The sequence below is a fragment of the Suncus etruscus genome, chromosome 7, assembly GCF_024139225.1.
Source record: "Suncus etruscus isolate mSunEtr1 chromosome 7, mSunEtr1.pri.cur, whole genome shotgun sequence".
NCBI lineage: Eukaryota > Metazoa > Chordata > Mammalia > Eulipotyphla > Soricidae > Suncus > Suncus etruscus.
This window is the reverse complement of record NC_064854.1, coordinates 44,352,141-44,928,856: the sequence shown is the minus strand read 5'-3', so window position 1 is coordinate 44,928,856 and position 576,716 is coordinate 44,352,141. Positions and strand designations below refer to the sequence as shown.

Genomic DNA, 576,716 nt, shown 5'->3' with positions numbered 1-576,716 from the left:
TATCTTGTGAAGCACCTGTAAACATGCAATAAAGAATGTTTATAGAGGCCAGAGAGATAGCTACAGGGGGTAGAGGCACAAGGGTCACCTGGGTTCAATCTCTGGCATCCCATATGGTTCCCCATGTACACCAGGAGTGATCCCTGAGCACATAACCAGAAATAACTCCTTACCACTGCCAAGCACAGCTCAAAATTCAAACAAAAATGTTTATAGAGGATAGAGAGATAGCACAGCAGGTAGTCTGGGGTACATGGGTCAATCTGGGTTTGATCCAAGGAACCTCAAATGTCAACCGAAAACCATTAGGAATGATTCCTGATTGTAGCCAGGAGTAACCTCTAAACATCACTATTGCTGGGTGTGGCCCAAAAACCAAGTTTATGGTTTTTGATAGTTAAAACATTTAGTGGCTGCACATGGTTTTTTGCAACAATATTTTAAAAAGTGATTTTTTTCACTTAGATTTACTGCCTTGCAACGGACTACAACAGTCTTTCTTATTCTCTGAATTTAGCCCAAGAGCTTCCCTAAACATCTTAGTTCTTCCTAAGAAACAAAACTAAAATAACTTAAAAATCTAATAGGGCCAGAGAGATAGCATGGAGGTAAGGCATTTGCCTTGCATGCAGAAGGACGATGGTTCGAATCCCGGCATCCCATATGGTCCCCCGAGCCTGCCAGGAGCGATTTCTGAGCGTAGAGCCAGGAGTAACCCCTGAGCACTGCCAGGTGTGACCCAAAAACAAACAAACAAACAAACAAAAATAATAATAATAAAATCTAACAATAGTGGAGGCTGAAGTGATAATGTAGCAGGTAGGCTGTATGCTTTGCATGCAGCTGACTGGGTTCTAGCTGGCATTCCTTATGGTCCCCAAGCACACCAACAGTGATTCTTGAGTGTGGAGCCAGGAGTAAGCCCTGAACTCAGATGGATGTAGCCCCCATAACAAAACAAAACAAACAAAAAATAATTTTAAACAATATTGGGCTTAAGAGATAGTACAGGGATTAAACTTGCTTTGCATGCAGCTGTTTCAGTCCCCAGGGCCACATATGGTCCCCTGAACACTACCAAGAGTGACACCTGAGCATAAAGCCAGAAGTAAGCCTGAAGTACTAATAGGCATGACCCCAAAATATTCTAATAATCTAGTCTGTAAAGTTAGCATTATAGCTGTAGGAAGTTCTTAAATCATATTGGCTTTTGACATTTCTTCATTAAACATAATTTTTTTTTTTTTTTTTGGTTTTTGGGCCACACCCGTTTGACGCTCAGGGGTTACTCCTGGCTAAGCGCTCAGAAATCGCCCCTGGCTTGGGGGGACCATATGGGACGCCGGGGGATCGAACCGCGGTCCTTCCTTGGCTAGCGCTTGCAAGGCAGACACCTTACCTCCAGCGCCACCTACCCGGCCCCATTAAACATAATTTCTTTCCAAATTAAAAAGGGGGAGGGTTGGACCAATAGCACAGCGGGTAGGCATTTGCCTTATATGTGGCTGACCCAGGTTTGATCTGACATCCCCGATAATCTCCCCCCCTACACTTTTTGTGTTTTTTGTTTTTGGGTCACACTGGCAGCACTCAGGGGACCACATGGGACGCCAGGATTCAAACCACCGACCTTCTGCATGCAAGGCAAACGCCTTACCTCCATGCTATCCCTTCAGCCCCAGGAACAATTTCTGAGCACAGAGCTCAACTACCCTGACCTCGTGCTGAGCATGGCCCAATAACAAAAACAAACAAAAAGGAACATACATATTATCCTCTCAAATCTCATACCAACTTCAAATTAATAGAACAATGTAAACTATGCTTGGGGAAGACACAAAGGGGGTTGATGGGGCTGGGGAGGTAGCACAGTGGTATGGCGCTTGCCATACATTCGGCTGACCCAGGACAGACCTCAGTCTGATCCCCGGAGTCCTATATGGCCCCACTCAAGCCAGGATTGATTTCTGAGCACATAGCCAGGAGCAACCTCAGAGCCACAACGGGTGTGGCCCCCAAACAAAGAAACAAAGAACAAAAAAACAAAGGGGGTTGGATATTGCTCAGGAAGTCAAGGGACCACTCCTGGAGAGCTGGCCCAACTGTACAAAACTTAATTATTCAGGTTTGGGCTGACAATGCAGTGGTGTGTAGGGATCACATGATGCCCTGTATAAAACTTGAGGTACATCATCTTGTGTTGTGTGTGTTTTACTATGTATTTAAGCCTGGGACAAAATTCCATTCACTGTACATGCCATTTTGAGTATTTATTTGGAGAGTCGTTCTTACCCATTTGCCTCTCCAGTTCTGGAGGGCCTACTTCTGACTCAAACATATTTCTATTACCATCTTGCACTTGTTCAGTTGTATCAACAATTACTTCAGTAGAAGAGCTCACAGGTTTGAAGGCTGTACACATAACTTCAAAGTCTCCTGGTGATGGTGCATCCAGATATTCCAAGGTAGTCTGGTCTGATCTGGTTGAAGCATTGCTGTTTTCTTTGCTCATATCCGATTTCTCCAAGCAATGTGATGATGTATCCTGTAGCCTTACATCCAATCCTTGATGGTCTTTTTCTTGATGGTCCATGGAAAAAGGTACCTTATCTTGGCTCTTCAGCCATTCAGTTTCTGCTGGAACTGAATGGAGAGGTGTAGTAACAAATAGTTTTGTTTTGTTGTCACCAGCCTGTTAAAGGACAAATATTTAAAATAACAAAAAATTTTAGAAAATATATGTACTAGTAAAAAAAAAAATCGAGTCAGTTTTAATTCCATGCTACCCATCCTAAGCACATCCAAATGAACATTTTCTCATTTTCTTTAGATCTATGACTAAAACTTAACATTGTTAGTGTTTTCCTAACTTGTAATCAATCACTTTTTCCAGAGATTAAAATTAGAGAAAGGGTTTGATGATGAACAAATACCAAGTACATTTTCTATAATTAGAGAACCAATTAGGAACTTCGTAAGAGAAAACTGTAAGTACATTTTATTTTTATATGTATATAAATGAGTTAAAAGCAAAAAAATGTGAAAATTTGAACCAAGAGATCTTGATTCTAGTTCCATTTTCTGTCACCAAAAAGCTATTTAACTATAGACATTTTATTGTGTTTTTCCGAGACCCATTTTCTTCATTTGTAAATAACCTATTGCATTCCACCAGAGACCTAAAGTTTCTTTCTGATCTAATGTTTTCTGATTTCATGACTACCTGGCAAGACTGTATGCAAAATTCTAGTGATATCGGAAATTTATCTAATTTGAGACAAAACCAATTTATCAAAATATTTTACTAATTAGAGGTAATCCATCCTAATTGCTTTTTTTTTTTTTTATCCCAAGTATTAACTTACTCCAGTTGTCCATTTTGTGGTTATGCCTTCTTCCATGAATGAAATTCTAGTTTCTTTAAGTCGTAAAGGAGTAACAGACTGTCCAGGAGACAAAGAGGGTGATGCTAAAGGAGTTGTTCGAAGACCAGACCTTAGAATGGATTGAGGAGTAAATTCGGCAAATCCGGAGGAATTAATTGACATGGCCAAACTTTTAGCTTTCTATTATGACAAAAAATAAAAAGAATTTCACCATTACCGTTTGCAAAGTCAAGAAGGGTCAGTTAAGTGGTTATAGTCTTGTCTAATAAACTCATGACTGATATTTTTTACTAGATTACCTAGGAGGAGGAAAATGTAAGATTTATCCAGGGATTTCTCTATGTTAAATCCTCAAATAGAAAACTGTAAAAGTATTATAAAGGAGGCTAGTTTGATCCCTGGAATGTGATGCCACCACACTCCTACACTCACCCCACTGCATTGAATTAGGAGTAGCTATGAGAATCAAGTGTGGCTGCACAGCAACAAGCAGACAGACAGGAAAAAAAAAACAGCATAAGATAAATTTAATTTCTTAGTTGAAAATGATGGTCATATGAAATGAAAAGACCTAGGTTAATTATGCGAAGCTAATCAAAATTAATAGTATTAACTGAAAATGTTTTAGAGGGGAGGGAGGATAAGAGTAATAGTACAGGGGGTGGGACAATTGTCTTGCAAGCAGCTGACACTTTTGAGTTTGCACTCCATGTGGTCCCCTGAACATCACCAGCAGTAATTCCTGAGTGTAAAGCCAAGAGTAGTACCTGAACACCACCACACCAGGTATGGGTCCCAAACAAAAAAAATTTTAGGGGCCAGACAAAACAGGAATTAAGTCACTTGACTTACATGCAGCTAATCCATTTCAATCCCTAACACCAAAGAAAACTAGGTGTTACCCTCAAGCACATAGTCAATAGTAGCCCAAACCTTCCGGTCTCTACAAAAAGGATTTTTTATTTTTTAGTATTCTAAGAAGATATTCAAAGAACTAGAGCACATGCTTCACAAGCAGGAGAGCTCTGGGTTCAACATAGTCCTCTGAGCTCTGTCTGGACTCTGAGTACCAAGCCAGACACAACATCCTGGGTAAAGTAGGCATCCTCCCCTCAAAAAAAAAAAAAAAAAAGGAAATTTATCAGATGAGCAGATCAGTAAGTGAATCTGAACTTATTAAATAAAAATAAAGAGCACGGGCCCGGAGAGATAGCACAGCGGCGTTTGCCTTGCAAGCAGCCGATCCAGGACCAAAAGTGGTTGGTTCAAATCCCGGTGTCCCATATGGTCCCCTGTGCCTGCCAGGAGCTATTTCTGAGCAGACAGCCAGGAGTAACCCCTGAGCACCGCCAGGTGTGACCCAAAAACTAAAAATAAATAAATAAAAATAAAGTTCGTTAATATTTAATAAAAATAAAAAAAATAGAGCACACACACACAAAAAGCACAAGCACATAGTAGAAATAGTTCTTTAGCTTAAGTCCTCTAAAGAACTAGGCAATCAAAAAAAAAAAAAAAAGAACTAGGCAATCGATTAATGGCTCCCATGGTGGTTTTGAATTCAGTTACAGCCATTTCTAAATTATAGGATTATAGGTTATCCAGATTTTTCTTTAGGAGATACATAACTATTTACCATTTCCAGCTTTAATTCATATGTATTTATTTCTTGAAAACATGAAATGTGATATTTTGATATTTAAAAAATAATCCCGGGCCCAAAGAGATAGCACAGCGATGTTTGCCTTGCAAGCAGCCGATCCAGGACCAAAGATGGTTGGTTCGAATCCCGGTGTCCCATATGGCCCCCCGTGCCTGCCAAGACCTATTTCTGAGCAAGCAGCCAGGATTAACCCCTGAGCACCGCCGGGTTTGGCCCCAAAACCAAAAAAGGAAGGAAGGAAGGAAGGAAGGAAGGAAGGAAGGAAGGAAGGAAGGAAGGAAGGAAGGAAGGAAGGAGGAAGGAAGGAAGGAAGGAGGAAGGAAGGAAGGAAGGAAGGAAGGAAGGGAGGAAGGAAGGAAGGAAGGAAGGAAGGAAGGAAGGAAGGAAGGAGGAAGGAAGGAAGGAAGGAAGGAAGAAGGAAGAAGGAAGAAGAAGAAAAGAAGAAGAAAAAAGAAGAAGAAAAGGAAGGAAAGAAAAGAAAGAAGAAAGAAAGAAAGAAAAGAAAGAAAGAAAGAAAAAAAGAAAGAAAGAAAGAAAGAAAGAAAGAAAGAAAGAAAGAAAGAAAGAAAGAAAGAAAAAGAAAGAAAGAAAGAAAGAAAGAAAGAAAGAAAGAAAGAAAGAAAGAAAGAAAGAAAGAAAGAAAGAAAAAATTCCACTGAGTACTACTCTGGCAGGGAGGCCCCACACTTGGTGATACTCAGATGTTACTCCTGGCTCTGGTCTCAGGAATTACTCCTGAAAGTGTAATGGGGGGAGAGGGGGGCATCGGGGATGCTGGGGATCAAACCTGGGTTGATTATCTATAAGGCTAGTGCTACCCACTGTACAACCTATCTGTCCCTGACACTAAGTCATCCAAATAGTCTTATCAACTTGAATTAAAATTCACAACTATGTTAGAACTGTTTGCTGATACATTTTCTTCAGCTTGAAAACTAACTCTGGCTCTTGAGATAGGGCTCAGTAGTAAAGTATATTCCTGACATGCAGAAGGACTAGAGTTTAATGCAGAGGGAGATGGAGGGGGATCTTTTACTAATGTTAAGAGGAAGAAAGCTTATGAAAGTCAACTTAGTTTTGAACAAGAAACTAGAGGATTAAAAAAAACACTTTCGCCAGTGCGGTGGTGCTAGAGGTAAGGTGTCTGCCTTGCCAGCGCTAGCCTAGGACGGATCACAGTTCGACCCCCCGGCATCCCATATGGTCCCCCCAAGCTAGGAGTAACCCCTGAGCGTCACTGGGTGTCCCCCCCCAAAAAAAAACAACTTTCATAAACTAATTGCAAAAGATCACTGTTACCAGTTACAGCTTTAAATCAATTTGTTTTATAGTTTCTCAACTAATCATTTTTTAGAATGTAGAAGAAAAGGCAATTTAGTTTATAGTTTTACTGAATCAGAAAACTAAATTTAAGGGACAGAGTGATAGCATAGCAGTAGGGTGTTTGCCTTGTACACGGCTGACCCAGGATGGACTTGGGTTTAATCCCTGGATCCCCAGATCCCATTTGGTCCCCTGAGCCTGCCAGGGGCAATTTCTGAGCACAGAGCCAGGAGTAACCCCTGAGCACAGCCAGGTGTGGCCCAAGAGCCAAACCATACAAACAAAAAACCCTAAATTTAAGAATAAAATGTGATAGGAGGAAAAAAATAGCAAAATGGTATCAGAAAAAAGGGCTATCTTGGGCCCGGAGCTATTTCTGAGCAGACAGCCAGGAGTAACCCCTGAGCACCGCAGGGTGTGGCCCCCCCCCCAAAAGGGGGGGGCTATCTTAATTAAATAAATTCAAGAATACTCAAACCTTTTTTAAATGTTAAAGACGAAGCTTTAACAGCCACATAGCAATGTAACCTTTCAACATACAGGCAATGTAAATGTTAATCTTAAGAAGTAAAATGTTACAGTAGTTGAGTAAAAAAAGAAAAAATACAAAAAAAACTGTTGAGCCAGACAATCATACTTTACCCGGGTTCAATCCCCAGCATCCCGCAGGGCCCCACAAGCCTGCCAAGAAAACCTATTTAGCAGAGTTTGGAATAAATTCCGAGCAAAGTTGGATGTGTGCCCCCCCCCCCATATTGGGAAATGGTTTGACAAGATATAAAAAATAAGGACTAGAAAAGATAGTACAGGGGCTATGTTGTATACTTTGCATGTAGCCAATCCTGGTTTATGCCTTGCATCCATGGTCAGTCTACCATGATCACCAGGTAAGGGTCTGGTGATCCCTTCTATTACAGGGCCTAATCGGCACTATGTTCATGAGTTTCCTGAGCATATTCTGGAAGGATCCATACACCAAATAAACAAAATATACAACATGACTTTCTAAATGAGACAAAAGGGTTGAAAAAAGGGGGATGCTTAAAGCAACCAAAAATCAAGAACTACTAAGTTGTAAATCATTTCTCACTGCTAATCCAAACAGGCCTCCCAGGGGCAAGAGGCTTGCCTCATTCAGTTCAATCCCTTACTGCACATCCAGTCCCCTAAACATCAAGAACCTGCCTATTGCTGGTTGTAGCTAACCCCACTCAGCGAACCCTCCCAAACAGAAAGAAGGAACTTTATTTTATTGTGAAGATAAGGATGTGCAATACTCACCTTAACCACAAGAGGAGTTTCAAGTAAATGTAATTCTGAAGTGCTGGTACTTTTTTGCAGAGATCCTTTGACATGTGAACTTACTGGCAATGAATGAGATGCTTCGTACAAAGATGATTTGGTGGGGCTTTGCTGAATCAACCTCATACACTGAGAAGGCTGAGGGACAGGATGAACAACCAAATCCAGCAGTCTGTCAGTTGAGGGTAAATAAAAAAAAATTATGAAGAAAAAAAAACCTAACAAACTAAAGATTTTGACTAGTCAAGATTAACACATGAAAATCAAAATTGTTGTACATATGAATGTTAACACCACTGTTAGTTCCTTTCCCCCCTACATGAATTCTGGTTCACTTTAATTTTTCTGTGGTGATGGTGGTTTAGCCTAAACTCAGTAATGCTCAGGATTTACTCCTGGCTGTGTGCTCAAGAATCAGTTCCTGGTGGTTACTGGATACCATATGGAGTGCCTGGAACCAAACCTATGACAGCCACATACAAGGCAAGTACTTGACCCACTAGTCTAGCTCTCCAGTTCCTGTTGAACAGCTTTGGTTGTGACCATAAAGATTAAGATTATGTGATTTCATAAAATATCTGTATTAAGCAGAATATAAGTTTTTAAATAAACAAAAAACAAAACATCCAATTTGGGGGCCATAGAGTGATAATAGGTAAAGTGTTTGCCTTGCATGTTGCTGATTCCCAGCACAAAATATTAAGTTCTCTGAGCAGGACCTTAGGAGTAGCCCAAACCGTCTCAACTCCAAACAGTGACATTTTTCAGGTTACAATTTTTGATAAACAGTAAATCTTCCCCAATTTCCTAATAGTCTATTGCTACGGTCATATTTCTAACACAAAATAATACTCCCTCCAAACAGTGAAAATGACCTGAAAAATATGTTTTAATGCCAGAAACCCCATATCACTCTCCAGTCATCTTCTGCCATCTGCTGAAGGGGGCGGTGCTTTAGCTCAGTCCACAAGTCACAGCTGAGCTGAACTGAACTGAAAGCCACTGAACTATTTAACCCACAATATCCTGCGCTTTGTATGAGATTGACAGGAGTGATGACAATGTCTATGCTGATACCCTCACATCAGATACAGCTGAAGTTGTTTGTTTGGACATACAGAATGATGGAATCCAGTTTTGAAGGATTTTAACCTTTGTGATTCAGCTTGATTACCTTTTAAGCTACGGTTTTCTGCACTTTATTTGAAGTTTTAAAGTTACTGTTGCTAGTTTACAGTTTTTCTTTAGCAATAAATATTGAAAGACGGGGCCGGGCGGTGGCGCTGGAGGTAAGGTGCCTGCCTTGCCTGCGCTAGCCTAGGACGGACCGCGGTTCGATCCCCTGGCGTCCCATATGGTCCCCCAAGAAGCCAGGAGCAACTTCTGAGCGCATAGCCAGGAGTAACTCCTGAGCGTCACAGGGTATGGCCCAAAAACCAAAAAAAAAAAATATTGAAAGACATTTAACCTACTGATTTTTCAATTATTGTATTTGTTTGGGGTATATGCTGCATTTTCCACCTCGGCTTATACTCGAGTCAGTAAGTTTTCAGGGTAAAATGGGGGGGGGGGGTGGCAGCTTATATTCAAATATATACGGTACACACAATAACAATTTCATTTGGAAGTATCAGATGTACAAAATTTCAATCTAATTTACTTTCTGAATCATAGATGAAAGGAACAGTTTATTCTGTTCATTACTTTAATGTTTACTAAGAAAATAAAAGGGTCAGTAATTAAAATTCTGTGATTCCCAGCTAATATAAACTTCCCGAAGTTACACAAAATATTTTTTAAAAATATTTTAAACATTCAAGAAAAAAAACTTTTTATGAAACATAATTTTAAATTACACTGCTATTTCCTGTGTCTTTCAGAACGGCCTGGGCTGAAAGTAGAGTGAGTAAAACACTGAGCCTTGCATGCATTTTGAATGCATGGTTCAATATCCAGTACCACATATGGTCCCTGAGTCCTATCAGGTATGACTCCTGAGCACTGAGCCAGGAGTAAGCCCCTGAGTGTAGCCAGTATGACCCCCAAAGTCTTCCCCTTACTCCCCAACAAAGAATAGTTTAAATTCTTACCTAGAAATTTTTTGTGAGGCTTGTGAAATTGGTGTTCCACAGAAGGCCTCAGACAGCTCTGATTCTGGGAGGGAATATACTACAGGAGAGGATGCTTCTATTTTAGGACTACAAAAAAAAAATTATATTTAAATGATGCTTTAGTATCACCGAAGTATTAGCTTTAAGTGTGCTATGAAGGTGTGACTAGATAAAAACTTTCCCTCTGATCATTTATTGTTTATAAAAAATATTCCTTAAGAATAGTGGTAAGGAGCTCACCTCAGGAAGCTATCCACAAAGTGTGATGAGTTTAGTTAGATAAATAACTACATTTTGAACTGTCCTAATAATGAGAATGTATGAGGGAAATGGAAAGCCTGTCTAGAGTACAGGCAGGGGTCGGGTGGGGAGGAGGGAGATTTGGGACATTGGTGATGGGAATGTTGCACTGGTGATGGGTGGTGTTCTTTACATGACTGAAACCCAAATACAATCATGTATGTAATAAAGTTGGTTAAATAATAAAATATATATATAATAAACTGATTCATAACAAAAAAAAAAAAAAAAAAAAAAAGAATATTGGTAAGGAGCCAAAAGGAACACAGTGGGGTCCAAACGCTTTGCCTTGCTTGTGGCCAACCCAGGTGTGATCCCTGACTGCAGAAGTTGGAGTAACCCTGAGCCATCGCTGGGTTTGGAACATGCACAAACCACAAAAAAACCAACCATAGCAAACAAAAAATAGTGAATAGCTAAAAAAATTATTTAAACATATATATATATGTATATATATATATATATACTATATTTTTTTTTTTTTTTTTGGTTTTTGGGCCACACCCAGCAGTACTCAAGGGTTACTCCTGGCAGGCACGGGGGAGCACATGGGACGACCGCGGAATCGAATCAACCACCTTAGGTCCTGGATTGGATTGCTTGCAAGGCAAACGCAACTGTGCTATCTCTCCGGCCCCAAAACATATATATATATATATATTTACATCTCTTAGGTTGGTCATTTATGAATGCTGCTAAAATTAAAGAGTAATGTGTAGCATGACTGACTATAAAAGGTTTAAGAAAAAAAACATACCTGTTGCAAAGAGTAATACTAGTTTTGGGTTCATTACTTTCCCAAACCTCTCCAACTTTAGACAACACATTATTGATGAAAACAGATCTTGACAACACAGTTCCTTTTACACCTGGCTTTGGAAATGCTGATAATGGTTTAGGTCTAGAAACTGTAAGATGAAGAATATAAGATTTATCACTATACAGTATGGTTGAATTTTAACAAGTTGTTAAAGTCATGTTTAGGTTTGGTATAATTATTATCTATGCAGAAATTTAACAAATCACAACTTCTTATACAAAATAGATAAGAACATCTTGCATCCTGTACACTATCATTACTAAATAAACTAAAAACTTCCCAACTACAATCATGGTAATCATGGTGCTTAAATATTTATTAAAAAAAAAAAAAAACAACCTCCAAATCTTGTATTTCTCAGGGGAAGGGTGGGCATTAACATAAAGAAAAGAATGAAAAAGAAAAATACCACTTTGATGCACAAGAGAATAGATCTGTTCTCTTCTAAACATGTACTTCTTTCCTCTGCACTATTTTTACTCTGGAGGAGCCCATGTTCTCTCTTGAACACATATTCTTCTCTTTCTCTGTTCTAAGTAATTTTCTCTTAATAAAAACAATTTTGCAAAATAAAAAATATAGATTGTAGAAAATGGTTATAGAAAGCAATCAATAATAAAAAACTTTTCAGTAAAATCTTTACCTTCTCGAAGAATGGATGTTGAGTGATGGTAAGGCTTAGCTCGTTCAACTGCTAATTTTCGCTGAACTCTAGGAAGAATTTTTCCATATTGGTCTAATATAGAATTTCGAGCTATAGATCTCTGTCGCAAACGAGGATCACGATCATACTATTGAAAATAAACCATAGCTGGTAAAGTCAACCTTCAAAAATGTTAGGTACTATATTCCTACTACTCAAAACATAATTATGAATACACACTATCTTCTTCCTGTCTAATGTAATCATTTTTCTAATCAGGGGACTTCACACATGCCACACCTAATTTTTATCAAATTATTACATGTTATTAAACATTATTTAATATCAATAAATATCAAACTTTTATATCTTTACGATGAAAAATATGTACATGGATCAGAAAAACAAGGTCCAGAAAGTATGTTCCAAGAACACAGAAAATTCAGAAAACCACATGACACCTCATGCTCTTTGCAATAAATAATTTTTATATATTATCCCTCTACTTTATCTTGTTTTCCTAAGAAATGAAAATAACAGAAATGGTCACATTCACAAGACTGTGCGCAGACATCTAAAAGAAATGGATAGTTCAAAGAATTTATATATTACTCTGTTCTAAGAGTCTGCTATAGATAAGAGTATTCTCCAAGTTTATTTAAGACCCAAAGGTTACTAACTATAGAAGCTTACAAAAACCAATACAAAAGAAAACACAATTTTCTTCATATAACCCCATTAATAAAAAAAAAGCTTAACTATACCGTAAGATTAATCTTTAGAGTTTGGTTCAGTTTCAAGGCAGGGATGTAATTTGGCACGCTGTAAGTGGTGGAACTAAAAGGAATTCCTGATTCTGAACATTGTTACTGGACTGCAAGAATCTCACCAAAACACATCCTAGGAAGAAAAACAATAGATGTGTAAGCTACTAACTTGCAATCAAATTTCTAACAAGTTTATACTGACAAGTCATTCATTACCTTGTTCAGTGTCTGTGAATGGTAGCTTTAGCAAAATCCTCCATTAAGCCCTTTTCCTGACAGACTTCATAAGTGTGCTTTAATAAGTCCTTTATATTTAACCTATTAGAATGTTGCCGCAATAAACTCCAGGCCTCAACCATGCACCTGAAATCAGTATTTTAAAAATTTAGGTTTTTAAAAAGTCATTTGAAACAAGTAATTGACCTAAGGAAAATCAAAGGCAGATTTTATGTATTGGAAATACTTTGGAAACTTTTTTGAACATTCATCAGTGCATAAATAAAAATTGCTTAGCATTAACAAGAAAGGAAGTTGAAACTAAGTTTTTCCCTACACAGTGGTAAATGTAGGTGTCAATCATTTAAGTGTAAAATAAAAGGAAAGCAAATACTTAAGATACTCTGATAGAACTGAAGAATTGGTGTGGTATGACAAAGAAAAAGGTCTCTTAAAAGAATAACATATAGCACAAGGAGAACAACAAAAGGAACAAAGTCAACAATGGATATTTCACACTGTAACTTAGTAACAGAAAATATCTGCAAATATATGACTAAACTTTCAGATACCATGTGAAGACATCAAGTTTCAGAAAGTGTACTACTTTTTAAAAAATTTATTTGGCTTTTGGTCCACATCCCGTAGTACTCAGGGTTTACTCCTGGCCAGAGTCTGGATAGTATTAGGCAACTGATCAAAAAATACTAATTCCCATCTAATTGTTGCTGATTCTAAGCAGATAAGTACTGAACAAGCAATGAATGAGTCCAAGGACAATGGAATCAAAAAGATAAAATTTTCAATACCTATCAAAGTTTCAACATCTGTTCTTCTGATGTTGAGGGATCAAGTATCACCATCCTTAGGGAGGCTAAATAGATTCAATGCAATACATGCCAACACCACCAACAAAAAAGCCCCAACAACGTAGATGGCTTAACCTAATCTCAAGTATTTTATCATCTTTAATGTATTTATTTATTTCATCCCTATAGTAAGGTTTATCTAAACAATACCAATCTCAAAAACCTTGTGATTCCAGGGTTGAAGAGATAGTGCAGCAGATTAGGGCGCTTGCCTTTCACGTGGCCAGTCCAGTACAATCTCTCCGCATCCCAGGAGGGATTCCTAAGTGCAAAGCCAGGAGTAACACATGATCACCACTAGGTGTGTGGCCAATCCCACACGAACCCTCTTTGATTATTTTCTGTAAAGTATTTTCTATATCAGAACATTCCATTCTGGAGTTGGAGAAATAGTATAGCAGAAGAGTGCGTGCCTTATGCAGAATCCACTCACAGTTCAATCCTTAACACCATATATGGTTCCCTTAATCCTGCCATGAGTGATTCCTGATCTCAGAGCCAGGTGTAAGATCCAAGAAACAACAAACAAAAAATACTAATTTCATACTGATAATAACAAGTTATTATTAAACAGTAAAATATTTTATTCTGTCTCAAATCTAGAGACTCAAACTTTTCCACCCTCGATAACTATATTGTTTTACCCCAAGGAAACCATAAAAAAACCTTTAAATAATTTTTTTTTTCGTAAGTAACATCTTAGGGTGAATAAGGTTTGACCAATTTATTAAGAGTTTTAAAAAAAATGAGCAAAAGTAAAGAAAGATGTACATGTTTTAAGAACTAGCCTTAATCCCAGTTTGATTCCTGGCACCGAATATAGTCCCCTGAGCACTACCAGGAGTAGATCCTTGAGTATAGAAGTTCAAGTAAACGCTGAACAGCTTTGATACCACACCTGGACATGGCCCAATCTCTCTGACCCCAACTGGACTATAGGTCAAAAATTATAGGAGGAATAAAAATATTTAAATTATTCAGAAATTTTAGCTCTAAGCAATTTCCCCAACTAATTTAGTTAACAATCTCCAGTAATTATATTTTCTTTTTTTTGTTTTTTTTTTTTGTTTGTTTGTTTTTGTGTCATACCCGGCCTAGATCTACACTCAGAAATCGGTCCTGGCAGGCTCGGGGGACCATATGGGATGCCGGGATTTGAACCACCATCCTTCTGCATGAAAGGCAAATGCCTTACCTCCATGCTATTCTCTCTGGCCCAGTAATTATATTTTCAAGTAAAATTTCCAGTTACCATTTAACTTATCACAATATACAAAGACAAAAACAAAAGAGTACAACATATGTATCATTGTAATATCAATCACAAACAAATCATACTGATTAAGTATAATTAAAAAAATACAAATAGAAAGAAATAAAGGTAACACCTGGTTTAATGACTAGAGAAACTTGATACTGTGCTGAAACCAATGAGGGAAGGAGCCTTGCTTTGAATGCAGTCAACACCAGATCTAAACCCCAATACAACATATTGAGTTGTATCCTCTGAATAGAAGCAAGGATTCATTCCTGAGCAGGAGTTCAGAAATAGTCCCTGAGCAAAGCTAAAACCTAAAAACCCTCCAACCCATTCCCAGAAAAAAATGTGTTGGGGCCGGAGAGACAGCACAGTGGTAGGGCGTTTGCCTTGCATGCAGCCAACACAAGACAGACCCCATTTCATTTCCCAGCATTCCATATGGTCACCCACGCCTGCCAGGAGTAACTTCTGAGCACAGATGCTGGCTGGGTATGACCCAAAGACAACCCCCCCAAAGTGCTTTGTTAAAAAAATAAAAAGAAAGAAATATGCTATTTTTTAATTTTTATAAAAAGGTATTTTCAAGTTTTGCAATGAGGATAAAATTAGCACAAAGAATTTGCAATATTTGAGAAATAAGTTACTCTTTCAAGAGTAACTTCTGTCGGGGCTGTCGAGATGGCACGGAGGTAGGGGCGTTTGCCTTGCACGCAGAAGGACGGTGGTTCAAATCCCAGCATCCCAGATGGTCCCCCGAGCCTGCCAGGAGTGATTTCTGATCGTAGAGCCAGGAGTAACAAACAAACAAACATCTACCAACTTCAATCTTCCTCTATATTTTGGTTTCCTTTCAGTACAAACCACATGAACAAACCTCAACTGTTCACATTAAGTCTGTCAAGATGCTCAAACCGGAGTTATAGATCATTCATCAGGTAGGGTGTTTGCCTTGCATGCAGCCAACCCAGGTCCTCCCAAATGCCATATAACTTCCCCAGGCGTAACCAGTTAACATCTGAACATTGCCAGGTGTGAGCCAAAAAAAAGAGTCAAATAGCAAGGTTATTTCTCAAGGTTGTTTCTTATCCCAGACAAAAGGTGCTTTACAATTTTATTAGTGTTAATAAATCAAAGACCATGAGAATTTTGTTACAGAGTAAAATATTTGAAATTTTCGACTTCATAATTTTATTTTGATTAAGAGTTGGAGAAAACGTTTAAAAAACGTACTTACCTATTATAAAGCAAAACGGTGAGGTGAAGGCAAACATCACTATCTGCATACAATACTGGCTTCATTGTCTGAATATACCTGAGAGCTAGTCTATGCTCACCCTGACACATGAAGGCTTGAATAATCATTGAATGTTGCCATGGCACAGGTTTTACAGTGGCTGGATGAAACAGAAGTTCCAAAGCAGTCTGCAAAGATGGCAGGAGAATTTATAAATAAAAATATATGTAATACAAATAAAACACAGTACCCGGTGCTTTAAAGACAGGCAATGAATTACAGAAATGAGAATGGCAAGGAAAGGGAAAAAGTGGACTGATGGCAGCATAAGGACATTGGTCCAAGGGTCTTAGATACTATGGTTATATACGTCAACTGACTATATAATCAAAACAATTAGTTAATACTACTGTAAACACAAGATCCAAAATATAATTAACAATGGGTTTGCTAAGAGAGGTCAGATGAGAAGATAGTAGGAAAACTCAGGAAAGTGATGGAGAGATAATAGCACTGGTGGTGAGACCGCATATTCCTAAAATTTCATTAACAATAATTATAAATCAGTGCCTAAATTAAAAATAAATGTTAAAGGCAACACTAATGTCAGGCAGAAAAATTAATCAAAACTAAAAAAAAGATCAATTTTGATATATTTTATTTTAGATAAAAAAAAACCCTTGTATTTGAAGAAAAAAAACCCTTGTATTTGACACTTCACTGTACTGTATTATCTAAAATCTTGTCATACCACTTTAGTAAAAAAAAAAAAAAATCCAGTTTTGTTTTCAACAATTCCCCCATAACACTAACATTTCTCTAATATAATAATCACTATGTTTGCATTTTGAAAATCGTTTATTTCCTTCCTGGGTGTTTGAAACTGTTAATTTCTTGTAGTCATACTACCAAAGATCTTTATGATATGTATTGTTTAAACTTAGTCCATACTTCCTTTCAAATTAGAAAGCATATTTGTAACAATCAATTATGTATACTTTATTAAAATGTAAATTACCTATAAAAGCTTCTATTTTAAGTAAATCAATGGACTTTACCTCATAGTTATTATGATCTATTAGCCAAAATCCTTGAATCAGTTTAACATAGCTCCAAGAAATGGCAAAGACTGAAGGAAATGATTCAATGGCAGTATCCATTTTGTTTGGAATGGAAGACATAATATCAAGTAGCAAATAGATGGTCTTAAATATGATTAAGGACAACAAGCAAAAAGAAAATACAACTATATATCTATGTAAAATAGGGACCAAATTAATATAGCAAAAAAAGAGGCTCGAGAGACTTTTAGTGTTCATTATCACTATAACTATAGAACAATTTTTTTTTATTATTGGGCCACACCCAGCAGTGCTCAGGGGTCACTCCTAGCTCTGAGCTCAGAAATATCGATCCTGGATGGCTTGAGGGACCATATAGGATACTGGGGATTGAACCCGGTTCATCCTAGGTCGGCCCCATGCAAGGCAAACAGCCTATATCATTGTGCTATCATCACTCCTGCCCAAGAACTAGTTTTATTATATAAGATATGATATGTAATAAAATTAAAGAATGAATCTTTATTGAAATTTAAGAGTAATAAAATTCAAGGATAAATTTATAGGTTGGAAAGATAGTATTAACAGATGCTTGCCTTGCATATGGCAGACCCAGTTTCGATACCCAGTATCTTATAAGTTCCTCTGAGCTGCCAAGATTAACCCCTATGTGCCACCCAAAACAAAAAGAGCAACAAAAAAAATTCAAGTGTCTTGAATGCATTTGATAATCCAATGAAAGGCCTAACCATACAAAATTAAACATAATAAAAAAAATTTAGTTTCAGACCAACCATAGAACTCAACCGAAAACTTTTAACCCTGCCCTCAGTAACCATTAGGTTTTTATGGGTTTTGATATATTAAAGGATACAACCGCATGCTTGCTTGCTTCAGTAACGTTGTCTAGTAAGTATATGTCAAGCAGTGCCTTAAAAAAAAAAAGGATTAAAAACATCAGCTCATTTTACATATTCATATCTGCTATTTGTCCCAATCCATGTTAGGTACATGAAACACAAGCTGACAGGCCTCCCTCCCATAATTTTGTAAATTTAAGATGTATTATTGCAACTCACATGTAGACTTGTAGGAGGATATTTTCCCGTGCCCCCTTCATCTCGTTTCCACAAATCCTCAATTCTATCTCCTAGCTGAGAAACCATGCCATCAATCATCAAGCAGTCAGAATTCCATTTACCTCTGTAATTGAGAGCAACATCAAGAATTATTTTTTATCAAAGACACACACACACACACGTATATCTTTTTTTGGTGTTTAGGGGTTACTCCAGGCTCAGTGTTGCGACTTCTGTACAAGGAACCCTAGTCTAGAACCCAAGGCTAAGGGAGAGCACTACGCTCAAAAAAAACCTTTGGTTTCCTGTACCGACAATTGTCATGAGATAATTTGGGTAAACGGTATACAGACAGAGGTCGCAGCATAAATTCACCCCTCTCATTTGAGACATAGTTTTACTAGCATCCTAAGCACATCTCTCTGAGGCCCTCTAAAAACCACCAAGACTTCTGTAAATCAAAACTGTTTCCTAGTTACCAAGTAAATGTGCTAAGGCCTGATCATTCCAGGCCTTTCTGATCAATAGGAATGCTGTAGGAGGTAAGAATGTGAAAATTACTGAAGAATCAGAGCATCCAGCCCTCAGCCATGGCCATTTGGTTTTAAAGATAACTTTGCATCAAAACAAAATCCAAGGGGCCGGAGCGGTGGCACAAATAGTAGGGCGTCTGCTTTGCACATGCGAACCTAGGACTGGTTCGATCCCCTAATGTACCATATGGTTCCCCAAGCCAGGAGTGATTTCTGAGCACACAGCCAGGAGTAACCCACCAGTTTAGGCGTGTAGTAAACAGCCACACAAAAGATCCCCTGGAAAACAGGAGAGGACATGCAGCCACAAAGCTGACTGAGCAATAGTAGGGGAAAAATAAGTGACGTCTCAGGTAAAGATCAGTAAGTATTGTAATCATTGTATTTTAAAGCAGATGCCAATGAATTTTATAAAAAGTTTTGATGATTATCTATACCTCACAGAAGCCATATATTTTCCTGCTATGTAAATCATTGATTAACCCCTTCCTTCTTTGCTAACTCAGAATTACTTGCTAAAGTAAATATTTAAAAAGTAAATATAAAATAAAAGTAAATATAAAAACCCTGCTCTTTGAGTGAATAAATGGGCTAGATCCAGACTTTTCTCCTGGTGTATGGTCTAGTCACAAATCACTGACTCTGGTGCCCACTCTCCTAGATGACCCCCCACCACTGCTTTTCCTTTGTCCAGCTGCTCCTCCCCAGCCCTGTGCGGCCCGTGGCAGTCTGTGCTCAGAAATCACTCCTGGCAGGCTTGGGGGAACCATAAGGGATACTGAGGATCGAAGCTAGGCTGGCCGCATGCAAAAGCAAATGCCCTACATGCTATGCTATTGTTCTGGCCCACTACAAACACCCACATTCCACCACCACCCCCCCACAAATTGACACACACATATACAAACATATGTATTTTTTAAAGTAATGATCCCAATCATTAAAAGGGGTAGAGGTAAGGGGGAAAAAAAGACATGTTTAGAATCACTGAGAAATCTAGACATGCCACAATGTGTGGGGTTTTCTCTACAAGTCATCATCCCTTGTCACAAGGCAGCAGTTAATAAAGCGAAGAATTTTAGTCATCAGCAAGCATTAACAGTCTAGTTCAAATCCTAAGATAAAATTTGGTCCAGCCAGCAAATGTCTGAGACTACTAATTTTTACACTAGCAAGAACATTACCAAAGAGTAAACTAGCCTATGATTAAAATAAAACCAATTCAAATAGTTTTTATTTCAGTTTTATCATTTGGACAAGTCTTACTGATTTCCTAAACTACCTATATGATAAACAGATATTGGCCGTTACTTCATTTAATATTATTAACAGAAACTGTCATTAATAATTTTAAGCTAATTTGCAGGCTTCAAAATTAGGTGATGGCTAGTAGACATTGGATTCATTCCTGGCACCATTCATGGTCTCCTGAGGCAGCCATGAGTGGATGATCCCTTTGCACCACTAGTTGTGACCCAAAAGCAAAAACAAAAGTAGTGCTCACTTCGGCAGCACATATACTAAAATTGGAATGATACAGAGAAGATTAGCATGGCCACTGTGCGAGGACGACACGCAAATTCGTGAAGCATTCCATATTTTTTAAAAAGAAAAAAAAATAAATTTGACAAGGAGAATGAGAAACACATATACTTAGAAAACAGATAAAGAAGTAAGCCAAAATAAACCCCCAATCCAAGCTATCTCAGATTAGTTTTCTCAGAGCACTAGGATAGTATATATAAAAATTATAGCTGGTAGTCTTTCAAGTAATGGTTCCCAAGTGACAAATCTGGAATTAATGTTTGAAAATCATAGTCCTACAGTTATATTCTACCCTACAATTCTGTCATTCTAATTTGAGGAAGTATCTGTAATTCCAAAGATAGGAACAAGACCATAACACTACTCTTTATTCTTATATTAATTCTATTTCTTAACAAGGAATTCAACAGTGATAATTGGGAGGGACAGAAAGAAAGATAAAGAATAAAGTTAAAAAATACACTTAATGAGTGGCTGAGGTGCTCAAATACAACTGTTAGCAAAATGAATATAAGATAAACTAGGTGATATAATTTATCCCCCCTCCTTTTTTTTTTTTTTTTGGCTTTTGGGCCACACCCAGTGGTGCTCAAGGGCTATCTGCTCAGAAATAGCTCCTTGCAGGCACAGGGGACTGCTTGCAAAGCAAACACCGCTGTGCTATCTCTCTGGCCCCTTATCCCCCTTTTTTAAATTAAAAAGCAAAGAATCTCTTCTAATATATCAATGGGGTAAATAGTGTCATCTGGGAAAGAAGTAGTTACACTCAAGTTCTAAAAGAAAAGGCTGAGGCTGAGCAAAAGCACAGCGGGTAGGGTGCTTGGCTCGCATGAGGTCCACCCAGTTCCATTCTGGGAAGCCCATGTGGTCCCCAGAGCCTGCCAGGAGTAATTCCTGAGTGCAGAACCAGGAGTACTTCCTGAGCATTAAATAGTAGTGCTGGTAGCACATTCCTCTACTTTACTGAAAAAAGCCCCATTTTATGAATTTTCATTGTGATAAATTGGATTGTTTCCGAAAAGCATCACTTCTGACATCTAAAAATATTTGTAAAAAAAAAAAAAAAACAACAGGGCCCGGAGAGATAGCACAGCGGCGTTTGCCTTGCAAGCAGCCGATCCAGGACCAAAGGTGGTTGGTTCGAATCCCGGTGTCCCATATGGTCCCCCGTGCCTGCCAGGAGCTATTTCTGAGCAGACAGCCAGGAGTAACCCCTGAGCACCACCGGGTGTGGCCCCAAAACCAAAAAAAAAAAAAAAAAACAAAAAATAATGATGGGGCCGGGCAGTGGTGCTAGAGGTAAGGTGCCTGCCTTTCCTGTGCTAGCCTTGGACGGACAGCAGTACGATCCCCTGGTGTCCCATATGGTCCCCCAAGCCAGGAGCAACTTCTGAGCGCATAGCCAGGAGTAACCCCTGAGCGTTACCGTTTGTGGCCCAAAAACAAAAAAAAAAAACAAAATATTTGTAGCAGAATGTATAATACTATACCTTGATAAACGCTCATGCTTCTGTCGACAACTGGTGTAGTAGTTCTGAATTACAGGGTAGTTATAGTATAACCTTGATAACTGTATAGCATCATCTAGATTAATTTGAGAGGGGAAAAATACTATTAATATTTCCAAAATACCAACAATATTTCAAATAATACACATTAGTATTGTACTTTGATTTTATAATATTAGTTCCCAACATTTAATCTGAAAATATCACATCCTCTTTTATTAAAAAATTACACAAATGAGAAAATTGAGTTCATGAAAGTTAGTGAAAATATGGATGCTAACTTAAACCCTGGGAAACCTATTCTTAAAAAACAATTTTTAGTCATAGCTGTCTATTTCAAACCACACAATGTTCCCTATTTGTTCAAAAAAGAATTATAAAAGAGTAAGTTGACAGATTATATACCATACAGAAGTGAAGTATTAATTCTTGAAATTGGAGAAATCATTAAAAAGAGGTATATTGGGGCTGGAGTGGTAGAGCTCTTGCCTTGCATGCGGCCAACAAAAGACAGATCCCGGTTTGATTCCCAGCATCCCATATGGTCCCCTGAGCCTGCCAGGAGTGACTTCTGAGTGCAGAGCTAGGAGTAAACCCTTGAGCACTGCCAGGTGTGACCCAAAAACAAACAAAAAAACCCTAACCAAACCAAAAACACCATATAGTCCCCCAAGCCTGCCCAGAGAAATTTCTGAGGGGTCGGGCGGTGGCGCTGGAGGTAAGGTGCCTGCCTTGCCTGCGCTAGCCTAGGACGGACCGCGGTTCGATCCCCCGGCGTCCTATATGGTCCCCCAAGAAGCCAGGAGCAACTTCTGAGCGCATAGCCAGGAGTAACCCCTGAGCGTCACAGGGTGTGACCCAAAAACCAAAAAAAAAAAAAAAACAGAGAAATTTCTGAGCACAGCGCCAGTAGTAACCCCTGAGCACTGCCAAGATGTGGCTCAAAAGCCCCTCCCCAAATTAAAAGGTCATATATTTATTTGACAGCAAACAACATTAGAAGACACAGTAGCACAGCGGTAGAGCATTTGCCTTGCACACAGCTGACCCTGAATGGACCATAGTTCCATCCCCATTGTCCCTTGTGGCTCTCGAGACTGCCAGGAGTGATTGAGTGCAGAGCCAGGAATAAACTCTGAGCATCACCAGGTATGGCCCAAAAAGCAAAAAAAAAAAAAAAAAAGGAGACCCACAGTTGCATGAATCTAAAATTTTAGCTGTTGATATAATATAACCCATTTTCAGAAGTCAGGTTTTCTCAAATTTGCTTTCCTTCTAAATGGTGTTCAATAAATAATTGTAGAAACTTATGTATCAGGCCTGGTGTAAGGCAATATACAAAGGAATAATTTTTTTTATGAAGATGAGATTGATGGAAGAGAGGAATCTCAAAGGATTAGAACAGGATGCCTGAGGGTAAAGAACTTGCTTGCATGCATGCATCTGACCTGGGTTCCATTCCAGATCTCCCAGATGGTTCCCTGAACCCTACACCAGAAGTGATACCTGAGTACAGAACCAGGAATAAGCCCTAAGCAGCACTGGTGTGGTCCAAAAACAAAACAAAACAAAAAAACATTAAAACACAACAAGATTATATATTTAAAAAATGCTTCATCAATTATAGATTAAGTAAACACTTACCCAAGCCCTCTGGTAAAAGCCCAGAATGACAGAACCAAAGAACCACCTGTACATATTGACAGATGAGTTGGGTAACCATACATTTATTTCTCAAGTTCATAAGGCCTATAAAGAAGAATATGTATCAGTTTTGAAATTTTCATTTATTAATAAACAAAATCCAGATGGTCGCCAGTTAAAAAATAAAACCTAAGTGGTCAAAGAAATAACACAGGCATGAAGCTTTGCATTCCCATCAGTCCCAGTTTGAAGAGGAACCATATGTTCCCCTGAGGACCACCAGGGGTCACTTCTAAGCAAAGAGATGAATATAAACCCAACACTGCTGGCATCCCACTCCTGCCCACCCCAATTAATTATTTGATGACCTATAAAATAGTATATCTCTTTAACAAGTTTAACTTGAACAAATGGTAAAAATTTTAAAAATTGACTAAAGGAGTTATTAAGTAAAAATAATTTTATATGGCAAAACAAAGTACTCTGCCATTAGAAAGTCATTGTCCTGCAATAGTTAGGGTCTATAACAAAATAGCTATAAACAGAATGTGTTCACAAATAATTTGCCAAAGAAAAAATGGCATTCTGGGCCAAAGAGATAGCACAGTGGTAGGGAGTTTGTTTGCCTGGCATGTGGCTGACCCAGGGTGAACCTTAGGCTTGATTCCTGGCATCCCATATGGTCCCGCGAGTGTGCCAGTAGTGATTTCTGAGCATAGAGCAAGGAGCTGTGGCCCAAAAACAAAAAACCACGTGGCATTCTAAATCAATCATTCTCACACCCAGAGAGATACAAGGGTTAGTGAATGTCTCAAGGGATGCCAACCTTGATTAAATCCTTAGCTCTACATATGGTACCCCAAGCACCGTAGGAGCAAACTCTCAGCATAGAGTCAGGAATAGCCCCTGAGCACCACTGGGCATGGCCAACACCTTGACCCTAACTATTAGAAGATCAGTGTCTGGGGCCGGCAAGGTGGCGCTAGAGGTAAGTTGTCTGCCTTGCAAGTGCTAGCCAAGGATGGACCGCATTCTGATCCCCCAAGCCAGGGGCAATTTCTGAGCGTTTAGCCAGGAGTAAGCCCTGAGCATCAAACGGGTGTGGTCCGAAAAACCAAACAAAGTTAATTCAATCTCTGGCACACCATATGGACTCCCACAAGCCTGCCAAAAGTGACTTCTCTAAGTATAGAGCAGGGAGTAATCCTGAGCGCAGCTGGGTGTGGTCCTAAAACAAAACAAAGCAAAAACTAAAAAAATAACTGAAAAGGGGCTATAGAGTTATATAACTAGTAGGGAGCTTGCCTTGTCACTAACTGGGTTCAGTCCCCTACATCCCATAAGACTGGTCGCCTAAACACTGTTAACAATGATCCCGATATACAGAGCCAGTCAGTAATAACTCTGAGCACTGCTTATTATAGTCCCTAAAACCAAAGAATGGTTCAGATTATAATATTCTGTAGCATTTCACACAAAGAATATTGCATATCTTTCTTATACATTAATCTAAGATACAGAAAATTAATTTCTCAAAATCCAGAAATAGAAACAAACTATAAACTTCATTTATATAGGACAAAGAACATACCTGTCTCAGTGACCTTTTGGGCCTCTGCTACAAAACAGCTTAAAACGGTATGAAGGTTGCTAAGAAGCAAATGACACCGTTGGAAAGACTGTATAGTTTGTGGATCAATGAAACGGCATGATCCATCAAATAATGGTACACCTAACAAGGACAAAAAGAGATTAATTTTATTAGGGAATAATTGTATGGTGCTAAATAAAATTTTTCTTGGATCAGAGGACAGAAGTCAAGGTGCTCGCCTCGCTCACAGCTAACCCCAATCACTATATATGGACTCCCAAGTAAGCATCAAGAGCAGAGTCAGGATTGAGTCCTGTGCACTGTGGAGGTGAGGTTATGAACCCAAAACGAAAACAAGTTTTCTTTTTTCATTAATTTTTTTTCTTTTAGCATTTTTTACAGAACTTACAATGTCTGGGGCCACAGAAATAGTACAGCCCGCTTTGCACACAACTTGCCCAGGTATGACCCACTACACCACATATAGATCCCCAAGCACGATCAAGAGTGACTGATTCCTAAGCAGAGTCAGAAGTAAACCCTGCACTTAGCCGAGTATGGCCCAAAAGCAAAAGCAAAACCAAAACCAAAAAATGTGCTTCTGGTGTCACATGGGTTTCAAAGCATTACTGTTAGTAATCAAACCAAAATTAAGATAGTTGCATAACAGTATATTTGCATGTAATACTATTTGCAACAACTTTCTATAAATTAAACATAGTACTTACACAGTCTGTCAAACTCCTCTTTTGTGACAACCACTTTATTCCATGTCCATTCAAGAACAAAGCGCAAATTAGCTGCAGAATTTGGTCGTTCTTATTTCCAAGTAAGAGAAAAAAAAAGATTGATTACAAACTGAAAAATATTATTTAATTTGTAATAATATATATAAGTATTTTCAGTGAAGGTTATTTAAAGGAAATTACAATGAACACCTAATCAACTGCAAAAGCAAGTTAGTGCAAAGTATTCCAAGTGCTTCTGAATAGAAAAAAAACAATAAAACAACCCCAGATACGAATAAATGAAACATCTAATTGTCTGGGTGCCATATTTATTCGAGTATAATGCACACCCTAATTTTCTATTAAAAATCGATATAAAATTTTGTTTCACACCAAGCATTGTAATTGACAAAAACAAAAACAAAAACAAAAAAAAACACGTGTGGCCATGATCAAAAATCATTTATTGACAACGTAAACTGGTATAAACACAATACTGAAATAAATGACCAGAAACAATATTATTTAAAGTGCTTCCAAGTCAGATTCATCATCAGATACACTAAAGAGTTGTTCCCATTCTTCTCGAGTTAAAATTTTTCATCAGTGTCCCAGTTCGCAGGAACTTCTGTTTCTCCGGTTTCTTCGCTTTCTTCTAAGTCTGAATTCCACAGCAGGTCATCTTCTGTGCCGTCCATTTTATTGCTGATGCCTGTCTTCAAAAAACTCTTGATGACCATTTCTTTTGGTATGTCTTCCCATGATGTTTTAACCCAGGATGTCATGAGAAATAAGCCAAGTTTCTTGAGGTTCTTTTTTCCTTCACCCTCGTGTACAGTGCGTGGCTGTAGCCCGAAAAAAGGGGCAGTGCAAATTCACAATTTGCCTGGGCCCTCATTGGACGGGTCGCCACTACCACCCCACCCCTCATTTATAACGCACACCCAAACTTTGATTTCTTTCTTTGGTAGAAAATTTTGCGCATTATACTCGAATGAATATGGTAATATCAACACAAAAAAGGTGGCCTAAAATAACTGGTTTATTTGAAATCAAAGAGGAAATCCAAAGATTGGTGAAAACATATGCAAATGAAGATAAAAATTATCAGAATTTGTGGGACACAGCAAAAGTACCTAGAAGAAAATTTTAGCTTTGCATGCAGGAAGGGGCCTACATAAATAACTTAGTAACACAGCTTATAAAATTAGAAAATGATCAACAAAATGAACCAAAAATAGGTAGGCAGAAGGAAATAACAAAGCTTAGAGCAGAAATCAATAAAGTGGGATTCCAAAAAACGATCTGAAAGATCAACAAAGGCCAAAGTTGGTTCTTTGAAATAATAAAGAATGATAAGCCACTAGCAAAACTCACAAAGAAAGGGAGAGAGGAACTCAATAAACCATATTAGAAGTGAAAGGGGGGAGGACCACTAGAGATTCAAAGGATAATCAGAGACTACTTTGAGAAACTCTATGCCACAAAACATGAGAATCTGGAAGAAATGGATAAATTCTGGCTCTCTTATAATATTCCATGGTTGAACCCGGATGATCTAGCACAATGGTTCTCAAAATTTTTTAAACAGGGGGCCAGATCACTGTCCCTCAGAACGTTGGAGGGCCGGACTATAGTAAAAACAAAAACTATGAACAAATTCCTATGCACACTGCATACATCTTATTTTGAAGTAAAGAAGCAAATGAGAACAAATACAATATGTGGCCCCCCAGGCTGTAGTTTGAGGACCTCTGATCTTGTATATCTAAACAGACCCATCATTATTTAAATTAAAATGGTAATCAAAAGTCTTCCCAAAAACAAAAACCCAAGTCTAGAGGATTCAATAATGAATTCTTTCAAACCTTCCAAGAAGAACTACTATGAATCTTTTTCAGATTCTTTCAGGAAATTGAAGAAACAGAAACTCTCCCAAATGGTTTTTTGGTTTGTTTTTTTTTTTTTTGGTTTTTGGGCCACAACCGGTGGTGCTCAGGGGTTACTCCTGACTGTCTGCTCAGAAATAGCTCCTGGCAGGCACGGGGGACCATATGGGACACCGGGATTTGAACCAACCACCTTAGGTCCTGGATCGGCTGCTTGCAAGGCAAACGCTGCTGTGCTATCTATCCGGGCCCTCCCAAATGGTTTTTACGAAGCTAACATCACCCTGATAACAAAAACAGAGATGCTGCAAAAAAAAAAGAAAACTGGGGCCAGGAAGGTGGCGCTAGAGGTAAGGTGTCTGCCTTGCAAACGCTAGCCTAGGAAACTTCAGACCCTGATGAACATAGATACAAAGATCCTCAACAAAATCCTGGCAAATAGGATCTAACACCTCATCAAGAAGGTCATACACCATGACCAAGTAGGTTTCATTCCAGGAAAGCAAGGATGGTTTAACATACATATATTAATCAACATAATACCATATCAACAAAAGAAAAAATACAGACCGTATGATCATATCAATAGATGCAGAAAAAGCATTAGATAAGGTCATGTTACCCCTTCCCCAATGCCATATGCTAAATTTATCTGGATGGTCAGTTCCACTCACTCATGGGAGGGGCTGTTGTTTGGGATAGAGGACAGTAGAGAGGCTGAGAGAAGGAGAGCAGACACAGCTAAGATATGAAGAGCAGCAGGGAAGAGGCTGCTTAGCTTAGAAGCCATGCGGCACATGGTGCTTCAGGGCTAGTAATAAAGCTGGATTTCTTCTGAAACTTCACCTGACTGCTTTGTGAATTTCTCCCAGTCACCCTACCACCTGCAGACCCACCAGGCCAAGGAGCTGCAGGTGCCAGGCCAAGCCAAGAAAGGCCTCACCATACCAACCCTAGGACTAGTTTATAATTAAATAAGGTCCAAACCCCATTCATGATTTTTAAAAAAAAACTCTCAACAAGATGGGAATGGAAGGAACTTTTCTCAATATAGTCAAAACCATCTACCACAAGCCAAAGGCAAATATTATTCTCAATAAGGATAAACTAAAAGCTTTTCCTCTGAAATCTGGTACATTCATGATTTAAAAACAAAAAACAAAAAAACTCTCAACAAGACGGGAATGGAAGGAACTTTTCTCAATATAGTGAAAACCATCTACCACAAGCCAAAGGCAAATATTATTCTCAATAAGGATAAACTAAAAGCCTTTCCTCTGAAATTTGGTACAAGACAAAGCTGCCCTCTCTCACCACTACTATTCAACATAGAACTGAAGTACTTGCCACAGCAATTAGACAAGAAAAAGACATCAAGGGCATCCAAATGGGAAAGAAAGAAGTCAAGCTCTGTTTGCAGATGGCATGCTACTGTATTTAGAAAATCCTAAAGACTCTACCAAAAAGCTTCTAGAAATAATCGATTTATATAGCAAAGTGGCAGGCTACAAAATTAACACGCAAAAATCAATGACCTTCTTATACACAAATGATTGAGAAGAAATGGACATAAAAAAAAAAAACCCACTTACAGGGGGAAATAAGGGAGGCAGCAAGACCAAACTGATGCAAGACTACTAAGTAGTAGGTTAGATACAGAGGGGACCATATATTCTAGCCGCCCTGAGGGTGAGGGAAGAGGAAATGGGAGGTAGGACAAAAACGGAGGGTTAGGGAAGACAATTTGGGGATGGGAAGCCCCCCTGATTTTATGTAGATATGTACCTAAAATATTATTGTCAACAATATGTAAGCCACTATAATGAAAATAAAAATTATATTAAAATAAATAAATAAATAAATAAATTAAACAAAAAAAAAAACCCATTCACATTAGTGACACACAAACTTGGAGTCAACTAAAGAGATGAAAGACCTATACTGTACAAAGAAAAATACTAAATACAGCTTTACAAAGAAATGAAGACACATATGCTGTTAATGAATTGGGAGGATTAACATCATTAAAATGGCAATACTCAATACAAAGCATTTGTACAGATTTAAAGCAATTCCCTTAAGGATAACCATGACATTCTTCAGAGTAGATCAAACACTCCTGAAGTTCATTTGGAACAATAAATGCCCATGAATAGCTAAAGCAACCCTAAGGAAAGAGAACATTGGGAGGCATCTCTTTCTCCAACTTTAAATTGTACTACAAAGCAATAGTCATTAAAACAGCATGGTATTGAAATAAAGACAGACTCTCAGATCAGACTTGAGTATTCAGAGAATGTTCCCCAGACATACAATCAGACTAATCTTTGATAAGCACAGATCTTTGATGTAACACAAAATGGAGCAAAGAAAGCCTCTTCAACAATTGGTGCTGGGACAACTAGCCACATGCAAAAAAGCGAACTTGGACCTCCACCTAACACAGACTCTTGAAACAACCAAGATGCCCTTCAACAGATGAATGGCTCAAGAAACTGTGGTACATATACACAATGGAATATTATGCAGCAGCCAGGAGAGATGAAGTCATGACATTTTCCTACATATGGATGAACATGGAAACTATTATGCTGAGTGAAATAAGTCAGAGGGAGAGAGAAAGACACAGAATAGTCTCACTTATCTATGGGATTTAAGAAAAATAAAAGGGCCCGGAGAGATAGCATAGTGGCGTTTGCCTTGCAAGCAGCCGATCCAGGACCAAAGGTGGTTGGGTTCAAATCCCGGTGTCCCATATGGTCCCCCGTGCCTGCCAGGAGCTATTTCTGAGCACTGCCAGGTGTGCTCAAAAACCAAAAAAAAAAAAAGACAGTATTGTAACAATACCCAGAGACAATAGAGATGAGGGCAGAAAGGACTGGCCCATGGTATGAAGCTTACCACAAAGAGTGGTGAGTTCAGTTAGAGAAATAACTATACTGACAATTATCATGACAATGGTCATTTGTAGTAAGTGACTGTAATTTTTTTTTTTTTTTTTTGGTTTCTGGGTCACACCTGGCAGTACTCAGGGGTTACTCCTGGCTCTGTGCTCAGAAATCATCCCTGGCAGGCATGGGGAACTATATGGGATGCCAGGATTTGAACCACGGTCCTTCTGCATGCAAGGCAAATGCCCTACCTTCATGTTATTTCTCTGGCCCATGACTGTCATTTTTTTTTAAATTGTGATCTGATTGAGTAATGACACCTGGCAGCTGGATGGGTGCAATAAGAGGGGGGTGGGTCACTCATCCCTGAAGCTGGAGTTAAGTTTCAGCATGCCGTATACCTGCATATAAGACAACCCCCGACTTTTAAGAAGTTTTTCATGGCAGGGCTGGAGTGGTGGTGCAAGCGGTAGGGCATTTGCCTTGCATGCACTAACCTAGGATAGACCTTGGTTCGATCCCCTGGCGTCCCATATGGTCCTCCAAGCTAGGAGCGAATTCTGAGTGCCTAGCCAGGAACAACCTTAAGTGTCACCGAGTATGGCCCAAAAAACAAAAAACAAAACAAAAAAGTAAGTTTTTCATGGGTTCAAAAGTTGTCTTATATGCCAAAAAAATACGGTAATTCCTGATAGCAGAGCCAGTAGCTCAGACCCACTTGAGTACCTGTGGGTTCCTCCAACCCCCCAAAAAATCATGTCCATAACTTTCTCAAATGGTTAAGATGTACAAGTTGTATATGTTTGTAAAACACAGAAGTAGATATATATTAACCTGAAATGTGGTTGGGTGAGAATCAATATCAAAAGATTATACATATTATTTGATTCTATTCAAGAAATGACAAATTTGAAGAAATGAATAACAGACTAGTGATTGCTAAGGATTAGGGATATGTTGGGTACAGGCTAAAAAACAGCAGCATGAGTTTTTCATATCTTAACATGGATGAAAAGAGCAGTGGTTGGATGTATAAGAGGTACAGAGAATTTTTATCAGCCTTTGCATCTAACATGCAACTCTACCTTCAAATAAAAGTTGGCCAACCCACAAAATAATAATTTAAAAAATGAGTCAATTTTTAATTGACTAGTTTATATAAATTTATATAATTATATAATTTAATTGACTAATCCAGGCATCCCATATGGTCCCCCATGCCTGCCAGGGGTGATTTCTGAGCGCAGAGCCAGGAGTAACCAGAGTACTGCCGGGTGTGATCCAAACCCCCACCCAAAATTATAAATTAAACTAAATTTTAATTGACTATAAACCATCATCTTACCTTCTGATGTCCACCTTTTGATACATCCAGTCAAAACTCCCAGGGAACTTGTTTGGACAGCTGCAGACAATATAGCTTCTAATTGTTCTTCCTAAACCATGCCATTTAAAAATGAAAATTAGAAAAAAACGAAAAGGAATTCAGAAAATGTGATCACAAACGCACAGGAAACAAGTTCCACATCATAACATACGTGCATGCACACACTTTTGGTAGTGCTTAGGGCTTACTTCAGGCGCTGTGCTCCTGGCAGAGTATGGGAGTAACCATCATGTAGGAAGTCAATGATCAAATTAAGGTCAACTTTATGCAAGGTCTTATGCCTTGCATTATCTTTTGAGCATCAGAATACAAAATTCTAAAGTATAGTATAAAAATCATTGACATGCCAGTAGGTCTACTGTATTTCCTTGGTTAGTGAAACTAGTGGGTGATGGAAATATGAATTTTAAGCCAAAAAATATCAAGTTAGAGTTACTGCTAATGCAATGAATATTATACTAATTAACCTACTTTCACGTAGATTAAATTTAATTATAAAATAAAATGAATGATATATAATCTAAAATAAGAATGAAATAAGACACCTGGAAGAAAGCCCAGTGGCGGGGCCGGGTAGGTGGCGCTGGAGGTAAGGTGTTTGCCTTGCAAGCGCTAGCCAAGGAAGGACCGCGGTTCGATCCCCCGGCGTCCCATATGGTCCCCCCAAGCCAGGGGCGATTTCTGAGCACATAGCCAGGAGTAACCCCTGAGCGTCAAACGGGTGTGGCCCAAAAACCAAAAAAAAAAAAAAAAAAAAAAAAAAAAGAAAGCCCAGTGGCTTAGTAAGTATCCAGGAGAAGTGTGAGGGTGTGAACTTAATTCCCCAATACTGTCAAATGTACAGAGAACAGTCACAGACCCAAAGGAACTAGAAAATATAGTCAAGTAGGGTGGGGTGTTGTGTATAAGTGAAGAGTGAGAAAATAAGCCCTAGTATTTGTGAGGGGACAAGGAGGAGGGAAAGCAGAGAAAGAGAAGAGAGAAAAAGAGGAGAGGAAGAGAGAACAGAAAAAAAGCCCTAACACTTAGGCTCTCTCACCTGACTTAAACTGGAAGGTTGAATGTCAAGAAGTCTTGGTGAGAGAAGGCCAGCCACAAGACATTGATTATAACTATCAGGAATGACTTCATTGAGAGATGGCCCTAATTTCTTTAAAAAAGTCAAAGTCTGTAACAATAACAAGAAATTAATACTCAATTCAAATGATCAAACTTAGTAAGTCTTTACCTGACTTTATTTTTAATAAAACTGAAAACAAAACTATTATCCCTAACATTTCATAAAAACTAAAAGCTACTGAATAGAAATTGTATTTCTATCAAGGAGGATAGTTCATAAATTAATGCCTGATAGGTTTTAAATATTTCTAGCCAGTGATTGTTATTTTTTTTCTGTTTTTTTTTTTTTTTTGTTTTGTTTTGTTTTTTTTGCTTTGTAGCTTTTTAGACTTGGATTTTTGGAAGCTTACACATTTTGAAGAAAAGCAGCCATATTAACACTTCTTTAAGACTGACAGAGAAATAGCACAGTGGCATTTGCCTTGCAAGCAGCCGATCCAGGACCAAAGGTGGTTGGTTCAAATCCCAGTGTCCCATATGGTCCCCCGTGCCTGCCAGGAGCTATTTCTCAGCAGACAGCCAGGAGTAACCCCTGAGCACCGCCGGGTGTGCCCCCCCCCCTAAAAAAAAGACTGATAGAGAAGGTTAACAAATTGTTAAAAAAATCTTAGTCAGAGACAACAAAAATTCTTCTAGTTTGGGCCACAGTGATAGTATAGCAGGTAGAACATTTGCCTTGAATGAGGCTGACCCAGGTTCAATCTCTGGCATCCCATATAGTCCCATGAGCATGTCAGGAGTAACCCCTGGGCGCTGCTAGGTGTGGCACAAAACCATCCCTCCACAAAAGCCCTCTAGTTTATTCCTCATAGTCTAATGTGAATGAGATCTAGATTTAAAAAAAAAGAGGCATTTATCTATATCTCATACCAACCACCTTAGGTCCTGGATCGCTGCTTGCAAGGCAAACGCCACTGTGCTATCTCTCCGGGCCCTAATTTTATTTTTTTAGAAAGTATTTTTCCAACATTGTGCCACTATGATAATTAATTACCTCCTTTGTATTAACTACTTTTAGTCAAAAACTCTCTGATGAAAAACAAAAGCATTAAGAGAAATATAAGGTACTATAGGGTTCAATAATTAACATTTAAATAAAGCCCTACAAATATCCCATCATGTCCCAACATGTCATCAATAAATGATGCAGCTAAACATGAATCTTCTAATAAACCAAGGAGAAAGCTACTATTTAAGCTGAAAGGGCAGCTTATATAATTAGCATTAAAGTTTATCCCTATGATCTGACTTCATTAAGAACAATATCCATATGTTATTACCTACCTTCTTCTGAAAGCCAGAGCAAGTTATATGAACAACTCCTGAGTTTAACAAACAAGTAGCATCTAAAAAGATTTAAAAAAATTACATATTTCAGTTGAGATTAGTAAAATTCATCCCAAGTACAAGATAAGTACGGTACAAATTATCATATAATAAATTTTATATATATATTTTATAGTATTTTTAAAAACATTTTACTTCTTATGGCATATATCAAATTAATTTCTGAAGATACACATAATTGAAATTTGAAAAGTAAAAGAATATGTACATGTACACAGAATCACATTAGCATTTTCAACTCTTGTATCTTATTTTTCTCAAAAGGTAATGCAAAATAATATACATACCAAAATTAAAAGTGCTTGGATTAAAAAATTGCTCAGGAGGTGGATATGAAGGAGGAACTCCTCGACTTAAACTTCTCTCATGCACTAATATATCCAAGATGTAATGTGGTGAAGTCCTACTTACAACAGAATCCAAGGACCACAGTGCAAAATAAGAACAGTCATGTAGATATTCTCCTGATCTAAAAAAAATTTCATGAAATATTTAAATCGCTGGCCTGCTATGCACACAAATGAAAAAAAAAAAAAAGAGAGAGAAAAAGAATGATACCTTAGCGAATCAGGCATTTGTGCATGATACCAACGATTTATATCGAAAATCCCCAAATATACAGAAGGCTTTCCCTGTCCATATATATTCACTTGCCAGGTAAAGACTGAAACACTGATGTCAGGAGACAGAGCTGAAAAGAAAGACAATTTACAAAAATAAAATTAATCCCTTACAAATAAAATGTTAAGTAGATGCCCCAAATAAAATTATATGAAGACTTTCTAAAGATTAGTTTAATTTACATTTAACTGTTCTTTCAAAACATATTTCTCTCATTTATTCTCTAAGATTCCTTCACTTCTAACTACTTTTCTATTGCAAAAAGACTAAAAAAAGCAATCATCTATAGAAAGTACAACCTGGCTTTATTTCCCAATTAATACTTTAGAAACTTTGAAATTTGGTCAATTAAAAAAAAAAAGTACAACTACAGCCAGAGCAATAGTACAGCAAGTAAAACATTTTGCCTTGCATGCAGTCAAGCTGGGTCTAATCTCCAGTATCCCATAAGGTTCCCCAAGCCTGCCAGTAGTAGTTTCTGAGCACAGAGCCAGGAGTAACCTTCAAGCACTGCCAGGTGTGGCCCAAATACCACCCCCCCACACAAAAGTAGAACTAGTATCAGAGATATTAAATTCATTAGCTAAAATAGATCTTATGGCACTGTAGATTATTTAAGGAAATTCTTAACATAAAATATACACAAATCTGTATCTTAATAGGATTCTTAGCAAAAAGAGAACCAACTAACTAATATAGTAAAGAGTAGTTAATGGAATAAAAGAAGATAATGACTGTTAAAAACATAGCAAGACAATAGAAGACATCAGTAGGCTCAGAAAGATATTACAGCAAGTTAGGTATTTGCCTTTCCCATGGCAGTCCCAGGTTTACCACACTTTGTGGTATCTAGCCATATCCAGGGTCGCCAAACCTAGAATAAATAAGCACTGAGGCAAAGCTGAGTGTGGCCCCAAAACAAGCATATGATAAAGAATTCAGAAGACAGGAAAAAAACCCCAAAGAATTCAAAAGAAAAAAGTACAAATCTGATACACAACGAGTAAGAAATTAAAAAGAGGGATGCAAGTAGAGAATAGTTTGCTAAATTCTTTTTGACATGTTTAGTTTGCTATAAATCCAGCATACTTAAATGGAAAGCTGATAATGAAAAGAAATCCTGATTTTAAAAGAAAAAAAAAATCGAGCATAAGCATATTTAGCTCAGTAGCATAATACTCATTATGTAGGTGTAAGGCCCAGGACTTGATGCCAGTTATCAAAAGAATAAAAATACAAATAAATAAATACAAACCCAGACAAAATACACCATGGCCCTGATTCAGGCACTCCAAAAAAAAAAAAAAAAAAAACTAAAGAAATACACACACTAAAAAACTAGGACACTGATGAGCATTCCTAGAATTGAATGAATTTAATATATTATCACATTTAATCCAACTATTGTAAAAGATATCACTACCCTACCTACAGATAGGAAAATAGGTTAAGAAATACAATATTTGGAAACAATATAAATAACAGCTGGGATTTGAATACATGCTGAGTTCCAAAATATACGCAGTTTTTATTATATAAGGACAAAAATACTTAAAAAAAAAAATCAAAGCAGCCAAAGGTATGCTTGTTATATATGTGTTCTGACTGTGTGTATACCAGAGTAAAAACCAGGTCCACACTGGTGAAACATGTGTGTTAATACTGAGCTACATCCCTGTTCCAATTTTTTAATTGGGAGATACGTAAAACAAATCCTTTTTTTTTTTTTTTTTTTTTTTTTTGGTTTTTGGGCCACACCCGGCGGTGCTCAGGGGTCACTCCTGGCTGTCTGCTCAGAAATAGTTCCTGGCAGGCACAGGGGACCATATGAGACACCGGGATTTGAACCAACCACCTTAGGTCCTGGATCGGCTGCTTGCAAGGCAAACGCTGCTATCTCTCCGGGCCCGTAAAACAAATCTTAAACCGACATAAATTTAAAATTAAACATTAACATAATAAGAGTAAAAGTATTGTTAAACAACCTTCATTCATGCCTTCCTCTCTATCACCATGAGATCGAAACTTCTCTATACTCTGACATCCCAATAGTTTGGTGTTAGTCTGTCCACTCAAAGGAAACATGCCCTCTGTAAGGTCCAGTGTGTATCTTTCTTCACAGTACTCCAACCCCTGAAACAAAATATACACAAATCTGTATCTTAATAGGATTCTTAGCAAAAAGAGACATGCTAACTAAATGTTCTCCAAATTGAGGTATATTTTCACACAACACAAAAAACCCAGAAGTCAAACCGTAAGAGACCAAATTAGGGTCTAAAATGATGCAACACGCAGCAGAGCCAGGCTCAATCTCCAATACCCCCATGGTCCCGAGTCCTGCCATGAATGATCCTTGAGCACAGAGGCAGGAGTAACCTGAATACCTCCCAGTGTGGCCCCAAAACAAACAAAAGGACAAATAACTAAAATGAGCTCTACAACTGTACAATTATAAAACATTCTCATGCTACCATTTAATCTCTTGCTGTAGGAATAGCTCAATTTTTATCTCATTGATTCTTTTAAAAATTGTTGGGATGCAAATGGTAGTATGGGAGTTATTTCCCTTCATGTGGCCAACTCTGGTTTGACCCTCATCACTGCATATAGTTCTCACCCCAGTGCCAAAGAGTAGCTCTAGTGGCCTCTGATTATCAATGGGAGATTTTTCTTGCCTTGGCACATTGCCAGGCATGACCCCACAAAAATGAAAAGAATCAAAAAGACCTATAAATTTTACCTAAGAAAAAAATCCAGAGTCATAATGGATTCTCTTTTATCCATATACCACTGGAAACGCTAGATTCAAGTAAGCCTGTTTTATGATGATTCTCCCATTAAAAAAAAAAAAAGATGAAGAAGGGGCCAGAGAGATAGCACAGCAGTAGGGCGTTTGCCTTGAACACGGCTGACCCAGGAATGAACACTGGTTTGAGTGCCAGCATCCTTTATGATCCCCCAAGCCTGCCAGGAGCAATTTCTGAGAGCAAAAGTGCAGAGCCATGAGTAATCCCTGAGCACCAACTGGGTGTGAAACCAACCCCCCCCCCCCCCAATAAAGAATGGTGAAAACCTGTTACAAAGGAAGGAAAAAGGGTGGTTGCCCAAATATGGTGGTTAGCAGCATCCCACTATTTCGAATTCATCCAAAAAATTACTAATTATTTCTCTGAAAGACTAGATTTATCTTCCTTTAAGGGGCAAGACTTATTAACCTGTGGTTTTACTGCTTGACATATTACAGCAACAAAGTAGAGTTTTCTTCCCAAGCACTCAACAAACTTGAGTCTGAACTAAACTTACTATAGGGGAAATTGATAACTGGTCAAAGTAAAAGCTAGCCTTCGGATAGCCTACCTCAAACACTTTTTCATTAGATGATGAATACAAAATTAACCTAAATGTAAGAATAATCTTTAAATGTCTTTTTTTTTTTTTTTTTTTGGTATTCTTGGGCCACACCTGTTTGATGCTCAGAGGTTACTCCTGACTAAGTGCTCAGAAATTACCCCTGGCTTGGGGGGACCATATGGGACGCTGGGGGATTGAACCGTGGTCCTTCCTTGGCTAGCGCTTGCAAGGCAGACACCTTACCTCTAGCGCCACCTCTCCAGCCTCCTTTAAATGTCTTAACCTTAAAACAGCATACAGTCTTGAGACAATATACAAATTGGTGATATTAAGTTGCCATTTACCTCATATAAGATTTGTCCTGATGCCAAACATTTTCTATCGCCAAAGGCCAACTGAAGTAGATGCAAACTCAAAACATCCCCTTCACTGAAACAGAAATCAGCAGAGGGGAAACACTTGTTAATACATTAAATTTATTTTATGAAATTAAATTCAGTTGATATTAAAATTAAATTTACTTTGGGTACACCACAGAGTGCCAGTGAGGGGGGGAGGAGGGAATCAAGATCACAGTGAAGAGTTTAGTTTTTATTTGGTTGTTTTTGCAAAATGCAGAAAGAATGGGCACCCCCCTTTTGAAATATCTCAGTTTTTACTTAAGCCAGTATTATTTGCCTTTTTTAGGTAATATTTTGTGTCACAAAGAGTATAACTAGTTATACAAAATATTCCTTTTCTCCTTATATTTCTGGATGTGAGGGAAAATGGGAGGGACACCCAGTGTTCTCAGAGATCACTCATAGAGGTGGTCTGGAATTGAGCTGGGTCAGTTGTATGCAATCAAGTTCCTTACTATCTCTGCCCTACTTCAAAGTTTTAGTTGGGCACTTAAGCTGCTCAATTTCCCAGATTCCTTTTCTGCTAAGGTAGACTAATGGGACCCAAAAGTGATTTACAATTAATTCAGAGCAAATCAAAAACAAATAGAACAGTCCTTAAGGGAAAGAATGTCCTTTGCTCCTTCTTCCTGGTTTCTTCTCTATCTTAACTTTTACTTAAATGAAGCTGTTGACCTGTCACATGATGAGGGATATACAATAAGCACACACACAACACACACACACACATTCTCTCTCACTTGATTTCCAGTGTACCATAAGCTCCTAGCATTACTCATACCATACTGTCCTTAATCTCCAATTGTAACTAGTATAAAGATTTCACAAGATATTTTCCTTATCTGTCTAATATTATAAACTAATTCTTCAAGCCTCAACTTGGACTAATATATTTGTATATTTTTACCTAAGGCTGTTGCACTCCTTTCTCCAATTCTTCTCTAAGGCTCTCGCTTCCCAACTCCACAAAAATTTTCCTAAGTACATTATTAAAAGAAAGCAGTTTCCAGGGCCGAAGAGATAGCAGAGCGGTAGAGCGTTTGCCTTGCATGCAGAAGGATGGTGGTTTGAATCCTGGCATCCCATATGGTCCCCTGAGCCTGCCCTGCTGGTGGTGATTTCTGAGCAGCCCTTGAGCGCTGCTGAGTGTGACCCAAAAACCAAAAACCAAAAAAAAAAAAAGGAAAGAAAAGAAAGCAGTTTCCTACATAATAAAATCATAAATATCCTTTTCCCAATTCTATTTTTCTACATTTAACATTTTAAATTAATTTAACATTATAATTTCCTTTATTACAAAACCAAATGTGTATTTTACTAGAAGCACATTAGCAACGATTTAAGAGCATGAAATTTTCTACTGAAATAGTCATTCTTACAATTTCTTTTTTTATTTTTATCTAAAGGACTAATGAATAAATACTGTATTTCTGATTTAGATTTATGATGTTAATGTATTTTATGTTTAACTGATTATAAATGTACTTGGGCAATTCAAAAATCAAAGAATAAAAGAAAAAGGTTTGAATGAATGGAAGTTTGAAAGAATGAAGGAAAAAAATGCTTACCATTGTAAAATATTAGTCTAAGAATAAATACAGGATTCCAGACCTATAGTCCATAGATTTATATGACAGTCTGAGAATCCATAAACATACATGTACCATATACTTTATTTATATAAAATTTAATTACCTAGTTTTAACAAGTATACTGTATATTATAATACTATTATTTACAAATGTATTACTTACATACACACATATAATCTTATAAAAATGGCATTCTTGGTCAGAAATATCCCCTGCCCGCTTTGTTAAGAATCTAACCCAGGACCTCATACATGTGTGCTACCACTGAGCACTTCCCAGTCTCATAGATTTTTGTCAACCAATGAAACACATGCCAGGAATCCTATCATAAAACACTAAATCAATATATTATCAGCCTTTTATCAGATTATTAGTAACACATTTGGTTATAATTTGGTCTTAAAGATAAGAAATCTACAAAAATCAGTGCTCAAAAATACTTCACAGCTATGAAACTGACAAATGCAAAATAACTAATTTAATAATGAATGAGGGAGTAACCCTCGGGGGTTACTCCTGGCTCGGCACTCAGAAATCACTTTTGCCTTGGAGGAACCATATGTGTCGCCAGGGGATCAAACTGCGGTCTGTCCTAGGTTAGCGTGCGCAAGGCGAATGCCCTAGCACTTGCGCCACCGCTCTGGCCCCAGATTTATCTCTACTTTAATTTCCATTTTCAACACAATTTTAAAAAGTGACTCATGAAGGGCCGGTGCGATAGGTTTGACCCAGGACAAACCTCAGTTCAATCCCTGATCCATATGGTCACCCAAGCCAGGAGCGATTTCTGAGCATATAGACAGAAATAACCCCTGACCGTCACTGGGTGTGGCCCAAAAACAAAAACAAAAAAGTGACTTATCAAATTTTCGTTCCCTGATTCACAGTTAAGCAAAAACTCCATGTGGGGATAACAAAGATCCACAATCAGAAGGAAGGAGGTACCTACAATATACGGAAGTTTAGAAAATAAGACAGAGATGTAAGATAATTGTATTTATACTACAAACATAAATATTACTTCACCAACCAAAGTAAAAACTAAGACATAGGCTGAAATTGTGGGTTGGAGGTAGATAGCCCATGCCTTACAAGTCTAAAATCATGGATCCTATTCTTTGCAGCACACAAACACACAAGAAAGTGAGGGGTGGAGATAATTATCAGTCTTATACATCTCTAACACTGGATATATTCTTCCTTTTTTTTGTTTTTGGGCCATACCCAGTGGCGCTCAGGGGTTACTCCTGGCTCTGCGCTCAGAAATCGCTCCTGGTGGCTGGGGGATCATATGGGATACCAGGAAATTGAACCTGGGTCTGTCCTGGGTCCACTGGGTGCAAGGCAAACACCCTACCACTGTGTTATCTCTCAAACTCTTGATATTTTATTCTAATTATCTTGCTATAATTTTCAAAAACAGTTGAAATAAAACTAGGGCACACAAGGGAAAAAATTACCAAATAAACCCAAGGAATATAGTTAAAATTTGTATCACTTACCTGTCTTGTGTAGACTGAACAGCCCACAAATAACAACAATTTCGAGGATCATTCTCAGGTTCCTGAAAAGTAACAGCATATATAGGTACTCTTCCACTTTCTAATTGTGTGTAATACCTGTAGAGGCAAAAATTATTATAAATCATACTTGAATTATAACTTTTATGGAAAAAGTGAGAATGTGTCCCATGTTAAGAGCAATAATAGTTGTCTGACTTGGAAACATGACCAAGACATATTTTCTCCTTTTTTTTTTTTTTTTTTTTTGGGTCACACCTGGCAGTGCTCAGGGGTTACTCCTGGCTCTTAGCCAGTGCTTCTCAAATAGTGAGGCATGTCCCGGGGGGGGGGGGGGGGGGGGGGGGGGGGCGGCGCATGAAGATCCATAAAGGGAGGCAGTTCGAATATTGGCATCCCATATGGTCCCCCGAGCCTGCCAGGACCAATATCTGAGCATAGAGCCAGGAGTAACCCCTGAGTGGGTAATCCCTGTCAGGTGTGACCCAAAAACCAAAAAAAAAAAAAAAAAAAAAAAGACCTTGATATGAGATCCAAAACCATAAGGTATATAGAACAACACATAGGTAAAACACTCCATGACAGAGACTAAAGGCATCTTCAAGGAGGAAGTGGCAATGTCCATATAATTGGAAGCAGAAATAAAGAGATGGAACTATATTAAACTGAGAAGCTTCTGCACCTCAAAGGAAATAGTAAGTAGGATAACAAAAACCACCCACAGGAGAAACTCTTCACCCAATACCCAATACCCATTAGATAAGGGGCTAATATCTAAGATATACAAGGCAGTGACAGAACTTAACAAGAAAAAAACATGGAGGTAAGGCGTTTGTTTGCCTTTCATGCAGAAGGTCATTGGTTCAAATTCCAGAATCCTATATGGTTCCCAGAGCCTGCCAGGGGCGATTTCTGAGTGTAGAGCCAGGAGTTACCCTTGAGCGCTGCCGAGTGTGACCCAAACACCAAAAAAAGAGGGGGGAGGAGAAATGAATAGACAATTTCTCAAAGAAGAAATACAAATGGCCAAAAGGTAGATGAAAAAAATGCTCCACATCACTAAGCCTCAGGGAGATGCAAATCCAAACAACAAGGTCCCATCTCACGCCACAGAGAAGGGCACACATCACAAAAACAAGAACATTCAGTGCTGGTGGGGATGTGGAGAAAGAAACTCACTCATGCTAGTGTGAATGTCATTTAGTCCAGCCTTTATGAACAACAATATGGAGATTCCTCAAAAAACTGAAAATTGAGCTCCCTGGGCTCCCATATGATCCATCTATAGCACTCCTAGGGATATACCCTAGGAACACAAAAACACAAGACAAAAATGCCTTTCTTGGGGCTGGAGAGACAGCACAGCGGTGTTTGCCTTGCAAGCAGCCGATCCGAGACCTAAGGTGGTTGGTTTGAATCCCGGGGGACCATTTCCAAATGGTCCCCCGTGCCTGCCAGGAGCTATTTCTTTTTTTTCTTTTTCTTTTTTTTTTTTTTTGGTTTTTGGGCCACACCTGGCAGTGCTCAGGAGTTACTTACTCCTGGCTGTCTGCTCAGAAATAGCTCCTGGCAGGCACGGGGACCCTATGGGACACCAGGATTCGAACCAACCACCTTTGGTCCTGGATCGGCTGCTTGCAAGGCAAACGTGGCTGTGCTATCTCTCCGGGCCCTGCCAGGAGCTATTTTTGAGCAGATAGCCAGGAGTAACCCCCTGAGCATCGCTGGGTGTGGCCCAAAATCAAAACCAACAACAACAAAAAAATGCCTTCCTCACACCTATATTCATTGCAGTGCTATTTACAATAGCCAGAATCTGCAAGCCCTTCAACAGATGAATGGCTAAAGAAACTGTGGTACATATAAACAATGGTATATTATGCAGCTGTCAGGAAAAATGAAGTCATGAAATTTTCCTATACATGAATGAACACAGAAACTATTATATTAAGTGAAATTAAGTCAGAAAGAGGGAGAGAGGGAGGGGAAGGGAAGGAGAGAAGGAGAGAAAGAGGGAAGGAGAAAAAGAGGGAAAGAGAGAATAGTCTCACTCACCTATGGGTTTTAAAAAAATTATTAATTACTGTAATAATGCCCAGAGACAATAGAGATGAGGGCCAGAAGGACAAGTTCACAATATGAAGCTCAGCACAAAGTTGTGAGTGCAGTTAGAGAAATAACTACACTAACAACTACCATGACAATGTTAATAAGAGAGGTAGAATGCCTGTCTCAAATACAGGCAGGGGGTGTGACAGGAGGGTGACAGGGGGCATTGGTGTAGGAATGTTGCACTGGTGAAGGGGGGGTGTTCTTTTTATGACTGAAACCCAACTACAATCATGTTTGTAACCATGGTAAACTATTAATAAAAATTAAAAAAAAACATTACAGAAAAAAAAATCACTCCTGGTAGGTTGGGGGGACAATATGGGATGCCAGAGATCATACCTGGGCCTCTCTCAGGTTGGCCACATGCAAAGCAAATGCCCTACCACTGTGCTATCACTCCGGTCCCAAAATCAGTACATTTTTTTGTTTGTTTGGGTCACACCCAGTGATATTCAGGGGTTACTCCTGGCTAAATGCTCAAAAATCGCCCCTTGCTTGGGACGCTGGGGGATTAAACCATGGTCTGTCCTAGGCTAGCGCGCACAAGGCCTTACACCCAGTGCCACTACTTCGGCTCCCCAAATCAGTACTTTTTAATGGTAACAACTTGACCAAAAATCTGTCATAGTAGAGGTTTGAGACCCATTTAAACAAAGTTTAATGGGTTAAAAAAAAAAAAAAAGAGTGCAAGTCAAATCTATGGCTATGGTGCCCACATCCTCTCAGAACTGGGAAAGATTAGTACAAAAATGCATGTATGTATGTAGAGGTGAACTACTGCATTGAATTATAAGTATATTCTACTAGGAAATAATCCTCTCAGAAAGAGGTACTCTAGAAAAAAAATTAAATACTACTTCAATACTCGAAATCAATTGCATGACTTTAGAATCAAGTTATTCAATACTCTGACAAAGAAGTTAAAATAAAATTCCTCAAACCTGTTAAAAAGTAGAATTAGGGGCAAAAAGATTATTCTAAAATTTTGTATGAGGATTCCTGAATATAATTTCCAGTACCTCAAGGTCCCAAAACACCACTACCACTAGATGTTAATCCAAAACAAAACATAAACCAAATAAAAAATATAATTAATCAAAAGTTCTAATGGAAGAACCTATAAAAATCACAGCTCTTGGAAAACTCTAAAGTATAGAAGAGCCAGAAGTCCTTCAGGATACTTGCTTTAAATGTACTAACTCAGGATAGATCCCCAACACCTCATATGGTCCTCTGAGGCCATTCAGAATCACTGAATGCAGCACCAGGAGTAAGTCCTGAGCACTAGAGTGTGGAAAGAAAATAAATGAAAAAAAGGGAAGGGGAAGGGGACACGCACAAAGATAATACAAGAGTGACTGGAAGGATATCAACAATCACCTCTTGAATCTTCATCTAAACATAATCTGAAGGGATATATGTATATCTATGTTCATCACAGTGCTTAGTACAATCATCAAGGTATAAAAACAACCCTAAAAGCCCAACTACAAATGAATAGATCTAGAAGTTGTGATATATACACAATGGAATACTAAGCAGTCCCAAGAAATAAAGCCAAACTTCTCATGGATAGAATAAGATTTACTGAGTAAAGTCAGAGAGAACGAGATAGTTACAAAGGAAATTTTCTCCGATGTGTGATTTAAAGATGTACAGCAAGGTAGCAGCAACGGGCCAAAGGGAGCACAATGGCAAAGCATCCACAGAACTGAGTGGGGCGGGGGAGAGAGGCACTGGGGATGGGTGTGGTGCCGGAATAATGCACAAAGGATCAGTATGTGAAAGCATCATTAACAGCACTTTAAATCACAACACCTCAATGCTATAAAGTTTAAAAATAATAAAACGGTTATCTGCAGAGACTTCAGATGAATTTCACCTACTGTGAAGCTCTACTAATAAATATCAAAGAACCCAACAGTAATGAATGGGCCTAGTTTGAGAATTTATATCTTCTCTTTCTTCCTTCATTTTAAATGTGACAAATTATATTTAATAATTCAGAGAAGTAGGTGCCAGTTTCTTGGCAAGACTAAATGAGCATAAACTTTGAAAGGCGTCAATTTTACTGACTTAAAATTTTTTTCTCAAAAAATATTGCCGGGCCGGAGAGACAATATGGAGGTAAGGCGTTTGCCTGGCATACAGAAGGTCAGTGGTTCAAATCCTGGTGTCCCATATGGACCCCTGAGCCTGCTAGGAGCAATTTCTGAGCATAGAGCCAGGAGGAACCCCTGAGCGCTGCCGGGTGTGACCCAAAAACAAACAAACAAACAAACAAAATTGAACTAACCACCTAACAAATAGGCATCTTCAGTTAAAAATCTGTAATGCAGGGGCTGGAGAGATAGCACATTTGCCTTGGGTGTGGTCAACACCAGAGAGACTGAGTTCAATTCCCAGCATCCCATATAGTCCCCCAGCCTGCCAGGGGCAATTTCTGAGTGCAGAGCCAAGAGTGACCCCTGAGTGTCACTGGGTGTGGCCCAACAACCAACCAACCAACCAACCAACCAATCAATAAATAAATAAAAGTTAAAAAAAAAATCTAATGCAAGTGCTGGAGGGTAGTACAGGGTTATGAGCATCCAAAGCAGTCCAAGTTTAAATTCTGGCACAAGGTGCTAGAGAAAATGTATGGGGTAGTAAAGCGCTTGCCTTTCAAACACCAACCTATATTCAAAATTGAGCTAACATATGGTTTGTAAAACACTGCCAGAAGTTATCTTAAATTACAGAGCCAAGAATAAGCCCTAAGTATTACAGGATGTGCCTCCCCTCAAAATAAAAAAAATAATTTCAGAACCATAGAAGGTCTACTAAGCACCAGCAGTTACTCCTGAGCAGACGGTAATAGACCCAGAATATTTAATATTTTATGCATTAATATTAGAAGGATTATTTGACAGCATAAAAAACAGAAGGGACAGAGAGAGTACAGCAGTGAAGCACTTGTAATGCACAGGCCAACCCAAATATGACTCCCAGAACTGACTATGATTCCCTGAGCACTGTCAAGAGTGATTCCTGAGTGCAGAGTCAGGAATAGCTTGAAAATAAGAAAAATGTGGGGCCTGGAGAGATAGCACAGCAGCGTTTGCCTTGCAAGCAGCCGATCCAGGACCAAAGGTGGTTGGTTCGAATCCCGATGTCCCATATGGTCCCCCATGCCTGCCAGGAGCTATTTCTGAGCAGACAGCCAGGAGTAACCCCTGAGCACCACCGGTTGTGGGCCCCCCCCCAAAAAAAAAAGAAAAGAAAAGAAAGGAAAAATGTGGAAAATAAGTTATCTGCTAACTTTAAACCTTTTTTTCCCTATTGAGTTAGGTAGAAGTCTCAAAGGTTGGAGTGGAAGATGGAAGTTCTGGGTTCAATCTCGGCACCACATAGCGACCCTAGTATATCAGAGAATTATATCAAGTCTTTTCCTATCAACTGAGAATCCTATTAAGTGTCTACTTGGTAAATAAGATTCCTAGGGGTAATGTATTCTGAAAAAGATGGGCAGGGTGCTTGCTTTGCATGTATCTCATCTAGGTTCAAAACCCAAAACCCAAGATGCCCCCTAACCCCAACCAGGGGTTGATTCCTGAGTCAGTTGATTCCTGCCAGGACTAATTCCTGAGTACAGAACCAAAAGCAAATCCTGAGTACTGCCAGGAACAGTCCCCAATTATTTTTCATTCTTTATAAAGGCGTTTCTGAAAGAATTTATATTACATATGTAATTTTCAGTCATATTTTTACTAGCAAACACTAAACACAAGTGAAATTCATAACTGATACTGTCTTTTATTACACCAGCTTATGATTGGAGTCAGTTAAGGTAGTTAGTTAGCTTGCACAGTCCACCCCAGTTTGATCCTGAGAACCAGCAGGGTGTGACCCCCCCCACACACACACACAAAAAAAATCAATAAAAAGTACATATATAACTAGTTATAATACAATTAAAGCTAGTAAGATATTAATCCATTCTACATTTTCTATATATATTCTTAAATACTAAAGTATGATATATCCAGAGAAAATTATTACCAATCATCAAGGGCAAGGAGATAATGTACATATTTTGCAATCAACGCTTAAGGTCTAGTTTTGATCTCTAGCACTAACTGTGAACAAACACTGCTGGTCCCAAATCAAAAACACTCAAAGAAAACAACCAATAAACAAAGAGAAGTTATACTTACTCTCTTTTCATGCTTTTCATATTCCATAATGCTAGGTAGCCATCAGAAAAACCTACTACAAGTTGATTTGTCCTATTTACATAACAAAGAGTTGAAATTGATGTTCCTGATGGGCTTACTAACTGGAAACACAGATGGCGTCCTTCTTGCATAACTCTTTCTCTGATGTGTGGTACTTCAGCTGGAATACCAGTCATAACTTCAAGGTCTTAAAAAGACAAACACACACAACCCCAAAATTAACAAATTATAAATTGCATTAAAAGCAAAAGTCGGGGCCGGGCGGTGGCGCTAAAGGTAAGGTGCCTGCCTTGCCAGCGCTGCCTTGGACGGACCGCGGTTCGATCCCCCGGTGTCCCATATGGTCCCCCAAGCCAGGAGCAACTTCTGAGCGCATAGCCAGGAGTAACCCCTGAGTGTTACCGGGTGTGGCCCAAAAACCAAAAAAAAAAAAAAAAAAAAAAGCAAAAGTCACCCAGTATACAAGTCACAAATGAAGACTACTAGGGTCACTTAAAATAAGTGACAATAAGGGGCTGGAACCGTATTGCTGCACAGCAGTACGCGCGACTGACCAGGATGGAACACGGTTCGATCCCCTGGCGTCCCATATGGTCTCCCAAGCCAGGAGCGATTTTTGAATCGCACAGCCAGGGGTAACCCCTGAGTGTCACTGGGTGTGACCCAAAAACCAAAATAAATAAATAAATAAGTTATAACAGAGCATGATGAACAATAAAATGACCACTAATATTAATATGCTAGTTTTCAAAATACACATTTTTTTATCTCACAGTATTATCAGCTATTTCCTTAACAAAAATAAAGTTCATAATTTGATTCAAATTTACAAACAATTAATTTTCCTTGAATTGGTACATGGCTGATTCTAGGTCTCATGAGCTGGTGACTCTTTTAATCCCTAGCACTGCATGGCCCCTGAAAGTCAGCCCTGGAGGTCTCTGAGCACTGCATAATTGCTCAGGTAAACCCCAGCACTCAAAGTCCAAACAGCACCATCGCTTGTTCTAAGGCCATCTTATGAACCTTCCCTGCATTGCTTGCTTAGAAGGCCTGCTCCCTCCCACACACAACAAAAAAGGGGAGGGGGCATATTGTTCAAATTAAAGAGACAGAAGCTCTGAATAAAGACTTTTTAGCTTTCTAAGTAACTCCATTATGTCAAATATTCAAAAGCTTACTTTTGGGGTTACAAGCTTACCTGATGCATCTATTTCAGTCTGACTGCACGGCAAGTCATCCAAACAAAGGTCTATAAGAAGGATGTGTCCAACATCAGTGACCACAGCAGCCACACCAAATAGCCATCGTAAACTTGGGTGTAAATGCTGAGTGGTTGCACTAGCTCCTCCATGGTTAATTATAGGCTCGATAGCTGTTACCTATAAAGCAAAAAAAAAGTATTTGCTTTTCTTTTACTTTTTTTGGGGGGGAGGGAGGAGAGGGGAGAGGGGAGAAGATGAGAGAGGGAAAAGAGGAGAGAGGGGAGAAGAGAGAGGAGAGAGAAAAGGGGAGGGGAAAAGGATAGGAGAGGGGAGAGGATGGGAGAGGGGAAAGGAAGGAGGAGAGGAAAGGGGAGAGAGGAGAGGAGAGAGGAGGGGGAAAGGATGGGAGAGGGGAAAAGAGGGAGGAGAGGAGAGGGGAGAGAAGAGGAGAGAGGGGAGAGAGCTGGCTTTTCTTTTAAAAATCAATAAGCTTCAACTAAAAACAACCTATTTTGTGGTTAAAACTTATGATTTCAACATTTCCTAAAATAGAATCACAAATCTGCAACTGATCTGTATAACAATGATTTTTTTTGGGGGGGGGGCACACCCGGTTACGCTCAGGGGTTACTCCTGGCTCGGGGGACCATATGGGACACCGGGGTATCGAACCACGGTCTGTCCAAGGCTAGCGCAGGCAAGGCAGGCACCTTACCTCTAGCACCACCGCTGGGCCCCTTAACAATGAACTATTCATCGGGGCCCGGAGAGATAGCACAGCGGTGTTTGCTTTGCAAGCAGCCGATCCAGGACCAAAGGTGGTTGGTTCGAATCCTGGTGTCCCATATGGTCCCCCGTGCCTGCCAGGAGCTATTTTTGAGCAGATAGCCAGGAGTAACCCCTGAGCACCGCCGGGTGTGGCCCAAAAACCAAAAAATAAATAAATAAATACCAACAATGAACTATTCAAAAATAAAAGAAAAAAAAAACAATGAACTATTTAGATTTAATAAGACAATACCATTATTCCAATATGTAAAAAAAGAAATTGAACTGTGGTAATAATTACTGAATGATTACTATAGGCAGGTTTTGTGCTATTAGTTCTTTTAAAAACAGAAAAGTTTTCATATATACATGTAACCATATTTTTTGGGGGTCCACACCCTGCAGTTCCCAGGGGCCAAATTCTACCATCTCTGTGCTTAAGGATTCACTTCTGGCAGAGCTCCAAGACCATCTGGTACAGAGGACTGAACTTGGGTGGGTCTCTTACATAATCTTTGATAAAACACCCTAAAGTTTAGAATGTTTATTCAAGGGGCCGGGCGGTGGCGCTAAAGGTAAGGTGCCTGACTTGCCTGCGCTAGCCTTGGACGGACCGCGGTTCGATCCCCCGGTGTCCCATATGGTCCCCCAAGCCAGGAGCAACTTCTGAGCACATAGCCAGGAGTAACCCCTGAGCGTTACCGGGTGTGGCCCAAAAACCAAAAAAAAAAAAAAAAAAAAGAATGTTTATTCAATAAGTTACACAGGCATAAAATATAAGACTCAAGCCCATATTTTTCTCACTTTTTCTGGCTTTTTAATCATTCAAATTATATAGCCCCATCTCCAAAGAACAGTTAAAATGAATCATTTCAAAAATAAATACTGTTTATTCTCTTTTAAAAAATCTTTGGGGCCGGTGAGGTGGCGCTAGAGGTAAGGTGTCTGCCTTGCAAGCGCTAGCCAAGGAAGGACTGCTGTTCGATCCCCTGGCGTCCCAGATGGTCCCCTCATGCCAGGGGCAATTTCTGAGCGCTTAGTCAGGAGTAACCCCTGAGCATCAAACGGGTATGGCCCGAAAAACCAAAAAAAAAAAAAAATCTGATGCAGGGTGCGGAAGAGATAGCATGGAGGTAAGGTGTTTGCCTTACATGCAGAAGGACGGTGGTTTGAATCCCGGCATCCCATAAGGTCCCGAGACTGCCAGGAGCGACCCAAAAACAAAACAAACAAAAAAAATCTGATACAGGCAAAGAGAAAGAGTACAGGACAAGGCACTCAGCTTGCATGTCGCCAAATATGCAATATGAGATGTTGGTTTGACCTCAGGCACCTCAAACGGTTCCCAAGCACCACCAAGAATAACCCCTCAGTACAGTCAGGACTAAACTTTAAGCCCTGAGAACTGCCAAATGTGGCCGAAATTCCCACCAAATAAGGGAGAGAGGAACAGAGAAATACAATACAAGAGGAAGTCACTTGCCCTGCACATAGCTGAAGTGGTTGAAATTCTTATGGCACAATATATGATCCCCTAAGGACCATCAGGTCATTCCTGAGCACCACCTGTGGCCCAAAAGCCAAAAACACACACTTAATGTTTATGTGTGTGCAAAAAGTTACTGTAGAGGCCAGGGTATGGCTTTAGCAATGGTGAAGGCCTTACCAACGTGAGACCTTGAGTTTGACTTCCAGTGCTGCCCAGGGCACCCAGTGCCGTTCCAACAGCTCTGTTGTTCATGATCTTGCCCCCCCCCCCCAACACACACTGTAGCAAGCACTATCTGGTTCTAGGTAGATAGGTGGGGAGGAGCTCCACAAATGAAGAGTACAAACCCTAGCAAGTGCAGCAACTAAAAAAGATGTGTGATCACATGGCTAGAGGTTCAATCCACAATGAAGTTGCATGTGTACCAGTACCACAAGCACTGGTGGAACTCCCCCAGCCCTCCTCCTCCACTTCACCTCATGGGAACATCAACAAAAGGAAAAAAATTACACTGTAGCTACTTCATAGAATTTCAGTCTCTGTTCAGTTTATGAGTCAAGTTTAAAGCATTAATCTACACATTTCATTTTATATGTAGCTCTTCAACTTCATATTAAGTCATAAAAATTAATTAGGGAAAAAATCTGTAGCTTTCTTTATGAAAATGTCAGAATGGGATCGGAGCAATGGTGCAACAGTAAGGCGTTTGCCTTGCATTCGGCTGACCCAGGACAATCTCCTGGCATCCCATATGGTCCCCCAAGCCAGGAGCAATTTCTGAGTGCATAGTCAGGAGTAACCCCTCTGTGTCACTGGGTGGACCAAAAACCAAAAACCAAAAAATAAAAAAAAAAAAGTCAGGAAAATGAAAGCTCTCATTTATAGTTTAGCTGTTGATATTAGCCTCAAATTTGTTTCAGGATATAATCTTATTTTACAGACAAAAGGGCTAGGTATTTTAATATAAAAGATGTTTCTTACAGCATTTCTTTTTTTTTTTTTTGGTTTTTCGGGCCATGCCCATTTGATGCTCAGGGGTTACTCCTGGCTAAGCGCTCAGAAATTGCCCCTGGCTTGGGGGGACCATATGGGACGGCGGGAGATCGAAACTCGGTCCTTCCTTGGCTAGCACTTGCAAGGCAGACTCTAGTGCCACTTTGCCAGCACCTCTTACAGCATTTCTAAGTCTGAAAGCTATAATTTCATAGATGCCTTCACTAAAATTATGATGAATAATATTTATAAATACTAAAATATATTTCCTTAATTTCTATAGTAAAGGATAAGAAGTCTCTTTTGCATTCTTCATATGAATACTATTGAAATAATTAGCAATGTCTACCTTACTAATTTTAGAATAAGGTAGTTAACAGCAAAACTAAGGTGTACACTGAGCTCTAATCAAAAGCTAAGATGATTAACTTTATTCAAATGTAATCTATCCCTATTCTTCCAATCTTCTACCCCTATATTTTCTCTTCCATGTAATAGCACCCATTCACTCAACTAACAATCGAGCACTTAATCTTGCTGTTTCTGCTCCATGACTCATGTAAATAACCAAACAAGTTATTATTCATATTTCCTCCAGAATAAATTTACGAATTTTGAATCTGTACAATTCTTGTCACCTGAGCTAATTTAATCCAAGGAACTTTTTACACTAATGTTCTTCCCGCTTTTAAAATATGACTTTACCCTAGACTTTAAGAAAATTTCTAAACACAAAGCCCCCCCCCCCAAATTATCCACTGGGCCAAGTTTTCTCAACTATAAAAACATTATTTTGTCATATAATATCCTTTAAATTTACAAATTTGATACCATGACCACATTACATAGAGCATGTATGTTTTTGCATGCCATAAAGGCTTTCATGATTTTTGTGTATATTACATATTTTTAATTACTATGTGTAAAACAATAGTAAGAAACAGTCAAAGCACAAATATAATTTCATTACTTACATACATTATTCAATCTTAAACAATAAGATATCTTTTCCATGTAGATCCAAGGTTATATAGACTCAAAAGAAAAAACAATGAAAAAGGAAAAGAATGCTATTGTAATATATTTTTATAAACTTTCAATGCCATAAGAATAAAACTGAGAGGCCAGAGCAGTGGTGCATCGGTAGGGCGTTTGCCTTGCATGCTGCTGACCTAGGATGGACCTTGGTTCGATCTGTGTCCCATTCCTTGAGCAATTTCTGAGCTCATAGCCATAAGTGATTTCTGAGCTCATAGCCAGGAGTAACCCTGAGCATCACTGGGTATGACTTAAAAGCCAAAAAATAAACAAAACGAAAAACATAAAACAAACAAACAAACAAAAACAAAAGCAAGAATAAAACTGAACAGCTGGAACAGGGATCAATGATAAGAGCACTTGTATTACATAGTTGAGGTTCTGAGTTCAATCCCAGGCACCACCAACAAAACAGAAAAAGTAGAGATGAGAACAAAACTCAAATGATACTTTTTGTTTTTGTCTGTTTTGGGACCACACCAAGCAACTCTCAGGAGTTATGCCTGGCTCTGCCCTCGGAAACGGCTCTTGGTTCAAGGGACTGTGTGGGGGACTGTGTGGGATGCCTGGGATCAAACCTGTGTCTTTCCTGGGTCAGCTGAGTGCAAGGCTAACGCCCTCCAGCTCAGGCCCTCAAATGATACATTCTGTATAAAAGAGTAATAGCTAGCTGGAGCAATAGTACAGCAGGCAGGGACACTTTGCACCTGGATTCAACTCCTAACACATATGATCCCCTGGGGTCCAGCAAGAATGAACTGAGCATAAAGCCAGGAGTAAATTCTTAACACCATTTGGTGAGCCCCCCCCAAACACAAACAAAAAATACTAGAGGGACCAAAGAAATAGTACTGTGGGCAGGGGCTTGTTTTCAATGTGGCTAACATGGATTTAGTCGACCAGGGTTGGTACTCAAGCACCCCATATGGTCCCCACCAGAAGTGATTCCTGAGTGCAGGGCTAGGAGTAATACCTGAGCACTGTTGGCCCAAAAACAATGCCCTCACCCTCAAAAAAAGTATTACTTTGAGATAACTCTCAAAGGACTAGTACATGGGGCCGGAGAGTTAGCATGGAGGTAAGGCATTTGCCTTGCATGCAGAAGGACGATGGTTCAAATCCCGGCATCTCATATGGTCCCCTGAGCCTGCCAAGAGCAATTTCTGAGCGTAGAGCCAGGAGTAACCCCTGAGCGCTGCCGGGTGTGACCAAAAAAAAAAAAAAAAAAAAAAAAAAACCAAAAAATGGACTAGTACACATGCATTGCATGCAGGAGATCCACAAATGGCCTCAAAACAAAAAGAAATATTATAACACTACATATCTTTACTTTGTAAAAGTTAAATAATCTTTGTTCCTTTGCCAATACATCTAAAACTTTTTCTACTTTGAAAGGGTTTTTTTTTTGACTTGGAAAGTTTTATTAAATTTAAAGTTTCAAAATATAAGCTAATTATAAACACACATGTAAGGAAATTTTCATAAAGTTAAATGCAAATAAATAAATAATAAACAGCACCTACCCTTCCAGGAAGAACAACTGCTTTAACCACTCTTGATATACCGAGGTCATAAAGACAGAGGATACTCCCTTCTACGTCTTCCAATCCAATTAGCAAACCAGTTCTCTTCTGCCAAAAGAATTCTTTTACAGCTAGAATTATAGGAGGTTGCTCATTCACTCCACTGAATCTATATGCAGATAATCTCTGTCCTGTTAATGTGTTTATTACTTCAAGTTGTGGACCACAAGCCAAGCAAGCAAGTCCATTTTTTCCTAGAAGAAAAAATATGTTGCTTGTTTTAATATTATGTATACAAAGTAGTTATTTTTATATATAGTTCATTATATAACAAAATATTCCAGATTGAAATAAGCACGTATAGAACAGTCTTCAAATTAGTAAAATCGAGTTGGGCAATGACTTATAATAATAAAATGCTTTGAAGAGATAAACTCAAATGATTACATACTTTGCATACAGGAAGTAATACCTGGCCCTATATAATCTGTCCATGGCCATTTGAGACTCTAGAACAGCTGGGTATAGTTCTTGGGGACTATAGGGTATGGTTCCTCCCTCCCTCCCTCCCTCCCTCCCTCCCTCCTTCCTTCCTTCCTTCCTTCCTTCCTTCCTTCCTTCCTTCCTTCCTTCCTTCCTTCCTTCCTTCCTTCCTTCCTTTCCTTCCTTCCTAGAATAAGAAAGTAGGTATGGTGCTTGCCTTGCACATGGCCAAGCCAGTTTCAATCCCTGGCACCCCATATTGTCCTCCATGCCTTCCAGGAATGATCCCTGAGCACAGAGCTAGAAGTAAGACTTGAGCACAGCTGAATGTGGTCCCAAAACCAAACCAAATAATAATAAAGCAACAATTCAGTAAGCATACCATGCTAAGTGCTTAAATACAGTCGTATCTTTGAACTAGAAGAACATAAAGGGAATTAAGGTGTTTGACTTTGCATGTGGGATGAATATTGTTTTCCTGAGCACCACTTCCTTCAAATACTCTGGTACATTTATATAATTGAATAATTTATCCAAAAGACACATAGCTACAAATAAAAACCAGTAATGATCCTCAAGTTTCTCCAACTCCAAGACATAGTATTTGTGAGTGCACACGTACTTTCTCTTTTCTTTTTTATTTTTGGATCACAAAATCAGAGATTACTCCTTCCAAGTCTGCACTCAGGGGGCCGGAGAGATAGCATGGAGGTAAGGCGTTTGCCTCTCATGCAGGTCAGTGGTTCAAATCCAGGCATCCCATATGGTCCCCTGAGCCTACCAGGAGCGATTTCTGAGCGTAGAGCCAGGAGTAACCCCTGAGCACTGCCAGGTGTGACCCAAAAACAAAAAACAAAACCAAGTCTGCACTCACGGATCACTCCTGATGGTGCTCAGGGGCCCATTGAGGGTGCCAGAGATATGATGCAAAGCAAGTACCCTACCTGTTATACTATCACTCTGGCCATAAGACTCATATTTTATTTTGCATCTTGAGTTAAACCAGGCACTGCAGCTATGATTCTGTCCATTTAACTGAATTCCAACTGAGAACCCTATCTTCATCTCCTTATTAGTGATGTTTGTGTTTTACTGTATATGCAATGCAAAGAAGCTCGGAGGGGATGTCTTAAGCAGAAAAGTTACCATCTATGTTTTTTTTTTTTTTTTTTTTTTTGGTTTTTGGGCCACACCCGGTAACGCTCAGGGGTTACTCCTGGCTATGTGCTCAGAAGTTGCTCCTGGCTTGGGGGACCATATGGGACACCGGGGGATCGAACCGCGGTCCGTCCAAGGTTAGCGCAGGCAAGGCAGGCACTTTACCTTTAGCGCCACCGCCCGGCCCCTATGTTATGTTTTTTAATGTTGCTCTAACTGCAGAGCAGGAACAGACAATAAGGAGAACAGCCTCTAAGCAGGAGATGATACACTAGAAATGGTTGGTAGTCATAAATAGAGAAGTAAACTACTTAGTCATTTTAAGAGTCAGAACTCAAAGAATTTACTTTTTAGAGAACAAAATAGAGGGAGGTAAATAAAACAAAATAATCAGTAACAAATCTGGACTTCCATTTTAAGCAGCTAGATGAACAGTGAAACAGCTAGATGAATAGTGAAAAAGCCACTATACCTTGATGGTTAAAATCTGAAATGTCCTTTTCTCATCTGGAGAAATGTTTCCTTTCTCTTTCTGTATCTGTCTCTCAACCCTTCTCTCCTCTACTTTTCTTTTTGGGGTGGGAGAGATGGTGCCACACCAAATTCTCCTGGCAATGCTCCAGGGATCATATACAGTGCTAGGGATTGAATCAGGGTAAGCCACATGAAAGGTAAGTACCTTGCCTAGTTGTAAATTAGAGTCCCTTATCTTATCTCTTGAACTTCTCTCATTTGTCTACCTAAATTTTGTTAAATAAAATCTAAAAACAATTTTTTTATTCTCTACCATATATCTAAGTAGGTATAATAAATTAACAGCAAAGGGAAATTGTATTGTTTAAAGAAATAGCGTGGTATAGGGGCTGGAGAGATACCATGGAGGTAAGACATTTGCCTTGCATGCAGAAGGACAGTGGTTCGAATCCTGGCATTCCATATGGTTCCCTGAGCCTGCCAGGAGCAATTTCTGAGCGTAGAGCCTGAGCGCTGTTGGGTGTAACCCAAAAATAAAAAAAGAAAAGAAAAGAAATAGTGTGGTATATACAGCTATAGAATACAGTTTCACAAGGCTTGTTTATGCAACCTGCTATCTATATAACTCTCAGCTACCTAGAATAGTCTTATAAAAAATGACAAGTTGCCACAGTGCCTAGTAAGTTCAATTCAAATGTCTAACATTCAAGAGGATAGTAATGAAAATATCTAAATGACTGACATACGTACATGCTTTGCTGTCTTACTGCTAGAAAGAATAGCTGTTAAATTCATTTTCAGAACAGTTCTACTAGACTGAAATACATAATTGGGAAGGATTGAGCCACACCCAGCAATATTCAGGGGGTACTCCTGGCACTTAGAATTACTCCTTGTGGTGCTTAGAGCACAATCTGCAATCAAACCCAGATTGGCGTGTACAAGGCAAGCACCCTACTCACAATATTATCCTCTGTAATATATAATTTAATAATTCTTTGGTATTTTTGCTATATTATATAATGAGGCATATTTTACAGTCGTGTTCATATTAATGGAATAAGACTTTCTGAATATTTTATAAAATCATCCAAGATCCTAGATTTTTCTTTTTGGGGGGGGTACACATCCAGCTATGCTCAGGTGTTACTCAAGCGTCTGTGCCGAGGAATTACTTCTGGCAATGCTTAAGGAAACATCTGAGATGTCAGCACATGTTAATCAAATACCCTATCCTCAGTACTATTGAGGCCCCTCAAATTTTTCTATTTATGAAATTATCACCAATAAAATTTACTCATTATGAAAAAAATAGCTATATAATAGTTCTACTTTACAAATGGAAACACTTAATATTGATTTTATTTATTAAAATTCAATATTAAAGTTTAATTAAAAATACAGCATTAAAAAAAAATACAGCATTATTGGACCCGGAGAGATAGCACAGCGGCGTTTGCCTTGCAAGCAGCCGATCCAGGACCAAAGGTGGTTGGTTCGAATCCCGTTGTCCCATAGGGTCCCCCGTGCCTGCCAGGAGCTATTTCTGAGCAGACAGCCAGGAGTAACCCCTGAGCACTGCCGGGTGTGGCCCAAAAACCAAAAAAAAAAAAAAAAGAATACAGCATTATTAATAAAAAAAAAAAGTAGCTATATAAAACATAGAAATAGTACAGCAACTTGGGACACTTGTCTTACAAGCAGCCAATTCAAGTACCCCAACAATCAGTTTTCAGAGAAACTCTCCCCATCGAGTTCAAAGCAAAGTCTAAATATAGCCAGATTGGCCCCAAAACAACAAAAACTTTCTAAAGACTAAAATGAACTATGGACCCCTGAAATTAAAAAATGTACTTCATAGTATGCAGCTGTTATTAAATTTATAATTGTTTCAACAAGACCACTCCAACATCCTTTCTTAACTTACAATTCAATCAAATCAAATCATCAGCAACATTACTTTACCTGTAGCAAATTTTCCACGAAGCACAGATTCTAATGCTACTTCATCTTCACCAAGGGCCCGAATAGTGACTTCTGGGAAATGCAGAAGACCACTAGTCACTCGTGCTGTTAAATCTTGCATAGTTCCACTGCAAATATATTTAAAAGAGAACATTACTCTGATAAATTTGTACTATAATACAATTCTTTGACCAACTACAAAAGGTAATGAAAATATCACCAGATGCTCCAAAAACAAAATATTAAAAGTAAAATTTGATAAAATATAAATGTTTTTTGTTTAAAAGTATTCTAAAAAATTATTTGTCAAAGACCTTTAGAAAAGTAAATAGTGGGGCCAGAGAGATAGCATGGAGGTAGCGCGTTTGCCTTGCATACAGAAGGTCGGTGGTTCGAATCCCGGCATCCCATATGTCCCCCGGGCCTGCCAGCGGCTATTTCTGAGCCTAAAGCCAGGAGTAAACACCCCCCCCCAAAGAATACTTTACAAAGAAAAATATATTTTAGAAAAAAATACTGTTAAAGAAAAAAAATTATTGAATCTATAAATATTGTCCAACCACAAAGTAAAAGTCTAAGGCTTACTCTTTCTTCAAGCCCATGCTTTCCCTTAAACATGTATCCTGCCTGCTTACCTCTATGTCTCTTCGCTTGTTGCACTCGAGAGAAGCCCATGTTCTCTCCAGAACATGTACTTCCTGTACTTCCTTTCTTTCCCCTCACACTTAAGTATATTTCAATAAAAACTATCTTGCTTAGGAGCTGGAGTGATAGCACAAGCAATAGGGTGTTTGCCTTTGCATGGGACCAACCCAGCTTCAAACCCCGGCATCCCATAGATCCCCCAGGTTGCCAGGAGCAATTTCTGAGCGCACAGCCAGAAGTAACCCCTTCTGAGGCCTGCCAGGTGTGCCCCCCCCAGAACGAACAAAAACGACCAAACAAACAAAAAACCTGGGGCCGGGAAGGTGGCGCTAGAGATAAGGTGTCTGCCTTGTAAGCACTACCAAGGAACGGACCGCGGTTCGATCCCCCGGCGTCCCATATGGTCCCCCCAAGCCAGGGGCGATTTCTGAGCACATAGCCAGGAGTAACCCCTGAGCATCAAACGGGTGTGGCCCAAAAACCAAAAAAAAAAAAAAAAAAAAAAACAAAAAACCTATCTTGGGGGCTGCACACAGCTGGGATTAAGGAACCATACGGGTGTTATGGTCAAGGCAAGTGCCCTATTCAATGTACTATTTCTCCAGATCCCTTGTGAAACATTTGTAATCTTGTTTTTACCAGTGGCTGTGTTAATATTTTGTTAGCTTGTTGTGCCTAAATAGGTTCAACAAATATTGTTATATTTTTTGTTACATATGATTCAGAAACAGAATCCAGAGCAGCATGGATCATGTCAGGCTTTCCAGTGTTAAAAAGTTATCAAAGTATTATCAGACCTCTTACCTGTGTTTCAGGTATTTGGGTTTTTTTTTTTGTTGTTTTTGATTTTGGTTTTTGGGTCATACCCAGCGGTAACTCCTGGCTCTACATTCAGAAATCGCTCCTGGCACTTTCCCCTCAGATCAGTGGAATAGGCTTGAATACTCAGAAAATGTTTCTCAGACATACAATCACCTAATTTTTGATAAAGGAGCAAGAAATCCTACATGGAGCAAGGAAAGCCTCTTCAACAAGTGGTGTCAGCACAACTGGTTAGCCTCTTGCAAAAAATGTGAACTCAGACCCCCAGCTAACACCTTGTACGAAGGTAAAATCCAAATGGATTAAAGACCTTGATATCAAACCTGAAACCGTAAGGTATACTGAACAACACGTAAGTAAAACACTCCATGACATTGAGACTAAAGGCATCTTTAATGAGGAAACAGCACTCTCCAAACAAGTGAAAGCCCAGATAAACAGAAGGGAATACATTAAGCTGAGAAGCTTCTGCACCTCAAAGGAAATAGTGTCCAGGATACAAGAGCCCCACCCACTAAGTGGGAGAAACTATTCACCCAATACCCATCAGATAAGGGGCTAATATCCAAAATATACAAGGCACTGACAGAACTTTCTAAGAAAAAAACATCTAATCCCATCAAAAAATGGAGAGAAGAAATGAACACTTTGTCAAAAAAGAAATACAAATGGCCAAAAAATAAAAATAAAAAGAAATACAAATGGCCAAAAGGCACATGAAAAATGCTCCACATCACTAATCATCGGGGAGATACAAATCAAAACAACCCTGAGATACCATCTCACACCAGAGATTGGTGCACATCACAAAGAATGAAAACAAGCAGTGCTGGCAGGGATGTGGAGAGAAAGGAACACATATTCACTGCTGGTGGGAATGTCATCTAGTCCAACCTTTATGGAAAGCTATATGGCGATTTCTCCAAAACCTGGAAATTGAGCTCCCATACAATCCAGCTATACCACTCCTAGGTATATATCCTAGGAACACAAAAATACAATACAAATATCCCTTCCTCACACTGATATTCATTGCAGCGCTATTTATAATTGCCAGACTCTGGAAACAACCAAGATGCCCTTCAACAAATGAGTGGCTAAAGAAACTGTGGTACATAACACAGTGGAATATTATGTAGCCATCAGAAGAGATGAACTCATGAAATTTTCCTATACATGAATGTACATGGAATCTATTATGCTAAGTGAAATAAAACCCATCTATGGGTTTTAAGAAAACTAAAGAGATGAGGGCTGGAAGGTCCAGCTCACGACATGAAGCTCACCACAAAGAGTGATGAGTGCAGTTAGAGAAATAACTACATTGAGAACTATCATAACAAAGTGAATGAATGAGGGAAATAGAAAACCTGTCAAGAGTACAGGCAAGGGTGGGGTGGGGAGGAGGAAGATTTGGGACATTGGTGATGGGAATGTTACACTGGTAAAGGGTGTTTTTACATGACTGAAACCCAACTACAATCATGTTTTGTAATCAAGGTGTTTAAATAAAGATATCAATTAAAAAAAAAAAAAGAAATCGCTCCTGGCAGGCTCGGGGGACCATTTGAGATGCCCGGATTCGAACCACCGTCTTTCTGCATGCAAGGCAAAAAGCCCTGCCTCCATGTTATCTCTCCGGCCCATTTCAGGTATTTGTTAGTGTTGTTAGCACTATATGGAAAAATTCAGACAACTTTGAAACTTGAATTCTTGAAACCTTCTTAGTGATCATGGCAATTCCCAATGAATAATCAATCCTGAGTCTTAATTCAACCCACACTAATTGCTTATTTAAGACAAATATGAAATGCTAAATCCACAGCTCCCTTTCTACATTTGGAACATTACATACAGTCTTCCAAGTATACCTGTGTCTCTGTTCTAAACACAACTACTTTTTGTTAAAACTGTTTTTTAGTTTGTTTATTTTTGTTTTTTAGAATTAGAGCAATTTAACTCAGTTCTTTTTTCTGATTTGCCTTTTTTTTCTTTTTGGGCCACATCCAGTGGCACTCAGGGGTTACTCCAACTCCTGGCTATGCGCTCAAAGGGAACCTGGGGGATAGAACTGCGGTCCATCCTAGGTTAGCGCAGTCAGTCCTAGGTTAGTGTGTACAAGGCAAACACCCTACCACTTGCGCCACCACTCCAGCACCTCCGATTTGCCTTTTTACATAGCCTTCTACCTAGCCTAAGGAAATTATCCCTATAATTTCATCTAGAGCAATGCTCTTAAAACATCCATTGTATCTTTATTCCTATTATTTCAAGAGGGAATAGTTGCTCAAAGTTTTATTGTTTGAGATATAATGCCAGAGAGTACAGGGGATAAGGTATCTGCTTTGCAGATACAGGATGTGCCTTGCCAGATCAATTTCCATAAGCGCCAACAGGAGTGTAGGTACTCAATCCCCAAATGTTAGTGTCTGAGAAACAACAATTTTAACTATTATTACAAGCTCTATCTAAATTACTAAAAAAAAAAGGCATTAAGTTTTATTTAAGTTTTTGTTTGGTTTTGTCTTTGGGCCACACCTAGCAATCATTAGGGCTCTACCTTCAGAATTACTCCCGGCACTGCTGAGATAAACATAGGATGCTGGGAATCAAACCTAGGTTGCTGATTACAAGGGAGGTTCCCTAGCTGCAGTACAATAGTAGATAATAGCACAGTACAATAGATTACAATAGTACAATAGCTCAGGGCTCAAGGCATGAAATTTTTTTCTTCTTTTTTTTGGGGGGGAAGAAAGGGGTAAGAGGCCACATCTCACAGTGCTCAAGGGTTATTCCTAACTGTGCTCAGAAATCACTCCTGGCAGGCTCAGGGAACCATATAGAATGTCGGAGATCAAACCTGGATCAGCCACGTGCAAAGCAAACTCTTTACCCGCTAGCTATAGGCTCTGGGCCCTAAAATTTCTTCTTTTTTTTTTCTTTATATTTTTGGGTCACACCAGGCAGCGCTCAGGGATTACTCCAGGTTTTGCCCTCAGAAATCGCTCCTGGCATGGAGGACCATATGGGATGCCTATATTCAAACCACCACCTGTCCTGATCAGTGGTGGAACGGCTGCATGCAAGGCAAATGCCCTAGCACTGTGCTATCTCTCCGGCCCCTGAAATGTCTTAATTCATAGAAATTGCTTAATGTAAATTGAGTTCTATTGCTTATCCTTCCTATTATACACAAGCTTCTAGATAATACTTCTCTTTCCTGGTTTTAGTTTGACACATGATACAACAAAGGAGTTAAAAAATATTAAAGATTGGAGCAATAGTACAGCAGGTAGAGTATTGCCTTGCATGTGACCCACCTGAGTTTAATCCCTAGCAAGTAAAGTCCTATGCCCCACCAATTTCTAGCATAAAATTCCCTCTCTTCTTCCCATCTGTTAAAAAAAAATACCTAGTACCCTGGATGGGCTGAGTAAATCCTATTTAATCTCATTTGTCTTTTTTGAAGGAGGGCAGATCTAAGGGAGAAGTGTCACTCTGCAGTGCTCAAGATTTAGTCCTGTAGTGGCTCAGGAAACCTATGGGATTCTAGGGATGGAATCTGGTTGGCCAATTGCAAAGCAAATGCCCTGACCACTACACATCTCTAGCATGATGATCCCCTTTCTGTCATTTCGAAAGGCAATCCTTTCCACCTTTATGTTAACAGTACTAAATAAGATTTACTAAATTCACTGCCTGTTTACTGGTCTTTCCCACTGTTCTATGAACTCCTAAAAGGCAAAAAATCACCTTATTCCGTGAATAATGGAATCATAAAAACCTTTTAACTAGGGGCAGAGAGTAGGGAGTTTGCCTTGTAAGCGACTAATCTAGGACTGATGCTGGTTCGAATCCTGGCAACCCATATGCCCCCCATGCCTGCCAGGAGAGATTTCTGAGCGCAGAGGCAGGACTAAATCCTGAGCGCCACCGGGTGTGACCCACAAAAAAAGAGAAAAAGACAAACAAACAAAAAAACAAACCTTTTAACTAAAGGCCTGGCCGGGGTCAAAGCAATAGTACAGCTGGTTTTTGCCTTTCATATGTCCTACCCAGGTTCAATCCCCAACACCCCATATGGGTTCGCAGACCACTAACAGGAATGATACCTATCCAAGCACTGCCAATTATGGCCCAAACACCAAAAATAAATTTTTAACTAAAAATAAAATAGGGGTGGAACAAGTAGAGCCTCACACCTAATACATGGCTCAAACAGTACAAGGTATAACTTCCTGAGGGCAGAATCAGGAGTTCAGCCTGAATATCATCGGGCATGAACCCCAAAAGCAAAAACACTAAAGATAAATGGAGACATAGTACAGTAGGAAGGATATTTGCCTTGCATGGGGATGACCCAGGATCTGATCTCTAGCACCCAGTTGGTTTTCATGAGTAAGCTATAAGTACTGAAGGGTGTAGGGGTGTACCAAAACAGCCAATATGACAATTCAAAAAAAAATCCAATTAAAATATGTACAAAGTCTTAATAGACACATTAATCTGTAAAATATTGTCATTTAGGGCCCGGAGAGATAGCACAGCGGCCTTTGCCTTGCAAGCAGCCGATCCAGGACCAAAGGTGGTTGGTTCGAATCCCGGTATCCCATACGGTCCCCCGTGCCTGCCAGGAGTATTTCTGAGCAGACAGCCAGGAGTAACCCCTGAGCACCGCTGGGTGTAACCCAAAAACAAAACAAAAAATTGTCATTTAAAATGTATATAATATATATCACAATTTATATATAAAATGAAAATATATACAAATGACAAGCACAAAGAAGCTCCTTCTCATGTCTTCAAGATACTAACAATTTGTAAAGTTACTAGGAAAGATATTAACACAGAATTTCATAAACCAATTCTACATTCCAGAAGGTAGTGGGATTCCACTGTAGAAAACTTCATCAATTGGGGCCGGAGAGATAGCACATCAGCGTTTGCCTTGCAAGCAGCCAATCCAGGACCTAAGATTGTTGGTTCAAATCCCGGCATCCCATATGGTCCCCCCGTGCCTGCCAGGAGCTATTTCTGAGCACATAGCCAGGAGTAACCCCTGAGCACCACCAGGTGTGGCCCAAAAACCAAAAAAAAAAAGAAAGAAAACTTCATCAATTATATTCCAAGATGCAGTGAGCAAATTCTGTTTGCATTTCTTGGACCCCCTTGAAATGACTTGACAACTAAGGATACAAATGTAATTGGTAGGCCCAGACTAATCACTACTTTAAAAACATTATATTGAAAGGGAATGTAAGTGCAGAAAGATGACTTACATCCTCAAGTTTGTATTGTTTACATTAAAGAGAAGATACTCAATCATCAGATTCGGATTATAAATGTTAGATTATACACACACAAAAGTTACAATTAAGCATGTAAATTGTGAAATCCCAAGACACGTGGGAAAAAGGGAAATGAGGTAGGTAGGATTTAGTCTACAGTTATGAAATTTGAGGAAATTTTAATCCACGCTGAGGATTAAAAAGAGGCAGAGATGGCATTAAGATAAAAGGCAGGGCCGGAGAGATAGTGTGGAGGTAGAGCGTTTGCCTTGCATGCAGGACGGAGGTTCGAATCCCTGCATCCTTAAGGTCTCCCGAGCATGCCAAGAGTAACCCCTGAGCGCTGGTGGGTGTGACCCCAAAACCAAAACCAAACCAAAAAAAAGTATGATGAAAAGCAGATCATGATGGGTTTAGGACTGGGCAAGAGCCTGCAATAGCTGAAGCATAATCTGTTAATAGTTGTGGGGGTACAATAGTGTACGTACAATGGTCTCTAGTATAGTCTTTGACCTAACCAATTAAAATCATTCAGATTAGGGGATGGAGGGGGGGGGTCCTCCAAGGCCTGTCACCATCACGAAAATTTCCATATCCCAGAAATGGTTTTATTTCCACTTAAATCAAGATGTGCCCATACCAAATCGTGCAACAGGCGACAACACTGGGGAATGAAAGCAAGACAACTTTCCCACATCAGAAGCATCCCCCCCTAAGTATTCACAGTCGCTGGGATTGCCATCAACGGACACCTCATCTTAAAGCCAGCAAACCCACCCTAATTCATCTGGCCTCGAGAAACCCGGTCGACATAAGGTTCTCGAAAATGTTCGGGAAGAGTCGAAGAGGGCTGCGCGTTTCCAAAAGACCTGTACCTCATCCTCCAGGGTTCAGGATACAAGAAACAGTCCCAAAACGTGAAGAAAAAAGGAAGTAGAAAAGAAAGGAGAAGCGAAGGAGGGAGGGAGGGAGGAAGGAAGGAAGAAGGAAAGGAAAGGAGGGAAGGAGAGAAGGAAAAGGAAGAAAAGGAGGGAAGGAAGGAGAGAACGAAGGAAGGAAGGAAGGAAGGAAGGAAGGAAGGAAGGGAAGGAAGAAAGGAGGGAAGGAGGGAAGGAAGGAAAGGAAGGGAAAGGAAGAGAGGAAGGGAGAAAGAAAGGAAAGGAAGGGAGGGAAGGAAGAAAGGAAGGAAAGGGAGAAAAGGAAGGAGGGAAGGAAGGACGGAGAGGGAGGGAAGGGAGTAAAGGAGGGAGGGAAGAAAGGACGGAAGGAAGGAAAGGAGGGAAGGAAGAAAAGGGAAAGGAAGAAGGAAGGAAGGAAAGGAAGAAGGAAAGAGAGGAAAGGAAGGAGGGAAGGAAGGGAGGGAGGGAAGGAAGGAAAGGAGGGAGGGAAGGAAGGAAGGAAGGAAGGAAGGAAGGAAGGAAGGAAGGAAGGAAGGAAGGAAGGAAGGAAGGGGAAGAGGAAGAGGAAGAGAGGGAGAAGGGGAGGGAGAGGGAGAAGAAAGCTCATTTTATTGAACTAGTGTGACCCCGTGGCCTCCCGACTGCCTTTGGGCACCTAAGCCCCGTCGGCTCCGAAAAGCGGCCGACCCTCACTACGCCTCCGCCAGTCCTCCCGTCCCGCCCCGTCCGTCCCGTGCCGTGCCGAGCCCAGCCAGGCGGGCGGGATTCGCAGGAGCTAATTCGGGGCGGCCTTGCGCCGGCCCACGCCGAGCACGCTTCCAGGCGCGCCGGCCCACTCCGCCTCTCCACTCCCCTCCTCTCCCCTCCCCGGCAGGGCCCGCAGCCTGGCGGCGCGGCCCTCCGCGCCAACGATCTCCGGCGCCCGGGAGAGAACAACGGGGCGAGGACGAGCGAGAACGCGGGAGGCGGCTCCGCGGCCGGGCGGGCCGGGCCGGGCAGGGGGTGGGCCCCGCGGAGCCTCGGCGCGGCCATGTGCGGGCGGCTCCGCCCTGAGCCCCGGCCGCGCGGCTATTATATAACCCTGACCCACTCGTCCCGCAGCCCGCGAAGCAGCGGCTCGGAAGCCTCCAGGCTCCGTCAGGCGGGTCGAGGCTCCTTTAGGCCCGGCCCAGCAGGCAGGCGGGCAGGCCCGGCGGAGCCCAGCGAGCCCGGCCCGTCCCGTACCGAGGCTGCCGCACGCCAGACGCCGGGTCGCTGTCGCCTTCTCCGTCCGTTCGGATCCGTCACCGCAGCCGCATCTCGCGCGCACAGACGCGCCGACCAACGACTCCCGCGGCGCCGCGCTCCTCGGCAGGCCTCCCGCCCGCCCCCGAGCCGCCACGCGCCCCTCGACCGGCGGGGCCTCCTTCCCTCCCTCCCTCCCTCCCTCCGTCCGCGTGACTGTCAGACGGACGCCTCCGCTCGGCCACGCCGCCGCCGCGGGTCCGGGTCTCGCTCGCTCCGACAGCAGCGGCCCCGAGGCGACCTGCGCATTCCCGCGAGCCCGCGGGCCGAGAGCGAGTCCCACACGCCCGTGACGGGAGGGGGAGTGGGAGGAGCGCGAGGGGCGGGGCAAGGCGAGGGAGGCCCTACGGGGAGGGAGGGGAGGAGGGAGGGGAGCGCTCGCAATTCTCGCGAGCTTTCCGCCGCCGCGGGAATTTTGAAATTTCCCAGAAAGATGGGGGAAAGCGAGCGGGGGAGGGGACTTATTTACGGACCGTCGCGCCTTCGGCTTCCGGCGGTCCAAGGGGGGGAACTACAAGTCCCACAAGGCCTACCGCGCTAAAGCGCCCTCAATTGGCCCGGCGTTTTGAGGAAATAGACGCAATAGGCCCCCGCCGCTGCTCGGGACCGGATGTGGCGTCACTGTCTAGCCTGTCCGCGAGTTACCTCGCCTTTGGCGGGAGATTCGTCAGATTATCTAGCGTTTGGCCCTGCTCGCTGGCTGCCCAGTGATAATCTTTAACCCCGAGACAACTGCCTTTTTGCCTCATTTTCATTCATTGCTCACATTTTCTAAAGCAAAAGTGAGCCCCACGCTTCTTCAGAAACGCTTTGACTACTCAATTTATACCCGAGACTGCTTTCTTGACGACGGGTGCATCCACAGTCTAAATTATAATTATTATTTATTTCTGCTCACATATTCGCAGCCATGTTACATTTATTGGGGTCACCTTTATTGACGACTTGTTTCTTGGTGTCTTTGAAGCTAGTCCTCACCGTCACCTTTTTGAAATTGGCCTATTTCTGTGCTCAGCATTGAGCCTGGGCAGTGGCAGTGCACTTGTCTTGCACGTGACTGAGCTAAATTCAATTTCTCAATCCCATATGTTACCCTCAACCTGATTGCAGAGCCAGGAATTACCCCTGAGTACCTCTAGATGTGGCCCAAACACCAAATCAAATATAATAACATCTACTTTATCTACACTTCCCTTTTTTTGTTCTTTTTATAATTAATATCTTTATTTAAACACCTTGGTTACAAATATGATTGTAGTTGGGTTCAGTCATGTAAAGAACAGCCCCCTTTAACAGTGCAACATTCCCATCACCAATGTCCCAAATCTCCCTCCTCCCCACCCACCCCCACCCCCACCCCTACCCTAGACAGGCTCTGAACTTGGCTCTGACAAAGGAGGTAGTTAAGACAGATTTGTGGCTGGTTGTCTTCTTTTCTGTCTTCTTCAAACAATGCCCTCTGTCAGTGCTGATGTCCTTGCTTGCTCCCTGTTCCATGCTTCTTTTTCATTGTATGCTCAGTTTGTAACTTTTGTACTTCTTGATAGTGGAAGACAAGATAGTCTCAGCTCAGGAACTCCCTGTGACAGCAAGAAAACCAAGATATTTCTCTGGGCTTCAATTATCAAATTATTGATAATTATCAATTATCAAATTATTGCACAAATCTTAAATTAACAGATCTATCTCATACTTACTATCCGGATTAATCAACTTTCCAAAAGAGCTTTCAGATTTTTTTTTTGTTTTGTTTTTTGTTTTTTTGGGCCACACCCAGCGGTGCTCAGGGGTTACTCCTGGCTGTCTGCTCAGAAATAGCTCCTGGCAGGCACGGGGGACCATATGGGACACCGGGATTCGAACCAACCACCTTTGGTCCTGGATCGGCTGCTTGCAAGGCAAACGCCGCTGTGCTATCTCTCCGGGCCCAAGCTTTCAGATTTTTTTTTTTTTTTTTTTTGGTTTTTGGGCCACACCCGGCGGTGCTCAGGGGTTACTCCTGGCTGTCTGCTCAGAAATAGCTCCTGGCAGGCACGGGGGACCATATGGGACACCGGCATTCGAACCAACCACCTTTGGTCCTGGATCGGCTGCTTGTAAGGCAAATACCGCTGTGCTATCTCTCCGGGCCCGAAGCTTTCAGATTTTAATCTTTTCTTCTTTGTCAGTAATTGTATGTTTCCTGCATTTTGGGTCAATCTTACCTGTCTTATTTTATCTCCCTATATAGTTCTAAGAATTATTTGGGAGGAAGGTAGTGGGAGAACAATATTGGGTAACACCCGGAGGTACTCGGGGCCCATTTCTGTGCTCAGCATTGACCCTACACAGTACTAGAGGACCCTATATGATGCTGTGCTGGGCTACTAACCTGAATTAGTCACATGTAAGACAAGCTATTCACCATTCCTTCAACCCCATCATTTCTTTTTTTCTTTAAAAAAAAAAAACTGGGGGGGGGGCGGGAGAGCATGGAGATAATGCGTTTGCCTTGCATGCAGAAGGATGGTAGTTCAAATCCCGGCATCCCATATGGTCCCCTGTGCCTGCCAGAGGCGATTTCTGAGCATAGAGCCAGGAGTAACCCCTGAGCACTGCCGGGTGTGATCCAAAAATAAAAAAAAATTTTTTTTTAATTGGCTTTATGGGGCCACTTCGTGAGGCACTTAAGGTTTTTTGTTTTGTTTTGGTTTTTGGGCCACACCTGGCAGTGCTCAGGGGTTACTCCTGGCTATCTGCTCAGAAATCACTCCTGGCAGGCACCGGGGACCATATGGGACACCGGGATTTGAACCAACAACCTTAGGTCCTGGATCGGCTGCTTGCAAGGCAAACACCGCTGTGCTATCTCTCCCGCCCCTGTTTTTTTGTTATTTTTTTTTAACTCTGTACTTGGGTCACTCCTGGATGTGATCAGGAAAACATGTGATACCAGGGATCAAACCTGGGTTGACAGTGTGCAAAGCAAATGTCTTAGCCTCTGTACTATCTCCAAGATATTATGGTACTAGCCTTGGCAATAATTTCTTGAGTCTCCTCCAAATATTTCCTTTCCTTATCTCCCAACCTTTTCTCTTCTTGTCTAAGTTTTAATATCCTAAATTTTATTTTTTGTTGTTGTTGTTTTTGTTTTTGGGCCACACCCAGCAGCACTCAGGGGTTACTCCTGGCTCTGTACTTAGAAATCACTGGGGGCGGGAGACTTGGGACATTGGTGATGGGAATGTTGCACTGGTGATGGGTGGTGTTCTTTACATGACTGAAACCCAAACACAATCATGTATATAATCAAGGTGTTTAAATAAAAAAAAAAAAAAAAGAAATCACTGGGGGCTGGAGAGATAGTTTGGAGGTAAGGTATTTGTCTTGCATGCAAAAAGATGGTGGCTCGAATCCCGGCATCCCATATGTTCTCCTGAGCCTGCCAAGAGCGATTTCTGAGCATAGAGCCAGGAGTAACCCCTGAGCGCTGCCGGGTGTGACCCAAAAACCAAAAAAAAAAAAAGAAAGAAAGAAAGAAAGAAAGAAAGAAAGAAAGAAAGAAAGAAAGAAAGAAAGAAAGAAAGAGGGAGGGAGGGAGGGAGGGAGGGAGGGAGGGAGGGAGGGAGGGAGGGAAGGAGGGAGGAAGGAAGGAGGAAGGAAGGAAGGAGGGAGGGAGGGAGGGAGGGAGGGAGGGAGGGAGGAAGGAAGGAAGGAAGGAAGGAAGGAAGGAAGGAAGGAAGGAAGGAAGGAAGGAAGGAAGGAAGGAAGGAAGGAAGGAAGGAAGGAAGGAATAAATTGCTCCTGGCAGGCTCAGAGGATCTTTTGAAATGCCAGGAATCAAACTGGGGTCTGTCCTGGGTTGGTTGCGTGCAAGGCAAATGCCCTACCGCTGTGCCACACTCTGTCCCCCAATAGCCTAAATTTTGATATCCTGTTTGCTCTCCCAAAACATCCCAGGGGAAGTGGAGCAAATGATTTTCTCTACCAAATCAGCCTTGTCTATAGTGGGGTGTAGTACAACAGGTAGATTGTTTGCCCTATCTGTGTATTATCCCCAGTATCCCATGTAGTCCCCAGAGCCTGCCAGGAGTGATGCCCAAGTGCAGAGCCAGGAGGAACCCCTGGAGCCAAGAACAACACCAGGTGTGGCCCAAGAACAAACAAACAAAAGACAGAAATCAAATCTTCCTTTCATCTTTAGCCCATATTTGTCACTGAAGTTGCAGTCAAAATATGCTGATTATTGTGTATTTGTTTGCTTTTTTACTTCTAACTCCCTTCATCTATCCACTCACGTCCCTTATTTCCTATTTTATGTACACACTTTTTTTTCTAATATTTTTTCTTTTCCTTTTATGGTTTTTGGACCATACCAGTAATGCTTACAGGTTACCCCTGGCTCTCAGGAATTCTCAGAGTTCTCAGAAATTCTAATGCTGCTCAGGGGACCATATGGGATGTGGAGATCAAACCTAAGACAGCCTCCCACAGGGTTAAGTTCAGCCTTATCCCCTGTATTATTTCCTGCCATCTCACACTTTTTTGTTTTGTTTTGTTTTGTTGGTTTTTTCGGGTCACACCCTATGGCGCTCAGGAGTTGCTCCTAGCTCTACGCTCAGAAATCGCTCCTGGCAGGCCTGGGGGACCATATGGGATGCTGGGATTTGAACCACCGTCTGTCCTAGATAGGCTGCTTGCGAGGCAAAATGCCTTGCTGCTGTGCTATCTCTCCAGCCCCATCTTACACATTTTTTAAATGCTTCTCTAGTTAGTTGCCCATTTTTATCTCCTTTTATAAGTTGATTTCTATTTTTCGTTTGTTTTAGAGTCACATCTGGCAGTGCTGAGGGCTTAGTCCTGGCTCTGTATTCTGAAATAACTCCTGGAAATGCTTAGCGGAAGGAACATACTTGGAACTGGTTATTGAATCAGAGTTCACTGCATAACAACAATAACCCCTGTATTATCTCTTCACCCTCCAATAACTAATTTTCATTTTAGAAACTTTTATTCTATCTTTTTTTTACTGTAATTTAAATATTTATTAAATTGTTTATTTTAAGAAGTATTAGTATTGAATGAAAGGATAAAAAATCTGATTTTGGTAATCAAGGATATTTGGGGAAATTTTGTTATAATATTTCACTGTCATAAGTATGATTGGCATTTCCCAAAGTTATTGACCATGGAATCCATTTATACTTGTGGATTTCTTTGTTTCATTAAGACCTTTGTAAACACAGCTTCAAAGTTTTCCTTTATAGGAGGATTTATTGTACAGTCAAAATACAGTTGTCTAGAGCCAAACAAACTTCTTTTAATTCTTTTCATTACTTTTTTTTTTTTTTTTTTTTTTGGTTTTTGGGTCACACCCGGCAGTACTCAGGGGTTACTCCTGGCTCTACACTCAGAAATCGCTCCTGGCTGGCTCGGGGGACCATATGGGACGCCGGGATTCGAACCACCAACCTTCTGATTGTGAGGCAAATGCCTTACCTCCATGCTATCTCTCCGGCCCCTTTTCATTACTTTCAAGCACACTAATTGCTTTACTTCAGGTTGTTTTCTTTAAGAATAAAGAAAGTTGGGCCGGGCGGTGGCGCTGGAGGTAAGGTGCCTGCCTTGCCTGCGCTAGCCTAGGACGGACCGCGGTTCGATCCCCCGGCGTCCCATATGGTCCCCCAAGAAGCCAGGAGCAACTTCTGAGCGCATAGCCAGGAGTAACCCCTGAGCGTCACAGGGTGTGGCCCAAAAACCAAAAAAAAAAAAAAAAAAAAAAAAAAAAGAATAGAGAAAGAATTACGTGTTTCCCTTACAAAGCCATTGCAAAGGTTAAATGTAAGTATATACTTACCTCAAAATCTCATTCCCTTTTTTATCTATATAGTCAGTCATTCTTCATTTTAGGTAAAATATTTAGGAAATGATTTTGTTGCGAATGGAATGTCCAGATGCTTTTGTTTGGAATTTTCTTTCAAGATGCAGTACTTTAACTATTAAACAACCTGATGATGGATATGGATACTGATAAGAGGCATGGATTTCAGATCATTTAAACCTCATTCAAGAGTTATAGATTATATCTTGTATATTTGCAAAGTAATGGGGAAACCTTTACACTTTAATGAGGATAACAAAAATGAGAGTGCTCTGTCTCAAATACAGACAATGCCTTTGTCCTGAAAGCTATATTTTTCATGAAGTTTTGCCCAATCAGATTCATTGTCATCACATTTTTAATAGAGATTATTTTGTTTTTGTTTTGTTTGTTTATGGGCCCAAACACAGTGGTGCTGTAGGCTTAATTCTGGCAATGCTCAGGGGACCAAACACGGTGCAGGGGATTGAACCTGGGTTGGCTGTGCGCAAAGACCTTACCTGCTGCACTATTTCTCTGACTCCTGTAGAGATTGTTGATTATTGAAAACAGTACCCCTCTTAATTTCCCTAATTGAAAACAGATTTGGTGAATGAAGAGTTACATTTATCCTGTTATTCACTACATTCCCAGTGACAACATATTGCACAGTACAAAAATAAGTGCTAAGATGATTTTTGCTAAATTTTTGCCTTCACCATTATTTGCCTTCATTAATATTCCTTAACCATTTGGAGCAAAATATACAATATTAAAAGGAAACCTCACAGTATTCTAGGCCATGCATCTTATTTTATAAATGGAGAAACAGATTGTCAGCTATTGCCAAAAATATTTTGGGAAGCTGGAGAAGTAGTACAGCAGCTAAGGGAGCTTGTCTTGCATACTGCAGACCTGGGTTTGATCTTGAGCATTAAAGGATTGGCCACCTTTAAGACATAAAGTGCCACTTGAATTCGTTTCCTAAGGAAAAAAAAAACCATCTTGACATTTAAAACAAATATAGCAAGCACTGCATACATTGTTTCTTATCTTAATGTTATATACTGGATCATGCAGTTAGCTGTTGACCTGAAGAAAAAAGAACTTTTTCATTTAACAATGTGAAACATATATTAGTGCAAATTAATAGCCAATTAAAATATTTAAGTGATACCGCTCCCTGCCCCCTGCTATTGGCCCCGCTGTTGTAGCCGTGGCAAAGCTTCAAGCCGCATGCAGCTCTGGAGCCACAGGTTGCCAACCCCTGTGTAGCCCCTAAACAAACAACAAAAAAATTATTTTTACTTTTTTAAATCTTTTCATAACTTTTTAATTTTTTTTGGTTTCTAGGTCACACCCGTCAGTGCTCAGGGGTGCTCCTGGTTCAGCAGTGCTCCTGGCAGGCTCAGGAGACCATATGGAATGCTGGGTATCAAACCCGTTCTGTCCCAAGGTTGCTGCGTGCAAGGCAAACATCCTACTGCTGTGCTATCACTTTGGCCTCCAAGTGTTTGAATATTTAATGCCTGAAACGACTGTATTATGAACAACTTGGTAAATCACAGTGTTGTAATAAAAATTAGAAAAAATAAGTCAAAAGAAAGATTAAATAAGATTAAGACAGTTTATTTAAAGCTCATGGTTTCAAAATGTAAAATACAATCCCATGGGAGCTATAAGATGTAGATGGAGTTCCTTGTAGAAACTTTATTAAGGACCAAGTGATGTGTAAAATAACAACGAGGTGGACATGGTTCTAATTCCAGCAGACTTGGAAGCCATTTATTATCTGAAACAAATCTTAATAAGTCATTCCATTGTAGTAGTTGAAATCCTTAACAACAAAGGATTAAGAGAACTAAGAACTTAAGAGACCTGATCTCTGATGCTAGCTAGCCTTTGTGATCTATGCATTCACCAGTAGAGATCATTCTCTGCCAAAGCCTCAGTTTCCTCTTCTGTGTGTGTGAAAGTACAGGAAGACTTTGAGCTAGTACCATATATGTCTATTGCAATGTCATGTTGGAATCAGATGACTTGTTTAAGCTGTATTGACAAGATTAATAGGCACAAGTATGGAATATAATTATTCACTTGGGGGAATGAATGGTCTACATCAGTGGTTCTCAAATGGTGGGGCATGCCCCCCAGGGGGGCCGAGAGGCTCCGTAAAGGGGGCGCGTTTGACCTCGGCAAACACTGTCATAACAAGCTAAGCCCTGTGTTTATGTCTCTGTATGTCTCTGGAGCTGAGAATTGCTGTGCCCTGCTTCAAACCCCGCTACGAAAAGCTATGCATTGCAAAACGTGCTCATTGTAGCCATTAATCCAGACATCATCTCTGATTAAAAAATCAGCTCAAATTATTTTATATATTTTTGTTTGCAGATTAAAGTTTTTTTTTTTTTAATAAAGATACTATTGGGGCCGGGCGGTGGCGCTGGAGGTAAGGTGCCTGCCTTGCCTGCGCTAGCCTAGGACGGACCGCGGTTCGATCCCCCGGCGTCCCATATGGTCCCCCAAGAAGCCAGGAGCAACTTCTGAGCGCATAGCCAGGAGTAACCCTGAGCGTCACAGGGTGTGGCCCAAAAACCAAAAAATAAAAAAAATAAAAAAAAAATAAAGATACTATTTACAGTCGTGCGAGGGGGGGGGGGCGCGAAAAATGTTTTCTTCTTTCTAGGGGGACATGACAGAAAATAATTGAGAAGCACTGGTTTACATTAATGTCATCTTAATTTTTGTCACGGTGATATGAATTTTCTCTTAGGTATTTTGTCTTTTTTTTTTCAATACCAGGGATCAAATCCTGTTCTTATACTTGCCAGAAATTAGCTTTACTGCTAAGCTACATTCACTATTAATTTTATTTTGGGAGGGAGAGAAGAGTATGGGTAGGGGGGCTTCCAAGTTTACCTCAAGATATCCAGGTGTGGGGCCGGGCGGTGGCGCTGGAGGTAAGGTGCCTGCCTTGCCTGCGCTAGCCTAGGACGGACCGCGGTTCGATCCCCCGGCGTCCCATATGGTCCCCCAAGCCAGGAGCGACTTCTGAGCGTATAGCCAGGAGTAACCCCTGAGCGTCACCGGGTGTGGCCCCCCCCAAAAAAAAAAACCAAAAAAAAAAAAAAAAAAGATATCCAGGTGTCCCATTGACAGTTCTCTGGCAACAAGGAGAGAGGCTGCTCAGGCTCTGCAGTGCCAGGAATACCTATGCAGCTCCAGAGGTGTTGGCAATCTCCAGGTGTTATTGGACCTTGTTGTGACAGGAATCAAACCCAGGATGGGCATGTGTTAAGCATGTACCCTACACTGTAATATTTCCCATCTCATTAATTTTTATTTTATTTGTTTATGTTTGTGGGGTTTAACTCCTGACTCTATTCATATATCACTCCTGGTGGTACTACACAGGGGACTATATAGGATGCCAGGGAACAAATCCAGGTCAGCTATGTGCAAAGCGAACTCCTTACCCACTGTATTCTCTTTAGCCTCTCATTGTTGATTTTGCTTTTGTTTTGGGGCCATACCAGAGGTGTTCTGGGCTTACTTCTGGCTCTGTGCTCTAGCACTGTGTTATGAAAGTCACAATATCCTTAGAAGTGATCTAATTCAGCTTGTTAGCTTGTTACAATGATGTTTTTGCTCAAAATCATGTTAAGTTTTAGCAAACCTAGGATTTGCTTCCAGGTTTCCTACATCCCTGTGTCTCATTTTCCTCAATTAGAAGAAGATATATTACCCTTTATGACACAAATGTAAACAAAACAAATAAAAACTATTTTCCTACCCAGTTTAAAGCATCAATATAGATAATTAGACAGGAAGTGAAACACAGTTGATGTATAAAGGGAAAACAAACATTTCTAGCCTAATGAACCAGAAAAAAATACTTACACTATAATTGCTGCTATTATCTGATGTGTTGGCAGCAAGTTAATGGAAAGGGCATTACATAAAAAGGGAGTTAATAAATGATGTTGCTAGATGCACAGATTGAGAAGCCTGCTGCCTCGAAATAGAAAAGGGTTCAGAATCATGACTGTCTCACACTCTGCTCTGATGACTTATTCCTTACAATACTGAACTTTGTTGGGACAAAGACAGTACCATCCTTATTCCATTGCTACCACAATCAGCAAACTATAGTACTAGTAGTAGGCATGTTGTTTACTTTTTTTTTTTTGGTTTTGGAATATATCCGGTTGTGCAAGGCAACCACTTTACCCCTGTACATAAGTGCCTGTTATTAATTCTTTGATTGTTTTGATTTTGTTTGGGGGCTACACCTGGCGATGCTCAGGAATTTCTTCTGGCTCTGTGCCCAGGAATAACTCCTGGAGTGCTCAGGGTACCAAATGGGAAGCCAGGGATTGAGCCTAGGTCAATTTATATGGAAGGCAAGCACTTTATCTGCTGTACCATCATCCTAGCCCCTTATTATTTTTTGAATAAATGAACAAGTGCATGTTTTCTTCTACTTCTGGATTTAAGAGCACAGGATCGAAACAAAGATATTTCTGTCAATAAAACACAAAGAAAAATTTCCCTTTAAATGCAATTAGAAATGGATTCTGCAGATGTTTTTTTTTTTACTGTTTTACTTTATTTTTGAGGGGTTCTTTTTAGGGGAAGGCAGGGTGGAGGAATTATACCCAACCATGTTTATGGGAATACTCCAAGCTCAATTTTCAGGCAGCAAGCTCAGGGCTTCTGCATAATTGCATGCAAAGCCTGCTCTTAGCCTGTATAGCTCTTTACTTGACCAGAGAGGTATGTTTTAGTTTTCAGCTCATATTGTAGCTGACAGGACCCAGTGGAGACCCACCTTTAAACAGGCAATCAGTCCAGCACTGTGCTCAAGTAGAGACAGAACCTCTTCAACTTACTTCAAAGCAATTCATAGCTCTTGAATAACCCTTGGTTGTGGTTTGCCCTGAAATATTACTCGACAGTTTATGATTTAAAATGAATTTCCATTAGAGAAGTCTTCCAACATATTGCTGTTTCATATTTTTAATGCTGGGAGCTAGGAACAAAAGAAATCTAAAGCTATGCCACAGCAGCAAAATATGAACTTTCTCAGCCAATATTCTTAGAATATTGACAATTCTTTAAATGAATGAACAGTGAGAGGCTAGGGTGATTGACCCTAATGGCTATAGAATTTTCTCTGCATGTGGGGATCCTGGGTTTAACTTCAGACAACTCCCCTACCACTGTGTTGCTTTGGCCCTCCAAAACAACAAAAAAGAAAAAAACTGCCCTTTCTACCAAATGGCAGTCCTGGTCATCATCCTCTGCTCAATACATTTGGCACTTTTAACTCCTCTGATCCCCAATCTCTCTCTCTCTCTCTCTCTCTCTCTCTCTCTCTCTCTCTCTCTCTCTCTCTCTCTCTCTCTCTCTCTCTCTCTCTCTCTCTCTCTCTCTCTCACACACACACACACACACACACACACACACACACACACCCGTTTGTACTTAGGAGTTAATTCTGGCTCTACACTCAGAAATCACTCGTGTCAGGCTTGGGGGACCATTTGGAATGCCGGGAATTGAACCCGGTCCATCCCGAGTTGACTGCATGCAAGGCAAATGCTCTACCGCTGTGCTATCTCTCTGGCCCTCATAATATCTCTTCTCTGCATCAAGATATTGACCTGCTGTTTCCCATTTGCATAGTTTTATTTTCTTTCTTTTTTTTTTTTTTTTTTTTGGTTTTGGTTTTTGGGCCACACTCAGCGGTGCTCAGGGGTTACTCCTGGCTGTCTGCTCAGAAATAGCTCCTGGCAGGCACGGGGGACCATATGGGACACCGGGATTCGAACCAACCACCTTTGGTCCTGGATCGGCTGCTTGCAAGGCAAACGCCGCTGTGCTTCTCTCCGGGCCCAGTTTTATTTTCATTCCTTTCAAAAGCTCCCTCTTTCATCATGTTTATTAATTATTACATTTCTATTTTATTTACCAAAAATTTTGGGGGCCATCCCTGGTACTCTTCAGAAACCCCAGAGGGTCCCATATGCAGTAGAAGAATTAAAACCTGTCACAGTTGCAGTGGAATGCAAGACAAGTACATTAGTCTTTGTACTATCTCTCCAACTCCTATTTTCTCCAATTTTAGGCACAATTTGATTCCATATTCACTTTTATCCATTTAAAACATTTTCCCATTCTCTGAAATTTTTGTTTCCTGCCATTTTGCATAGCTAACCAATCACTTTGCTTGTTCTTGGAGTTATATATATATATATATATATATATATATATATATATATATATATATATATATATAAAGAGAGCATCCAACATTCAAAGATCCTACTGAAGTTCCAGATCCTAAGACATAGCAGGATTATAGAGATCATCTTATCAAAGAGGTAGACTTATAAAGCCACATTCATAAAAATGTAGTAAAAATAGTAAATACTTTTATTTACTTGACATGCACTGTTGGATATTTGAAATACTAATACTAAAACAAGTCTATAGATCCTTTCCCCCAACATTTTACATTTTTTTTAATTTTGGTAATGTGTAATGCATAATTCTAAAATCATTTTTATTTAACAAACTAAAAATATACCTCTAAATGTCTTGCTGGTCATTGACTCTTGTGTGCCTTAATTTTATTTTCTTGAACCAACCTTTAAATTTGTCACCTCTGTCAAGGTTTTTACCTTGCCAAAAAATTTTTTTTAAAAGTAATTTTTAGGGGGAAAAACACATACATTAAATTAGGTAATGCTTTATAGTTATTTGAATATTATTGTAAGTTGTACAAGTGTATTTTAAAGAATATTAAAGAAAAGCACTGTTGTTATTTCATTAAAAGATGCTCTATTTTTGGGGCCGGAGAGAGAGCATGGAGGCAAGGCATTTGCCTTGCATGCAGAAAGATGGTGGTTCAAATCCTGGCATCCCATATGGTCCACCAAACCTGCCAGGAGCGATTTCTGAGCCAGGAGTAACCCCTGAGTGCTGCCGGGTGTGACCCAAAAAACAAACAAAAAACAGATACTCTATTTTACTCTTGTGTGATTTAGGAAGTACTCACATTTAAAGTAATAACTTATAGGGGGCCAGAGATTAGCACAGTGGTAGGGCATTTGCCTTGCACATGGCCGGCCCAGGATGGACCCAGGTTCGATTCCTGGCATCCCATATTTGTCCCCTGAGCCTACTAGGAGTGATTTCTGAGTGCAGAGCCAGGAGTAACCCCTGAGAACTGCTGGGTGTGACTCAAAAACCAAAAATAAAAAAAGTAATAACTTATAATAACCTTGAGATAATGGAATTTTTTAAAGGTGTTGGAAAATAGACCATTTGATGTTCATATTTGTTAAACATATCTGTAATTACATGTTATTTAAGCTGCAAAGTAACATGCTTGATTTAGAGTAGTGAACATTTCCTTTCATTGACCAGAAGCCTTATAATTCCTCTCCAGACATGACATTTTTCCAAGAGGAGATACCTGGGAAACTAAAGCCAAGTATTGCTTGGTGATCATGAAATTAGTGTTTAAAGGGAGAAATGGCTTTGAGAGATATTTCAGCTAGCACTGGGAAGTTTGATGATATACAATTGCTTTCAACACATTGAAGAGTTAGTGTGTTGGACACATACCCAACCATCTAAATTCATCACTGCTAACTTCTCTACAATCCTACCCAGACAGAGCCCAATTCTGCAGATTGGGATTTTGATGATAAGACCACAATCAGGATTCCCTAATATAATTTCCATGTCATGAGTGATATATTGGATATTTTCACACTTTTCAGCCACACATTTATTCACACAGTCTCTTGATTCATTTTCACTGATGACTAAGTCTATCCATGAATTGTATAAATTTAGTTTGTTTAAGTCTCAGAGAACAATATTATTTTCCTTTAATTTCTTGGAGGATATCAAGTCCTAGGTACCCATATTATACTCTTTTTTGAGGGGGGGTTTTGGGTCATACCCGGCGGTGCTCAGGGGTTACTCCTGGCTGTCTGCTCAGAAATAGCTTCTAACAGGCATGGGGGACCATATGGGACACCAGGATTCGAACCAACCACCTTTGGTCCTGGATCGGCTGCTTGCAAGGCAAATGCTGCTGTGCTATCTCTCCATGCCTCCATATTATACTCTTATAATTTTAACAACACTTATAATGGTCATTGATTTTTCTAACATATACTGTGAATTAATGGAAGAACTGAGAGAAAGGACTGAGGAAGGACTGAGAGAAAGGGTCACTTTTATAGTTTGTTTTGTTTGAGTTTGTTCTGTTTTGTTGTCTTTTTTTTTGTTTGTTTATTTGGTTTTGGTTTGGGACCATACCTGGAGGTGCTCAGAGCTTACTCATGGCTCTGCAATCAGGGATCATCACTGGTGGGCTTACAAGACCATATAGGATGTCAAGGATTGAACACTGGGTCAGCCACATGTAAGACAAATGTCCTATCTGCTCTACCATCTCTCTGACTGTGGGATCACTTTTGTTGTGAGGAGTCCACACCTGGCAGTCTCAAGGCTTACTCCTGTGTCCAGGGATCACTCTTGATGGTGCTGTGATCCCCATATGCTGTGATGGGGATTGATTTGGTGTGGGGTCTGCCATGTAGTAGGCAAGCACCTTAACTCCTGTACTGTCTATCTCTCCTGCCCTAGAGAGCACATTTAACAGAGTTCTTTACTGAGGCCATCACCTTATATCCCTGATATTTATTCCCTGAATGACAGGAGGACAATATGATTTGGGAGAAGAAATACCCCCAAATGACCTAGTATGACCTACCAAGTTGAAAGCCTGTCCCCATCAACCATCATTAGTACAGATAATCTACTTGAATATACTAAGCCAGGGCTACGCCCCATGTGTGGTCTTTGAACTATCTGGACAAGACTTCAAGGAGATAAGAGGTAAGAGGCTGGAGAGATAGTATAGTGGGTAGGGCAGTTGCCTTGAACATAGCCAATTTGGGTCCAATATTTGATTCCTTGAACACTGATGGAATAATTTCTGAGTGCAGAGCCAGGAATAACCCCTAAACCCTGCTGTGTGTGGCTCAAAAACAAAACAAAAAAAGAGGCTGGTACACATAATAATGCAATATTATCAGTCACTAATCACACTAACTTTCTTTCAGAAGTAAACTTTCTTAACAAAGGAAGAATTGCACTAGTTGACATTCTTACCTAAGACTTTAGTAATAAAGTGGAAAGAGAATATCAGTCAGAAGGCTGCTGTAAGCAGAGCCCCAGGCACCAAAATGAGGATCTGGAAACAAATGTTGACTCAGGAAATTCGCACAGTGAAAAGATACAAGAATGGTTCAGAAAATTCATCAGGCAAGCAAAGAATCCCACCACACAAGCCTTGTGATCCTGAGAAGGAAAGCAGCTTAGTGGAGGAAGACCAAAGAATGAGCGCCTGCCTTCCTCAGACCCCTGACAAGAACCAGGCCACATCCTAGGGTGGGAGAGGAATACCAAGTAGGGAATAATCCAATAATACCATCATCAGATCACATCCTAGAGTGGAGTATGAATATTGATTATGGGGGACCAGTAATCCAACTGGCTGCTATTGTAGAAATAAAACTAATGATGACACTGTAAAGTATGTAACCAATAAATGATTATTTGCTGTTATTTTTGTCTGTCTAAGTTGCACAATTTTTTTTTTTCGTTTTTTGGGTCACACCCGGCAACGCTCAGGGGTTACTACTGGCTCTCTGCTCAGAAATCGTTCCTGGCAGGCCCGGAGAGATAGCACAGCGGCATTTGCCTTGCAAGCAGCTGATCCAGGACCAAAGGTGGTTGGTTCAAATCCCGGTGTCCCATATGGTCCCCCATGCCTGCCAGGAGCTATTTCTGAGCAGACAGCCAGGAGTAACCCCTGAGCACCGCCGGGTGTGGCCCAAAAACCAAAAAAAAAAAAAAAATCGTTCTTGGCAGGCTCGGGGGACCATAAGGGATGCCGGGATTCGAACCACCGACCTTCTGCACGCAAGGCAAACACCTTACCTCCATCCATGCTATCTCTCCGGCCCCTAAGTTGCATAATTTATCACTAGCAGCAAACTTTCCAGCATGTATAAAAACAGTAATAGTCTCACAGAAGAAGAAAGGCAAGAGACTGAGGATTTTATATCATGCCATTTACTCCATTACACTGAAGATTCGAAGCCTCTGAGTCTATTTACTGATCTCAAAGTTGGGATAACAAAAGTGACTAAATTACTCTGTGTGAAGTACCTAGAACAGTGCCAGACAGATATGGGTGTTCAATAAATATGTGTCTTCTTGCTCCATTTGAGGATACTTTCTAGAATATTAGCATATGTTCACAGATATGTCACATGCATAAATTTGATAAGGTAGAGCAACTCCAGAACTCCAGACAATAAGAATATCTAAAAGTAAGGAAACAGAAGGGGCCTCTGGTCAAAATAAAAATAGGAACAAAAGATGTGCATTTGAATTGAGTGATGTTGAAAGTGTCATGATTAATGTCTCCTTAAACTATTTCTCATTTGAACTATCTGGTAGGATTAAGTAGAACATTTTTATTTTTATCAGTGTCCCATAGTGGCTGATTGGTTGTTTTGTTTTGTTTTGTTTGTTTGTTTGCTTGTTTTTAGGTCACATCCGGCAGCACTCAGGGGTTACTCTTGGCTCTACGCTCAGAAATCGCTCCTGCAAGGCTCAGGGGACCATATGGGATGCTGAGATTTGAACCACGGTAATTCTGCATGCAAGACAAACGCCCTTCCTCCATGCTATCTCTCCGGTCCCAGGCATTTCTTGCACTTATACCTCTAGTCCTACAGCCCAGCACCTAGCAGCCATAAAAGGGGCCTGTCCCTTTAAATAAGACACCATTCCTTTAAATAAGATCCTGATTCGTTGCTGAGTTTATAAAACCCTCCTCAGGGTTAGCAGTTGGAAGAGACTGTTGAGAGTTAATGGGCAGTCAAAAGAGACAATTGGAGGGGCAGGAAGAGAGTTGGGCAGTTGAAAAAGACAGTTGGATCGTCCCAAACCCAGCTCTCTCTCCCTCTTTAGCTCTCTCCTGGCCGAGGTCCCTAGGCTTTTCTAATAAATAAGACTGTGATATTTGTCAGAGTCTTGCCTGCAAGGCCCGTAGGCCATCTCAGCAGTGGGCCCATCTCAAGCACATCAGCCATTACACAAGCCCACCATTAATTGAGGCATATAAGATAAGGTAGATAAGATTATGGTGTTCATCAGGTTTGGTGTAGGGCTAACACAATACTCACTGAGGTTTTATTTCCTGATTATGGTGCTTTCAAATTTTCCTAGTTGCAATATTCAATGTGAATCACAACCCTTTTTTGGTGTTTACACACCTGTGATGTGGCTAGAGATCACTTGTGGATGGACGATAGTACGGTGGATCTGCCTTGGATGCAACAGACTTGGTTTGATTCCTGGCACCACATATGTCCCCCAATTCCTACTAAAAGTGGTCCCTGAGTGTAGAGATGGGAGAGACTATTGAGCACACTGGATGTGACCCAGCACCCTCACCCCCTAAAAAGAAACAAATAAATCACTGCGGCACTAGGTATTAAGGAGGACATGCATATGGGTACTAGGTACTTGAACACATAATCATAGGTTTACAAGGCAAGATCTCTAAGCCATTGCATTACTCCTTGAGGCTCTTGAATAGTTTTATTTGGTTTTTAAAAGGGCAGTTATTAAATCATTAAACATTTGACATTCTTTTTTTTTTTTTTTGGTTTTGGGTCACACCTGGTGGGGTTCAGGGGTTACTCTTGGCTCTATACTCAGGTTCCTGGAGGTGCTTGGGGAACATTATGGAATTCAGGGATCAAACCTGGGTCAGTCACATGCCTGGCAAATGCCCTACCCTCTGTGCTATCATTCTGGCCCTTGGCAATCTTTGAAAAGATCATGCTTACAAAACCAAAATTTAAGGACTTGAGAAATAGATATTCTGCATCATGAATTTAACATTTTATAACATTTAAAGCCACAAATTCAGCATCCTAGAGTTTACTTTGGGAATTGGAAAGGAGGCAAAAAGATTTCAAATTAGATAACAAAACTATTTTCACAGATCATAGATTTCATATTGATTTTAGTTTTTATTTGTGGGGGAGCTACCACAAATCATCTTGACAAGGCCTGAGGATCTCTCCTGAAGCATTTCAGCAAACTGGGATGGATGGTGCAATTTGAGAATCCAAGGATGCAGTGGTGATGCTCAGGCTCTGTGGTGCCAGGGACCACCAGGGTTATCTGAGTAATGTTTTGAAGTTCCAGAGATCAATCCAGGATTTAGTAAAGGTAAGACATGCATCTTAGCCTCTATATGATATCCCAGAAGTGATATTGTATTTTTCAAAATGTCAAACCTGGTTATTCTAATATCTTTCAAGGATGGCAGGTAGTTTATTAATCTTGGATTCTAATATCCTTACATAGCCCAAAAGGAAAATAATGTCACCCCAGTCAAGGTAAGTTATCAAATTCTGAACTGTTGAGTAGGTTGAATAATTTTTTTCCTCAGTGAAATTTATTTTTTTCATCAAGCTTATATATTTGGTAAGGGACACCTGGCTATACTCAGAGGTTATTCCTGACTCTGTGCTCAGGAGTAATCCCAACTGGTGCTCAGGACACTATATACATTGGTGGGGGTTTGATCAAGGGCACAGTCTCACAAAGTAAGGGCATTACTTCCTTAGATAGAGTAAAACTATCTCTCTGGTCTATATTTACTCATTTTAATTAATTTTTTTCAGCAGTGTTAATGTTGTTAATGTTGTTCATCTCATTCCCCTCCCTCACTCTTGGTAATCTTTGTTCTGTTGTCAGAGTCTAAAGTTTGTTTTCATTAATCATTGTTCATTCCTTTCTTTGTTTCTTTACCCTCCACATATGTGAGCTCATATGGCATTTGTCTTTCTTACTCTGACTTATTTCATTTAACATAATACTCTCCAGTTCCATTCAACTTGCATAAGATTTTAGGACTTTATCTTTTCTTGCGAGTAGTATTCCATATGTAAGTATATATGGCAATTTTATAATAGTAAGATGTAGATGGAATTCAAGCAATTCAGTATTATAATTTATTGCTTAATAATATTTCTTACTTTAATCTCATGCCACAAAGAAGAGATGGTATTTGTGTTTTTTGTTTTTGGTTTTTCGGGCCACACCCATTTGATGCTTAGGGGCTAAGCGCTCAAAAGTTGCCCCTGGCTTGGGGGGACCATATGGGATGCTGGGGGATCGAACCGTGGTCCTTCCTTGGCTAGCACTTGCAAGGCAGACACCTTACCTCTAGCGCCACCTCGCTGGCCCCGGTATTTGTGTTTTTTAAGTACTATTTTTTTTCTTTCTTATTTTATGAAAGCTATAATAGACTGTTTCAGTAACTGGAAGCCTAGTGAGTGAATGTACAGCTGACATAAGTCATAAAAGACTTTTTAGCATTAAAAGGAGAATCTGGCAGTGAGAGTCATTGCACGGCAGGTAGGGCTCTTGCCTTGCACACAGCTAACCCAGGTTCAACCCCCAGCACTTCATATTGTGCCTGGAACCCACCAGGGGAGAACTGAGTGCAGAGGCAGGAATAAGCCCTGAACACACCTGAGTGTTGCTCAAATCCAACCCCCTACTCAAAAAAGAGGAGACTCTGAGTCACTACCTTTATTCAGTCACCTCTTCCTTTTACTTAATTTAATCATTTAATCTTTTAGGCCAAAGATAAAACTGATGCTTGTGGGGCTAGAGCAATAGTATAGCTGCTAAGGCCTTGCTTTACACGCAGCAGACCTGGCTTCAATCTTCATCATGCTCTATGATCCCCAAACTCTCCAGGAGTTATTCCTGAGCACAATCATGAGTCAGTCCTGAGAACTTCCAGGTATGGCTCAAAAAGAAAAACAAAACAAAACAAAAACATACTGATGTTTATAGATAATCAAGGACAATTATTAAATACATAATTAGTATGGGTTTGTGAACAATTTAAGTCTTTAGTGAAAGGATTCAGGGCTTGAGAGATAGCATGGAGGTAGGGCATTTGCCTTGCATGCAGAAGGACAGTGGTTCGAATCCTGGCATCCCATATGGTCCCCTGAGCCTGCCAGGAGCAATTTCTGAGCATAAAGCCAGGAGTAACCCCTGAGCGCTGCTGGGTGTGACCCAAAAACCAAAGAAAAAAGGAAAAGATTCAAACTTGAAGGAGATGGAGAGTACAGGAGACAGTTTATTTGCTTTGAATATGTCTTCCCTAGTTTCAAATCCTGGCATGACATATCCTCCTTTGAGCACCTCCTGCGGTCAATCCTGAGCACAGAGCCTGACATAACCTCTGACCGGTGCAAGGTGTGGACCCCAAACCCAAAACAAAGCAAACAAGTTGAACAAATCAAACCATAAATTCAGATTTGCTTCCTTTGTGCTTGTACAGAATCCTTCAAGTGCTTCCAGTACGGAAACAGATCAAAGTTACAGGAATCTACAAAGCTGATTAACATTTTATTACTTACTATAATACTCCATACTCTTCTAGTTGTACCACTTTGAGCAACATATTTAACTAGTCCATGTTTCATTTTCTATACTTGCAAAATGCAAAGAGACATTGCCGGGTTATTGTGAAAATTCAATGACTAAGCAAGTGTGACATTTTAGAATGGTATTTGGCATTAAACTAATACTAAAAATATTGTTTATTCCTACTATCAATTCAAATCTATGAAAATTAATCAATTATTTATTCAAGTCCTCATTTCTTTGTTTACTACCAAAAGAAACCAAGAATTTATGCGGCCGGAGAGATAGCATAGAGGTAAGGTGTTTGCCTTGCATGCAGAAGGTCTGTGGTTTGAATCCCGGAATCCCATATGGTCTCCCAAGCCTGCCAGGAGCGATTTCTGAGTGTAGAGCCAGGAGTAACCCCTGAACGCTGCCAGGTGTGACCCAAAAAAAAAAAAAAAAACCAAAAAACAACAACAAAACAAAAAAAGAAACCAAGAATTTAGCTTAATTATTTTCTTGTTTCAGATGGATACAATTCTTTTTGCCACCAAGTATTAGCCCAAGAGATAAAAGTTCACTTCTTTCATGCCATGAAACATGAACAATTGCTCCTGAGTACACTGACACTAGTCATAAGTGAGCAAATAACTTCAATTTGTCAGTAGCAGCAAGACCTACTTGCCTGCCAATCAGACTATCCTTAAGTAACAGAAGGAGCTTGTCCTCAATTTTACTGAAGGCCAGCAGCACTACGAGTGGTAAAACTGGAAAAATAAAACCCAAAATCTTGGCACCTGATCCACAACCACATTTCCAGAGTGTTTATAGCCAAGGCTAGGAACATGCAATGTTTTTCAGCTGCTCCAGGGGCCAGATTCCTTAAAGACCTATATTTCAGTTTTGCTTAAATTCAGCCCAAGTTGCTGGAAAAAATCCACTCCCCTTTGGCAGCTTAACACTGATCTTCAGAATGTTACAATCACTGTTAAAAAAAAAAAACATTTTTCCGGGCCCGGAGAGATAGCACAGCGGTGTTTGCCTTGCAAGCAGCCAATCCAGGACCAAAGGTGGTTGGTTCAAATCCCAGTGTCCCATATGGTCCCCCGTGCCTGCCAGGAGCTATTTCTGAGCAGACAGCCAGGAGTAACCCCTGAGCACCGCCGGGTGTGGCCCAAAAACCAAAAAAAAAAAAAAAAACAAAAAACAAAAAACATTTTTCCTACTACTTAGCTCCCCTAAAAATAATTAGAAAAGCCAGGTAACTGGAAGATGAGAAATCAAGATCAGGACAAGGTTCTCATTGTCTTATCTAATGTGTAAAATTTCAGAATTGGTTTTCTCCATATGGAAACCACATGTGCCTAGAGCTGTAAGTTTCATAGATTCCCCTAAAATGAATCATATATAGTGATCATTACTAAAAATGTGGAAATTCATTAATAAATATGGTTAGATGAATTTTTAAAGAGCACCTCTTGCTCAGACCTCTTTGAGTCTCAATGTTTCTGTATTCTCTGGGTTTCTTACTTATTAAGTATTTAGAAAAATAATATCTGAGAGAATCAAAATTGGCTAATGTAATATAATCATCTGCATATATATGATTTTATTTAATTAGAAACAGAATTTATTTGTCCAGTGTTTTGATAGTCTAAACTTTAACTTTGCCTGCTATTCTGTGTACAGCTGATGTCTTTATTGAACTTGCCAAATCATTTTGCAAAAAAGAAAAATTTTCATTTAAATATAAATTCATTTTATTTGTATAAAATTTTTCTTTCTTCCTTCCTTGATTCCTTCTTTCCTTCCTTCCTTCCTCCCTCTATCCCACCCTTCCTTTCTTCTTTCTGTTCTTTTCCAATTTCCACATGAGCCAACTTAAAATAAAGTATTTTTAATTTAAAACCATGCAGCAACTACAAGCTGAATCTCCAATAGCTTTCTAGTTGCAGAGTACAACATATTATATAATCCAAAAGTGGCTATACACCTACAGACTTTTCTTACAATGAAACTAACAGAGACCTCCCATAGAAAGGTAGGATTTATGTTTTCTCCTTTTGTTCAGTGACTGTTCCAAGCATTGGAATTTTGCTAAAAGTCACAAAATATGTAACTCTGAAGGTTTGGTTATATAAAAGCATATTTTATATGCTTCCTTTCTTGGAAAATTCACCTTGAGAACTGAAATATCATATTATGGGAAAATTCAGCTTATATAGAAGAAAGGTTCTTGTGAGGATATTAAAGAAGAAAATCCCAGTCAACTCCTATTTCACTAGCAAGAAACAAGTCCTGTCATATGATGTGAATATATATGCATAACACTTCAGATGGTACCAGCCCCCCAATTTTGACCTTCCTGTTGATACCCCAGACATTACTCATTAGAAACCAGCCACCCATCCTTTGCCTGGTGTAAATTTTGTTTGTTTCTTTAGGGAGTGTGTGGAGAAAGTGCACTATAGCCGGTAGTACTCAGGGGTTACTCTTGGTTCTGCATTCAGAGATCACTTCTGGTGGAGCACAGTGGAACATATAGGTCCTGGGGATAGAACCCAGAGCAGTCATGTGTATGGTTAACACCTTTCCTGTAGTATTGTACTGTACTAATGCTCCTGCCTCAAATTTTGTTTCTGGGATACAGTAAATTCTAGTTGTGCTAGGGGCTTCTTTATTCCTGTCTTTGTGCTTATTGATCACTCCTGACAGTGTTCATGGATCACTCCTGGCCACGCTGAGGAGACCATAATGGAAGAGTGGAAGTAATTAAACCAAAATCAAAGGCATATAAGACAAATACTTTACTTGCTAGACTATCTTTCTGGCCCTGAAATGAATTTTTAACCATGGAAATTCATGATGTAATGCATGAGTATTGTGTTTTGAGTCATCACATTGTGGAGTAATTTGTTATGAAGTCATAGTAACACATAGGGAAGTGGACTACTATAATGTAAAAAAGAGTGTTTATTATTGATCTAGAAATAGGAGAAAAATAGAAATGCATTATGATTTATCATTGTCCTTATTCATAAGTTTATTAAAGTCTGTCTTCAAAAATAAACATTGATATATTTAAAATTAATTATAATTCCAGAGAAGACCTTCAATAACATTTGAACATTTTGGACTATTAAGGTTGTTACTTTTTCACAGAATATGACACATCTTTGTGTTAATAACACAAAAAGGTAGAGGCCAGAGGCTCTAATCTCTCCCTCCCCTGTTTTCACTTTGGTGAAAACATTTGGTAATTCATTAGGTCTATGGCAACTCTACCAGCTTTCCTAGATCTGTCAGTTAAGTATTTGTGGTTGTTGTTCTCAAGTTATAAACAATTTATTTCACTTTAATCTAATCTTTAAGGATATCAGCTAATGTACTTCACAAGTGTGCTCTTTAGAACAAACCAAAGAGCACTGAAAAATCCAGTTTGCAAAAGTTTGTCTGCCATCTACTAGAATAAAAGTTCAGGAAATTTCATCAAGAATGAAGTTGTGGGCCTGGAGAGATAGCACAGTGGCGTTTGCCTTGCAAGCAGCCGATCCAGGACCAAAGGTGGTTGGTTCAAATCCCGGTGTCCCATATGGTCCCTTGTGCCTGCCAGGAGCTATTTCTGAGCAGACAGCCAGGAGTAAACCCTGAGCACTGCCGGGTGTGGCTCCCCAAAAAAGAATGAAGTTGTCTGGTTTCCCTGGACGATCTCACACATTTGTCATGTCTTTATTTAAGGAAACTCAAACATACTGTAATACTTCCCCTTTTCTGTTTTTGTAAACAAAGACTAAAAAGAGGAAACCATTTTACCTGAAACACTGAAATGAAATCATCATGCCCCAATCCTGGGGCAAGTGGGGTGGTGTCTGGAAGCAACGGCTGACACAAGAAATAATTTACACCAAGTTAGGGAGATAAAACAGTTTTAGAGGGGTTGGAGAGATAGCATTGAGGTAGGGCATTTGCTTTGCATGCAGAAGATCAGTGGTTCAAATCCCAGTATCTCATATGGTCTTCCAAGCCTGCCAGGAGCGATTTCTGAGCATAGAGCCAGGAGTAACCCCTGAGTGTCACCGGTGTGGCCTCAAAACTAAAAAGACAGTTTTAGAAATTTCCACCACAATCTGGCTGCTGGCAGACAAGCAAATTGTGGAACAAACTATGTTAAAACCTCTCTGACCTATGGTCTTTATTAGGAAGAGTAGTAGGACTACCCCCATGGGTGGAGAACATATAGGGGTAGAGGGCCAATCTAGAGGGTCTTACTGCCCTGTGTGACAAACATATGAAAACATGAAGCCCTTCTGATTAGGGAGAAGACCGGTTATTCCAACACTGAAATACATAGAGAAAAATACTATTACTCTAAAACTTCCCAATGGCACAAAGTCATTTTGCTCTATTTATGTAGGGTGCTATTAAAGATGTCTTATAAATAAATGACTATATTTATGTCTATACCTATTAAGGCCCTATTTCTGTTTTTGAAGTGGCCTCCTGCCTTTTCCAATGCTATTTGCCCTTTATATAAAAGTAAAGATATATTGGTGCTATGCAATAGCACAGGATATTATCCATTCTCTCTTCTCTCTCCTTATCTCTCTTTCCCTTTTATTCTCTCTCTCTCTCTCTCTCTCACACACACACACATACACACACACACACACACACACACACACACACACACACCACTCACCAAAGAACAATTTATTTCCACTCAGATTGGCTGAGTAGGGCTGATGATGTGGTTCAGTGGCAGACTGCATGTCTTACATGTGTGAGGCCCAGAGTTTGATCCCCAGAACTGCAGAAACAAAAACTTCTATAAGGGATCTACTTGGATGTGCAAAACAAATTCTCTTAATTTCATAACACAACTCAAATTGCAATAGTTCAAAAGGATCCTTCATCCTTCAAAGAGCTCACACTCTAAAACATACATGCACCTAATGATGGATGATCAAAATGTTCAAAACAATAGCTAGTAGGCCTGATGGGAGATATTGAGAGCAACACAATAGTAGTCATAGACTTTCATATTCTTCAATCACTGCTGGATAGATCAATGTGAGGTATATAGAGGTCTTTATAATATATCTATTTTGTGTCTGTTCTCTCTGCCTGCTTTTTCCCCTCCCTCAAAGGGTTTGGATCACAATAAATAGGAGGCAGGACTAAGGGGAGGAAGCCTTTTGCTACAGGTTTGCTAGCTCTAGGATTGGTAAACTGCGTGTGTGCAAGATTCTTGTCTCTTTTTTACCTTCTTTTCTGTGTGGATTATTTACTGTGGACTAATATAACTAGAAGAGTTTCTCCTATCCTTCCTGGATAGGGGACATGGGGCTTTTCTTTCACTTTGGGAACTGTGGAATAACCAAACCTTAACCCTACCTCCAGCGAACGCTTTGCTTCAGATCAACTATTCAAAAAATCAACAAAAAAACACCAGTTTAGAGGAAGTATGGAAGTCATGGATCTAGCAGATATATATAGGACCCTTCATCTTATAAAAGTAGAATATATATTCTTTTCCAATGTATATGGGACATTCTCCTCAACCACATGCTGGTCAAAAAACATATCTATAAAATAAAGGAGATATAAATCATATCAGCTGTCTTCTCAGACCAATCTGCTTAAAAATGGAAATTAATCACAAACTAATAGGGTAAATATAAATAGGGTAAAACACAAACACTTGAAAATTAAAGGGGAAAAAAAGTAAGAATTTTCTAAATCTAGGAGCTGTAAAGATATACACTAGGTATGGTACTTGCTTTGCATGTGGCCAGCTGAGTTCAGTCTCTGGCACCCCATATGGTTTCCCAAGTTCCACCAATAATGATGCTGAAATACAGAACCAGAAAGTAAGCCCTGAGAAAAACTGGGTGTGGTCTCCAAAAACATATAAACAAAAACAAATTTCTGAGTTGCAAAATCACATTATAGTTATACCCAAATATAGAGAAATAGTACGAAGAAACCAATAGCCAAAGGCAACAGAACTGGAGAATTTTCTGCAGAACTGAGTTTATCTGGGAGCAGGCAGGGTGATGGATTGGAGGAGTCCTTGGCACCCTGGTGGAGGGAAGCAGACACTTTGGTGGTGAGTAGTATTGTGACAATAGATTCATTTTCATGAGTATCATTAACAGTATTGTAAGTATAGTACCTAAAAACCTGTACAAATAATAGTAAAAGAAAAGGATCAGTGAAGATATTTTAATCTTAGATATATTATAATTTGTTTTGTTTTTGGGCCATACCCGTTTGACGCTCAGGGGTTACTCCTTGCTATGCGCTCAGAAATTGCCCCTGGCTTGGGGGGACCATATGGGACGCCAGGGGATCTAACTGGGGTCACGATCTTTCCTTGGCTAGCGCTTGCAAGGCAGACACCTTACCTCTAGTGCCACCTCGCCGGCCCCAGGAGTGATTTCTGAGTGTAGAGACAGGAATAACCGCTGAGTTCTGCTGGGTGTGGCCCAAAATCTAAATGAAAAAATTTTCCCTTAATATAAAAAAAAATCAAAGTCGCAGCAGGGATCAAATAGTCTTACACAAAAGCTCTATACGTGACAATGAAAATGTGGTAACCTGATTGCTTGTACTATGTGGTATATCTGTGCAATAAATGGGGAGTAACACTGCGGATGCCAAGTGGTTAGCATATGCTCCCCTCCCCTGCACTCAGGCTTCAGCTCCAGGTGGCATTTGCTCCATAAGACGCACAGACATTATTCCCCATCTTTTGGGAGGAAAAAACTGCATCTTATGGTATGAAAAACATGCTAGCTTTAAAGTTCTCGCCAGACTCAGCAGTTCTTAGGGATTCCTTACAGAGTGCTTCCTTTCTTTTTTTTTTTTTTTTCTTTTTTTATTCTTTCTTTCTGCCTACAGCACCCGGTATTCCCAGGCGGTCTCCCATCCAAGTACGAACCAGGCCCGACCCTGCTTAGCTTCCGAGATCAGACGAGATCGGGCGCGTTCAGGGTGGTATGGCCGTAGACGAGTGCTTCCTTTCTAAACATCTAAATGGTCATCTTTGCTAACTCTACTTAATGTCCCTTTGCTTCAGACCCAGTTTCACTCATCAGGCCAGTCCCTCATATAGGTTAGAGAATGCTTTTAGTTTTTCTTCGCGGCAACCATTCTTGGGTTCCACAGACTGTTGCCTATCTATTACTCTATCAGTCCGAGACAAGATTAATGGGAAAAGTGATCTGATTATTGTGCTCATGGATTCTAAGGTTTGCTAGGCTGACAGGTGAAGTGACTTTTTTTTCCGTGTGTGTGTGCGTGTGTGTGTGTGTGTGTGTGTGTGTGTGTGTGTGTGTGGTTTTGGGGCCTTACCCAGAGATACTTAGTACTAACTCCTGGCTCATCACTCAGGAGTTACTCCTGGAGGTGCTTGGGATACCATCTGGAATATAGGGAACCATACCTACTTTGACCACATGCGAAGCAAGCACCATACCCACTGTAATATCATTCCAATTTTTTTAAATTTAATACTGTGTTTACAAAAAAATTTATACTGGGGTTTCCATCATAGAAAGTATGCCACCCAGGGCCGGAGAAGTGGTGCTAGAGGTAAGGCGTCTGCCTTGCAAGCACTAGCCTAGGACAGACCAAGGTTCGATCCCGGGTGTCCCATATGGTCCCCCAAGCCAGGAACGACTTTTTTTTTTTTTTTTGGATTTGGGTCTCACCCGGCAGTGCTCAGGGGTTACTCCTGGCTTCATGCTCAGAAATTGCTCCTGGCAGGCATGGGATTCTAACTGATGACCTTCTGTAAATGCCCTACCTCCCTGCTATCTCTCTGGCCCCCAGGAGCGACTTCTGAGCGCATAGCCAGGAGTAACCCCTGAGCATCACCGGGTGTGGCCCAAAACCAAAAAAAGAAAAAAAAAAAAAAAAGAAAAGAAAGAGAAAAGAAAGTATACCATCCTTCACCAGTGCAATCTTTCCACCAATATTCCCCAATTTCCTTCCTCCACCCCAACTCCCTGCCTGTCTCTCAGGCAGGAACTCTATTTCTCTCCCTCACTATCATTGTCATGGTTGTTGTCATTGTGGTTAGTGCAATAGCTGCACTCACTTCTCTTTGTGGCAAGCTTCATATCATGAACTAGTCCTCCAGGCATACAGCTCTATTGTCTCTGTATGTTATTGTTATGCTTTCTTTTATTTTTCTTATATCCCGCAGATGAATGAGACTATTCTATGTCTATCTCTCTCCCTCTGGCTCATTTCACTCAGCATAATAGTTTCCATATCCATTCATGTATAGGCAAATTTTATAACTTCATTTCTCCTGATGGCTGTATAGTATTCCATTGTGTATATGTACCACAGTTTCTTTAGCCACTCATCTGTTGTCGGACACCTGGATTGTTTCCAGATTTTGGCTATTGTAAATAGTGTTGTGCATAGGGAAGCAGAGGGCATTTTTTTTAGGCCACCTCTGGAAAGATCTTTTTATTATTATTATTATTTGGCAGAGGACATTTTTTAAATTGTGTTTTTTGTGTTGGTAGGGTATATCCCTGGGAGTGGTATTGTTGGATCATATGGGAGCTCAATTTTCAGCTTTTTAAGGAATCGCCGTATTGTTTTTCAGAAAGGTTGGACTAGATGGCTATGAACGAAAATTCCTTTCTCTCCATACCCACGCCAGCACTAGTTGTTCAAATTCTTTGTGATGTGTGTCAGTCTTTGTGGCATGAGATGGTACATCATTGTTTTGATTTGCATCTCCCTGATGATTAGTGATGTGGAGTACTTTTTCATGTGCCTTTTGGCCATCTACATTTCTTCTGTGAGGAAGTGTCTGTTCTTCTGTTTCTTCTCTCTATTCTTTGATGGGATTAGATGTATTTTCTTTCTGTTAAGTTCTGTTAATACTTTGTATATGTTGGATATTAGCCCCTTATCTGATGAGTTTTGGTTGTGGTTGGCCTTTGTATCCTACTGACTATTTCCTTTGAGGTGCAGAAGCATCTCAGCTTACTATAGTCCCAATTGTTTAATTATTTGTTTTTGTTTTTGTTTTTGTGCCACACCCAGCAGTGCTCAGGGGTTACTCCTGGTTGTCTGCTCAGAAATAGCTCCTGGCAGGCACGGGGGACCATATAGGACACCAGGATTCGAACCAACCACCTTTGGTCCAGGATTGGCTGCCTGCAAGGCAAACGCTGCTGTGCTATCTCTCCGGGCCCGTTTAATTATTTTTTAACTCTGAAGTCTGGACCTGAATTAAGTCAGTGGCCACAAGCATTAAGAAGAAAAAGAAAGATATATTAAGAAGCAAAAGCTTTATAAAACTGTAAACAAATTGGCATGAGGTTTGAGGGAGGAAGTGTCAGGAATGACAAGCTGGCAGTACTCTCTGAATATAAAGATAAACCCGTGGCCTCAACCAGACATCTTTATTTTTCTGGGTCACAAGAACCCCATAATGAGAGACGCAAAGCCCAAGCCATTTGTGTATATTCGTGGTATGTGGACACCCAGCTTGTGGCAGGAAGTCAGACCTAAACCCCATTAGTCAGCATCCTCCCTTCCATGATGAAAGCCCAGCCATAATATATCATCTCAACTTGTTTGACGGGGCTTTGTGGTTTCTTGCCTCACCTTGTGTGCCCTACAAATTAACTGAGGAGAAAAGTATACCCGGCTTTCTCTAAAGAGATATTTACCTTTGTCTAAGGCTTGTTTGTCACTACCAGAATCTGCATGACAAGGAAGCTCTATGTGAAGAACAGTGCTAGACAGAAAGCTAAGCTTCTCTGCTATTGAGGTGCCACTGTTTCATGTGTATCTGAGATTCTTTCCCTTAGTTGAAGAGCAAGGGGGAGTAAATAAGAAAACACCTCACTTAATTAAAGATGTAAAGGACTCATACAAAGAAAACTACAAAACACTGTTTCAAGAAATAAAAGGGGCCAGAGAGATAGCATGGAGGTAGGGCATTTGTCTTGCATGCAGAAGGATGGTAGTTTGAATCCCAGCATCCCATATGGTCCCCTGAGCCTGCCAGGAGCAATTTCTGACCATAAAGCCAGGAGTGACTCCTGAGCGCTGCTGGGTGTGACCCAAAAAAACAAAAAACAAAACAAAACAAAACAAAACAAAAAAAGAAATAAAAAAGACACAGGAAATGGAAGCATATACCCTGCTCATGAATTAGAAGGATCAACATCATTAAAGTAAAAATACTTTCCACTTGTACAGTTTTACAGTTTTACTGTACATTGTTTTTTTTACTGTACATTCAGTTTTACAGAAATCCCTCTAAGGACACCATGACATTCTTAAATGAAGTGGATCAAACACTTCTGAATTTCATTTGGAACAATAAACACCCACGAATAGCTAAAGCAACCCTTAGGAAAAAGAAGATGGGAGGCATCACTTTCCCCAACTTTAAATTGTATTACAAAGCAATAGTCATTAAAACAGCATGGTATTGGAATAAAGACAGACCCTCAGATCAATGGAATAGACTTGAGTTTTCAGAAAATTAACGTCAGTCATACAATCAATTAATATTTGATAAAGGGGCAAAAAATGCAAAATGGAGCTAGGAAAGACTCTTCAACAAGTGGTGTTGGGACAACTGGTTGATCACATGCAAAAAAGAAAACTTGGAGCTTCATTTAACACCATGCACAAAAGATCAAATCCAAATGGATTAAAACCTTGATATCAGACCTGAAACTATAAGGTATGTAGAAGAAAATGTAGGCAAAACACTCCATGGCATTGAGACTAAAGGCATCTTCAAGGAGGAAACATTACTGTCCAAACAAGTGGAAGCAGAGATAAATAAATGGGACTATATTAAGCTGAGATGCTTCTGCACCTCAAAGGAAATAGTGACTAGGATACAAAGGCCACCCACAGGATGGAAGAAACTATTCACTCAATACTCATCAGAAAAGGGGCTATTGTCTAAGATATACAAGGTACTGACAGAATTTAACAAGAAAAATACATCTAATCCCATCAAAGAATGGGAGAAGAAACAGAAGAACAGGCACTTCCTCAAAGAAGAAATGTAGATGGCCAAAAGGCACATAAAAGAGTGCTCCATATTACTAATCATCAGGGAGATGCAAATCAAAATAACAATGATCTATCATCTCATGCCACAGAGAATGGCACACATGAACAATCAGTGCTGGCAGGGATGTGGGAGAAAGAAACTCTCATTCACTGCTGGTGGGGATGCCATCTAGTCCAGCCTTCTGGAAAACAATATGGAAATTCCTCATAAAACTGGGAATTGAGCTTTCATATGATCCAGCTATACCACTTCTAGAGATATACCCTCGGAACACAAAAAATTATACATAAATGCCTTCTGCATACCTATATTCATTGCAGCACTATTTACAGTAACAGAATCTGGAAACAACACAGATTCCTGACAACAGATGAGTAGCCCAAGAAATTGTGGTACATATACACAATGGAATACTATGCAGCTGTCAGGGAAAATAAAGTCATGAAATTTTTCTATACATGGATGGACATGAGATTATTATGCTGAGTGAAATAAGTCATATTTCATATATATATATGCACAGAATAGTCTCACTCATCTGTGGGATTTAAGAAAAAGAAAAGGCAGTATTGTAATAATACCCAGAGACAATAGAGATGAGGATTGAAAGGACAGGCCCATGATATGAAGCTTACCACAAAGAATGGTGAGTGCAGTTAGAGAAATAACTGCACTAACAACCATCATGACAATGGTAGTTAGTGAGAGAAATAGAATAAATACCTGTGTCAAGGACAGGCAGGGTTTGGGAAGGAGGGAGATGGGGACTATTGGTGGTAGGAAGGTTGCACTGGTGAAGTGGGGTGTTCTTTTTTTTTTTTTATAACTGAAACCCAACTACAAACATGTTCATAATCATATTGCTTAAAGATATTGATTTTTTATTTTAAACTTTATTTATTTATTTATGATTAATTTTTGGACCACACCCAGCAGTACTCAGGGGTTATACTCCTGGCTCTGCACTTAGAAATCACCCCTGGCGAGCTGGGAAACCATATAGGATGCTGAAAATAGAACCTGGTTCCTCCTAGGTCTGCTACATGTAAGGCAAAAGCCGTACCACTATGCTATCTTTCCAGTCTATAAAGCTATATATTTTTTGTTTTGTTTTATTTATTGTTGTTTTTGGGCCACACCTGGCGACACTCAGGGGTTACTCCTGGCTCTGTACTCAGAAATCGCTCCTAGCAGGACCATATAGGATGCTGGGAATCAAACCTGGGTCCATCCTGGTTCAGCTTTGTGCAAGGCAAACTCCTTACCTCTGTGCTATCTCTCCGGTCCTCCTAAAAATATTATTTTTAAAAATTATTTCTGAAGCAGAGTGAGGAGGGCCTTTGCCTCACATGCCGTTTACCTGGGTTTGAGTCCTGGCATCCCATATAGTCTTTTGAACCCCTGAAGTGATTTCTGAGAGCAAAGCCTGAGTGCCACCAGGTGTGCCCCCAAAACAAACACATTTTATTTCCTTTTTGTAGTTATGAGGAAGGGGCGGGGATAACACCAGCTATGCTCAGGGGCCACATGGGCGCCATGTAGTGCAGGGATCAAACCCAGGCTCAGTAAGCAAAACATGTGGTTTTTTTAGTCATCTCCCTGGCCCAGATTTTGACATCTAATATTTGAGGTTTTTTAAGATTCAACCTGTAATAGTGCTCAGCTGTGTCTTCCTGAACACCTATTATAATCCCTTCTTCCCTGTTTACTAGATACTTTAGCTCTCCCACATTCAGTTTATTTTACTGCCATTGACCTTAGTTCACGAAGCAGCTCTTTAATTAATTTATTTTGAGCTTGAGAACTACAACTCACACCAAGTGGTGCTCAGTGCTCACTCCTGGCTCTAAACTCTGTGATCACTGCTGGCAATGCTTGGCGAACTATTCACAATGCTGGGAATTAAACAGGTGAACTTTTGGGCAAGGCCAGGACCTTAACCCCTATATTATATTATTCTGGTCTAAAGTAGTCCTTTTAGCACAAATGTTTGGGATTAAACAGAAGTTGACTCAGACTGAAAAACAAAACAGTAACTTCTGTTCTGGCAGAACAGAATGGATTTGCTTTTTATGCATAAAAAACTAGAAAAGTGGAGCAAAAATTATAAAACAATGCAGATATTGAGACAATATGTAGTGTAGCATGTGATACTTGGGATGAGAGGGTCAATTCAGATGACTCACACCCAGATTTTCTGCCTAAAGGCAATTTTGTTTTGTTTTGCTTTTGTTTTTTGGGCCACACCCAGTGACGCTCAGGGGTTACTCCCGGCTATGTGCTCAGAAATTGCTCCTGGCGAGGGATCAAACCACAGTTCATCCTAGGCTAGCAGGGCAAGGTCTTACCACTTGTGCCACTGCTCTGGCCCTCTAAATGGCAAATTTTTTTTTTTATGAGGGGAAGCTACTTGTGACTTTGTGTTCAGAGATTACTCCTGCCTTACCGTACGTGGTGCCCAGGATCAAACCCAGGTCAGTCTACCCACTGTACTAGTACTCCAGCTTCCTAAAGGCAATTTTTAAATTGCTGTGCAGAGAATGAAAGGGACCAATCTTGCTGAATGGAAGAAGCAAATATCAGAGTTCAAGAGCAGAGAGGGCGGTTCTAAAGCAATTTGCAACTTGTGGCACAGAGTACTGAAGAGTCTGACACAAATGCTCTTCTGTGATTGTCAGGGTCAGACTCTCTAAGGCCTGGTGAAGAATAATTGATGGGAATCTATAAACTAAACCAGTGTGTCTCAATCTTTTTCTGACCATGACCTCTGTCATATCAGCTGACCCCCTCTAGTCTCCCGTTTATAAGATTTTATCTGTGGCCCCTTTGAGTATAGTGGAGACTTACAAGAGGTCATATGGCCCTCCAGTTGAGAAGTGCTGAGCTAAACAATTCCCACTGATCACACAAGACTGGGCGGACTGAGATCTCACCATGAAAAGCAAGACAGTTCCCTTTGAACACTTGAGTTGCTGAGAAGAGTATAGGTCTTACTAAAAAGAGTAATGTGGTTATTTATTGATAAAGGTTTAATAAATAATATTACTAACCTTGGTTTTTTTTTTTTTTTTTTTTTGTTAGTTTGTTTTTGGGCCAAACCTGGTGACACTCAGAGGTTACTCCTGGCTATGCACTCAGAAATTGCTCTTGGCATGGGGGACCATATGGGATACGGGGGCGGAATGGAACCACGATTTGTTCTAGGCTAGTGCGCACAAGGCAGATGCCTTACCGCTTGTGCCACCACTCCAGCCCCTGGATCCTGTCTTTTTTAAAAAACATTTTATTCACGGGGCCAGAGCGTTGGTGCAGCAGTAGGGCCTTGCACGCACCTGACCCAGGACGGACTTCAGTTCATCCCCTGGTGTCCCATATGGTCCCTCAAGCCAGGAATGATTTCTGAGCTCATAACCAGGAGTAACCCCTGAGCGTCACCGGTGTGGTCCCCCCCCCCCCATTTTTTCATTCAAAGTATTGTGATTTACAAAGTTATTCATAGTTGAATTTTAAGACATACAATGTTTTGGCATCAATTTTACCACCAGTGTCAACCTCCCTCCACCATTTAAACCATTGCATTCTTTCATGTAGTTATTCTCATTACCACAAATAAGTGATATCCTTTATTTATTCTTCTAGTTTATTTAATTTTTTTTAATAATTTTATTGTTTTCCTTGTGTGCTTGCTTGATTTTCAATAAATCTACTCCCTGTTAATTCAACTTCAATCCACCTTGAATTATAGAAATCTCAGAATAGTACACGGTAACTCATTAAATTTTCAATTAGTCTTATATCTTTTTTTTTTTAAATATTTTCCAGTTTTATTTGTCTATTTTTCTTTTTTCTTTTTTTTTTAATTTTTTTTTAATTTAAACACCTTGATTACATACATGATTGTGTTTGGGTTTCAGTCATAAAAGGAACACCACCCATCACCAGTGCAACATTCCCATCACCCAAGTCCCAAATCTCCCTCCTCCCCCCCCAACCCCCGCCTGTACCCTAAACAGGCTCTACATTTCCCTCATACATTCTCAATATTAGGACAGTTCAAAATGTAGTTATTTCTCTAACTAAACTCATCACTCTTTGTGGTGAGCTTCCTGAGGTGAGCTGGAACTTCCAGCTCTTTTCTCTTTTGTGTCTGAAAATTATTATTACAAGGGTGTCTTTCTTTTTTCTTAAAACCCATAGATGAGTGAGACCATTCTGCGTTTTTCTCTCTCTCTCTGACTTATTTCACTCAGCATAATAGATTCCATGTACATCCATGTATAGGAAAATTTCATGACTTCATCTCTCCTGACAGCTGCATAATATTCCATTGTGTATATGTACCACAGTTTCTTTAGCCATTCGTCTGTTGAAGGGCATCTTGGTTGTTTCCAGAGTCTTGCTATGGTAAATAGAGCTGCAATGAATATAGGTGTAAGGAAGGGGTTTTTGTATTGTATTTTTGTGTTCCTAGGGTATATTCCTAGGAGTGGTATAGCTGGATCCTATGGGAGCTCGATTTCCAGTTTTTGGAGGAATCTCCATATCGCTTTCCATAAAGGTTGAACTAGACAGCATTCCCACCAGCAGTGGATAAGAGTTCCTTTCTCTCCACATCCCCGCCAACACTGTTTATTCTCATTCTTTGTGATGTGTGCCATTCTCTGGGGTGTGAGGTGGTATCTCATCGTTGTTTTGATTTGCATCTCCCTGATGATTAGTGATGTGGAACATTTTTTCATGTGTTTTTTGGCCATGCGTATTTCTTCTTTGTCAAAGTGTCTGTTCATTTCTTCTCCCCATTTTTTGATGGGGTTAGATGTTTTTTTCTTGTAAAGTTCTGTCAGTGCCTTGTATATTTTGGAGATTAGCCCCTTATCTGATGGGTATTGGGTGAATAGTTTCTCCCACTCAGTGGGTGGCTCTTGTATCCTGGGCACTATTTCCTTTGAGGTGCAGAAGCTTCTCAGCTTAATATATTCCCATCTGTTAATCTCTGCTTTCACTTGCTTGGAGAGTGCAGTTTCCTCCTTGAAGATGCCTGTAATGTCCTGTAGTGTTTTGCCTATGTGCTGTTCTATATATCTTATGGTTTTGGGGCTGATATCGAGGTCTTTAATCCATTTGGATTTTACCTTTGTACATGATGTTAGCTGGGGGTCTAAGTTTAATTTTTTGCAAGTGGCTATCCAATTGTGCCAACACCACTTGTTGAAGAGGCTTTCCCTGCTCCATTTAGGATTTCCTGCTCCTTTATCAAAAATTAGATGGTTGTATCTCTGGGGAACATTTTCTGAGTATTCAAGCCTATTCCACTGATCTGAGGACCTATCCTTATTCCAATACCATGCTGTTTTGATAATTGTTGCTTTGTAGTACAGTTTAAAGTTGGGAAAAGTAATTCCTCCCATATTCTTTTTCCCAATGATTGCTTTAGCTATTCGAGGGTGTTTATTGTTCCAAATGAATTTCAAAAGTGTCTGATCCACTTCTTTGAAGAATGTCATGGGTATCTTTAGAGGGATGGCATTAAATCTGTATAATGCCTTGGGGAGTATTGACATTTTGATGATGTTAATCCTGCCAATCCATGAGCAGGGTATGTGTTTCCATTTCCGTGTGTCCTCTCTTATTTCTTGGAGCAGAGTTTTATAGTTTTCTTTGTATAGGTCCTTCACATATTTAGTCAAGTTGATTCCAAGATATTTGAGTTTGTGTGGTACTATTGTGAATGGGGTTGTTTTCTTAATGTCCATTTTATCCTTATTACTATTGGTATATAGAAAGGCCATTGATTTTTGTGTGTTAATTTTGTAGCCTGCCACCTTGCTATATGAGTCTATTGTTTCTAGAAGCTTTTTGATAGAGTCTTTAGGGTTTTCTAAGTAGAGTATCATGTCATCTGCAAACAGTGAGAGCTTGACTTCTTCCTTTCCTATCTGGATTCCCTTGATATCCTTTTCTTGCCTAATCGCTATAGCAAGTACTTCCAGTGCTATGTTGAATAGGAGTGGTGAGAGAGGACAGCCTTGTCTTGTGCCAGAATTTAGAGGGAAGGCTTTCAGTTTTTCTCCATTGAGGATAATATTTGCCACTGGCTTGTGGTAGATGGCCTTCACTATATTGAGAAAGGTTCCCTCCATTCCCATCTTGCTGAGAGTTTTGATCAAGAATGGGTGTTGGACCTTATCAAATGCTTTCTCTGCATCTATTGATATGATCATGTGGTTTTTATTTTTCTTGTTATTGATGTTGTGTATTATGTTGATAGATTTACGGATGTTAAACCAGCCTTGCATTCCTGGGATGAAACCTACTTGATCGTAGTGGATGATCTTCTTAATGAGGCATTGAATCCTATTTGCCAGGATTTTGTTGAGGATCTTTGCATCTGCATTCATCAGTGATATTGGTCTGTAATTTTCTTTTTTTGGTAGCGTCTCTGTCTGGTTTAGGTATCAAGGTGATGTTGGCTTCATAAAAGCTATTTGGAAGTGTTTCTGTTTGTTCAATTTCATGAAAGAGTCTTGCCAAGATTGGCAGTAGTTCCTCTTGGAAAGTTTGATAGAATTCATTAGTGAATCCATCTGGACCTGGGCTTTTGTTTTTCGGCAGACATTTGATTACTGTTTTAATTTCATCAATGGTGATGGGGGTGTTTAGATATGCTACATCCTCTTCCTTCAACCGTGGAAGATTATAAGAGTCCAAGAATTTATCCATTTCTTCCAGGTTCTCATTTTTAGTGGCGTAGAGTTTTTCAAAGTAGTTTCTGATTACCCTTTGAATCTCTGTCATATCAGTAGTGATCTCTCCTTTTTCATTCCTGATACGAGTTATCAAGTTTCTCTCTCTCTCTTTCTTTGTTAGGTTTGCCAGTGGTCTATCAATCTTGTTTATTTTTTCAAAGAACCAACTTCTGCTTTCGTTGATCTTTCGGATTGTTTTTTGAGTTTCCACTTCGTTGATTTCTGCTCTCAGCTTTGTTATTTCCTTCTGTCTTCCTATTCTTGGGTCCTTTTGTTGAGCATTTTCTAGTTCTATTAGCTGTGTCATTAAGCTACTCAGGTAAGCTCCTTCTTCCTTCCTGATGTGTGCTTGCAAAGCTATAAATTTTCCTCTCAGTACTGCTTTTGCTGTGTCCCATAAGTTCTGAGAGTTTGTGTCTTTATTGTCATTTGTTTCCAGGAACCTTTTTATTTCCTCCTTGATTTCATCTCGGACCCACTGGTTATTGAGCATGAGGCTGTTTAACTTCCAGGTGTTAAAGTGTTTCTTCTGAGTCCCTTTGGAATTCACAAATAATTTCAGAGCCTTGTGGTCAGCGAAGGTAGTCTGCAAAATTTCTATCCTCTTGATCTTATGGAGGTATGTTTTATGTGCCAGCATGTAGTCTATCCTGGAGAATGTCCCATGTACATTGGAGAAGAATGTGTATCCAGGTTTCTGGGGATGGAGTGTCCTATATATATCCACTAGGCCTCTTTCTTCCATTTCTCTCCTCAGGTCTAGTATATTCTTGTTGGGTTTCAGTCTGGTTGACCTGTCCAGTGTTGACAAAGCCGTGTTAAGGTCCCCCACAATTATTGTGTTGTTGTTGATATTATTTTTCAGATTTGTCAACAGTTGTATTAAATATTTTGCTGGCCCCTCATTCGGTGCATATATGTTTAGGAGAGTGAATTCTTCCTGCTCTACGTACCCCTTGATTAATATAAAATGTCCGTCTTTGTCCCTTACAACCTTCCTGAGTATAAAGTTTGCATTATCTGATATTAGTATGGCCACTCCAGCTTTTTTATGGGTGTTGTTTGCTTGGATAACTTTTCTCCAGCCTTTTATTTTGAGTCTATGTTTGTTCTGACTATTCAGGTGCGTTTCTTGTAGGCAGCAGAAGGTTGGATTGAGTTTTTTGATCCATTTAGCCACTCTGTGTCTCTTAACTGGTGCATTTAGTCCATTGACGTTGAGAGAAAGAATTGTCCTGGGATTTAATGCCATCTTTATTTCAAAATTTGGTGTGTCTTTTGGGTAGTCTTGTCTTAGATTAGGTCTTTCAGTTTTTCTCTTAAGACTGGTTTTGTGTCTGTGAAGTTTCTGAGCTGTTTTTTGTCTGTGAAACCATGTATTCTTCCATCAAACCGGAAAGTGAGTTTTGCTGGGTATAGTATTCTGGGTGAAGCATTCATTTCATTCAGTCTTGTCACAATATCCCACCACTGCTTTCTGGCATTGAGCGTTTCTGGTGACAGGTCTGCTGTAAATCTCAGGGAAGCTTGCTTGAACATGATTTCCCCTTTTGATCTTGCTGTTTTCAGAATTCTGTCTCTATCTGTGGGATTTGTCATTGTGACTAGGATGTGTCTTGGGGTGGTTTTTCTGGGGTCTCTTTTGGTTGGTACTCTTCGGGCATGCAGGATTTGATCACATATATTCTTTAGCTCTGGAAGTTTCTCTTTAATGATGTTCTTGACCATTGATTCTTCCTGGAAATTTTCTTCCTGGGTCTCTGGGACTCCAATGATTCTTAAGTTGTTTCTGTTGATCTTATCATAGACTTCTATTTTCGTCTGTTCCCATTCTTTGACTAATTTTTCCATTGTCTGCTCATTTGCTTTAAGTTTTTTGTCCAATCTCTCCTGCTGTATGGAATTGTTATGTATCTCATCTTCCACAGCACCAAGTCTATTCTCAGCTTCTGATACCCTGTCCCAGAGCTTATCCATTTTGTCATTCACTTCATTTACTGACTTTTTCAGTCCTGTTAGTTGACATGTTATTTCAGTTTGGAGTTTTGTCATTTCTGCCTTCATATTTTCTTGGTTCTTATTAGTGTTCTGTTCAACTCGATCCATGGTTTCTTGGAGTCTGTTGAGCACCTTCCATATTGCTAGTCTAAAGTCCTTATCTGAGAGGTTGATTAGTTGTTCAGTCATTATCTGGTCCTCAGAATTGTCATCTTCATTCTCTATGTCTGATGCTGGCCTGCGTTGTTTCCCCATTGTCACACTTGTATTGTGGGTTTTTCTACGTGTTGTAGTGGTATTCATTGTCTATATGATGTAGGCAGCACACTCCTCTGGCTCCTCCCTTTCTGGATGGGCTGACTTGCCTCTAAGGGAGGGGAGTCCTCCGTGGATGAAGCCTCACACTGGGTCAAATCTTAGGCCCGAGCATGCAACAGAGAAGACAGTCCAGAGAGAAATGTTGGTTCTGTGATATAGCGCTGTTCTTAGTGTGATTTTTCCTTCTTGTTGCAATGGAGTTCTTTCCTTAGAAAGAGTGCACGGAGACAATAGAGATGGGGACTAGAAGGACTGGTTCACGATATGAAGTTTGCCACAAAGAATGGTGAGTGCAGTTAGAGAAATAACTACACTGATAACTATCATGACAGTGTCAATGAGTGAGAGAAGTAGAACTTGGGGATCAGGGAGAAGGGAGTTGGGGGGGGGCTATTTGTGATGGGAAATTTATACTGGCAAAGTGGGTATTTTTTTTTAACAACTGAAACCCAACTACAATCATCTTTGTAATCATGTAATGCTTGAATAAATATAATATTATAAAATCTAAAAAAAAAAAAAAAAAGAAAGAGTGCATGGCCGCGTAGCGAAGCGGAGCGGCCGTGCTCCTCTGAGCCTCTTTTTGCCCCACTCGCAAGAGTTTCACGCAAGAGGACAGTAGACAGACATAGACAGGTCACACTCACAGTCTTTCACAGCTGAGCCCCACTGGGCCGGTGTACTTTTGCGGATTTTCCCCGCGTGGTGTCACACACAGGGAGCCAGCTTTTGCAAAGGTTAGCCGGTTTTTATGCTCTGAAGTCCCTCCCTGAAAATGGCGTCTGGGCGAGCGAGGTTTCTGGATCCTCTTTTTGCCCCACTCGCAAGAGTTTCACGCAAGAGGACAGTAGACAGACATAGACAGGTCACACTCACAGTCTTTCACAGCTGAGCCCCACTGGGCCGGTGTACTTTTGCGGATTTTCCCCGCCTGGTGTCACACACAGGGAGCCAGCTTTTGCAAAGGTTAGCCGGTTTTTATGCTCTTAGTTTATTTAATTTAACATGATATCTTCCAATTCCATCAATGTTGCAGTGAATTGCATGATTGCATCATACCTCACAGCTATATGGTATTCCATGTATATATGTACCATGTCTTCATGATATACTCATTTGTTGTTTGACATGTAGGTTGATTCTAACTCTCAGCTAATATATTGAGTGCTGTAATGAATAATGGTATACATCCTTTTGATTGGGACTTTTTTTTCTGTCCTGGGAATAGATACCCCAAATAAAATTTTTTGGGTCGATTCTGAGTTTACTGAGAAAACCCAGTTTACTTTAAATATACCTCTGAGTTCACTGAGAAACTGTTTTCCATAGGGGTTGAACCAGACAGCGTTCCCACAAGCAATGGATGAGAGTTCCTTTTTCATCGCGTCCCCACCAACAAAGATTGTTTCCAATATTTTGATATGTGCCATTGTCATAGTGTGAGATATCTCATTGTCATTATTTGTATTTCTCTAGTGATAAGTGATGATAAATTATTTTTCGTGTGCCTATTGGCCATTTGTTCGGCTTCTTCAGAATGGTGTCTGTTTATCTCTTCTCCCCATTCTTTGATAGGGGTTTTTACTCTTTCATAATAATTTTATTCAGTACCACCCCTTGGATATTCCTTCTTAGCTCCAAAAACCAACTCAAAGCAAACTAGTTGCTTGTCATTTTTTTTAACTTGGTTACCTAATGAACACATTAGGTAATATGGACACAAAGAGATAGTACAGAAGTTAAAATGCTTGTCCTTTTCCTGAAAACTCGCGAGGAATGTGGATAGCCCTCTGAGCACTGCTAGGAGTGACTGAGCACAGAGCCAGAACTAAGCACAAATGGATGTAATCCAAATATCCCCCAAATCAAAAGCATTATGATCTAAAATCAAAATCTTGACTTATATGACTTAAATTAAATCCTTTTCTCCAGACTTTGTGTGTGTGTGTGTGTGTGTGTGTGTGTGTGTGTGTGTGTGTGTGTGTGTGTGTGGTAGAGGCTGGAGGCCACACCTGGTTATGATCAGGGCTTACTCTTGGCTTTGTACTTAGGAACCATTCTTGGAACACTAGAGAGATTATATGTGGTGCTGGAAATCAAATTTAGTTTGGCTGAGTGCAAAGCAAGTGCCCTATCCACTAAACTATTGCTCCAACCCTCCCCATACTTATTTTTAGGAAGCATTCAAAACTTCCACAAAACCAGGTGAGTTTTCATTCCCTTAATTTCTGCATGATAGATATCTAATCTATGACTAAGTCCTATTCTCCTACTCTATTCACACAAGTGTCTCTTCGCAAACACTTTCGTTCAACTCACTTCCATCTTCAGTGAGCCAGAATTAGAAAGTCCTCCTTATTGGTTTTCTCTGCTCTTGCCCTTCTGTATCTACTTTCTATACAGTAGCCAGAGGGATAGTCTCTAAGGAGAAATATTATCCTGTCAAGTGATTTCTTAATGCCCTTAAAACATAATCCATAATTCTATTTTTAAAGACCTATATGGGTCATGCTGTTTAGCTTTCTACTGTACCTCAGCTCCAAATTCACCTTTCAATTTAATTTTTTTTATGAAGTTAGAAATATGAAACTTTATATTATTATTATTATTATCATTATTGGAAAATAAGGAGGTTGGACCACACCTGGTGACACTGGTGGACTATTTCCAGTTTATTGCTTCCAGCAGTGTTCAGGAGACCATGCAGTGCCAGGCAGGGGGGGGGGGGTCAAACTCAGCTCCTGCCTGCAAAGAATGTGTTCCAGCTCACTAATCTATCTCTATGACACAGGGACAGACTTTTATAAAAAAATATTTGAGTAAACACTGAGATACAAAGGACAGAGACACTGTATTTTAACTATTCTAAAGGTATTTGTTTTTTACCTGGGAAAATTGCTAATCCAAGAATGCTATAGGGATTCTATGTTTTTATTTTGTACCATTTGGATATTTTTGTGAAGATATTCACATTTTGTTTAAATGACTATAAAACTTTGATTTTGGCAGAAAAGTAATAAATATCATTATGGAAAATATTACAAGTGCTAGAAATTGCTAATATCTGTCCTTAAATGTATATTGGATAGAACAGGCTTATTAGATGTTCAGTTCTAAAAACTCTAAGATAGTGAAAAAATTTACACAAAATTCTGGTGGAGCTTGTTCTTCAAGCCTGTGTTCTCCCTGAAACATGTATTTTGCTTGCTTGTCTCTATATCTTTGCTAGTTGTTTCCCCTCTTTTTTTGTTTTGTTTTGTTTTGGTCACACCCGGTGATGCTCAGGGGTTACTCCTGGATATTCACTCAGAAATTGCTCAGAAATTGCAAGGCAGACACCTTATGCCCTGCGCCACCACTCTGGCCTCTCCCCTCTTTTTTCTCTTGAAAACATTCTGGCTCTCTGCCTAGGGATCACTCCTGGTGAATTTTGAAGACCATGTGTGTGTGTGTGTGTGTGTGTGTGTGTGTGTGTGTGTGTGTGTGTGTGTGTGTGTGTGTGTATGTATGTATATATATGGGGTGCTGGGATCAAACCAGGTCCACCATGCGCAAGCCACGTAAGTGCTTAATCCACTATACTATCTTTTTTTTTTTGGCCACACCCTTTTGATGCTCAGGGGTTACTCCTGACTAAGTGCTCAGAAATTGCCCCTGGCTTGGGGGGACCATATGGGATGCCGGGGGATCGAATCGAGGTCCTTCCTTGGCTAGCGCTTGCAAAGCAGACACCTTACTTCTAGTGCCACCTCCCACTATACTCTCTTTATAGCCCCGAAGCATCTACTATAAGAAATGTCTCTTATTAGGATGTTAAGGAAAGGTCTCTTGTTTTTCTGACCAACAGAGTGTAGACAAAGACAGGCTTGAGTTCACAAAATAAAACTGGGATGCTATTTCTAATAGAGAGGAAATGGATCCTGGACAATTAAAATGTGTAAATATGTGTAACTATGTTAAGTGTTCTGCCAACTCCATATCTACTCACTCTACCTCATGGCTGCTGACAGGACTCAAAGGAGATTCATTCTACTGTCCTTCCCCTTCCTAATCCTAGGGTTTAATAATCCCATGGTAGTCCCTGGGCTGGGAGCCTCATGGGAGAGAGAAGTCTAGGGGAGGGTTGAGTGTACAGAACTAGAGAGAAAGCAGTCTAGAGAATATTCATTAGAATTTATTCTTCCATCTGATGACTTTCACATTGGTTTCCACTGATACTGAAAACGAGTTTACTACTGGATTCTCCAAGGGTGCCCTCTAGGGGAAAACAAGTATAACTTCCTGAAAGACTGGATTACAAAGGATCCCAGTTGAATGAATCTAAGCCTGACCCTGGCAAGACGCGCTGGTAAGAAGTGAATTACTCGGGCGGGAGAGATAGCACAGCGGTGTTTGCCTTGCAAGCAGCAGATCCAGGACCAAATGTGGTTGGTTCGAATCCCGGTATCCCATATGGTCCCCTGTGCCTGCCAGGAGCTATTTCTGAGCAGACAGCCAGGAGTAACCCCTGAGCACCACCCCCCCCCCCCCAAAAAAAAAAGTGAATCACTCATTCCAGGAGTAACCCCTGAGCACCGCCCAAAAAAAAAAAAAAGTGAATGACTCATTCCCAGTGTAACCACGTGCTTTTCACTTGAAATGTGGAGAAATTAGCTGAGGACTTGAAGATTTTTGAGGTCGTGAGATTTCCGAGGTCGTGAGTCCAATAGCTTCAGACTTTCCCTGCTCTCAGCTCCCTTCTCCCACTCCCTCCTTACCCTGGATTTTAACCTCCCCTTTACTAGTGACCCACTCTCGAATAATTCAACCAAGCTGGAACCATGTTGAGCCTTCTAGAAAGGCTAAACGAGATGAAAACTACCCACCAGAGGGCTGGAGAGAGAGAATGGCCGGTAGGGCACTTGCTTTGTAGGAGCACCGCCAGGGAAGATTCTTAAGTGGAGAGCCAGTAGTAACCTCTGAGCACTGCTTAAACAAAACAAAACAAAACAAAACAAACACCTCCTCCACACCCTTACTCTCCCCAACAAGTCCCTCCAGGACTGGAGAGACAGTACAAGGGTAAGGATGCTCACCTTGTATTCAATCTGCCCTGGTTTTGTTCTATGGCATTCATATGTTGTCTCTGGTTCACTTCTGAGAGCCCAAATTGTGCTGGATTTGGTCCCATCACTACTACTACTACTACTACTACTACTACTACTACTACTACTACTACTACCTTCAAAAACTGCATGACTTCAAGTCTGGAGAAACTCTGAATCGTTCAACTCTGAAAATTGGAAGTACAACTTTTGTTTTTTGGTCTTTGGGCCACACTCGGCTGTGCTTGAGTTACTCTTGGCTCTATACTCAGGAATCACTCCAGGAGGGCTCAAGGGACCATATGTGTGCTGCAAGCACCCTACCCTTGTGCTATCCCTCTGGCCCAAGTAGTACAATTAATTTTTTTAATATGCTCAGAATGAGCCAAAGTGTTTACTTTTGCCACCTAAGAAGTCCACAGGCCCATTCACATTCTTTCCACAACTATTTATTTAGTGTTTGTTATATGCCATTTATCATGCAGAGTGCTGGCAATACAATGAGTTTATGGGCTTGGTGGAGAGAGTAGAATGAGGCCTTAATAAAATAAATGCACACACATGTAGTAAACTGTGAAATCTGCCAGGAGTTAGACTTCAGTTCAAATAGAGAGTGAGTAGACAGGAGAAGAATGTTGCCTTCAGGTCAGGGAAGGTTTCCCTGAAAAAGTGTTGTGAAGAGCAGATGGAATGAAATAGATTGAAGTGACTTGTCCTAAGGACTGGAAGCAAACTCCTTGAGATAAGGATTTGTCTTTTAGTTGAATTGAAAAAAGATATATGCTGATGGGTGAGAATATGGCCAGGTGGCTGCCAGATCGCATGCCCCTTCAGGTTATTGTGACAGGTCACCTGGTCTTAATGCCAAGAGCAAACATAAAATACTTGCTCTTGGCATGAACACACTAAATAAAATGTGTTTTAAGCACACAACTATGGATAGAGGGGAATAAAAAAGGCAGGCATAGGGGAGATGAGACAAAGGGGTGGTTTGGATTAGAGGAGAGAAAAACGGAAACTGAGAGAAACAGATATTTAAGGGGCATTTTATTTAGTGGGCTACACACACACAGCTGTGCACAGAGCTTACTCCTGGCGTCCATATGTGGTGCAGGTATCCAATACAGCTAGGCTAGTTGCAAAGAAAGCGCCTGGTCCTTGGTCCATCTCTAGGCCAAGCCCCTTAGGAAATAATCTAGAAGGCTTCAGAGTGGACTGGAGTTGGAACTATTCTTCAGATACCGACACATACACTTCTCGATTCTGCTTTTACAGCAAATAACCTGCCAACAGTTATCTTTCATTCCAGGTTGCAGCCATTGCCTATGGCCTCCGGCACTTGTGTGCACCATTAAAAAAAGATGGAAGGAAGAAGGAAGGAAGGAAGGAAGGAAGGAAGGAAGGAAGGAAGGAAGGAAGGAAGGAAGGAAGGAAGGAAGGAAGGAAGGAAGGAAGGAAAAATGGAAAAGAGAAAAAAGAAAGGAAGAGAAAAAGGAAGGGAAGGAAAGGGAAAAATCAGAGAGAATGAATAACCCTTCTTCAGTGACCTGGAGGGCAGCAAGCGGGTACCTACCATCTTTTTCCTTGACCTGAACTGTGCGATTTGGACTCCCTCGGGCACTTCCTTCAACGTCTGGGTTCCCTGAGACGAGTCCTTTCCCCCAAGGATTCTGCTTTGTTTTGGGGCGGGGGCGACACGGAGCGATGCTCAAGACTCTTGGCTAGCTTTGTCCCCAGGGATCCCTCCTGGTGGGCTCGGGTACCCTGTGGAACGTGCAACGCGTCCGTCCTACCCTCTGTCCTATTGCTCGGGCCCCAGAATTTTATCTGTTTTATTGGACGGTGTTCAGGGGTGACTGCTGGCTCTGCGCTCAGGAAACACTCCTGCAGGTGCTCGGGGATTGTTCGGGTTCGAACCTGGGCTGCCTGGGGCAAGTGTGACTTGGCCAGGGCGTCTTTACCTGGGATGCGTCCTGCATTTTCAAGGCCACGGTGTGTCCTCCTGCCAGAAGGTGGATGTGCATCTGGGCCGGGCGGGGTGGTGTGGACCGGGTCAGAGAGGTGTAGACCTGGATCCGGCTGCCTGGCTGGTGGTGACAGACAGGAGCCCGCACAAGCCCGGGTGAAGCAGGTAGAAGAAGCCTGATTAGCAAGTAAATAGAAATAGAACTCCTGGGGGCCGGAGAGAAAACACATCGGCCAATTCAAGTCCAACAGTGGTTCGAATCCCGGCATCTCATATGGTCCCCTGAGCCTGCCAGGAGCGATTTCTGAGCGCAGATCCAGGAGTAACCCCTGAGAGTCGCCGGGTGTGATCCCCCCCAAAAAAAAACAAAAGAAAGAAAGAAAGAAAGAAAAAGAAAGAGAAAGAAGGAAGGAAGAAGAGAGAAAAAAGAGAAAGAGAAAGAAAGAAGGAAATAAAGAAAAAGAAAAGAAAGAGAAAGAAAAGGAAGGAAGAAGAAAGAAAGAAAAAAATAAAGAAAAAGAAAAGAAAGAAAAAAGCAAGCAAGCAAGCAAGCAAAAGAAAAGAAAGATAAAAGAAGGAAAGAAGAAAGGAAGGAAGGAAGAAAGAAAAAGAAAAGAAAATGGAAAAAAGAAAAAGGGAAAGAAAGGAGAGAGAGAGAGAGAGAGAGAGAGAGAGAGAGAGAGAGAGAGAGAGAGAGAGAGAGAGAGAGAGAGAGAGAGAGAGAGAGAAAGAACAAACCAACCCTTAGAGAAAAAGGGGGAGGCGCTTGCCTTGCGCTCTGAGCACTACCACGAGGGGTCGCTCGTGAGCACGGAACCAGCATAGCGCCTGCAGTAGCCCCGGGGAGTCCGGGAGGCGGGGATGTTTGGCGAGGGAGAGAAATGAAAAATATAATAAAGACGTCACGCTAGGAGCCTGCCAGGAGGAACAAATGAGAACCCAGAACCGTCTCACCTCTGCCAGAGTCTGGTTTCTTTTTCTTTTCCTAGGTGTATGAAAATTGGTTGCTACTGCGCTTTTATCATCAAAATGTAGGCTTTCCTGCCTGTGTTTGTAGAAAGCCAAAAGAAAGACGTTAGCTACTTTGACAGCATTAACGTGAACGCAGAAAGTGTCATCAACAGTGACACTTGGTCCCTTGGGACCAAATCCAGCAACCAGAACTTCAGGTTTTCTTTTTGGTTTATGGATCAAAGGTTATTCCTTCTGGGCTCAGATATCGCTCCTGGCAGGCTCTAGGGACCATATGGGATGCAGGGATTCAAACCATAGTTCGTCCTGAATCTGCTGCGTGCAAGGCAAACGCCCTACGGCTGTGCTATCTCTCCAGCCCTCAGAGTTTCAGGTTTTCCTAAGATTCAAACAACCATCATTGGGTACAAAACTGACTTTTTATCCTATTCTTGATCAGCTGGACTTGGACACAATTCCTAAGATCAGTTGGCTGTTTGGTTTCAACTTCAACTCCAAGTTTTCACAGCATAAGAAGTGCCTCTAAAAGGGCTGGTCCAAATGGGCTTTCTTATATTGTTTATCATGTCACTTCTGAATGTTTTCTCTTTTGGGAGTTGTTGGGAAAGGACTATAGGGGATACTTGTCTGTTGCTTAGGGATTGCTCCTAGCAGAGCTGAGAGACCATATAGGGTCAGCCAGACATATGCAAGGCAAGTGTCCTACCTGCTATGCCATCTCTCTGGCCCTGGCTTCCTTTTAATTAGTTTGATGCAGAGTGGAGGTAGTTTGGGCAGCTGGTGTGAAGAATTATAATTTTAAAACGGTATTATTTGTACAACTGCTAGCACTCAATATGTGCTTAATATGTACAGAAAGTAACGAGATAAGACTTGACAATTATATGACCATACCATAAAAAACGAGGCTACAGAATGAGTCATTCTAAGTTCTAAGGACTTTTCCTGTCCTGAAGACACTATAGTCTCTTGATTGTTAAACAGGGAGGAATGGGATCAAATCTACGTTTTAAACAGATAAGCATCTGGAGTGAGAAAAGTAGATCAAAGAAAGCAACGCAGGCAGGAACTTTTGTAGGGATTAGGTATGAAATTAAACAAAGATGACCATGGTGGGATTTAGGTGGGGAGAAGTAGGAAGAGTTCTAAAATATCAAGGAACTAGAACTTTTGGAACTAAAAAGAAAGCCAAAACTTAGGAAAAGTAGTAGTAGTGTTTGATAAACTAGGAAGACCAGGATGATCAGATTTTAGAAGATATTAGTTTTGGGAAAGGCAAGTTCTGATTTATTTGTGATATGAAGATGTATAATTAATGGTGCAAGTGGGGAGTTGATAAAAGCCATTTGAATCTCAATCTTACACCATTTAGATAGCTAATATCCAAAAACAAGAAAAAAAGTGTTGATAAGGAGGTAGAGAAATTGGAATGCTTATGCAATGTTGGTAGGACTATAAAATGCAGTTGTTATGTTATGGAAAACAATGTCGCAGTTTCTCAAAAAAATTGAATGTGTTGGGGCTGGAGAGATAGCATGGAGGTAGGGCATTGGCCTTGCATGCAGAAGGACGGTGGTTTGAATCCTGACATCCCATATGGTCCCCTGAGCCTGTCAGGAGCTATATCTGAGTGTAGAGCCAGGAGTAACCTCTGAGCGCTGCTGGGTGTGACCCAAAAACCAAAAAAAAAAAAAAAAAAAATTGAATGTGGAACTTTTTATGACCAAACCACTGCAATTCTGACTACATAGCCCAAATAATTGAAAAAGGGTGGAAAAGAGATATTTGTAGTCCCATGTTCATAACAACATTATTCTAATCACCAGGAGATATAAGCAATGTGTATCCATTGATGGATTAAGAATGGATCAGCCAGTGGTTACCGACTTGAGAAACTGTAAGTGTTGCCTGTGCGAGATTTTCCACTGTCCTGCCTCCTGAACCTCTTGGGAGCGGGCCAAAAAGGGCCCAGAAAAATAGCTCTCCCAGAGGCTCATCCAAGGGCCAGATCGCCAAGGAACTGTGTCTGACCATGAAAACCGGCTATCCGTAGTATTCTGCAGAAAGACAAGTCCTCTGTTTGTGATGTCAGGCTGGGAATATCTACGCCCACCCAGTGGTTCCTGACTGTGAGAAACTGTAAGTGTTGCCTGTGCGTGTTTTTCCACTGTCCCGTCTTCTGAACCTCTTGGGAGTGGGCCAAAAAGGGCCCAGAAAAATAGCTCTCCCAGAGACTCATCCAAGGGCTGGAATACCAAGGAACTGTGTCCAACCATAAAAACCGGTTATCCACATTATTCTGCAGAAAGGCAAGACCCTTACTTGTGACGTCAGTCTGGGAATATCTACGCCTGCCCAGTGGTTCCTAACTGTGAGAAACTGTGAGTGTTGCCTGTGCGTGTTTTTCCACTGAACCTCTTGGGAGTGGGCCAAAAAGGGCCCAGAAAAATAGCTCTCCTAGAGGCTCCAGAAGAGCATGGCTGCTCCACTTCACTTTGGGCTGTGCACTCTTTCTAACCAATGAACCCCACCACAACATGCAGAAAAAAATCACACTACAAGCGTGACAATGGGAAAAACTCACAGGCAAACACCATGCACAGAGAATGAAGACAATAGTGCCGGATAACTTAAAAAATTTCAACCATCTGATTAACCTCTCGGATAAGGAGTTTAGAATAGAAACATGGAAGATGTTTGTAGAACTCAAAGAAAGAAAGCATAGATCGATCTGAACAGAACACAAAGACAGAAATTAGAAAACTCCAAACTGAAATAACAGATCTGAAAAACACGGTAGCTCAACTGAAAACCTCAGTGGATGGCCTCACCAGCAGGGTAACAGCAGCTGAGGACAGAATCGGCGTGCTGGAAGATGAGATGCAGAAAAACTCAACACAGCAGAAGAAATTGGAAAAGAACCTTAAGACAAACGATCAGGCAATAGAAAAAGTACTCAAGGAATATGAACAGATGAAAATAGAAGTCTTTGATAAACTTAACAGAAACAACATAAAAATCATTGGAGTCCCAGAGGCCCAGGTAGGAGATCTCCAGGAAGAATCAACTGTCAAAGACATCATCAAAGATACTCCCATAGTTAAAGACTATATGCAATCAAATCCTGTATGCCCAAAGAGTACCAGCTAAAAGAGACCCAAAGAAAAACACCCCAAGACACATCCTCGTTACTATGACAAATCCTACAGATAGAGATAGAATACTGAAAGCAGCAAGATCAAAAAGGGAAATTACATTTAAAGGAGCATCCCTAAGACTTACATCAGGCATGTCACAAGAAACTCCCAAGGCCAGAAGACAGTGGTGGAATATTGTGACAAGACTGAATGAAATGAATGCCTCACCAAGAATACTGCACCCAGCCTGACTCACGTTCAGGTTTGGAGGAAGAATACATAGCTTCAGGGATAAACAACAGCTCAGAAACTTCACAGATGAAAAACCAGGCTTAAAGGAAAAACTGAAAGGACTACTTTAAGACAAGAAAGACCAACAAACACAGCAAACTTATCTACAAAGATAACATTAAATCCTATGACAATCATCTCCCTCAATGTCAATGGACTAAATTCACCAATTAAAAGACACAGAGTGGCAAAATGGGTCAAAAAGATGTATCTAGGGGCCGGGAAGGTGGCGCTAGAGGTAAGGTGTCTGCCTTACAAGCGCTAGCGTAGGACGGACTGCAGTTCGATCCCTCGGCGTCCCATATGGTCTCCCCAAGCCAGGGGCGATTTCTGAGCTCATAGCCAGGAGTAACCCCTGAGCGTCAAACGGGTGTGGCCCAAAACCCCCCCCCAAAAAAAAAGATGAATCTAACCTTCTGCTGCCTACAAGAAATATATCTGAATAGTCAGAACAAACATAGACTCAAAATCAAAGGCTGGAGGAAAATCATCCAAGCAAACAACACCCTTAAAAAAGCTGGGGTGGCCATATTAACATCTAATGACTCCAACTTTATACTCAGAAAAGTTGGAAGGGACAAAGATGGACACTATGTACTAATCAAGGGATATGTGCAACAGGAAGAAATCAGACAATTAAACATATATGCACCCAATGAGAGACCAGCAAATTATCTAATACAATTACTGACAAATCTGAAAGAGGACATCAATAATAACACAATCATTGTGGGAGACCTCAACACAGCCCTGTCAACACTTGATAGGTCAACCAGACTGAAACCCAACAAAAACATACTAGCCCTGAAAAGAGTAATGGAAGAAAGAGGACTAGTAGATATATATAGGACACTCCACCCCAAAAACCTGGATACACATTCTTCTCCAATGTACATGGGTCATTCTCCAGGATAGACCACATGCTGACACATAAAAACATACCTTCATAAAATCAAGAGGATAGAAATCTTGTAGGCTACCTTTGCTGACCACAAGTTTCTGAAATTAGATGTGAACTACAAAGGGACACAGAAGAAAAACTTTAACAATTGGGAATTAAATAGCCTGCTACTGAACAACCAGTGGGTCCGAGATGAAATCAAAGAGAAAATCAAAACTTTCCTGAAAACAAATGATAATGAAGACACAAACTGCCAGAATCTATGGGACACAGCAAAAGCGGTCCTGAGAGGAAAATTTATAGCTTTGCAAGCACACATCAGGAAGGAAGAAGGGGCCTATCTGAATAGCTTAATGACGCAGCTAATAGAATTAGAAAGTGCTCAACAAAATGAACCAAAAATAGGGAGACAGAAGGAAATAACAAAGCTGAGAGCAGAAATCAATGCAGTGGAAACTGAAAAAATCTTAAAGATCAAGGAAAGCAGAAGTTGGTTCTTTGAAAAAATAAACAAGATTGATAGACCATTGGCAAAACTCACAAAGAGAGAGAGAAACCTGATGACCCATATTAGTAATGAAAAGGGGGAGATCACGATAGATATTGCAGAGATCAAAAGGGTAATCAGAGACTACTTTGAGAAACTTTATGCTACTAAACATGGGAACCTAGAAGAAATGGATAAATTCTTGGACACTTATAACCTTCCACAGTTAAGTAAGGAGGATGTAGCATATAGAAACACCCCCATCACTATTGAGGAAATTGAAACTGTAATCAAATATCTGCCTAAAAAGAAAAGCCCTGGCCCAGATGGATTTACTAATGAATTCTTTCAAACCTTTCAAGAGGAGCTACTACCAATCCTAGCCAGGCTCTTCCATGAAATAGAAAAAATGGGAACACTCTCAAACAGCTTTTATGAAGCCAACATCGCCTTGATACCAAAACCAGACAGAGATGCTGCAAAAAGGAAAATTAGAGACCAATATCCCTGATGAATGCAGATGCAAAGATCTTCAACAAAATCCTGGCAAATAGGATCCAATGCATCACCAAGAAGATCATCCACTACGACCAAGTAGGTTTCATCCCAGGAATGCAAGGATGGTTTAACATTCATAAATCTATCAACATCATACACAACATCAACAACAAGAAAAATAAAAATTGGGGCCGGGCGGTGGCACTAAAGGTAAGGTGCCTGCCTTGCCTGTGCTAGCCTTGGACGGACCACGGTTCGATCCCCCGGTGTCCCATATGGTCCCCCAAGCCAGGAGCAACTTCTGAGCACATAGCCAGGAGTAACCCCTGAGCGTTACCGGGTGTGACCCAAAAACCAAAAACCAAAAAACAAAAAAAAAACCAAACAAGAAAAATAAAAATCACATGATCATATCAATAGATGCAGAGAAAGCATTTGATAAGGTCCAACACCCATTCTTGATCAAAACTCTCAACAAGATGGGAATGAAAGGAACCATTCTCAATCTAGTTAAAGCCATCTACCACAAGCCAATGGCAAATATTATCCTCAATGGAGAAAAACTAAAAGCCTTTTCTTTAAATTCTGGTACAAGACAAGTCTGTCTGCTTTCACCATTCCTCTTCAACATAGTACTGGAAGTGCTTGCTGTAGCGATCAGGCAAGAAAAAGATATCAAGGGAATCCAGATAGGAAAGGAAGAAGTCAAGCTCTCACTGTTTGCAGATGACACGATACTCTACTTAGAAAACCCTAAAGACTCTACCAAAAAGCTTCTAGAAACAATAGACTCATCTAGCAAAGTGGCAGGCTACAAAATTAACACACAGAAATCAATGGCCTTTTTATATACCAATAATGACAGGGAAGAGATGGACGTCAAGAAGGCAATCCCATTCACATTAGTGCCACACAAACTCAAATACCTTGGAGTCAACCTGACTAAAGATGTGAAGGACCTATATAAAGAAAACTATAAAGCCCTGCTCCAAGAAATAAGAGAGGACACACGGAAATGGAAACACATACCCTGCTCATGGATTGGCAGGATTAACATAATTAAAATGGCAATATTCCCCAAAGCATTGTACAAATTTAATGCAATCCCTCTAAAGATACCCATGACATTCTTCAAAGAAGTGGATCAAACACTTATGAAGTTCATCTGGAACAATAAACACCCTCGAATAGCTAAAGCACTCCTAGAGAAAAAGGAAAATGGGAGGCATTACTTTCCCCAACTTTAAACTGTACTACAAAGCAATAGCTATCAAAACAGCATGGTATTGGAATAAAGACAGACCCTCAGATCAGTGGAATAGGCTTGAGTTCTCAGAGAATGTTCCCCAGACATACAATCACCTAATCTTTGACAAAGGAGCAAGAAATCCTAAGTGGAGCAGGGAAAACTTCTTCAACAAATGGTGCTGGCAGAACTGGTTAGCCACTTGCAAAAAAGCGAACATAGACTCCCAGTTAACATCATGTACGAATGTAAAATCCAAATGGATTAAAGACCTCGATATCAGATCTGATACCATAAGTATATAGAACAACACATAGGTAAAACACTCCATGACATTGAGACTAAAGGCATCTTCAAGGAGGATACTGCACTTTCCAAACAAGTGGAAGCAGAGATAAACAGATATACATTAATATACATTAAGCTGAGAAGCTTCTGTACCTCAAAAGAAATAGTGCCCAGGATACAAAAGCCACCCACCGTGTGGGAGAAAGTATTCACCCAATACCCATCAGATAAGGGGCTAATATCCAAAATATACAGGGCACTGACAGAACTTTACAAGAAAAAACATCTAATCCCATCAAAAAATGGGGAGAAGAAATGAACAGACACTTTGATAAAAAAGAAATACAAATGGCCAAAAGGCACATGAAAAAATGCTCTTCATCACTGATCATCAGGGAGATGCAAATCAAAACAATGATGAGATACCATCTCACACCACCGAGATTGGCACACATCACAAAGAATGAGAACAATCAGTGCTGGTGGGGATGTGGAGAGAAAGGAACTCTTATCCACTGCTGGTGGGAATGCCATCTAGTCCAACTTCTATGGAAAGTGATATGGAGATTCCTCCAAAACTGGAAATAGAGCTCCCATTCGACCCACTCCTATTCCACTCCTAGGGATATACCCTAGGAACACAAGAATACAATACAAAAACCCCTTTCTCACACCTATATTTATTGCAGCATTATTCAGAATAGCAAGGCTCTGGAAACAACCAAGATGCCCTTCAACAGATGAATGGCTAAAGTAACAGTGGTACATATACACAATGGAATATTACAGCTGAATAATATTGAAATTTTCCTATACATGGATGTACATGGAGTCTATCATGCTGAGTGAAATAAGTGAGAGGGAGAGAGAGAGAGAGACGCAGAATAGTCTCACTCATCTATGTGTTTTAATAAAAATAAAAGTCATTTTTGCAACAATCCTTAGAGACAATGAGAGGAGGGCTGGAACTTCCAGCTCACTTCATGAAGCTCACCACAAAGAGTAGTGAGTGCAGTTATAGAAATAACTACACTGAGAACTTCCATAACCATGTGAATGAATGAGGGAACTGGAAAGCCTGTCTAGAGTACAGGTGGAGGTGGGGTGGGATGGAGGGAGATTTGGGACATTGGTGGTAGGAATGTTGCACTGGTTAAGGTGGGTGTTCTTTACATGACTGAAACCTAATCACAATCATATTTGTAATCAAGATGTTTAAATAAAGAAAAAAAAGAATGGATCAGCAAAATTTAACATGTATGCATTTACATATATATGTATAAATGTGTATATATGCAGAGGACAAAACCAAAGAAAATTTGGACACATGCTTCAATATGGATGAACTTGAGAGTATTAGGCTAAACAAAGTCCTCTAGTCACAAAAGGACAAATATTATAATACTCCACTTAAATGAGCTACCTAGAGAAGACTAACTTATAGAAAGAATGATGCAGTATGATGGTGGCAGGCATAGGGGTAGGGAAAAAGTAGGGTATTCTTGTCTAATATTACAGTTCTTAATTTTCAAGACATTTCTAGAAGTGGATGGTGATGATGGTTGTACAACACTGTGAGAATACTTAAGGCTACTGAATTGTCCACTTAAAAAAAGATTCAAAAAATGGGCCATAGAGATAGATAGTAGGGCACTTGCCTTGCATGCAGCAAATCCTACTGCAATTTCTGGTACTCTGTAGGCTTCCCCAAGCACTACCAGGAGTGATCTCTAAGCACAAGACCTTAGCACTGCTGGTGAGGCCCCCAAACAAAAACAAATTATCTGAAGGTAGTAATGGGGATTTACAGAACTGAGGCATGAATGGCAAAGAGATCTGGTGCACATGATAAGTAACTAACAGCAAGGAAATACTCTTCTAGAACAGCATGTGTATTCTGCCAGAAACACATTGGGTGAAAGGTGTAGACCATCACCTTCAAGGGTGCAGGCATCGGGACTGTGACCACATCTATCACATTTGAAAGAGAAATTTTCACTATATTTGGCTTTTGTGGTCTCCAAAATATTTGTTCATATTTGAAGCTGGCACATCAGGCACAGTAAATCTTTGTTGAATGGATGAATGAGCCTTTATTATAGAAATTACAGTATGGTGTTTTAGTTGTGTGTGCATGTATAATGTTCTCCTCCAGACTGTGAACTCAGGGACGTTGGGAATTCTCTTTATCTCTCTGTCTCTTTGTCTCTGACTCTGTCTCTCAGAATTTTTTTTAGGATTGCTTGCAGAGATTTGCACACAGTAGGTATCTCAGTGTTTATTGACTAATTGAGATGAGAGACATCCCCCAAGCCCCATGATTCTACATACTCGTTTTTGTTCCTTCTCCATATAATTTTTTCCAGAGGAAACCAGATGAAAAATCCATTTCTGGTTATTCACTTTTAGCCAAGCCCCCAAATGCTTCTGCAGGCTTCCTCAGCCTTGTGCTCTGGTGGCAGGGACTGAGGTTCTGTGGGACCTGGGAGCATTCCAACACATTTGGGGAGCCAGCAGAGCAACCCTCCACGTCCGGCCTACTACTGGGCCCAGAGCTTCTGTGGGAAAGAAGCTGATAGATCTGCCCTGTGAGAGGAGCCTGCAGTGACCATCCAGTTTTGCAGCAGCTATAGGAAGGAGAGCGGGAGTAGGAATGAGGAGGAAGACTAAGGGCTTTGTTCTACATCTTCCCCTTTACTGATGGAAGGATCCAATCACTAGGGCAGACTCAGGGCCACCATGGCTTCATTTCAGAGATTCTAAACTTTGCTAGAAGAGGTTGTCTGTCACAGCCACAGAACAGGTTGGGTCTCAGGAAAGCAAAGAGTCCCTCCTGCCAGTTCAGTCAGAATTCGAATCAGGATCTGCTGTGTGCAAGATATGCAGTACAATTTCTTGGGTACAACGCAGCTTCTTGCTAGCTCTGGTCTTCTGCGGGTGACACTCAGATGTCATCAGATGTCAGCTAGAGAGGTGCCCCTGGGAGATGCTTTGAAGGGAAGCCCTGACCACGTTTGTGGTCTAGGACCTGATTTCTCTCAGGTCTAGTCTGCTTTCTGTCCTAATCACTTCAAGGAAGGTGATGCAAAAGCAGTTGCACATAGTCCCAAAGAAGAGAGGTTTTCTTGGCTTCCTTAGGGGCTATCTTTCTGCTCTTCATTATTTGTAAATTCCAGCTCCTGCCTTCAGCTAGGCAAATTTACAAGTTATTATTAGCCTCTATGTGGAAACCTCATATTTGAAATACTTTCTGATAAAGGGAGGAGGATATTCTTTGACACAAAAGGTTTTTAGAAATACTTGCCTTCTTTCTCCCCCTTCTCATAGTTTCTTTGTTTGCCGTCCCTCTGCAGGCATTTCACAGTTAAAACACACACACACACACACACACACACACACACACACACACACACACACACACACACACACACACGTTCATTGCTTAACCCAATGCTTAGTAGTTATTAATAACTGCAGGAGTTCGGAACAGTGGGGTTTTGGTTAAAATATTATTTCTATTCTTTCCTAACTTTTCACTTCTCATGAAAAGAACAGCCACCCCCCGTCCAGAGGTTGCTTTTCTACTCAGGCCTGTGGGTTGAGTTGGTGGTTCTGCTGCTATCCCTGTTCCCGAGCTGTGAGCCAGACCACACTGTTTCCTTTGAGCACAAGGAGAGCTCAGTGTTCCAGGCCAGTGTTCCTCCCACTGAACAGGCAAGGCTTGCCAACCATTCTTGCTGAACCTGGAGGAGAACCACTGATCCTAAGATTAAAAAAGCAAAATAAGGAGCTAGAGTGTCAGCGGGGGGTGGGGTGGGGTGGGAGCCAGCCTTCTGAACTCTGCCCAGGGTCATGCACTGTGCCCCAGTAGCTTTGTTCCAATTCCCAGAAAAATGAAGCAAGCAGACTGGTGAGATGGGCAGTCTCTCATGAGTTGAAGCCCCTGGAATGATATGGTCTGACCAAAACCACTCTTTTAGGACCTGAGAAATAGCTGATTCCAGGTCTTCAGGTTTCAGAGACTTGGTGGCACCTTGTTTGTTATCTGGTACTACTCAGGGCTCCTGACCCAGGGTCTCCTCGCCTGTCAACAGGAAGAGACTGCTTTCCCATTGTTGCAAGTGTCAGGTGTTACCTATTAATACTAGTACAGCCCATAAACATACTGTTCAGCTCCCGGAATCACCTCTGCAATTGTCATTGTCCCCCATAATCGTAAACCTATTGTTCTCCTGTGAGTGACAGTAAGCCAGTTTACCATTAACTAACTTGTTTTGCTTCTGGAACTTGCTTTCTTGATCACAGCGCCTGCAGCCCTTTAACCCATTGTCTGACAAGGATGTATTTTTTCCCTTTATAAATGCATCCCTGACTGTACTCAGTGCCTGGAGTTCTCCTGGACACTCATGCATATGGTCACAAGTTTCTGAAATAAAGACTACCAATTTGACCTCTCTCAGTGGCCCTCATCTATTTCTCATGAAAGTGCCTTAAGATCTTGCAGTTACATTGCAATATGGAGGAGACAAGTTAGGCTCCTTTAAAGACATCTCAATTAGAAAATTTGATCTTATTGGCAAGTAAATATTTCACATAATTATAAAAAGCATCTAGTTGAAAATAATAGAACGGGGATTCTCAAGAATCGCAGAATTCTCAGAGTGAATCATATTCACCCAGAGAACATTCTGGAGTTTACCTGTTTACCTGTATCTGTTTGAGTAGAATTGGGACAAGGTCAGTTCTTCTTTTTTTTTTTATTTTGATCATAGTGGCATACATATTGTTGACAATAATACTTTAGGTACATATTTACATAAAATCAGGGGGATTCCCATCGCCAAATTGTCCTCCCTACACCTCCGTTTCTGTCCTACCTCCCATTTCCTTTTCCCTCACCCCAGGGCGGCTAGGATATGTGGTCCCCTCTGTATCCAACCCACTACTTAGTAGTCTTGCACCTGTTTGGTCTTGATGCCTCCCTTATTTCCCCCTCTAACTGGAGGCAGGACTAGTTAGTTCACGTTGCGTGGTTTTGTTTGAAAAAGAGAAAAGTAATAAACTGGGGTAAGAATCTAATACCCCATGGGCCCGGAGAGATAGCACAGCGGCGTTTGCCTTGCAAGCAGCCGATCCAGGACCAAAGGTGATTGGTTTGAATCCTGGTGTCCCACATGGTCCCCCGTGCCTGCCAGGAGCTATTTCTGAGCAGACAGCCAGGAGTAACCCCTGAGCACCGCTGGGTGTGACCCAAAAACCAAAAAAAAAAAAAAAAAGAATCTCCATAGAGCCTGTCTAGAGTACAGGCGGGGGTCGGGTGGGGCGAAGGGAGACTTGGGACATTGGTGATGGGAATGTTGCACTGGTGATGGGTGGTGTTCTTTACATGACTGAAACCCAAACACAATCATGTATGTAATTAAGGTGTTTAAATAAATTAAAAAAAATAAATGGACATTAAAAAAAAAAAAGAATCTAATACCCCGAAAATGGGCGGAGTCCTTCTAAAGGCTCTCATCATCAATTTGGGAGATGGAGAAAAAGAAGGTGAAACACTCCACTAGTAAGTACCAAAAGAAGTATCAAATATCCAGTGAGGGCTCCAGCTATATCGATAAGCACCTCAAAGAACAGACAAAACAAACAAACCAACAAAACAAAAACAAAAACAGACAAACAAAAATCACGCCATGGTCTTGAATTGAGAAACATGGAATAGCACATAACGAAAGAAAAGAAAGGAAGAAAGAAAAAAAAAAGTATAATTGGGGACAACACTTTCAATAATCGCACCCAAACAGAAAAATCGACCAAAATAGATAAATAAATCAAAAATAATAATAACAATAATAAATAAAGGTAATATATATATTTATATAAAAAATAACCAAGATTTTGTGCTTTTTGTATTTGTTTTTTCCCTCCTGCCCTGGCACAGTAAATATTGGGGTCATTCGAAAAGGAATTCACTTGGCCTAAGAGATATGGGGTTTCTCCGTCCTTGGAGCATACTGTCATGGGATCAACTCTAGACTTTGCTCATGATCAGGATCCTTTACTTTCCCGATGGTGTTTTTTTTTTTTTTTTTTTTTTTTTTGTTTAGGACAAGGTCAGTTCTAATAGCTTCACAGATATTGCTGCTACTGCTGCTGGTTTGGAAGGATACTTAGAGAATCATGGAATTGGTTTTGGTTGATTTGATTTGGGGGCCCTGCCTGGCAATACTCAGGGATTTACTCCTGGCTCACTGTTCAGGGAACATGCCTGGAGGTAATTGGCACACCATATGCAATACTGGGGATTGAACCTAGGTTGGCTGCATACTAGTTAAGCACTTTATTCATAGTACTAAGGAAATCACTGATTTTTGAGGTGATAGTCTTGTATACTTTTGTGCTCTCAAGTATGTCTTTGGTTTGGTAGCACACTATTTACTGGGTGCCCCTGAAGTTGAACTTTGGGGGCACTAGTGTTTGGGGAGGTACACACCAATGTGAATCTCAATATAAATTATAGATTATTAGATTGTCTGGGTGAAACAATAACTTTCACTTCCTGATTAAGAGACAATTTCTAGATCATGTTTACTCATGATATTTCTCAACATTCATGGCATAGCTGGTATTTGGAGCCATTCATGTGTCAGATATCCTTTCTTTTTTGTTTGTTTTTATTTTTATTTTTATTTTTGTTTTTGGGTCCCACCCGGCAGCGCTCAGGGGTTACTCCTGGCTCTATTTTCAGAAATCACTCCTGGCAGGCTCAGGGGACCATATGGAATGGTTGGATTCAAACCACCATCCTTCTGCGTCCAAGGCAAACGCCTTACTGCTGTGCTATCTCTCCAGCCCCTATGTCAGATATCCTAATTCTACTTACCCCATCCTACTTGCTGTTCTCATGGCATTTTTTTCCCCTGCAAGTGAGATGAGTATCTGACTGCCTTCTGCCTATGGAGGCTCCCAGCTCCTGGCACACCCCTATCTGGTATTCTGCAATAGATTCATATACCCTGGCCAGTTCCCTGAACCTTGCGAATTCTGGGGCTTCTGGCCACCTCACATGCTATAGAGTCAAAATTTTGACACTAATGCAACTATTAGGGAGTGGAAATTTTGTTGATGTTATTTTGTTTTGATGCTCAGGGTTTACTTCCGCTCTGCATTCCTGGCTGGGCTAGGACAGAGGGAACCATATGGTATGTTAGGGATCAAACCAGGTTGGCCAGGTGCAAATCAAGCATCCTTTCCACAGTACAATTGCAATGGCCCAATAAGTAAAACAAGATTTTTTTTGTTGTTTTTTTGGGCTATACCTGATGGCACTCAAGGATTACTCCTGGCTCTGAGCTCATAAATCACTCCTGGCAGGCTCAGGGGAAGGTATGGGATGTTGAGAATGAATCACCCCTGGCAGGCCGCATGTAAGACAAACATTCTACCTGCTGTGCTATGGCTCTGTGTCTCTCCTTTTTATTCCGCATTTTTTGGGAATCAGACCTGGCAATATGTAAGGGTTACTCCTGCCTGTGCTCAGTGGGCCATCTGGGTTGCCAGGATGCTGGAGATGAAACCCGGACAGATGCATGCAAGGCAAGCACCCTATTTGTACTATCTCTTCAATTCAGTCCCTAGAATGGAAACTTTTGTTATCTATCTGGTGTGTTTGGAGAAAGGGAAAAATGCTGGGGGTGGGGTAAGGAAGGCTGCCTTTGTTTTCTTGTTCAGGAAATTTTTTCCGAACAATTACCATTCTCAGCATTGACATAGGGAGGAAAATCCCTAAATAAAAGACAGTGCCTATAACAGAGTGAAGGGTTATTGTACTTACATAACAAAACTTTATATATATTAACTATGGGACTCTGTTTTTGCGTATTTAGTTACTTCAATTTATGCTTTTTGTTTTATTTTGGTCTTCTTTGAGATTGGACCTTTCATTGTTTATAGCAGAGCGTTGTACAGTTTTTTTCTGTTGTTAAATTCCCACCTATAGGAGAGTTTAAGCAACATCTATTTTAAAATAAGTTTGTTCTTAGCTTGCATGCTTAAAGGATGTTTTAGAAGTTTCTCTGTAACGCTTATACAGTATTTGTTTTCATTTAATCAAATTAGGGGCTATTAAAAAACTTAGATGTGGGACCACATTTGGGGGGGCACAGCCAGGATGCTCAGAGGTTACTACTGCCTCTGCACTCAAGAATTACTCCTAGTGGTGCTCAGATGACCAGATGGGTCTGGGAGGCAAAACCAGGATGGCCATATGCAAGGTAAATGCCCTATCTGTTACATTATTTCTCTGGCCAACATGGGACCTGGAACCTTTTTTTTTTTTTGTATTTTTGGGTCACACCCGGCAGTGCTCAGGGGTTATTCCTGGCTCTACACTCAGAAATCGCTCCTGGCAGGCTCAGGGGACCATATGGGATGCCGGGATTCGAACCACCGTCCTTTTGCATGCAATGCCTTACCTCCATGCTATCTCTCCGGCCCCTGGAACCATTTTTAATGAAATGCAGGTCCATTTAATAATTTATCTGGAGCGACAGAAAGATGCAGTCTAATTATTTGTCAAGGTTGGGAGAAGTAGATTTTTCTTAAGGCAGTCCCTGGACTCTATTGAATTTGTGTTTTAATGCACCTTACCATTAGATGGTAGTATAGTAATAGACATAGCAAATTTGGGGGCCAGTCATTTAAAATAAGCCCAGAGAGGTTTAAACCGATTTAATAGAATTGTCAGGTGTTTATCAGCCTCCAAAAGGATACATTTGGCTCTGGGACAAGGTTGGAGATCTGGGGCCGGCATCTGAACTGACTTCTGATTGTGGAATCCCTGTTGCCTTTAGATCTAGGGAATTAATAAGACTGCCTACATGGGGCTCATTGGAGATACTGTCCTAGGACTGTTTAGCACAAGTTTGCTTCACTCTTTCTAAATTCAAACAATGAAATACACAGTGTTATAAAATGCCTCGTGCTCTGACAAAGTTTCTGATTAGTCAACACTCTCAAACCAAATACACTTCTTCCTTCCTTCCTTCCTTCCTTCCTTCCTTCCTTCCTTCCTTCCTTCCTTCCTTCCTTCCTTCCTTCCTTCCTTCCTTCCTTCCTTCCTTTTTCTTCCTTCCTTCCTTCCTTCCTTCCTTCCTTCCTTCCTTCCTTTTTCTTTCTTTCTTTCTTTCTTTCTTTCTTTCTTTCTTTCTTTCTTTCTTTCTTTCTTTCTTTCTTTCTTTCTTTCTTTCTTTCTTTCTTTCTTTCTTTCTTTCTGTCTTTCTTTCTTTCTTTCTTTCTTTCTTTCTTTCTTTCTTTCTTTCTTTCTTTCTTTCTTTCTTTCTTTCTTTCTCTCCTTCCTCCCTTCCTCCCTCCCTCCCTTCCTCCCTCCCTCCCTTCCTCCCTCCCTCCCTCCCTTCCCTCCCTCCCTCCCTCCCTCCCTTCCTTCCTCCCTCCCTCCCTCCCTCCCTCCCTCCCTTCCTCCCTCCCTCCCTTCCTCCCTCCCTTCCTTCCTTCCTTCCTTCCTTCCTTCCTTCCTTCCTTCCTTCCTTCCTTCCTTCCTTCCCTTCCTTCCTTCCTTCCTCCCTCCCTCCCTCCCTCCCTCCCTCCCTCCCTCCCTCCCTTCCTTCCTTCCTTCCTTCCTTCCTTCCTTCCTTCCTTCCTTCCTTCCTTCCTTCCTTTCATTTTGGTTTTTGGGTCACACTTGGCAGCGCTCAGGGGTTACTCCTGGCTCTACACTCAGAAATCACTCCTGCAGGCTCAGGGATGCTGGGATTCGAACCACCATCATTCTGCATGCAAGGCAAATGCCCTACTTCCATTCTATCTCTCTGGCCCCCTCTTCTTTCTTATTTTTAAATTTTTCTCATCTTTTCTTTTGGTTTTGGTTTTTTCGACCACACCCACTGATTCTCAAAGCTTACTTCTGGATCTTTATTCAGGAATCTCTCCCTGCAGTGATCGGGGGTACCATAACTGTATGATTGGGTATCAAATCTCTAGCATGCTAGAGACCAAACCTGGATCAACTGCATGCCGAGCAATTGCTCTACTTGCTGTACTATTGCAGCCCTTTTTCTTTTTAACAAGTCTTTAAAAGATTTTTTTAAAAAATCCCCTTATTTCATTCTTTTCCCCTTTGTTCATGTTGTTGGAATGATGGAATAGTATACACATTGGCATGTTGCTCTCCAAGGCTCACACATTTTATTGTGCCAGAAATTGGACACTTTTCTGTAGTGATAGGGACCCAAACAGTAGAGTAGCTGGGATCAGTCACCTTGGAGGGGCAGAGTCTGGCCTGAGCCCTCAAACACTAACCTCAGACTTGATTGTGGCTGGGCTCAAGGTTTGAGTTTCATTTCTAGACCTCCATTACATTTCTCCTCTTTTGTGAGGAGATTTTTAAAAACCTCACATTTGGATTTGAAATGTAAGGTTTTTGTTTTTCTTTTTAAAGACCTTGATATCAAACCCAGAACCCATAGAAGAATATGTAAGTAAAACACTCCATAACATTGCAACTAAAGGCATCATTGAGGAAGAAACACCACTGTCCAAATAAGTTGAAGCAGAGATAAACAAATAGGACTACATTAAATTGAGAAGCTTCTAAATCTCAAAGAAAACAGGGGCTAGGATACAAAAGCCACCCACAGAATGGGAGAAACTATTCACACAATACTCACCAGATAAGAGGCTAACATCTAAGATATACACTGTACGAAAAAATTTAACAGGAAAAAAAAATTTAACCCCATCAAAAAATGAAGAGAAGAAATGAACAGACACTTCCTCAAAGAAGAAATACAAATGGCCAAAAAGGTACATGAAAAAGTGCTCCACATCATTAAACATCTGGGAGATGCAAATCAAAACAACAATAACTTACCATCTCACGCTACAGTGACTGGCGGGGATGTAGGGAGAAAGAACTCTCATTCACTGCTGGTGGGAATGCCGTCTAGTCCAGCCTTTATGGAAAACAATATGGAGATTCCTCAAAAAACTGGGAAGTGAGCTCCTCTATGATCCAGCTATACTACTCCTAGGGATATACCCTAGGAACATAAAAAATCCTACACAAATACCTTCTATACACCTATGTTCTTGCAGCTCTATTTGATGGCTGACAACAAATGAGTGGCTAAAGAAACTGTGGTACATACACACAATGAAATGCAGCTGTCAGGAAAAATGAAGTCATGAAATTTTCCTATACATGGATAGATATGGAAACTATTAAGCTGAGTGAAATGAGTCAGAGGGGGAGAGATAAACACAGAATAGTCTCACTTATCTATGGAATTTAAGAGAAATAGAAGATAGTATGGTAGGGACCGGGGTAATAGCACAGCGGATAGGGTGTTTGCCTAGCATGCGGCTGACCCAAGAAATCTCCGTCATCCCACGTGGTCCACCAAGCCTGCAGGAGCAATTTCTAAAGCCAGGAGTAACCCCTGAGCGCCACTGGGTGTGGTTCCCCCCAAAAATGATAGTATGGTAATATTACCCAGAGATCAGGTTCGAAAGGACCAGCCCATGATATGAAGTTTACCACAAAGATTGGTGAGTGCAGTTGAGAGAAACAGAATGCCTGTCTGGAAGATAGGCAAGGGTCAAGGAGGAAGGAGATAAGAGACATTAGTAGTGGGAAAGCTGTACTGGTGAAGGGGGGTATACTTAATAAAGATATTAAGAAACAAAAATAATAATAAAACCTTACAGGGCTTATTTGGCATCTTCTTTCTCACAGAACTGGGAAAGAAGGAAATTGCAGGTCCCAGGTTCTGTCCTGCCTCCATTTTTTATTTTATGTATTCATTTGAGAACAAGTAATTGAGATTTCATTATATTTTATTATTTTTGTGCCATGCCTGACAATGTTTAAAGGTTACTCTGGTCTCTGCAATCAGGAGTTACTCCTGGTGGTGCTCAGAAGACCATATGTAATGCTGGGTTGAATCCAAGTTGGCTGCATGCAAGGTAAGCAAGCTCCCTACCTACTGTATTAGTTCTCTGTCCCCTATATATAATCACCATGAGATATACAGTGACAAAGTTGTTCATGACTGAGTTTCAGTGATAACAATGTTCCAAAACTCATCCTTCACCAGTGTACATTTCCTATCATAAGTGTCCCCAACATCCCTCAGGTGTTCTTCCACCCCACCCCCACCTGCCTCAATAGTAGACATTTTTCTTCTCTTTCTCTCTCTTTTCCTTATTTTCTTTTAGGCACTGTGGTTTGCAATAATGTTGCTGAAGGGATATTTTGCATATTGCTTTACTTCCTTTCAGCACCAACTTGTCTAGAGTAATCATTTCCAACGATCATTGTCATAGTGGTCCCTTCTCTGCCTTAATTGCACTAGGCCTCTCTTTGTAGCAAGCTTCCTACTATGGATTGGTCCTCCTGACCCTTGTCTTTATTATCTTGGGTATTATTATCATACTGTCTTTTTAAAATATATACCCCACAAATGAATGTGATCATTCTATGTCTATCCCTCTCTCTCATTCATTTCACTCAGCATCATACTCTCCTTACTATTTATGTATAAGAAAATTTCATGATTTAATTTTTCCTAACAGCTGCATACTATTCCATTGTGTAGATGTACCACAGTTTCTTTAGCCACTGATCTGTTCTCGGGCAGTTGTGGTGTTGCCAGATCCTGGCTATTGTGAATAGTGCTGCAATGAACCATAGAAGCGCGGATGCCTTTTCTGTATTTGTTTGGGTCCCCTAGGTTTTATTCCCAGGAGCAGTATTGTTGTGTCTAATGAAAGCTTCAATTTCTAATTTTAAAGGAATATCTATATTTTTTCCAGAAATACTGGACCAGTTGACATTCCCAGAAGAAGTGACTGAGAGTCCCTTTCTCTTCATATCCACACCAGCACTGGTTGTTCCTGTTTTTTGTTTGTTTATTTTTGGGCCCAAACCCATAAGATGCTCAGGAATTATTCCTGGTGGTGCTCGAGGGACCATATTGGATGCTTGGGATCAACCCAGATCAACTGTGTGCAAGGCAAAAACCCTATCCACTATGCTATTGCTCCAGCCCTGTTCTTGTTCTTTATGATTGTGCCAGTCTCTGTGGTGTGAGATGGTGTCTTGTTGTTTGTATTTGCATCTCATAGATGATTAATGATATGGAACAATTTTATATGTGACTTTTCCTACCTCCATTTTAGAAGACCTCTGGCCTTTGATATTGGTGTCTCTGTCCTCTGCAGTAAAACATAAGGTGTCATTTTCAAAGATTCTGTGTCCCAAAAAGACAAAAGAAATTCAGGTCAAGAGATTTGAATGGAAATGTGAACTTTTTTTTTTCTTTTTTGAATTTTGATTTTTGGGGCCACAGCCAGCCAGCAATGGTTTGAGTTTAGAGGTCATTCATGGAAGGCTCAGGGGACCATATGAGGTACTGGGGATAGAACCTGGGTTGGCTGAATGCAAGGACAAATGCACATCCCTTAAAATGCAGACATTTTTAAGAGCCAAAAAATTTGGTTTTAATTTCCAACACAGCAAAAAACTTTCTCAGTATTAGAAAGTTAATGGGGCTATATATATGGCTAGTAGAAAATGGGGGGAAAATCGAATGAGAAGCAGTTTCAGGAATGGTAATGAGTACAAGAAGAAAACAAACCTGGGGTAATTAACCAGTAGAGTTGATCTGTACAAGGGACCCTGTAGGAATCTATATCAGGCATCAGAGGCCTCAGATCAGGGAGCAGGTCACTTGTCTGAAGTTGTGTCCTCAATCCAGGTTGTTATTGTCCTGAGATATTCCACTGTTTACTTAGTAAGGCTTTCCTCAGTTCTGCCACTCTCCAGGGAAGTAATTCTCATGGCCGGGAATGGCCCTTCACACTCTGAACATGGCCCACTCTTCATCCATGTCCTTAAGATATAACCCATTCTCATTACCATGGGGAAGAGTATGCACTGGCGAGTGAACACCCAGGCTAAGTGCTCACTGGGATGGACAGCATCTCCTCTCCTGAGAACTTTGCCTGTAAAAAACACCCCATGCACTGTATCTCCAATCCCAGGTGAAGGAGTCTAAATCAGGATTGCGCATGAAATAATCCAGACCAGGCTGAGGGTGAAACATATATAGTCCGGCAATCTTCTACCTCATATCTCCTGCAAGCTGCCTGCAAGAATTGTTTTTATTGAGTACAGAGACTACCCCTAGGTGGAACAGTAAGGACCTAGTAAGGGTAGATAGCTCAGGCTACTCTGAGCCTGTCCCTCCCAGGTTTACAAATAAAACAATCTTTGTTTTGGGTGAAACCAAGTTGTAAACAAACAGATACAAAGAAACCAGAGATAATCTTTGTTTTAGGTAAAATAAGGTATAACCTGCACTTGCCAGTTCTCAGGAAGACTCTGTCCAAGTCAGAGAGCTGATGACATCCTCTCTGTCCTCCCCTAGTGTAGTGTCCTTTATCAAAGATTCTACTGCCTTTATGGGCTAGAGAACAGAGGGCAACAAGGGGGTACCACAGAGACCCACCGTCTGGGATGGGAGGAATGTGTGCAGCTTCTCTGCTTCTGGCTCCTGGGCAAGATATGGACAGCAGGGTCTTCCTAAACTTGAAACAGAGCATCCCTGCCTCAATGGTGCCATCTAATCTGATGTCCAGCTCTGAGGAACACTGAGCTGCTCTTTTTACCACGTATTAGCAATTTACTTTCCTCAAAGAAGAGTTGCTTCCTCAGGTCCAGGCACTCTGTGTCCCTCCTTCAGCTCTCTCCACTAGTTTTCCCCCCTCGACCTGAAAGTCTAGGTTTTCTGCCTACTTTCTTGTCAGGGCTCTGACCAAGAATTGTCTCTTCCAGTCATGTTGTATGAGGGCTCAGACACAGAAGGACACATAACAGTGAGATTCATTGTATTTACAGCCAGTCATACTGTGCTGGTAAATGTTTAATACCCAGTGAAAAGGAGGGGAAGCAAGCTCTAACAAAGCATTTGTTCAGTTTTGTAGTATAAATATTCTCATATTCTCACCCAGGCCTGTGTCAAGCAAGCAAGGCATCCTCGCTGAATAAGTCAGACAGGAAGAGATGTGCACAAACAACTTTCACATGTAGGATCCAGCAGACTGCAGCTCACTGTCACTGGACCAGAATTTTCCCAATATTTTTCCATCTGACAGTATGTAAATCTCCACTATCACTTCTGTGAAATGAGGAGGGCAGGACATTGTTTTCCTTTATTGATGATAATTCTTAGGTACCCCATATAGCTGGTTGCTTTGGTAGAATTGCGTGTTGATTTAAGGTGTGTGTGTGTGTGTGTGTGTGTGTGTTGTGTTAATACAGATCAAAATGCAGATAAATTTTTAAAGGAAATATTTGATAACTTATTTTCGTGATCTTTACAAAGCAATCATAAAAATAAATAGAAAAATCATAGAGAGGAGTAAGAGAGAGACAGACAGCGAGAGAAGTAATTTAGAGATCAGGCTGTTTTTCTCAGAACAGATCTTACCAAAATGTCTACAACAGGCCTTCTCAAGACATGGGGATTGCATGGGGATTCTTTTGGACTAAAGTCAGCCATCAGGCTCATGAGAAACTTTTTTACATTCTATGAAGTACCCCAAGAATAAATGTCGGAGGACTTTACAAAGAAATAGGACTTCTATCTAAAATGGACATTCATCTATGGGCCAGGGCACATCTAGTTTAAGAACATCTGGTTCTCATCCTAGGATTCCACTTCTTTTTGAAGCCCCAGGCCCCTGTCCTCATTCCTTAACTCTGGATATTTTGCTCCTGTTTTGCCAACAGGTTCTACAATCCACATTCTGATAGATTCTCTATATGTATGGTGCTACAATCTTTTCTTTGGTTTTCTGATTTGCTTTTAATTGCTTTTAAATTATTTTATTTTATTTTTTCTAGCTATTTTGGATAGAGGGGAGTTTGGGAGTTTGGGCAGTGCTCAGGAGAAACTTCTATGTGTATGTGGAGAAGGAGAGAGGATCAAATGCATTAGATTTCCTTTCTTTCTTTCTTTCTTTCTTTTTCTTTCTTTCTTTCTTTCTTCTTTCTTTCTTCTTTCTTTCTTTCTTTCTTTCTTTCTTTCTTTCTTTCTTTCTTTCTTTCTTTCTTCTTTCTTTCTTTCTTTCTTCTTTCTTTCTTTCTTTCTTTCTTTCTTTCTTTCTTTCTTTCTTTCTTTCTTTCTTTCTTTCTTTTTTCTTTCTTTCTTTCTTCTTCTTTCTTTCTTTCTTTCTTTCTTTTTCTTTCTTTCTTTCCTTCCTTCCTTCCTTCCTTCTTTCCTTCCTTCCTTCCTTCCTTCCTTCCTCCTTTCTTCTTCTTTCTTTCTTTCTTTCTTTCTTTCTTTCTTTCTTTCTTCTTTCTTTCTTTCTTCTTTCTTTCTTTCTTTCTTTCTTTCTTTCTTTCTTCTTTCTTTCTTTCTTTCTTTCTTTCTTTCTTCTTTCTTTCTTTCTTCTTCTCCTTCCTTCCTTCCTTCCTTCCTTCCTTCCTTCCTTCCTTCCTTCCTTCTCCTTCCTTCCTTCCTTCCTTCCTTCCTTCCCTTCCTTCTTCCCTTCCCCTTCCCTTCCCCTCTCACCTTCCCTTCCCCTCTCCCCTTGTTCCCTTCCCACTTCCCTTCCCTTCCCTTCCCTTCCCCTTTCCCTTCCCTTCCCCTTCCCTTCCTTCCCCTTCCCTTACCTTCCCTTCCCTTCCCCTTCCCTTCCTCCTTCCCTTCCCCTTCCCTTCCCTTCCTTCCCTTCCTTTTCCCCTTCCCTTCCCTTCCCTTCCCTTCCTTCCTTCCTTCCCTCCCTTTCCTTCCTTCCTTCCTTCCTCCCTCCCTTCCTTCTCCTTCCTTCCTTCCCTTTCTTCCTTCCTTCCCTTCCCTTCCTTCTTTCTTTCTTTCTTTTTTTGGTTTTGGTTTTTTGAGCCACACACGGCAAAGCTTAGGGGTTACTCCTGGCTCTGTGCTCAGAAACTGCTTCTGGCAGGCTCGGAGACCTTATGGGATGCCAGAATAGAATCTGGGTCAGTCCTGTCAGCCGCATGCTAGGTAAATGCACTACCACTGTGCTATTGCTCTGGCCCGCAATAGATAGAGTAATAGATAGAGGTAAACCCCCAGAAACAGGCCAGGAAAGAGAGTTTCTTTTTGTCTCCCAGGGCCCAGAAGAGATAGTTAAGAGCTCTGTAATAATTTTCTGAGCAATCGCCCTTCCCACTGCTTGAGCACAATTGAGTTCTATGAAGCTCCAGCTTAGAATGAATATTAGTAACAAGAACCTATGATTAATATTCCCAATGCGTGGCCCAGACACTTTCATTTCTGAGACTGTTTTGTTATGTAAGAATCAGGTCCATTACATACTCTAATACCCACAAGTGAGTAGAAAAAATTCTAGGGTCCTCAGGGTTTTTAATCCAATAGTAAGGGAAGAGCATTCCTTGTGGAATCAATTTTGAGCGAACCATGGGTGACAAAAATAAAGTTGCTTTTGGATCGTGCCCAGCAGTGTTGCTAGTCCATTGTGTGGATTTGGTGATTAATGGGGGAATAGCAGTTCTCTGCGACCAGTCTAATCTGCAGGATTCTTGGAGCTGGCTCTGAAAGTAGCAGAACAGTCTGGAAGGAGAAAGGCCAACCCAAGGGAGGGTTCACTTCAATGGCTCTGAAATTGTGGTGAAGACTGCAGTTAAAAATGCATTTTTTAATAGGATGAGATACATTTGCAAGACAGAGTTATTCCTGAGTCAAAATTTCATGGGACAGATTCCCATTCCCTTTCATAGTTCATGTCAAATCTCCCAGGCCTTTGCATGACTCACAGAGGGAGGAAACCACAGCGCGCGCACACACACATGCACACACCCCCCCACACACACACGCACTCCGCCCCTGCCTCTCTGGGAAGGCAACAGTAATAATCTATCACACTAACCCAGATTACATCCTGTGATGTTTCATAGTGAGAAAGAGAGCCCTGACTATGGGCAGGAGCTATGGACAAGTACTGGTTAGTACTGGTTGGTTGCCAGTGGCAATGACATGGCTCCAGGGGACAAATGTTCAGTTAGTTCCTTAGAGGAAAAAATCCTGTTAAAAGATATTATTGAGGGGGCTGGAGAGATAGCATGGAGGTAAGGCGCTTGCCTTTTATGCAGGAGGTCATTGGTTCGAATCCCAGCGTCCCTTATGGTCCCCCGTGCTTGCCAGGAGCAATTTCTGAGCATGGAACCAGGAGTAACCCTGAGCACTGCCGGGTGTGACCCAAAAACCACAAAAAAAAAAAAAAGATATTATTGAAGGGCGGGGCCTGAGAGATAGCTCAGCACTAGGGCATTTTGTCTTGCATGCAGAGGGATGGTGGTTCGAATCCTGGCATCCTATATGGTTCCCCAAAGCCTGCCAAGAAACGATTTCTGAGAGCGCAGAGCCAGAAGTAACCCCTGAGCGCTGCCGGGGTGTGACCCCAAAACCAAAAACAAACAAACAAACCAAAAAGATGTTATTGAGAGCTGAATGAATATATAGCATCTGTATACACTCCTATCAGGTAGGTTCACAGGTCACAGAAATCTTTGATCTAATCCTTGCCTGTTGCACAGCTTTGAATTGTTTGCTTCTCTCAGGCATGCAACATTTACTTATTTGCACACCGTGTGTGTGTGTGTGTGTGTGTGTGTGTGTGTGTGGTGTGTGTGTGTGTGTGTGTGTGCCGAGAAGCTGCCTCTGCCACCGAGCGCTGCAGCTGGTGATGATGGCGCAGAAGCGCTGAGTCACTGGCTGTTTAGTGGTTCTTACATCAATGTTTCCATTGTCCTTTCTTCCTTTCGAGGCCATTTAAGGAAGGGGCTTTTACAGTGGTTCTGTTCAGTTCTATTTTTTGCCTCCCCACTTAGAAAAATCGGCTGTGGAAACCGCAAGGGGGGTCGGGGGCTTCTGAACAAAGAACAGGAATCTGGCGGGCTGCTGAAACCCGCAGCACCCCAGATTCTCACTGGGAAGGCACTGCTTGATTTTTCTGCAGCTCTCCTAGATGCTCTGCTTTCACTGGAACTGCACAGTTTAACTACAATCTCGTAGGATCTGTTACATTTTGCCCTATTTTAGCACAAGTGTAACAGGTAAGTGCTAATTATTATCTAGTGCGACATAAATTCTTGGAGCTCTAATCTCTGGAGAGGCAATTCAAATTTGTTTCCTTTTAATATTTTTTAAATTGGGGTACTATAAAACATTCTGGAAAATGTGGGGGGCACAACTAAAAAGCATAAGGGATAAATATTATCTATAACCTATCATGCAGGAAATATTAACATTTTTGCTGTGTCATTTTTCTGGTTGGAGAGATAGTACAGCAGGTAAGGAAGGGCACTTGCCTTGCATCTCGGTCAACCCAGTTAGATCTTGGTATCTCATATGGTTCCCCAAACACAACTAAGAGTGACCGATCCCCAAGTATTACCAGGTATGCCTCTCTCCTCAAATAAAGTTTTTGATGCATCATTTTTTTTGATGGATCATTTTTTGTATTTATTACATAATTTGGTTTCTAATGCATACTTTAAAGATTATACTTCAGTGTTGTCATTAATCATAATCTAGAAGTCTACAACTAATGCCAAAAAGCATGACTATATATTTTCTTTAAAATTTGTTCTGGGTCTTTATTTTATTTTCTGCCTCTGCACTCAGGCGATCACTCTTGGCAGAGGGGTCAGGGCACCTTATGGAGTGCTTAGGGATAAACATGCAAGGTGAACCACTTTAACCCCCTGTTCAATCTCTCTGGAGGATCCAATCCATGAGTATATCTTTAATTATTTTAGGTGTAATGGCTCCTCTTTCTCTTTCTAAACTCTTTTTTTTTTGGCGGGGGGGGGGGGTAACATCTGTGCAGTGCTCAGGGTTACACCGGGCTCCACGCTCAGAAATGGCTCCTGGCAGGCATGGGGGATCATATGGAATGCCGAGATTTGAACCAATGACCTTCTGCATGAAAGGAAAAAGACTTACTTCCATGCTATCTCTCCGGCCCTCTTTCTAAACTCTGTCTTGCCAAGATAACCCCAGCTATAGGTCCCCTAGCTTCCCTCCCACCTCTGCAAGATTTCAAAAGTGTCCTCAAGTGATGTCCACACCACTTGCCCTTTTGGCTTCTGAGAATCCCTAATGTACATCTACCTGGGCCAGGGAGTCTTAGTTTTATTTAAAAAAAAAAACTTTATTAATTGTTTGATTGTTTGGTTTTGGGGCCGCAACCGGCAGCAATTCAGGGATTACTCCTGGTTCTATACTGAGAAATCACCCCTGACAGGCTGGGGGCCTATATGGGATGCCAGAATCGAACCAGGGTTCCTCTCTGGTTTGTCTGCATGCAAGGCAAATACCCTATCATGTACTATCTCTCTGGCCCCTGAGGAAACATCAGAATCTCCTGGAATGATCCTGACAGAGCATGAAACCTCTTCTCTGACGTTTTAGGTTCTGAGGCCTGACTTGTGGGGGATGGATGCTAGATCCCCAGGTCAAGTGGCACTGTCCCCAGTGAGATACTGATTGGCCTAGGGGAAAGGACAGATTCTGGCCCTTGCCCGGGGTTTCTTGGCTCCATATTCCTTTCCGTCAGTGTGTTTATCTTTCTGCCAAACCCCTTCCTTCTGATTTGCTACTATTGTTGGCTATCTACTCGTATCACCTATTAACACCATGGACAGAAATTTTTCCTGAGGTGCGTGCCATAGCACAGCAAGTAGGTTATTTGTCTTGCATGCTGCCGTCCTGGGTTCAATTCCCGGCAACCATTTTGGTCCCCCAGCATTGTCAGGAGTGTAGACCTAGGAAAAACCAACCTTCAAGCACTGCTGGAAGTGGCCTCAAAAATAAAACAAAACAAAAAAGGAAATTTTTGTCTATTGAGAGGCTTGGGGTCATAGAATTTGAAGGCCCCCTGAGAGGAGATGCCAGAAGGATTTGTGCTGTACTCTTACCACGTCACATGCTTTAAAAGAGCCATCTCAAAAGGAAGTGCACAGATGCGCAGACTATTTGGAAAGGAAGTGACACATTATCTCTCTTCCCAACATCTGGTAATTCCTTGAAAGACAGTCATAGCCCCTGATAGTGCTGCTGGCTCTCTAGAAGCCTGTGTCTTCTTTCCCCAGGGAGGTGGGTGTGGGGGGATGTCGAACCAAGGAAGACAGAGTCTATTTTTGGCATCAGCTCAAGGGAACGCCTTGAATGGGGAGGTAAGAGCTGGGGAAGGGGGAAGAAGGGTCACTGCGTGCTCTTCTGGTGAGCCAGGAATGCTGCTTCCTTCCTGCTCCAGCCCTGAGCAGCAGTTTCTTTCTTTCTTTCTTTTTTTAAATTTTTTTATTTTGACCAAAGTGGATTACAATCCGGTTTCTTCTTAAGTTTCAAATGTTCCATGGTGAATTGCATAGATTTAAAAATGCCATGGCTGGACACAAGGGGGTGGGAGGTATGGATTGATTATACAGAAACGGAAATTAGGCCAAAGCCTGGGTGTGGAGCTCACAGCAAAGGAGGGGTGGGTTGCGTCAGGTTAAAGTGGTTATCACAATGTGCTATGGAATGACCATCCAGAGATACTGAGTAGCTTCTAGAATCCCATGTTTGCAGTCCTCAGGCATCCTCTGGAAGCAGAATGCAACATGCAGAGATAATAAGAGAGCTGTGTGCTCGAAGTCTGGCTTCTCCTAGTGACTGAGTTTGCACAGGAGAGGAAAAACAAAGCTTTGAACTATGTGAGAGATCGAAGGGCAGGGGTCTCCCTCTTCAAGAATCTGGGCCAACGGCTCAATCTTAAACCTAGGTCTGGTGAAAAGCAAGTCCTGTTCTCATTGAGCGAGCAGGATGGGGAGGGCACCTCTGCCTCCACCTGTGAAAGTGTGCTGTGCCCGACTTTTTGTTTTGTTCTAGCCAGGGCACTGTGGTGAAAGCATCCTGGGAATCGGCCTGCAAACAGAGAAAGGGCATTTCCTTGATGTGGGTTTCCTGTTTAGGTCTGCGTAGAAACCCAAAAGGATTGCTTGGCCTCATAAATCCTCTAGACATTACTGATGTAGATGTTCTGGCTGAATGCCATGGGAAAAATTGCACAAAAATAGAAGACCGTGAGGGAAGCACATTCTCTCTCAGGGGTCTGGGTGGGTTTCGGGCTTCTTGTTTTTGGATCTGTACCCAGAGGTGGGGTGGGGTTTGAGATGTTCATACAGGTTCCTTCCCACCCTGAAAATATTCTCATATTACATTTGCCTCTCAAGGCTCTCCTAGAACTCATACTGTCCTACTCAGAATGGGGTTGGCTGGGGTAGAATCTGCTGAGCTACTCACCAAATACTAAATTGGCTGAACGTTTCCAGAAAAAAAAAAAAAAATCAGAACCCGAACAACAACAACAACCAGGAAATTTACCTAGAATTTCTTTTAAGGCCTTTGCAGAAAGAAGGTCTTTTGAACTCTGGTAATTCCCAGAGTTTCCTAAGCACTCAATTTCATCCCTATGCCCCCAAAATGTGACAGGAAGCTGGAACAAATAGTAAAGGTGCTTGCCTTGCATGTGGCTGATCTGGGTTCTCATATGGACCCCAGAGCACCACCAGGAGTAATGCCTGAGTGCAGAAAGTAACCTCTGAGTACAGCCTGGTGTGGCCCCAAACCTAAAAAACTAACTACAGTTAGTAGGTCTTTCTCTACTTTAACTGCACTCTGCTCTTTGTGTGACAGGCTTCCTACCATGGACTGGTTCTCCTACTCCTCATCGCTATTGCCTCTGAATATTAGCCCCACATAGTCTTTTATTTTTCCTATGTCCCACAGAGTTAGTGAGGTTATTCTATGTTTATCCCTCTCTCTCTGACTCATTTCACTCAGCATAATACTCTATGTCTCTCCATATATAAGCAAATTTCATGACTTCATTTTTCCTGATGGCTGTATAGTATTTCATTGTGTAGATATTTCTCCCCACATCCAGGCCAGCACCTAGTTGTTCTTTTTCTTTGTGATGTGTGCCATTCCCTTTAATGTGAGATGATATCTCTTTGTTATTTGATTTGCATTTCCCTGATGATTATTGGTGTGAAGCATTTTTTTTCTTTTTTTTGGGGGGGGGCCACACCCGGAGGTGCTCAGGGGTTACTTCTGGCTGTCTGCTCAGAAATAGCTTCCTGGCAGGCACGGGGGACCATATGGGACACCGGGATTCGAACCAGCCACCTTTGATCCTGCATTGGCTGCTTGCAAGGCAAACGCTCGCTGTGCTATCTCTCCAGGCCCGCATTTTTTTTCATGTGCCTTTTGACTATCGACTATTGCATTTCTTCTTTGGAAAAAATGTTCATTTCTTTTGTCCCATATTTTTGATGACAGTTAGATTTTTTTTTCTTGTCTGGTTCTGCCAGTATCTTGTATATCTTCGATATGTAGTCCCTTATCTGATTGGTGTTGCGGTAATAGTTTCTCCCATTCTGTGTGTAGCCTTTGTCTTCTAGTCCACTAATTTCCTTGAGGTGCAGAAGAGCTTCTGAGTTTAATGTAGTCCCATTTGTTTATCTCTGCTTCTCACTTGTTTGGACAGTGGTGTTATCCTCCCTGAAGACTGCCTTTAGTCTCAATGTCATGGAGTGTTTTGCAATGTTATTCTTATGTACCCTAAGGTTTCAGGCATGATATCCAGTAGGTCTTTAATCCATTTTTATTTGGACCATTTGATGTTAGATAGATGTTTAGACCTTTGATAGCATAGATAGCATGATGTTTAGATAGAGCCTTTGACGTTTGCTTTTTTTGCATGTGGTTGATCATTTTCCCAAAACCACTTGTTGAAGAGGCTTTCCTTCCTCCACTTTGTACTTTTTACCCCCCTTGTTAAAGATTAATTGGTTGTGTACCTGGTTGTATACCTGTAGTCTCAAGAATACTCAACTCTATTCCATTGATCTAAGGGTCTTTGTTCCAATACTATGCTGTTTTAATGACTATTGCTTTATAGTACAATTTGAAGTTAGAAAAGTGAATGCCTCTCATCTTTTCCCAATGCGATTGCTTTAGCTGTTGCGTGGGTGTTGATTGTTCCAAATGAATCTTCAGGAGTGTTTTGATCTACTTCTTTGAAGAATGTCTACTGGATATCCTTAAAGGAGATCGCATTGAAAATTATGACAATGCTTTGGAAAGTCATTATTCCTCATTTTAATGATTTTTAATCCCTTCCAATCCATGAGGCAGGGTATATGTTTCCATTTTCATGTGTTCTCTTTCATTTCTTGAAGCAGTCGTTTTTGTAGTTTTCTTTGTATACTGTCTTTCATTTCTTTAGTTAAGTTGATATCAAGATACTTGACTTTTTCTGAGGCACAATTTGTAAATGGAATTTTTTTTGTAATTTCTCTTTCTTCTCTTTAATTATTTGTATGTAAAAATGCCATAAAATTTTGAGTGTTAATTTTGTAGCTGCCACTTTGCTATATGAATCTATTGTTTCTAGAAGCTTTTTTGGTCGATCCTTTAGAATTTTCTAAATATGTCATCTGCAACAGCGAGAGCTTGGCATTCTTCCTGTCCTATCTGGATGCCCCCAAAGCCCACATTTTCATACATATTCTGTGGCTGAATCCAGAAATCCACTTGAAGTCTGAGGAGATAGTTGGGTGGTAACAGCAAGAAACAGGATTTGTTACCTGAGTTTTCTTATGTCAACAATGCTTTGTTTCAGTGAGAGCATTTTTCATTCCCTTAAACTGTATGTCTTGTGTTCTGTTTTTTCTTTGTCCTTGTTGGCATTATGAAAATTTGTGATGAGGCTGGAAAGATTTGCTTTAGTGGTAAAGCACTGACTTTCTATATGTGAAACACTGATTCAACACACACACACCAACACACACACACACAAACACACACACCCCTACCCTAAATAACTTTTAAAATAAAATAAGAAAGTTTTCATATTAAAGTAACATTTTGGAGGAGTGAAGCAGTAATATGTATTAGAGTAACATTCAATTAATCTCCTTAGACTGGCAAAACTGGCGTTCTAATATTTTAAGCAGCTTTTCCACAAATGTGGATAAACCCATTACTGCAGCAACATTTTTCTCTCTCTTTTTTTTTTTTTTTTTTTTTTTTGGTTTTTGGTTTTTGGGTCACAACGGCAGCACTCAGGAGTCACTCTGGCTCCAGGCCTCAGAAATTGCTCTGGCAGGCTTCCGGGAACCATATGGGATGCCGGGATTCGAACCACTGACCTTCTGCACACAAGGCAAACGCCTACTACCTCCATGCTAACTCTCCGGCCCCGGCAACATTTTTCAAGACAAGATTTATTCTTTAGAATTTCACATTGCTCTAGTCTTATAACTTCTAGTAGTTTGTCTATAGGCCTCATTCTTTTGAACATATCCTAAGTAAATAATCAGCAAAGGAAAGTTGCTTCCCATGGCCCTGTTCTGTTATTTCTTTCCCAAAACTTGCTTTTATAGATCTTAAATTTTATCTCCTTTTCTCTGACTGACTCTTAATTGATTGTTCAATAGTGCAGTGAGAAGTAAAAACAATATGAAGTTTTAAGCTTTCTGGGGTCAATAATCTTTAAAACACTAGTCTCAGGAATATAGTTCAGAGTGGAGTTCTGTGGTCAAACAAATTCAGAAAATTCTTCTATCTTTGAGAGTCACTGTGCTTTTTAGCATATTAAAGACTCTGAACATTCCTGCAATAAAGAAAGCCATGTTCAGACCAGGGCTGTAGCTGATCAGAACACTTGCCTTGCATGTGAGGCCCTGAGTTGGATCCCCATTACTGCCAAATGAAACAAAAGAAACAAAAAGAAACACGTTCGACTTACCTCAACATTTCTCAACTTAGTAATCAAGAAAATACTTTCCATCTTATATCTGTTGCAAATTTTCTCAAAAATTGTCCTTTAACCACAAAATATCAAGTTCACTGTCCCACATTTAGCAGCTGGGGAGACTAGATATAAAATATGCATAAACACGTAGATTTTCTGTGAAAGGGCTGCTGGGATACTTGGACAGGCCAGGGGCAAATCGGGGTCACCCCACTTTCAGAAGTGAATTCCCATCTCTAAAGCCACAGACAGCATTGTTTTCCTTCACCCTGGATTCCTAAGAAGGGGAAGTCTGCTCCACTTATTTGACCAGTATAGAAGGAAAAAAAAAAAGGGCCCCTCAGTAAAACACATCTTTCTTGATTTCAAAGCTACAGTAAATAATAATATTGAGACAACCCCCCCCCCTTTTTTTTTCTAGAGAAACCAGGATGGCAAATATACCTAACGCAGAGGCTGGAATTATTTCCTTTGTCAGCCAGCCCAGCCCACATGGATAGTCTTCCAGATACTGGCCAGGAAGTAAAGAAACAACAAAGCATTAGGAGGACTTCTTTCTTTCTTTCTTAAAGAGCTTGCAGCTTAGAGACAGATGACTACATAGATTGATGTTACCTCAGAGAAGGGCCCCTATAAGTCCAGGGAATGGGGAAGATGTCTAAACTATAAACATGAATCTTTATTGACTTCCTTATTCGGGAACAAATCTTTCTGCCTACAAATGTCTAAACACTGGGTTCTGGTCCAAAGACCAAAAGATGAGCTCCTGGGAGGAGGGGGCAGCTGTGGCTGCCTGCTCTCTGCCTTCTTGACACTGAACACAGACTCCAGGTGGCTCTAGTGGAGGAAATCCTGTGGGGTGGACACAGAAAAGGGTGGAGTCTTTGGGAATAGAACTTGAACCAGTCATCCAAATAAGAGAAAACATTCTTTGTTTTAGAAAATACTAGGATTTTCCCCCTCAGAGTTAAGTGTGGTAACTATTTAAGAAGATCAGGTAGTGACACCTTACATAAGAATCTATATTGTTATCACTTGCTACTAGTGAATTACTTCTCCTTTACTTCTGTAGAAAGATTTGGACATTTGCATAGACTCTGTCATTGTCTGGGATCTTTGGAGGGATGGTCAGTGTTAGCCAGGAGTACAGTTGTTCATAATACAGTAGTTTCAAAGCATTAAATGTTCCAATACCAATCTGACCACCACCCCAATTTCCTACCTACCACCATGGGTGCTTGCGCTTTTGCAAGCATAACTAATTTACTTCTTTTTTTTTCACAGACCCTTCCCACTAATTTACTTCTTTTTATTTGTTACAACATAAAGGCAAATAAAATCATCAAAAATTAGATCAATAAGGGACTGGGGTTGGAGCAATAGCACAGTGGGAAGGGCATTTGCCTTGCAAGAGGCCAACCTGGGTTTGATCCTTGACATCCCATATGGTCCCCAAGCCTGCCAGGAGTGTTTTCTGAGCATAGAGCCAGGAATAACTCCTGAGCACCTCTGGGTGTGGCCTCAAAACAAAACAAACAAACAAACAAAAAGGACAGAAACTACAGCACAATGGGTGTGGCATTTACTTTGCATATGGCCTACCTGGGTTCAGTTTTTGGCATCCCATGTGGTCCCCTGAACACTGCCAAGAATGACCCCTGAGCACTGTCAGGTGTGGCCCCAAAACAAAAAAATAAATAAAAAACAAAAAACACTTAGATCAATATGGATTAATTTGTAATAATTGTTATATCTCTCAATAGTATTACTAATTCTTAGTCATTGTTTTAGAATTTACCAGGCTGTTTGTGATGCAGTTGAACATTCTATGTTACTGTTTAGGCTCACTGAGCTTGGTAATCAGTGATGTACTTTCATCAGGTTTGCTGTGATCATACTGGGCTGATTTCACTATAAAATTCTGGAAAGTCCATAACCACATGGTCCAGGTTCTAGAGATCTGGGACAGATTAGGGAATTGGCTGTTTGATAAAGTTGAGTTGTGGAGCTTGATTGTTTTTGTCAGAGGGTGTCGGGTGTGTCTGCTGGCTGCTGTGCCTTTGGGTAGGAAGAAAATCTGCCTGCCCCCATTCCAAGAAAGCCCCAGAGTTGTTGGCCCAGGGTCCTGGACAGTCTATTGAGAAGTCACTGGCCATAATTTTCTTTTTTAAATATGATATTTAAAATCAACATATTTTCAACATAAATTTCAAACTCACAGGATCAATTTTTCAGTGGAGTCAGGATACTTTCCAGAAATTCAAAGAAAAGTAGATGTGTTCCATTTGCACATTTGATTATGAAATTTTTTTGTTTGTTTGTTTTTGTTTTGGGGCATCATTTGGTGATGATGCTCAGATGTTATTCTTGGCTCTGTATTCAGGAATTAATCCTGGTGGTGCTTAGGAATTAATTCTGCTCAGGGACCATATAGGGTGCTAGGAATTTTACCTGGTCGACCCTGTGCAAAGCAAGTGCCCCACCCATGTTTTATCCTTCCAGTACCCTGGAGTTAATTTTTTTGTTTGATTTTTGGGGCCACACCCGGTGATGCTCAGGGGTTACTCCTGGCTATGCGCTCAGAAATGACTCCTGGCTTGGGGACCATATGGATGCTGGGAGATCAATCTGTGATCCGTCCTCGGTCAGCCACTCAAGGCAAATGTCCTACCGCTACGCCACTGCTCCAGCCCCAAGAGTCAATTTTTAACTTGTTGTAGTTAAGGTAATGTATAATAGTCATGTTAACACTTAAGGTCTTGATGCAGTTACTGCATTCACTACCATCAAAATGCCCAAAGGCCTTATCACTTCTCCCTCCCACTCCTCCCCTGTTTTATTTGGGAATCTCCTATTGTAATCTAAAGCTAAGGGTTTAAATAATGTCTATTCCTTTGTTTTGTTTTGAGGTGATTCTGGGAATTTAATCTTCCTATGACTGTTGGGAGATCAGATCCCTAGGAAGGCAGGGAAGGACCACACCTCAATGTAACTATGAGAGAAACCGAATTCCATTTGGAACTGCTGGAGAAATCAGCATTGGCACAGATCTGTGAAAAAACAAGTGGCACACTAAGAGTGGAGAACATTCAGGTTAATTATGCTGGCAGGCCCAGCTGAAGTTGTTTGTGTTTGAAAAACTAGGCCCTGAGCAAAATTAGAAGTTTCATTTTATGGGGTATCTGATGAGGGGCATTTACAGCAGATGGCTTGAGAATACAGAAGCAGAAAACCTCAAGTTTATCATTTGTAAAGCAAGGATTATCTCAAGGATATCCCAAATACCTCATAGTTACATCATGTACCAGAGTCAGCTGCCCCTGGCTATTCCTGCTCCTCTAATGTTTAAAATAAGGGCAGAGTCTATTTTTCTCATCAGAGATTCATTTCACTGCCATCCTCAGTATTGAATGACTAGTATGAAAGAATGTCTATGAGTCTTGAAAACAAAATAAATGATTAAAAATGCAGGGGGATATATATTAGAATTGGAGTCCCAATGTGAGAAAGTTTGAGATAATCTTTTCTATATCCTGGCAAAGACCTGGTACTTGGCAAAGAAATTTTTTGTTTGTTGGTTTGTTTTGGGTTTTGGACCACACCTAGCAGTGTTCAGGGGTTACTCCTGGCTCTGCACTCAAGAATTACTCCTGGCTGGCTCAGGAGAACCATATAGGATGTCAGGGATTAAAATCAAGTCAGAAAACAAAACAAAACAAAATTAAAAAAAACCTTTAAGTGGGCCAGAGAAATAGCACAGCGATAGGGCATTTGCCTTGCACGCAGCTGATCTAGGACAGACGGTGGTTCAAATCTTGGCATCCCATATTGTCCCTTGTGTTTGCCATGAGCAATTTCTGAGCACAGAGCCAGGAGTAACTTCTGAGCACTGCGGGGGTAAGACCCAAAAACAAACAAAAAAATTAAAAACAACAATAACAAACGAAACAAAAGCAGGTCAGTTTTTCTGGAAAAGAAAAACACTTAACTCCCTATACTATCACTCTCATCCCAATTTTTGTTTGTTTTGAGCCACATCTCCAGGCTCTTTGCTCCTGGTGGTACTCAGAGGACTGTGCTGGGAATGAAATCCTAGGCCTCCTACATGTCAAACATGTGCTATAGCTCATTGAATTTTCTCTGACCCCTCCAGGAAAAAATATTGAGGGTGGAGCATATCTCACAGTGCTGAGGGGGTACTCCTGGCTATGGGCTCAGGAATTATTCCTAGTTGGCTAAGAGAACTAAATGGGATTTTGGGGATTGAACTCAGGTTGGCCATTTGCCCTACCTGCTGGCCCTTTCCTTGGCCCTGAAAGGAAAATTTATTAAGAAAGGGAAAGGTCATAAAAAGTAGGCTGAGATATTAGAGTGAAGGCAGTTTGATATGGTGGAGTGAATGTTCCTTTTCCCTATTTATGGTAAAGGCTGTAGGGGAAGGTAGTTTTAATTTCTAGTAGCTAATATGGGACATTGTCATTTCCCAGAGTCATTTGACTCTATCTCGATGGGACTGGACAATAAAAAGTGAACATAAGCTCTCAAGGGAGAACTTACTATGGGAGAAATGCTACAGACCAGGAAGGGTAGAGGCAAGGACCTAATGCAAGTCTAGGCAAGGCTTCTCCAGTTTGGTCCAAGTAACAAGTTTGGATTCAGAGTGAGTGTCCATCTTTTCAGTTGTGTTAAAAGATGGTGTCTATGGAAGGAATACTTGTATTTAATCCTAGCTTTGTACATTCCTTCCTTCCTTCCTTCCTTCCTTCCTTCCTTCCTTCCTTCCTTCCTTCCTTCCTTCCTTCCTTCCTTCCTTCCTTCCTACCTTCCTTCCTTCCTACCTTCCTTTTTTTTTTTGTTTTTGGGCCACACCCAGTGACACTCAGGGGTTACTCCTGGCTATGCGCTCAGAAATCGCTCCTGGCTTGGGGGACCATATGGGACGCCGGGGGATCCAACTTCAGTCTGTCCCAGGTCAGCCTCATACAAGGCAAATGCCCTACTGCTGCACCACCACTCTGGCCCCTTCCCTTCTTTTAAAAATTTTTTGAAACACTGTGGTTACAATAAAGTTCATGATTGAGTTACAGTCATACAATGTACAACAACCTTCACCAGTGTGCATTTCCCAGAGACTTCCCCCTTCTAAAAGAGACAGTCAAGGCCTAATCCTTAAAATCTGTGAATTTTCCTATATGTGAGTGGAAGAGGAGGGAAGCTTTGCAGTTGTCATTAAAGGAATGACTTTGAGATAGGGAGAATATTCTGGGTTACTCAGGAGGTTTGTAATCATGACTGTCTTTAAGAGAGGGAGACAGAGGGAGATTTGGTCACAGACAAAAGGTAAAAGACTTGGGAAGTAGGGCCGGGCGGTGGCGCTCGAGGTAAGGTGCCTGCCTTACCTGCGCTAGCCTAGGAGACGGACCGCGGTTCGATCCCCCGGCGTCCCATATGGTCCCCCAAGCCAGGAGCGACTTCTGAGCGCATAGCCAGGAGTAACCCCTGAGCGTCACCGGGTGTGGCCCAAAAACCAAAAAAAAAAAAAAAAAAAAAAGGTAAAAGACTTGGGAAGTAGAAGTCAAAGTGATGTGGCCAAACTAATCAATGGCAACTGCCACCAGAGTTTGGAAAAAGCCTTAGGAGTGAGCATATCCCTCACAATACTTTGGTTTCATTTTGATAAAACTGATCTCAGACTTTCAGTCTCCTGATCTGAGAGAATAGATTTTAGTTATTTTGAGTCACCAAGTTTGTGTTAATTTGTTACAATAGCAACAGGAACCTAAGAGATATTGGTGTGATTGGAAAGACTGAGATGCAGATGAGATGGCAGAAATTTAAGAGCTCCCATGCAAACACTTAGACTGGTGGTCTAGTCCCTGACTGCAAGGTCATGAGCCACATGGAAGAGAACATCCTTTTTATTAGTTTTTTTTTTTTTTTTTTTTTTTGGTTTTTGGGCCACACCCGGCAATGCTCAGGGGTTACTCCTGGCTATGTGCTCAGAAGTTGCTCCTGGCTTGGGGGACCATATGGGACACCGGGGAATCGAACCGCGGTCGTCCAAGGCTAGCGCAGGCAAGGCAGGCACCTTACCTTTAGCGCCACCGCCCGGCCCCAGTTATTTTTTTTTTCACCCTGTGGATCCGTCCAAAAATGGAATGTGAGCAGGATTAGGGTTTGAAAGTGAACTAAAACAAAATAAAAAAACCTAACACTAAATGAAGGTTCTTATCATTGTAAACCACCTGTTGCCTCACACTTAGCATGCCAACAGCATTCTGTCTTTCTATAGAAAGATGGCCCCTGTCCATCTTTCTCCTTAGGATAGGGTTCCCAAGCCACCTCCTACTTTCCTCTGCTGGGTCCTCATTGCTTTGTCTCACACTGTCACTCTTTTGTTCAAGAAGCATATTTTCGTGTGTTCTGTCAATGTGTAGGTCCCACTTGTTGGTCTTTTCAGTGGGCAGCCATTTCTCTCAGGAATCATGCTTCAATTCTGCTTACCAAGGATCTGATACTTTTCTGACCCACTGAGAGGCCTTCCATATGGTTCTCAAAGGTGGCTTTAGAATTACTCTTGGAAGCAAATTCAAATGGTGTCTGGTGGAGATGTCATCATTTGATACAGTCCCAATAGCTTGGAGGGTGGGACACAGCTCTGTAGAGATGGCATAGGCTGTCTTGGATGTTCTTTTGAGGGTCCTTTCTTGGGCATTCACATTTTGGTAGCTCCGCAATAGCATTGGTTGCATTACTTTTGTCTTCAAGTCACCCTCTTTGTTGTAGTCTCATGACTAGAAAACAAATAATTTAACCCATAAGGAAAGAAAGGGAGGACTTTATGAACCTTGGATGTGGTCCTAACCACAGGACCAGCTGAAGTGATAATCTAAAATAAAATTCTAGTTCTACAGAAATTTTTGAAAGAGGATGCCTTGTATTTCCAATTTAGGTTCTTCTACTAATTTATTGAAAAATTACCATGTCCTTAAAACATCAAACATGTGAGCCAAAATACATTCAGCAGTGTCTTTAGCACCAACCACACATGGAAAATATAGACGATGATATCATTACTAACTCAACATAATTGCAACCTGGTTAATTGCACCCTTGTTTAATTGTATGAAAAGCATAGCTTTCTTTCTAGGCATGCAAGGTGCATAATAGACATTATCTTCTTGTTTTTCTCAATGCCTTTTCTTCCCCTAGTAGCTAGGGAGTAGTATCATTATTATCTTGATCTCATATGTCTCTATTTCTCTATGCAGAGACAATTTTCCTGTGAGTGATTTGCCCAAAGCCCCATTGGCAATAAGAGCAACTAAAAAGAATGTGGTTAGTCTTAATTGAAAAATCAGAACATCCTGTTGAGGCAACTTTAGGCCACAATACTGGGGTATTTCTAGTTGCAGGCATTCTTGGAGAAAGAAGAAAGCATAACATGTTAGCGATTTCCCTTTATTTGTGGATAGATCAGAAGGAATAAGGGTGTAGATAAGTAGAGCAATGAGCTGTGATTACTTTTAAGTGTTCAGTATCTATTAGAAACATTTTCTTTTATGATGACTCTGGCATTGCCTTTCATAGCACAATAAAGTAAGAGTAACAACAAAATCTTGAACAGAAATGTGATTCTATAGCAATATGTTGCTAGTAGAGCCATTCTAACAATGATAAAACATTTAGATAAAAACATTTAGAGCTTGGGGCTGGAGAGATAGCATGGAGGTAGGGCATTTGCCTCATATGTGTAAGGACAGTGGTTGGAATCTTGGCATCCCATATGGTCCTCCAAGCCTGCCAGGAGTGATTTCTGAGCGTGGAGCCAGGAGTAACTCCTGAGTGCTGCCGGGTGTGATCCGAAAAACCAAACCAAACCAAACCAAACCAAAACAAACATTTAGAGCTTAAGTATTAGCTTCTATGTGAACTAACTGTATGGTTGTCAACAGCCCTTCTAATATCCCCTAGTCTCATTTTTAATTTACTTTAATTTTATTTTGTATTTTGGGGCTACACCCAGCAGTTCTCTATGGGAACACCAGGCTTTATGCTCAGAAATCACTCTTGCTAATGCTTAAGGATCTAGATGGGGTGCCAAGGATCTGGGGTGCCCAGGTCCACACATGCAAGGCAGGCACCTCACGTGCTGCATCTCTGTCTCTCTGTCTCTGTCTCTGTCTCTGTCTCTCTCTCTTTCTCTCTCTCTCTCTGGCCCCTGGGTCTCCTTTTGTATTGTTTTTCTTTGAAGAGGAGGATCTGGGGCACACCTGGCTGTGCTCAAAGTTTTTCCATGTCTCTGTACTTAGGAATCACTCCTGGCAAGACTGGGGGAACCATATAGGATACAGATCAAACCCCAGTTGACTCCAGTTGACTGCTTGCCTAGCAAGTCACCTTACCCACTGTTTTAGGAACATTTTCATTCCTTTTTTGTCAGAATTTTATGGCCTCTCTTCATTTTTCCTTTCAGGTTAGAATATATGAACTTTTCTTTTTGGTAATCCAATATGAGGAAGTCTCTTATTTTTATTTTTATTTTGTATTCTTTTTTTTTCTAGCTCATTAGAAAACACTTCATTTTACATAAAACAATCCTGAAAGGCCCCCATCTTTAAATAATAGGAAAGTTTAATGATACATATGTGTTTTCACATTATTTCATCTTCAAATAGTTGAAAGTCAGATGTAATTTATCTTCTACATTAGCTAATAATGCTGACAGGTCTATTCCAAATGCTTAAAGAGAATCTTCCAGATCATCATCGGTTCATGCCTCCAGCTTGTATTTCTTTGAGATGTAATCATCATCTTCTTCTTCTTCTTCTTCTTCTTCTTCTTCTTCTTCTTCTTCTTCTTCTTCTTCTTCTTCTTCTTCTTCTTCTTCTTCTTCTTCTTCTTCTTCTTTCTTACATAATGCTGATCTGGATTCAATCCCTGACATCCCAGCAAGTCACCTTGAGTCTGACAGGAACATAAAGCCTGAGCATAGAGCCAGGAATAAGCCCTCAGGACTGGTGGTAATATTAAGGGCAAGCTCAGCAGAATGACATTTCTGTAGTTTTTGTTTCAGAATAGCAACTTCTTCAGGTCTAGGTGCTTCATACTTTTTTTTTAAGCAAGTTTCTCACACTTTTCATTGTATTTAACAACTGTGACAAACAAGTTCTATTCTCTTTCAGCATCAGTCTTTCTGATAAATAACTTTCCATAGTGATTCCTGCTTTAGATGCACTGGGTAAAATGGTAGTCAGGGGCAATTTGAGATGGCATGTATAAAAGATAAGCATCTGTTGGGACTGGAGTGGTGGTACAAGGGCATTTGCCTTGCATGCACTGACCTAGGACGGACCGCAGTTCAATCCCCCGGTATCACATATGGTCCCCCAAGCCAGGAATAATTTCTGAGCACATAGCCAGGAGTAACCCCTGAGCGTCACCAGATGTGGCCCAAAAACCAAAACAAAAAAGATAAGCATCTGTGGGGAGCCTAGCTGATGAAACCTGGGACATAGGACACCTCAGTAATTCCTAATCTGGTCACCCACGTGACCAAAAGGCCCATGCCTTGAGAACAAAGGAAATAGACAAAAATAAAGTAATTCAGAGCAGCCCAATATATCCAGCCAGAAAGAAAAATATAGAGTTTGCCTTTGTGTTAGCAAACATTATTAAGAACTCTGTTTGAATCTTATGCCTTTTAGTAAAACGTGCTCAGGTCTATCTTTTTGCCCCTCCCTATTACCTGCCCCAGTTTATGCTAATGAATGCTTGTAACTGTGATTGGTGTAAAATTTGTAACACCCCTGACGTGTTTCAGCCCTTAAAAGCTGATCCCCCAACAATAAACTTTCCTTTTTGAACAGCATGCGTTGTCTTGAAGGCTTCTGTTACTAATTTCTCTAGTTCTTCTTTACAGGTCGGTTCTGCTCGAGTGAACCCACTAATAACTAGCAACTTTCATCTCCACACCCCCGCGGGTCGGGGGACTCCCGGAAGTTGCAGAGTGGCGCCCACGTGGGAGCTCGAGTTACAGAATCTGATCGGGTGGCAGAGTGCGACAAGTCCGGAGCTGAATTACGTCAGGTAAAATAAATTAAAGCAACGTAATTTAGTAGTCTAATGCCTAGGTAAAAACCGCCACCCCATTACAGTCCCAGAGTAAAAATGGGGACCAGCCCGAGTAAAGGGGCGAAAAATTATTATATACAAGAGGAACTAAGAAGTAGGAAGATTAAAAGTTAAAGAAACTTGTTGAAATATTGGGATCTCCTCAAAAGCATCATAGTAAAATCTGCTTTTAACCCTAAAAGCTTGCAAATTAAGAAAGATGCCCAGGAGCATTTGGAGCACGCCTCCAAACAATGCTCACACCCCAGTTCCCGCTCCAGCTCATTTTTGCATATTGATTCCCTTTCTCCCCCCGAGGAGCCTTCTTCTCTTATGCAGAAAACTCTTTATCCCTCTCTGCGAGCGGCAGCCTCAGAGCCCCCTGAGGAGAAGCAGGACTCAGAGGAAGAAAGTGAGTTGCAGGATAAAACTGATCCCTACCATGGGAATGCAACCTCTCTTCCCTCACAGCCCCCCCCCGTTTGATTTGCCCGCACCCATAAAAATGCCTCTTCCAGAACCTGATAATCCTTTATTGATAGAGATTCGGCAGCTCAAACAGCAAATTGCCCAGCTTCAAGCTACAGATCCATCATCTCCACATTTTTTGTTCCCCGTCCATGGCTCGGACGGGGAGGACTGGGAGGAGGAGGGTGAACTCCCCTCTTTACCCCTTGGCAAACCCCGCACGAGGGTGCAGGCCAGGCAAGAAGCAGCCGCAGCTGCTGCTGCCACTTCAGCAGCTCCAATTCCAGCTGCCAGAGCCCCCCAACACCCAGCCCAGCCCGACAATGGCTCCCTAGACCATAGTCCCGATCAAGCAGAACCCCCTGACATTCCTGAAGTCCCTATCAGACGGCAACTGCGGCAATACAAGGCCCTCGACAGAAAAAACCTCAAAGAACTTTTTACTGCAGTCACCTCTTATGGCCTACATGCTCCATACACCTTGTCTTGCCTTGAATCCATCGGTGGCGGCGGCGCTGTTCTGCCAGCCGAGTGGCGAGATATTGTTAGAACTGCTTTGAAAAATGATGTTTATGTTTCTTGGGAAGCTAATTTCCTATTAAGATGTCAGGGTATTGCTGCAGGAAATGATGACCTTTATGCCCGCATAGCAGGAATACCCCCATATCACGTTCTTAAAGAACAGTGTAAACTCCCTAGAAGCTTGCTTGCAAACACGGCTCTCGCTGCCCTACGAGCTTGGAAGTCCCTTCCCCGGGCTGGTACCTCTACTGCCCCGCTCTCTCAGATAGTGCAGGGCCCAAACGAACCATACAATTCTTTCATTGCCCGCCTTTCAGAGGCTGTGGAGCGTGTCCTGGGCGTCACCGCCACAGACGCTGATAGTACCCTAGTGAAACAACTAGCATTTGAGAATACCTGTAAAAGTATCCTTAGAAACAACCTGAAAGGAAAGTCCTTGCATGATATGATAAATCTCTGCCGTGAGGCAGACCCCTTTGTTCATAAGATCGCCAAAGCCTTTGTTGCCTTTCAAGGCCAGAACAAAGGAAAAACCTGCTTTCAATGTGGTGCCCCGGGCCCCGAAACACATTGCATTCCAGCCGGCCACGGGGATCAGCCGGCACAATCCACTCCACCGCAGCCAGCCTTCTCACAGCAGCCCCAGATCCAAAGCTCCCCAGAGCGCCTCATTCATAAATAGCTATCCTTTCAAAATGCTAATAATACCTGCAATATATTCTTAGAGGCAACCTCCAAAGAGAAACCTTTTGGTGTTTTAAAAATTTATACAGCAGGCCCGGAAAGATAGCACAGCGGCGTCTGCCTTGCAAGCAGCTAATCCAGGACCAAAGGTGGTTGGTTGGAATCCCGGTGTCCCATATGGTCCCCCAGGCCTGCCAGGAGCTATTTCTGAGCATAAAGCCAGGAGTAACTCCTAAGCGCTGCCACGTGTAACCCAAAAACAAAAAAAAAAAAAACTTTTTGGTGTTTTAAAAATTTAATCGTACACACAGGTATTAAAATCTGAGTCTTTTTATATTTCTATTAGAAAATTTATTTTAATTCTTAAGGTATTTAAAAAATAAGGTGAAAATAATGTGTTTAACCTTCCTAATTTGGTATATAATCTTTACAAATTATTCACTTAAAGTCTTCAAAGTAAAAACAGTTGTTTTTTAAAGTCAGTTTTTTATACCTTTAATAATCATAGTTCATACTCTTGTGTTTAATCATAAAAATTTTAACACTTTATTACAGCTGTCTTACTATTCTACTGTAAAACCAATTTATAACAAACCTGTTCATTTTCAGCAAATAATATCATACTTCAGAGTGAAAACTTCTTCTACAGTGCTCCCCTAACCATTTCACTTAATAAAATTTTTAACTGCTACATTTTACTTCATGTTTTAAATTTCAAATTAGAATTGTTTTAAAAATGTTTTGTGTTAAAGCTAAACCTTAAAATTTATTTTCAGCAGTTCCACTCCAGCTACGTTAACAATTTTTTACAAACATGCCGGCTAAATATTTAAAAGCGCTTGTTAATTTTTCTAATGCAAATTTTGAATAAATCCTCTTGTCTGTTCATGTGTGTGTGTTATGCGTGAAAGTGGCCACAATGTTGTGTTTCGTGTTGTTTGTTCTGTTTATTTGTTATTTTTGCATTTCATGATAAATACAATTTTTAAAGCCTTATCCATTTTTGAAATTTCAATTAATTTTTTTTAACCTGGCTTAGTCTGGTCATCTAACAAACTGTGAAATCCTGCTAAAAAATCCTGTGCTAAGCTAGCTTTGTCCTATCAGCATGGCAGAAAAAGTAGGAGATGGTAAATCCCAAATTTCTCAAATGGCCATCAGGAATAATTTTTTCCTGGAGAATTTTTGGACTTTACAATCACCCAACTTTCTGCTTTGTATAGTTAAGGCCAATAGAATAAGGCCAAATGTGGCTAAAAAGAAGCATCTAGCTTTAAAATGATAACTAATAAGTTTAAAAAAAATCATTTAAGTTCAGTTTAAAGGTTTTTGAACAATAGGCTATCATTAATTATAAAATTTTTTAAAGTGCTAAAGTCTGGCAAAAGTCACAAGGCATTCCTGTGGCATTCAAAAATAATCATTTTGCCTCCTGCCAAGCTGTTTTCTTATAGACAACTTCCTGCAGCTTCCCGCAGTCCTGTCCTCATTCACTTCAAAAAAGCCTGTCACCCCTCCTGCTATTGCCATTCCTGCGAACCTGTTTCTAACTGACTCCATCTTTGACAATGCTGAATTTGGTACTCTGCCTGGCTGCCTCCAACCACCCCCTTCGAACCAAGGCTTCATTAATTTGTTTGCTCCACTTGACTCTCCCTTGCAAGACGATGACAACACCTCTGGTTCCTTCCCTTCCCCTTTTATGGTGCCGGAAACATAGCCAACTCCCCTGGCGATGTCAGCTCAACCTCTCCCATGCCCTAAGCTCTTCAGAACTCTGCCTGCTTCCTCACCCTTCCAGCCCACGCGGTCTTCCGGACCCCCCTCCTCTTCTCAGCTCATCCTTGTCATAATCAACGCCTCTGCCCAAACGCCTTCGGTACCTGCTATTCACCCACCTCACCGGCCTAAATTGCTGCCTTAAACTGCCTTACTTCACCAACGACACCAACCTTCTGCAATGCGGTATGAAGCTTCAACAACGTGGCTTAACTTTAAAACTAGTGGTGGAACTTGAACTTTGCCCCTTGGTACCCAATATGATTCCCCCTATTGAAAATTGTAATCAAATTCTTGTCGTTGATTTCTCCTTTCAGTTCATAATTGCCCTCAATTTAACGTTTTTTGCCTGTTTCACTGGTTTATCTCCCCCATTGTTTTACATTTGTTTCTTTAGTCCTAGGACTACTGTGTTTTGGTTGTTTTAATGCCTAAATTGACTGTTAAATCAAAAATTGCCTTATTACCTCTTAAAAATAACCTTGTCTCTCTCCCGCTGCAGTATAAAAACAAACATTGCCTCCACCCCAGCCTTATTGAAAGGCCTGGGTGTTACTGGTGTAAGCACAAAAATTTATTCATTGGTTCATACTCTATAATCTGTTAATGCCTTATAACTGTTGTTAAAAATGTTTACAAACTTAGAAAAAGTTTACACTACTTAACTGTTAAATCCCTAGCAGTATTAAAGCAAAAAACTGCCATGGTTTAAATTTGACTTTTTTTGAGGGAGGGGGAAATTTGTGTCATCCTCAGAGAAAAATGTTGCTTTTTAAAATAAACTTGGCTTAGCTAAAGATAGCATTAAACTTGTGGAAGAAAGTCTAGAGAATAGAAATAGACAGAGGGATTAAGATGAGTCCTGATATAAAAATTGGTCCTCTACCTCATCCTGGCTGTCTAAGCTGCTACCTAATTGGTCCTTTCATTGGCTTTTTGCTAATTTTTCCTTTGGCCCCAAGGCATTCTGTCGCCTCACAAGTTTGTTAAAAATCCGGTTACTGAGATTGCCCTAATGTTCAGTATAGGTCCAATATCAGTGGCTCTCCTAAATGCACCCCGAAGAACTTGAAGCCTTGGATATACCTCTGAGCTTTAAGGAGTTTTGAGTATCTGGCTAAACGCCCCTGCTTGCTCTGCTCCTGGCTGTGGAGATGCCCATGACGGGGATAGCTTGGTGCTAGTGTCTGGGTGCAAACATGGCATTCCTAATATTTTGCGCGCAAAAACTTTTAATTTGGTCTCTTGTTGCCATGTCCAGTACTGGAAGCCCACCAAACAACCTAAAACAGGCTACTCCACCCACCTTGCTCTTCTTCTTTTATTATTTACAGGAAAGGGGGAACTGTGGGGAGCCTAGCTGATGAAACCTGGGACATAGGACACCTCAGTAATTCCTAATCTGGTCACCCACGTGACCAAAAGGCCCATGCCTTGAGAACAAAGGAAATAGACAAAAATAAAGTAATTCAGAGCAGCCCAATATATCCAGCCAGAAAGAAAAATATAGAGTTTGCCTTTGTGTTAGCAAACATTATTAAGAACTCTGTTTGAATCTTATGCCTTTTAGTAAAACGTGCTCAGGTCTACCTTTTTGCCTCTCCCTATTACCTGCCCCAGTTTATGCTAATGAATGCTTGTAACTGTGATTGGTGTAAAATTTGTAACACCCCTGACGTGTTTCAGCCCTTAAAAGCTGATCCCCCAACAATAAACTTTCCTTTTTGAACAGCATGCGTTGTCTTGAAGGCTTCTGTTACTAATTTCTCTAGTTCTTCTTTACAGGTCGGTTCTGCTCGAGTGAACCCACTAATAACTAGCAACTTTCATCTCCACACCCCCGCGGGTCGGGGGACTCCCGTGAAAGTTGCAAGCATCTGTTAATGAAACTCTGTTGAGAAAGTCATCAGCTGTTCTCTGCAACATCTCTGGATTTTCCAACATGGGATAGTGAGTTTTCATATCAATGAGAAAGCCCTCAAATGGTTTATATCAGGCGTGGTGAACAAGATTTTTACCCTCACTCAAAATGGCAAAATGCAATATGTGTTTAATATATTATTGTTAAAATTATATGCTTTTGTGTGAGTGTTTGTCTGTTTTGGCAGGTCACTGCGTGGTGTGGCTCTCTAACGCTCACAGTTTAAAATTTGGGCTCTTTGTGTCGAACTTGTTTGCCACCCCTGGATATGGATTATGTACAATAAGGTGGAAATTAAGTTGCTGTGTAAGTAGGAGTTTATATTCTAAAATTTGTTCTAGTGCTTTCTCCTGTCCAAGAGGACTCACCCGTAGATTTCCAACAAATTGTGGGCTAGATACATTGAATTTGTCTACTTTGCAGGCCAAAAATGCACATGTAAGCATTATTATTCGTGAATGATATTCCATTACTGAGTTATTAAGGTAAAAACACTTGAAATACATACAAGCTATATCTACAACAGACCTTGGCATTGCTGGTTTAAACACTGAACAGAATTCCAATAATCTCTTCTCATAGTATTTACAGATCGTCATTTCTTCATGAGGCTCAAGAAAGACTGGGTCATTTGGAAGACCTCTTTTGCCATCACGTTGCATTTGAATTTGCAGTTGGCATCCACCTGCAGCTAAGCGAGCTTGTCTTTGGCGAAAGTCCAGCGCCGTTTCTGACTACTATTATGATACAACTTGCAGTGAAAGACCAGGACAAGGGATGAAGAGAAAAAGATCCTTCAGACAGGACAACTCCTTGGGTAAAGGCAGCTAAATCACTCTATTTTGTATTCTTTCTTTACAAAATTCTTTCACCTTAGAAGTGGAGCCAAAGTCTAAGATCAAGTTTTATTTATTTTAGTGGGGGAGGATGGGCCACACCCAGCTGTGTTCAAGGCTTACTTCTGGCTTTTCTCTGAGCAGTCTCTCCACTTCCTGGGTCTCAATTTTTAAATATGCAAAATGGGGCTGGAGAGATAGTATAGGGCACTTGCTTTGCACATGATTGAATGCCAGGTTTGATCCCGGCATCCAACATGGTCTCCTGAGTACCACCCAGGAGTGACTCATGAGTGACTCATGAGTGCAGAATCAGGAATTACTCTTGAGCATGACTGAATGTGGCCCCAAACCCCAAAAATAAGTAAATAAAAATATGCAAGACCTGCTTCATTTACTTTAACTGATGACTATGTGAACAAAAAGAGATCATATATGTCAAGCACTTTATAAACAGTAAACCTGCTATAAAAAAACAAACAAACAAACAAAAAAACCACCCAGGCCCGGAGAGATAGCACAGCGGCGTTTGCCTTGCAAGCAGCCGATCCAGGACCAAAGGTGGTTGGTTCAAATCCCGGTGTCCCATATGGTCCCCCGTGCCTGCCAGGAGCTATTTCTGAGCAGACAGCCAGGAATATCCCCTGAGCACCGTCGGGTGTGGCCCCCCCCAAAAAAAAAACCCCAAAAGGCAAACAAGGTATTGTGAAGCTTTACTAACTACAGTTAGAGTCGGAATTCTTGATATAGGTCATACTTATTTTCCAATAGAATCTCTTTTCCATTGGTGTAAGGAGCAACTCTGTAGCTCTACAAGTTAATGTCTACCTAGAAAGACAGGAATAAAGAAACTAAAGAAAAAAAGGAAGTCTGGGGATATAGATATATCAAAATTTAAGGAATGTGACAAATATGAACTCTTGTCTGCATGGTGGAATTCAAGAATATATACACTGCAGGGGATGGGAAACTTGAGAAATAAAGCTTTCCTATGCCTTCTGGAATGTGTGGATCTTTGTTCAGGATCTGTGAGGTAAAGAATTCCATAGGAAGTATTTGTTTAATTAATTGTAACCAGAATTTAGCTGTGGTTATGCCAGATTCCAACACACGATGTATGGCTTCTCTGACGAGATTCATGCATGCTTTAACCTAAGGGCAAACTTACAAAATTTGAACTCCTAACCTTTAAAATACAAGGCAGTTACTTTAGCCACTATGCATTCCAGCTCTTGTTTACCAGGACTGGGAGTTCTCATCAGACAGAGCCCCATTTATTTCATGTTCCTAGTGGTGTAACACTGAACAACCCAAAGGAATATCTGCTTTAAACTGTCTATGTTGGGCCAGAGAGATAATGCAGAGGGTAAGGTGTGGTCTTGCATGCAGAGGACCTGGGTTCCATCCGCAGCCACAAATAGTTCCCTTGAGCCCTTCCAAGAGTGATTCCTGCACACAGAGCCATGAGCAAACCCTAATTTTTATTTATTTATTTTTTTATTACCAATGACTGCCCCAGATTCAAAACCAAAACAAAACAAAAGCTATAGGATTCTGGAGATCTGAATGAGCCCATTACCTCATGGCAAGATTTGTGGGCTTGCAGAATTCAATAAAAATTGGGTTGGAATGTAGGGGCATCTATTTTTCTATAATGACACGTTGTGAGAAGGAAGGCAATTTTCTTGCACATTCCTCTAAAACCAGTACACTTGCAGAGGTTGTTTTTGGTTTATAAAACTATCCTCAGCAGACTCAGGGCCTAAGGCCCTCCTCTGAGTGCCAGGAAGGACACTGGGCCACAGAGGCTGTTTGTCTAAGCACTGATTAAAATCAATAATCCCTGCTCTCACTTGGCATGTATTAACTTCTCAAGAAGTCAAAAAGTGTACTTTAGTGCCTCTTTCTTTCTTGGTAATTTAATGATCATGTAAGAAAAAAAAATCTATTTTTTAAAACTTGATCTTAGGGCCAGAGTGATAGTACAGCAGTTAGGGTATTTGCTTTGTACAAGGCTGTCTTGGGTTCGATCCTTAGTATCCTATGTTGTCCCTTACCCCCAATCCCATCAAAAATGACTCCTGAGAAAAGAGCCAGGAGTAAGTCCTGAGCACAACTGGGTGTGGCCCGTCCCCTTCCCCACATAAAATAAATAAAACTAGGGGCCGGAGAGATAGCATGGAGGTAAGGCGTTTGCCTCTCATGCAAAAGGTCATCGGTTCGAATCCCGGCGTCCCATATGGTCCCCCGTGCTCGCCAGGAGCGACTTCTGAGCATGGAGCCAGGAGTAACTCCTGAGCACTGCAGGGTGAGACCCAAAAACCAAAAAAAATAAAAATAAAAAAATAAAATAAAATAAAATAAAAATAAAAATAAATAAATAAATAAAACTATCTTAGACTTTGGTTCCACTTATAAGTTGAAAGAATTTTGTAAGGAAATGTTACAAAATAAAAATAAGAGACTTCCTCATATTAGACTACCAAAAAAAAATGTTCACATGCTCTAACCTGTAAAGAAAAAATAGATGCCATAAAATTCTGGCAAAAAGAAATAAAAATGTTCCTAAAACAGAACAATAACAACAAAACCTGAACTGTATTCTCTGCAGGTTTCAAGGCAATCTTTTCCAAAATCTGCTTTTTGGAAACTTTCTTTTAGACCTGGCTCCCACCAATAGGCTTGGCTACAGGAAAAAGACTTGGAAGACTGTGATCTGGAATGTGTGAATGTTAAACTTGAACATTATTCCCTTTTCTTTGTAACAACAAGACTTTGGTTTTGGCTAAATGCATCTGGGCTTTCTGGTTACTGCCCTGTTCTCTTCTTACAACAGGTCAGAGTGGAATTTGCTATTTTTAATTTTTTTCTCTTCTTCCTTCCCTCCTTCTTCCTTCCTTCCTTCCTTCCTTCCTTCCTTCCTTCCTTCCTTCCTTCCTTCCTTCCTTCCTTCCTTCCTTCCTTCCTTCCTTCCTTCCTTCCTTCCTTCCTCTTTTTCTTTCTTTCTTTCTCTCTTCCTTCCTTCCTCTTTTTCTCTCTTTCTCTCTTTCTCTCTTTCTTTCTCTCTTTCTTTCTTTCTTTCTTTCCTTCCTTCTTTCTTTCTTTCTTTCTTTTTCTGTCTTTCTCTCTTCTTTCTTTCTTTCTTTCTTTTTCTTTCATTGTTTCTTTTTTTCTTTCTTTCTTTCTTTCCTTTCTTTCTTTCTTTCTTTCTTTTTTTCTTTCTTTCTTTCTTTCTTTCTTTCTTTCTTTCTTTCTTCTTTCTTTCTTTCTTTCTTTCTTTCTTTCTTTCTTTCTTCTTTCTTTCTTTCTTTCTTTCTTTCTTTCTTTCTTTCTTTCTTTCTTTCTTTTCTTCCTTCCTTCCTTTCTTTCTTCTTTCTTCCTTCCTTCCTTCCTTCCTTCCTTCCTTCCTTCTTCCTTCCTTCCTTCCTTCCTCCCTCCCTCCCTCCTCCTCCCTCCCTCCCTCCCTCTCTCTCTCTCTCTCTTCTTTCTTTCTTTCTTTCTTCTTTCTTTCTTTCTTTCTTTCTTTCTTTCTTTCTTCCTTCCTTCCTTTCTTTTCTTTCTTTCTTTCTTTCTTCTTTCTTTCCTTCTTTCTTTCTTTCTTTCTTTCTTTCTTTCTTTCTTTTCTTTCTTTCTTTCTTTCTTTCTTTCTTTTCTTCCCCTTTTTTCCCTTCCTTCCTTCCTTCCTTCCTCCTTCTTCCTTCCTTCCTTCCTTCCTTCCTTCCTTCCTTCCTTCCTTCCTTCTTCCTTCTTCCTTCCTTCCTTCCTTCCTTCCTTCCTTCCTTCCTTCCTTCCTTCCTTCCTTCCTTCCTTCCGTCCTTCCTTCCTTTCTTTCTTTCTTTCTTTCTTAGTCCTGGCTGCTTGGGGGACCATATGGGATGCCAGGAATCGAACCTGTGCAAGGCAAAGGCTCTACCACTGTGCTATCGCTTTGGCCCCTCATTTTCTTCTTTTTTTCTTTGTGGGTGGTGGTGGTGGTGGTGTGTCGGTGGGTGGGTGGGTGGGGAGATGGTGGTGGTGGCGGTGACCTCATTTTCTTTTTGACCATCACTTTCCCTATCTCACGGACTCTTTGAGCAGCTAAAAGACACTCTGCATGTTGAAACCATGAAAAAACAAAGTGACTGTAAATTTTCTTGTAAAAGGCCACACATTAAGTCAAAAAAATTTTGGATGAGACTTTGAAATTTTTATGTCCCCAGATTTGTAGACCTGTTCAACAAAGCTAAGGTTCCTGACATAGCTGAATGTCTCACCCCTAGGCATGAGGTGAGACCAAACTGAGAGGCAGTATTATGAAGTGACTAGAGAGGAAATATGCTTTTTGAAGGGGTTGTGGGGCACACCCAGTGGTGCTCAGGAGACTGCAGTGCTAGGGTTTGAAACGGGCCTCTAGCATACAAAACATGTGTTCCATCTTGTAGATGCTCCATTTAAGGTATTGAGTCACCTCTTGGGGCCTCAAAAGGTGATATTTTATTTTATTAGTTTTGAGGTCACATTGGCAGTGCTCAGGGCTTAGTCCTGTCCCTTAACTCAGGGATCTCTTCTAGTGGGGCTTAGGGGACCATATGGGTGCTAGGAATCAAATCCAGATTGGAAGCATGCAAGGCAAGTGTCCTGCCTGCTGTGTAATCTCTCTGGCCCCCAAATAGGAGGTATTTTAATAAAATAATGAGCATTTCCTTGGGCATACTTATCCCTTAAAAAGTTTTTAACATAGATCATGTGAATTCATAACATATTTCAGTTAGAGCAGAAATTATATTCAATCTGATCTCATCTATAAAAAGATTTACTGAACAATGAATATAAAATGTATTATAGGGACTTAGTCTTATGTATGTTCTTGTTTTATCTTGTTTTTATATTTTTATTTTAGGCATCTTGATTTATAAAACTGTCGATTATAGAGTTTCATACCATCTATCAGTGTCCACTTCCCTCTACCATTATTTCTGTATCTTCTCACACTGTTATCCTACCCTATGTCAAATAGATACCCTATGTATCTATTTTTGTTTGTTTATTTTTGGCCACACCCAGTGGTGTTTCTGGCTCTGCTCAGGAATCATTCCTGGTAGTGCTCGGGGGACTATATGATGTGCCAGGAATCAAACCCAGGAGGGCCATGTGCAAGGCAAATGCCTACCCACTGTGCAATCGCTCCGGCCCCTGTGTCATGTATCTTATGTCAAATAATAAATAACAGAATCAATGAATGTTGTATGGGGGGGGGAGCTTTTCACAGTTTTTATGCAATAAAATATAAAACTGAGACAGGAATAGGCTCCTAATAAAGAAGAAGGAAGCCAATGCAATCTATCATGTTCCACAGGAGATGCTACAATTAAAGAGGATTTTTCCAGGCAAAGGATATAGCTGATGTCTTCATTATTATTGTTGTTACTATTTTATTTGGAGGTCACACCTGGCAGTATTTAGAGTTTAATTCTAGCTCTATGTTTAGGGACTACCCCTTCAGAACCCATAATGTGGTGCCGGGGGTCAAATTAGGGTTGGCAATGTGTCTTACTCACTGTACTCTTTCTAACCTTGAAGTCATTTTTTAATACTTTTGGGTGGTAAATAGATCACTCTATGTTAATGGCATAATATAACCATCATGTTAAAATTCGTAATGTGATTGCTAGAACTAGAGGAAGATTGTCTTTAACTAGAGTAATATTCTCTCTCTCTCTCTCTCTCTCTCTCTCTCTCTCTCTCTCTCTCTCTCTCTCTCTCTCTCTCTCAGCCACACACGGTGGCGCTCAGGGGTTACTGCTGGCTCTGCACTCAGAAATCATTCCTGGCAGTCTCAGAGGACCATATGGGATGCCTGGAACCGAACCCAGTTTCCTCACAGGACAGCTACCTTCAAAGCAAATACCCTGCCCCCGCGATTTAGGGAAAGAGTATAAGCCACAAGAACAAAGGGAAGAGAATACGAGAAAGCAAAAACAACATTTTGGATGAGCACTGGATAAGAGATAGCTGCAATAAAGATAGGTAAATTCTCAACCTAAGCAGTGGTTGAAAAGCTGAAAAGCAATACAAATTACATGGAAGAATACCCAAAAGTCTTAGGAACTGGTAATTGAAGTGTTCTTAAAGTGAGTTTGCTTTTTAGTTTGTTTGTTTTTTAGTAGGCCACAGCCAGCAGCCTTCAGGGGTTACTCCTGGTTGCATTCAGGAATCACTCCTGGTGGGCTCAGGGACCATATGGGATGCTGGGGATCGAACCCAGTTTGGTTGTGTGCAAAGCAAGTTTCTTATCCGCCTATACTATCTCTTCGAACCCCTTTGAAGTGAGATTGAAGGTGAGTTATGATCAGCAGACTGGGTAAGAGTTTATTGGAAAAATAGTTGAATGTGTAAATAAGATGTGTTATAGCCATTTAACAGAATTATATTCAATAAAAAGAAGTGAAACTCTTATTCACAAAGATGCAAGGATGGCACTTGAAACTTTATGGAATTTTAAATAGAAGAAGGGGTTACAAAGTACAATATACTAGTACATGATTCTATTTATATGAAATGATTAACAGGCAAATTTACAGGAAAAGAAACATTAATTGTTGTCTAGGATAGTGAGAGGTAAGAATGAAAAGTTTCTGGGCTACAAATATGTATCAAGTGGTAGCACATGTCCCTAGACTATATGGTGGAACCTTGATCTCTGGCTTCACATGCCCTCTCAGCCAAGTTCCACCTGATGTGACTCTTTTAGATGCTTGAGCACCAAACCCATCCAGTTCATACCACAGGCTCAAAGCTGTAGGTCATGCCTCGCATTTTTGAAGCTCTTTGTTCAATCTCTGGCACATCTAGATCGTTTAAGTTCCAGACTGCTGCAATAAAAACTAGATTGGGTGCCAGAGAGAGAGAGAGAGAGAGAGAGAGAGAGAGAGAGGAGAGAGAGAGAGAGAGGAGAGAGAGAGAGGAGAGAGAGAGAGAGTGAGTATAGTGAGTAAGGCACTTGCCTTGAACACAGACAACCCAGGTTTTATCCTCAGCATCCCATATGGTCCTGAATTTCACCAGAAGTATTCCGTGAGTGCAGATGGGGAGTAATCCTGAGCATTGCTGGGTATCTCCTTCCAAAAACAAACAGCTCTCTCCTCATAAAAATGAGTAAGGCCATAAAGCAAATAAAATGAAAGACGTTGTTTCCCGGTACATATAAAGTTATGTTTATACTATCCTGACAGTCTGTTAAATATGTAAAAGCATTTTGTCTAAAAAAAGAACAACAATGTGCACACTTTAATTCAATTTAACACAATGACACAAGGGCACACCTGCTTTTGAAATAATGTTTGTGGCTGTGTTCTTCGTAAGACTGTCCTAAAATTGATCTGTTAAACAATACAACTCTCTGGAAACAGCATGAAGTGAAATGCAGTAAAATGAGGTGTGCCTATATGTTAGAGAAAGGGCGAAGGGGAAAGAGGAAAAGAGATGCCAGAGGACATAACTCTACTTCCAGTGTGAAATGTTAGAACATAAAGAGATAGCACAGCGGCATTTGCCTTGCAAGCAGCTGATCCAAAGGTGGTTGGTTCGAATCCCGATGTCCCATGTGGTCCCCCGTGCCTGCCAGGAGCTATTTCTGAGCAAACAGCCAGGAGTAACTCCTAAGTACCACCGGGTGTGACCCAAAAACCCAAACCCCACCCCCCCAAAAAAAAGAACATAATGACTGGAACTAAAAAAAGAGAGTTGCGATATAATTCTATTTTTATTTTTCTTTTGTTTTTGAAATGTAGAAGTAATTACTAGAAGACCAATTGAAAGGGTTGTCACTAAAATTTAGGAAGCAAGGGTGAATTTAGGAAAATGCTTATACTCAAAATAAACTTTGTAGATAACTGTCTATTTTTTATGTTATATGTGTTACTTGTATAAAAATGAAAATCCTAAAAAGTTAAAACTCCTGGAGTCCCATATGGTCTCCAAAGCCAGGAGTGATTTCTTGAGCGCATAGCTAGGAGTAACCCCTGTGGCCCAAAAAGAAAAAAAAAAAATTAAAAAAGTTAAAAGTCCGGCCGGAGCAATAGTGCAGCAGTAGGGTGTTTACATTACATGCGGCTCATCCAGGACAGATCTCAGTTCCATCCCCTGCATCCCATATGGTCCCCCAAGCCAGGAGCGATTTCTGAGCGCATACCTAGGAGTTATCCCCGAACATCACCTGTTGTGGCCCCAAAACAAAAACAAACAAAAGTTAAAACTCAAGAATAATGAATAACTGGATCACAATGTGAGATAACAAATTTTTTTTTTTTTTTGGTTTTTGGGCCACACCCTGTGACGCTCAGGGGTTACTCCTGGCTATGCGCTCAGAAATTGCTCCTGGCTTCTTGGGGGACCATATGGGACACCGGGGGATCGAACCGCGGTCCAGTCCGTCCTAGGCTAGCGCAGGCAAGGCAGGCACCTTACCTCCAGCGCCACCACCCGGCCCGAGATAACAATTTTAATAGATATTTTGTCAAAGAAGATACACAGATACAAGAAAATAAAGAAAAAGATGGTCCACTTTCTTTTTTTTTTTTTTTTTTTTTTTTTTGGTTTTTGGGCCACACCCTGTGACGCTCAGGGGTTACTCCTGGTTATGCGCTCAGAAATCACTCCTGGCTTGGGGGACCATATGGGACACCGGGGGATCGAACCACGGTCCGTCCTAGGCTAGCGCAGACAAGGCAGGCACCTTACCTCTAGCGCCACCGCCCGGCCCCAGATGGTCCACTTTCTATGTCACAGGGGATATGCAAATTAAAACAATAGTGGCAGTGCTATGTGTAACTCCACCCTGAATTTAGGTGTACCTACCTGAGGCCCTCCCATTCTGGGGAGTGGTCTTGAAAGGTTATATAAGGCCTTTGACCCAGGGGATTAGGCCTTTTGCCTTTTGGTCTTTGGCCAGCATGGAGGTCAAATGGAAGATGGCTGATAGGAGTTAAGATGCAGGGCTAGCTAAGAATAGCAAATGCTTAAAAGGTTATGATATAGGCCACACATTTGGTGGATAGGGCATGAATAAAGTTGATACTTCCTGATGCTGTCTCTGGATGAGTGATTCCCCCGTTCACCTAAACCTGGGACCCGCCAGCTGAATGGGGATTGCGGAGCCACGTGGCCTGGGATGGCAGAGAAAAATCCCTCCATCCATCCACCTCCATCCAGATCCATCACTAATTATTTAATGCTACACTATGCACTGATTCCTGAGCCCACCTGTTGCTGGAGAAGATGTAGAGCACTAGGTATATTCATTGATAGGGAAAGAAAAAGGTGAAGTTTCTTTGGAGGTTAGGCAGCATTATATAAAACTAAATGTATTCTTTCTTTTTTGTGCTTGGGCCACACCTGGCAGTGCTCAGGATCTGCTACCAACATGGGGCTCAGAATCAAACCTGGCCCCCCTGTATTCCTCTCTTTCTGGCCCACAACGATATTCTCAACAAAGGATTCAACAATTCCTTCGTATTTACCCAGGGGAGTTTAACACTTGTTCACCTAGGCTGGAGATATATTACAGTGGGTAAGACACTTGCCTTGCATACAGCCCACAGGGTTCAATTCCTGGCACTGCATTTAGTCCTCCCAGCACCACTAGAAGTGATTCCTGAGAAGTGAGCCAAAAGCAAGCCCTGAGTACTGCCAAATGGGATCCTAAAACAAAATCCAACTTGTTCATATAAAAGCTATTCTGAGGTTGCTTATAGCAACTTTATTCATATTTCAAAACTTGGAGACAACCTAAATAAATGTACTTCAGCAGATATGTAGATAAAATGGTGAGTCCTCCAGAAAATGAAATATCATTTAGCACTTAAAAGAAATGAGCTTCTAGGTCGTGAAGAAATATGGAGGAAAAAAATTTTTGGATGAAATATGGAGGAAATTTTAAATGAATTTTAAATGAAAACTCCTAGAGCCCCATATGGTCTCCAAACCCAGGAGTGATTTCTGAGCAGATAGCTAGGAGTAAACCCTGGGCGTCACTGAGTGTGGCCCAAAAAGAAAAAATAATTAAAAAAGTTAAAACTCTGGCTGGAGCAATAGTGCAGCGGTTAGGGCGTTTGCCTACTGAATATTGAATGAATTAAGCCAACCTGGGGCTGAGACAATAGTATATAGCAGGTAGGGTGCCGGGCCTTCACAGACTAGCCTGGGTTTAATTCCAGGCACACTGCATATGGTTTATAGAGCCAGCCAAGAATGATCCTGGAGCACAGAGCCAGGAGTAATTCCTGAGCACAGTGAATGTGGCTCAAAAGCAAAATAAATAAACAAAAAAATAATAAACCAATCTGGAAATGCTACGTAGTATATTATCCAATTGCATTTTTAATTATGGGAAAAGCAAACTATAAAGACAAAAAATTCTATTTGACTAAACCCGCAGAATGTAGAGAATAAAGCCTATATGTTAGCTATCATCTAAGAGAGCTAAGGATATACTAATGTGGGCTATTAACTGGTCCAAGATGCTGGCAGTAAGGGAGGCAATATGTATGGGTATAGAGTGTGTGGAAAATTTTTGTATCTTCTACTTAATTTTGTTCTTAATCTAAATCTGTACTAAAAAATGTTCATCGGTGGCCAGAGCGATAGTTCAATCCCCAGCATCCCATGTGATCCTCTGAGCCCTCTAGGAGTGATTGTTTAGTGCAGAGCCAAGATTAAGTAGCCTGAAGACAAACAAAAAGTACATAAAAATAATAAGGCCATGGGGCCGGAGTGGCAAGAAATAAGGCATCTTCCTTGCCCAGACCTCAGTTCAATCCCCAGGTGTCCCATATGGTCCCCCAAGCCAGGAGCAATTTCTGAGCACATAGCTAGGAGTAATTCCTGAGCATCACTGGGTATAGCGCAAAAAAATAAATAATAATAATAATAATAATAATAAACAATAATGCCAGAGAGATAGCTCAATATCCATTGAACAAGTTCCCCAAGTTCAGTCCCTGTTACCACATGGCCCCCTGTGCATAATTGGTGGCCCCTAGCGCCACTGGTTCTGGTATCACATGGCCAGATCCACACATTGAATCATCCATCATGTATGGCAAAATATGGATGCCATGGACATTGCTTGGAAGGCTCCTATTCCCACCAAATAAATAAAAAAAGGAAGATGAATATAGTCCAGACTGTACTAAATATTTTTCTAGCATATACTACTCTTTTTTGTTTGTTTGTTTTTGGGATACACTGGTGATGCTCAGGGGTTACTCCTTGCTCTGAGCTTAGAAATAACTCCTGGAAAGGTTGGGGACCATATGGGATGCCAGAACTAAACCGAGGTCCAACGCGGGTTGTCAGTCTGCAAGGCAAAAGCCCTACCTCTGTGCTATAGCTCTGGCCCATATCACATTCTTTAATTTTTTTTTTTGTTTGTTTTTGGGCCACACCTGGTGATGCTCATACTCCTGGCTATGCGCTCAAAAACAAACAAACAAACAAACAAAAAAACTTTCCTGGCTTGGGGGACTATATAGGATGCCAGGGGATTGAACTGATATCAGCCGTAGGCTAGGGTGGGCAAGGCAGATAGATGCCTTACTGCTTGCGCTACTGCTCCGGCCCCATATTCTTTAAATTTTTTTAAATTTAACTGAAGAATTCTGGTTTACAAAGTTACTGATCATTGAATTTTAGGCATATAATGTTTCAACATCAATTCTACCACCATTCTCAATTCCATTACCATTGCTCCGTACTCCATCACTCCCCACCCCAAGCTAACCTCCCTAGCCCCTGCCTGCCACCTTGACAGGCCACATTTAAAGTTTGTTGTTTCAGTTTAGATCTCATGTTTTCAGTGTTGTTGAAACTCTTGAAGAGAAAAAGCAGAACTACTTAAAAATATTTTTAAGTTCATTATAGAACTTTTGTACTCTGTAGGAAGGCCAGTCTTTCTCCTAGAGTAGAATCTGTTTTTCCCCAGTTGCCTTCCATAGCACTGTCTACACTTTAAGTAGCAGTAGGGATGACTTTGTACTTTTGTTTGTTTGTTTTTGTATCACACCTGGCAGTAATTCGGGGTTGCAGCTGACTTTGCACTCAGAAATCACTTCTGGCAGACTCGGGGGACTATATGGGATGCCAGCGATCAAACCTAGATTGATGCATGCAAGGCAAACACTCCACCCCTTTATTTATTTATTTAGTTTGACTTTGTACTTTTTTGGTTTGTTTTGAGAGTGACCACATCCAGCGTGCTAGAGAGCTCAGGGGACTGAGCCCTGACCTCCCAGATGCTCCATCCCTTTGTGTTATTTACCCAGCCCCAAGAAAGGTTCTCAAAGTTTTACAAACCGATTGGTATGAAAAAAAAAAAAACAACACAGAAGAACTCACTAAGAATTTACTAAGTAAATTAAAGTAGAGTAAGTTCAATGATCGAATGTATTTTTGGTATTGTTTTGGTTTTGACTTTTGGGCCACACATGACAGTTCTCAGAGATATTACTGATTCTGTGCTCAGGTAACATTCCGGGGTGGGGTGGCTATGTGTGGACCTAGGGATTGAATGTAGCTTGTTTGCATGCAAGGCAAGTGACTTGACCTTGTACTATCTCTCTGGATCTGAAAATGTGTTGTTTGATGTATGATCTCACAAATACCCTAAAAAGTAAGTGATGTTAGATAGATGGGGGTGGGTGATAATTTACATCTAGGAAGAAAATGCCTAGCTTTGGAGTAGCCCCAAAAGCAGTAATCTTACATGCCCTTGAAATACAAAATTGAGCTCTTATGGAGAGGAGAAACTGAGGTACCACCTAGATGCATAATCCAGGGCTCCACTCAGAGAGGTGGGCCCTCAGAAAAACAAGAAATTACAGAACTCAAAAACCCATAAGATTATGAAGAGATCATCAACAGTGCAAGGCTTTCCTGTGACACCCGGATTAACTTTTATTATTCATGCAAAACTCCAGAAAAATCCATTTCAAAAAATTAAATAAAAGCTTCTTCTGAAAACAAACCCAGAACAAACAAATAAATAGAACATGAACTTTAATGGAATTTTTGTGATATTTAAGCAATGGATCTAGGTGCGATTACCCCAAGCATTGGGATGTAGGGGATCCCAATGTAGAATGTAGAAGAGATAAGCATAGGCACCAGAAGAACAATCTCTAATAGAGACAGACGAATGGAGAAAGGGCTGGCAGGAAGACACAGTGGTTTGAGCATAGGATAGCATGTTTGATAGAAAGGCTAAGGGGAGTTTCATGAGTGTCGGGTACACTGTTCTTTTTTTTGTTTTTGTGTTTCGGTCCACACCCGTTTGATGCTCAGGGGTTACTCCTGGCTAAGCGCCCCTGGCTTGGGGGGACCATATGGGACACCGGGGGATCGAACCACGGTCCTTCCTTGGCTAGGGCTTGCAAGGCAGACATCTTACCTCTAGCGCCACCTTGTCCGCCCCGTGGGTACACTGTTCTTATGTACTGACTGTGCCAAGAGGTCAAATGGAAATCTGGAAAGTATCAATTGGGGTTGACATTTCTATACTTGTGTGCAGAAGCTTACTTCTCTCCACCTAGAATGCAATTCTTGTTGGCTTCTCCTCCAATTCTGTGACAGCAATGAAACATTGGTATCTGGAAATCAAGTGTGATGGAAATATTTACCCTATGAAAGTTGGAACAACACAAATTGCTCTGGTTTTTACTTAGAGAGCTGATTGTTAGACAGGTACCAGCATGAGGACACTGCCACTATGGTCCTGTTTCACTTGAGATAAAGTGAAAGAGGAACAATCTTCTTTGTTTATTTGTTTGTTTTGGCCACACCCAATAATACTCAAGGATTACTCCTGGCAAGCTTGGGGACCATATAGAATGTTGGGGAGTGGAACCTGGGTCAGTCACATAACAAGGCAAACTGCCTACCCACTGTGCTATTACTCCAGCCCTGGAACAACCATTTTTTCTTTTAATCTCATCAGAAAGTTTTCAAAACATTTTTCATGGTAATGAGTTCTCTCCAAAGAAACTAGCTGAGTTTCAGAACTTCCTTTGAAGTGGGCTTTTACCTTTGCCACAAGACTTAATAAGTCATAGCCCTTTAGTCTAACTTTCACAAATTTGCTACAGACCCACAAGAAAAAAATGCAGTGCAGTCATTTAAAGAATTTCTTCCAACTCGTAGATACTATAATTATGAGTTGGCTACAGGAAATTCCAGGAAGCATAAGCAGTAAACCACATTTCATTTACTTATGAGTTTATTTACTTAGGAAAAAGTAGTCCTTAGAATATTGCAGGATTCAGGATGACATTCCCTTTTTCTCACTAAAAATTTGTAATAAATAAAAAACACACATAAGATAATTAAATAGAAAGTAGGAGGTTGACATTTTCAAAATCAAGAAATGGAATTGAATTAAATCAATAAATAACCAAACTAATTATTTGACCATCAAGTGTTAGGGGAAAAGTCACTTAAAGAACTATGTTTTTGACATTAATTTAATTGTGGCATGTTAGAGATATTGCAGAATCTTTCATTTACTGAAATAGATGTGCAAATTTAGTGTGTGATATCTCTGAGAGTTTTTTTTTCTGAAATACATCTTTATTCCAAACACATATTAATGGGGAAAAATTAATCAAGAAAAAAAACACTTCTGTAGCCTACAATTGGGCCATAAATACAAAATTCTGAGCTGAGTGGAAGCCATAGCTTATTGGGTTCACAGTCTGGAACTAAGCAATAATGGCTAGAGCTAGGCTGTAAATGAAAATCAAAAAGTTCCATGCTGTGAAGAAAGACTGAAGCCAGGTTCTCTGCTTGAAGTCAGGAGTCTCCTTCTACTCATGAAAAGTGGATAAAAAAGAAGTCATTCTGCCTGGGACTACAGCTTTAATCATAGTATATACTTAGGGGAAAGAAGAGCAAAACTGAACAGTGTGACTGGAAAATCAAGCACTCTTATTGCTTAACTCAATGCCTGGATCTGTGCTGTCTTCAGAATTATTTTGGGTTGAACCTCTGAAGGTCAATAATAAATATATCTTGGTCTCCACTGGGTTCTAGGGAGTGAAGAATAGAATAAAGACAATCATAAAAAACTACACAGCAAGGAAAAAGGAATAAAAGTTTGTAGAAGGAAGAGATCACAGAAACAAAGGGAACACAAATAAGCTGCTAATCAAAAATTCAATACAACAATAAAATTTTTTAAATCCATTCAAATTGAGCTGGGGGTTATATACCAACTTTTGTGATACTAATGTTAATAATTTCAGATAAACCACTGCCAACGGACCAGCCTCAACAATAAAATTATTAAAATAGAAAATAAGGATTTAACCCCCCCAAAATAAGGATTTAAATGTATTCCTGTTAAAATTATTTTTATGGTGCTGGAGCAATAACACAGTGGGGGAGGGCTTTTGCCTTGCATGCGGCAGACCCATATGGTCTCAGAGCTTGCCAAGAGTAATATCTGAGCTCAGAGCCAGGAACAACTCCTGAGCAATTCTGGGTGTGACCCAAGGGCCAAAATAGTCCAATCAAAATAGATTAAAGACCTTGATATCAGACCCAAAACTATAAGGTATATAGAAGAAAATGTAGGCAAAACATTCCATGGAATTAGGACTAAAGGCATCTTCAAGGAGGAAACTCCACTGTCCAAACAAATGGAACCAAAGATAAACAAATGAGACTACATTAAATTGAGAAGCTTCTGCACCTCAAAGAAAAAAGTGGCTAGAATACAAAGGCCACCCACAAAATGGGAGAAACTATTCACCCAAAACCCATCTGATAAGGGATTAATATTCAACTTATACAAGATACTAACAGAACTTAACCAGAAAAAACATATCATTTCATAAAAGTATGGGGATAAGAAATGAAGACATTTCCTCAAAGAAGAAATGTAGATAGCTAAAAGGCACATGAAAAAAATGCTCCATATCACTAATCATCAGGGAGATGCAAATAAAAATAACAATGAGGTATCATTTCATGCCTCAAGACTGGCACACATCACAAAGAACAAGAAAAACCACTGCTAGCATGGATGTGGGAATAAAGGGACTCACATTCACTGCTGGTGGGAATGCCATCTAGTTCTATCTTTCTGGAACACAATATAGATATTCCTCCTATAACTGGAAATTTGAACTCCCATATGTTCCAGCAATACCACTCCTAGGAATATACCCCCAGGAACACCAAAACACAATGCAAGAATGCCCTCTGCACAATAGCCACAATCTGGAAATAACCCAGTTGACTGACAACAGATGGTTGGCTAAAGAAAACATGGTATATCTACACAGTGGCATACTATGCAGCTATTTGGAAAAATGAAGCCATGAAATTTGCCTATACATGGATGGACATGGAAACTATTATGTTGAGTGATAGAAGTCAGAGGGAGAGAAATAGGCACAGAATAGTATCATTCATTTGTGGGATATCAGAAAAATAAAAGACAATATGGTAATAGTACTCAGAAACCATAGAGATGAGGGCCAGAAGGACCAGCCCATGATATGAAGCTTACCACAAAGAGTGATGAGCACAGTTAGAGAAATAACTGCACTGACAACTACCATGACATTGATAGTGAGAGAGAGAAATAGAATGTCTGTCCTGAAGACAGGGTAGGGGAGAAGAGAAATGGGGGATATTGGTGGCAGGAAAGTTGTACTACTGATCGGGTAAGGCATTTGCCTTGTATAAGGCTGATTTGGTTTGATCCTTGGTGTTCTTGACTGCAATAAGTTACTCCTCTTTGAAATGAGCACTGATCACAATATTGGCTCTCCCTCTCTCTCTCTGTCTCTCTCTGTCTCTGTCTTTCACTTTCTCTCTTTTTTTCTACTGTAGATTAACTCCTGGCTGACTGCTTGAGGCATAGGTCTTGAAAGTGCTTAAAAATAAAACCCATTTGGACTAGGAGATAGCAAGGAGGTAGGGCATTTGCCTTGCATGAAGAAGGACGGTGGTTCAAATTCCGGCATCCCATATGGTCCCCTGAGACTGACAAGAGCCATCTCTGAACGTAGAGCCAGGAGTAACCCCTGAGCGCTTCTGGGTGTGACCCAAAAAAACAACAACAAAAATTTAAACCCAATGGTTCAGAGTGCAAAGGATATATTTAAGCTCTTTAAATCATCTTCGCTGTCTCCCTTTCCTGCAATTTTTAGTTATTACTTTAAAATTTTTTCTACAGGGCTAGAGAACAGTACACTACAGTTGACCCAGATTCAATCCCTGGTACTATATATAGTCCCCAAACCTTGTCAATAGTGATATGTAAGCACAGAGTAGGAGTAATTCCTGAGCACATCTGGGTGTGGCTCCCAAACCAAATAGATAGATAAAATTATTAAAAATAATTGTCCAGGTCTAAGTGATAGTATAGCAGGTAGGCCACTTGTCTTGCACTCAGATGACCTGAGTTTGATCCCTGGCATCCCATATGATACACCAAGCCTGCCTTAGTAATTCCTAAGTGCAGAGCAAGGAGTAAACCCTGAGTACCACCTGGTGTGGCCCCAACACCAAAATAAATAAATAAATAATAAAAGTTTTTTCCATAGTGCAAGATCTTGAGGAAAGCTCAAAACACAAGAAATAGCTGTGAGATGGAATTGAGAAAACAATTAAGATAGTTTGTGCCTCTCAGACAGTCCCTGTTCCTGCCATTCCACTTTTAATTTTCATATCTGAAGCAAACAATAGACCAACAGGCAAAAACATCCTACAGACCTTCCAAGGCATAATCAGATAGGAAGGAATCACCACTGTCCTTGCTTTCCTTTGCCGACTCTTTAACAGTCATAATTGGCTATCTAACAGCTCTGGGATGCACTCTGTGTCACCAGCCTAACTGATGCCCTAGGAACCACTTGCATGCCCCTCAACAGGAGTTTCCCAGAACCACCAAGGTCAAAGTGACAAAAGATAATTTAGTCCTCCTAAAAGATAATTTAGTCCTCTCTATCTCAAACCCCTGGATTCCTTTTGGAACTTGGAGCAGCATCAACAAGGTATGGGTTGTCACCTGGAACCCCTCACCTTAAGGTCCTCATCAGACACAAAACATTGTGAAGCAGAGGAACTCATCCATACCTAGACAAACTATCAGTCTAAATAGAATTCGTAATATAAAAACCTTGCAAGGGGCCAGAGTGATAGTATAGCTTGTAGGAAGCTTTGATCCTGGCATCTCATAGGATCTCCCAAGTCTACCAAGAATAGTTTCTAAGAGCAGTGCCAGGAGTAACTCCTGAGCACCCCCGGAGTAGTCCAAAAACAACAACAACAACAACAACAACAACAACCCCAAAGAGCTCTTTAAGTTACCTGGAGAAGAGTTCAAAGCAACAGCCCCACTGATGCTCATTGAAATAAGATAAATGTTATATTTGTTTCTTGTAAGATGGATATGATTTCTGTTGAGGTTTCAAACATCTTGATTCCTATTAACATAAGGTGTTTGATGTTTTTCTACTCAATTCAATATTTAGCTCAAATTGAGATTGGTCTATATTGCTTTTCTTCTGAGAATGAGTCATGATGTCCTCATTCTTCTTTTTTTTTGTTTTTGTTTTTGTTTTTGTTTTTGAGTCACACCTGGCAGCGCTCAGGGGTTACTCCTGGCTCTATGCTCAGAAATTGCCTCTGGCGGGCACGGGGGATCATATGGGATGCCGTGATTCGAACTACCATCCTTTGGCATGTAAAGCAAATGCCCTACCTCCATGCTATCTCTCTGGCCCCCCTCATTCTTCTTTTGTTGGATGATATTATTTTATGTATTCTATTTGGAGTATATTGTTTCTATTTTAGTCCTCTGAAAAGTACTGAGATTTGACCAATAATCTCAAAATGTTGTCAACTGCGAATCATTCCAGGTAGATTATCTCTAGGATGAATATGCTGGGGCCTTCTCAAAATGTGGAAGAGCAGATATGTGTCCTTTTTGGAAGATCTAACAGCCCCTACCTACACCTGATACCCTCAGCATGTAAATTTTCCATCTCCAAAACTGAAGTCATCAATCTAACCGGCCAGCAAAATATCCCCAGCTACAGCTCCTGGAGCATGCACCAACAACACCTCCAGATTTCATAGTATAAAAAACCCACAAGGAGCATTGCAACTTTGATAAGAAAGTCGTATAAACTCCCATTAAGATTCAATGAGTAGAGAAGACAACAAGAACAATGACCTGCTTATTGGACAGGGCTTGCTGTATTGCCTCTTAATTGTGAGGTTTGTCTATAACATCACCTGGAAGCAATCCTCTACCACGGAAGACCCTACCACTGCTCAGACATCGTCCTGCTCAAAAGAGACTTCCCTTAACACTGAAAAGACTTAACAACAACAACCTGCTTACAGGAAATGGCTTCCTGCATTGCCCTTTCATGGTGAGGTGAAACGAGAAGACACTCCACATTATGACTTCAATGTAGGACATGCAGATTCCAGAATCTTTAATACAGAAACATGATACCAACAACAGAGACTGTGTGAAAAGTGTGTTGGCACTATGGACAATGTCTTGGATCGGACGATAACTTGCCTGAAGCCTAGAGCTGGTCTTATGCCAGGAAACTTCAGGGGTAGGATCTCTTTGTATTTAGGCCAAGGTTATTCCTTTCCATGCCTCTCATATTTTGGTGGGCCTATGCAAACAACAATTGCCACTCTAACAACGTTTTTACTGTGCTCCTTTGACTCTAATCCTTAAAACGCACCCACTTAAAATTTGAGGTTAACTCAAGCTAATATTCATGTACATGGAAATGTAAAAAATACTATGCCTCTAACGTTAAAGGAGTTACATAAGTTTGATGGCTTTAGATTGCCTTGTGTGCTGTTAAGAAATATTATAATGTGCTACAATCTGGGGATTCGAGGGACAAAATAATCGCACATGGATTCTGTTTTATTTTATCTTAACGTTCTTTGGCTGAAAGTTCAAAGTTAAGATATCAGCAAGGGGACTTCTTCTGAGAATTATGTTATGGGTGATTATCCTTCCATTGTAACTTTACCTTGTCCTCTTTCTTTGCATCTTTTGTTCTCATAATTAAAAATAAAAAAATTTAAAAAAATCAATTTTTATGTCATTTAAATGTAAAATAATTAGTGAGATTTTGTCTAGCATTGGCTCGACCAAGATTCAAACATATATATAAAAAAAAAAAGATTCTATGAGTAAAAACGATGAAACAGGAGGCTCAACTAGTAACAACCAGCTTAGTAAGCTGAGAAATATAAAAATTATCACAACTTATCTTTTATTGATCTATCTTTTGATAATTTATTAGCATCTATTGTAACACTTTATGAAATAAATTTGTTGGTGCCTGTAATGGGCAGGCTTTGACGGGAAACATTATTGGATTAAAGTCACCATGGTGGTAGGATTGGTGTTGGAGCTTTGAATGCCTGAAACAACTGTACTATCAAGAACTTTGTAAGTCAGGGTGTTTAAAAACAATTATTGAGATTTGTTTTTATATTTTAGATTTTTAACTCAGTAAAACATTTCAAAGTCTGCCTTGGATAGTAGCTTAAATTTTGCTCATTTCTCTTGTCCTTTATTGTGATGTATTGACTCTGAGCTGTGCACTTGTAATTTAAAGATAAGTAAGATATAAGGCATGGTTTATGTGTGAATTTTATTAAGTTTCTCACAACTGCTTCTTAGCTCTGTACTGAAATAGCACCTCTAATTTTCATTTATTCTATTTTTCTCAAACTCTCTCCTGATTTTTCAAGGTCAAGGAAATGTCATGTTTCATCAGCTTGAGCCACTTTGTATGATAATTGTGTTTTTTCCTCAGACCAGAAAATGGAAAGCCCACCCAGTACCATTTTCTCTTTTGAGTCTTGACATTCTTCCAAAGTCTGCCCACATTTCTAAACACTCCAATGAGTTCATATGGTTGTGGCTGTAGTTTTGTTTATATTTTGTATAGTCGTTCTGCAAGAGTGCTAATGCAATATGAATTTATTTCACCTCAGAAGTGGCACTCTATTTAAAATTCAAATGCCTTAAAATGATGTAAAAAGACTGTCAGAATCTAACTTTTAGTTCTCATTACATATAGTTTCCTTTTGAGGGGGTGGGAGTAATGATCAGCGGTGCTCAGTGGCTATTCCCAACTTGGTCTCTTTTTTGCTTCTAGTAGGGCTTATGGGATCATGCATTGATTGAACATGAGCTGGGGATTGAACACGAGCCTCCTATAGCCTCCTATAGCACATAGCCTATGTTCTATGCTTTGAGAAAAAAGGAAGGAAGGAAGGAAGGAAGGAAGGAAGGAAGGAAGGAAGGAAGGAAGGAAGGAAGGAAGGAAGGAAGGAAGGAAGGAAGGAAGGAAGGAAGGAAAGGAAGGAAAGGAAGGAAAGGAAGGAAAGGAAGGAAAGGAAGGGAAGGAAGGGAAGGAAGGGAAGGAAGGGAAGGAAGGGAAGGAAGGGAAAGGAAGGGAAGGAAGGGAAGGAAGGGAAGGAAGGGAAGGAAGGGAAGGAAGGGAAGGAAGGGAAGGAAGGGAAGGAAGGGAGGAAGGAAGGAAGGAAGGAAGGAAGGAAGGAAGGAAGGAAGGAAGGAAGGTTGAGGGAGGGAGGGAGAGAGGACCAGAGAGATACCACATCGGTAGGGCTTGCATGTGACTGATTCAGGAGGGACTCAGTTCGATTCTGTATTCCATGTGATCCCCCAACCTGCCAGGAGTGATTTCTGAGCACAGAACCAGGATTAACCCCTGAGCCCCTGAGCGCTGTTGGGTGTGGCCTTAAAACCAATGAATAAATAAATAAATAAACAAAGTTAAAGAAAGGAAAGAAAGAAAGAAAGAAAGAAAGAAAGGAAAGAAGAAAGGAAGGAAGGAAGGAAGGAAGGAAGGAAGGAAGGAGGAAGGAAGGAAGGAGGAAGGAAGGAAGGAAGGGTGAGGGAGGGAGGGAGAGAGGACCAGAGAGATACCATATCGGTAGGGCTTGCATGTGACTGATTCAGGAGGGACTCAGTTCGATTCTGTATTCCATGTGATCCCCCAACCTGCCAGGAGTGATTTCTGAGCACAGAACCAGGATTAACCCCTGAGCCCCTGAGCGCTGTTGGGTGTGGCCTTAAAACCAATGAATAAATAAATAAATAAACAAAGTTAAAGAAAGGAAAGAAAGAAGAAAAAGAAAGAAAAGAAAGAAAGAAATAAAGAAAAAAGAAAAGATAAAAAAAAAGAAAGAAAGAAAGAAAAAGAAAGAAAGAAGAAAGAAAAAGAAAAGAAAGAAAGAAAGAAAGAAAGAAAGAAAAGAAAGAAAGAAAAAGAAAGAAAGAAGAAAGAAAGAAGAAAGAAAGAAAGAAAGGAAGGAAGGAAGGAAGGAAGGAAGGAAGGAAGGAAGGAAGGATGAAAGAAAGAAAGAAAGAGTGAGAGAGGGAGGAAGAAAAAGAAAGAGAGGGAGGGAGGAAGAGAAGAAGAGAGGAAGAAAGGAAGGATGGAAGAAAGGAAGGATGGAAGGAAGAAAGGATGGAAAGAAGGAAATAGATAAAATAAAAGTACATGATTATCAACAGATTTGAGAAAAAAATTGACAAAATTTAACATCTATTTATGATAATTCTCCACAGAGTTGGTAAAAAAAAAGTGAATATATCTTGTCATAATAATGGTATATGTGGGGCCAGACAATAGCACAATGGGCAGGCCTTTTGCTTTGAAAGACAATCTACCTGAGTTCAATTCCTGGTCTGAACAGCCTGCAAGGAGTGAGTTCTCATCTCAGAGCCAGAGATAACATCTGAGCTCTGATGGGTGTGGCCTTACAAAGGCAACAACAAAAAATAAAATTATATATATGGCAAGTTCAGAGTCAACATCATACACACTTTATTTATTTATTTATTTATTTATTTATTTATTTATTTATTTATTTAGTTTTTGGGCAGCGCTCAGAAATCGCTCCTAGCAGGCTCGGGGGACCATATGGGATGCTGGGATTTGAACCACTGTCCTGTATGCAAGGCAAATGCCTTACCTCCATGCTATCTCTCCGGTCCCACATACACACTTTTATTGAACATAATACTGAAAATCCTAGCCAGAGTAATTTAAAAAAAAAGTGCATCCAAATCAGAAAGGAAGAAGTAAAATAGCCTCTATATACAGTTGACATAATATTTATTATATATTATATCATTTTATTTAGTATTATATTATATTGCATTATATTATTATTTTGTATCATAGTCACATTCTAGACATGGGTTAAGTACTATCATCTCATAATTCTCCAAGCATGGTGGGTGCAGTCTTAAAGACCCCTGAACACCACTGTGTTGAACCCTCGTGTCCTCGTACCAGCAGGGCCAAGAAGAATTGCCTCTTTAGGCTCTTCCATTAAGCCATCTCCAACAAGTATTATTGGGACTTTTGGACCTCCTGAGCATCAGTTGGGAAGCCCCCATCCAAAACTTAACAAAATACATAAGGAAAGTCAAACAACATTATAGAAATATATGCCTATCTATGATCACTAGTGGTAGGCTTGGCTCTGATTCATTCTATATCTGAAACCCAGCTATTAAGGGGAAATATACCTATATACTATATAAATGATAAAGGACTAATATCCAAGATACATAAAGAACTCAAAAATTGTGGTCGGAGAGATAGGATGGAGGTAGTGCGTTTGCCTTGCATGCAGAAGGGCGGTGGTTTGAATCCCAGCATTCCATATGGTCCCCCAAGCCTGCCAGGAGCGATTTCTGAGCATAGAGCCACGAGTAACCCCTGATCACTGCTGGGTGTGACCCCCCAAAAAAAAGAACTAAAAAATTTAGCAACAATAATCCAATCTTATATGGACTAAAGAGAGAGTACAGCAGATAGGGTACTTGTATTTTTCCAACCAAGGTTTGATTTCCAGCACCCCATTTGGTCTTCCCATTTTTGCCAGAAGTGAACTGTGAACACAGAGATAGGAATAAGCCTTGACTACCACTGGGTGTGACCCAAAACCGAAAAAAAAAAAGAACAACTCTTTTGAAAAAAATGGGGTGAAGAGCTGACGCGACATTACACCAATAAAAAAAAATTCTCACCATTATTGATTGTCAGGGAAAAGCATACCGAGATATTCTTTCACACCATTGAGAATGTCTGATATTAAAAAAACTAAAAAAAAACAACCAGTGTTGGGCAGAAATGTGGAATAAAAGAACCCTCATTCACTATTGATGGGGATAAAAATTCTTCTAACCTCTAAGGAAAATATAAGTTCTTTAAAAATAAAATAAAAATAGAACTACCATATTATCCAAAATTATTATCAAATTCTACCCAAACTATAGTACTTTACAATATAGTTTACTTGGTTAGTTTTATATAACATGAATAATCACTTCTAGCTACCCCAAATAGTAGAAGAGAAGCTATATTTGAAAAGACACATTCACATCTATGATCATTATAGCTGAGCTGTTGCTGCATTATTTGCAATAGCTAAGATCCAGAAACAAACCAAAACCCAGCAGCAGATGAGTAAATAAAGTTTACACTTTGAATTGGAATCCTATTCACTGTAAGAAACAATGAATCCTGCATTTGCTGCATTGATAGAATTGGAAGGTTATACTAAGCAACGTAAGTGAGAAGAAGGAAGACAGATAAACTGGATCTCAATCACAATGGTATATAAATAACCAAACAAGGGCACGAATAATGGCAAAAGAAAACAAACTCTTGGGCTCTGATCACAAAATGAGGTTATCAAGGGGTACAGTAGAGTAGCAGTGGGCTGAATCCAGTGATCTGTGGTAGATCATTAATGTTACTCAGTTGTGAATGTGGTATGGTAACATAGAACTTCTATGATATATCACACTCTTTTAACCCATGTTAGTTCAGATAATAATAAATTTTATGTAAATAAATAAAAGCTATTTAAGTCAGAAAAAATAATTCTACCCAAACTATCATACTTAACAATAGTGTACTTGGTAAGTTTCATATAACATTGGCTAACAATGATCTTTAGCAATAGGTCACATAGAAAAGTACATTAATATTGGGGCCGGAACCGGCCTTCAGGCCTTCTGGGGTGGCAGCCCAGGCGGCCAGACAAGGTGGATGTCGGGAGTCCCTCCTGGATGGGGTCCCAAGCTTTCCCCGCCCTTCCCTCAGATCTAGGGAGGGAAGGGCACAGGATGTAGGACGGGCAGATCCTGGCTTCCGGCTCTCTCTCGATCCTCTCGAGCTGGAGGCTACCGCTAGCCAGCATGGGGTTGGGAGAGACCCCATGTGGAAGGCCTTCTCCCTAACTTGGGTGCGCTGGGAGCCTTCAGAGGCTCCCAGCCTTCCCCTCTTCTGCCCCTGGCCTCCAGGCCTTCTGGAGTGGCAGCCCAGGCGGCCAGACAAGGTTGGTCCTAACTTGGGGTGTGCTGAGATTTGCTCGGTTGCGCTACGTTTGTCACTGGCAATTTCTGACCACTCTACATATGGAAAACCGTGCGGAGGCTAGTGCCCCCACGCGCACTGCTTGTATTAAGAGTATTCCTTATCTTTATATTATGTTTTGCGTATCCAGAATGTCCATTTTGTATTCTGCCCTTTCCCACAGCCCTTCAAAGCTCATTTTTACTCCTTAACTCTCTCACCCGCCCCAAACATCACTAACCCACATTATTCTTTTTAACTTCAGTACTGCACAATCCTAATCACAGACCAAAGCCATGCATTGTGTGTAACAACCCCGAACTGTTTCAAAAGACATACAATGGACACGTATGTCTTTAAAATATTTTGTATTTTTCCCTGACAACTATAAATCTTACTAAATATTCTCTTATACAGTGATGGTTCTAACCACTTTTTATCTTCTCTTTATGAGCTGTTCAACAAGGAATTTTGGTGAAAGAGTCCCCCAGTTTAATGCTTATGATTGAACCATGTTATGGGGATTATTGGACTTGTTCTTATGTCCCCCATATGCACCAATAACACCACGTGGTATTGCTCCTTTTTTGCATAGGCACATTAAAATGAGAAAATACTATAATACAAATAAGATCCTATCTAATAGAGATTGGAATACACAAATCTTGTAGTGCAAAGGGACCTTACACCCTGAACATTGACATAATGACCTGGCACAGGCCTCAGAAGAAAGAGCATTTTCCATTCATCCCTGAACCAGGGAAGCCATTCACGAAACATCCATGTTTGTCTATAACATCACCTGGAAGCAATCCTCTACCATGGAAGACCCTACCACTGCTCAGACATCGATCTGCTCAGCAGAGACTTCCCTTAACACTGAGAAGACTTAACAACAACGACCTGCTTACAGGATAGGGCTTCCTGCTTTGCCCTTTAATGGTGAGGTGAAACGAGAGGACGCTCCACATCCTGACTTCAATGTAGGATATGCAGATTCCAGGATCTTTAATACAGAAACATGATACCAACAACAGACTGTGTGAAAAGTGTGTTGGCACTATGGACAATGTCTTGGATTGGACGATCTAACTTGCCTGGAGCCTAGAGTTGGTCTTATGCCAGGAAACTTCAGGGGTAGGGTCTCTTTGTATTTAGGCCAAGGTTATTCCTTTTCATGCCTTTCATATTTTGGTGGGCCTATGCAAACAACAATTGCCACTCTAACACCGTTTTTTACTGTGCTCCTTTGACTCTAATCCTTAAAAAAAAAAACACTTAAAATTTGAAGTTAACTTAAGCTAATATGCATGTACATGGACATGTAAAAAATACTATGCCTGTAATGTTTAAGGAGTTACGTAAGTTTTATGGCTTTAGATTGCCTTGTGTGCTGTTAAGAAATATTAAAATGTGTTACAATCTGGGGACTTGAGGGACAAAGTAATTGTACATGGATTCTGTTTTATTTATCTTAATGTTCTTTGGCTGAAAGTTCAAAGTTAAGATATCAGCAAGGGTGGGCCCGGAGAGATAGTACAGCGGCGTTTGCCTTGCAAGCGGCCGATCCAGGACCAAAGGTGGTTGGTTCGAATCCCGGTGTCCCATATGGTCCCCTGTGCCTGCCAGGAGCTATTTCTGAGCAGACAGCCAGGAGTAACCCCTGAGCAATGCCGGGTGTGACCCAAAAACAAACAAAAACAAAAAACAAAAAACAAAAACAAAAACAAAAACAAAAACAAAAAGATATCAGCAAGGGGACTTCTGAGAATTATGTTATGGGTGATTGTCCTTCCACTGTAACTTTACCTTGTCCTCTTTCTTTGCATCTTTGTTCTCATAATTAAAAAAAAATATTGGGGCCAGAGAGATAGCATGGAGGTATGGCATTTGCCTTACATGCATAAGGATGGTGGTTCTAATTCCAGCATCCCATATGGTCCCCCGAGCCTGCCAGGAGCGATTTCTTAGCATAGATCCAGGAATAACCCCTAAGCGCTGCTGGGTGTGACCCAAAAACCAAAAAAAAAAAAAAAAAAAAAAAAGGAAAAGGAAAAGAAAAAGAAAAAGAAAAAAGTACATCAATATAAATGTCAGGGCCCCTACAGACACAGAGGCATGAATTTTAGCCACATAGAACAAAATTCATATTTATTTTCAAAACAAATTATATAAATCTTGGAGAGAATAATAATTTTGGACTTCTAAAAATTGGATGGGCAGATGATCTCATAATATTTCTATTTATAACAGAGATATTATGGCTTATATTAAACTATTTCGTGTTTTTTGGCTGAATAATAGAAACTAAGAAATATGCCCTCAGCTTGTAGGGAGCTTTGGGGTTAGGAATTTCTAAGAACTTAAAATTTGAAACATTAAATATCTAAGTATATTTGTATACATGGAAAATATATTTTACTTATACCAATCTTCCAATGTGGATATAAAAATGTATATACAAGAAAAGGGGAGTGTAACTACTGACAGATGCTTTAGTACAGCTGCAAAAATGGAAATATTTTTCTCATTCTTTCTACAGATAGAGATCTATAAACCTGCTGAGCTGGAATTTACTTATGTGCTATTTTCTCTCTGCTTTTTAACAAGAGACCCCACATTCCACATATGAGCTACATTTTAATACCATGTTCTTTGTTTGGCTCTTTTCATGCCAGTGTTACCCTTTAATAGCCTGTTCAATAATGATTTCATAGCTTTGGAGCCTGACTCACTTTTCTTCCCCCTCAGAAATATCCTGTAATTTTATTTATTGTTTCTCAAAGCATGGCTCTCCCTTACATTTTCCATGAATGACAAACTTTTTCCAAATGGCTATTTTCCCAAAAGTTGTATTTTCTATGCACTACTACCTTTCTTAAAATTTGTAAAATCAGTCTTCAGCTTCACTTAAAAAGTATATTTAAAGGTAAATAAAATTGCTTTATTTTTTTCTATTTTACTTTTTCTATTTTATCTATATTATCAAGACATTACCATATAATACCACAAGACTCTAAACAAACCAAGCTAAAGCCATCATAGTGTTGATTTCGAATTATATAACAAAACCAAAGTAATCTAAACAATATGGTAATGCAATAAAAATTATGTAGATCAGTGAGACAGACCAAGAACCCAGAAACTAATTCTCACAGATAGCTGACTAATATTTAAAAAGGAAACTAAGAATATTCATAGGAAAATAATAGTTCTTAAAAAAAAATGGTGGTGGAAGCTAGATAATCATATGTACCGGAGTAAAAAGTTTCCATTTTTACAAAAATTAGCTTGAGTTTATTTAAAAGTTAAACTATAGACCTGAAGCCATAAAACTCCAAGAAGAAAATAAAAAATAACATGCAAAAGTTCCTTACGTTAGTTTTGGCAATGATTTTAGGATTATGATACCAAAAGCAAAAATTATTAGAAAAATGATCTTAAATCATTTGATCCAGGATTTCTACCTCTTGGTTTATATACAAAGGAAACAAAAACAGAATCTCCAAGAGATTTCTGAGTGCTCACTTTTATTGCAGTTATTATTAAAATGTCTATATATGGAAACAACCTTAGTGTCTATCAACAGATAAAGAGGTTTAAAAAAAAGATGTGTTATGTATTTACAGTGAAATTTAAGTTAGAATGATAAAGAAAAATACCTGTTATCACAATACTAATAGATTTTGAGAGCATTATGCTACATGAAGTAAATCAAAGGAAGAAAAATACTGTCTAATTTTATTTTAAATATTTTGGTCTGGGGGCCATACTTGCTAATGCTCAGGGCTTATTTCTGGCTCTCTGCACAGGTATCATTCCTAACAGTCTTGGGGGACTATATGTGGTACCCGGGATTGAACCTAAATTGGCTGCACACAAGACCAGCACACTATTCACTATAATAATGCTTCAGTCCTCTGTTAGTTAGAATTTGTAAGCCTATAGAAAACCTTATACATGACAGAACTTAGAGAGGCAGAAAATAGAAAGATAGTCACCTCAATCTAGAGAATAAGAGAAATGGGGAGATGTTGGTCAGATGGTAAAAAGTGCAAGCTATGAGACCCAAGAGATGGCTAAGTAGCTAGAGCACTTGCCTTGCAAATAGAAGGCCCCGAATTTCATTCTTGGTGCTGAAACATGCTACTAAAAGTGAGCATGGCCACTTCGTTATCTGTGATCCCTAACACCAAAACTGATGTTCAGCTGCACTCAAGTTAGTTGTGTGTGAGATCTGTAGCTTAAAGGGCGTGACCACAGTGAGTGATGCAACTAGAAAGATCTACAAACACCGTGATCAGAAGCATGACTCCCAATGAGCATTAGGTGAAGACTGCAGTGATCCCTCATGAATGAGCACCACAACTAAAAAGAGTGTAACCCAAGGCAATTAATGAAGTGAAATCTCTGACAAGCATCACAACTAAATGTGTAAGAACATTAACCAAACATGCATGCAAACACTGATCATTGCAACAGCAAAGTAAACAGAGGGAAAGGAAAACATGGAGAAAACTTCAAAACAAAAGAAAGTCCAGAGAGATAGAACAGGGGGAAGGTTCTGACCTTGCATGCAGTAGACTTGTTTGAGCCGTAGCATCACAGATAGCTTTTTGAGCATTGCCAAGAGTGATCTGTAAGCACAGAGCCGGAAGTGAGAATGATCATCCTGGTCACCTCGTTAGAAAATGAATAATTCCTAACTAGTAAAGTACCGTATTTGCCGGCGTATAAGACGACTTTTGAAACGAAAAAAAGTCAACCGAAAATCGGGGGTCGTCTTATATGCCGAGTATATCCCGAAAAATGTCTCGATATGCTGCTAAAGGAAAATCATCTGGATATTGCCACGAAACGAATTTTCCAACTCGATCCTGCACCAATTACTGCCAGGCTGCTTGTATCGCCTCTCTAACTCAGCCAATCCAAGCAGGCTTTTGATGCATGCAAATTAGACAATGTTCTGGACCCGAATCTACACTGTCAAAAGTCTGCTCAGGTTGGCCAGAGTCAGAGAGGAAGTTTATTACAGTATAACCTTTGAACCTTTGCTTGTTGTGATTGGCTCACTGTGGTACATACAGTTGCAGCACAGGAACGTTCTGTTTGATACAGCGAATATAGGCCTAAACCTATGGGGTTTTTTTAAATATATTTTTTATTTAAGTAACATGATCATAGTTGGGTTACAGTCATAACCAGAACACCTCCCTTCACCAGTATAACATTACCCCCTCCCCCCTTCCCATCCCCTACCTGTATTTGAGACAGGCATTCTACTACAGTTGTTTTTAAGTTCAGTTGTATTTTTTTTCCTTAAAGGATAAGAGTAAAAAAATATAGTAAAGGTGTGGTAGTGGCAATCGCCAATGTTTGCATAGGTCCAGAAAAATGGGAAAAATGGAAAAAAATCCTTGACCTGATTACAAAAAGGCCCAGAAGTTTATTGGCATAAGACAGACTCTGGGTTCCAGGCATACCAGTCCGTCCAACTCGAGTCATTCTCAAGGTCCCGGTGAAATTTTTTCACACTTTAGCTATTGTTGGTTTCAGATTCTTATATTTAAAGACTCTGGATTCTGTGCATTTCTTTCATCGATGTCAGCCTGATGTGGAGCATCCTCTAGTTTCAGCATACCATTAAATGCGGAGCGATCTGCCCTGCATGCAGATTGTTGCTGAGTCATCTGGGTGTTGGGAGTACTCTTTGGAGTAAGTCAATGCCAAAGCAGTGGTAGGTCTTCCCTGGTAGAGGCTTGGATCCTGGTAATGTTATATTGTGGTTGTTTCCATAGATGGTATCCATTGTTCAGGTGTGTGTGGGCGATGCCCATTCTTCTGAGGCCTAAGCCAAATCATTATGCCAATGTTCAGGGTAAAAGGCCTAATTACATTACTATCTCTATTAGATAAGAACTTGTTTGCATATGTATTATTTTCCCATTTTAATGTGCCTATGCAAAAGAGAAGCAATGCCACAAGATATTGTTGGTGCATCTGGGGGCCGACGAATAAAGTCCAACATTCCCCTTAACTTGTAAACCTATGTTTTAACCGCAAAATTAGGGGTCGTCTTATACACCCAGTCGTCTGATACGCCGGAAAATACGGTAACTCAGATGTAAAGCTCCTGCCTTGCATGTATGAAACTGGGTTCAGTTTCCATTACCTTACCCAAATAAACAATTTCATAAGATATAGTAGCCTCCTAAAAAAGCTAACAGACTTTCAGAAATTATTTCTTTTTTTTTTTTTTTTTTTTTTTTTTTTGGTTTTTGGGCCACACCCAGTAACGCTCAGGGGTTACTCCTGGCTATGTGCTCAGAAGTTGCTCCTGGCTTGGGGGACCATATGGGACACCGGGGGATCGAACCGCGGTCCGTCCAAGGTTAGCGCAGGCAAGGCAGGCACCTTACCTTTAGCGCCACCGCCCGGCCCCGTGAAATTATTTCTTATTCCCGTAATTAGTTTGTAATCACTCCTTAATATTATTTTCAGCTGTCTAAGAAAAGTCATTCAAACATTTGCCGAATACTTACGTAGTAGAAACAATAACAACAGAACTATGCTGTCCATTTTGAATGCATTCCTTTATGAAAGGGTTATCTACCAAATACATTTTTCAACCACATTTCTCTGCTGCTTTGTAGAAATTTTTCTTAGAATTAAAAAGTAGTTAGATGTCTAAAACAACTCTTTAAGTGGAATCAGGAATCTAATTTGGCAGCATGTTTGTTCAAAACCTCCCCTACAATGTAGATTCTTGAATGCATAAGATGTGATTCGTCTTCAGTGAAAGAGAAAATCAAAGCCAAGGCATTAATGTTTTGCAAGTCTATAAAAGTGCTTTGGTTCACCTTTGTCTTTTCCTTTTGCTCTAAATTACTTTAGCAATATTGAGTTCCAGCAGGAGTCGAGTTCAGTGGCAACATTCTGGCTGACCATACCCTGTATGAGACCACAGTGAGTCCTTAAGAGGCCCTGGCAAGAAGTCTAAAAAAAATCAACGATAGTGGCTCAGTTACAAGGTTCAACTCTAGAATTGTCTCTTGCACAGGGACAGGGCTGGCTGCCTGCCAGTGCTCCAACCAGTAGCTCACATTGCCCAAAATATGAAAAGAAAATAAGGAGCTAGAAGGGAGTTGTCCTTATGGGACAAGAATTTCAGCTGGCAACAGTTAATCACATTTCCCCAGTTATTTTGACATGTGTTATATAAGAAAACCAATTTTAAGACAAAATAAAAAATATAATGCTTCTGACAATTGATTTTTCTTTTGTGTAGCCACAGATTTAGTATATTATTCTCCATACTATCTATTTTTAGATCTATTAGATTTCTACTAATTTTCATATGTTTAAAATATGTTCCCAACTTGTTAAAAATACTTATGGATCATATGCAAATGCATACATGCAATAAATCACTTTTATAAAGCCAATCAAACATCGCTTTCTTTTGTAGTACATAGTAGATAGAATTTTCAAGGCCTGAGCCCTGCTCTGAGCTACAACTTGCATTCCATTTTATTGCATAATATTTCATTTTATTACTAGTATTACTTTAACATTCCATGGAATGTATGTACCACAATTTATATATCCATTTATCCACTAAAGAACTTTAGGCTGACTTACAGTTTTGAGGTTATTATAAATATAATTCTATAATATTCTTATGTATTTATATAAATTTAAGTTTTCAATGAGATATGGTGTTGCAGCAACTTAAACTCTTAGATGTTGAGTGATTGAGTACTGTCTTCTAATCCTCTTATTTGTTTTGTAGAGCAGAAATTCTTAATTTTCATGAAATCCAATTTTTTAATATTTTCTTATGCATCAATTTTTTTTTGTGGTTTTTGGGTCACACCCGGCAGTGCTCAGGGGTTTTTCCTGGCTCCATGCTCAGAAATTGCTCCTGGCAGACACGGGGGACCATATGGGACGCTGGGATTCGAACTGATGACCTTCTGCATGAAAGATAAACACCTTACCTCCATGCTATCTCTCCAGCCCCTTATGCATCAATTTTTATATGCTCTATCTCAGTATCTCAGAAATATTTGTTTAACTCAAGGTCACAATGATATCTGTTTTCTTCTAGCTGAGTGATATTTTTTAAGTGTAAATCAGATCACATCATCCTTTCCTGAAGACTAAGGATTTCCCTTAAAACTTAGAATAAAACCTAAACTATTCTGATCTACAAACCCTGCATGGTCTTGCCTTCAGCTTCTTTTTCTACCACAATTTCCTCATTTTCTCTGCTCCAGCCTATTGCTCTGTTCTTGTACATACTGTTAACCCTTCCTTGAATTGCTCCCCTCTCAGATCATAAATTTACCTCTCAATGAAAAATGTGGCACTTTGGAGCCTGAGAGATAGTGCAGCAGTTACGGCTATTTGCCTTGCAAGCAGCCAACTCAAATTCTATCCCTAGCACCCCATATGGTACCCCAAGCATCATCCAAAAAATTCATAAATGCAGAACCAGGAGTAACACCTAAGCATTGCCAGGTATGGCCCCAAAACACCCCCACCCCCAAGTATGGTGCTGTGCTCACTTTAGCAACATATACTAAAAAAGTGCTCATTTTTGGAGATGAGCAAGAAAGGGAAAAAATAACCCATGGAATGGGAGAAATCATTTTAGGATCATATATTTCAAAATAAACTTATTTTAAAATATTCACATAGAACATATAAAAAGATCTCATACAACTCCACAATAAAAGGAGAAACAATGCACTTAAAATGAGCAATGAGAGCTTGAAGAGAAAATATAGAGGGCAAAGTAATTGTGTTTCACACAGTCAAGCTGGGTTCGATTCCTGGTATCTCACACAGTTCCCTGTGCACCACCAGGAGTAATTTCTGAGCACAGTGCCAGGAGCAACCCCTGAGCATTGCCAAGTGTGGCCCCCAAAACCAAACCAAACCAACAAACCAACAAAAAAATAGGCAAAAGATTCCAACAGACAATGGGCATTATTTCTCCCAAAGACTATATTTAAAGTTCCTGGAGCTGATTTAAATATGAATGTATAGAGGCTTCCCCACATCAACAAGAAATTTTTTTTTTTTTTGGTTTTTGGGTCACACCCAGCAGCACTCAGGAGTTATTCCTGGCTCTGCGCTTTGAATTCTCTCCTAGCTCAAGGGACTATATGGGTTGCTGGGATTCGAACAACCATCCGTCCTGGATTGGCTGCATGAAAGTCAAATGCCCTACTGCTGTGTTATCTCTCTGGCCCCAACAAAAAATTCTTTATTTTGTTTTGTGTTTGTTTTTGGGTCACACCTGGCAGTGCTCAGGGGTTACTCCTGGCTCTACACTCAGAAATCGCTCTTGGCAGGCTTGGGGGACCATATGGGATGCCGGGATTCAAACCAACGACCTTCTGGATGCAAGGCTGCAAGGCAAGCACCCTACCTCCATGCTTCCTCTTTGGACTCCCAACAAGAAATTCTTTGTTTTTTGTTTTTGTTTTTGGTTTTTGGGCCACACCCAGTAACGCTCAGGGGTTACTCCTGGCTATGCGCTCAGAAGTTGCTCCTGGCTTGGGGGACCATATGGGACACCGGGGGGGATCGAACCTCCGTCCGTCCAAGGCTAGCGCAGGCAAGGCAGGCACCTTACCTTTAGCGCCACCGCCCGGCCCCCCAACAAGAAATTCTTAAATGACAACAGAATATCTGAGAGTTCAACTCAATTCTGATATTTTCACAGATGGTAATACTCCACGATCAAGAGTATCGTGTCTTAAGGTTAGGAAGATATTATAGAAGTTAAGCCCTCGCCTTACATGTAGACAACCCTGCTTCAATCCCCAGCACTGAAATATAGTTCCCATGTAGTGTCAGGGGTCATTCCTGGGCACAAAGGAGGCAGGGATAGCCCTGAGGGCCACCAACTGTGCCTCCCACCAAAAGAGTTTAGTCCTCCAAGCCTATGTTCCATTTCAGATGCCAACTGCAGGCCTGGGTTGTTGTTTTGCTTCTCACAGTCTCTAAATAAAACGTTCCCATAGTCTTCTCCCTGGGTTGTCTTAATTTGAAAGAATGGAACCCAGGAGACCTGTTCCCTCAGTAGATGAGTAATTTATTACAAAGGATGCTAAATAGTCAGAGGAAGAGACTCAGAGGATGAGGATTCAGAGAAAGGATTTTCTGGTTCTGAATTGGATATCTGGCACAGTGACCTGCAGAAGGTTTCTGGTTCTCTAATATCTCTGGGCCCTTTCTTTGCTTTTGAGCTCTTGTGCTGGCATCATTATATACAGAACAAATGTTTAATTATCACTAAACCCAATCTCTAACTCTTCTTCCTAGCAAGGATGTAGGGGAGTGGAGATGTTACTGGATCAAACAATTGGTTACCATCCCATCCACATAGGGGTGTGTGTATAAAATTTTGGCAACAGTATAACTTCTGAGCATGCAAGAACCCAAAATTAATCCAAAATTAATTGTTGAATGAACCAGAAAATTTGAACTTCTCTGATGAAAAGGGGTCAGGAGTGCAAGAAGTATAGGAAATACTGCTCAAAGCAGCCAGCTCCAACACATACAAAATAAATCTTTATAATTCTCAACATTCTCAGATATTATGGAGTTGTAAAATAGAAATTGTGAGTTAAGACAAGATATATAAGGGAAATAATACTTTTGTTATGACCAAATATCTCTTACAAATCACAATACCATAGATAATAATATTAAATTATTAGTTAGTAGGACATGTAAATCAAAATTACAATGAGACATCACTTCCTACATACCAGAATGGCTACCAAAAATAAAAAATAAAAAAGAATAACACTAACAAGTATCAGTGAAATTGTGGAAAAATTGGACCTCATTTATTGCTGGTGGGAATGTAAAATAGTGCCACAATTTTGGAATGGAATTTGACAATTCATTAAAGATTAAAGATAGAGTTGTCATATGGTACATTTCATTCCTCATTATATATCCAAGAGAAACAAAAACAGATGTCCGCACTGTTTTAGTGTCTTGTTCATAATAGCCACCACAAACGAAAATCATTCAAGTCATCATTGAAGTATTAATTTATAAATAAAATATGATATAGTCCAGGGGTGGTGAACAAGTTCAACACAAAGAGCCATAATTTTAAACTGTGAGAGTCAGAGAGCCACACCACGCAGTGACCTGCGAAAACAAACACTCACACAAAAGCATCTAATTTTAACAATAATATATTAACCACATATTGCATTTTGCCATTTTGAGTGAGGGTCAAAATTCTACAGGGATGATGAGGGTGTGCTGCGTCCTCCACACTAAGAACTAACGCCCCGATGGGACCCAACATGTGACACACGAGTCCCCGCTTGCTGGCCCGTGCAGTCGTTTCCGAGGGATGGGAGACGGGATGCCGCAGCCTGGGGGCAGGACTTTGCGCTCGGAGATCTCTCCTCAGAGGTCCCTCCTCGGAAGCAGCAGAACAAAATCCAAACTTGGCAAAGAGCCACAGTATACAAAATCATGATAAGAGGCAAAGAGCCACATTCATTTTGGCCGGGAGCAGCATGCGGCTCCAGAGCAGCATGTTTGCCACCCCTGATATAGTCACACAATGAAGTACTCTTTAGCCCTAAAAAAGAGGAAATAACAACTACATGCATGCGTCTCAATACTAACTGAAAGAAACCAGTCACACACTGCTACATTTCATTTTTATGAAATGTCCTTTTTTTTGGGGGGGGGGCGGCACACTTGGTGATGCTCAGGGGTTACTCCTGGCTAGGTGCTCAGAAATTGTTCCTGGCTTGGGGTACCATATGGGACGCTGTGGGATTAAACCGCGGTTCCTCCTAGACTAGCACATGCAAGGCAGACACCCTACAGCTTGCGCCACTGCTCCAGCCCCTGAAATGTTCATTTTTATACACAAAATGAGTGGACTAGGAGCACAGAGTAAGGTGGAGTTGAAGAGTTTATCTCCCCGGAGGGGGCGCTCTACTAGAAATTCTTAGCCAGTCTCACCAATAGTTCAATGCAAGGAGCTGAGGATGTGGTGTGGCTTGGGTCCTGGAATGCTCATTATAAACTGGACACCTCTGCAGTGCTTGGAGGCCCTGATTGGATTTCTAAACAATAGAACATTTCTTTCTGAGGAAATAAAAATTTACAAAATTAAATTGTGGAGATAATTATACAACCCTTTAAACATGCTAAGAAGCTATTGAATTGTATACTTCACATAGGCAAGCTGAGTTTCATCTCAAGAAAGTTGCTTAGAATTTTTTTAAGTAGAAATGCCTGGTTTCTATCTCACACACCACCATTTGCTGAACAACAACAATGTGCTACATGTTGTGGATACCAAGACAAATAATCATTTGGATGCCTTTGAACACCTTAATTCACATTTAAGGAAGAAACATATAAACAGAGAAAATTAAAATAAAAAATTTAGGAGGACAGAAAAGTTACCATGTTCAAGATATTGGAGAATTCTCTTCAGAGAAAGTGTGGTGAATACTGAGGTATGACGGGCAAGTAGGAGTTTTCTGGGCAAAGAAAGAGATATGGGAGTTGAGTGGTGTTTGGGCTCAAAGAAAAGTATATGTGAAAGCACAAAAGGGTGGAACGATAGTTATTCATTTGGCCAGAAGTTGGGCCAATGGAGGGGTGAGAGTGGTGAGACAGAAAAGAGAGGCTAGCGAAATCTGTGTGCCTTAAAAAAAGAAATTCAACATGGGTCAGAGAGATAGTACAGCAGGAAGGTTTACTTTGCATGAGACCCAACCTAGTTCAAACCAGGTACTAAGTATGGTCGCCTGAATACTACCACTAGTGACCCCTAAGCAGAGAACCAGGAATAATTCCTGATCATTGGGTAGGTGTGGTCACCTTCACGCCCCCATTCCAATGTTACTTTCATACAAAGGGAACCCTAAAAACAACACAAACAAACCAAAATCAGCTTCTTTAAAGAACCATACCTCTGCCAATAGAACAGAATGTTGGTGAGCAAGGAGATGCCAGGAGCAGGGAAGCCAGATCATAGGCTTTTGCCAGAGATGACAAGGGTGATAATACCAGAAATGGTGGCTGCCCTGTACTGAAGAATCACTTCTGGGAAAAATTAACCTAAAATGTGAAGTGAGTTTTTCAGGATGAGACACTCACGGAGTAGTCTAGATACTGATTTTTTTTTTTTTACCCTAGAGACAAAATGACTGAAGACACAATTCACTAACAGTAAAGCTTGGTGAGAAAGTATGCTAGGTGAAAGAGTAACAAGTTTGAATTTGAACATGCTTCACTTGAAGAGTCTCTCTATGACATCCATGCAGAACATTTAGGGGACAGACAATAAGTTCATGGTGTTCAGGAGACTATCTGGATCTGAGATAGATTTAGGAGTCTTAAGTCTATTAGTAAAAATGGCATTTTTTACTTCTGCAGTGGCCAAGCCATTAGAGGAGAAACAAGAGAGTCATAGAAGAGGGGTTAAAGTATGGGACTCATTTAGGATGGAGATGAGAAGAGCTGGTGTAAAGGGTAAGAAATCTTCTGAGAGAGGCTGGGTCCAATGAATGTGGAGAGGTTGAATGCTCCAGTAGAATTTGTAAACACAGATATGAGTTAGATACTGAACTGATCAAGATCAGGAAATTGGTAGCAGGAGGTACTGCCCATAACAGACTGAGGTGTCACCTCCATGAAATAAAAAAGTTCACCAAAGGCAGGTGCAAAGAAAGGAGCATGTTTAAAATTATGTTTTTAAAATTTGGTTGTATTAGAAGGATCCTCAATAATAAATAACCAGTGAGGGCTGGAGAGAAGGTATAGCAGGGAAGGCAATTGCCTTCAATCTCAGCATCCCATACCTTCCCCTAGCACTGCCAAGAGTGATTCATAAGTGCAGAGCCATGGTAGTTTCTGAGCCTCTCAGGGATGGCCACAAAATCAAAACAAACAAATAAATAGTATTTCAAGTGTTTGAGAAAGTTGTGTGTATGAAAGATACCACTGAAAGTTTAGACCTCTCTCTAAAAAAAAAAAAGTGCATTTAGTTAGAATAAGAAGGGGAGACATTGAAATGCATTGAAGTGTCTTTTTACGGTTGCTAACACTCATCTCCTTGTTTCTTTACTCCTTTTCCTGCCTTTTTACTTCTCTGCAAATCTTTTTGCACTTAGGGAAGTGGCTTTGATTACCTTTAATGATGCACAGCCTGGAAGCAGATGTTGCCCATGGAGGTCTTTTGCCTTCTGTAGCCAGTCATGTGGCAATAAACCACACCAGATGGCATATGCCAGCGTGGCTTCATAAGCTTCCTGAATAATCTGATCGATTTGCTTATGAAAAAGCTTGGTTTCCCAGAGACTGAGTTCAGTCCTAATGTGGCATCATTTGGGGATGTGGTAACAAAAGGAATTCCTCATAATCTAGCTCATGATTGAACACAAAACTGCTATGTGAATGTTAGCCAAACCACTGAACTTTTCTAGCCTCCATCTGTCTATAACATAATGAGAAACAATCAGTGACCCTAGAACTTTCCTGACACAAACTTATCCTAGGGTTCTTCTTAAAAATATAAACTCCAAGGGAGAGTGTACAATGGGTAAGGTAGATTGCCTTGCATAGAACCAACCGTGTCCAGCATCACAGCCCCCAGAGAACCACTAGAAATGATCCCTGAGCACAAAGCCAGGATTAAAACCTGAGTACATTTAGGTATCACCCCAAAACAAACCAACTAAAAACAAAAACAAAAAATATAAGCTCCAGGTAGCAAGGAGATGGCTCAAAGAGATGGAACACGTGCACGAGACCCCAAGTTCTATCCCAGTATTGTAGGGACTGTAGAGCACCATCAGATGTGTAGTCTTGATGGCCTCTAGCACCACTGGGCCAAAGCAGTGTTGCATGGCCAGGCTTGAACCATCCAGCCTGGTTGGCCAAGTACCCTAAGAGTGGTCCCTGGAGCCAAAGTGATAGCACAGCGGTATGCATTTGCCTCACATGTAGACCACCCGGGACAGACTCAGATTCAATCCCTGGCATCCATCCCTGCCAGAAGTGATTTCTGGGAGTAGCTCCTGAACACAGTTGGGTGTGCCCCCTCAAAAACAGTGGTTCCTGATCTCCTGAGCATTGTTGAAAAGTCCTTCTCTCCCACTCCAAACAAACAAAACACCCCCCAAAATTCCCACCAACCATATAAATCAAATCCCTACACTGGAATAGTCTCTGGAGAGGAACCTGGACAGCGGTCAGTTTAGTAAGAGTTATCCAAAGTCTGGACTTCATGATTCTATTCTTCTGTAATCCTAGTTTACAGCAGGGTAGAAAACTAAGTGGGCTGTTGACTTTTCTGATATCCCAGCATGAGTGACTCTGCTAGAGTTATGTTGGAGGTGGCAGTTAGAAATATGTATAATAAAATGACCCATTTATATACATATTGGGTCATATTAAGGCCTATGAAAGAAGCATTTAAAAGGTTGTTTTCCATATCTACAACTTTTTCTGCTACTCCTACATTTGTCCCTATCAGAAAATGGTCACTTAGGCATGGAGAGTGAGACTTCCAAAGTAATGAGAAGGAGCTCGAATGCTAGAAGGTATATATATATACCAGGAGCAATTTTGGAGTGCAGATCCAGGAGTAACCCTCAGTTTTACTGGGTGTGACTAAAACAAACAAACAAAGCAAACAAACCAAAAAAAAAAAAAAACCCAGCCAAAGTAATGAGGAATGTTTTCTAAATAATGGTTCTGTGCTCTGCAAGCACAGTGATATAATTCAGAAGTCTTTCAAAGAGAGGCTATTCATTTGACATTTGAATTCATACAGAATGCTGTCACTCATTCAAGTTTCCCAAAGGCTTGATTCAGAAGAGCATCTCTATGTCTGTACTCACTGGAGGGTCATGAAACCATTGAAGTAGGTTATCCTTTTCACTCTGTCTAAGCTTTCCATGAATGTAGACAAATATGTTGCAAAGCAGAAAAACAGAGCTGTACAAGACTTGAGAGAAACATAAACAGAGATTCTTCCCTGCAAATAAACATAATTTGAAATATTAGCATTCTAAATAGAAATTAATATTTGTTCCTATGTTCTGGGTTCAGATGGTTGGAGCTCTGCCAGCTACAAGCAGAGATTGAATTATTTTCTCTCTACCCATTTCACTTTGCCTCCAAATATGGCATTTTAAATTTATTCATAAACACTGATTCCACATCTTCTATTTTCTAAGAGTTATACAGAGAATACCAAAAGAATTTCTTTTCTGCCTTTGGAAGGTATGGCAAGGACAAAAATTAGTAAAAAGGAAGAACTGTCTACAAAGGAATAGTGGGAACTTTACTTAGGAATTTAAGCAAACCAAACTCCAAACAAGCATGTACATGTTTAGAACACTAGCTGAAATCAACGTGTCCTCCAAGCTTTAGCCAGGATTAGTTAAAATCCCAAGTTAGCTTATTCCATGGGAATTGCCTTAATTGTCTTATTGTAAATTAATTGGATTTTTTTTGTGGGTCAGATGGGTTGATCTCATTTAGTCTGAAGTTTGCTTTTTCCTTCTCTTTCTACTTGTAAGAAGTAGCAGAGCTAAGTAGTTCAGCACTAAGGTTTGTATACAACTAGTTAGCCCCCCTTTTGTGGAGAGGGGTTTTGACCTCACTTCTCAGTGCTCAATTCTTCTGGGTTGCTCCTCACAGTGTTTGGAGAATTACACAGTGCTAGGGATTGACCCTGGACCTCCCAGTTACAAAGCATGTGCTCTAGCCCTTTGAGCCATATTTCCAGTCCCTCACATTCCTTTTAAGGTATACTTAGTTCTGAAACATCATGAACTCAATTTCATCAGCAGAGCCTTCGCTGAGTCTATGTTAACTTTGTTTACTATAGAAGTTATCTATTAGTAATAGTTGAATCACCTTCAGATGGATCCCTCCAGCGATCTCTTATGAAAATAGTTAGTGAACCAGGAACAGAGCACGTGGTGCTTGAGTTCACAAAACATTTCCCAAGGACTAAAACATACCACAGACCAACATCTCTATACCATCAGGTTGTGCTTCCTGCAAGAAGCTGCCTACTGAAGATCGATGTATTTGAGCAAGAACAAATAAAACATGTTTTCCATATGTTGGCTTTGAACCTTGATGGGCCTATAATTTGATTTTCTAAGAGGTAATTTGGTTTCCCTTGCTGCATTAGATTTCTAGTTTTTGTTCTAGATTTGCCTAATAGCAAGCAATAAGTTGAGTCTTACCCTAGTCATGTTCACAAGTTTACCTTAGACCCTCCAAGCTGGGTCAGAGAAGTCTTAGAGCCTCCAAAAAAGCCTCTTTGCACTTCATTATAATTGCTTTACAGTTATTGATTTATAACCACAATTAACATTTTTTAAGCTCAACTTCTTGATAGTGAACTCCAATATTTTTTAACCACACCTGGCAGTTCATAAGGACTATTCTTGGTTCTGTGCCTACAGGTCATTCCTGGTGGTGTTCAGAGGTCATGTAGTGCCAGCATTGACCCCAGGCACTTGCATACAAAACTAGTTCTATAAGCTAACTCAAAATGAGCTTTTTGAGCATAGAAATATTATATTTTTATTTTTGCTTTGCCAAATACATGGCAGAGGTTTAACAAATGGTTTTATTTTCTTCCCCCAAAATATACTTTTTAAGTACCTAAATATACATTATACATTCGAATGACTAAAATACTTGATTTGTGTAATTAAGAAATAGGTTATCTGACAAATATCATTAGTCACAGTATAATGTAACAGTTCTTCTATAGTGTTAAAAATAAAGTCTCATAGGGGCAACAGGTTATCTGGTATGGGTCTTTAAAATGATCAGATACTATACTGCATATGGCACTCAATTGAAACCAGACAAAATTTACAAATTCCTATTGGGAGAGGTGGATTCTGGAGAATGCAGTCCAGAGAGGATAGATAAGGGCAGAAAAATCAAATGGAGGGAGCTCAGGCAAGGCAGGGAAAACACAATGCAGAGTTGAGAGAGGGCCCAGGAGAATAATGGAGAGAGAAGGAGGTCAGGAACTTGGTGAGCCTTCTGATTAGATGTTTGCTTAGCAAATATTTGCCATATCATTGCAAAAGAAATAAGTGATTAGGGGCTGAAAACTTTGGAACTCTAGAAGCTCTAGTGCCTAAGGTTTTGATACAACTGTCACATGAGATATAGAACCTTGAGCTATGGTAGCCTGAAGAAGGACAATACCTATAATTGCTGACACCTTCCATGTGGCAATTTCAATCCTCTGAATTGTTTGAAAATTGAAAAGGGAATTTTAAAATCTGAAACCAAAAGTTTTCAGGCATTTACTAGTGACTTAATTCTCGGCTTTGCTTAATTTTTTTAATGCTGAAATTTGGCACTTTTCTCCTTACCAAAGAAGAAGGAACATGTGCATTTAAAAAAAAATTTATGTGTGTGAGCACACACACATATACATGCACTCACAAGCACATACGGAGTCCCTGAAGTCTGGCTTGTCCCAAGTGAAAAGTGATTCTGACATGGAATATAAATATAATATTCAAAGAGCAAGATATTTGACATTGAACATACTCTGAATATGTTATGGTCAAGTCAGGATTGGAGAGAGAAGAATGAGGTTTGCTTCTTGAAAAAGAGGTGGTTACAGTGAGTGAAAAATAATTCTTTAGGGAGTCCCATGAAAATAGCAGGGATTTTATCCAAAATGTAAATTATCATAACAAGTTAAAGCAGAGTAGAAGAATTATCGAGCCTCTGTGGGACCTGTTTGTGCATAGTCAAGGTATAATTTAACACAGACCAATGTATGATTTCTATTCCAGAGTATGCAGTTGTCTTTGTGAGATGAAGGTCTGCGTTTCTGGTTTTAAATGAAAATCAGAAGCTTCCCTGGGTTGCTGCTTGCTGCATGTTGCTAAGAGTCAGCAGACTGCTGAGTGGGATTGTGGAAGGTCAGATTTTAGCCAGGGTAGTTCTTTGTCCTTCTGATCAGTTGTACTCAGGCTCTGATGATCACAGATCTTAAATCATTCCTGCTACTTTTTCTGATCAATTTTCACCCCTGTGCATATATCCAGGCATCAGGCAATCTGGCCCATCCTTTGTTCCACTTACTGAATAAGTTCAGAGACCACAATACTTTGCAGCAGAGTGCCTTGGTTATAGACACAGAAAATGGTTTTATTTCCTTACATTTTTAATGCCAAGGCTTTGGTTGGTCAAAGGACCAATTATTTCCCTTTGTACTAATAGGGCAGAATCTGTGGTGGAATTAGAGACAGAGAAAAGTAGCCTATTCATATGTTGATTGCATAAAGATAATGATTCCATGTTATACAATATTTTAAACCAGAAATGGAGAGACTGGTAATATTATTAGCTGAAGCTTCCTAAATAATGATCATCAAAGACTCCTTAGCAATTCAAAGATAGCTTTTGGGGCTACTTTGATATAAACAATTTAGATACAGTTGTTGGAGAGCTCACTGAATTTGAAAAAGACACCATTTTCAGGAAAGAATTTGAATATTAAATTGTAACATAAGTTTAAAAAAATAAGAAAATTTGCCTACTAAAAACCAAATGTGCATACACAAACCAAAACAGCTTTACAGAATATAGGCAAGTGTTTATCTGTGAGGACAAGAGGCTGGAGAGCAGGTGAAATGGTTGTAAGGGGCTCACTATAGGCCGATAGGTGGAAATGTTTAGAGGAATTATGATTTAGCATCTACAGATGCTAATCTAATTAAATTCTAATGTAGTACATCAGAAACTTTATTTTATTTTATTTTATTTTGGTTATTTGGGTCACACTCGACAGCACTCAGGGGTTACTCTTGGCTCTACACCCAGAAATCGCTCCTGGCAGACTCGGGGGACCATGTAGGATGCTGGGATTCATCAAAACGCAGTCCTTCTGTGTGCAAGGCAAATGCCCTACCTCCATGCTATCTCTCTGGCCCACATCTGAAACTTATATGATATAATCAGCCAATGTTACCATAATAGAAGTTTATTTAAAATAATGTAAAGTAAAAATGTGCTTTTAATCCCAGCAGAAACAATTATATGTTAACATATTTAGAAATCACAAATATAGACTCAAGGGGCCTTAGGACTAAAGAGTTATAAATGAGGGAGCTGGAGAGATAATATAATGGGTAAGGCACTTTACCTTGCATATGGCCAAACTTGATTTGAATCTGGCACCCCAGGTGGTCCTCCAAGCCCTGCCAAAAATGATCCCAGAGTCTGAGCCAGGAGTGAGCCCTGAGCACAGCCAAGTTTGGCCCCAACCCCCTCTCTCCTCCCCCCCCCAAAAAAAAACCCCAAAAGTGCAAGTGCAAGAGAAATCACTTCCATCTAAGAGTGGATCACAAACTAAGAGTTAGCTGTGTGGCACAACAATGAAATCAGTTTATTAAGACTTAAGGGTAAATAAAAGGGAGTATGTAGTATAAAGGTAAACTATCATCAGCTCATGGTGTTTAAAAATATTTGTACTTGGAGTTTATTTTTTATGATCCCATTTTATAAAGCACACATACTTCAGAGAAGCAATAAGAGGACTGAAAGGGTTGACCATTGAAAGAAGATGTAAGTAGCCAAGACACTGCTGACGCCAATCTTGAGTCTATGAGAAAATATTCTCAAATTAATGGTTTTTTTTCTGAGGGTTTTGCTGAAGGATCAAACATACTCCTTTGGAGCCCAATTCTAGTGAACAATTATAAAAGCAGGTAAGCTGTAAGTTAATGGGCTAAACTTAGTCACTAATTATTTTTGACCTACTACTCTGTCAGGTTCTCCTCATGCTTGTCCTACTTTTCTTAGTTCCTAACTATAGAGACCATTTATCTTTTTAAGCAACTTAAGAATTACAATAGCACTTTCTTGGCCTGAAATCTGCATAGCTTTTGTATTGATTCTAGCCAATTATTGTTCTTCACAAAAATGTTAAATCATAAATAAAGGATAAGCAAACCTAGGGTTCTTGGTCAATATTTGTGGCAATTAGATACTCACAAAATTATGGAGCTGAAGAGAGAGAGAGCTCAAGGGGCAACTGAGCTAATCTAGATGAGAGTGGAATCCTATGGCCTTCACAGTGACTCAAACTTCCCTCTATCATACTTTTATTATTTTTTTATTTAAAAACAGCTTCAAAGAAGTGCTGTTCAAACTTTAATGTGCATTGAAGTAAGCAGGGCTCTTGATCCAATTCAGTAGGTCTGGGGTAGAGCCTGGGAATCTACATTTCTGACTTGCACCCAGGAGAAGTCAATGCTATCAACCCTATGAAATGCACTATCAGATTATTTGTAGCTGTAAAAGGATATTTTTATTTAAAAAAATATTCCTCTGAAAGTACAATACACATAAATGTCCACAAATTATCCATATTTATTTAAGTATATTTTTCAAAAAACTGAATACATCTATATAATAATACTCCAGTTCAAAAATTAGAACTTTTGGGGGCCAGAGAGATAGCACAGCAATAGGGCATTTGCCTTGCACGCAGCCAACACGGGATGGACCTGGGTTCAATCCCCAGCATCTTATATGGTCCCCTAAGTCTGCCAGAGCTATTTCTGAATGCATAGCCAGGACTAATACCTGGGTGTGTCCCCCCCAAAATTAGAACTTTTCCAGGCACTCCTAGGAGGTTTTTGTTTGTTTGTTTGGTTGGTTGGTTGGTTGGTTTTTGGGCCACACCCGATAATGCTCAGGGGTTACTCCTGACTATGTGCTCAGGAATCACTCCTGGCTTGGGAAACCATCTGGGACACCAGGGGATCAAACCACAGTCTGTCCTAGGCTAGCACATGCAAGGCAAACGCGCTACTGCTTGTACCACTGCTCCGGCCCCATTTGGGGAGGGGGCAGGAGCTAATTTAATGCCTTACCCAGTCACTACTTTTATCAGAGATGAATGAAATATGATTTATTTCACTTTTGCTATTTTTTACAAGACTCCATTGAATATTCCTGTGAGCATCTGTTTCTTAGAACGGATACCTACATTCATTCTGATTTTAAAGGTAGATAGACGGTCTACAGAAACATAAGTACTTTGAATCTATATCAGGGCAGAGCAATTTGGATTTTGGATGTCTGTTATCTTAGGAAGCAAAGACTGATGAATGATTGATAACTGCTTCTAATAACCTTAAGTTGCTTTGCATTGTTTTCTTGCTGAGCTAAAATACAATAACTATAAGTGCCCATCTCATGATTTAAAATGGTTTGTCCTTTACATAAAAGTCTAAATTTAGACACTTTGACTCTTAAATTTGTTGAAAACCGATAGATCCAAAGTATTGAGAAAATGTTCAGTGTACTAATTTACCCTGCAGAATAAATATTTTCTAAAAATGAAATGTTTTTTTTTTTTCTAAAAGTTTCTGTTTTGTCCATCGGCTTTGTCATTTTAGAGGGAAATATCCCTACTCTAAATTATAGATGATGATTTGGCAAGGACTTGAATTCATAAATTAGGTTAGAGACTAAACAATTCTATAACGAAATCCCTCAGGGGCTTTCCCTGTTAGATAGTTGATCAGCTAATAGGATGGAGTCTTTTTAGTATGACAGAGATTTCTTTAAACCTACAAAAAATGAATCCACCATTGAAGATTGATCATCTAAATAAATAAATCTAAAAAATCAACTTGTCTGCTTAAAAATTATTTATGCATTGAAAATTACATGTACAAAAGATTTATAATGGACTATGTCCCATAAAACAATTTTATTATTATCTATAACTGTGATTATGAAAAGCCTTCTGGATGTTATCATCTAATTTGAGGGGGTTCTTATTTATAAAAGTATGTGAATTTAGAAAATGTCTACAGGGGCTGCAGTGATAGAATGAGGAGCCTTGTGTGCTCTCAGCCCAGGTTCAATTCCCTCCATTCCATGGGACCTCGTCCCCAAACTTGCAGCACTGATCTCTGAGAATAGAGCCAGGAATAAACCCTGAACACAAAGTGTATTTATTATGCCTTGCAAGCAGAGGGTCAATGGTTTGAATCCCGACATCCCATATGGTCCCCCGAGCCTGCCAGGAGCGATTTCTGAGCGTAGAGCCAGGAGTAACCCCTGAGCGCTGCTGGGTGTGACCCCCCCCAAAAAAAAAAAGAAAAGAAAGAAAAAAAGAAATATATACTAAGGAAATATACATCTCCACTTTAATCTGTTGAAATAGTCTGGGGGGTGGGGAAATAAAATCTGGAGCACAACTTCAGCCTGCAATGTGGTCTGTGGAGTCTGAAAAACTGCTTGCACCAGTCATGGTTCAGGAAATGCCCTCAAGCCGAGGGTCTCAAAAGCTGAATCCACTAATGAGCAACAGTTTATAGACAGGTGGGAGAAAAGGGGCCCCAAAAGCAAATTATCAGCAGCTGCGGCAGCTTCTTCCCAAGCTAAGGCAAGACGGGCTGGGAGGCTGTCATTTCATTTTGGGAGCTGGCTGGCAGCAGGTTGTGGTGGGAGCAGTTAAGAACTGAGGGTAGAGGCCAGAGCTGTGGCACATGCTGTAAAGCGGTGAGCTTAGCCTAGGACAGACCGTGGTTCGATCCCCAGCGTCCTGTATGGTCCCCCAAGCCAGGAGCGATTTCTGAGAGCATAGGCAGGAGTAATCCCTGAGCATCATCGGGTGAGGCCGAAAAACCAAACAAAAACAAACAACAAAAACAAAACAAAACAGGGTAAAAAAAAGTTTAAATAGAGAGAAATAACAGATCAAGGGTGAGAGAGTGAAAGGATAGAAAAAGAAATAGGTAAGCAGTGGAGGGGGGAAAGGAAGGGTTATAAGTAACAGAAGAAAGAACAATATACAAAATAGACATTACGTACAATACAGACAGACATTAGGCAGACATAGAGGTGACCGCCACACACAAAGTCACACACAAACATAGAGAGAAGATAAAGATCGATCCAAAGGTTGCAGTTGAAAAAATGACCCAGGTGGAAATGTTCAGAGTGCTTAAAAAATATAAAACCGGCAGGTCAGATAGAAAGGTTTTCCAATTCCTAAGTAAATTATCATTGGTGAGGTAAATTTTGCTGGAAAAAAAAGGCTATCTAGGTTATATTGTGCATAGAACATTCTTAAAACAATCAATTAATTTTCAAGTCTAAAATACTAAGTAATATGGTAATGAGCACTGTAAAAGGAGTCTACACCATAAAATCTTGTTTAATGTGTCTTGAGCATCTAGGATCCTTTCCTGAAAACAAACTGAAAACTTCAGAATTATGATATCATAGTAAACTAGTTTAAATTAAATCTAAATTGCAAAATCATACTCAATTAATGAGAATGTAACAAGAATGTATGGCATACAGTTGCCTATTTCAATATATCTGTGTACATAAACATTAGATTATATTAGTGGGGCCACAGTGACAGAATAACAGTAAAGCATTTGCCTTGCAAATGGCAGACCCAGGATGGACTTGGGTTCCATCCCCAGCATCCCATAGGGTCCCCCAAGCTTCCAGAAGCAATTTCTGAATGCAGAGCCAGGAGTAACCCCTGAGCACCACAGGGTATGGCCCTAACCCCCCCGAAAACTCACATTAGATCATATTAGAGGGCATAAATATTCAAATATATTAGAATATTTGTCAAGAAATTATCATAATGAGCATTGTATTTGGAGTCCAATATAATATATCACTGTAGTGCAAAAGTAGAGTGACCAGCCTATATAGCTAAGAACCACTGTGAACAAAAAAAGATTAAAATGTTACATAGACATATTAAAATTAAGACACTAAGACATTTTTATACTGAGCACTGTAGTGGGAGTCCATTGCTTCCAAATGCATTCTTCACCTGTTTCTGTTGATAAAAGCATTAGAACATTATTTAGATTTCTAGAAAGAGCAGTTAATTGAACACCTACTCCGTCTAAACAGCTGTATCTGTTGCTGCAGTTCTCTTTGAAGTACAAAAATTTGGGGCCCGGTGGCACTATAAGTAAGGTGCCTGCCTTGCCTGCGCTAGCCTAGGACGGTCGGCGGTTCAATCCCCCGGCGTCCCATATGGTCCCCCAAGCCAGGAGTGACTTCCGAGCGCATAGCCAGGAGTAACCCCTGAGCATCACCGGGTGTGGCCCAAAAACCAAAAAAAAAAAAAAAAAAAAAAAAAAGAAATAAAAGAAAAGAAAAGAAATGCATTTCTTCTCACCCATTCAGTTTCTTTCTTTCTCCTCACAATATTCTGGAGCCAACGATGTTCGAGAAAACTACCATTTAGATCATTATGTTTCTACATGCAGTTATTCTAAATAAGAAATATAAGTGATATCATTTTGTCTTTATCTTTCTTCTTTTGGGGGGGGGTTACACCGGCAGCGCTCTGGGGTTACTCCTGGCTCTACGCTCAGAAATCGCTCCTCATCATCATTTATCATTCGGGAAATCCAAATCAAGACAACAAGGAGATATCATTTTACACCAGTGAGGATGGCACATATCAAAAATTCATGGTCCAATCCCTATGTAAAACAGTATGGAGGATTCTCACTAAACTCAAAATTGAGCTGTCTTATGACCTAACAATTCTTCTTTTGGGTATCTCTATTCCTGGAACAGAAAAACATTCATCTGAAAGGATGTATGCATAGTGCTCAGTACAATTGCTAATACTTGGAATCAACCTGGATATGGTACACCTATACAAAAGAATACTACAGAGCTGTAAGGAATGATGCAATCACGCAATTTGCAGCTACATGAATGAAACTGGAAGATATTGTGTTAAATGCAGTATGCCAAAAGAAGAAAGATAGGGACTGGAGAGATAGCATGGAGGTAAGGCATTTGCCTCAAATGCACAAGGACGGTGGTTCGAATCCCAGCATCCCATATGGTCCCCGAGCCTGCCAGGGTCCAGGGTCCCACTCTCTGCACACACACAGCTGAGATGGGGCGCTGAACGGCAGGGGAATCAGGACAGCAGTGGGATGCAGAAGCAGGCCATGGGAAGACCTACTACATAATTCTTACAGAACTGTTGGAGACTTTGATGACCAATTGTCCTAAATTAAGATGTTAATGGATAAATATTTAAAGATATATATTTAAAATGTTAAAGGAAGCCTAACAGTTGGTCTCAATAAAGTGATACATGTATATAAATAATCTAGCCTTGTCAGGAAATTGGATTAAGTTTATGAAAAATAGTTTTTTTTGTGTGTACTCACTTAAAAGTGTTGACTGAATTCAAATTAAATATCAGATGTTATGACCAGCATGAGTAGGTACATAAATGTGACTATGGGTTTTCAGAATTTCCAGTTCTGAACAGATCACCATCTACTTGGAGAGACAGATATATAAGCAAATATTTGCAATTAGGGTGAAAAGTTTTAGGATACTTTATCCCATTTGTATTAACTGTGATTTACCTTGGACTGAACAACTACCAAACAACTTTTATCTCCTTCATAAAGAAGGAGAGAAAATAAAGAAAGAAACCTCATCTTCTAATGCAAGAATAGTCTTAGAAGGCACAATGGTGATTTTAAAGGAATATTTATCAAATCAGCTCAAGGAAGATGGGGAAAGCTATGATTAGAAAATATTTATAAGGGAAAAAACTGTTGTGGTAGGCTGGATAATGTTCCCAATTGCCCCATCTCATCCCTCAAAGAAGCTTAACTGGATGGGCCCAATATAAGCACAAAGTTTATATAAGAATGACAGGAAATTCATTACTGGAAAGATAGTACAGTGGGAAAGGGCATTTGCCTTACACTCAGCCAACTAGGTTAGATCCCTGGCAAGCTATATGCTCTTCCAAGCCCAAAAGTAGGGATCCCTGAGAGGAGAGCCAGGAGTAAGCCCTAAGCACAGCCTGAGGTGGCTGGGGAGAGGGGGAGGAGAGAGAGAGAGAGAGAGAGAGAGAGAGAGAGAGAGAGAGAGAGAGAGAGAGAGAGAGAGAGAGAGAGAGAGAGAGAGAGAGAGACAGACAGACAGACAGACAGACAGACAGAGTCAGAATGAATGTGGAGAGAGAAAAAAGGATCCAACTTCAGAAGAAGGAGTTATGCTAGAAGACAGCTCGGAATGATGGAATTGTGAAAAAGGAGCCACACCAACGGATGGGCTCTGTCTTTGAACTCTTGAAGAATTGACCTATTTCAAACTTTGACTAAAGACTAAAAATGTGATTTTAGGCTTTTGATCTCTATAACTGTAAGATGATAGGAGCAATAAGAAGCTAACATATTGGCTCTTAGTCATGCTTTCCAACACAGTACTTGTGATTTTAATACACAGATAAAGGATTTCATCAGTTCTCAAGTCATTTAATTCTTTGTTGTCTCTTCCTTCGTGGTCTTCTGTTCTTCTTTAGTCACTCAAACTCTTCATCATAGCCTAGAATTAATATTATTAATCATTGCAATTCCTCAATACCTTTCACTTTCAAGGATCTCACTCTCATCACCTCTTGCTCAGTTCTCAGGACTCTAATTCCAGTAACCATTCAAATCATAGATTCCTCCAATTTGCTATTCCTGCCATTTGTCATGTTCTGACATCCTTGTTTCCCCTCATAACCCAATTTAGATTTCTTGCGAAATCACTGTAAACATTCTAGACTCCCTCATCCTCTCTTATTTTGGAATGCTTGTTGCCAGATTTCTGCCTCTGTTTATATCCATTTTTTTTATTCCTCCAAGCCTATACTTGGACAGCTAAATGAAGAATAACACACATCCATATTGCTGGTCCTAATTTAAACAACCAACCACTGATTGCAAGTAATCCTAGTACCAGTTGTTGTCCTATTATACTTTTAGAGTTCTTTCCTCCACTCTGCCTTCACCTATTTTACATTTTCCCCCTTCATTCCCAAACAGACCTTTCCTCTTTTTTGTTCATGTTTTGCTTTTGATTTACAAAGGAGAGTAGAGCAACCACAGAAGAACTTTCACATGCTCTCCAATAATTTATACCTACCTTTCTCTATATTTACCCATACATGCTCTTTTATTCCTTCTGTAGCTAGAATGGTCTGGTAGTCCTGTCTCAAACCATCCTCTGTATTATTCCAATCACTTAGGTATTAGGCCATTCTCCTCCTGTTCAAGAACAGTGGTCCTGAAAATGTGTCTCTCTTTTCCAGTGCATTTTTCTCCCAAGCTTCTGATCACCCTCTGTTATATCAAATCTCCTTAAAAGGACTGTTTATATTTCTGTTTTATTTTTCTCCTTCAATTTTCTTGAACCCCCTCCACTCAGACTTCTCACTGTCTTACTGAAATAGCTCATTGGAAAATCAATTGTCCCAAGTTGTGAACTCAATCAAACTTCCTCTCTCAGAAACATTTGACATAGTCATACTTTAAAAAAACACTTGAAAAAATTTTTTTGGTTTTTGAAAATAGTATAAAGAAGAGAAATAGAATAGCAGGTAGGATAATTGCCCTGTGCACAGTTGACCTAGGTTTGATACCTGGCACCACATAGAGTACCTCTAGCCCCACCAGGAATGATCCATGAACTAAGAGATTGGAGTGACTCCTGAGAGCAACCAGGTTGGCCCCAAAACTAAATTAAACAAAATGAAACTTTTTCTGAGGCACTGCTTCTTAAGATCCCAGGACTCAGTGCTTGGGAGTCTTTTCTCTCTTGATATCTGTTCTCCAAAGATTTCATCCTGACACACAGCTCCAGTATACTGACTGCTTCCAACTTTGTATCTCTCTCTCACTTTAGAGTTTATATTTTGAACTAAAATATTTATTTAGATAAATATGCTTAGAGGAAGATGAAAAAAAGGGGAGGGGAATCAAACTATTCCAGATGGGATAAAGCAGAGTAGTATCTCTGCATCTCTAACTGAGATAAAGACAAATCCTTAAGGTAGAGAATGCTTTTGAACTCCAAGATTTAATATCTAATTGCTGCCTTGACTTGAATTTCTAACAGACATACCAAAATAAACAAGTCTAGAGTTTAAACTCCTGATTTCCATGTTTGATCCATGTATACCGTCAAACCTGCAGATTTTCCAACCTCAGTCAATGACAACTCCATCCTTCCAAAAATTTAGGTCTCAATATTGACTAGTGTGTTTAATTTATATTGCACAGATTCACTTAGAGAATTATATCAGCAATACCATCAAAATGTGTTGAGTCAAATATTCTGCTACAGCACTGATATAATCTCATCACCTGTTTCTAGGATTATTGACCTTATTACTGATCTCCTTATTTTTGTTCTTCCTCCTCATGGTCAGTAAGAATCGATTTTCATCATAGAAGTCACATATTTAACAAACATATATTAATTGAACATTTGCTGTGCCCAGATGTGAGATCCTATCAAGGTTTCTACTCCATATTTCCAGCTTCATAATAGTTGGAAGGCTGATTAGTTCCCTGTGCCCCTTTGACTTTATTTCCTGGCAGAATCCTCTTTTGTACTGGACTCAGCTATCTTGATCTCCTTGCTGTCCTTAAAGAGGCCAAATACACATCTAACTCCAGGACTACAATTTTGGTGTTAATGATCTGGAAGGCATGCCACACTCTATCCAAACTCTATCCAAATGTGTTTTCTCATTTCTTCATATTTAATCCAATCATTGAGAACTTAATAAACTAGATCTGCTTATCTCACTCCCTTACTCTGTCATTTATATTCCATTCTTCATGTCATTTATTTGTGCCCTAATAATACTTATAAAATATAACATATATGCTATATAAAATTTGTTTATGGCTTGGCTCCTCCTCCAAGTAAAATAAAAAATTTATGAGGTCAGGAAGTTGAGCTATTTTATTAACTGCCATGTTTTTAATGCGTGTAATAGTTTCTATTATGTGGTAGACCTTCAACAAATATTTGAAGAATGAATGGGTTCTGTGGATAATATATAGTATGCCCAGTTAGATTTATATTTTATGAAAATAGTAATTAATTTTTAGTGTAAATTACAGTAATTGTGTGTGTGTGTGTGTTTAAATAGCAGTCACCTGAGTGACAGTCCACAGAGACAGGATATGGAAAAAAAGGGCCGCTGAAAGCAAATCAGCAGCAGCCACAGTGGCAGCTTCTTCCCGGACTTGGGCAAGGCAGGCTGGAAAGCTATCTTTTCACTTTGGGAGCTGGTTGGCAGCTGGTTGGAGTGGGGGAAATGTTCTTTTACTGGGACCCTGAAGAAAGACTTTAGGGTTAGACAATTTAGTATGCCCGAAGCCTATAGTTGGTTTTATGTCAGGATGCTTCATGGGTAGGGTCTCCCTGTTTTTAGGCTGAAGGTTTTCCTTTCTATTTTCCCCAAATTTTGCTGCATCTATGAAAAACAAAAACAGCCACCCCCTTTTTTGTTTTGGTTTTTCTTCTTTTTCCTTTATTTATTTCTATGCTCAGAAATCATTGCTCCTGGCAGGCTCAGGGGACCATATGGGATGCCAGAATTCAAACCACCGTTCTTCTGCATGCAAGACAAATGCCTTACCTCCATGCTATCTCTCCGGTCTCTCCTTTTTCCTTTTTTATCTTTTAAATAGGGGTTCCTGCCTTTTTTTTTTATATAGAACCCTGGGACAACAGATTACTTTATATTACCTCATATTCCTGCATTTTCCTATAAATTTTAGAAGAAAGGAGGGGGCCAGAGACCAAGTGGTCTCAGGTACAGTGGTGGAGAACAAAATACAGAGCTAAATATTCAAGACAAAATTAAAAACAATAGAATCAGGGGCTGGAGCAATAGTACAGCAGTAGGGCTCTCAGCGGTTATTCCTAGCTCTGTGCTCAGAAATCATTCCTGGCAGGCACAGGGAGCTATATGGAATGCCGGGATTTGAACCTCTGTCAGTCCTGGGTCAGCCACGTGCAAGGCAAATGCCCTACCACTGTGCTATCTCTCTGGCCCCTGAAATTCAACTATGAAGGGCTTTGTAGATCGCAATCGTTTTAATAAAATTTTAATAAATTTTTTATAAAATAAAAATTTAAAAATAGACATTGGTGATGGGAATGTTGCACTGGTGGTGTTCTTTACATGACTGAAACCCAAACACAATCATGTATGTAATCAAGGTGTTTAAATAAAAAAAATTTAAAAATAGTAAATAATAAAAAATATATACATAGCAGCCACCTATGTGGTACTAAGAATTAAACTCAGGGCTTCACACACTTGAGCTGTCTTTCCAGTTTTCTTTAGAGGAAATTTCCTGATATTGCTTTGCTAATTTTGATAATAAATGGACACATGCCACTGTCACAGATTAACAAAAGCACAGCAACCAGTCTCAGATCTGTCAGAAATAGAGTCTAGGCTCCCCACCAAGTGAGCCACAAAGACAAACAGAAATGCAAGCCAACGGCAAGGGGAATATAAAATAGGTAGAAGACGGAAATGATCAGCTGGAACCTCTAGACTCATTTCTGTTGTAACGGAACTTTTTTTTTCCAGCCAACTTTCCTCTAAATTTGTCAGAAAAAAGAACCAATCAAAATCCTGCAGGAACTGTTTACAGAATTTAATGTATGAAGGAAATAATCCAAGAAGCAGAGTGAGTTAGAGGTAATGTTATGATACGCAGACCAATTCTTCTCTTCAGAAGTAAGATATTATTTCCCCAGCTGTTGGAAGTTCTGGCATTGGGAGGCTCCTGAGTTACTCTCCCGGAAATACTCTGTCACTGTCCCCACTCCTCCCCAAAGTCATATCCTCCCTTGGGACAATCACGAACAAAAAAGTAACAGACTCAGGATACAAAAGCTCTGGCCTCCACATCCCATTGCCTCACATCCCTGCATTGCATCAAGATGAGATGAGATAAGTTATGCCCAGCTTCTGTTGGGCAGCAGTTTAGCTTTGGTTGCATCCCCATTAAGTGCCTCACCTGCCCATTGCCATATTCTTCCCTCTTCACTGGTGCTGACCCAGTGGCACCACTCAATAAACTTCCTGCACACAAATCTATCTCAAACTGCCTCCCAAAGGACATGGCCTAAGAAACCTTTGTCACAAATTTATTTTCATTTATAACCAAGGAGAGTTAAAAGAATATGAGAAGCCTGAGGGAAGAATCATTATCTGATAATTCACAAAGGAAATTACACAGAGGTTCTGGATGAATAGCACTATTAGATCACAAGAGTGTAGTTGAGTTAAACTTACAGAGGACGATGGTCTCCCTGTTGAGATAGTTTCCAGAATAAAACCAGTATATAGAAGATTTGTGCAAAAAAGAATAATAGGAGAGAAATTCTAAGAAAGGAGTATATCCACATTTTGTGTTGTTTCCTGGTTCATGTTTTTCTTAGTCAAAGGTGTGAGTGTGTGGGAGACAGGGTTGGTTTCCATCCTAATGACCATGAATTTCACCAGCAGCATACAAGTGTAACCTGACAGTCTCTCACCTCAGCTGTATCAAGTTAGTTTTGTTTTGGTTTGAGCCCTCCCCTAAACCCTCTCCAGCAGTACTTCAGGCTTATTCCTGGCTCTACACTCAAGGATCACTCGTAGAGGAACTTGGGGAACCACATGAAATTCTGAGGATCAGGCCCTGGTGGGCAATAAGGAAGGAACATGCTCTAATCACTGTACTATCTCTCCAGTCCTCTCACACTCCCTATACAACACACACATACACACAATTTCTCTCACTTTCTGTTTTGTGAAAGCCTCATACACACACACACACACACACACACACACACACACACACACACACACACACACACACACACACCATTTCTCTCATTTTCTGCTTTGTGAAAGCCTCTTCAGTTTTTCTGACACAATGGCTGCTGCCAGACTGGTAGTGAGCTTCATTTCCTATTTGGCCAATAGGAGGTGCTTAGGTGGACATCTCTGAGACACATTAGCTATGCCCCCTTAGTGAATTCTAGCAGAACTGAGTTCATGATGAATTTATTTAAAAAGCTTTTTTGGCCTGCTGTTCTCTTTTCTTGCTTTACTCTTCCTAGTCTCATTCCTGTTTCTTGGGATCATGTCCCCAAATCCTGACCTGCATGCTAATCATTATCTTGGAAATCTCTTTATAGGGAAATCTAAGCTAAGACAGTTAGAAGCAAAAATCCCTTAGAGAAAAACCCTGTGGAGAGGAAACCTTTCATCATTCAAAGCTCACCTGATTGGTGTTATGTGAGAGGATAATAGTTTCTAGCTTGCAGCATCATCCTGCTCATGAAGAATTTCACCGTGGTGTCCTGGAGTAAAATGCAGGTAAATTCTGGAATGTATTGTAATTACATTTTATACAAATACATTTTAATGACACATGAATGAAACAGGTCTACCAAGTTATGAATCTTCTTAACAGTGTTAAGAATCAAGTAAAAGTCATTTTATTAGTTAGATATCAATGTGAGACATGCTCTAAAAGTTGGAAAATCTCTGCTGTCAGATTTTTTGTTTTTGTTTTTGGGCCATCATACCCAGTGATGCTCAGGGAATACTGCCAGGTATGATCAAAAACCAAAACCAAAACCAAAAAACAAAAAACAAAACAAAAAAAAACCCCGAATATTTTACACAGCTAGACTCTCATTCAGAAATGATAAACAACTTCATGGATAAACAATAGTTCAAGAACATCATAGACTCAAAACCAGATTTACAAGTAAAACTAAAAATAATACTTTAAGATAAGACAAACCTTACTAACACTCCAAGTGCCTACAAAAAGATCACACAAAATTCCATAACAATAGTCTCTCTCAATGTCAATGGACTAAATGCACCATCAAGAAACACAGAATTGAAAATTTATTTTTTAAATATTTTTATTTAAGCACCATGGTTATAAACATGTCTGTAGTTGGGTTTTAGTTAGAAAAAAAGAACACCCACCTTCACCAGTGCAACATTCCTGTCACCAATGCCCTCCATCTTTCTCCTCCTCCTCCTCCCATGTCCCTTGCCTGTATTCGAGACAGGCATTCTCTCACTCATTACCATTGTCATGATAGTTGTCAGTGTAGTTATTTCTTTAACTGAAATCACCACTCTTTGTGGTAAGCTAAAAAAAACCTGTGGTACATATATACAATGGAATACTATGCAGCCATCAGAAAAATAAAGTCATGAAATTTTCCTATATATGGATGGACATGGAAACTATTATGCTGAGTGAAATAAGCCAGAGGGAGAGAGATAGACACAAAATAGTCTCACTCATCTATGGGTTTTAAGAAAAATAAAACACATTATTGTAATAATGCCTGAAGACAATAGAGATGAGGGCTGGAAGGACTGGCCCACGGTATGAAGCTTACCACAAAGAATGGGAATTTTTTTTTAGCATTTTATGTATAAAAAAGGGGGAATAGGAAAATTAATTTAAAACTGAACACAGCATTCTGCTACTTGAAAGAAACATATTTGAATAGGCAGAGAAACAGACTCAAAGTTTAAAAGTTGAAAGAAAATCTCTCAAGCAAACTTCCTCAAAAGAGTGGGGTATCCATACTAATGACAGATGACATAGACTTCAGGCTCAAAAAGATTATGAGAGACAGAGAGAGTCAGTCTTTAATTGGTTCAGACTTTTTGGGAAAAATATGGATATTCCTCAATAAACTAGAAGTTAAGATTATGTAAGATCCAGCAATCAATTTCTTTATTCTATTATTTATTCTTGGGAATAAACCTTAGGGGCCCAAAAAACACAATGAAGAAAGGGTATATCACTTCTATACTACTCATTGCAGCACTATTCACAATAGCCATTATCTGAAAACAACCCATGTACCCAAGAACAGATGAGTGGATAAAGAAACTCTGATACATCTACACAGTGGAATGCTATGCAGCTGTTAGGACAAATGAAGTCATGAAATTTGCTTATACATGAATATTTATGGAGAGTATTATGCTGAGTGAACTTAGTCAAAGGAAGAGGAATAAACATAGATAAAATTCATATGTGGAATGTATAAAAATTGTATGGTAATAATATCCAAAGACAATTAAGATGAAGATTAGGAGGACTAGACCATGGAAGAAGCTTGTTACAAAGAGTGGGAGAAGTGCAGTTAGGGCAGAGAAGGGACCACAGTAACAATGATAGTTTGGACAAGAACTCTGGACAAGAACTGGGTGCTGAAACAAGGTAAAGTGATATTGCCATAGAAAGAGGTGAATGGGGGAGGGAGGGAGAGAAACTGGGGACATTGATGGCAGGAAATGTGTACTGGTGAAGAAATAGGTGTTGAAAAATTGTATGAATGAAACTCAATAATAAACAACTTTTAGCTGTGTGTCTCATAACTATTCAATTAAAATTACTAATTAAAATGTATTAAATAAAATATCTTACCTATTAAGTTAAATAGGGAGAAGAAATGAACAGACACTTCTCAAAGGAAGGCAATCAAATTGCCAATAGGCACATGAAAAAGTGCTCATTAAGGACATCTAAATCAAGACAACAATGAGATACCATCTCATACCAGTGAGATTGGCACTTACCAAAAGTAATAGGAACTAGACGAATAGCACAGTGGGTAGGGCATTTGCCTTGCACGTGGCCTACCTGGGTTTAATCTCTGGCATCCTATATGATCTCCTGAGCCAGCCACTAGTGATTTCTGAGTGCAGATTCAGGAGTAACCCCTGTGTGTGGCCCAAACCACTGGTGTGGCCCAAAACAAAACAAAACAAAATACTGAAACAATTTTTGCTGTCAGGGATGTGGTTTAAAGGAACTCTCATTCACTGCTGGTGGGAATGCTGCCTGAAGCAACCTCTATGGGAAACAGTATGGAGAGTCCTCAGTAAACTTAGAATTGATCTGCCATATAAACCAGCAATTCCACTTTTTCCCCCCAATCCAAACTGTATTCAGCTTTATTAAAGATACTTGTAGAATATAAGCCGTTGTATGGGGCTGGATGGTGATGATGGAGAGAGAGGCCTTTCTTCTTCAACCCACAATCCAGCCCCAGCCAAGGGCTTATATTCTACAATACTTTTCATTAAAAATCATGGCATTACAGGCAGGACATGGGCAGACAATCGTTAACAGTTTACAATAACTTTCAAACTCCCTTCTTCAACGGATTCCCCAAATAAGAAAGCCACTCTAAAGCCCAGTGGCATCTTCATTTGATGCTCTAAACAGGGAAAGTTTAGAGTGAGGGTTGACGGTTCACATTTAGCATGTTGTTTAACAACTTTTCACAAGCCGACTCTGATTTTCAGGAAATAAAAGGAAATGGCAGAATAATTAATCTGAAGATTCCAATCTAAAAAAAAAGAACCATTTTTTCTTTTGAGGGCTGCCATCTCAGTGGGAGCTCTCAAAAGTCCAGACCTAACACCCTGATAATCACTTTTTGGGAGTCCAGATTCAAAAGCACTCTCTGGATTTAAGAGACTCAAGTTTCAGCTGAAGGTAGAGAGCGAGATAGAACATCAAAACCCATTTCAGTTTTTCCACACCAATGGCATTAGGTGCCAATGTGACGAATGTGTCAACATAAAAAATATCTGTCCTCTTGGGAACCAAGAGGAAGTCTCAAAACTGATAGGGAAAATAGCTAGTCCCTAGGGCAGTCCAGTTTTGGAGACATTTTATTAGTGACTTATGCCTTTCTCCAAAGACAACAATAAAGTGTTCTGTGTGAAAAATAACTGGCTTAAAAAAAAAAGTGAAGCAAAATTCCTCATTATTATAAGACTTGATTTAAAATCGTATTTCAAACTGTATAGTCACCAGAAGTACACAGCTATCAAGATTGCACATGCTTTACTTGGCATCACCAGCACCTTCAGCTTTCTGTGCCTGGTCTGTTTTGGAATCTCCTTTTCCTGCAGGGTTATTTCCATTCGTGCTAGCATCAGCTTTATGCTTTTTCCCGTTGGGCACCTTCTCTCCCTTCTTTGAAGAGGCCTTTTTAGGCTTGGGCTCTGACTTTGGAGGAGCAAGTTTAGTTAATAACCTTGCAGGTCTTCTCTGTGCTTCCTTCTTCACCTTGGCTTTCTCTCCTTTAGCATCCACTTCAACCTTTCTCTTGGGCATGGTGGTGACAGTGGCGGGTCTTAGGCACTGGACACAGAGATGCAGCAGCATGTGGACTTTGGTCACAGTCTAGGGGTAGTTCTCACGAACTCTTCTTCACACTGCTCCAGTAATTCCACTTTTAAATATCTACCACCAAGCCTTAAAAAATTCATTTAGTTTTGGAGAGATAGTACAGTGGGTAAAACTCATGCCTTGAATGAGGTGTACCCAGATTCAATTCCTAGAACTTAATATGGTCCCCTGAGCCTGTCAGGAGTGATCCCTAAGCACAAGTCCCAAAAGTAAGTTCTGAGCAGAGCCAGATGTGGTCCTCAAAAAAAGTAATTAAAAATATATGCACACAATTATTTATTGCTGAAATGAGAACAATAGCTAAGATATGGAATCAACTAGGTCTTCAATAACAGATGAATGATTGTGATAATGTTTTATATATATACATATATATATACAGGATATAATATTATGCAGCTGCAAGGAATGAATAAATCATGCAATGTGTTGCAGCCTAGATGGAACAAGAAGATATCATGTGTGAAGTAAGCCAGAAGAAGAAAGACAAACACAGAATGATCTCACTTTTCTGTTGTATATAGAATAACTCCATGAAGGAATATAATGTAGTAAAGGGTATACCTAGATCACCTTTGACTCCTGAGCTTAAGGAGGAAAGACATCAAGGCAGGGGAAAAGATGAGAAAGGGAATTAATGGGGAACTTGGGTTGGGGCTTCCATTATAGTGGTGATGTGAGGCAGTGGAATAGCTATAAATCTAAAGCACAGAGTCAACAACACTGAAAACATGAAATCAAAGCTAAAACCACCAAAATTTGTAATGTGCCTATCAAGGTGGCAGGCGGGGGGAGGAGGAAGGAATAATGGAGAATGAGAACACTGATGTAGACACTGGTAGTGAGATTGATGTTGAAATATATATGCCTAAAATTCACCTTTGTTTTTTTTTTTTGTTTGTTTGTTTGTTTTTTTGGTTTTTGGGCCACACCCTGTGACGCTCAGGGGTTACTCCTGGCTATGCGCTCAGAAGTTGCTCCTGGCTTCTTGGGGGACCATATGGGACGCCGGGGGATCGAACCGCGGTCCATCCTAGGCTAGCGCAGGCAAGGCAGGCACCTTACTTCCAGCGCCACCGCCCGGCCCCCTAAAATTCACCTTTGTAATTAATACTTTGTAAATTACAAATTAACTAAATACGTTTTTAATTTCATAAACAAGGAGGCAACAGAAAGACCTTACAAATATATTTGTTGGTGGAGATGTGTAATTTTTCTAATCTGTCTTATTGTTCGAACTACCAAAAACACAAATGGCCAGGGCTTCCTCAAAGTAGATAGAAAGTCATTGTAATTTGGAAAAATATTAAACAAGTAAGAATCATAAAACAATAGGTGTGTACAATCAGGTGTGAGTGTTGACAACAGTTACGAGGGAAAATTGTGTTGTCCTAGGAAAAGTAGCGAGAAGCAGGAGCACAGAGGAAAGCAGTACAAAGATGCCGCGTGAAAAATCATAGTGAAAGAGAGGAAAAATAAGATCAATGAGTCTGTGACATGTAGAGGAAATACAGCAAAGTTGAATGTTAACAAAGACTGAGCTAACTCCCAGATTTTATAAATGACTTTCACAAAACATAAAACCATTGTTTTTGGAGGAAGGGACGAGAATTGGAAGGAAATGTTTTCCTAAGATCAGACCAGAGAGATATAAGATATAATATGCTGGTACTATCTCGTCTTGCATAGGCCAAACTGGGTTCCATTCTGGGCAACCCATGTGGTTCTAGAGCTCTGCCAAGAGAGATATCTAAATGCAAGGCCGGAGTTAGTTATCTCTGAGAACCACTAGTGTGACCTAAAAACCAAATAAAATAAAAGAATACGGGCCCGGAGAGATAGGATGGAGGTGGGACTTTTGCCTTGCATGCAGAAGGATGGTGGTTCAAATCCCGGCATCCCATATGGTCCCCGCAGCTTGCAAGGAGTAATTTCTGAGCATAGAGCCAGGAGTAACCTCTGAGCGCTGCTGAGTGTGACCCAAAATCCAAAAAATATATAAAAATAAAAAAATAAAAGAATAAAACAAAAACTTTAAACTTTATTTTTAAATAAACATTTTGCACACTTGAATTTTCTATTATGTGATATGACAATAAATAAATATTATCATTTGTTTTTAGAAAAATGTAGTGTTTCTTCAATTTAGACATTTCAAAAAAACATACATTTATAAAAAATCATAATTTCCACTCAAAGATCAATACCAAAAGTGGTTTTGATGTTCGCTATTCTGCACTGCATGTATTTTAATTTAATAATGAACAGGGTCATGAAATATGCCTATAAAATCAAGTTTTTAAAGGGTTATTTTCATCTGTGACTGGTGCATCCCACCAATCCCATTTTATTTTTTTATTGGATGATAGAAAATCTCTCTTGGAATTTTCTTCTTTTTAGTTTAAATCCTCAGAATTTTATTTTATTTTTCTGGAATGTGCTATATCATTGTTCTATGAAGCCAAACCAGGTGAGGTTCATCTTGACTCTTTTCTGAAGAACTCTACAACCTCCAACATCTGAAGGGTAGGAAACTTTGCCACTGTTGGCACACATAATTAATTTTTGTGGGTAATTTTTATGGAACAACAACAATAAAATTCTGGGCTATCTTTCACAAGAATTGAAAAGGAAGTGGTAAGTTTTGAGAAATGGTAGAGCAGACCTCTATTCTTACCTCATAAGCCTGGTAGGATGACCCTAAGCCTGTGTCTTTACTTCAAATCCTCTTTAAGACTGGAAAACATAACACAATAGAACTTTTGAAGCTAGGTAATAAATGCAGCACATCAATTGTCCCAAAGTCATCTTGCTTTCTCATTAACAATAAGAATTGGGCCAGGGGCTGGAGAGATAGCACAGCTGTAGGGCGTTTGCCTTGCCTGCAGCCGACCAGGGACAGACCTGGGTTCAATCCTGGCATCCCATATGGTCCCCCAAGCTTGCCAGGAGCAATTTCTGAGCGCCAGTGGGTGTGGCCCAAAAACCAAAAAATGAAAAAAAAAGAAAAAAAGAATCGGGCCAATTATTAAATGCTATTAGTTTTAGTTTCTTGTCTTCAGTGAAAGGGAATGCCACCTGTGTTAGAAAAGAGTTGAAAAGAATGAAATAAGATTATATGAGTTAAAAATAGGTGCTTAGCGAGGTGGCGCTAGAGGTAAGGTGTCTGCCTTGCAAGCGCTAGCCAAGGAAGGACCTCGGCCAGACCGCGGTTCGATCCCCCAGCGTCCCATATGGACTCAGCAATTTCTGAGCGCTTAGCCAGGAGTAACCCCTGATTATCAAACGGGTGTGACCAAAAAACAAAAAACAAAACAAAACAAAAAATAGGTGCTTAGGCAGTCAGGAAAGTAGCTCAGCAGTAGAGCTTATATTTCACATGCAGGAGACCCTGGGTTTGATCCCCTGGCACCAGAAAGAGAATAAAGAAGAGTTTCTGTAATACAGAAACAGCAAATCAGTAGTTCTTCAAATTTGCACATTAAAAGGTTTGGGAAAATAATTACACAACTTTGTAACAAAGCCTTGAGATAATAATACTTACTCTAATAAAAGTATATCACAGCCAAACTTCTAAAAATGAAAGAAATACTAAGTAAATATGTGTCCTTAAGAAAAGGTAATGACTGCCTATAGAGGGAATGAGTAAGGGTAGAAGTCACAGACCTATGAAAAGCAGGACAAAATGCACCAAGATCCAATGTAACTTCTGAGTGCACACTTTCAAGATAGCACCAAAAGGAGGAAAGTAAGATGAATGGGCTTGGAATAAACCTAGATGTCCAACAACAAATGAGTGGATCATAAAGATGTGGTACATATATACAATGGAATACCACATAGCTGTAAAGAATGATGCAATCATTCAATTTGCAGCACATGGATGAAACTGGATTATGTTAAATGAAGTAAGCCGGGACCAGAGAGATAGCACAGCTGTAGGGCATTTGCCTTGTGTGCTGCAGACCTGGAGGAACTAAGTTCAATTCCCAGCATCCTATATTGTCCCCAGCCTGCCAGGAGCAATATCTGAGTGAAGAGTAAACCATTCAGGAGTAAACCCTGAATGTGCCAGGTGTGGCCCCAAAACCAAAATAAATAAATAAATAAATAAAAATAATATAAAATATATAATATAATATATTATAATATATAATATATATATAATATTTAATGGAATATAAAAATGATAAATGAAGTAACCAGAAAAACGATAGAGAATATCACTTCTATGTGGTATTTAGAATAACTGCATAAAGAAACTTAATGGTCTAAATGGGAGTTGTCTCAGATACCCTTGGCCCCAGAGTGAAGAGAAGGAAAGAAACTGAGTAGAAGAGGAGAAACACAAATATGAAAGGATGGGGGTCAGTATCGGGTGTATTGGTAGTATTAAAAAAAGAACAGAACTGAGGCCAGAGAGATAGCATGGAGGTAGGGTGTTTGCCTTGCATAAAGAAGGACATGGTTCGAATCCCTGCATCCCATATGGTCCCCCGAGTCTGCCAGGAGTGATTTTTGAGCAATGAGCCAGGAGTAACCACTGAGTGCTGCCGGATATGCCCCCTTTCCCTCCCCCCCCCAAAAAAAGGACAGAACTGAATATTCAAGCCAAAGGCAATAACAATGGAATCAAGATACCCAAAATTTAACAATCTAGACTTAAAATTGGCCTCTTAGACTTGAAGACTGGAGGGTGGGGACAAGGGGGTGTTATGGGATGCACTTGGGGAACATTATAGAGGGAAATGGACACTGATGGTGGGATTGGCCCTGATTCATTGTATGTCTGAAACCCAACTATGAAGGACTTTATAAGTCACAATGGTTTCAATAAAATAGTTTTAAAAATATTGAAATGCTGACAAAGTCACACATGAATAAAAGTAATCGTGAATATATCAGTAGTCACTCTCATTATCAAAATCATCATCATATACCTTAATCCTCATTGATCATAAATTTGAACTAAAGAAGAAAGTTAATACACAGAACCAGTATACAAGGAAACATAAGGAAAACTCATTTTTAAAGCAAGAGATCCCAGCCAGAATCTTGCTAAAAGCAAAAATTGGTTCTAGGAAGTTGGCAGTTTTGAAGTTCATTCTGACAGCGACAGTGAGAGTAGAACCAGATGGCTTTGGGGCTATGCACTTCTTGTGGAATTTACCATTTCCTAGGTAATCTATTCATGGTAAAATAGTGTGGGTGGGCTTATATTTTCTGTCCCAAATGGAAAACAGAATTAGACTCTTCTGGTTTTCTTTTTTACCAATTATCTACTAACATGGATTTGTGATCAAGGGTGAACCAAATCTAATGGCTCTGTTCTTTGGTTTCAGATTTAACATTTATTGCAAAAGGTCATAGAAAAATAGAGAGCTCGTGTTTAACTAAGATTTGACCTTTACATAGGATCCACTGAAGTTTTTATTTTCAGCAGCCTTTGTCCTACTTGATTATTTGACAGAAACTTGTGGGGAAAAGCAAAATGAATTTACAAATTAAAAAATAATTATTTCATATAGAATTCTCTTCAACTAGTTTTCAACTTCAACTAGGGTTTTAACTTCAGAATCCAAGTATTGTTGCATTAGTGTAATTCTGCTTCAACTGACATGAACCCTATCTCAGTCTGTCTTGGAGAGCCAAAATGACCCAATGGGTGGAAGGATACAAAGTTGAAAAGACAAAATCTAGAATGGAGATTTTTCTTATAAAAACTGTTTATAAATGGTAGAAGACAACAATATTATGAATTTAGAATTTAAGAACCAGGACATTTCTGAGTGAAGGCTCTGATTTAACTATATAGGACATTCATAATGCCCTAAAAATATAAGCTGCAGTGTTATGCTTCAAATGTAAAGTGTATACTATTCAAAGGTAAATGGTTGTAGAAATCAATTGAATATTGAAAATGTTCATAATTCCTACACTTGATCATATATATTTTTTTCTTTTGTTTTTTGGGTCACATTCAGTAGCGCTCAGGGGTTACTCCTGGCTCTACGCTACTCCTGTCTCTACGTTAAGAAATCACTTCTGGCAGGCTCGGGGGACCATTTGAGATGCTGGGACTCGAACCACCGTTCTTCTGCATGCAAGGCAAATGCCCTACCTCTATGCTATCTCTCTGGCCCCAATCATATATGTTTTTAACTTATATCCCTCATTAATATATTCCCCCCTGGCTTTAGAGAGAAGCTATATAAAAAAAGTAATTTAAAAATTTAAATTAATTAATTCCTAAATGACAATTTTTTAAATCAGTAAATCAGTCAAAATACTTTCAAAACCCCATAAAGTTCATTTTTGTTTATTCTTAAAAACATTATTATATCTTCATGACATTAGATTGGCTTGATTTCCTTCCCCCCACCCCCATCGGGAGTACATTGCTGCCAAGTTGAAAGTTTGTAACAATCATTTTTGAATGACATAAATGCAGAAACATCTCAACCGTCTGTCTGCAATAGGCAAAATTATGTTTCTTTCCCCATTGTTTTACTGTAGACTCATGAAGCTATTTTTAGAAAACATTTTTTCCCATCATGGGGGAACATTCATTACAAATATGTTGACTCCAAACCCAAACTAAGTTTTTCTAGGAAGTCATTAGTAAATGAATGACTGTAAAATATTCTTAAATATTTTTCCTTAAGTTTCTTTGGGTTTAAATTTTCACTAGCATGATTGATTTAGGAAAGGTGAAAGGTTTTCTGTATTTATTTCCTTTACTCACAGTACAATTAAATAGAGTTTATGTAAACACTATAGAAACTATTGTCTACCCAGAAAGATTTCCCAAGACTTTTTTAGGTTACGGTAACATTTCCTGCCCTACAAGTTTTTGCCTGGAATTTCTTGCTTTGGATCCTGAGAAGGAACAATCTTGTCCCTGAAGTCAGGAGCTGGAAGGACTTGTGTGTAGGTGTGAGTGTAAGAGAGTCTGCTATCTTGCTTACTAGGTGAAGGAGTTTGTCTGTGGTAGAAAAGCATAAATTGAAGCAAGTCTGAGAGAAAAGAACCACACAAGAGCAGAATGGGAAGGAAATGGAATCAGTGAGAGCATTAGTGAGTATGAAGGAGAGTGATACAGTGTTGACCTAATTACCAGTTCCAAAGCCCAGGTCCTGTAGGTTCAGAGCAATCCCTTTGGTCCTACAAGATATTTTATTATCTTGAGCTTCATTTAAGAAATAGATCACTCTGGGGCCAGAGCACAGCAGTAGGGCACGTGGCGTGGCCATTCCAGGGCAGACCTTGGTTTGATCCCCAATGTCCCTGAGCCAGGAGCGATTACTGAGTGCCTAGCCAGGAGTAATCCCTGAGCGTCACAGAGTACCGCCCAAAAAGAAAAAAAAAACTACTCTCTTTATGATAAGTCTAATTTTATAGTTAGATTTCTGATACCTGCAACCCAAAGCCTCATAGTACTGTGTTCTTGGTAATTTTCGTGTGTAAAGTTGCATATTGGGTTTTTCAAACTTCAGTGTCTCAGAATTGCCTGGAGGCTTGTTAAAGAATTGCTGGAACCAGAATTTATGATTCATTTTGTTTGTTTGTTTGGTTTTGGGAGCCACATTCGGTTGTCTCTGACAACTCTGATTCATTCTCGAGGGAGGCCTGATCATCTGCATTTTAATATGTTCCCATATAAAGCTAATACTGTTGGTCCTGAGACCACAATTTCAGAAACTCTAATCTAACGGGTTCACCAGAGTTCTTGGGTAGGAAGCAGTTAAACAATGAGCTTCCTGCTGTTGAACCTATTAGAGAAACAGCTGGTGAAGATTTTCTGAATGCTGCAAAGGGATTTTATATTATATAGAAAAGTGTACAAGATTTTTAGGTTTTCTTTCAATGCTAATATTTTGTGATTCTTTAAAAAAATTTTTTTCCTTAGGTGAAAGCAAAGAAAAAAAAAAAAAAAAGAGAACATTCAATCTTCTTTCCAACAACAAGAAACACTGAAAACCAGAATGAGTTTCTGCCACAAATCAAACTGGAGGGACCATAGAGATGGCATATAGAGACCCAGTTTCCATCTCTGGCATCCCATATAGTCCTCTCCCTCCCCCACCCCCGGCCTGCCAGGAGTGACTTCTGAGCTGAGAGAGCCCAGAGCGCCACTGGCTGTAGCCCAAATAACAACAAATAATAATAATAATAATAATAATAATAATAATAATAATAACAGCACAATTCAAACTTGTCCTGTAAAGCAAGTCCTATAGAGTATTTCTATAATAGCTTTGGGAAATACATTGCCGTTGTTCTGGGAGTCCTGTAGTAAGTCAGCAAACACTAATCAGTGCCTATTTAAGGTTGCTAACGGAGCAGATTCATTAGGTTTTCACTCCTCAATGCCAATATGACAAGTTTGCAGATGATATATATACATAAATAATTGTCACCAGCATTTATTTTATTTATTATTTATTTATTCTAACTCAAGCCAGCAATGTAGAAGTGCAGGTCTGTTACCAACACTAAATCTTGTAGTTAGTCCACTAGAAATATTTTGTAGAGAAAAAAGCTGTTTGTTTCCTCTTGATATTTTTGAGAAAGAACAAATTGTGTTAAATAAACATGATAATGAAAATATTCTATTTTGTGGGGGTTGGAGTGATAGCACAAAGGTAAGGCATTTGCCTTGCATTAGCTGACCCCCGGGACCAACCCGGGTTTGATCCTTGACATCCCATAAGGTCCCCCAAGCCTGCCAGGAGCTATTTCTGAGTGCAGAGCCAGGAGTAACCCCTTAGCACCGCTGGTGTGCCCCCAAAACCAAAAAAAGAAAAGAAAAAGGAAATGTTCTATTTTATATTACTGCAATTGAAACCATTGCCAAAATTCATTTATCTTTTCTTTTTCTTTCTTCTTTCTTTCTTTCTTTTTTTCTTTTTCTTTCTTCTTTCTTTCTTTTTCTTTCTTCTTTCTTTCTTCCTTTCTTTCTTTCTTCCTTCCTTCCTTCCTTCCGTCCTTCCTTCCTTTCTTTCTTTCTTTCTTTCTTTTTCTTTTTTTCTTTTTCTTTCTTCTTTCTTTCTTTTTCTTTCTTCTTTTCTTTCTTTCTTTTTTTTCTTCTTTTCTTTTTCTTCTTTTCTTCTTTCTTCTTTTTCTTTCTTCTTTCTTTCTTCTTCTTTCTTTCTTCTTCTTCTTTTCTTCTTCTTTTCTTTCTTCTTTCTTTTTCTTTCTTCTTTCTCTTCTTTCTTTCTTTCCTTCTTTCTTTCTTCTTTCTTTCTTTCTTTCTTTCTTCTTTCTTTCTTTCTTTCTTTTCTTTCTTTCTTTCTTTCTTTCTTTCTTTCTTTCTTTCTTTCTTTCTTTCTTCTTTCTTCTTCTTTCTTTCTTTCTTTCTTTCTTTCTTTCTTTCTTTCTTTCTTTCTTTCTTTCTCTCTCTTCTTTCTCTCTTTCTTTCTTTCTTCTTTCTTTCTTTCTTTCTCTCTCTCTTCTCTCTCTCTCTCTCTCTCTCTCTCTTTCTTTTCTTTCTTTCTTTCTTTCTTTCTTTTCTTTCTTTTTCTTTCTTTTCTTTCTTTCTTTCTTCTTTCTTTCTTTCTTCTTTCTTTCTTTCTTCTTTCTTTCTTTCTTTCTTTCTTTCTTTCTTTCTTTCTTTCTTTCTTTCTTTCTTTCTTTCTTTCTTTCTTTCTTTCTTTCTGTTTTTGGGTCACACCCGGCGGTGCTCAGGGGTTACTCCTGGCTGTCTGCTCAGAAATAGCTCCTGGCAGGCACGGAGGACCATATGGGACACGGGATTCAAACCAACCACCTTTGGTCCTGGATTGACTGCTTGCAAAGCAAACGCCGCTGTGCTATCTCTCCGGGCCCCCAAAATTCTTTCTAACACAGAGATTTCTATTGAGTAAAAACCTTTTTTCATATGCAACTAGTATAGCCATAACAGATTCACCCATTATAGGATAATGTCAATTTTGTTCTATTGTTAAACATTATCACCTCTGAGTAACTAATTCTTAGGAATAATTTCTTTCTGGAGGGTTGAGGGATTATGGACTCAGTGGTGAGGGGAGAGGGCTGGCCTACTTCTTGTTATATTTGTTATATTTGACTGTAAAGATCTGAGGGTTCAGTGCTTAGCCTGAAGATGCACAGAAATTCTGCTTGGAGTATAGAAATACTGGGGGCCACTGGGGGCTGGGTGGGGTGGGGTACACAAGTGCCAGGGAACAAACACAAAGCCTCAGATATGCTAAACCTGTGCTCTATCAGTTTGAGCTGGCTACCTGACCTGGATTTTTAAATGTTTGAAATAAGGTTGCATCCGTTTATAGCATAGTGTAAATCGGGCCATATGCCTTTATGTTTCAGCATCTCTATAGACCGTATGCTGATCATTATCAAAAGATTTTTTTCTTATCCAATTGATCCCCAACCTTCCCTCCTGTGATAACCATTCTCTGTCCAATTTTTCGGTCTGGGGGAAATGTGTATGGGTTTCCAAGGGTTGCTCAGGAAGCCCATGGCCCCACCAGTGAGTCTTAACCATCTGGACAGTGGTTTAATGCAAGGGCCTGAGCATGTAGTGCTGCTGAAGTCTGTGCTCTTGGAGATACCTGGGCCACTCCAGCAGTGTTGGGGTGGGGGACCTCCATGGCTGGACTATGTGATGCCAGGAATCCAACCCAGGTTTTATCCTAACTGTTATTCTTTCTTTTTTTTCCTAATAATATTTTTATTTAAGTACCATAGTTACAAACATATTTGTAACTGGGTTTCAATTATACTATCTTTCTATCTCTCCTATTTCCATTTGTTAACCAGCTATTTTGTTTTTGAGCTGAGTAGACTGTTTATATTTTATGAACATTAACTCTGAATGCTATATCATTTATAAGTAGCTTCTTCCATTTAGTACATTTGCTTTTCATTTTGACATGTTTTTTTAATAAACCATTCTTTTTTTTTTCTCCCTGCTTTGGGGGTCATATCTGTTGCTCAGGGATATCTCCATATTATTTTTTTTGGTAAAGAAATGTAATACAAAGTCAGAAAAATAACACAATAGACTGGAGCACATATTTCTTTCATGCAGGAGCCCTGGGTTAATTCCTGGCACAGCATGCTATTCCAAACAGCACCAAGAACAACACCTGAGCAATAAGCTAGAAGTAGCCACTGAGCAATAAGAGCAAGAGGCAGGAAAAAAAAAAAAAAAGAGCAAGCAAGAGAGTGAGAGGGGAGCAAGAAGAAAGAAATAAGATAAAAATAGCAATCGAGATATGCTTTGATACTTTCAACAGTTATCAAAGCAATATGTCAAATACTTTTTTAAATAAAAATTAACTAAACAGCAATATTACATGCATTTGAAAGTGTGTGTGTGGGGCCGGGCGGTGGCGCTGGAGGTAAGGTGCCTGCCTTACCTGCGCTAGCCTAGGAGACGGACCGCGGTTCGATCCCCCGGCGTCCCATATGGTCCCCCAAGCCAGGAGCGACTTCTGAGCACATAGCCAGGAGTAACCCCTGAGCGTTACCGGGTGTGGCCCAAAAACCAAAAAAAAAAAAAAAAAGAAAGTGTGTGTGTGAGTGCTTCAGTAGTCTTGTTCCTTTGGGAAAATTTCAGGATTATTTCAGGTTCTAAAGCTGTTTACTCATCTATAAAATATGGGTTTAAATATATTCCTTTCAAAGCTACCTTTTAAATACCTCTGAGGAGTACCCTACTCATCGAAATAGGATAGCATGATGATTCTTTTAGAATTTTAAAAGCTCAACTAATTGAATTGAGTTTCAAAAAGTCAGGAATTGAATTTATTTTGTGTTGTTATTCAGGAACTACATACTCTGAAGAATGGAGCACTGTGTGACTAAGCTTCATGGGGCGATGATAACTTTGTAGAAGAAGAAGAAAGTTCTAAAGTAGGCAGAAATCTGTGTGTTGGAACTATGAGCTTGTTGGACAAGTGTTGGGAGAAAAGTCAGTACCCCATTACTCACAGACATTCTCCTCCCCAAAGCAGCATATAATTATGATATTGCATTCCACAATATTTACTGTGGTCTCTGCTGTATTTTAATTCTATTATGCACTGGGAAATTGAAGTCAAAAAGAAAAGCAATTTTTCCAGTAGTTGAAAAACTATATTTAAAACTTAAAATAGGGGCCTAAGCAGTAGTACAATGGGTAGGGCATTTATCAACTCAGATTTGATCTTTTGCATTCCCTATGGTCCCTGCCAGAAGTGATTCCTGAGCACAGAGCCAGGAGTAAGCCTTGAGCACCACTGTGTTTGATTAAAAAAAAAAATTAAAGTAAAAATAAAAGCTCAAAATTAAGAAGGTGATTTTCAGCCATGTGAAGAGGCTGAAGAATTATTTAAAATATAAAAAATCATTCATCTGAGTTTCCTTTTATATCAACAAGAAATTTAAATAATTGTTAAAAGTAATAATTGTGGGGAAACTATATCATCATTATTTATAAAAAAAAAGTCCATTCAGGATTAAAGACCTTGATATCAAACCTGACACTATAAGGTCCATAGAAGAAAACGTAAGCAAAACACTCCATGACATTGAAACTAAAGGCATCTTCAAGGAGGAAACCCGAAAGTCCAAATAATTAGAAGCAGAGAACAAATGTGATTACATCAAACTGAGAAGCTTCTGCTCTTCAAACAAAACAGCAACTAGGGTAAAAAGGTTACCCACAAAATGGGAGAAACTATTCACCCAATAACCATCAGATAAGGAACTAATACCAAAGATATACAAGGTACTAACAGAATTTAACAAGAAAAAAGTACCCAATTTTATCAAAAAATGGGGAGAAAAAATAAACAGACATTTCCTAAAAAGAAGAAGTGCAGATAGCCAAAAGGCACATGAAAAAAATGCTTCACATTACTAATCATCAGGGAAATGCAAATCAAAACAAGAGATATCATCTCACGCCGCAGAGACTGGCACACATCACATAGAACAAGAACAAACACTGCTGGCATGAATGTGGGGAGAAAAGAACTCCTGTTCACTGCTTGTGGGAATGCCAGCTAGTCCAGCCTTTCTGGAAAACAATATGGATATTTCTTAAAAAACTAGAAACTGAGTTCCCATATAATCCAGCAATACCACTCTTTAGGAATATATCCTAGGACCACAAAAACACAATACAAAAATGCCCTCTGCACTCCTATGTTCATAGCAGCACTATTTACAGAATCTGGAAATAACCCAGATGCCCAACAACAGATGAGTGCCTAAAGAAACTGTTGTATATCTACACAATGAAATACTACACAACTGTTAGAAAAAAATGAAGTCATGAAATTTGTCAATACATGGATGGATATGGAAACTATTATGCAGAGTGAAATAAATTAGAGGGAGAGAGATAGACACAGAAGAGTGTCGCTCATCTGTGGGATTTAAGAAAAATAAAAGACAGTATAATAAAAATACCCAGAGACAATAGAGATGAGAACCAAAAGGACCAGTTTATAATATGAAGCTTACCACAAAGAGTGGTAAGTACAGTTAGAGAAATATCTACACTAACAACTACCCTGACAATGATAGAGAAATACAATGCCTTTTGGGAGGAGGAAAATGGGGGACATTGATGGTGGGAAAGTTGCAATGGTGAAGAAGGGGTGTGCATTTTACTGCTGAAACCCAATTATTAGCATGTTTGTAACCATGGTGTTAAATAAAGAAATTATAGATTTTTTTAAAGAGTCCATTTAGGGGGCTGGAGCGATAGCACAGCAGTAGGGTGTTTGCCTTGTACATGGCCAACCTGAGACAGACCCAGGTTCTGTCCCTGCCATTCCAAATAATCCCCTGAACCTGCTAGGAGCAATTTCTGAGTGCAGAGCCAGAAGTAACTCCTGAACATCTCCAGGTGTTGCCAAAAACCAAAAACCAAAAACCAAACAAGAGTCCATTCGAAGTGCTATGTCAACTTCCTTTCAACTGATGTTAAAAAATAAAAAATAAATTCAAAATCACAAGTGAAATTTAGTATAGTTAAGTATAAATCAGCACAATTTGTGTGAGCATAATTAAAGTGGCAGATGTGTTAATAAAAGCAAGATATTGGACATTTTGGGCAAGGATTATATGTAAGTTTCCTGGTTTGGAAGTGATTTTTAAAATTTAATGAAAGAAAATGGGCAGAACATAAAAATTTTCTTGATGATGACATATAGGACAATTGGATCCTTGTAAGGATCAGATCTCATATTCTTAACTAATAATAAAAAATAGTTTTACCATTTTGTTGAGCCTGCTGGACTGCTTCACTGCAGATAAAGGACACACATTCTTTGGCAAATTTTGGCTCACCATTCAGCGTCTATTGTTTGATATATATCATAAAACATTGAAGCTTGATATTGCATTTCTGCCAAGAAGAAATATTCCAAGAATGCAAAGAAAGAAAATAAATAAGAATATGATTGTAGTTGAGGAATTGCGAAGACAGGAACATCAAAGGAGAAAATACTTAGATGAATATCACATATAAAACATTTTAAACTGGAAACTTATTATATGTGGATATCAATCTGGAAGATTCTATATACATTACTCTATAATATGAACAAGAGTTAAAATATGTTAAGTAGATAATAATTAGCATGTGCTTAATGAATTGTCATTTCTTTTTTTTTATTAAATATATTTTTTATTTAAGTAACATGATCATATTTGGGTTACAGCATAACCAGAACACCTCCCTTCATCAGTGCAACATTACCCCCTCCCCCTTTCCCATCCCCTGCCTGTATTCGAGACAGGCATTCTACTACAGTAATTTGTTTTTAAGTTCAGTAAGTTGTATTTTTTTTCCTTAAAGGATAAGAGTAAAAAAATATAGTAAAGGTGTGATAGTGGCCATCGCCAATGTTTCCATAGGTCCAGAAAAATGGAGAAAATGGGAAAAAAAAATCCTTGACCTGATTACAAAAAGGCCTCACCCTAGAAGTTTATTGGCATAAGACAGACTCTGGGTTCCAGGCATACCAGTCTATCCAACTCCAGTCATTCTCAAGGTCCCGGTGAAGCTTTTTCACACTTTAGCTATAGTTGGTATCAGACTTTTATATTTAAAGACTCTGGATTCTGTGCATTTCTTTCGTCTATGTCAGGCTGATGTGGAGCATCCTCTAGTTTCAGCATATCATTAAATGCGGAGTGATCTGCCCTGCATGCAGACTGTTGCTGAGTCGCCTGGGTGTTGGGAGTACTCTTTGGAGTAAGTCAATGCCAAAGCAGTGGTAGGTCTTATCTGGTAGAGGCTTGGATCCTGGTAATGTTAAAGACAATTGTGGTTGTTTCCATAGATGGTATCCATTGTTCAGGTGTGTGTGGGCGATGCCCATTCTTCTGAGGCCTGAGCCAAATCATTATGCCAATGTTCAGGGTAAAAGGCCTAATTACATTACCAAATTTGTGTTCCTATCTCTATTAGATAAGAACTTGTTTGCATATGTATTATCTTCCCATTTTAATGTGCCTATGCAAAAGAGAAGCAATGCCACAAGATATTGTTGGTGCATCTGGGGGCCAACGAATAAAGTCCAACATTTCCCATAACTTGGTATAAACTTGAAATCTATACAGAGTTACTCTTCTACCAGTATTGCTTATAAAGCAGATCTCACAGGGGGAAAATCAAACAATCAAATAACTAATCTAGTGGGCAAAATTGTCACTATATGAGAATATTTGAAAAGAGTTATAGATATTAAGGGAATACATCTGAGATATACAAAAGAGATACATGTGACCCTTTTATGTTTTAAAAAGAAAGAAAAAGAAAGAAAACAAGGGTATTTGAAGACAACAGGTGATAGTTGAGTTTGAGACATGTTTTGCTGCATTACAGAACCCTATATTGTCCTTGAACTAGGGGTTATGCTGAAGCTGATTCCGGTATCATGCAACAGTCCATAGTTTGATGGGGGCATGAGGGGCCACCAAGCATGGGTCAACAGGTGTGTTGGTTGTAGTTGTTTGTATAGGCATGAGCTGGGGACCGAGAGGGTGTCTTTCAATGAGGAGCTGGATGGTGGTGTTGGGGCAGAAGGTCAGTCTTGGTGTCTACCCAATTAGGAACTGAGGATAAGGAGGGTTGAATAAGGGGAAGATAATGGTTCAGGGTTTGGGTATAAGCAGGTAGGAGAGACAAAGGAGTGAGGGGAGAGGCAATACATATAAGACTAGATAATAAAGGTCAATTTGAGTGTTTTATCAGAATCTTGGGCATCTTGATTTTATTCCTAGGAACAGTCTAGGATCAGGAACGTTTTTGGATAATGCTTAAAAAGTATATTTGTCATGCGGGCACAAATGTGCCCCCGCGGTTTTGAAAAATAGTAATACTAGCAAACAAAACAGGGGGTCCAATATACATATGGGAGGGGTTTCCCTCCTCCGCTCGCCCCCCTGGACCCAAGTTGTCAGGGCTGGCCATGAAGACCCGCCTGGCCTGGGGGGTCCCAGTCTCCTGGACCAAGTGTTCAGTCCAGGAGATCTGTGGCCTGCTGTCCGACCAGCGACCCTAACATACCAGCAAAAAAGAGGGACGGCTTTCCTGGCATGTGCGCTCTGCTGGGTCCAACTGCCTGAATTGTCATTTCTAAGTACAGATATTTCACAATGATCTTATTTATATTGGCAGCTGTAGCAAAAACCTTGAGTTTAGCCAGAGAGATAGCACAACAGTAGGGCGTTTGCCTTACAGGCAGCCAATTCAGGACTGACTCCGAATTTTCCGAATTTGAATCCTGGCATCCCATATGGTCCCCAGTGTCTGACAGGAATGATTTTTTTTTTTTTTTTTTGGTTTTGGGGCCACACCCGGTGTCGCCCAGGGGTTACCCCTGGCTCTAAACTCAGAAATCGCTCCTGGCAGGCTCGGGACCATATGGGATTCCAGGAATCAAACCTAGGTCTTTACCAGGTCGTCCATGTGCAAGGCAAACGCCCTACCGCTGTGCGATCTCTCCAGACCCTGCAATTTCTGTGGCTTCAGCAAGGCAGAGACTTGGCCAACCCCTTCATCCTAAGAGTGCCCCAGTGTTCAGTTGAGAGTCCAGTGTAGCCATGAATTTTAGCAGCTTGGTTTGCATCTCTTTCAAGAATGAAATGAGTATATGGAGCTGGTCGATGTGCAGATATAGCAGCCAGCCAAATATCATTCTTAAAAATCATATACTTCTGGGTCAGAGGAATAGAATAGCTGGTAATATGCTTGTCTTGAATGTGGCTGATCTGGGTTCTATCCCTGGCATTTCATATCGTCCCCTGAGGCCTGCCAGGAATGACTCCTGAGTGCAGAGCCAGGAATAACCCTTTGGCCCCAAAACAAAATAAAAATCATCTATTTCAGATCTGTCAATACACATTAATTTTGCCATAGCTATTGTTTATTCTGGATAGTTAATGTACAAGTTCTAAAGATGTTCTTTTTGACATTTTGAATGCAATCTCTTCAATCCTTAATATCATATCTATCATTATATATGTGGCAATTTGCAAAAAATAATCACAATTGCTCTTTCTTTCTTATATCTACACTCTTCTAGAATGTTTTTTCTTCCTTTCAGATAAACCCATTTTTTTCATTTCCAAACTTGTGTTTTTTCGCCTTGGCCAATATAATGTGGCAGATGTGACAGCATGTCAATTTCAACCCTTGAGGCCTTGCGAGTTTCTACTTGCTTTAGAAGGATGCCTACTTTTGTCATATAAATGAATGCAAGTTAGTTTGCTGAAGAAGTGAGAGCAGATGGGCCCTAGGGGAATCTGCTCAGTTGTCCCAGCTGAGACTCCAGACATGTGTGAGTGCCCACCTAAGATTGTAAAAATGGATCTTTTGCTGACCGCAGGTGCACAAAGAAAACTCATCAAAGAACTGCTAATCAGAGTGTAAATTGCCAGTACTAGTATCATGACCTATATAAATGCTCTAAGTCACAGATTTTTTTAAGGGGTTTGTTAGGCAACAATTACAATTGTTAACCGGTATAAAATATTAATTATTCATAATAAAATTAGACTCAGTTAGCAATAAAGAAAATAAGCAACAAGAGCTGGAATCTATGCAAAGACTTGTGATTTCTATACTGACTTTGTAAAATGACCCCAAGAATTATTTCTAATTCCCACTGCTGAAACTCTGCATTATGAGAATTTTATTTTTCAGTACAAATGTAGCTAACCATCTTTTTAAAATGTGTCCTAAAAATGCAATATTGAGAGAGAACTTCCAGAAATATTATGGGTTTGAGGTATATGCTTGATTCCAAATAAATTTTGGTTATTGCTTATTCAGAAATCTTTTACTTTTGACAAATTTTTCACAACCTCCCATGGTTAGTTATCACAAGCCACAGTTTAAGAAGATAAGTCAGGGCCGGAGATATAGCATGGAGGTAAGGCATTTGCCTTTCATGCAGAAGGACAGTGGTTTGAATCCTGGCATCCCATGTGGTCCCCCGAGCCTGCCAAGAGTGATTTCTGAGCATGGAGCCAGGAATGACCCCTGAGCATTGCCGGGTGTAAAAAAAAAAAAAAAGAAGCTAAGTCTAGGCCAACAAATTTCATGATGTTTCATGATGGCACATGTTTCCATATACATAAATATTTATGTTCTGTTTATTTTTGATGCTTTCCCAAGCAGTGTTCAAGGATCCTGGTCACTACCTTTCATTCTTAACCTATCAGGGAAGAAAATTCAATGCTTAGGCATAGTGCTGCAGTCTTAGATCCAGCCAGGCTGGGAACCATTAGGACTCTAACTTGAAATACTTGGGATAAAACATGGAATGCAGGGATCAAATGCAAGCTTTCAGTATACAAACCAGGCTCTCCAGCTCACTGAGTTTCTTTTAACCATTTTAAAGTATGTGATTCAATACTATTAGTATCCTATACTTTTTACTCTAATAACTTTTTGCTTTTTTTTTGTTTGCTTGGAGGCCACACTAGTATTGCTCCTAGCAGAGTTTGAGGAACCAGATGCAGTGCCAGGGACTGGCCTGAGTTGGCAATACATAAGGCAAACACCTTAATCCCTGTACTATATCACTGGCCTAGTGGTTTTCTAGTGAATTTTAAATATTTTATGATGGATAAAATTTTACAAAAGTGTAAATATCAGAAAGATATTTCAAAGACTCTGCAAACATGGTCAATGAAGACCTATAAAAAATGTGGCTTATTCTGTTGGAGGAGTGTCCTGGGGAATGTTTACAGGGTTGTTGTGTGAATCCTGAATTGGAAAAATAATGATTTTTCCAGTTCAAAAGTTTCAATGCTTGCTGCTTTGAATTCTGTTCATGTGTTTCATAATCAGATATTGAACTTAATAAGCCTGATTCTGTGTCAGGATATGGAGGTCCCACAATGCAGGGTTAAGCAAGAATAGTCTTATGGGGTTATGAGTCCCCAAAATATCTTACTGTAGTTTATTTGTATGATATGGTTTTATTCTAGCAGAAGGAACTATTAAGGGGTCACATTTTTCTTGGTTCTATTACCATGAACTTTGGTATCAGACAGAGTTCCAACTTGTCTACGTACTTTCCAATCTATTTCCTCATGTGCAGATAATAAAGCTGATACGTAGTGGTGTTGCAAGGATCAAAGAAGTGATGCAAGAAAAAGGTTCAGAATGGGCCATCTGTTAAAAATTGGTGCTTAAAAAAAAAAGTTGGTGCTGATTTCCCATTCCTTATGACCCTCATGGAAGATTCCATGCATAGAATTCCCCTTCATTCCTCAACTTATCAGCTTGTGCTCCCACAAAAAGTAATATACCAGATCTTTTCTTTCTTCAGGAGAATACTTCTAAGTAGTATAAATCATTTAAACATACAAGAACATGTTAATAAAAACTAATTTTATATTATCTGTCTCTCTTTGCTTCAGAGAAAGGATCCTTTTACCCCCATAAAGACTGATTATATGAGGACCAGAGCAATAGACTGAAGTTAATGAATTTGCTTTGCACACAGCCAACCTGGGTTCAATCCTTGGCATCCAATAGGAGTTCCTCAAGCCTGCCAGGAGTAACCCCTGAGCACTTCCAGGTATGGTCCAAAAGACAAAAAAAAAAAAAAAAAAAAAAAAGACATTTGGGCTGGAGCAATAGCACAGTGGTAGGGCATTTGCCTTGCACGCTGCTGACCCAGAATGGTCCCAGGTTTGATCTCCGGCATCCCATATGGTCCCCAAGCCTTCCAGGAATGATCTCTGAGTGTAGAACCAGGAGTAACTCTTGAGTGCTTCTGGAGATGGCCCCCCAAAATAGTTTACTACATATAACTAGACTTTTTTTTTTTGTTTTGTTTTTTGGGCCACTCTTTGCAGTGCTCAGGAGTTATTTTTGGTACTGCACTCGAAAGAAAGAAAGAAAGAAAGAAAGAAAGAAAGAAAGAAAGAAAGAAAGAAAGAAAGAAAGAAAGAAAGAAAGAAAGAAAGAAAGAAAGAAAGAAAGAAAGAAAGAAAGAAAGAAAGAAAGAAAGAGAGAGAGAGAGAAAGAAAGAAAGAAAGAAAGAGAAAGAAAGAAAGAAAGAAAGGAGAAAGAAAGAAAGAAAAAGAAAGAAAGAGAAAGAAAGAAAGAGAGAAAGAGAGAAAGAGAGAGAAAGAAAGAATAGAGAAACAAAGAAACAGAAAGAAACAAAGAAAGAAACAGAAAGAAAAAGAAAGGAAGAAAAAACAAGAAACAAAAAAGGAGGGAGAAAGGAAGGAGGAAGAAAGGAAGAAAGGAAGGAAGGCGGGAAGGAAGGAGAGGAGAGGAGAGAAAGGAGAGAAGGAAAGAAAAGAAAGCTGAGTTAGTGAAAGAGCTATCAGGAGAAGAAAAGATACACAAACGAACTGCAATAAGGTACTCCAGAAGGAAAGAGAGAGAGCAATCAGGCAGAATCAGTGTTAGAAAATACCAAAAAAAAGGTGGGGTAACACAAACCCTGCCACCGCAGCACTTTTTCTGGTTTTGTTTTGTTTTATTTTTTGTTTGTTTTTTGATATTATTTCCCTTCTCTTTTTTCTCCCACTTTTTTCTTTCTTTTCCACTTTTGTGGATATTATTCAGTGATTTTTTTTTTTTTAGTAGTTGATACCAAATTTTTCCTCCTCTTTTCCTTAACCTTTTTATCTCCAACAGAATAGCATAATTTGAATCATTCAGCCTCATAAATTGACGGGGGAAAAGAATGATACCAGGACCAGTCATATGAACATGTAGTGTAAATAAAAAATGACCAGACTGGAACACCAAACAGAATAGATACCCAGCCTATAACAAGCTGTAAGGCGGAGACCATTTGCACTAGGATTCTGGGGGGTAAAGGAGGGAGAAGTGGGAGACATGCTGGGAACAAGAGTGGAGGGAGGACAACATTGGTGGTGGGAATGCCCTTCATTCATTGTCACTATGTATCGTAAATAATTCTGTGTAATGAACTTCAGTCACAATAATAAAAAAAAAAGAATTAAAAAAAAAGAAAATAACAAAGAAACGAGATAGGGAGTGGTTGGAGAAATAGTATAAGGTTTAAGTGCTTGCCTTGCAGGTGAATGATTGACTCTGGTTTGATTTCTGGCACTGTATACTGCCCCCAGAGCAGCTGGAGGAGTGATCTTGGAGCAGAGAGCCAGGAGTTAGCCCTGAGTGCATTCAGGAAGGACCCAAAAACCAATAGGAAAAAAGTAACTGGAGAATTATTTTCTGTACAGAGGTTGTGAAACATCTAGTACATGCGCATACACAAGCAAGCACCACATGTCAACATGCTGAATAAGGAGAGTATGAGACAGCCTCATCTAAGTGTCCTTGAGCAATAGGAATTATCAGTGGATTATGCTAAATCAGAAAGTGAGAGACAATGATCTTGTGTCTCTCTCAGAGGTGAAATATAAATAACCCAAACTAATCTCAATATAAATTTAACACTCAAAAAACTGTGCTGGTTACCAGAGCAGGTGTGAGGGGATTAGGAGGGTTGGGAGAAGAGTTGGAAGAAGAAAGGGTAGAGGAAGTCTTTGGTCCATTGGAAATGGGAATAGCACTGGAATTTAGGCTGTGTGTGCAGTGAAGTTTATGCATGTAGAGAAGAGAGATTCTCCTGCAGATTATCTAGATCATAAACAAAATGTTAATCAAGGCCATTGTTTATTTATTGTTTTGGGGCCACCCAGCAGTACTCAGGCCTTACAACTGACTCTGCCCTTAGGGTTCACTTCTGGCAGTGCTGATAGAGGGGACTGTATATAATGCTGGGTATTAAACGAGTAGAATATAAGTAATATAAGCAAGTGCCCTGCCTTGCATGTGGCTCTTAATATCTCTCCAGCCCCTTTAATATCATTTTTACAAAAACAAAACCAAAAATACCCCCCCAAATCCCCAAAAGTTGTCACCCAGGAACCTGGTCATTATCTGCTTATTTACTAGACTAGGGCTGCTGTACCTGGGCCAACTTTATTTTGTTGTTTTTTGTTTTTGTTTTGGTTTTGGTTTTTGAGTCACACCGGCAGCACTCAGGGGTTCCTCCTGGCTCTACGCTCAGAAATCGCTCCTGGCAGGCTCAGGGGACCATATGGGATGTCGGGATTCGAACCACCGCCCTTCTGCATGCAAGGCAAATGCCTAAGCTTCATGCTATCTCTTCGGCCCCCTTAGGCCAACTTTTTAATGGTTTTCTATTAAAATCATGGTTCATCACCCCCACCAGAATTTATTAATTAATCTTCTGAGGTACCAATCTGATTAGGATTACCACAGCCCTATTGAATCTCAAATTAAATTTTAATTTCAGAGCTCCAAGTACCTATATATTAGTAGTTGGGTCACTTTAAGCTACAGATTGTTTCCAGTCTTGCAAGATGTTCTACAAATTGACTTGATCTCAGAGAAATGGGAAATTGTGGAAGAAATTACACATCAGAGCAAGCTAGTGAGGCAGATGGTTTCAGGGTGGTAGTATCAGTGTATGGTTGTTCTGATCCTAACCAGATGCCAACAGTACTGATTCTCACGCACAGCTCCACATTAACTCTGAATAGTGCACACCTCTGAGCATTTGGAATCACGATCTTAAAATATACCCTTGCTCCTATTCCTCAGGCTCAAAGTCTCATTAAACTACCAGACAACTCAGAGGGTTTCTGCCTGGCCTCTTTCTACCTATCCCCCTTTATGTCAGGTTTCATATTTTGGTTTATTGTTTCAGTTCCTACCCTTTGCTGACTCAAGGGTCCATTCCTTGTTAGCTGAGATTTGATGCCTCTTATGACTCCCTAACTATATATCTTCTTCTTACTTATTATTTTTTATTTTAACTTAGGGAGGGGTTGGAGTGGTAGCACAGCGGTAGGGTGTTTTTGCCTTGCACGAAGCTGACCCAGGATGGATGCACGTTCGATCCCCCCATCTCATATGGTCCCCCAAACCAGGAGTGATTTCTGAGTGCGGAGCCAGGAGTAACCCCTGAGCACTGCTGGGTGTAGTCCAAAATCCAAAAATAAAAATTTTAATTTAGGGACTTAACCAGTTGTGCTCAGGGCTTATTCCTATCTCTGCTCTCAGGAAGTCACTCCTGGAAGTACCTCAAAGACCTTAATGTGGTGCTGGGGATCAAACTCAGATCAGCCACATACAAGGCAAGTACCTTACCCACTGTTCTAGCTCTCTAGCCCCTCTTTTAGTAACCTAAAAATTTGTTCTAACCTATAAGAAGGACAGTCACAGCATCACACTCACAGTTACAACTTCCTCATTAAATTGCCCCTAAAATTTTAGGTGGAGGGAGGGATTGGGGTGGGATAGGATCATATCTAATTGTCCTAAGAAACTTCTTGGCTTTGAGCTCAGGGGTGATGTGCTCAAGGAACGTATATAATTCAGGAAACTGAACTTCAATTATTATCATGCAAGACAAGCCTCTTACCTCCTCCCTTGTCATTGGAATATTAAGCCTTTCATGTATGATTTTATTTGGTCATGTTTGGGCTTGGTTATCTCTATCTCTGACGTTTTTTAAATTAGCCAGTTTCTATCACTCTGGCCCCAATAGCTCAGCAGGGAGAGCATTTGCCTTGCACATGGCCAACCTTGGTTTGATCCCCAGCATTGCATATGGTCCCATGAGCCTGTCAGGAGGATTTCTGAGCATAGAATCTTAGTAACCCCTGGTGTGTGGCACCAAAACCAAACAAACAAAAAAGAATAGCCTTTGGTCCACCCACAACACTAAAGATATTCTTTATTTATTTTTATTTATTTATTTATTTTTTATTTATATTCTTTCTATTTGAGAAAAACCTCCTTGTCTGCTTTGTTCTATGAACAACCCAAAGCTTACCAAAAGGTGTTCTTCAGTTCAACACCGCCAGGAAATTTCTTTGCTTGATCATTTTCAACCAATCTGTTTTCTCCAAACTTAAAAGATATGAATTTTGACACTTTTGCTTACAATTTATATTGTTCAGGATTTGTATGATGAAGGTAGAATATTCCCTACACACACTGCTAATACAGATTGCAAACTTGGAAAATGACCATTGATAAATTAATAATGAAAACAGTTTTAAATATATTTCTCTTTCTCTTATTTATTTATTTGTCTGTTTATTTATTTTGCTTTTGAGGTCATACCAGTGATATTAAGGTTCTGGCTCTGTGCTCAACATTGAACCCTGGTAATGCTCAAGGGACCATATGTAGTATGATGAATTTAAAATGAGGTCAAAGGGGCCGGAGAGATAGCATGGAGGTAAGGCGTTTGCCTTTCATGCAGAAGGTCATTGGTTCGAATCTCAGCATCCCATATGGTCCCCTGGGCGTGCCAGGAGTAATTTCTGAGTGTAGAGCCAGGAGTAACCCCTGAGCACCGCAGGGTGTGACCCAAAAACCTAAATAAATAAATAAATAAATAGAAGGAGGTCAAGGCAAGGCCAAAAAGAGGTCCCCAGCACCTCATGGACCCCAACCACTGTAGGTTTTGACCCTCGTAATTCCCAGCATCTTTGAGTCTCAGTGGCACTACATGCCAGATCCAAGAATCACTGGAAATGACCCTTCTGGAGTATGTTGGTAAGGTTTCTTTGAAAAAGGGGGCCATGGGCTGGAAAGAGAGTATACAGAAAGTAAGGCACTTGACTTGCATGTGACTACTTCAATTCTCAGAATGACATAATCACCTAAGCACTGTCATGAGTGATCTTGGAAAACAGAGCTAGGAATAGGCTTAGATCTTGTACATGTGACCCCCCAACCCAGTTCCTAAATAATTACAGTATAAGATAAATTTTAATTTCTTTTAATGGTACAAATGTTTTTTTATTTTAGTATCAGTTGTTTAAAACATTTAGATTGCCATTTACCACAACACAACAAACCAAAAGGACAAAGGTTTACTAATTATAATGATCTGTGACATCTTGGAAAAAACTGGAAAGTTTTCACATTTTTAAAAATAATCACTTTATTTAAAAAAAATCACTCTATTTAATCACCATGGTTACAAAATTGTTCATGCTTGAGTTTCCGTCATACAATGTACACCACCCTTGTACATCACCAGTGCACATTTCCCACTACCAATGTTCCTAGTTTCCTTCCCATCCCCCCTTTCCACCTGCTTCTTGGGCAGACATTTGACTTCTCTCTCTCTCTCTCTCTCTCTCTCTCTCTCTCTCTCTCTGTCTCTCTTTCTCTCTCTCTTTCTTTTTAATACACTGTAGCCTGTACTATTGTTAATGTAGGGGTACCATGCATATCACTTTATCCCCTTTCAGCAGCCAGTTTTTGTCCAGAGTGATCATTTCCAACTATCATGATCAGAGTGACCCTTTGCTACCCTAACTGTACTCACCTCTCTTTGTGGCAAGTTTCTTACCCTGGACTAGTCCTCCTGGCCATCATCTCTATTGTGTCTGAATATTATTATCATATTATAAGATAAACTTTTAAATGGGGGCCAAGATAATGGTCAAGTGATACAGCATACATCTAGCAAGTGAGGCTCTAAGTTGAATCCCAGGCACTACATATACTTCCCCCATAGGGTCTGATTTGGGTATCCTTAGGGGTAGCCCTTATCCCCACTTCCAGGACAACCAAGTTACCAAAATTTTGTAAATGCTTGTTCAAGTACTTGTTACTGATTAGCTAATGTTTTCTTTGAGATGATAAATTTATTTTTTAGTATAAATAGTAATGAGGTAAAATTAGCAGGTTTTTTTTTTTATTGCCTGAACAATCGAGCTTTACATAGAGGAAGTATTTGTTCCACACCGTATGTTGTATCTTGCACTGTGGCTAACCACAAGTAAATCATGTTCTTCTCTGAAGACAGGGTAACTGAAGGGTATGAACCATTCAGAGAAAATTCAGATTCATTGCTAAGAAAATAGCTCACTAGGAATCAACTGTTTTTAAAGGACAATGTGCTATCATTATGAGACACAAAGTATAAAAGAATAGGAAAAGCTAAAGTTACAGGAAAAAAAAATACTTGATTTGTCTCCTGTAATATCATTCCCGGAGATAATACTCAAGCTTTTTTATTCTGACCTATGCCATGCTGTTATCTGAATAAGTGGCTGGAATGAATCCCAGGTTTTTGACTTTAAAAGTTATTTTATTTTTAAAAAAAAGTATTTTTATAGTTTCTGCATGAATTCTTGCTTGGATTTTCCTGGATCCCATTTTATTTGAGGAAAGTCCATCTTGATATCTGACTTAATTTTCTTGATTGTTCTTTGCCTTAATTCTAATGAATGCCCCAGGGTGCTCCAGATACCATTCTTTTTGTAGGGTTATGCCTTGATATTTTATATTATTGTTGTTATATTTTTCCTCATAAAGAACATTGCTGACAGTGCCTTATTTCATTTGGCTTATAAGCACTGATGCTGTTCACTGGGTCAGAGTGAGGTCACAGTCTGTTCAAAAACATAATCGCTGGCTCCAGCATATAACTGTGTGTTTAATTAGTCCCCATACTGGTGTGGAAGCAGTGAATCTTCTTGCTGAATGGAGCCTGGTGAGTGCATCTGTTCTTATCCCTTATACCTTCTGGCAGGTGGAGTTCAAATTGTTCAAGAGCAATGACTATTGAAATCAAACAGAAATGATCATTTTTAAGATCTTCAGAGATTACAACTGCAATCTCTCATTGTATCTGATTTGGGGGTTTACCAGCCTGAGTATCTCCTTTTCACTAGATGAAATAAATCTTATTTTAGTAAAAATACTATTAACTTAGGTTTTTCTCTTCTTGATATGGAAAACAAATTGACCCAAACTCTTGCAAAATAATATCTTTTATGCTTCAAGGCATTTTAGTTTTCCCTTTATATAATTAAAATTATTCAGTCACTTTTGTTATTCATCAATGGACTGGTAATAATTTTCTTAAATTCCCATGAGTTAGATTGTAGATAAATCCTCACACCCCAATTTCCAAGGGAAAAGGGGAAGCAGGTCTGGAAGAGGGCCATCATAGGAAGTAATCCAAACCAGGCTGAAGAGATGAAAATGAGTGTGAGAACCTTTTCACCATGAGGAGAGAGAGAGAGAGAGAGAGAGAGAGAGAGAGAGAGAGACAGAGAGACAGAGAGAGAGACAGAGAGAGAGAGACAGAGACAGACAGACAGAGACAGACAGACAGACAGAGACAGAGACAGAGAGACAGAGAGACAGAGAGAGAGAGAGACAGAGAGAGAGAGTGCGCGGGATCTGCTGGAGCCTGTCTTTATTGGGGAGAATAGGGCCACCCCCATGAGTGAAGAACAAATTGGAGTAGAGAGCCTATCCAGAGGTTCTTCCACCCAATTCAGGTAGGATTTAGCTACATAAAGAAAAAGCCACCTTTAGGGTAAAACTGGTCAACACAACAGTAGATTAGCAAAGTTTGTTATTTATCTTCTTCTATGTCTACCTAGAGTATGGTTATTTTTTTATAGTAATCTGAGTTACCACAGGAAACATCACTATTTTCTGCCTTATAGAGTCATTGAGAATAGTCAGTGAATGTAACATTCTTTTTTCTGGGGTGAAGACACCTGAATTGAGCCACATGATTGTGCCAGGTTTACTCCTGACTCTGCTCAAGGGTTACTCTCGGCAGGACTCGGGCACCTGCAGTGCCAGAGGTATCAAACAGGGGCTGGTCACTTGCAAGCAAACATCTAACCCCTGTATTATCTCTCCAGTACAAATGTAAAATTCTGAGTTTGACATAGGAGTGGCTCAACTAATATTTGGTGTTGTGAATGCTACTTTGTCCAACAAAGGGCATTTCTCTCATTCTTTGTTTTATGAGTTCATAACCCAGGTAAAATTTTCTTTCTCTGACCAGAACTATAGAACAGCAGTAAGAGCAGTTGCCTTGCACATGGCTAACCCAGGTTCAGTCCCTGGTATCCCATATGGTCTCTCGAGCACCACTAGGAGTGATTCTTGAGTTCCGAGGTAGGAGTAAGCCTGAGCATAGCTGTGCATTACCCTCAAATGATTTTTTTCTCTAATTTAAAAATTTTCAGACAAATAATATAAATTTCTTGAAGAAAAAATTCTGCTATTTTGTACTTTATAAATTTTCTGATTTGTAATGTTAGGGTGATTGAGTACTAGAGACCACATCCTCAAGGACATTTGATAAGCTTGTCATCAACAAGCTTCTGGAAAAGTCATATAGTATTCTCTCCTCGGGTCAAAAATGCTAGTAGGAAGCTTCTTTCCTTAGGAAAACATTTCTTAGTTGTCCTGTTGGTTAGGAAGATATAGTACCTGCTTTTGATTCTCTGAGGAAACTTACATAATACAGAGAAAGTGATATAGTGGAGCATAATCACACAACATTTCTATTTTTGTGGAAAAGCTAGTACAGTGGATACAGGTAGTACAAAAGCACTCAAATCAACAACAAAACTCCATCATGCTATATAGAGGCATGTTATAAGAAATTAGACACATGGATACAGGTTGGAAGGCTGCTACCTATAATATCTCATCCAGGGATTGGATAGGTAGTACAGTGGCTAAGGCATTTGCCTTGCATATGGCTGACTTGGATTCCCAGGTTTGATCCCTGGCACTGCACACAGCCTTCTGAGAACCACTAAGATCTTTGATCTTTGAGCACGGAGCAGAGTAAGTTCTAAGCACTGCTGAGAATAGCTTAAAAACAAAACAAAACAAAAATCTCAGCCTTTTAATGAAGTGATGTTTGAGAAGGATGGGAGTGGGAGAGAGCAAAGGTGTTATATGGTTATTTCAGAGGAAGAATGTTCCCAATAGAGGAATTAGAGATTACAAAGACTCTAAGATAAAGTCATGTAGTATCTGAGAAATAGCAGTGAGACAGTGGGCTGGGCGTTAAGACTTGGTAGATCAGGTGGGTGCAGGGACCAGATCTCATTGTGTTTTAATTTAAATTTAATTTAATTTAATTTATTTTGGTTTTTGGGCCACACCCGGTGACGCTCAGGGATTACTCCTGGCTATGCATTCAGAAATTGCTCCTGGCTTGAGGGACCATATAGAATACCAGGACATGGAACCCATGGTCCGTCCTAGGCTAGCACCATCAAGGCAGACGTCTTGCTGCCCTGTGCCACTGCTCCAGTCCCTTAATTTTTATTTTGATTAAACATATAAATAGAAGCAATTGGAGGGCTCTGAGATGGTGCATAAAGGCAGCAATGAGTTAAAGAGATGGTAAGCAATTGTCCCATCCATTTGGTAATCAGCTTATTATCTATTATTTTTTTTATTTTCTTTTCTTTTTTTTTTTTTTTTTTTTTTTTTTTTTTGGTTACATCCCTCAGTGCTCAAAGGTCATTCCTGGCTCTACACTTAGGTATCATTCTGCGGGACCATATGGGATGCCGAGGATTGAACCTCAGGATATTGGTATGTAAGGTAAGAGCACTAGCCATTATACTATCACTCATCACCTCTCGCCTTTCCAGTATCTATTTTGATTGATAAAAGCCAGGTTATTTTAGTTATGAAATATATCTTATTTTACTCATTTTTAAAAGACAGTTTAGACAGAGTTTGTAGAGGTTTGGTGATAAGGGTGAGAAAAGATAAAGAATTTGGGCTAATGCCAAGGAACTTGGTAAATCAAGATGCCATTTATTGAGGATGATAAGTCTGGAGAATGATCATGGAGTCCTTATGGTTTTGGAGGGGCAGACTAAGGACGTATGACATAAATTAATTGATTTTAAAACAAGTTTGAAGTTGGCAGAGTCTCAGCAAATACGATTCAGATCAAAATCACATTTGGGGGGTTTTCAGCATCTTCATAGATTCTGGTGAATATTATTCTGCACACAAATTAAGACTTAACAGTTTAGTCACAATCGTCTGTTAGGTTCAGGATTCTGTGGTATCAGTATTGTTGGAAAAGACACAGTTGCTAACAATTGTCTCTTCCTTGAGGACTGATGGTCTCAGTAAAGAAGATCTGGTAATCCATTACAGAGGCTGGATCCTTATCTGGAGTCCTCCTCAGTCATCTGGAAGTTGGATATTGCCTAGAGAAGTTGAGAATTGATATCGCCCTATTGCAGAGAAGCTAGCTCCCTATGTAAATCCCTTCCTAACATGGCAGCTCTGTTGGGAAAGTTGATCTTAGCTCGTTTCCCTCTCTCCTTCCCTCCCTCCCTCCTTCCCACCCTCCCTTCCTCTCTTTCTTTCTTTCTTTTTCTTCTTTCTTTCTTTCTTTCTTTCTTTCTTTCTTTCTTTCTTTTCTTTCTTTCTTCTTTCTTTTTCTTTCTTTTCTTTCTTTCTTTCTTTCTTTCTTTCTTTCTTTTCTTGTTTCTTTCTTCTTTTCTTCCTTTCCTTCCTTCCTTCCTTCCTTCCTTCCTTCCTTCCTTCCTTCCTTCCTTCCTTCCTTCCTTCCTTCCTTCCTTCCTTCCTTCCTTCCTTCCTCTCTCTCTCTCTCTCTCTCTCTTCTTTCTCTCTTCTCTTTCTTTCTTTCTTTCTCTCTTTCTTTCTTTATTTCTTTCTTTCTTTCTTTCTTTCTTCGGTTTTTTGGGCCACACCCGGCGATGCTCAGGGGTTACTCCTGGCTGTCTGCTCAGAAAATAGCTCCTGGCAGGCACGGGGGACCATATGGGACACCAGGATTCGAACCAACTACCTTTGGTTCTGGATCGGCTGCTTGCAAGGCAAACACTGCTGTGCTATCTCTCCAGGGCCCCTCTTTTCTTTCTTTTCTTTCTCTCTTTCCCTCCCTCCCTCCCTCCCTCCCTCCCTCCCTCCCTCCCTCCCTCCCTCCCTCCCTCCTTCCTTCCTTCCTTCCTTCCTTCCTTCCTTCCTTCCTTCCTTCCTTCCTTCCTTCCTTCCTTCCTTCCTTCCTTCCTTCCTTCCTTCCTTCTCTCAGGTTTATTGAAAATTAGAGGAAAAACTTAGCAGGAAGAATCTTGATATAAGACTAAGTTTGCCAAAAAAAAAAAAAAAGACTAAGTTTGAGAAATGATCTCCTTATAGTATGGTCAAGAGCTCATGATATTTTAGCTAAATATTAGGCCAATTTTAGTGATTCATTTGTAACAAATAGAATGTGACAGAAGTTACTGTTCTGCCCAGGCTGGATCATAAACGGTGATGGTCACTTTTTCCCACAGAAATATTATAAGCTAAATAGTTTAAGACCCCTAAGACTAAGATTACAAACCCTAAAATTACAAAGGGAACAATGAAGATGAAAAAGAGAAAAGGTATAAAGAGTGGAACATAGAACACTTCAAATTTCAGACATCAGGAGATAGGAAAGACCTGAGAATGACTGTGAGAATGTCAGGGAAGTAAGAGAAATTGAGGAGAGTGCAGGTGCCAAGTAAAAAAAAAAGGTTGCTTGAATTAAAAGGAGTGTTCAGCACCCTTAAATACTGCTGAAATGTCAAATGAGATATGAAGTGAGTTGAACGTCAACTTTGATAATATGGAAGTCACCTTGGCCAGAGAGATTTCCAGAGTGTGGCAACTGCATTCTTCAACTTTCACTTCTTTGGCTGCCATCCCCAAGGTCTTGGAGATGTCCCCTTCATTCCCCCTCAGAATGAGAAGGACATGTTACTTTAATAGGCTTGCCTTCATGTTTATCACCATACTTAGCTGTGGTATTGTGCCAAATGGTTTTCGCCAATGGGATTCAAGGAAGAAAACCATGGATCTTCTTAATTTCAAGTTCACTAGATAGATCAAACACAATATATGTGTTATAGTTTGCTTCTAACTATGAAAATTCCCTGTCTAGGAGTAGAAGGAAGTAGAGATTGCCAATCTTTAATAAGAGATTTAAAGCTAGGGCATGATGAGTATTATTGATAAGCAAGTGGGAACTATGAGCTTTACCTAAATAAGATTGCTCTAAATAAAAATAAATAATTTGTTTGGCTTTTAATATTTTAAAGGCTTGAAATAAAGCAAAAAAATATATGAAAAGGGAAGAAGGGGTGAAAACTATTCCTATGTTAAGCCATGCTACTTCAAAATACCCCTAATAATTGTTGATTTTTTAAAAAATAATTTTTAAAACAAAATTGTGTTGATGATATGTATATAAATTAAATCTTTGACTTGATAGCTTTTATAGACATTCTTCATTCGTTGCTTTGTTTTTTGAGGGCCAAGGCTCTCACTGACTATTTAGCAGATTTAGTAAGGAAATTCTCCCCACTCTTTGTCAAGGGCAACTTTCCTACTAGTACTTACTATGAACTGTTTTCTCTGTGGTTCAGCTCCCATCAAGCCCTGGCTTTAGCTCTACTAGTCTTGTGGTGGTAACAACAGCTGCCATCAAACTTAGGGTCTTCTCCTATGTTCCCCAGCTCTTTAATCACCTTTGTAACTATTTCCCAGAATTAAGGATGCTCCAGTTAAATCCATAGGGCCTTTGTGATTTTCTGTTTGGACCCTGGCACATTCTGTAGAAGTTTTCCTCTTCTGCCCAGATGTCAATTTTTAATGCCCAATAACTATATTAATTCATAGGTTTTCTGCTGCTTTTAGGCTACAGTGGGAAATAGAAGTTAGGTTTGTGGCAAACCTGAGATCACTCAGATCTCAGCTGCATAGCAATGAAAACTACAATGGGCCCTAGCATAAGACAGGCTTGGCATTGACTCCTACTTTCTAGACCAGTGATCTAAGATTTATACACTATAGTTACCTCATCTCTGATGTAGAGATGATCATTTTTCTACTTTATATGGCTATGCTGAGGGAATAGAATAATATGCTCAAAGTATACAGGACAGTATTATGTAAAGAATACTTTTTTTTCACAAATAAGCCTTTGCAGCTAGAATTACTCATGTCAGAAGGCAGGTGCAAAGTAAGGACAGGCATCTCTGGCATACTCTTCTCTGAGGGGATTGAGTCCAATTGGTTTCTTTGAAAATTCAAGACAGCTGAGCTGTGCAGAAACAGAATGTGGTAAAATACCCTTACATTCCCCAACACAAAGACCTGCTGTGGCATTCACCTTGCCTTTATCTCTGTTCTCCACCAGGGAGCCTATCCAGGCAAGAGCCAGGCAAGAGGAGAGTTGGTAGTTACAAATATTAATTGGTAGGTTGATAGTTCTGTTCAGAATTGAAGGAATCCATCAAAGACATTTGGCATTGGAGACTAAGTTTCATGATTCCTGTCCTCATTCTTTTTCACTCTTTTATTACCTTTTTGTGTTCTCTTCCTTCTTAGAATGAGTTCAGTCTCTTCTTAAAATATTTCTCAAACATATTTATGTTGATTCTTTTTTTAATGTTGATTCTTTTTAAAAATAAAATTGTGCTTGCAGTGGTATGCTATTCTCCAGTGCTCCCAACAGAATTTCACAAAGAGGAGCCCCTCCAGGCTCTTACCTCCCTCCTCAAGAACACCCTGTATGAAAAGCCATCTGTGGCACTTTTGCATGGCAGGAGCACTTTGAATCCCATGAGGCTGCAAGGGCTGTGTCTTTCTTTGGCTGGAGACTGACTTCTTTAACAAGCATGTTCAGGCTTCACCCGGAACATTTAAAATACCTATACAATGTGCTTAATGCCTAGTTAATTATTAAGTTTTAGAGTTTGAATTATTGGAGCAAAATTGATTGTGTTCAACATTCTTCCTTCTCTTTATGCAACTGAAAAATAAAAAGCCTCCCTCTACTCTAAATGTGGGAATGGTTATTAAATAACCATCAATATTCTGGACCATGGGTGGTACTCAAGTGCTAGCAAAATAGGTAGAGCACGGGCAGCTTGACACTTTTCTTTAAAAACAAAACAAACTCTGCTTCTAATATCATATACTTTCAGGACTAATTGGCATTATGAACACTTAAGAAGTTTTAGGTTTTCTCTTTTAAACTATTCGTTATCATTATTTTACAAGTTGGATAAGTACATTTCTTGGAGTCATGATGCAAAAGATAGAGAAATTATCTTTCTTTGCTATCTCATCTCATCATCAAATGAAAGTTTGAAAATGTTTTAGCTTCACCAAAACCAGGCTGTTTAAGAATTCTATTTGTTGACCTGAAAAGGGCATTCAAAATATATTGTATCTTTTATTATAGATCATTTTTATTAACATCTATTGGAAAAATTGAAAAATCAACACCAATTGTTAATTATTGTGTCTTTGAACTAGACGGCACACCTTTCTCTCTCTCTCTTTTCTTGCTTTCCTATTACTTTTATAGTTGCACAACACACATATATAAAGATGACATGGTTAGAAATTCTCAAGTAATCAAGAGCACATTAGAAATATGCTGCCCTTATATAAGCTAGACAAATTATAGACTTGGAAAATATAGAACTGACAAAAAAAAAGATTGGCAGTATTTTGTGACAGAAGCCTAAGTAACTTCTGTTACCTTTCATTGCTTAGACTTCTATTGCTAGAACTTTATCTTTAGTTCATCTTCAGCTACCCTATTATTAAGATTTAAAAAGATGGAATTGTGGGTATCAGCATGGAATAAATAGCCCAGAAGTCTAGGAAGAGGATATTAAATAATTGCATGTTGGAGAAAGATAATAAAATAGATGGCAATTTTGAGAGTAAATGACCCAAGTGCAGTGACCCAGTTTAATGATTCCTTTAAATATGGGTCCTTCTAGGAGAAATCTTTCAGGAGTTCCTTTAAAATAGAGACTTGAAGAAAAAAAAAAACAACAAACAAACCTGGAAGGCCCCAAATACTGCTGGGACCAGAGCTCCTAAATGGCTAGTCTTTGGCTCCCGGTTTCTGTTGGTACCCTGGGGGCTTAAGAGTATATATCTATGTGTACATCCTTTCATATCAAAAGGGATGTGAGCTTGTTGATAGTGGTGGAAGATCTTGACTCCCTTCCATCTAACTCCCTGAGCAGGGGGATAAAGAGGCAGCAAGTAGAACAGGGCCAAGGTTTGGAAAAACAGTGTTCGAGAGAGAGGGAGGGGGGAGAGAGAGACAGAGAGAGACAGAGAGAGATAGGGGAGAGAGAGAGAGAGAGAGAGAGAGAGAGAGAGAGAGAGAGAGAGAGAGAGAGAGAGAGAGAGAGAGAGAGAGAGAGAGAGAGAGAGAGAGAGAGAGAAAAGAGTGGGAATTGAGGTTGACAACCAGATCCTTGCCATACACAAGCAGGCTCATGACTGGGATGCCAAGACGTCCACATCTTTGTCCTGCGCAGTGTCAAGCAAGCAAGCAAGCAAGCAAGCAAGCAAGCAAGGCATGGTGTCTGTCTGTCTACAACCAAGGGACTTGTCATTCTGGACTGCTCCAGGACCCATCTCGGGTTGGGGGTGGCGGTGAGACAGCAGCAAGACGTCTTTGCAGCGGTGTGGGAAACCTCAGTCCCTTTAGGGCCCTGCCCCTTCCCCGGGGCCCACGTGCCCGCCAGGTGGCGGCTCCGGAGGCCGGGCCAGGATTCGGGGCTTCGCGGCGCCTCGAGCCCCCTTCCCCAGCGCGCGCTGCCGGGCCCTCCGCCCCCTCCCTCGGCGGCCTCCCACCGAGTCCTCCCGTATCCCTGCATTCCACGCTGCGGCCGCCGCAGCCGCAGCCGCAAGCTCGCCTCGCCTCCCCACCCACCCACCCACCGGAGCCGGCGCAGCCCCCCTTCACACCGCCGGCCCGGGGGCGTGGCTTGCGGCGGGGGCGTGGCCTGGCGTGCGCGCGCGTGTCGGGAGCGCGGCGGGGCGGCCATATTGGATCCGGACGACGAGCCGCCGAGGGGGCTGACGGAGCCTCTCTGGGCGCCCGGGGCTCGAGCGCGGGCGGGGCCGGGCCGAGACGGGCCGGGCCGGGCCGGGCCGGGGGAGGGGCGGGCTGTGGAGCAAGGAAGGGCGTGGCCGCGAGCCGGGCTGCTGCGGCTGCTCGGGGTCCCCTCCGCTCCCCTCAGCTCGGGCCAAGATGCCCTCCAGCCGCGGCGGGGCTGAAGACGAAGAAGGGGGACCGGGAGTTGCCGGGAGCGCCGCCGTCCGCGGCCTCTGAGGCGGGCCCGAGCGAGCCCAAGCCCGAGCCCCAGGCCGCCTGACGGGAGGGACACTGCGGGACGCGGCCGCCCAGGAGCCCCGCGTTGCCCGCCCGAGCCGCCTCACTGGGCCACTCGGGCCCCGGGAGACACACGGAGAGACGGGGGTGCGGAGGCATGAGGAGTTTGCTCCCCAGTTCCTCGGAGAAAGGACTCGCCGCCGGGCCTTAACGCTTCACTGAGCGGGGCTTGGAGGAAGGCAAAAGCCCAGACTCGCTGGGCTGGAGAATCCTGTGTGTGTGTGTTTGTGTGTTGGGGGGCGCCCGGCTTCGGGGACCCACCTCGCACCCCTCTCCCAGGCCCTCCTCTCTGTCTGGAGAAATCGCCTCTGATGCTTCATCATCATCATCCTCGTCTTCAACATCATCCAAGTGGTGGCTGAGAGGATTTGCAGCAGAATTTTTTTGGGGGGTTGTTTTTTTTCCCCTACACCCCCCTCCCCATTCTTCTTTACATACATTTTGGCTCCCCCCCCCCTTTTCCTTTTCGAAGGCTTCTTTTCTTTCTTCCCCGGGAAGTGAATCCGCTGATGCCCATCGGACTTAAATGCATTAATGATGCAACCGGATTCGTTTCAGGATTAGGTTGCAACAACGGGTTGCATTTTGAATGAAGGAGTTTCGTGTTTGTGTTTTGGTTTTTTGGTTTTTTTTTGTATTTTAAAGAACCGACTCTCGGGTTCGCCGTCTTTTTCTTTTTTAATTATTTTTATTTAAGCATACCACTGAATTGTATTATTATATTGAAGATGTATTAAATATATATATATTATATATTTTATGTAACTTCCCCGCAGAATCGATGTCTATGTGCGACATTCAAGACGCTTCAGTTCCAAGTTAAGGTTGGTCCCTTCCTGGTGTTGTTGGGTTGTCGAATTCAACCCCGGCGTTGCTTGACAGTTTGGATTGAAACAAGTGGTTTGTTTTTAAAGCCACGTCTTATCGCTTTTAGGCCCGAGTCATTCAAGAGTATCATTTCGTAATCATAATTTAAAGGCAAGGCAGATCAGCAGCAAGCATGTCTGGAGAAGTGCGTCTCAGACAGTTGGAACAGTTTATTCTGGATGGGCCCGCTCAGACCAATGGGCAGTGTTTCAGCGTGGAAACGTTACTGGATATACTCATCTGTCTTTATGATGAATGCAATAACTCTCCATTGAGAAGAGAGAAGAACATTCTTGAATATCTAGAATGGGGTAAGTTTGCATTTAACGTACTGTCTCGATTGGGGCATTCTGATTTGATGCAGTTTGCAACGAGAAAACTTTCCACTAGGCAATGAATCTAGAGGTACAAGCTATCTTTGCACTTGCTGCCTTGGTACATATAACCCGCAGTCGATAACAGAATACACAGTAGATGTACAGGGCATATGCAAGAGATTTCTTTCAGTTTATACAGCCAGAGAATAGACTATCTGGTCGGATTGCAAGGGTAAAACCGTGCGACTCAATTGTTGCCTTGATTTCATCTGGAATTTATGAGGAAGAAGTTGTGTTTTTAGGTCAGCAGTGGAGAGTTTTTGGAATAATTCCGTGATGGGAAACATGGATGGTTGCTCACAGTTGTATTACGCATACCGATATAGCAGACATTCAATGGAAAGGTATTTATTAGTGGAAACATTCCTTCCCAGCGTTTGGAAATCGAGTGGGAGGAGATAGTCTTAAATCTACTGGGGCTTAAAATTAGAGATCCATGGTTTGTTTGATCTGAAGTTTACTAGCATAGGAATCTGCTAAACACGGACATTCCCAAAATGGTCATGTTTGCCAGATAGCATGACATCGTTTAACATTTTTGTGGTGGTAGTTGGTGGAGAATGTTTGGAAGCAACTCCTGCATGGGAGTTAGGTTTGCTCCACTTTTAATTTAAATCTAAATTGGTTAAGTTTTTCTCCTCAGTTTTCTTGAATTTAGGTACGGGTTGGAAGGTCAAAGCTCAATGATGAGAGCAAACACACCCTGCACTCTTAATAGTGCAAAGTTTGGCTGAAGGTCTTGTGGGTTACGTTTGACAACTAGGGGAAGTCTTTTTTGGAATTATACACATTATTACCCTGACTTGTATTGTTTTGAAGGATGTTAGATAAAAGCTGTTTTGCATGTTTTAATTTATTGGAAAGTTCTTAAAGTGTCTTTGTTCTAAAATAAAGATATTTTCCTGAAGGAAAAGTCAGTTGTTGGTTACAGCAGTTTTTTGGATTGGTCATTTGTTAAAATTTCGTTTTTCATGTAAAATCACTCAAACTGCCAGTATCAGAAACTTTCTAGAAACTTGATGGATTTCATGCATTTAGAAAAAAAGAATAGAATGATTTTTAAGAACAGGCTACTGAACATGATCATTCTCATAGTGGGAGTTGAGAATTATAAACTCTCAGTGACTTCCTTTAGAAGAGGAAGACAATTTTGACTCTGAAACTGATGTTGTAAGTGTATATGTCTTTTATTTTTATGTTACATTAAAATATTTTATAAAGCACTTGTTTTATACCCCATTTTTTATAATGTTTAAGAATGTTTTTGAAAGCCTAAAGAAAAGTTTTTGGTACATTCAGAGCTAATATTTCAGTGTTCGAATGATGGCTCCAAAATGACACTAGTTTATGATGTTTGTTTAATAGATATTCTTTCTCATCTGCAAATGATGGAGAGTTCATTGTATGTATAAGTAGCAGTGGGATTTAAGACGATGATAAAGTACCTTTAGGTTATGTATAAACATGCCTTATTACTATTCAAAAAGCATCATATAGTTTTATGCTATTAAATATTTTGGTTTATTACAAGCAGTATGTATATATATTGTTCTCCCTAGTAAGTCTGATTTCTTGATTTTGTTTGTTGTCTCTGTATAAAATTTGTTTATACACATACCCGCTGTACTATTGCTTGGCCCCAATCTTCAGGCATTTTTAATGTCCTGAAAGGGGATGTTAACAATCAGAAATTTGGGTAAGGAAAGCTGATAAGTACCGTGAATAATAGTATTTACTGTATTTAAGCGGTGTTTTAGAAGTTAAGTTGTTAGGAATTCTAGTCTCCATTTAAATATTGAAGTAGGCCAGTTCTTTGTATATGATTGGTCACTACACATTTGGGGTGGGAGGTTGGATCAGGAAATACTCCTGGCTCTGCTCAGAAATTACTCCTGGTAGAGTCAGTGGACCATATTCAATGCTGGGGATCAAACCTAGGTTGGCCACAAGTAAGGCAATTGCCCTACCAGCTATGCTATCACTTTTGCCTCAACTATACTGATTTTATTAGCATTTTATAAAGACTAAATGGATGGGGCTGGAGAGATTGTACTGTAGGAAAAGCTTAGAGTGGATAAGGTTTTTGCTCTGCAGGCAGGTGACCTAATCTTCAGAGTCTTTCCTGAGCACAGAGCCAGGAGTAGCCCCTAAGCATTGCTGGGTGTGAGGCCCCTCCTCAGAAAAAATAAATTAGAGAGCTGGAGACATAGTATAGCAGGTAGGGGGGGGGTTCTTGCTGTGCACGTGACCATTACTTTTCCATCAGAATCCCATATGGTCCTCTGAACCATGGAGAAGCAGCTCTGTGTGGGCTCCAAACAAAGAATAAGATCTTACTTTAACTTAAGATTGAAAACCAGTTTTTCACTTTCATTGCTCACATTCCAAGAGCCCACTAAACATGTGACTAGTAGTTATTATACTACTGGACAGAGCAAATGAGAATATTTCTATTGTTCTAGAACATTTTTCAGAAAATACTGTTCTAAAATTAAAGATCTGGGCAAAACAAAGGGATAGTGCTGCCAATAGGTCATTAATAACTTATACTTTCATGAATAAAGTAGTGTATTTCTTTCAAATAGAATTCTGTTTGGAAATATTAATAAAAATTAAAGGAGAAATTGATGTGTATATTGTTTCTGATCATTATAATGGACATATTTTAAATAAGATTACTATGAAGTATGAATATACTACAGGATGTACTTAGTGATATAATTGTTTTGTGGGTCTTTTTTGGTTGTTTTGGTGGTACATATCTGAAACCTAAAGCTTCAAATAAGAGAGGCATTTTACTGTTGAGCCACTTTCCCAATTCTGAGATATTAATATTTTGTAAATCCTGGGATGGAGAGATAGTATAGGGCTGCTTACCTTGCATGAGGCACACTCAAGTTTGAATTTTGAGCAGCTCGTGGTTTATCCTGGAGTGATCCCTAAGCGTAAAGCCAAGAGTAAGCCCTGAGCACCTTTAGATGTTTTGGGTGTGGGTCCAAAACCAACCAACCAAAAACAAATATTTTATAAGTCCTAGGAAAAATATAGGGTAAATTCAATGTCCAGATGACTAATTGACTTCAATTTAATTATAAAACACATTTTTTTTTGTCTTTTAGGACATTTGTAGAGGTTTATAGGCATTAATTTTGACAATTAATATTTGCCTTAAATGACATACTTAAATGACATACAGATTGAGTTCTTGTGACTGATTCAGGTTTGATCCCTGGCATCACAGATAACCCTAATCCCTGCCAGGAGTTAACACTGAATGCAGAGCCAGGAATAAACCCTGAGAACAGCTGGGTGTGTCCACAAAAATCCCCCCCCCCCCCCAAAGTGTTTTCAAAGGACCAAATATTTGTAGTGGGGTAGTTGTTTCATGTTGATGATATGCTAGTGTTAAAAGATGGAGTCAGCCAAGATCCTAACTTTCTTACTTTATTTCTATCAGTCTCACTTTATTTTTAGCTATGGATATTTTCACTTTTTAAATTGTTACAATTACTGCTTTGTTCATTACAGTTTCATGACAACATAAAAATCAACAGTTCAAAGTTAGATACACTGCTGCTTTTTCTTTGCATTCCATCCAATTGGTGCTGGTAATTTGAGGGAGAAAGTTAAGCTTTAGAGAGGAAGAGGTTATTAAACCATAGAATAGGAAGAGGATAAAGTGTTTTGTTTTTATATTTAATTTTAAAATTTAATAATAAAATATATCCCTACTTATCTTTAACACTATTTAAAAAAGACTTTTCCCTCCTTGGCAAATGTTTTTTTTTTTTTGTTTGTTTGTTTGTTTTGTTTTTTGGGCCACACCCATTTGATGCTCAGGGGTTACTCCTGGCTATACGCTCAGAAATCGCTCCTGGCCTGGGACCATATGGGGCGATGGGGGATCGAACCTCGGTCCGTCCTACGCTGGTGCTTGCAAGGCAGACACCTTACCTTTAGCGCCACCTTCCCGGCCCCCTTGGCAAATGTTTTTAAGTTGTTAAAATGATGGTGGTTTATAGTTTATAAAAGAAAATGTTGATTGCCACAGCGTAAAACTGGGATGTTCAAGTTGACTTATAGAGGTATCTAGATTTTTTTTTTTACATTGTAAACTAGCTAGTAGTAATGGTGAAGTGTAAAATCACCCCACATGCCTAGTGCATTTTCAACACTGAGTAAATGGGTCTGAAGCAGGGTCGCACATGAAATAATCCAAACCAGGCCGAGGGCTAAACAAGTGTAGTCTGGCAGTCTTCTACCTCTTATGGAGAGCAAAGTGCCTGCCAGAACTGTCGTTTTTTTATTGAGTACAGAGACCACCCCCTGGTGGGGGAGTAAGGACAGAGTAAGGACAGAGACCCCAGGCTATCTTGAACCAGTCCCACCCAGGTTTGCAAGACAGTCTGTTTTGGGGTGAAACCAAGTTGTTAACAAACAGATACAAAGGAACCAGGGATGATCTTTGTTTTGGTAAAACAAGGTATAATCTAAAGGTAGAATAGTCATTGAATTAACTACTGCTTAGAAAAGGGAAATTGCAATTTAGAAATTTTTTTTAAGCAATTTACTAAAAAATGGATGCAAAACACTTGTACTGTAGTCTGTGGATAATTTTTATAATGCTCTTGACATAATATTCCTGACTCAGACTTGACCCAGACTATAGTTTTATAACTTGTCAGTGGAGAAAGAGATTACTTTGACTACTAAACTTATTAGACTATGTCACCAAGTACTGTGGCTTAATTTTTTTCTTTCATTAGTTTAATTTTTTTCCCCACATGTGCAATGATTTAATGACTTCAAGGATCTGAATTTACTGAAACTTTTCTAGGATCCTTCACTTAAGCTATTCTTCATTTTAGTTTTTTCCCAGTAAACTATTACATCAAATTATTAAAATGTTCATGTAATAAAATATTGTTTATATTTAAATTCCAGATTAGAGTAATTATAAATGTCATCAGAAATTATGTTAGGCAATTATTTCACTTATGCTTGCTACCTAATAATGTAGTAAACTAAGATACTAAACAAAGAGTTACTACTGACAATGTTGACATATGATAGAAATGTGTTCTATACGGGCGATAGCACAGTGGTAGTGTGTTTGCCTTCCACGCGGCTGACCCAGGATGGACCTTGGTTCGAACCTTGGCATCCCATATGGTCTTCCAAGCCAGGAATGACCCCTGAGCATCACCAGGTGTGGACCAAATTACCCCCCCCCCCCCCAAAAAAAAAAGAAATGTGTTCTATAAATGGTGGCTGTTATTCTATTTATTCTCTTTTCTATTTTCCTCTCTTTTCTTTTTTGTTTTTGGGCCACACCCAGCAGTGCTCAGGGGTTACTCCTGGCTCTGCATTCAGGGATTCCCCTAACAGGCTTGGGAGACTTTATGGGATGGAATGCTGAGGAATAAATCCCAGTCATCTCGGGTTGGTTGAGTGCAAGTCAAGTGCCCTACTGCGTGTAAGGCAAATGCCTTACCATTGTGCTATCTCTCTGGCTCCCTATTATTAATCTTTTAATATTTTTTCTCTAATTCTTCCCAACTGACATTATTACCTTTCTAGGAAGAAAGGTATTTTGTTTGGTTATAGGCAGTCATTTGTAAACTTTATTTCAAACTTTTAAAAAGTCACCATAGGCTTAATCATGAAAAAGACGACCTTCTATTCACTATTATTACTTAGTTTCTATGGTGAACATCTACAAAGTGGAACACCTTTTCCTGAACTGTTTCTTGTTGTAAATCAATATGCTAGTAAATAATAGCAGCTTTAGGTTGAAAGTCACTCCTTTGATTCTTGGCTGGGTTATTTCATTATTACTTTCATTAGTTTCTGTTTGCAAATCATACTGTGCTCAGGGCTTACTCCTGGCTTTGTACTTAGGAGACCATATGTGTTGCTTGGAAAAGAATCCAAGTCTGCTGCACCCAAAGCAAGTGTCTTACCCACTGTACTATATCCTTGGCCCTTGACTGGGGCAAGTTAATTAGTTCCCCTAAGTCTATTTTATTATCATCTGTAAAAATTTGTCTTAGTAAAGCTTATTTTCCAAAAGGTTGAAAGTTGTTTTTTTTTCTCTTATGCTTAATTAATTTCGTTGTTTTAAAAATTCAGTTTGAAAAATTTCTATCTCTAGAAGTAAAATGTTAATTTTTCAGGTAAAGTTTAATTAATTAAAATGTGTGTATGTGCTTGTCCAAGGATACAGATGATTTTAACTCAGGATTGACAATCATTTGTTATCTTTTAAAATCAAATTGCAATAAAATTAAGTATATTACCCTTTGTGACTAAGCAAAAAATACCTATTCTTTCTTTTAGGATAAGATATATTGCATTGAACTGTTTTTCAGTAAATATCAATCCACTGCTTATTCTTTACTTGCCAATAGCAAATACTGTGAAATGACTAGTTCCTTTTTTAATTTTTTTTACATTTTATATAGCTCCAAATTGCAAATCAGCAGTAGAGATTGAGGTCTCATGGGAAATAATTCCTAAAATATATGTTTTCTGAGCTATATATGTCAAGAGATATAAATGGATATTTTGAAAATTGACTGGTATATATGTGAATTTGGGACAGTGCTTATTTCATCCTTCTATGGATAACACAAAGCACATTATAGTAAAAAAAATGTTCTTCAATTCAAAAATCTCTGATTTTGTTTTACCTGGAATTTGCTTAGATCATTTGATTTTGGAACTTTTTTAAGAGGAAGAGCTAACATAGATATGCTGGTGTACACTAGGAAGCCACTGGCAGTGAAAGAGCCCCATAGCTTGTTTTGTGGCAGAATACACTTGATTTTTGAATATTATTGTACTTCAAGCTAAGGTGAATATTTGAATGCCTTTATGCTTATGATAATTTTTAGCACTCTGATTTGCATCATCTAGCATAGAAAGTTTTTTTGTGTGGAGTTTTACTTTATTTACAGACACAGGACTGTATAGATTTGATATCAACCTTTGAGGAATTTATATTTAAAATGGGCAATTCTTGGTTTGCTAAGATGCTTCAGCTAACCTGGTGATTTTTTAATTTCCCCAGGAGACCTAATCCATTTGTCTCTCTAAATTGATATAGAATTTGAGATAAAAGATGTGTGGATATAAAATAGAACAAAGCTACTTAGATTGCCTCTCCTTCCTGTTGCTATTGTGATGACCAGAGGTCACATGCTTGGCTTTGGTGCTTACACAATTAGCTGTGGTGTTTGCATACTTTTTACAATGCTTACTGAGGGTTGTACACATTACTTGTGGTGTTCTGGGATTACACATTGGTTGTGCTGGGCATTCCAAAGACTGTGACACTGGGGTTGCATTTGGCATGTGGGATGTTGCTGGGTTTGAATTTATGGCCCCCACTTGCAAAGCAGGTATTTTACTGTTAAAATCCAGCTTCATCCCTGGCCCCAAACTAATTAGATTTTATGAAGTTTTTTTTTTTTTTTTTAATAAAGATAGCTATCACAAAAATCCCATCTTTAAATATCAGCTTTACTGGAAGTAGCCTGTGCCCCAAATTGACTTAGATACTATTAAAAGCTATCAAACACCCACTTAGAATTACTCTGCCCTGAGATTTAGAAAACATTTGTTTGAGAAGATTAAGAAAAGTCCCTTATAGAAGGCAGTGGCGGGCCCGGAGAGAGAGCACAGTGGCGTTTGCCTTGCAAGCAGCCGATCCAGGACCAGAGGTGGTTGATTCGAATCCCGGTGTCCCATATGGTCCCCCGTGCCTGCCAGGAGCTATTTCTGAGCAGACAGCCAGGAGTGACCCCTGAGCACTGCCGGGTGTGGCCCAAAAACCAAAAAAAAAAAAAAAAAAAAAAAGAAGGCAGTGGCAAGAGCCTTAGAAACTAAAACTGCATTGTTAAATAATTATGGTCTGCCCTGACTAAAAATCATGGTTAGAAAACACTTAAAAGCAGACTTAAAAGCTTAGATATGTGGTGAAGCTGACATATTGCTAAGATATAAAGGTTTTCCATTCTTATACTGTTGGAGATTAAAAAAAAAAAGATAGTTAAACTATAATCATTTGCAACCCTTGTATTCTATTTCCGCACTTTCTGTCACATGCTTTTGTCATTCCATTTATGATTGATGTGTTCTGAGTAATGGTTTCTTCTAGGAGTTCATCATTATGCTACAATGCTTGGAGTTATGATAAACTGGGTCATAAAAGTTACTTTTTTGTCTGTTCTTGTAGTAATCTCTGTTTAGTGCACTAGTTCCTAAATTGATTTTATTCAATCTGTAAGCATTTGACTCAGTTGATGTGTCTGTTTTAAGTGTTCTTAAAATGATTGTACATCCCTAGGTCCTGTACATCTCTTTAATCATGTTTTGTTTTACTATAAAATTCTAAGTAAACTGTAACTTTGTTATTACATCAGAAAATGCTGTGAATCTTATATATTGAGGGCTTAAATAGGACTTAAAAGAAAAAAATTCTTCTTTGATCATGTCATCATAACTTTTAGGTAACATTTAAATTTCTTAAGTTGGTATACAGACTTTATTTTGGGGTGGGGAGCCACACCCAGCAATGCTAAGGAGAAACTCCTGGTCTGCAGTCAGGAATTATTCTTTTTTGTTTGTTTGTTTGTTTTGTTTTTATTTTTGTTTTTGGGTCACACCCAGCAGTGCTCAGGGGTTATTCCTAGCTCTTCACTCAGAAATCGCTCCTGGCAGGCTCAGGGGATCATATGGGATGTTGGAATTTGAACCACTGACCTGTATGCAAGGCAAATGTCCTACCCCATGCTATTTCTCCGGTCCCAGGAATTATTCTTGGTTGGCCTGGGGAACTATATGGAATGCCCGTCACCCCCATTGAACTTAAGTTTGGCCACTTGCAAGGCAAAAGCCTTACCCATTGTACTCTCACACTGTCTGTACACGCTGTACTGTCACAATCTTATGGAATACAATAAATGAAAATTTTATTTTTTGTTTTTGGGTCAAACCCAAAAACATGTTCAGGGGCTACTCTGGCTCTCCACTCAGGAATTACTCCTGGCAGGCTCAGGGGACCATATCTGATGTGTGTGATCAAATCTGGGTTGGCTGCATATAGGACAAGTGCCCTCCCTATCTGCTGTTCTATATTTATTGCTCTGACCCAGAATTTTTTATATGTGGTGATTGTGTGCTTCTTTATTCTGTTTCTTCACTTAAAAATAATCTTAAAAAAAATCTCAAAATTATAGAAAAAAATGCCAGTGCATTTCTCCCCCATTCGAGTGTAAAGGACATATTTGTAAAGGACACACCAGATGTATGTTGTGTATTTTTCTACAATATTTTGCCTGACAATAATGCCACTATCAAAATCAAGAAACTAATGTTGAGAGACTGCAGAGATAGCACAGTGGTAGGGCGTTTGTTTGCCTCGCATGCAGCCGATCCAGGATGGATAGTGGTTCAAATCCTGGCATCCCATATGGTCCCCTGTGCCTGCCAGGAGCTATTTCTGAGCACAGAACTAGGAGTAACAGAGCATTGCCCGTGTGACCAAAAAAACAAAAAGCAAACAAAAAAAGAAATCGTTAATTAGCATAATCAAAATCTTAGATTTCAGTATTTTGTTCTGCTAATATCTTAGGAAAATAGAGTTCAGTTTAGAATTATTGTTACATTTGGATGTTTAGCCTTCTAGGATCTGTCAGTAGGTCTTAAATTATCTTGGTTTTCATGACAATGATCTTGAATATTGCAGGCCAGCCTTTTTTTGTTTGTTTTTGGTTTTGGTCCATACCTGGTGACTCTCAGTGGTCACTCCTGGCTATCCACTCAGAAATTGCTCCTGGCTTGAGGGACCATATGGGAGGCTGGGGATCCAATTGGGATCCCTCCTAGGTTAGCGCATGCAAACACCACTTGGGCTACCTCTCCGTGCCCCTCCCCCCTGCCAGATATTTTGCAGGATTTGCAAAAAAAACCCCCAATTTTGGTTTTTTTTTTTTTTACACTAGTATCTTTGCCAAGAGTGTCACAGAGATGCCACTGCTTTCTTCTTATTGTGCCCGATCACTGGTGTTGTATTGTTCTAATTCATTGTATTATCTTTTGTAGCTTTATTGATGTATATTAGGTGAACAAGGGTGTTCATTTTGTTTCTTGTGGCATCACTTAGGCTTTATACTTAGTAATAAGTGTTTTGTGAGGAATCATTTCAAAACTTAAATATCCTGCTTATGTCATTTGAGTTCATGGTTATATCTGTAAGTTAGTATTCTTTTTTTTGTCTTTTTTTTTTTTTTTTTTTTTTATTGAGGCTCAAATTGACCCACAGGTGTTTAGTAGGAATCTGTTCTAGTTGGTTTCTGTGTTTTTTAAGATGCCTCAATGAAATTCTGAGTACTTTTTGCATTCTGGTACAGGTGAATGATTTGGGTTTATTTTTAAAATTTCCTTCCTAAGAAAGTAGTCATTTCTTCAAGGAGTCCTGAATACTTTCAGTTGAGGAGTAGAAGGAAGAAGCCAAGACGGGGGTTCTTTATGTAGTCATAGGTGTTACTTTGTTGCTTTTGAAAGATTTTTTTTTGGGGGGGAGCCACACCTAGGGGCGCTCAGGGATTACTCCTGGCTCGGTTTTCCGAAATTGCTCCTGGCAGGCTCGAGGAACCATATGGGATGCTAGGAATTGAACCAGGGTCCATCCTGGGTCAGTTGTGTGCAAGGCAAATACCCTGCTGCTGTGCTATTTCTCCGGCCCCTAGAAAGGGGCTGATCCGGGACAGACCTGGGTTCCCTGGCATCCCATATGGTCCCCCAAGCCAGGAGTGATTTCTGGATACCTGGCCAGGAGTAACCTCTGAGCGTCACCGGGTGTGGCTTCCAAACCAAAAATAAATAAATAAAATAAATTATTTAAAAATAAATTAGTTTATTTAAAGACCATGTATTACATAGTTGCTCATGATACATTTGTTTCTGCCACTCATGATTCAACACCAATCCCACCACCAGTATAAAATTCCCACCACTGTTGTCCCCGAATTCCCATTCGTTCTCAAGCCTACCCCTTGGTAGGCACAAAATAATAATTTTATATTGCTTGTTTATAGGTAAGTGATAATGAAATTATTTTTCTAAAAGGTACAGTAAAAAGAAAATTTGTGAGGGGCCGGGAAGGTGGCGCTACAGGTTAAGTGTCTGCCTTGCAAGTGGATGGACCGCGGTTCGATCCCCCGGTGTCCCATATGGTCCCCCCAAGCCAGGGGTGATTTCTGAGCGCATAGCCAGGAGTAACCCCTGAGCTTCAAACGGGTGTGGCCCAAAAACCAAAAAAAAAAAAAAAAAAAAAAGAAAATTTGTGAAATTTATTGTATCTCATAATGAGGTCATTAAGCCATTGACAGGAAATTTACTAAGCTACTTGTTGCTGGTTGATCTTTCTGTTATTTGGCAGGTTTTATGGCTGTTGTACGTATTTTTTTTTCAAGCTTGGTTTACATCTTTTTTGAGATTAGAGTGAGTCTATGGAACTGGCTGAATGCAGACATGGCGTAGTTTCCTTATAAGCTTTGTTAGTAGACTAACTAGCCTATGCCATTTACCCATTTATTCACCTATATTTGTACTGCTATTTTCCTCCCCCATCTTTATGCCTCTCCCATTTCTTAGCCATCACTATATCTCTTCCATTGATGAGTTTGTATCCATAACTCTAGTTGCAGTCCAACCTTGAAGGATATATTCTATTTAAAAATATATATTTTTCATATTGCAACGTTTTTGTTCTTAACAGAAAGGCTGTTTCTCATTCTTTATTTTTTGTTTGTATTTTGAGCCACACCTTTAATTTTTTTAATATTTTATTTAAACACCATGATTACAAACATGATTGTGGTTGAGTTTCTGTCATGTAAAGAACACCCCCCATCACCAGTGCAGCATTCCCATGAGCAATGTCCCAATTCTCACTCCTCCCCACCCCACCCCTGCCAGTACTCTACACAGGCTTTCTATTTCCCTCATACATTCTCATTGTTAGGATAGTTCTCAATGTAGTTATTTCTCTAACTAAGCTCATCACTCTTTGTGGTGAGTTTCATGAGGTAAGCTGGAACTTCCAGCCCTCCTCTCTTTTGTTTCTAAAAATTATTGCAAAAATGTCTTTCATTTTTCTTAAAACCCATAAATGAATGAGACCATTCTGCATCTTTCTCTCTCTCTGACTTACTTCACTCAGCATACTAGATTCCATGTATATTCATGTATAGGAAAATTTCATGATTTCATCTCTTCTGACACTTGCATAATATTCCATTGTGAGCCACACCTTTAATTAATTATCTAATTACTTAATCAGGAATCATCTTTTCAGGCTCAGGAGACCATTTAGACTGCAAGGAGTTTTCTTACACAAGTCATGTGTCTCACCCACTGTAGTATTTCTCTGGCCCCTTATTTAATTTTCTTTTCTTTTCTTTCTCTCTCTCTCTCTCTCTCTCTCTCTATTTTTTTTTTTTTTTTTTGGTTTTTGTTTTTGGGTCACACCCGGCAGCGCTCAGGGGTTACTCCTGGCTCTACACTCAGAAATCGCTCCTGGCAGGTTCGGGGGACCATATGGGACGTCAGGATTCGAACCACTGTCCTTAAGCATGCAAGGACGCCTTACCTCCATGCTATCTCTCTGGCCCCTATTTAATTTTCTTAATGTAATCATCAGTATATACCTAGTTTGACCGTCATTCCCAGTTCCCCACCCTTTACTATTGATGCTAATGACCTACTCATCCTACTTTTATCAGTACTACATGCTTTGGTGTAACTTCACTGTATTGATTCCTTATGCCAGGTTGCCATCCCTCTTTCCTGCCACAGATGTTCTCTTCACCTTGCTTAAGGCTTAAATACCATCATCTCACATTTCTCCAACTGCCAAATTGCCATTTCACTCCCCAGATGTCCTTTCTCATGTTCCTCTGCCTTTGATGCCCTTTGTGCTATGTAGCTTTTTTGGGGTAGCTATCTTTTCATTAGCTTCAGTCTTCAACTGTCTTTCGATCCACCATTATCAAAATTTGTCCCTACTTTGGCTACTTGGTTTACTGTCTACTTTATGGTTTTAATATTGATTTGTTTGGGGGGAAGAAAAATGGAATGATCATCTAATCAGTATACAATTTTGTTTTTACTTTTCACTCTTAAATATTTAAAAAGAATTATTAAAAAAATTTGGTCTGAAAGAGGTAGTACAGCAGTTGCGTGCTTACTTTGCATGTAGCTGAGTTAGGTTCTATTTCTTGTATTAAATGTCGCCAAGCCTGCCAAGCATGGTCCCTGAATACAGGGACAGGAGTAAACCCTGAACACAGCTGCACATGGCTCAAAAACAAACTTATGTGTAGTATGGTGCCGGAGCTACATAGGGTAAAGAAAATGCCTTGCATGTAGCCTACTCAGGTTTGATTCCTGGCATCCCATATGGTCCCTGATCACCATCAGGTAATTCCTGAGTGCAGATCCAGGAGTAAATCCCTGAGCACTGCCAGGTGCCCCCAAACAAAACAAATTAAAATATTACATGTGGTAAAATTCATTCTTTTGGGTATACTGTGAGTTTCTGACAAATGTAGAACACTATTAACTAAGATACACCCGGGGAGTTCTATCATCTTGCATATTCTCCTCCTTTCCTTTAGAACTACACTTCCTTTTTAGTCCAGTATGACTCATTAATTAGGAAATCTTTGATAAATTCATGACTTTTTCACATGTTGATAAACCCTTCTTTGGCTTGTCTGTCCTAATATTAGTACTAGGCATATAGACATTTGGTAATGTTGGTTGAAAGAATTAATGTCATTATTAATATCCAGAGACAATAGAGACAAGGTTCCAGAGGACAGTCCATGGTAAGAAGCTTGTCACAAATATCAGGGAAGTGCATTTGGGGCAGAGAAGGAACCACTATGACAAAGATAGAAGTGATCACTCTGGACAAGAACTGGGTGCTGAAAGTAGATACAGTGATATTCATGGTACCTGTCAGGAACAATAATGCAAACCATAATGTCTAAAAGGAGGGAAGGAGAGAGGAGAGAGAGAAGGGAAGAAGGGAAAGGGAGAGGGAGAGGGAGAAGGAGAAAGAAAAAGAAAAGTTTGCTATAGAGGCAGGCTGGGAAGAGGGCAGGGGAGGACGGAAAGGAAACTGGGGACATTGGTGCATTCAGTGGTGGGAAATGTGCACTGGTGAAGGGATGGGTGTTGAGTATTTTATGATTAAAGCTCAGTCATTAAAGCTCAGCTGACCAGCACTGCATATGGTCCGCAGTTCCCTGCCCAAGAGTGACCCCTGAATCAAGAGCCAGGATTAAGTCCTGGCTACACTGATATGGTCCCAAACCAAACAAAAAAGACAAAACAACAGTAACAACTAACATTTATGAAAAAAGATTCTGCAGGGAAAATGTAATTTTGAAAACAAACATGAAACTATCTGCATTTTTGTAGATAAGAAAAAATACCATAAGACCAAGATACTAGAAAAAGGAACTAGAAAATGTTCTATAAAAGAAACAAGAGAATGAAAAAAGTTACTCAAATTGAAACTGCACTACAATGATAAAGCAGTATAAGAATTTGTGATAAAATAGAAATATCAAAAAGAGTATAATATGCATGGTACTTGTCAGGAAAAGAGTATGATATGCAAACCACAATGTCTAAAACAGTGAAAAATGTCACAAAGAGTCACAAATGTCACAAAGAGTGTGATATAAATATCACAAAAGTATAGTATGAAATTAAAAGATCAATTTAAGATAGCTAGTAATGAGAAATGAAAGTTTTATTAAAGAAAGAGGAGAAAATCATCAAGAATATATTCTAGAACTGAAGGATATTTCTAGATAAAGGGATCCCACCAAATATTGGCACAATGGTTAGAAATAGATTTGGTGAGTACATTGTGGATTTCCAGAACTCAAAAGACAAAGAACAGACAATATAAGAAAGCCATAAATACAATATTTAAATTATTGATCATTATTATAGTTTCTAGATTCAGTGTCTAAGGAGTAAAAGCATTTGATATATATTCATCAGCTTGCCTCGTAACATTCATAGTTTCAAATTGTTCTCTATGGTTGAGATAAAATATTTATAATAGTCTTTATGTAAGTTATTTTCAATTAGTTATTTTACTAAAAATGTACATCAGCATTCTCATTTAAAGAAACAAAAGGAAATGATGTAATACAACTAGTATTTGGAAATGATACAAGAATTTTTTCTGTAGTTGCAATAATACTTCCATTGCAGCAGTGCTTAATTTACATTTCAAATAAAATGTACAAGTCAATTTTTGGGGGAATATATTAGTTTTGGAAATAGAAATTATTTAGATATTTAAAAGCTTAGTATTTAGTAACTCTTAAGAATTTTCAGTCAGGGGCTGGAGCAATAGTACAGTAGATAGGGTGCTTGCTTGCTTCAGCTGACCTGGGTTTGATCCTTAGGATTCCTTATGGTCCCAGAGCCAGGAGTGATACCTGAACATAGAGCCTTAGGAAGCACAAGGTCCTGATTGTGACCAAAGAAAAAGGAATTTTTAGTCAAAGCTGAATTTTTTTTTTTTACCTAAAATTTATTGCATATGGCACAGATTCTATTTTAGTCTGAGATTCAATGGGAAAATTGAGAACAGTTTAGGAAGAAGTGTCAAAAGTATGTAATTCAGTTATTTTTCTTTTACAGAAGTAGTTTACTAAATATTTTATTTTATATTACCTTTAATAATTTGACTGTTTCTAAGTGATAAGTAAATATGCGATTGTCTAAAAATTCAAAGGAACACTAATCAAAAGTAAGCTGAACAAAACATTCAGCATAATATATATAATTCTTTATGTTCTTGAAACTTTCAGGCTGCAGAAATGCACAACCTTAAAGTAAAAATAAAAAGTAAAAGAAAATAAAATCAAAAGATCATTTCTTTTACTTCTGCTACCTGAAATTCATATTATCTTATAAATGAGTTTCTTTTTATAAGTTGTTTTATGGTAGATGAAAAAATGAGTAATCCCTCTGGTTTCCTCTAGTGATCTGTTTGTACTTAAAAAAAAAATAGGTGGGCTGAAGAGATAGTACAGTGTATAGGGCACCACCTTGCAAATGTTTAGTGACCACTAGTGTTTTGTTGTTTTTGTGCAACATCTGGCAGTGCTCAGGGCTTAGTAGGAAACTAGGAAGCTTGCCACTGGGGGTGGAAGGGTGATAGGTCAGGGAAGGGACCACTATGTTAGTGATAGAGGGAACTTGTTACTCTGGACCAGGTTTTTCTGCTGAAAGCTTTAATCAGCAAAATATTGTAAACCACTGTGATTTAAAGGAAATAGAAAAAAAGAAGTGAAAAGCGCCTGCCACATATACAGACTTGTAAACTATTTTCTGTTTACAACAAATGTATGAGGTGGACACTGGTGAAGGGATTGGTGCTAGAACTTTTTATGCCTACAATATTGAATATTCAATCAAAAATAACCTTGTGATTTTGTAATTCATAGTGGTTCAATAAAAAAAAAACTTGCCATCTTAACCGTTTTAATTACATTTACAGTGTTGTCTAAACATCACAGCTTCTAAATCACCCCAAACAGAAAATACCTACCTTTTATGAAAAATTTCCATTCTTTTTCTCAGATCCTGATCATCTGTAATCTGCTTTTTTATGATTTTGATTCTCCAGTTATTTTTATCTAAATGGAATCATAGAATGTTGTTCTTATGTTTGGCTTATTTCACTTAGAACATTTTCAAGGTTTATCCACTTTATATCATTATTGGAACTTTATTTCTCAAGCTGATAAATAACTATACCCATAACTATACTATAATTAAAAAGTATATAGTTTATAAACTTTTAAATATTATTGTAGATAAACATTTGTTTTTTTAACCTTCTGACTATTACTAGAATGTTATTATTGTGATGCCTTGAACATAAGTGTATAAATATCTGATTGTTTCATTATTTTTTAAATGAATCTAGTTCTCGAATTTTTGGGTCATAAGATTATTTATTCTGTTTAACTTTTTAAGGAACTACCAAACTTTTCCAGAGTAGTGGAACTATCGTACAGTCCAAATAGGAATGTACTAAGGTTCCAGTTTCTCCAGATTCTTGTTAAAACTATTTCCTGTTTACAACAATGTATGAAAAGGCAGCTCTTTGTGCCTTTTATTTCCCTAATGATAATAATGCTGGACCTCTTTTTATGGCTTACTTGCTTTTTGCCCCCCCCCCCTTTTTTTGGAGCTCAGACATTTGCCCACTTTTAAATTGGATTGTCCATATCCAAGGGATGATAGCTATTCTAGTATAATGTAGGTTTCCCCTCTGTTTTCTTCTAAGACTTTTATAATTCAGATGTAATTATTCATTTGGAGCTGCATTTTGTATAAGGTATGAGGTCTAACTTCATCATTTTATGTATGGAAATCAAATTTGTTTTAACACTATATATTGTAGATACTATTCTTTCTCAAATAGGCTTCTCATTCTGAACAAACTTGCTTGGCATGAGATCTGCAGGTTATTTTTGGATTCTCAATTCTGTCTGTTTTTCTTCTCATTTACCCCCAATTCTAAACAAAAATTCTTTTTTTTTTTTTTCTTTTTTGGGCCATACGTGGTGGCACTCAGAGGTTATTTACTCCTGGCTCTGTGCTCCAGAAATTACTCCTGCAGGCTCAGGAAACCATATGGAATGCTAGGGACTGAACCTGGGTGTGTCCTGGGTCAACTGTGTGCAAGGCAGAGGCCCCTACCTGCTGTGGTATTGCACTGGCTCCACATAAATTTTTGTTTTAATCTGGAAATATTTATTTGAAAATGAAAGAATAGGTGATTGAACAAGAGAAATTAGGCAATAAAATTATTTTAATACAGTTGAAGTTCAGCATTGAGCCATATGTTACAGTGGGGAAAGGCTTCTAAAACTCTGAGTTTGAAAGCAATTTAGTATTAGAAAAGCACTGGAATATTACAGGGAGAGCTATGGAATATTAAAATGTTTAGGTTTAGAATTTTGGTTTAGTTTGAATTATGACAAAAAATTACAGAAGAAAAGATTAAACAACCCAGGGTAAATAGATAATGTTCGTTAGAAACATAAAAGTCAGGTTAAAGAGTGGTCACTACTGATAACAGTAATCATTTAGAATAAGCAATTCTGAATGTTACTTTGACTAGTTGTGGAAGATAGAAACATTAATAAGACATATTACTACTTATAATTGTACTACCATTCTTTTGAACCCCATACTTGTCTTTACAAGTTAAAAAGCTTTAAACATTTAAAATTGTGCTTTTATAATTTAATGGGAAGCATTAAATTATAAGACTGAGACCAAACTTTTCATATTTTCATTTTGTGGGACACACTTGGTGGTACTCATGGCTAATTCTTAGGAGTGCTTGAAGGGATGAATATAGGGTGCTGTTTCTCTAGCCCTAAGACCAAACTATTTTAATAATGCCTGTTGAAATTTTATTGCCCTCTGTGTAATGGAGAAAGAGGACTTTAATTTAGTGAGTTTATTGATAACTGTAAAGTGAATTTTTGTTAATAAAAATATTTGTTGGGGCCGGAGAGATAGCATGGAGGTAGGGCGTTTGCCTTTCATGCAGAAGGTCATCAGTTCTAATCCTTGTTCCATATTGTCCCCTGTGCCTGCCAGGAGCAATTTCTGAGCATGGAGCCAGGAGTTTCCCCTGAGCACTGCCGGGTGTGACCCAAAAACCACACACACACACACACACACACACACACACACACACACACACATACACACTATATATATATATATATATATATATATATATATATATATATTTGTTTACTTCCGGGTGTGACCCAAAAACCACACACACACACACACACACACACACACACAATATATATATATATATATTTGTTTACTTCCTTTTTATATAATTTTTATTTGAAATTAAAAGAAAAACATCTTGGTGCCTGGAGAAATATAGTGGTTAAGGTGCTTGTTTTGCATGCAGCTGACCTCTATTCAATTCCCAGCACCACCAGGAGTGACCCTGTTGTGTGAGACAGGAGTAGCTCTTGAGCACTGTGAGCCCCCCACTCCCATCCTGAAATTGAATTTTACAACTCTGATACTTTATATTTCTTGCCTTAAACAGATCTGAATAAAAGATATGTAATATGTTATATATTTAAGATTTATCCATTAATATAAAATTATCTTTTCTTTAAAATGAATTAGAAAAGTTTTGTGAGTATTTTCTTGTTTTTTATTTTTTGTTTTGTTTTTAGTTTCTTGGGTTTTATTGGATCACACCTGGCAGCGCTTAGGGGTTACTCCTGGCTCTATGCTCAGAAATCGCTCCTGGCAGGCTCGGGGGACCAAATGGGATGCCTGGATTTGAACCACCGTCCTTCTGTGTCTAAGGCAAATGCCCTACTACTGTGCTGTCTCTCTGGCTCTTGTGAATATTTTCTTTAAATTAGGATTTTGTAGTACAAACAGGTCAAATTTATTCTTTTTTGGGTGGGAAACACCTATCTGTTCTCAGAGTGTACCCCTGTCTTTGTGCTCAGGGATCACTCCTGGTATGGCCTGGAGACCATGCAGAGCGGTAGGGATTGGACCCAGGTCAGCTGTGTGCAAGGCAAGCACATTACTCACTGTACAATCATACCAGCTCTCATCACATTTCTGATGGTGACAGTCCTGACTTAAGTGGTTGGAGTACAAATACACAATTTAAATGATGCAATAATAAGAAGAGAAGACACTTTTTTTCCCCTCTCCCTATTTGTTTTTGGGCCATACGTAGCAATGCTCATAGGTTACTTCTGATTCTACATGCAGAATTGCTCCTGGCTGTGTTCAGGGGACCTATGGGAAACCAGGGATTGAACTCAGATGGCTGTCAGCAAGGCAAACACTCTACTCACTGTACTATTACTCAGGTCTGAGACTCTTGATTCTATAAGAACGGGTGATTTTGGCTGTAAGGAATTGAGCATTCATGTAAATTTGCTTAAATAGTGAAGAACATTTTATGAGGTAGTCTTCCAGGAACAAATGAGGTAACTTAACAGTGCTATCAGATACCTCGTCCTTTCAGACTCAGTGTGGCTAGAGTATAGGATAGGCTATTTTCTCCGTGATTTTTATCATAATACCATGCTTTATCAAGTTGTTCATAATAGTAATTTCAGTCATTAAATATTTAAATGCCTCAAAAGTTTTAGTGGGTTGTTTTTCTTAAGGATTGGAGTCAAGGGAACATAGAAAAAAATGGTATTAAAGTGGCATTTGTTTGCATAGGCCCACCAAAACATATGGGGCATGGAAAGAAAAATTATGGTCTAAATACTAAATACTTAAACTAGTAAGCATGTGCATGGAACTAGATAAATGTACTTTGCCCTCAATGTTTAAGGAGTTACATAAGTCTAATCTTTTTGGATTATATTGTGTGCTGCTAAGAAAGAGTATGTAATACAACTGGGGATTTGAGGGACAAATTAATTGTATTGTACATGGGTTCAATTTTGTTTTTCTTAATTTTCTTTGGTTGAAAGATCAAGGCTGGGATATCATCGATGGGACTACCGAGAATTCTGCTTATGGGTGATTGGTCTTCCACTGTAACTTTACCCTGTCCTCTTTCTTTGCATCTTTGTTGTCATAATTAAAAAATGAAAAAAGTTAAAAAAAAAAAAGTAAAAAAAAAATATTTAAATGCCTATTTCACCACCAGTGTGACCTTCCCTCACCACTTTCCTTCATCTACCATCATATTCTACCTCCATGTAGGCAGTCAAATTTACTTCATATTTCTTGTTGCAACACAAAAGCAAATTTTATGAAAACTTAGATCAACACGGGTCAGTTTGAAATGATTGTTAAATCTCTCCATGGTGTTACTAAAGTTAGTGCTAAGAATTTACTGGGCTGTGGTTGGTGCTAGCTGAGCATTCTGTGTTACTGTATAGGCTCACTGAGGTTCATAGATTATTGTGTAAGTTTCTCTTAAGATTTCCTATGATTCGGGCCGGGCGGTGGCGCTGGAGGTAAGGTACCTGCCTTGCCTGCGCTAGCCTAGGATGGACCGCGGTTCGATCCCCCGGCGTCCCATATGGTCCCCCAAGAAGCCAGGAGCAACTTCTGAGCGCATAGCCAGGAGTAACCCCTGAGTGTCACAGGGTGTGGCCCAAAAAACAAAAACAAAAACAAAAAAAAAAAAAAAGATTTCCTATGATTCATACTATTGGATTGACACTACTATAAGATAATGGAGTGCCCAGGACTTTTAGATCTGATATAAATTTGGATGGCTTGGGAAAATGATAAGGTTAATTGGCATAGCTGGGCTGTTTCTTTCCTGAAAGAAGGAAAGGGTGTATGGTGTGGCATTGGATGAAATGGTCCCAATCTCATTTCAAAAGGAAAGGCCCAGAGTTTTCAGCCCTGAAGTTCAGTCTCACCTGAGAAGATTTAGCTGCCCATTTTCAATTGTGGAGTTTTTGTCTGAGGTTGTAGGTGGTGGTGGCGTGGGCTAGTCTAGCTTTTTTAATACCCTGTTTTTCCCCCTGCAAGGTTATAAGATTGTAGGATAGCAGTTTGAGTCCTTGTTCAGGTGGAAAAGATAAAAGGCTTCCTGTAACCCTATTAAGAGGAGCAAGGTTTGAATCTGGTAGAGAAATAAATACAGAATCCCCTCTCCTGTCTTTATGGTCAGAATTAGGTTTCACATCTGTTTTGATTTAGTCATTGCATTGGTGTGTGTATTAGAATTTTTTGATCTCCCAGGTAGTATTCAGAAGGTTTAGATGGGGGGGTTGGGTGGTGGTGTGGCAATCTACTCCCTGTGTTGCTCAGCCATCCTGGCTGCATGGTTCAGTGCTTGGCTTGTCGAGGAGGTGCTGATTAGACTGATGGTGCTGTTCCACTTACTACTTCTAACTGGGGCCACTAGGTACACCCACACCTGTAGTGTGAGGGGACCATGTAGCCCTTCTGCTCAAACTTGGGGCCTTAAGTATGCAGAATATTGGACATTAACCATTGAGTTATCTTCCTCTGCATTTGTCAGATTAGTGAGGTACATGGGCAGTGAGGGAGGAAAGGATAGGTAACTAAATATCGAGATTTACTTAGGAGGAATGAATTCTGAGTAAACAATAGACTGCTACAAGTGGCATTGTGGTTGACAATTTCATAGCATTTTCTTTAGAAATTGTTAGTTCTACGGTGAAGATTTATGAAAGTGTTCTTTGCAGTGCCCCACCCCCCTCTAAGTAATAATTTCTCTAAATGTGATATTTTTGGGTTTGTTTTTTGACAGTCAAGCTTGGTGATGGTAGAGGGACACTTTAATAATCTATTGGTCCCCATTGATTTTATGGAGATCAAATCTAGACCCTGTACTCTTCCTGTCCCCCGCGGCCCCCCCCCCCCCCATTGTCTTGCTCCATTGGTGTGGGGATTCCTCTTCACATTTTGTCCTGTGCTTCTTGTGGCCCATCCTGGGTAGAATGTGAAGGCTCTGTTCTGTGTTTGAGTTGGCCTGGGCAGAGATCAGGAGTTCAAGGTCATCCAGTAGCTGTTGGGGCTGTTTTAGTTATGTACGTTTGGACAGTGGCTGGAGAACCTGTTTTGGGTTGGTTTTAAGAGTAGTCTATGATTGCTATCTGCAGAGGTGGTAGAGGGTGTACCCTGGGGCTGGCAGGGAGCAGAGTTTGGTATGCCGTGGGCTGGCAAGGAGCCCGGCAGGCCTCTTGATTACTAGCTATATTTTGGTCAATCTTAGGTGCTGTCTGTGTGCTAGATGGGTGTGGTGTGCTTGGCAGGCTCTGTTTATCTGCTAGAAATAAACTGTCTTGATAATTATCTCCATCCCAGCCTAGCACAACTATTTTCCTAGGAGTGGGTGGCATGTGCTTTAGGAATTTGCCTTGAGGGTCTGGTTGCTCATAAGATCTAGTACGACCTCAGCTACCTTCCAGTATTACAGGATTAAGATCATAGGACATTGGTGCCAGGTATTCAGTGCATTCTTCATCTGCCAGGTGAAGTTTCATATCTAAGAACCTTCCTGTTTACAACTTGTTTCCTAGTGTGTTTTGTTGAATTTGGTCTCCATTTCCTTTATGTGTTTTTTGTCCTTTGCTACAGGTAGATAATTTTTTTTACAGAGGGGGGTGTGTTGCGTTTTGAACCTCACCTGGCATTGCTCAGGTTTTCCTCCAGGCTTTGTACTCAGGAATCATTCCAGACAGTGCCAGGAACACGCTGCCAGGGATTGAACTGCAGTGAACAAGGGAAGTATCTTAACCTTGTACTATTTTTTCTTCCCACCTTTCCCTTGCCACAGGGACTTTTTTTGATCTTGTCACTTCTTTGTAGATTAATTGTGAATTAATTTGTAGATTACATTTTGCTGCAATCAGTAGAGGAAGTAAACACAAGTCCTCTATAATCAACTGTCCTTACCTTTTAGATTATATTTTTATTTATTTGTATTTTTTTTTTTGTGCTGGGTATTGGATGAATGGCCTCGTGCATATAGATGCTTGTGATTTACTGTTGAACCTTGTTCCCTATGATGAGATTTTTACAGAAAATATCTAGAGCTAGTAATATAAATAAAGTTATTAAAGAAAATAGTAATTGGAGAAATTAGGACTGGAAGTATAAATTACATATTCTTGTATATAAGATAGTACATCTATGGAGTTAATGAGATTTCTTAAACAAAATGTGTGAATGGGAAAGAAAAAGATTTGAGAACTGACAGGTAAGACATCTGAAATTTATAAAGTTGAGAATGAGCCAGAAGCAGAGTGGACATTGAGGTAGAAGAAAGCTAGGAAAATGTGTTGTCTGGAGTCCAAAATAAAATTTTGATAAGAAAGCACTGTCAAGGCTAGAGTGATAAGCACAGTGTATAGGTAGGGTGTTTGCTTTGCATGGGCTGACCTGGGTTTGATCCCTGGCATTCCATATGATTTCCTGAGCACAGAGCCAGGAGTAACTGAGTGCTGCTGGGTGTGGCCCAAAAATAAACAAACAAACAAACAAAAAGAAAGAGAAAAAAAGAAAAGACACACTGTTGATCCTGTGAATGTGGTTAAGATGTAGTCCAAATAGAGGCAAATGAGATCATGGAAGCGAAGTGGTCTTTCTCTCCTTTGTATGTATATGTGTAAATATATGTATATATGTATGTGCACTTATAGAGAGTCTTTGAAGAAGTTTTTGTGTGATAGGAAGCAAAGACATTTTTGGTGTTAGAGAGTTTGGGAGGAATTTTAAGCATTAGGGAAAGATATGGTTGAAAATGATCCTATGTGATGACTTAGGTGAGAAAGAAATTAATGATAAAGCAAAGGGGAAAACATATGTAGGCTTTGGCTTTGGGACATCACTCCAGTCCCTTATTTTTATTTTAAATTGTAGAAAGATACACAAGGATACAAGTACAAGAAGGTTAGTAGATTTGGGGATGGGATAGAGTCTACATTTTTGTTTTGGGGCACACTTATCTGGTTCTGTGCTCAGTGTTTAAGAGTCACATATATGGTGCCAGGATTGAAAGGCAATCTCACTATTATCTCACTGTTTATTTAAAATTTTTGTATGTTTTGTGATCACACCTGACAGTGCTCGGTGCTTACACCTAGGTTTTTTTTTTTGTCAGGGATCACTCATTGCATCCTCAGAAGACCAAATGGTGTTCTGAGGATCAATCCTGGGTTAACTGTTGTGCAAGATATGCACCCTACTCTCTGTACTATCACTTCAATCTTAGAGGTTCACTTTTGATTCTATTTTTCTTTAATTTTTATTTTGAGAGGTTGCTCCCAAGTGACACTGAGGAGGTCTGCTGATTCAAAGGCCTATAGGTTCAAGGGCCAGGGGATATGATACTGCTTGGGTCCTGTGGTGCTATCTGTGTATATGTGTGTGTATTTTATATATATATACACATATACATCTGTATATATGTATATATAATGCTATTTTTGACTATATATGTATGTATGTATGTATAGGAGTGCTCTGGGGAATATGTAGTGCTGGGGATTGAACCTGGGGCTGGCTAGCAAGCCCTTTAACACTTTCACTAAGAGATAGCTGCACTATCTCTCAGCTCCTGCTTCTGGTTTTCAATGAGTTTTTTTTAAGAAATAATTAGCTGAGAGTTTAGAGGTAATAGGGTTATTGAACATTTAATGAAAAGTGTGTGTCAATGTTCTTTAAGAATATCTCTGAGTTGGGGGAAATAGTACAGCAGTTTAGATGCATGCTTTGGGTTGACCCAGGTCAGATTTCCTATACCCTATTTTGTACCCTGAGCAAGTCAGAGTGATTCCTGTGAGCAGAGCTAGAACATCTGCTGGGTGAGGCCCAGACACTTAAAAAAGCAAACAAATAACCCGTTACTCTGGGTTAGGTGCCTTACTAAGAAGAATGATGACTCAGTATGAGTAGTCAGTTTGTAGCTAGTATTTATTGTAGTGTAAAGCTATCATATAAAATTAGTGAAAGGATTGGGAGAGCGTTGGAGAGTCTAGACACATGTGACGATAATTAATCCCTTTGGTAGTTTGTTGTCTATAAGAAAATGTCAGCCAGAGGTTTTTCATTGGAACCTGATTATATAGGCTCCATTTAACTATGTGCCTATTGGTTTGTGTACATTGTGTGTGTGTGTGTGTGTGTGTGTGTGTGTGTGTGTGTGTGTGTGTGTATGTGCGCGCGCGCGTGCACGCTTGTACTCCTGATTCTTATTAGGAATGCAGTGGGACTGGAGAGATAGTACAGTGGGTAAAGCACTTGCCTTGCACATTGCTGACTAGGCTCAATACTTGAAATCCTATAGGGGTCCTTGAGTCTCGCCAGCAGTAATTCCTGATTGTAGAGCCAGGAGTAATCCTGAGAATCGCTAGTGTGGCTCCCAAATCAAAAAATAAACAAACAGAAAAGAAAGCAGGCCCCTCAGCATAAACTATATTGTTTACAGAAACATTTATGATATAATGAACATTTAAAGAAAATCAGTGCTAGGAATTTTTCCACGATGCTATCTTTGACTGTTGCTTCTTCATCAAGGTTGCATTTCTGACCTCTTGGCCCCTGATAATTCTTATATTTTTCCTCTTGAATTCTTCCAAAAGTTCTCTTGTCAGTGACGTGTTTATTTTGAAGCTTCTTTCCATTTTTTATTATTGTCTGGAGGTTTTATGCACCTTATATTTGAGCCTACAGATTCTGTCTTACAGTGAGTGAGTTTCTCATTTTGCCTACTAAGTGTTTCAATTTTTGTTTGCAATTTTTTCATTTTGGGATTTTGTTTTGGCTTTTCAATATTTTGCTGGTTTTTGTTTTTTGTTTGTTTGTTTTTTTGCTTTTGCACCATACCTGATGAAGCCTAGCTTCTAGCTCTATGCTCAGAATTACTTCTGGCCCATAATTCTGATTATGATAATTCTGATGGGATGGCACATACCCTACCCATTGTGTTATCTGCTGTGCTATTACTCCAGCATTGGCTTCTTACCTTTTGAGCAGAGCCAGTTTCTATGGTGCATCATCACTGGGCCTGTGGTTCTCTGTCACCAACAAAAGCAGCAGAGTGCAGCCTCAGCATGAGCTTGAGTACATGCTTCTTTGGGAAAAGGCAATGACTTCTGAACTTTGGGAAGATTCAGCTTTCTGTTTTCAGAGTTCTAAGCTCTGCATTTTGGGTATATAGTAATACCATTTTTCTGGCCACTAGCAATCTAAGAGAATGCCTTACCTTAATTTTCTCAATATCTGATTCCTAAAGACACTGACTTGATCCTTGAGTCTGGACTTATTGACAACATTTGGTTAACTTTCTTGCTTAAGGGGCTGGAGAGATAGCATGGAGGTGAGGCATTGGCTTTGCATGCAGAAGGATGGTGGTTTGAATCCAGCATCCCATATGGTCCTCCGAGCCTGCCAGGAGCAATTTCTGAGCATAGAGCCAGGAGTACCCCCTGAATGCTGCTGGGTGTGACCCAAAAACCAAGAAATAATTTTTTTGCTAGAATCCAAAGTTTCCCCAACTATTAGAAAATTACTTAGTACTAGACAGGGGAGAAAGATATTCTTTGGTTTATATTAGACTTCCAATTTAAAGATACATATTTATAAACCAGACATTGAGGTCATACATGTCTCTGCTGGCTAGTTTCTCTGCACTGGCAGTGTATCTAGAACATTTTAACTTAGAACTTTATATGACTACACCTTGCATACTATTCTGATCAAGCCAGTATTGCAGTTTGATTCAGGGATGATGCAGAGAGAATGAGCAAGGAGCTGATTGTGATGACTCTTGACTGCAAATCAGATCCAATATATAATCCAATATATAATCACAGAAGAATTTTTAAATTCCCTCTGAGGTATAAAAGAACTTACTTAGACACTGGTAAACCAAATGACTTTATGTATCTTACACTAAATATATAGAACCAAAACTCAACTTCTAAATATTCTCTCTGCTTTTCTTTTGGGCAGTTACTTAATTTTGTGGTGATAGGAAGCTAAAATATAACCAGATCAATATATTCTACTTGTAGAAGCTTCACTATTACTATAATTATTCATAGTTATAATAAGAACATTGTTCCCAAGAAGTACATATAAAGAAATACACATATATCCCCTTTGCTGTGATCAAGACCAAGGCACCTTGGTTCTGGACTACTTAGCAACATTGTTTCACAAGAAATACATATAAAAAATATGTTGTATATGAAATCTTGTTTTTGTGATTGGTTGAATGTTTCACATATTTACTTTGCTTATGAGTAAGTATAAAATCTATATCTTTTCATATTTAATATTAACATATTTAAAATTACTTGAAAACTTAATGACTGATTTCTGTACATTTTTCATGACATTTTTGCATCACTATTTGAATTTTTAGGTTTGGTTTTGTCTTTTGTTCTTTGGGCCACATCTGGTTGTACTCAGGGCTTTCTCTGGCTCTGTGACTAGGGGTCATATTCCCAGTGGTATCGGGGATTGAATCTGGGTCAGCCACTATACAGGGCAAATGCCTTAACCTTTATCCTCTGACCCTAACTCAAGAACTCTTAAACTTTCCTTTCTTCCTCCTTCTTCCCTTCCTCCCTCCTTCCCTCCTTCCCTTCCGTTTTTTGGATCACACCCTGTGGTACTCGGGTACTATGGGCTCTACACTCAGAAATCACTCGTGGCAGGCACGGGGGGCGGGGGGGGGGGAACAGACCACATGGGATGCCAGGATTCCAAACACCTTCCATCCTGGATTGACTATGTGCAAGGCAAATGCCCTACCACTGTGCTATCTCTCCAGGCTCTTTACTTTTTCTTTATTTAAAGCATAGCTTATTAGAAAGTAGAATATAAACTAAAATGAATATATAATATGATGTGCTTATACTTTTTAAAAGAATAACTTAAAGAGTGACTAGGTCAGGAGCACACACTTTGCATATGTAAGAACCCAAATTTGTTTTTAGTCTTTTTATCTTGCTGTTGTTTTCTAGAGGTTTCCTGAATCTCACTCATCCTGTAGTCCTTGATCTTGTCCACAGCTACTATTATTTTATTGCTCAGACTATTATAGCTCACAGTTTTTAATATTACCTTCTATATTCTTCATTTATATCTTTTCTGAATATAGTTTTTTCATTTTGGCTTTCATAGTTTTCTTGTGCCATTGTTTCTTTGAGCTCATTAAACATCTTCAACATGGTGGTACTAAAGTCATTCACGAAAAATTTACATAGCTGATTGGGTACTGTCTTCCAGTTTTTGATGATACTATTGTTTATTTTATTTTTTATTTTTTATTTTTTTTGGTTTTTGGGCCACACCCGGTGATGCTCAGGGGTTACTCCTGGCTGTCTGCTCAGAAATAGCTCCTGGAAGGCACGAGGGACCATATGGGACACTGGGATTCGAACCAAGCACCTTAGATCCTGGATCGGCTGTTTGCAAGGCAAACACCACTGTGCTGTCTCTCCGGCCCCTGTTTATTTTTTTTTAAATAAAAGTTTTTGTTTATTTTGGGTAATTTCCGGCATACTCTGAGGTAACTCCTGGCTCTGAGTTTAGAAATCACTCCTGGTAAGCTTGAGGGACCATATGGGATGCCTAAGACAGAACTGGGTTCTTTCTGGTTTGGCCACATACAAGGAAAATGCCACCCTACTGTGCTATTGCTCTTTAACCCTTATGATACTTTTTTAAATTCATTTTTACTAATTGAATTTCCTTGTTACTAAGTTCACTCAGTGAACTATGCATATTCCCCATTGGGTTTTCTGTGTTGCTGAAGGTGAATCGTTGTATTTAGAGCATTCTCTGAGTCTCTGAAGGATTAATCTGAGGCTTGCCTTTTTCCTTCACTGTTTTTCTTCATCCAGTGACAAGTAAAACTGAACAGTATAAGATTTGATGAGCTATTTAGGAGATGTGGAGCTGGGCCTCAGATAGAGGGGCTGCTGGATCTAACCAGAAGGGAAGGAATTCTGATTCCATTCCAGAAAGGCTCCAGAAATGTCTGCTGGAAGATTAAACTACCTGGGAGAATGGGCTAGCAAGCAGATGATCATAAGATGTGGAGTTGGCTCTGTTGATCTTTTCTCACTTTTTTAATTTTTAATTTTTTTTTCATTTTATCTTTAACCTTTTTTTTTAAAATATTTATTGAGACCAATGTGAATTACAAGTCTTTCACAGTTATATTTAAGGTACATAGTGAGAGTGAATTAGGGCAATTCCCAACAGTAGTGATGACCTACCTTCGCCACTGTTCCTAGAATGCATCCCGTACCTCCATCCTTAGTCCCCTTGACTGCTAGAGTAACGGGTCCTTTTTGTGTATAGCTTGTCGTTTTGGGTCTCTTGATTCCATTGTCATTAGCTTTGAGTTACCTTTTTCATTTTTTAAATTGAGCTATCATAATTTACAATAGTATCAAGGTTGTTATTTATAGTTGCAGAATTATTACACCAGTCTTTCCACTGGTGTTTGAGGATTCTTCACCATCTCTTCCCCACCACCCATTCCAAATTGTTGATTATGTCTTAGGATTAGTTTCTATTTGGGAATTGTCTAGTCCCACCCACCCCCACTTTTTGTTGCCTTTTTATACTTTTAACGTGAGTGAGACCATCTGATATTTATCCTATACCTTTTTTTTGGGGGTGGGGTGGAGTGGGCTATACCTGGCAGTGCTCAGGGATTACTCCTGGTTCTATACAGAAATTATTCTTGGCAGGCTCAGGAAGACATACTATGTATTGCAACACAGAGGCAAAAGGAATTATCAAAACTCAGACCATTGAGATTTGAATAATTTGAAATAATTGTTCTATCTTTCAATGGTGTGACTAAAATCAGTGTCTTATAGGTATACTGGGCTGTGGTTAATGCTAGTTGTGCCTTCTCTGTTACTACAGTTTAGTCTCCCTAAGGTCAATTTCTATGTAACTTTCCTATAAGATTTCCTGTGATCCTCCTGGGCTGACACTAATATGAAAGTTTTTTTCATTTATTTAAAAATATTTTATTTAAATATCATGGTTTATATAGTTGCCCTTCATACATTTCTTTTTTTTTAATTTTTATTTAAACACCTTGATTACAAATATGATTGTAGTTGGGTTTCAGTCATGTAAAGAACACCCCCCTTCACCAGTGCATCATTCCCATCACCAAGTCCCAAACTAGTATGAAATTTTAAAGTGCTGTTTGGCTAATTGTGGGTATGAGTATCAGCTTCCAAGTCTGGAAGTTTGTAAGTTTCGGTGGCAGCCATTATTTGCTTTCAGAGCTTGCTAGAGGAGCTGGACTGTTTTTCTGCCTGGTAGATGGTAAAATGTGAGCAGGTGGCTTCTGGGTTTTCTGGTGGCAGGGAGGGTGTGGGGCTAGCTTGATTTATTCCCATTCCGAAAAATATCCTAGAACTTTCAGTAGTAGTCTGGTCTGACCTGAGGAGGTTCAACTGCTCAAGTTATTTGAATTAAATTCTTGGAGCTGAGCTTTTTCTGTTGGAGGGTGGAGATTGTGGCACTGGGCTGCTGTGATTTTATGCAGATTGCATATTTAAGTGATAACCTGGCATCATGGAGTATTCTTGGTTAGATGTGAAAGTTGTTACTCAAAAATTCGCTCATTTGTTTTTTCTGGACCTCCTAAAGGCTGGAAGACATTCCCTGCAATACTTGGCTAACTGAACTGAACTGTTTAATGCTTAGGTCTAACATTGTGGTGCTGCTTGAGACTTGCAGTGTTGAGATCACAAGTCTATGTTCTAGTATTTACTACTTAGCAGGTTTATCATTTGCATATATGTTTCCCATTTAGTGTGTTGTTTTCTTCCTCTTTTCTTTTTTGAGGGGGGCACACCTAGTAGTATTCAGGGCTTACTCTTGGTCTTTGTATCACTCCTGTTGAGCTTAACGGACTATAGGGGTTATTGGGGAATAAACATGGGACACCCATGTTCAAGGCCAGCACCATACTCTCTGTTCTAGTATTCTAGTCCTCCTTTTTATTAATGGAATCTTTTTATGTATAACACTTATAAATTTGTTTTGGTTTTTGGGTCACACCCGGCTGCACTCAGGGTTTACTCCTGGCTCTACACTCAGAAATTGCTCCTGGCAGGCTCTGGAGACCATATGGGGTACTGGGATTTGAACCATCGTCTGTTGTGAGTCAGCTGCATGCAAGGCAAATGCCCTACCACCTATTCTATCTCTCTGGCCCCTAAATTTTGATAAAGTCGAATGTATCTATTTTTCTTTTATTACCTGTGCTGTACTTCTCAGTGTCATATCTAAGAATCATTGCCATATCCAGCATTATGAAAACTTACTGTTTTCTTCTAAGAAGGTTATAGTTTTAGTTTAATTTTAAGCTAGAACTTGGATATATTTAGGGTATTTTTGCATATTGCATACCAAGAATTTGTTCCTCCTGATTTTTTGGATATCTGCTTTTCCTAGAATCATTTGTTTAATAGTTTTCCTCAGAGGATTTCTTTTTTTTGGAGGAGGCCAAATGCTTAGGAATTACTCCTGGCTCTGTACTCAGGAATCACTCCTGGTAGAACTTGAGGCCCTTACAGGATGCTGGGGATCAAATCTGTGTTGACAACATGCAAGGCAAAAACCCACCTCACTGGATTTCTCTCCAACTTTGACTAAATAACTTGAGGTTTTCTGAATAATTTGTAAGTTTTATTATAATTATCTATTTTATTCTTGCATAACTAATATGTTGTTTTAAATTCTAAAGCTGTATAGAAAGTTTTGAAATCAAAATATGTGAGACTTACCAATTAGCTTGTTTTTCCCAATATTCATTGTTTAGTGTTCACCTAAAATTTAGTATATTTTTATTTTTTGTTAAAAAAATAATAAATTTAAAAAATAAGAGCAAAAAGTGATGTAGGAGACTACCTTACATTTGGGGTAAACAGATTGAGGTAGTATTATAGAGGTATTCAAATACAAAGGAAATATAAGCTTCCCCATTGTTTTTTGAGATATTCTTGTGGGGAGTGGAATCCAGGGCACATTTTCATCGCACACCGTGGACTAGTTGAGTTTGAGAAAGTGCTCGGTAGAGTTCTTGCACTGGGGCTCCTTCTGGAGCTGAATCCGGTATCAAGCAATTGTCCACATAGGGGAGAGGGGTGAGAAGGAGGGCCACAGAGCTTGATTCAGCAGGAGTGTTGGTTGTATTTCTTACCAGTGAACGAACGAGATGTGGGGCTGAGAGGGTGTTCTTTCCCTTGGGAGCTGGGTGATGGCCTATTGGGGCAGGAGGTCAGTCTTGATACCTAATGAGTCAAGAACTGAGGGTAAAGAGTGTTAATAAGGAGGAATATCAGATTGGGATTGGGGGGTGGTGAAGGGATAGTAGGCTTTCTGGCGGGGGGAGAGGGATAGTATATAGGAGAGGCTATATACACTATAGGCATGGATTGTTTACCGTTTAGGTTTGGCACTCAAAGGAGAGTCCTCTGTCTATGTACTCACGCCCACATAAAAACATACATTAATGATCTATTCTTAAGTTGTTGTTAGAGGTCTGACCCTAATAGGATGGATCTGAGCTCTTAAGGACTGGTTGAATTAAGTTAAATAATTAGTTTAGGTATAGCTTAGGAAAGAGAGGAAGGGAGGACAAGAGATAAGAGAGAGGAGAAAAGAAAAATAATTAAATATAGTAAAATAAATTAAAAAAGAAAAATATGTCAAATAAAAGAGATGGGGCTGGTGTGTCAGAGTTGGGAGGTTTTCCTAGTTTCTAGGCATTTCATCAGTGATGGGGTTGGCCTTGCTAAATGAGGGTTTCAGGGTTAGATAATGACTGGAGCATTTTAGGATATATATATAGTTTTCACGTCTTGATTACTAGTAATGTGGTAGTGAGGTCTACCTATGTAGGTTGCTACCCTATGTAGTATTGTCCGCTGCATCTTAAACTAACAGTGTGGGCTTTATTTGACATACATTGAATTAATGATGATGAAGGAGAAAGGGGAGAAGGAAAGAAATAAGGAAAATTGTGTGTGTGTGTGTGAGTGAGAGAGAGAGAGAGAGAGAGAGAGAGAGAGAGAGAGAGAGAGAGAGAGAGAGAGAGAGAGAGAGAGAGAGAGAGAATATGTCAGTTTGCTAAACCGTGTTTGTAGATTAGGTCCTGTTAACATAAGTCTGTGGTTCGGAGTTGACAGCTTTAGTGGTCTGAATAGTCATATGCTTCAGGTCCTAAGAGAGGTCATAAACCAAAGGAAAAGTTTATATTGGAGTGTTTTATCAAGGCATTTCATAATGCAGAGTATAGTTAGGGAGTCCACCCTTTGTATCCAAGAATCCCTGTGGACAAAGAAGCTGGAAGGTTATTATCATACCTCATAAGATTAAGGCATGAAAACATATTGTTAGGAATCACTGCAGCTGGAGTCTCTGGCTTCCACTCATACCTGTATCTGTGTATAAGTTCCCTAAGACATTATTATAGGCCTTTGTAGTTAAAGGCTGATCATATATCTGTTCACTCTAAACCATTGTTTCCATTATTGCTGGTTTCTTTATGGTATAATATATAATAGATAGTCGAGGCTTTGTGTTGTTTCTCTTCCACTTGATTTGAACTCTTCTCCCCACTAAATGCTGGCAACTAAGGTGCCTGGAGTTTCTACCCTATTAGACCATTGTGTTTGTTCTTGGAGTATTATATGTATATATGGTGTATATTCTAAATACCTCAGAGAAGTGCTATCATTCTGTATCTATCCTTTTTCTTCTGGCTTACTTAATTTAACATAATATTTTGTAGATCCAGCCATATTGCTGCAATATTCAGTGTTCATTATCCAGTGTTCACCTAAAATTTAGTATATTTTTCTTTTCTGTTAAAAAAAAAATAATAAACTTGTGCCAGAGCTATATAGTATGGTAAGTAGGATGCTTGTCTTGCACGTGAATGGCCCAGGTTCAATCTCCCGCATCTTATGTGGTCTCGAGTTTTTCCAGGAATAATCAATCCATTAGATTTTTTTTTTTGTGGTTATTTTGGTTTTGGGGCCACACCGGGTGGCACTCAGGGGTTACTCCTGGCTCTGTGCTCAGAAATCACTCCTGGCAGACTCTGGGGACCATATGGGATGCTGGGGATTGAACCCAAGTCTGTCCCAGGTTGGTTGCATGCAAAGCAAAAGCCCTATCTCTGTGCTATTGCTCCAGCCCCTCCATTAGATTTTTTAATTTATTTTTAAATAAATTTTAATTTATTTTTTAAGATAGATACCATGCTTTACAGAATTACTCATCTTTGAATTTTAGGCATACTCTTTCCCATCACCAGCCCCCAGTGTCAACTTCTCCCCACCAGTGTTCCCAGGTCTCTCCCATCCTACCTCCTCCCACTGTGGAGACATATTTGTAAGTTTGGTTCTGTTGGTTGGGATCTCCTGCTTTCAGTTTGTTGACTCTGGATTGGATTCATGATTTGGTTTTTATGTTTATAGTACTTTGAATTTTGTTGGAGGTAATTCTATGTCTTTACCTGTGAAAACTTAACAAGATGGTAGCTAAATCAGGCAGATCAAAAATGACCTACATATGTAGTTTTTATGACTCATGTATTTTTTATTACCTATGTATGTTTTTTTAAACCTATGTGTAATTTTTTTTTCTTGTTATGGTCAGCTTGAACTTTCAGTTCCTAAAAATATTCTCTATGAAATTTAATGCTTCTTTTTAATGACTTTTTTCAGTTTGGATTCCCATATTTTGATGTGAACATTTAGAGTCAGATCCTGGTTAGTTTAGAATTTTAAAAGAATATGTATGGCTATGGTCTCTCTCTCTCTCTCTCTCTCTCTCTCTCTCTCTCTCTCTCTCTCTCTCTCTCTCTCTCTCTCTCTCTCTCTCTCTCTCTCTCTCCCTCTCTCCCCCCTCCCTCTCTCCCTCTCTCTCCCCTCTCTCTCTCCCTCTCCCCTTCTCTCCCCTTCTCTCTCCCCCTCTCTCTCCCCCTCTCTCTCCCCCTCTCCCCTTCTCTCTCCCCTCTTTCTCCCCCTCTCCCCTTCTCTCCCCTTCTCTCCCCTTCTCTCTCCCCTTCTCTCTCCCCCTCTCCCCTTCTCTCTCCCCCCCTCTCCCTCTCTCTCTCCCCCTGTCTCTCCCTCTCTCTCCCCCTGTCTCTCCCCCTCTCTCTCCCCCTGTCTCTCTCCCCCTCTCTCTCCCTCTCTCTCCCCCTGTCTCTCTCCCCCTGTCTCTCCCCCTCTCTCTCCTCCCCCCACTCCCCCCCCTCTCTCCCCCTCTCTCTCCCTCTCTCTCTCTTCCTCCCTCTCCCTCCCTCCCACTCTTCCCCGCCTCTCTCCCTCCAGTGTACTTAAGACCTTCTCTGTTACCTGCTCTGGGTCACTCCTGTTGGTGCTCAGTGCCAGGGATCCAACTAGGCTCAGCCACATACAAGGCAAGCACATTAACCCCTGTACTATACCTTCAGCCCTATAAGGCTTTTTTGTTTGTTTGTTTTTTGGGTCACACCTGGCAGCGCTCAGGGGTTACTCCTGGCTCTACGCTCAGAAATCGCTCCTGGGATGCTCGGGGGACCATATGTTATGCCGGGATTCAAACCACCATCCTTCTGCATGCAAAGCAAACACCCTACCTCCATGCTATCTCTCTGGCCCCATATTCCTTAATTTTTACATTGATAATAGTCTTCTTATAGCCCAAAAACAAAAAAGGAAAAAAAGAAAAAGTATGTCATTTTCATTTGGAAATTTCAATATTGCATATTGATTGACAGAAAATATAATTTACACAGTTGAAACAGGTAGTGATAGAACATGAAATGACAAAAAAAAACAAATTCAATTTTGAAAGTTTACCAAAAAGGGGGCTGGAGAGATTGTACAGTGGTAGGTCATTTTCCTTGCACATGGCCATCCCAGGACTGATGGTGATTCGATTCCCAGCATCCCGGCATCCTATATGGTTATCCAAGCCTGCCCAGGCCGATTTCTGAGCACAGAGCCAGGAGTAACGAGTTACCGCTTCTGTGACCCAAAAACAAACAAAAAAAACCAAAATGAAACAGTTCACCAAAAAGACAGATGTTTTCATTTACATAGTTTTACCATATCTGATATTCATAGTCTCCTCCTTTAATGTCATGTTTTTCACATTAGTAGTGAGCATTCCTATTGCTTTAGCTCCTGTTCAGTTTATCATTGGAATCAAACTAGATGAAGACAGTACAAAAAAGGTAGTGGTAGACCAGTGTTGTTTACAAACAGTTGTAAAATTCTTAAATCATATCAAAGCAATTTTATTTGTGTATTAAAAGGCTTATTACAGTTAAGCAAATTTTATAACAATGTATGTAAAAGTAGTTCATCTTCTAATAAGTATAAGTAAGTTTTGCTCTTTAATGAAAAAGAAAATATAGTAGGCCATTTCAGGTTGTGGTTGCTTAACACTCTTACCAGATGTGTATGAGGACATGTATTATTTATATTTCTGCAAACACTGCTAGTTTTTAATTTTTATTTTATTGAAACCATTGTGATCTACAAAGTCCTTCATAGTTGAATTTCAGATATGCAGTGAGTCAGGGCCATTCACATCAACAGTGTCGATCTCTCTCCGCCTGTGAACCCAGAGGGCATTCTATCCCACCACTCTTTGCCCCTGGCCTGCCAGTATAACAGGCCCATTTAAGTTTAGATATACACTGCTAGTTTTAGAGATTTTATTTTTGTCACATTTGTTTGGGAAAATAATAGACTATCCCAAGTGGATTTATTTACATTCTTCTTCTTTTTTTTTTTTTTTTTTTTTGGGTTATACCCACTGGTACTCAGGGGACCATATGGGATATGCTAGGGATTGAACTCATGTTTGTCCTGGGTCAGCTCCATGCTAGGCAAACACCCTACCACTGTGCTACCACTCTGACTCCTATTTACATTCTTAAAATATAAGCCTCACTTATAATTTATAAATACTTTAGTATTAAGTCATTGAAGGCTGTTTTTTTGTTTTTGAGCCACACCCGGTGATGTAGGGGTTACTCCTGGCTCTATGCTCAGAGATCACTTCTGGCAGGCTTGGGGGACCATATAGGATACTGGGGATTGAACCTGTGTTTGTCCCAGGTTGGCCGTGTGCAAGGCAAACATCCTACCACTGTTTTCTCACTATGGCCCCCATATCATTGAAAGTTTTTTTTTTGTTTGTTTTTTTGTTTTTTTGGTTTTTGGTTTTTGGGCCACACCCAGCGGTGCTCAGGAGTTACTCCTGGCTGTCTGCTCAGAAATAGCTCCTGGCAGGCACGGGGGACCATATGGGATACCAGGATTCGAACCAACCACCTTAGGTCCTGGATCGGCTGCTTGCAAGGCAAATGCTGCTGTGCTATCTCTCCGGGCCCTCATTCAAAGTTTTAAAATGCAAACTTAACAGTGCATATATTGTTTATGTGGTGGTCCTTGTACCTTGACCATTTGTAAAATGATTGTATTCATTCTGTAGTGAATATTCAAAGAGAGAGAGAGAGCGAGAGAGAGAGAGCGAGAGAGAGAGTGTGTACCACACCTGATGGTGATCAAGACTTCTTTTGGTTCTGTGCTCAGGGATCACTTGCGGTGCTACTATGGGTTGGGGCCATATATGTGGTACTGGGAATTACATTGGTGTCAGCTACATATGTGGGACAACTGTTTTAACCTTTTAAGATACTTTTTGAGTAAAATAAATAATTAGTAAGTTGTGAATGTTCTGAAAACATATCTGAGTTAACTTATCCTTGAGTATCCAAATATAGAATAGTTTTTGTTTGTTTGTTTGTTTGTTTGTTTTTGGGCCACACCTGGTGGCACTCCAGGGCTATTTTTTGCACTGCACTCAGAAATCATTCCTGGCTGGCTTGGGGCCATATGGGATACTGGGAATTGAAAGGGGTCTGTCCCGGTTTGGCCTTATGCAAGGCAAATGCCCTACTGCTGTGCCATCACTCTGGTCCCTGAGTATTCTTTATAGGTTGCATTGTCATGTTTTCCAACACTTCTGGCAACTAGACCAATATAAGTCTCACGCTGACTGATTCTACAGCTTTATTGTTCATTCATTCATTCTTATTGGCATACTTTCTATAATAATTTGAGTGTGCTTTTCAGATAACTTTGCTTCAAGCAAGTTTATTTGTACTATTTTCCAACAGCTTGTGCTCACATCATGTATCTGTTGTATTTTGGTAACCCCTGAAACTTTTTACATTGTTATTTTTGTTATGGTGATCTGTGATAGTGATATTTGATGTTAGTTACTATTATAATTAATTTGGACCATCACGAACCATGGCCATAAAGTTAGAGAACTTGAGGCCCTCAAAAAAAAAATAAAGTCAGAACTTTATTATTATGTGTGTGACCCGGACTGTTTGCCTATTATTATTACTCATCTCTCTCCTATGGACCTATTCCTTGAAACACAATAGTAATTGAAATTAGGCAATTGACAAACCAATTGAACCAAACTGTTCAGTCCTACAATGTTAAGTGAAAGAAAGAGTCATATCTTTGATTTTCAGCCACAAGTTTAATCAAGCTTAGAAATGATTACAAGGACCAGGCATCTCATATAGTTCCCGAAGCCTGCCAGGAGCAATTTCTGAGCTCAGAGCCAGGAGTAATCCCTGAGTGCCACCTGGTGTGGCCCAAAAACCAACCCCCCCCAAAAAAAAGAGAAATGATTATATTGCATGAGGCCAGAGAGAGTACAGCAAATAGGGCATTTGCCTTGCAAGCTGACCCGAGTCGATCCCTGGCATTCCATTAATGGTTCACCAAGCCCACCAGGAGTGATTACTGAGTACAGAGCCAGGAATAAACCCTGAGCACCACTGATGGTGGCCCAACGGGAAATAATTAAACTCTACTGAAGAAGACATATCTGAAGTTAAGCAGAAAGCTAGACTTCATGCATTTGTTAGCCAAGTTGTGAATAATTAATTTAAACAAAATTAAACATATATTGAATCACCATGAGATACAAATTTACATGATTTTCAGTCCTCCTGAGTTTTAGTCTGGTTGATCCACCAAGTGGTAACAGGGCAGTGTTGAAGTTTCCAACAGTTGTGTTGCTGTCAATGATCTTGAAATGTATTGAGTTAGCTATTTAAGTATTTTTGCTGGTTCCTTGTTAGATTTCTGTATATTTAGGTGTTTAGTTTGGTCCTGATATACATATTACTTGGATTACTACGAAATGACTCTCTCTGTCTTTATAACTTACTGGAGCCTTAGTCTGTGTTGTCTGAGATATGATAGTGTGGCCACCCTGGACATTTTTAGGGTGTTGTTTGCTTCACAAATTGTAATCCAGCCTTGCCTTTATGTTACTCTGTCTATTCAAATGTGTTTCTTGAAGGCAGCAGAATGTTGAATTATATTTTGTGACCCATCTTGCCACTTGGTATCTCTTATTTGATGTTTTTAGCCCATTGTAGAGTTTTGTGCCGTTTTTCTGTAGAAGTTCGTGGGGTTTGCCTTACTTTTAAGTAACCCCTTCAGTTCTGTTAGAAGTTGGTTTTGAGTCTACAAAGTTCCTGAGCTGTTGCACAGTTATATATTGTCCCTTCATACCTGAATGAGAGTCTGGCTAGGTAAAAAGTATTTGTGGGAGGCATTAATTTTATTACTTTATTCTCTTCTTATATTTTCCCAGTGTCTTTGGGCCCTGAGAATCTCATTTGAAAGATGTGCTCTAAATATTAAGGTTGTTCCTTTATTATAGTTTCCTTCTTTGATCTTGCTTTCAGCATTCTGTTTTTTGCAATAGTTTTTATCATTCTGATTAGGATGTATCTTAGTCTTTATTTGGATCTCGTTTAGCCTGTACCCTTTCAATCCTTATAGATCTTGGTTCATGCACTCTTCAGCTCTGGAAATGTCTTAGGAAGGATGCCTTTGACTATTGCCTCCTCATCAGGATTGTCTTCCTGGCTCTCTGATAACATAGTAATTCTTAGGTTGTTCCTCTTGAATTTATACCACAGTTTTCTTGTCTGTTGTTCATTTATTTTTAGTCATTTTTCTGATTTCGGTTGTTGTCTGGAAGTTTTCTGCATTTCATCCTGGAGCTCACTGATTTACTGTTACTGTTATTCTGCTGATAATGCGTGCAGTCTGTTTTTTTCACTTTACTCACCAAATTCTTTAGTTCTGTCATTTCTGCTTGTAGTTTTCTTTTTTTTTTCTTTCTTTTTTTTTTTTTTTGCTTGTAGTGTTCTAATTTCTGATCTCTTATTCTTTCGTTACTGGCTATCTGCGTCATTGTTTGAGTTTGTTAAACATCCTCAACATTTCCTCTTTAAAGTGCTTACCAGGAGCCAGAGCGATAACACAGATGTAGGTTGTTTGCCTTGTATGTGGCTCACCCGGGACAGACTTGATTTGATTTCCAGCATCTCATATGGTCCCCCAAGCCTGCCAGGAGTGATTTCTGAGCACAGAGCCAGGAGTGACCCTTAAGCATCAACCTGTGTGGCCCAAACACCACCACCACCAAAAAAAAGTGCTTATCAGGGGCCGGGCGGTGGCGCTAAAGGTAAGGTGCCTGCCTTGCCTGCGCTAGCCTTGGACGGACCGCGGTTCGATCCCCCGGTGTCCCATATGGTCCCCCAAGCCAGGAGCAACTTCTGAGCACATAGCCAGGAGTAACCCCTGAGCGTTACTGGGTGTGGCCCAAAACCCAACCCCCCCCCAAAAAAAAAGTGCTTATCAGGGAAATTATAAAACTTGCTAATACTGGTTGAGTCTTTATTAAACATTAAGTATTAACCGTTAAGTATGGTGAGAATTTGCCTTTTTCTTATATTGCAATTTTTTTTTAGTCTGGAGATTTTTCTTGTGTTGTGTGGATATGTGACTAGAGGTAGGATGTCAGTGAGATCTGAAGAGGTGAAGAAATGTGTAACTGCTAATGCCTGGGGCAAGATGGCAAGTTTTAAGTGTAGAGTTTCAGCTACTTCCTTGATGCTTTAAATTCTTGGGGCAAGCACATGTGCATGCGTGCATGTGTGTATATGTGTGTGTTTGAGTTTCTGGGTAGTGTCTTTTGAGGCCTATTGGGAGCCTTCCATGGCTTCCCAGTGCAGAATTGAGGCCTAGTCAGGATCCTGTGTGCTTTGAAGGGTCCTGGCCTGGGGCCAAGTTGGCAAGTTCTCAGTGTGGCTTCCTTACTGCTTCCTAGATGCTTTCTCTATAGGTGCCATGCCAAGGATAGCACACAGGATAAGAAAGCAAAACGGACTGGAGCGATAGCGCAGCAGTAGGGCGTTTGCCTTGCACGCAGCTCACCCAGGATGATCCTCAGTTATATCCCCAGTGTCCCATATGGTCCCCAAGCCAGGAGCGATTTCTGAGCACATAGCCAGGAGTAACCCCTTAGTGTCAGTGTGTGTGGCCTAAAAAACAAAAAGAGAGCAAAAACAAAACTATTGCTGAGAAAAAGTAATTTTCAGTGGTTTGGATCAATATCAAACCAGTCACAACTTTCCCTAAGCCATAACCTAATCTAGAAAAGGTGCTGTGCCTTGTCTCTTTAATTCTGTGCAAGTTGGGAAAAATGAGAAAGAAACAGGAAAGTTTGAAGTTAGCAGAGGTTGGTACATGCTGTTTAAGGGTGTAAACTAGCCTAGGACGGACCAGGGTTCGATCCTCCGGTGTCTCATATGGTCCCCCAAGCCAGGAGCGATTTCTGAGCACATAGCCAGGAGTAACCCCTGAGCTTCACCATCATCAGGTGTGGCCCCCAAACAAAACAAAACAAAACAAACAAAGCACCAAAGTTGGTGCCCTCCAGGAATAAGGAACTAGGGGTTGAGTGAGCTTGGATTAAGAAGCTCCCTTAACAACTAAAAGTTTGAATCAGAGTAATCCTTGACAGAACAGTCTGAATCAGAGTATATCCCTGACAACCAAATTCTATATCACAGTATTCCCCTGACAACCAGGCTCTATTTCAGAGTGTCCCACAACAACCAGGGTTCAAGTAGGATATCCCTTGACGACCAAGATTTGAGTTGAGAGTATCCCTAGACAACCAAGGTTGAGCCAGAAAAATCAGTGATTAATTAAGACATCTATACAATGCAGTGATTCTATTGTTAATGTTCTGTTCATGCATGCTTGTAATGTCTATATAAACTGCTTAAAGATTTGATTTGGGGTCCTTGCCAAGACTCTCCTAGTGGGATGGGTTAAGCTTAGTTAACCAAATAAATTTTTATTTATTAGTTATTATTTATTTATTATTTATTATTAGTTAACCAAATAAATTTAAATTAATTTTAATTTAAATTTAACCAAATAAATTTGCACCTTGCATTATCGGAGGTGGTCTTTGACTCTCAGTGCTGGTTGTCAACTCGAACCCTAACCAGAGTGTGTGTTGTAGTAATAAGTTTTTACATACAAGTTGCAGCAAGTTATACTAAATATCTAGTTAAGATAAATTGTGATACTTAGCTACATTAAACAGATTTACAATACAGATGAAACAGCTCTGTTTTAGAAGATACCAAGACTTTGATATCTATGGAGCAAAAGTCAATGCATCCTTCAAAGGGCAGATCTGAAAACTCTTGGTAGGAAATAATAATATTGGTGACTTGTAAGTCAAATTCAATATATTTTTACTATTCCCCCAAATTTTTAGGGCTTTATTTCTTCCTAATTCTGCTCTTCCTGTGCTCTGCGAATGAAATGACAAAGCTTGGATCATGTACATAATTTTTCATGGTTTATGCAACATTTTATTATTTTACATGGTTTACTAAATATTTTATTATTTATTTTAAAAATTGATTAATTTTAAAATTAAAGCACTGTCATTTACAAAGTTATTCAGAGTTTCAGATATACAGTGAGCCAACACCAACCCCACTACCATTGTCCAGTTTTCTCATCTAGGCTCCCTCCCAATCAGGTTTTCTACTTTCTTGACGGACGGGGATTGCTCTTGGTTTGTACTCAGGAAAATCTCCTGTTGTTGCTTAAGGGAACTACATAAGATGTTTGGGATCAAACCCAGCTTGGCCCTTGTAAGGCAAACACCCTATGCTGTACTCTACTTCTCTTTTTAAAATTTTTTATTATTTTGTGACATATTTTTAAGTTTGGTTATTGACATTTTAATCTCATTTTCTCAATGTTGTTGGCTCTATGGTTAGATATATAGATAGACCAAAACTCTACACCACCATGTGCTCAAGGCACACTTCTGCCCTTGTTACTTCCCATCTTTCTCTTTTTTCCCTTGACTCTTTCCTGTCCTTTTCATTTCTATAATGTAGAGTCAAGGGTAACTTAGATATTTTTCCCTTTTATCCTTGCATTCCCATGACATTATTCTTTAGATCACAGTGAACTCATTTGATATTTGTACTTCTGACTGACATTACTTAACTTGGTATCTTCCAACTCTCATCCTCTCTTGATAGAAATGCTATTTGGTTCAGCTTTTATAGAAGGCATTATGGAAATCTTTCCCCCAAATAGGAATAGGATTACTGTACTCTTATCACTTCTTAGAATCTTATCTCCCAAACACAAGAACACTATTTCACAATGGTATACACATGCCTATGTTCATTGCTACTCTTAGTACAATAAGCCAAGATATGGAAACAAACACAAATGCCCAAAATGGAGGAATGTATGAATTATTTGTGGCTTGTATAACAATGAAATAATATGCAGCTCTTAGAACAAAATCATGCAATTTGCAACAGTATGGATGGAACTAAAGGGGTTCATATTGAATGATTTTAGTCAGAAGCAATGGGATAGATACAGAATGATCTTTCTCATATGTGGAAATTAAAGATACACAATCAGGAAGCAACAAAGGCCCTGAGTCATCATAAGGGAGAATTGATCCTTGCAGTTGAGTTGGAAGGGGATTTGAGATGGAGAGTTTTTGGTGGAGAGGAGGTGTGAATACACTGGCTTTGGGTGTAGTATTGAAATTATGTATATGTCAATGTTATTGACAGTTATTGTAAACTACTAAGAAAATTAATAAAACATTAAAGCAAACAAAAAGCCCATTATATTGTTGAGTTCTCTCCAAATCGCAGACTTCTATGATTTTATTATTCTTTTTGTTTGCTCAGTATTCCCATTTTATTCCACAACTTTCTTATCTGTTCATTTGTCAACGAACATCTAGATTGGCTCCATATCCTAGCTATTGTACTAACTGCTATAATAAACACTGGTATGTGCATATCATTTTGAACCAATGTTTTTGTGTCCCAGGGGTAGACTAGAATTGTGGACTTGCTATATCATGTGACAATTCTTACATAAAATTTTTTAATAAGCAAGTTTCTTGATTTTTATGTACTGTGATTTATAGAGTTGTTCATAATACAGTTATTTCTGGCATTCAATATTCTAGCACTAATCCAACCACCAAAGTAACATTCCCTCCACCCTTGTCATCATTTTCCAAATTTCCCTGAAGCATAGTCCTTGGCAGGTATGAATAATTAGTTTAATATTGATAAATGGTACATGGAATGGCAATGGAATTATAGAAAAATGCATTAAAATAAAATTTGTGAAAATTATTATATCTCACAGTGAGGTTCTAGGTCTGAAATTCTACTAAGCTATATATTGTCAGTTGAGTGTTCTTCTGTTGTTGATTTTGTTTGTTGAGGTTATGTGGCATCAATGATAATTTCACATCTAAATTGGTGTCTACCTACTGGGAAATCGGTATTAAAATTATGGGGGGAGTGTTGCCTGTCTGCATATGAAGTCCACAAATTTGATCTGTGGAGCTAGGCTGATAAGCTCCATATCTTGACAGTGGTTGTTTGTTAGGGGCCCTCCGAAAGGACTCCAGTGTGATAGCTGTGAAGCTGGTATGGCCATGAGTTTTTCCTGCTAGTTGGGCCTCTCAAGAATTAGATAAATCTATGGTGTTGGCCCCTTGCACAGACATAGTGGAAGGTTCTCGATTATGGGTATGGCTTGACAAGGACCTCTAGAACTAATGAGGCATCTGGTTTGGCTCCAAAGTCCCTGTAGATGTCAGCCACAGAACCAGCATACTTTAAGTCATTACTTTTCTGAGAAATCTCTGTTATTTTTCATAAGCAACATTCCCGTTAGCAGTGGATGAGTTCGTTTTTCACTATATTTCTGCCAACACAGATTATGCCCAGTGTTTTTGGAATGCATCATTTTCACTGATGTGAAATCATATCTCAATGTCATCTTGATTTGGATCTCCGTGATAATAAGTGTTAATTAGCAATTTTCCATATGCCTATTGTCTACCTTTCCTCATCTTTAGGGAAGTATCTCTTCATTCCCCCCCCCCCCACTTCTTTTTTTGATAGAGTTTTTGTTGTTGATATTGGTCTCTGTGAGTACGTTATATATTTTAGGTATTAACTATTTGATAAGTTGTGTGACAACTTTTTTTTTTCTGTCCAGTTGGATTTTTAGTTTTAGTCTGTTTCTTTTACTGTGCAAGAACTTTTAAATTTGATGTAGACCCATTTATTTATTTTTGTCTCTGGTCCTTTCACCATTGGAGTGTTCTGCTATATTTTCCTCAATATATTTTATGGATTCTAATTTTATCTCAAGGATTTTGATCAACTTTGATTTAATTTTGTCTTAGTAGAAAATAAATGGGTTTTGTTACCTGATCCAGCCACTTTATGTACACTTTTGGGGATTGTCACACATGGCAATACTCAGGGGCCAGTCCTGGCTCTGTGCTCAGAAATCGCCCTGGCAGGCTCGGGGAACCATGTGGGACACCGGGACTCGAACCACCGCCCTCCCTGGTTCTGCCACATGCAAGGCAAACACCCTACCACTCTGCTATCTCTCCAGCCCCCACTTTATGTACTTTTAATGAGAAGTTTAGTCTATTGACATTTGAGAGATCATTGATATAAAGGGCAGCATTTACACTTTTCTCTGTGGGGTTAGTTGTTTTTGCAGTTGACCAATTGCTTTTTATATGCAGGTTTTATTCTTGCAAGGTTGGTTAAGTTGTAACAGATGTCACCAAGTCTAAATGACAGTTTCTCCGAGTTATGGACTAGGTTAGTTGAAAGTTTTTATTGAATTTTAATTTTTAACTGTTTTTGTCATATCTGTCAGTGCTTAAAGCTTACTACAGGTTCTGCTCAGGGATTACTACTTGGAGGTGTTTGGTAGACTCCTTGTGAATTCTTGGTAATCTAACCAGGGTCTGTTGTGCCAAGCAAGTGCTTTATCCATTATACTATGACACTAGCCTCAGGAATCAACATTTAAAACCTACTTTTTTTGGTGGGGGCCCACACCCAGTGATGCTTAGGGGTTATTCCTGGCTTTGTGCTCAGAAATTGCACCTGGCTTGCATACCATATGGGATGCCAGGGATCAAACCAAGTTCCATCCTGGTCCATCTGCATGCAAAGCTGTGCTATCCCTCAGGCCCTAAAACACACTTTTAAGATACTACTGCTCATTGATAGTTTCATAATAAACTTGAATGAATTATCAGTTGATTCTTATGCAAGGAAAGTGGCTCTAGAAATGGGATTTACAGGCAAAAATGCTGTGAATATTGTTTAAAAGAGACAAAGTATTTTATATAATATTAGTAAATTAAATTACCTTTTAATAATCTTAATAAAGTGGTGGCATGCTTTGAGGGATTGACTCCAGTTTTGAAAAACTTGGTTGTCTTGGTAAAAAACTATTAAGTATTACGATTTGCTCCAAAGAACTCTTTTGAAATGAAGAGTTAATGAATGTAGTAGACTTGAAATTTTAGTATTATCTTAAGAAATTGCTACATTCACCCCACCATCAGCATTCAAAATTCTGATATCAACACCAGAAATTGCCTGCCCACAAACAGAGGAGCCAGAGGAGCTTTCGCGGCTGTGCACACCTTCTAGCAAATGAACACCACCATAACACGTAAAAAAAAAAACAACTCATACTACAAGTGTGACAATGGGGAAACAACACAGGCCAACACAAGGCATAGAGAATGAAGATGACAGCTCTGATGACCTGAAAATGGCCAACCATCTAGTTAGTTTTTCAGATAAGGAGTTTAGGAAAGAAATATTGAGGATGTTTATAGAACACCAGAAATTGCCTAGGATTTATACATACAAAAATTACAACTTGCTGATGGCTCAGGGAATGTTTATTAACATTTTATGGCAATGAGATTTAAAAATTATAATATATATACATATATACGTATATGTATATAATGGACTACTGTGTAACATAAGTATAACAACATGTATTGGGAAGCAAGAATATATATTGGCTCATTTTATTGTGACATTTGCTTTGTTGTTGCAGATTAAAACTAACCAACAATAACTCCAAGGTATTATTGTAAACTATTACTATTTTTTTGTAAACTATACTTTATAAGCAACTTTTTCTTAGATGCTAGAATGGAAACTGGGAGAGGGAGAGGTGTTAGTTAGCTACAGATGTTAGTTGTTACTTTTAGTTCATTTGTATCCCCCTGCATCTTTGTAGTTCATTATAAATAAATTTTACTTAAATTAGGGTAATTTATTTCTCGTTAGGATACTGATTGTGAAGCATAGTGTCCATAGTCTCACAATTTGTCTTGTCTCTATTTATCTTGTCTCTATTTTGATGTCTTTATCACTGTTCACTTCCTGACTGATGATGTTTCTTTATCATATTCACCATTCTTTATCATAATGTAAACTTTTTTACACTACTATTCACATTTTAATGGTTTCTTTGATTTTTTCTTTGTTGGTATGAATTGCAAATAGTGTTCTGATCTGTATTACTTTCATCACAAAAACAGCACTGTACAAATCTTTAGTACATGACTTTGCACTTTGACTCTAAGACAAAATGATTAGCACAGTTGTTGTAAAAGACCTAGGCCAGGACTCTCAGAGAAGCTAGTTGAAAAGCATTTGCTGCTTTTTTTCGTACTAATTTAATGTTCAGTTCATACTGTTGCTGTTATCAGTACATTCTTGGTTTGTATATGGAAGCAAAAGAGACTTCTATTTACATAAGATGACCCTTCAATCATATCTGATCCTTTTTCTTTTAAATAAAGAGGTACATAGAGGGAGAAATGGAACTGGGTCTATGTTATTTTTGAACCAACAGAACATGTCATAGATTTTTATAATTTTCTAGCAACTTTTGGGCCATTTGAGGGCTACTGGATGGACTACTCTGGAGGAGTGGAGCTGAATGCCATCAGGGTCATTTTCAAGTGTTACTCAGGAAATCGCAATGTCATATTGTGTGAAATATCAAAATTTAGGGCCTCTGTAAGTAAGGCATAATCTCTAGTCCTTTGAGATGATTCCACAGACACTGACTTTATAATAAAAAAATTGAGGGAGGAAGGAGAGATAGTGCAGTGGGTAGAAAACTTGCCTTTCATGTGGCCGATCTGGGTTTGATCCCTGGCATCCCATACGGACACGCAAGCACTGCCAGGAGTACTTCCTGAGTGCAGAGCCAGGAATAGCCCCTGAGCATCGAGTTTGACCCCAAAACAAAAAGAAAGATGCAGCATAAGACCTAAATTTCTTGTATAGCTTTCAAGACCTCTCCTATTTGTTTTTTTTATCTGTAATTTCTTCATACAGTTCTATGTAGTAACACTAGATTAGGGCTGGAGAGTTAGTACAGTGGATAAGTCTCTTGTCTTGCATGCGGCTGACCTGACTTCAATCCCAGCATACCACATGGTCCCCTGAGCCCATCAAGAGTGATTACTAATTGCAGTCAGGAGTTAGTTTAAATCAGGAGTTAGGGCTGTGCCTTTGACTACTCTGAGGACTTCAAGGGGAATCTTTGCTGTGCCTGTCTATCTTTCCTGAATACTTGAAGCTCTCCTCAGAGGCCTACGGAGCGCACCCCCAAAAAACTTCACCCTGAAGCTGCCCAAGGAGTGAGTGAGTAAACTCTGACTGTAGGGTCCCCAGGCAGAGCTGAGCCCTCTGGCCTGCAGAGGCTACACCCTGCTGTGCCTTTGACCACTCTGAGGACTTAAAGGGAAATCTTTGCTGTGCCTGTCTGTCTTTCCTAAATACTTGAAGCTCTCCTCAGAGGCCTAGGGAGTGCACCCCCCAAAAAACTGTCACCTAGAGGCCGCAGAAGTGCGCCACGTACTCTTTCTAACTCATGAACCCCATCCCCAACACACAGAAAAAATCATACTACAAGCGTGACAATGGGGAAACCTCGCAGGCAAACACCATGCACAGAGAATGACGATGATAGCTTGGATGACCTAAAAAATTCCAACCATCTGATTAACCTCTCGGATAAGGAACTTAAAATAGCAATATGGAAGATGTTTGTGAAACCCAAAGAAAGCATAGATTGATCTGAACAGAACACAAAGACAGAAATCAGAAAACTCCAAACTGAAATAACAGATCTGAAAAACACGGTAGCTCAACTGAAAATCTCAGTGGATGGCCTCGCCAGCAGGGTAACAGCAGCTGAGGACAGAATCGGCGTGCTGGAAGATGAGATGCAGAAAAACTCAACACAGCAGAAGAAATTGGAAAAGAACCTTAAGACAAATGATCAGGCAATGGAAAAAGTACTCAAGGAATGTGAACAGATGAAAATAGAAGTCTTTGATAAACTCAACAGAAACAACATAAGAATCATTGGAGTCCCAGAGGCCCAGGTAGGAGATCTCCAGGAAGAATCAACTGTCAAAGACATCATCAAAGAGATACTCCCAGAGTTAAAGACTACATGCAACCAAATCCTGCATGCCCGAAGAGTACCAGCTAAAAGAGACCCAAAGAAAAACACCCCAAAACACATCCTCATTACAATGACAAATCCCACAGATAGAGATAGAATACTGAAAGCAGCAAGATCAAAAAGGGAAATTACATTCAAAGGAGCATCCCTAAGACTTACAGCAGACATGTCACAAGAAACTCTCAAGGCCAGAAGACAGGGGTGGGATATTGTGACAAGACTGAATGAAATGAATGCCTCACTGAGAATACTATACCCAGCCTGACTCACGTTCAGGTTTGAAGGAAGGATACATAACTTCATGAATAAACAACAGCTCAGAAACTTCACAGATGAAAAACCAGGCTTAAAGGAAAAACTGAAAGGTCTACTTTAAGACAAGAGAGATCAACAAACACAGCAAACTTATCTACAAAGATGACATTAAATGCTATGACAAGCATCTCCCTCAATGTCAATGGACTAAATTCACCAATTAAAAGACACAGAGTGGCAAAATGGGTCAAAAAGATGAATCCAACCTTCTGCTGCCTACAAGAAATACACCTGAATAGTTAGAACAAGCATAGACTCAAAATCAAAGGCTGGAGGAAAATCATCCAAGCAAACAACACCCTTAAAAAAGCTGGGGTGGCCATATTAATATCTGATGACACCAACTTTATACTCAAAAAAGTTGTAAGGGACAAAGATGAACACTATGTACTAATCAAGGGATATGTGCAACAGAAAGAAATCAGACTATTAAACATATATGCACCCAATGAGAGACCAGCAAATTATCTAATACAATTACTGACAAATCTGAAAGAAGACATCAATAATAACACAGTCATTGTGGGAGACCTCAACACAGCCCTGTCAACACTTGATAGGTCAACCAGACTGAAACCCAACAAAAACGTACTAGCTCTGAAAAGGGTAATGGAAGAAAGAGGACTAGTAGATATATATAGGACACTCCACCCCAAAAACCTGGATACACATTCTTTTCCAATGTACATGGGTCATTCTCCAGGATAGACTACATGCTGACACATAAACATACCTTCATAAAATCAAGAGGATAGAAATCTTGCAGGCTACCTTTGCTGATCACAAGGCTCTGAAATTAGATGTGAACTACAAAGGCTAACAGAAAAAAAACTTTAACAATTGGAAATTAAACAGCCTGCTACTGAACAACCAGTGGGTCCGAGATGAAATCAAAAAGGAAATCAAAACTTTTCTGCAAACAAATGATAATGAAGACACAAACTGCCAGAATCTATGGGACACAGCAAAAGCGGCCCTGAGAGGAAAATTTATAGCTTTGCAAGCACACATCAGAAAGGAAGAAGGGGCATACCTGAATAACTTAATGATGCAGCTCATAAAATTAGAAAATGACCAACAAAAGGAACCAAAAATAGGGAGAAAGAAGGAAATAACAAAGCTGGAAGCAGAAATTAAAGAAGTGGAAAAACCAAAAAAACAATTTGAAAGCAGAAGTTGGTTCTTTGAAAAAATAAACAAGATTGATAGACCATTGGCAAAACTCAGAAAGAGAGAGAGAGAGAAACCTGACAACCTGTATTAGAAATGAAAAGGGGGTGATCACGACAGATATTGTAGAGATCCAAAGGATAATCAGAGACTACTTTGAGAAACTTTATGCTATACGAAACATGAGAACCTAGAAGAAATGGATAAATTCTTGGACACTTATAACCTTCCACAGTTAAGTAAGGAGGATGTAGCATATCTAAACACCCCCATCACTATTGAGGAAATTGAAACTGTAATCAAACATCTGCCTAAAAAGAAAAGCCCAGGCCCAGATGGATTTACAAATGAATTCTTTCAAACCTTTCAAGAGGAGCTACTACCAATCCTAGCCAGGCTCTTCCATGAAATGGAAAAAACAGGAACACTCCCAAACCACTTTTATGAAGCCAACATAACCTCGATACCAAAACCAGACAGAGATGCTGCAAAAAGGAAAATTACAGACCAATATCCCTGATGAATGCAGATGCAAAGATCTTCAACAAAATCCTGGCAAATAGGATCCAATGCATCACCAAGAAGATCATCCACTACGACCAAGTAGGTTTCATCCCAGGAATGCAAGGATGGTTTGACATTCATAAATCTATCAACATCATACACAACATCAACAACAAGAAAAATAAAAATCACATGATCATATCAATAGACGCAGAGAAAGCATTTGATAAGGTCCAACACCCATTCTTGATCACAATTCTCAGCAAGATAAGAATGAAAGGAACCTTTCTCAATCTAGTTAAAGCCATCTACCACAACCTAATGGCAAGTATCCTCAATGGAGAAAAACTTAAAGCCTTTCCTCTAAATTCTGGTACAAGATAAAGCTGTCTGCTCTTACCACTCCTCTTCAACATAGTACTGGAAATGCTTGCTATCGCGATCAGGCAAGAAAAAAATATCAAGGGAATTCAGATAGGAAAGGAAGAAGTCAAGTGCTCACTGTTTGCAGATGACATGATACTCTACTTAGAAAACCCTAAATACTACCATAAAGCTTCTAGAAACAATAGACTCATCTAGCAAAGTGGCAGGCTACAAACTTAACACACAGAAATCAATGGCCTTTTTATACACCAATAATGTTAGGGAAGAGATGGACGTCAAGAAGGCAATCCCATTCACATTAGTGTCACACAAACTCAAATATCTTGGAGTCAACTTGACCAAAGACATTAAGGATCTATACAAAGAAAACTATAAAGCCCTGCTCCAAGAAATAAGAGAGGACAGATGGAAATGGAAACACATACCCTGCTAATGGATAGGCAGAATTAACATCATTATACAGCATTATACAGATTTAATGCAATCCCCTTAAAAATACGCAGGAAATTCTTCAAAGAAGTGGATCAAACACTTATGAAGTTCATCTGGAACAGTAAACACCCTCTGATATCTAAAGCACTCCTAGTGAAAAGGAAAATGGAAGGCATTACTTTCCCCAACTTTAAACTGTACTACAAAGCAATAATTATCAAAACATTATGGTATTGGAATAAAGACAGACCCTCAGATCAGTGGAATAGCCTTTAGTTCTCAGACAATGTTCCTCAGACATACAATCACCTAATTTTTGACAATGGAACAAGAAATCCTGAGTGGAACAGGGAAAACTTCTTCAACAAGTGGTGCTGGCAGAACTGGTTAGCCACTTGCAAAAAAGCTAACATAGACCCGCAGTTAACATCATATATAAAGGTAAAATCCAAATGGATTAAAGACCTTGATATTAGACCTTATACCATAAGGTATATAAAACAACACATAGGTAAAACACTCCATGACATTGAGACTAAAGGCATCTTCAAGGAGGATACTGCACTTTCCAAACCAGTGGAAGCAGAGATAAACAGATGGGAATACATTAAGCTGAGAAGCTTCTGCACCTCAAAAGAAATAGTGCCCAGGATACAAGAGTCACCCACCATATGGGAGAAACTATTTCCCCAATACCCTCAGATAAGGGGCTAATATCCAAAATATACAGGGCACTGACAACTTTACAAGAAAAAACATCTAATCCCATCAAAAAATGGGGAGAAGAAATGAACAGACACTTTGATAAAAAAAGAAATACAAATTGCCAAAAGGCTCATGAGAAAATGCTCTTTATCACTAAGCATCAGGGGGATGCAAATCAGAACAACGATTAAATACCATCTCACACCACAGAGATTAGCACACATCACAAAGAATGAGAGCAATCAGTGCTGAGGGATATGTGGAGAGAAAGGAACTCTTATCCACTGCTGGTGGGAATGCCGTCTAGTCCAACCTCTATGGAAGGCAATATGTAGATTCCTCCAAGAACTGGAAATTGAGCTCCCATTTGACCCAACTATTCCACTCCTAGGGATATTCCTTAGGAACACTAGAATACCATATGAAAACTCCTTCCTCATACCTATATTTATTGCAGCACTATTCACAATAGCCAGGCTCTGGAAACAACCAAGATGCCCTTCAACAGATGAATGACTAAAGAAACGTGGTAAATATACACAATGGAATATTATGCAGCTGTCAGGAGAGATGAAGTCATGAAATTTTCCTATACATGGATGTACATGGAATGTATCATGCTGAGTGAAATAAGTCAGAGGGAGAGAGATGCAAAATAGTCTCACTCATCTATGGGTTTTAATAAAAATAAGTTATTTTTGCAACAATCCTCAGAGACAATGAGAGGAAGGCTGGAACTTCCAGCTTACTTCATGAAGCTCACCACAATGAGTGGTGAGTGCAGTTATAGAAATAACTACACTGAGAACTACCATAATCATATGAATGAATGAGGGAACTGGAAAGCGTGTCTAGAGTACAGGTGGGGGTGGGGTGGTATGGAATGAGATTTGTGACATTGGAGGTGGGAATGTTGTACTGGCGAAGGGGGTTGTCCTTTACATGACTGAAACCTAATCACAATCATTTATGTAATCAAGATATTTAAATAAATATAAAGTAAAAAAGAAAAGAATAAAAATCAGGAGTCAGTATAACATCTAAAGGAAGGGCTGAGAAATAGTTTAGGGGTGCCTTCTTTTCATGAAGCTACCTGAGTTAAGTTTTCAGCACCGCATATGGTAAGTCCTCTGAGCAGTGGTAAAGCGACCTAGGAGAACAAAGCACTTTGGTATGCCTATACCCTATTAACTCAAATAAATGTAACAAATGCCATTTTAAATGTAAATTAAATTCATATTATTTTATAGTTTGATTCTTAAATATTTTTGCTTAACTTCTAACCATAGTTAAAAGTTTTGTTGCTTAAGTATTATTTATATTTGATTTGTATCACATTTTGTTGAAAAATAATAGATGTCACTTTTTTTATTTGTTTCAGCTAAACCATTTACTTCTAAAGTGAAACAAATGCGATTACATAGAGAAGACTTTGAAATACTAAAGGTGATTGGTCGAGGAGCTTTTGGAGAGGTAAGAGAATGACTTTATAGAATTGTTTCAAAAGCTGGGGCCAGACTGGTGGCACAGCCATAAGGCAGTTGCCTTGCATGCAGCTGGCCTATGATGAACCGCAGTTCAGTCCGCTGGCATCCCATATAGTCCCCCAAGTGAGGCGTGATTTCTGAATGCAGAGCTAGGAGTAACCCCTGAGTATCACTTGGTGTGGCCCAAAAACCAAAACAAGAAGCAAAAAAAAAAAAAAAAAAAAAAAGAATTGTTTTGAAAGCTATTGTGCACAGTGTGTGAGGATTTATTCCTGTATGTATTTGTTATGAATGATCTGAAAATACCATAGCATTCTGAATAAATAATCCTAGTTGAATTGTTATTTTTGATATATTGTTTTAAATGTCTGTTTATTTAACTATGTACGTATGTACTTCTAGACTTCAGTTCTGATTTATTTTGTTATACCTTGTGGAAATACTATACTTTCTTAAATTCCTCTAGTTCAGGGGTTCTCAACCTCTTTAAACAGGCCAGTTCCCTGTCCATCAAACTGTTGAATGGCCAGAACTATAGTTTATAAAAAAAACTATGGTGGACTGCAATGATAGCACAATGGTAGGGTGTTTGCCTTGCACATGGACTACCCAGGACAGACCCATCTATCCCCGGCATATCATATGGTTCCCAGGAGCCTGCCAGGAGTGATTTCTGAGTGCAGAACCAGGAGTAATTTCTGATCTCTACTAAATGTGAACCCCCATTCCCCCCAAAAAAAACAACCCCCAAAACTGAACAAATTTCTATGCACACTGCACATATTTTATTTTGAATTAAAAAAAAAACAAAACTGGAACAAATAAAAAATTTTAAATGAAGAATAAGTGAAGTTAAATCAACAAACTTGCTAGTATTTCATTGGGACCTATGGGCCTGTTTTTGGTGGGCCATAGTTTGAGAACCCCAGTCCGAAGCTGAGAGAAGTTGAGATAAGAGGAGGGAAGTTGGAAAATGCGGTGCATATCCCACACATATGCACTGCAGCCCAGGACTAGCCGGCTGCTAAGCAGAATAGGCATAAGCAGAATAGGCAGCAGTGGCAAAAACACTGCAGGCTGGATAAATGTCCTTGGAGGGCCTTCTGTAATTTGGGGATCCCTGTTCTAGTTTATAAGAAGTCTTGGTACCTTGTAGTATGTGTATCCAAACTTCTTCCCTTTTTTTCTGTGCTCTTATCCTTTATATTTTGATACAACTTTAGAAACAGTGTTTCAGTTTTGTTTTAAAGAATAGCAAATATCTGGAATTTTGGTGAGGATTACAATGAAACTAAGATCAGTTTGTAAATAGTTTATATTGTTGACTTAGACATTCTATAAACATAGTATATTTCTACTTTATTAAAAGTCTATTTAAATTTTCTCCTATTAATGTTTTGTAGTTTTCATTTAGTAGAGAGAACACCTATATTTTCATCAGATTTGTAGATATGTGATAATTTTATTTTAGAGTATTTGTTAAATTTTATTAAAATTTTTTCTAGTATATATAATTTTGTTTTATTTTTAAATTTATTTTGGTTTTTGGGTCACACCCGGCAGCGCTCAGGGGCTACTCCTGGCTCTATGCTCAGAAATTGCTCCTGGCAGGCTTGGGGGACCATATGGGATGCCGAGATTCAAACCACCCTTCTACTGCCTGCAAGGCAAATGCCCTACCTCCATGCTATCTCTTCGGCCCCCTATATAATTTTATTTTTTATTTGTGGAAATACTTCATGCCTAGGAAACTTGCTAACTGTACACTTAAAATAATCAATTACATTGATCTTCCCCTCCTCCCTTACCCCCTTATCCCTGGATTTTGGGCCATATCTGGCAGTGCTAGGGATTTACTTTGGCTCTATGTTCAGGAATCACTTCTGGCAGTACTTGGGACCATATATGATGCCAGAGATTGTATCCAGGTCAGCACAAGCAAAGCAAGCATCTACACTATCTCTCCACTCTCATACTATAATAATACATTGAATTTTATTAAATTTTAATTTTCTTGTTTTTGTTTATGGGACTCATCCAGCTGTGCTTGGGATTACTTCTAGCTCTGCACTGAGGACACACTCCTGGTACTGTTGGAGGGACACATGTATTACTGGAGATTGAACCTGCCTGGGCCTGCATTATGTAGGACAAATGCCTCACCCACTATCAGTCCAATCCCAAATTACTTTGGATATTAATAAAATGCTTACCAGCATGTTTTCAGATATACTATTGATGTTTAATTATACTGATTTATTTTAAGTTAGACTAATCTTATATTTCTAAAATAACTATTGAATTTATTGCCCTTGATCTATCTATCTATCTATCTATCTATCTATCTATCTATCTATCTATCTATCTATCTATCTATCTATCTATCTCTATCTGCCTGTCTGCCTGTCTGCCTGCCTGCCCGCCTGTCTGTCTGTCTGTCTGTATATCTATCTATCTATCTATCTATCTATCTATCTATCTATCTATCTATCTATCTATCTATCTATCTATGCCTGCCTGCCTGCCTGCCTGTCTGTCTGTCTGTCTATCTATCTATCTATCTATCTATCTATCTATCTATCTATCTATCTATCTATCTATCTATCTACCTATCTAATTGGATTTGTGTTAATATGTTTTTATTTAGGATTGTGGAGAGAAATTTTTTTAACTTTTATATTCTGATAAGATTTTGGTATCATATTTACCTCATAAACTTGGGGTGTGTTCCTTATTATTCTCTAGAAGTGTTTGAGAAAGTTATTATTTTTTTTATTTATACACTTTTAAGATTATGTTTTTTAATGTATTTTTAAAGTTTCATATTCTTTTCTTTAATGGAACTAGAACCATTAGATTTTATACTATATGTTTGTTTTGCAAATTTTATGTCTAACATTATTCTGATCATTTATACCTAATTTTTTCATTATTTATCAAAAAAGCTATGTCAATTTTGTCATCTTTTTAATGAATAAATTTCAGCCTTTGGACTTATTTATTGATTTTCATTTAAAAAATTTTTATTTTTGATTCTACTTTTTAATTTAATTTGCTATTACTTTTTCTGTTTTATTATTATTATTATTATTATTTTTTGGATCATACCTGGCAGCGTTCAGGAGTTATTCCTGGCTCTGTACTCAGAAGTCACTCCTGGCAGGCTCTGGGGACCATAGGAATGCTGGGATTCAAACTGGGGTCTGTCCTGTATTGGCTGCTTGCAAGGCAAACGCCTTACTGCTGTGTTGTCACTCCGGCCCCTGCTATTACTTTTCTTTTTTTTCTTGCCCTTTAAATCTTCAGGTGTAATTTTAAGACTAGATTTTTTTCTAAAGAGTTTTAGCTTCAATTGACAAATTTTGATGTATGTTGTGTTTCATCCTTATATTCCTTAAATACATATGCTGTTTTTAATATAATTTTAAAATTTCAATTTTGGTTTACAAAATGAGTGGGGTTGTAGAAATAGTACTTAACTTTGTCAAACCAGGTTCTATCCTCCAGCATCTGCTATGGTCCTCTGAGCACTACCAAGAGTAATCCTGAATACAGAGCCAGGAGCAAGGCATGTGAATCGCTGGTTGTGGCCCAAACCCAACCCCCTCCAAAAAAAAACAAGACAAAACAAAACCCCAACACCCTACGAACTTAGTTTATTGTTTCACTTATAGGCTATTTGAAGGGTTTTCTAGCCATCTTTCTGTTACTAAGTTATAGTGTATACAGTATACAGCAGCCAGGGAATAAAATATACTCTGTGGTTTCTGTTCTTAAAATTATTGTGCAGTATTTTATAAATATCAATTAGATCAAACTAATTTTATTGTTGAAATCTTTCCATCCATATTATTTTGCTTGATTTTTTTTTGTTTGTTTATTTTTTGTTTTTGGGTCACACCAAGCAGCGCTCAGGGGTTACTCCTGTCTCTATGCTCAGAAATCACTCCTGTCTGGCTCGGGGGACCATACGGGATGCCGGGATTTGAACCACCGTCCTTCTGCATGCAAGGCAAACACCCTACCTCCATGCTATCTCTCTGGCCCCTGATCTCTTTTTTTTTTGTTGTTGTTATTTTTGGGGACCACATCTGGCAGGCTCAGGGGAACATGTCAGATGCTGGGGATTGAACTTCGGTTGATTATGTGCAAAGCAAATGCCCTACCTGCTTGCTGTGCTATCACTCTGGATCCTGATGTGTGGTGATGTTTTGATCGAGGATGTTTTTAGATTTGTTTTTCAGTTTTTGCTGATGGTAAACATGATTCTCATATTTTTCTTGTTGATTAACTCTTTTATTCTAGTGGAATTATACCTATTATAACCAAATAATACGTATCTTTTCCTTATCTAATATTAATAGAATGATTCCAGGTTTTTTGTTAGTGTTTGGTACACACCTGGCAGTAATCAAGGCTTACTTTTGGCTCTTCACTCATAGATCACTTATGGTGGTCTTGGGGGGACTATCTGAGGAGCTAGGGATTGAATCTAGCGAGGCTGGCCTTGTGTAAGAAATGCCTTACCCACTACCCCTCAGATTCCAGTTTCTCAAATTAGTATTTGTATTAAACATCTTATTTTATCCTTTTAGGTTTAGTTTCCTAAATCCTCATGTTTATTGTTAATAGACTATAGTCTTTCTTCTAACCTCCTATTCCATATAGTTTAGGTGTGTGGTATGCTAGACTATTGAGCTTTGTGAGTTCACACAAAGACAGATTACCTAACAGTGCTTTCCTCAGAGTGTATGCCTTCTGTTTAAGGATACTGTATTTGTCTCCATTGTTAAGGAATGCTGATTGTAGTTTTTTTTTTTTTTTAATTTATTTGGTAGACTGGAGAGATAGGATGGAGGTAAGGCGTTTGTCTTGCATGCAGAAGGACGGTGGTTCGAATCCTGGCATCCCATATGGTCCCCCGAGCCTGCCAGGAGTGATTTCTGAGCATAGAGCCAGGAGTAACCCCTGAGTGCTGCCGGGTATGACCCAAAAACAAAAAAAAATTTTTTTTATTTGTTAACCTCTTGTTTCTTAATTGGAGTGTACCCAGTTTAATATACTTAAACTACACATTACTATCTGGTTTCTATTTGTCTTACCCATTTTGTTATTTGTCTTTCGATTCTTGATTATTCTTTTCCTTTCCTATGTTTTTCATTTTGTTTTCTCTTTTATTTCTCTAAAGATTAATACATGTGTCCTTGGTAAATATATCTCGTTAGTTATCAGACTTCTGCCTTTTTTTTTTTTTTGCCATACTCAGCTGTGCACAAGGATAACTCCTGACTCTACACCCAGGAATCACTCCTGGCAAACTTGGGGGACCATACAGGTTGCCAGGATCAAATCTGGATGGCCACATTCAAGACAAATACTTTATCAGCTGTGCTATTGCTTGGGCCCTGTAACTTCTGTTTCCTTTTCCTTTAAAAAATAGTTTTTAATTTTGGAGGCAATGCTCAGTGTTGCTTAGGGCTCATTTCTGGCCTTATGTTCAGGGAACTTTATGCAATGCCGAGGATCAAACTCTAGTATGCCCACATGCAAGGCAAACACCTTACCTGCTGTATTACTTGCTTACCTGCGTACTTGTTTTCTGATATCTAACTTCTGCCTTTTTTGATAACTGCTATTTTGTCTTAGTTTTATATATACTCTAGCTTCAAAATGACAATAAGGGTGCATACTCCTTTGGGTTTGTTCATGTAGTTCCATTTCCTTTTCTCTTTTTTTTAGAGGGGGTCAGAGGAACTGTTGGTGCTTAGGGCTTACTCCTGGCAGTACTCAGGGTGCTAGGGATCGAAATTGGATTAGCCACATGCCAGGCAAGTCCCTAATTGCTTTACTGTCTCTCTAGCTCCTCCATTTTCTCTTCACATTCGTATATTTCTGGTTTCTGTTAATTGTGGAAGCCTCACCTGCTGGTGTTTGGGGCCCACTAAACTGTAGCTTGACATCTTATAGGTAGGGACAGGGATATGTGGTCCTTAGCCTTGAACATACAAATGTTCTTTAATACTTAAATCAGGCTATAGAGATAGCACAGTGGGTGGTGTGGTTGCCTTGCACACAGCCAACCTGGGTTTTATCTCCAGCATCCTATATTTTCCCCTAAGCCTACCAGGAATAATTTCCGAATACAGATTTAGGATTAACCCCTGAGAATAGCTGGGTATTGAGAATAGCCCCAAAACAAAACAAAACAAAACAAAACAAACCCACCAAATAAACCTTGAACAATCCCTATCCATTTACATATTTCTTTTGTTTTGATTTGTGCTTTTTGTTTTTAGTCCATACCTATCCTCAAGGCTTATATCTGGCTCTGCACTCATATATCCCTCCTGGTAGTATTCAGGGAACCATATGGGTGCTGAGGATTGGGTCAGCTGCGTCCAAGCTAAGCACCTTAAACTCTACTGTCTCGCTGATTCCACCCCTTCACATATTTCTTATTGATCACCTGCTTCCTTTTAATAATTATTTTCTGTTTGAATTAAAATTCCTTTTATATATTTTCAGATCTTCTGATGATTGATGAACTATTTTATGTGTTTGAAAATGTTCTCCTTTTAAAGTATTCAATTTTTTAAGTTGAATTATATAGATATGTCAATAGATTTTTAAATCTATGTGGACTTGGATAACCATTATACAGATTGAGATAAAGGACATTTTCTTTCAGTAATCCATTAGTTTCTATTGTTCTGTGTGAATAATTAAACATCTGAATTCTATCACTAAAGTTTTTGTTTGATTTTGAATTGACATTTATGGAGTCATGTATACACACGGGCCACATGTGTATAAATGTCTACCGTATTTGCCAGTGTATAAGACGAACGGGCGTATAAGACGAGCCCCTAATTTTGCAGTTAAAACATAGGTTTAGGCTTATTTTTGCTGTATCAGACAGAATCTTCCTGTGCTGCATGGACTGCATGTGTTCATGTGCTCATGTACCACAGTGAGCCAATCACAACAAGCAAAGGTTCAAAGGTTATACTGTAATAGACTTCCTCTCTGACTCTGGCCAATCTGAGCAAGCTTTTTACAGTGTAGATTCAAGTCCAGAACATTGTCTAATTTGCATGCATCAAAAGCCTGCTTGGATTGGCTGAGTTAGAGAGGCAGTCTGAGCAGCCTTGCAGTGATCGGTGCAGGATTGAGTTGGAAAATTCGTTTTGTGGCAATATTCAGACGATTTTCGTTTAGCGGCATATTAAAACATTTTTTGAGATATACTCAGCGTATAAGACGACCCCCGATTTTTGGTTGACCTTTTTTTGTCTCAAAAGTCGTCTTATACGCCGGAAAATATGATATAAAATATATATGTATATCTGCAAACATTTTATTTGTATATATGTATATATAAAAATTTGAACATTTTACTTTAGACACATTTTTAAACTTAAAATATATTTGATTTAAGTTAGTTTGTTTAATATATAAATAACAGATACTCAACAGTTTAAAATTGGGATATTTCGCATTGTTTTGGTCATGCTAAGACTGTTTTTCTTTTTGCAGTGCTGGGGATCAAATCAAGTGCTTTACACATACAAGGCATGTTCTCTACCACATCCTTTTCCTGCATCCTATGCCTTTAAATACATATATGTTAATACTTACAGCACATTTTAACTTTTGACGAGTCACATTTCAAGTATATATAGACTTGATTTTGGCTTCTCTTATTCAACATTATGCCTGTGTAATTTTAATTGATTACAGTGTTTCATTGTATGAAGGACCATAAGTTATTATTCATCCTAGTGTTGGTTGGTATTCAGGTTTATGCTATAGCTTGTGTTTTTATTAATAATGGTATAAAGATTCTTGAACATGTCTTTTGGGAGATAGAAGAAGCTTTTATGTAACCTAGAAATGGAATTACTAGACTATGGTATTGGTTAAGAATCTTTTGTTTTTGTCTCTAGTACCAAATTATTTTACAAATGATTATCAATTTAAATGTCTACCCAATATGAAGATCTCAATTGTTTCACAACCTGACCCACATTTGGGTCACTTTAAATATAATCATATTTATACTTCGTGAGTTTTTTGCTTGTTTGTTTTTGTTTGGCTTTTGGGCCACACCTGTTGGTGCTCAGTAGTCACTTCTGACTCTGCACTCAGGAATTACTCCTTGTTCTTGGGGATTTATGGGGTGTTGGGATTGAACCTTGTTTGGCTGCATGCAAAACGAGTTCTCTATCCACTGTACTATTGCTCCAGCTCCCCTTTACCCATTTTTGGTGAGTTATGTGGCACTAAATTGTGATTTTTATTTAATATTACTTTCTAGTTTTAAATATTGAGTCTGTTTTGATATTACTCTAGAATTTAGACATCAGTTTTTATATAATTTCATTTTGGGGTTGAGGGAGTAGGAGCTAGTGCAGGAATGGCGAACAGGATTTTTACCCTCACTCAAAATGGCAAAATGCAATATGTGTTAAATATATTATTGTTAAAATTCTTGCTTTTGTGTGAGTGTCTGTTTTGGCAGGTCACTGCGTGGTGTGCCTCTCTGACTCTCACAGTTTAAAATTTTGGCTCTTTGTGTCAAACTTGTTTGCCACCCCTGAGCTAGTGGGTAGATTTTATAACATCGGTATTTCTGGATACAGGTCTCTTTTTGGAGGGTGTGTTAAATAAAAAATATTTTTTGTGGGGGCACACTAGTGATTCTCTGTGTTCAGAAATCACTCCCCAAAGGCTCAGGGAACCATCTGGGATACCAGGGATTAAACCCAGGTTGGCACATGCAAGGTAATTATCCTACCTGCTGTGCTATTGTTCTAGCCCAAAAATATTTTTTATTTTTTGTGCTTGTTTTGTTTTTATATGGCGCTTTATTTATTTATTTATTTATTTATTTATTTATTTATTTATTTATTTATTTATTTATTTATTTATTTTTGACAGGCGCATCTGGAATGCTCAGGGTCTGTTTCCAACTTTGTGCAAGGGGGTTAGTTGTGGTAGTATGCAGGGAACCATGGGAATAAAACCCAGACCTCCTGTATGCAAAGCATGCCTATCTTGCTGTCCACATCTGGCTTTTTGATTAGAAATTCTTAGTTTTAGTGAAGTTCAAGGAATGAAACTTATCTTTATGAGAGGGCATTTTTTTTCTTAGGTTTTTACCTAGCCCCAACGACTATGAATTTACTTTCTTTGTTACTTTCTGTAGCCTTTATAAAAACTTTCTATGTTTAGATTTATATTCACTAGTAGTATTTTTTTTTTTATCATGTGAACAACTTACAGTAATGTAAATAATTGTGATTCCTCTTTCTTCCCTACACTTTGTTGTTATTTCATGATGACAGGGTCTACATAAAACTAGTTCAGAACTTGCATTGTTGTGCTTGATGGTGTTTGCATTGTTCGAACACTTGGTTCCACTCTGTTTTCTTTTAAAAAGAAAAGAGCAGTGGTGCAAGCAGTAAGGCGCCTGCCTTGCACCGCTAGCCTAGAACGGATCGCGGTTTGATCCTTCGGCATCCCATATGATCCCCCAAGCCAGGAGCAATTTCTGAGCGCATGGCCAGGATTAACCCCTGAGCTTCACCAGGTGTGGCTGAAAACCTCCCACCCCACCCCACCCCAAAAAAGAAAAAGATTGGTAGAGTAAGGTCATGATTTTAAAAATATTTCTCCCAAAGTTATCTCTTCAAGGTATTAGTGGTCAGTCAAATCTGTATTTAATAGGGACTACCTAGTTTTCTTTTAAGGTAATCTTTTGGGATTCATACTTTTCAACTAGCACAGCAATCTTAGCAACTGTTAGAACTAATTATTAACCTGACTGTTGCAAATAAAACTCTTATTTACAAAAATTTAGACTACCAGAAAGAATAAAGAAACATAGGCAACACTGGAAAGAAAGCACAGAAAATGAAGGAAACCCAATGCAAAGAGAAATTTTATTTAGAAGTTGCCTACCATCCATCACTTTTAACTTATTCCAGATGTAGAAAATAACTACTTACTTGGTAAGAGGTATTGCATTTGTGTGAAAATTATTGCAGCTCTATTTTTTTCCCCTTTGGAATACTTGGAGTCAAACCTTCCACATTCCGTATCAATTTTACTATCTGGAAATAATCTGGTGTAGTCACCAGATTGGCAGCTGGCACTATGTAGAACTAGTAGTCTCAGTGAACGTCCTTATTAGGAAATTTAAAAGGCTCAGTTTGCCTTGTTAGTAGTAAGGATCGTTTTTCTGAGAAGGCTAAGATACTGCTTTTCTGTATACAAGGACTGTTTGTAACTCAGAAAGTATCAGTTCAAGGAGTAAAAACAAGATTTACCCTAGTCTAATCCTTCAGAGTTCCAGGTATACTATTTAAAAATTTCAATCATTCTTGAACTAAAAATCAAAACAAAACAAAATATAAGGAATCCTCCTTCTATCCCCCTCTATATATGATTTATATATATTAATAATATATGGTAAGCACAAAGTATATTTATAAAATTAACTGGACATACTATGGGAGGTAAAAACTTTGCAAATATTGATCAGTTCTTTGACCATGTTCTCTGATTTGATTCCTTAATAGTTCTTTTCTCAGAGTTTGAAAAATCATTTGCCACTTCCATGGATCAGAAATTATAGTCTTCCAATAGGTTGTGGCATTCTCTACTTTCCACATTGTAGTTTGTTGGTGTCATATTGAACTACAGTTTGGACTGAGTTACTTTGATTCACTCAGGGGTAGATCCCAGTATTAAGCCATTCTGATAGCTCTCAGCTGTGATTATTGTACTGGAAGGGACACTGTTGAAACAGAGGGTTTTCTGTATTTGTAGGAAAGAGTATATCAATGGTCATAGGTTTCACTTCTATTGGCTGTTAGCTACTATTGAAAGGGGGAGGAGGAAAGAAGGGGTTGGAACAATGGTACAGCATAAGGTGCTTGCCTTGTGTATAGCTAATCTAATTTGGATTCCCAGAAAAATCTCATGCCACCCCCCAATAAAACCCTTAGGGACCACAAAGAATGATTTAGTGTAGGGCCAAGAGTAAACTCTGAGCACTGCTAGGCATGACTCCCCAAACAAAAACAAAACAAATAAAAAGAATTTCAGGGGCCGGGTGAGGTAGCGCTAGAGGTAAGGTTTCTGCCTTGCAAGTGCTAGCCAAGGAAGGACTGTGGTTCGATCCCCCGGCGTCCCATATGGTCCCACCAAGCCAGGGGCAATTTCTGAGTGCTTAGCCAGGAGTAGTAACCCCTGAGCATCAAATGGTGTGGCCCAAAAAACCGAAGGAAAAAAAATTTTTTTTTCAGAGAAAAGAGATGAGCAGTTTTCATGATTTATTTGCTCATGTTTTTGTTCATTATTATGCATTTTCCCCAAAATCAATTATGGGATATTTTCTACCATTGTATTTTCTTTCCTTTTTTCTTAGAAACTAGAAAGCATTTATATACACTAATTAATTTGTATTGGTTTTAATACTGTACCAAATCGCTTTGTTATGTAAATGACTTTATTTCTTTTTTAGGGTAATGATATCTTCTACAGTAAAATTTGAAGTATAAACCGAAAATTTTCTTAGAACTCTTTTCGTGTTCTTCCAGTTTGTTTTGAACTTTATTTTTCCTTGTGACTGATCTTTTCCTGTGCATTGATTTTTCTCTTGCATTAAGTATTTGTTGGATTGTAGTTTTACCATCTTGTCTCTTTATCTGTCCTCAACGTATTAAGCCCGGATTTCAGTTATTCTTGAAAATATCACCCAATATTACTTCCCTTTTTCTTTTACCTTTTTTTTTTGGCCACACCTTGTGATGTTCAGACTTCTAGTTATGTACTCAGAAATCGCTCCTGGCCCGGGGGACCATATAGGACACCGGAGATTGAACCAAGGTCCTTCTTGGATCGGCCGTATGCAAGGCAAACATTCTACCATTGTGCTATCGCTCTGGCCCCCAATATTACTTTTTTTGGTTTTTGGTTTTTGGGTCACACCCAGCAACACTCAGGGGTTCCTCCTGGCTCTACCCACAGAAATCGCTCCTGGCATGCTCGGAGGACTATATGGGATGCCGGGATTTGAACCACCGTCCTTCTGCATGCAAGACAAATGCCCTATTTCCATGCTATCTCTCCGGCCCCTATATTACTTTTTGATGTTACTATGGTTTTGTTCCTTAATTTTTTTTTTTTTGTCATTCCTTTCGTGAGATTGAAGGCAGAAAGGGAAATATATGAAGACTCCTGATCATTATCTAAATGTAGTTTTATTTGCTTTTTTTAAAAATTTTATTTAATTAAAGAACCATGATTTACAAAATTATTGATAGTTGAGATTTAGACACACACATATAATAAAATTTCAACACCAACCCCACCACTAGTGTTGAGTCTCATCATCAGTGATCCCATTATCCCTCCCATACCCACCTTGCCTGCCACTTTGACAGGCACATTAAAAAGTTCAGCGGTTGCAGCTTTAATCTTATGCTTTCAGTATTGTTGACGCTGTGCTTAGGATTTATAGTTAAATCCACTCTCCCACATCACCAAATAATAGACTTTCCGACTCCTGCTTCCTCATTACTCCCCTTTCTCATTTTTCTTCCCACCTTGATTTCTTTCCTTCTCTGTCCTCCTCCCTAAGTTCGAGAGGGGTCAAGACTTCCCTTTTTACTACATTACATTTCCTCATCTAGTTACAAATGATCACCCTGTGTTTTCCTTCTTGCTTACTTCATTAAACTAGAAACCTTCCAGATACCATTTATTTTCTCTCTCTCTCTCTCTCTCTCTCTCTCTCTCTCTCTCTCTCTCTCTCTCTCTCTCTCTCTCTCTCTCTCTCTCTCTCTCTCTCTCTCTCTCTCTCTCCCCCTCCCCCCCTCCCCTCTCCTCTCTCCCTTCTTCCCCTCCTCTCTTCTCTTGCTCCCTGGCTTTGGAGCCATTAGAGCCAGGTCAAGTTTAGCTGACTTGAGGTAGCTGTGGAATTCCAGTTGCTAATGATATTGATAAGCTTCTAGGCTTTTTGCCAGAAGATCTCTTCAGTGTTTAATCCATTTAAGTTCATAATATGTACAGAATGAAGGAAGACCATTTCTGTCTTTAAACACTTGTTGAGAGGCTGAAGAAAGAGTATGGTGGGTAGGGAGGGCATTTGCCTTGCCAACATCTGGGTGTGGCCTCTCATTAAAAAAAATAAAACATCTAAAAATACTTCTTGACTTTAAGAATGTAGAGCAGGGGTCTTCAAACTACGGCCTGCGGGCCACATGCAGCCCGCAGAGGAGTCTGATCCGGCCCGCCAGCAGTGAGCGCTGTTTGGTTGCCAAGATACCTGCCAGCATATACACTCAGTGTATATCCAAATATCAGGAACCATGCACTCAAAATGGTAACCATCTTTGGTAGCTCTTATGCCTGTGAACAGACTTTTTCAAGAATGAAACATCTGAAATCTCCAACCAGATCAAGATTAACTGATGCCCACTTGCATCACTTGCTACGGCTGGCAGTGACAAATATAGAACCGGACATTGACCATCTCATTAGCCAAAAGTAGGCCCACAGTTCCCATTGAAATACTGGTGCGTGATCTGTTTATTCATAAATGGTTTTCATTTTATTTATATAAGATATGTGCAGTGTGAGTAGGAATTAGTAGCTCATATAGTCCGGCCCTCCAGCTATCTAAGGGACCATAATTCGGCCCCCACTTAAAAAAGTTTGAAGACCCCTGATGTAGAGTTTTGCTTTAGACGTAGAATAAATTCATTTATTGACTTAAACATATATAACCATATATATTTTGTAATCACTGAAATGCAAAGTTAACAAAATTATTCACAGTTGAATTTCAGGCATACAAAGGGACACAGATTTATCTGTGTCACTTCTCCACACTAATGTCCCCAATTTTTCTCCAGCACCTTTGTCTACCTCTATGGTAAACCTTTTATTTCCATGAAATAAAAATATTGGGGGCCAGAGCAATAGCACAGCGGTAGGAAGTTTGCCTTGCACAGGCCCGATCAGGGATGGACCCCAGTGTGATTCCCGGCATCCTATATTTGTCTTCAGTAAGTGACTTCCATTTCAGTGAAAGCTTGGATTTCTTTACTCAGTAAAGAGTAATTTCTTTAGCACATGCAGTGCTTCTAAATACAATTTTCCTTATTAAATAATAACAAAAATTAAAGCTTTTATCTCTTCTGCTTTTCTCTTTTTGTTAATGATATACTTATTAATCATGTATTTTAAATATGTGCCATACTTTTATTTAGTGTTATAATCTGATTAGCAAGAGGAAAAATGTAGTGAGCAATAAGATCAGTTTTATAATTTTGGAATATTTCTAAATTTATATTTCTTTATCAGCAATAAATTTTGAATAATTTTATTAATATTAATATCTAACCAGGAGACCAGAGTGAAACAATAGTGATTTAAGTTGCTATCTGTTCATGTGGCCAACAACCTGTGCATTACTGATAGGCTCCAAACAACAAACTATGTAACTAGCTCTGCCTAGAGGGAAATAGTTAAAAGAACTGGACTATATGCTTTGCATGTAGAGCTCTGACTTGATTTATTGATTTATTTATTTGGTGATTGGTCTTAAAAGATCTTGTTTTAATCTCTGGCACGAAATAGTCCACTGTGTTTGCAGGAAGTGAGTGTAAAGAGTTTTTTTCGAGCACAGTTTGATGTGCTTTCCCTCCCTTCCAAAAATCAAACTAGCTTCTCTTGCCCTTTTCCCTGTGTTGGAATATTTCTTTGTAAACCTTTTTTTCTAATTACTTCACAATTGTTTATAAGTGGATAATCTAACATTTATTTAACAACAGCCTTAAACTAAAATGTATATTCCATGAATATATTTTCTCACTCTCAGTTCATTGCCACCTTTGCTCTTTCAGTAGGATCTATTATATAGTAGGTTCTTCATAAATATTTGTAGAATGAATAAATCATTTAGACTACTTTTTTCTATATATAAATTAAGTTATTCCAGGAAGTTTTGTACTTATTACTCTCTGCATTTTTAATGAGTGAGTTATTTATTGTAAATTATATTTTTAAAGGGGAATATTGTTGGTTGAGATAACTAGCAAAGGTACATGATTTCGGATTATTTTCTTCATGAAATAATATTGTCTGTGGTTTCTGTTTTTATTTATGATTTGTTAGAATAAAAAAGTTGCTTTTCCCTTCTAATTGAATGTCTTTTGATTCAAGGAATTGCTAGTGATCTTGGAACAAGAATATAGGGGTTTTGTTGTTTGTAGAGAAAGATAACTTTGAAATGGAATTTGGTCAAAGCAATGAGTGATTTGAGATACTAAGGAAATTCATTCTATGGGATTGGGAGGCTGAGAAGTATATAAGTAATGAGCAAGTGGAAAAGGCAAAAATATGCTCTTGTGGCAGGGATGTTGCTGAGTTGTGGACCACATTCCTTGTTTCTGGGAAGTCCTGGGTTTAGGGGAGCAGGGTCGGGGGGGGGGGGAGAGAGAATGAGTGAGTGAATAAGGGGCAATAAGGGAAGAAGAGCCCGATTCTGGGATCAGGACCTCAAATGGTTCTTTTAATCTTGAAAACTCTGCCGACACTTCTTACTTGAGCTCCAAAAAGAAAAGAAACAAGAAAAGTAGACATGTAAAAACATTTAAAGATAGTACAGAGAATGAGAAATATCTATTTTCTGTTAAGTTAATTGTTTGGTAAATAGGAATAGGACAAATGGTAGTAACCAGGTGGCACTCAGTATTTTAGAAGACTGATAAAAGGACAAGGAATAGTGGAACTCCAGGTGGACTTTTGGGTTCCACTGATATTGATTTATGGACAGAAGGACAAATGATAGTAAAAAAAAGTCTTTTTTTTTTTTTTTTTTTTTTTGTGCCACACCCCGAGTTGCTTAGGAGTTACTCCTGTTTCTACACTCAAAAATCACTCCGGGCAGGCTGGGGGACCATATAGAATGCCAGGGATTAAATCTGGGTCTGCCACATGGAATGCAAATCCTCTACCCACTCTGCTATTGCTCTGGCCCCAACATATCCTTTTTTAAAATGAAAGACATGGAGAAAAAGGATAAGGCCTGGAGAATTACTTACAGTTGCTCATTAGTGCTAAGTGAGGTAGGGAATTCCTTAAGAGCAGAAGTTCTGAAACTTACTTAGTCTATTGCTCCTTTTTCAGAAAAAGCAAGCAAGCAAACAAAGAAAAAAACCAAACAAACCATACAGCGCCCCACTTATTTAAGTGAACAAACAGAAAACCATACCCTCCAAACTTGCATATGGGACTGCTACAACTACTTGTATTCCATTCTAGTTCCAGAGTTCCTCATCTGGAAGTAAAGTGGTCCAGGTTGGAAGATACTGCTCTAGAACACTAATACTTGAAAGAATGAGATGCCAGGCTGTGGAATGGGCTACCCCAGGCTGCGAACTAGCTGTTCTGGACTTGAATAAATTCTTCCTGGATCTAGGCAGTTCTGAGATTTCCTGAGTACTTCATTCATAATGTGACTCAATACTTTAATGGATTACTGATAATTTATGAAAGTTAGAGTGAGGTTTCTTTTTTCTTTACTGCTTTATTTTTCCTCTTTTAAAAGTGTAAAATAAAACAATAAAGAGAGTAAAAGTAATTTAAGAGAGTGACTTTAATAGAGTAATATTATCCTGAGTATAAATACTTACTCATTCTTTTTTTTGGGGGGGGGTTGGGTTTTTGGGCCACACCCGGTGGCGCTCAGGGGTTATTCCAGTCTGTGTGCTCAGAAATAGTTCCTGGTTTGGGGGATTATATGGGACGCTGGAGGATTGAACCAGTTTGCCCTAGGCTAGTGCCAGCAAGGCAGATGCCTTACCGCTCCACACCACTGCTCCGACCTCACTTATTCATTTCTGTCAACAATGCCTTTTTAAAAACTGAAAATAGAAGCATCATTTATGTAACTCATAAAATAAATGCCTAAATCCTGGGGAACAATAAAGGAGCAAGATATAGGTGAAAATCAACAGCTCTACGAGTTACAAACTTTCTCGCTGTGACTCAGTTGTTGCTAGTTACTGCTGCTTCACTTAACGTTGGGTTTTCCTTTTTGCTTTCAGGAAACCCTTTAACTTACGCCCTGGGTGTTGACTGTCCACAGTTTCCTGGTGGCTCACCGCTTCTGCCTGTTCCAGCCTTGCTCCGGCAGCTTCAAGGCTTCTGGGCTTCAGAGCTTGTTGGGAAAGCTTGCTGCTTTGGCCTGCTACCCCTGCTTCAGGTGTCAAAAGCTTTTAATTAGCTTGCTTCATTTAATTACTATAACTAGGCCCTATGTTTCTGCACAACCTGGTTCTAACGACCGAAAGAATTATATTTAGCCATTCATTCTTCTTCAAAAACTCATATTCTGTAGCTCTTTGAACTCAAGGGAGAGCATAAAAGAGATGTAAAGTTACTGAACAATTTTACTTTTGAGAGCCTCTGCATTACTGGGCTTAGTCTCCAATGTGCAGCGATGCATTGTATTTTTATAGCAGTATCTGTTCTGATTGGAAGATAACTGTGTTTTACCACTTTTAAAATATTTTGACTATTGTTGCTGTAAATATCAACTATGTCTTCACAGACATAGCTATTAAGTTCCATGCAGTTGTTTTTAGTTTGCTTGTTAAGGAAATGTACTATTTTTTTTCTATTTTACATATTTTGGATACAATTGGAACAGTAACCAAACACTTTATAAAATAATTAGTACAATGATTTCTACACATTTTAACCATGATTACCATGTCAGTAGGTATAAAGATTATAGACACGGGGCCAGAGTGCTAGAACAGGGGATAGGGCATTTGCCTTGCACGTGTTGACCCAGGTCCTATTTTCAGCATCCTATATGGTCCCCCGAACACCTCCAGGAATCTGCACCCCTGAGTGCAGATCCAGGAGAAATCCCTGAGCACTGCTGAGTGTATGCCACCCCCTAAAAAAAGATTATAGTCCAGATGAGTAGGAAAGCTCTTAAGAACAATACAGTTCTTATAATAGTAAGGAACACTAGCTCTGTAATAGTACAGTGAGGCCTGTGGAACCTACTGTATTTTACAGTGGTGTACAATATATGTAATGTAAGCTTAATCTAGTGACAAGCACCAAAGTAAGCTGTCTATAAATAAGCTATTTGGTTCTTTTGTTACGTTATACAAGGGAGATTAAAAAAAAAAAAGCAGCTGGGGCCGGAGAGATAGCATGGAGGTAGGGCATTTGCCTTGCATGCAGAAAGATGGTGGTTCAAATCCCGGCATCCCATATGGTCCCCCAAGCCTGCCAGGGGTGGTTTCTGAGCATAGAGCCAGAAGTAATCCCTGAGCACTGCCAGATCTGACCCAAAAACCAAAAATAAATAAATAAAAAAAATAAGCTGCAGATAGTAAATTATAGTCAACAGTGATAACAAAGATACTCAAAACTAGAGTTTATAAAGTGGAAATCTTTATTTTTTGGGGGGGGGCATACAAAAATAGATAGTAAAGGCCAAGTTGTAAAGTGTGGAGTATCTATTATTTGCTGTGTTTTTTTGGGGGGGGGGGTTGGGGGTGGGGGTGGAGACAGCACATCTCCAGCAATGCTTAGGAATTACTCCTGGTTCTGCACTCAGTATTTATTCCTGGCTGTGTGTTTGGAACCATATGGGATGCCAGGGATCGAACCTAGGTCAGGTCAGCAGCATGAAACTGAGTGGCCTATTATTTCTCTATTTCTTTGGTCCCTTTTTATTGTTATTTAGAGCCATTCCATCAGTGCTGCTGCTGCTTCTTGGCAACAAATGAGCTGGTGATGTTACCTGGAGCGCTTGTGTGCAAAGTATTGACTTGTGCTTTTTGAGTTGTCTTCCCAACTGGAGGTCAATACTTTGAAAACTGCATACATAGTGACCAGAGAACTAGAGAAAGTAAAGTAGGTAGGACACTTGCTTTGCAAGCAGTTTATGCTAGGTTCCATCGTGGCATTGCATACCTTTCCCTGCTGCCAGGAATGAGCACACAAGCACAAATAAGCTTTGAGAACAGCTGAGTGTGACCCAAATCAGCTATAAAAATATTTAGGTTTTGGTCCCACACCCAAAGGTGTGGTTCAGTGTTCATGAGTTACCTTGGTTGTGTTCAGTGGACCATAAGTAGTGCTGGAGCTTGAACTGGAGATGGCCACATTCAGGGCAATCACCTTATCTCTTTTTCTATCTCTGCAGCCACTGAAACCATACATATTGTTAGGGGAGTAATTGAAACTAAAATGACCTGAGACATACTTAATAAGTCTTCAAATACATAATGATGAATTTTACCATAATTTGTTATTTTTGAGTTTTGCTATTTGCACAGTGGTATTGATACTATATCACTTTCTATCTACATATCCATATAAATTGGAAACGATTCCTTATTTATTTATTTATTTTATTTTTTTTAAACGATTCCTTATTTAGTCCACACATGTTTATTAATTATTGATTCTCGAGCACCATTTATATCCAAATGAACATATGATAAAAATAGTTCCTGTTCTTATACAGCTTATATTTTAGTTGAATGAGGCAAACAATAAGCAAAAATGGATAAGTAGAATGTATAGTTGTGAAATAATAAGATCTAAGGGGAGAGGAGTGAAGAAATGGGATATAGTTAGAAAAGGCAGGTGCCTTTTTAGTGAGGAAGTGAGAAAATCGCAAACATTTTGACTATATGGGGGAAGAGTATTTGGCATTTGGTAACAGTGGTCCTGAGTTGGAAATGAGAAAGGCAATGAATAATGTCTGAAGAATTACCTAGGAAGAAAGTAGTGTGAGATTTAGGAGATTGGAGAGCTAAAATAGTTGGCCTTATAAATCACAGAGGGGATTTTGATGATGATTTGAAGAACAGTTAGAAACTACTCCCTTTTTGGAACAACTGGCATGTCCTGAGCTGCATCAAAGCAGGAGCATTGTGACCACTGGGTTAAGAGTAGATTGTGGCAATGCAAGCAGATCTACAGAGGGTAAAAAGGATAGTCCAGCTAAGATACAGTGATGGCTGGGAATTGACTGGACTAGAGAACTATGATGAATTCTGGTTATATCGGAGTCTATATTATAGAACTACTTTTTCTTGGATACTAAACATTTTCTATAATGTAATAAAATTTATCTGCTGTATCTATAAATATTACCGAAAGTATGTTTAAGAATGCACTGGTTTGTATTTGTTATATACTTGCTATTTGTTTATAATTTTCTTGTTTATAATTTTCATGCTAATCTTCTCTGTCGTTCTAATTTTAGTATATGTGCTGCTGAAGCAAGCACTTTGTTTATAATTTTCTAATGGTGCTTTTAATGTGACATCTTTAAGGACATATATATTTAAAGATGTATTTATTGTGTTAAATTTTATAATCTGGGCCCAGAGAGAGAGCACAGCGGTGTTTGCCTTGCAAGCAGCCGATCCAGGACCTAAGGTGGTTGGTTCGAATCCCGGTGTCCCATATGGTCCCCCGTGCCTGCCAGGAGCTATTTCTGAGCAGACAGCCAGGAGTGACCCCTGAGCACTGCTGGGTGTGGCCCAAAAACCAAAAAAAAAAAAAAATTTATAATCTTCTGTACTTTCCATTTTGATTAAATAAGGGCCTTTTTGTAACTGTGTGTGTGTGTGTGTGTGTGTGTGTGTGTGTGTGTGTTTTGGAACACACCCGGTAGTGCTCAGGGGTTATTCCTGGCTCCAGGCTCAGAAATTGCTCCTGGCAGGCACGGGGAACCATATGGGGCACCGGGATTCGAACCGATGACCTCCTGCATGAAAGGCAAACGCCTTACCTCCATGCTATCTCTCCGGCCAAGGGCCTTTTAAAACATACTGTCCTATTTATAGGTCATGAAATCTAGAACCCTAATTCTTTTCTGTTTTACAGTACCAAATGTTTATTTTTAATTTATTTTTATATAATTTCTTTAAGCACTGTGGTTATAAAATGTTCCTAGTTGGGTTTCAGTCATTGACTGTTCACTTTCCTTCACCAGTGTAACTTTCCTACCATCAGTGTTCCCTATTTCCCTCTTCCCTTGCCTACTGCCTATCTTCCGGATAGGCATTCTATTTCTCTCTCACTATCATTGTCACAATAGTTGTTGGAGCAGTTCTTTCCTTTTTTTGTTTGGTAATAAAATATCTTTATTTAAAAAAATATTTAAACACCACAATTACAAACATGTTTATAGTTGGGTTTCAGTTATAAAAAAGAACACCCCCTTCACCAGTGCAACCTTCCCATCACTAATGCCTCCTATCTTCCTCCTCCCCCACCCACTGCCTGTATTTGAGACAGGCAGTCTATTTCTCTCACTCACTACTATTTTCATGTTGTTAGTGTATTTATTTCTCTAACTGTGCTCCCCACTCTGAGTGGTAAGCTTCATATTATGGGCTGGTCTTTCTGGCCCTCATCTCTATTGTCTCTTGGTATTATTACCTTTTATTTTTCTTAAATCCCACAGGTGAGAAAGACTACTCTGTGTCTCTCTTTTTCCTTCTGACTCATTTCACTCAGCATAATAGTTTCCATGCCCATTCATATTAGGCAAATTTTATTTATTTTTCCTAACAGCTGAACAGTATTCCATTGTGTACATATATATAATATATAATATATATATATATATATATATGTTTTTATAGCCACTCATCATCTGTTGTTGGGCACCTGGGTTGTTTCCATATTCTGGCTATTGTAAATAGCACTACAATGAACGTAGGTGTGCAGAGATTATTTTTTTATTGTGTTTTTGTATTCCTAGGGTATATCCCTAGTACTGCTTTTACTGGATCATAAGGGAGCTCAATTTTCAGTTTTCCAGAAAAGCTGGACTAACAGAATTCCTACCAGCAGTGAATGAGATTCCTTTCTTCCCACATCCCCCACCAGCACTTGGTTGTTCTTGTTCTTTGTGATGTGTGCCAATCTCTGTGGCATGAGTTGGTACCTCATTTTTGTTTTGATTTGCATTTTCCTGATGATTAGTGATATGGAACATTTTTCATATGCCTTTTGCCATCTGCATTTTTTCTTTAAGGAAATTTCTGTAGAACCTGGATTTCTATGTGTACCCTTTTATGTTTAGTTTTCTCTCTCTTAAATAAGAATAGGAAAGTTGTTTGTAATGTTAAAGGAATGGAGTAAGATCTATTTTATTTCATTGCTTCAGATATTTTCATATTCTTTTAATTTCCTTTCTTGGTTTTTGGCAGACACTTCAATTTTCTCCCAGCTTTCTATCTCCTGAGTTTGTTCTTGGTGGTGCACAAATTGAACTTAGGGTGCCAGGGATTGAACCTGGCCACTTTTTGTTTTTGTTGCAAGTGTGGTACATGAAGTACACACCAGCAAAGCTCTAGACTTACTGTTCTCAGGAATCACTCCTGATGATGTTCTGAGAGCCTTAGGAGGTGCCTAGAATTGAACCTGGGTTGGCCAAGCATCTTACCTGCTTTACTTTTGTTTATCTTACCTTTGTTCTTCCACTTCGTATTCATAGCCACTGTTATCAGTTTGATAATTCAAGAAATTTTCTCAAATTGTCACTTGCTATTTTATTACAGTATATTTCTTTTCTAGAAAAGTTTGCAGGTAGCTCATGAAATTCTTCTAAGCTGACTTTGGAAATGTTTTTCACCTTTTAGTAGCTTTTTTTATCTTGATTATCATAGTGTTTCATGTCAGAGATGAGAAGTGATATTCATATATATCACATTCCGTATTTTAAATTTTAATTTATCCATATGTCAAAATTTTATTCTGAGTGGAAAATGTAAAAAAGTGAATAGAAATATCCTAGGATTATCTGATTGTGTGATGTTTCATTTTTTTCTTTCCTTTTTGTTTTATTTTGGAGGGCTACACCTGTGATGCTCAAGGGTTACTCCTGGCTATGCGCTCAGAAATCGCTCCTGGCTTGGAGGACCATATGGGACGGCTGGGGGATTGAACTACAGTCCATGCTAGGCTAGCGCTCACAAGGCTCACAAGGCTTACCTCTAGCACCACTGCTCCAGCCCCTCATGCTTCTCTTTCTTAGTATACTTATGACTTAGAAATTTATAAGAATATAGAAAATAAGTGTACAAACTTAAAAAGCTTACATAAAAAGCATACTTTAAGTAGATATGGCAACCTTTCCTTATTATACTTTATACATTTTTAACAAAATTAATAATTTTTTATCATTTATAATTAATCCTATTTATCCTTTAGAATATTTACTTCTAGTTTTTACTATAGGACACCATTTTATACTGAAGGCTATAGGTTAGCTTTTATTTTTAGTTTAAGGTATTTTTAGCTATATTTTAATGTATATGTGTCATGAGTATAAGAAAGTTAAAGATCTAAAAAGTTTTTATTTGTTACTTAAATTATTCAGTTATAGTTAGTGATAGAACAAATAACAATTAAGAAGTTTGGCTAGGGGCTGGCGAGAAGGCATGGAGGTAAAGTGTTTGCCTCTCATGCAGAAGGACGGTGGTTCAAATCCCGGCATCCCATATGGTCCCCCGTGCCTGCCAGGGGCAATTTCTGAGCCTTGAGCCAGGAGTAACCCCTGAGTGCTGCCAGATGTGACCCCAAAACAAAAAAAATGAAGTTTGGCTAAGGGGCCGGAGTGGTGACGCAGGGTGTAAGGCATCGGCCTTGAGCACTAGCCTTGGACAGACCACGGTTCGATCCCCCGGTGTCCTATATGGTCCCCCAACCCAGGGGTGATTTCTGAGTGTATAGCCAGGAGTAACCCCTGAGTGTCACTGGGTGTGGCCCCAAAACAAACAAACAAACAAAAAAAGAAGTTGGGCTATAATGTGCCTAGTACAATTCTTAAAGGTACTTTATGCTTTATTGACAGGCAGTTATAATAAACACTATACTAAAGGGCTTAATGCATATTGAATACTAATAGCCAGGCCCTGTTATACTTATTTTTATTGATTAATTTAATCTTCACTATAATTTTTAAGGTAGGTACTATATTAATTTATTAGGTTGATGAGAAAACTGAAGTGTTTTTGGGGGGATAAAGAGGCCACACCCAGTGTGGGGTTACTCCTGGCTCTGCCCTCAGAAGTTAACTCCTTGCAGACTCGGGGGACCATATGTGGTGCCGGGAATCAAACCTGAGTTTATACTGGGTCATCCGCCTCAAAGGCAAAATGCCCTTCCGTTGTGATAATCACTCCGGCCCCAAAACTGAAGTTTTGAAAGATTATTTGTCTAGATTAATACAGCTGCTGAAAGAGCCAAGTAGTCTAAACATTGCCACTAAACCAATATTGTTCAGTTGATTTGGTTTATTTCTTATAGCTTATAAATTCCATTTATGGTTCTAGTAATTATTAGAATTTAGATAATTTAGTGCATATATACCTACTTTCCATAACATTTCTGTTGGGATTTGGAGCAACACTTTATAGCAGATACATTTAAATGTATTAGACTAAAGAGACAAAACTTGCAAAAATGTTAGTCTGATATTACAGTGTTGCAAAACAGGATGTGAAAACCTTTTGGTTTTTAGAATAGTAGGTAAAGGTTATGGATCTCTTAGAGTACTTTGAAGAATATGCTCAATTTGGGTTGGTGTATACTTCCTAGTATTACTACCTTTATTACTTTTTTCTCTCCTACTACTTTATTGCTGTTTTTTTTTTGTGACTACTTTTCCTATGGCTTGTTTCTTTTCTGCTCCTACTATTTTTGCCACTAAACTACTATTGGTGCTAATTGTAATTAGATAGTTTTGTACTCTTGCATTGAATATTGGTGAATCATTAATGCTAGGAGTACTTTTCCCACAAACTGACTTGAGAAGTCCTTTTATCCATTCTGTGTTCTAAGTTCTGCATTTCCATCTGTGACAATAGTAAAAGACTTAAGTGATACTCTTTCTTCCTGTCATATCTTCCTTGTTGGCATTTATAATTTCCTTTTTACTTTTGATTTATATTCCCAGTTTTGTAACATATATGTGATCTGCGCCAATACTTGTATTTTCAGCTGTTTATTTGTTTTGCCTTTTGAGTCATACAAGTCAGTACTCAGGGATTACTCATGGTAGGCTTGAGAGATCTTCTGGGCTGCTAGGGATCAAACCTTGGTTGGATGTATGCAAAGCCAACACTCTACCTGCTATACTATAACTTCAACCCTATCTTGAGCTTTTTATGTTATTGACTGTTGGAGTTCTTATACAGCCTCCTCCATTTTTCTCAGCTTTGCTGAAATAAGATTGACATAGGACATTTGTAAGTTTAAGGTATAGAGTGATGCTTTGGTTTCTATAGATATTTCTTGCAAAATGATTATTCAAAGATGTTACCAACTTCTTTACCTCAAATGATTACCATTAATTTTTATTGTTGGTGGTGATAAGAACATTTAATGCAATTTAGAGTATATAGTACACAGTACTATGTTGTTTATTAGATCCTAGAACTATTTAACTGGATGTTTCTGTCCTTTAAACAGCATCTAATTTCTCCATTCTCTTGGCCCTGACAGCCACCATTCTACCTATGCTTTTTTAGATGTAACATTTGAGATCATAGTACATATTTTTGTCAGACTCATTTTACTTACTGTAATTTCCTCCAGTTTCTTCATGTTGCAAAAGTAGGACTTATATCTATATATTCCACACCTTTAGCCATTCAACTTCATTAAATATTCAGATTATTTTATCTTGGTGTTTAAGCATGAACCTATTAGGAGAACAATTTAACTCACATCATTTCTCAAGACATGACCAGATATGATTATGATAAAGTGATGGCATTTGAAAATTTTCTCTTCTTTCTCATCATTTTAATTGATGAAAACTCTAATCCTTGTCATTATAATCATTCATAACCATTTCAAGAATGGTCTAATTGTATATACTATAGTATTATGCACTTATTTAAATTTATGGTAATTCAATTTTTATTGCAGTATAATCCAAATATAGATTCATTAAGTATTCTTGATATGTACATTTTATCCTGTTGCAAGTCAGCCCCTGAAGAGGTTGACTGATGGAGGGATGGAGGATGAGGTCTTTCCCCTCCAGCTCGGAGCACGTGTCTGCCACCCTGTTCAGCCGACGGTTCTGAGGTGAAACGGCGAGTAAACAGCTCGCAGACAGTCAGGCTTGTGGAAATATTAGCTTTATTCGGTGAGTCCAAAGACTCAGCATAAGTTCCAGCCAAAAGCCTTTCGCCTTCCACAGACCCTTGTTTTTGCCCCTCAGAATCAGGTACCACCCAATGGTGGGATCAGATATCACCCAATGGTGGAAGCAGAATCAAGTACCACCCTAGTGTAGGGGCAGAATGCCAGATCACACCCTAGGGTAGGGCACAATCACAGTCACAATCAGGGTAGGGTCAGTAACATAATAATAATAACAACATAATAATCCCCTAAAATATTTACATACACAACTTTATCCTATTTTTTAAAATAAATTGACAATTTCCTTTATCCTTGTATATATCCCTTTGAATTATTTGAAGATAATGCTACATGCTTTTTGCGCTCTCTCTGTACATTAGGATAGTATTTGTTTTCATCTCCCTGGATGTTCCATAACTGTAAACATCTTCTTTGAACCTTTGTTTTGTAGTTTAATCTCAATCTTAAACTGAAAGAGCATTTAGTGGAACAGACAAGTAAATGTAAAAAAAGAAATGTAATTAGTTTATAGAAGGAGACAGTAGACTATATCTGTATCTGATAGTTTTGATCCATAATTAAAATCTAAAGTATAGAAATAGCTTCTTTTTGTTGAAAAGAAATAAGTTAAGCCTGCAATTTGTAAAGCTATTTATCTTAATTTGTTTTTTAGGTCTCATTGTGTATGTATTTGGGATTGTGGTTTAGTGTTTGAATCTATGTTGCTATAGAAACAATGTTATTTAAAATTTATATTTTTTAATCTCCTGAAACATTTTGTTTTATCAGCAGACATTTTTTTTGTAGCATCTGCTAATTTCAAGTTATTTCAAGTTATACATTTGGTCCATTACATAGTACTAGAAATTGTTTAAATTCTGGGACAGAAAACTTGACTGAACCACTTTAAACATGGGATTATTTGTTGGATACATGTTTACTAATATAATTTTTTACTATTTAGGATTTTAGAACTTGAACTGCATGGAAATAATTAATTTTTTTTAATACAGAGAGGAAAAAGGAAATTGAATGATTGAGAAAATTTATTTGAGTTTTAAAAGTATGTTTTCTTTTCTAGGTTGCTGTGGTGAAACTAAAAAATGCAGACAAAGTATTTGCCATGAAAATATTGAATAAATGGGAAATGCTGAAAAGAGCGGAGGTAAGATTCAAATTATTGAATATTAAGATACTTTGTAATTTTTTTAATGAACTATAATTTTTAATAAGGTTATAGAGAACTAAAAGATTCTTAAATATTATTTGGTAGACTTATTCTTCCTTGCACATGAATCTTACTTGTCTCTATGCTTCATTGCTTGCTTGTATTTTTTCCTCTGGGGAAACCTATGTTCTCTCTTGAACGCATTTCTTCTTGTTCTCTCCTTTCATGTCTTTCTAAGCAACTTCCATTCGATAAACGATACCTTGTTTCCCTTAAAAATAAATAATTTGATAATATGTCCATGATGACTCTATCTTTTTAGTACTATGAAACAATAATCAGTTTACCAGTTTACTTAAAAATTACAATAATAGGGGCCGGGAAGGTGGCGCTGGAGATAAGGTGTCTGCCTTGTAAGCGCTACCAAGGAATGGACCGCGGTTCGATCCCCCGGCGTCCCATATGGTCCCCCCAAGCCTGGGGCGATTTCTGAGCACATAGCCAGGAGTAACCCCTGAGCGTCAAACGGGTGTGGCCCAAAAACCAAAAAAAAAAAAATTACAATAATAATATAAAAAATCACAATAACATGATATTCTTAGTTAATTTTAGAGCTATATCAAATGGGAACTCATGTAATGTGGGGTTTACTTTTAGGAGGCTGGAGAGATAGATAACTTTAGGAGCTGAGCACATACTGTATAAGCCAAGTTTTTCGGCACAAAATTTGTGCTGAGAAACCCGAACTTGGCTTATACTTGGGTCATACAGGCTATTTGATTTGGTGCACGTGCACTGATTTTTAACCATTTATTTACAATGCTTTACTGTCTTAAATGGTTTATTCACTTTATTAAAGTTGCCATTGAATACTATGGTTTAAGTGGTATATTAATGGTATACAGTATATCAAACAATCATGTAATAAAATGTAATCATGTATTTATTTATTTACTTACTGATTTCTTAATTATTGCAATTGTTTTGGGTATATATTTTTATTTTTGAAATTTACCAGTGACTGCTGCATTTTCCACCTCGGCTTATACTTGAGTTACTAAGTTTTCCCAATTTTTAGGGTAAAATTAGGGGGGGCTGGCTTATACTTGGGTTGGCTTATACTTGAGTATATATGGTACTTTGTGTGCAGGAGGCCTGAGTTCACATCAGCATTGCCTAGTCTTCTAATCACTTTCTCAAGACACCCTAAGCACAGTCAGGAGTACTTACAAAGCATTCAAACCAAAGGAAGAAAAAGAAAATAACATATGTAAATAAGTTTCTTCTGCAGGAAAACATTTTATAATGGTTGATATAACTATGGTCATTCTGTATTCATTTGTATTCTCTTCCAAGTAAAAGTAGGGATTTTCAATATGTTCTGGAAATTGTTTGCTATTCTATACAGTAAAATTTGTTTTATTTTATATTATTAAGAAATTGTAATTAGTTTTATGCTACTACTAGATTTGAGGGAAATATTTACTTAGAGCAGTGTTAAAAATATCTATCTTGGGCAGTTGGAGATATTGGACAGGGCTTAAGATGCTTGCCTTCTATGCAGCTGATTCTGGTTCAGTTCTCGGTATCTCACGTGGTCACTCAAGTGTGATCTTGAGCACAGAGCCAGGAGTAGCCCCTGAGCAACATTGGAGAAGGGTTTTGGAGGTCCCTTGCTGTGATGAATCATAGTGACAATAGAATACTTAAAACTTAGTCAAGCACAGCTTCCTGGTATAGAAAATATTCAGTAAATATTTTAGGGGTTTGATATCCAGCATCCCATAAGGTCAGAATCTGCCAGAAATAATTTCTGAGCGCAGAGCCAGGAGTAATCCCTGAGCACTGGGAAGAAGAAGAGGAGGAGGAAGTGGAGGAGAGGAAAGGGAAGGTGGGAGAAGTAGAGGAGGAAGAGTTGTTGTTATTCAGTTTTTTAAATTCTAGATTATGTTGCTTAGTAGACTGTATATTAGAGTTGACAAGTAGAAAGACCTATAAGAAAATCATGAACGAAAAAAAAAAAGAAGATCATGAACCAGTTAGCTTTTAGATATATTTTATGTACGAGAATTTAAAGCAATCTGAAAAGAACTAAAAACAAGGAAATGGAAAAAAAAATTCACTTAATGATAGATACAGTGGAAATGAAAATACTTTAGTAGTAAAACTCAAGAAGCTAGTAATATATTTTGGCATCTAGAATTAGTAGCATTTTTGCTGAAATTTTTGCCTTTTGTGTTTTTTCCTTGATTTGTATCTGCTTAAAATAAAACAGCAGAAATAAAATTCAATAACTTCTTTTTTTTAATCTTTTTTTTTTATTTTATTTTTTTAGGCCACACCGGCGATGCTCAGGGATTACTTCTGGCTCTGTGCTTAGAAATAGCTCCTGGCATGCTCCAGGGACCATATGGGGTGCCGGAAATTGAACCTGGGTTCCTTGATCATTAACTGTTTATCTAAGAGTTTCTTTATGGGTTCTCAGTTTTATTACTTTGATCTGAGAAGCTATTGATATTCCATTAACATACTGATTTGATTAATATAGCTTTATAGTTTAGTTTAAAGTCAGGGAATTGATTCCTCTTTTATTTCTTCTCACCTTTGCTTTGGCTACTCAGGGAATTTTATGGGACAGACAAATTTTAGCATTAATTGTTCTGTGTCCTTGAAGGGATTTTCTTAAGGATTATGTTGTCTGGTATTTTGTCCATAAAGACTTTGGGTAGGACTGATTTTTTTTTTTTTTTGATTTTTGGGTCACACCCAGCAGCGCTCAGGGGTTACTCCTGGCTCTACACTTAGATAACGCTCCTTGTAGGCTCGGGGGACCATATGGGACGCCGGGATTCGAACCACCATCCTTCTGTGTCTAAGGCAAACGCCTTACCGCTGTGCTATCTCTCCAGCCCCAGGACTGATTATTAATGTTATTTTCATATTATTAATGCTTCCAGTCTGAGCATGGAATATTTTTCCATGTCTTTTATTTTCTACTTTATTTAATAATGACTTACAATTTTTGGAAATAAATCTTTTCGCTTCTTTCAAATTGATTTCTAGGTACTTTTAGTACAGTTGTAAATGTGATTTAAAACATTTCTCTTTTATATCATTAACCTTTTTTTTTCAGCTTAACTAGGTTCAGCTTAACTAAGTTTAATTAGACCTGTGCTCCAATCAAATATGTTTATAATTGAATGTGTGCACAGCAGGAGGTGGTAGTAGGTTGTCCTCTGCTTTCTGTAGCCTCTGCAAGCCCTTCTGACTCATAGGCTGGCCTGTCAGATGTAGATGCTGGCACTTAGGCAACTTCTCATTTTGAAAAGGTTCAAAATTTTATGACTCCCTGTTTCCTGTGCAAGACCACTGAAGTATACCTGCTGCAGGTGTCAACCCAGAACAACTGTCTGTTTTAGCCCTGTTTCCTGATAATTTTTTAGGGAAAGAGTATTAAGACTGGAGTCCTGGTTTTTTGCTCACACCTCTCTTTTTCCAGGGCAAAGCTCAGCTCTGCTTTAACCAACTGTTGCTCCTTGCTTCACATTGGAGGCTGGGCTCTCCAGTAGGCTTTTTCAGTGGGTCCCTGTATTTATTTAAGTAGAGCAGAATTGGCCTCACTGCTGCTTTTAAATAATAATACAGATTGGAGTTTCCATTTAAATATTTGTCTCCTTGTCCTAAGAAGCTTCATTACACTACATGGAGATATTTTTAAAAGGTTGATTTTTTTTTAATTTTTTATTTTTAATTATGAGAAAAATGATGCAAAGAGGACAGGTAAAGTTACAGTGAAAGTACAATCGCCCATAAACAGAGTTCTCAGAAGAAATCCCCTTGCTGACGCCTAAATATTGAACTTACAGTCAAAGAACATTAAGAAAAATAAGGCAGAACCCATGTACAATTACTTTGTCCACAAGTCCCCCAGATTGTAATACATTATAACATTTCTTAACAGTACACAAAACAACCTAAGGCCATGAGATTTATGTGACTCCTTAAACATTGAAAGCATAGTATTTTTTATATTTTCATGTGCATACATATTAGTTTAAGTTAACATCAAAACTTTAAGAGGTTTTTTTTTTTAAGGGTTAGTCAAAAGGGCACAGTAAAAACAGTGTTAGAGTGGCAAATATTGTTTGCATAGACCCACCAAAATATGGGGGACATGGAAAGGAAAAGCCTTGGTCTAAATACAAGGAGACCCCGACCCCTGAAGTTTCCTGGCATAAGACCAACACTAGGCTCCAGGCAAACTAGTTTATTCACTCCAATCATTGCCTGTAGTGCCAATACAGTTTATTTTTCACGCAGTCCTATTGTTGGCATCAGGTTTCTGTATTAAAGACCCTGGAATCTGCACATCCTACATTGAAGTCAGGCTGGTGTGGAGTATCCTCTAGTACACCTCACAATTAAGGGGCAATACAGAAAGCCCTGTCCAGTAAGCAGGTCATTGTTGTTGTTAAGTCTTCTCAGTGTTAAGGGAAGTCTTTTTTGAGTAGGTCGATGTCAGAGCAGTGGTAGGGTCTTCCCTGGTAGAGGATTGCCTCCAGGTGATGTTATAGACAACCTTGGATGTTTCGTAGATGTCTTCTCTAGATCAGGGGTGAATGGAGAATGCCCATTCTTCTGAGGCCTGTGCCAGATCTTTATGTCAATGTTCAGGGTGTAAGGTCCCATTGCACTACAAGATTTGTGTGTTCCCATCTCTGGTTGATTTTTTTTTTAAACTTAAAAGTGTACTTACTCATTTCTCACTTCTTTCATTGTTGTTAAGATAATGCTTGAAGTGAAGACCAGGGCTTGCACACTTGCCTGGTACTGGTGTGCAACTTAAAATTCTATTTACTTTGAGAATCATTACACAAATGTCTTTTATTTTTCTCAAAATCCATAGATGAGTGAGACCATTCTGTGTTTATCTCTCTCCCTCTGATTTATTTAACTCAGCATAATAGATTCCATATACATCCATGTATAAGAAAATTTCATGACTTCATCTCTTCTGATGGCTACATGAGGGAAATAGAAAGCCTGTCTAGAGTACAGGCCAGTGTGGGGTGGGGAGGAGGAACACTTGGAACATTGGTGATGGGAATGTTGCACTGGTGAAGGGTCTATTCTTATATATATAAAATGCTAAACAATAATTTAAAAAATTCTATTTACTTATATCTTTGTTTGTTTTTTTGGACCTTACCTGGTGTCGCTCAGGGGTTACTCCTGGCTATGCACTCAGACATTGCTCCTGGCAGGCACAGGGACTATATGGAATACCAGGATTCGAACTACCTCCTGTCCTGGATCGGCTGCACGCAAGACAAATGCTCTAACCGCTGCGCCACCACTCCGGCCCCCTTTTATCTGATTTTTAAGGTTTTTTTTTTTTTTTGCCTTCTCTCCCTTAAGTTTTAGGATGACTCAATTATTAGTTGAAAATTAAAAAAACAAACAATGCCATTAGTTACATTTTTATTACCAGTAAGAAGGCAACATGAGTAGATTTAAAAAAATTTCACATCTTTTTTAAATTATCTAGAGGATTTTGATAGATGTATAGAAATATTGATTTGATTAGTCTACCTGTAAATAGAGGAATGACCAGATATAATTTCATAGAAATGACAGGTATAATTATTATCCTTTAATATGGCCCTTATTTACTTTTGTCAGATATCCTTGTTTTCTTTCTATTTAATGTATTAAACTAAATAATAAATTAATAATACATTTAATACATTTTAATAAATTTAATAATAGCTTTAATAATAGATGAAATTTAAACTGTATGACTGAATATTAAAAATGTAAAATTGTATAATAGCAAAATCATCACAATTATTCAACAGAATAGTTGAATAGAAAATGAGTGACTGAATCTGAAAAGACTTTCTATTCCTTGCAACATTTTCTTCATATTTATTACAATCTGAGAGTGGAATAATCTGCTTTTAAAGGGGTAAATTAGAATGATTTTCTGCATATTTATTACAATCTGAGGGTAGAATAATCTGCTTTTAAAGGGGCAAATTAGAATGAATTATGTGGGGCCAGAGTGATAGTATGGCGGGTAAAGTGCTTGCCGTGCACATGACTGGCTTGGATTTGATCTCTGACATCCCATATATTACTCTGAACACAGAATCAGAAGCTGAGCACAGCAGGGTGTGTACCCTCTCCCCAAAAAATTCTTATGTAGATTTTGTAAAAGATAATTGATGTAGATGTTATTTTATAGCCTTTAGCCATGTTGAATTTCTGGCACTGCTTTATGAATATCAGTCATACATACATCATAGTTTCGTTAGTATTCAACATGCCTCTCAACACTGGAACTTGTGAAATTGGGGCCAGATAATTCCTGGACCAGATAATTGTAGCTGTTCTGAATATTGAAGGACATGTAGTAGAATTATTAACTTGTCTTTTAAGTAGTTTTTCTCTTCTCATTTGGGAAAACTGAGGGCAGTATGACATTATTGAAACACAAAAGGAAGAGTACCCTTCCCATCTGAACAGGGGGCAGTTTGATACCTAAATATATAATCATTTTTCAAGTATTAATATTTAATATTTATTGTTTTTGTTTTTTTGGTTTTTGGGTCATACCTGGCAGCCAGCACTCAGAGATTACTCCTGGCTCTATGCTCAGAAATCTTTCCTGGCAGACACAGGGGACCGTATGGGATGCTGGGATTCGAACCACTCTGCATGAAAGGCAAACACCTTACCTCCATGTTATTTCTCCAGCCAATATTTGTTTATTTTCAACTACACAGTTTAACTTATGTTAAACTCCACGCACAGTTTAATTTGTTCTGGGAAAAAGTTTTCTAACTTAATTTTGTTTATAAGTTATCACTCAGATATTTCTTAAGTTCTATCTATATCTTTCTGCGGGAGGAGGACTGGGTCACATCCGACAGCTTTTGTGTTACTCCTGGTTCTGTGCTCAGAAATTGCTCCTGGCAGGCATAGGGGACAATATGGGATGCTGGGAGTCCATCAAGGGTTCGTCCAGAGTTGGACATGTGCAAGGCAAACACTACCACTGTACTATAATGTTATAATTGTTATAATGTTTACATTATTATTTACATTGTTATAATGTACTACAATCTGGGGTCTTGAGGGACAAAGTAATTGTACATGGGTTCTGTTTTATTTTTCTTAATGTTCTTCTTTGATTGTAAGTTCAAAATTAAGGTGTCAGCAGGGGGATTTCTTCTGAGAACTCTGTTTTTGGGTGATTGTCCTTTCACTGTAACTTTACCTTGTCCTCTTTCTTTGCATCATTGTTCACATAATTAAAAAAAAATCTCTAAAATTAAAAAAAAGTTATAATACTGTTTGTATTTTTTTGTAACAAGTGTAAAGAACAGATAAAGGAATTTTATAATGTGTGTGTGTGTGTGTGTGTGTGTGTGTGTGTGTGTGTGTGTGTGTGTCTGGTTTTACCTAAGATTTTCACAATCTTAAAAAATGCTCTTTTTCCTTTCCAGACAGCATGTTTTCGTGAAGAAAGGGATGTTTTAGTGAATGGAGACAATAAGTGGATTACAACATTGCACTATGCTTTCCAGGATGACAATAACTTAGTAAGAATAATTTTTAAAAATTCTTTATCCTTTTATTTTCTTGTTATATTTTTATAATGTTACATATAGTAACCACTGAATTTTTAAAGAATATAAATTGTTTATATGTGATTTATCTTCACTGTAATTTATACCTTTACCTTGATGTTCTTAAAGATACTTTGTATGCAAGTCAAATCTAAATTTGAACATTTATATTGTATAGAGAATAGAGAGGATTTGGTGGGTTGGAGAACCATGATTTGGTGCCATACCTTGTGGTATTCAGTCTTATTTCTTGTGTGCTTAGGAATCATTCCTGATGGACTTGAGGGACCTTATGGGGTTTTGGGACTCAAACCTGGGTTGACCATGTGCAAAGCAGACACACTTGCTCTTGCACCCTGAATTCATTTTTGTACAAGTGCCCGGCTAATTTTCCCATCATCACTTGTTGAAGAGGCTTCTCTTGCTCCACTTCAGAGTTTTTGCTTTGTTGAAGATTAACTGAACATATATGTGGAGATCCATTTCTGGATTTCCAGTTCTAGTCCATTGATTTGAAAGTCTGTCCTTATTTCAGTACCATGCTGTTTTGATTACTATTGTTCTACAAGTACAATTTGAGGTTGTGGAAAATGAAGCCTTCCATCCACTTTTCCCCAAGGATTGCTTTGGATATTGGGAGTGGAGGCTGTTTATTTTTCTATATGATTTTTCAGGAGTGCTTGATCTATTCTTTTTTTCAAAATATGTATTCTTTTAGGGACTGCACTGAATCTATGTGATGTTTTGGGGAAATATTGCCATTTTGACATAGTTAATCCTATCCATGAATAGGGGATGGTTTTTTTCATTTTCTCGTGTTCCTTTTTATTGATGTATTATGTACTGTTTTGTAGTTTTTTTTTGTATTCTTTGTTTTCTTTAAGTTAATTATTAGATAATTAATTTTCTGAAACACAATTCTGAATTGGATTTAAAAATATCTTTTAAAAAATCTTTAATTCAATCACCATGAGATACGTGGTTGTTCATGATTGAGTTTCTTTGATACGGTGTACAGCACCCTTCATTCACCATTGCACACACATTCCACCAGTGTTTCCAGTTTGCCTTCCACCCCCCACCTCACTTCTTCCTTGCTTGCCTCTGTGGCAGACATTTCCCTTCTTCCCCCCATCTCTCTTTTTCTTTTTTTAGATACATTGTTTACAATATTCTGACTGAAGAGGTATCAACCATATCACTTTATCTCCTTTCAGCACCCAGTTCTCTATTCTTTCATTATTTGCATATAGGAAAGCCTTGGACTTCTGTGTGTTAATTTTGTAGCCTTCAACTTTACTATATAAACCTATATAGAGTTTCTAGCAGCTGTTTGCTACAGTTTTTAGGGTTTTTCCAAATATAGTATCCTGCCATCTGCAAATAGTAAGATCTTGACCTTTTTCCTATCTGAATGCCCTTAATATCTTTTTCTTGCTGTTTTGTGGGAAGTACTATCACTCTGACCCTAAACATTCTGAGTTGGTTGTTTTTTGTTGTTGTTGTTTTGTTTTTGCTCACACCCAGCAGTACTCAGGAGTTACTCCTAGCTTTCTGCTCAGGGGTCATTCTTTGTAAGGCTCAGAAGACCATATGTGGTGCAGGAAATTATACTTAGGTCACCAGGTTGGCAACATGCATGGCAAGTAACTTACACATTGTACTATCATTCTAGCCCTAGATTTATTTATTTGTTGGTAACACCCAATGTTGCTCAAGGATTATTTTGTTTTTGTGCTCAGGAATTACTTTTGGTGGTTCTTGGGGTTCATCTAGGATGCTGGAATTGAACCACAATCAGCATTACTCAGGGCTTTCTCTCAGCATCTGTTCAGGGGTTACATCTGGCTCCATGGATCATATGAGGTGCCAGAGATTGAATCCAGTTTAATAGTATGCAAGATAAGCACTCAAACAGTTCCTGTTCTTGGTTAATAACTGTATGCACCACTGTTTCTTTGAGGCTATTAAAACATTTTTAGCATATAATTTCTGAACCCTTTATCTGATAAATTATAGTTAGTTCTGGGAATGTTTTCAGGGATTCTGTCTTTATTTGGTGATTTTTGATCTGGTTCTATGCTACTTTCTCCTTGCTTCTGTTGCTTAAAGTGAGCTTTTCTGCTTTTCCAACCTTGCAGTGCTATCAGTGTGTTCCCTGGGGACATGAGATTAGGATAAAAGAATCAAGGTTCTGCACTAAAGAAAGAATAGTGAAGAAAGCCATCAATAGTTTTAAAGATTGTTTCATGATTTGACAAGAGGAAAAGCAAAATATTGGGCTTATCTGTAAATCTTTGATTGCACCTCTATCCTTCATTCTTAAACTATTCCCTATGCTTTTCAACATTTTGCATTTAATTTATTGTCCATGATAACTTTTATAACAGTATCTCTTCCTTTTCTGGGTTTGTGTGGAAGACCAACTCTTATTTTAAAATTGTGCTTAAATTCTGTTTATTCGAAAATTATCTTCATACCTTCTACTTTGCTTAGATTTAAAATTTTCTCTATAAATAATGCTATGTTTTTTAATTCTTCAGTTGTATACTAAAGTTATATACTTAAATATTTATATATTACTGATATTTTGGCATACCTTAAAAAATGTAAGTAGGTCCTGGAGAGATAGCACAGGGTGTTTGTCTTGCAAGCAGTTGATCCAGGACCTAATGTGGTTGGTTCGAATCCCGGTGCCCATATGGTCCCCCGTGCCTGCCAGGAGCTATTTCTGAGCAAATAGCCAGGAGTAACTCCTGAGCAACACCGGGTGTGGCCCAAAAACCAAAAAAAAAAAAAAAAATGTTAAAGATGGGGCCGGAGAGATATCATGGAGGTAGGGCATTTGCCTCACATCCAGAAGGACGGTGGTTCGAATCCCGGCATCCCATATGGTCCCCCGTGCCTGCCAGGGGCGATTTCTGAGCACAGAGCCAGGAGTAACCTCCGAGTGCTGCTGGGTGTGACCCAAAAACCAAAAAAAAAAAAAAAAAAGTTAAAGTTTGTGTAGTTTAGTGGTCATGAGCTCCAAGTGTTCAACCAATGTTATTACATTGCTCTTCTGTCTTTCATGTGCTTATAAATATAATAGTATTTTTTGTTTTGGGGTCACACCTAGTGGCACTCAGGGATTACTTACTCTTGATTTTGCGCTCAGAAATATCTCCTGGAAGACAGGGGGGACCATATGGGAATCTGGACCACTGTCCATCCTGGGTTGGCTGCATGCATGCAAGGCAAATGCCCTACCACTGTGCTATCTCTCCGGCCCAAAATATAATAGTATTTTTTTTTTTTTTTTGGTTTTTGGGCCACACCCGGCGGTGCTCAGGGGTTACTCCTGGCTGTCTGCTCAGAAATAGCTCCTGGCAGGCACGGGGGACCATATGGGACACCGGGATTCGAACCAACCACCTTTGGTCCTGGATTGGCTGCTTGCAAGGCAAACGCCGCTGTGCTATCTCTCCGGGCCCTATAATAGTATTTTTATCTTCAACTTGTATCCCATTACTCATTTATAAGAACAAGTTTGTGGTTTCTTAAATTATATGCCATTTTTAATAAATGGATTAAATGGATAGAATTAATAGTGATGGATTTGAGGCAGTAAGAGTATTGTTTTATGACACATTTTTATAATACATAATAAATCATCTAAGTCATTTTTATTATGGCTTTTATTCAGTTGTTTAAAAGTCCTAACAGAGCTTTGTCTATTATCTGCTGAGTTATTAAATTTAGTGGAGTGATATTTACTTGAATTTGCCATAATGATATGGAATTTATGAGATGAATGTGGTATACAGATATAATTTGTGTAGATTTGTCAACAAATTTTATAAAATTTATACATTTTTTTTTTGGGCCACACCCATTAGATGCTCAGGGGTTACTCCTGGCTATGCGCTCAGAAATCGCCCCTGGCTTGGGGGGACCATATGGGACGCCGGGGGATCGAACCGTGGTCCTTTCCTTGGCTAGCGCTTGCAAGGCAGACACCTTACCTCTAGCGCCACCTCGCCGGCCCCAAATTTATACATTTTTAAAAGTGAATTTACTTTTATAAAATGTATAAAAGTAAATGAAACACATATGGGGTATTTGCTTAGCAAAATTATAGTAGCTAATCATGGTAAGTTTTGAGAAGTTTTAGATAGCGGTACTGAACCCATGAGGACTTTTATTGATCTCTAGTGCTGTGTATTTTTGCATTACTTAAATGCAAAGGAACACTTGGAATATGTATTCATTACTTTTTTTTTTTAGTCAAAGAAATTTGACCAATAAAGCAATTCAGTGCAGTACATTGATAGTTTTGAAGTTTTAAAATTAGTTCAACTTAGTATGTTTTGAACCTTTCAAAAGGTTACCTTAAACTTAGGTGTAGTTCAGAATGTATTATTATTATTATTATTATTATTATTATTATTATTATTATTATTATTATTTTTAGTTTTGGGGTCACACCCAGCAGTGTTCAGGGTTACTTCTGGCTTTGCGCTCAGAAATCTCTCCTGGCTGGGAGACCATATGGGATGCCGGGAATCAAACTAGGCTTGTCTGATGTTGGCTATGTGCAAGACAAACGCCCTACTGCTGTGCTAGTGCTCATTTAGGACTGTGTAATGTTTTGTGGGGAGTGGACTATGCTCTCTGCATTCCAAAATAAAATTTCTAAAAGTAAATCCGAATATCATAAATACTTCCTGATGAATAATCTATTTCTGAAATTAGGTGACTTTTTCAATTTATACACAGGAAAAACTCCATTCTTATATTTGTACCTAATAAATATTAAAATAGAAATATATGGTGAGAACTACTATATTTGATGAAACAGATTATATTATTATATGTACTTGTACCATAAGACGTACTCCCCCCACCCCCCTAAGGTGCATCTTATGTAGCAAATGTTAGTATAGAGTAAAGCATTTGCCTGGCACGTGGCCAACACAGCACAGACCCCGGTTAGAATCCCGGCATTCCATATGATCCCTGAGCCTGCCAGGAGTGACTTCTGAGTGCAGAGCCAGGAGTAACTCCTGAGCGCCGCCAGGTATGACCCAAAAACCAAAAGAAAAAAAAAAGTGAAATAGGAAAATATATTGGTGGTGAATGTGAGTCTAACTTGTTGAATAGTCTGAATTTCTGTTAATCATTATATCTTGGAGATTTAAAATATTCATTCTATTAAATGTTGCTAAAACATATTTCTTGTGGGTAATGATGATATAACATTTTTTAAAAGTTTGGGGCCAGAGTGATAGCACAGCAGTAGGGCATTTGCCCTGCACATTGCCGACCCGGACGGATTTGGATTCTATTTCTGGCATCTCGTACGCTTCTCCCGAGCCTGACAGTTGCTATTTGTTTCAGGATGACAGAAAGTGAAGTTATTAAAAAATAGAAAGGAAATAGAGAAATTTAAAAAAAGGATGGAAAAAGAAGGGGAGAGAGTTCATTAGCAGTTAAATTTGTGGCAATTATTGTATCACCAATAAAGTCATTACAATAGTCGAAGGTTTAGTGCTCTCCCTCCCTTTTTCCTTTAGACAATAAACCTTTTTTTTTAAAGGTTTCAAAACTATGGTAGTCCTATGTTGTTCCTTCCCCCATTTATCAAAAACTTAATTACTGCTTTATAAAATTATAAGGCTTTTAATAAATACTCATGATCATTTAACAGAGCTGCTTGTATATTGACAATATTTGACCCAGTGATACTTGTACGTGGTCACATTAAATAATTATGTCACCCTTATTTGTTAAGTAGATTTTATTTTTTATTTCAGTATCTGGTTATGGATTATTATGTTGGTGGAGATTTGCTTACACTGCTCAGCAAATTTGAAGATCGATTGCCTGAAGATATGGCTCGATTTTACTTGGCTGAGATGGTAATAGCAATTGATTCTGTTCATCAACTGCATTATGTACATAGGTAAGTAAGATATTCTATCATTACGTTTGGCTGGAAGCTATCGTGTAGATATATGGAAATAGAGGTCTTTTAGTATCAATGTGTTTATTATGGTCTTTTTTATTTTTTGGTTTATGGGCTACTACTGGTAGCACTCAGGAATTACTCCTGGTCTGCGCTCAGAAATCGCTCCTGGCAGGCTCAGGGGGACTGTATGGGATGCCAGGGATTGAACCAGGTCCGTCCTAGGTCAGCCGCGTATTAGGCAAATGTCCTGCGCTGTGCTATTACTCTGGCCCCTTGTTTTTATTATGATCTTGAACACATTTCTCGTAAATGAAAATCTTTCAAGGTGATTGTGGTTCTTTTGCTTTAATATTGATGTCATTATTTGTCAGCATTTATTCATTTGTTTTTCCATTTGTAAAATACCTAAAAATTCCCATTTCTACTTCCCATTTCTACTTAACATTTCCACAGGCTGCTTATGAAGGCACAAATAATAATAATAATAATAATAATAATAATAATAATAATAATAAAAAATAATAATAATTCTTTAAAAATGTATGCACTGGCAATTTTCTTAATGTAGTAGTCATCAAGTTGCCTGCATTTTAAACCACAACTAAAAGAGTGATTTTATTATCTATATTGTGCATTTTCTGTTTTTTAAAAATATTTTCAATTGTCATTGGACTTATTTTTGTAGGCAGTGGTAATTTTGTTGACCATAAAATAATTTTCTCATATGTTGTTGATAGGTGCAGTGTCTTAAAAATTCCTCTACTGCTTATTATGCATAGTTGAAGAGGGGATTTTAAAAAGTGAGCCTATTTTTTATGTAGGATTACTCTTAGACCTATTAACCTGTGAAACATCATTTTCTATATAAATTTATAATTTAAGAATAAAAACTAGTAAAAAAATAAGAGAAACTAGCTAACTTTCAGAAATTTAAAAGTTAGCCTAATATTTTGAAAGGATAGTAGCAAATCATAAATTTGATGGTGAGCTTATCATTTGTATGGAAAATCTTTTGCGTGGACAAAATTCAGGTATAGAGATGACAAGAAGTAGGTAAAGGTACATTGCTATGTAAAAACATGCTAATTCTGTAACCACTTCTGAGAACATCTGATTTAAGATAGTAGCAATTTTTTCTTTTAAATTGTTGGTGATGAGAGTAATATCTATGAAGAACAGGAGTGTAGAAAGAAGAGAAAAATTTTTTTCAATTGTTTTATTATTTTTTATGTTGCTGTCGTATACCAATTGACTTAATTAGCAATGAAATTCTAGAACTTTATTAAAAAATATTCTGGGGGGAAGGAGTGATTGTATACAGGGAGGATGTTTGCCTTGCATGCAGCAAGATTTAAACCTTTATTTAAATCTAGATTTAAACTTTGATATCCCATATTACCCCCTGAATCTGCTAGGAATAATTCCTAAGTGTAGAACCAGGAGTAACCTCTGAGCACCATGGGTGTGGCCCCAAAATAAACAAAAAGAATATGCAAAGTATAAATTTTGTGTTTATTTTGTATATAAATGTACATAATTTTTCTTCTTGCTTTGTCTTTATTGACAACACCAGCATGTATTTTATTGATTGATAATAGAGAATCATAAAGTGCGATACAGATTTAAAGATGGTATTGTTTGTGATCTTTAGAGTGACTTATATGAAGAGAAACCAAAGTACTTTTTGTTGTTCAAAAAAGAAACCACATCCTCGGAGAGAATTGTCCTTTAAAATGGTTTGTATTATCTTTTCTCTGAGCATTTGAAGAATCTGGGCCTTATATCTAAAGAAACTTTTGCCCAGTTCATAGTTAAATTTACAATGAGAAATGATGTTTCAAAAATAATTTATCAAATTAGAGTTTAAATTAATAAAAGATATTTCTGTACATTCTCATTTGCTAGGCTTTTACACATATAGGGAATGTAATCTTATACTTTTATGTAGTGTTACAATTCTTAGCACAATAGTTTAGGTAGCAACTACTTTATATGTAAACTGAAGAATATTTGAACCCTAACTTCTATTAAGTACTTATAATTTTATAATTTATTTAATTAGTGTTAAATGAATCTAGTTTATTCTATTGGACAGATCCAGTAGAATTTCATTTTAAAGTTAAGCTGAATTTTATTTTCTCTTACTTATGGTCATGGTTTTGTCTTCAGTGCCATATTCAAAAATCTAATTTGTCTTTTAACTATCATGTCTCGAAAGTGCTAGATAGTTCTCATAAATCACACATAAAACATTCAAGCATACATATCCTCTACTGAGAATTTATTTAGTTCTCTTTTGTAGGCTAAACTATGAGAAAATTCAAATAGGTATAAAAGTAAGTGAAAGATTGAGTCTAGCTTATTCCTTGCAGCATGTATGTATCATACAAGCAAATTACAGTGTGCAAGGAGAAATAAGTTCTAATAGTCATTGTCATAGCTATATAGCTCTTAATATCATTAGGATTTCACTTATATTATTCTAAGGGCAATTCTGCCATTTATTTAATATAATTTATTTAAAAGTGAATATAGCTCTATTTTAAAAGTTAGTCTAGAGTAGTCTAGGCTATGAAGCAGCAGTGCAGGCCAATCTGCACAGCCAAGCTTTTGGGATACAGATATTAGTGCTGAAAGAGTGCAGCAGAGGCAAGACTAAGTAAGGCAAGAGGGCCCTTTCATTTGGCCATTTAGGCTGCTATGGTACAGCTGTGAGTTTTTTGGCTATGAGATGGCCAGTAGTGGCAGTGAGGCTGGGGATCAGTGGTGGTGAGCCAGGAGCCTGACAGTGAGTGGAGCCTTGAATTGGTTCCACGATGGGGCTTGGGAGCAAGGGAGCTTTCTCCAGTTCATCTGCTTGAGGCTGTGACATTAGTGATGAGGGAATGCAAAAGAGGCCAGGCTAAGTGAGGCAGGAGGGCCCTATGATGTGGTCATAGGGATAGCGGCTTGTGAGAAGGCAGATTGTGAGATGGCCAGTAGTGGTAGTGAGGCTGGAGAGACACTCTGCTTATTGGTATCTTTTGGGCTGGCACCTGCCCCCTTCCTAGATGACTCAGAAGAGACTCTGCAAGACCAGAGACCAGCAGCTGCAGTGACGGCAGCTTTTGGAATCAAAAGGGCCATTGTGAACGAACTCAGGCTAGTGTACCAAGTAAAGAATGTGACCACTCCACTTCACTCTGCTATTACATATTTCTTCTAGTCACGGAGCCCCACCACAGCACATAACACCCCCCCCCCCCACCACCACCACCACTATAGAGGTCACAGTGGGAAGGCAATGGGAAAGTAGAACCCCCCCCACCACCACCACCACCACTATAGAGGTCACAGTGGGAAGGCAATGGGAAAGTAGAACCACACCATAATTAGTGAATAAGATGGTAATTCTGAGGACCCAATTAACATCACCCACCTATATAGCTTCTTTCATTAGGACTTTAGAGAGGAAATGTGGAGGATGTTCAAAGAACTCAAAGAAACCATGGAACAGAAAGGCCATACAACTCAAAGGATATGAGAGTATGAGGAAACTTAAAACAAACATCAGGACTGAAAACTTGGTAGGCTAAATGAAAAATTCACTAGAAGGCCTCACCAGCAGAGTAACTGCTGCTGAAGACAGAATCAGGCTAGAAGTTGAGCTGCATAACCCCTCCATACAACAGAAGAATTTGGAAAAGAGCCTTAAAATAAATTAACAGAAGATGGAAAAAAATACTCAAGCAAACAGATGACAATAGACCCTTTGGGATAAATTCAACAGGAACAACTGAAGAAGTGGTGGGATATTAGAGAGACAGGAAGAAAACCCCTTTGAAGAAATAACAGTCACAGACATCATTGCTAAGTTCTCAAGAGTTGAAGAGTGCATGTACCCACATCCTGGACACTCAAAAGAGTACCAGCTAAAAGAGATCCAAATATAAGTACCCCAACGCATACACTAGTCACAAGATGAAAACCATAGATACAGAATACTAAAAGCAGTAAGAAGTTACATAGATAGAAGCAAACCTAAGATTTACAGCAGATTTATCACAAGTTACCCTCCAGGTCTGAAGGCAATGGTGTGGGATATACTGAAAAACTCAATGAAATAAGTGCCTTGCCACAAGTATATTATCCAGCCAGACTTTTTTTTCCAGCCAGACTTTTATTCAGGTTTGAAGGAAGGATGCACAGCTTCACAGATAAACAACAGCTCAGGAATTTTAGTTTCAAAACCAACCTTAAAAGCTTTAAAAGAAGGCAAGATATACCTCACAAAGGAACCAAACTTCTTTAAGAAGATGGCACAAAATCCTCAAACAATAATCCCTTTCAATATCAATGGGCTAAATGCAGTAAGAGACATCTAATGGCAAAATGGATCAGAAAATTGAATCCAGCATTTTGCTGCCTGTAAGAAATACACCTGAATAGTCAGAGCAAACACAGACTCAAAGAAGACAACCCTTCAAGCAAACAACTCCCTTTAAAAGGCTGATGTCACCAAACTAATATCAGATGACAGACTTCAGGCTTAAAAAGGTTTTCTGAGACAAATGAGCATTTCTTAATAATAAAGGAATGTATACATCAGGAAGAAATCATCTACTAAATATATGCACCTGGAGAGAGGCCAGCAAAAATACTTCAAACAATAGCTAATAGACTTGAAGAAATCCTTCAGTAGCAACACAATAGTAGTGGGAGATCTCAGCACCACCTCATCACCTTTTGATAGGTCAACCAGGCTAAAATTTAAAAAGGATATACTGTCTTTGAAGGAGGAAATAGAAGACAAGGACTTTGTGTCTGTGTGTGTATATGTATACAGACACATATATATGCCTTTTCATCACCACAAAGCTGAATACACATTTGCACATGGGACATTCCCCAAGATAGATCATATGCTGAGCCATAAAACATATTTTCATAAAATCAAGAGGATAGAAATTGTATCAACTGGAAAACCGGCTAAGCTTTGCAAAAGCCGGCTCCCTGTGTGTGACAGCAGGCGGGGAAAATCCGCGAAAGTACACCGGCCCAGTGGGGCCCAACTGTGAAAAACTGTGAGTGTGACCTGTCTATGTCTGTCTACTGTCCTCTTGCGTGAAACTCTTGCGAGTGGGGCAAAAAGAGGCTCCAGCGGAGCCTTTCCTTTCTAAGGAAAGAACTCCATTGCAACAAGAAGGAAAAATCACACTAAGAACGGCGCTATATCACAGAAGCAAACATTTCTCTCTGGACTGTTTTCTCTGTTGCATGCTCGGGCCTAAGATTTGACCCAGTGTGAGGCTTCATCCACGGAGGACTCCCCTCCCTTAGAGGCAAGTCAGCCCATCCAGAAAGGGAGGAGCCAGAGGAGTGTGCTGCTGCATCATATAGACAATGAATACCACCACAACACGTAGAAAAACCCACAATACAAGTGTGACAATGGGGAAACAACGCAGGCCAGCATCAGACATAGAGAATGAAGATGATAATTCTGAGGACCAGATAATGACCAACCAACTAATCAACCTCTCAGATAAGGACTTTAGACTAGCAATATGGAAGATGCTCAACGGACTCCAAGAAACCATGGATCGAGTTGAACAGAACACTAATAAGAACCAAGAAAATATGAAGACAGAAATCACAAAACTCCAAACTGAAATAACATGTCAACTAACAGGACTGAAAAAGTCAGTAAACAAAGTGAATGACAAAATGGATAAGCTCTGGGACAGGGTATCAGAAGCTGAGAATAGACTTGGTGCTGTGGAAGATGAGATACATAACAATTCCATACAGCAGGAGAGATTGGACAAAAAAATTAAAGCAAATGAGCAGACAATGGAAAAATTAGTCAAAGAATGGGAACAGATGAAAATAGAAGTCTATGATAAGATCAACAGAAACAACTTAAGAATCATTGGAGTCCCAGAGACCCAGGAAGAAAATTTCCAGGAAGAATCAACTGTCAAGAACATCATTAAAGAGAAACTTCCAGAGCTAAAGAATATATGTGATCAAATCCTGCATGCCCGAAGAGTACCAACCAAAAGAGACCCCAGAAAAACCACCCCAAGACACATCCTAGTCACAATGACAAATCCCACAGATAGAGACAGAATTCTGAAAACAGCAAGATCAAAAGGGGAAATCATGTTCAAGCAAGCTTCCCTGAGATTTACAGCAGACCTGTCACCAGAAACACTCAATGCCAGAAAGCAGTGGTGGGATATTGTGACAAGACTGAATGAAATGAATGCTTCACCGAGAATACTATACCCAGCAAAACTCACTTTCCGGTTTGACGGAAGAATACATGGCTTCACAGACAAAAAATAGCTCAGAAACTTCACAGACACAAAACCAGTCTTAAGAGAAAAACTGAAAGACCTAATCTAAGACAAGACTACCCAAAAGACACACCAAATTTTGAAATAAAGATGGCGTTAAATCCCAGGACAATTCTTTCTCTCAACGTCAATGGACTAAATGCACCAGTTAAGAGACACAGAGTGGCTAAATGGATCAAAAAACTCAATCCAACCTTCTGCTGCCTACAAGAAACGCACCTGAATAGTCAGAACGAACATAGACTCAAAATAAAAGGCTGGAGAAAAATTATCCAAGCAAACAACACCCATAAAAAAGCTGGAGTGGCCATACTAATATCAGATCATGCAAACTTTATACTCAGGAAGGTTGTAAGGGACAAAGACGGACATTTTATATTAATCAAGGGGTACGTAGAGCAGGAAGAATTCACTCTCCTAAACATATATGCACCAAATGAGGGGCCAGCAAAATATTTAATACAACTGTTGACAAATCTGAAAAATAATATCAACAACAACATAATAATTATGGGGGACCTTAACACGGCTTTGTCAACACTGGATAGGTCAACCAGAAACCCAGAAACCAGAAACCCAACAAGAATATACTAGACCTGAGGAGAGAAATGGAAGAAAGAGGCCTAGTGGATATATATAGGACACTCCATCCCCAGAAACCTGGATACACATTCTTCTCCAATGTACATGGGACATTCTCCAGGATAGACTACATGCTGGCACATAAAACATACCTCCATAAGATCAAGAGGATAGAAATTTTGCAGACTACCTTCGCTGAACACAAGGCTCTGAAATTATTTGTGAACTCCAAAGGGACTCAGAAGAAACACTTTAACACCTGGAAGTTAAACAGCCTCATGCTCAATAACCAGTGGGTCCGAGATGAAATCAAGGAGGAAATAAAAAGGTTCCTGGAAACAAATGACAATAAAGACACAAACTCTCAGAACTTATGGGACACAGCAAAAGCAGTACTGAGAGGAAAATTTATAGCTTTGCAAGCACACATCAGAAAGGAAGAAGGAGCTTACCTGAGTAGCTTAATGACACAGCTAATAGAACTAGAAAATGCTCAACAAAAGGACCCAAGAATAGGAAGACAGAAGGAAATAACAAAGCTGAGAGCAGAAATCAACGAAGTGGAAACTCAAAAAACAATCCGAAAGATCAACGAAAGCAGAAGTTGGTTCTTTGAAAAAATAAACAAGATTGATAGACCACTGGCAAACCTAACAAAGAAAGAGAGAGAGAGAAACTTGATAACTCGTATCAGGAATGAAAAAGGAGAGATCACTACTGATATGACAGAGATTCAAAGGGTAATCAGAAACTACTTTGAAAAACTCTACGCCACTAAAAATGAGAACCTGGAAGAAATGGATAAATTCTTGGACTCTTATAATCTTCCACGGTTGAAGGAAGAGGATGTAGCATATCTAAACACCCCCATCACCATTGATGAAATTAAAACAGTAATCAAATGTCTGCCGAAAAACAAAAGCCCAGGTCCAGATGGATTCACTAATGAATTCTATCAAACTTTCCAAGAGGAACTACTGCCAATCTTGGCAAGACTCTTTCATGAAATTGAACAAACAGAAACACTTCCAAATAGCTTTTATGAAGCCAACATCACCTTGATACCTAAACCAGACAGAGACGCTACCAAAAAAGAAAATTACAGACCAATATCACTGATGAATTCAGATGCAAAGATCCTCAACAAAATCCTGGCAAATAGGATTCAATGCCTCGTTAAAAAGATCATCCACTACGATCAAGTAGGTTTCATCCCAGGAATGCAAGGCTGGTTTAACATCCGTAAATCTATCAACATAATACACAACATCAATAACAAGAAAAATAAAAACCACATGATCATATCAATAGATGCAGAGAAAGCATTTGATAAGGTCCAACACCCATTCTTGATCAAAACTCTCAGCAAGATGGGAATGGAGGGAACCTTTCTCAATATAGTGAAGGCCATCTACCACAAGCCAGTGGCAAATATTATCCTCAATGGAGAAAAACTGAAAGCCTTCCCTCTAAATTCTGGCACAAGACAAGGCTGTCCTCTCTCACCACTCCTATTCAACATAGCACTGGAAGTACTTGCTATAGCGATTAGGCAAGAAAAGGATATCAAGGGAATCCAGATAGGAAAGGAAGAAGTCAAGCTCTCACTGTTTGCAGATGACATGATACTCTACTTAGAAAACCCTAAAGACTCTATCAAAAAGCTTCTAGAAACAATAGACTCATATAGCAAGGTGGCAGGCTACAAAATTAACACACAAAAATCAATGGCCTTTCTATACACCAATAGTAATAAGGATGAAATGGACATTAAGAAAACAACCCCATTCACAATAGTGCCACACAAACTCAAATATCTTGGAATCAACTTGACTAAATATGTGAAGGACCTATACAAAGAAAACTATAAAACTCTGCTCCAAGAAATAAGAGAGGACACACGGAAATGGAAACGCATACCCTGCTCATGGATTGGCAGGATTAACATCATCAAAATGGCAATACTCCCCAAGGCATTATACAGATTTAATGCCATCCCTCTAAAGATACCCATGACATTCTTCGAAGAAGTGGATCAGACACGAAATTCATTTGGAACAATAAACACCCTCAAATAGCTAAAGCAATCATTGGGAAAAAGAATATGGGAGGAATTACTTTCCCCAACTTTAAACTGTACTACAAAGCAACAGTTATCAAAACAGCATGGTATTGGAATAAGGACAGGTCCTCAGATCAGTGGAATAGGCTTGAATACTCAGAAAATGTTCCCCAGACATACAACCACCTAATTTTTGATAAAGGAGCAGGAAATCCTAAATGGAGCAGGGAAAGCCTCTTCAACAAGTGGTGTTGGCACAATTGGATAGCCACTTGCAAAAAATTGAACTTAGACTCCCAGCTAACATCATGTACGAAGGTAAAATCCAAATGGATTAAAGATCTCGATATCAGCCCCAAAACCATAAGATATATAGAACAGCACATAGGCAAAACACTCCAGGACATTACAGGCATCTTCAAGGAGGAAACTGCACTCTCCAAGCAAGTGAAAGCAGAGATTAACAGATGGGAATATATTAAGCTGAGAAGCTTCTGCACCTCAAAGGAAATAGTGCCCAGGATACAAGAGCCCCCCACTGAGTGGGAGAAACTATTCACCCAATACCCATCAGATAAGGGGCTAATCTCCAAAATATACAAGGCACTGACAGAACTTTACAAGAAAAAAACATCTAATCCCATCAAAAAATGGGGAGAAGAAATGAACAGACACTTTGACAAAGAAGAAATACACATGGCCAAAAGACACATGAAAAAATGTTCCACATCACTAATCATCAGGGAGATGCAAATCAAAACAACGATGAGATACCACCTCACACCACAGAGAATGGCACACATCACAAAGAATGAGAATAAACAGTGTTGGCGGGGATGTGGAGAGAAAGGAACTCTTATCCACTGCTGGTGGGAATGCCGTCTAGTTCAACCTTTATGGAAAGCGATATGGAGATTCCTCCAAAAACTGGAAATCGAGTTCCCATACGATTCAGCTATACCACTCCTAGGAATATACCCTAGGAACACAAAAATACAATACAAAAACCCCTTCCTTACACCTATATTCATCGCAGCACTATTTACCATAGCAAGACTCTGGAAACAACCAAGATGCCCTTCAACAGACGAATGGCTAAAGAAACTGTGGTACATATACACAATGGAATATTATGCAGCTGTCAGGAGAGATGAAGTCATGAAATTTTCCTATACATGGATGTACACGGAATCTATTATGCTGAGTGAAATAAGTCAGAGAGAGAGAGAAAAACGCAGAATGGTCTCACTCATCTATGGGTTTTAAGAAAAATGAAAGACACCCTTGTAATAATAATTTTCAGACACAAAAGAGAAAAGAGCTGGAAGTTCCATCTCACCTCAGGAAGCTCACCACAAAGAGTGATGAGTTTAGTCAGGGAAATAACTACATTTTGAACTGTCCTAATAATGAGAATGTATGAGGAAAATGGAGAGCCTGTCTAGAGTACAGGCGGGGGTCGGGTGGGGTGAAGGGAGACTTGGGACATTGGTGATGGGAATGTTGCACTGGTTATGGGTGGTGTTCTTTACATGACTGAAACCCAAACACAATCATGTATGTAATTAAGGTGTTTAAATAAATTAAAAAATAAAATAAATGGTAAAAAAAAGAAAAAAAAGAAATTGTATCAACTATGTTCTTATACCAGAATACACTGAAAATAGAAGTGAATTACAAACAGAAATGGAGAAATAACTTTAACACCTAAAAAATATAGAGTACACTACTGAGAACCAGTGAGTCAGAGAGGAAATAAAAAGATTTTTGAAAATAGAAAAAAAGACACGAATGATCAGAGCTGGTGAAACATAGCAAAAAGCAGTATTAAGAGGAAAATTTATAGCTTTGCAAGTATTCATCAGGATCGAATAAAATATGCATAAGTAACTTAAGGGTACAACTTAAGAAATTGGAAATGATCAATGAAAGGAGCCAAAAGTAATAGGTAGAAGAAAATAATACATCTTAGAGCAGAAATTAATGAACTGGACATTTAAAAAGCAATCCAAAAGATAAAGGAAAGCAAAAATTGGTTCTTTGAAAAAATAAACAAGTTTGGCAAACTAATTCTCAAGACTCACGAAGAAAGAGAGAGAGAAAAACTTAATATAAACTGATCAGAAATGAAAAGGATGTCACTAAAGATACTACAGAGATTCAAAGGGTAATCAGAGATTATTTTAAGAAGCTTTATGCTACAAAATAAGAAAACCTGGAAGATATGGATACAATTTTGTACTCTTTTAACCTCCCAAGGTTGAACCAGAATGATGTGGAATATGTTAACAGACCTATCATGATTGAGGAAATTGAAATGGTAATCAAAAGGCTTCCCAAAGACAAATGTCCAGGCCCTGATGAATTCACCAGTGAATTTTTTCTAACCTTTTATGAGGATCTACTGCCAGTCCTTTTCAGGCTCCTCCAGGAAATTGAAGAAATAGAAACACTCCTAAGTAGTTTCTATGAAGCTAACATCAATCGATACCCAATGCAAGAGAGACACCACAGAGAATTACAGACCAATATTCTTGGAATATAGATGCAAAGATCCTCAACAAAATACTAGCAAATCCAACAGCTCATCAAGATTATACACTATGACCAAGTAATATTCATTTCAAAGATGCAAGAGTGGTTTCATATATGCAGGTCAATCTATAATACACCATATCAATAAAGATAAAAAAAATTAAATTCTAGTCAGTCCCATGTATGGGAAGCTCCTCAAGCTTCAGAAAATAAACTTCTAATAGTGAAAAGATGGAACAATGTTGTAACTACCTAGAGTCGAAAAAATGATCTTGGTTTGCCTGAACAAAGTAAAACAAAAGTAAACTTACAAGATGAATAAGTATTTACTAAAAGGAAGAAAGAGTCAGAGGACAAAATGAAAAGGAAAGTAAGGTAAAAGTGGATACACTTTATTATTATTATTATTATTATTATTATTCTGCCAACACTCAGTGGTTACTACTTGGTCTGCACTCAGGAATCACTCCTGGAGGTGTTCAGGGGACCATATGAGATTCTGGATAATTAAACCAGGTCAGCTACAATCAAGACAAGAGCTTTATTAGAGCTCAGCTGAATTCTGGTCTTAGAATAATATTGAGGAACAATACAGTCTATAAGGCATATACATTCTGATATGAGACTGACTTCAATTTTAAAGCAGACTGTGCTATTTCTTTTCTTTCTTTTTCTTCTTTTTTTTTTTTTTTTTTTTGTTTTTGGTTTTTGGGTCACACCTCGTGACCTTCAGGGGTTACTCCTTGCTATGCACTGAGAAATCGTCCCTGGCTTGGGGGACCATATAGAATGCTAAGGGATCTAACCATGATTCTTCCTAGGCTAGCACGGGCAAGGCTGTTATGCCACCACTCCAGCCCCTATTTCTTTCTTTTTTCTTTTTTTTTTTTACTTAAATACTGAAGTTAGAAAGTTGTTCATGATTGAGTTGTAATTTTAGAATGTATATCATCCATACCAATGCACATTTCCTGCCACTAGTGGCCCCAGATTTCCTCCATTACAATTATACCACCCTTCCTCCCAGGCATTTTACCTTTCTCTTTTAGATACTGTGAGTTGCACTATTGTCTATGAAGGGTTATCAATTTATCTCTGATTAGTATTCTCTGCTAGAGTGATCCTAGTTCAGAGTGATCAATTCCAACAATCACTGTCATATGGTCCTTTCTCTATCCTAACTGCCCTAACTGCATTGCTCCACTATTGGTGGCAAGCTTCATACTATGGATTGGTCCTCATGGCTTTCATCTGTATTGTCTCTAGATATTATTACCATACTATCTTTTTTCCCCTTTATATCGCACAAATGAGTGAGATCATTCTATGTCTATCCCTCCCTCTCCTTATGACTCATTTCACTCAGCATAATACTCTTCATATTCATCTATGTATAAGTAAATTTCTTGACTTCATTTTTCCTAACAAATGCATAGTATTCCATCGTGTAGATGTACCACAGTTTCTTTAGCCATTAATCTCAGTTCTCAGGCACTTTGATTGTTTACAGATTCTGGCTATTTACATAATGCTTCAGTGAACATAGGAATACAGAGGGCTTTTCTGTATGGTGTTTTTGGGTATATCTATATCTATATATCTCTTCCTAGAAATGGTATTGTTGGACCATATAGAAGCTCAATTTCTAGTTTCCTAAGGAGTATCTATATTGTTTTCCAAAAAACCTGGACCAGGCAACATTCCCTCCATCAGTGAATGAGAGTCCCTTTCTCCTCACATTTGTGCCAGCACTGGATGCTTCTTGTTCTTTGTTCAATTCCCAGCATTACATATTGTCCCCCGTACCCTGCAAGAATTGAGCCTTGAATGCAGAGTCAGGAGTAAGCCCTGAGCAATGCTGGATGTAGCCCCAAAACCAAAAAAGAGATAAATTGTTTATTTTCTGGAAGGCATGTGCTCACCACCATACCACCAACATTATCCCCCCAAAATGTTTCTTTTCCAGAGATTTCCCTTGGACCTTTGAAAACAGTTGAAGACAAATTTATCATAGTAGAAAATGGAATTAAAATTTTTTGTTTGTTTTTTTGTTTTGGGCCACACAGTCACTCTCAAGGGTTACTCCTGGCTCTGTTTTTAGAAATTGCTTCTGGCAGGCTCGGGACCATATAGGATGCCAGGGATTGAACCTGGGTCCATCCCCAGTCAGCAGCATGCAAGGTAAATGCTCTTCCCACTGTGCTATCACTCTGGCCTGGAAAATGGAGTTGATAATACATTCTGAATTGTGTTTTTTGCACTAGTGCTTGAACTAAGGACTTAACACATGCATCATGTGTACTGTACCATTGAGTCGCATCCTGGTCACACACTAACTAGTTTTTTGTCTTAGAGCCACACTGACTGTACTCAGGATTTACTCCTGGCAGTGCTTAAAGGGACCATATGGGGTACCTGGGATTAAACTTTGGTTGCCCATAGACAGGTCTTACTTCTGGAAGTGCTTTAGGGACTAAATGTGATACCTGGAATTAAACCTAGGTTGACCATGAACAAAGCAAGTGCCTTAACCCTTGTACTATATGGCTACATACAATAAGATCACTTGTCAGTCCTTCCTTCCTTCCTTCCTTCCTTCCTTCCTTCCTTCCTTCCTTCCTTCCTTCCTTCCTTCCTTCCTTCCTTCCTTCCTTCCTCCCTCCCTCCCTCCCTCCCTCCCTCCCTCCCTCCCTCCCTCCCTCCCTTCCTTCCTTCCTTCCTTCCTTCCTTCCTTCTTTCCTTCCTCCCTCCCTCCCTCTCTCCCTCCCTCCCTCCCTCCCTCCCTCCCTCCCTCCCTCCCTCCCTCCCTCCCTCCCTCCCTCCCTCCCTCCCTCCCTGTATTCGTGATAGGCATTCTTCTTCTCCCACTCATTAACATCATCATGATAGTTGTTAGTGTAAGTTATTTGTCTAACAGCATTCACCATTCTTTGTGGTGAGTTCCATATCGTGAGCCAGTCCTTCCGGCCCTCATCTCTGTTGTCTCTGGACATTACTATAATAATTTCTTTATTTTTCATAAAACCCATAGATGAGTGAGACTATTCTCTCTCCCTCTAACTTAATTCATTCAGCATAATTGTTACCATGTCCATTTATGTATAGGAAAATTTCGGAGTATCAGCTAAAAGAGACCCAAAGAAAAAAACTTGAAGTCAAGTTTATATGTATGTTGGGCCTGCATTTGGACTTCAGGATCATTTAACTTCTTTTTATAATTATTGTTGTTAATATTTTTTGGTGGGACCTGACAAGAGAAAATCTAGTAGAATGAGGTTAGACTTCTCAAAGCTTCAAGGCAATTCTATATTTCTTTCATTATATAACTCACTTATTCATATTTAAAAAAATCTTTTTTGTCCCCCAATTCACAACACAGACCAGGCAAAGGGCCTGGGTGGAGGTGTATATGGGGTGCATTTACTGTACCTCCTCTTTCTGTACAGTGTAAAGAACACAGCCTGTGATAAGAATTGGGAGGTCTTATCTTTTCTTTATATATATATATATAGACACACACACAAAAAAACCTTCATCAGTGCAACATTACCATGACCAATCCCAAGTGTCCTTCCTCCCCACCCCACACAGGCCTGTACGCTAGACAGGCTTTCTAGAAAGCCTTTATTATTGTCACGGCTGTGTTGGTTTGAACACTTCAGGGAATTCTTTTCCAGGAAAGTGGGTGGCACAGAGTTGGCAGATGATAAACAACAGGGGCCACACACAGTTGTGTGGGAGAATCAAATGTTCTGACTTTTTTGTTTTTATTTTTTATTTTTGGGCCACACCCGGCAGCGCTCAGGAGTAACTTCTGGCTCTGTGCTCAGAAATCACTCCTGGCAGACACAGGAGACCATATAGGATGCCAGGATTCAGACCACCGTTCTTCCTGGGTCGGCTGCTTGCAAGGCAAATGCCCTACCGCTGTGCTATCTCTCTGGTCCCTAAGTGTTTTGACTTTTATTGAAAAATACAATGTGTATATAAGCAGGAATTTTGCCATTCAGTTTTTTTTGTGATACGTAAAAAAAGGTTACATTTGTTTCTTTGCAAAGTCAATCATATATCTCTTGTTAACAGAAGCTTTATCAGTACACACTGCTTGATCTTCAAAACAATTCACCTTATGAATAGATACACTTCAATTAAGAGCCCAGAAGCTTTCGTGGGATCAAAAGAGGCTTAATATTTTTTGATTTGATAATATTTTTATATAAGCACCATGGTTACAAACATGTTTGTAGTTGGGTTTCAGTCATAAAAAGTATATCCCCTTCACCAGTGCAACCTTCCTGCCATCAATGTCCCTCATCTCCCTTCTCCCCACCCCTTGCCTATCTTTGAGACATTCTATTTCTCTCACTCACTACTATTGTTATGATAGTTGGTGTAGTTATTTCTCTAACTGCATTTACCACTCTTTGTGCTAAGCTTCATATCGTGGGCCAGTCTTTCCAGCTCTCATCTTTATTGTCTCTGGCACAGAGTTGGTGAATGATAAATGAAAGGGGGGTCACACACAGTTGTGTGTAAATTGGCACAGTATTATTACCATACTTATATTTTTCTAAAATCCCACAGATAAATGAGACTATTCTTTTGTCTGTCTCTCTCCCTCTGACTTATCTCACTCAGCATAATAGTTTTCATGTCCATCCATGTATAGGAAAATGTCATTACTTCATTTTTCCTGACAGCTGCATAGTATTCCATAGTGTAAATGTACCACAGTTTCTTTAGCTACTCACTTGTTGTTGGGCATCTGGATTGTTTCCAGATTCTGGCTATTCTACATAGAGCTGCAGTGAACATAGGCAAATTTTAACATCTCAAAATTTAGGTGTCAATACTGATGTAGATTAAAGGATTAGCAAGATGCCAAATTTCTTTTCATCTAAGGGAACAGAATTTCTGCTTTTAGGGCTTTCACAGATAATGAACTCCCTAAGTCTGACTAACAAATAGTTTTTTTTTTTTAATATAAATTTTTATTTTGATCATAGTGGCTTACATATTGTTGACAATAATATTTTAGGTACATATTTACATAAAATCAGGGGGGATTCCCATCGCCAAATTGTCCTCCCTACACCTCCGTTTCTGTCCTACCTCCCTTTTCCTTTTCCCTCACCCCAGGGCGGCTAGAATATGTGGTCCCCTCTGTATCTAACCCACTACTTAGTAGTCTTGCACCTGTTTGGTCTTGATGCCTCCCTTATTTCCCCCTCTAACTGGAGTCAGGACTAGCTAGTTCAAGTTGCGTGGTTTTGTTTGAAGGAGAGAAAAGTAATAAACTGGGATAAGAGTCTAATACCCCGAAATTGGGCGGAGTCCTTCTAAAGGCTCTCATCGTCAATTTGGGAGATGGAGAAAAAGAAGGTGAAACATTCCACTAGTACCAAAAGAAGTGTCAAATATCCAGTGAGGGCTCCAGCTATATCGATAAGCACCACACAGAGCAGACAAAACAAACAAACAAACAAATAGAAAAAAAACAGAAACAAAAACAAACAAACAAAAATCACGCCATGGTCTTGAATTGAGAAACATGGCATAGCACATAACGAAAGAGAAGAAAGGAAGCGAAAAAAAAAAAGTCTAATTGGGGACTACACTTTCAATAATCACACTCAAACAGAGAAATCGACCAAAATAGATTGGTAAATCAAAAATAATAATAACAATAATAAATGAAGGTAATATATATATTTATATAAAAAATAACCAAGGTTTTGTGCTTTTTGTATTTTTGTTTTTTTCCCTCCTGCCCTGGCACAGTAAATATTGGGGTCATTCGAAAAAGAATTCACTTGGCCTAAGAGATATGGGGTTTCTCTGTCCTTGGAGCATACTGTCATGGGATCAACTCTAGACTTTGCTCAGGATCTTTTACTTTCCCATTGGTGGTTTTTTTTTTTTTTTTCCTTTTTTTTTTTGGTGTGTGGAAGACTTCTGCTCTGTGTTTAGAGGTCTCAGTATCTGCACAGATCCTGAGGTGGGACTTATGATGATGTCAGTCTTTGTGGTTCTAGAGGTTCTGTTACCTCAGTGTCATTTTAGTCCATCTTCTGTGGTTGGTGATCTTGGTCTTTGCACTGAACCTAGGGTGGCACCTAGGATAGCGTCTTTCTTTGTGCTTCCAAAAGCCCCATTTCGTTACTATTGTCTCTGCCGGACCTTTGGGACTGGGGATCATGATTATTGTGCAGGTCATAGTTCAAACCCTAAACTAGGGCTTTTTTATTGGACCCAAGATGTATACAGTCTGGTCGTGGATCTAGCAGCCAGTCATCTGTAAATCCCGATCTTGGCTTTTGGACCTACCAAAGGGTGCCAAGACTTCTGTTTTTGTCTTGTCGTTAGTTGGTAAGGTAGGCTAATCTGCTCTAAGGTCAAGATGTTCGCATTTTCCTCATTGTCAGGATATCATGTTAGAGCTGGGCCTTGTTGTTGGTCTCCTCCTATTAAGGCCGTCCCGGATGGAGTTTGTTTCCTGGAGCTGTTGTGAAGAGCTGTGCCGTTTCTATGTCGGGGATCAAGGGTTCAAGGCTGGATGAGTGGTATCTAATCCCCTGAGGTCTAATTTGATTCCACATGACATATTTTCAAGGCAGGAGATATCCATATATTTTAAACAACTATGAGTTCCTATCTCTAGTAGATAAGAGCTCTTTTTTTTTTATATGTAATATTTCCCCTTTACTTAGTGTGCCTTTGCAGAGGGAAATGGTGCTACATTATAATGTCTGTGTATTCGTGGGTGGACTGATGGGATAACAGACACAGGTCACATACCAAAAAACGAAGAGAGAAAAAAAAAAGAATAAAAAGGGGAATTAAAAATGTATGTGCTCACAAATATATATGTAGGACGAACATTTAAAAAAGATAAATAAATAAATTAAAAAAAAAGAAATAAAATGAGTTAGCGAAATTTTTAAGGGACCAAAGTGGTGCAAAAGATTACCTTACATTTGGGGGAGGGCAGGTAAAGAGGTGGTGTATTACAGGTCTTATGCCTATGTTGGAAGTACAGTTTTTCCCATTGTCTTTTGGGTTTTTCTTGTGGTGTGTGGGTTCCCAGGCATCTTCCTAACCCACCCCCTGACCTTCTTCAGATTGGTAAAAATTTGCGGCAGGGAGGTCTTGGAAGAGTTCTTGCATTGGGGATACTTTTGGATCTAGGCCCGGTTTCAATGAGTAGTCCGCGTTAGGGGGAGTTGGTAGGGAGGGCCTCGGAGCGTGAGTCCACAGGGGAGTTGGCTGTCTTTTCTTTCAGGAGACGAGGTGTGGGTTTATCTGGGTGTCCTCTCGCCTGGGTGCTGGGTACTGGTTCGTTGGGTAGGGGGTCGATCTTGATGCCTAATAGAATAAGGACTGGGGGTGAAGAGTTTTAATATGGTGGGAGATCTGGATGGGATTGAGGGGTGAAGGGATAGTTGGATTTCCGGAGGGGGAAAGGGGAAGGTATATGGGAAGGGTTTGAAGGGAGAGAAAAGAGAAAATACCTTAGAGAGAAAAGGGGGAGAGAAAGGGAAAAAAGTAATGTGCAGAATAGAAAAAAAAAAAGTAGTGAGAAGAGAGGAGAGAATGGCAAGGGAATGCTGGTTTGATTGAATGTGTTTGAAGAATAGAGCCTGTAGTTTAAGTCTGTACGTCTCAGGTACTGCTTCAGTGGTCTGACTGGTCTCGTGCTTCAATTCCTAAATGAAGGTATTACCTAGAGATAAAGTGTATGTTAAAGAGTTTTCTTATGGCCATCTCGTAGTGCAAGCAAGGTATGGTATCCCGTGTGGTATCCCGAGTTGCCACCTTAGTTTGTTCGCCCTTTGTATCCAAGGGCACCTGTGGACAGAAAAGCTGAGAGGTTATTTAAAGTATAGTAAGATAAAGGCATTAAAAGGTAGTGTTATGGTATGTTGCCATTGCAGTCCGTGATTTCCCTTGGTGTTCTATACTTGTGTTCCTGTATACGAACTCTAAGGGGTTATTGTGGACCTTTGTTGTAGAAGTCTGATTACATACCTGTTCTCTCTATGCTGCCGTTTCTGTTGTTGCTGTTTTCTTTGTGGTATAACGTGTAGTCAAGAGTTTGCGTTGTTCCTTTTTCATGTATTTTGGACACTGCTCCCACGTCTATGTTGACTATTACAGTGTTCGGAGTTTCTACCCTGTTGAACCCTGTTATTTGATTGTTAGGTATTAGTTGTGTATAAAATATGTGTTCTAGGTGTTTCAGAATAGTGCTACCATTCTGTGTTTATCTTTTGTCTTCTGACTTACTTCGTTTAACATAACATGATCTAGGTCCATCCACGTTGCTGCAAAGTCTGTGATTGTATCATTTCTGACTGCCATGTAATATTCCATTGTGTATATGTACCACATCTTAATGATCCATTCATCTGTTGTTGGACATCGAGGTTGGTTCCAAGATTTGGCTATTATACTGAGTGCTGCAATAAATAGTGGGGTGCATACATATTTTGGAATGAATGTCCTTCCATCTTGGGGGTATATGCCTAGAAGAGCAATTGCTGGGTCAAATGGCAGCTCAATTCTGAGTTCTTTGAGCACTCTCCAGACTTTTCTCCATAGATGTTGGACTAGGGGGCATTCCCACCAGCAGTGGATGAGAGTTCCTTTCATACCGCATCCTCGCCAACAAAGGTTGTTTCCATTATTTTTGATGTGAGCCAACCTCACTGGTGTAAGGTGGTATCTCATTGTTGTCTTGATTTGGATCTCCCTGATGATGAGTGAAGGTGAGCATGTTTTCATGTGTTTGTTGGCCATCCTTCTGTCTTCCTCAGAGAAGTGTCTATTCATTTCATCTCCCCATTTTTTTTATGGCTTTATTTGGTTTTGAGGGGCTCAGCTTTCTGAGTGCTTTGTATGTTCTAGTTATCAGCCCTTTATCTGATATGTCAAGTGAAAAGATTTTTTCCCATTCTGTTAGCTGTCTTCTTGCATTAAGTAGGGTTTCTTTTGCCATGCAGAAGCTTTTTAGTTTGATGTAGTCCCAGTTGTTTATATTTGATGTTAACGTTCTTGCCATTGGTGCTCCGTTCTCAAAGACCTTTTTGATATATAGGTCTTCGAGTGTTCTGCCTATTTTATTCTTGATAAACTTTATAGATTCAGGTCTGATTTCAAGGTCTTTGATCCATTTTGAGTTGACTTTTGTATAAGGAGTGAGATATGGGTCGATTTTCACTTTCGTACATGTGGTTTTCCAGTTGTACCAACACCATTTGTTGAATAGGCTTTCTTTGTTCCATTTCAGATTCTTGCCTCTTTTATCAAATATTAGTTGGCTGTATATCTGGGGGTTTATGTCTGGGAATTCTGTTCTGATCCACTGGTCTGAGGTCCTGTCTCTGTTCCAGTACCATGCTGTTTTAATTACTATGGCTTTATAGTATAGTTTCAAGTTAGGTAAGGAGATGCCTCCCAGCTTCTTGTTTTTCAGTATGTGTTTGGTTATCCTGGGTCTTTTGTGGTTCCAGATGAATTTTGTGATTGATTGTTCTATTTCTTTAAAGAATTGTGTCTGGATTTGGATAGGGATTGCATTAAATCTGTATAGAAGTTTGGGTAAGATAGTCATTTTGACTATGTTAATTCTACCTATCCATGAGGATGGGATGTTCTTCCATTTCTTTAGATCGTCGTCAATTTCTTTCTGAAGTGTTTTGAAGTTTCCCTGGTATAGGTCTTTCACTTCTCTTGTAAGGTTGATTCCTAGATACTTGATATTTTTTGATACTATCTTAAATGGGATTGTATTTTTAATCTCTCTCTCCTCAACTTCATTGTTTGTATATAGAAACGCTACTGTCTTTTGTGTATTGACTTTGTATCCAGCCACTTTGCTGTATTGGTTGATTGTTTCTAGGAGTTTTACTGTGGACTCTTTAGGGTTTTTGATGTATATCATCATATCGTCGGCAAATAGAGCTAGCTTGTGTTCATCTTTCCCTACTTGAATTCCTTTGATTCCCTTCTCTTGTCGGATTGCTATTGCTAGGACTTCTAAGGTTATATTGAATAAGAGTGGAGAGAGTGGACAGCCTTGTCTAGTTCCTGACCTTAGTGGGAATGCTTCTAGTTTCTCACCATTAAGTATAATGTTGGCTGTAGGCTTTTCATAAATAGCCACAACTATCTTGAGGAAGGTTCCTTCTAACCCTATTTTGCTGAGTGTGTTTAACATGAAAGGATGTTGGATTTTGTCAAATGCCTTCTCGGCATCGATTGATATGATCATGTGGTTTTTGTCTTTCATGTTGTTGATGTGATGTATCATGTTTATTGATTTGCATATGTTGAACCAACCTTGCATGCCTGGTATGAATCCCACTTGGTCGTGATGTATGATCTTTTTGATGAAGTGTTGGATTCGGTTTGCTAAGATTTTGTTGAGTATCTTTGCATCTATGTTCATTAGTGAGATTGGTCTGTAGTTTTCTTTTTTGGTGGTGTCTTTGCCTTCTTTGGGAATGAGTGTGATATTAGCCTCATAAAAGGAGTTGGGGAGGATTCCTATTTTTTCTATGGTTTGGAAAAGTCTATGGAACAGTGGTAATAGGTCTTCTTGAAATGTTTGATAGAATTCACCTGTAAATCCATCTGGGCCTGGGCATTTGTTCTTAGGGAGTTTTTTAATTACATCTTCAATTTCCTCTGAAGTGATTGGTCTGTTTAGACTTTCTAGATCTTCCTTTTCCAGTCTTGGAAGAGGGTGTTTGTCCAAGAATCTGTCGATTTCTACTGGGTTCTCTAGCCTAGTTGAGTATAGTTGTTCATAATATGATCTCATGATATGTTGTATTTCTTGGGGTTCTGTTGTAATCTCTCCCCTTTCATTTGTGATCCTAGTGATTTGGGTGTTTTCCCTCTTTTTTTTGGTGAGTCTTGCCAATGGTTTGTCTATCTTGTTTATTTTTTCAAAAAACCAACTCCTGGTCTCATTGATTTTTTGTATTGTTTTCTTAGTTTCGATGTTGTTTATTTCTGCTCTGGTTTTTATTATTTCTTGCCTTCTGGTTGTGGTTGGATTTCTCTGTTGCTGTTGTTCCAATTCTTTGAGGTGATCTTTTAAACTGTTGGTTTTGTTGTTTTCCTGTTTCTTGACATAGGCCTGTATTGCTATGAGTTTCCCCCTAATTACTGCTTTTGCTGTGTCCCATAAATTTTGACATGTTGTCTCTTCATTGTCATTTGTCTCAAGGAATCTTTTTATTTCTTCCTTGAGTTGTTCTTTGATCCAGCTGTTGTTAAGCAGTATGTTGTTTAGTCTCCAGGTATTAGTTTTCCTCCATTGCTTCTTCTTGACATCAGTTTTAAGCTCTGTTGCATAGTGATCTGAAATGGTACTTCTAATGATCCTTACCTTTGTGGTCTTACATAGGTTGGCTTTGTATCCTAAGACATGGTCTATTCTGGAGAAGGTTCCATGTGGGTTTGAGAAGAATGTGTATTCTGCTTTCTGGGGATGGAGGGCTCTATATAAGTCTATTAGCCCTAAATCTTCTAATTTTTCATTTAGAGCTCTTATTTCTTTGCTATTTTTCTGCTTGGAGGATCTGTCCAGTGGTGATAGTGGAGTATTGAAGTCCCCTACTATTATCACAATTCCCTTCATGTGTTTCTCCAGGTTTGCCAGTAGTTGCCTCACATATTTTGGTGAGTCTACATTAGGTGCATAGATATTGACCAGGGTTAGTGTTTCTTGATCTAATGTTCCCCTGATCAGTAAGTAGTGACCCTCTTTGTCTCTGATCACTTTCTTGAGGTTGAATACAATTTGGTCTGATATAAGAATGGCGGTCCCTGCTCTTTTTTGTTTCCCATTGGCCTGAATAATTACTTTCCATCCTTTTATTCTAAGCCTGTGCTTATCCTGTAACTGTAGGTGTGTTTCTTGCAGACAGCAGAAGTCCGGTTTATTTTTCCTAACCCAGTTCTCTACTATGTGTCTTTTAATTGGAGAGTTTAGTCCGTTAACATTTAGGGAAATTATTGATAGAGAGGACTGTTGTGCAGTTGTATTGTGTGGAGTGGTTGTTGTTACAATCGGGGGTTTGGATTGTGTAATTCGTCTCTGAGTAAGTCGCTTAGGGTCGGTTTAGTTTGCACAAATAGTTCAAGTTCGTTCATGTTTGAGAATGTTTTTAGTCTACCCTCCCATATGAATGATAGTTTTGCTGGGTATTGGACCCTGGGTTGGAAATTTCTTTCATTCAGTCGTTTAAATATGTCATTCCACTGCCTTCTTGCTTGAATTATTTCAAATGGGAGATCTGGTTTGATTCATATGTCCTTTCCTTTGTACTTGAGGGTTTTTTTCTCCCTTATTGCTTTCAAGAGTTCCTCTTTCTCTTTGTTTTTTGCCATTTGGATTATTATGTGTCTTGGTGTGGGTTTATTAGGGTCTATTTTATTAGGGACTCTCTTGACTTCCTAGATTTGTCCTGAATTGTCTTTCCAGAGGGTGGGAAAGTTCTCTGTTATTATCTCCCTGACTACCTGTTCTTCCCCCTTCCCTATTTCCTCCCCTTCTGGTATACCCACAATCCTTAGATTGTTTCTTTTGTCCTTGTTCATTAGATATTGAATTTTTCCTTCCAGTGCTTTGCCTTTTATTTCTTTGTTGGTTTCTTTATCATTTTTTGATTGCAGTTTTCCTTCGAGTTCTTCGATGTGCTTCTCCAACTCTGTGTTTCTGCTCGTAAGGCTTGTTACCTTGTCTTTTAATTCCTTCACTTCTTTTTGTATGGAATCTCTCATGTTCTTTGACATTTCTTCTTTAATTTGGCTGATTCGTTCGTCCATGGATTTCTTATACTCGGTTGCTAGGGTTTCTTTCAATTCTTTTATTAATTCTTGCATTTCCTTCCTCATGACAGCTTTTAGGTCTTCTTCCCGTGGATCTGTGCGTTTTGGTGGACTTGGAAATTTGATAGGGTTTGTCATGGTGTCTCCAGTTATTAGAGATCTCCTTGATTTACGCATTGTTCTTTGTATTTAATGGTGTATTTTGGAGTGCTGTGGCTTCTAATTTTGGCCTGCTTTGGTCCCCTTCCTGACGGTGTTTCTAGAGGGGCCTGTTGGGTGAGTTTGTTGAGCCTAGCCCTTTCTCCTCCGCTTTGCTATCTAGAGTTCAGCCTTCCTGCTGTGGGTCTTTTCCCTTTTCTGCTCCTTATTTCTGTCAGCGGTGCAGTTCCACTCCTGGCCACAATGGTTACTGGCGCTGTTGAGCCTAGCTCTCAATCCCCCCTCCTTTCTCTGGGAGTCAGTGGAGCTCCGCCCCCTCCACGCCTCCCTTGAAGGGTTCCCTCAGTCCAACCCTTCAGGCTCTGTCCTCACCCTTGGGGAGTCCCTGGTCCACTCCAGGGTCCAGGGGGGTGGACTGCTCTAGTTCACCTGCGAGTCCAGATGGCTGGCCCTATCTCTCCCGTCTATTCGGGTCGCTCAACTTGCCTTTCTAGGCACCCACCTGGGGGAAGGGAGTCACTCAACCCTCTCCGGCTGGCACGCAGGGGTCCCTGGGGGGAGGTGCTGACCCAAGCCGCGCAAAGGGACAGAACTTCACTCAGCCTCTCCTCACTCACTCCTTCAGCCGGCTCGCCGGGGTCCCTGGGGGGAGGGTCCGACCCAAACGCAGCTTGCTAAGGGACAGAAATTCCCTCAGCCTCTCCTCACTCACTCCTCCAGCTGGCACGCCGGAGTCCCTGGGGGGAGGGTCCGACCCAAATGCCGCGCGCAAAGGGACAGAAATTCCCTCAGCCTCTCCTCACTCACTCCTTCAGCCGGCACGCCGGGGTCCCTGGGGGGAGGGTCCGACCCAAACACCACGCGCAAATGGACAGAAATTCACTCAGCTTCTCCTCACTCACTCCTCTAGCCGGCACGCCCGCACATTTAATATCTGACCTCATCAACTCCTTTAATCAAGCTTCATAGTGAGGGAGGATAGCTATCCTCTTGGACCTTGTATGCAGCCAACCCCGGTTTCATCACTGACATTCATATATCCCCCAAGTCCTGCCAGGAGTAATTCCTGAATGTAGATCTAGGAGTAACTTTTGAGCACCATCAGAAGTGGCTTGTGATGCTTGCCAAAGACTCACAGCAGGTTGAAGTGCCTGCCAACTCATCCACCATACCTCCTACTAAAGGCTACACTCCTTCAACTGTGGTGCTCACACACATTACTTTGGTGGGCTAGAAAACTACTTGAGATACTGAAGACTGTGATCCCAGGTGCACAGCTGCTAGACTCATGCCTTAGGACTGTGTTGGGACCAAAGATAACGGGATTTTAAAAGTAGATGGAAAAGTTATCTGGAAAACCCTCCTGTGGAGGCCGCCATCTTGCGAAAGCCAACAAATAGTTTTTTAATAAAAAGGGCAAAAAAAAAAAAAGATAATCTTATTTGAAAGAGATGTAAATCTTTACTTGGTAAAATCTTTCTTAACAACCCATTGCTACTTTTAGGCCAAACCTTGGATGTTATTATTAGAGGTAAAAAATTATCAAGTCATTTGGATTCCCTTAGATATTTCTCAAAACTAAACATTCCTTTCATCTGAGAGAGCATTCTGCTTAAAGTTATCAGGCTTTTTAAAAGACTATGAGGATTACTAAGTTGTTTTTATGTTTCTTTTGGTGCTGAATTTTCCAGGTAAAGAGAAATTTAGTTAAAGCTACAGTTGCCTGTACTAATTCTTTGATCCGGAGGTAAATGCTCAAATATATACATATTTGGTACAGCAGAAGAGAGATTTGTATTAGGCCAAATAAATGTTTGCTAAGCTTGAGAAATACCACCCTCACTGTCAGGGAAGTGACCTCCCTTTGAGATTTGGTCTCAGCCATCTACATGGTGGAGGAGTGTCTTCTGATATTATGCTCCCTTAAACTGTGGGGGCATGCAGTCAACCTGGGCTCAATCCTTCGAACCACCACTATAGTCTCCTGAATGCTTGTAGGAGAGATCCTTGAGTAAAGGCCTGAAAGTAAGCACTGCTGGACACATTAGTCACCACCCCCCCTTAAAAAAAACCCAACCAGGCATATAGTTGGTAACCTTAGCAACAAACATAACCGTTAGTCTGTATGAATAATCAGTTGTTAGTTGCTTCAATTAAGTAACAGAAAATTTAGAATCAGGTAAGCACTAAATATAATCCTTTATTCAGAATGCCAGAGCATGGCATTTCCAGGAATTTTTCTTGTATGAGATGCCGGGAATCAAATCAGGCCATCCCAGGTTAACCTTGGGCAAGGTAAATGCTCTACTGCCATGCTATTGTTTTGGCCCTCCCCGTATTATTTTAAATGGAATAATACATATTTGAACTGGGGAAAATTTGAATACTGATTATTACAATGTTGATGTGTATTTATCTATTGTAAAAATATTTCTTTTTCAGTTTTTCACAATTGTTAGGGCTGGAAATGATATTTTGCTTAATTTTCTTTCATTTTTATTATTGATAACATATATGTCTAGTTAGTTATTTGCCACCATTTTTCAAAATATGACTAGCTTAGAGTGACTCTGAATCTCTGAGGTTATTTTGCCTATATCAGAAAATGGGATTTTCTGTGTTTTTTATTTTGTTCTTTTTATCCATAGCCATGTACCAAGTTATGTTTTCCTGAACCTATGGTTGAGACAATTTGTCTAATTCAGAGTGTCCAGATTAATACTTTATAGAGAGTTGTAGGAAGCAGAGTTGGAAGGCAGATGGAGAAATCAGATGACATTGCAGGCCAGGTTACATTCAACCCTAACTGAGATTCTGGAAATATATGGTCTATCAGAATTAACACTTATTTGATCAGCATGGCCAGGTTCTCATATTACTACATTGATCATAGCATGCATATGGGTCCCTACAAAAGATAGGCCATTACTGAAGAAGGTGTGTTCAACTTTGAAGGAGCTGAATTTGAGAACTATTTGCTAATATAAGGAGGTAGCCCCTCACTGAATGGGAAGGCAGCATAGCTCTGTCTCTATCTAGACAGTGAAACATAGAGATCAATGTAAAAATACAGTCACTTTTCTGTACGTGAATCTGCATTTGGACAGTACTGGATATGGTTCTTTGTTATGCAGTAAGAGTTGTAATGTACTTGGAATAAGAAGATCACTATCAGAATGATTCATTTATGTAGCAAGCCAGAGAATTTTGCCCATTAGGAGATCAATAGGGCAATAGGCCTGGAACATTTGTTTTTCTGATGTAGGTGCCTGTGTGGGTTGTTTGACACACAGACATGTTAACAAACATGATGGCTAGGTTCTAAGAGAACAAAGCAGAATTGTGTGGTATTTTTATGGCCAATCCTTGGAATTCTTAGAACTTCACTTCAACTGGACTTTTTATTGAGGCACTTATGAGAGCCTGCTCAGTTTCAGGTAGAAGGGACATAATAGTTCTCATCTCAATGAGGCAATTTTTGGAAAATAATATTTACCTTATCTATAAATCTAAGGTGCCTTATTTAGAAATAGAAATTTGTTTGTTTTGTGAGGCACACCCAACAGCTCTTACCCACTGTACTATCAGTCCGGCCCTGGATTGTGTACTTACTTTTGAAAGCTGAAATTAATAGTGTTTTAATGTCCAAGAAAGGAAGTGACTAATAAGTTTCTTTTGTAGCAAGACCCTCACAGGAAAAAAAATGCTAAAGTAATAAAAAAATAGTAAACCCTTAAACTACAATCTTAAAGGCATTAGAGTTAGCTGAGGCAAACAGTCTAAGTGGGAGTATATATTTAGAGAAGTTGAGGTTTGTGCCGTGAGCTCTTCATTCTCATATATTTTAGCCTTAGAGTGGGTAGAAACTACTTGGTTTGCAGTGTGGCATGAACAAAAACTGTAGACTGTGAGCGCGATAGAAATGAGCAAACTACATTCTGAGAGAAACTGCTTGCTGGAAAGACTATCCAAAATTCACCTACCTCCAGGTCTGATTGAATCCTGAACCATATAATTACTTAAACTGTTGACCTAAGAAAGGATGAATTGAAACTAGAGTTGCTACCCAGAGCACAGTTTGTGATTTAAGTATGATTAAACAATAATTGAAAAAGTTTAAAATAATTATTTTTAATGTCCCTATGATTTAAAGTCTTTTGTGATAAGGATATAATTCAAAATTACCAGTGTCCAAAGAAATAGGGATATGGAGCTAAAAGATATTACAATCATGGGACTATAGAGTACAGGGTAAGGGGCTTGAAGTCAAGCTGCTACCCTGAACTTGAGCGTTGGAACCCCATAAGCTACAGAAAGGATGATCCCTGAGCAAAAAACCAGAAATAAACTTCTGAGCACTACCACGTGTGACAAAACAGGACAAAACCCCATCAAACAAGGCTTCCCTGAAAGGCAAGGGTACAAATTAGCATTTTCAAGCGCCTTTGTAATTAATAACAGTGATAAAATGAAATATGTTCAAGATGAATGAAAAATACTAGAAATCTTAGAAGAGAAATAGAAACAAAATTTAAATTCTAGTAATAGAATAGATGAAATGCTACTTTCCACTGGATATACTTAATAAAATGAACAGACTTGGAAGAACAAAAGTAGAAATTAATCAAAGTTGAGAAGCATCAAAAAAAGATTATACTATTATTAATGGAGCCCAGGTTCCAAAATGAGGACCTGGTGAGCCATGGGTCTGGAAGCAAATGTTGACACAGGAAATAATCCACACAGTGAAAAGGTATAAGAATGGGTTCAGGAAATCTAGCACTTAAGCAAGGAATCCCACCACACAAGCCTTCTGATCCTAAGAAGGAAAGAAGCTTAGTGGACTGAAGAGTGATTGCCTGCCTTCCTCAGACTCCTTTTATTGACAAGAAAGAACCAGGCCACACCCTAGGGTGGGAGAGGAATACTATGTAGGGAATAATCCAATAATCACATCACCAGATAACACCCTAGGGTGAAATATGATTATTGTTTAGGATGGGACCAGTAATTCAACATACTAGCATCTCCAGGACCTGTTAGATAATATCAAAATGTCTTGTATGCATGTACTTTCAGATCCAGAAGGAAAAAGAATGGACAAAAAATATTGAAGATATTTCATGGAAGATAAAAATTTATGCATTTGAGATATTCAGTAAAAAGGAGAGGTAATATGAATAAGGCCATGCCAAGATTTATGAGAGTGTAATTGTTGAAGAACAGCAAATTTTGCAGATAATAAGAGAAAAGACATTTCATGCAAGAGGAAAAAATTTATTAACAAATGAATTCTCATCAAAAAATAAGAAACAAAAGAGAGATTATCAAATAAAAAATTATATCCAGTGAAAATATTCAGTAATAAAGATAAAAGTGAAGACAGTTTTAAATAAAAAGAAATACAAACCTTGTTGGGCACAAACCTGCCCCATAAGAAATGTTAAAGGAAGTTCATGAGGCTGAAGGAAAAACTTGGGTCTGCAGAAAGGAATTAAAAGTACTCAAACTTGTAAATATCTGGGTAAATACAATAATAGATAACATTTTTTTTTTTTTTTTTTGGTTTTTGGGCCACACCTGGCGATGCTCAGGGGTTACTCCTGGCTGTCTGCTCAGAAATAGCTCCTGGCAGGCACAGGGGACCATATGGGACACCGGGATTCGAACCAACCACCTTTTGTCCTGGATTGGCTGCTTGCAATGCAAACGCTGCTGTGCTATCTCTCCGGGCCCAATAGATAACATTTTATCTAAGCCCCCAAAACAAACCTAATGTCTTTTCTTTCTAATCTCTTCCCTTTCTCTTGTTTGTTATGATCACTGGGAGTCTTGCAATATTTGTGGTACTTGCACATCTGTCTGTGGTATTGCCAGTGCTCAAAAACCTTTAATTGTGATGTTTGCACAGATACTCTCTTGAGGTGTAGCATGCCTGACTGCTGTACTTGCACATTTTATGTAGTGCTTACTTGGGTTGCACAGTACTCTGGAGAACACATCTTGCTGGACATAGGGGATTCAAATGTCAGAGCCACTAGGATTGTATTTAACACTTAGGCTGCTTCAGGTATTGAATTTTCAGCCTTATGTTTGCAACATAGGTACTTAAACCCCTGAGCGATCTCTCAGGTTCCTTTTCTTTAAAAAACAAAAAACCTGACTTCTCAAAGTAAAAACAATAACATTGGTTTGTGAGGATTTTATAATGTGTGTGTATAAAAACTATAACATAGAGAGGGTAGATGTGGATCATTGCAGTCACATTTTAGTTGTTCCCAACAATAATTCTCAGTGAATTATAAAATATAAGAATATTATAATTTTGAGAGCAAAAACTGAAAGAAAAAATGAGAGACATCCTTTTTTTCCCCTTAAATTCCTCAGAGTTGAGATTATAAAACATTAACATTTATAGGTTACCAGTTTCTTAACATTTCTTAATATAAAATGTAAAGAATAGGCCTTTCTGTAAGTGAATATCACTGAAGTGAAGTAGAAAAGAGAGCAGGGACTTCCTTTGGGAACAGCAGCTTTAAAAAGATGGGAATTATGCTTTTGGAAAAGGAATCAGAAAAGGAGTATCATGGGAAAATTAGTCACTTGCTTTGCATACACCCTGACCTTGGTTTGATTCCAGCATCTTTTGGCCTCTTGAGCATCAAGGATTGTATCTCTAGGGGCTCCTGGAGCAATGCTAAATGTGGCCCAAGAGGTACCTGAGCACCACTTCATAGACTGGTAATCCTCATACCCAAAGGACCAAGCATTGAAGTGTCTGTTTTATTGCCATGTATTGTTTGGGGTGACAATACATGGAAAGAAGTAGCCTTAGGTCCTTTGAGCACTGTTTGGAGCACTACCTCAGCCCTGTCTAAGATCCCTGTCCAGATCCCTAAAAGAGGAATCTGAAGAAATTTCTCTCTGTTAAGAGAATAATAGGTAGTATTTAGGATGAATAATTGGTGATTTTTCAAGATTAAAATAGAAGAGTTAAGTAAATTTGGCAATTAAAGGACTACCAGTCATTTTGAAGTAAATATTTCCTGGCGAATATAGTTGTCATGTTAGCATTCAGGTAGCTTCATAGGCTCATTCTTTTCTCAAAAGAGATGTAAACCAAGCCTTGAAAAACTATGGATATACTGGCCACACAGCTCAAAGCTGGCAATTTTGGAAGAAGAGGGTGGGCCAAGTCTCTGCCTTGCTGAAGCCATGCCTGCTGCACACATTACCCACAATCACTGCTTCACTAATTGGCCTGCTTTACTACTATTACTCTATGGCTGTCTACAGAAGAAACCATCTTGCCAAATATCAATCTGGCATTTGGACTGATATCACCAGAATTTTTTGGAGAATGTGGGCACCCTCCCCTTGCGCGCGCGCTCGCGCGCTTGTGTGTGTGTGTGTGTGTGTGTGTGTGTACTTTCTAAAGCCCTGGCAGCTGAAAACACGCCCCCACCAAAGTGGCAATCATCCGCGTCGTCATACAGCAATTTAGATATTGATGTGTATCTGAAGCTAAAAGATTCACTTCCTCTATGCTTCTCCCACCCCCTTTTATTGTGTTCAGGGCTTACTCCTAGCTCCGTTCTCATGAGATTACTCCTGGGGGAGCTTTGGGGACCAAATGCAGTACTGAGGGTTGAATTTGAGTTGACAATGCATGCAAGGCAAGTGCCTTACCCACTGTATTATCTCTCTGGCCTATTAACTACCATTTTTATTTTTTAAAATCCCCCCCCCCACACTTTTTCTTTTTTTTTTTTTTTGGTCACACCCAGTCATACTCAGGGGTTACTCCTGGCAATCCTAGGAGTTAAGCCTGGAAGTGTTTGGGTGACTATGTGGGTTGCTGAGGATCAAACCAGTTCTACATGTGCAAGGCAAATGCCCTCCCTACCCTTCCCCTCCTCACTATAGAAAATGCTATATCTCCAGCCTTTCTTTCACATTTTTATTACTGTGATTTACAGTGCTGCTAAAGATAATTTAATTCATACATTGTTCTAGCAATGCACACCACCAGAATGCCCATTCACTTTTCATCAATGTCCAAGGGACATCTCTCTACTGTTTGATCTCTTTTACCTGTTTACCCATCTCCAAAAGTGGCTTCTAGCAGCCACCAATATATTCTATGTGTGTCTACTTGGCTTCTGAAAAATCTACATATAAATGAAATCATAGGGTTTTATTTATTTATTTGTTTGTTTGTTTATTTATTGCTTTGTTTTGGTGCCACATAGGACAATGGGGTTGTCTGTCTGGGGTTGACTTTTGATCCTGTGCTTAGAAATCACTTCTGGCAGGGCTTGGAAGAACAATATGGGATGCTGAGGATTGAACCTGGGTTGGTCACATGCAAGACAAGTGCTCCGACTGCTTAACTAACTCTATCCTTTGTAATCATACAGTCTTGTATTCAATTTTTGTTAGCAAATTACTCTTTGACCATTCATATTATCAGTGGTGATATTGTTTTAATATTACTGATTTGTTAAGCAATTATTTGTCTTTTATAGCAGTATTGATAATCTTTCTGTAAAGGACCTGATAAATTTTTAAGTGTTAAAAGCTCTGTTAGAACTACTCAATTCTGTTGTTATAATTGGAAATTTAATGATTTAACAGATAATACTTAAATGATTTGGTCTAATTATGTACCAGTAAATTAAATGAACAAAAATAAGTATTGGCTAAAGTGCCAACTCATTATGTACAGTACTTATAGAAATTACCATGTCTTAACCAATTACTATTCCTTAACCAAGACATAGTTAATTTTTTTCTTCATATTATAGAAGGAAAAGCTGAGTCATGAGATCTTCAAGTTCAACAATTCATGTTAAAGTGACACTACCTTACACTCAGCCATCTGGCAGTACAGTTTTTAAAACATACAAACTGTCCACCAAGCATTTAATTTTCTTTCTTTTGGAGCCAGAATGATAGTACAGTCAGAGCACTTGCTTTGCATATGGCCAAGCCAGATTTGATCCAAGCACACTGTATAATGCCTGGAGCCCATTAGGAGGAATCCCTGAGTGCAGAGCTATTCCTCAGCATGCTGAGTGTGGCCCCCAAACAAAACAAAACAAACTTCCTTAAATTTTTTAATTTTTGAATAGCATTATAATGTGTTGTGACAAATTTCATCTAGACTAATCTTCCCGTGTTTTCTTTATTTACTTTTACATAGGCTCCCGAGTAACTGCGGTAGGCTTTCTACAACCCAAGAAAAGTCACAATTATTTGATATCTACAAGATGTATTAAGTCCTTTTTTATTTCCAAGACCCACTCACTTTCAACAGTGTTTCATCTGGTACTGCATAACTAAACTGCTTAGTGCTCAAACTGGTAATGTGCTACTTGAGTGACCCCAGTGTTAAACGTGGCAATGCTCAAAAGGCCAAGTTTCTCAGATGGAACTCATGGCTCTATCCATGTTAGACATTATACTCATACTTTAGCTATGTAACCCCAATCCAACACCTTATTACAGTGGGTGGGGAAAATATACTTACTAGATACTGAATATAAACATAAATTCTCAGTGATGAGAGAACATGACAACACAAGGGGAACTGCTTCTGGAAAACAGAAACAATTATGCTGTTAATAAAAATCAATGTATCATAAAGTACCTAAATTTCACTAAAGCAAGCTAAATCATACCACACTTTAAATTCACCTTTCACTGAAATCATTTAAAGTACTGAATTATTCATAAAAACTATAAATAAAAAATTTTTTCTTTGAAATCTAAAATGTAGCAGCATTTTTAACCACACTCTAAAGAAAAATAAAGCTCTGATAGAGTGGGCACACTCAATTTACCTTTAGAAAAAGAAAATTAGCCTTTTAATTTCTCTTTTGCTTTTTTGGGCCACACTTGAAAGTGCTCATGACTTATTCTTGGATCCATGCTCAGGGAACATATGTGGTAGTTTCTGGGGACCTTGAGGGGGCAGAGATCAAACCTAGGTCAACTATGTGCAAGGCAAGCACCCTACCTGCTGTATTATCTATTCAGCCCAAACCTTTATATTTGGTTTGGTTTCCTTTGTAAGGGGTACACACTCAGTGGTGCTCAGGGCCTACTCATGGTTCTGCACAGGAATCATATCTAATGGGGTCCTGGGGCCCCCATCTTGGGGTGATGTCAGAGATCATACTCAGGTCAGCCTGTGCAAAGCAGGCTTCCTGCTCACTGTACTAACTCAGCAACCCCAATTGAGGAAGTTCTAACATTAATTTGACCAAGGATTTGAATTCATACTGTAGTTGAACATACAGATTTTTTTTTTCTTTTTTGGGCCACACACGGTGACTCTCAGGGATTACTCCTGGCTATGCACTCAGAAATCACTCCTGGCTTGGGACCATTTGGAACACAGGGGGATTAAACCATGGTCTGTTCTAAGTTAGCGCATGCAAGGTAAACGCCCTACTGCTTGCACCACCGATCCGGCCTGAACGTATAGATTTTATCACTGTTATTTATCAGTGAACATCTCGTTTTTCTATACTTTTTTTTAAAGGTTATATCAATATTATATAGCTAACATACTGGTTGAATCTTCCAGGCTACTATTTCAATTCACTAAGCCTAGTACTGTTATGCTTAGCTTTCTCTTTATGCCTATCATAATAGGCATATAATATAATAAAAGCATAATATAAAAGTCAGCCCAGACATTCTACTCTCAGTTCATGTCCTTCTATGTACAGGAAGTACTCTGTGGTAACTAATTGGTTGGTACATTCTTCAGGCTCTGACAAAGATCACCAACCCAACTTCTTTCTGTTAAGTGTTTTGAGTTTCTTTCACTGGTTCTGAGAGGTGTTCAGTGTCACTGATCCTTCTACTCTCTCTGTACTTTGGATTCTTTTTTTTAATTATCTTTATTTAAACACTGTGATTACAAATATAATTGTAGTTGTATGGTTACAGTCATGTAAAGAACACCCCCACCCTTCACCAGTGCAGGATTCCCACCATCAATTTCCCAGATCTACCTACTCCCCATCCCACCCACACCTGTACTCGAGACAGGCTTTCTTTTTCCCTCATTCATTTACATTGTTATGATAGTTTTTAGTGTAGTTATTTCTCTAACTGCACTTATCACTCTATGTGGTGAGCTTCATGTCATTAGCTGCACCTATATGGGTAGATGGGGGGAAGTAAGGGTTGGGACTTATATTAGAAATGAGCTTTGTAGGGAAGTATCAAGGTCACAATATAAGATGGATATTATGGATATATAGAATATATGCATACAATACTATCAATATGAAAACAAGGAGAAAAAATTTCTACTGACTGTCCCAACATAAACCAGTGCTAGAACGGCCTGCCTTCCTCCCAGAGCGCATTCCCATTAGTGTAGGGAGAGATAGGGAGAAAACCTGTTGACCCCTATAGAGTCCACCTAGACCGGTGCCCAGGGAAAGACTGAAGTCCAGGGGAGAAAAACCCTATACCTGGCAAGAGCTGGTCTCCAGAATCAAGGAGGAAACCAGAAGCCAGATGTCTGCCCACCATCCCTCCCCATGCACCTCCCCCCCCTGGAGTACGGAGGGAGGGGGGAACCTGAGGACCACTAAGAGTCCACTTGAACCCACTTCTGGCCATCTGAGCTGGCACCCAGGGAAGGCCTGGAGTCAGGGGAAAAAGACAAGAATGGCTGGGGGCCTGCCAAGCCTCCCAGCACTCCCCAGGCTAGGGAGTAAAGCTCTGGTATGGGGCTTCCCCAAACCACTTTGGATTCTTTTTATCCTTCCTGCCTTTGTAAAATTGTGTAGGAATGGTGGTTAGAGCTAGGGTTGACTGAATATTAGCAAGGTGTAGATGGAATTATTGTGAGTGTAAAATGTTCCTGTGAGAGCTCACTATATAAGGTAAGGTATATTCTATGTGGTGTGTATAGGGATGGTAAAATGCAACTGTAATTTAACTGGTGCAAGGCTCCTTTTCCCAGACTCTTTAAGCAAGACTAAGAGGCTAGGTGTCTCCTGATGATATGGGGGCAGGCAGAGGATGCTGAGGTGTGTGTAGTTCATGTAGTTCCTGCTGGGGTGAAACATTGATTTTTTTTTAAATTTATTATTTCTTTTCTTTTTTTAAATATATAGTTTTTATTTAAGTAACATAATTATAGTTGGGTTACAGTCACAAACAGAAAACCCCTCTTCACCAGTATAACATTCCCCCTTCCCCCTTCCCAACCCAACATTGATATTTTTAATCAAATTTTCAAAAGATGAGAATTTCAAAGAAAAAGTTTATCTTTTTTTTTTAAAGAAAAAGCTTGTAAGATGAGTTATTATATTTATTTTTCCAATTAAAAAATTGAATGTGGACACTGGAGAGAGAGAATACAACAGGTAAGGTTCTTGCTTATACATAACCAATCAGGGTTTGATTTCTGCCACAACTATTGTTCCTGTCTCCGTCCTCAACCCTGCTAGGAGTGGTTCCTGAGCATAGAACCAAGAGTGTGTTCTGACCATACAAGATATGGCCCAACAACCAAATAAAAATAAATAAAAATAGAATTATTTTATTTTTTCCAGAGACATCAAACCTGACAATATATTGATGGACATGAATGGACATATTCGGTTAGCAGATTTTGGTTCTTGTCTAAAGTTGATGGAAGATGGAACGGTAAATAACAGTAGCTACTAAATTATGTTATCAATAATGTATGTTATGTTATAAATACTAAAGTTTGTAATAAATAACAATAAATACTATATGAGATCCTTGAGAATTATTTTCTTTACCTGCTTTAAAAATCATCTATACTTACCCATCTTTCTTTGGTCTTTCTGTGCAATAATGCCCTCCTCAGATTTATATTAGGGCTTATCTGTAAAGTACTGTGCATTCTAGCTTTTTATATGAGCCATTTTAAGATTGAGACAAAAATTTCCTAACAAACTATTCCTTTTTTAGCTAAATTCTTATTATTGCACTTGAGATACTTGTATTTCCCCAGGAAAGAGATGAAAGTAAATTCCATATAGAGAACAAAAACAAACAAACAAAAAAAACCCCTTAAATTGCATTCCTTTTGTCTTTCTTTTCTTGTTGTATAGTTTCTTTTGGGATTGTATTCAGCCAATGAATCTTTGATCAGAAAGTTCATGAGGTGGGGGCAGAGTGATAACACAGTGGGTAGGTTGTTTGCCTTGCATGCTCCTGACCCGGATTCTATCAGCATCCCATGTGGTCCCCTGAGCCTTCCAGGAGTAATTACTTAGTGCAGAACCAGGAGTAACCCTTGAGTGTTTGGGTATGGCCCCAAACCAAAAAACAAAATGAAAGGGAGGAAGGGAAAGGGAGGGGAGTGGGGGAGAAGGGAGGGGAGAGAGAGAGTGTAGAAAGAGAGGGGAATAGGAGATAGAGGAGAGAGAGGGAGTCAGAGGGCGGGGAAGAGAGGAGAGGGAAGAGGGAAAAGAATAAAAGTACTGGGTTGATTTCTTTCATTTGCATAATTTCTATTAATGTTCTGTTGCCTTATGTTTTGCAGAATCCTCATTTGTTTTCTTTCACTGACTTATATTAATATGTTCAATCTTACTTCTTAGATTTTGTTTATCCACTTTCAGTTTCTTGACTGCATAGAAGCTTAACTATCTATACATATAATTTTACTTGGCAGGTTTCTTTTGAGGAGAGAACATTTAAAAAAGTTAATTTTAGGATTATATTTTACAATACTTTTATTGAAAGGGTTTCATACGTATAACCATTGAATACCACACTGCCCACCAATGTGTTCACTTCTCCCATTCCTTCCCCTAAACTGTGGTAAGTTTCCTATTGAAGAGCATTCTTAGTTTCTATTGTCTTTGGGCATTTGTTGATCCCTTACTATGCTTCTTTTAGCCTGGAATACAGAAAAGATAATTATTTGTCTATCTCTCTTTTTCTTATTTCACTTAGCGTGATTCTGTAGATCCATCCTTGTATCAGAATTACATGATTTCATCTTTTCTTAAAGCCAAGTAGTATTCCATTGTGTATATGTACCATAGTTTCTTTATCCATCTCCCTGGGGTTCTTGGACACTTGATTAGTTTTCAGGTTTTGACTTTGTGAACAGTCCTGCAATGAACATAGGAGTGCAGTGTCTTTCCTGAATAGGGACTTTTTGCCCTTGAAGAGTTATTGTATCATATCAAATTCAATTCCTAGGTTTTTGAGGAGTTCATATTTTCCTAAAAGGCTAGACCAGTTAACATTTTCACTAGCAGTCTATGAGGGTATTTTTCCTCTCACATTTGTCAATACTTGTTTTTTTTCTTTTGTATGGCAGTCTCACTAGTATGAGATAATATCTTAATGTTGTTGCCATTTGCATTTTTCTGATTATAAGTGATACAGATAAAAAAGTGATTAAAGTATGTTTTCAATGTATCTTTTAGTCTTGTTGCAGAAGTTTCTGTTCATCTTTTCTACCTATATTTTGATGGGATTTTTTTATAAGCCTGCCAATGCATGTTTATATGTCTTATATGAACTATTAGGTAAACAGTAGACAAATATTTTGTCTGTGGGTGTCTTTTAATTTGTTCATTATTTTGTGGTGCAAAAGCTGCTTAGTTTAATGTAGTTCCTATTAGCTTATCTCTGCTTCCATTTACTTGGCCAGTGATACTGAATCATTTAAGATACGTATAGCTTCAATATGTTCAAGTGTTTTACCTATGTTTTTTTAATATAATGTTTAGATTCAGGCCAGGCCTGTTATTGAGGTCTTTATTTTATTTGACTTTTGTGCAGTGTATTAGAAAGTGATCTGAAAAATTATTTTTGATATATGGCCAACCAGTTTTTCTAACACCATTTATTAAAGACTCTCTCTGAGAGTCTGTCCTTATTCCAGTACCACATTGTTGTGATCACTGTAGTAAATTTGTGTGACTTCTGCAGTCTAATCGTGATTGAAAGAGTGATTGACAATGAATTGTCTATTCATTATTAGCAGCTATAAAAATGAGAGCCAATTTGAGAGAACTGTTTTCTGACATTGAATAACAGCACAAACTGTTAAAAGAACCATACATTAATAAGCTGTGTCTTCATAGTTTAGCAAGATTGGTTTGGTAGGGTTTGCTGACTAGTAAAAACAGGTGGAGTTAGGACAGAATGTAGCCATACTAAAAGGCTGAAGAGGAGATCAGAATTTTGTTAACTGAAACAGCTGAAATCTGTAGGTCTTAGCATTAGAGAGTAAAGCTGTCATGCAAAGAGAGGACTTAATATGAGGTAGTTGATAAGGGGTGAACTCTATAATTCATGTATACAGTTCAAGATAAGTTAGTTAGACTTAACTAAGTAATAGATGATTCTTATTTTAAAATAACTCATCACTAAAAATCAAGCAGTACTAGTGGAAAACTGTTTTAGGGGACATTGTAATTTCATGCTTGGTAAAATACTTTTTGTATCATGTAAGATAATTTGTGTAATAGTCTGCATCCAACACCTGAAAGATTCACAGTTTAAAAGTAATGCCATCTGAGACTGAGATGAATCTTAAACTTTCTGTAAGTATCTCCCAGTAATTTTGACCGTGACCATCATCAGTTAATATTCTTGCATGCTTAATCAAGAATTCTTTTTCTGGGGCCGGTGAGGTAGCGCTAGAGGTAAGGTGTCTGCCTTGCAAGTGCTAGCCAAGGAAGGACCGCAGTTGGATCCCCCGGCATCCCATATGGTCCCCCAAGCCAGGGCTAATTTCTGAGCGCTTAGCCAGGAGTAATCCCTGAGCATCAAATGGGTGTGGCCCAAAACAAACAAACAAACAAAAAGAACTGACAAAAAAAAAAGAATTCTTTTTCTTCCTTAAAAGTTAGTAGAATCCATAGGGTACTATTTGCCTTGCATGTGCGTGAGTTGGGTTTGTTTTCTGGCACTCCATGTGGTCCCCTGAGCTGTTAAGTGTGGCCTAATGCCCCCCACCAAATAACCCTCAGCAATGCTGATAAAATGTATATTCTCAGTGTTGAAATAATGACAGTGACTGCTACTCAGTCATAAACAACCGTACCACAAACTGCTGATAATAGGAAATAAAAAATTTTACTTAATTCAATTAATAAAATCTACCCAAAATGTACACAAATTCTTGATTTAATGCTACTCAATAAATACTACTCAAGACAAGGTCAAACCAAAGAAGCTCCCTGTTATCACTATTTTGTGTGATAAAAATTATGTAAAAGTGGGGCTGGAGAGATAGCATGGAGGTAAGGTGTTAGCCTTGCATGCAGAAGGACAGTGGTTTGAATCCCGGCATCCCATATGGTCCCCCGAGCCTGCCAGGAGCAATTTCTGAGCGTGGAACCAGGAGTAAACCCTGAGTGCCACCGAGTGTGACCCAAAGAAACCAAAAAAACAAAACAAAAACAAAAATTATGTAAAAGAAATATATCATAGATACAACTAAATATGGGACTAATCTCTTATTTTGGGAACCATATACAACAGTGCTTGAGTTACTCCTTGCTCTGCATTCAGGAATCACAACTGATAGTTTCTGCGGATCATATGGGATGTCAAGGATTGAACCTCAATCAGTTGTGTTCAAGGCAAACAACCTACCCACTATACTATTTCTCTGGCCCCAAGATAAAATTCAACATTGAATTTGTTGTAATTGACTGTGGTATTCAAATTATATTATTAAATAATAACTGTATTAAACATAAGTTAAGTAACAGCTATAATATAGTCTTATAGTCAATGTGGCAAAATTACATAAAATTTAATTTATAAACAAGATGACAGTTCATATAATACAAAGTTTTGGTTGGTTTGACATATTTACTGAATCTTACATATTATTATTTGTAATTTAAAATTGTTATTCATTCTAATGGTAAATTACTAAATATGTGAACTTCTTAGGTTCAGTCCTCAGTGGCTGTTGGAACTCCAGATTATATCTCTCCTGAGATCCTTCAAGCTATGGAAGATGGAAAAGGCAGATATGGACCTGAATGCGACTGGTGGTCTTTGGGAGTCTGTATGTACGAAATGCTTTATGGAGAAACACCATTTTATGCAGAATCTCTGGTGGAGACATATGGAAAAATCATGAACCACAAAGTTAGTATAGTTAACTATTTTCCAGACTAATGTGTTAAACAATACATCTAATAAAAGTATTTTAAGAGAAAAAATACTTTTTTTAATTTTGGAGGCCAAACCCAGTGCTCTCAGGGTTACTCCTGGCTCTGCATTCAGAAATCGCTCCAGGCAGGCTCAGGGGTCATATAGATGCCGAGTATTGAACCTGGGTACATCCTGGGTTGGCAAACACTGTACTGCTATCTTCAATCCCACAAAAAAATTTTTTTCTAAACACCAGTCAAATTTTGGACTGGATAGATACCTGGATGGGGCATATTTTGAGTATCTTTAGCACTACTTGGTCCCCTAAGCACCACTGGGAGTAACCCCTGACCATTGCCAGGTGTGGTTCAGAACCGACAAAGCCAAAATAAAATAAAATAAAATTTTTATTTAAAATGAAAATAAAATTAAAAAGAGAAAATTAAGCAAATCTTAACATCTATGCTACTGCAAGACAGTATGAGTAACCAAAATCACAAATTATATGTATAACTTTACTTATAAACTTCTGAATCTTATTGGACGTGTTACTATATAAGAAGTTACATTTGTCTCTCAAGTAGAATAACTAATTTCTATTTTATTATTATAGAATAAGTATTATAATTTCTTGGGAACTGCTTGGGCGACCCCATAATATTTGTCCCTAAAACTGTCTGTCATTGATAGTGTTAGTCATTTGTGTCTTGTTTTAACATGATTAATCATCTGCTCATAAAATATTAAGCCATGATATACTGATTTTTAGTGAATTTTCCATTCTGACCCAGTTTAAACTATTTTAGCTAATTTCTACAAACTAGTAACATGAAATGAAAAGTGCCCTTAGGAAAATGAACTTTGTCATTTATTCCTATGTCTCCTTTAGTTCTAGTACACAGAATTGCTAAATTTTAAAAGTATTTAAAAATAAAACGTTATTTTTTTAGTTACCTATTAACTTAAGTTTGTTTCTTATTTTTTCATAGGAAAGATTTCAGTTTCCACCTCAAGTGACTGATGTGTCTGAAAATGCTAAGGATCTTATTAGAAGACTCATATGTAGCAGAGAGCATCGACTTGGTCAAAATGGAATAGAAGACTTCAAGAAGCACCCATTTTTTAGTGGAATTGATTGGGATAATATTAGAAATTGTGAAGCTCCCTATATTCCAGAAGTTAGTAGTCCAACAGATACATCCAATTTTGATGTGGATGATGATTGTTTAAAGAATTCTGTAAGTATGCTATTATGAAGTGATTTTTCTCTTTTTTTAATTTACTTTGTTTACAGAGTATGTATCACATAGTTGACATAGTTGATCGTAATACATTTGTTTCCCAATAAGAGAGGGCAAAATTGTTAAGAAAATTAAAGAATAGAAAGAAGAAAATAGGGACCAGAGAGATAGCATGGAGATAGGGCCTTTGCCTTGCATGCAGAAGGACAGTGGTTTGAATCCTGGCATCCCATATGGTCCCCCGAACCTGCCAGGAGTGATTTCTGAATGTAGAGCCAGGAGTGGCCCCTGAGCACTGCCGGCTGTGACCCAAAACACAAAAAAATAAAAGAAGAAAATGAAAAAAAAAAAGAAGAAGAAAGGGATTCAAAAGAGAAGAGGTACAGTGACAAGCAAATTTGTGAAGATCATTAAGTCATTGTCAGAAAGTTTAGTAAGCTCTTGTTGCTAGCTGACTATATTTGTTACCTCATTTGTTTCTGAACAAAAAGTGATTTCAACTACATATTGGCATCTAAACTGTTGTGGCCTTATGGGATGACAATATTAAACAAATTAAGTTGTCACATGGCTATGAACATGACTGTGCAATCCAGGAATTCAAACAGTTTTGATACTATGGCTTTTATGGACATGATGGGAGTTGCCAGGTCTCCTGGAATATGAGATGGTTGTGGTTGGGAGAGGATGTCTACACTCACTCCAAAAAAGATCTGTTGATAACGGTCCAAATACCAGCATACCTGGAGTTTGGTCCAATTGGTATCTCTTCAGAGAGTTGTAGAGGAGTGGTGAAGCAGGGCCATTCTCAAAACAGCAATCATAGATGATGGATGCAGCAGATATGGCTTCAGAAGGGTGAGGTTTGGCCCACTGTCTCCTCCTGAAATTATCAGCTTTCAGCTGCATGGTTGGTTTATCCATGATTTTTCATGGCTTGGTTTATAGTTTGAAGCATTATATTAATTTTAAAATGAATTATGGATGTTGCTCATTAGTATTATACTTGCTTTGCATGATGAAGCCTTAGGATCTATTTCAGCAGTGTAAAAATTTTTTTAAAGTAAATTCAAACAGAACCATTACTTCTAATAATTATTCTCTTAGGTTAAGAAATTAGAACATTTATTGAAATAAACATATTCATGGCTAGAAGGAATAAAATTCAAATTTATTTCTTCAAATGTATTCATTTATTAGCAGAGAGGTAACGGAGAAGGTAAGATTTTTGCCTTGCCTGTGGCTGACCCAGGTTTAATCCCTAGCATCCTATTCGACTCCCCCGAGCACCACCAGAAGTGATCCCTGGCTGTATAGTCAGGAGTAAGCCCTGAACACTCAGCTCCAGGTGTGACCCCTACTCCATTAAAGAAAGAAAAGCAGAATACCAAATCAAAGGTTTACTTCTTCCCACCATAAAACAAAATTGACAAAATGCCCCATTTCAGGTTTTGATAAAGCAACCAAAGGCAAACAAATTGAGAAGCTTTTATTTATGAAAAATCAACTGAACTTTGGTGGAAAAATAGTCTTCTACCTTCTTCAAGTGGCTTGAAAATTATAGGCTAGAGCTATTTATGAAGCAAGCAGCTTTGTTGTCAGAGAGATTGATATGATTTAGACAACCAAATAGCCATGCCTAGTGGTGCTGCCCCTAAAAATAGCAAAACTGCTAAGAAATGAGTTCTTAAGGGGCTAGATCAATAGCACAGCAGGTAGGGAGGGCATTTGTGAATATTTGTGCACACAACAGACCTGGGTTTGATCCCCGGCATCCCATATGTTTTCCCAAGCCTGCCAGGACACACACGCACACACACAGGGTTTGATCCCCAGTACACACACACACACACACACACACACACTGGATTTGATCCCCAGTACACACACACACACACACACACACACACACACACACACGGTTTGATCCCCAGCACACACACACACACACACACACATACACACACACACACTGGGTTTGATCCCCAGTATCCCAAATGTTCCCCCAAGCCTGCCAGAACACACACACACACACACACACACACACACACACACAGGGTTTGAACCCCAGTACACACACACACATACACACACACACACACACACACACGGTTTGATCCCCAGCACACACACACACACACACACATACACACACACACACTGGGTTTGATCCCCAGTATCCCAAATGTTCCCCCAAGCCTGCCAGAACACACACACACACACACACACACACACACACACACACACACACACACACACACACTGGGTTTGATCCCCAGTATCCCAAATGTTCCCCCAAGCCTGCCAGAACACACACACACACACACACACACACACACACACACACACACACACACACACACACACACACACACACACACACACACACACACACACACACACACACACACTGGGTTTGATCCTCAGTATCCCAATGTTCCCCCAAGCCTGCCAGAACACACACACACACTGATCGCATAAAATATGTCTCCAAACTTACTACACTGATTTAAAAAAAATTGGGGGCTGGAGATATAACATGGAGGTAAGGCATTTGGCATGCATGCAGAAGGACGGTGGTCAGAATCCCAGTATCCATATAGTCCCCCAACCCTGCCAGGATCGATTTTTTTTTTTTTTTTTTTTTTGGTTTTTGGGTCACATCTGGCAGCGCTCAGGGGTTACTCCTGGCTCCATGCTCAGAAATTTTCCCTGGCAGGCACAGGGGACCATATGGGATGCTGGGATTCGAACCAGCATCCTTCTGCATGAAAGGCAAATGCCTTACCTCCATGCTATCTCTCTGGCCCCAAGGATTAATTTCTTAGCGTAGAGCCAGGAGTAACCCCTGAGCGCTGCCGGGCATGACCCCAAACCCCCCCAAAAATAATAATAATAATAATAATTGTGTGGCCAGTTTTGGTGACACCCAGAAGTTACTCATGGCTTTACACTCAGGAACTACTCTTTGTGGTGCTTCAGGGATCCAAATTGGCATGCTTGTGATTGGACCTGCATTCAAGGCAAGTATCTTACCCATTGTATTATCGCTCCAGTCCCAGTGGCTTGACCTTATAAACTGTATTTATCAAGTAATAGACCCATTAACTAAGCAAATATACAACCACTTTTAGCATGTAAGTCAAACTAAAATAAGCCAGCATTGAGCCTAGAGCAATAGTACAATAGGGAGAGCACTTGCCTTGCATGCCACCATGCCAAGTTTAATCCCTGGCATCCCATATAGTTCCCCACACACTTCCAGGAATAATTCCAATTGCAGAGCAAGGAGTAACCTCTGAGTATAGCTGTGAGCCCCAAAAACCTCATTAAAAAAATAGAGGTTCTGAGGAAACTGAGGACCTAAAGAGAACCCTGTCCTGTGCTCCTCTGTCTTTCCTGAATCCTTCAAGCTCTCCTCAGAGCCCTGGAAAGCGAACCCCCAAAAAACTGCATTCTGAAGCTACCCACCGAGCAAGTAAGTGAATAAGAAATGGCTGACTTTACAAGCCCAGAAAGGGGAAGCTGCTGAATTCTGCTGGAACTCAGATGCCAGCACTCCTATCTGCCTGTCTTCTGTCCTGTGCTCCATTTTCGGCCTGATTTCATCCTGTGTGTGGTTCATCTGCGGACAGCTCGCCTTTCCTGAAGCCTTCCCTGGAGGTGTTTACAATCCCAGAAAGGAGAAGCTGCTGAACTCTGCTGGAACTCAGATGCCAGCACCCCTATCTGCCTGTCTTCTGTGTTGTGCTCCATCTTTGGCCTGATTTCATCCTGTGTGTGGCCCATCTGCGGACAGCTCGCCTTCCCTGGAGCCTTCCCTGAGTTTACAAGCCCAGAAAGGGTGGAGCCAGAGGAGCAGGGCCGCTCCGCTTCACTTCCCGGCTGTGCACATCATTTAGCCAATGAATACAACCACAACATGTAGAAAAACCCACAATACAAGTGTGAGAATGGGGAAACAACGCAGGCCAGCGCCAGACATAGAGAACGACGATGGCTACTCTGATGACTTGAACATGACCAACCAACTAGTCAGTCTCTCAGATAAGGAGTTTAGAATCGCAATATGGAAGATGTCCAAAGAACTCAAAGAAAGTATAGAAGAGAACACTAATAAGAACCAAGAGAATATGAAGATAGAAATGAGAAAACTCCAAACTGAAATTTCAGGTCAAATAACAGGTCTAAAAAACTCAGTAGATGAATTGAAGAAAAACATGGTTGAGCTTTCCCACGGGTTAAGAGCAGCTGAGAATAGAATTAGTACACTGGAAGATGAGATGAATAACAATTTCATACAGCAGAAGAAATTGGAAAAAAGCCTTAAAGCAAATGATCAAACAATGGAAAAATTACTCAAAGAATGGGAACAGATGAAAATAGAAGTCTATGATAAGCTCAACAGAAACAACTTAAGAATCATTGGAGTCCCAGAGATCCAGGAAGAAGATCTCCAGGAAGAATCAACGGTCAAGAACATCATTAAAGAGAAACTACCAGAGCTAATGAATACATGTGATCAAATCCTGCATGCCCGAAGAGTACCAACTAAAAGAGACCCCAGAAAAAACACCCCAAGACACATACTAGCCACAATGGTGAATCCCACAGATAGAGACAGAATTCTGAAAGCAGCAAGATCGAAATGAACAGACACTTTGACAAAGAAGAAATACACATGGCCAAAAGACACATGAAAAAATGTTCCACATCACTAATCATCAGGGAGATGCAAATCAAAACAATGATGAGATACCACCTCACACCACAGAGAATGGCACACATCACAAAGAATGAGAATAAACAGTGTTGGCGGGGATGTGGAGAGAAAGGAACTCTTATCCACTGCTGGTGGGAATGCCGTCTAGTTCAACCTTTATGGAAAGCGATATGGAGATTCCTCCAAAAACTGGAAACCCAGCTCCCATACGACCCAGCTATACCACTCCTAGGAATATACCCTAGGATCACAAAAATACAATACAAAAATTCCTTCCTTACACCTATATTCATTGCAGCACTATTTACCATAGCAAGACTCTGGAAACAGTTAAGATACTCTTCAACAGATGAATGACTAAAGAAACTATTGTACTTATACACAATGGAATATTATGCAGCTGTCAGGAGAGATGAAGTCATGAAATTTTCCTATACATGGATGTACATGGAGTCTATTATGCTGAGTGAAATAAGTCAGAGAGAGAGAGAGAGAGAGAGAGAGAGAGAGAGAGAAATACGCAGAATGGTCTCACTCATCTATGGGTTTTAAGAAAAATGAAAGACATTCTTGCAATAATAATTTTCAGACACAAAAGAGAAAAGAGCTGGAAGTTACAGCTCACCTCATGAAGTTCACCACAAACAGGGATGAGTTTTGTTAGAGAAATAACTAAGTTTCAAACTATCCTAATAATGAGAATGTACGAGGGAAATAGAAAGCCTGTCTAGAATACAGGCAGGGGTTGGGTGGGGAGGAGGGAGATTTTGGACATTGGTGATGGGAATGTTGCACTGGTGATGGGTGGTGTTCTTTACATGACTGAAACCCAAATACAACCATTTATGTAATAAATTTGTTTAAATAAAAAAATGAAAAAATAGAGGGCCCGGAGTGATAGCACAGCAGTACGGCATTTGCCTTGCATGTGGCTGACCTGGGACAGACCTAAGTTCGATAACTGGCATCCCATATGATCCCCCGAGACTGCCAGGATCGATTTCTAAGTACAGAGCCAGGAGTAATCCCTGAATGCTGCCGGTTGCCCTCCACCCGAAAAAGAAATGAGCATAATTTGTCTTCTGCTCTAAACCATTAGATTACATTAAATGACAATTTGGCAAAGTAACATATTTTATGTTTTTTTCCCCCTTTCAGTTTCAGTTTGAACTTCATTTAATGAACTTCATTTCTGAACTTTATAAAATAGATATTTTTATGGTTTAACTCTTTGCTAAGAATTTTTATATTAATATGATTATCAAATAACATTTCTCTAAGTTCCATGTTTAAAGTGGATAAAAACTTAGATTTTCCACACTATATGATAAGGACTTAGACTTTCCTCACTGTTTATTTCAAAAACTCGATTACTATGATTAAGTTGCTGGTTAATCCAAGTTAAATATGTAGTTCTGATTATTTCCGGCTGTTAGGGTCTTAGTTGTCCTAAACACACATTAGTAGCCAATTTAGAACAATCATTTCTAGGGCAATATAGAATTGGTTTCCTTTAAGCTTCTGGTTATAGTCTTTTCATTGACCAATTCATTTCTATTTCTATTTAAAGATCCCATATTTAATATGTATTATTAGTTTACATTGGATCCTTGCTATTATGGCCAACAGCTCTATAACTCATGGCTGAAATAAGCCTATCTAAAATACTATACTATGGCCTATACTTTAAAAAATGGCTTTTTTTTTTTTGGTATGGCATATCAAAGTCTTTTAGGAATAGCGTTTAGAGACCAACTTAAATAGTCAAACCACCTGTGTGAGAGCATGAAAATGCAAAATACATGCTACACTAGACCTTGAAAGAGGAATTTGTGAGTCAGAAACAAAATACTTTTCTGTTTTGCATAGTAATAAGCAACCATAATAAGATATTAGATCATTTCCAGTGGACACAAAATTGAGTTATGGGCAGTAGAACTATAATCTCAGGGTGCTGGGGAATTGTAGTGGAACTTGGTTACGGTAATGCAGGTAGCTGACCACTCTGGTGGTGTTTTAGTACTGCACATGATTGATTATATTTATTATGAGAGCTGATACAGGAAGGCAGAGCAGTGAAGTCCCAGCTAATAACATACATGTGGAACAACTTAGTTTTGAATTTATACATGTCTTACATTAAATGTAAAAGCACTGGTTATTGATTTTGGGTTCAAATTAATTTTAGCAGCTAAACAAATTTGAACATACACAATTTTTGAGCGAGGTAAGTATTCTCAATATCAGACTTTAATTATTTTTGTTTTGTTTGTTTTGTTTTGGGGTCAGACCTGGCAGTGCTCATTTACACTCTTCGCTCTGCACTCAAATATCACTCTAGGCAGGCTTGGGGGGACTATATGGAATGCTGAGGGTCAGACCCAAGTTAACTGTGTGCAAGGCAAATCTCTACACACCGAGCTAACACTCTGTCCACAGCTCTTTTTCAAACAAATTTTAATTGTAGTCTAGGTACTGTGGTTATAAGAGTGTTTATCTTTGTAGTAGTGATGCACAAAGTTCCCTGCATATTACTACCACCAAGTGCTCATAAATCTCTACTAGTGTTCTTGTACCACACTTGGTCTGATTCAATCTTTATTAAATTTATTTTAAAAAACTACAGTAGTATTATTTGTAGTCTATGTTTTATTAAGATACATACCAAACTCTCCAGTGTTCTTGAAAAAAAATAAAACCAGTCAGATATTTTCTAATGACAATTAATATTCAAAACCAAGTCTATAGGGCATAGTTATTTCTTACCATGTTTCTTCCTCTTTTAGGAAACGATGCCCCCACCAACACATACTGCGTTTTCTGGCCACCATTTGCCATTTGTTGGTTTTACATATACTAGTAGTTGGTAAGTTTTAAAAGTTAGCATAATTTGAAAAATTTAAAGCAAATCAAAATGAATTGAAATGTACAATTATGTAACATGTAAGAGACCCTTTATCAATGAAGTTCTAAAAATACGCTGAATCTATTGCTTAAAGTAACAGACAGCAAATTAACCATATAAGATTGTTAACTTTTGGAAGCAAAAGAATAGGCCAACTAGAGAACTCAGTATTTATTAACACACTTCAGGAATCAGAAGAATCCTATGCTATTGAATAAATATTCTTTAATTATTGTCCAACTTCATACCTTTCACTATATTTCTCATTATTTTTTCAATGACTGTCATTCTACTCACATAATCTTTTTCTTCCAAATCTAGTTGAAAACTTATAATCACTTCTTATTTGCTCCCTCAATTCCTTGATTATTCTCATTCTCTTACACTAGTTTTGCAGTTAATACTTATTTTTACATGTTCGTTTGCTATTCTAATATAGAAAAATACCTCACAGTTCTTGCTGTCTCTCTTTTTTTTTTAATTTTCTTTTTTTTTTTTTTTTTTTTTGTATTTTTGGGCCTGACCTGGCAGTGCTCAGAGGTTTCTCCTAGCTCTGTGCTCATAAATCACCCCTGGCTGGCTCAGGGGACCATAAGGGATGCCGGGATTTGAACCTCTGTCTGTCCTGTGTCGGTTGCATGCAGGGCAACGCCTTACACTGTGCTATCGCTCCAGCTCTTTCTTGTCTCATTTTAAATTCATGATTACCAACTCAATGCCCAATTATTGCTTGACAAATACATTGTATTACCCATTTACTCTACTGGGAATTATTTTAACTTTATTTCCTCTGAAACCAGTAATCTTTCACTCTTACCTAATACTTTTGTTTCCTGTTTACTGATATGATTGAGACAAACAGCAGATAACTTCAGGTTGCAATCACTGCATCTATTACCTCCCAACTCCAACTCTTTTTAAATTTTTTGGGGTTTTTGTTTTGGATGACAGTGCTCTGGGATCACTCCTGTCATCAGAGAGATAGTGTAGTTGGTAATGTGCTTGCTTTGCATATGACTAACCAGGATTTGATTTTCAACATCCAATATGCTTTCATGAGCACAGAGCTAGGAGTAAGTCTAGAGTACTACTGGATGTGGCCCTAAAACAAATACAGCAAAAAAAGGGTCATTCTTGGTCAGACTCAATTGTTTTTATGATTTCTACAAGCTGTTCGCTGAAGCCCACTTTCAGTCCCATTTGCCTATTCTTATTCATTGTTTGCTGTTACATTGTGCTTTTCATTCACATCATTAGATCATTTCTATCAGTCACCTGACAGACGTGCAGTTTTTCACTTAAAGAAAATATGAAATCCCTCTCTTAAATTCTTTCTTTGCCTGCAACCAGTTATTTCTTGTTCCACATTCTAACAAAATTATTCCAATCTGTAGTCATATGCTTGTTGCTTTTTTCTTATACTATTTTATCTTTGGCTCACTCTGTCACACTGTTTTCCTATCACAAACCATTTTTAATTGATGTCTCGAGATACTGAACTTCATGATTTCAAATTTACTATTTATATTTTAAGCCTAGTTTTATTTGTTTGCCAAGTTTTATCTTATTGCCATGGCTCCTTTCAAGTAAGAAGGAATTTTCTTTTCTTAACTTCCAGGGTACTTGTTTGATTTCTCTTTTATTCTATTTCTTTTCTCTTCTTCTCAGTCTTTACATCTGACACCTCTCCCTGTTTTCCAGGACTCACTCTTCAAAGAGTTGTTACTCTTCCATATACTTTTATTTTTTAATCTTAATATGCACATCTGTGTATCAGTTAACATTGAATCCCCAACAAAAAGCCCAGTTCTGTCCTTGACCATGTATCTCCTTTGTGCTGACATTCTCACCACTTCCCCGCTTGCTTTTTGGTAATCACCAACTTAAAAAACAAAGAAAATCCTTTATTTGCTTTATTTCTTTGGAACATAAACCCAAAGCCTTACAACTCTCATCATTTCTTTTGTTTCCTTCTATTTTTTGCTCACTTCATTCCAGTGACAAAGATCTTTTGGAACATGAACACACTGTACCCACTTTTGATTTAGTGGTTTTGTACCTGAAATGCTGTTTTCCCTGACATTTCCTTGCCTGATTCTCTTACCCTAGATTTATTTTTTACTCTTATCTTTTTTTTATTTTCCTGCTTATCCAAATATTTTCTTCTTCCCCTTAATATACTTTATTCCTTCTTCTGGTTTGTTTTCTTCCTAGTATTTAAGGCTGTCTAAAGTACTGAATATATAACTTACTTTGCTTTTTAATTTACTTTTATTTATTTGGTTTTGGGGTCATACCTAGAAGTGTTCAGAAGCTATTTATCCTTGTTTCAGAGCTCAGAGTTCACTTTTGTTGATGTTTGGGGGATCTTATGCAGTACTGGGCATCAAATATGGGCCTCCTGCTTGCAGAGCTATACTTTTAGCTTGTTTAGCTATCACTCCTTGTTTTTGTTTGTGCCAATGGGAAATAAGTTTTATGTGGGCAAGGGATTTGCTATGCTAAATGTTCAATAATTCAAGTATTTTTAATTAATTTTGTATTGAAATAAATTTTCACTTTTGAATTCAAATTTTTATAAGAAAGAACATACACATATAATTGGTAACTTTGATTTGTATTTTACTTAAATGACCATGTTGCTTTAAACTATCAGTATTCCTTCAGAAACTTAATTTTATAATCTATGAATATTTAAAAATTTCAAGATTATTTTTGTTTTAATTTTTTCTTTTCTTTTCTTTTTCTTTCTTTTTTTTGGCTCATATTCTGCAGTGTTCAGGGCTTACTCTTGTCTCTGTAACTATGGATCACTCCTGACTCAAGGATCTCGGGTACTTTGTGCTAAAGGATCTCTCCTGGATTGGGGACCTTAGCACACTTCTGGTACTTGGGCCATGTGACGTGCCGGAAATTACTGCAAGGAAAATGCCTTGAGCCCTTTACTGTATCTCTGGTGATTCAATTTTTATTTTTAAAAATGCTTCTAGGGCCTGGAGAGATAGCACAGTGGTGTTTGCCTTGCAAGCAGCCAATCCAGGACCTAAGGTGGTTGGTTCGAATCCCGGTGTCTCATGTGGTCCCCTGTGCCCGCCAGGAGCTATTTCTGAGCAAACAGCCAGGAGTAACCCCTGAGCACTGCCGGGTGTGGCCCAAAAACCAAAATAAATAAATAAATAAAAATGCTTCTAGAGGGGCTGGAGCAGTGGCACAGTGGTAGGGCATTTGCCTTATACGCAGCTGACCTAGGATGACCACAGTTTGATCCCAAGCATCCCATTTGGTCCCCCGAGCCAGAAGCAATCGATTTCTAAGCACAAAGCCAGGAGGAGTAGCCCCTGAGCATCACTGAGTGTAGTCCAAACAAAAAAAAAAAGCTTCAAGAGCTGAAAATACAAGTAGAGGGTATATTTCATATGTATTAATTAAGCCCTTGATAAGTTTAATCCCTAGTTGCGCCAACATGCTTCCAAAATCATTATAATAATTTTTATCAAAAAGAAAGATTATTTTACACTCATTCTAGTTGTTGAATAATTGTAAATAGATGTTAAGTCTATGTCTTAAATGAGCGATTTAAAAAGATTCTTGTCAGTCTTTTTATTTTAATGTACATCTGAATTATTTTTTCTTTAGTATTCTTTCTGATCGGAGCTGTTTAAGAGTTACAGCTGGTCCCACTTCACTAGATCTTGATGTTAATCTTCAGAGGACTCTAGACAACAATTTAGCAACTGAAGCGTATGAAAGAAGAATTAAACGCCTTGAACAAGAAAAACTAGAACTTAGTAGGAAGCTTCAAGGTAAATATATTTTAAAGATAGTAGGCCCCTTTTTTAATTATGCACACACAGTTTTAGGAACTTTTTATTATAAGTTGTGATTTTATCTTGAATCTATTCAGTGAAGAAATTATTATAGACATTTATGCATAATAAATATACTTTTTATGTAAAATCTTAAAACTAAGGAATAAAATTTTTTCCATATATACAAATCTATGTATATACATATATTGGAATAAATACCTTTGGGTAGAAGGAAGTAAAGCTACTAAAAAAAATGGAACTCTTACTATCCTAGTTTAATACTTTATGACTTTTCTTATCATAGCTTCTCTTAAGAAAGATTTAGCATTTATCAGTATCACTTTCTTTTTAATCATTCCTGTTAAAATACGTGATGATGTTAAACATAGTAACACAGGAACAACTGACTGTAAAAAAAGGGCTTATTGACGAGAAAGCAGCTTATATAAAGCACAGGCTATAGAAGAAAGAGTAAATTTAGAAAATTAAAGAATGTATTGGTTTTATTCCAAGAAGACTTGCGTTAACGTAAGAGTCTGCATACATTTTGTTTGTTTGTTTGTTTGGTTTTTTGTTTTTTTGGGACACACCCAGTGACACTCATGGGTTATTCCTGGCTATGCGCTTAAAAATTGCTCCTGGCTCGGGGGACCATATGGGACGCCAGGGATTGAACCTAGGTCTGTCCTGGGTCAGCTGCATGTAAGGCAAATGCCCACTGCTGTGCTATCTGGCCCACATTCAAGGGTTTTTCTTGAAAATCTATGTATAGCATACGTAGTTGAAAAACAGTGAACATACTTAATTACTTATCGTTTGTATAAAAATGGCAGATAAATAGTGGGGTATGTTTTTGCTCATTAATAATATCTCTTGATTTAGGTCTGTTAGCAATTAGTTATTTCTTAGGTTGAGATGTCTTGTTGATGCCATGACAGTGATGGACGAGACATTCTGTTTGTGGTAGAAGGACTATTAGACTCTGGTACTTCACCTAAGTATAAAATTACATAAGTAACATAGAGAACTTCTTTTGTGTGCATATCGATTGAAAAATTCTGCCTAGCAGGACCCTGTGTTTGTAATATTCTATTTAACTTAACCTGTATTAAAATGGCATGAAGTATAATTCAAAGTGTTCACAGGAGTCTGTGTTTGGAGGAATGGGTATTATTGGGAAAATGGTATCTACAGTCTTGTCCAAAGCAGAATTGTTGCACACCTTTTAATTGTAAAAGAATGCATATCTGTGATGCTCAATAGAATATTTGCTTGTAGTAATCTTAAATACTCTCACATCTAATTCATCAGAAAACTGAGTCCACTTTCCTATCACAGTAGATCCAGAATTTATCATTCACTCTAATCCTTTTACCCTGTTTTATATCATATCAGCTCTCAGTCTGTATATTGCAATAGCTTTATAACTATTTTTTCTGCCTTACTTAAACTTTACCTATCTACAGATTTTTTAATCTCATATAATGAAAATATTTATTTAGTTATTTACTTTTTTTTTTTTTTTTGGTTTTTGGGCCACACCCAAAGGTGCTCAGGGATTACTCCTGACTGTCTGCTCAAAAATAGCTCCTGGCAGGCACGGGGGACCATATGGGACACCGGGATTTGAACCAACCACCTTAGGTCCTGAATCGGCTGCTTACAAGGCAAACGCCGCTGTGCTATCTCTGGGCCCACTATTTTTTTTTATTTAGTCACCATGTTTACAAAAATTTTCACACTGGGGTTTCCATCATAGAATGTACACCACTCTTCAACAGTGTGTTCTTCTCACCACCAGTGTCTCTCTATCTCCCTCCCCCAAACCTCTGCCTTTCTGATAGCATTCTGCCTGTCTTTCTCACTATCATTGTCATACTAATTGTCATTGTGATTAGTGCTCTAGCTGCACTTATCCCTCTTTGGGGCAAACTTCATGTCATGAGCTGGTCCTCTCAGCATTCAGCTCTATTGTCTTTGGGTATTATTGCCATACTGTCGTATTTTTCTTATATCCTGCAGATGAATAAGACTATTCTGTGTGTATCCCTTTTCCTTTAGCTTATTTCACTAAGCATAACAGTTTTCATATTCACCCATGTGTAAGAAAATTCTATGACTTCCATTTTTCCTAACAGCTGCATGATATTTTATTGTGTAAATGTACCAGTTTCTTTAGCCACTCATCTGTTGTTGGGCACCTGTGTTGATACCAGATTCTGACTATTGTAAATAGTGTTACGCTAAACATTGCGGTGCAGAGGTCATTTTTATATTGTTTTTGTGTTCCTAGGGTAATATGCTAGATCATAAGGGAGCTCAGTTTCCAGTATTTTTCATCCATATTGTGTGCCAATCTCTATGTCGTGAGATGGTACCTTATAGTTATTTTCATTTGCATCTTCCCCATGGTTAGTGATATGGAGCTTTTTTTCATGTGTCTTTTGGCCATATGTATTTCTTCTTTGGCAAAGTGTCAGTTTATTTCTTCTCCCCATTTTTTGATGGGATTAGATGTTTTTGTCTTGTAAAGTTTCATCAGTGCTTTGTATATTTTGGATATTAGCCCCTTATTTGATGGGTATTGGGTGAATAGTTTCTCCCACTCAGTGGGTGGCTCTTGTATCCTGGGCACTATTTCCTTTGAGGTGCAGAAGCTTCACAGCTTAGTATATTCCCATCTGTTTATATCTGCTTCCAGTTGTTTGGAGAGCGCTGTTTTCTCTTTAAAGATGCCTTTAGTCGGGCCTGGAGAGATAGCACAGCGGCATTTGCCATGCAAGCAGCCGATCCAGGACCAAAGGTGGTTAGTTCGAATCCCGGTGTCCCATATGGTCCCCTGTGCCTGCCAGGAGCTATTTCTGAGCATGAGTAACCCCCGAGCATCGCCAGATGTGGCCCAAAAAACAAAAAACAAACAAACAAAAAAAGATGCCTTTAGTCTCAATGTCATGGATTGTTTTATCTACGTACCTACGTGTTCTATATACATTATGGTTTCAGGACTGATATCAAGGTCTTTAATCAATTTGGATTTTACCTTTGCACGTGGTGTTAGCTGGGGGTCTGAGTTCACTTTTTTGCAAGTGGCTAAATAGTTGTGCCAATACCACTTGTTGAAGAGGCTTTCCTTGCTCCATTTAGGATTTCTTCCTCCTTTATCAAAAACTAGGTGATTGTATGTCTGGGGAGCATTCTTTGAGTACTCAAGCCTATTCCACTGATCTGAGGTACTGTCTTTATTCCAATACCATGCTGTTTTGATAATATTGCTTTGTAATACAGTTTAAAATTGGGGAAAGTAATGCCTCCCATATTCCTTTTACCAAGGATTGCTTTAGCTATTCGAGGATGTTTATTGTCCCAAATGAATTTCAGAAGCGTTTGATCCACTTCTTTGAAGAATGTCATGGGTATCTTTAGAGGGATTGCATTGAATCTGTACAATGTTTTAGGGGAATATTGTAATTTTAATGATGTTAATCTTGCCAATCCATGAACAGGATATGTGTCTACATTTCCACATGTCCTCTCATATTTTGGAGCAGGGTTTTATAGTTTTCTTTGTATAGGTCCTTCACGTCTTTAGTCAAGTTGAATTCAAGATATTTGAGTTTGTGTGGCACTAATGTGAATGGGGTTGCTTTTTTTAATGTGCATTTCTTCCCTATCATTATTGGTGTATAAAAGGCCATTGACTTTTGTGTGTTAATTTTGTAGCCTACCATATTACTATATGAATCTATAGTTCCTAGAAGCTTTTTTGGTAGAGTCTTTAGGGTTTTCTAAGTATAGTATCATGTCATCTGCAGACAGTGAGAACTTGACTTCCTTTCCTATCTGTATTTCCTTCATATTTTTTTCTTGTCTAATCGCTATAACAAGTACTTCCAGTACTATGTTGAATAGGAGTGGTGAGAGAGGACAGCCTTGTCTTGTACCAGAATTTAGAGGAAAGGCTTTTAGTTTTTCTCCACTGAGGATAATATTTGCCATTGGCTTGTGGTAGATGGCCTTAACTATATTGTGAAAGGTTCCTTTAATTCCCATCTTGCTGAGAGTTTTTATCAAGAATGGGTGTTGGACCTTGTCAAATTCTTTCTCCACATCTATTGATAAAATTATGTGATTTTTATTTTTCTTGTTGTTGATGTCATGTATTATGTTGATAAATTTATGGATGCTAAACCATCCTTGCATTCCTGGGATAAAACCTACTTGATCATAGTGAATGATCTTGAAGAGGTATTGGATTCCATTTGCCAGGATTTTGTTGAGGATCTTTGTATCTGTGTTCATCAGGAATATTGATCTGTAATTTTCTTTTTTGGCAGCATCTCTGCCTGGTTTAGGTATCAAGGTGATGTTGGCTTCATAAAAGCTATTTGGAAGTTTTCCCGTTTTATTCAATTTCATGAAAGAGTCTGGCCAGGATTGGTGGTAGTTCCTCTTGAAAGGTTTGAAAGAATTCATTAGTGAATCTATCTGGGCCTGGGCTTTTGTTTTTGGACAGACATTTGATTATGGTTTTAATTTCCTCAGTAGTGATGGGGGTGTTTAGATATGCTATATCCTCATTATTCATCCGTGGGATGTTATAAGAGTCCCAAGAATTTATCCATCTCTTCCAGGTTGTCATGTTTAGTGACATAGAGTTTCTCAAAGTAGTCTCTGATTACCCTTTGAATCTCTGCAATATCTGTAGTGATCTCTCCCTTTTCATTTCTGATACGGGTTATCAAGTTTCTCTTTCTCTTTCTTTGTTAGTTTTGCCTATGGTCTATCATTCTTTATTTTTTAAAGAACCAATTTCTACTCTCATTGATATTTTGGATTGTTATTTGGGTTTCCACTTCATTAATTTCTGCTCTAAGCTTTGTTATTTCCTTCTGTCTCCCTATTTTTGGTTCCTTTTGTTGATCATTTTCTAATTCTATAAGCTGCATCATTAAGCTATTCAGGTATGCATCTTCTTCCTTTCTCATGTGTGCTTGCAAAGCTATAAATTTTCCTCTCAGTACCGCTTTTGCTGTGTCCCAAAGGTTCTGACAGTTTGTGTCTTCATTTTCATTTGTTTCCAGGAAAGTTTTGATTTCCTCTATGATTTCATCTTGTACCCACTGATTGTGTGATTTGGAATTCTTATGTTTGAACTCATTTTGCTTATCTATATGTATTTATTGGATCTATAAAGATAGATATATCTTTATAAAGATAAAATATGAATATATAAAGATAATATACATCTTAACTTTACAGTAAGATGTATCTTAATCTTCATATAGATAAAATATTTCTTAAGTTAAGATATATCTTTCCTTTATATATGTTTTGGAGCTTCTTGTTTCTGGAGATCACTGCTGGTGCTGTTCAGAAGTCCTTGAGAAGTTCAGCAGTCCTTGAGAATCTAACCTGGGATGGTGTCATACTAGATGAGCACCCTGCCAGTTGTGCTATATCTATGACTCCTCAGTTATAATTTTTTGGTTCTGTTTTTGAGCTGCACCCAGAGATGATCAGGGGTTACTCCTGGCTCTGAGCTCAGGAATCACTCCTGGTGGTGCTTGGGGGATCATATGGGATGTAGGGATTGAACCCAGGTCAGCTTCGTGCAAGGTAAAATCCTATTCATTGTAATATTGCCTCAGTCTCTCATAGGGATAATTTTATTCAGCCAGCATTTTTTTTACCATTTTTCTCTTTCTATACCAGATACTACTATAATTCAAAATGGTGTTCCTCTTAAAATTATTTCTTAGTTTTCTAATATTATCTTCATTTCTTTTCACTTTTTTCTTTTTTTTCCTTTCATCTTTTTTTTAATTAATAATTTTTATTTTGACCAAAGTGGATTACAAATCATTCAAAGTAGTATTTCAGGTACATAGTGACATTGATCAGGGGAATTCCCACCATCAGTGTTGTCCTCCCTCCACCCCTTTGCCCAGCATGTATCCTATATCACCCTTCCTTTGCCTCCCGGGATGCTAGTATAAATGATCCCTTTTGTGTCTAGCCTGTTGTAGATTGGGTATTGATTCTGTTGCAGTTGGCTTTGGATTTGGTGTTCAAGTCTGATCATTTTTTATTTCTACTCAATGTTCATACGACTGTTTGGTCTTGGTGCCCTCCATTATTTCCCCCTCAATTTGTGAGGCAGAACAAGATGGTTCAAGTTATGTCGTTCTGTTTGAAGGTAAGGAAAAAAAGAAAAGAAAAAACAGGAGGAGACCTTCTAGAGACTATAAATATCAACTAACCACGGTCCTGAAATAAAGACGAATCAAAGCACAGGGGGCAAAAAAGGAAAAAGGAAAAGAAAAGAAAAAAAAATAAATAAAAAAATTAATTTGTGCCTTTTTTTTTTTTTTTGCATAGGCATGGTAAAAATTTGGAAGATTAGAAAGGGAATTCCCCTGGCCTAAGAGATACAGGGTTTCTCTGCCCTTGAAGTATACTGTCATGGGTATATCTACAAGCTCCATAATGATCTTTTACTCTCCTCTAGATCCTTTTGTGATGTCTGGAAGTTTTCCACTCCATTGTAGATGATAAAATCAGGCTTCTGTAGCTAGTGATCTTAGTATTTGCACATGTCATAGGATGGAGTCTTTCTTTACAGTTCCAGAAGTTCTGTTCCATCACTGTTGTTTTAATCAGTCTTCTGTAGTTGGTGGTCTTGGTTTTTGCACTGGTCCCGGGACAAAGCCTAGGATAGAGTCTATTATGTTTCTAGAGGTTCTGCTCAGTTGCAGTTGTCTCATTTAGACCTCTAGAATTAGAGATTTTGTTTGTTGTACAGATCGTAGGCCAAAGCTTGGACTAAGGTCTTTTTTATTGGTTCCAGGATACGTTCTGCCCAGTCATGATGGTCATAGTCAGTCTTCTGTAGTTAGCATCTTGGCTTTTGCACTGATCAAAGAATGATGTGTCTTCTGATTTCATCTTATTGTTAGGTGTTGAGATGAGATAGCCTGCTCTTAGACCAAGTTGTTGCCATTTTCTTGTTGTCAGAATGGCATACGAAAACTGGTGCATTCTTTTCTTCATTGATGTTTACTGTATCTTATCCTCCTGTACATTGTTTCATTTCTTAGCTTCTATCATTCAGCTCCTATATTCACCCAATGCTGTTTCTTTTATTATTTATTATTTTAGTTTACCTATCATGACCTTCAGTTCTGTAACTTGTTTTATTCTATTTTCACTTTGTGGGAACTCTTTCACTTATGTCCCCAATTCTTTGAAATATTTTCAATAGCTATGTGTTGGTTACTTCCTTCATGGATCTGCTGATGGAGTCCTTTGCTTGTTTCTGTTATATTGCATTTTCAACCTGATTTGATTCATGGGACACCCTTCTCTGCTGTTGTGGGACTTCCATATCCACCCCTTATTACCTTAAAGGTTTTCAGAGGACTGCAGAATAAATTGTTTTCTTAAAAGGGGTGGTTCCAAATTAATTTGGGAACTCCTGATCCAGATCAATGTATTATATCCTAAAATATCAGACATGTTCCTTGTACCCCTTCCCTTTCATATTCACATATGAATAGAATATCCTTATTGATTATACCATTGCTTTTGTCTCTTCTAGAATCTTACATATCTGGCTTCTTTTTGTCAGCTTGTTTTCATATTCATTTATATTGTTTATTTGTCAGTACAGCATTCCTTTTTTTATTAGTATTACATTATATCTGAATACTGAACGTTTTGTTAAACAGTCAGGCCATACTAATTGGTTTAAAACAATAGACTATGTGGTTTTCAAATAACAGAATTTATTTATCATAGTTTTAGCTATTGCATTTTGAAACTTAAGGAATAGCATGGTTGAGAGATAGCCAGAACCTTCTTATATTGTTCCTATTGATCCAAGTACATAGCTAACTCTTAGATCTTTCTTTTGTAAGTACTAATCTAATTTCGAAGGTTTCTTGCCCAGTTCCTGAGGATGTGGAGCAAGGAGGCAGAATACCAGCATTTAGATTCATCCAATTTATTGTTGGGTCTTTTCCAGATACTGTATTATAAAAGCATGTTTCTGTGAATATTCTTTGTATTTCTCTTGATGGTCATGTAAATGTTTTCTCTGGGAAATGTATACAGAAGAAAGATTACTATGTCCTAAATTAGTGTATTTTTATTTTTTTTAAAGTTAACTTTCAGTCTTTTTCAAAGTTATTATGTCAGTAATTCCACTAATAGTGAGTTCCATATATCTATCAAATTTGATATCATCAGCTTTCAAACTTTTAACTCTACTGATAGATATGTCATAACATTTCAGTATGATCTCAGTTAGCTTTTCCCTGATAAGTAAAAGGTTGAATATTTTTTATATATCTGCAGCCATTTTGAATATTCAGTCTATAAAGTCCTTATTTAGAGTTTTTGCCCATTTTTCTATTAGGTTTTACAAGTCTTTTTAAAAACAACTTTTATGTAACACTGCACAGTAAATATAAAAATCTTACAACAATCATTCTGATGATTGTTAGATATTTTGCCTCTAAACCTCTCAGTACATTTTATTATTGTTTTATTATAGGAATTCCTTAACTTTTCATGCAATATCTAAATATACTGCATTCACATCATGAAGAAAAAAGCAGCACATGTTTAGGAATTTAGAAGTTTCCAGATTAATTGCCTCTTTCATTCTAATGTAGTTTTTTTCATGATATTATTGTTTAGGCCAACTTAAATCTTAGTCTGCTCACTGATTTGGAATAGGTTCATAGGTAAAGAGGTAGTGATATCCCCTTAGACCAGATTATCTTCTCTATCCTTTTTGCTCTACCACATTCATGATGTTTATCAAAACACTATTTTTCAAATTATGTGGTATAATTATTTTCAGTATGATCTTAGAATATTGCTATATGCTATTGGAGTCATTTGTATAATCAAGCCCATGAATAGACAATGCTTAAGTACTGGTGACCCATAAATTATTATCCACCTATCTGGAAATATTAAATAGTGATCAGAAAAAAGGAAAATGGTACCTGCTACATAGTCTTTACATTGATTTTAATAAAGATGTGATAAAGACAAAGCAGGGTTTAATCATGAATAAGGAAAATGGATAAGGTATTATTGTTGCTGTTGTTTAACAAAAAAAAATGAGAATAAGTGAATTTATAAAAGAGAATAAATGGACTAGGGAAATACTTTTATGACTGCCAGATAATTTCAAACAATATAAGGTTAGTACTTATTTCAGATGAGCTTGCTAGAAGGGTGAAAATAAAGCATAGGCAGTACATAGGATTTAACCAAGATTCTAGGCTACGTATGGTGAAATAGAAGTGGACAGTGAATGAAGTTGTTATGCAGTCTTTGTATTACTTGGACTATAAATCTATTTGAGTCTATAAAGAAGAAGAGAGGTATATATGAAAGGGATATAAAGGAGACCCAGAAACATAGCACAGCAGATAGGATGTTTGCCTTGCAAGCTGCCAAATGGGTTCTTTCCCTGCCATCCCATAAGGTTCTCCAAGCCTGTCTGGAGTAACTCCTGAGCACTACTGGGAGTGGCTTAAAGAAATGGAGAAGAGACTGAGAAGTTAGGGATAGTAGTAACAGTAAAGAAATACTGAGATAGTCCTTAAAGTAAATTGTAAAGATAAGTAGTCATGAAGTGATATTGTTGAAATTCAGACTTGGGAAGCTGTTTAGCTACTTTTTAGTTATTGATAATATGTATAAAAGTAGCTAATGGTATCTCTTGTACGTGAGCTAAAGCTTTGGGGACTGTAATTCTTCAATATAAGACTATTTCACATTTTCTATGATACTGAACTTTCTTGGTTCCAAGACATTAAAATCTATAAGAACTTCATGAAAAAACAGTCATGCTCAATACCCACTCCTACCACACATATATACATATTTCTAAAGTTCAGAAGATAATGGTACCACCTGTAGTTAAAATGACTGCTTTGGGGTGTGAACACTGGATTTGGTGATTGTCCTGGGAAAAGTCTACCCACTAAGTTGCATTTTGACTATAAGTATAAAATATTTAAATAATACATTTTTTTCACTTTAAGTAGAGTTGGGGAGAGAGAGAGGAGAGGGAGAGAGAATGAGAGAGAGAATGAGTGAGAGAGAACATGTTAGTTTGAGGCACTTGTCTTGAGTGTGACCAATTTATGTTTGATTCCATTTTGTTCCCTGGTATTGTATATGATCCCCCCTCCTCCCCCAAGCATCATGAGGGGCCACTCTTGAGCACAGAATCAGAGCACTTTTTTTAAAAAGTGCTTCTTTTTTTATTACTATTTCATTTACAGCTAAAAGTTCCAAACTTCTAGTCCTCGTACATTCAGAACTCCACTGTACCCTGCCCCAGTAAAAAGTTTTTTTTTTCATGCATGTCACATGTGATTAAAACCTTTCCAAGAAACCCCCTAGTGGACTTCTTTTGTAAGGCACTATTTATTAGTTTTAAGTAAGTGACATACTTAATGAATTTTTTTGTACTTGAGATAACAAGGTTATAAATATGGTATTGATATTTATGCTTCTAATGTACATTTATTGTACTTTCACCACTGTCAGAGTGCCAAAGATCGACTTGCCTTGCTTATATCACTCTTAGTTTGTTTCCTTCAGGTATTCTTAATTCTTAGCCAGTACTGGCAATGTAAAATAGAATTATCATGATTAATTTAAACCAGCCGCAATTTTTGCTTTGTCCATATTAATTGTGCACACCTGAAATTTGAATTTGGTCCACGAGTTATCAGGTTAAAGGAGAGAAAAACAGCCTTGTGTACCCTGGGGGGTTGTATGCTAAAGACATTATATAGTAGGTAGATGTAAAATGAAAAATAAAAGTGAATGTAAAATAAAATATATGAATAATAAAAGCAGTCTAGAAATGATTGTCAGCAATGTATAAAATTTTTGTAATTTATTCTTTTACTTCATCACTATTACTTACATTTTTTCATAGGTGAGTTTTATGTATTCAGTTTTTCAGCACCAATCTCATCACCAGTGTCAACTTTTTTTCACCAGTGCCCCATTTTTTTCTCCCACCACCCAGCCTGCTTTTGTGATACACATATTTTAAGTTTGGTAATGTGTAAAAGTTTTAGTCAAAGAGAAAATGGCATCAAGATAGTTAATATCTGTAGCAAATAGGTAATGGCATTGTAGGAAGACTTAAGATTCATGAGAAGGGTGGAAAGATAATTACCTCACCTCTTTCACTCGACTAGAGGACCACCTACAGTAGGGAAAGTATGAGAAAGTAGCTTCCATTAATGTCCACTGGGCATTTTCTCCCCTTTGTTCTTTTTGGTTCTTGGGCCTTACTTACACCGAGGAATAAGCTCACTCCTAGCTCAGTTTAGGAATTACTCTTGGTGATGCTGAGAGGCCATCTGTAGTGCAGGTATCTAACTGGGGGCCAGCTTGGGACCAGTTGCCTGCAAGGCAGACACCCCACCCTCCTACAGTATTATCTCTCTGGTTCATGGTCATATTTGTATCTTCCTACTGTCTACTCTTGTTACATTTGTTTAAAACAAAAAAGAAAGGATGCTCTTTAAAAATAGTAAATGAAGAAAGCATCTGTTTTAAACCCAAATAAGCATAAGAAATACTGGATATAGAAGACTATAATTGGATGTATATGTGTCATAATTTACACCTTTAATTCAAAGTAACAAACAAGTGTGACTAACCTGCTTCTATTCTATAGATAACAAAAATAAGTGAGAAAATAACTTTTTACGTTTTAGTTCTTTGTTTTGCATTGTTTTTATAAAATAATCATAATGTCTATAATAGCCAAAATTTATATTGAAGTAAAGACTTAATTGGTAACCCACCCTCAAGGTAGTCTAATTTTTGACATAAACTTTAAAGGTTTTTCCATCCCATTTGACATATGGGAATAAATCTCAGTGGAGTTAATGTTCAATAATATGTTGTTTTTTTGTTTTGTTTTGTTTTGGGACCACACTGGTGGTGCTCAGGGGTTACTTCAGGCTTTGCACTCAGAAATCATTTCTGCTACTCTGGGAGGACCATATGGGATGCTGGAGATCGAGCCAGGTCTGTCTCGGGTCAGCTGTGTGCATGGCAAACGCCCTACCACTGTGCACTCCAGCCCCGGATTTCTTGATTAAAATAATAAAATGAACTAATAATTTCTACTTTATTGGGAGGGGGGGGAGTTGAGCCATACATGGTGGTGCTTAGGGATTACTCCTGGCTCAGAGCTCAGGGATATCTATTGTGGTCTTAGGGGACCATATGGAATACCAGGGATTGTACTCTGGTTGGCTCCTACAAGGCAAGCAACTGCCCATTGTACTATCACTCTGATCATAATATCTCCTTTAAATTGATGAAATAAAGTCCTCTGTGGGTGGGCTTTCTCTTAGTAGATAGATTGGAAGGCCAATATGTATATTAATATCTCTAAACCTTCCTTTATTAAATTCAGCTTTTTTTTTTCTTTTTGGTTTTTGGGTCACACCCAGCATCGCTCAGGGGTTACTCCTGGCTTTACACTCAGAAATCGCTCCTGGCAGGCTCAGGGGGCTTTCGAACCATCATCCTTCAGCATGCAAGGCAAACACCCTACTTTCATGCTATCTCCCGGGCTCCAGATTCAGCTTATTTTTCTAATTTTTATTATAACACCATGATTTACCAAGCAGGTTATAATACAGTTATTTCAGGCATTAAATATTCAAACTTCAACCCACCACCAGTGTGCCCTTTCCTTTACCTGTCCCAAATTTCCCACCCACCACCCTAGCCTGCCTTCATGCAGGCTCAAACAAATTTACTTAATGTTGCTCATTACAACACAAATGTAAATAAATGGGTTTATAAAAACTTAGATCAACAAGGGTCAATTTGAAATAATTGCTCTATCTCTTCATAGTGTTATTGAAGCCCATGTCTATGGTATATACTGAGCTGTGACTGGTGCTAGTTGAGCTTTCTGTGTTAATGTTTAAGCTCAGTGAACTTGGTAGATTTTCTGTGACACTATTGGACTGGTGATACTATTAGCTGTTAAAGTGTTCAGGATCTGAAACAAATTTGGTGGCTTGGCAGTTTGATAAGTTTAAGTTGTATATCTGGGCTGTTTCTGTCAGGGGATGTAGGGTGTGGCATTGGGTTGCTGTAGTTCATGAGGGAAATTTGTTCACCCCTCTTTCTGAGAATGCCATGGACTCGACTGGGCTACCTGGGAAGATCCAGGCCTTTATTCTGCTTCGAGATGGAAGCAACTAAGGGCAGGGGCTGTTTGATTTTCTGATGGTGAGGTGAATGCAGGGGATCAGGGGGTTCAACCCAGTCCCTTTTAGTCTGATCTCACCTGTGTTTTAGATGCTCATATTATTTGATTTCAGTCATGAAGGTAGGCCATCTCTGTCAGAGGGTGGAGGGGGTGGTGTGCTGTAGTTCATGCAGAAAGGGAAATCTACCTCCCACTCCCCTCTGAGAATACCACTGAAATTTATTCAGTACTGACTACATGGGTGGTATAAGTTACCATTTTCTTTTTTTTTTTTAATTTTTATTTAAACACTGTGATTACAAACATCACTGTAGTTAAGTTTTAGTCACAAAAAGAACACCACCCCTTCACAATTGCAACATTGCTACCACCAATTCACCCCATATTCCTCCATCCACACCCCCTGCCTATATTCGACACAGGCATTCTACTTATCTCACTCATTAACATTGTCATGGTAGTTGTTAGTGTTCTAACTGCATTCATCCCTCCTTGAGGTGAGCTTCATATTGTGAACCAGTTCTTCTGGCCCTCATCTCTGGGCAATATTACAATAATGTCTTTTATTTTTCTTAAAACCCACAGATAAGTGAGACTATTCTGTATCTTTCTCTGTTACTCTAACTTATTTCACTCAGCATGATAGTTTCCATGTCTATCATGTATAGGAAACTTTCATGACTTCATCTCTCCTGACGGTTGCATAATATTTCATTGTGTATATGTTCCAGTTTCTTTAGCCATTCATCTGTTGGGCATCTTGGTTGTTTCCAGAGTCTGGCTATTGGAAATAGTGCTGCGATGAATATTGATGTGAGGAAGAGATTTTTGTATTTCATTTTTGTGTTTCTAGGGTATATCACTAGAAGTGGTATAGCTGGATCATATGGGAGCTCAATTTCCAATTTTATGAGGAATCTCCATATTGTTTTCCATAAACGCTGGACTTGGCAGCATTCCTGCCAGCAGTGAATGAGAGTTCCTTTTCCCCCACATCTCCGCCAGTACTTATTGTTCTTGGTCTTTGTGATGTGTGCCAGTCTCTGTAGCATGAAATGGTACTTCATTGTTATTCTGTTTGCATTCCCTGATAATTAGTGATGTAGAACATTTTTTCATGTGCCTTTTGGCCATTTGTACTTCTTCTTTGAGAAATTGCCTGTTCATTTCTTCCCCCCATTTTTTGATGGGGTTAGATTTTTTTTCCTGTTAAGTTCTGTCAATAACTTGTTTATCTTAGATATTAGCCCCTTGCCTGATGGGTATTAGGTAAATAGTTTCTCCCCAGTCCGTGAGTGGCTTTTGTATCCTAGGCACTATTTCCGTTGAGGTGCAGAAGCTTCTCAGCTTAATATAGTCCATCTGTTTATCTCTGTTTCCACTTGTATGGAGAGTGCTGTTTCTGCCTTGAAGATGCCTTTAGTCTCAATGCATGGAGTGTTTTACCTACGTGTTGTTCAGTGTACTCTATGGCTTCAGGTCTAATATCCAGGTCTTTAATCCATTTGGATTTGACCTTTCTGCATGGTGTTAGATGGAGATCTGAGCTCGCTTTTTTGCAAGCAGCTGACCAGTTGCTCCAACACCACTTGTTGAAGAGGCTTTCCTTGCTCCATTTTGCATTTCTTGCCCCTTTATCAAAGATTGATTGATTGTATATTTGGGGCACATTATCTAAATACTCAAGTCTATTTCACTGATCAGCACCAAGCTGTTTTAATGACGATAGCTTTGTAATACAATTTACAATTTGGGAAAGCAATGCCTCCCATACTGCTTTTCCCAAGGATTGCTCTAGCTATTTGTCTATTGTTCCAAATGAATTTCAGGAGTATTTGATCCATTTCTTTGAAGAATGTCATGGGTTTCCTTAGAGGGTCTTTTCCAAATTTCATACATTATCTGACAGGATTTTTATAGGATTTTTTTTTCTTTTAGTTTCTGCATGATGATACTCAAAGCTAGTTAAAAAGATGACCTTATATTCGATTCCCTGGCAAATTATACTGAATAGCTCACCCCTTCAAAGGTGGAGTCTTTGACAAATATTTCTAATTTTAAAGACACAGGCACTGGCATTTTGTGATTTTATTTTAGTGTGTTTATATGCTTTTTGACAATGGATAAATGCTATCATGGAATGATGTAATGATTTCTCTAGGAAGGAATATATTGCTGTTTCAAATACTAAGAAATGGGGAGGGAGGGTTCAAGGAGATAGTTCAGAGGACCAGAGCATGTGCATTGCAAATTTGAACCTTAGTAAGTTAAATACTAAGTAGTGGTTGCCTACCAGTTTAAGTATCCTAAAAGCTGCTTTGGAGGCCCCACTCCCTAAAAAAAAATGGCCATATATTTCATCCTTTTTCTTGTTTCTTTTAAGAGTCAACACAGACAGTTCAAGCACTGCAGCATTCCACTGTCGATGGTCCATTAACAGCAAGCAAAGATCTTGAAATAAAAAGCCTAAAAGAAGAAATTGAAAAACTAAGAAAACAAGTAAGAGGTAAATTTATGTTATTCACTATTAATTGTAGGATATCATATGAAATCACTCTGGAGCAAGTCGGTGCCAGGGCAGCATTAGGGTTTTCCCCAGTAAAAGTTGGATTCCTCTTGTTGGTGCAGAAAATCATGCTGCTTTCATAGATGGGATTCAAGATTCAGGGGGATAAAAATAACAAGCTAAATAGTTCCGATAACCTGAACTCGGAACTCAAAAGAATCTTATCTACTAGAATTTCCTACTAAACAGATCCAAAAAAGAATGGGAAAAACTACCTCTATATAAGGAAATAGATGATACAAATTACATCTCTTATCAGTTTTGACTGGAAAATTTTTTAGAGGATGAGATACAAAAGGACCAGTTCAATTCATTAAATGTCTTGGCAACCCCCTACTTGCATCAATAATAAAAATATTTTAAATTAATTTAACATTAGCATAATATTGCAAGAAAGGAAAAACACCTTTTTTTTTTTTTTTTGATTTTTGAGTCACCCCAGCTGTGCTCAAGGGTTATTCCTGGCTGTGTGCTCAGAAATTGCCCCTGGCAGGCTTAGGAGACCATATGGGATGCTGGGATTCAAACCACCATCTGTCCTGAGTCGGCTGCATACAAGGCAAACACCCTACCGCTGTACTATCTCTCCAGCCCCCATATTATTTATTTTTAATTTTAACACTTAAGGAGCAATTTTGTTTAATGTCTTCTCATACATACCTTCCCCAGCCCTCTAAGGTATTTTTGCACATGGATTTTGCACATCTTCACACTGACATTATAGCAATAAATTATTTATATACTAAATGCTGTATTACATATTAAATATTACAGAATAAATATTTAATTGTTATGAACAGATATGTGATATCAGCAAAACCACTACCAAAATACGCATATTTTGTGTATTAGTAATTATTAAAAATTAGTTTATTTAAACTTTTTCAAACATTTTTAATATAAAAAATAGTGAAAGAAATTTGTCTCTTTTTCTAGAATCAAGTCACTTGGAACAGCAACTTGAAGAAGCTAATTCTGTGAGGCGAGAGCTAGATGATGCTTTTAGACAAATCAAAGTTTATGAAAAACAAGTCAAAACATTACAACAAGAAAGAGAAGATCTAAATAAGGTAAAAATATATGGGTAGATAGAACAAGCACTTTCTGAATTCTTGATTTTGTTTAATCTATATGATGAAAGCATGCACAATGAATCATTATAATATGTAATGTGTCTTTAATGTTGGTTAAAAAACATTAAGATTGGGGCCAAAGGTGGCTTTACAGTAGAATAATTACATGCATCACATGATTGAAGCCCTGGGTTTCTATTTGCAGCATTGGAAACTAAATTTCTTCAAGGATCTATATATTGATCCTCTGTTTTTCTTAAAACAGTTTAGTATTTTGATTAAACTTATATATAAAGTGGTATCAGAAGAATTACCAATATTGAGTCAGTGAGATGTGGGTGGATGAAAGTAAGTGTGTGTGTGTGTGTGTGTGTGTGTGTGTGTGTGTGTGTGCGCGCGCGCGCGCGCACACGTGTGAAAAGAAGAGAGACAGAGCATTACCCTCAAACAGTGAGATGTGGGTGGATGAAAGAGTGTGTGGGTGTGTGTGTATGTGTGTATGTGTGTGTGAGTGTGTGAGAAAAAAGAAGAGAGACAGAGACCAAGAACAATAAGTGCTGGTGGAGATGTGGGGGAAAAGGAACTCTCATTCACTGTTGGAGGGAATGCTGCCAAGCCCAGCGTTTATGGAAAACAATATGGAGATTCCTCATAAAATTGGAAATTGAGCTCCCATATGATCCAGCTATACCACTCCTAGTGATATACCCTAGAAACACAAAAATGAAATACAAAAATCTTACATGCTGACTGCATGTAAGGCAAAAAGCCTACCTACCTATCTGTGCTTTCTCTCTTGCCCTTATAAATTTTTTATGACTTTCTTTTCTCATCATACTCTCTCAACACTTACCTCTAGCACTATGTTTAATGGAAGTAGTGTTATGAGCATTCTTGTTCATTTCTGATTTTAAAAAAATGCTTTAAATTTTTTATCAATAATACTAAAATTTTAGGTAAAGACTTTTTATGAGGTTCAGTGAGTTATTTTTTGTTCCTAATTTGCTAATAAATTATCTTAAAAATTAGTCATCTTAATCTAGTTTTTTTTTTTAATTTTTGGGTCACACCTGGCGGCACTCAGGGGTTACCCCAGCTCTGTGCTCAGAAGTCACTTCTGGCAGGCTTGGGGGACCTTATGGAATGCTGGGATTTGAACCACCATTGGTATGGGTTAGCAGCTTGAAAGGCAAACCTTACTGCTGTGCTATCTCTCCGGTCCCTTAATCTAGTATCTTAAAGATCAATTCATGAAGTGCATTTCTAAGAATTTGTAACTTCTAAATTGTAATATGATACTATAGGCAACATGGAGAGCATCTGTTCTAATAGTAGTGTTTTAAGGGGAATGTCTTTATATAACAGATCATTTAATCTCTTTAAGTCTTGTGCTTTGTACATTAATCAGTTGCATATGGTGAGTCTTACCATAGAATAGTTCAAGACCATGTAACTAGTAAGCTGCAATTTCAGCTAAAGGGTCTATTCCAGAGTTAATGTCATCTGTATACTTTATACATCAGTGGAATTTATTTATTAATATCTAATATTAAGAAATTATATCTGGGCCAGAGAGTTGATAGCACAGCGGTAGGGTAGGGCATTTGCCTTACACGTGGCCAACCCAGGACAGACCCGAGTATCCCATGTGATCCCCTGAGCCTGCCAGGGGCGATTTCTGATCACAGAGCCAGGATTAACCCCTGAGTGCCACCAGGTGTGGCAGATATATATATATATATATCTTAAGATATTTTGTTTTATGTTGGTGAGATTGACATAAGTTTTCCTCCTATCTTTCCGTTAACATACTGGACAAACTTTTTTTCTTGTATATTATTTTTCATTTTTCTCCTAGATTTGTAGTAATAACCTATTTTTTCATTCTAGTATAATTTCTCTTGGATTTTTATGCTTATATCCTGTGTGATATTCTCAGCTACTTACCTATTATTTAATGCTTTTATTTAATATAAATGATCCTTGGAGGCCAGAGCTATAGTATAGTGTGCTGCATGCTTGCCTTGCCTGTGGCTGAACTGGGTTCAATCCCCAGTCTTCCTATGGTCAGTGCTCACTGAGCACAAAGCCAGGAGTAACTAACTCCTGTGCATCACCAGGTGTGACACCCCGAAAATCTATCTAATATAAATTGCCTTTTTTTATATAAGTTTCCATTTAAGTATTTCAGACTATAAATCTGTTATACTTTTACTGTACTCCCCCAAGTTTTATTATGTACTAAATTGTTTTACAATCAAAATTTATTTTTCCTCTAAATTGTAATGTGTGCTTTTATTTTTCTCCCTGACCATGAATTATTATGGAATATTTCTTTTTTTGATTTGTATATTTTTTGTTTGTTTTTGGGTTTTGGCTTATGGACCACACCCAGTGACACTCCTAGCTATGTGCTCAGAAATTGCTCCTGGCTTGGGGGACCATATGGGATGCCAGGATTTGAACCATTGTATTTTCTGGATCTTCTGTGTGCAAGGCAAACGTTCTGCCTCATTTTTGATTTGTATTTTAATGATAAATGCTATTGAAGAACTTTTGCTTAATTACTATTTGAAATCTGCTGACAGTTGCTTTACAGCATTGTCTGCTCTATTTCAAAATATTTCATATGTGCTTTTAAAGAATATATGTTCTGAGTCCGAGGAGACGGCTCAAGGTGCTGACTTTGCATATAGGAGCAATACCTGGCACCATAGAGATTCTCGGCATTGCATGATCCCCCAAACAATCGTGAGCACCATGGATGTGGACCCCAAACCAAAATAAAATAAAAGAATGTATGTTCCTGCTATGGAGTGCAAGCTTTCATATATGAGACTTGTTGAGTATTTCAGATATTCTTTATATTTACTTCTGTTAAAAGTTCTTGGCGTAACTGTCAAATATTAGCAAATTTAAGTTTCTGACCATAGCAATATTGTCAAGATTCTATCTTTGGAGGCCTGTGCCTCTCTCTTTCTCTCTCTCCCATTTTTGAGCCATATCCAGCTATTTTTGGGACTTGCTCCTTGCTCTATTCTTGGGGGGACATTTCTGTCTCTGCTTGGGGATCATATGTTGTGCTGGGAGAGTGGCTTAACCCCAGTAATATCGCTCAAGCCCCTAGCAACTTTTTTTTTTTTTTTTTTTAGTATAAAGGTTTTTAGAATGCTCATAAAGGTTTTTATTATAAAGGCTTTTTAGAATGTAATTCCTTTTAGTAAATGAAACTTTCTTACTGATAGTCCCTTTTTAAATAATGCTTTTTCTTTCAAAGTCTAGATTTGGTATTGCAAATTGATTTTTACAGGTGAGCTTAGCTCTTTTATAGATTGTTTACTAATGAAAATATAGGTGTCTTTCTACCACCTTTAATTTTCTTTATTTTTATATATATTATTATTCTTTATTTTTATTTGGTTGTTCCTTTTAAATATTTATTGTCTCCTTTAAATTGGAATTGTGGTAAACAGCATATAAATGTTCTGTTCACATATTTTTAAGTGTATAGTTTAGTTGAACACTCCTCGCAATTAAAATAATTTTTTAAACTTTTCAGAATTTCTGTGTCATTTTTGATCATTACTAGTTATATTTTTTGTTGACTGTACAAATGAACCACATATTTTTATTAAATAGTCTTTTACACATTAGTTTTAATTCATGTAGGTACTTATCAATATCTTATAGCCCTTCATGTCTTTCATTAGTCCTTCTAAAGTCATTTGTCTTTTCCTAATATTTAAAGCTTTAGAGGTTCCTTTCCTGTAGATTTTATTGTAGTGAGCTTTGTTAGTATTTGTTTGTATAAATCATGTTTTAGTCTGATGCTTGGAAAATAATTTTTCTGTGTATACAATTTTATCATCTTTTAAGAAATGTTTTCTATTGTTTCTAATAGTTATTTGTTAGGTATTTGTTGAGTTCCCCTTCCCTCTCTCTTCAAACAAGGTGTTTTAGATGGTTTGTCCTTTTATTTTCCCCCTGATTTCTATTCATCTCTTTCTCTTTTGGTATCACAAAGGTTTTTTATTGGTAATTTTTGCCTTTCTAAATTTCTGGATTTCTTTTATTTCTTCTTGCTCCTTATACACTGTCCATATTGATGAATTTATGTCTTTAAATTTTTCCATTTCTAAATGCTAAATGTTGTATAAAGTTCTTTAATAAATATACCTGGTCATTTTAAATCATTTTTTCCATTTCTATAATTTTTCATTCTTTTTTATAGTTACTTTATATATAACTATTTTACACTAGGAACTCACCATTCCAGTATCCAAATAGCATTCACTTTTAATTTATTTACTTTTTGTTTGTTTGTGGTTGTTCTTTTGGAATGTTTAGGATTCTGTGGTTATTGGGTCATCCTTTTATTTTTAATAATCTTAACTTCATGGATAAACACTTTTCAAAAGAATTGTGTTTTCTTTTCTTGGAAAGTAGGAGGTTGTACTGATCTGAGTTCATCTTTTCTGAATATTTCACTTTAATTAATGACTTAAACATTTTCTCCTTGCTTCTAAGTTTTCATCATATGGAAAGCAACCCTTATTTTTATCATTTTATGTAATTTTAAAAGGTTTAACAAATATCTATGAAATTCCACAAAAGTTTTATTTTGACCATTTCAACATTCTATTTATTTGTAGAAGTTAAGATAAAACATTAGATTGGCTGTTTCTCTTCAACTAGCGTAAGGATTTGAGACTACAGAGAGCAGTAAAATCTTAATATATGTTCAAAGCTAGTTCATTTCTTCTTATTTTATTCTGAATCGTTTTGGCTCATCTTGACTTCATAGTAGCACTTTGATGGCCAAATTTGGTTTCTAGGTTGCAGAATTGGTAACTTATATCCTTTTTACAAAACTATAGGAACTAGTCCAGGCTAGTGAGCGATTAAAAAATCAATCCAAAGAGCTGAAAGACGCACATTGTCAGAGGAAACTGGCTATGCAGGAATTCATGGAAATCAATGAGCGACTAACAGAATTGCACACCCAAAAACAGAAACTTGCTCGCCATGTCCGAGATAAGGAAGAAGAAGTGGAACTAGTGATGCAAAAAGTTGAAAGCTTAAGGCAAGAACTCCGCAGAACAGAAAGAGCCAAAAAAGAGGTTAGTAGTCAGGCAAATTTTGTAGTGCCCCTGGGCTAGTGATTGAAAGTGCTTTTTCAGATTAGTGATTTGTATTTTATTCTTTAACTTTTGAAAATTATATTTTTAGTTTGACTATATGTATTATGAAGTTCAACAGTTGAGTTATCTTCCTATTACATGGTAAATTCCATTTGTAAATGTCAATTAGAACCATAAAATCTGCTTTTTTAAAAAATTTTATTTTTAAGCTGGAAGTTCATACAGAAGCTGTAGCTGCTGAAGCATCTAAAGACAGGAAACTTCGTGAACAGAGTGAACACTATTCTAAGCAACTAGAAAATGAATTGGAGGGACTGAAGGTATTGTTTGATTTCACATTTTTGAAATTAAATGAATGTTTTCTTCTTTGAGTTAATTATTAGTGCTAGTTTATGCATTATCTTTGGTATAGAGAGAAAACTAGCTATTTTCAACTTCATATTCTTAATTATTAAGTTTTACCAGCAGTATGTGAATGTAGACATTAGGGAAATATATAGTGACTCAGGGATAATTTTGAGTATTTATGAAAAATTACCAGTTTTGGATGTATTAGTAATTTGCATGAAAGTTATGTTTAAATATATTAGGACCACCTCTCATATAAATGTCTTAGAAGAATTACAGAAGTAGCGTTTCACATACTTTCATTAGCTGGGACGAGATACGATAGTGTGACATATCTTAGCTCAAGAACTTGGCAAGAGGAATCCTGGTGCTGCTCTCGAATTGGTTGGTTAAGTTTTAACTCCCTGTTTCATCAGTTATTTGCTGTGTAATGCTAGATAAAGTATTTTACAACTTTATATCAAAAGTTGATCCTTTGAAAGAACAACAAAATGGACAAAACTTTAGCTAAATTGACAGAGTTAGTATAGGTAGGAAGGAGGAACAAGTAATTGCTATTAAATAAAAGTGGATAAGCAGGGGCCAGAACGATAGAGCAGCTGTAGGGCATTTGCCATCCAGGACAGACCTCGGTTTGATTCCTGGTGTCCCATATGGTCCCCCAAGCCAGGAGTGATTTCTGAGCGCATAGCCAGGAGTAACCCTGAGCATCACCGGGTGTGGTCCAAAAACCAAAATAAATAAATAAATAAATAAATAAATAAAAATTGGATAAGCAGTTAACTTATGATCAGAAAGGAGAAACTCCATTATAAAATAATACTTTGATCAACTTTTTGTCAACAAAGTAACATCTGTACAAAAGAGACAAATCACATATGTTTACCTAAAAGTACAAATTTGTAAATAAACATGGCGATGAAATTAAGAAATCTTTACAAGGAGCCGGAGCAGTGGCATAGGCGGTAAAGCGTTTGCCTTGCACACACAAACCTAGGCGATTTCTTAGCACATAGCCAGGAGTAATCCCTGAGTGTCACCAGGTATAGTCCAAAAACCAAAAAACCTTTACAAATTAAGAAGTCTTTACAAATCTGTAATAAGAGAAGGCATTGAACCAGTAATTTAGAGTCCCTTAACCAAAATAAGTTCAAACTATGGCTAAACTAGTGAATTGAGGCAACTATTATCTTTAGATACTATTTTTTAATAGATTTATCATTCACTTAAAACAGAGTTTCACAGTGGGCAGTTCCTCCAGGAGGGTGCTAAAATGATTCAGCCTGAATTTCAATAGACAGTGCTTTTTATTTGTTTCTTTGTTTATTGGGCCACAGGCAATAGTGCTTAGAGCTTACTCCTAGCTCTAAACTCAGGGGTCATTCTAGACAAAGGACTATATGCAATGCCCAGGATCAAATCTGGATTGGCTGCACATAAGACAAGAGCTTTATTTACCATATTATCTCTCAAGGCCCAATATGCATTTATTTAATGAAGGTAGATTTCCAAGGGTTATTAGATCTGCCTGCCTTCCTTTCCTCCCTTTTACCCAGATTTTCTCTAAACATTTTTAAATTTCAGGTTTAATCTATATATCTTTGATTTTTATGTCCTATTTTTTCTTTGGTGTAGAGTTGAATGGTGATCTAGTTAAATTTTTCTTTTTTCCCCTTTTTTGTTGCATGTGGTTATTGAGTTTTCTTAGTACTGTTTGTTGAAGATACTATTTTTATCTTCCACAGTGATTTTTTTTTTATTCATTGTAGGATCTTAGCTTTTGCCTTATCATAGAGTAATGTTTGAATCTGTGCATTTATTTCCAGATTATCTGTTTTATTCCATTTATCTATATACCTGTTTTGTTCCAACAGTACCCTATTTGGATTACAACAGCTTTGCAATGTAATTTGAAGCCAGGGAAAGATGCCTATTTTTCCCTTTTTCTCTCTCAGAATTGCTTCAACCATTGAGGGTCTGTTGATTTTTTCCGTACAAATTTTACAATTCTTTAAAAAAAGTTAATAATTGTTTCTTTTTTGTTTCTTTTGGGGGGCACACCTGGTGACGCTCAGGGTTATTCCCGACTATGCACTCGGAAATCGCTCCTAGCTTGCAGGGACCATATGGGACGCCAAGAGGATCGAATCAGGGTCTGTCCTAGCTCAGTGGTCGACAACCTTTTTTTTCAACTGAGCCAAATCTTGCCAAAACCACGATTGAAGTTTATTTTGAGAGCCACATTTTCTTTTTTGGTTTTTGGTGCTTTTTGTTTGTTTGTTTGTTTTGTTTTTTGGCAGCGCTCAGGGGTTACTCCTGGCTCTATGCTCAGAAATCGCTCCTGGCAGGCTCAGGGGCTGCACACAGGGTGCATACTGACAGAGGCTAGGATCGGAGTTCTGACTCCTGGAGCCGCCGCCCGGCACACAGAAGAGCCAAATTAAAAGTGTAAAGAGCCACATGTGGCTCACGAGCCGCAGGTTGCCGACCACTGTCCTAGGTCATCCGCATGCAAGGATGCAAGGCAAACACCCTACTGCTGCACCACCACTCTGGCCCCTGTAATAATTGTTGCTTTTTTAAAAAATATTTTGATGGAATTATCATGATACATAGAGTTAAAAGTTGATGGCTGAGTTTCAACCATACAAAGTTCCAATACCCATCCCTTCATCAGTGTTCATTTTCCACCACCAGTTTCCCACCATCCTCTATCCCATCTTCTCTTCTCTTCTATCTCTCTCTCTCCTCTCTCTCTCGCTCTCTCTCTCTCTCTCTCTCTCTCTCTCTCTTTCTCTCTCCACTTCCCTCTCTGTAGCTCTTACTCTTCTTTCTCTTTCACCCATTCTCTCCTCATCCCCTCCCCCTCTTCCTTTTAAGAATTGTGGTTTGCAATACTGTTACTGTAAAGGTACCCTGCATATTACTTTACCTCCTTTCAGCATCCAGTTCTTGTCTAGAGTGATCATTTTTGACTATCATAGTCATAATGGTTCCTTCTGTGTCCTAACTACTCTCCACATCACACTTTGTGGCAGACTTCTTACTGTAGACTAGTCCTGATGTACATTGATGTGGTCTTTGGGTATTATTATTCTCATACTATGATCTTTCTTATTTATCTTGCAAATGAGTGTGATCTTTTCTTCTCCCTCTGACTTTCAGTTACCATGATACTTTCCATGTTTATCCATGTTTAAGCAAATTTTATGACTTCATTTTTCCTAACAGTTGATCAATATTTCATTGTGAGGATGTACCATTGTTTCTTTATTCATTCATCTGTTCTTGTTTACTTGAATTGTTCCTAAATTCTGAATATTGTGACTAGTGCTGTAGTGAACCATGTTGCCTTTTCTGTATTGGAGCCCCTAGTGCATATTCCCAGGAGTCATCTTTTTTGGCTTGTGTGGAAGCTTCATATCTATTTTTGAGGAATGTCCATATTGTCTTCTCAAAAGCCTGAACCAGTCTACATAGGAGATGATGACTAGGATATAAAGACTGACCACAGACTGGGAGAAATTATTCACCCAGCCCTCATCCGATATAGAGTTATTATCTAAGGAAAATTTATGATTTTTTTTCTTGAAGAGAATTTTTAAATTTTCTTGATAAATGCCATTGATACTCTGATAGGAATTACATTGAATCTGTAATTGCTTAAGGTGAGATTGTGATTTTCATGTTTATTTCTCAAACACATGAATATTGCATGTTTTTTCATTACTTTGTATCTTTTAATTCTTTTAGCTGTGTCTTACCATTGTCAGTGTATAATTCTTTCATTGCCTTTTTTAGTTTATTCCCAGCTATTTTATCTTTCTCAATTATAAATTATAAATGACATTTATAAATTATCTGCAATTATAAATGACATTGTATTCTTTTTTTTTTGTTTTGTTTTTTGTTTTTTGTTTTGTTTTTGGGCTACACCCGGCGTTGCTCAGGGGTTACTCCTAGCTGTCTGCTCAGAAATAGCTCCTGGCAGGCACGGGGGACCATATGGGACACCGGGATTCGAACCAACCACCTTTGGTCCTGGATCGGCTGTTTGCAAGGCAAACGCCGCTGTACTTTCTCTCCGGGCCCAGACATTGTATTCTTAATTTTCCTTTCTTCTACTCAGTCTTTGAAGCATCATAATTTGACATTATAGTTATTATGACTTCTACCTTTTTTAAAATCTTAATTTTATGAAGCTATGTTTTATGACCCAGCATGTCATCTTCCTTGGAGAATGTTCATGTAGAACTGGAAAAGAATGTGTACCCAACTTTTAGAGTATAAAAGGCCCATAAATATCTTTCAGCACACCTCTTCTATTTTTCCTTCTTCACCAGTATTTCCTTGTTGATTTTTTTGCCTAATTGTTCTATTCAGCAGTGAAAAAGGAATGTTAAAAGTCTATTGTTAAAATGTCTAAATTGCTGTCAGTATCTTCCTTCATGTTTATTTGTAGTTGTTTGAAATACTTTGATGGTCCCTCATTAGACACAACTTATTGAGTTGGGCTAGGATCTTGTTTTGACTGTACCTGACAGTGCTCAGGGCTTATTCCTGGCTATGTGCTTTGGAATTTCATTTGACAGTGCTCAGGGAGCCATATAAGATGCTGAGGGTTGAACTGTGGTCAGCCTAGTTAGTGCTAGACAAGCACTATGGTATCATGTTAGGTGTAGTGCTGGGACAATGTATGCATGAATGTATCATTAATATTATTAATGATATGGCTCTGTGCCCAGGAGGCCATATGCAGTTCTGGGTATTAAACTGGAGTTGGCTGCATGTTAGGGCAAGTGCCTTTTATGACTTGGCTTGCATATATTAAAAATCTTGCATCCCTAAGATGAATGCCTCTTAGTTATGGTAAATGATTCTCCCCCCCCCCCTGCATTCTTCTTTCAGTGAAGCAAGATAGTTTTTATTAAAAGAAATTTACTTAGATGTAAGGGAAGAGAAAGAGAGGAATCTGTATTCAATATAGAACAAGGACTTCTCCAGAGTAGAGAGAATGGGTTATGTGTTCAAGGAGAACACAAGTTTGAAAAAGCAAGCCACGAATGATTCTTTTGATGTGTTCTTGGAGTCACTTTACCCCAAGGTATTTTTGGTGGGGTTTTCAGGGGCATTCTTGGTGATACTTGACTAACCGGGTTTACATGACAGTTCAGTGTTAAGGACTGAGAATGCAGCCCAGCAGGGCCACCCATTTTTGGAGTGATGGTTTGCACTCTATTCAGAATGATTTTTTTTGGCTTCTGCTTGTTACTCATGAACCGGAAGTACTTCAGATTTGTCCCTTCACCCTACTGGTTTTCCACCCAAGGGGGGTGGTCTTTCTCTTCCCAGTAAACACTTCTGGTCTCAGAGAGAAGCTGCTTGATGTTTTGGTTTCCATAACTCGTCTATCTGCCTGGTGGTATCTTTTGTTAGTAAACAGAAAGTTTGTGGTGGAAGTTTCTTGAACCCGCTTTATTCCTGTTTTATAAAAAAAGAGCAAAGAATGCTTATTTTGGCCACATATAGACTAAAATTGTAACTATCAAGTGCAAATTCATGAAGTAGTTCATATTTTTCTGAAAAATAAAAGCAAACAAAAATTAACCTAAAAGTTCCCACTACAGCATATAAAAAGCTTACAAGTAAATAGCCATTTTTTAAAAAATAACAAGTAAAAAGGTGAATAAATGGAAGTCAACTCTTCTTAAGTTTATAAGAGAATAATATCATAGAACAACTGTTGTGCTCCAAATGAAAGAGATTGATAGACATCCTTGCAAGAGTCAATGCCATTATAGTGAAGCATAAACTGCATTTGAAAACTTGCTATGATTCACTGTGGATAAATCCTAAAAGAAAAAAAGTCCAGGCGAACCTAATTATTAATCATGCAAGGTCTTGGAATCCTCCATAATCTCATAGTGAATATCAACGAAAACCTTTTTTGGTTTTTTTTGTTTTTTTTGGGGGGGGGTTTGCACCCAGTGACACCCAGAGGTTACTCCTGGCTAGGCTCTCAGAAATCACTCTTAGCTTGGGAGACCAAAAGGAACGCTGGGGGATCAAACTGCGGTCCATCCTAGGCTAGCGCCGGCAAGGCAGATGCCTTACCGCTCCACGCCACCACTCTAGCCCCAACCAACAAAAAACCTTTTATGCTGATATATCAAAGGGAATACTTTTAAAATATGCTAGATCGTTCAAGTTTTGGCAAGATCTACCTCTAGGAGAAGCACTTCAACTACAACTATACTTGCTGGACTTTTATTAAAGTATAGCTGTTTTGAAGGAAAAGAATTATCTAATCTCGCCTTACTCTGGCTATTCTGTTCAAACTGAATGAAAAAAATATACAAGAATGTATATGCCTTTGCAGTCCAAAGGCATAGTCTCAACAAATCGTATATTGATATTATAGATTTATTTCTATACTCTACTCCCCAGTACTTCATTACTAAAGTCTATTTACAGAATTTTCTTTCACTCAGTATATCATTTCTGCTTGTCAGCAAAAACGTTGTAGAATATATGAAAGGCCCCCCAAAAAAGGTATTTAAGCAAGATAGAGCAAGCATTAGAACAAGACTCACATAAGTCAGGGATGTTTAAATTATCAGATAGACACAAGTGATTAATATATTAAGAAAGAATATCAGAGAAGGAATAGTTAAGATAAAATGAATAAAAATATTTTATTTTAGAGCCACATTGGTCAGCTTGCTCTAGAATCACAAAAAATAGAGAATTTCTACTAAGAAAACATGCTAATTTTATTACACTGAAATTCAAAGACATACACTAAAGGGAAGTTTTTTATTTTAAGGTCTATGGGAAGTTCTTTAGAAGTTCCTCATTTGTTGAATGGTGGGTTGTGCATTCCAAAACCCCCAGAGAGGGTCTGGGTAGGACAAGAGATGCAAGTCTGGCAGTAACTCTGATCAAGAAATAATCCACACACAGTTGGGAAGGTATTGCAGGGGAGAAAACTAAAAGCAAGCTGTTAACCCACAAGCCAGTCACTCCACCACTTGGAACTATGAGCCAAGATGTCAGCTGCCCCTCCAGGCTGTCTGAGTAGTCTTTATTGGGAAAAATAAAGCCCACCCCAAGGGGAGGGGGAAAAGCCAGATGAGGAGGCAATGGGGAAACATCTTTTAACAGGAAAACCAAAGAAACCAATTGACATCAAATTAGAAGGCAATATGAGGACCAATCCAAAGACTTCTACCACCACTCATTTGTATTGAAAAACAAAAATCACTGGTTTAAATTTTGATAGATGTAAGGAATATAGATTAGTTATAAGTTTTCTGTGTGCCTTAATAACAAACCAACCCACAATTGAAAAAATTACTATGAGATGCAAATTCTGCAAGATAATGGAAATGACATTAAAAATGTAATGGCTCCCTAACAAAATCATTGTGGGGGGACGACTTTGAGGCCAGGAAGACTTTGAGGTCAAGTGCACATACTTTGCAAGTATAGGACCTGGTTCAATGACTTCCATCACATGACTCCCAAGCACCTCTGAGGCTCTTAGCAGCATCATATCCTCTGACCTAGCATTGAGCGATGACCAGTCACTGGGAAGGACCTTTGAATCACTTGAGTACTGCTTGGGGAGTTTTTTCTCCAAGCAAACACATACACAAAATAGAATTAAAACATAGCCTATTGCATCAGCCCTATTAAGAAGTTAAACAGAAACCAGAGCCCATTTCCAGTAAATTTTCCTGCCATGAAAGGTGACCAAACAACCTTTAAAATCAGAGCTACACAGTATGTTCCCAAGAGGGAGAAGTATATGCAGAGGTGACAAACATGAGAGTTTTCCCTAGGAATAAGTGTGGGACATATTGACTAGTACAACAATATTGAGTCAGGGTTACACTTTTTACCCAGATGCTCACCATAGGCCAACAGGGGGCTTTGAATCATCTCTGAAAAAAAAATTATGTATCATGGGCAAATGTGACACTTTCAACTCAAGAGAACTGCTGGCTCTATACAGCCTCAGTTAAAAAAATGATACCCCCACCCATTGGCATCCAACTGCCCACTGTTGAATGGTATAACATTTGGAAAGAGACCAGATCTAGCCATCTTAGTACTAGGAAGCATGTACTTTCCCACTAGCCTTGAGTTTGACATCAACCAGATGAGGTCAAACAAAGGCACACTGGTAGGGACCAGGTCTACTTGGGGTGCAGGAATATGATATGCTCTTAAGCACCAAGTTCTATTTGTTGTCCAAGCTGATAGGATGACTTCTCACAGCAAGTTGGGACCAACACTGAATAAGGGTTGCCAGAGCTTGTCTGTCATCCTCAGTGCTATAGCTGACCCAGTAAGTTTTTGATGGCAAATTTCCAGTAGCAGTTCAGAGCAAAAAAAAAAAACCAGAGTTCTAATATCCATGGAATCTGTTAATGGTAATCCTCCACTGCAACTTAGGCCATTACAAAACAAGACTATCACTCTTGTTTGCTGTTATTTTTGTTTCCTGCCAGGAGCAATTTCTGAGCGTAGAGTCAGAAGGAACCCCTGAGCGCTGCTGGGTGTGACCCAAAAACCAAAAAAAAAAAAATCTTTAAGCACCATGGTTACAAACATGTTTGTAATGTATACCACCTTTCACCAGTGCAAACTTCCCGCTATCAATCTCTCCCATTTCCCTCCTCCCCAGCCCTTGTCTATCTCTCAGACAGGCATTCTATTTCTCTGTCATTGTCATGATAGTTGTTAGTGTAGTTATTTCTCTAACTGCTCTCACCACTCTTCATAGAATGAGCTTCTCCTTTCAACCCTCATTTCTATTGTCTCTTGGTATTATTACATACTGTTTTTTATTTTTCTTAAATCCCACAGATGAGTGAGACTACTCTTTGTCTATCTTTCTCTCTCTGACTTATTTCACTCAGCATGTTTCCATGTCCATCCATGTATAAGAAAATTTCATGACTTTATTTTTACTAATAGCTGTGTCGTATTCCATTGTTTAAATATATCACAGTTATTTTAGCCACTTATCTATTGTTGGGCACCTGGGTTGGTTCCAAATTCTGGCTATTGTAAATAATGCTATGATAAAATAGGGGTGCAAAGGGCATTTATGTATTGTGTTTTTGTGGTCCTAGAGTATAGCCCTAGGAGTGTTGGATCACATGGCAGCTCAATTTCCAGTATTTTGTGGAATATCTATATTGTTTTCAGAAAGGCTGGACTAGATGATATTCCTAATAGCAGTGAATGAAAGTTCCTTTCTCCCCATATTCCCACCAACACTGATTGTTCTTGGTCTTTGTGAAGTGTGCCAGTCTCTGTAATTTGAGGTGGTACCTCATTGTTGTTTTGATTTGCAGTTCCCTGATGATTAGTGATAGAGATCATTTTTTCATGTGTCTTTAGGCCATCTGTTCTTGTTTTTCTTTTTTGGGAAGTATCTGTTTATTCTCCCCAACTTTTGATAAGGTTAGATGTTTTTTCTTGTTAAGTTATGTCAATACTGTGTATATGTTAGATATTAATTAGCCCCTTATCTGAGTATTGAGTGAACAGTTTCTCCCATTCTGTGGTTGGCTTTTGTATCTAGTCACTATTTCCATTGAGGTGCAGAAGCTTCTCAGTTTAATTTAGTCTCATTTGTTTACCTCTGCTTCTACTTGTTTTGACAGTGGTGTTTCCTCCTTGACAAAAACCTTTATTCTCAGTGTCATGGAGGGTTTTGCTTACAATCATCTATTGTATACTTTATGGTTTCAGGTCTGCTATCAAAGTCTGTAATCCATTTTGATTTGACCTTTGTACATGGTGGTAGATGGAGGTCTGAGTTTTCTTTTTTGCATTTGGTTGACCAGTTGTTCCCATACCACTTGTTGATGAGGCTTTCCTTGCTCTATTTTGCATTTTTTGTCCCTTTGTCAAAGATTAATTGATTGTATATCTGAATACTAAAGTCTATTTCATTGATGGGAAGGTCTATCTTTATTCTAGTACCATATTGTTTTGATGACTAATGCTTTGTAATACAATTCAAAGTTGCCTCCCACCTGTTTTTTTCTTAAAGGTTGTTTTAGCTATTCATGGACATTTATTGTTCCAAATGAATTTCAGGAGTGGTTGTCCAGTAATGAGCTGTTTAATTTCCAGGTGTTAAAGTTTTTCCTCTGTGTTTGTTTTTAATTCACTTCTAATTTCAGCACATTTTGATCTGAGTAGGTAGCTCATACATTTTCCATCCCCCCTTGCTTTTATGGAGGTACATTTTATGGGCCAACATGTGGTTTATCCTGGAGAGTGATCCATGTGCATTGAGAAGAATGTGTATCTACTTGACTACTTTTTCCTCTATCTCCTTTCAGAGATAATATATTTGTGTTAAGTTTAAGCTTGGCTGAACAATAAAGAGGTGACAAGGCAGTGTTGAAGTATTTTTAAAATTTTTTTTCATATAAAAATACGTTTTATATAAAAATTAGGTTTTTTTATTATTGTGTTGCTATTGATATCTTTCAGATTTGTCAATAGATAAGAGTTCTAATAAGTAAAGAAAAATTTATTCGGAAACACTAAACTCAAAAGTAGTAGGTGAACTGCAAATCACAGTATAGGGCCTGACCAGCATAATGATAAAGAGTTGAGGAATAAGATATATGAGAATAAGATATATGAAGGTATTTAAAAAGACCTGAAGAAGGGAAAACTAAAAATATATTTAGGAAAACATAAAGGGTTTATAGGACAGCTTTAAGAGGAATGATTATCACATTATAGTAGTTCTGGAAGGAAGTGAAAATAAATGTCACATAAGTATTGCTAGAAAAAAATTGTAGTCAAGAACTTTACAATTCTGGTCATCAAGGCATATACCCAGATTTAAGAAGCTCAAGTTCTTGGATCTGTTGAGATAGCACAGTAGGGTGTTTTCCTAGCTTATGGTCAACCTGGTATTCCATATGGTCCCCTAAGCACAGCTAGGAGTGATATTTGAATGCAGAGTGAGCTTTACTCTCACTGGACTTTACTGCAGTGGTTCCCAAACCAACTAATAATAATAATAATAATAATAGAATCTAGTATAATATACAATATACTTGAAACTCACATTATTTGTGCTTTAGAGATTAATTGCATGTTATTCTTAAGAGTGTTATGGAAGGCACAAATAAGAAAAGGTAAATGATCATAATATAAAATCACAAAAGTACAAAGGAAGTAAATAAAGTTGTTTTTTTTTTTTTAAACTAATTTGATGGGTCGGAGAGATAGCCTGGAGGTAAGGCGTTAGCATTGCATGCAGAAGGACAGTGGTTCGAATCTCGGCATCCCATATGGTCCCCCAAGCCTGCCAGGAGCGATTTCTGAGCTTAGAACCAGGAGTAACCCCTGAGCACTGCCGGGTGTGACCCAAAAACAAACAAACAAACAAAAAAACAAACTAATTAGACAAACTCCAGAATCCAGCAAAACAATATGGTAAATTCCCTTATTCTAAATTTTGCTCAATGTGCATGATATGAACTCACCCATCAAAAGGCAAAGAATTCCTAGGAAGATCTGAAAAATGAGACCTCCACCATTAATATAGTTTAACTTTTATGATATATACATGCTCAAAATGCAGGCAAGTAATAGCTTAAAAATGGCTGGGATCGCTGAACTTATATTAAACAAAATAGACATCAGAAAAGAAAAGTGATCTGTACACTGAGCAAACTTAACAATCATGAAGAACTATGCAGCAATGGAATACCTAAATATATAAAGCAACTTACTGGTAGTCCTGAAAATAAATTCTAATTTCACTATAGTATAAGTAGGAGTTTTTAGGACCAACCCTCTTTTATAGCAATAACTTAGAGAAAAATCAATATTGAAGCATGGGCCTTATAAGAAAAAAATGGAAGAGCTAAACCTAATAGACATGTATATAGTACTCTATCCTCCAAAATCCTAACTGCATTCCTCAATGGTGCTCAAAGGTTATTCTTCAGGTTATACTACATGGCTATGGATACATAGCAGGTATTTATAAAATCAAGTAACTTCTTACCTATGATGTTTTAAAGCACAAAAATCTGGAGAAAAGGGGCTAGAGTGATATAACAGGGGTAGGGCGTTTGCCTTGCACATTGCTGACGCGGGATGGAAACAAGTTCGATGTCCAGCATCCCATATGGTCCCCCGAGCATGCCAGGAGTGATTTCAGAGCACAGAGTCATTTCAGAGCCACAAGTGTGGCCCCAAAAACAAACAGTGAAAGTTAAACTAAAACAAATCTGGAAAAAATAATCCAATGCTAGGAAACGAACAATGTACTACTAAATATCCATGTGATCAAAAAGGAAATCTAAGAAATAACAATTTTGAAAACAATAATAAGGATATAAGCTACCAGAACACATGGGAAACAGCAAAAACTATACTAATAAGGCAGTGATTCACAGTAATACAGGTATTTATCAGGAAACAGAAAAATATTCAAGAAATTAAACTTTAAATAATTAAGCTAATCTCACAGCTCAAGGAAAACAAAAGCTCGAAGGATCTAGAAAGCAGAAAATAGTAAAAAATTAAAGTTGATATCCATTATATACAAACTAAAAATCATGCTAAAGATAAATAAAACTAGGATAGTATTTAAAGAAGATTGAAAAGCTTTTAAGAAGACGTAGTGAATTGGATCAGAAAAGGACACCATAGAAATTCCAAAAAAAAAATCATATGAAATTACAAAGAAAAGATTTATATAATTTCTTTGATGAACCTACAACCTTTCAAGACTGAGTTAGGGGAAGTAAAAAATTTAAATTGTCACATTGAAATAGTGACAGTAAGAAAAAGTTTTTACCAAACCAAAATCTCAAATCTAGACAGTTCACTACTGACTTCTTCCAGATCTTCAAATTGTACCTTAAATTCTCAAGTTCTTTCAGAAAGCTGAAGAAACTGGGGCTGGAGTGATAGCATGGCAGTAGGGCACGTGGCTGACCCAGGATGGATCCATGTTAGGTTTCCCAGTGTCCCATATGGTCTCCAAGCCTGCCAGAAGAGATTTCTAAGCACAGAGCCAGAAGTAACCCCTGAGCACTGCCCGGTGTGGCCCAAAAAAACGAAAGAAAAAAAAAAAAGCACTTGCAGATATAGGAAACCCTTCAAACAGTTTTTATGAGGCCAATATTACCCTAATATCACTGAAAAATTTGTGTGCTGAAAGACATGCAAATTTGTATAGAATAGTTCCTGATGAACATAGTTGCCTATTATGATTTTAGCAAGTTGAATTCAATATTGCATAAATGAATAAAACTGATCAAGCGGGATTTATCTGAGGGATACAAGGATGATGTGGTGATGTACAAGTTGAAGCACAAATCATAGTTCAGTGGGTAGGATACTTGCCTCACACTAAGCCAATTCAGGTTCAATCCCTTGCACCACATATAGTCCTCAGAGCCTGCCTGGAATAATCCTTAAACACAAAGCAGGAGTAAAGCCCTGAGTACATCTAGGTGTGGAACACACACACACACACACACAGTAGGAGTAAAGCCCTAGGTGTGGAACACACACACACACACACACACACACACACACACACACCCTGAGTACATCTGAAATAATCCTTAAACACAAAGCAGGAGTAAAGCCCTGAGTACATCTAGGTGTGGAACACACACACACACACACACACACACACACACACACACACACACACACAACCAATATAATACAATCAATAAAAGGAAAGCTAACACACACCAATATAATACAGTCAATAAAAGGAAAGCTAAAATATCATGATTATATCATTAGATGCAGAGAAAGGATTTGACAAGATTTAGTAGTTCATATTTATGATGAAGACCAGCAAAAATGGAACCAGAAAGAAACTTAAGCATAGTAAAATCATTTATCACAAACCCACACGTAACATCATACTCACTGGCAAAAAAATCTAAACCTTTTTTTTTTATCAAAGTTTTAGCCATAAAAAATTAGTTAGAAAAATAATTTCAAGAATAAAATTGGAAAAAGACATAAAATTATCAATACTTAGAGATTGATTATATGTACATAGATAACTCTGAAGTGGTTGTTTTTTTCTTTCTGTTTTTTGGTGGGTTTTTTTTTTGTTGTTTGTTTGTTTATTTGTTTTTGGTCACACCCAGCAGCGCTCAGGAGATACTTCTGGCTCTACGCTCAGATATCGCTCCTGGAAGGCTGGGGGGGACCATATGGGATGCTGGGATTCGAACCATCGTCCTTCTGCATGTGAGGCAACCACCCTACCTCCATGCTATCTATCTCTCTGGCCCCAACTCTGAAGTCTTTATCACAAAACTTTTGAAAACAATCTATGAATTAATCAGACTACAAAATCAATATACAGGAATCTGTTGCATGTGGGTTGTGGCTGGGGTAGGAGGCTTCTTCCAAATTGTGCTAAGGTTGTCATGGAGACCCTTCCTATCAATTCTGGGCTAATTAGCCTATGCCTCTTACATGAGGGCTTGAGTATGTAGGAGTATGTTACTCGGTTTTAGTCCTGTAGTCACATTTAGTACCTTTAGAATCAGACCCTGTAGTGCACTGTAAACCTCCAGGACTATATCTAGTCATACAGAGGGATGATGGAGACAATGGGGATTTACCATGGTTAGATGCATGAAAAACATGTGCCTTAATCTCTATCACTCTAGCCAGTTATATTCTGATATACAAACATTGATATCTACAAAAATTTTTAAATACTCCATTTATAATTGTGTCCCCCAAAATCAAGTGCTTAGGAGCAAGGAAAGCCTATTTAATAAGTGGTTTGGGGAATACTAGCTACACACATGCAGAAGAATAGAACTGAACCCCTTCTATGCCAGATATAAAAATTAATTCAAGGGTCTGGAGTGATAGCACAACAGGGAGGGCATTTGCCTTACACATGACCTACCTGGGTTTGGTCCCAGGCATCACATATAATTCCCTGAGCCTGCCAGGAGTAAATTCTGAGCACAGAGTTAGAAGTAACCTTTGAGTGCCACTAGGTTAGGCCCCTAAAACAAACAAAAATTCAAAATGGACTACTAAAGACCTTGATATTGAACTCAAATCTAAACTACTAAAGAAAACATTGGTAAATGTGTCATAATATTGATCTCAAAAGTGTCTTCAAATGATTCAACCCCATTAGCAAAGAAAACAAAGACAAGAAAAAAACAAGTGAGATGACATCAAACTTAAAACTTTCTATACCGGGGCCGGAGAGATAGCATGGAGGTAAGGCATTTGCCTTTCATGCAGGAGGTCATCAGTTCGAATCCCGGTGTCCCATATGGTCCCCCGTGCCTGCCAGGAGCAATTTCTGAGCATGGAGCCAGGAATAACCCCTGAGCAGTGCCGTGTGTGACCCAAAAACCAAAAAAAAAAAAAAAAAAAAACTTTCTATACCAGTGGTGGGCAACCTTTTTTTTTTTCCAACTGAGCCAAATCTCGACAAAACCATGATTGATATTTATTTTGAGAGACACATTTTTAAAACCGAAAATACATAGGATGGTACACTGTTTTTAGTTTCAATAAGTTTTTATTGAGAATATTATGCATGCAAGTATCCATATAGGTAGGGAGGATACAAATAACACAACTAAAACAGAAAGTCACGGCCCCTCCCCATACCACATGACCTGACTGGAGCTGTGTGGAGCCGGCCGCCAGGGCTGCACACAGGACGCGCACTGACAGAGGCTAGGAGCAGAGTCCTAACTCCTGGAGCGGCCACCCGGCACACAGAAGAGCCACGTTAAAAAGAGTGTAAAGAGCCGCATGTGGCTCGCAAGCCGTGGCTTGCCCACCACTGCTCTAGACGGACTCCTTCCAGGTTTTTTCTTTTCTTGTTTTTCAAACAGAATCACATAACTTCAGTCATCTTGTTCAACTTCATAAATTGGGAGGGGAGGGGGACAAAAAATGGATGGTACCAGGATCAGACAGTCATATGAACATTGAGTAGAAATGAAAAATGAAATTTTCCTATATGTGGATGTACATGTAATCTATTATACTGAGTGACATAAATCAGAGGGAGAGAGAGACACACATACAGAATAGTGTCACTCATTTATGGGTTTTAAGAAAAATTAAGGATATTATTGTAATAATGCCCAGAGACAATAGAGATGAGGGCCGGAAAGACCAGCTCACACTATGAACCCACCACAAAGAGTGGTGAGTGAAGTTAGGGATATAGCTACACTAACAACTATCTTGACCAATTTTTTTTTTGTCCCCCAGTTCACAATACAGACCAGGCAAAGGGCCTGGGTTGAGGTGTATATGGGGTGCATTTACTGTACAAAGAATTGGGAGGCCTTATCTTTTCTTTTTTTTATTTTTTAATATATATTAATATATATTTTAATATATATATATAAAATCCTTCACCAGTACAACATTCCCATGACCAATACCAACTGTGGTATCACTCTGGCCTATAATTGACTTTGTTATACAATGTCCAACACCATTTCTTTATCAGTGCCATTTCCTGCCACCAATGTCCCCTCCATCTCCTTCTGTACTCTCCCCCAAACCCCGCCTGCCTCTATGGCTGACAGTTCTCTTCCCTCTTCCCTTTCTCTCTCTCTCTCTTAGATATCTCTCTCTCAGATCTCGCTCTCTCTCTCTCTCCCTCTCTCTTACCTTCCTTGCCTCTTACTCTTTTTCTCACTCCTTTGTTACCATTCTTTTTGGCCTATGGCACTAGACTTTTGAAAATACCTTATATTAAGTGTCATGTAGTGTTCCAACCATATTTTCCTCATATGGATTCAAGTCTGATGTTGAGGTTGTTAACCTATTTTTATTTTCCTTTTGTAAATAGAATAAGGGGTCTGAATTCAATTCTTTGCATTCTATTTTTGTCAGCACCATTTGTTGAAGAGGCTTTCTTTGAACCACTTTACTTTTTTTGTTCTTTTATCAGAATTTACCTTGCACCTGCTCAAGAATATATCCCAGATTCTCGGTTCTATTGCATGCTCTGATTTCACATTTTTATTCTAGTACCACTTTTTGGTTTGTTTGTTTGTTTTTGTTTTGGGGCCACACTTGGCGGCACTCAGGGGTTACTCCTGGCTCGCTGCTCAGAACTCACTCCTGGAAGGCACGGGGGACCATATGTGATTCCAGGTTTTCAACCACTATGAGTCAGCCACTTGCAAGGCAAACATCCCATCACTGTGCTATCTCTCCAGCCTCTAATACCACATTTTTTATTACTATAGACTTAGTTTCAGTTTGAAGTTGGGGAAAGAGAAACATCCTGTTTTCTTTATTGCATTGTTTATTCAGGAGAGCTTATTATTTCTTATAAATTTCAACAGTGTTTGATCCTATGTCTCTTAAAAATGTCCTAGGTTTTTTGTTATTATTTCATTTTGGGTCACAACTGGCAGCATGCTGGTCTTACTCTTGGCTCTGTGCTCAGAAACTACTTCTGGCAGGTTTGGCAGATCATATGGGATGCCAGAGATTGAACCCAGGTCGGCCACATGAAGATGGTCTTATCTTCTATGCTATTGCTCTGGCCCCATGTCATGGGTAAATTTGTTTTGTTTTGTTTTGGGGCCACATCTGGGCAGCTCTCATAGTTTATTCCTGGCTCTGTGCTCAGAAATTGCTCCTGGTAGGCTCCAGGGGCCATATAGTGTGCTGAGGATCAAACCCAGGACAGCAACATACATGCAAGTCAAATGCCCTTTACCTGATGTGGTTTTGCTCCAGTTCATGTCATGGGTATTTTTATAGGAACTGAATTGAATCTGTGTACTCCTTTGGTCAAGATTATAATTTGACAGTATTAATCCTGCCAGTACATGAATATGGGATTTGCTTCGATTTCTATGTCCTTTTTTATTTCTTTCATAGTTTATATAGTTTTGTAGTCAATATTTTCTTTTCCTCTTATAGTCTTTCACCCCTTTTGCTAAGATGACTCCAAAGTTCTTGATTATCTGACACACAATTGTGGATGATACATTTTTATTTAGTAATTTTTATTGTGACCAAAGTGAATTACAAATCTTTCATAGTAAAATTTTAGGTACATAGTGACATTGGAAATCAGGGGCATTCCCATCACCAGGTTGTCCTCCTTCCACCCCTGTTCCCAGGATACATCCCATATACCCCTCCTTTGCCCCCAGGCTGCTAGTATAAGTGGTCCCCTCTATGTCAAGCTTGTTGTAGATTGGGTATCAATTCAGTTGGCGTTGTCTTTAGATTATATGTTTAAGTCTGATCATTTTTTATTTCTACTCAATGTTCATATGACTCTTTGGTCTTAGTACCATTTTTCCCCCTCAATTTATGAGATAGAACAAGATGATTCAAGTTATGTGGTTCTGTTTGAAGAAAAAAGAGAAGAAAAAGAAAAAAGGAAAGAAAGGGAAAAAATTACTGACCAAAAAACAAACAAAATCTGGGAGGAATCCATCTAGAGGTTATAAATATCAATTTAAGAGAAGAAAGTGAAAAAGGAAGAAAAACATAACAAAAAGACAAGAAAAATACAAAAAAAGAAACTGAAACAGACCAAAAAAAACTACAGTGACCAAAAAAAAAAAAAAAAATCAAACAAAAACACCAAAGAGTACCACAGCAATAAAGACAACAGCCAAACAGTAACCAACCACAAGCCCGGAATAAAAAGATAAAGAAGAAAGAAAAAAAATGTTGCTTCTTTTTTTTTTTTTTTTTTTTTTTTTTGCATAGGCACAGTAAATATTGGGGAGATTAGAAAGGCAATTCCCTTGGCCTAAGAGATACAGGTTTTCTCCACCCTTGAAGCATATTGTCCTGGGAATAACTACAGGTTTCGTACATACTCTTTTTCACTCCCCTAGGTCTTTTTTATGGTGCCAGGAAACTTTCTACTCAGTCATGAGGCGCCTCTGTACCTAGAGATCTTGATATTTGCACAGGTCATAGGATGAAGCTTAGGATAGAGATTTTCTTTACAGTTCTAGAAGTTCTGATCTATCACTGTTGTTTTAATCAGTCTTCTATAACTGGTGGTCTTGGTTTTTACTTTGATCCTAGAACAAACCTAGGATAGAGTCTTTTTTTTTTTTTTTTTTTTTTTTTTTTTTTTTTTTGGTTTTTGGGCCACACCCTGTGAGGCTCAGGGGTTACTCCTGGCTATGCGCTCAGAAGTTGCTCCTGGCTTCTTGGGGGACCATATGGGACGCCGGGGGATCGAACCGCGGTCCATCCTAGGCTAGCGCAGGCAAGGCAAGTACCTTACCTCCAGCGCCACCGCCCGGCCCTAGGATAGAGTCTTACATTATGTTTCCAGAAGTTCTGCTCAGTTGTAGTTGTCTCAGTCAGAACTCTGGAATTAGAGAATCAATCTTTCTTTCTTTCTTTCTTTCTTTTCTTTCTTTCTTTCTTTCTTTCTTTCTTTCTTTCTTTCTTTCTTTCTTTCTTTCTTTCTTTCTTTCTTTCTTTCTTTCTTTCTTTCTCTTTCTTTCTTCTTTCTTTCTTTCTTTCTTTCTCTCTCTCTCTTTCTTTCTTTCTTTCTCTCTTTCTTCTTTTTTTCTTTCTTTCTTTCTTTCTCTCTTTCTTTCTCTCTCTCTCTTTCTTTCTTTCTCTCTCTCTCTTCTTTCTTTTTTTCTTTCTTTCTTTCTTTCTTCTCTCTCTTTCTTTCTTTCTCTCTCTCTCTCTTTCTTTCTTTCTTTCTTTCTTTCTTTCTTTCTTTCTTTCTTTCTTTCTTTCTTTCTTTCTTTCTTCCTTCCTTCCTTCCTTCCTTCCTTCTTTCCTCCTTCCTTCCTTCCTTCCTTCCTTCCTTCCTTCCTTCCTTCCTTCCTTCCTTCCTTCCTTCCTTCCTTCCTTCCTTCTTCTTTCTTTCTTTCCTTTCTTTTCTTTCTTTTATTTTTTTATTTTATTTTTTTGGTTTTAGGTCCACACCAGGTGATGCTCAAAAATCACTCCTGTCAATGGGGCTTCTGGAAGTACAAAGAAAGACACTATCCTAGGTGCCATCCTAGGTTCAGTGCAAAGTCCAAGATCACCAACCACAGAAGATGGATTAAAATGGCACTGTTGGAACAGAACTTCTAGAACCACAAAGACTGACTTCATAATAAATCCCACCCCTGGATCTGTGCAGATACTGAGATCCCTAGACATAGAGGCCTGATTGTATCACCCAGGACAGAGCAGAGGTCTTCCAAACACCACAAAAGTACCACTGGGAGAGTAAATGATCCTGAACAGAGTCTATAGTTGATCCCATGACAATACACTCGAAGGGCGGAGAAACCCCATATCTCTTAGGCCAATTGAATTCCTTTTCGAATGACCCCAATATTTACTGTCGCAGGGCAGGAGGGAAAAAAACAAAAAGCACAAAACATTGTTGTTTTTTTTATATTATTTTATTGTCATTTATTATTATTATTTTTATTTACCTATCTACTTTTGGTCAATTTCTCTGTTTGGATGTGATTATTGATGGTGTCCCCAGTTATACTTATTCTTTCTCTTCCTTTCTGTTCTTTCTTTATACGCTATGCCATGTTTCTTATATCAAGACTATGGCGTTTTTGTTGTTGTTGTTGATGTTGTTGTTGTTTTTGTTTTGTTTTGTTTTGTGTTTTTCTTCTTTGTTTCTGTTTTTGTGGGTTTTTTTGTTTGTTTTTTGTTTTTTGTTTTTTGGTGCTTATCGTTATTGTTGGAGTCCTCACTGGATATTTGACACTTCTTTTTGTACTGGTGGAATGTTTCACCTTTTTTCTCTCCTTCGTTTCTCAAACCAATGATGAGAGCCTCTAGAAGAATTCCGCTTATTTTCGGCGTATTAGACTTTTACCCCAGTTTATTACTTTTCTCTCCTTCAAACAAAACCACGTAACTTGAACTAGCTAGTCCTGCCCCCCCCCCCAGTTAGAGGAGGAAACAAGGGAGGCACCAGGACCAAACAGGTGCAAGACTAATAAGTAGTAGGCTAGATACAGAGGAGACCACATATTCTAGCAACCCTGGGGGTGAGGGAAGAGGATATGGGAGGTAGGACAAAAACGGAGGTGTAGGGAGGTCAATTTGGTGATGGGAATCCCCCCTGATTTTATGTAAATATGTACCTAATATATTATTGTCAACAATATGTAAGCCACTATGATCAAAATAAAAATTATATTAAAAAATAAATAAATAAAAAATAAAAACAAAAAAAAAATCACTCCTGTCTCGGGAGACCATATAAAATACCAGAGGGTCGAACCCAAGTCCGTCCTGGGTCAGCTGTGTGCAAGGCAAATGCCCTACAACTGTGCTATCAGTCCGGCCCCAATGATACCTTATAAAAAAAAAAAAAAAAACTCATTTTTCATTAATATATAGGAAAGCCATGGATTTCTGTATCAGCCATTGATTTTGTAGCCTGCTACTTTATTATACAAATGTAGTGTTCAGGGATGTATTTTTGTGGGATCTTTAGGGTTTTCTTAGTATCATTTCATCTGTAAAGAGTGACTTTGGTTTTCTCTTCCATTATGCCCTTGATACGATTTTTTTTTTTTTTTGGTTTTTGGGCCACACCCAGTGACACTAAAGGGTTACTCCTATCTGTGTGTTCAGAAATTGCTCTGGCTTGGGGGACTATATGGGACGCCGGGGGAACAAACCACGGTCCATACTAGGTCAGCTGTGTGTAAGGCAAATGCCCTACCACTGTGCAACTGCTCCGACCCCAATATGATCTTTTTTTTTTTTTTCTCAGTTTCTATAGCAAGGATTTCCAATGCTATACTGAATAGTAGTGGTGAGTGTGGGCAACCTTGTCTTCTACCTAATCTTAGAGAAAAGAGAAAAGGTTTTCATTTTCTAACAGTGTTTGCTAAGGGTTTGTGGTAAATGGCTTAAACTATGTTGAGAAAAGGTTCTTCAACTCCCATTTTTGGAAGTATTTATCATAAATTAGTGCTGTATCTTGAAATGCTTTCCTTGCATCTATTATGACTTTATTATTTCTTATATTGACATGGTATATTTTTGATAGGCATATATGAAACCATCATTTCATCCCCAGGGTAAATTATTGAACATAATGTATGATTTTTCTTGAATGTACTATTGGGTTTGACTTGCTAATATACTGTTGAGGATCTTTGATATATTAGAGACATAGGTCTATATGTGATGTCTTTTTGGGAAAGTTTTTGTCTCTTCAAATTTTTGAAAAAGCCTGTTGTTGTTAAAAGGGGGATTTGTTTTTGAGTGGGTTTTGTTGCCTATTTGTTTTTGGTTTGGGGGCCACACTCAGCAATGATCACACATATCACCTGATTCTGCATTCAGGAATTATTCCTGGTGGATTCTCATGGGACTATATGGGATTCTGGGGATCTAATCCAGTTGACTGCTTTCAAGGCAAGCACCCTACTGGTTTTTTTTATCTTTCTAGCCCTGTGTCTTCTTTGAAGGTTTAAAAGAATTCACTAGTGTATCATCTGGGCCTGTTTTTTTATTTTGGGGTAGACATGTGAGTACTAATTTGATTTTCTTGATTGTAATTGGCCAGTTAAAGTGCTCTATTTCTTCTTGGTTCAACGGTGGGAAGTTATAGGAGTCCAAAAATTAACCCATTTCTTCTAGCTTCCCCCATTTCATGGCATAAAATTTTTTATAATAATCCCTGATGATCCTTTGAATTTCTGTGGTATCTATGGTGATGACTCCCTTTGGTATCTTACTTGGTTTCTTTCTTTTATGTTTTGTTTTTATTTGGGGGGGGAGGGTTACACCCCATGGCACTTGGGGCTTATTCCTGGCTCTACACTCAGAAATCACTCCAGGCAGGTTCGGGGAACCATAGGCTCGGGGATGCCGGTAATCAAACCCGAGTTTGTCCAGGTCATGCAAGGCAAACTTTCTACCACTGTACTAACTCTCCAGCCCCTGGTTTCTTTTTTTTTAAGTCTTGCTAATGGTTTATTAGTCTTGTTTTTCTTTTTCTTTTATAAAGAATCAACTTTTGGTTTTATTGATTGGGCTATTGGGTGCGGGAATTGAGTTTGTAGTTGATTTTTGTGGGGAGGATTTCATTTCATTAATTTTGGCTATAAGTTTGTTATTTTCATTCTACTTTTTTGTGTTCCTTTTGTTGGTCTTTTTCTAGTAGTGTAAGTTGTATGGTTATGTGGGCCTTTTCTTCTTTCCTAATGAATGCTTTCATTGTTATGAGCTTTTGAGGTATTCCATGTTTTAGTAGCTTTTATTTTATTTAATAGTACCTTTATTTAAGCACCATGATTACAAATGTTTGTACTAGGGTTTCAGCTATAAAAAAGAACACCCCCCTTCACCAGTGCCGTGTCCCCTTATCTCTCTTCCCCCACCCCTTGCCTGTATTTGAGACAGGCATTCTATTTCTCTCACTCACTACCATTGTCATGATAGTTGTTAGTGTAGTTATTTCTCTAACTGGGTTCACCACTCTGTGGTAAGCTTCATATTGTGGGCCAGTCCTTCTAGCCCTCATCTCTATTGTTTCTGGGTGTTATTACAATAATGTCTTTTTATTTTTCCTAAATTCCACTGAGAAGTGAGACTATTCTGTGCCTGTCTCTCTCCCTCTGACTCATTTCACTTAAGATAATAGTTTTCATGTCCATCCATGAATAAGAAAATTTCATGACTTCATTTTTCCTGACAGCTGCATAGTATTCCATTGTGTATATGTATCCTAGTTTCTTTAGCCACTCATTTGTTGTCAGGTATCTGGGTTGTTTCTAGATTCTGGCTATTGAAAATAATGCTGCAAAGAATATAAGTGTGCAGAAGGCATTTTTGTATTGTGTTTTTGTGTTCTTAGGGTATAGCCCTAGGAGTCGTATAGCTGGATCACATGGGAGCTCAATTTCCAGTTTTTTGAGGACTCTCCATATTGTTTTCCATAAAGGCTGGACTAGATGGCATTCCCACTAGCAGTGAATGAGAGTTTCTTTGTCCCCACATCCCCATCAAGCACTGATTGTTCTTTTTCTTTGTGATGTGTGCCAGTCTCTGTGGTGTGAGATAGTACCTCATTGTTGTTTTGATTTGCATCTCCCTGATGATTATTGACGTGGAACATTTTTTCATGTGCCTTTTGTATTTCTTTTTTGAGGAAGTGTCTGTTCATATTCATTTCTTGTCCCCATTTTTTGATGGGGTTAGGTGTTTTTATCTTGTTATGTTCTGTCAGTACCTTGTATATCTTAGATTAGTCCCTTATGTGATGGGTATTAGGTGAATAGTTTCTCCCATTCTGTGGATGACCTTTGTATGCTAATCACTATTTCCTTTGAGGTGCAGAAGCTTCTCAGCTTCTGCAAATAGTCCCATTTGCTTGTCTCTGCTTTTACTTGGGATGTTTCCTCCTTCAAGATGCCTTTAGTCTCAATGTCATGGAGTGTGTTTTAGTAGCTTTTACCTTCACTCTTGTTTGTTTTCAGAAATCTTTTTATTTTCTCTTTGACCCACTAGTTGTTCAGTGGCAAGTTAAGTAAGAGTTTGAGTTTTTGGTTTATGATTTAATTTTGTTTTCAACAAATCATGGAAAGTAATTGATAGAATTTCTTTTTGATTTTAGACAGGTTTACTTTGTGACCCAGCATGTGGTCTATCTTGAAAAATACCCAATGTGCACTAGAAATAAAATGTATTCAATATTTTAGATATGTAGATGTAGAACTATGTTTAGAATATAGTATATATAGTTCATATTTACCGTATTTTCCAGCATATAAGACAACTGGGTGTATAAGACGACCCCTACTTTTCTTGTTAAAGTATAGGTTTGGGGCTATATTTGCCATATAAGACTACCTCTCTTTAAATGCATACCAAATGGAAATGAAAAAAATGTAAGATTTGATTTTAATATGGAAATTTTAATTCAAATGCTTATTCATTCATGTACTTAGCTGTAAAACTGTCACTTATAGACATAAAGCTATATACCTATAGTGCCACCTCGCCGGCCCCACGACGTCCTACTTTTAAGAAGTTTTTCATGGGTTAAAAAGTCGTCTTATAATAAACTAGTTTGCCTGGAGCCTAGAATTGGTCTTATGTCAGGAAACTTCAGGAGTAGGGTCTCCTTGTACTTAGACCAAGGCTTTTCCTTTCCATGTCCCCCATATTTTGATGGGCCAATGCAAACAATATTTTCCACTCTTAACACCATTTTTACTATGTTCTTTTGACTCTAATTCTTTAAAAAAAAATCTTAAACTTTTTATGTTAACTTAAACTAATATGCATGTGCATGAAAATATTAAAAAAATACTATGCCTTCAATGTTTAAGGAGTCACATAAATCTCATGGCTTTGGATTGCTTTGTGTGCTGCTAAGAAATGTTATAATATACTACAATCAGGGGACTTGTGGACAAAGTAATTGTACATGGGTTCTGCCTTATTTTTCTCAATGTTCTTTGACTATAAGTTCAATATTTGGGCGTCAGCAAGGGGATTTCTTTTGAGAACTCTGTTTACAGGCGATTGTCCTTCCACTGTAACTTTACCTTCTCCTCTTTGCATCATTGTTCTCATGATTAAAAATAAAATAAATTAAAATAAAATGTTCCCACAAAAAAAAAAGTTGTCTTATATGCCGGAAAATACAGTATATTTTATATATAAGTATAGTTCATATATATGAATCTTATATATATGCATCTCTTCCTTTCTTATATACAGTTTTATGTATAGCTCTATACATATATGTAAATTCTATATATACTATCTATGAACTAAGCCTATCTCTTCCATTTCTTCCTTCAAAGCACATGTTTCCTTGTTAAGTTTGTCTACTTGATCTAGATAGATGTGATAAAGCAGTATTGAAGTCTCCAAATTTATTGTGGTACTCTCAATCCATTCAAGTCTATTAACAGTTGTTTTATGATGATCCCTCATTGGATATATAAATTTGAATTCTTCCTATGCACATATCCCTTGATCATTTATAAATGATCATCTGTTTTATAACTCATTTTTTTGTTTTATTTTGCCACACCCAGCAGCATTCAGGGATTATTTCTAGCTCCTGGCTCCGAGATCATATGGATTGCCGGGGGATCAAACCCATATCCGGGTCAGCTACATGCAAGACAAACACACCCTACCACTGTGCTATTTCTCTGGCCTCCATTTTAATAACTTTTTTAACTTAAAGTCTGTCACAAATATGGCCACCTTGACCTTTATTAAGGGAATTCTTTTCTTGAAATACTGTTTTCCTGGCTTTACTTTGAACCTGTGTTTTTCCAAACTGTCTTTTGTAGGCAGCTGAAATTTGAATTCATTTTTCTAATCTTCCTTGATTCTCTGTCTCTTTATTTGGTATGTTTGAGCTATTGATATTGAGTACGATTATTGCCACAAAGTTTTTGCTATCTTCTTGAGAAGTTAGAAGTGTTTTGGGAAATGTGTCTTGTCTTTAAAAAACCTTGTCAATGTTCCTTATAAAGTTGGTTTCAAAGCATTGAAGTTCCTGAGTTGTTGCTTATTCATGAAGTCCTGTATTGGTCCTTCAAATCTGAATAATAATATAACTGGGTAGAGTATTTTGGTGAGGTTTTCATTTCATTCATTGAGTGTTTTTTTTTTTGTTGTTTAAATACATCTTCTGGATCACAAGTTCTCACTGGATAAATCTGCTTGCTGTTAATCCTAAGGGTTCTCCTTTATGTATATTTACCTTTTGCACTCAACACATTAGATCAGGGGTCTCAAACTCGTGGCCCAGGAGCTGTTTCCAGCCCTCTGTACAACATTTTGTGGCCCTGCCCTAGAGGAATCTTTTTTTGTTTTAGTTGTTTGGGTCACACCCCCCAATGTTCAAGGCTTACTACTGACTTTGCACTCAAGGATCACCCCGCCTTTGCCTCCTGTGGCCCTTTGCCTCCTGCGGCCCCCAGGTAAATTGAGTTTGAGACCCCTGCATTAGATAAAGGTTCAATATCTGGGATATACAAAGTACTGATCTTGCTACTTTCAATATTTTGTCTTTATCTTTGACTTCAGGTTATGGTGTGTCTTTTAGTATTTTATTTGCATCTTTTTTGGTTGGTACCCATTAGGACTCTTATTTCATTATAGCAAAGCCATGGACTTTTTCATGTTGATTTTCCACTTTACTATATAATATACAAATCTATTGTTTCTAGGGACTATTTCGTATTTCTAGGGTTTTCTAAATATGTCATCCACAAATAGTGAGAGCTAGATTTCTTTCTTTCCTATCCAGATGCCCTCAATATTTTTTCTTTCCTAATTACTATGGCAAAGTATTATAGTATATTATATCAATATATCATATAAATATCACATATTCTACATTTTTGAGGAGGTTGTTTATTTGAAATATTTCTTTCCAACCTTTGACTTTGAATCTGTATTTGTCCTTACTTGTACAAATTATTTTCTGTAGGCGCCAGAAGGTTGGATTCAATTTTCTGATCCATCCTACCATTATGTCTCTTAATTGCTGCATTAAAGGCCACTGACATTGAGTGAGATTATTGTTACAGAGTTTTGTGCCATCTTTTGTAGAAAGTTGGCATATGGTAGCACAATGGGTAGAGCATTTTTGCCTTGCACGTGACGACCCAGATTCAATCCCCATCATCCCATATAGTCCCCTGAGCCTGCCAGAAGTAATCCCTAAGCACTGCTGGTTGTGATCCCCCAATAAAAGAAAAAAAAAAAAGACATTTGGCATACTTTTGAGATTGATCTTGTCTTACAGTAAATAGCCTCTTTAATTCTTCTAGTAAAGAGGAGTTTGAATCTTTTTTAATAATTTTTATTGTGATCAAAGTGAATTACAAGTCTTTTACAGTAATATTTTAGATTCATAGTGACAAAGAAGTAGGGCCATTCCCACCACCAGTGTTGTGCTCCCTCCACCCCTGTTCCCAGCATGCATCCCATACCTCCCCCATTTGCCTCTTGGACTGCTAGTGTAAGAGGTCTCCTTTGTGTATAGCTTGCTGTAGATTGGGTATCAATTCTGGTGTTGTTGACTTTGGGTTTGGTGCTTAAGTCTGATGATTTTTATTTCCATTGGTTTGAATCGTTAAAGTTCCAGAGCTGTTGTTTATGCATGAAATTCTGTAATCCTTTAAATCTAGCAAGAGTCCAGCTGAGTAAAATATGTTTGGTGAGGCTTTCATTTCATTGAGTTTTGTGGGGAGTTTTGTTTTGTTTTTACTATATGCCATCATTGTCTTTGAGCCCACAGGGTCTCACTTGATAAATTTGCTGTAAATCTTAAAACCATTGCTTTGTATGTAGTTTCCTTTGTTAATCTTGCTGCTTTCAGAATTCTATCTGTAGTTTCTGATTTGAATATGTCTTGGAGTTTTGGGTTTTTTGGGTTTTTTTGTTTTTTTGGCTAGTCTCCTGGAGCTTCTTAAATCTGGGTGCATGCTCTGTTCAGCTCTGGAAACTTCTCAGTGATGATTTCACTGACTAGCATTTCTTCATAAAAATTGTTTTTCTAGATCTCTGAGACTATGATAACTCTTATGATATTCCTTTTGAATTCATCCCAGATTCTCCTGTCTGTTGGTCTTTATATTTAGTATTTTGTCAGTCTTCTGCTGTTATGTGGAGGTTTTCTGCATCTCATCTTGAATCTCATTAATTTTTGTCCTCAGATACTGTTATTTATTGCTGAGGCTTTCCAAATAGGTTTTCATTTCACCTATCAAATTCTTTAGTTCTGTCATTCTTGCTTGTAGTCTTTTAAATCTGCTCTTATTTTTCTCTTGTGTCTTATTGGCTGTTTCATTGTTGTTGTTCTTGTTGTTTATCCCATTAAACATCTTCCATATTTTCACTTTAAAGTCCTAATCTGATAAGGTATATTTTTTGGTTAGTACTGATTGAGTTTTCAGAGCTACTTTCTTTGATTACTGATTATGGGGGGCTGGCACTACTTCCCCTTTGTGCCTATTGCAAACTGGGAATGTTGGCCCAACTGTTTTGGGTGCTCTCTTTGTTCTTTGTCAGTGCTATTCAATATAATTTATTATCACTTATCTTGGGTCTTGTGATAGTCGCAGGAGACATGTTCACTTGAGATATGCTGAAGGGGTGTAATTTCACACAGCAGCACCACTGGGGATGACTGGCTTTGCCTACCTCATCTGCAGCAATATCGTTGAGTCTGCATCCCTGGCATGCACAACCCTGATCCAATATCTGCATGTTCTAGTTTATTTGATGTGGGGTACCAGCTCCAGATTTAACTATCTAGGTGCTGGAGTTGTTATTATTTCTGAATGTATTTGTTTGTACTTGTTGTTTTTCACCTTTATGTATTATTTTATATAATAGCTTGACCATAAATACTTTGTTAGAAGAATCATTATATTCTGATTTTATTTTGTTTTATTTATTATTTGGAATGTATATTGAATGTTATTGAGAAATTTAAATTAGGGGTATATTCAATCATAGATATATTTTAATTTAATATAGCTAATCAGTTTACTAATAGTAATTTACCTTTAATAATTATAATATACGCTAAGATTATTTCATTTTTGTAAGTGGTTTAATTTTGCTGGCAATTTGACTTTAATAACTGTTTCATGAAATGATATGAGTTTATAAATTTTTAGTGATATTTTACAGTTTTATTTCAGGTTAGTTTTTTTCTTGAAACTTGTAGTACATGCTGCTATCATCCCAACAGCTGAACTATACCATACAGAACAACAAACTAAAAATATTTTTTAAGTAATTAAATTTGCAAATAGCATAAGTCAAAGATCTATGCCATAGATATCCATCCAGGAAACATTTTCATGGAGATGCAGAGAGCATGTATCTGACCTGCAGTGACTTTCTACTTTCAGCAGAGCTTTGTATGCTAGACTGTCAAGATATTTTGTAAATGAACAAGTTATAAAATAGGACTACACTTCTTAGGACTGCACTTTGGTTGTTTTTGTTTTGTTGAGAACTCTTCCAGACAATTCTTAGCTCTTTTCTTTTTTTTTTTTTTTGGCTTTTGGGTCACGCCCAGTGACACTCAGGGGTTACTCCTGGCTGTGCGCTCAGAAATCGCTCCTGGCTGTGGAGATCCAACCTCGGTTCGTCGTAGGCTAGCTCTGGCAAGGCAAGGCAGACACCTTACCCCTTGCACCACCACTCAGCCCCCAGACAATTCTTAATTCTACTGTGTGGTCCAGATGACTCAAAAATTCTGCTGGTGATTTGGTACTGCTTAGGTTCAGCAGTACTGAGAGGCCATACTTTTTGAGGGATTATATTTGGGACTTTGTGCTCTAACCCTTTGAATTCTCTCCCACTTGATGCCTTTGATTAAATATATTTCATTTTAGTGTGCTTGTGTGTGTGTTTTTCATATATCTGTAGTATCTTAATAAACTGTGATGGAGTTGGCATAGTTTTTTTTTTCAATTACTGTTACCATTTCTTATATTTACCTCCATAATATTGTCTTTATAATAAGATATACTTTATCTGTAAAATAAGATGTACTTTATCTGTAAGATATACTGTCTGAAAGTGTATTGATTCCTTGTGCCATGAAACTTAAATCCATATGTCCTTTGAGATTTAAAATTGTTGTCAATCATTTGGCATAAAAGTCATGGAAGGACCAAAGATATAGGGGTTCCAATCAGGGTTTGATCCCCAGCACTCATGGTCTCCCAAGTATCATTAGCTGTAGCTCTGAAAACCATAGAGACTCCTTAGTACTGCCATTGTAGTCTAGATGGTTATGGCACTGCAGTGCCAGACTTGCAGCACATCTTCTCAGCTCTGAACTAGACTGACCTGGTTGGCTAAGTTTTGCCATGAGTGACTTCTGTGCCTCCTGAGCACTGCTTGAAAGACACACACACACACACACACACACACACAGATAAATATAGGTCACAATAAAGTAATATTAAATTGCAAAGATCAGAAAATCTTAAATAATACTCTATGTTGTTTAACCTTTAATCATTACCTGGAAGAACTATTGAACTTTCCTTTGTTTCTTCTACCCTAAGATTTTCTTTCAATTCAGTTCTAACAAGATAGCTTTTAACCAAATTTTTTTTAATAATGCCAGACTTAAATATGATACCAATTTTTTTTATTTCCAGAGTATATATGAAGATGTTAGATTAGAAACCTGCCAGTTCTACCTAGACCATTGTAAAAGCCTCTTATCTTTTTGCATATTCCAGTTCTATTATTCACTCTTCCATGATAATCATATTGATTCTAATCAGAAGCTGCATATAATTAGATTATCTTGTTCTGTATCATCAGTGTTATAGAAATTAACATGTCAAGTATAAAATAAATAGTTATCCCAAAATGGTATGAAGAAGACTGTAAAACATAATAGCAATAAACTGATATAAGCTAAGAACAGTGTATGGAACATTTGACACATAAAAGGTTAATAACCCTAATAAATGTTTCTGTGTGGTAAGGTACAAAACTAATATTAGGCTATATGAAGAAGTTCTTTGTGTTACAGAAAAGTTGTTCTTTGATACCTTATTGCTCTTATAGCTTAATTCATTTTTATTAATTCTTCTCTAGCAAAAACAGATTACTCACTCACCAGGAATATGCAGCATTGAGCATCAACAAGAGATAACGAAGCTGAAAACTGACTTGGAAAAGAAAAGTATCTTTTATGAAGAAGAATTATCTAAAAGAGAAGGAATACATGCAAATGAAATAAAAAATCTGAAAAAAGAGCTGCATGATTCAGAAGGTCAGCAACTTGCTCTCAACAAAGAAATTTTGATTTTGAAAGACAAATTAGAAAAAAACAGGAGAGAGAGGTAAGAAATCAAGTTATTTAAATTTCTTTTTTTAAAGCAGTACTATAGTATACAGTATTATTATTATTATTTATTTCATAATCATACTTACTGAACCTTATGTCAATATCCCTCCACCAGGTTCCTTTTATTCTGTCACTTCCATGTTTACATATGTGATAAACATTTATTGAATATATTATTTGTCATGGGCTGAGATACATAGAATAAAATCGTCCATTTCTCAAGAAGTTCAGAATCAAATTGGAAACAGATAGTGAAAAGATAGCATAATACAAAAGCAAACTGGGTGAATATAAGATTGCCCACAGAAGCAGCACTAAAGATAATTTTGCTATGTTCAGACCTTGGGAATTATTTCTAAGTTATATATACATATATTATTTTTAAGTTAAGACCAAAATTATTTATTATTTTCTTCATTTGGGGGGGTTTGGGGCCATACCTGGTGGGGCTCAGGGGTTACTTCTCTCTCTGCGTTTAGCATTCCATCCTGGAAGGCTCTGTGCTATCACTCTGGCCCCAAGACCAAAATTATTTCTAAGTTAAAACCAAAATAAGAAAGTTATAGCTGTTAATGAGTATTCCAGACAAAGATACAGTATACTATGATATTTGAAAAATTGTTCAGACCTAGAACCTCATAAGTTTGTTGGAGATAGTACTGAGTTAAGAGATAGTTTATGCTTGCATGTACTTCCCAAGGTCCAATCCCTGGCACCTGACAACTAAACCAGAAATGGCCACGAGGTCTCCTAAGAAGTCTATCATGTTCCATGTATCTTTGCTTTCTCTAACCTAATTGTCCCATACTTTATAGCAACATGATCAGGAAGCATAAAAATCATTGATAGTCTTACATTCTCAAATGAAAAGTAGAGTATATGTTACCAAGCAAATAAATCTATTTAGTTAAAATGACATGATTTTTACTTTTTAAGGGAAAGAATTGGTTCCTGGAACAGTCATGATATAAATGATTTTTCAGAATAAAGTATATGATAAAGCGGGCTGCAATAGCTTAATTTTACTTTGATTCTATTCTTTTTTTCTCTGTTTTTTAAATTATTAGTCAAAATGAGAGGGAGGAATTTGAAAATGAATTTAAACAACAATATGAACGAGAAAAAGTGTTATTAACTGAAGAAAATAAAAAACTGACAGATGACCTTGATAAGGTGAGTGATTCAGCCTCATAGTAATTGGATACACATGCTATATGTTTAGCACTATGATAAAACTTGTGAATATGGTCTTATACTTGATGTACTTTTATTTTTATTATATAAGACTTGTTTATATGATTTAGTTCATTTTTTATTATATCAATTTAAATAGGAATTCTCTCTCTCCCTTCCTCTCTCCCTCCATCCCTCCCCATGCTTTGGTCTCATGCCCAGCAGTGCTCAGGGTTTATTTCTGGCCCAAAATTCAAAATTAAAAGAAAACAGAATTCACTTCCATTGTAACCCCCTTTCGGAATTTCTTTGAAATTCTTTAAAGTTTATTAAGAGAAGGACATAAAAACATGTTCAGGGCAGGAGAGCATGTTATCACCTGGGATGTAAATATTTAAGCTAAATGAATAATGTTGACAAAATGAGCAGATTCAGTTTAAGAGTCAGGGAAAAGCAAAAGTAAAATTACAATTCTTGATATTTCCAAATTCAGTGACTCGGAGGGTTCCTAAAAATGATAAGGAATCTGGAGTATAAGCATTTAAGTGAAAAAAAAATGATGGGTTTAAGAAGAAGCATCTTAAATTTCTATTTTCAAGTCATGTGTTTTGGGAGCCAGAGCAGCAAACAGGGCACTTTCCTTTAACACAGGAAACCAGGGTTCAATCTAAAGCATCCCATGGTCCTTCATGCACTGCCAGGAATGATCCCTGAGCACAGATCCAGTAGTAAGTCATGAGTACCACTGGATTTGGCCTAGAAAAAGTCATGTTTTAAATGTCTTAGATACTTCTTTCACTATCTAGTCCTCCCAATTAGAGGGAGAAATAAGGGAGGTACCAAGACCAAGACTTAGATCACTAAATAGGAAGCTACGCACAGAGAGGACCACTCATGCTAGCAGCCCCCAGGGGTGAGGAAGGAGGTTATGGGAGGTAGGACAGGAACGGAGGTGGAGGGAGGACAATTCGGTGATGGGAATTCCCCTGATTTTATGTTAATATGTACCTAAAATATTATTGTTAATGATATGTAAGCCACTATGTTTAAAATAAAAACATGTTATTAAAAAAAACTGTCTTTCAGCTTACCACTTTATATGAGAATTTAAGTATTCACAACCAGCAGTTAGAAGAAGAGATAAAAGATCTCGCAGATAAGAAGGAATCTGTTGCACATTGGGAAGCTCAAATCACAGAGATAATTCAGTGGTGAGTACTCTCTAAAATTTTTTATAGACGTTGGAGCCAGAGTGATAGCACAGCAGTAGGGCATTGGCCTTGCACGTGGCAGACCTGGGACAGACCTGGATTCGATTCCCCGCATCCCATATGGTCCCCTGAGCCTGCCAGGGGTGATTTCTGAGTGCAGAGCCAGGAATAACTCCTGAGTGCTGCCGGGTGTGACCCAAACACACACAAAAAAAATTTTTTTGTAGGGGCTGATTTTAGACCTGTGATCAAGTTGATATGAATTATAGGAGACTACCAAGTTCTTTACCTTCCTTTTTGCTGTAAAATATGTAGTTACCTTGAGCTGGAGAATTAGTACAAGTATTAGGGCATTTGCTTGCATGTAGCTGACCTGGGTTTGATTCCTACCATACCATATGTGCCTCCACATCTTTGCCCCCCTCCAGCCATGCCAGGAATAATTCCTGACTGCAGAGACTGGAGTATCCCTTTACCACTGATCATTGCTGGGCAAACAGAAAGAATAATTTATCTTGAGAGCATAATTGTATTGCTTCTCAGCAAAGTATTACTGATCTGTATGTGTTCTATTGTTTTCTGTTTTTCTCTGTGCCTTATTTCCATTGAATGACTCTCCGTTGTTTTTATTTCTAAGTTTATTTGTAATTTATATGATTTGCTTATAACAGAATAAATGTTTATGTTTTAGAGGTTCAGTATTAGCACACTATAATATCCACCAAAATGCCAATATTCCTTCACCACTGTCTGTAGAATCCTGCCCATTTGTCCCTGCCCCAACCTCTATTCTATGTTTGGAGTATAAGAGTTTGTTTTCATTGGACACAGTCAATTGTTCTTGCTTTGATTCTTTTTTTACCACATATAAAAGATATCATCCCTTGTTTGTCTTTGTTATTCTAACTTAATTTGCTTAACATGACCCCTTCTGTATTTCCATCCATGTTCTGTCACAGCATTTTGCATCAATGTTATTGTATTCTTGGGATGCAGTGTTGCTCAGATCCAGCAATTCAGCAATCTACCAGAGATAGACCTGGCAGTACGAAAAGGGCTCTGTAATACTGGAAATCTAACCTAACCTCACTGATCCTGGCCTCATAGGTTGAAGACATGCTCTCAAGCTCTTTGAACTATCTCCCATGCCACAAGAATCAAGATTCTTTTCACCTTTTGTTGCTGTTGGGCTTCTCTCAATGGTGTTCAAGATTTTTTCTTGGCTCTGTGCTCAGGGATCAGAACAGATGTGGCTCTGGGGACCAAATGGGGTGCCAGGGGTTGAACCTGGGTTAGCTGTGAACAAATAAGCACCTTACTGTACTATCTCTGTAGTCCTAAGTATCAAGTTCTTAATCTATTTGTGTATATCTTACCTTCCTAATGTTCCCAAAATAATTATTAGTATTTAATAAATTATCAGTTATTTGAAGGAACTTGGAGGAAAGTATTATATATGCTAAAAGAACAAAATAGTTCTAAGTTGGCCTTTTGTAGTTGAGTAGTTTTAATAGATTGTACACTTCTTGTAAAATAGAAGTAGCCACAAATGATATTTCAGAGTATATATAAATTTCAGTGAAGGGTTAAATGATAGAGCAATTAGATATTAGGTAGTTTAACAAGGAACTGAAAGGAAGCAATGGGGCCACCCCTGTCAGACAATTGGGGAGGGGAGGTGTTTAGTCCATACCTGGCAGTGCTCAGGATACAATATGTGGTGCCAATGGCCAAACCCACTGGGTTAGCCACATGTAAGGCCTGTGCTTTAAGCCCTGTACTCTCTCTAGTCTCTGGGAATATTTTTGAATCAACAAATTTCTGTACAAATTTAAAGGATCCAGTGGAAACAATGATACTGATGTAGAGAAAGATAATTGTTTGTGTAGTGATAATAATGAGGTGATTGCTATGACGTATAAAAGACTTAGCTAAAGGTTTTAAAGGAGAGAATGAATATTACTAAACGTAACTAGATGTCTTAAAAGGAAGGGACAGGAAATAGTATAGGGGAAGTCAATGTGAAAATTTTTTTAAATTAAAGATGACAATGGACAAATGGTAATGATTTCCAGAAGAATCATACAAAATCTGAGTCCAAATAGAATTGAAATACCTGAATTTGTGGTTCACCAGATCAGTTTATATTTCATGGGTTGGTTCTGTTTTCTTTAGCATCAGAAATTTTCTCTGATCACACAAAGGAAATAATGTATGATTAAAAGTTGAGAATTACTAAAAGGCCAGTATGGCAAGGAATATAAATGTATTCAACATGCAAATAAAAAACTTCTTATGAAGCCTTTCAAAAAATAGAAAGCCATTTTCCAGAAGCTAATGAAACACATTTGACTTCATAGGTTCCTAGAAACGTGTATAAATCAAGATCTCTAAGCTGTTGAAAATAATACTCCACCTCTAGTTGAGCCTTTATGCCAGGCCATTTAGATAATGTTTTTTTCATTGTTATTCTCTATATTTTTTTGTGCTCCAAAAAAAGATAATTTATCCCATTTTCATCTTCTGTACTGAAAGTTTGGATGGGTGGTCATTTCTGTCAAAAATTTAGAAGGAAACAAGGAGCTCCTCACAAACTATTCGTATTTCTAAGGTCACTTTTTAAAAGGTAATTATATATACAGATATAGATATAGATGTTTATATGCATATGTAGAATCTAAAAGTATATATCACTAGACTCAGGGGTTCCTTACAACAATTTGATTGGTTCTCTGTTTATCTTACTTATACTACAATCTACCATTTCTTCCGAGAAAAGAGATCACCAAACCTCTTTTTTTTTTTTTTTTTTGGGGGGGGGGGGTTTGGGCCACACCCAGTAATGCTCAGGGGTTACTCCTGGCTATGTGCTCAGAAGTTGCTCCTGGCTTGGGGGACCATATGGGACACCGGGGGATCGAACCGCGGTCCGTCCAAGGCTAGCGCAGGCAAGGCAGGCACCTTACCTTTAGCGCCACCGCCCGGCCCCTATTTTTTCTTTTTGGTTTTGTTTATCTGTTTTTGTTTTAGGACCACACCCAGTCACTTTAAGGGCTTACTCCTTAGGAATCACTTCTGGTAGGACTCTATGTGGTGATGGAGACCAAACCCAGGTCAGCTGCATTCAAGGCAAATATTCAACCCACTGTGTTATTGTTATGCCCCCTCATTAAACCTTTAAAAAGGCCTCTTTAAGATACATATAAATTTGACATCTCAGGATTTTAAATTCCTGAATTTTGTCTTTAAAAATAAGCTTCACAAAAACAGTTTTCTCAAAAAAAAAAAATACAAAAAAAGAAAATCATAACAGGGCTGGAGAGATAGCATGGAGGTAGGGCATTTGCTTTGCATGCAGGACAATGGTTCGAATCCCGGCATCCCATATGGTCCCCCAAGCCTGCCAGGAGCAATTTCTGAGCATAGAGTTTGAGCGCTGCCAGGTGTGACCCAAAAACAAAACAAAACAAAGAAACAAACAAAATAATAATAATAATAACAACAAAAAATGCATGTTAGAATGCATTTCTGAGAATTTTCTATTACAACCCCATTTTTTCTGTGTGCAAGTATAGCTAATTTTTATATCAATAATTTTCTTTATTCTTAAAATTAGAACTTTTACTTAGATAAACTTCTTATATGCTAGGTCTCCCTTCCTGTTCTTGCCTTTGTTTAGAAGTAGATGTAACATTTGAAATTTCTAAAATGTGGACTTTCTCTTGCCTCTTTTTTTTTTTCTTTCTTTCTTGTTTTTGGTTTTTGGCAGCACTCACACCTGGCAACACTCAAGCTCCTGGCTCTGCGCTCAAAAATCACTCTTGGCAGGCTCAAGGGACCATATAGGATGCTGGTATTTGAACCACTGTCCTGCATGCAAGGCAAATGCCCTATCTCCATGCTATCTCTTCAGCCCTGGACTTTCTCTTGCTAAATAGAATTTGAAACATTTCCAAGAGCATAATATTTATATCAGAAATAATTTTAGATAATAAACAGAAGCTAATTTTAGTAGATTTTAATTTTAATTTTTGTTTTAATGATCATTTCCAAAAGCATGAGTTTTATTACAATACTTTTTTTTTTTTTTTTGCTTTTGGTCCGCACTTGGTGACACCCAGGGGTCACTTCTGGCTATGGCATATGCACTCAGGAATCACTCCTGGCTTAGGGGACCATATGGGACGCCAGTGGAACAAACCACCGTCCGTCCTAGGTTGTTAGCGCATGCAAGGCAAACGCCCTACCATTTGCATCACCGCTCCGGCCCCTACAATATAATTTTGATATTTCATAATACTCTACTCTAGCTATTTCTGAATATAGTGCTTTATTCTTAAAGGTTAAGCTATTTCATCAGGTAAAATAACAGAATTCAATTAAAAAGTTTAATAGTATTTAGAAATTCATTCTTTCTATATTAGATTAAAAGAATACTAATTCTATGCTTAAAAAGTTAGTTTTCATCAGGTAATCTTGGACTTCCTAAATAAGTGCCCCCTGGTAGTGCTTGGGGAATCACATGCAGTGTTGGAGATTGAAATTGCATTGGCAGCATGCAAGGCAACACCTTGTCTCCTGTACTAGCTCTTGGTTCTGAGCTTAGATCTATTCAAAAAGGATATTTAAGACTGTGGGACCAAAGAGATCCACGGTTAGGTTACTAGTTTTGCATGCAGCAAACCCATGTTCAGTCCCCTGCACCCCATGGCCCTCTGAGTACTGCCAAGTATGGTTTAAAAATAAATGTCATTATATTATAATGCGATTTTAAGTTATATTATTCAAGTTTATCATCTGTGTTCACTAAATTGTTTTCCGCTCTCAGCTCTAATCTAACCTTATGGTACTATAAAATAACAAATCACTGGTGTCAGATAACAGATCAAAGGGTTAGCATGTCTGCTTAGATAGTGGGTCCCAGGTTTGTTCCCCGGCACTGTGTGGCCTCCTGAGTTCCATGTGGAGTGATTACCAAGCACCAACCTGGAATAGCCCCTGAATCATAATTGATGTGACACAAAAACCAAAATAGATATATAAGATAATATGTTGCACTAAGGTTTTTATGTTTGTTTTGATTTTGTACTTTATCTCTTTATTTGCATATTTTATAGGGTCAGTGATGAAAAAGATGCACGGGGATATCTGCAGGCCTTGGCTTCTAAAATGACTGAAGAATTAGAAGCATTAAGAAATTCAAGCCTGGGTACTCGAGCAACAGTAAGACCTGCCACTTTTCATAGAGGCTCATATTGGAGGGGTAGTAGAGACCAAAACAAAACAATAAAACACTCTTTCGTGGGGAGCAGGAGGCGGGTATAACCCAGGGTTGCTCAGGCAACCCTATACAGTGCCAGGAACAGAATCAGTGTCAAAGTCCTGCTTTGAACCAACTGCTGTGCTCAGGTTTGACTTCTGATTGCCTAGTGATCACTACTGATAATTGCTTAGAGGACCATATGTGATAACAGTAGGCCTCACACAAGGCAAGGAAGTATTTTTTTTTTCCAGTTTTGGAGCTACACCTTATAGTATTCAGGACTTACTTCTAGATCTGTGTTCAGGATGTTCTCCTGAGGGCAGGACTCTGGAGACCATATGGGTGCTAGGGATCTTAGCCTTTTCAGTGCATTCAAGACTATCCACTATCTTTCTGGGTCTAAAAAACATAGAATCTGATTATGTCTGTTTATTTTGGCTTTTGTATACTGAATGGTTTTACTCGGAAGTTCAAGACTTTTTCAGTTTAGGGGCCGGAGAGATAGCTCAAAGAGGTAGGGAGTTGGTCTTGCACACTGCTGACCCAGGACAGACCCGGGTTTGAGTCTCAGTGTCCCATATGGTTTCCAAGCCGGCCAGGAGCAAGTAGCTCCTTAGTGCTGCCAGGTGTGCTCCCCCCCCCCCCCCAAAAAAAAAAAACGACTTTTCCAGTTTAGGAAATCACAATACCTAGCTCTATAATTGTTTGTGATTAATCATTGTTGGTAATAATTGTAATAAATAAACCCTTTTGTGTGAGTCAAATTATTTCTAGATTTAATAAAAAATAATTTTTTACAAATGTTCCTGTTTTGTTCTTTTTGTTTTTGGGGGCCACACTTTTGGCATTCAGGGGTTATTACTGGCTCTGAGCTCAGGAATTACTACTAGTGTTGCTTAGGAACAATAAGGGATGCCAGGAATTGAATTGGGTTTAGCCACGTGCAAGGCAAAGATCCTACCTGCTGTGCTATCACCCCACCCCACCTATTTTGTTCTTTGAGAAAGTTAGAACCTCTGAGTAGCTTTAAGATTCACTTGTATTGTTAAATTTAAAAGCTAAGAATAGAGCTAAAAAATAATATATTATTTCATAGGATATGCCATGGAAAATGCGCCGCTTTGCAAAACTGGACATGTCAGCAAGACTAGAGTTACAATCAGCTTTGGATGCAGAAATAAGAGCTAAACAGGCCATCCAAGAAGAGCTAAATAAAGTTAAAGCTTCTAACATTCTAACAGAATGGTAAGATTAAATAATACAATTCTTTTGTTGTTTTATTTGGGGTGGGGTGGGCCACACCCAGCATTGTAACCCAAAGTAAAACAAAAAAAGGCTTACTCTGATTAAGTAAGCTTACTCAGGACTTCTTGCTCCCTGCTCAGGTATCACACCAGGCAGGTCTCAGATCAGCTGCATGAAAGGCAAGCATCCTACCCACTCTACTATCTATCCACCCTCTAAAATAATATAATTTATAATAATAATAATAATAATATTTTTTAATTCGCCCAAAAATATTACATAGAAGGTACCTGTTTGGTTTCTTTCCTAAAAAATTAGCTTCCCCCAGTTAAAATTTTGTTTCTTAAAGCAAGTTTATTTTTATTAAAGCATTTTTATTATTTGAAAAAGTACATTACCAGAACACTATACTTTTTCTGCTTACAACAATTCAATTCTAAGTCCAGGAGAAAAAATAAGTGATTAATAATTCTCTTTTGTATCTTTCAAGTCTTCAAGATGTTGATGAAACTGGCATGTACCACCAGATTTCCAGAAATAGGTTCCAGTTTGGGTCAGATTTTCTGGTTTTATCTTGGAGATTTACGAGAAATTTGTGATCCACAGATTTTCATGGGATTACTTCCCTCTTCTTTATTTTTTTCCCTTTGGTTTTTTTTGTTTCTTGTTTTTGGGCCACACCCAATGATGCTCAGGTGTTACTCCTGGCTCTGTGCTCAGAAATTGCCCCTGGCTTAGGGGATCATATTGGGCACCAGGGTATCGAACCGCGGTCTGTCCTAGTTTGGCCGCATGCAAGGCAAATGCCCTACTGCTATGCCACGGCTCCAGCCCCTACCTACCTCCTCCTTCTTGATGTTCTTCACTATAGTACCTTCATGGTCACTTGTTTTATGTTGCAGTGGCTCGAGAGAATAAGAGAAAGAAGTGACTATGAAAAAAATGTTTCCACCTCTCTGCTTGGCCCACCTTAGCCACTAACGTAGGGATATGCCTGGCCTATAGATCAGGCCAGTTCATACTTATGCACAGAAAAGAATTTCTGGAGGAGGTGAAATAGTGAAGTAGGGTATTTTTATTGAATGAGACTTGCATAGAAGGATGTGAAAAGAGAGAAAAAGGAAATATGTTCAAGACTCAGTTTTCTCTAGAATGGAAATAGGCAAGCAAAGACACATAGAGGCAAACAAATATTATACATGTTCTAGAGCAGGGGTCCCTGTTTAAAAAGTTTGATGACATCTGTTCTAGAGTGTTAAGTTACAGACTTTAAGATGGATGGGCTTGGATAGTGGTGGATGGATGGAGGGACCTTTCTCTGCCATCCCAGGCCACGTGGCCCTGCGACCCCCTTCAGCCGGTGGGTTTCTGGGTCCAGGAGAGCGGGAGCAAAAATCTCACTCACAAGCAGGCTTCAGGAATTATCAGCTTTAATATGCCCTATCCACCACATGTGTGGTCTACCTTAACCATTTAAGCATGCTATCCTTAGCTTGCCCTGTGTCTTAGCCTTTTCCAGCTGTTCTCCTCCTGTTACCTCTCCATGCTGGCCAAATCCTTAATCCCTCCCTCCAGTCAAAGGCCTTATCTAACCTAGGAATGGGAGGGGGCTTGCAGGTAAGATCAAGTTACACAGGAAGAATGGGAGGGATGGGGCCAAAGAGAGAACACAGACTGGAAGAACAAGTCATTTTCCACTTTTATTAAGTAAAGATCAGAAAAAGTATGAGTACTTGAAGGTTCTTTCAAGCCTTGTTTGCTGTAATGGTTTTAAATTTAGCCTGTTTGCCTCTGAGTAGTCTATAAGGTATAATTAATAGTACTAATTAATAATGTATTTACTTTTCCACTTCTCATCAAATGTAGTTGACTCTCAATTTTTATTTTATTAGATTCTAAATCCTCTCATGTTTAGGCCTATCACATTATATTACTTAAAAAGATATAGCATATTGTCAAAACAATATATAGATATCTATAAATTCTTCTGGCCTTTGCTATAGGTCTTCTACAAATGAAGTTTCTATATGATATAATAATTTATATTTTTATGTTTTAACTGAAAAATGTATATCCCACAGTATCTGCTTTTGAGTATGTCTCTCATTACTACAATAATAGAGCAAATAATACTATAATAAATGATAAAATGATATTCATAATATGACTGGATACTAACATAGTTCAAAAGTAAATCAATAAAAGCAATATAAAAGAAAAGATTAGAAAGGTCAGTTTTAAATAGAGTTATAAATAAGAATATAGTTGATGCTAAAAAACATACATTCAGTTAAAAGGAAAAATTTGGGGGCTAGAGCAATAGCACAGCAGCTAGGGCATTTGCCTTGCAAGCAGCCAACCCAGGTTCAATTCCAGGCATCTAATTTGGTACCCCGAGCCTGCGAGGAATATTTCTGAGAACCAAGACAGGAATAACTCCCTGAGTGCAGTGGATGTGTTCCAAAAATCCAAACAAAGGAGAATTTAGACCCACATATTCATCTTTGAATGGTATCAAGCTCTAGTTGTTAACCTGCAGTCATTAATCTAATTTTAATCAAATTAGAAAACTGATATATCTATATATATGAACTTTTTGTTCTAAAAAATTTAGTTGTAAATTCAGCATAATTTACTTGAATGTGCTTGAGAGACATAGAACAATGAAAAAGGAGTTTTTCTGAAGAATGTGTATGGACCATGGTAAAAGAAAAACTAATGAATAGCATTTTCTGTATTATAATTTAGAATAACTCTGAATTTTATGTTATAATTTATGCCTATGGCATATGGAACATTTTTAGAATTTTTTTCATAAAGTAGGGATATAAGTCAAACTGATCACATTATGACCAAAGATTAAAGGAACCCCGGGTGCATTTGCCCAATTAGGCAGTAGCTGCTTGTTCTGCAGGGCTATATCACTCTCTGTCCTGTGGCAATTGTAGGGAGGCATTACTGTGGAGGCTCTGCTCTCTCTAGGGCCATCCTGAAGTGAAAGGAAATGTGAATCTAGCTGCCAGAAAGTATAGCAAAGAAAGGAATCAAAACAGGATTACTTACATAAAATTTTATTGGCTTAGTAAATAAAATATATTTAATAGACACAATAAAATATACTTATATAAAAGAATTAGTAAAACTGAAAATTAAATATTTATGTCCTGCTTTCATGGAAGAATTCTAACAATTCTAAAATTGATCTTTGTAATACTTTAAAATTCAATATTAACTAAAGGATAGCAGGTCCCCCTATTAAGCATTATTATTACTAAAAATATAAATTTGTTTCTTAAGCCAAAATAAAGAATTATTATTACTATAATTTAGATAACATGGCTTATATTAATTTCAACATTTATGGTTATACAACTTTACCAAAGTGCCCAAGACTCTCCACCACTATCCTTATGTTGCTTCTAGTATGCCAGATACTAAGTTTTCTAAGCTTTGCAGATTATATAGTGTCTGTCAGATCAACTCACTACAGCAGCAGTGATAAACAGAATGGCAGTGATTCTTGCTTTGTTTTAGTAAAACTTTATTTTAAATTTATGTGAGTGGCAGACTGGATTTGCCTTTCTTGCAAGAGAAGGCTGTAATTTCCCAATTTAATATTACTGACAACTATGCTGAATAATTTCAGCTACATATATGGATCACTAGCCAGAAATAGAAATAATGATATTTGGGGACAGAGCAATACAGGAAGTAGGGTGTTTGCCTTGCCTTGCTGGCTGACCTGAGTTCATTCACTAACCATAATCCTTTATGGTCCCCTTAGCCTACCAGGATTAATTTCTGAACACAGAGTCAGAAGTAATCCCCCTAACTGCTCTAGGGTGTGGCCCCAAAAAAACAAAACCAAAATAAAATGACATTTTCCTATTCTCTGTTTATTTAAGTAAACTAAAGGAATCCGAGAAGAAGAACTTGGAACTACTCTCAGAAATTGAACAGCTGATCAAGGACACTGAAGAACTTAGATCTGAAAAGGGTATGGAATGTGCTTTATATCAATCAAGCTATTAAGTTTGCATTTTTTCCTACAAAAATCAGTATATTTTGTAGATAGGAAAATTGTTCACATAATTCTGTCACTCATTTGTGGATATATATGTGTGCATGTATGTATCATATACACAAGCACATTCTTTAGACTGGTCACATGAAAGATTTAATATAATTAAGAGGTGTTGGGTTGGACTTGGTTTTGTTTTGGAGTTCTTTTGTTTTGGTGTAGGTTTTGTTTACTTGTTTTGGGGCCACACCTGGAGATGCTGTTGGGTTATTCCTGACTCTGAACTCAGGAATTACGCCTAGTTGGGATGGAGCACCATCTGGTATGCTAAGGATCAAACCTGAGTCAACTGCATGTAAGACAAACCATCTAACCACAGTACTCCTCTGCTCCTGATGAAAGCTTTCTAATAAAAACTCAGTTTGCCATAAACTGGTTTTTCCAGTGCTGTAAGCTATCATAAATATTTTTGTGATTGGAAGAACTATTTTCTGATATACCTATATTATTTGTAGATGTTAGAGGGCATTCATTTTCAGAGTAGTTTAGGAGACATTTTAAATTATAAAGATTAAGCTAATCTAGGATTAAAAGTAAAATGATAAATTGATTTGACATTTCATTGTGTTTTTTCCATGTTTGATTCTTGACTTGATTGCCCTATGGGATTTCCCAGAATTTATTTCCAATTTCCTGAAGACAGAGACTGAGCATTCTTTTATTAATGTAAATAGTAATTCAGACTGTTTGGTATCTTTATCACATAAAGTTCTTAAACTTGATTTCTACAATGTGGGCATTAAGAATATGACAATTTAATAAAAATAAATCCTGAATGATGTTAGCAGAATCTTATATGCACAATTAGAAATTATTTTTTTCTACAAATTCAGTATTACAACTGAACTAGCAAATAGATTTGTTATGCCCTAAGAGATTTTTTTGTCATTCTCAGTTCTGTGACACCCAGTGATGTATAGCTGGTTAGTCTCTAATTTTGTTTTTATATTTTGGAGAAAGAGGATAATCACAATCACGTAAAGATGATATAATGTGTACCTCTTTAACCAATACAGTTTTTACTAATGATAGCAAGGAGCTCTTTTGTTTTATATTCATTATTTAGACAGTATCTTCACATATAGGTGCCAGGTAAATATTTATTGATTGAATGTGTTTAAGCATATGGCTTTATCTGGCAAGCCTTAGTGTTTATTACTAGAGAATATGATGAATTTTTCAATTTTGTTCTTTCTAATATTTATACACTGACTGTGCTTTTTGAATTTTGAAAATTCTGTATTTAAAATTATACTATACACCAAGAGATAATAACAATATTTTATTTAATTTCTGAGAAAAATTGGGATTGTACTCTTTATTCTGTATTAAAAGGATACAGCTAATATTAGATTTATGCTTGATAAATACTGTTTTATATTTGTTGCATTATGTTCTTTGGAAATATTTGCATTAATGAATACTGTATACTTGATAGAGTATTTTAAAACGGAAGCCTTTGCTGATAATTTAGCTTAGAAAAATAGACTTAAACCAGCATCCTACTTTTAAATTCCCTCAAGTCCCACCAAAAAAACTTCATGTGCTTTTTATGATGTACTAACTGGACAAAGAAAGAATCGAAGAACTCAAGTAAGTCAAGAAAGCAAGTTTCATTCTCCCAATTTCATGGAGGACTGATACAATTTAAGTATATTCTAAGAAACACTTAATATATTTTAGCTTATTTTAATTTGTAGAGTTATATAATTGATCATCTTTGAAATACATTTTGTGAAATTTTTCGAGGTTAAATTAGAAAAGGTGATCCGTGAAAATTAGTTTTTATTGTTATAGTTTTTTTAAAAGAGTCGCTGCTGTTTTTTAGGTATAGAGCACCAAGACTCACAGCATTCTTTCTTGGCATTTTTGAATACGCCTACCGATGCTCTGGATCAATTTGAAGTAAGTATTTAATTTTCAGAGACCCTCTATGGCCAATTTTAAATCACTTTGTGATTTAAAATTCTCATTTAATGTTTATTGCATCCATTTAATGGAACCTATATTCTTACATAAGCAAATACTAGGAAAGAATATGTTGTCCACTCTGAAGGAAACTAACCACATTTGTACTTAAGAAAATATCTATGGGAATAAAAGGATTACATGTTCAATATGAAAAAGAAATCATGCATGTCTGTAATGGTAGTGAGAGAAATAGATTGCCTGTCTGGAAGACAGGCAGGGAGTGGGATATAAGGGAGGGGGGGCATTGGTGGCGGGAAGGTTGCGCTGGTGAAGGGGGGGTGTTCTTTTTTATAACTGAAACCCAACAAATATGTTTGAAATCATGGTGTTTAAATAAAGATTTTTTTTTAAAATCTATGTCTAAACATAGAGCTTTTATGGGATTTAAAGGCACTTTTATTCTTCCCACAAAGAAACTGTAAATGCAAATCAAATCTTAATTTTTTAAAATAAATTTGACACTTCTGGAAGTAGAGAAACACAGAAATAAATAATATGTCAAATAAGTAACATGTCAAAGCTGTATGACTGTGTCCTTTCTGATTCCAAATCAGTTCAGTTTTTGAGAAGTATGCCAAAGGGAAAGAAATACTTTTTTTTAACATTTTGTTGTTGTTTTGCTTTGTTTTGGTGGTTTTGGGGGGTCACACCTGGCGGGCACTCAGGGGTTACTTCCAGGCTCTGCTCAGAAATCACTCCTGGCTCGGGGGACCATATAGGATGCTGGATATCGAACTCGCATCCCTCTTGGATCAACCTCGTGCAAAGCAAACACTCCTACCAGTGTAGTATTACTCTGCCACGGGAAAGAAATACTTTTATTTGTTTTTAGGGTCACACCTGGTGCTGCTCTGGGATTGAACCTGGACCTCTTGCATGCAAAGTCTGTGTTTAGCCCATTAACTATCTCTTAGTCCCCAAAAGAATACTTTTTGTTGGGCCCGGAGAGATAGCACAGCGGCATTTGCCTTGCAAGCAGCCGATCCAGGACCAAAGGTGGTTGGTTTGAATCCCGGTGTTCCATAGGGTCCCCCGTGCCTGCCAGGAGCTATTTCTGAGCAGACAGCCAGGACTAATCCTGAGCACCACCGGGTTGTGACCCTAAAAACAAAAAAAAAAAAAAAAAAAAATACTTTTTGTTAAGAAGTATATAATAGTGAGGCCTGAGAGATGGCACAGCGGTAAGGAGTTTGCCTTGCAAGAGGCCAATCCAGGACCGAAGATGATTTGAATCCCGGCATCCCAAATGGCCCCCTGATCCTGCGAGGAGCGATTTCCGAGCACAGAGCCAGTTGTAACTCCTGAGTATCACCAAGTGCAAAAAAAAAAAAACAAAAAAAAAACCATATACAATGGTGTAATAGTCTAAGAGGAGTAGGAGTAATAATATAAAATAGAGATTTCATAATAATGAAATGATTATATGACTATGATTCTTTGAAAGTTTATTAGTAATTATATGCTTGTTTTAATACATGACCGCATCTTTGTGGGAGACACTGTATATATAGCTGGAAATAGTTGTTTCCAAATGCTCAGTCATAGAGACCTCCCACTCTAGATATAAAAGCAATTAGAGGCAAAGATCTGTTGCTTGCTTTGAATGATTAACTTCAAAAATTATTATTTGCCATGATGTTCATTTTATTACATTTTTAATTACATGTAAATTGTGTTTCATTTGTGGGGGAAGAATCATTTTTAAGAAGTAAAGAGATTTAAGTTTCTTAACAATAATTGACTGCTTTAACATTTTTATTTATTTGGATTAATGTCATTTGCCTTTCAATTGTCGTACAAACTTTTGATTTATTCTTATTAAATTGCTTCATCCATATTTTCTATTTTTTTATTGCTGTATTCGTTAAATAGGATTCCTTTTCTTCTTCCTCATCTTCACTGATTGATTTTTTGGATGACGTAAGTCTTTGATTTTTCAAACCAATGCATCCTTCAGTAAAAGAGATCAGTGAATTAATATGGAGAATTTGCCTCGTAATGCAGTTTTAGAAATAATTACACTTGATCATTTGTGAAGCAAAATTCTTTCTTAAATATGAGTTTGTCACTATTAAACATAGTAAATTTAAAATGTACTTTGAAAAGTACTTTGGCCATCAGAAGGTGTACATTTACATTTCTAGCAACAGTCTAAAGACTAGAATATGCTCATTTGTAATTATGACTCTGAAGGTTTATAAATATTGTTTATTTTTTATTTTTCTGGTATTTTCTAAACTACAATCCCATTTTCTTTATTTTACAATTGAATTTCTGTGTTAGATGTGAACTTTCATTGTTATAATCAGTGACATCTTAAATGAAGTCTTCAAGTAGATTTTATCATAGCAAGATCATTTTTAATGCCAACAAAATTACCTTTTAATAATAGAATGTTATTGACTTAGATACTATTTATACTACAAATTAATGTATATTAATAATATATTATAATATTAATACTATATTAATTGATTAACATAGTATTAATATATACTACAAGTTATAATTTGCTCTTATATACATAGAGTTTTTATAGACTAAGAAGTGTCTAATGAATATCATTCAATTCTCTTTATAGAACTACCTGATATACATTTTCTTCCATATTAGATAGCACAGTAATTCTTCTCATGTGGAATTTCATTATCCTGTTGAACATTCAGTCTTTTAGTAATGAAGAATATAGTGGGGTCAAGTGAAATGTTGTGTATAGAATTGTTTTTGAAGTAAGGTAGGAGAACTTCTTAAATGTTTTAGTCTTTGTGTTTTAAATAAAATTATGATTTTCAAAGAAAAATGTAACAGTTTTTAAATTAATTTTTAAAACAAAAAATAGACTAATTCCTCAGTGTCGTGCAGAAGCAATTTTTTTTTTTTTTTTGGTTTTTCGGGCCACACCCGTTAGATGCTCAGGGGTTACTCCTGGCTATGAGCTCAGAAATTGCCCCTGGCTTGGGGGGACCATATGGGACGCCGGGGATCGAACCATGGTCCTTTCCTTGGCTAGCGCTTGCAAGGCAGACACCTTACCTCTAGCGCCACCTTGCCGGCCCCAGAAGCAATTTTCTTTTTTTTTTTTTTTAAAGAAAGAAAGAAAGAAAGAAAGAAAGAAAGAAAGAAAGAAAGAAAGAAGAAAGAAAGAAAGGAAAAGAAAGAAAGAAAGAAAGAAAGAAAGGAAAAAGAAAGAAAGAAAGAAAGAAAGAAGAGAAAGAAAGAAAGAAAGAAAGAAAGAAAGGAGAAAGAAAGAAGAAGCAATTTTCTTAATGGTATATGTTATGCTATAATCTACTGTAAATATCAGCCAAGTTTTTACATACAGTATAATTTACCTCAAACAGAATTGGAAGAACGTTCGACTAAAGTTCTCATAATTGTTCTTTCCATGAGAAAAGCATTCCCACTTTTCTTTCTAAATTTTCCATTAATCCCTTTTCTCCCACAAAACTCTTCAATGTTAAGTATAGTTGTGTGGATTTTATCAGGTGGGTTAGCTTTTTCTCAGCAGAAAAGTCTGCAGAAATGAACACCTCATGAGGTCCATTCTAGTTTCAGTAGTCAGTGTTACTCCAATACCACCCCCTGCTGTGGAGACTAATGTTTTGTTTTGTTTCGTTTTTTTGGCCACACCCAGTGACGCTCAGGGGTTACTCCTGACTATGCGTTCAGAAATCGCTCCTGGGTTGAGGGACTGTATGGGACACTAAGGGATCGAATCATGCAGACACCTTACTGCTTGCACCACCACTCCAGCCCTGGAAGCTGATTTTGCACTTTCACTCCAGGACACCCCATTTCTTATCCTTCACCTGCTGTTACTCAGCTTAAATTCAGTTCAAACATAACCAAATTCTATAGCCATGCAAAAACTAAAGTACAAAGGACTGTGTTGTTCTTAAAACCTGCTGAATCTAATAATTTAGGCTCAGTTTCTAAAAGGCATATTTCCCCACTTCCTTACTTCCAGTTCTTGTCACTACACAAGTGGACTAAAATTCTGCCTTGAGATTTATGATTTGGGCATATTTGTGATCTAATAGAGTTAATGATAGTACTGTCAAAAAGGTTGACTGAGCCGGTGCGGTGGCGCTAGAGGTAAGGTGTCTGCCTTGCTAGCCCTAGCCTAGGACGGACCGCTGTTCGATCCCCTGGCCTCCCATATTGTCCCCCAAGCCAGGAGCGACTTCTGAACGCATAGCCAGGAGTAACCCCTGAGCGTCACCAGGTGTGGCCCAAAAAACAAAATAAATAAATAAATAAAACAAAAAAGGTTGACTGAAAATTAAATGATACAATATCTCTAAGACTATAATATTTCTTTATGATTTTTCTTACTGCACACTGGTTCTTCTTTTTTTGAGAGGTGGGGGACACATCCATCAGTACTAGGACTTACTCCTGACTCTGCTCAGGGATCACTCCTAGCAGGTCTAGGGGATGATAATGGGGTTTCAGGGATCGAATCCAAGCCAGCTGCATGCAAGGCAAGCACTTTATATTCTGTACTATTTCTCCAGCCCCTCCCTGTCCTTCTTTTATTCTCTTTAGCTTTCTTTTTTGTTCATAAATTTAATTTCACTTTAATTTACATCTTCATTCATTCTTTTATATATATATGTATGTATATATAGAGAGAAAGAGAGAGAGAGAAAATGTATGGAGGAATAATATATAGGGGGTAGCACAAAGGGTATCTCCCAAAATATTCATTAGACCACAGGTTATTCCTGATTTTCACTGGTTGACTGGCTAGTTTTATAGCAAGTGTCCAAAGGTTCTCTGCTGATTCTGTGTTGTGTGGGGCCATGCTATGCCACAGATCTAACTAGGGTTAATTGAACTAGATATTCTTTGCTTTCTCCCTCACCCCTGTGCTATTTCCCCAGCCTCCCAAGCATCAATATTAATCACTATTTTTTTTTCTTCTGAATTGTTGAATCACATAATCTTTGGAAATTATTATTTCTTAGTGGGAAGGCTTGGAAGCATATACTCATTTTAAAACAATATTTTGGCTTCTTAATCTGTATTTGATAGCTTAAACCTCATTTTTTTTTTAGTAGCTCATATTGTGACAGCCATCTCAGAGTAATTATCTATTTCCCATTTCAGCATCAAAGTCATATGGCCACGATATAGAATGATAGAATTTAACATGAGGATGAAATTTTGAAAAGTATTTAGTCTTTCCTTGTTTGGGAATGAAATTTAATATATAATTCAAGTTCTATAGCTTTCTCTTAGGTAATTTGGATTTGACCAGAGCAACACCCAAAAGTGCTAAGGCTATTGCTGGCTCTTTGCTCAAGAATGATTCCTAAAAAAAAAGAATGATTCCTAACCAGGAGAGCATAGGTGGTTTTGGTGATTCAAATCAGGGTTGGTGGGGTACATTGTTGGTGGGTGCCTTAACTTGAGCATATATCTCTTCAACCCTGGGTATTTTGTTTCCTTATGAGAGTGGGCTGGGGGACACCCAGCTGTGCTCAAGACTTAGTGTGCTCAGGAGTCATTCCTGGCAGGACTCGAGGGACTATATGTACTCCCAAGAATGGAACCCAGTTCAACCACATGCAAGGCAAGCACCCTACTCTGTTGCTCCAACCAGTATTTGTATTCTTAAGGGATAAAATAAACATTAATTATTCTTTGTGTGAAAATTGTTATTTATGTATAAATTTCATGATCTCTGTTTTATATTAAGTTCACTTTGATTCTTAACCCTTAGACATTATCTTTTTGGTCATTCTTGTCTCTTCTTTTTTTAAGCTTATTGGTCTAGAAAAATTATGTTACAGATCTAAAATTTTAATTGCAGCTAGAACTTTTAAGTGTAGAGAAGTAACAGTAGTATTAGGCAGAATTGCAAAATCAAGTATTCTTTGTTTATCATTCATCATTAACCATCTTTAATCTAGTGCCTTCATATTACCTTCTCTTTCTTCAGAGCTTTTCTCCTGTGTCTCTTCTCCTCCAGATTAGTCTTCTACTTTTCTGTAATTCAAATGAATACTAAAATTTCTTAAAGGGAATAAAATGTAAATGTTATAAAGTTGGCAGGAAGAAAAGAAGGAAGATAGTGCATTCCTAAGCACTATGAAGAGTGATTCCTGAGTGCAGAGCCAAGAGTAACCCCTGAGCATCTCAGGGTATGAACCAAAACCAAAACAAAACAAAAAAGTGCTTTGACACATTGTAAATCTTGTAAATATTAGGTTGAATTCAATATAGGAAATAGGTGTGCAAACACCTGCTTAAGTATCAAGTTTCAAGTGTAGAAACCATTGATAAAATTATTAACTTTTTCTAAATAGTGTTACTTTCTCCAAATTTCTTGTTAACATGAGGTGAAATCTCTCTTTAACAGTCTAATATCTGGTCAGGATGGACAGTATTGTTGATTGCTGAAATAACTTTTAAGCCATGAAGTATTTCTGAAGTTCCTTTTTAGCTCTGATTCCAAGAACCATCTTTGAAAAGAGTAGAAGTTTCTGAAGCAAGATGAGTTACATGCTTGCCACCATTAAATTAAAATATTTAGATTCTTTTGTCTTTCCCTGTCTCAAGTTACCTCTACCAATCTTTCCAGAAAAGAAATGGTATGAAATTGGATGGTGTTTTTTTCTAAGATCACTGTTTGTGCAGTTTAATGAGAACTCGTCTTCATAAATTTTAGACCTAGTCTGAGCAACTATTATCTTTACTGTCCTTTCCTTCATTTTTTCCTGAAAATGTGTGTACTTTCAATCTACCCCAAAGTGTGACTTTTTATGTATGTTTCTATTGTCTGTTAATACAGTACTGATATTGGGGATGATCACATATGTGTAAGTATTTGTAACATGTGGTATTCTTTCTTTGTTGAAGCGCTCTCCGTCCTGTACTCCAGCTAGCAAAGGCAGACGTGTAAGAGACTGTTGCACTTTGTGTGCCCGTTCCGGTGTCTTCTGCCCATCTCTTATTCTATTTGCTCGTGGTTGCAGAACACGCTAATGTTTTTTTGTGATGTATTATTACACTTATTGCATGCTGTGTGCTGCTGCTCCTGCTATTGCTACTGTGCTTTCTGTATTTTCTTTTTTCCTTTTTTGGCTTTGGCCGTAAAGCTTTAGGAATGATCATATAAATTTTTTTTCATCAAACGATTAGAATTATAAGGTTACTTTTTTATTACATTTTGATTGGGTAAAAATGATGATACAAAATTATACTCATAATAATAATTACAATTATTATACCTCTGAAATTGACGAAGTACAAAATAATTGGGCTTCAAGTAAGCCTCTGATATAACATCTTGAAACATCTTCCTATCTAAGGCCTGCTCTGAAATACACTAGCTCCCATCTATCCTACAAGATTCTGATAGGCCCAGAATTTGGAAATCTAGCTGTTGAAAGATCTTTTTTTAACTACCTTCCATTCTAGCACCAGTATAAAACAGAACACAAAATCTCCAATTGAGAATCAGTGGGCTAGCTGACATTGTTTGCTCTGATTTTCATATGCAATGTAAAATATTAACATAAAAAGGAAACTAATAAAGCAAACTTTCTATCTTTCATCTGTCAACTTCATTGTCATTGATACTCATCAGCATCTTAAGTCTAGGATTCTCAGATATGGAAAGTTCAAGAAATTCTTGAAGTTCATAGAGGACCTGTTGTGGGTGCCTCACAGCTTCCTATGTTCTTAATTTTCTGCTACAATGAAGGGTTAATTGTAAAATAAACATGACTCACCTTAATACTACACAATTTTATTTACTTTTTTTACTACACAATTTTTAAACTACTGTTTAATGAGTGAGCAGTTCAGATACTAGTAGACAGTGAAGTTCAACGGTTACTACATTTATTAATGAAGTTTATTAAACATTGCTGACTCAATTGTTTTCTTAATTTGGATATTTATAGAGTTAAAATAATTGGGTATTGAGAATCAAATATTAATCTATGTTATATAACCCCTAGAAGGAAAATCTTCTATCCCCCATTTATATTAAAATTTATCAACAGTCTATGAATTGACTAAATTTTTGTTTTGGTTGGGGGCTACATCCAGTTGTGTTCCAGTTATGTCTGGCTCTGTGCTCAGGAATCACTCCTGGTAGACCTTGGGGATCACATGGGATGCCAGGATCAGACCTAGGTCAACCACATGCAAGACAAACACCCTACCCACTGTGCTATCATTCTGGCCCTTTACTAAAGGGCCCTTTACTAACTCTGATGATTTATTTTGACTGTTATAAAAATGTGCTTAAAAACATTCAGGAAAACATACACAACCCAAATTTATATCAGTAGAAAGATGCAATGAAGGGAACATATGAAAGCATTTTGACTTCTGAACAAGCGCTGTCTATACTTGTTCCAAGGCTTCTAACATGATTATACTATTTTCCCATATTATCACCATTTCAGTATTATTCTGCTGCCCACTTGTTGCCATCTCCATACATTCATCGATCATGAGATTCACAAATGGGTCAAATTCTCACATATTCCTTGGACATGTCTACTACCATTCAAATTCAGTGATAACTTCTTGTTCATAAATTTTTTCAGCTCCAGGGGGTGAGCTTTACTCATGGTGGCTACTCAGTGGGCTCAAGATCCTGATTTTTTAACAAGATTATTAAATCTATTAAATATTATTTATCTCAATTTTCTTTCTTAGTTCCTTGGCCACCAAGAACATTTCTATAAATTTTGTAATAAGTGAAAAATAATTTAGAGACATAGCTGACATAAGATCCCTACTCTTAAGTCTGTCTTTATTGTAAAGAATATAAATAAGCCACACTTAACTAAAGCCTAGTGATATGTAAGGTTTCTTTTTTAGGTTTTCCCTCACCTTTTTTTTTACAGTTAAGCATCTAGCAGTTTGAAAAAAAATCCACTTGTCAGTGGCAATTTGTGTGAGGGATATTATTGGAGAAGTAGTGACTTTTCAGTAGTTCCTTCGAAATGTCTCTTTCATGAACAGTGAGAAACTTAAGCAGACCCTGGGAACAGCAGTGTGTTCCAGTAGGATACAAATAACCATTCATGGCAATGGCCTTGAATCTGTTGCTAGTAAACAATTTTATGTTTGAACACTACAAATGAATACATTTATAATATAAATACTTACAAAGATATGTTATATAATTAACTATAGTATAAGGAATATTGGTATAATACTATGTTAATATCTTAATATAAATGATATGAAATGCTAGTAGCATTTTTGTCAATAGAAAAAAATGAGTGTCTCAATTTATTCTTTTAAAGCTTCAATCAGATTATGTATGACCGCGATGGCGAATCTATGGCACATTTGCCAGTGGTGGCACGTGAAGGCCTTGCAGCTGGCACGCAGTAAGGTCCGCAATTAAGATATGCGATGTGTGCCGCATAGTTTTTAGATACTAAAATCTTGTTATTAAGGTTTAATTGACATGCTGGCACTTTTGAGGAAATTCTTACCAAGTAGCAAACCCAGGGTGGCTTCCTAGAAGGCAAGAGCCTTAACCACAAGTACTATTGTGCTAGTTGGAAAACAGTGGTATTTTTTAACTTCAATTTATTTTTTTTAAATCATAATATTTTGTAAATGGCATACTCATATGATCTCAAAATAGTATTCCTTTGTAGTTACTTCATTTTTTTTTTAAATGGGAGGAAACTGTTACATACCCTTTGGTGCTCAGGGCTTGCTCTTAGCCCAGTGTTCAGGGAACACTCCTGGTATGCTCAAGGGATTATACATGATGCTGAGGATCAAGCTAGGGTCAATTGCATGCAAGGCCAACACCTAACCCCTGTATTATCTCTAAATCCCTTTACTCCTTTTTAAAGGAGAGGTGGCACAAGCAGTGGGGCATCTGTCTTGCACGCGATAAGCTAGGACTGACCGCAGTTCGATCCCCCAGTGTCCCATATGGTCCCCCAAGCCAGGAGCAATTTCTGAGCACATAGCCAGGAATAACCCAAGTGTCACCAAAACAAACAGAAAAACAAAATAAAATACAAACAAACTTATTTTTGTTTGAATGCTGTAATTTATTTAAATTTTAAAACCAGAGAGCTCTAAATTTAGTATGGCAATTTTCATTACTCTATTTCCGTTAGTATAGGTTTATCTTTTAATTTAAGTGTTATATAATCTGAATAAAGAGTTTTTACTTCATTTAGCCAAGAAAATAATTTTGTTCTATTATCATACCTGTTGTTTTCTATTTTTATTTTGTTAGAAGAAACAAAATTTTCTAAACAGAAGTAATTGAGTATTGTCTGTTTTTTTAAGAGTGACTAATTGATATCACAGATTATTAAATTGTCACATTAACAGTGTCATGAAAAATGCTGATAATGTTTTTAATAGCACAGGGAAAGGCTTGCCTTTTAAATTTGAAACTTTCATGATATAACCCTTCCATTAGGATTTGCATCCCAGTTTATGTGCAAGAAAGTAGATAAATGGTACTCTCTTCTCTCTTTATGTGTGTTCACATGTTTCAAAGAGCAGGCCTGCTGGCAGATTTTACTAAGTACTATTGGTAGCAAGCTTTTTTCATTTAGAGTTGGTGGTGGGGTTTAATGTCATTGATCCAAAAGTACAAAGCCACACTTATTCATATCATTGTCCTTCACACAGGAATATTCCCTACAAGGCAGTAACAAATGTAGTTCTGAGTTTGAATTCAAGAAATAGGAATTATAGCCTCACTTTTCCACTTTATGATAATAGTTTCTCCTCTAGGGAGCTGATATTCTTCAATTTAATAGTTGTAGGTTTTTAAAACAGTACATAATTTCTAATATATAACTGGCCTTTCAAGTCCTGATGCCTTAACCCATGTACTAGTTCTCCTGCCCCTTATAAGATTCTTTTTTTGTTTTTTGTTTTTTTTTTTCAGCCACACCCAGTGATACTCAGCGGTTACTCCTGGCTATGCGCTCAGAAATCGCTCCTGACTTGGAGGATACCATATGGGTCAAACTGCGTTCTATTCTAGGCTAGCACGTGCAAGGCACATGCCTTACCATTTGCGCTACCTTATAAGATTCTTTATGCGCAGTTTTAATCCAAGTCTTCATTTTTTTTAAAAATATTTGCTAGGAAGGTAAAACTGAATGTAATATTTGTACTTTGGAGACAGTCTCAAAACTTATAGGTACATTTATTCACTTTTATCTAGCACTAATAGAGGACCAAATTTTATTCTTATCCAACTTCATATTCTAATACTTATTTCACATTTAGTTAATTTTGTGAAATGTGAATACACGTGGAATACAAGAACATATTATTGACATCAATGCTCAAAATAAAATGAGCAGTGAAGATTACAGCATTTTTTGACTGCTGTTATCTTAATCGTTGATATACATTAAAGCTAGTGATTGCTTTTGTATGACACATCCCTAATGTAAATATTCAAATTAAAGTTCGTTAATATCTTTCCTCATGAAATGTTTCATTTCATGGTTATGCCTTACAGAAATTTGCTAAAGGCTGCACATTGTTTAAAAATGATTTCTTGGGTTTTTGTTTTTTCCTAATTTATTTTCTTAGACTGAGGGCACACATGTATGGAATTAGAATGTCAAGTTTTACATCCAGTCAAAGTCCACCTCTCCTTCCACATCTAGTGAAGCTGAGCCAGTGAAGGTGCCTTATTGGAGTAGTCTTGCTCCTCAGCTTTACACTTGTGTCAGGAAAGAGAGAACTGCCAAAACAAATGAAATCACTCATTTTAATGAAATAAACTGTGTAAATAATCCATAGTATTTTGGAGATCAGTAATAAAGTAAAACATTTTCCCTCCAAATTAAACTTAAAATAAATCAAATTAGAGGTAGTAATTGTCTTCATTAGTAATTGTATAGTACAAAAACTTACCAGTTTGGAATTATCAGATACTTTGTAGAAACATGACAGTGCCAGGTGCCAATCTTATAGTTTAATTCTATCGAATAAGACATGGCATGTATATAGATACATGTTATAAGTATATTTATATATACATGTTGTAAGTACTACATAAGTAAAGCTGAAAATTGGCATGCATGGCAACCAGATTGTTTATTCTAACTTCTAAATCAGCATTAGGCATGTCTTTTTAGGGGACAAGGAAGAGATGTTGGTTGGGGATTAAACCCAGAGCCTCATACATGCAAGGCATGTACTCCATCATTGAGTTATATTCCTGGCCTAATTCATACCTTTTAATAGTCTAATAGGAATATTTATCTGCACCTCATATCAGTCAATGATTTTAAACAGCCAAGAAGCAATTTTTCTCAAGAGTGTCTTTTTCTCAGCAAGAAGGATGTATATACTTATTGATGCCATCCTACCTCAAGATGAAGTTGATCATTCACTCAGCCTTGTAGTTCTGACTTAGCCCCTTTGCTTCTTATTTTATCTCTAGAGCTATGTAGAGTTCTAGTAGTCCAGTTTAGAAAGTTATTTCAAATAGTGTGAGTTGTAGTTAAAATCTAGTTCTGTCATCTGTGATACTTCAGACTTGTTAAATTAATGAAACCCTTTGCTCAGAAATAGCCCCTGGCAGGCACAGGGGACCATATGGGATGCTGGGATTCGAACCACTGACCTTCTGCATGAAAGGCAAATGCCTTACCTCTATGCTATCTCTCCGGCACCCTTTGCTTTTATTATTACCATTTAAAATCAACTTTGAGTTGATCTTTTTACTGTAACAACAGTGATAATATAATAAATATGCACTTAATTGCCATCCACATATTAAACAGATATGTTTTGCCTTACTTTTTTTCAAATTTGAAATGAAAGAAAATACACCAAAAACCTTTCTTTTACTATTTTCCTTTCTTTTCCCACACATATTTCAGCACCTGAGATTGAGGTGCATCTTTTCTAACTTGGTTTAACCTGTTTTATTGCATTTGTATTTATAAATATTACATTTATGTATATTTAAATTATACATACTTAAGAGTTACCTATATTTTTCTATAACATTTTCTTTAACACACTTTTTAGGTTTGCTCATACAGACATACATTCCTTTGGCTCATTCATTATAACTTGCATAATGTTTAATTACATGAGTATGTCACAGCTATCCATTCTATCATTGAATATTCAGGTTGTTTTCTAAATTTTGTAGTTTAGTGTTTTGAATTGAAAATTCTAATAGCTATCTGCTTTTGCTAATGTGCAGTTTGTTTAGTATCAGTATATATACTTAAAAATGGAATTCCTGGGTTGTGTTGTTGCATTTACAGCATGAACTATTTCCACAGTTGGTTTGTCCAACTTCACTTTCATTGGTAGTGTGTGAGCATTTTCCATTTCCACACATCTTTGTCAACTGTGGTTTTATCAGACATTAACTTTTGCCAATTTGAGGGGTATGGAGTAGTACTTTATATTAATATGTTTTACTTTGGTTTTAAGTGCTGTTCAGCATCTTGTTAAATGTTTATGACCATCAGTGATATGAGTGTTTGTGTCTTTTATTCATTGTTCTATTGAATTTTTTTTCCTGCTGCTTTGTTAATAAATTGTTTGTATTCTAAATACTCATCCTTAACTGGCTATCTGCACTGTCTGGCTTATTTTCAAATTTGATTTGCAGTATATTTGTCTTGCAGTCGTTTTTTAAGATAACGTTTTTTATCAGTATTTTTATTTATGACTTAAATTTTTTATATATTGAAAAATAATTCTTTTTAATACAAAATTAATGACATTGTTTCATGGTTTCCTCTAAAAAAATTTTTAAATGCTATTACAGGGGCCAGAGTGGTAGCGCAGTGGTAGGGCATTTGCCTTGCACACGCCTGACCTATGAAGGACGTCGATTTGATCCCCAGAGTTCTATATGGTCCCCCAAGCCAGGAGCGATTTCTGAGTGCATAGCCAGGAGTAACCCCTGGTCACCGGGTGTGGCCCAAAAAAAAACAACAACAAAAATGTTTGGAAATTAAAAAATACTGTCATGCCTTAAAAGAAATGGGGTTCTTATCTCTCTGTTTTTAATAAGACACTAAGTCTCCTGTATTTCCCCTAGTATTAAAGCTCTCCCTCTTTACATCAGCCATTCTATTTGAGGGTCCTATATTTTCTTCCACTGTTCTTTTTTATTTATCCCTGCTGCACCAACATTGCATTATCTTACTTATTCTGGTCCTAAAATTATTCCTAATAACTGATATTTTCAATCACCTCATTCTCTTCACTTCTCAATCCATTAGTTTTGATTTTTAGGATAATTTATCGAGTTCCATTTAGGGCTTTTGATTGGAATTGCTTTTGTAGATTTATCTGACAGGAATTGGCATTTTTATGGAACATATATATTACAATTTTATATATTTGTTCCAGTAAAGCTTTCTTATTTTCTTAAAGAATGTATACTCTATTTGCTATTTAGGTATGTACCATATGTTTTAGATATATCAAAAAAAATTTTTGCTGTTTTGAATGAAGTGTTTTTTTTATTGTTAGTCTTCTTAAATTCTGATTCTTTTGTATCCATATACCTTGTTTCAATTCCTTTAATTCCAAAACCTTTTGGGCTTTCTGTGTAAATTCTAATAACAATTTTGTTCCTTATGAATTCATTTTTCTAACTCATATAGGCTTTAGTGTTTCTTCCTTTTATCTTTCTTATTTCCTTTTTAAATGTTAGGTTATATATTGGATTCAAAACAATATCAAGCTATTTAAAGGTAAATTAAGTTAAACTCAACAAACAAAAGTTTTAAGAAGGTCAAACTAATTATATTTTAAGTCCCAAATGCATATAAAATATCCTTCTTTAAAAGGTTATATAATATCAGATTTAAAGGTGATCATGCTTTCTTATTATTTTGAAATAATTAACAGTAAACAGAAATAGTTTTTTTCTCTTACTTGCCTCCGTAGTATCATAAAGGAAGTCATTCTTCATGTCACTTTTATACGATGATAAATATGTCTATCAGTAAAATAAATTGTGCTTTCTTTCATTAGTAATCTTGGAATAAATTCTGTAGAAGAAAATATGGCTGATAGATAAATTTGTATGTGAGTTCTCAACCAGAGTATTAAATATATAACTTTCTTTCTAAACTAATTCCTGAAGAATTTTTACTTATCAGTCAGAATGTCTCTTTTTCTTTCTTCCTACACACATATCTATAATTGAGTTTCATATATACATGAATATGTATAATGCATCCTGTATAAAAAAAGTCAATTAAAAATTGTAGGAGCCGGGCGGTGGCACTAGAGGTAAGGTGCCTGCCTTGCCTGCGCAAGCCTTGGACGGACCATGGTTTGATCCCCCGGCGTCCCATATGGTCCCCCAAGCCAGGAGCAACTTCTGAGCACATAGCCAGGAGTAATCCTTGAGCGTTACCAGGTGTGGCCAAAAAAAACCAAAAAAAAAAAAATTTGTAATACTTTTGCTATAATCATACTGAAAACTTTTTCATGTATATGCCTTCTAGAAAAAATGGCATTTTCAAGTGACAGAAAATTTATATACTCATTGTTTATGCTATGACATTTTGTTTACTGGATTTATATTTTTCAGATTTATTAAATTTCTAGACAAAAATGATTTTGCTGATTGAGCAAAGACCTCATTTGTAGAGACTGTCAATAGAAATTTAAATTATCAACACTATAAGAAGTTTTAGTGTCAGTAAGGTTTTTTCTTACTGATTATTTACTTTATTCACTTTGATTTATTTGTATTGATATTCAAAATAAATGGAGTGTTTTATAACATTTATTTTCCTTTTTGCCATGGATTCAGAATGCAGATTGTACTCCTCTTCCAGTTCACACACCAACCTTAAAGAAGAAAGGATGCCCTGGTTCAACTGGCTTGCCACCAAAGGTATCCATCTAGTTATAAGCATAATGTGTTATTGTTACGAGAGTGAAGGGGGACAAGGAGAGATAGAGGGACAGATTTCTCTGCTTTTTTATTTGTTGTGATTTTTGCTATTGGTTCCATTATAAGAGCCTGGGGGTGAAATTCTGTATGTATGAATGAAAGTGATCATCACTTCAAAAGGTAGATTTATAAAGTTTGTTTCACTTTAATCTTAAATTTAATGTTTTGAACTGTTGGGTTTTGCATTTTTTGACCATACTCAACAGTACTCAGGACTATTGTTCTGTACTTATGAATCATTCATATCAGATTCGAGACCATATATGATGCTGGAGATTGAATTTGGGTTGACTATATAAAAGGCAAACACCTACCCTTTATACTATCTCTCCTACCCAATACCCGATGTTTTCAACTCTTATTGTAAGAAGCAGTTGTTGATGGTGTATTGTAAAGAAGTTACCAAGTTGAATACACTTATTAAAGAAACTAAGGTAGGATTAATAAAACACTAGGAAAATGAACACAAAGATTTACTTTGTCTTATTTTTCTATAAATATATTCTAGAACTGGAAAACTGAAATGATCTCTCTTCTCAGAACATAAACTATAAACCACAGAATGAGAGATAGTGATAGATCCGAAAAACATAAACATAAAAGTTAAAGTGGAATTAAAAAGGAAGAATACAATCTGAATTATGCTAGATAATGCAAAATTTTTTTGAAAAACAAAAGGACATGAATTTAAAATAAGTCATAAGGTTGACCAGCCACTACTGTCGCTGGAACAATTCCACCCAGAAGAGCTCACAGAAGGCACGTCAATGGAGGTTAGCTGCCCCTTCTAACCTCCACAAAGGTGGAGCCAGAGGAGCTTAGGGGCTTAATTTCATGACCATGCATATCTCCCTGTCAGTGAACCCCATCACAACATGTAGAAAACACCACATTACAAGCGTGACATTGGAGAAACAATGCAGGCCAACACCATGCATAGAGAATGAAAACGGCAGCTCTGAGGACCCAAAGAGTGCTGACTACCTATTTAGCCTCTCAGATAAGGAGTTTAGAGAAGAAATATGGAGGATCCTCATAGAACTCAAAGAAAGCATGGATCCATTGAAAGAACCACAAATAAGAATCAAGAGGATATGAAAATAGAAGTCAGAAAACTTTGAATTGAAATAACAGGACGAAAATCTTGATAGGCAAAATGAAAAACTCGCTGGAAAACCTCTCCAACAGAGTAACAGTTACTGAGGTCAGAATTAATAAGCTGGAAGATGAGATGCATAGCAACTACAACTTCATACAACAGAAGAGATTGTAGGAGTATATTCACATGTTTTTTAGCTATCAAAATGATGGCAAAATCAGACAGATTCAGGATTGAATTTTAACTGCCATTCATTTTATACCCATGAAGATTCTACTAAATCTTTCTGCACTTCATCTCCTTAAATTGTGGAACAAATTAATATCTTTTCAGGGCCATTATCTCCATTAAATGGAATGATGAATGTTAAGTATTGGCACAATGTCTGCTTCTTGATTGGACTCAGTTGACGATGGAACTTTTAAAGAGTTAGTGTATAGATCTCCTTTGTTCTATTAAAAATAGAGAGAAACCTCAGTGCTGCTTTAAGAAGTGTTCAGTGTTTCTGAGAGCCTTCCAGAGTAAAATGATTTAAGGCATAACCAGAGCTCATGAATGCTATTTGAAGTCTCTTCCTATTAGGAACCCTGATTCTTTTCCGAGATCGTTCTATTATAATAAAAAGATGGTTGGTTCAGTTTTCTTCTTTTGATTTTTTTCTTGAAGATTCTTTTGTCGTATGTAAGTCACATCTTAGTTGATAGGAGCAGAATTTATTTCTGCTTTTTGGAGCATATCCATGGTGCTCAGATGCTGGTCCCAGCTGTTCTGAGGGATATTCCTGGTAGAACAAGGGATCAGACTCAATGCTCTACCAGCAAAGCTTGTTATCTTCCATTGTGCTCTCTCTCTCCAGTCCTAAGAATGTATTTTAACCAACATTTTTAAGTTTTTGAGTATCCTCTTTAGTTTTTTGTTAGTGTGTTTTAATGAAGTAAGTTTTAAAGTTTTATTGAGATAGTATGCTATTTTATAAGTTTCTTACCAGTATTCACATATTACTGGAATATAAATAATTGGTCAATCTGTTTTGGAAATAACATTTTTGAAGGCATACTATGTGCAAGTGCTTTGCTTACATTAATGCTCATTTAACCTCCCTTTGCTATAGATTCTGTTATGGAAGTCAAAGTGAAACCCAGAGGAATTTGAGTAATTAGCTTCTAAATTAGAGTGGAATATTGATCATTGGGTTTTATTATTAAAACTTGATAGGACTGGGGCCGGGAAGGTGGCGCTGGAGATAAGGTGTCTGCCTTGTAAGCGCTACCAAGGAACAGACCGCGGTTCGATCCCCCGGCGTCCCATATGGTCCCCCCCAAGCCAGGGGCGATTTCTGAGCACATAGCCAGGAGTAACCCCTGAGCGTCAAACGGGTGTGGCCCATAAACCAAAAAAAAAAAAAAAAACTTGATAGGACTTAATTTAAAGAAGAAAGGAGTAGATGAAGAGTTAAAGTCTACATTGGTTGACAACCAAATATATCAGACAGAACCTGGAGAACTTTTTTTTAATAGAATTTTGTATTTATTACTCATTTTTTTTATTTTTTTTTAATTATGAGAACAAAGATGCAAAGAAAGAGGACAAGGTAAAGTTACAGTGGAAGGACAATCACCCATAACATAATTCTCAGAAGAAGTCCCCTTGCTGATATCTTAACTTTGAACTTTCAGCCAAAGAACATTAAAATAAATAAAACAGAATCCATGTACAATTACTTTGTCCCTCAAGTCCCCAGATTGTAACACATTATAATATTTCTTAACAGCACACAAGGCAATCTAAAGCCATAAAACTTACATAACTTCTTAAACATTAGAGGCATAGTATTTTTTACATTTCCATGTACATGCATATTACCCTAAGTTAACCTCAAATTTTAAGTGGTTTTTTTTTTAAGGATTAGAGACAAAGAAGCACAGTAAAAACAGTGTTAGAGTGGCAATTGTTGTTTGCATAGGCCCACCAAAATATGATGGGAATGGAAAAGAATAACCTTGGCCTAAATACAAAGAGACCCGACCCCTGAAGTTTCCTGGCATAAGACCAGCTCTAGGCTCCAGGAAAGCTAGATCGTCCATTCCAAGACATTGTCTGTAGTGCCAACACACTTTTAATTTTCACAGTCTCTGTTCTTGGTATCATGTTTCTGTATTAAATATCCTGAAATCTGCATATCCTACTTTGAAGTCAGGATGTGGAGCATCTCTCGTTTCACCTCACCATTAAACGGCAATGCAGAGAGCCCTGTCCTGTAAGCAGGTCGTTGCTGTTGTTAAGTCTTCTCAGAGTTAAGGGAAGTCTCTTTTGAGCAGGTCGATGTCTGAGGAGTAGTAGGGTCTTCTGTGGTAGAGGATTGCTTCCAGGTGATGTTATAGACAAACCTGGATGTTTCGTGGGTGGCTTCCCTGGTTCAGGGTTGAATGAAAACTGCCCTTTCTTCTGAGGCCTGTGCCAGGTTGTTATGTCAATAGAACCAGGAGAACTTTAAGAACTGAGTTTTCAGTAAGAAATATCAGACTGCCATCTGTTTTCTTGTTTTGGGGCCACACTTGGCAGTACTCAGGACTTACTCCTGTCTCTACACTCAAGGATCATTCCTGGTGGACTTAGGGGGACCATACAGTATGCCAAAGATCAAACTTAGATCAACTGTTTGCAAAGCCAAGACCCTATCCACTGTACTATCACTTTGGCCCCTACCATCTGTTTGTGCAATAATGTTTATGTTTGTCTATTCAAGTACACTACTACCCCTGTCCATGGGAGGAAACAGATTTATTAGTCTGTTATTAATCATTGTTTTTGATACCCAAAAATAAAATGCATGATTTATTGCAAGGATATTAATTTTAAATTACTCTTGTTCTTCCTGAGAACAAGCATATTGAATGTCATTGTTTGTATAATATATAGAATTTCACTCAATTCCTCATTAAAGAATGCATTGAATAATTTGTTAAAATCTTGAATTTTATAAATTTTAAAGTTTGTAAACTGGTACAATTAAAGATAAATTTGACATTTGATCCTAGATCTGTTTCATTTGCTATCTCTCAAAGTTCATTTTGATTCATTAAATTTTTCAAATGTCATTTAAAAACAGTTGTCATTTGACTTCTTATTTGAGCATATTTAGCTCTATTGCCTAGTAAAATTATTTAAACAGCCTAAATAATTTAAAGATATAGTGATAACTTTAAAAAATTTATTCCTTGTTTAGAAAATACTTGTAGTTGTTGGTAGCAGGCATAGAACTTCACATTGTAGAAAATATTTAAAATACTGTATTTTTTTCTTAATTTGTTTTGCAGCGCAAGACTCATCAGTTTTTTGTCAAATCTTTTACTACTCCTACTAAATGTCATCAGTGTACTTCCCTGATGGTGGGTTTGATAAGGCAGGGATGTGCCTGTGAAGGTAAGAACAAAACAATAAGAATGATAAGAAAATGTGATTTTAAAGTCTCATTTATTTGCTCCAAGAGTACTCCTAACTCAAGGGACTCTATGGGTTTATGGAGCCAAACTCTGAGCTGGCCATGTGCAAGGCAAACACACTATACACTGTGCCTCTGATAGTTTATTTTTATTCACCATTTAGTTTTAGAAAATCCAGTGATACTCATCTGAGTTTTAGATAAAAGGTTTGATAGTGATATTGGTAGAAGCTAGGTGTAAGCTGTGAACCAGATTACCTGGGTTTGAATTTCATCACTACTATTGTGGACTCAAGGAAGTCATATTATTCTGGATACACAGAGGCATTAAATAGAGATAATTTTACTTCTTAAATTGTTACAGAAAAACTGAAAGTATTCAGTAGCACTATTAATATTACCTTAATAGTTGTGTGTATGCATGTATACATATATACCTATATATACTTCACTGCATATAATTATTGCACCTTTTTTTAACTCCAAAAATTGGTTTTTAGCCTTTCATTGCATAATCAGACAGGTTAGTAACAAATGATCTTTATTATCAGATTATTAAAGGGGATCACAAAATGGTCAGTCCCATTTTTTAATGCTAAAATGGGCATAAAATCTAGTGATTATGCTGTACAATTCGATCAGTAACTCCCACACTTTCTTTTGTTTTATTGGGGGGTCATACCTGGTGATGCTCAGGAACTACTCCTGGCTATGTACTCAAAAATTACTCCTGTTGTGGCTTGGGGGACATAAGGGATTGTGGGAATCAAACTCTGGTCAGCTGCATTCAAGGCAAAGGTCCTATCCTCTATACCAATGGTCCTCAAACTTTGGCCCACAGGCCACATATTGTATTTATTCCCATTTTGTTTCTTCACTTCTAAATAAGATATATGCAGTGTGCATAGAAATTTGTTCATAATTTTTGTTTTTACTATAATCTGGCCCTCCAACAGTCTGAAGGACAGTGAACTGGCCCCCTGTTTAAAAAGTTTGAGGACCGGGGCCGGCGAGGTGGCGCTAGAGGTAAGGTGTCTGCCTCACAAGAGCTAGCCAAGGATCAGGACCGCGGTTCGATCCCCCGGCGTCCCATATGGTCCCCCCAAGCCAGGGGCGATTTCTGAGCGCTTAGCCAGGAGTAACCCCTGAGCATCAAACGGGTGTGGCCCGAAAAACCAAAAAAAAAAAAAAGTTTGAGGACCACTGCTCTATACTATCACTCCAGTCCCAATAACTCCTAAATTACATTTTATGCCTTTTAAACCCTTGAAGAATTCTTTGTATCAAAAGAATGGTTGGTTAGATTGCCAATTTTGCACGCATTTAATATCCATTATCAGCTTCTTCAAGAGAAAATTGAAGACAGATACCTACTTATATTAAGATGAGGACTTAAAGGCCAGAGAGATAGCACAGTGGGAGGGTGTTTGCCTCGCACGCAGCCAATCCAGGACAGATGGTGGTTTGAATCCTGGCATCCCATATGGTCCCCCGTGCCTGTCAGGAGCAATTTCTAGTGCAGAGCCAGAAATTCTGAGCATTTCTGGGAGTGACCCCCTCAAAATAAAACAAAAAATGAAACAACAACAACAAAAAAAAAGATGAGGACTTAAAAATAACTTTAGAAATTAGTAATTCAAAAATTAAACCAACATACTTATATTCATGAAGTTACACATATTTTTTAATCTGATCATTAATGTTAGCACAGAATGATGATGTTACAATAATAAAAATTGTTTCTCATTCAAATTCTTTTTTTAACCCATTGAAAGTCTTGTTTAACAACTGAATCTGCTCCTTAAATTAAAATCAGCTGCTAAAAGTAATATCAGATATAATGTTCATCAAATATAGTAACCTATATACAATGAGTATTCAATATATTTCTTTTTGGTAAAAAAAATTTTTATACAATGAGTATTCAATATATTTCTTTTTGGTAAAAAAAATTTTATATACAATGAGTATTCAATATATTTCTTTTTGGTAAAAAAATTTTTTATTACATTTTGTTTCTTCCCAAAGTGTGTGGATTTTCATGTCATATAACGTGTGTAAACAAAGCTCCTACAACTTGTCCAGTTCCTCCTGAGCAGACAAAAGGCCCCTTGGGTATAGATCCACAGAAGGGGATAGGAACAGCATATGAAGGTCATGTCAGGGTAAGTATAAGTTTAGATGAATCTTCTAAGGTTTGTTTATGAGTTACAGTAAATTTAAGTCATCTTACAAACAGACTTTTACAGAAAATTAAGTGTTTAATTTTTTTAGTGTTTAATATTTAATAATTTGACTTCGAAATAATTTTTAAATTATAATCTTTAAGCAAAACCTGAAAATATGTTACAAAAATCACATTTTCTGGTTTTGTTTTATAATAAGAAAATATTTTAATTTTCACAAATTAGTCTTTGCACTTGGTTTTCTTTTCTTTTTTGGGGGGAGCACATTTGGTGACGCTCAGGGGTTACTCCTGGCTATGCGCTCAGAAATCACGCCTGGCTTGGGGGACATATGGGTTACTGGGGGATCGAACCATGGTCCATCCTAGGCTAACACAGAGAAGGCAGATGCCTTACCGCTTGTGCCACCGCTCCAGCCCCTTCACTTGGTTTTCTTGCTGGGAAGGTGACATGTTCTTGAAATATAAGACATTATCAAGGTATAATCTTATATATAATTTGAATAATCTTTCATTTTTACATATGTATTACTTTAATTACTAGTGAAAATTAAAATGGAAAAGGAAAGGGAAAGGGAAAGGAAGGATCAAACCAGTCTCATGCATGGCAGCCCTGGCACATTTAAAGATCATTCAGTCTTACAAAAAGAGTGCTCACATTTTCTCAGATTTTGGGAGCAGGGGATTTGGGGCCACACTCAGCAGCACTCAAGGGTTACTCCTAGCTCTGTGCTCAGAAATAGCTCCTGGAAGGCTCTGGGGACCATATGGGATGCCGGGGGTTGGATCTGGACCTGTCCTGGGTTGGCCTCATGCAAGGCAAATGCCCTGCTTTGTGCTATCACTCCAGCCCTTTTCTCAGTTACTATTAATAAATATCTGATTTATCTGCACTTTACTAATAAAGTAGTAAACTTATAGCATGAATATTATCTATTCTATTATTAGCTTTCAGTTTTTAGTATGTTTTTTGTTTGGGGGCCACATCCAGCGACGCTCAGGTTACTCTTGGCTCTGTGCTCAGGAATCACTCCTGGAAGCCTCTGGAGACCATATGAGATTGTCAGGGATCAAACCCAGGTCAGCTTTTGCAAGGCAGAAAGCCTGCCCTCTGTGCTATCGCTCTGGCCCCAGTCTTTCAGTTTATGACTATTTAAAGGATCTCAGATATATTCTAATTTGAGTCTTTTTTGTTTGTTAATCTCTAAAACTAAGATCCCTAAACCAGCTGGAGTGAAGAAAGGATGGCAAAGAGCTTTGGCTGTTGTTTGTGACTTCAAACTCTTTCTGTATGATATTGCTGAAGGAAAAGTCTCTCAACCCAGTGTTGTAGTCAGTCAAGTGATTGACATGAGGTAAGATTTCTAAAAGAAAACTATTTGTACCTTTATAACATAAAATAAGAAAGGTATTTATTTTTTGAAATTATATTATCTTATAGGAAAATTAGTTGATAAATGTGAGTGTATTAGTGCTGGAAGTGAGAGGAATATACTAGTATTTTAATACACTAGTCCAAATAAAAGATTGCTGAGATATTTTTTTTAACTTTACTGACTGATTGATTGATTGGATTTTGGGCCACACCCGGTAGCACTCAGGTGTCATTCTAGCTCTGCACTCAGAAAACACCCCTGCCAGGCTGGGGAACCATATGGGATGCCGGAAATTGAACCAGGTCCCTCCCAGGTCGGCCACATGCAAGGCAAATGCCCCACTGCTGTGCCATCTCTGTGGCCCCAGCTCAGATATTCAAGGTCTGATGTGTGGCATTTAGGTATCATAAAAGTTTCACATAATTCCATTGTGAAGAAAGACTCCAAATCAGTCAAAATTTTGGACTTTATAATGAATCAGTAAATGTTCAAGTTTACTTAAACCTTTCAATATTTCTGGTATCATTGTCACGTTTATTCCATTTTCCTTGAATACTCCCTTTATCTCACCCTATATATACTGAGCATTCTCTAGAGAAGGATCTTAATTTACTTCCTTAGCTAGCTTCAATCACCATCACTTCTACTTTAATGGCTCCAAATATAAATGTTTGGTACAAGTATTTCTCCAGCACTCTAGCTGTGGTTCATAGTAACCTTTTGAATAGCTTTCAAACATATTATGTTCCCCATTAATTGCCCAAAACAGCAAGGAAAATCTGGCATAGCCTGCTATAGGGATTTATATATAAGAATAGAGAGAGAAGAATTAAAAATTAAACTAAGATGTCACATTTTATAAGACCAAAATAATAATGATACCAATAACCAAATTAAGGAAATTACAAGAGTAAATTTACTAGGAGGTAATACTGTTAGAGGGAAAGCAAGAATATAATGATAGATGAGCTGTGTTCAGGGCTCCTGAAGTGAGAGGCAGATGGTCCAAGTAGCTGGAGACTCTGCAACCTGCAAGGGTTCAAAGACCAGTTTCACATGCAAACTTAGAGTCCTTCTGAAAGGTAGGTTATCAGTAATTTTTACCTCTCCTACCTTGTAAGTGTTTTCTCCTGATAAATTTCTGAGGCACTGTCAGTTAATATATCATAATGGAAAGAAAAAAATTCCTGAAAATTTCTATTTGAATGTTTTATACAATTAAAATTTGAGGTTTGCTTTATGTGTTAGAGATATACCCCCAAACCAATCAGAGCTACCTATCACTTTTAATATTCACTTTTCCTTCAGAGATGAAGAATTTTCTGTAAATTCAGTCTTGGCTTCTGACGTTATTCATGCAGGTCGAAAAGATATACCCTGTATATTTAGAGTAAGTATGTCTTTCATAATTTGATGATGTATTATTTAAGTGAGTATGTTTTTCCTCTTTATTTAGATGATACATAAATGTGTTCATAACTTTATCATGAATTTAAATGAGTGTTTTGCCTTTTTATTTAGATAATACATGAATGTATTTGTGTGTATACAGATACATGTTTAGAAAACAGAAATGCTTATTTTTTAATACAATTTTTCTCTTGGGTAATATTTTCCTGAGTCAGAGCTCAGTTTTTAAATAAGCACCACCTCTTAGAAATTAATATGAACTTTTCAAGGTTTTGAAATATAGAGGTTTCTTTTAGATATCTCATTCCTGGGGCCAGAGAGATAGCACAACAGTAGAGCATTTGCGTTGCACACGGCCAACACAGAATGGACCCCAGTTTGATTTCTGGCATTCCATATGGTCTCCCGAGCCTGCCAGGGGCGATTTCTGAGCACAGAACCAGGAGTAATCCGAACACCGCTGTGTGTGACCCAAAAAAACAAACAAAAATTACATTCCCAAAATAATCATGCATGTTTCAGTTCTATTGCTTTATAAGTCTCCTCCCAAACTTAATTACTTTAATCAGCAGTGATTTATTTTTCACCACAGTATGGTAAAAAAACAACTGTATAGTTGTTATGCTATTCGCTAACTGAAGTTGTTCTGTGACTACATACAACTTTTTAGTCTGGAATATCCAGAATAACTATGCTCTTCCATTTGAGGCCTCAGTGTGCTATTAATTGGGTTGGCATATCCATTTGTGTGAGAGAGAGTGAGTGTGTGTGTGTGTGTGTGTGTGTGTGTGAGAGAGAGAGAGAGAGAGAGAGAGAGAGAGAGAGAGAGAGAGAGAGAGAGAGAGAGTGCATGCGCACGCATCTCTTCATAATTTCTCTAGTCAGTGTCTGGGTTCTCTGGCTGGCTGGCTTCCATTGGGTTGGCATATCCATTTGTGTGAGAGAGAGTGAGTGAGTGAGTGAGTGAGTGAGTGAGTGAGTGAGTGAGTGTGTGTGTGTATTGTATGCACGCGCGCATCTCTTCATAATTTCTCTAGTCAGTGTCTGGGTTCTCTGGCTGGCTGGCTTCCAGGAGAATAAAAGAAGTTGCCTGGCATTTAAGATTTAGTTCTGAAACAGGTATCACAGCCCTCTGTACTCTTGTTCATTGAATCAAGTCATGAGTCAGCATCAGTTGAAGGGGAGAGAAAATAGACTTTTTAACAAAAGTGGAATTCTATGGGAAGGATTATTGGTAGTCATCTTTGGCAGCTCTCTACCACAGCACAAGTTTGAATTGGTAAATTCAACAAAAAAGGTTAAAAAAATGGACTACTGCCCTAATGTTATGTCTATATGTTGAATAAATTGTGCATATGACTCTGGCATGTAAGGAAGGTCTGACAAACATGATACTTTATCTTGTTCCTAGACCAGCAACTGCTAATTTTCTTCCCTGCCACAAAGAGAACCTACAGAAACCCACCTCCAAGTGATTTGCATAGTAGGATTTTTCTTGCACTGATGTTTAAGCTACTTTTTTTTTTGGTTTTGGTTTTTGGGTCACACCCGGCAGCGCTTAGGTGTTTCTCCTGGCTCTATGCTCAGAAATCGCTCCTGGCAGGCACAGGGTACCATATGGGATGCCAGGATTCGAACCACCGTCTTTCTGCATGCAAGGCAAATGCCCTACTTCCATGCTATCTCTCCAGCCCCTGCTTAAGCTACTTTCAACAAGGGATTTGTGTAGATAATTTAACTGTATTCTAATTATGAGTGCTATTTGTATTATGATCACTATTATTTAAACTATCTCACATAATCTGATCTTCTTAATATAATTTGTATAATTGTTAGAAAGTTCCACAATGGAGCGAAAATTTCTAGACACCACAAAAGGACCTAGGGGAGAGTAAAAGAATATGTACGGAGCCAATAGTTATTCCTGTGACAGTATACTTCAAATGCGTAGAAACCCTGTATCTCTTAGGCCAAGGGAATTCCCTTTCTAATCTCCCCAATATTTACTGTGCCTATGCAAAAAAAAAAGAAAAGAGAGAGAGAGAGAGAGAGAGAGAAGCACAAATTAATTATTTTTGGTTTTGTTATTGTTGTTTGTTTGCTTTTTTCCCCGTGTGTGTGTGTGTGTGTGTGTGTGTGTGTGTGTGTGTGTGTGTGTGTGTGTGTGTGTGTGTGTGTGTGTGTGTGCGTGCTTTGTTTTGTTTTTTTTATTTCAGGACCGTGGTTATTGTGTGATTATTGTCTTTATTGCTGTGGTGCTTTTAAAGTTTTTAGTTTTTGGGGTTTTTTGTTTGTTTGTTTTGGTTTTTGGGTCACACCTGGCAGCAGCTCTCAGGGGTTACTCCTGGCTCTACACTCAGAAATCGCTCCTGGCAGGCTCGCGGGACCATATGGGATGCAGGGATTCAAACGGCTGTCCTTCTGCATGCAAGGCAAACACCTTACCTTTATGCTATCTCTCCGACCCCTCAAGTTTTTTGTTTGATTTATTTTTGTGTGTTTGTTTTTTTGTATTGTTGTTATGTTTTTCTTTCTTTTTCCCTCTCTTCTCTTAAATTGATATTTATAGCCTCTAAAAGGACTCCTCCCTTTTTTGCTTGTTTGATTTTTGACCCATTTTATTTTTTTTCTTTCCTTCAAACAGAACCACATATATTGAACCATTCTGTTCCACCTCACAAATTGAGGGGGAAATAATGGAGGGTACCAAAACCAAACAGTCTTATGAATATTAAGTAGAAATAAAAAAAAAATTATCAGACTTAAACACCAAATCTAAAGCCAACGACAACAGAATCGATAGCCATTCTACAACAAGCTAGACACAGAGGGACCACTTATACTAGCAGCCCAGGGGGTAAAGGAGGGGGATATCGGATGCATGCTGGGCAAAGCGGTGAAGGGAAGACAACATTTGTGGTGGGAATGCCCCTGATTCAATGTTGCTATGTACCTAAAATATTTAGAAAAAAGAGAGAGGAAAAAAAAAAAGAAAGTAATGGGTATATTTCTGAGAGGTAAATCTAAAATATTGAGAGGGTTAAATACTTGTAAAATGCTTGACCAGTGCCTGTTCTTAGTAATTATTCAATAAATGTCAGTTGCTGATATTATATGAGATGAGTATACAATTTGCATTTTAATGACAGTATTTTGGAATGTTATAGCAAAGAAAGTAAAAGTGATAGTAACAAAATGATATCTTTGCTTGATTGTGAAATCATAATACTAAAAATGGTTCTTCTGAGTAGGAATAACTAGGCTTGTTAAAGGTATTATTTCATGAATGCTCATTTTGTTGACTATTGCTAAACTATCATAAGCATAAAACTGCCTTAAAGGGCATCAGTTTTCTAATATCATGAATCTTGATTATTTGTTACAGATCACAGCCTCGCAGCTCTCAGCGTCCAGTAACAAATGCTCAATCCTGATGCTAGCAGATAGTGAGAATGAGAAGAATAAGTGGGTGGGAGTTCTGAGTGAATTGCAGAAAATTTTGAAGAAAAACAAATTCAGAGACCGTTCAGTATATGTTCCCAAAGAGGCTTATGACAGTACTCTACCACTCATTAAAACAACCCAGACAGCTGCAATCATAGGTATGAATTTATAAGTTATTTTATTATCATTATTTATTAATATGCCTTATTAATTAATTGTTTATTAATATACTGAAGAACTGACATTTATCTAAGGAGTCCTCAATATTAATCATGTCATATCTCAGAGGCTCAGTAAATGTTTATTGAATGAATCGAGGTTTGTCCTTCAGTAAACAAGAATAAATACTTCCCATTCTTTCTTTCTTTCTTTCTTTCCCAAAAGGAACAGTGCTAAAAATTAACCTATTCCTGAATCAATTTTAAACTTGTGTGACTTAAAACAAGTTTTTAATTTCTTAAAAGTACAGGTTTTCTCTGTAAGTGTAGACTCTTTTAAATAGGTTATTGGGAAGATTAAGGTAAACTTTGTAATATACAAGTGTCATTCATAGGAAAATCCCTCAACAAATGGCAGCTTTTGCACCTAGAACTTTACATTTTTACCATATTCTTAAGTAGACATCCACCTCTTTCATTATTTTCTATTTAAATGAAATTTAAATGAAAATTTAAATAGCATTCACAATTTTTGACTACAAAAATAAGGAAAGAAACTGAATCCGAGACACGTTTTTATTGAATCAAGATTTGCTTCCTTTTGTAAATATTAATATGGATTATTTTAATGATTGTTCTAGTTAAGAAGATCTGAGATCATATATGCTACTCTGTCTGGAAGAAAATTTAATAATTACAAATTGTTTCTTTTCAGGAATCATTCCTTTCATGGCTCAGGGATCTATATGGGTGTTGGGACATGAACTGGGATTAATCACATTCAGAGCAAGCACCCTGCCTATTGTACTATCACTTTTGTCCCGTAGTAGATTTCTTTATGTTTTATTCTACGGGTTTTACAGAGGATATTTTTACCCATTTTAAAATGTTTCATATCTATGTCTTATACAGATCATGAAAGAATAGCTTTGGGGAATGAAGAAGGTTTATTTGTTGTGCATGTCACCAAAGATGGTAAGAGAAAACTTAATTTGCTGTGGAATGATTTAGAACTATATTTCATTAGAAAATTCTAAATTCCATATTGAAGTTTCTAAAAAGAGTGAGATTTATTTTATTTTGTCTATAAATTCAAGATTCCATAATTTAATATTTATAAGTCAAAAGATAATTAGTAAACTTTTATTAACCCTCCTGACCCTTTTTCTCCTATGTACTGAAAGTTTCAAATGCATATTGTTTTTCTTGTGTCAATTCTTTTTCTTTCTTTTATTGGTTTCTTTATTTGGGGAGAGGGGAAATACAGCCAGCAGTGATCAGGGGTTACCCTTGCTCCATACTCATGAATTCAGGGGGCCACATGGAATGCCAGGAATTAAATCCAGATTGGCCACGTGCAAGGCAAATGTTCTGCTCATTGTACTATCACTCTAACCCCTCTTGAGTCATTTAATTTTATTTATATCTTTAGTTAATATGAGTTACTGTGTTTTCAATAATAAGAAACTTCGGGTAAAGTTTCTTAGAATTTAGTACCAATAAAAATATTTTTCTTGAAGATACCACATACAAACTCTTTGCCTTGACTTCCAGGATCTAGTGCTGCGGCCAGAGTGCTAGTACATTGGTTTAAAGCTCTTTGCATGTGGCAGACCTGAGTTTGATACCCGTCATACCATACATTCACCAATACCACAAGTAGTAATTACTGATTGCAGAGCCACAAGTAATCTCTGAGCACTACTTTTTGTGACCCAAAAACAAAACAAAACAAAAAAAGAAATCTTAGTGCTGAAATTATTAGTGTCTTACTATATAGGCAGATTAGATTATCTTATAATAATAGTGATAATAATCATGTCTCCATTTGATTTCTGATCTTTCTTCTTTGTATGTATCTTTATTATAAGTTGGTATACCACCTTTTTTATATAATTGAGATATGACTAGTTAACTACAATTGTATTCAGCACATTATTACTGCTTTGCACAGAAATTATTAGAGTTGGTGACAACAAGAAGATTCATCAAATCGAACTCATTCCAAGTGATCAGCTTGTCGCTGTGATCTCAGGACGAAATCGTCATGTACGACTTTTTTCTATGTCAGCTTTGGATGGGCGTGAGACTGACTTTTATAAGCTGGCAGAAACTAAAGGCTGTCAGACTATAACATCTGGAAAACTACATCATGGAACACTCACTTGCCTGTGTGTGGCCATGAAAAGGCAGGTCCTCTGTTACGAACTATTTCAGAGCAAGACCCGTCACAGAAAATTTAAGGAAATTCAAGTCCCATATAATGTCCAGTGGATGGCCATCTTCAGTGATCAACTCTGTGTGGGTTTCCAGTCAGGATTCCTTAGGTATCCTTTGAATGGAGAAGGAAATCCATCCAGTATGCTGCATTCAAATGACCACACACTGTCATTTATCGCACATCAGCCAATGGATGCCATCTGTGCAGTTGAGATCTCCAGTAAAGAATACCTGCTGTGTTTTAACAGCATTGGGATCTACACTGACTGCCAGGGCCGGAGATCCAGACAACAGGAACTGATGTGGCCAGCAAATCCTTCTTCTTGTTGTAAGATTTTCTTACTTTTAATAGTCTTCTCTGTCTCATTTTTATTCCACTGTCCTATATGAATGCATTACTCCTAATAAGTTCTATTTCTAAGGTGTACTTAAGGTTTTCCTAAAATTAAGTTATGTTATTTCTGTGCACATAATTAAAGCTAGTTTTTTATAGAGTATTTTATTTAAGGATTTTTTCACTGTTGTATATTGGAATGATCATAGCGTAGTTATCTTTATGGTTCCCCAAAGTATAGTGCTTGTTGAATATCAGTCTAAAAGCTTATTCTTTAGAAATAATTACTACATGAATTATTTAATCAGGTTATTTAAAAGTATACTATACCATCTCTTAAAAATGTTACTCATTTTTCCTTTCTTAGGTAGATATTTTAAACTTATAATAGGTAGCTATTTTAAACTTTCTTATTCTACTCTTCCAAGAAATATTAAGACATTAATAAATTACAAATATTTATGTGACTATTATAAGTGCTAATAATGAAAAAACTTACCCCTGTACAATATAGAGTTGAAGTAAAACAGATTCATGACAAAACATGAAGTTGCAGTAGATTACAAGGAGTATGATGATAGAAGCATATACAGAATTCTATAAAAACTACTTAGAAAAAATATTTTTTTTGTCTTATATTGTCTTATAAAAAATATTTTTGGACCAGAGCAATAGCATACTGGTATAGTGTTTGCCTTGCACACAGTTGATCCAGGATGGATGCAGGTTCGATCCCAGTATTCCATATGGTCCTCTGAGCTTGCCAGGAATGACTTCTGAGCACAGAGCCAGGAGTAACCCTGAATGCTGCTGGGTATGATCCAAAAACTCAAAAAAAAAAAAAAAAAAGTTTTTGGAGGGAGTCAAAGCAATAGCAAAGCATGTAGGGCATTTTTGCCTTGCACACAGCTACACAGGTTCAATCCATGACATCCTTTATGGCCCACCAGGCCTGCCAGGAATGATTTCTGAGTAGGAAATCTAAGAATATCCCTAGATTAGGAGTAACCCCTGAGCACCGCTGGGTTTGGTCCCCAAACAAAGTTTTTTGTAGAAGATAACTTGAATATGTTTAAATACCAAAAGGAATTAGCTCCTTGGAAAGTAGGAAAAAATTATGTGGTGAACATTGGAAATAGATTTAGTTCCTTAAAGCTAGAGAGGATAAATTTTTAGAATCCACTGGGAAAAAAATCTTGGGAAAGAAAGCATGAAATATCTTCCAGTATAATAAGGGTAGGAAGACTGATGAGTTCATTTAGTAGAGTCAAGTTTAAAGTTTCAGTGTAATAACTTTAGGAGTACCAGGCATGCTCATGACAGAAAAATTACATGCTCTAGATTAAAAGAGCAAAAGAAAATTACTTCTAATTCTACCCATCCAGGTTGAAATTGTTTCTTCTGAAATGTTTAGTAAATATTTAGCATGACATCATATTTAGAATGAATGTTATTTTGCAGTCTGGTTAGATAATTCTAGTTTTGGAGCTAGGGAGATAGTTCAGCCATCAAAAGCATGGAATGGCATGGCATGGCCTTATATATGCTGAAACCCAAGTTGAGATCCAGACATCATATAACCCCAGCTCCACAGGGCTAGAGCTTCCATTAAGGCTTCTGATAACTCTAGTGATCTCAGCAACTCTGGGTCTGAGCAGCACCATATTGCAGAGCCCACATTAAACTACCCAGCCTAGAGTACTGCAGGAATTGACTCCTAGGTCCACTGTGCACTGCTTTGGAGCTTTCCATCTTAAAAAATTTTTTTTTAATTCAAAGTATTATTTCTGATATGGAGAAAGAATTGGAAATATATGACTTTTACATATGACTTATTATTAGCTCTGCTAATAATTTAATTTGTGAGTTTAATTGAAGTTAAGCATTTAATCTCCTTGCTTTTCACTAGTTGATGATGTTCATTTGTTCAGTTAGTGTATATTAAACATCTGCTGGAATTTTCAGACTGTGCCAGGTATTTTGTATCTTTACTTTTTCTAAGTTTGCTTCACTGTCAACTGGAATCAAATACTTTCAAATGTAAAGGGAATCCTTCCTTCACATCTTCTGTTTAGGGAAAGGAGGGACCTTTGTACCCTTAGAATTAACAGAGATTTCTGATTATGGTATAAAATTTGACTGCTGGAATGTCCATTCTTCATATAAGTATTGTTTTCCTTTTACCTCATAAAATTTACTCTCAGGATCTTAGTAGGTTTTCATAAACATGTTTTTTTAGCATAAATCTTTCAAAATATCATGAGCTAATAATCAAAAGTCCTCATCCTGGTGTTTCCTCTTTCCCTTCTCCCAGGTTACAATGCACCCTATCTCTCAGTGTATAGTGAAAATGCAGTTGATGTTTTCGATGTGAACTCCATGGAATGGATTCAGACTCTGCCTCTCAAAAAGGTACCTTCTTGTAAAATAAATCTGACACTTTGTAACATCACTCCACACTCTATTTTTCCAACCCCAGGATGATGATTTTCTCTATTCTCAATATAAAATTCACCAGGGCTGGGGAGGATGGAATAAAATCCAGTTGGACTTTTACATATTAAAGGGCTAGTGAAAAGGAAAATGGAAATTGTGGGAAAGACTTTGTTTTGGGTTAATAGCTGGGTTTCATCTAACTATTCACCCTTTCTGTTTAAAACAAAACAAAAAAATATTGAAAAGGGCTACAAAAGTTTTTTTCTAAGGTCTAAGCAAACTTAAGAGTTTGAGTTTAAGTGAAAAGCTAAAATAACTATTTTTCACTATTTTTCACTTATTCACTATTTTCAGTAATGTGTAACAAATTTAGAGTTGGCTAAAGTGAAAACCGAAACAAAAATTAAGCTTGTAGAGTTTTGATGATGATCATAATGAAATCTATACAGTTGTTTAATTAGATTCAAAATTAACTATATAATTAAATGTTATATACTTAAAATTTTTTAATTCAGTCTGGAGTGATAGCACAGAGTGTAGGATGTTTTCTTTGCTCATAGCTATCTTGGCATTCTTTATGGTACCCTGAGCACCACCAAGAGTAATTCCTAAATGCAGAATCTGGAGCACCTCTGGAGTATTGCTGGATATGACCCAGAAATAAACCACAAAAAAACCTACAATTTGATGTAACTTAAGTTTTTAAATGAAACTGGCTAATTGTATAAGTAACCATTCTTATTACCATTAAGTTTTACTTTATTGGGGCCGGCGAGGTACCGCTAGAGGTAAGGTGTCTGCCTTGCAAGCACTAGCTAAGGACCGGGGTTCGATTCCCCCAGCATCCCCTATGGTCCCCCCAAGCCAGGGGCGATTTCTGAGCGCTTAGCCAGGAGTAACCCCTGAGCATCAAACAGGTGTGGCCTGAAAAACAAAATAAACAACAAAGAAAAAGTTTTACTGTATTATAGCATTCACATGAATATTATCATATTGAATAACTGAAATGTATCTTGCAACCTAAATGTCCGAGTCATCTCTTTAGACTAAGAATTTTGGGTTGGAGGCAATAGCACAAGGGTAGGGCATTTGCCTTGCATGTGGCGGACCTGGATTCAATCTCCAGCACCAGCATCCCATATGGGCCTGCCAGGAGAGTCATTTCTGAATGCAGAGTCAGGAGTAACCCTTGAGTGCTGCCAGATGTGAACCAAAAAAAAATTTTTTTTAATGAATTTCTGAAAGGATATATAATTATTCTTATGTAATGGGCAGGGGAAGGGAATTTGGCCACATCAAGAAATGCTCAAGGAGGTGCGGGAGTGTGGGTATTGTGTTTACCTTGCATAAAGCTGACCTGGTTCCATCCCTGGCATCCCATTTGGTCTCCCAATTCTACCAAGAGTGGTTTCTGAGTGGTTTCAAGAGCCAGGAGTAACCCCTGAGTGCCACCAGCTATTAACCCAAAACAAACAAAAAGAAGTGCTCAAGAGCTTTACCTGACTCTGTCTGTCCTCAGGAATGACCCCTATAATGCTTTTGGGACCTGTGCTAAAGATTCAAATTAGGGTTAGCTGCCTATAAGACAAACACCTTATGGTCTGTACTATCTTTCCAGCTCCTGTTATTTTTAATCTTGTCAGAGAATATTTTCTGGGCTAGAAAACTGATAAGTAGTGTGAAGACTTTTTTAACATAGCATGACAAAAAAAATCAAGATTTCACATTACTAATAAAAACATCACATTTTCCTCTACTATTTCCCTTTAATAACAAAGAAAATATGTGAAGCATAGCTATTTTGTAAAAATGAATGTTAGTAGTTTTGTATAGATATTGCACATTATATGTAGTATATATCATTTATTAAAGGACAGAGTTTAGAGGAATAGATTAAAATACCAAAGATCATAATTCAAAATAAGGCCCAATTTTAAATTATATCATTTAAAAAGCTTGTGGTTGGGTCTAGAGTAATAGTACAGCAGGAAAGGTGTTTGCCTTGTATGGGGCCAACCTGGGGTTTGATCCCTAGCATAACATGGTTCATGGTGCTCCAGCCCCTGAAATTTTTTTATATATTGTAGACACAATACTGGCAACAAGTGTGGTAATTCTTTTTCCATGTTCATAACCTATATATTTCTATAAAGTGTTGTGCTTGAAAATTGACTACTATAAAATAACAGTAAAGTTATTGTTTTATTAAAAGTTTGTTATACATTTCGATGTAATCATCTGTATCATTGGGGGTTTTTGTTTGATTGTAGTTTTTTTTGGGGGGGCCCATACCTGGTGATGCTCAGGGGTTACTCCTGGCTCTGCACCCAGAAATTGCTCCTGCTTGGGAGACCATATGGGATGCCAGGATCCAACCGACGTCTGTCCTAGGTCAGCCACATACAGGACAAACGCCCTACTGCTATGCTATTGCTCCGACCCTTTGGTTTGATTTTTTTGTTTGGGTTTTTTTGATAGTTATTGTTACTGTTTTTGTTTTGGGGCCACCAGGGGAAGTGCTCAGGGATTACTCTTGGCTTAGTGATCACTCCTGCCAATGCTTAGGGGTTTATATGGCAATTACTCTGCTCACTATTTCTCTGGCCCCATGCAGTCAACTATATTATTATGATAATGATGTTGATGATTATCCTTTATGTTTACCTTTAATTTCTGGTTTAAATACTGGCTATCTCAAACCCATTAAAATAAAAACTTGATTTTTCCTTCAAAAGTTTCAAAGTTTTGCCTATCACATTCAGGTTTTTAATACATATGGATTGATTTTGGAATATTATGCAAAGTGGAGATACAGTTGCATCTGTCTCAAATAAGGAGCTACCACATGACTTTTTTTTTTTCTTTTTGGTTTTTGGGCCACACCCGCTAACGCTCAGGGGTTACTCCTGGCTATGTGCTCAGAAGTTGCTCCTGGCTTGGGGGACCATATGGGACACCTGGGGATCGAACCGCGGTCCTTCCAAGGCTAGCGCAGGCAAGGCAGGCACCTTACCTTTAGCGCCACCGCCCGGCCCCTCTCACTTTTTTAGTTTTTTTTTTTGTTTTGTTTTTTGGGCCACACCCAGTGATGCTCACGGGTTACTCCTGGCTATGCGCTCAGAAGTCACTCCCGGCTTGGGGGACCATATGGGACCCCGGGGATCGAACCGCAGTCTGTCCTAGGCTAGCACTGGCAAGGCAGACACCTTACCTCTAGCACCACCACGCCGGCACATGACTATTTTTTGACAGTTCTTTTCCCTTAGTAGACAATTTCATCTCTACCCACTGTCTATAGTCAGTGTAAATAAAAGGCATATGAGTAGCGTGTTGAGATGTTAGTGCAATCATTTGGTCACTTATTGTCTTTAAAAGTTCAGTTTCGGCTGGAGTGATAGCACAGTGGTAGGGCATTTGCCTTGCACATGAGCAACTCAGAATGGACCCAGGTTCATTTGGTCATTTAAGGTCTTTAAAAATTCAGTTTTGGCTAGAGTGATAGCACAGTGGTAGGGCATTTGCCTTGCACATGGACGACCCAGAATGGACCAGGTTCAATCCCTAGCATTCCATATGGTCCCCAAGCATAGCAGGAGCAATTTCTGAGCATAGCGAGGTGTAGCCCAAAAATAAATAAATAAAAATTCAAATTTAAGATTAAAATGTTTACTAGTTCCCTTTTGCCCAGACAATTTTTCTGTGAAATGTTTTTTACAACTTTGTTCAAATTAGAGTGTTTTGTATATTTTCCTGAAAAAGATTAACTTGAGAACTTTATTTCAAAGAGGAATGATAAAAAGTACATGCTTTATAAGTAAGCCAAAAGTTTTATTATTTAATTTTTGACATTTTTGTTGAAATGCTAATTTTATACTTTGTAATTCTAGGTTCGACCCTTAAACAGTGAAGGATCATTAAATATCTTGGGGTTGGAGACACTTAGATTAATATATTTCAAAAATAAGATGGCAGGTAAGAAAGTATAAATTAATATGACAATGGAAAAATTCATACCAAGCTGCTCCCAAAAAATGACAAGTAACAGAGCCCACACTGAAATTTAAGTGTATCTTATTTTTTTTAATTTTTTATTTTTAATTATGAGAACAAAGATGCAAAGAGGACAAGGTAAAGTTACAGTGGAAGGACAATCACCTATAACATAATTCTTAGAAGAAGTCCCCTTGCTGATATCTTAACTTTGAACTTTCAGCCAAAGAACATTAAGATAAATAAAACAGAATCCATGTACAATTACTTTGTGCCTCAAGTCCCCAGATTGTAACACATTATAATATTTAACAGCACACAAGGCAATCTAAAGCCATAAAACTTACGTAACTCCTTGTGTATCTTATTTTTAAGAGCTATTCCATTGATCCAAAGGTCTGTCTGTATTTCAGTACCATGCTGTTTTAATGACTACTGTTTTGTAACACAAAACAAAAGTTGGGAAAAGTGATGCCTCGCATCTTCTTTTTCCTAAGAGTTGCTTTAATTATTCATGAGCATTTATTGTTCCAAATGAATTTCAAGAGTGTTTGATCCCCTTCTTTGAAGAATGTCATGGGTATACTTAGAGGAATTGCATTCAATCTGTCTAAGGCTTTGGGGAGTGTTGCCATTTAAATGATGTTAATCCTCCCAATCCATGAACAGGGTATATGTATCCATTTCCTTGTGTCTTCTTTTGTTTCTTGAAGCAATGTTTTAATGTTTTGTAGTTTTCTTTGTATAAGTCCTTCACCTTTTTAGTTAAGTTGACTCCAAGGTATTTGAGTTTCTGTGGCAAAAATGTGAATGGAGTTGTTGATGTTTTGTACTAATTTTGTAGCCTGCTACTATGCTATACAAATCTAGTCTTTATTCAAACTTTTTTTTTTTTTTTGGGTGTCACTGACACTCAGGAGTTACTCCTGGCTATGTGCTCAGAAATCACTCCTGGCTTGGAGGACCATCCTCAGTCAGTGTGTTTAAGAAAATGTCCTACCACTTGCACCACAGCTCTGGCCCCTGTTTATTCAAACTTTTTGGTAGAGTCTTTAGGGTTTTCTAAAGTATCATGTCATCTGCAAACAGCGAGAGCTTGACTTCTTCCTTTCCTATCTGAATGCCCTTGATATTTTTTTCTTGCCTAATTGCTATGACAAGTACTTCCAATACTATATTAAATAGGAGTGGTAAGAGGGGGCAGCCTTGTCTTGTAACAGATTTTAGTTTGTCTCCATTAAGTATAATATTTGCCATGGGCTTATTGTAAATAAATGGCCTTGACTTTATTGAGAAAAGTTCCTTCCATTCCCATCTTGTTGAGAGTTTTTAGACCTTATCAAGTGTTTTCTCTGCATCTATTGACATGATTGTATAGTTTTTATTTTTCTTTTGTTGATATGGTGATCTTTCGTATGATATGGTAATTTGCATATGTCAAACCATCCTTGCATCTCTGGAATGAACTCTACTTGGTTATGGTGTATGACCTTTTTGATTAGGCATTGGATCCTTTTTGCTACAATTTTGTTGAGTATCTTTACGTCTGTGTTCATCAGGGATATTGGTCTGTAGTTTTCCTGTTTTTTTTTCTTTTTTTGCAGCATCTCTGTCTGCTTTTGGTATAAGAGTGATCTCAGCTTCATAAAAACTATTTGGGCGTGTTTCTGTTTCTTCAATTTCCTGAGAGAGCCTGAAAATAATTGGTAGTAGATCCTCTTGAAAGGTTTGAAGAATTCATTAATGAATTCATCTGGGCCTGGGCTGTTTGGGGGAAAACTTTTTATTACCATTTTAATTTTCTCAATAGTGTTGGGTCTGTTTAGATATGATAGGTCATCATGGTTCAATCATGGAAGATTTTAAGAGTCCAAGAATGTATCCATTTCTTCCAATTTCTCTTGTTTTGTGGCATAGAGTTTCTCAAAGTAGTCTCTGATTACTCTTTGAATCTCTGTAGTATCTATAGTCATCTCTCTATTTCCATTTCTAATTCAGTTTATTAAGTTTCTCTCTCTTTCCCTTTCTTCGTGAGTTTTGCTAGTAGTTTATTAATCTTGTTTAGTTTTTCAAAGAACCAACTTTTGCTTTCGTTGATCTTTCTAATCATTCTTTGGATTTTCACTTTATTAATTTCTGCTCTAAGCTTGTTATTTTCTTCTACTTACCTATTTTTGGTTCCTTTTGTTGATCACTTTCTAATTTTATAAGCTGTTCATTAAGTTATTTATATAGGTCCCTTCTTTCCTGATGTGTGCTTGCAAAGCTATAAATTTATAGCTTGCAAAGCTATAAATTTTTTTTAATTCAACTTTGCTGTATCCCAAAAATACTGATAATTTGTGTCTTCATTCTTGTTTCCAGGAATCTTTTGATTTCCTCCTTGATTTTCATCTCTGACCCACTGGTTGGTCAGTAGTGAGCTGTTTAATTTTCATGTGTTAAAGTTTTTACTCTGTGTCTGTTTCTATTTCACTTCTAATTTTAGTGCATATTGATATGAGGAGGTAGTTTGTACAATATCTATCTTCTTGATTTTATGGAGATATGTTTTATGGGCCAGTATGTGGGCTCTCCTGAAGTATGACCCATGTGCATTGGAGAAGAATGTGTATCCAGTTTTCTGGGAGTGGAGTGCCCTATATATAGCTACTAGTACACGTTCTTCTATTTCTCCTTTTAGAGCGAGTGTATACCAGTTAGCTTTCAGCCTGGTTGACCTATCAAGGGGTAACAGGGTGGTGTTGAGTTCTCGGACTATTATTGTATTGCTATTGATACCTTCTTTCAGATTTGTCAACAATTGTTTTTAAATACTTTACTGGTCCCTCATTGGGTGTATATATGTTTAGAGTGTGATTTCTTTCTGTTGTACATATCACTTGATTATTATGAAATGTCCATCCTTGTCCTTTATAACTTTTTAAGTCTCAAGTTTGTGTCATCTGATATTAGTATGGCCACTCCAACTTTTTTAAGGGAGTTGTTTGTTTGGATGATTGTCCTCTAACCTTTGATTTTGAATCTATGTTTGTTTTGACTATTCAGATGTGTTTCTCGTAGGCAGCCGAATGTTGGGTTCAGCTTTTTGATCTGTTTTGCCACTCTGTGTGTCTCTTTTTTTTTTTTAATGTATGCTCTGCACCATGCTCTTTTTACATAGTCACTTTTTAATCATCAAAACACAAAAACATCAAGTGGTTAGTGCTCTTATTCGTCCATTGTATAAAATGAGGTATCTGATACCCAGTTAGGCAAAGTAATTGGCCAGGACATATGTCTCCTTTCTTGTCTGGGCTCAGTTCCAGCCCAGTTTTGTGGGACTCCAGATGTCAGAGCCCTCATACATACCACTTCTCTTCCACCTTGAGTGGAACAAAACTCACTCTGCAGGTAAGGTTACATTCAAAGTCAATAGAATAATTACATGTAAGGTTGGGGTAACAAGGGATAAGAGGCTTTATACCCATTTTTTGCTTTTATTACTAACATCATAAATGGCCTTATCTGTTTGTTTTAGAATATTTCATTTTTAAACTCCCCATTCTCTGCTTTTATCCCAGGATATTCTCACTTCCCTGATTAACCAGAAAGCACTCTGTGTCTCTTAACTGGTGCATTTAGTCCAATGACATTGAGAGAGATAATTGTCATGGAATTTAGTGTCATCTTTGTGTAGGAGTTTGGTGTATCTGTTGGTCTGTCTTGTCTTAAAATATACCTTTCAGTTTGTTTTTTTATTTTAACTTTATTTTTTTGTATTTTGATAATATCTTCATTTAAATACCATGATTACAAACTTGTTTGTAATTGGGTTTCAGTTATAAAAAAAGAATACCTCCCTACACCAGTGCAACCTTCTCACCATCAATGAACCCCATTGTCCTCCTTACCCCTTGCCTATATTTGAGGCAGGCATTCTATTTCTCTCATTACCGTTGTTATGATTGTTATTAGTATAGGTATTTTCTAACTGCATTCACCACTCTTTGTGGTAAGCTTCATAAAAAGACAAACTGAAAGGTATACAGGATTCAAACCACCGTCTGCCCTGGATCTGCTGCCTGCAAGGTAAATGCCCTACCTCTGTGCTGTTCGGGCCCAATTGGCCACATTTTTTGCATAATCAAAGTGGGAATTATGGGGCCGGAGAGATAGCATGGAGGTAAGGCGTTTGCCTTTCATGCAGAAGGTCATTAGTTCGAATCCCGGCATCCCAGATGGTCCCCTGAGCTTGCCAAGAGCGGTTTCTGAGCATGGAGCCAGGAGTAACCCCTGAGCATTGCCGGGTGTGACCAAAACAAAACAAAAAAAAAAAAGTGGGAATTATTTCATAAGCTCCATTTTTATATGTCATGTTTATAGATGTTTTATTATATTATACCAAGAGACAACTCTTAAAATTGTGTATACATTCATAATTTATGTATTACTATCTTGATGTTTAATATTCAAAGACCATCATTGTTCTTTGTATTCATTTTAACAGAAGGAGATGAACTGGTAGTTCCTGAAACTTCAGATAACAGTCGAAAACAAATGGTTAGAAATATTAACAATAAGAGGCGTTATTCTTTCAGAGTTCCAGAAGAGGAAAGAATGCAGCAGAGAAGGTGCTTTATTATTATTATTATCTTTATTATTATCATTATCATCTTTTTTGTTTTATAGATGTATATAATATATAATATAATACAAATATAATTTGTAATACTGTTAATCAGAGGTTTTATACATAGAACATCCCAACATCATCTTTTTTTGTTTTATAAATATATATAATATATAATATAATACAAATATAATTTGTAATACTGTTAATCAGAGGTTTTATACATAGAACATCCCAACAGCACACCCTCCACTAAAATGTCCCACACTCCAGAGCTGCCTATTTAATATCACCTATATGTGATTGTAGTGTCAGGACAGCTGTTTGGTGAAGGTGCTTTCTGGCATTCACCTATGGTATTACATTTGCAATCTAGTCATTTAGTCAGTATTATCCAAATTATGGGTTCTAATCCAAGTATTGTATGTTGATTCACTTCCCTGTTTATTGAACAGTTGTAAGTTTTAGATTGTGGATTTTCTCTAATACTTAAAATATATTTGTGTGTATATTAAGCCTGTGTTTTAAAACTTCAGATTGGCTGTTCTCTCCATAAGCAAACAGAAATATTTTTGTAGAATTTTGTTGTAGAATTATCCTTGTAGAATTTCCATTTATGTACAGAAACATTGCTAAATTGTTATCACGTATTGTTTTGTTTTGAGCCATGATAGTGCTTAATTAAGGCTTACTCTTGGCTCTGTGTTTAGGAATCACTTTTGTTGGGACTGAGGGAATTATATAGGTGCTGGGTATCAAACCTGGGTTGCCCACATGCAAGACCCTACCCACTGTACTGTCTTTCCAGCCCATTATCATTTATTTTTAAAGACAGACAGACATAAAATGGTCAATTTTCTGTAGAGCTATTTGTTAGCTAAATGCTTAATGAGCTCCATTTCCCTACCAAAAACATCTAACTCGTTTACATTTGAAATCTAAAACAAAATCTTTTGATCTTCTAATTTAAGACTTTTTTGTTGTTGTTGTTGTTGTTTGGTTTTTGGGCCACATCATCGGCTGTGCTCAGGGGTTACTTCTGGCTATCTGCTCAGAAATAGCTCCTGGCAGGCACGGGGGACCATATGGGATGCCGGGATTCGAATCAACCACCTTAGGTCCTGAATCTGCTGCTTGCAAGGCAAACGCCGCTGTGCTATCTCTGTGGCTCCAATTTAAGACTTTTTTTTTTTTGAGTATATTCTGTTCTCCTAACTGTTTACTTATTAATATGATTTCACAGTTTGGTTTTTTAAAAAATTAACTGTCATATTTTCAATGTTATCTAGATTGGGTGTTTTATTTTACAGAGAGATGCTACGAGATCCAGAAATGAGAAATAAATTAATTTCTAACCCAACTAATTTTAACCATATAGCACACATGGGTCCAGGAGATGGAATACAGATCCTAAAAGACCTACCCATGGTAAGAGCAATGAAAAGTGAATGTGTGAATATTGACTAGAGTAAATGGGGGCTTAGGAGGAAAGTAGTGGAGAGATTGATAAGTCCGCATATACATTTACTAATATGCACAAATAAATCTACAGACTTAAGAGAATTTAATATAATTGAGAAAATGTGCATGTTAGTATATTACAATATGCATGAGATATGATAGCTTAATTGATGAGTAAAATGTAAAATATGGATATTAAAAAACAAACCTACCTATTCTTATAATTGCTTATCCTTTAAAGTTCTCCCAGACCTACATTTACTATGTTGTGGAACAAAATGCCAGAGTTGTAGAGGATCTGCTTGAGGATTCAGAACTTGCTTACCAAATTATTAAAAATTTCACTAGGTAGGAGCAATTTGATGTAGATATATGACCACCCCTACACACATGCACAAGCATGCAATCAAGTACACACGCACCATTCAACATTAGTGGTCCTACTCCTGCTCCAATTGGCAATTAAATTATTTTTTCGATTATAAGCTTGTTATGTTTGCCTTAGGAAAGTGTGTGTTTTAGCAACATGAAGAGTAGATCCTTTATATTTAGACTAAGAATATTTGTAATTATTCAGACACTATACTTAGCATTTAGTATAGTCTCTGAATCACTGTTAGACATTTTTATATTACCCTTTTGAATAGTTATGCAGATTATATATTTTGTATCAGACTTTATTTACTTGTGGTTTATTTTTTTTTGTTTGCTTATTGGTGTTTTGTTTGATTTAAGGCCATACTAGGTTTTGCTCAGGGCTTAATGTCACCTCTATGCTCTGGGATCATTCCTCACAGACTTCAAAGAATCATATGGGGTCCCAGGAATCTACTAGGCTGGCTATATAGAATGCAAGTTTCTTTTTTTTTTTTTTTTTTTTGCTTTCTTCTTGGGTCACATCTGGTGACACTCAGGGGTTACTCCTGGCTATACGCACAGAAATCACTCCTGGCTTGGGGAACCATATGGGATGCGAGGACCGAAACAAAGCCCTTCCAAGGCTAGCACGCGCAAGGCAAATGCCTTATTTATCTTTTTAAAATAAAAGTTTCTTCCACCTTTGCTTCACTTCAGTATATAAAATACATAGTTTTCATGTTATACTCCACCAAGAAAATTTAAGGGAAATTTTATACACTTTATTATAGCTCACATATTATAGCATTTTTTCTGAGGGGACATAGCTGTATGATTTAAGTAATGTTTTTCTTCCTTATTCTTTGACTATCTGGTAAAAGTCATTTTACTAATGTTTTACTAATGTTCCAGATTTCTTTCAGTTCTTCATACACAGTAAGAATTGGTCTTGGGCCGGAGAGATAGCACAGTGGTAGGGTGTTCACCATGCACGCAGCCTCACCCAGAATGGACCCGTTTTCAATTCCCAGCATCCCATATGATCCCCCCCAAGCCTGCCAGGAGCAATTTCTCAGCACAGAGCCAGGAGTAACCCCGAGTGCTGCCAGGTGTGGCCCCAAACAAACAAACAACAACAAAAAAAAAGAATTGGTTTTCTCACTTCCCGAGTAAGCACATTGAAACAGTGTCAGATCTTAGGCATTGTAAGATCTTTTGAATCAAAGCATACAGCTCCTTAACTCTGCTATTCTCCCCACATAGTACAGTACATATTTCTTGTTGTCCTTGTTGTTTCAAATAAGATCTATTTCTTACTAAGCAAAAACAGTTTTATATTATATTTCTCAAAGGTTCATTTGTCAAAAGACTGATTTCCCCACAGCTCTGTATCTTTACTCCTTACTTTCTTTCAGCCTCCTGATTCTTTTTTGTTGTTGCTGCTGTTATTGTTTGTGTTCTTGGACCACATCCAGGATGTTACTCCTGGCTCTGAGCTCAAGAATCATTCCCAGCAGGGCTGGACCATTTGGGATGTTGGAATTTGAATCTGGGTCAACCACATGCAAGACAAGCACCCTGCTCACTATACAATGGCTCTGGCTCCAGGCCTCTTGATTCTGATTTATTTGTTGTCTCTGATTTTGTTAATTCATGACTACCTTATTGATTCTTCTTGTCATTAGCATAGGTGACACTTTATCTAGCAGTTCAGTCCAGTTTAGTATACCTTTTGTGCCTTTCAAGTTTTCTTTTTATGTAAACCCATATGTACTCCAAGACAAGAACTTGATGTAAATTTGGGGAGGCTGTTTGATTTACAGTAGTAATGTATCAAAGATTCTATGTGTTTTCATTCCTTTTGTTCATGGCCTTGTTTCATTTCACCTTTTTCCTTTCACTTGCAAAGAGCATGCAAGCTGGGACTTTGTATAGGCATAGTCACTTGACAGATAATTCCTGGAATCCTTTCTGCCAAATAACTTGTCTTGGGATAGATATTAATAAGCATATAACATATGCATGTCTGAAGAAAATAATTTGCATGCCTGCCCTGTGTATGTATATGTATTGACACTCAGTAAACATGTGTGCTTTGGTATTTCAGCATATTGTCAAATTTTTAATTGTTATTCCCACTGAAATTGAATTATTGATATTTAATGTAATTTTTGCATCTGGCATTAACAGATAGAAAAGACCTTTCAAATGCCAAAGCTGTGGAATGTCACTTGTACAAAGTATATTCCCCAGACATTTTCATGTTCTAATTTACCAGATGAGCTTGCTTTCCTATGAAACACTTAGACACTTAAAGAGTTTCATGAGTATCTTTGGGGTCTTAATTCTGTTTCTTTGTACCTGTCATACCAAAACATCATTCACCTCAGACATATGGAAGTGGTAGTAAAGCTAGGGGGATAATTTTTCTTCTTTTCTGTCTCATTTAGAAAAATATAAGTAATTAATAATCTGTCCTGAATGTCTTAGAAGTGCATGCTGTTTATTGTTTTCTTGAATCATTTGTATCATTTACCTTTGTAATTAGTAAAGAATGGATTTTTCTCTTAGAATAATATCTTACCTCAAAAATATTTTTACCTTGTTTCTCGTAGCCACTCTTGTAAAATTATTAATAGAATAAAATTTCTAGCTCTGTGACCTTGCAGAGCCTTACGAAATAATTTTTCTTCTTAAACCTACATTTACATCAGTAGTTTCATTTGTTTTTCCGATTTGGAAATAGCCTTACGAGTTATTTTTTTAAGGTATTGATTTCACTTTTCTCTAAATTTAAAAGTGTCTTCTGATTAAATTGATCTGCATTTGTGTGATTCCTTGGAGATTCACTCTCTGGATGAACAGGTCAAGTCCATCAAAGAGTTGGGTGACCAATTTGCTCTGTATGATGGCTTCTGAATCTGGCACGGCAGAATATTTCTTTGACAGGCACATGTTGGGGCACAACAGTGAGAGCTAAGCCTTACACTGGTTTCCTGGAGCCACTAGTGGGTGCCATCTGGGTCACCAGGGCAGTGCACACATGTTGAGGTTACATTTACCTTTCGAAAAGTTTCATAACAATTCTGTCTTTGATTTCTATCGGTCTCTCAAATAAAATGATCTTATTCTTTCCTCACCCTACCCCATACACAAAGTGCCTTCTCTGGATGCTTTTTTTTTTTTTTTTTTTTTTTTTTTTTGGTTTTTGGGCCACACCCGGTAACGCTCAGGGGTTACTCCTGGCTATGCGTTCAGAAGTCGCTCCTGGCTTGGGGGACCATATGGGACGCCGGGGGATCGAACCTCGGTCCGTCTCCTAGGCTAGCGCAGGTAAGGCAGGCACCTTACCTCCAGCGCCACGGCCCGGCCCCCTCTGGATGCTTTTTTATTGGTTTTTTTTGTTTGTTTGTTTGTTTGTTTTTTGTGTACCACACCTGGTAACACTCGGAGGTTACTCCTGGCTTTGCACTCAGAAATTGCTCCTGACTTGGGGGACCATATGGGATGCTTGGGATCGAACCCAGGTCTGTCCTGGGTCAGCCGTGTACAAGGCAAATGCCCTATCAATGTGCTATTGCTCTGGTCCCTTCTCTAGATGCGTTTTTTCTCACTGTTGTGGGGAATCACAAAAGTGCCAATGGGGTAGAGGGTAGATGTAGGATGCTGGGGTTTGACCCAGAGCAAAACATATACTTCCTCCTGAGCCACATCTCCAGGCTCTTCAAGTTTTTTCTTGTAGTCCCACATAATTTACCAGCTTGCTTTTTAACAAAACAAGATCACCTCAACATATGAGAACATAAACTCAGTATTCTTTGTAGTGAGTCTTCAAGGCAAAAATATTGGAATATTTGGGGGAAATACAACTGAATTTTAAGAATTGAACTTTAAAAATTTACATGAGAGAAAGTGACCAAATACTGAGTGTTACTTCCCAAATAGTCAGAGGTTGTTTTACCTGAAAAAATCTGAATTTTTTTCTATTTGTACTGTTAAGCTATTTTTTTACGTAAATATGGGCATGGCAGGGAAGATTTTTTTCTCTTGCTTAGTAATAAATATTTGGAGTATAAAAATGGAGACAGACTTGGGCTGCTTCTGGTTAAATAGGTTGACATATGGTTAAACAATAGAGTATAGAAACAGGAAAAAAAAAAAAACAATGAAAAAGCACATGCATTATCACAGACCTGTAAATACCAGGAAATGGTTTTAGGTATCTAAAGAAATAGTTTAATTGTCTTCTAGTCAGAGGCCTTTGTAGGTTTTCCTGATTTGTTGTTGTTGTTGTTCATTATATCTTGCTTTTTCTATTCTGTTTTTAATTAGGTTTTTACCATGTTTTCACTTCTATTACATTAAAAATAGTAAGCTAAAATAAATTCTAAAAGTCTTCTCCCTCACATCTTGAAAGTCCAGTTTCGGGCCCAGAGATATAGCACAGCGGCGTTTGCCTTGCAAGCAGCCAATCCAGGACCAAAGGTGGTTGGTTCGAATCCCGGTGTCCCATTTGGTCCCCCGTGCCTGCCAGGAGCTATTTCTGAGCAGACAGCCAGGAGTAATCCCTGAGCAATGCCAGGTGTGGCCCAAAAACCAAAAAAAAAAAAAAGTCCAGTTTCTATTCTTGAAAAAGAGTGATAGCATTAAAAGAGTGATAGCATTAACTGACTGAATTTTGGGCAGATCAGCTATTTAAGTGACTGACTAGAGGAATTGTCAAGTAATTTCTTAGGTTTAAGAGTATTTCATTAAGGATGCATTTCTGACATTGACATACTTTTTTTCTACATGCATGTGGTCTGAAATGACATACATAATGAGTCATTTTCATCACTTCATTCCCTTTTTCTTGTCTCTGTTGTTTTTGATAGCCAGGTTTCCCTTGTCCATCCCCTCATCATCACTCCGGTCTGATCTCCTCTCCGATCAACTTTGAGCACATCTATCACATGACTGTTAATTCTGCTGAAAAATTTCTCTCTCCTGATTCCATAAACCCCGAATGTTCCCCGTCTCTACGCTCTGTCCCCGGTACACCAAGCTTTATGACTCTGAGGGTATGAACAGATGAGCCAGGTGTTAACTTTCACTAACCTCCAACAGCCCTCCTGTGCCTGCTTCTGAGTAACTCTGCAGACTTGCTGTCTGGGGAATGTTCTTGATTTGGCTTTTTCTTTGTTACCAGACTTCCTGTACCCATCCCCTTGTTCCTCCTTTTAATTTCCTTTAAGTGCTATTTATTTCTTCCTTTGAGAAGAATGATGAGAGTACTGGGGAGGATTTCAATATATATATATATATATATATATATATATATATATATGTATATATACATATATATACATATGTATATATTTTGAAACTGGTAAGGTTTTCAATGTTTAATGAAATACATTTCCCATGATGGTGTTTCTCTTACAGATTACCGTAACAGGTAGTCCTGAGTGAATCTTTATCCTGATAATCAAAAAAAGGATATCCAAATTCCTAAAAAAAGTTTATAGTTTATTGCCCTAGAGCCAACTAAAAGTGAAATCATTTTTTTAAATATTTAGTATAGTTCAAGTCTGTAGTGGGGGCTCTTCTACAGATATTTTGTGTACAATAAACCACTTATTGAAAAATATTAAAATTTTTCAAGGTCAGAGAGTTAGTATAGGGGGGAAAGGTGCTTCCATTGTTTATTGCTGACCCCAGCTCAAGGCTTAGCAGCACAAATGCCAGGAGTGACCCCTGAGCGTAGAGCCAGGAATAAATCCTGACACCGTAGAGTGTGGCCTACCCACCCCCAAATTATTTTTTCACAGTAGAAAGTATAATAATATTAATGAGTTAAAGAAAACTTACAGAAAGAGGGGCCAGAGAGATAGCATGGAAGTAGGGTATTTGCCTTGCATGCAGGACAGTGGTTCAAATCCCAGCATCCTATATGGTCCCCTGAGCCTGCCAGAAGTGATTTCAGAGCTCAGGCGTAACTCCTGAGCGATGCCAGGTGTGACACGACACCCACCCCCCCCCAAAAAAAAGGAAAAGAAAACTTACAGAAAGAAGGCTGGTCTTTGAGTCACTACTCAATGTGAGCGCTCCAGCTGGTATCAGTCTGCCCCAGCCTTTCAGCTCTGCTTTCTGTTCTGTTCGAAGTGGCTCTGGAAGGGGCTGGAGAGCTGGAGGCCTGAAGGCAGAATTCTCTCTTTACTACTATTCTTTAATAAATACAAGCTTATACTATGTAAAAGGGAACATTTTCTTTCTTTTGGTTTTTGTTTGTTTTGATTTGTTTTTGTTTGGGGGCCACACTCAGTGATAGGCAGGGGTTACTCCTGGCTCAGAAATCGCTCCTGGCAGGCTCGGGGGATCCTATGGGACTCCAGGGAGGGATTGAACCCAAGTTTGTCCTGGGTCAGCCGCATGCAACGCAAACACCCTACTGCTGTGCTATTGCTCTGGCTCTGGAACATTTTCTTAAGTTATTTTACAAACCAGTGCTAAATATTAAATCATTTAAGCCATTTTCCATAATGCCTCTGAAAACCATCAGTTTTTAGGCTGCAGACAGAGTAATATTCCAATTGTAAAAACTAACTGTAGAGTAAAAAGTTTGGTTTTATATTTTTCTATTTTTAAATAATTCAAATTTAAGCTATTTTTGTAATTATTTAAATTTTTATTTGATAAAATAAGATAAACTATAATAAAATAAGCCTGATTTTATTTTATTCTAGTTAATATAATTGTAATTACTTTATAACTGCAGTGAGTGTACTTCAGAGAAATGTTCTATATATGTAGTTTGGCAAGAATATTTTTATATCAGGGGCCATAGAGATGATATGTGTAGGCTTTTGCCTTTCAGATGGCCAACAGGTTTAATCCCTAGCATCCGAAAAGTCTCCTAGGATGCCATGAGTAATTCCTGAGTGCAGATGTAGTAGTAATCCCTAAACAACATTAAGTAAGGGGGGGACATTTTTTTTTAATATCAGAAATGATAAGGGTAGGCACTTACTTGTCTTGGATGTGGCCAAACCCAGTTAAGTCCCTGCACCATGTAGTCCCCTGAGTATCAAGTGCTGCTTAGTATAGCCCTGGAGTTACAGCCCCTGTTCTGCAGGACCTGAGCATTACCATGTCTTTGGGCCCTTGCATTGAATGCCCAGCCCAGATGGGCAGAGAATTAGCAGGAGGAGCTTCAGGACTTCTTAAATACCACTTTGGAGACATTCCTCTCCAAACATCTGGAAGATAGTATGATAGCTCTGAAGACCAAAGCACATGTCTACATGTGGAAAAGACCCCAGATCACTCCAGTGTGAACTCAGTATTAGGCCTTTACCACCAGGCAATATCACCAGAAGTATCCCCCTCCCCAGTCTATAAAGCACTGCTGGACAAAACCCACAAAAACATTAAAATAAAAAATGTGATGGAAATAGTTCTTAAATTTGCTATGTGTAAATAGAAAACTATCTTCGCAAATGGTTTTTGGGAATTGGAGTTTGTTTTTGGGTCATATCCAATGATGTTCAGGGCTTACTCCTGGCTCTGCACTCAGGATTTACTCCTGGCAGTGCTTGAGAACCATATGGGGTGCTGGGAATTGAACCTGGGTTGACTGCATCCAAGGCAAGTGCCCTACTCACTGTACATTCACTTCAGCTCCTGTCATTGCAAGAGTTACCCTAGACTTAAACATAATTTGTATATGTAAAGGTCCAAATAACTTAGGTTTCATAGCAATTTTTAATAAAGATGAACTTAAACTGAATGAAAAACAACTTTTTTTTCTTTTTAACAAAACATCTGTGTATTTTCCTTAATTTAGTATTCAGTGTTAGTAAACAACCAGTCTTTTTATAGGCTTAATTTTTTTCCATATATTCTAGTATAGGTTTGTTTTATAGAGGGGGATAACACTAAGATAGCTTAAAGTCTGAAGCAGAAACAAATTTTAAAATAAAAATAGAATTAATGATCCCACCTTTGGATTCCCTTTGCTGTGTAATGCACATGTCACTGGTGGCTCATTGTAGGAGGACACTGTGGGCAGGAATAGCGAAATGCTAGCCCTGATCATTTTTTTTAATCTTTCATGTTCTTAGAGATAGCAGGTAAAGCATTTTCTTAAATAGCACTTTCAGAATTACATGAACTTTGCAAACTTGACATTTGAAGCAAAATGTCCATTGGTTGAGTTTGGGACCAGCCAAGCAGCCTGCCAACTTTTAGCGTGTGATTCTTCAAAAAGTGTCATTTAAATGTTTTCTAGTGATATAGGTTTTCCTGTTTGCTGGCTTTGACCCACCCTGCATTTGCTGCTTTGTTCTATCTTTTCAGGTGTCAACCCTGAAACTGACACCCCTGCTTCCAGTTTGAAAATATTGGGGCCACCTAGTGTTTTATTGCTCTTTCAGGTTCAGATGCCACCTTTTAAGGTGTGTCTGACTTTCAAAACCCTCTGTGACCCATTTTCCTGCATTTGCAACCAAAATAATTTGGCAGTTAGGTGGGAAATGCCCACAACAGTTTGCAGGTCCAGTGCTTGACTCATCACTGCTATGATTGGTCGCTGCAAGCATCAATCATTTAGGATTCAGCCCTTCTCCAGAGTGAGGCAGTTGGGTGTCCAGGTGACAGCCCCAGTCATGTCTCACAATAAAACACTTACTGGAAAGACATGAACATATTTTAATTTTTTATTTATTTAAAGAAAATGCATCAGCTAGTTGGGCATGTCAACTAATTAACTGTCCTCCAAATGGAATTATTTGATTATTGAATATCCCAAGAAAATATGCAAATGTCCATTTAATTCTATATTTCACTGCCACTTCTAACCATGTAGCTTTTACTCACTATTCTCACAACAAAACTTCTGTTGCTAAGTAATCCAGTAATTGTGAAGATAAACGCTCATCAGTGGAATGAGGTTTATTGCTTTAAGGATTTAAATGGGTTTGGAGGGCTGGAGGGGTTATTTCATCGATTCCATGTTCTCTAGGACTTGACGGTTTTGTTTCTTGAAATAATAGTGAAAGATAGTCATCTCTGCAGAAAATCACCTTCTCTGGCTGAAGAAAGTCTTTCTACCTCATTTTTAGAATCCTCGGCCTCAGGAAAGCAGGGCAGTGTTCAGCGGCTCTGTCAGTATTCCGTCTATCACCAAGTCCCGCCCAGAACCCGGCCGCTCCATGAGTGCCAGCAGTGGCCTGTCAGCAAGTAAGTGCACCCCAGCTACAGTGGGCAGTCCATAGTAGGGGAACACCCCCAGACTCTCTGCTCACAAGCCATCCCTTTATACTTGGGTGTGCCCCTGGCTCCTGTGAGTCAAACCTACCAGAGAGGCCAAGAAGAGGTCTGAAAAGCCTGTGATGCTTTGTTAACAGTATGGGACAGGCAGACAGATACAGCAGGTATAATGCTCCATGCATATTCTGCAGGGAAGAAACAAGGTACAGCAAGGAGCATCATGGGGAGTTACTCATGCTCCAGGGTCAGTTCAGATTTGGCATCATTAGGTGCCTGCCCTCTCAGGTGAGTCTTGGGTGAGCAGGAAGGGAGCGAGTGTGATTTCAGAGCTGTGTCAGGTCAGAGCAGGGAGGTCCTGAAACCAAGGCGAGAAACCCTTTTTATTTCATTAAAGTCACAACAGGAAGCCTGAAGAAATCTAAGGAAGGAAGGACAGTTATCCAGCTTACAGGACTAAAAGTACCCTGGGGGGGGATTATCTGTGTATCAGGTTGGACAGAAGCAAGCCCTAGTGAGTGCCTCTCAGTTGTATAGGGGGGTGTGTCAGTGATAGCACGGAGGGGAAGGCCTTTGCCTTGCATGCAGTCGACCTGGGCTCAATCTCTGTCTCCCAGAGATTTCTTGAGCCACACCATGAGTAACCCCTCAGCATTGCTGTTGTGGCAAAAATAAATAAATAAAATGATTCAGTGGCTAGAACAATAGTATATATAGCTAGTATGACGTTTACCTTCGACACAGCCAATCAAGTTTGATTTCCAGCATCCATATGGTGGTCCCCATAGCATTGCAGGGAATCAGGTGTGGCAAAAATAAAAATAAGCTTGGGTAAATGGGAGCTGCCAGCAGCAGTAGCCATGAAGTGGGGGAAGTAGACCAGAGAACTTTGCCCACTTAATCCTAAAGTAGAAACGGGAACGTGATGCTGAGTTGGTTGAGCACAGAAAAGGAAGAGGGGAGAGTCCAAGACACCTCCTGATTTTTCTGTTTCCTCCTGTTCACCAAGGTAAAGATGTGGCTCGGGGATATCCAGGCATGTTCAGAAGTACAGGACACTGTTTAAGAAACTAAAAGACCAGGAACAGGTTCAAAAATAAGAACTTTTGCCAGAAAAGCCAGATGACATTCATTGCTCTGGCTATAAAACATTTTGAACGCCCAGTAGCAGCTTTTCTGCTGAGGTGCAGGGGGCTCAACTTATATATTATCTAGCGCCTACTTTCTGGGACTCTTGGTCTTTGTCACAAGCCTCCATGGGAGACTTAATCTCTAGTTCCTGCCCCAAGTGATTTCAGTGGGAAGGAAAAGAGTATCAAGGTAATGTATGCCAAAAGAGTATACAGAATGCTCAGAATTACTTACATTGCAATGAGATGTATGTACTAATAGAACATTGATTTAAAAGGTAAATATTTAGTCTCACCAAGTCAGTGAGATCTTTGGTACTTCCTGGATTATCAGCAACAAGGAAAGATTGTCAAAATATTACAGTAGCTTCTAATGTGGAGAAGACCTTTGCTGACCCAGGGCCATCTCCCTCAAATGATGAAAGGGAGTTTCTATGTCACTATTGCCAAGTCAGTCACCAAGTCAGTGAGATCTTTGGTACTTCCTGGATTATCAGCAACAAGGAAAGATTGTCAAAATATTACAGTAGCTTCTAATGTGGAGAAGACCTTTGCTGACCCAGGGCCATCTCCCTCAAATGATGAAAGGGAGTTTCTATGTCACTATTGCCAATATACACAGACCACAGACAGGATTAAATGCATGCTCCCATTTGCCCTGAGAAGACCATCATGTTTGAGAACTCCTGAGAATCCCATTTCCCAGCCTTGAGGGGGGTAGGCCAAAGACCCTCCCTGGAACTTCCGGGGCATTAGCTATTCAAAATACCTTGCACTGCTTCTACAACAGCCCAGCTCACCTAAACATTTCCAGAAGGGTAGCAGCCAAGAGAGAAACAGGAAACAGTATCATGGTGTTATTGTGCACAAGACTCAAAGGCTCAGTACTCCAAATCCCCTCACCACAGGGGTTGGGGGCGCCCTCGGGAAGATCCTCCAACTCCCCTAGAGGATACACAGAGCTTAGCACGCCACTACTATATCTGTCTCTGTCTGTCCTTCTGTCTCTCCCCCCACTTCCAACTGTGACTTTAACACTTGCCTCATTTTTATTTCTTGTGGTTTGAAAAGGCTATCCTGAGATGCCTTGTTTGTCCCAGTGAGAACGGTCAAGAAAGTGAAGCACAGATCCCACGCAGATGGGACCCTTTTCTGCAGACCTGCTCACATGCTGGCTGCAACCTCAGAAAGGCACAACCACTCTGCTAGTCTCAGGGGAAGGGGAGATGTGTGCTCACACTGTAGATGCTGTAAGACACACAGAACTGTGTTGTCAGAGCTGCAAGGTTCGGAGCAAAGGAACTTGTGGAAGAAGCATTAAAGGGTCTGTTCTGTGGGAACTGTCCAGCAGACAGGGCAGGCAAGCATTGCCCAGTGCTGAGGCAGGCAGCCTAAAGCGAGCTTCTCACATCCTAGGGTCCCAGTCGCCTCACGGGTAGGAGCAGCATGTGAGAGGCTAGGCTGTGGAGAAGCAAGGAGCTGTCCCAGGGTGATGTGTCTCTCAGCAGTCTAATGTTGCACAGTCCCCTCTTGTGTGAGAAGATTGACCTGAACCATATGCTACAGGGTCTTCGGCACAAAATGGCAGCGCGCTGAAGAGAGAGTTCTCGGGAGGAAGCTACAATGCCAAACGGCAGCCCATGCCCTCTCCCTCAGAGGGCTCCTTGTCTTCTGGGGGCATGGACCAGGGGAGCGATGCCCCAGCACAGGACTATGACGTGGAGGTAAGTGAAGAGATAGTGACCCTCCTGGGCATGGCTGAGGGTGCCCTGTGCAGGACCAGTAACTGCTTGGGAGACTGGCCATGGCTGTAGCCATGTACCACAACTCCTGGCTAGAGAGCAGCCATATTGAGCACTGGGCTCACAGAGCAGTATTCCTGGAGGTCAGACCTCCTGCTAGAAATCTCTGAGAAATGACATGGAATTCTGATTGTTACCATGTATACCACTTAGGCAGCTCAGAAACTCAGCTCCTCAAGTCTCGTGGGCATGTGGCCAGCAGGGACCCATCATCAGCTGAACCCTTCCTGTCCCTCTGTTTCTCATGACTGTCTCTTGGATCTTACAGGACTCTGATTCTCCAAGGCATTCCACTGCTTCCAACAGTTCCAACCTGAGCAGCCCACCCAGCCCCATGTCTCCCCGAAAGACCAAGAGCCTCTCTTTGGAGAGTGCTGAACGCAGTAGCTGGGATCCGTGATGGCCTCAGCACTTGTGATGCCAGAGCGACTTTCTCTCCCTCCCTCCACGTTTCTTCATCTCCCTACTACGGCCCACAGTAGCTGGGTGGGGATTCAGGATTTCTGACGATAGCCCCCGGACTAAATAGCAGCCACCGTTCAGACAGACTTTCATTAAGCACCATAGACTAAAACCAGCTTCATTCCCACACCTAGAGTTACTTTCTATACTCTTTTACCCTCCCCCCAAAGGTAGCTTCAGTAGACAGATTCCCCCAAATGTAAGTGATAAGGATAAGTTAGACACTTTGTTTTCACAATAGAGTCGCCTTCTACTCCCGACATAGCACAGTTCCCCTGTCTGCCCTGAGAGGTGCTAAGCCCTCACTCAGCACCCACAGTGAATGTCGACCCAATTGTTGCCAGTAAGTCCTTATTAATTAAAACAATGCATATTTTACTACAATACAGAGTTTACGTAAATACACAAATGTAGAGGTTAAATACTGAATGTATATAGTAAAAAGACGCATCTTGTATTCAAGGAAAAATGGATGCATATATGAGAGAGATCATTTAATTTAAAGAAATGTGTTGTTTCTTGTCTGCTTTCCAGCTAAGTAATTTAAAGAGTAGAAAATCCTCCCGCTGATGGTTTTGTGGGGAAAGCAGGAGAAATCAGTTCCCTGTAGAGCTGTGTCCTCACGTGGGCTCCGGGAGTCAGTGGCCGGGCCTCTGGGAAAATATTCAGGCAGGTTTTCAGAAAGGGGCAGGCTCTGGGCACCAGACTTGACATGTGCGTAGCTTCTTCAATATCCCAAAAGGCAGGCACGTCTGTCCAAGACACTTCTTTTCTAGTAGGAGAATGTGGGCTACTCTTTCTGGGTTTTCTATACTTGGGATCCTATCTGCAAGAACACCAGGAAGGGCCATGGAGAGGCTCCAAGAGAGGCTTGTTCTGTGCCAGTCAGTCCCATCAGCCCCGGATTTCCACCAGAAAGAACCTGCTTGAGGATGGGCGTGAGCTTCTTCAGATAAGCCTGGGCAAGGTCTCTACTACCCAAGAGTCAAGACCCAGAGCTCAGAGAGTGGGGCCCCCGCCTGGCAGTTTCACCTGCTCCTCTTGTGGTCCTTGTGGTCCCATTTGCATTCCTGTTGTTTCCATCACCACCAGGGAGTGAGGTCAGAACCAGAAGAACCTTATTTTCTCCTCAGTTGTTTCACCAGTTAAGTGCATGAGTTGAGAAAGAAATAGGAATAAAAATATTCCATGGAAGTAAAAGTCAAGCCCCCCTCACTTTTTATCTAAATTTCTCTGAGAAAGAGTGTCTTCTCTCTAAGCACTCTCTCCATCTGATCTGCTCTCGCACTCCCTGAGCACAGGTGAGCCAGCGGCCCTGCCCACTGTGGGCCTGGCTCCCCCTCCCATTTCTGCAGAGAAGGGGCTGCAAGCTGCATAGGGCTAGGAGGCAGGATCTGTGTGGAGTGACCCGCAAAACTGACACTGCCTGTTCGACACTCAGACTCTGCTTGCTTACACCTGACCAGGCTTTCTCTGAGATGGGCTTCAGTTACTATACAGTTTTTTGCTTTGGGGAAGTTCCTTGTAAAGTTTCATTTCTGCATGCAGAAGCCTTGAATAATTCTTGACTCCAGTTACTGCCCTTCAGAAGAGGAGGGAAGCACGTTATTTGGAATTGGCAGGCTGGAGGCAGATGCTAAGCACCTATTGCTGCCTCCTCTCTCCCCATCTCTCTAGGATGCCCCCACCTTTTCCTCCTGCCCGTCCTCTAGGCCAAGGAAGCAGATTCACAGACTAAAGTCATTAGCTTGTAGTTTTCACAACCAAGTGTTGCTGTGGGTGCTTGCTAGTTCAAGGTCACTCTTAGCAACAGAGATAACCCTGCCGGCATCTCTTCCTAGGAGCAAGAACTCCCGCTGCTGCACAGGGTGTGGCTTTTCCACCTGCCTAGTCAGTCACACAGATGGGCTTTCACAAGAAGCAGCTCCAAACAGGTTTAGTTCTGTAAGGTATACAAGGGGAAAAATGCTGCCAGTGCAAGAATAGGGGAGGCAGTTTTCCTAAGATAATCAGTGCCTCTGGGTGAATGTCCCAAAAGATGACGGAAGATGAAGTCTATCCTGGGGGCAACAGCACTAGGCCCAGAGGGAGCAGCAGTAGCTCATTGAAGGTATCTTGACTCTTCAGTCTGTTGTGCACCAGTACGGGGATGTGTTAGGACATGGAGGCAGGAATTCACTGCTCAGCAGAAAGGAAACATTGGTGAAAATGCATTTTGAGCATAGTTTATGTTGGCATTCGGTGCTATCTATGTCCAACCAATTTGTTGTCTATGCTTAAATTACAAATTACTCATGTGCTTTGGATATATGTATGTAAACACACAAATACGTATTTTGCCAAAAAGACAAGCCTTCTCCCTTGTCAAATGATTGCTCAAGCTGATTTCACCTTAGGTAAGTGTTTGCGCGCGCGCGCGTGCACACACACACACATCCCTACTGTTAGTAGTTTGTTTTTTTACTAGGGATTAGTTTTGAAGTTATAAAGTACAATTTTAAAGGGCCCTTCTAGTTTCTTTTCCAAGCAGTTCCTCTACTCAGCCTTCAGTAAAGAATCTGAAGCTCCTGCTCTTCTTACAGCACCCACCTGACATTCCCTCTACTCTCAGCCTCTGCCTTCCCCAAGGTCAGAATCTGCAATTGGTGACTGGGACCACAGCTGCTTCTATGAAAGACCAATTGCATTTCGATAGATTCTCAGGTTTCATTGAAGAGAAGCTAGGCAGGAGTAGCCAGATATCCCTCACTCCTTGGGTATTCCAGGGATAGCAGAGCCATTTTCTGGCCTTTGGCAGTAATGACAAACTGATCTCCCCACTAGCTGGAACCTTGGAGAAGCTCACCCTTTCCCCCCAACACCTGGGCATGGGTGCTCCTTGCAGCCAGGCTTACCTCGCTGCTCTTCCATCATAGCCTAGCCCAAATTCCATACTCAGTTGACACTTTAGAGCCCACCTCAGAGCCTTTTTCCTCCCCTGGCTTTACTCCCTACTTGTTGACTTCTCTTACAGTCCTGCTTGACATGAGGGACTTGCTGCACTGGCGCTGTCTCTAATCCCTGCCCTGGCAACAGACACATGCTTGCACGCGCACCACGTACCCATTTCATCCAGGGGGAAACTGACAAAGCAACCTTGAAATTTCATAAAAAACGAAGTGACCTGCCTTTTTATTTGGTAGTGTAATATTTTGTTTCATAAATTTTTTAGGATTTTTTCTCATTGTAATATTATTGTACAGTTTTGCATGGCCTAGGTGTAATATTTTTTTCCTGTTTAGAATATAATTCTCACAAATACATATGTATGGAAGGGGAAAAGATAGTGCTTTGGCCTCTTATCACTCTTTATTTCACTTTGTTTGGTTTATGCCCTCGGTGTCTTAGGGACCTTCATAAGAGATCCTCTTTTACCAAACAACAATGGGGATTCTTTTGCATAGAATTATTTAAGGTGGGATCATCAGAAAAAGAACAGAAGACTCCACCAGTATTTTATGTTGATATCACTTAATATTAACCAGACTTTGTTGTATTGCAATAAAACAGGGAACTGTTAGAACTGAGTATTTTGTCTTTTTTTCTCTTAAAAATGTGTGACTAATGAAGAAAAGAGACTTCATTTTACTGGCTCCTACTTCCTGCCAGTCTCCCACATCCACCATACTTAACCCTTTTTTTTTTTTTTTCCTTTTTTTTTAAGGCTTAGTGCTTGGGGTTTACTCCCAGCTATGTTCAGGAGATCACATGGTGCTGAGGGCCAAACCACAGCTTCTTGCATGTATTCAGCCCATGTCTTGGGCCCCTCCCAGATCTCTTTACCTCAGGAAAGAAAATTGGGTTAACTTTGATTTATCCATTCTTTCCAGAGCACAGGAAAGAATGGTGCATAGTTGTCATGAAGCTGACGATTGCAGCTGACTGTTAAAGTACCCCTATTCCTCATTCAGGCTTGTGCCTCCAGGTTCTCCTAAGGATTTCTCAGTCCCTGCTGTGTGCCATGCCAAGTCACTCTACAGCCAAGGTCCCCTCTCATCACAGTCCTTACAGAAGCAGCTAACAGGCTTTGCATTAAGTGGCATATCTTGAGACATACTGTTGAGGCCAGAGCCAGTCTCTCCACGAAGGAAGTCTTAAACTAAGGTTGCAGCTGAATCATTGTTGAGTACCCTCCCTGTTTCCATCTCATATGGACTTCCATGTTGACACCCAGAATGTAAAGTTACTTGATTAAACATTAAAACACTTGTCATACTCTATAGACATAGTTGCATGGCAAGACAAACTTTTGTAAAGGCCAGTGGCCAAATAGCTTGGAGGCTAGTCTATTATAGCTACTTGGGTCTGCCTTTGGAACTGGTGATATGGAAGTGGAATGTATGCTCCTTACCAAACAGGTAAGGCTTAGATTTGGCCCATGCACCACTCTTCACCAGCCCTTGGTTTACTTTTGTTCTGGAGCCACACTTGGCAATACTGGGGGACTATATGGTGCCAGTTTGAATACAGCCACCAGCATGCATAGCATGGGCTAAGCCCATTGTGTTGTCTCCATCCCGTTCAGCACTTGGTTTAGACTAGAGTGATTAGACCAGTACCACCTTCCTTTTACCCTTGCTGGTTCTCAGACAAACCTTTCACCTCTGAGCCACTTTCTCACTTGGCCATCATAGGAATCTACCTTGATAGGTGACCTGTATCACATATAGACATGCATCCTTTAAGGGTAACAACTGATGAGAGCTGGAGCTGGGTACCTGGGATGACCCCCAAAGGGTCTTCCACTGCAGTGTTCCTGAGGGCCCCCTTGACCTTCACTCTAACCCAGTGTCCAGCAATCCCAAACTGCAGCAAGTCTTTTAGATTCCTTTGGGAACTGAAACCTCTGCACTAAGTTTCACTCCTGCCATACTTCCTGGGTATTCATCAGCCTATAAGAAGTGCCACCACCTGAACATCCAAAATGTCCACCACCCAGAAATTAAGTGTGCCCTAGAAAAGCCACTGCATGGTCTCATTGCTATGCAGGACAGGCACAAGCCAGGCTGGCCACAGTTGCCAGGACCTCACCCAGGAGGTAGGGTAGGCTCTCCCAAGTTTTTCCATGTGCTCATAACTGGTGTGAGATTTCAGGGGTCTCAGGACACTGGGCAAGGTCACCACCCCCAGATTTGATGCAGGCCCTTAATGAGAAAGAGGTCACTGTCAAGGATTTTGTTTTATTGAAACAAAAATCTGTTACAAATAGAACTGTACCAAAATTCAGAGTCAGAATAACCCCCAGGTCTAAGGAGATGGCATCTGTCATTCATCTACATAGGCTCTCTAGGCCAGTGAAGAAGTGCCCACTCCAGCCTTCTAGCAGAGATCTCATGTCACTATCTCTCCTGAGCTGCCTCCACCCTTCTTCAGGGCAACATCTCTGGAAACCTCCAGTTGTCAGCGCTCACAATGCTATCCCTGCTCAGATGAGAGAGGAAAGGGCAGAATCTTCAAGGTGCCAGGAATAGAACCTGGTTGGCAGCATGCAAGGCAAGCGCTGTACCTGCTGTACTATCACTCCAGCCCTATTTTGCTTGAGATTTTTTTTTTTAGTGTTTTTCTCATTTGGTGGCAGGAGTTCTTATGGCACATAAGCTTTCAAAATTCCATTAGGAAAAACTGCAGCAGACGGGAGAAAAAACAGCTCCCTTTTCTATAGTTACTTCAAAGGATGAAAGAACAAGCAAATTGACAGGAAGTGGCTGGAGTTTTGTTTTCACTTTTACACAAAGCAGCCCTAACACTCGCCTTAGAAACCATGCACATACCAGTGATAGGCTTCAGAAGCCCAGGAGTTGTCTGCATCTGCCCCCTCAAAGGCCACCCACCACTCCAGGAACAAGTCAGATGACACAGCCAGACACCAAGTTTCAGTGCTCAGAGGGCCCCCTGCTCAGCCTGCCGCTTGCAGTAATTGCTGTAGGCCTCCTCGAACATGGCTTTACAGGAGAAGCGGGCCTTCAGCTTGGAGCAGATGAGGAAGGAGCCCCCCATCTTCCTATGCAGGGAATAGGTCTCTTCAGGTGGGGGGATGAGCCGGTGCTTCAGCATGACAGGGATCAGATTGTGGATCTTCTCAGTGGTGCTCTGGTTGCCAAAGTCAAAGGGTTCCTCTGAGGCAAAGGCCTCTCCCAGGATAAGTATGGCATCTAAGTGGGCATCTTCCATGGCCTGAAAGGAGGTAGGGTGACAAGCTGTAAGAAAGGCACCCATCAGCCAGTGGGTCCCAACATGGCCCAATGCTGAGGGTCATGTCTCCCTTTAACTTACTACACAGGCCTAAAATCTACACCCAGTGGGGTCAGGCAAATTACACTGATGTATGAAGGGGCTCTGCTAGCTGGGGAAAAGGGAGGCCATGGCAGGACTGAGCCTGCCTGTGAGCATGCATCCGAACTCCTTAGCCTCCCACTTGGAGCTCAGCTTGTGGCCTGAGCCAGGCCTGTGCTCCCAGTGGTGGAGCCATGAGGCTGGTCTGCTCAACGCCAACTGTCGGGAGTGGAAGCACTGCTTCCTGCATGGATTCAGTGACAGGAAAGGGATGCCACCCCTTACCAGGACGGGCGATGAGATTTCCACCAAGGCCCTGAATACCTGTTCAGGAGCATCCTGGCAATTCCTTATGAGTAACTGGGGAACCCAACCACAACAACGTGACCTTCCTGCCACCATCGCCAAATCCAATCATTGATCAATAAGGTCCCACAGGAATAGGCAGCCTATAGACCCTGCTCCCCACACATAGGGAAAGTAGCCCCAGGAGCTGGCCCGCTCCTGTCAGGACTGTCAGGCCTTGTAGGAATCCCAGATCCTGGGAGCTCACCTTGACCTCATAGCCAGTGAGGAACTTCATCTCTATGGATTTCTGCCGCACAGCCTCCCGGTCCCTGTCAGCAGCAGCCCTGATGATCTGGGGGAAATGAAGGAGGTTCCCCATGGGCCACACAAAGTAGTCCCCAAGTACTCATGCCACCCCATTTTAACCTTATTCCCTCTGAGACCCCTGGCCTGAAGACCACATATTGTGAGCCTGATAAGCAGTGATGGCATGTCATAGCAGACACTGAGCAGAGTTGGGGGGCCCAGCACCCACCTGAATGTAGAGGTCCGTGAAGGTTCTGTCATACTCTCGTGTGGCCCCAAAGTCCAGAAGAGCCACCTGAGAGTGGGCAAGTGTAAAGGGGGGGGCTGAAGGGGGGTTCATTCCCACTATGGGGCAGGATTCGACCCATGTGGGTCACGCTGGACCCACCTTGTGCAGCTGAGGGTCATAGAAGAAGTTGGCCCAGTTGGGGTCTGTCTGCATGAAGTGGAACTCAAACAGCTCCCGCAGGCACAGAACCAGGATGTTGTAGCAGATCTGGGGACAAGCAAGCAGGAGGCCCAGTCACGAGGGCACCGGACAGCCTGTGTGCCTAAGCTTCCATTTATTTCACTGTCTTTGGCCCACACACAGGATAGTTTGGAATTCCTGGATACCAGCTGATTTTTCCTCAGCTCCCAGGACCCCCAGGCCAACACTGTCTCCAGGGAGCAACCCCCAGGGTGCAAGGCCAGCGTGAAACACACCTCATTGCGAACCTCCTGGCTCAGGCCCTCAGCCTGGTCCAGAGGGAAGCCGGACACCAGCTCGGTGGTGAGCACATGGGGGCTGCACAGTTCATCCACAATAGCAGGCACACGGAAGAAGGGATGCTCCTTCAGCAGCTCCCTAGAAGGGCGGGAAATTAGAAACAGCACAGACCCAGATTGGAGCTAGGGGAGTATCCCGCATCTCCTGGGGAGGTGCACCTGAATTTGCGGGCACACAAGGCCTCACGCTGGTAGTCACACTCCAGTACCAGTTCCCGCCGCAGCACGTCAATCAGGTGCTCAGGGAATAGGCCTGCTCCAGGAGGAAAGTGTCAGGGGGATGGGTCCCCCAAGGAGGAGGTCAGGGGCTGGGTCCCACCCCTAAAAAGCAGCACCATGCTAGTGCCATCGCCTGCCCAGACCTTCAGGGAGCACATTGCTCATGCTCAGCACCGCCATGAGGTTGCTAACGTCACTGTTGATGCTCTGGGCCACACCCGGGTACTGCAGAGGGACAAAAGGGGGTAGATGGCAGAGTGCAAAAATGGCACAAGGGGCCCCACTCTCAACACCTTGCTGCTTCCCAGTTCTGTCCCCACCCAAGACATGGGAGCTATTCACGGATATGGGTACTGCCACTACCCCTGGGCCTACTGCAACTGGACACTCTCTTGCTCACCCCCTGTAGGAACTGCCCATAGCCCGGCTCCTATGAACCCCGCTTGGGCCCCAAAATCAACAACTAGTCAGCTGTGCCCCCCATATTCAAACCGCTCCACACAATAGGTCTTCAAATAATGCAATGGCTTGAGCACTGACAGGAGAAATCCCCACAGACTCCTGGCCTTACCCGCTGCTTCAAACCAGGCCACATGGTTTTTAAAAGTGGGATGCTACAGTGCAGGTAGCACCTACCTGGATCTTCATGGCTACCTCCCGGCCATCCTTCATGCGGGCCAGGTGCACCTGGCCAATGGAGGCAGCGGCAAAAGGTCGCTCCTCAAAGTACTCCAGATGGTCTCTCCAGTTGGGCCCCAGGTCATTGTTGAGAGTTTTCTGGAGAGAGGCGGGAGGCTTTAGCAGAGCAGTGTGGGGGCCCAAGAGCCCAGACACAGCTCCCACCCCCCACCCACTGTAGTGTCTACCCACCGTCATCTGCTTCAATGGCATGAAGTCTGCACTCTGCCGCACCCGTTCAAAGATCTTGGCTAGATGGGGGTTGATGAAAGCGTCATCTAGAGGGCAAAGGGTGACAGGATGCCGGGCATTACCCCAGGGCAGCTGCAGGGGCTCCAGGCAGCACCATTCTCCCATAGTTAGGCATCTCCCAGAGTTGGGCCTGGGGGCTCCCTATGTCCCCAGGCATATAGGTTTCATATTGGGGACATCGCATCAGCTTGCAGGAGAGAGCAAACTAGGGAGTATGCAGGGGAACAACATGTGCCAGACTATCTGTGACACTGGGACACAAGCAGGAGATCCCTTACGAGGTCTGGAGCAATAGTATAGTGTGTAAGGCATTTGTCTTGTTGACCCAGTTTCGTACCAAGCACACTAGATGGTTCCTCCCCACCCCCAGCCACTTCAGGAATGATCCCTGAGCATAGAGCCTAGAAAAAGCCCTGAGAATTTCTGGGTAGGGGCAATCAATCAATAAAACATGTTTAGGAAACCACTAAAAGGGCCCACCATGCACTGACCATGCACGCAGCCCCACCCATGAGGACTTTCCTAGGAAGACTTGGCATCCCTGCAGAACCTGGGACATTCCAGCAGACTCTTTTTTTTTTTTTTTTTTTTTTTTTTTTTTTGGCTTTTAGGCCACACCCGGCGGTGCTCAGGGGTTACTCCTGGCTGTCTGCTCAGAAATAGCTCCTGGCAGGCACGGGGGACCATATGGGACACCGGGATTCGAACCAACCACCCTTGGTCCTAGATCGGCTGCTTGCAAGGCAAACACCGCTGTGCTATCTCTCCGGGCCCCTCCAGCAGACTCTTGACTTGTGTCATACAGGGCCTGTAAGCAGATCCTGTTGGCGTGTCCATGTCCAGCACAGGCCATGGGGAACTGGGCACAAGCCCCTGAGACATGCACCCCTCACCCTTGCTACCTTGGCATGTCCTTCATTCAGTAGCAGTGGGATGCTGATGCCTTCAGAAGCCCTGAGGTTATTACCTTAAACCCAGCTCTACTCTTGGGGTCACACTGAGTCAACAGCCACCCCAGCCACAACCACCCCCCCACTTCCCTCCTAGGGCCAAACACCCCATGTTCTGACCTCCCCCAACTAACCCTCAGGACTCACAATCTTAAACCAAGAAACATTCCAGAGATCCTAAAAAGGCCCCCAATGAAACAAAAGAAACAACTATAGGTTCCTATGTAAGAATGGTCAGGAACACCGACAGCTCGTGGAGGGGCTCGGGGTAGCCCAGCTCCTGCCTGGCCCTACATGGTCCGAGGTGCCACCCCTCACTCACCCTGGATGCTCAGCATCTGGCCCAGCTTGAGCGCGGCACCGCGCACCTTGCAGAGTGTGCTCACGATGCGCTCAGCGTTGGCCTCCGACAGGAAGGGACTGGAATCCAGCACAGCCTTCTTCCCTGGAGGCAGGGAGCAGCGGGGCTGTGGGTGAACCCCGCATGAGCACAGGCCCCAGGTGGTGTGGGATCCCCATAAAGGGCAACATGAGAACAAGGGGGTATGTTCACTGTACCCCTACACACATGACACATATGCATGCACACCTGGTGTCTATGGAGTCTCTCCTTGCCCATCAATCCCTGGCCAGGAGAGATGCAGGCAGCTAGGAGGAACTGTTGCAGGTTCTGGGTCTCAGATCTCAAAGACCTCATGAGGGAAGCCCTGAGGCAAGGTCTCCTGCATCACTGTCCCATCACCCCAGTGTACAAACAATGACCCCTGAGGTAACCAAGAACACAGGGTCAAGGGCAGACAACCAGCTGCTGCCTCCATGCCACTCTACAGCCAGCTGGCCCCAGGGAGAGTCAAGGATGTCAGGGTACAGGTAACCTTTGTCCAGTACATTTGAAATAGCAGGGAAGGAGGGAACAGTTACCAGGCAGCCAGGCAGCAGCCAGAGGGAGACCACCCCCACATTGAGCAGGAACATGGGGCTCCTGGCCCTGCTGGAGTAGATTTGAGAAGGCAGGGTCTAGACGCCCAGCTCTGCCAGCTCTGAGGGCAGCCTGTGGAAAACTGCTTTTAGGGGTCCCAGAGGGCACATAGGTGGAATAGGAGAGGGAAGGGGTCTCAAAACAATATTTAGTGGTCAGGGAAGTATCAACCCACAATAAGGCCACATCAGAACAGGATCAGACAAGATCCCCAGATACCCCTCACCATGAATATTTGGACCCCCAACAGGAGGACAAAGACTGGACTCCCTTGGCCTGAGAACCTAGAGTGAGAGCAGCAATCCTCAGACTGGGGGGGACAAAACCCAGCCTTTAGCAAGTCCCACATGGGCCAGAGGCAGAAGCCCAGCCTGGGACTGGGCCTGGCAGTTCTGAAGTGCACACAAAGGTCTTTCTACTGGCAGGGCTGCCTCTAGACTGAGCTCAGCCAGGCTGACCAGCCTCCACCAGGTTCTAAGGTCCTGGCGCCTGCTCAGGAAGCTAAGTTGAGGGAGTGGGGGGTCAGAATATGGGGCTGGGGCTCTGGAGTCAATGCCCCAGGGCCTGCTGCTACAAACAGTACCTGTCCCTGAACAGGGAGCCAATGTGACCTCTTCTCTGCTTGGCCCCATGGGATGAAGGCTGCCAGTGTGGGGTGTTCAAAAAAGCCGCAACTTCAGAAAAACTCAGGCTGGCTTCTCAAAGCACCTCAGCACAGAGATCAAGCACACCCTGGCTTGCTCCATGTTCCAGGCTCCCAAGACACAAGCCTGGGACAGGACACCCCCATGTACAGAAAGCCTGATGGTGAGGGGGTGTCCACGGAGCCCCCACACCCTTGGAGCCCATGGTACCCAGCCACAGGCTAGCAGCTAGCACTCCAGGGCTGCAGAGCAACAGAGCAATAAGGTATCACTGGGGCCCCAAAGGAGAGGGGACGGCAAGACATTGGAATAAGCCAGTATCCCCTTAGTGTCATGGGGGAAGGCCCACCCCCACTGCCCAAATTCCTAATTCTTTCTGAAAAACCACCCAGGAGACAACTGTCAGCAATGTGTGCAATGCCCAGCCCTGTAACACCCTGGGAGTCTGGGGGCACTCTCAGGTCCCAGCAGCAGCATTAGGAGCACCTGCTGTTGTAGAGCCTTCTCTACTGATCTGGGCTGCAGCTGGGGGAGCACCCTAACCTGACTGAGGTGCAAGATACAGGGGAGCCCCAAGAGGAACCAGGCTACCAGGCATAGACAGAGGGCCAAATGAGTCTGTCCTAGCAGCACTCACACCCCTACCCACAGCCAAATGGGGAGCCTGGACACCTGACCCAGCCACAAGAATGGGGATCCTGCAGGTTCAGAGACTGGGGACAACAGCAGTCAGGGGAGCCAGGCGGCAAGGACAAGGCAACCCCCCATCAAAAAAGCCCAAGTGGCCACAGACACTCGTCACCTGTCACTCAGCATCTGTGGGGGTTAGGGACCAAGGGGCCCCCTCTCCACCCCAGTGGAGGATCTCACTCACCTGTGGCATTTTCGGGGCGAAGGCTCTTCTTGGCAACCTCAGCCAGGGCACCGAAGCCCAGACCCACAGCCAGACCTGCAGGGAGGTGACACATATGTGTCTGGCAACCCTGATACCTCACACACATCTGGGGGCAGCAGGCAGTGGCACCTGCTGTGAAGCTACATCTGCTCTGGGGTCAAGGCCTTCATGGAAATGTTGTCCCTATCACCTATGCTGACCTACAGGTTCAGGGAACTTACACATGTACCCCACACCAGACATCTAGGAAAGGCATTGGGAGGATTCACTGCAAACAGGATAACAGACTGGTCTGAGAACCAAGGGCATCCAGACAGGAGAGGACTTCTTGGGGGACAGCCCCCACATCCCAGCCCATGTGTAGATCTGGAACCTGTCCCAGACTTCACCACAAGAGTAAGGAGCACCCTGAAGAAGCTGCAGTATTTGGAGCAATCACCAGTAGGAGGCGGAGACCTGGAGAATCTGGGACTCAGGCATCCATAGTGGCACCTGTGTCCCAAGTGAGCTGAACCTTCTGAATGTAGTGTCAGATGAGCAACCTCCTCTCTCTGTCTGAACTAGCCCCTATGGGCAGAGCAGGATACCAGGAGACCCCAATGAGTGGGATTGGACAACTCAGTCCTGTTAGTAGGGAGACAGATGCCCCCACACCCAACAGGTGGACTCAAACCAGACCAGGAAACACAGGGGCCTCTGTAGCATCCAAAGGATCCATAAATTAGCTTTATGGCAATACTGTAAATGTACTGAAACACCCACCCCATGATAACTCCATTTACAAAAATGGTAACAGAAGGTAACCCCATTTTAAACACTGCTTTGCAGTAGGATATCCCTACCAATTCGCAAGGGTGTGGCCTCCCATCGCCATGAAGTGGGGAGACTAGGAAGAGGAATGTTCAGGGATGGAAGACACAGGTTCAGCCTCATTCTGCCGAGGTGCCTGACACACACTGCACTAACATTCTGCCACGTTAAAAAAAGGGGAGGGGGGATAATACAGTAATATGGTGAGTAGGAATTGCCTTGCAAGTGGCCACCAAAGGTTCAGTCCCCAGCACCCCATAAAAGTCCTCTGAGCCCTGCCAGGAGTGATCCCTGAGCAGGAGAGCTAGGAGTGTAACTCAAAAACCAAAAACCAACAACAAAAAGGCACCGAGAGGCCAGTGAAACAAGTGTAATAGTATATTTTATTTAACTTGATCTATTCAAAGCAGAATGGCTCTAACAAGTGCAGAATATCACGCTGTCAGGCAGCCCGCAGTGGGGTGAGCGCTTCCCAATCCAAAAAGCTTGCCAGACAAGCCCAAATTACACAGGGCCAAAATAATCAGCCTCACTCAACCACCCCTCTGGGAACAGCTCTTAGGGGTAACCTCAGGGCCTGGCTTCTCTGCCCACCCCACCCTACCCCCAAACACCACCACCAGGGTCTGGGAGTCAGTCTCCAATTAAGCATCATGCACCCTCTAGTGCCTACCTAGTGCCACACTACCCTGTACACTGACCTAGCAAAGTCAGTGAGAACCTTCCAACTACAGTACCATCACACTATCTCTTTGAATCTAGATTTTCACAGCCAAGTTCAGGTCCAAAGACAAACCCATGAAAGAGCAGATAGTATTAAAAGTTATTCGTGGGTACTGACATGGGCAGGCCCCACTGAGGCCCTCCTGAAGACTCCATTCCCGCTAAACCCTTCTCTAAAGGCTAGATACTCTAGCCTTTCTTAGGATGGTCCCAACAATTTCTAGGCTAGGCACAAAGGCTGCCAAAATCAAGGAACTGTAGGTAAACAAAGCACTGAAATAACATTCCACAAAAGTAGACTCAGGCTTCCTCTGTGACCTAACAAGCACCCTGCCAGACCTGAGGTGCTGCCAACTGACACTTTCCCCTGCAGTCCAGGTGGCAAACACCAGCCCTGCCAAGGCCAGCCCTGACCTTGGCCTCAGGAGCTCCTGCTGCAGTGAACCATGAGCAAATTGGCAGGAAAGCCAAGCTGAAAACATTCTCAGAACTCCCCAGAATGCCCCAGAGGAAAACCAGCTCCAGAACCTGCTGCAAAAAGGCAATGGCCTCCTTCAAAGGCAGTTCCCGACCAACCAAACAAACCGTTCCTCTCACAAGCAGGGGTTTTGCAAGCAAGAGAGCAAAGGGGAGGGGCAGGGAGCAGGGCATCCCCAAGCAAAGGGTGCTGGGTCTGGCACCAGGCTGTGGTCCTGTTCACTGGGACAACCACTGGCCTTCTCCAAAAGGGCCCTCCAGGGGTGTGAGAGGCCAGAGTGAGCAGAGGGAGAAAAATAAAATCAACTGCCAATAATCAGGCTTCCGTTGGGAGGGAGAAACAGGCCAAAGAGCTAGAAGTCACTCAGTGCACTGGCCATTCCCCACCAGAAGCCCAGCATGAGAGTAAGGCATAGGGCATTCCATTGGCGCAACATCACTGAAGTAACATCCCCACTCACACTCCTTCTGCTCTTATATTTCCAGAGACCAGTTCTTCCCTAACTAGAACTCTCAGCCCACCCCTGCACCCTCCACTACCCAGCCCTGGGAGAAGAGGGAACCTGGAGAGGAAGCTGCATCCACAGCATCTGAAGTCAACTGGAAGGGTGCCCCAGAGTCCATTCTGGGGTCTCTAGGTCCAAGTCTCTAAGCCTAGACCTAAGACCAGGGTGGGAAGACCTCTGGGTGCCAGTCCTTACTTCTCCTTGGCCACCCCCAGGCTGCAGAAAGGGGCACTGATGACAGGCCCTGAGGACTCAGACCACTACATGCGGAAGTGAGGTCCCAGGCAGCTGTCCTGAAGCTGAACTCCTGTCTAGTTGCAGGAGCACAAGGCCCAAGACAACTGGCAACTGGACCTCTGACCCAACTTCCCATGTCAATGTAATTGGAAACTTCACCAACTGTCTCAGTGCCCCTCACGGCATGGGGAGAGTGCAAGTCCTCACAGATATGCTAGAAACAAAATCCTGCACAGTGCATGACAAGTTGGGAGGCACTCAATCTGGGTTTCTGCTGCCTCTCAGCTAAAATAGCCTTTCGGATGACTGCTAGGGGCAGAAAGAAGGAGCAAGAGTCCTAGAACAGAACTCAAATGCCCATGCATGCAGAGAAGCTCAGGTCTCCATCTGTTTCCTGAAAACAAAGTATGTATAGTGGGAGATGCAGACCTTGGAGGGAGCTCAGCCCTCCACGCCCCCCACAGCATCTTCATTACATAATGCTGTCATTGAGCCAACCCTCAGCTGGACAGAGTGCACTGAATAGTACCACTGTCATACCATTTAGCCATTACCTGTGCCCCACATGGCCATTCCCAGGTTGAAGTGTGAGAAGCCTGCACTCAGTCCAACCTTTCATCAGGGTGTTGCGAACACACCAGCTCGCGAATGTGGAATGGAGGTTCAGCCACCCCTGTGAGGAGCTAGGGCTGGACCATTTCCCCGAGGAAAATACACAGGAATGCTTCACATCCTCCAACTTGCTCCACATACAGAACATCTGTCTATCCCCTTCCCTCATTCATGTGGGTTCCCCCATATCAAAAAGCCCAGGCAGAAGAGGTCACCTGGGCCCAGAACACTGTACCTCCAAAGTTGGCCAACCGCCCAATCCTGGTCACTGGCACCTTCCGCTCCCGTGCTCGCTCACTGAGCTAGAGAAGAGCAAGGCCTTGGAATCAGCAAATGAAACAGGACCAACCTGCAGGGACAGGCTGCTCCCCACAGCTCCCCCCACTAAATGTAGCGGTCCTCTTAGCAGCACACCCCCCACAACAGAGACCCACCCCATTCCTCCTGACAGCAGCCTCTCAGAGGAATCCTCACACTGAGGGAAACCCATCCTTTTCCCACCAACATACCATCTGCTTGTGGGGCTTGCTCCCAGGGCGGGCCTTGGCCTGACGAGCTTTCTCAATGTCCTCGGCCGTGAGGCCCCCCACTGAGGACTGGTCCTGGTGGAAGAACCTTCGCTGCAGGCCACACGCAGGGAGTGGGTGTCTGAGGTCTACAAAGAACCTTGCATTCACCCTGCCAAAAGGGGGTGTAGCCTGGCCAGTGAGCCCAGCATCCTTGAAGGGTCCACTGGCAACATAGGCAGGAGCCGGCCCCTCCCTGAGGGTATGTTCTAGGGCAGAGCCCATGTGCTGGTCAGGGCCCAAGGCTGCAGAGGAATCATTGGACGTTTCCTGGACCCCAGAGCCTGAGAAGTGAAACTCTGCTTCCGGGTCATCGAAGCTCTCCGGGTAGGGCTCTTCATGCTTATCCTGACCCTGCAGGAAATAAAAGCCAGTGTGAGTGGAGCCAAGAGCCCAGCCAAAGTCCCTTGAGCCACAGGTCACCATGCTACTCTCCAGCTCAAGGTCAGTTCTGGAGATCAGTTCTGGAAGTGAGTGGCACCTCTCTGGCCAAAGCCATGAGTTCTGACTCCGGCTGTTTCTACTCTTTCATGAAGGTGAGCCAGCCCTTGTGGCCCTGAGCACCTGCAGGAACAGAGCCAAACTATTACCACTACTCAGCCAAACTTCTCGCCTGCAAACTGGGGCCTGCACACAGGGCCTCAGAGCTTTGGGAAGTAGAACAGGGCCAAATGCCAGGACAAATCAAGGCAAACCAAACACTAGTGAGGGCAACACCATGGGGCTAAGCACTTTCCCCTCAGCCAGTGCCACAGTAGGCCTGTTGCCACCTGTCAGTCAGAGGCATCCTTTTAAAAGACTGGAGTGTTTGTCTCTGCCAGGACCAGTAGGGCTATCTTTGAAAGCTTGGAAGCAGCTATTCTTGCAACATTTACTGCAGATTTTCCTGGTATCAAAGACCTGACCTGCAGGCCCAGGTTCTAAGTCCAAATCCTGGAATGGACTTGATTGAATTCCTGAATCTTCTCTGCTACTTCCTCATCTCAAAGTAGGGCTTCCACAGTCCGGTAAATGGGGACATGGCCAGGGCCGGGAGGCTTTTAGAAGAGCTTCTTTCAGAGAAACTGTTTGCCTCTGAGCAAGAAGCCCCAGAGGAGTCATTCTAGCCATCCCTCGGGCAACTGCTCCTTTTTTGTTGTATATTTTTCAAATTTCCAAAATTAAAAATCTCTCTGTTCAGGAAAGGTCCTGAACAAAATGAATGCTGACAGAGGGACGGGCATGGGTCCTGTCTCTCCTGTGGGTCTCAGCAAATGCTCAGAAATTGCCATTTTCTCCGCATCCTGACTCACACACAGGCTGGGCCCCCAATTCAGGACTTCCTACTTCTGTGTTTCTTCTAGACATCACAACCTGAGTCACACACTCAGCATCTAGCCCTACAGGGACCTTAGCCCACACGGATAGCAGGTGAGTTTAGCCAGGCGGCTATTGGCCCTAAAAGTATACTGGGTATACAGCTCCCTAAACTCACCAAAAAGCCCAGTTCACACATATAATGGTCACTGCCCTCCTTACCTGTACCTTCCCCAAGACCATGCCCATCTGCTCCACAGCCATGGACTGCAGGGCCCTGGCTGCTGTGAAGAGCTCCCCACCAAGGCCCAGATGCTGCAAGTGCGTCTCCACAGTGGCCTGAGTCAGCTTGGCAAGGCCTCTGGCCACCAGGATGGCATCCCCCAACATGGTAGTCTTGTTCCAGAACTAAAAGAGAAAAGGCCACATCAGGGCAGGGGGCTCACACTGCCAAGGCAACAAACCCCAAACTCTGGGCTGATGTGATTGCTTGTTTGGACTCACTACCCTCCCCCATCAGATCAAGGCTATCGGGAAGAAACGAGATCAGCAGGGCCCAAGATTGGAAACAAACTTTGAATGGCTCCCATGCGTGGGGCACTGGGCAGGATGGGGGTGTAGGGGCACAGCACTTATATAACAGAATCTAAATATCCTCAGCCTGTGAGTATGGTCTCCAACTTTGCCTTCTCCTGTGAATTGGGGGGGAGGGGCAGTGGCCAGTTTGTCCTTAGAGTGTTTGCCACCTGCAAAGGGGTGGGAAAGGTACCCCAGCCCTTGCTAAGTAGTTGCCCTCCAGAAAGGTGGCCTCTGAGGAAGACCAGAGGAAGATTGGTTTCAGACTCCTCTGCCTCCAAAGCTTCTCTGCCTGGTACTGTTGGCTTTCTACAGCAAAATAATGTGATTTCATCATTCCTCACAGCTCTGTAATAAGGCTGCACTGGTTGTTGATCAATGTTTGTCACTGTGCTGGCTCACACATGGCTGTACACTTCAAACTCGAGTCCTGTGGCCCCTCTTAGACAAATATTTGAGTGATGTGCAGGGTCAAACCAAACTTCTCCACACATTGCTTAGGTTAGGACATAGTGAACTACCCACAAATAAATCGATAGCAGGGAGTACTTCACAAAAAAGAGACTACCCCAGGGGTGGGACATGATCAGTGCCAGAAAAAAAATCTTTCCAGAACATCAGTGCCCAAGGACCTTCAGTCAACCCCAGTTTCCAAAAGTCAAAACATGCAACATGCACAGACCCGGTCTGTGCTATCAGAGGGAAATGAGTATCTGCTATTGACAAAATACAAAACAGTCAGGGCCCCAAAGTCAGCTCACCAAGCTAGAGCGCATGCTCTGCATAGAGGAAGCTTAATTCTGATCTCCAGAACCATAGGTCCCCTCAGCAGATCCACAAGTAGACCCTGAGCATTGCTGAATGTGACCCCAAAACAAAAATAGCATATATTTGCACACATATACGATAATAGAGGGCACAGATAGTTCTGATAGGTGTAAACCAAAAAGATATTCTCTACTTTTCTGCTCAGGACCCACAGAAGAAATTTAATATGGAGGAGAGAGTTTCCCTATTTACAATCAGAATATGCCCTGTTGTCTCCTCCGATAAGGAGATACCAAGTCCAGACAATGTATGAGCTCATTAAGCAAATGCTCAGTGTCCTCAAGAATGAATTTGGATGCAGCAATGAAAGCCTGGGAATCTGTAACACTAAAATGGAACTCTGAGATGGTCAATGATCCAGGGGGACCATTGTCATTCCAGGTGCAACTGAAGTGTGCTTTCTGCTTGCCTGCTCAAAAAAAAGCCAATTTCCAGAGAAGTACTCAGTGATTCTTTTCCTAAAATGGGGATGGGAAGCCAAATAAATTTAGGAACTTCTGCTTTATATGCTAGACATTTTTCCTTTACTCTAGAAAAAGTAATTCTGGGCCCGGAGAGATAGCACAGCAGCATTTGCCTTGCAAGCAGCCTATCCAGGACCAAAGGTGGTTGGTTTGAATCCCGGTGTCCCATATGGTCCCCAGTGCCTGCCAGGAGCTATTTCTGAGCAGACAGCCAGGAATAACCCCTGAGCACTGCCAGGTGTGGCCCAAAAAAACCCAAAAAAAAAAAAAAGAAAAAAAGAAAATGTAATTCCATTGGCCATTTCTTCCAGGGACTCACTGAGGGCCTCTGTACAGGACATGATGGAAACTTCTGAGCTCAAGCTTCACAAATTTCCATATATGTGCCCTCTGCCTCAGCCTTGAAATTCCCAGACCAGAGACCATGAGCCTCAGGCTCATATGCAAGCCAGGTCTGGCCTCTGGGTCTCTGAGGGCAGCCTCAGAGATTCTGACATGCTATCAAGTTTTCAAAGCAACCAAACACATGAAAAAGCAAAAATTGAGAGAAAAGCAACCTCTTTCAGTCAGTACTAGACAGGGGGAGTCAGGTCTTTATTATGGGAGAGTAACCCCGAGAATACCTCCTTCGAAGCTATTTCTCAACCCCTGGTCATCCCACCTGATCAAATATCCAACTGCGAACCGCCCTTCCTGAGTTCTGCAGGGGGAGGCCTCAAGACAGTTAGTGATGGGTGTTTGCCTTGCCTGCATCTGACCTGACCTGAGTTCAATGCTAGGCATCCCATATGGTCCCCAAGCCTGCCAGGAGTAAATTCTGGGCACAGAGAAATAACCCCTTGAGCATCGCTAGGTACCCACCCCCCAAAAAAGACATAACTAGTCACAAAACAGTATTAGTCTTCCTTGTAAATGAAAAGAAAGAAGAGGGAGAAGAGGGAGGTGATAAGTTAGGGGAAAACTGTAATGAGGAAATGTTCCTGCCACAGAGGCAGACTTGGGGGCAGGAGGGCAACTGGGGACAATGGTAGAGGGTAAGGGACAACTGGTGAAGGGATGAGTGTTGTTGGAACACTGTACACCTGAAAATCAATCACAAGTATCTTTTGTGGGTTGTGTGTGTGTGTGTGTGTGTGTGTGTGTGTGTGTGACACACCAAGGGATACTCAGGGTTTACTCCTGGCTCTGCACTCACAAATCGCTCCTGGCATGTTCAGGGGACCTTATAGGATGCTTGGGGTCGAACCCGGGTCAACCAAGTGTAAGGACTATGTAAACACTATGCTATCACTCTGGCCCAATCATAGATAGGTACACAAAAGGTACAAAGGTACCTTTATAATTCATGGTAATTCAATTTTTAAAAAATTACTTTACGGGCCCAGAGAGATAGCACAGCGGTGTTTGCCTTGCAAGCAGCCGATCCAGGACCAAAGGTGGTTGGTTTGAATCCCGGTGTCCCATAAGGTCCCCCCGTGCCTGCCAGGAGCTATTTCTGAGCACACAGCCAGGAGTAACCCCTGAGCACTGCCAGGTGTGACCCAAAAACCAAAAAAAAAAAAAAATTACTTTACATATGGAAAATGTTTTTCCCTTCTGAGAAGTTGAGATTATTTTTACTGTCTTTTTTGGGAAGAGGGAGGCCATACCCATCAGGGCTCAGGGGGTCCATATAGGATGTCAGGGATTAAACCAACATCAGCCACATGCAAGGCAAACACTCTACCAACTGTGCTATAACTCCAGCTCCTGTCTTCATTTTCATTATCTTAAAGTTTCACTAAAGAACGTGTGTTTCTAAAATAAAAATGAATTATAAAACTAAAAAGAGAAGCAAGCTTACAAACATGATTCTAAGAAGCTATTCCTCACCCCTGATATGTCTGTCCAGAGAGAAATGGGCAGAAGTTTGGATGGCAGATTTAAGTGCCATAAATAAGCCTATCCACCCCTTTGGCTAGCCACTGTCCTTCATCAGGAGACAGCTGCCAGCAGGCCTCCATTTGGGGGGACCAATGCCATCCCATTTTGGGGAAACAAGCTCAACTGTCCTTCTTAGCAACTAGTGAAAAAATCACTTGGCATAGGCAAGCAAAGGTTTAATACTGATCTCTGCATAAAAAGACAGATATAATACATGGATGCTTCATACCCTCGCCAAAAAATAATGGGTTCCAAGATTAGAATCATGTTGCAAGTGCAGGAACCATATTTTTTCTCTTCCAAAAGAAATGACTTGTAATATGACTAGTGTCCTTCAAGGCTAGGGATCAGCAAATGACAATCCATGGGCCAAATTCAGTTCTGTCACCCATTTCTGTAATTAACATTTACTGAGACACAAACATGCTCACTCATTTTCAAACTGTCAACAGTTCATGTGTTTGCATATGTACTTTTCATAACTTATAGACATGATAGATAATAACACCAGTGGAAGTGCTTCTTTAGCTCTGAGAGCAGAATTAAGACAACAATGGCTCACAATGCCAAAAACATGTTCTGTCCCTTTAAAGCAAGTTTGTCAACCTACATTCTAAGCAAGGGTAAGAAATGTAAGGGCTTGGGCCGGGCGGTGGCGCTGGAGGTAAGGTGCCTGCCTTGCCTGCGCTAGCCTAGGACGGACCGCGGTTCGATCCCCCGGTGTCCCATATGGTCCCCCAAGAAGCCAGGAGCAACTTCTGAGCGCATAGCCAGGAGTAACCCCTGAGCGGCACAGGGTGTGGCCCAAAAACCAAAAAAAAAAAAAAAAAGAAATGTAAGGGCCACTGTCCATGGGGATATGGAAAGATCACTACCATCATCCAGCTCTTCCCTGCACCCCACTTCAGCAGAGCTGCCCATCACCAGAAACCACCAGGTGACTCACACTTATATCATTGCTACCCATACTTCCCACCCCACTGTCTCCCACTAAACTGCCAAATGGCACTGTCAGTTCACACAGTGGCAATAAATCACCTCCTGCCTAATCAGTGCTTGGCTGCTACCTTTCATAGTGTTTTTTTCTTTTTTCTGTTTTGGTTAAGGGGGTCATACTCTGCAATGCTTAGGCATACTTTGGCTCTGTGCTCAGGGATCACTACTGGTAGGGCTCACGAGATAGAATCTGCATCAGGTATAGGCCAAGGCAAGGGCCCTACCCTCTGTTTTCTCTCTGGTCCAACTTTCAAATTCTAATGAAAGCCCCTGCAGTGGCAGTGCATGGGGAAAAGAGGTTATAGATCTCAGAGACAGGGGTACTTGGAACTATGTCTTCCATCTCCTCATAAGCTGAACACAGAACACCTCAACTAGAAGGCCCCTGGCAGTCAGGTATGAGTACAGGCTGCTTACCTGAGTCCCACATGCAACTAAACACATGGTCCGGGGCTTTAAGAAGCTCAAACCTGCTTTGGTGCTCAAGGTTAAAAGCTTCATGTTCACTCAAAAAGCTGCTTCCAGGCTGTTGGAATTGTTCTTGGAACTGTTTAAAAATCATATACTTGAGACTGGAATGACAGGATAGCAGGTATGGCCCTTCCCTTGCACATTGCTGACCTGGGTTCAATCCCATGCAGGTCCCTAGAGCTCTGTCGGGTATGATCCCTGAGTGTAGAGCCAGGAGTAAGCCTTGAGCATAGCCAGGTATGGGTCAAACTTCCACAACCTTCCCAAAATACACTGTGCTAACACACATGGGATAGAAGAGCTGATGGAAGAGCCTAAACCTGCCCTATGTTTCACCAGCTATTTTTCTTTTATGAAGAGCAATACAATGAGATGAGAGAATCTATAGCTGTTATTACTTACTGAGTTTAGAATATGCCAGGCTCTGTTATAAAAGCACATGGGTTCATGATCTCAACACATAATGGTATTACATCTATTTTACAACGAGGAAGCCAAGGCATAAATAGGCTTAGTAACTTGCCCAGATCACACAACTTATAAATAGAACTAGTACTTAAGTCTATCATGGCTTAACAATGTGGCACATATTTATTAGTTAAGAGGAGAAAACCAGCCAAATGGTATATTTTAATGGTTTAGCTTTCTAGTCTCCTCTGCCCATTGGGAGATTAAGATACTCTTAGGATGACAAAAGAGGAGTGCAGGGGTTAGAACACTTGCTTGCATACCATCAACCCTAGTTCAATGCCCATCATTGCATGGTCCCCCAGCCCCAAACACTGCCAGGTATAGACTTGGAATTTCCCTAAGCACATCCAGGGTAAACCCAGGTACTGCTCAGGGATGGAGCAGTACCATATGCCTTGACTTCCTGGGAAATGGTTGGGAGTCCTCTAAAAAATACTCTGAGGATTCAAGAATATATTGCCCCAGTCAGGCCATGGACAGGAGAAGGAACTATAAAGCCCTAGAAGTCCCAGTCTCTGAGGACAATCTCAAGAGGAAGCCAGGCCATGAACGGACTTGCATAGGCCCAGGGCTCCAAAGCATGGGAGGAGGTACAGAGTTCTATGGCCTTATATGCAGTTGGGCACAGGTACCTGTTGACAGACAAGCAAGAAGTCCTGACAGCAGCTCTGGTCTCTTGTAAAATGTCCTCCAAGTTTACTGCTTAGAGCAGACAAGATGCCCTTGAGTAAGGTACTCTGGTTTCAAATCCTGCCTGTGCCCTTCCCCCTCAGTTAAAGACCCTTGCTTGACTTAGGTCCTCATCATTTTTCAGAAGTGGCCCCCATCTGCAGGACTCCACACTGATGGCACTGAGTGTCTGGTACCCAGTAGGTCCTAGGAATCATTAGTTGGTGAAGCTGCAGATGGTGACTTGGTGAGACAAGACACAACCCATATTCACAATCAGACTGCAGCACGTTGGGGCCAGAGGGATAGGATAAGCCTCAGCTCTCTGAAGAACACTGTAGTTTATTTAGTGCTACAGTATGAGAAGGAAACAGCAGGATTTAATTCTCACAGTGAAGGTTCACTATGGCCAGTGCCTCTCCTGAGGAAGCAAACAGCATATGGGATTTCTGCAGGACATTTTCAGGGACAGTGAACGAGGGATAGCACAAGTTCCTGGCTCCAAACCTCAGAGACACAACCCATTACCAGAGCGATCTTCCTGTATTTCATTTTTTTAATAACTTTTATTGTGACCAAAGTGAATTACGAATCTATCACAGTAGTATTTAAGTACATAGTGACAATGAATCAGGGCCATTCCCACCACCTGGGTTGTCCTCCCTGCACCCCTGTTACCAGCATGCATCCCATATGTCCCTTATTTGCTTCCCTGACTGCTAGTGTAACTTCTCCCCTCTGTGTATAGTTTGTTGTAGATAGGGTATCAATTCTATTGTTGTTGACTTTGGGTTTGGTATTTAAGTGTGATCATTTTTTATTTCCACTCAGTGTTCATAGACTGTTTGGTCCTGGCACCATCCATTCTCCCCCCACCCCCAATTCATGAGGCAGAACAAGATAGATGGTTCAAGTTGTGTGGTTCTATTGGAAGAAGAAAAAAAAACTGGGAGGAGTCCACTAGAGGTTATAAATATCAATTTATAAGAAGGGAAAAAATAAGAAAAACATAGCCAAAAAACACCAAACAAAATAAATTAAAAAAATAAAAACCAGTAACTACAAATAAAAGCACCCTGCAACAAAAAAAAATCACCAAATAATAACCACAAGAATGAAAAGAAAAAATAAAAAAATAAAGGAAGGAGGGCTGGTATGGCAAGGTTTTGTACTTCCTTTTTTTTTCCAAATAGGCACAGTAAGTATTGGGGAAATTAGAAAGGGAATTCCTTTGGCCTAAGAGATTCAGGGTTTCTCTGCCCTTGACCTAGCATGAGATCTAGGAACTATATGCAGAGTTTTTGTTGTTGTCCTAGAAACCCAGTGGTAATTTTCAAAAGGCAAATCACTGGGTTGGAGGGAAAGGCTATATTCTACAATGATTTCCAGATCATTATTCTTCACTATCTAAGTTGACCACCCTACAAAAAGTACTGAGCACCAATCAAAAACCAGGCAGAATACAAAGCTATTCCACAGTAGCTCAAACACATCCTGAGTCTTTTTGTTTGGGGATTTTTGTGTCGTTTTGCTATAATCTGGTACTCAGGGGCTAGTCCTGGCTCTATGCTTGGGGTTGATTCCAGTGGTGGATAGGGGACCATAAGATGCCAAGAATCAAACCCCAGGCCTCCTGTATATCACACTTTCTCACAGACTATTCAGCTACTTCTCTAATCTGATTCTTAATTTCAGAGTACTAGCTTTCGGTATAACACACCTCATTCTTAATAAGCTTCTTTCCCAGGCTCAGGTCAACATTCAAACCTTAATATAGCATGTATTGCATTCAGACAGTGAGCACAAGCTGGGGGTAGCAAGGAGTCAAATAATATCCCCCATAATTTCCTCTCAGATTTAAATTTTCAGTGAAATGGTAATAACAAGAAAGCTTTTTTTTTTTTTTTTTTGGTCTTTTTTTTTTTAACCACACCCGGCTATGCTCAGAGGCAATTCCTAGCTTTGCCCAGGACGCCTCCCTGGCATGCTCAGGGGGCCATGTGGAATGCCGGTGACCGAACTCAGGTCGAGTGCGTACAAGGCAAACACCCTACCCGCTGTTCTATCGCTCCGGCCCCAACAAGAAAGCTTTTATTTTCTTACAGGAAAGCTTTTATTTTCTTACAGGAAAGCTTTTATTTTCTTACTTCCCTCCTGTATGCTAACAGTCTCTGACTCCTGATCCTATGAGGTATTATGTCCACAATCGCTGACAAGATCATTAAAACTCAGCAGGGAAAAGATCTCTAAGTCCTGCATTGGTCATGCTGGTAGGCTCACCACCCAACTCCAAGCTCCAGTCATTTTCTTTTACTGCCCAGGCACTGAGAGACAAGTAGGTAAGAAACCTGCCCACATCAACAATATATCTTTAAATCAATGAGCACTTACTGAGAGACTCAAGCAATGGTTGGTCAATTCCTGTGAAATATGGGTTTTGCATATGGGCTGAACATCTGCAGGGACTCCAAGCACTACAAGGAAAAGCAGGCCCTGATGACAAGCTGTACCAATAGTGCAGTCCTTGGAAGCAAAACTCCTGCTGCTCCATCAAAACCAGCCAGGATACCATCAGGGTATTTCCTACCTGTATAGATTTAATTGGGACCATTGTCCCTTTAAAAGTGCAGACAGCACTTTGTCCAGGACACTTGCCTGTATGAGTGTTCTCCCAACCTGGGGCCCTTGATCCAGCCAATTGACCAGAGCTGGCATGCAGACTATCACCAGTGCCCAGTGCAAGCTGCTTGCCACCCCTTTGATTTCTACTCCCCCCACCCCATCTGCCCTGTGCAGTGAAATTTGGAGTCACTCCTACAAAATCAGCATCTATTGCTGAAGCAATGGCTGCTGTATCCTGATATGGTTTGACCTGGCCCAGTACAATCCCACCAAGAAGGTGGGCAGGTTCTAATCTGAGGCCTCAAGTGGAGCTAAGCTCCGTAGGGCCCCTCTTCTGTTCAGCCCTGCCTTGGTGCTACTCTAGATGCTTCTCTGAGCTCCTTGCACTTTCCCAGACCTGGACAGCCCTCCTCCACCAACCTCCAGTTCCTTGCCCTTCAGTTCTGGATACACACGTGGACACCTTGCACGTAGCTGACCCAGGATGGATGCATGTTCGATTCCCCAGCATCCGATATGGTCCCTCAAGCCAGGAGCGATTTCTGAGTGCAAAGCCAGGAGTAACCCCTGAGCACAGCTGGGTATGGCCAAAAAACAAAACAAAACAAAAATTATGAAGACAGGGCTGGAGCAATGGTACAGCAGGTAGGGCACTTGCCTTGCATGTCGTCGACCTGGGTTCAATCCCTGGCCATCCCATGCAGTTCCCCAATCCTGTCTAGAGTGATTGCCAAGTGCAGAGTCAGCAGTAACCTCAGAATAATGTTGGGTGTGCCCCCACCAAAAAAAATATTCCTGAAGCCAGCTAAATAGGCCATCTGGAAAGCTCCTCAGCTCCAGGATGAGAGGATTTTGTTTCCCAACCACAGCAATCCTACCAACAAGGTAAACTGAGTTTTGTAGCCAGGCCTACCTCAGGCACCCATGACAGCAAGAACCCCACACCCCCACCCCATGGAAGCTAGAGCTAGAAGGAGCTTAAATCATGTCACATGACACTGTTCCTCCTTGATCACCAGCATGGCCACATCCCTAGGTGTAACTACTTTATGCATCAATGGTTAAATCCTGCCACCACACAGAACACAAACAACTGGTTGTCATTACAACCCCAAATGCAAACTCCAATTTTTTTTTTTATCAGTAAGTAAATCCAGATGAAGGAGGAGCCTCAACAGACAACTCTACTCACAAAGAGAGAGACAGAGGGAAGGACAGGCTGAAAGAGTGCGAAGGGGGAGCTGCAGGAGAAAACAGCTGTCATCTCATGAACCATTCCTCTTCTCAGCCTGCAGAACCAAAACCACATGCCTTGGCCTGGCCTACAAAGCCCTTCAAGACTACTTCAACTACATCTTCCATCTCTTTACTCCCCAATACCTCAGCCAAAACTGACTCCCATCACTTACATTCCCTGCTTCTGAATGCTCTTGCCCTGAATTCCCCTTTTCCTTACTCCAATCCTACCCATCCTGGCTGTTTACTCCATGCCTGAATTGGGTTTTGTTTTGATGCAAAGATTATCTTTAAAACCAAGTGGCCATGGCTCAGGGCCAGATGCTCTGATTCTTCAGTAATTTTCACATTCTTATCTCCTATAGCACTCCTATGCTGATCAGGAAGGCCTGGAATAATCAGGCCTTCGCATTTTTACTCAGTAACTAGGAAACAGTTTTGATTTACAGAAGTCTTGGCAGTCTTTAGAGGGACTCAGAGAGATGTCCTTAGGATGCTAGTAAAACAATAACTCAAATGAGAGGGACAAATGTATACCACAACCTTTATCAATAGCCCCTTTACCCTGAACATCTCATGGTAATTGTGGGTACTAGGCTTTTGAGCCTAGTCCTTTAGACATGGGCTCTAGGCTAGATTTACTTATACAGAGTTCAAAACATACTCACACCTGCTTCCACCCCAGTATGATGTGCAATGACCAAGCACAAGTGAGCACAAAATCCCTTTCACATTGTTGTTACTATTTTACTGTGCTTTTCAAAAGCACAAGTGGGGGAAAAAAATTCCAGGGCTGGTGTGATAGCACAACGGGTAAGGTACTTGCCTTGCATGTGGCCAATCCAGGTATAATCTCCCAGCATCCCACATGGTCTCCTGAGCCTACCAGGAGTGATTTCTGAGCACAAAGCCAGAAGTAACCCCTGGACATCACCAGGTGGGGCCCAAAAAACAAACAAACAAACAATTAAATTGGTGACAAGTACTGACCCCTGGTTGGCCAACTCTGTACACTATCTCTTCTAAGAAGCTTTCCCAGTTTCTATAAGCCAGAAGTGGTTTGACCTAGGACTTCTACACTGAGGATATGTAGGTGGTATCTTCATATCCCTACTATAGGTTCCCAGAGTAAGGACACCCAAGCCTTAGTCAATGTAGCCCCTTTGTTCCAGCCCTGTTGGAGAGGGCATTTTCTGTTGTTTTGGTCATGGAGACACTCCATTCAAGGCTTACTCCTAGTGAAATTCAGAGATTACACCTGGTGGGTAGAGAGTTCAGGGACCAAATGAGAAATCAGGGATCCAACCGGGTTTTGTCATATGCAAAGCAAGTGCTCTACCCACTATACCAACATTTTTCAACCACAGTGCCTAGGCATACTAGTGTGTCTGGTGGCCATTGGAAAAATGCCAATTTCATCCATAACATGCGGCTTTGGCTCACAAATAGAACAATCATTATATTCTAATGATTTATTTCATAATAAAGTAATTATAAAATAATTTTTGTGCTTATTTGATTCCTATTCAAGAGAATTACTTTATATATAGTCAATATAGGCACAGAGTTCAATTTTTTTAGTATTTTCTAATGGTGGTGTGCCTCGTGATTTTTTTTTTTTTCATGAAAAAAGTGTGCCTTTGGGACTGGAAAGATAGCATGAAGGTAAGGCATTTGCCTTTCATGCAGAAGGTTGATGGTTCGAATCCTGGCATCCCATATGGTCCCGAGTCTGCCAGGAGCGATTTCTGAGCATAGAGCCAGGAGTAATCCCTGAGCGCTGCCAGGTGTGACCCAAAAACAAACAAAAAAAATAAGTGTGCCTTTGCACAAAAAGGTTGAAAAACACTACACTATCCTACTGGCTCCAGCCCCAAGGGACAATTTTAAAAGCAAGGGTTTTTGAGACAAGAACTCAGTCACTATTCAACTATAAGAACTCTTAAGATACACCAAGCTGTGTGTAATATGCTCTATTTCTTTATGATCCCTTCTCTACCTACACGTGCATGCTAAAAATAAAAACCAAGAAGATTGAAAAGAGATTTTCAGGGTAACTTTCAACTTGAAATATTCTGTGGGGCCTTGATCTCAGAGCAAAGTCAAGAGCTCATAGACCTGAAACCCCACATCAAATGACTTACTTCTGGACTAGTCTTAGATAACCACTCAGGAATGCAAAGTGAAAGGGTTGAGAAAACCCTCTGAGAAGCTTTGCAATTAGGATTCTAATTCAGGGACTAAGAGACTTCTCCTTCTAAGAGGTAAAAGGCCCACAAACTCTCCCATCAATAAACTTTAAAGTTCCTGGTGTTGTTTATTAAGAATGCAGGGACTATTTTCAGATGACACTGTCACATCAAAACTATTCTTTCCAAATATTCCTGTCTAATTTTGCACACAGCTCTTATTTCAACTGACAAAGATAATGACTCAGTATCAAAGGCTCTTGGTGGAAAATTGTTCCAAGTCTGGCACTTCCCATTTATTTCTTTTTAAGAAAGAAGAAGTGACTTGCCAGTCCAGATTCCTTCCTAGGTAGGGGCAACCAACGGGAAGTCAGAGAGATATAGCACAGCAAGTAAGGCATTTGCCTTCCATGGATGCTGACCCCAGTTCAACCTCCAGCACCAAATACTTCCCCCAAGCACTGTCAGGAGTGATCTGAGAATGCAGAGCTAGTAGTAAGCCCTGAGCACTTCTTATTCCAAAACAAATAAAGGTCTAATAAAGGCATGAAAGGAACACCAATATCCAAGGAACCTTCCAGTTCACCCAAAGACCAGCTCCAACTGACCAAAGAATGTTAAGAAAAAATTCTGGTATATCTTTGTAAGACCAATTAACAAGAACAAAAAAAAAGGGGGGAGGACTTAGGAAATGCTTCCTTGCCTCCATGCAATAATCACTGTTTTTACATTATCCTGCAATCAGAGACTTCAAAGTTTAGGGAATAAACTGCAGGTTAGACTGAAGGTCAGATCTAAACTGAGAAGAATCTTTCTCCATACAAAAAGCAAGATGAACTTTAGTGACAAAGAGGCTTTAGTAACTAGAAAAGAACTCCACAAACAACACCAGTGTTCATACTGCTGTCCAAGGACCTTGAAATTTGGATAAACCCTCACTCCTTCATTTCCACAGGACTGCACCCTACTTAATCCAAGACACTAGGGCCCAGAGAGATAGCACAGTGGCGTTTGCCTTGCAAGCAGCCGATCCAGGACCAAAGGTGGTTGGTTCAAATCCCGGTGTTCCATATGGTCCCCAGTACCTGCCAGGAGCTATTTCTGAGCAGACAGCCAGGAGTAACCCCCTGAGCACGCCGGGTGTGGCCCAAAAACCAAAAAAAAAAAAAAAAATCCAAGACACTAGAGAGATTTCAGCAAAAAGGGAGGGGTTTTTTTTGGTTTTTTTTTGTTTGTTTGTTTGTTTTTGCACAGGGCTTAAATTTATATGTTCATGTAAAAACTACGCTACCATTAGGGGTGGGCTCTCATCACAATGCAAGGAGTAAGTAAGCCCTTTGGCCCAACCTTCCTCCTCCAACAATAACCCTATGATCTTCCTCAAAAGTCTTCACAAAGTCCCAAGACACCAAACCTCCTAGTCACTGCCATGCATCTAGCAGGCACAGAAAATACCCACAGGTTTCGAGCTTCTCTATCATCTTCCGCTGGTGCAGGCATAAAGGTCCAGTCTAGTGTCTTTTATTAGACCTAAACATGAGGAGCTCATTACCCGGTAGCCTGGCAGAGGCTTGTTCAGTCTTTCCACAGTAGTTCTAACTTCTTTCCCGCAAGGTACACTAGGCAATGTCTAGAAACATCTCCAGTTGTCAAAACATCTGTTAGTATTTGAGAGATTGGGGGGGGGGCGAATTGGTAGGGCTACAGGGGTCAAAAAAAGGACTAGCAGGTGCCACGCCCATCCCACCCCCATAAAAAATTATCCAAAGGACAATAATTCCAAGAGTGAGAACCCCAATTTAAGCGCTCAAACCACCTGCTTCTCTTTTCCTCTGAGGTACCCACAGTCCCAAATTAAAACCATCCTGCATTGTGTGCAGGATTGTAAAGGCTTAAGGAAATGCCAGAAGCCACTGGCCAAAACCTAAACATGCTGTGATCCAGCAACACACACACACACACACACACACACACACACACACACACACACACACACACAATCTCTTCCCTGATGAGCCTTCAGAATGTCCCCCATTTTCCCCAACTCCCATGAATGTTCCCTAATTCCCAAGACCCCCAACTGCAGAAAACAGCTGGCAGTTGTGCAAGCACAAATCCTCCTGCAATGGGGTTGACCTGGCATGCCCAGCTCTATCACACACACCCCAAACCCAAGTCTGTGGGTACACGTTTTCCTGGGGAGCGGCTATAGACCAGGCCAGGGCGGAGAGGCTGCGCGCAGTCCCTAAACCTTCTTCTTGATACCAAGATCTGCAAGTGCGTGCAGCAGGGAGAGGGATGGGAAATGCAGAGTTTCTAACATTAAGCCTGAACCACGCACCATTCCAGGGGTCTTGGAAAAGCACCCAAGAAAGAAAAAAAAAAAAAGGAATGGGGGGTGGGAGGACCAAGAGGGCTTTTTTGCAAAGTCACCCCAATAAAGCGGGGAAGGCTGGGACAAAGGAGTCCAACTTCTGAGATAAACCTGCAGCCCGGGTCAGTTGAAGGCGCTGGCTGGGACACAGCAGCACAGGGGGACCCGGGGGCCAGGGAAAGGAATGCAAGAAATGACCACGAGCAAGCAGGCAGGGACGCGGCGCACGGCCGGCCCCGGGGAGGCTGAGGCGCGCGTCCCGGCCCCCAAGCCAGTCTCGCGGGCTGAGGCAGGTGGGCACCGGGGGAAGACACGGCCGCCCCCACGCGCGCCCACCGCGCTGGAACCGCCAGCTCTGCCTCTCGCTAAGGACATCGGAGGATTCCGGTGAGTGGCGAGGCATGCGAACAGCAGCCTTACCCGGCTGCCCGGAAGCAAAGCTCCAACGTCCCTTCAGCGAAGCCGCCGCCGCCGCCGCCGCCGTCTCCGCACGCGGCACGCGCAGGCAGGCGATCTGTTTACCAACAGGCCGGGGTCGGGCGCCTGCTTCTGTCGGCCCGCCTACAGACTGCTCCCATTGGCTGCGTTCTTCGAACGCGCGCGACGCTGCAGCGAGCGGAGCCAATTGGAACCGAGAGCGGAGCTATAAAGGACCAATAGAAAGTCACTGGGGAGCGTCAGCCGTCTCTGATTGGATACCGGAGAGCTAAGCCCAGAAGAGCCTCGAGGGCCAGGTGTCGGAGGGGCGGGGCGACCTGGCCAGAATCAGCCCCCTGCAAGGCAAACGCCTTACCGCTGCGCTGAAGTCACGGAGTTTCTGAGGGAATTGAGGGAGACAAGTGCCTTGGGAGCTGATGGAGCTGGGGCCTGTCAGAGGCGCCTTGAAGCGCGAAGCTGACAGGCACGCACAGTTCTGAGGAGGCGAACAGCTGCAGAGGGCTGGCTCTTCTGGGGATGGGGAGCTATTTTTTGCGCCATTTTCCTAAAAAGAAATAGTCCAGAGTGTTTCTTGGTTACGGAGACCATGTTTTGGAAGTGACTTTTGACATTTTTCTTTTATAATAATTTTTATTTTGACCAAAATGGGACTTTGGACTTCTTGAAGATCTGTATAACATTAGAGAATAAAAAGTTCTATCTATCTAACTTATAAAAAGTTCTATCATTAAGAACTTAAAAAGTTCTATCTTCAAGTTTTCTAGCTTAAAAGTTCTATCTTAAGCTGACAACTGATCTTGTCAGCTATTTATTTATTTTAAGACTCTTTTCCATCT

At 39.2% G+C, this 576,716-nt stretch overlaps 4 protein-coding genes, 3 non-coding genes and 4 pseudogenes across 12 annotated transcripts in view; 3 read left to right on the top strand and 8 right to left on the bottom strand.

Moving 5' to 3' along the window:
- Window positions 1–59,251, bottom strand: part of AHCTF1 (AT-hook containing transcription factor 1) — a 73,642-nt gene extending 14,391 nt beyond the window's left edge. Inside the window, 32 exon segments of the mRNA XM_049776646.1 lie at window positions 1–15; window positions 2,293–2,692; window positions 3,366–3,566; window positions 7,654–7,846; window positions 9,765–9,872; window positions 10,843–10,993; window positions 11,549–11,696; window positions 12,313–12,363; window positions 12,365–12,382; window positions 12,384–12,448; window positions 12,532–12,565; window positions 12,567–12,678; window positions 15,896–16,083; window positions 16,954–17,100; window positions 17,831–17,887; window positions 18,036–18,159; window positions 21,604–21,697; window positions 23,266–23,370; window positions 24,857–24,997; window positions 25,585–25,674; window positions 31,710–31,800; window positions 32,791–32,919; window positions 34,155–34,216; window positions 34,505–34,686; window positions 34,776–34,908; window positions 36,824–36,971; window positions 38,537–38,621; window positions 41,688–41,804; window positions 48,014–48,221; window positions 49,236–49,416; window positions 55,051–55,304; window positions 59,131–59,251. The exon segment at window positions 1–15 is cut by the window's left edge and continues 109 nt beyond it. Coding sequence (XP_049632603.1) covers window positions 1–15; window positions 2,293–2,692; window positions 3,366–3,566; window positions 7,654–7,846; window positions 9,765–9,872; window positions 10,843–10,993; window positions 11,549–11,696; window positions 12,313–12,363; window positions 12,365–12,382; window positions 12,384–12,448; window positions 12,532–12,565; window positions 12,567–12,678; window positions 15,896–16,083; window positions 16,954–17,100; window positions 17,831–17,887; window positions 18,036–18,159; window positions 21,604–21,697; window positions 23,266–23,370; window positions 24,857–24,997; window positions 25,585–25,674; window positions 31,710–31,800; window positions 32,791–32,919; window positions 34,155–34,216; window positions 34,505–34,686; window positions 34,776–34,908; window positions 36,824–36,971; window positions 38,537–38,621; window positions 41,688–41,804; window positions 48,014–48,221; window positions 49,236–49,416; window positions 55,051–55,304; window positions 59,131–59,251 — 4,153 coding nt within the window.
- Window positions 20,065–20,171, top strand: LOC126015163 (U6 spliceosomal RNA). Its single transcript, XR_007498055.1, has one exon. It is a non-coding gene; the product is annotated as a U6 spliceosomal RNA (small nuclear RNA).
- Window positions 59,252–95,348: 36,097 nt separating the features above from the next.
- On the bottom strand, window positions 95,349–95,467 carry LOC126014523 (5S ribosomal RNA). The gene has a single exon (XR_007497570.1). It is a non-coding gene; the product is annotated as a 5S ribosomal RNA (ribosomal RNA).
- Window positions 95,468–157,880: 62,413 nt separating this feature from the next.
- Window positions 157,881–165,480, bottom strand: LOC126013514 (cyclin-H-like; annotated as a pseudogene).
- A 62,417-nt stretch (window positions 165,481–227,897) lies between these two features.
- LOC126013517 (non-histone chromosomal protein HMG-17-like) lies at window positions 227,898–228,170 on the bottom strand. Its single transcript, XM_049776637.1, has one exon. The coding sequence runs from the start codon at window positions 228,168–228,170 to the stop codon at window positions 227,898–227,900; it is 273 nt and encodes a 90-aa protein (XP_049632594.1).
- Window positions 228,171–265,635: 37,465 nt separating this feature from the next.
- Window positions 265,636–543,232, top strand: CDC42BPA (CDC42 binding protein kinase alpha). Of its 5 annotated transcripts, XM_049776391.1 has the most exons (39): window positions 265,636–265,944; window positions 321,340–321,431; window positions 348,756–348,839; window positions 356,354–356,449; window positions 362,272–362,420; window positions 399,536–399,629; window positions 403,884–404,084; window positions 405,080–405,328; window positions 412,841–412,920; window positions 416,596–416,762; window positions 432,437–432,559; window positions 433,556–433,689; window positions 438,570–438,812; window positions 439,043–439,153; window positions 470,817–471,064; window positions 472,137–472,242; window positions 473,329–473,453; window positions 478,571–478,676; window positions 479,813–479,961; window positions 483,867–483,958; window positions 485,871–485,947; window positions 487,886–487,933; window positions 492,881–492,919; window positions 501,798–501,881; window positions 506,358–506,463; window positions 508,511–508,647; window positions 509,883–510,022; window positions 511,352–511,433; window positions 514,839–515,055; window positions 515,968–516,030; window positions 517,010–517,603; window positions 519,924–520,021; window positions 523,933–524,017; window positions 528,525–528,648; window positions 529,958–530,075; window positions 535,340–535,525; window positions 539,567–539,684; window positions 542,408–542,565; window positions 542,912–543,232. In XM_049776391.1, exons 1-39 carry the CDS (start codon window positions 265,767–265,769, stop codon window positions 543,041–543,043), a joined length of 5,433 nt encoding a protein of 1,810 aa, XP_049632348.1. In that variant the 5' UTR covers window positions 265,636–265,766; the 3' UTR covers window positions 543,044–543,232. The 5 variants fall into 5 exon arrangements, with proteins under 5 accessions (XP_049632348.1, XP_049632344.1, XP_049632345.1 ...); XM_049776387.1 differs by lacking the exon at window positions 535,340–535,525 and having other exon boundaries at window positions 265,637–265,944; XM_049776388.1 differs by lacking the exons at window positions 487,886–487,933; window positions 535,340–535,525 and having other exon boundaries at window positions 265,637–265,944.
- LOC126014797 (small nucleolar RNA SNORA51) lies at window positions 377,301–377,429 on the bottom strand. Its single transcript, XR_007497789.1, has one exon. It is a non-coding gene; the product is annotated as a small nucleolar RNA SNORA51 (small nucleolar RNA).
- On the bottom strand, window positions 455,465–455,560 carry LOC126014844 (uncharacterized; annotated as a pseudogene).
- On the bottom strand, window positions 494,378–494,607 carry LOC126013522 (small nuclear ribonucleoprotein G-like; annotated as a pseudogene).
- Window positions 543,233–548,304: 5,072 nt separating the features above from the next.
- COQ8A (coenzyme Q8A) lies at window positions 548,305–575,975 on the bottom strand. 2 transcript variants are annotated; one of them, XM_049776477.1, is made up of 15 exons: window positions 575,863–575,975; window positions 560,846–561,031; window positions 559,271–559,681; window positions 558,997–559,063; window positions 555,376–555,450; window positions 553,201–553,323; window positions 551,869–551,954; window positions 551,635–551,775; window positions 551,142–551,223; window positions 550,939–551,032; window positions 550,717–550,858; window positions 550,400–550,507; window positions 550,241–550,306; window positions 549,971–550,057; window positions 548,305–549,318 (listed from the first exon to the last, which is right to left on the bottom strand). In XM_049776477.1, the coding sequence occupies exons 2-15, from the start codon at window positions 561,011–561,013 to the stop codon at window positions 549,025–549,027; spliced, it is 1,944 nt and encodes a 647-aa protein (XP_049632434.1). In that variant the 5' UTR covers window positions 561,014–561,031; window positions 575,863–575,975; the 3' UTR covers window positions 548,305–549,024. The 2 variants fall into 2 exon arrangements, with proteins under 2 accessions (XP_049632434.1, XP_049632435.1); XM_049776478.1 differs by having other exon boundaries at window positions 549,971–550,054.
- Window positions 565,274–570,007, top strand: LOC126014244 (folate receptor alpha-like; annotated as a pseudogene).
- Window positions 575,976–576,716: the final 741 nt, after the last annotated feature.

Coding starts and splice junctions, on each gene's coding strand:
- COQ8A (XM_049776477.1), bottom strand. CDS start 561,013: ATGTTGGGGGATGCCATCCTGGTGGCCAGAGGCCTTGCCAAGCTGACT. Junction 553,324..555,375: donor TCGCCCCGAAAATGCCACAG/GTGAGTGAGATC, acceptor CCCTGCCTCCAG/GGAAGAAGGCTGTGCTGGAT. Junction 551,224..551,634: donor AGGTAGCCATGAAGATCCAG/GTAGGTGCTACC, acceptor GTCCCTCTGCAG/TACCCGGGTGTGGCCCAGAG.
- LOC126013517 (XM_049776637.1), bottom strand. CDS start 228,170: ATGCCCAAGAGAAAGGTTGAAGTGGATGCTAAAGGAGAGAAAGCCAAG.
- CDC42BPA (XM_049776391.1), top strand. CDS start 265,767: ATGTCTGGAGAAGTGCGTCTCAGACAGTTGGAACAGTTTATTCTGGAT. Junction 478,677..479,812: donor GCCTGGGTACTCGAGCAACA/GTAAGACCTGCC, acceptor ATTATTTCATAG/GATATGCCATGGAAAATGCG. Junction 485,948..487,885: donor ATGCTCTGGATCAATTTGAA/GTAAGTATTTAA, acceptor TTCGTTAAATAG/GATTCCTTTTCTTCTTCCTC.